General features: G+C 35.5%; 56 protein-coding genes, 6 long non-coding RNA genes, 1 other non-coding gene and 1 pseudogene across 94 annotated transcripts; 34 read left to right on the top strand and 30 right to left on the bottom strand.

The window, feature by feature from the left end:
* Positions 1-2,592: 2,592 nt before the first annotated feature.
* LOC149725096 (uncharacterized) lies at positions 2,593-17,903 on the bottom strand. 3 transcript variants are annotated; one of them, XM_089892708.1, is made up of 16 exons: positions 17,776-17,903; positions 16,128-16,249; positions 15,618-15,763; positions 14,349-14,447; positions 13,160-13,325; positions 12,401-12,618; positions 11,873-11,987; positions 9,948-10,093; positions 9,347-9,429; positions 8,571-8,672; positions 8,076-8,317; positions 6,798-6,959; positions 6,062-6,168; positions 5,587-5,703; positions 4,577-4,721; positions 2,593-4,352 (listed from the first exon to the last, which is right to left on the bottom strand). In XM_089892708.1, exons 2-16 carry the CDS (start codon positions 16,204-16,206, stop codon positions 4,306-4,308), a joined length of 1,974 nt encoding a protein of 657 aa, XP_089748834.1. In that variant the 5' UTR covers positions 16,207-16,249; positions 17,776-17,903; the 3' UTR covers positions 2,593-4,305. The 3 variants fall into 3 exon arrangements, with proteins under 3 accessions (XP_089748834.1, XP_089748833.1, XP_089748835.1); XM_089892707.1 differs by having other exon boundaries at positions 17,653-17,786; XM_089892709.1 differs by having other exon boundaries at positions 11,888-11,987; positions 17,653-17,786.
* Positions 17,904-28,399: 10,496 nt separating this feature from the next.
* On the top strand, positions 28,400-39,453 carry LOC149725095 (interleukin-1 receptor accessory protein-like 1-B). Of its 3 annotated transcripts, none has more exons than XM_089892706.1 (15): positions 28,400-28,589; positions 29,478-29,629; positions 29,943-30,089; positions 30,408-30,558; positions 31,929-32,050; positions 32,806-32,911; positions 33,252-33,391; positions 33,944-34,029; positions 34,528-34,617; positions 35,129-35,370; positions 35,663-35,824; positions 36,160-36,266; positions 36,964-37,089; positions 38,183-38,393; positions 38,652-39,453. In XM_089892706.1, exons 1-15 carry the CDS (start codon positions 28,517-28,519, stop codon positions 38,720-38,722), a joined length of 1,986 nt encoding a protein of 661 aa, XP_089748832.1. In that variant the 5' UTR covers positions 28,400-28,516; the 3' UTR covers positions 38,723-39,453. The 3 variants fall into 3 exon arrangements, with proteins under 3 accessions (XP_089748832.1, XP_089748831.1, XP_089748830.1); XM_089892705.1 differs by having other exon boundaries at positions 28,400-28,592; XM_089892704.1 differs by having other exon boundaries at positions 28,400-28,607.
* LOC149725094 (uncharacterized) lies at positions 35,378-43,071 on the bottom strand. The gene is made up of 2 exons (XR_016386516.1): positions 40,628-43,071; positions 35,378-40,257 (listed from the first exon to the last, which is right to left on the bottom strand). It is a non-coding gene; the product is annotated as an uncharacterized LOC149725094 (long non-coding RNA).
* LOC149725093 (X-linked interleukin-1 receptor accessory protein-like 2) lies at positions 41,876-52,519 on the top strand. Of its 2 annotated transcripts, XM_089892710.1 has the most exons (15): positions 41,876-41,966; positions 42,540-42,676; positions 43,065-43,199; positions 43,949-44,096; positions 44,573-44,700; positions 45,311-45,416; positions 45,815-45,972; positions 46,483-46,565; positions 47,027-47,116; positions 47,606-47,853; positions 48,520-48,681; positions 49,049-49,155; positions 50,453-50,581; positions 50,968-51,169; positions 51,804-52,519. In XM_089892710.1, the coding sequence occupies exons 1-15, from the start codon at positions 41,891-41,893 to the stop codon at positions 51,824-51,826; spliced, it is 1,932 nt and encodes a 643-aa protein (XP_089748836.1). In that variant the 5' UTR covers positions 41,876-41,890; the 3' UTR covers positions 51,827-52,519. The 2 variants fall into 2 exon arrangements, with proteins under 2 accessions (XP_089748836.1, XP_089748837.1); XM_089892711.1 differs by lacking the exons at positions 50,453-50,581; positions 50,968-51,169; positions 51,804-52,519 and adding an exon at positions 49,957-50,386.
* Positions 52,520-53,031: 512 nt separating this feature from the next.
* LOC149725092 (uncharacterized) lies at positions 53,032-64,873 on the bottom strand. 2 transcript variants are annotated; one of them, XM_089892713.1, is made up of 16 exons: positions 64,542-64,868; positions 62,777-62,952; positions 61,817-61,948; positions 61,190-61,340; positions 60,554-60,708; positions 60,134-60,230; positions 58,981-59,146; positions 58,531-58,590; positions 57,918-58,028; positions 57,042-57,187; positions 56,696-56,794; positions 56,200-56,331; positions 55,713-55,822; positions 55,116-55,235; positions 54,616-54,740; positions 53,032-53,620 (listed from the first exon to the last, which is right to left on the bottom strand). In XM_089892713.1, exons 1-16 carry the CDS (start codon positions 64,621-64,623, stop codon positions 53,614-53,616), a joined length of 1,869 nt encoding a protein of 622 aa, XP_089748839.1. In that variant the 5' UTR covers positions 64,624-64,868; the 3' UTR covers positions 53,032-53,613. The 2 variants fall into 2 exon arrangements, with proteins under 2 accessions (XP_089748839.1, XP_089748840.1); XM_089892714.1 differs by lacking the exon at positions 57,918-58,028 and having other exon boundaries at positions 64,542-64,873.
* A 909-nt stretch (positions 64,874-65,782) lies between these two features.
* On the bottom strand, positions 65,783-70,155 carry LOC149725091 (uncharacterized). Its single transcript, XM_089892659.1, has 4 exons — positions 67,464-70,155; positions 67,214-67,375; positions 67,023-67,149; positions 65,783-66,960 (listed from the first exon to the last, which is right to left on the bottom strand). The coding sequence occupies exons 1-4, from the start codon at positions 68,018-68,020 to the stop codon at positions 66,079-66,081; spliced, it is 1,728 nt and encodes a 575-aa protein (XP_089748785.1). The 5' UTR covers positions 68,021-70,155; the 3' UTR covers positions 65,783-66,078.
* A 13-nt stretch (positions 70,156-70,168) lies between these two features.
* Positions 70,169-79,242, bottom strand: LOC149725090 (uncharacterized). 2 transcript variants are annotated; one of them, XM_089892662.1, is made up of 10 exons: positions 79,119-79,242; positions 77,349-77,466; positions 76,622-76,952; positions 76,212-76,313; positions 75,599-75,779; positions 73,265-73,393; positions 72,014-72,150; positions 71,632-71,720; positions 71,317-71,411; positions 70,169-71,044 (listed from the first exon to the last, which is right to left on the bottom strand). In XM_089892662.1, exons 3-10 carry the CDS (start codon positions 76,939-76,941, stop codon positions 70,928-70,930), a joined length of 1,170 nt encoding a protein of 389 aa, XP_089748788.1. In that variant the 5' UTR covers positions 76,942-76,952; positions 77,349-77,466; positions 79,119-79,242; the 3' UTR covers positions 70,169-70,927. The 2 variants fall into 2 exon arrangements, with proteins under 2 accessions (XP_089748788.1, XP_089748787.1); XM_089892661.1 differs by lacking the exon at positions 79,119-79,242 and adding an exon at positions 77,798-78,618 and having other exon boundaries at positions 70,170-71,044.
* A 262-nt stretch (positions 79,243-79,504) lies between these two features.
* LOC149725089 (uncharacterized) lies at positions 79,505-86,873 on the top strand. The gene is made up of 14 exons (XM_089892655.1): positions 79,505-79,644; positions 79,988-80,145; positions 80,604-80,735; positions 81,023-81,164; positions 81,471-81,583; positions 81,645-81,750; positions 82,251-82,411; positions 82,911-82,993; positions 83,055-83,144; positions 83,458-83,690; positions 83,899-84,057; positions 84,400-84,506; positions 85,558-85,683; positions 86,586-86,873. The coding sequence occupies exons 1-14, from the start codon at positions 79,557-79,559 to the stop codon at positions 86,703-86,705; spliced, it is 1,818 nt and encodes a 605-aa protein (XP_089748781.1). The 5' UTR covers positions 79,505-79,556; the 3' UTR covers positions 86,706-86,873.
* Positions 86,874-87,421: 548 nt separating this feature from the next.
* LOC149725088 (PHD finger-like domain-containing protein 5A) lies at positions 87,422-90,136 on the top strand. The gene is made up of 5 exons (XM_089892693.1): positions 87,422-87,610; positions 87,675-87,698; positions 88,734-88,822; positions 89,267-89,344; positions 89,667-90,136. Exons 1-5 carry the CDS (start codon positions 87,559-87,561, stop codon positions 89,754-89,756), a joined length of 333 nt encoding a protein of 110 aa, XP_089748819.1. The 5' UTR covers positions 87,422-87,558; the 3' UTR covers positions 89,757-90,136.
* Positions 90,011-102,033, bottom strand: LOC149725087 (transient receptor potential cation channel subfamily V member 6-like). Of its 2 annotated transcripts, XM_089892650.1 has the most exons (17): positions 101,845-102,033; positions 101,441-101,562; positions 100,654-100,847; positions 99,803-99,940; positions 99,335-99,444; positions 98,579-98,715; positions 98,045-98,198; positions 97,728-97,789; positions 97,006-97,147; positions 96,340-96,558; positions 95,648-95,827; positions 94,384-94,562; positions 92,977-93,086; positions 91,896-92,041; positions 91,255-91,389; positions 90,832-90,938; positions 90,011-90,676 (listed from the first exon to the last, which is right to left on the bottom strand). In XM_089892650.1, exons 1-17 carry the CDS (start codon positions 101,950-101,952, stop codon positions 90,661-90,663), a joined length of 2,259 nt encoding a protein of 752 aa, XP_089748776.1. In that variant the 5' UTR covers positions 101,953-102,033; the 3' UTR covers positions 90,011-90,660. The 2 variants fall into 2 exon arrangements, with proteins under 2 accessions (XP_089748776.1, XP_089748778.1); XM_089892652.1 differs by lacking the exons at positions 101,441-101,562; positions 101,845-102,033 and adding an exon at positions 101,274-101,388.
* Position 102,034: 1 nt separating this feature from the next.
* Positions 102,035-102,936, bottom strand: LOC149725086 (dynein light chain roadblock-type 2 pseudogene; annotated as a pseudogene). The gene has a single exon (XR_016386509.1). The product of XR_016386509.1 is annotated as a dynein light chain roadblock-type 2 pseudogene (transcript).
* A 2,027-nt stretch (positions 102,937-104,963) lies between these two features.
* LOC149725085 (carbohydrate sulfotransferase 10-like) lies at positions 104,964-109,423 on the top strand. 3 transcript variants are annotated; one of them, XM_089892671.1, is made up of 4 exons: positions 104,964-105,356; positions 107,062-107,331; positions 107,648-107,830; positions 108,304-109,423. In XM_089892671.1, the coding sequence occupies exons 2-4, from the start codon at positions 107,065-107,067 to the stop codon at positions 108,823-108,825; spliced, it is 972 nt and encodes a 323-aa protein (XP_089748797.1). In that variant the 5' UTR covers positions 104,964-105,356; positions 107,062-107,064; the 3' UTR covers positions 108,826-109,423. The 3 variants fall into 3 exon arrangements, with proteins under 3 accessions (XP_089748797.1, XP_089748795.1, XP_089748796.1); XM_089892669.1 differs by lacking the exon at positions 104,964-105,356 and adding an exon at positions 105,363-105,540; XM_089892670.1 differs by lacking the exon at positions 104,964-105,356 and adding an exon at positions 105,584-106,399.
* Positions 109,424-112,937: 3,514 nt separating this feature from the next.
* Positions 112,938-118,513, top strand: LOC149725084 (carbohydrate sulfotransferase 10-like). The gene is made up of 5 exons (XM_089892673.1): positions 112,938-113,569; positions 114,108-116,486; positions 116,624-116,860; positions 117,168-117,350; positions 117,803-118,513. Exons 2-5 carry the CDS (start codon positions 116,394-116,396, stop codon positions 118,322-118,324), a joined length of 1,035 nt encoding a protein of 344 aa, XP_089748799.1. The 5' UTR covers positions 112,938-113,569; positions 114,108-116,393; the 3' UTR covers positions 118,325-118,513.
* A 1,166-nt stretch (positions 118,514-119,679) lies between these two features.
* Positions 119,680-121,281, top strand: LOC149725083 (uncharacterized). Its single transcript, XM_089892691.1, has 4 exons — positions 119,680-119,821; positions 119,877-120,053; positions 120,163-120,269; positions 120,464-121,281. The coding sequence occupies exons 1-4, from the start codon at positions 119,732-119,734 to the stop codon at positions 120,672-120,674; spliced, it is 585 nt and encodes a 194-aa protein (XP_089748817.1). The 5' UTR covers positions 119,680-119,731; the 3' UTR covers positions 120,675-121,281.
* On the bottom strand, positions 120,914-121,862 carry LOC149725082 (uncharacterized). Its single transcript, XR_016386512.1, has 2 exons — positions 121,511-121,862; positions 120,914-121,414 (listed from the first exon to the last, which is right to left on the bottom strand). It is a non-coding gene; the product is annotated as an uncharacterized LOC149725082 (long non-coding RNA).
* A 559-nt stretch (positions 121,863-122,421) lies between these two features.
* Positions 122,422-123,881, top strand: LOC149725081 (uncharacterized). Its single transcript, XM_089892674.1, has 2 exons — positions 122,422-122,848; positions 122,978-123,881. Exons 1-2 carry the CDS (start codon positions 122,589-122,591, stop codon positions 123,750-123,752), a joined length of 1,035 nt encoding a protein of 344 aa, XP_089748800.1. The 5' UTR covers positions 122,422-122,588; the 3' UTR covers positions 123,753-123,881.
* Positions 123,882-125,133: 1,252 nt separating this feature from the next.
* Positions 125,134-125,206, top strand: Trnaa-agc (transfer RNA alanine (anticodon AGC)). The gene has a single exon. It is a non-coding gene; the product is annotated as a tRNA-Ala (tRNA).
* Positions 125,207-126,598: 1,392 nt separating this feature from the next.
* LOC149725079 (uncharacterized) lies at positions 126,599-137,980 on the top strand. Its single transcript, XM_089892653.1, has 5 exons — positions 126,599-126,940; positions 132,812-133,134; positions 133,893-134,052; positions 134,162-134,285; positions 135,361-137,980. The coding sequence occupies exons 1-5, from the start codon at positions 126,874-126,876 to the stop codon at positions 136,937-136,939; spliced, it is 2,253 nt and encodes a 750-aa protein (XP_089748779.1). The 5' UTR covers positions 126,599-126,873; the 3' UTR covers positions 136,940-137,980.
* A 2,035-nt stretch (positions 137,981-140,015) lies between these two features.
* On the top strand, positions 140,016-142,163 carry LOC149725078 (uncharacterized). The gene is made up of 3 exons (XM_089892689.1): positions 140,016-140,936; positions 141,171-141,263; positions 141,445-142,163. The coding sequence occupies exons 1-3, from the start codon at positions 140,801-140,803 to the stop codon at positions 141,876-141,878; spliced, it is 663 nt and encodes a 220-aa protein (XP_089748815.1). The 5' UTR covers positions 140,016-140,800; the 3' UTR covers positions 141,879-142,163.
* Positions 142,164-143,741: 1,578 nt separating this feature from the next.
* LOC149725077 (uncharacterized) lies at positions 143,742-146,481 on the top strand. Its single transcript, XM_089892658.1, has one exon. The coding sequence runs from the start codon at positions 144,055-144,057 to the stop codon at positions 145,792-145,794; it is 1,740 nt and encodes a 579-aa protein (XP_089748784.1). The 5' UTR covers positions 143,742-144,054; the 3' UTR covers positions 145,795-146,481.
* A 545-nt stretch (positions 146,482-147,026) lies between these two features.
* LOC149725076 (pirin-like) lies at positions 147,027-152,603 on the bottom strand. The gene is made up of 8 exons (XM_089892681.1): positions 152,381-152,603; positions 152,175-152,310; positions 151,659-151,787; positions 150,592-150,701; positions 150,246-150,329; positions 149,747-149,887; positions 148,552-148,678; positions 147,027-148,111 (listed from the first exon to the last, which is right to left on the bottom strand). Exons 1-8 carry the CDS (start codon positions 152,516-152,518, stop codon positions 147,984-147,986), a joined length of 993 nt encoding a protein of 330 aa, XP_089748807.1. The 5' UTR covers positions 152,519-152,603; the 3' UTR covers positions 147,027-147,983.
* Positions 152,604-152,923: 320 nt separating this feature from the next.
* Positions 152,924-163,701, bottom strand: LOC149725075 (tetratricopeptide repeat protein 39C-like). Its single transcript, XM_089892654.1, has 16 exons — positions 163,405-163,701; positions 162,647-162,695; positions 162,291-162,419; positions 161,408-161,519; positions 160,789-160,892; positions 159,876-159,991; positions 159,220-159,468; positions 158,499-158,667; positions 157,830-157,923; positions 157,713-157,767; positions 156,999-157,051; positions 156,002-156,111; positions 155,579-155,702; positions 154,949-155,067; positions 154,401-154,523; positions 152,924-153,592 (listed from the first exon to the last, which is right to left on the bottom strand). Exons 1-16 carry the CDS (start codon positions 163,527-163,529, stop codon positions 153,503-153,505), a joined length of 1,821 nt encoding a protein of 606 aa, XP_089748780.1. The 5' UTR covers positions 163,530-163,701; the 3' UTR covers positions 152,924-153,502.
* A 200-nt stretch (positions 163,702-163,901) lies between these two features.
* On the top strand, positions 163,902-165,739 carry LOC149725074 (uncharacterized). Of its 2 annotated transcripts, XR_016386511.1 has the most exons (4): positions 163,902-164,042; positions 164,260-164,370; positions 164,525-164,616; positions 165,172-165,739. It is a non-coding gene; the product is annotated as an uncharacterized LOC149725074 (long non-coding RNA). The 2 variants fall into 2 exon arrangements; XR_016386510.1 differs by lacking the exon at positions 163,902-164,042 and having other exon boundaries at positions 164,049-164,370.
* LOC149725073 (uncharacterized) lies at positions 165,684-166,325 on the bottom strand. The gene is made up of 2 exons (XR_016386514.1): positions 166,136-166,325; positions 165,684-166,003 (listed from the first exon to the last, which is right to left on the bottom strand). It is a non-coding gene; the product is annotated as an uncharacterized LOC149725073 (long non-coding RNA).
* Positions 166,326-166,655: 330 nt separating this feature from the next.
* LOC149725072 (uncharacterized) lies at positions 166,656-169,008 on the bottom strand. The gene is made up of 4 exons (XM_089892675.1): positions 168,673-169,008; positions 168,266-168,463; positions 167,511-167,633; positions 166,656-167,444 (listed from the first exon to the last, which is right to left on the bottom strand). Exons 1-4 carry the CDS (start codon positions 168,882-168,884, stop codon positions 166,949-166,951), a joined length of 1,029 nt encoding a protein of 342 aa, XP_089748801.1. The 5' UTR covers positions 168,885-169,008; the 3' UTR covers positions 166,656-166,948.
* A 153-nt stretch (positions 169,009-169,161) lies between these two features.
* On the top strand, positions 169,162-172,657 carry LOC149725071 (splicing factor YJU2-like). Its single transcript, XM_089892679.1, has 7 exons — positions 169,162-169,380; positions 169,607-169,707; positions 170,202-170,346; positions 170,729-170,860; positions 171,085-171,266; positions 171,789-171,906; positions 172,083-172,657. Exons 1-7 carry the CDS (start codon positions 169,357-169,359, stop codon positions 172,371-172,373), a joined length of 993 nt encoding a protein of 330 aa, XP_089748805.1. The 5' UTR covers positions 169,162-169,356; the 3' UTR covers positions 172,374-172,657.
* LOC149725070 (1-acyl-sn-glycerol-3-phosphate acyltransferase epsilon-like) lies at positions 172,562-177,266 on the bottom strand. Its single transcript, XM_089892668.1, has 8 exons — positions 177,122-177,266; positions 176,498-176,607; positions 175,757-175,868; positions 175,184-175,345; positions 174,691-174,811; positions 174,019-174,133; positions 173,358-173,570; positions 172,562-173,107 (listed from the first exon to the last, which is right to left on the bottom strand). The coding sequence occupies exons 1-8, from the start codon at positions 177,217-177,219 to the stop codon at positions 172,893-172,895; spliced, it is 1,146 nt and encodes a 381-aa protein (XP_089748794.1). The 5' UTR covers positions 177,220-177,266; the 3' UTR covers positions 172,562-172,892.
* A 1-nt stretch (position 177,267) lies between these two features.
* LOC149725069 (large ribosomal subunit protein bL21m-like) lies at positions 177,268-180,621 on the bottom strand. Its single transcript, XM_089892690.1, has 5 exons — positions 180,360-180,621; positions 179,596-179,738; positions 178,466-178,629; positions 177,921-178,077; positions 177,268-177,633 (listed from the first exon to the last, which is right to left on the bottom strand). Exons 1-5 carry the CDS (start codon positions 180,485-180,487, stop codon positions 177,569-177,571), a joined length of 657 nt encoding a protein of 218 aa, XP_089748816.1. The 5' UTR covers positions 180,488-180,621; the 3' UTR covers positions 177,268-177,568.
* A 723-nt stretch (positions 180,622-181,344) lies between these two features.
* LOC149725068 (thioredoxin domain-containing protein-like) lies at positions 181,345-185,713 on the top strand. 2 transcript variants are annotated; one of them, XM_089892677.1, is made up of 8 exons: positions 181,345-181,539; positions 181,862-181,953; positions 182,340-182,445; positions 182,868-183,006; positions 183,258-183,428; positions 183,933-183,989; positions 184,456-184,581; positions 185,165-185,713. In XM_089892677.1, the coding sequence occupies exons 1-8, from the start codon at positions 181,389-181,391 to the stop codon at positions 185,328-185,330; spliced, it is 1,008 nt and encodes a 335-aa protein (XP_089748803.1). In that variant the 5' UTR covers positions 181,345-181,388; the 3' UTR covers positions 185,331-185,713. The 2 variants fall into 2 exon arrangements, with proteins under 2 accessions (XP_089748803.1, XP_089748804.1); XM_089892678.1 differs by lacking the exon at positions 183,933-183,989 and having other exon boundaries at positions 181,347-181,539.
* A 1,341-nt stretch (positions 185,714-187,054) lies between these two features.
* Positions 187,055-192,884, top strand: LOC149725067 (uncharacterized). The gene is made up of 2 exons (XM_089892644.1): positions 187,055-190,979; positions 191,896-192,884. The coding sequence occupies exons 1-2, from the start codon at positions 187,733-187,735 to the stop codon at positions 192,372-192,374; spliced, it is 3,726 nt and encodes a 1,241-aa protein (XP_089748770.1). The 5' UTR covers positions 187,055-187,732; the 3' UTR covers positions 192,375-192,884.
* Positions 192,885-193,694: 810 nt separating this feature from the next.
* On the top strand, positions 193,695-198,017 carry LOC149725066 (uncharacterized). Its single transcript, XM_089892686.1, has 2 exons — positions 193,695-194,179; positions 194,825-198,017. Exons 1-2 carry the CDS (start codon positions 193,741-193,743, stop codon positions 195,073-195,075), a joined length of 690 nt encoding a protein of 229 aa, XP_089748812.1. The 5' UTR covers positions 193,695-193,740; the 3' UTR covers positions 195,076-198,017.
* LOC149725065 (translation initiation factor eIF2B subunit delta-like) lies at positions 195,409-201,146 on the bottom strand. The gene is made up of 11 exons (XM_089892664.1): positions 200,939-201,146; positions 200,755-200,841; positions 200,398-200,490; positions 199,787-199,932; positions 199,120-199,311; positions 198,463-198,565; positions 198,187-198,314; positions 197,247-197,424; positions 196,387-196,567; positions 196,005-196,096; positions 195,409-195,943 (listed from the first exon to the last, which is right to left on the bottom strand). Exons 1-11 carry the CDS (start codon positions 201,059-201,061, stop codon positions 195,821-195,823), a joined length of 1,446 nt encoding a protein of 481 aa, XP_089748790.1. The 5' UTR covers positions 201,062-201,146; the 3' UTR covers positions 195,409-195,820.
* A 318-nt stretch (positions 201,147-201,464) lies between these two features.
* On the bottom strand, positions 201,465-203,515 carry LOC149725064 (uncharacterized). The gene is made up of 4 exons (XM_089892694.1): positions 203,419-203,515; positions 203,117-203,296; positions 201,960-202,076; positions 201,465-201,555 (listed from the first exon to the last, which is right to left on the bottom strand). The coding sequence occupies exons 1-4, from the start codon at positions 203,419-203,421 to the stop codon at positions 201,535-201,537; spliced, it is 321 nt and encodes a 106-aa protein (XP_089748820.1). The 5' UTR covers positions 203,422-203,515; the 3' UTR covers positions 201,465-201,534.
* A 448-nt stretch (positions 203,516-203,963) lies between these two features.
* On the top strand, positions 203,964-208,029 carry LOC149725063 (ATP synthase peripheral stalk subunit b, mitochondrial-like). The gene is made up of 8 exons (XM_089892685.1): positions 203,964-204,120; positions 204,476-204,564; positions 205,144-205,303; positions 205,726-205,889; positions 206,517-206,642; positions 206,925-207,011; positions 207,327-207,419; positions 207,832-208,029. Exons 1-8 carry the CDS (start codon positions 204,093-204,095, stop codon positions 207,886-207,888), a joined length of 804 nt encoding a protein of 267 aa, XP_089748811.1. The 5' UTR covers positions 203,964-204,092; the 3' UTR covers positions 207,889-208,029.
* Positions 206,920-214,416, bottom strand: LOC149725061 (uncharacterized). The gene is made up of 2 exons (XR_016386513.1): positions 212,593-214,416; positions 206,920-212,355 (listed from the first exon to the last, which is right to left on the bottom strand). It is a non-coding gene; the product is annotated as an uncharacterized LOC149725061 (long non-coding RNA).
* On the top strand, positions 208,183-212,602 carry LOC149725062 (uncharacterized). Its single transcript, XM_089892683.1, has 4 exons — positions 208,183-209,279; positions 209,756-209,894; positions 211,439-211,642; positions 212,042-212,602. The coding sequence occupies exons 1-4, from the start codon at positions 209,013-209,015 to the stop codon at positions 212,308-212,310; spliced, it is 879 nt and encodes a 292-aa protein (XP_089748809.1). The 5' UTR covers positions 208,183-209,012; the 3' UTR covers positions 212,311-212,602.
* Positions 214,417-214,537: 121 nt separating the features above from the next.
* LOC149725060 (uncharacterized) lies at positions 214,538-219,436 on the top strand. Its single transcript, XM_089892660.1, has 11 exons — positions 214,538-214,810; positions 215,174-215,327; positions 215,667-215,801; positions 216,084-216,210; positions 216,659-216,812; positions 217,135-217,262; positions 217,566-217,654; positions 217,841-217,926; positions 218,216-218,320; positions 218,671-218,776; positions 219,045-219,436. Exons 1-11 carry the CDS (start codon positions 214,553-214,555, stop codon positions 219,134-219,136), a joined length of 1,434 nt encoding a protein of 477 aa, XP_089748786.1. The 5' UTR covers positions 214,538-214,552; the 3' UTR covers positions 219,137-219,436.
* Positions 219,437-219,725: 289 nt separating this feature from the next.
* On the top strand, positions 219,726-226,993 carry LOC149725059 (uncharacterized). The gene is made up of 6 exons (XM_089892682.1): positions 219,726-220,152; positions 220,345-220,534; positions 221,033-221,184; positions 222,088-222,278; positions 222,772-222,934; positions 226,660-226,993. Exons 1-5 carry the CDS (start codon positions 219,962-219,964, stop codon positions 222,924-222,926), a joined length of 879 nt encoding a protein of 292 aa, XP_089748808.1. The 5' UTR covers positions 219,726-219,961; the 3' UTR covers positions 222,927-222,934; positions 226,660-226,993.
* LOC149725052 (uncharacterized) lies at positions 220,546-277,506 on the top strand. Of its 2 annotated transcripts, none has more exons than XM_089892665.1 (10): positions 220,546-220,946; positions 271,082-272,260; positions 272,756-272,889; positions 273,271-273,487; positions 273,636-273,711; positions 273,934-273,978; positions 274,404-274,525; positions 274,793-274,994; positions 275,279-275,407; positions 275,920-276,184. In XM_089892665.1, exons 2-10 carry the CDS (start codon positions 272,169-272,171, stop codon positions 276,145-276,147), a joined length of 1,245 nt encoding a protein of 414 aa, XP_089748791.1. In that variant the 5' UTR covers positions 220,546-220,946; positions 271,082-272,168; the 3' UTR covers positions 276,148-276,184. The 2 variants fall into 2 exon arrangements, with proteins under 2 accessions (XP_089748791.1, XP_089748792.1); XM_089892666.1 differs by lacking the exon at positions 220,546-220,946 and adding an exon at positions 277,043-277,506 and having other exon boundaries at positions 270,994-272,260; positions 275,920-276,024.
* LOC149725058 (thioredoxin domain-containing protein 5-like) lies at positions 223,377-229,237 on the bottom strand. Its single transcript, XM_089892667.1, has 9 exons — positions 229,115-229,237; positions 228,619-228,810; positions 228,275-228,365; positions 228,061-228,119; positions 227,336-227,645; positions 226,742-226,843; positions 225,579-225,731; positions 224,823-225,041; positions 223,377-224,207 (listed from the first exon to the last, which is right to left on the bottom strand). The coding sequence occupies exons 2-9, from the start codon at positions 228,771-228,773 to the stop codon at positions 224,064-224,066; spliced, it is 1,233 nt and encodes a 410-aa protein (XP_089748793.1). The 5' UTR covers positions 228,774-228,810; positions 229,115-229,237; the 3' UTR covers positions 223,377-224,063.
* Positions 229,501-243,490, top strand: LOC149725057 (RNA-binding protein 26-like). Its single transcript, XM_089892648.1, has 24 exons — positions 229,501-229,682; positions 229,964-230,082; positions 230,610-230,698; positions 231,028-231,128; positions 231,490-231,549; positions 232,183-232,272; positions 232,873-232,923; positions 233,553-233,671; positions 234,246-234,469; positions 235,335-235,434; positions 236,236-236,313; positions 236,893-236,955; positions 237,341-237,441; positions 237,980-238,141; positions 238,505-238,594; positions 239,090-239,200; positions 239,459-239,584; positions 239,946-240,011; positions 240,319-240,402; positions 240,687-240,791; positions 241,222-241,413; positions 241,918-242,004; positions 242,422-242,496; positions 242,970-243,490. The coding sequence occupies exons 1-24, from the start codon at positions 229,621-229,623 to the stop codon at positions 243,255-243,257; spliced, it is 2,643 nt and encodes an 880-aa protein (XP_089748774.1). The 5' UTR covers positions 229,501-229,620; the 3' UTR covers positions 243,258-243,490.
* LOC149725056 (survival motor neuron protein-like) lies at positions 243,793-245,612 on the top strand. The gene is made up of 2 exons (XM_089892684.1): positions 243,793-244,193; positions 244,790-245,612. The coding sequence occupies exons 1-2, from the start codon at positions 243,917-243,919 to the stop codon at positions 245,320-245,322; spliced, it is 810 nt and encodes a 269-aa protein (XP_089748810.1). The 5' UTR covers positions 243,793-243,916; the 3' UTR covers positions 245,323-245,612.
* On the top strand, positions 245,594-256,419 carry LOC149725055 (serrate RNA effector molecule homolog). The gene is made up of 19 exons (XM_089892649.1): positions 245,594-245,757; positions 246,183-246,365; positions 246,742-246,907; positions 247,410-247,519; positions 248,143-248,312; positions 248,818-248,978; positions 249,395-249,493; positions 250,128-250,230; positions 250,500-250,543; positions 251,029-251,186; positions 251,741-251,822; positions 252,300-252,470; positions 252,947-253,147; positions 253,545-253,639; positions 253,963-254,111; positions 254,597-254,700; positions 255,273-255,522; positions 255,863-255,962; positions 256,196-256,419. Exons 1-19 carry the CDS (start codon positions 245,648-245,650, stop codon positions 256,266-256,268), a joined length of 2,529 nt encoding a protein of 842 aa, XP_089748775.1. The 5' UTR covers positions 245,594-245,647; the 3' UTR covers positions 256,269-256,419.
* LOC149725054 (uncharacterized) lies at positions 256,413-264,300 on the bottom strand. Of its 3 annotated transcripts, none has more exons than XM_089892647.1 (12): positions 263,988-264,300; positions 263,482-263,678; positions 262,764-262,911; positions 262,189-262,278; positions 261,980-262,117; positions 261,539-261,671; positions 260,794-260,992; positions 259,457-260,518; positions 258,505-258,622; positions 257,582-258,264; positions 257,169-257,323; positions 256,413-256,688 (listed from the first exon to the last, which is right to left on the bottom strand). In XM_089892647.1, the coding sequence occupies exons 1-12, from the start codon at positions 264,175-264,177 to the stop codon at positions 256,502-256,504; spliced, it is 3,300 nt and encodes a 1,099-aa protein (XP_089748773.1). In that variant the 5' UTR covers positions 264,178-264,300; the 3' UTR covers positions 256,413-256,501. The 3 variants fall into 3 exon arrangements, with proteins under 3 accessions (XP_089748773.1, XP_089748772.1, XP_089748771.1); XM_089892646.1 differs by having other exon boundaries at positions 263,482-263,684; positions 263,994-264,300; XM_089892645.1 differs by having other exon boundaries at positions 263,482-263,684; positions 263,988-264,299.
* LOC149725053 (sulfotransferase 1A1-like) lies at positions 264,663-270,845 on the bottom strand. Its single transcript, XM_089892676.1, has 7 exons — positions 268,458-270,845; positions 267,424-267,537; positions 267,259-267,368; positions 266,438-266,582; positions 265,933-266,048; positions 265,412-265,562; positions 264,663-265,021 (listed from the first exon to the last, which is right to left on the bottom strand). Exons 1-7 carry the CDS (start codon positions 268,726-268,728, stop codon positions 264,909-264,911), a joined length of 1,020 nt encoding a protein of 339 aa, XP_089748802.1. The 5' UTR covers positions 268,729-270,845; the 3' UTR covers positions 264,663-264,908.
* A 123-nt stretch (positions 277,507-277,629) lies between the features above and the next one.
* Positions 277,630-283,675, top strand: LOC149725051 (uncharacterized). Of its 2 annotated transcripts, none has more exons than XM_089892657.1 (7): positions 277,630-277,978; positions 278,741-278,885; positions 279,262-279,399; positions 280,454-280,646; positions 281,076-281,787; positions 282,024-282,125; positions 282,506-283,675. In XM_089892657.1, exons 1-7 carry the CDS (start codon positions 277,808-277,810, stop codon positions 282,836-282,838), a joined length of 1,794 nt encoding a protein of 597 aa, XP_089748783.1. In that variant the 5' UTR covers positions 277,630-277,807; the 3' UTR covers positions 282,839-283,675. The 2 variants fall into 2 exon arrangements, with proteins under 2 accessions (XP_089748783.1, XP_089748782.1); XM_089892656.1 differs by having other exon boundaries at positions 277,631-277,978; positions 279,259-279,399.
* A 2,049-nt stretch (positions 283,676-285,724) lies between these two features.
* On the top strand, positions 285,725-286,539 carry LOC149725050 (uncharacterized). The gene is made up of 3 exons (XM_089892692.1): positions 285,725-285,880; positions 286,025-286,236; positions 286,305-286,539. Exons 1-3 carry the CDS (start codon positions 285,765-285,767, stop codon positions 286,400-286,402), a joined length of 426 nt encoding a protein of 141 aa, XP_089748818.1. The 5' UTR covers positions 285,725-285,764; the 3' UTR covers positions 286,403-286,539.
* A 2,376-nt stretch (positions 286,540-288,915) lies between these two features.
* Positions 288,916-292,021, bottom strand: LOC149725049 (uncharacterized). The gene is made up of 4 exons (XR_016386508.1): positions 291,778-292,021; positions 290,035-290,145; positions 289,783-289,954; positions 288,916-289,266 (listed from the first exon to the last, which is right to left on the bottom strand). It is a non-coding gene; the product is annotated as an uncharacterized LOC149725049 (long non-coding RNA).
* A 5,017-nt stretch (positions 292,022-297,038) lies between these two features.
* LOC149725048 (uncharacterized) lies at positions 297,039-299,807 on the bottom strand. Its single transcript, XM_089893069.1, has 5 exons — positions 299,753-299,807; positions 299,578-299,656; positions 298,890-299,039; positions 298,349-298,516; positions 297,039-297,798 (listed from the first exon to the last, which is right to left on the bottom strand). The coding sequence occupies exons 2-5, from the start codon at positions 299,627-299,629 to the stop codon at positions 297,122-297,124; spliced, it is 1,047 nt and encodes a 348-aa protein (XP_089749195.1). The 5' UTR covers positions 299,630-299,656; positions 299,753-299,807; the 3' UTR covers positions 297,039-297,121.
* A 1,358-nt stretch (positions 299,808-301,165) lies between these two features.
* LOC149725047 (vascular endothelial growth factor receptor 1-like) lies at positions 301,166-313,877 on the top strand. The gene is made up of 21 exons (XM_089893027.1): positions 301,166-301,362; positions 301,858-302,181; positions 302,646-302,785; positions 302,848-302,977; positions 303,039-303,187; positions 303,397-303,574; positions 303,767-304,084; positions 304,357-304,494; positions 304,933-305,052; positions 305,341-305,438; positions 306,067-306,295; positions 307,210-307,323; positions 307,682-307,976; positions 308,456-308,615; positions 310,092-310,288; positions 310,824-310,964; positions 311,533-311,638; positions 312,189-312,347; positions 312,624-312,714; positions 312,916-313,077; positions 313,330-313,877. Exons 1-20 carry the CDS (start codon positions 301,296-301,298, stop codon positions 313,050-313,052), a joined length of 3,291 nt encoding a protein of 1,096 aa, XP_089749153.1. The 5' UTR covers positions 301,166-301,295; the 3' UTR covers positions 313,053-313,077; positions 313,330-313,877.
* A 209-nt stretch (positions 313,878-314,086) lies between these two features.
* LOC149725046 (uncharacterized) lies at positions 314,087-324,475 on the top strand. 2 transcript variants are annotated; one of them, XM_089893035.1, is made up of 15 exons: positions 314,087-314,456; positions 315,103-315,354; positions 315,887-316,016; positions 316,472-316,601; positions 317,143-317,277; positions 317,698-317,861; positions 318,534-318,663; positions 319,150-319,324; positions 319,595-319,773; positions 320,378-320,564; positions 321,431-321,566; positions 322,000-322,136; positions 322,795-322,960; positions 323,368-323,500; positions 324,176-324,475. In XM_089893035.1, the coding sequence occupies exons 1-15, from the start codon at positions 314,299-314,301 to the stop codon at positions 324,355-324,357; spliced, it is 2,394 nt and encodes a 797-aa protein (XP_089749161.1). In that variant the 5' UTR covers positions 314,087-314,298; the 3' UTR covers positions 324,358-324,475. The 2 variants fall into 2 exon arrangements, with proteins under 2 accessions (XP_089749161.1, XP_089749162.1); XM_089893036.1 differs by lacking the exon at positions 314,087-314,456 and adding an exon at positions 314,525-314,630.
* Positions 324,476-324,837: 362 nt separating this feature from the next.
* On the bottom strand, positions 324,838-328,757 carry LOC149725045 (protein DDI1 homolog 2-like). Its single transcript, XM_089893052.1, has 6 exons — positions 328,413-328,757; positions 327,824-328,017; positions 327,210-327,418; positions 326,156-326,396; positions 325,649-325,817; positions 324,838-325,360 (listed from the first exon to the last, which is right to left on the bottom strand). Exons 1-6 carry the CDS (start codon positions 328,698-328,700, stop codon positions 325,091-325,093), a joined length of 1,371 nt encoding a protein of 456 aa, XP_089749178.1. The 5' UTR covers positions 328,701-328,757; the 3' UTR covers positions 324,838-325,090.
* A 1,018-nt stretch (positions 328,758-329,775) lies between these two features.
* LOC149725044 (carbohydrate sulfotransferase 14-like) lies at positions 329,776-332,285 on the top strand. The gene is made up of 2 exons (XM_089893068.1): positions 329,776-330,876; positions 331,164-332,285. The coding sequence occupies exons 1-2, from the start codon at positions 330,756-330,758 to the stop codon at positions 332,123-332,125; spliced, it is 1,083 nt and encodes a 360-aa protein (XP_089749194.1). The 5' UTR covers positions 329,776-330,755; the 3' UTR covers positions 332,126-332,285.
* Positions 332,286-332,683: 398 nt separating this feature from the next.
* Positions 332,684-334,262, bottom strand: LOC149725043 (ER membrane protein complex subunit 2-like). The gene has a single exon (XM_089893071.1). The coding sequence runs from the start codon at positions 334,029-334,031 to the stop codon at positions 333,150-333,152; it is 882 nt and encodes a 293-aa protein (XP_089749197.1). The 5' UTR covers positions 334,032-334,262; the 3' UTR covers positions 332,684-333,149.
* A 571-nt stretch (positions 334,263-334,833) lies between these two features.
* Positions 334,834-343,158, top strand: LOC149725042 (uncharacterized). Its single transcript, XM_089893049.1, has 13 exons — positions 334,834-335,108; positions 335,332-335,374; positions 335,864-335,946; positions 336,374-336,516; positions 337,174-337,408; positions 338,109-338,251; positions 338,790-339,016; positions 339,509-339,600; positions 340,297-340,326; positions 340,729-340,897; positions 341,927-342,058; positions 342,214-342,366; positions 342,883-343,158. The coding sequence occupies exons 1-13, from the start codon at positions 335,063-335,065 to the stop codon at positions 343,019-343,021; spliced, it is 1,635 nt and encodes a 544-aa protein (XP_089749175.1). The 5' UTR covers positions 334,834-335,062; the 3' UTR covers positions 343,022-343,158.
* Positions 342,860-344,814, bottom strand: LOC149725041 (uncharacterized). 2 transcript variants are annotated; one of them, XM_089893074.1, is made up of 4 exons: positions 344,589-344,814; positions 344,136-344,279; positions 343,395-343,611; positions 342,860-343,364 (listed from the first exon to the last, which is right to left on the bottom strand). In XM_089893074.1, exons 1-3 carry the CDS (start codon positions 344,702-344,704, stop codon positions 343,440-343,442), a joined length of 432 nt encoding a protein of 143 aa, XP_089749200.1. In that variant the 5' UTR covers positions 344,705-344,814; the 3' UTR covers positions 342,860-343,364; positions 343,395-343,439. The 2 variants fall into 2 exon arrangements, with proteins under 2 accessions (XP_089749200.1, XP_089749199.1); XM_089893073.1 differs by having other exon boundaries at positions 342,860-343,611; positions 344,589-344,813.
* A 1,062-nt stretch (positions 344,815-345,876) lies between these two features.
* LOC149725040 (cyclin-I-like) lies at positions 345,877-356,746 on the top strand. Of its 2 annotated transcripts, XM_089893066.1 has the most exons (10): positions 345,877-345,982; positions 346,824-346,915; positions 347,526-347,673; positions 350,834-350,962; positions 351,571-351,645; positions 351,991-352,131; positions 352,984-353,214; positions 353,706-353,813; positions 354,325-354,538; positions 355,333-356,746. In XM_089893066.1, the coding sequence occupies exons 3-10, from the start codon at positions 347,554-347,556 to the stop codon at positions 355,491-355,493; spliced, it is 1,179 nt and encodes a 392-aa protein (XP_089749192.1). In that variant the 5' UTR covers positions 345,877-345,982; positions 346,824-346,915; positions 347,526-347,553; the 3' UTR covers positions 355,494-356,746. The 2 variants fall into 2 exon arrangements, with proteins under 2 accessions (XP_089749192.1, XP_089749191.1); XM_089893065.1 differs by lacking the exon at positions 345,877-345,982 and having other exon boundaries at positions 346,729-346,915.
* A 1,313-nt stretch (positions 356,747-358,059) lies between these two features.
* LOC149725039 (uncharacterized) lies at positions 358,060-373,891 on the bottom strand. 5 transcript variants are annotated; one of them, XM_089893015.1, is made up of 30 exons: positions 373,368-373,889; positions 372,802-372,933; positions 371,951-372,099; positions 371,381-371,533; positions 370,795-370,969; positions 370,280-370,468; positions 369,737-369,870; positions 369,400-369,480; positions 369,185-369,344; positions 368,200-368,356; positions 367,584-367,813; positions 367,052-367,191; positions 366,719-366,818; positions 366,190-366,387; positions 365,782-365,871; positions 365,190-365,393; positions 364,705-364,852; positions 363,922-364,029; positions 363,554-363,787; positions 362,873-363,104; positions 362,550-362,696; positions 362,241-362,419; positions 361,620-361,739; positions 361,171-361,328; positions 360,654-361,107; positions 360,134-360,323; positions 359,580-359,799; positions 359,173-359,369; positions 358,816-358,973; positions 358,060-358,444 (listed from the first exon to the last, which is right to left on the bottom strand). In XM_089893015.1, the coding sequence occupies exons 1-30, from the start codon at positions 373,588-373,590 to the stop codon at positions 358,147-358,149; spliced, it is 5,358 nt and encodes a 1,785-aa protein (XP_089749141.1). In that variant the 5' UTR covers positions 373,591-373,889; the 3' UTR covers positions 358,060-358,146. The 5 variants fall into 5 exon arrangements, with proteins under 5 accessions (XP_089749141.1, XP_089749140.1, XP_089749142.1 ...); XM_089893014.1 differs by having other exon boundaries at positions 358,060-358,447; positions 373,368-373,884; XM_089893016.1 differs by having other exon boundaries at positions 358,060-358,447; positions 366,190-366,303; positions 373,368-373,884.
* Positions 373,892-374,918: 1,027 nt separating this feature from the next.
* LOC149725038 (uncharacterized) lies at positions 374,919-386,731 on the top strand. The gene is made up of 16 exons (XM_089893081.1): positions 374,919-376,010; positions 376,470-376,581; positions 377,494-377,682; positions 378,353-378,427; positions 379,057-379,148; positions 379,632-379,758; positions 380,298-380,440; positions 381,106-381,286; positions 382,148-382,259; positions 382,654-382,771; positions 382,927-382,991; positions 383,259-383,447; positions 384,041-384,147; positions 384,587-384,718; positions 386,045-386,188; positions 386,476-386,731. Exons 1-16 carry the CDS (start codon positions 375,265-375,267, stop codon positions 386,665-386,667), a joined length of 2,724 nt encoding a protein of 907 aa, XP_089749207.1. The 5' UTR covers positions 374,919-375,264; the 3' UTR covers positions 386,668-386,731.
* A 3,110-nt stretch (positions 386,732-389,841) lies between these two features.
* Positions 389,842-405,919, bottom strand: LOC149725037 (uncharacterized). 4 transcript variants are annotated; one of them, XM_089893063.1, is made up of 8 exons: positions 405,778-405,919; positions 394,110-394,418; positions 393,975-394,022; positions 393,693-393,780; positions 392,827-392,981; positions 392,270-392,336; positions 391,793-391,907; positions 389,842-391,172 (listed from the first exon to the last, which is right to left on the bottom strand). In XM_089893063.1, the coding sequence occupies exons 2-8, from the start codon at positions 394,365-394,367 to the stop codon at positions 390,776-390,778; spliced, it is 1,128 nt and encodes a 375-aa protein (XP_089749189.1). In that variant the 5' UTR covers positions 394,368-394,418; positions 405,778-405,919; the 3' UTR covers positions 389,842-390,775. The 4 variants fall into 4 exon arrangements, with proteins under 4 accessions (XP_089749189.1, XP_089749186.1, XP_089749187.1 ...); XM_089893060.1 differs by having other exon boundaries at positions 393,975-394,418; XM_089893061.1 differs by having other exon boundaries at positions 392,827-392,978; positions 393,975-394,418.
* On the top strand, positions 398,775-412,572 carry LOC149725036 (uncharacterized). The gene is made up of 12 exons (XM_089893034.1): positions 398,775-399,515; positions 400,041-400,216; positions 403,290-403,341; positions 404,277-404,346; positions 404,434-404,525; positions 405,793-406,003; positions 407,468-408,811; positions 409,476-409,548; positions 409,607-409,688; positions 410,056-410,107; positions 410,779-410,848; positions 411,345-412,572. The coding sequence occupies exons 1-12, from the start codon at positions 398,988-398,990 to the stop codon at positions 411,700-411,702; spliced, it is 3,108 nt and encodes a 1,035-aa protein (XP_089749160.1). The 5' UTR covers positions 398,775-398,987; the 3' UTR covers positions 411,703-412,572.
* LOC149725035 (uncharacterized) lies at positions 411,420-421,112 on the bottom strand. Of its 3 annotated transcripts, none has more exons than XM_089893055.1 (11): positions 420,949-421,112; positions 420,090-420,143; positions 419,562-419,698; positions 417,786-417,933; positions 417,166-417,315; positions 416,928-417,071; positions 416,465-416,572; positions 415,628-415,737; positions 414,275-414,431; positions 412,440-412,552; positions 411,420-411,864 (listed from the first exon to the last, which is right to left on the bottom strand). In XM_089893055.1, exons 1-11 carry the CDS (start codon positions 421,013-421,015, stop codon positions 411,757-411,759), a joined length of 1,296 nt encoding a protein of 431 aa, XP_089749181.1. In that variant the 5' UTR covers positions 421,016-421,112; the 3' UTR covers positions 411,420-411,756. The 3 variants fall into 3 exon arrangements, with proteins under 3 accessions (XP_089749181.1, XP_089749182.1, XP_089749183.1); XM_089893056.1 differs by having other exon boundaries at positions 412,440-412,543; XM_089893057.1 differs by lacking the exons at positions 420,090-420,143; positions 420,949-421,112 and having other exon boundaries at positions 419,562-419,717.
* Positions 421,113-421,234: 122 nt separating this feature from the next.
* On the bottom strand, positions 421,235-428,446 carry LOC149725034 (tryptophan 5-hydroxylase 1-like). Its single transcript, XM_089893053.1, has 12 exons — positions 428,247-428,446; positions 427,264-427,347; positions 426,759-426,894; positions 426,436-426,542; positions 425,777-425,844; positions 425,648-425,698; positions 425,180-425,297; positions 424,526-424,656; positions 423,669-423,828; positions 422,860-422,955; positions 422,137-422,270; positions 421,235-421,557 (listed from the first exon to the last, which is right to left on the bottom strand). The coding sequence occupies exons 1-12, from the start codon at positions 428,325-428,327 to the stop codon at positions 421,377-421,379; spliced, it is 1,347 nt and encodes a 448-aa protein (XP_089749179.1). The 5' UTR covers positions 428,328-428,446; the 3' UTR covers positions 421,235-421,376.
* Positions 428,447-428,594: 148 nt separating this feature from the next.
* On the bottom strand, positions 428,595-444,145 carry LOC149725033 (carnitine O-palmitoyltransferase 1, liver isoform-like). 3 transcript variants are annotated; one of them, XM_089893038.1, is made up of 16 exons: positions 443,985-444,145; positions 443,684-443,758; positions 443,169-443,308; positions 441,929-442,091; positions 441,322-441,572; positions 440,407-440,581; positions 439,876-439,960; positions 438,320-438,531; positions 436,716-436,885; positions 435,066-435,288; positions 434,473-434,637; positions 433,812-433,946; positions 432,922-433,074; positions 431,961-432,074; positions 429,835-429,927; positions 428,595-429,055 (listed from the first exon to the last, which is right to left on the bottom strand). In XM_089893038.1, exons 1-16 carry the CDS (start codon positions 444,048-444,050, stop codon positions 428,984-428,986), a joined length of 2,292 nt encoding a protein of 763 aa, XP_089749164.1. In that variant the 5' UTR covers positions 444,051-444,145; the 3' UTR covers positions 428,595-428,983. The 3 variants fall into 3 exon arrangements, with proteins under 3 accessions (XP_089749164.1, XP_089749163.1, XP_089749165.1); XM_089893037.1 differs by lacking the exon at positions 431,961-432,074 and adding an exon at positions 431,655-431,768; XM_089893039.1 differs by lacking the exon at positions 431,961-432,074.
* Between the last annotated feature and the right edge of the window lie 438 nt (positions 444,146-444,583).

Raw genomic sequence — 444,583 nt, 5'->3', positions numbered from 1 at the left:
TTATAACCTATAATCTATCTGGTAGAACTTGTAATTTAAGTTTTTTTTAAAAAATATTACCTGATTTAAAAATCCTATTACATTAATTAACCCTACTATTATAATTGTTACATGCTTTGCGAATTTCGAGACAGTTACCTATATAGAAAGATGAAAAATATTCAATCAATTATTGCCCGCACATTCGTATTATTGCTTTCGAATACAAACTTCTTAGCCTAATGAATGCGACAGGCGTATTCCACGATTTTGCCACGCGTTAGAACGCACTTATTAGTATAATACGACAGTTAATTCAAAATTCACGAGTTCCAATTAAGAAAAACTACGTTTTCCAATTACTGCTACAGTAAAACAAATAAGCGCGCAATTTCTGGATAGGATTATACAACGCTATCCACTAAAAGCGGATTACTTATGAAAAACACGACTAATTACCACAAGAACAGTTACCTGAAAGCAAAACTATTTTCCAGTGAAAATTCGTCTTGACAAACTAATTCTCGTCGTAGTTTTGAATTCGCACACTCTATAAAATAAATTCTGGATATTTAGAAAAACCCGTCTGAGTCATTTCTTTGTACAGCACAACTCAGCAGACACAATTGCGACAGATGTTGTTGTCTGTCTGTTTCAGATGTTGTACCGTTGATTTCACAGTGTAAATGACCGGCGTGTGGTTTAGGTTTAACTTTGTCGGAGGAAGCACGGGAACTCGTAGTGCTCTAACTTAGCGGATTGTCTCGGTTTCTGAGATATTTCATTCCACAGCCAACCAGAAATCCGAGCCTTCACTGAAGTCAAGCGTCCTTCGTAACTGGAAGCGTTTCTGTTGCAAGCGTTCGTGGATGCAATTTAGTTCAGTTGTTGAATCTAAGAGCAAAAAGCACAAAGCAGCTAAAATTCGAGGGCCTACGGAAAAGAAATTCTATTTAGGATATAGCGCCTAGGAGTCACGATTTGCAGGCAGAAACCAAACTACAGGCATAAGAATACCCGCATTATAACAAAGATTTGTAAAAAAAATCCCGCATTATAACGACTGTCATTGCGGCGACACTAGGGGATAAATAGATTACGTTCATTCGTTTATTTGAACTGGACACTTTAAAACGTTTGAACACCAAGTCAAGGTTTCATGCCTACTGTTGTGTCGCCTTTACTTATTAGCGTGGTATCGTATTCACTTCTGTCGGTGGCGTAAACTTTTCTAGAAACAGTCAGGTAAGTCTGCGACTAGAGTTTAGCTTTTCACCCTAATCTGACGCCTTCGATGTACAGCCTTCGTTATTTAGACCAATTTATTGAATTACCCAAAAAATCCACACATACAGCTGCAATCTAGGTCTACTTTTGCATTGCAAGAGCCCCTAATAAAACGCCACTACATCAAGTTACTATTATGACTTATACACTTTATAATTTATTCAGTAATTGCTTTTGTACCCCGATGTTAATTTAACATCAAAAAATCTTACACTGACACATAATCAAAATAACTTCTGTATGAAATATACACACGTGCCGGTTAGCTGTCTTAACAATTACTCTGACTTCCACGAACAGGTTATTAAACATCGGATAGTCTGTTACACAGAAATTAGGATAGAGAATTCTGAAAACATATGTTTGCTACACATTCTTTACATAGACTGCACACTCTGCGGAGCTAAATGATCTCCTCTGTTAAATTTACAATGCTGCAGAATAGCTATATTATATAGTATGGCTGGGGGGGGGGAGATGGGACACTTTTAACACATATTATCTAAATATCCTGATCGTGTTTTTAACAATTAACAACGGTCTACAGGAGTCGTGAGGATAAGGTTTATAATTCTTTAAATATTCTTTATTTATTACCAAATGGGACGAGTAAATAGCATAAACAGGTGTCCCACCCTTCCCCACCCAACAATATTCTTCGTATGCTTATGTTTTGAAATATTAAAACAAAGCTATCTTTCTGCTTTCTTCAAATGAAATATTGTCTCCTAAAAATCGGGAACATGATATAACAATATGTACAAGCTTACAAAACGTACTTTCTGTACAACACTGAAGTAGTCTAAGACCTACACGTACACAACATGCTATAATTCGGCAGTGAATAAACGAATGTAGCTTACTTTATCCTCGCGTGGACGGAAAACGACAGCGTTATAACACGGGTGTTCTTACACCTCGTGCCAGCTTACGAGTTACCACATATATGTTACTTTGTAGGTGATTATTTTTTGTGATTTGTTATGTATGGCTAACAATTTGGACAACCCATTAGTGGCCACTGGGTTGGTGCAATTTCCGTTTAAGTGTCTCGCCCCATAGTACACATACGCCCACAATGGTGTATCAATGAATGAATGAGTGTAACTTACTTTATCCTCGCGTGGCCGGAAAACGACAGTCGTTATCACATGGGTTTAACACCTCGTGCCAGCTTACGAGTTATCGTATATGTTACTTTGTGGGTAAGCCAATGATAAGCCTTTTGAACCCGTTACCTCTGGGTTCGAGGCAGGCGCACTAACCAACTGTGCTACTGCGCCGAGCATGGTATATTATCATGTGTGTATAGAATTAAAACTCCCATATAATGATTTGGTTTATATTTTATACATTTGGCAAACAACTGTACAAGCGCATTGCAATAAAGGAAAAAAGAGGAAATAAGAAATGAAATAACAAACAGATTTTATTAGAACAGTGACAAATCAAATCAGCATAGCAAAATATACTGCTGTAAAAACTAATACGAATTTGATCTCATGAAAAATTAAATACATTATGGTGGCTACGCATTACGTATGTGAGAACACATTGCAAAATCTGCAATAAAATAATAAAAAAGACCTCAATTTAAATGGAACATTTGGAAAAAAACTAGTAGAGGTGTTTCTTATAAAATAAAATACTAACTTTGGCAAAAGTAGCTGCTACATTTGTGTAGTGTATGTGTTAACACTAAATCAATAAAGAATTTGGAAGCTTAAGTTTTACTCCATATGTGTATTGGTTTGAAAATGATAAATTAGTAGTGTATGGGCTTAAGTGTGCCCTGTGTAGTGAGGAGTGTGTGTATAAGTTACATGAAAAAATCAGTAATTAAAATGAGATTTATGTTTTACTCCATATGTGTATTGGTTTGAAAATGATAAACTGGTAGTGTATGGGCTTAAGTGTGCCCTGTGTAGTGAGGAGTGTGTGTATAAGTTACATGAAAAAATCAGTAAATAAAATGATTTTCATGTTTTACTCCATATGTGTATTGGTTTGAAAATAATAAACTGGTAGTGTATGAGCTTAAGTGTGCCCTGTGTAGTGAGGAGTGTGTGTATAAGTTGCATGAAAAAATCAGTAATTAAAATGAGATTTATGTTTTACTCCATATGTGTATTGGTTTGAAAATGATAAACTGGTAGTGTATGGGCTTAAGTGTGCCCTGTGTAGTGAGGAGTGTGTGTATAAGTTGCATGAAAATATTGCAAAACTTGATCGATGCCTCTGATGATAGAAATGATGTAACAAAATACAATAGAAACATGCAGAGAAAAATGGAAAATATTTACATATTTATTTATTCAGCTAAGTGATGTTTAACCACTGGGCTATAAAAATATCTGCTGTAATTTAAGCATTATATTTAGGGTTTGCATTTCTTTTAAGAAAATATTTTAAAATTCAAAATGGGCTGAAAGTTTCATTCATAAATTGAATGAATGAATGTATGTAACTTATTTATCCTCGCATGGTAGGGCAATGACAGTCGATTTAAACAGGTGTTTTGTTTCATACACCTCGTGCCCACTTATGAGTTACCACATATGTAGTTTATTTATCCTCACATGGCGAGGCAACGACAGTTGTTATAACACAGGTGTTCTGTTATACACCTCACGCCAGCTTACCAGTTACTACGTATGTAACTTTATGGGTGATTTGAAATATTTTTGTAGGGAATAAATATACAGATCTTCAATTTATATAAAAACAGATCTTGCCAGGCATTATATAAGTCAAATATAGCTTATGTCACAAATTATTATCCATGAAACCAGGTCTGTTGCAGATGGAGTACAAGACAGTCAAACTGTTCAAATACACGATGTACATAAGTGGCCTAGGTGTTGGAGTAATGGGCCAAATCTGGTTTAAATCCTTGGCAAGGACCTCACCCACATAGAACAGAAAATGCAGAGTTATCTATAGGGTGTACCGTGGTAATCTTTCTGTTCATGTTTTCCGCACCAAGAAATGAAGGAATAATACAGATTGAAACTTAAAGTGACAACATGGAGATATATCTTACACACAACTAGCACAACCATTTACAGGGCTAGCAAGAGATTCATCTGTAAAAAATATAAAAAAATAAATGTCAAGAAACAAAAATAAATGGTATAAATAAATTCAAAACAAAATAAACTTGATTTTCGAGGAAATCAGTATAGTTAGCCCAGCTGGTAAATTCAAATACCTTTTCTTTGTCAGAAGACATTAAACAAAAAAGGATAAGTGACTTCCTAAACCCCCCTGGCTGCGCCACTGCCTGTTAATATAAAATAATTCAACCTACCACAGCTAGCTAGTTTCACATAGTTGACAGATGGGTTGTTAGGAGTAGGGGTGGGCGATTGCTTCAAGTTCGGCAGTGCATACGCGACTGCTTCTTTAAATAAATTGCTGTTCATTCCAGGTTTCCAGCGAATATTTCGTGCAGTCTAGAAAAATGATACAGTGAAAAAGGCTTGTGTGTTTTCTATAGTTCCATATGCTATCAACAGTTAGGATCTGGTGCTAAAAAAATGTAACAGACAAAAATCAAGTCCTAACAGTCCAGAAAAATAATTCAGTCATAGATGCTTGTGTTTTGTCTATGGTTTCATATGCTATCTAATATCTATAGTTAGGATCTGGTGCTACGAAAACATAATCGACAAAAATCCGGTCTAACCAATTTTTACATAACATATATATAGTTCGCCAAAATTGGTTGGCCTTGATTTTGTCTGTTATGTTTTCGTAGCACCAGCTCCTTACTGTATTTCTTTACACAAGAATCGTTCGACTCTATGAGCACCAGATCAGGGTCAAATTCACAGAATTTATTACAATTATCTATCTATTGTTTTGGTTTTTGTTTTTCGATTTAGGCATTTTGGTTTAAAAACAGTGTTTTTATTAACTTTTAGTTGCAGTGCATAGTCTTATACCTATGTATTCTATGCAGCATGTGTATTTATAACATGAATATAAATGTGTCTGTCAGATGTTCACTCCATTACAGTTCTACATTTTAAATAGATTCCACATATATTCTCAACAGACATGTAATAATCTTTTAATGGCTCATCTGGTATGAAAACACAGTGGATTTCCGACATTTCATTTGCCATTCGATAAGACAAAAAGTTGGAAATACACCACTTTTTTATACCAAATAAACTGTTAAAAGATTATGTATATTATGCCTGGTATCATATTGGGGCAATGGGCCAAATCTGGCCTAAATCCGAGGTTTTCAAGGACCTCACCCATCCAAAGTAGAAAAATAACATTAAACATTCATCACAACAAAACAGTCACCTTCAATGCATCCGATAAACCAGATGGAAAATCTTCAACGCCTTGTAAAGCTTTTTTGACTCCTTTCACTCGAACGAAAATCAGTTTTGTGCGATTGTTTTCCATATTAATTAATCCCTGTTGAAAAATTTGCGTAAAAACAGGAAAATAAAAGAAGAGGTCTCGTACTATAATTAGAAACAATTGAGGAAAAAACAAAAATTTAAAAAAAAACTTCTGTATACAATTTTATTGGGGGAGAAATAGTTTATATTATATTTCACAATTTCTCCAACCCAGTGGTCACTAATGAGTTGTCAAAATTATCAGTCGCATATAAAAAAAATAAAAAAATAATCACTCACAAAGTAACATACTTGGTAACTCATAAGCTGGCATAAGGTGTATAAAACAGAACACCTGTGTTTAACGACTGTTATATTCCGGCCATGCGAGGATAAAGTAAGTTACATTCATTCATTTATTAAATATTGACCTGCTCAGCTTCAAACTTGGACCAACGGTCTCTAATATATTCTTCTGTAAGGATAATTATCATTCGATGACTGTCGTCCAATCTCTGAAGTAAACTACTAACTGAAACTATAGAAATATACTGCGTTAGTGGGTCAATTGCCAAGAAATAAGAAAAGAAAAAAGGTCAAAGAATTGTTTTCTGAAATATACAGTAGGGTGGGGGGAGATGGGACATCTTTTCATTATACTTTCTCGTCCCACTTGGTAGTAAACAAAGAACATTCAAAGAATTATAAAACTGTATCATCACAACTCTCATAGACCGTTGTTAATTGTTTAAAACATGATCAGGATATTTGGATATTACGTGCCAAAGGTGTCCCATCTTCCTGTAAGCCTTGTATGTGAAGCTCTCGCAGTAGTACACAACAAAGTGATTTATTTACCAAATTTTATAAAACACAGCCATTGATAAAACTTATATTTTACGATTTAAACATTTTATATTTTGTATTAAAAACAGTGTTTTTTTAATCTTTGGAATAAAACAAAGACTTCATTTTTTGGTAAATTTTATAAAACACAGCTATTGTTAAAAACGAGTTTTAGGATTTAGCCATTTTATATTTTGGCCTAAAAACTGTGTTCTTTTAATCTTTAAAATAAAACAAAATGTCGGATTTTTTGTTCAATTCCATAAAACACAAACATTAATAAAATCTAGGTTGGGTCTAAGACAACAATATACAACTTACATCCGCCAGCTTGTAAATCTTCATGACTGTCATAATACTTGTATTGCATTGAATTAAGTTGTTGTTTAATGCAAGTAATGATTGTTTCCGTCGCTTTTCTGGTCTCGTCAGCCAGATCACAGTCATAGTAATAAGAAAGGACAACTATGTTCTTTTTATCATCTAAAAAAATAATGTAAGTTTGGCATTAAAATGGGAAAAGATAGGTTTTAACATCTAGAAAGGTCCGTGCAGTAGCATTTTGAGTGTTGGGATAATGAGCCAACTTTGGCCTAAATCTCAGGTCCCACGGGGTGCTCATTTTGGGTGTTGGGGTAATAAGCCAACTTTGGCCTAAATCTCAGGTCCCACGGGGTGCTCATTTTGGGTGTTGGGGTAATAAGCCAACTTTAGCCTAAATCTCAGGTCCCACGGGGTGCTCATTTTGGGTGTTGGGGTAATGAGCCAACTCTGGCCTAAAACTTAGGTCCCAAAGGGTGCTCGCCTACATAGAATAAAATGTTTTCTAGCATAATGGGACAACTTTGGCCTTGGTATTGGTGGTAATGGGACAACTTTAGCCTAAATCTTAGGTCCCAAAGCTTGTTATGCTACAGAACCTCAATCAGAAAGAAAAGAAAAGAAATACATCATAATGTGTATGACATCTCAAATAAAGATTGGTTGATGTATTACTAGGAAAGACTGTTTCACTTCCTCACAAGGAGGAAAGCATAATTTCCGGCATAAGTTTGAAGTAGCTCAAATTTTAAATGAGAAAAACCACCAATAAGTATCAATCACGTAAGTTATAGTAGGGTGGGGTAAGATGGGACACAGTTTTACTCTATTTCTCGTCTTATTTGGTAATAAACAAAGAACGTTCAAATAATTATAAAATCGTATCCTCACGACTTCTGTACACCGTTGTTATTTGTTTAAAATACCATCAGAATATTTAGATATCATGTGCTGAAGGTGTTCCGTTTTCCCACACCCTACTACATGCGAATTTGAGCCTTCAATTAAAAGATTGGTTCCTAATAAACAATCAATACCACTGATGGAATTTCCCAGTTTGCATTTTAACAGAAAGTATTAGGATAGTTTAAAAAATAAGGACGAGAAATATCAGTTTATGTGCAGTTGTTAAAATATTTGCATAAAAAAGATTTTTTACGCAAAACTTGCTTAAATTTTTCTAATTTGTTTTTAGCTAAAACCTTTTAAAATTTTGGATGTGATTTTAAATTTTGAGAAATCTATATTAAATACCAAGTTGGAAAACTGCCAACATACCATCTTGATACTTTCCGAAATGACGGCGCCATCTGAGTTTGATACGGAAGCGGTAGCGCCGATAAACCAACCACAGAACGATTAGTGACACCATAACCACGAGACAAACTGTAAGACCAGCGGCCATTTTGACCAACATTCTGGTCCGGTCAAATACAAGTGTAAAGGTAGCAGGATCACTCGGAATACCTTTGTACAGCACTGATACATGGTAAGTACCAGCATCTGAAACCTTCATTTTACTGTTAAAAAAAAAAATTATTCACATTGTTTTAACTTTGACAGCAAATCTTGGCAACAAGGTGTATTTAAAATACATACCTGTTACTATATGAAAAAAATGCATAAAAAAACATTCTACAAAATTTGAAATGAAATAAACCGTAGACATTTGGTATAAAGTATAAAAAAAATCTTCATAAAAATATTTTTAAAACTGTACAGATTTAATATAAGCCATGAACATACATTAAAAACCCATGTTTACAAACTTACTTAAATGTGAGATAGGCTTTGAAAGTGTTGCTTGATGGTTGAACTTCATTAGGTGCAGGTTGTCTCCAGAAACAAATCTTTTTTGTGTTTGTGAAATCCTCACTGTGTAAGAAACAGTTTAATATGTATTTACATTTTCTTTGTGGGTGAGGTCCTGCAGTGTGGCCACTATGGGACCTGGGATTCAGGCCAGAGTTGGCCTATTGCTTCAACACCCAGGCTAAAAACCACCACTTTATAAAAAAGTTTGTTTTGAATTTACACTCTATTTTATGTGGGTGAGATACTGCAATGTGGCACCCTATGGGACCAGGGATTCAGGCCAGAGTTCGCTCATTACCCCAACACCCAGGGTGCTACAAACATTCTATTCTATGTGGGTGAGCACCTTTTGGAACCTGAGATTTAGGCCAAAGTTGGCTCATTAGCCCAACACCCAGGGCGCTACTGCATGGACCTTACCAGATGTTGAAGCCTGACGCTTCCACGAAAGTAGGCGACAAGGGTTATAATGGTAATTAATGAGAGTAGTAGACTATATATTTTAATGTTTAACAACCAAGCTTCCTATATAATAGCATAAAACAGACTGTTTCATAAACGAATATATTTAAATTCTTTATTTTTTTTCCAGTAAAGTACAAAAAACAAACAAAAATAATTTTTTTAAAAAAGATATTTTTGTTTGTTTTTTGTACTTCTTTTTTAAAAAAGGTATAAATAATGTCAATTTTTGCCAATAGTATAAGATTAAAGTAAAACCATTGTAAACTTACAGTCCACATTGTGAATTATGGCCACCACTAGATGGGGCTGTGGAGCTTAGAAGATCAGATTTAGTGCAGAAAGTAGAAGTTCCCTATGATTAAAGACCCATGGTTTATTTTATGTTAAGTTTTGCGCATATTATATTCTATTTTATGGGTGTTGTCTTGTAGAGTGACACACCATGGGAATTGGGATTTAATCCAGAGTTGGCCAATTACCACAATGTTGCTACTAAAATAATACATTATACAAACAGGTGTCCAAATACACAAAACATTTTCATTTCCTACATATCAGACAGTAGTAAAATTAGGTAAAATAAAACAGAAAACAAATTTTTGTAAATATGTAAAAAAGAAAACAAATTTTGCTAAAAAAATTGCTGTCTTGGTTGTAAACGTAATGTTTACTGATTAATGTGGTCAATTACTTGCTTCCCACTTTGACCCACCCTACCACCCCTAATTTAATGCCTATTTAACACCAAACTTTACACAATAAATTTATTGAATAAATTAAAATTATTTATATATAAAAAACTTTTATTGAAATATTTATTGAAAAAATTTAAATTTTTCAATATATAAATTAAATTTAAAACTGGCTTACTTTGGTCCAAGTTATTTCAAGTTCATCTGGTTTTAATTCACCAAGCTTGGTAGTCACAGTACATGATACAGTTAAAGAATCATCCTGGAAGAAATTGCGACTGCCAGTACACATTATGTTCGGTTTTTTATTGTTTGAAACTTTTTCTGTAAAAAAAAAAATTTGAATAATTCAAGTTATATTTGTATATATATGGTAAGGTGGGCATAGGCGCCGATTTTTTTAAATTGCAGAAGAGGCCACGTTTATGATGACGTCATTCGTTTTGCAGAAATTAGGAAAATACGGTATACGCGAGTTTTTTTCACTCGCGCCAAAACACGATTAAGCTATACTTTCCATGGCAGCAGTAACAATAACGGCGACTATTAAAGTTTGCCAAAGCTGCTGCCTATCGTTCATGCGGGTATGAAACTGGCAAAATCACACAGTCAAACTCGTTCGTCGTTATTTGAAGGACGTTGTTCCTACGATACGCACACGAACATTAATGACGCCTCAAGAAACATCAATGCTGTTGATTATTACATAGGTCTTAATTTTGTACAGATCTAGTGTTTGAGGGGTTTTTAACATAGGCTTTGCTTGTCAATCGTTACTTTCGATGACGAATTAATTTTACGAGCAGCTAAAGTTTGTTCCAAAATATGTAGCAAGCACCTATGTCTGCAGATAGCTGTTAAAGTACTTAATTGAATCCAAGGACATCCGCCACGCACAAAGATTAAACCGTTAAGTTAAAGCTTTAATGTGTTTAATACAGACCAATGTATGTGTTATTTGTTTTATTTTAATACAGTCGTTGTATAACCGTATTTGCAAAGGCGCTAGCCATATACTCATAGCAAGCTGTTTTAAGTATAAAACTAACGTATGTTCACTTTTCGTTAAAGTTTTAATAAACAGTCTCCACCGTAAACGTACACTATTCAGTTTGCTTTCTCTTGGATTGCTAATAATGAACGCGTCAAACCGTATTATGACGTCAATAATCGACGCATCAAATAATAATATGACGCAAATAATCAGCGTGTGAATCGCTACTATGTCGTAACAAAGCGTTATGCGTGGACGCGTGGTTGAGAAAAACATTACAGAAAATGATCGTTGTTACGCCAATCGATGGCGTAATAACTCAGAACGTTTGAATATATAGTTCTTTAGCTATTTGCGGGCTTAAGACGACTAGTTCTTTAATTTTAAACGGGTTTTAATAATAAAATGCAGTTATACGCAGCAGGTGCTGCACCGTCTGCATAATATCCAGAGTAGGCCGGCCTCGTCTGCACCATATAAAACGGCGCCCATGAAGGTGGGGGAAGATAGGACACCTTTAGCACATAATATCCGAATATCCTGATCGTGTTTTAAACAATTAACAATGGCCTATTGGAGGCGGTGGATACGGTTTTATAATTCTTTGAAATAACTTTGAATTTTCTTTGTTTACTACCAAAGGGGATGAGAAATTAGAATAAACAGATGTCCTATCTTCCCCACCCGACTTTATAAAATGTTTAAAAATTAAAAAAAAAAATATATATATATACTCAAATTTTTTTTTGATTTTGAAAATTAAACTAACAAACAAAGGAATTAAGCAACTCAACAGATTTCTGTTACTTAATAAAAATTTAGCAAAAAAAGCATAAGAATCTCAAGAGTGGCAAAACAGGCAAAATTGCGGAACAAAAATCAAATATTTAAATGTCATTAATGTATAGTTGGGGGGGGGGAATGGGAAACCTTTAGCACATAATATTAAAATATCCTGATCAAGTTTTAAACAATTAACAAGGGTCTATGGGGGTTGTGAGGATATGGTTTTATAATTCTTTAAAAGTTCTTTGTTTACTACCCAATGGGTCGAGAAAATAGAATGAAAAGTGTTGAGAAAATAAAATTAAAATCGTTCCCCATCCTACCAATGTTATACTCACGCTTAATGCAAAGTGCTGCATGAGAGATATAAGCTGTCTGGCCACCATACTGCACCATACAAGTATATACTGCTGGATCATAAAAGTCTTGACCAGTTATCTGTATTACGAATAAATGTAAATTGCTTTATCCCTACGTGGCTGGTAAAAGACATTTGTTAAAACACAGGTGTTATGTTTAATACACCTCGTGCCATGTTACTTTGTGGGTGATTATTTTTTATGTGTGGCTGATAATTTGGACAACCCATTATTGGCCACTGGGTTGGAGAAATTTTCGTTAAGTGTCTTGCCCAAGGACACATACGCCACATTGGTTACATCGACGAGCCTTAAACCCATTACCTCTGGGTTACAGAAAGGCGTGCTAATCAATGTGCCAGGGCTATAGTATTTAATATAGTGAATAGAAGCAATTTATAAAAGCTGGAGCATGTTCTTTTTATACATTTTTTCCTAAAGTGACAAAATAAGTAGGCTTATTTCATATACAAAAATCTATACATAAAATACCTCCAAGGCTTTTGGTTTATTGTGTCGTTCCAACAATCGAACTTTTAGATTAGTTAAATAATAAACTGGTAAATCTGAACAAGTTTGGTTGGGTTGTGCAACTTGCAATTCTGATGTTGAACCACTGAGTTTTCGAACTGGAGTTCTAATCCATTTTGTAGTTATTTGACTACTTTGTACTGCAGGCGGAAGAACCGCATCTGCGCCTGCATTTGCCGCTGTGGGGTAAGAAGTAAAGGATATGTTTAAGCCAGCAGTTTTCATAAAGACAAGACTAAAAATGCACATTACAGAATTTCGAATCCGTCCTTTTGTATTGGAATCTAATTTCGGGATTCGGTATTCTGTTGAATGACATCATCACGCGTCATCTCATAAACTATAATTGCAATTTTTAACCTAATATTTTTGAGAAAATATATTTTTGTGTTTGTGGGACTTTCGAGAGTAAACGTTTCGCAAAGTCTTTTCATAGCCTGCTGTACGTTTTGTGAGGCAAAAACTACCCAATAGTACAATTTTTGATCATTTTACAGCTCATGATCCAACAAGGCTACTATGAAAGAGTCAATAAACTGACTTATGTGGGTTTTTTCCCATAAACATAAGAAGATTCAAAATTCTAGATGCGAAAAAAAGTATTCTAGGATATCCTAGAATACCTAATTATTCTGTAATCTGCATCCCTAGACAAGACTGTTTTAATCTGAAGTTTTCACTACATAATTTTATTGTACAATTTCCTAATTAGAATCTCACCTGGTTCACACTCAAAGATCAGAGGTTTTCCTGATATCTCGGATTCTACAAAGATAATATTTGAAGAACCTCGTAATGCAGTAATAACATCTTCACCGCATGTGTGATGTGGTAAAGGACGAAGCTCTATTTCAACTTCAAGAGATACGCAATAAGTTGAATAACGCTGAAAGAAATAAGACAGTTAGATGACAGTTTAATTTTTATAACGGATTGCTATGTTGCACCTATTTTTATAAAGTAATGGGCCAATCCTGGCTAACCTATTGCGTGCCATGCTGCGGGACCTTATACACATAGAATAAAATGCACTTATTTTAATTCCATACTACCCTAACCCTATTAATTATTAAATGAAGGTAAAGTTAAATGTAAAAACCCATAAGTTAGATTTTCCCTCCATTTTTTTAAGTTTCTGTTTGGCACATTGATTTCAGGTATCATCATAGGATTTACAAAGTAAAAGCTAAATAATTCGGAGTCTGTATCATATTTACTACTGTCATTGTCATACAAAATTATTAGATATACTTTAGAAAGGTGCAAAAACAGCAACCACACATTTCAAATATTTAATATGGGTCTAGTCAATAAAACAATAAAAATGTTTGGCCTTTAGGGCTAATATTCATAAAACGCAATTAGCATAGCTTTATTAGTTATATACATCTGAAAAGTACAGTATTGGGCCTTAGGCAAGGAATCCCCTACACTTTTACTCATTAGCTTCAAGGTTAATCTTTCCAAACCATGGATTAAACAACTGAATTCATTTATTTGTTTCAAATAACATAGGACTGTCACTCAACATTCTTTGTTTATTTATTGTTTCATGTAAACTTTTTAACACACATTTTTTGTAACAGTGGTATCAGTATGCTTACGTATGCACTGTGCATATTAATATATTTAGTAAGGTGGGGAAAGATGGAACACCTTTAGCACATAATATATAAAAAATTTGATCAAGTTTTAAACAACTAACAACGGTCTATGGGAGTTTTATAATTCTTTGAACGTTCTTTGTTTACTACCAAATGGGACAAGAAAATAGAATGAAAAGGTGTCCTATGTTCCCCTACCCTACCATATCTACATACTACATTGTATATATAATTTGTTTCTTTTACCATGTTTTTACAATAACATTAGCAATTGCTGTGAAAGCCTAACTAAGGATTAAACATACCTGGGTAACTGTATATGTCGTGAGTATGGAAGAACTACCATTTAGTGTAATACTTGTTTCTGTAGAGTAGTAGTGCTGATCAGGATGTCGAATATAACACTGCAAACAAATTTAAAATCTATTATAAATGTTAATTAGTATTAGAAGTACAGGCATAATAGTATTAAAAATGAATTATATAATACTGTTGGGGAAAGATGGGACACTTTTAGCACATAATATCCAAATATTCTGATCATGTTTTAAACAATTAACAACGGTCCATTAAAATCATGAGAATACGGTTTCTTAATATCTTGAATGTTCTTTGTTTATTATCAAAAGAGACAAGAAAAAAAGATTGAAAATGTGCCCCATATTTTCCCACCCTACTATATATGTACACATTGACATATTAAGTATGTTTTCAATTAAATTAACTAAATTAGTATGTGACATTTTCAAAAGGTTAGACAGTGACACCCTTTATATTTAAAAGCAGAAGAGTGCAATCTATAATTGTGCATAAATTATGCAAAGTTTTACACGATGTGCAGCGTTTGCATAGTTCTTTAAACCAGTATACCACAAACACTTTCTCTGTATAGTGGTTGCTTGCCATTCAAATTAAATGAACAATCAAAAAAAGGAACTGTCTAAACAAGTAACACAGTCGAGTCGTGCAAAAACAAAGAACAAGTAATATAGTCAAGTCATGCAAAAACAAGTAATATGTCTAGGCATGCAAAAACAATAAAACAAGGAATATAGCCAAGTCATGAAAAAACAAAGTTTAGTACAATGCTAAACATTGTCCTAAAACAGCAAAATCTTGCTAAATACCGTGCACTGTTACTTTTTCTCAAGTAGATTAAAAGTTAAAACAATGAAATAATTATGCCGAATTTTCGGTCAAGTTTCAAACTTTCCGAGCCGTAACTTAATGCATCCTCTTTGAGACTTCCGTATTTAATTTGCATTGATTTGGCTTCAGTAGGAAATTAGTTTCAAGTAACATATGCAAATGATGGATAAGACTCATTAGAAATCTCAATCGTGTTTAAAATATCAGAATAAATTCTTAATTGACAGGTAGTGAAATTAAAGTGACTGCTAATATGTGAAATAGTTACTAACAATAAAGTAAGCAAATTTTGACATTTCAGCTATGCATAATACATAACAGACTTGACAACATAAACGACTTTTACTGCACAAAATGCAGAGTAAATACACCAGTACATGCACGTACACAGAACATTTAAATCTACTTAATGAGATATGACTCACAGTCAGTGCAGCGTCAGGGCTTAAAGTGATGTTGTATGCAGTCAACCAATCTCGTGACGTCACATCATTACAGTTTAATGTAAATGGCCAGTCCACGTATTTAACAACTCGACTTTTTCGGGGAATACGAGTACAGTTGCTGGCACCTATAATAAAAAAGTATAAAAACTTCTTGGTAATATTCTATTATATACGGTTAACGTCCTTTTTGAGAACATTTAGGTTAAATTTGGCCTGTTAACTCTACTTTAGCAGTTAAATATGTATGGTTATTAGTCCCCTGCAGGGTATAGATTTACAACATGTGTAAATTGTATCTATAAAGAAAAAGACAATAATTTTAACTGTTTGAGAACCTAGGATGTAGGCTAGATTGGACCCATTACCCCAACTTTACAGTTAATATGTATGGCCATTAGTCCAAAAACAGCTGGTTATAGGTTTACTTCGAAACATGTCATATTTTGAACTGTTCAGATATTATAACCAACAAAAATATAAAGTTCTTACCTAGGCTTGAGACACTAGTTGCTGCAACAGTTGCACAAATGTATCCGAGTAATAACACAGATATCTTCATACTTGTCATACCAAAGTATCTTCAATAATATCACAACATGTAGAAATTTTGTCTATAAAGAAAAACACACTATGATGAACTTAGCTAAAACTTAAAGAGTCCTATATCTGCACACTGTTTATTGTTTTACCAGATTTTTTAAAATTTGATAACAATTTTTTTTGTTTTTGACGGGAAAAAAAGTTGCCGCCAATGAAAAAAAGGAACACTAACAAAACGAAAAAAGGAATGTTAACAAAAAAAGAAACGCTATATTATAGACTTCTGTATGTTTAATCTTTTTGGTTACCATACATGAGTGTATTACACTTAATTTATAAATAACCTAATTCTCTTTGAGTGTAAAAATGACCTATTAATACTTCTACTGTCTAAAATGAACTGCCAAAAAAAAGTTTAACGAAAAAAACGCCAAATTTGAGCCTTTATGTATGTTTAATCTTTTTGATTACAAGAATGTATCTATTATACCCAGATTTCTTTAAAAATTTCTTAATAACTTAATTCTCTTTGAAGGTAAAAATGATCTCTTACTGTCTAAATCTACTGTACAATCCTAATAATTGCAAAGTGCTGTTAAAAGGCATAACTTCCTAGAAGAACTGTTCAAAATTTATAATGGTCACAGTCACAGACAAAACATTTGGAAACCCCTATTCTCTATTTGGGTTCACATCAGACTTTAAATGTTCATTGGACTGGAAAATATTTGCATAGGTGATTTTACACATCAGACACGAGTTAGTAGTTGGGGAAAACCAGTGAGGTTAAATATATGGGTTAGGTTAGGTTTTATCTAGTAGTACATAACCATAACCACATAGAGTAACAAGTTAAAAAACTTACAGATTAAAATAGCCATTATAAAAGACCGATATTCATTTTAAAACTATCACTTTTTTATTAAAGAAGGTGGTAAAATGGCAACTTATGACTTATTCTAAACAAAACCCAGTGATTATTTAAAATGCAAAACAGCACCTTGAATATTGGGTGCTAGTGAAGAGTCTCCCCAACCTTATTTGCTAACCACTAACCCCTATAACCACTAACTACTAACCCCTATACCACTAACCCCCTAACCATCAACACCTAACCCCCTAATCTAGGGGTTGGTGGTTAGCAAATAAGGTGGGGGGGAGATTCTTCACTAGCACCGAATATTGTAAAGAACACAAGATTTAAAGCAAAAATAAAAGTCAAGTCTAAGCGTACAGACAGTATGACAAATGAATTGTTCAGACAAAGTAAATCAGGCAGAGGAAGTACCACACTTGACTCATTAGCATATTGTAAAACAACTACCTCACAACTAAAATTTTCTTGTAAGTTTATACCACAAATGTTTAAGCATAAATATTCTATTCTAAAAACTACCAGGACATAAATACATCATCCTAATTTTAATCTAAATTAATTATTTGTTTATTTCATACAGCAAGCAAAAAAACTTACTTTAATTTTCACATAAACGATTGTATGTACACTTCACACGATTGATTTTACCGATATGTCACAAAATGATCTAAAAAAACATTAAAAACACATTATATATACCATTTTTCACATATTACGTACCATTTAAAACAGCGACCATTTTATAAGCTGTATATAATAGTAAAACATTTCTATTAAACTTAACTACAGAGCGAAAACAGGCTGCATAATCGCTTTAAAGGGCATATACTAACTTGTAAGCAGTAACCTACATTGTTTTCGACTCGCGACTCGCTATATAAGAGAAAACGAACAGCGAGAACTTGTGACGTCACTGGACTTTTTCTCAACCACATTTGGACTGCACGATTCGCGATTCTTTTATCTCAAAGCCTATTGTTTCGATTCCTCAGGAAATAAACGACACACTTCCACATTCCAAATGTTAAACTGTAATCTGTACAGCATTTTGTAGCTTCATATAAAAATTTAACAGTTGTAAACTGTTTTAAGTAATATAGTAGGGTGGGGTACTGGGGTAATGTGGGACATGATTTTATTCTTTTTTTCCCAGTCCCATTTAGTGGTAAACAATTTTTTTTAAAGAAGATATAACCGTTATTTTTCGACTTTAAAAAAGCGTTGCTATCTGTTAAACTTACTATCAGGATTTAGGCCTATGAGATTTAGCTGCCAATGATATCCCAACCTACCCCGCAGTACTACGCGATACATTATTTGCCTATAGTTAAACACAGCGTATCAAATATTACAGGACTGCAGGGAAACCTAGGACACCTTTAACACATAATATCCAATTATCCCGATTACGTTTTAACAATTTACTCAATGGGAGTCGTGATAATACGGTTTTATAATGAATTTTTTTGTTTTCTACCGAATGGGACAAGAAAATAAAATAAAAAGTGTGTTCCCCCACCCTATCATATGTTTCAATGTCACCACGTCTCTAAACATGCTGTATAGGCTAAATTGTGTGGTAATAAATAGTCTTCCGTAAGAGGAAACGGCGGTGATTTTACCCTGTGGTTTATAACCTATATAAGCCGCAAAAGTGTAATTTTTTGCATTTTTAGTGCGTAATACATTCACGACTACATTCCACCTACTGCTACAATGTTACAAATGATGAGCAAAAACGCTTTGTTTGTTTGTTTCTTCTATAGTTTGCATTTTTCGACCGTGATGGTAAATGAATGAATTAAAAATCCCCGGCAATTTTTTTCTCCCCATATCAACAAAACAAACAAATCAACTGCGTTTCGTGTTTTTATTTCAAGATATTCAAATTTAACGAGAATGTATAAATACCATTATTATTATAGCAGCGCAAATTAAAACGGCAGTCGCAATAGGTCTCCAAGAATTGCTTCCTGAAAAAATTAAAACAGGATTAAAATACCTTCATATTTTGTGTGGCTGGCGTTGGTGAAAAGCCACTACGGCACGACAAGCCCCCAGCCAATGGTAGTGGGTTTCTACTTAGGTGAGAAACCCTTGCGGGATGTTACTGTCCACGCAGGTTAAAGAAACCCCCATAGACAAAAATGATACAACGAATGCACATACACATGTGCACGACAACAACGACAAAAAGACAAAAATAATACAACGAGGTGCAATACAAAAAGTGCACGAAAGCATGCAGTATACACACACAACAGCTCAACCATATCCAAAAATTGGACGGTTACAATTAACGCGGACATAATCAATGAAACATCTTCAAAGAAAATATGGTTCAAATCCTGAAGGATAATCAGCTGCAGTGTACAAATTATTAAATGTCCGACCACAAGGAGTCGAAGCCAATAACGGCTCCGCAAGTCCGAATCACCTGACAAGTCGCCATGTTGGTACCGCGATACTCTCGTCGTATCTTCACGCAATATAATATCGTTCGGATGTTAAGCACCGCTTCGACCGTCATGAAACTACGTCAGGTTGTTACGAACCGCACTAATAGTGACCTAAATAACCGAGCGTAGCGTCACTGCATCGTTAGTGACCTAAAACTAGAGTAGCATCACTGGCGGCGACGTCCACGCAACAACCCAGCGGTAACACAACTCAGTCTAGAACCGTGACATAACCGAACCGAACGCTGGGCCCCTAAGTCCCATCCACGTATAGCGTAATTGTAACGTGGCCAGCGTCACAATTAGGCTTTTGTAAAAAATAGCGACATGTTAACGGGAAAATTAATCAATGAAAAATGAGGGACAAAGTTTAATTGTGTGTATATATTATAATGCGCGTTGATATTACTCAAGTATTTGTGTACCAACATGCCATTCTTATCGAGTGATTAGGACAATGCAGAATCGCTAAAGGAATCGACCTTTGCAGAAGAAACACATAATGACGTGTACAACAACAAAATCCGATCCAGCAAGATGTTCGCCATAGTTTCATTGCATATATTTCAGTGACATGCAAAATGCACTAAAGTAGTGACTAAAAAGGCTGGCCACATTAGGTCCAGCAAAAATGAGACACAAACACTAATCCGGCAACACTGTAAGAGTGCTCCAGCAACCACACCCCAACAACACACAACTCCTAAGCCTATAAGAAACACCTCAAACCGGCATCCTTATTGTCGTCTTCGTCTTTGCTCTTCGTCTGCAAAATAAACGCAAGTTATAGGTTAGGGTAAGAAACCGTATCCCAAAAACTCTTAAAAGAGGGTTGTTAATTGTAAAAACACGATTAGGATTAGAGAATAAGGGGCATTAAGTGTTTAAACAAATCTATCTTGTCCCACAGTAAAATAGTAGGGCGGGGGGAGATGGGACACCTGGTCATTCTTTTTTTGTTTCAATTGGTAGTAAACAAAGAGCATGAAGAACTATAAAATTGTTTCCTCACAACTCCTATATATACCATTGTTAATTGTTTAAAACGCGATTAGGACATTTGGATATTATGTGCTAAAGGTGTACCATCTCTCCCCCCTCCCTTACCCTACTATATTACTAGAATCGACACATCTTGTCGTCATAGGTTAATTTTATAGTGATGTACAATTCTTTTTCACCATTCTAACAAACATTAATTACTTTTACTTTGCAAAATAATACTTTTTATAGTAATAGAAATATGGGCATACACTATACCTTGCGCCTTTCTTCTGCAGCATATACGCTGGCTTTTCTGCAACAATAAATAGGTAAATGTCAGTTTACTGTGGCGTCACAATTACCTTCATTCCCGATTCGCGCACTGTCCTCTTGGTCCTCTGTGACGTCACATACCACATTCTAAAAAAAATACAATTTTAAATTATATAAAGATTTTGACGAAACCAAAAAACTTACGAAGTGGGTTCTTCTGTTGCGCCATCACCACTTTGTGACGTCACATCTCAGTGATGTCATCTAAAAAAACAACTGGTGTACGTAACAATGCCTATTGTGATTTATACTTTACCAAATCTTTGATCTTCATGCTTCATTTCGTGCCAATATTTTAAAGAGTAAAATTAATATTAAAAAAAGTAATGTGCCTTGCGACAACGCAAAACGCGCATGGGGCCCCATGAAAAAATCGTAAAAACGAATAGAAGAAACCGCAATGTGAGGTCGCGTGTTCTCGTGCGTGAATCTGACTATGACGTAATAATCGCGAGTGATGGCGAAGCGGTTATATGACGCGATGTCATACAGACGTATTGTGACGTAACGCAGAGATTGTGTAAGCCGATATCACGTCGTTTGATATAAGTTTTAAAATATAATAAAGTAAAAATAAAAATCGCAAGGCACAATACTAAATGTATACGTACACAATGTAATACTACTAAATAGTCGTATTCTAGTCTAAGTATATTAGAATACAAGTACTTAAATAACTAACACTAAATTACTAAAAAAACGGTTAATATTAGGCAATACTAAACAGCAGAAATATTACTTAACTTCTATATCCGTGTAGGAACGAATATAATCCTGCTCTGAGTTCATCCAAACAGTGTAGCTTTGTCGTTGCTTCATCCAAACTGCCTTGTATGGTTGCAACGTGTCGTATATGGACGGCGTTTTACATGCCCTGGGAATCAACGAAAAGCGGGAGACGTCGGCTAATCAAAATAATTGACACGTTTGAATTAAATTCTACGCGCTTTTTGGTTGCTGCCGTGTGTCTTTTAGCAATGTATAATTGAGCACGTAATCGTAAATGGGCGTAGAGATACTTTTTCGTCGAACAGTTAGTATTGTTGAGCACGTATTAGTGGTTGTTAAATCAGAAATCAAAAATGCTAATTTGTTAACGCTAATCTATATCAATTCTAATTCTACGAATATATAGATTGATGATAAATAATGGCGGCAGCAATTAAGTAGCTTGAATATATTGAAAAACTTGATTTAAGCTATAAAACTATATAGGCTAATTTTAACCCTTTAGGGACGAGATATATTTTAACAAATTTCTCATTTTTGACTGACCGTCACATTTTACTCTCTAGTGACTCAGGTGTTTGTGAATTTTTTTTTCTTTTTTCTGTATACGTTTTTCAATTTATAGCATTATAATAAAAAACGTGTATAGTGTTTACTGTATAGTACTGTGGGGTAAAATGAGACACCTTTAGCATCTAACATCCAAATATGCTGATTGTGTTTTAAACAATTAAAAACGGTCCATTGGCGTCATGAGGATACGGTTTTATAATTCTTTGTATGTTCTTTAGTTACTACCAAATGGTAAGAAAATAAAATGAAAATGTCTCCATCTTTCCCCATAACACTGAACCTCTACCGCCCCACTGAGGATAAATATTTAATGTGCGCTCGACCCTATATGGTATAGTGTAGGCATTCTTCTGCTATAGTGTAGAAAAAAAAAAAACGAAAAAACAATTTTGGTGCATATGTTTGTCAATGAAATGACAGTGAAATTAAACTGAAAGTTACATTTTTTTAAGTTTTAGGTTCAGTTCAAGTCATATAACATACGGTTTTATAATTCGTTGAATTATGTTATTTGTTTGCTATACCAACTAGGACGAAAAAATAAAAGTAAAAGCTGATGTCCCATCGTTCCCCCACTCCACTACATCAGTATTTCGCGCATTAACATAAACCTAAGCAAAGATTATTATATAGCAGGGTGCGGGGGGAGACGGGACACCTTAATTTATTTTCTTGTACTATTTGGCAGTAAACAAAGATAATTAAAAAAACATAAAACCGTATCCTTATGACTCTCATAGACCGTTGTTAATTGTTTAAAACCAATCAAAATATATGTATTTTAAGGTGTTTTGTTTTCCCCACCCTATAGGGTGTGCAGTATATATACTGCATTAATACTCGCTTAAGCTACTATACTGTACTACTATATATATATAGTGATCTACAGTCTACACGGTCACCTTAATAACACAATAGCGATGCTATGGTACAATAGAGAGACGTATACACTTGGTTTCCCTTGGACCGCAATTATTGATTGCATATAAATTTCAAGTGTGTTGAATCATATAAGTTAATATAATGGCCACAGTCATGTCTAATTAGTCTTACGTACAAACCGGCAAAAGTGCGACCACGTACGTCAAACAGACATCAAATTTAGACAGGGAAACACCCAAGCTCGGTTACCGGTTTTAATTTATAGCAATTAGACCGATTTCCGAATTTTAATGCAAAATATAAGTCAAAACTAGATGCGTACAGTTAAACGCCCCTCTATGGCTTAGGTGACTCATTTTTGAATTACTTCTCATTTACAGACGTCTTGTGGTTCAAGAAAAAGTGGTAATCGGCTCGAATTGAAAATAACAAGCAGGCTGCGGCGCCGGAGGGCGTGATTTAGGCAGATGCTTCGTAGAAAAGAAGAGCGATGCGTGTTACAACGGTCATATTTATAGCGAATGTTATAGAGTATAGCATGTGTTAAACTAATACACAACAAAGAATTTTGTTCGTGAATTGAGATGTAATTCAGAAACGGTTTGAAGTTTATTGTCGATATAATTTACAACTGTGATTATTTCTAGTATATAGGAGGGTAGGAAAAGACGGGACACTTTTAGCACATTATATCCAAATATCTTGATCGTGTTTTAAACCATTAACAACGGTCTGTGGAAGTCGGGAGAAAATGGTTTTATAATTCTTTGAATGTTCTTTGTTTACTACCAAATGGGCGAGAAAATAGAATGAAAAGGTGTCTCGTCTTTCCCCACCCTAATTCGCTATATAATATCAAGCGTACCGGTTGTATAGTTTTATAAATATGGAGTATAAAAACGCATAAAAAACAGCCGATTAGAAATATATAGTAGGGTGGGAAAAGATGGGACGCATTTTTATCCTATTTTACTCGTCCTATTTTGTAGTAAACAAAGAACATTTAAAGAGCATTTAAAGAGTTATAAAACCATATCCTCACGACTTCCATAGACCGTTGTTAATTGTTCAAAATACGATTAGGATGTTTAGATATTATATTCCAAAGGTGTCCCGTTTTCCACCACACCACTACAAATATATAATTTTAAAGGTTTCTAGAAACGCCTGAGGCTTTTGTCTTGCTGCCAATTTTCTTCTCTTTGCTGTTCAAATTATTCTGATCTTCGTTACTATATTTAAAAAGTAAATAAGGTTTTTATGTTATGTTTTCAAACTACAGCATTTGCTGCTAAACGCACCAAAGTTTACAATCTCGTTTTAATGATTTCGTGCCTAGATGAACTACTTGTGACGTAATCAAACAGATTAACTGCATATTTACCGTTTGCCGAAATCTGAGCCATTTTTAATATCTGTTCATTTAGGAAATGGTTTATGCAAAATATCAGCTTTAATTAGGGAACTAATTGCTAATTACCCTTGCGTGGTAGGGCTATAAAAGTCGTTATAACACGGGTGTTTTGTTTCATACAATAATATGCTAACAGAGAAGCTGTACCCTAAAGTTATTACATTCAAGAATAATAGCACACTGCAAAATGTTTAAAATTTGTTATCTCTTTGTGGATTATTCAATGTAATGACGCCTGAATGTATAACCCTGCACGACTGCATGTGAAACTTTGTAACAAACTGTCACGCGAATTTCGCATCACGAACGCCCCTAGCTTACATTCAGACAATTTGAATAAAGCTGTGATTAATATTTGGGTATAGATCTCGGTAAATGCTAAATAAACAAAGTGGACGAATCGTAAATTGCTATAGATAAACATTGGTGCGGTTAATATGATCTATAGTGTTATTGTGTTTTGGGGTAAGATGGATACCGTTAGCACATATTGTTCCATATTTCCCAATCGTGTTTTTACAATTAACAACGTTATTTTAGATTTGCGAAGACACGGTTATAAAATTAGGTAAATATTTTTTGTTTACTACCAAATGGGACAAGAAAAGATATTGAAAACATGGACCATCTTACCCCAAACTACTATATAGGTTCATGCTAATAAATATACAGTAGAGTGGGGGAAAATGGGACACCTTGTCCTTTTCTCTTTTGTCTCATTTGGTAGTAAACAAAGAGCATTCAAAGAATTATAAAACCGCATCCTCACCGTTGTTAATTGTTTAAAACACGACCAAGATACTTGGATATTAGGTGCTAAAGGTGTCCCGTTTTCCCCCACCCTACAATAAAGGCTTTCTTTGTGTCTATATTTTCGAATAATAAACTCTTCAAGTGCAATGTTCCGCAACAAAGATTTTACAGCGAATAATATTTTCGTATATTAAGATGTTTGTAAATGGATGATTGAAATCGTGGGTTGTTTGTTTGCAGTGGGTTTAAATTATGTAGTAGGAAGGGGGGAAGACGGGACACACCTTTAGCGCATAATATCCAAATATCCTGATCATGATTTTAAACAATTAACAACGGTCTATGAGAGTAGTGAGGATACTGTGTTATAATTTTTTGAAAGTTCCTTGTTTACTAACGAATGAGACGTGAAAATAAAATAAAAAGTTGTCCCATCTTCCCCCACCCTACTATATTTAAGACGCATTTAAGCCAACTCACGCAATAAGTGTATAAGGTCTAGACCACGCAAGAAGTAAAAGCACCATGTGTTAGAATATGAGACGAATTCGTTAAACGCTGCAGACAGACGGCGTTAAATGACTGGACACGAGTTTGGTATTAAAATATTTGCCTTTAACGATGGCTGCATATATTATGCATGTAAGACTACATAAACCGTACTGTCTCGCGAGATTTTCCTATATTTGTAATGTTCTTGTAACCTGTTGGAGCACTTGTGCGCTTAAAATTCGATAATCCGATATTGTAGTGATTTCATAAACAGATAAAATGAGTCATTGTTTATAACAGAGCACTTGGCGTTTCTTAACAATAGTTTTTGTAGATTCAGGTTATAACAACTTGAACAAAGGCAGTTTAAGCAATCTTAAAGTTACTAAACCGCGAGGCCAATCTGAGGTGTAATTAAAGTGACGGCTCAGGATATCAGCGTTATAATTATTATAGAAGACCGATACGCCGCTTCAGAAAATCGTATAGGCGCTTTTCTCTGTTTTATACCGTAGGCGGAGATTAGCCGTTTTGCTGTAGGCATTCGTGCAGCGCAAATTGGTTCATTTGATTATAAATCTAAACCTACAATAGCTAAAAAGGAAAGCGTAGAAATTATGCAATATCCGGTAATTTACAGCGTTGGCGTTTTACCATACCTACACTTAGATATTAAGTCAATATGTGAAAACCAACGAGCGGAACGAAGCCGAAAATATAAGTGCAGAACCAGCACTTCTTCTCGAACCGCTGAATAACCTTTATTAGGGTCAGTTGCTTTTGTTTTCGCTGTACCAAAACGTGTTATGAGATACCAGACCTGAGATGCGATTACAGTACATGCAAAGCTCCCAACCGCCGAGTGGACATGGCATGGTTAATTTACATGCAGGAAATTTGATTTCAGTTGTTTGTGTAGAAAATGGGTTTGTTTATATAAGTATGCCTTGAATGGTAATTTATGAACACACCCCTTCGATTCGTAGAAATCATCAGTAGAAAAACAAGTTTCACAGCTTTTTTGTATTAGATTTCAACTGATTGTGAATTTGAGATTAGCATGCAAGGTTTGCCCTGTTTATTATTGGGTATTTCGTGTGCCGCTGTCTCAAGTCATTAGCTCGAGGCAAGCCTCAGCTGCGCACGCGAAGGTTTATCTGTTTTGACTTAAAAGTCTACCCTTTAAGCCATGTCTTGACGCTCGCACGTTTTCACGTAAAGAAATTGAATTATCGTTTAGTTTAACCGTGCTCGCACGACTGGAGGCTGGCACGAAGGTATTACCTCGCATATAAACACTGCGGGCGTTGCCACACGCTTTAGTTTAGTGTTTTGCCAGTTATTTGGCCGACGTTGCCTCCCTAGTACTTCACTCGCGTTCCATGAAATTCTCTTTCGTCGCATCAGAGCGAGCTTAGTATTACAGACAGCGCAGTTATACGTAAGGGAGGGTAGAAGTTTACAAGCAGAAAGCTTATCTGTTGCGGTTTGTACATCTTATCCAAAGTACAAGATAGCCGACCCGTCGCTTAGTAATTAGGAAACCAATGAAAAAGGTGTCAAAATTAGCTTGTGCCGTCATATTAATGGATTTCCTAAACACATTAGAACGAATTAAAGTAACGTGGTATGGCCGAATTACGTGCTTGGCTCCTAGAACAAAGCGAACATTATATATAGTAGGGTGGGGTAAGATAGGTCACGTTTTCATTCTGTTTAACTGACTTATTTTATAATAAATAAAGAATATTCAGCGAATCATATAACAGTAGCCCCGCGAATCTGAAGACCGTTGTTAATTGTCGAAAACACTATAAAAGAATCTGGCACATTATGTGCTAACAGTATCCCATCTTACCTCATAATAGTACATAAAGTAGGGTGGGGGAAGATAGGACACCTTTTTATTTTATTTTTCCTTCCCAATTGGTAGTAAAGAAAAAACATTCAAATAATTATAAAACTTTATCCTTACAACTCACATAGACCGTTGTTAGTTTTTCAAAACACGATCAGAATAGTTAAATATTATTTGCTAAAGGTGTCCCATCTTCTCCCACCCTACTATACAATTTACTATTTCGTAAATTTGAAAGCGAGCATGTTGCATTACTTAATTACACTGTCAATATATTAAAGGTATTACCCAAGTCCTGTGTCGTTAGTGTAAAACTCGATTGTATAATGTCACATCTTTACTAGAAAACCGCATATGTTTTCCGTTAAATGTTTTCCAAAGCCGGATAAACTACTTCCTAAATATACACAAGGGGTATATATTTGTAAAGTAATGTTTAATAGAATAACCAATAATCACAAACCGTAATATCCACACACAATCCTAAGCATTAAGGCATTGGTAGTAATTTGATAACGGTATATTATATCATGAGTGGCAATTATCCAAATTAACTGACGCCTTATGGGAAGCTCAGTTCAGCAAATTATTGCATTAGCAGTATCGTTCAAAACAAGTTACACACATTTAGAATCTCTAGAGATATGCGGGCAAACAAACACATATTGAGGTGGGGTAAAATAGGTCATGTTTTTTCCCATTTCTGGTTATATTCCGTAGCAAATTAAGTTTATTTAAGAAATTATGTAACTATGGCCCCGTTGCTCGAAAAGAGCGTTGTTAATTGGTAAAAAAACACCAAGAATTACGGATTTTAGGTGGTATAATGATATATTACCCCACAGTACCATTATTATGTTACCTAAAAAATGCAATATTTTTCAGGTGGCTGCTGGTATGATATTAGCGACTTAGTTTGCTATGCTAAGAATAACAGGGCCACCTGTATACTAATGTAAACCAGATTTATATTAAGTGAGGGGCATGATTCTGTGTTGGATCGCCTACGTTTGTGCAGCGCTTGCTGCTGTGGTGGCTGGGACGTCTTCTATTCAACGTAGTGAATACATATATGGTCTATAATGTCTATATAGTAGGGTGGGGGGAGATGGGACACCTTTGACACATAATAACCAAATATCCTGATCTTGTTTTAAACATCTGCGTGAGGATAAAGTTTTATAAAAAAATCGTTGAATGTTGGTTTACTACCAAATTGGAAGAGGAAATAGGGTAAAAAGGTGTCCCATCTCCCCCCCCCCCTTTATATTACTTTTAAACGGTATAAATAGTGTATATGTATAATATAATGGTGTATATGTATAATATATAAAATATGGGGAAGATAGGGTACTTTCATAACGTAATATCCAAACATCCTGAACTTATTTTAAACAATTAACAACGGCCTATGAGAGTCGTGAGGATTCGGTTTTATAATTATTCGAATGTTCCTTGTTTACCATTAAATCGGACGAGAAAATAGAATAAAAAAGGTGTCCCGTCTTCCCCCACCGTACTATATGTGAAATACAGGCACCAATACACATTATATATTATACAGCATAATTTAACGTGTTTTGCTTGTGTTAAAAAAATTTTCCACAACGCGTAATATGTATATAGTTTGATTCAACCAAGCATAGCCTTAAAACCATTGCCCTCTAACTACCCTTAAAGTGTATATGCAAAACAGCACATATAAATTAAATTGAAATGATGAATGCTTTACACGTTTAGATTTTAAATAGTTGAAATTACAACGAAACAGTATAAGTCTATACGAGTCAGAAACGATTACTAAAACGTTTTCATTTCCTTATTTTGAATCATCTAAACATAGTTTTTGTTTGTATTTGTGATATGCAGACATTTTCATATCCTATTAGTCATCTGAGCATAGTTTTGTTTGTATTTATAATCTAACGTGACTCGTCCCGTCCAGACAACGTGAACAACTGCACAGAGAGTGGTGATGTAATGGAAATAGCTTTCTTGGGCTGGCCGCACCGGTTTTACTGCAACTCCCTTATAGAGCACACTGGACTGGCGAACGAGTATTTCTACAACGAACAACTTGATTTTGATAACGTGCAGGTGAGCACGTAGATACTAAAAACGCAATTAATGTATAAAATGCAATATTTAACAGTTTGGGGTAAGATGGGACATGTTTTTATTCTCTTTTATCGTTTGGGATGATACGAAGAATAGTTTCAGAATTATAAGTTTTGACTCTATGTTTAAGACTCTTAAACGAAAAGACAGGATATAGCGACAAAACAACAATTTTTAAAACACGCTTACAGTTAAAAACGTATTTGAATTTATTTGGAAGAAAATAGACGTAGTCGCTACACCAGGCAGACAAACGAGGCGTTTATGTTTAATTATTACTGTATTTCTACAGTGCTCAATCTTCGATTCGGACAAAGGTATTTTGCTATATAACGCAACTGAAGTTTACGACGAATACGGTACCACGTTTAGCGAACTTGGGTATACAACAGCTGACATACGAAGTGGAGACTCGACAAATTATCAAATCAATTTCATGGTAAAAACTAAAAAAAAAACGTTTAACATAACCATAGCGGAAAACTAGGAGATAGTGGCAAATTTAATACAGTAGAGCGGGGGGGAGATGGGACACCTTTTCATTCTATTTTCTCGTCCCATTTAGTAGCAAACAAAAAAAAACATTTAAAGAAACAAAACCTTATTCCAACGATTCCCATAGATCGTTGTTAATTGTTTAAAACACGATCGGGATATTTGGATATTATGTTCTGAAGGTGTCCCGTCCTTCCCCACCCTACTATATGTGTTTTAACAAATTGAAAATGCGTTTTAACAAAAGTCTCTTTACGTCCAGATGCCGGGCATGGTAAAATGCGAAAGCGTTTTCGTACATCTTAATATTACGAAGTTTGAGAATCGAACTTGTGAAGAATCGATACTTGACGAAACAGCACATCACGTTATAGGTTTAGTAGCAAACGCCAGGGGTTCTTTAAAGTGCATGTGTAAGTAATAGAATATTATGCTGCTTTAATAGAGTGTAACATTCACGCATTATACCGAAAAGTTTTTTACTTATGTTTTTTTCCATAAGCGTGCTATAACGACTGTTGTTTTGCTGAAACTTACTTTTTTTAAGTATTCCGTTTCTGTTATGCATTAAGTTGAACATTAATATTTTCGTACTATTTTCTCGTCCCATTTGGTAATACATAAACAGCATTGAAATAATCATAAACCATATCTTCACGACTGCTATAGACCACTGTAAAATGTTTAAAACACGGTCAAGATATTTGGATATTTTGTGCCAAACTGTCCCATCTTCCCCACCCTACTATATTTATATTAGTTCTTAAGGCCCACGATTTATTACTTTAAACGTTTAGACTAGAGGGTATGCCGGTTTATTAATGAGAAAGTATAAAGCTCATATTACTTTATAAATAGGAAAACCATCTCTGTTAGTTTGTATTTGGCTAGTGAGCTTTTCTAGCGTTACCGCATAGTTATTTATAGATCTAAAAATACGACCCCGTCCTTTTAATGGGAGAAATCGGATCTGAAATGAAACACTGCTGTATCTGTTGTAATTGTATTTAGTTTGAAATACAACCTGCAGTTTTTCACCATTTGGCCTCAAGGCATTCGTGGTAAATTACAGAGATTTATTTTTTGTTCAGCCAAGGCCCAAATTGTGCGCCACAGCCCAATAGTTAGCGAGCACGTTTTTAATGGACTATATTTTTCCTTTATATAGTAGGGTGGGGGGAGATAGGACATCTTTTCGTACTGTTTTCTCGTCCCATTTGGTAGTAAACACAGAATATTAAAAGAAATGCAAAACCGTATCTTTATTCACTACTCCAATGGCCCGTTGTTAAATGTTTAAAAAACATAATAGACGGATATTTTGTGCGACAGATGCTCGTATACCTGTATTTTTTATTATTCACCCTACTATAGCACGTGATAAAACACAAACCGCTATTAAATAAATATTTTTGCCGCGAATCAATAAGGCTAAGAACCGCGGTTGTTTAGACTGTATATTTTTCATCTATAAAACCCAGTATCTTTATCAAGAATAAATGCTACGAAATACGTAACGAGAAAAAGTGCAACGGATTAAATATATTTTTAACTGTAAGCGTGTTTTAACAACTGTTGATTTGTCACCATATTATGTCCTTCCGTTTAAAATATCTCTTCGCCAACGTAATTAAAAAGACAAATAAAAGTTCTTGTTTTTATTATTATAAATTGTATTCTGTGAGATATATATTTCGCCTAAACTGCATCATCAGATTTCTATTCGAATAGAATCTTTAAAATAATAATTTTAAAATTCCTAAACATTTCATCTTTCAAACAGTGCCAACTCACGTCCAACCAAAAGTTCACGTTAACGTCGAAGATCACGTGTCTTGGTTACGTAATTGCGTCATGTTAGAAGTGGGTACGGACGATGACTTTATGGTGAAATCCGGTGGGCACGTAAGTACCATATACCATTTTTATAAAAAATACGAACGACCTAAAAAGCTTAGGGTGCAATTTGCTGCTGATATTATGCTTTTAGTATGGTAGGGTACGATGGGCACTGTTAGCACATAATATTCCACGTGTTTTTTTTATAAAAGATTATAGTAGAGTGGGGGAAGATGGAACACTTTCTTTCATTTTTCTCGTCTTATTTGGTAGTAAGCAAAGAATATTAAAATAATTATAAAACCGTCTCCTTGCGACTCCTATATAGACCGTTGTTGATTGTTTAAAATACGATCAGGATAATTGGATATTATGTGCTAAAAATGTCCGACCTTCCCCCACCCCACTATATATACAGTTATGGAAATACAATACCCTAGCCCACCGTAAAAAATGGGTAAAAAAGCTTAAGAACATACATTAAAATAAACTGTAACTATAGCCTACAAAGTTTTTAATACAATAATACAATTATGTAAATATTCGTTCCTTAACTACCGTATAGTAGTGTAGGGTAAGATGGGACACCTTTACCACATAATATCCAAATATCCTGATCGTGTTTTAAACAATCAACGACGGTCTATGGGAGTCGTGAGGATACGGTTTTATAATTCTTTGAATGTTTTGTGTTTACTACCAAATTGGAGGAGAAAATAGAATAAAAAGGTGTCCCATCTTTCCCCACCCTACTATATATATATATATATGATTAAAAAAACTACAACTGTATACCTAGCTAACAAATAGTTATATTTCAGCTGAGTTTACCTAGTGTAACGTACCAACACCCAGGGACATACACTTGCGCAGTAACCTATAACGGGATGACGAGGTACACTGTTCACCACAGGGTTTGCGTGAAACGTAAGTTTATTTTTCGGTATACCATGTCGTTATAATAAAACTTATGGCGTATATATAGTAGGTTGGGGTAAGACTGTACTTGTTTTCATTCAAGTATGAGCTCGAGATGTATGAAACAGAACATTTATGTGAGGATAAATAATAACTGTTTTGACCTGCCAGGCGAAAATACAGAATAAATAAATTACATTCTTTACGCACACTTTTGTTTTTATTTAGTTTTCCCGTTTGTCTGCTAGGTGTAGCGGCCACGCTTATTTTCTCAGTACATTTTAATATTATGTGCTAAAGGTGTCCCATCTTCCCCACCCTACTATAATATGATTATTTATCTTTTCAGCGAAAAGCAATCGCCAACTTTCGATCAAATGCTCAACTTCAGTATACAAACATAACATACTTGATGATATAAGAGTTAAATGCACTGGTTACCTTGCACACGATGTGGACTTGGATAGCGTGCGAGTTGTTTGGACCAAGGTACTGTATATATAGTACAGTGGGGGAAAATGGGACACCTTTTTATTCCATTTTCTCATCCCACTCAGTAGTAAACAAAAAATATTCAATGAATTATAAAACCGTATCTTCACGACTTCCATAGACCGTTGTTAATTGTTTAAAACACGATCAGGATAATTGGATATTAAGTGCCAAAGGTGTCTAGTCTTCCCCCACCCTACTATATACGGCGACATATTTGGGATAGTCTAAAACCTTCAAGCAATTAATAGTAGGGTGGAAGAATGCACAAAACATCTAAATATTCTGATCGTGTTTAAAACAATTAACAACAAAATATGGGAGTCGTGAGAATACCGTTTTATAATTGTTTAAAGGTTTTTTCTGTTCACTATCAAATAGGACGAGAAAATAAAATAAGAAGGTGTCCTATCTTCCCCACCCTATAATATATGAATGTATGAATTACCATTATATTCTATAAGAACGAGAGACTGATTTTTTGCCAGACTTGGCTCGTTACCCCATCAATAACTGCATGAAACACTAATATATTTATATGTTTTACAGGATAACAGTGAGAGTGATATCTGCTCTATACACGGCAATGAAGGAGCAGTGGACACTCCAGCTAATTCACGCACGTCATGTTCAATGTAAGAACAATCGGTTTAATTAATAGCTGACAAGTTATAATGCGCGATAGGTATCTGATATTGCTTTTATACTACGATGGACGAGTCTCCGACATTTCATAATTTCCAGCTGTATGATTGGTGTTTCGTATACGAGCCATATATGCGCCTAAATTGGCCTATTATTGCAACCTGTATTTTTTATAAGTGAATAAGTAGTAGGTGTCTATTGTCCTATATACGTATATAGTATGGTGCGGGAAATGGGACATCTTTTTATTCTTTTTCTTGTTTTATTTGTTAGTAAACAAAAACTATACAAACAATTATATATTTTATCACACAATATTCAAATATCCTGATCGTGTTTTAAACAATCAACAACGGTCTGTCGTGAGCATATGGTTTTATAATTCTTCGAATGTTCTTTGTTTACTACCAAATGGGATAAAAAATAGAATAAAAAGATGTCCCATATTACCTCAAAGATGTCCCATATATTGTAATATTGAAATTTAGAAAAGTTGAAAAGATCTGTTTCCGTGAAGTTCAAGATTCAACCGACATTGAAGCTGCCCCCGCCGTCATAGATATGAAACTTAAAATCAGGTAAATATCAAAAATCGTTATATATATATAGTACTGTGGGGTAAGATGGGACAGCTTTAGCACATAACATCTTAATATCCTGATCGAGTTTTAAACAATTAACAACGGTCTATCAGGGTCGTGATTGAACGATTTTATATTGCTTTAAATGTTCTTAGTTTGCTTCCAAATGGGACGAAAAAATAGAATAGAAAGGTGTCCCATCTTTCCCCTTCATACTGCAAATGTATAATCCTTACAAGTTTAAATTGTACAAACGTAATATGGTTTATTTTCTTCCTATTAAATGTAAATATGTTTTTAACTGTAAGCGTGTTTTAACAACTGTTGTTGTCGCTATATCCTGTCTTTTTGTTTAAAATGTTTCTAAATCTTCGATACCGTAATCGAAGAGACAAAAAATGTTATCATTATGTATATTATGTTATAGTTTACCATCATGATAAAATGCGTTTCATTGGCGTCTATTTTTTTATGAACTTTGGGTAAACTTTTTACTTCATTTTCCCAGAAACCTTAAAAAATCGGACTTCGGTCGCTACGAAGTTTCGCTGTTTCAAAGAACTTTAAACCAGACAGCTGCATTTGAGATTCAAAGCAACCTTCAGACATTTTTGTTGGTTCGTCACGCAACAATAACGGGTGTGGCCATGGCGCTTATTTTGTTACTGCTCATGTTCACTGCAGTGCTATGGTGGAAACGAGTATATTTGTTTGTATACTACAAACGAAAATTCGGCACTAATGAGCCTGGTAAGTGTAACTGTGTATGTATGATGATGTACTTTTTATCTTATTACGTTTATAAAAGAAACAATACGTTATACCCACTCTAGTTTGCGAAATATGATTCTTAAATGGATTGGCCATGCGCTAATTTTACGAATGAATGAATGAATAATAAATGTAGTTATTTATCTTCGCGTGGCGGGGCAACGACAGTTATCACAACACAGGTATTCTGTTTTATACACCCCGTGCCCGCTTACAAGACACTACGTATACGCAACTTTGCAAATACTTAATATTGTGGATTTTTCTACAGACAACAAGTGTTACGGAGCCTTCCTGTCTTACCACTTTTCAACTGACATGGACAAATTTGCAAAGCAGTTGACACGTGACGCAGTTTCAGTGGTGCGTGACGGACTTGAGGGGCTTGGGTACCGAGTGTATGACGAAGTGAAAGACGGTCATAGTAGCGGATGTATGTATAATATATTGCTTCAAAAATAAATGTTTTTCCTGTAAAACAATTTTTTTAATACTTGTTTAAAAAAATTGTCATAATGGTACAAAGCTATTTGTCTACTTTTCATAAGCTGCTATCTTTAGTTTGGGATACACGGAAGTTCTGTGGGGTAAGATGGATATATTTATCACAAAATGTCCCATATTTCCTGTTTTTGTTTTAAACCAAATACCCACCCTTCTTTAGAGTCTTTAAAATGAGGGTATATATATATTTCTTGGATGTTCTTTTTTACTGTAAAAGGGGACGAAAAAATAGAAGCTTTATTTATTCTGTATTATTTGTTTCAGATCAAGCCCCGAATATCATAAACACAATGCGCAAATGTCACAAAGTTATTATTATTATTACACCAGACTACCTCAAAGACCACTGGTGCATGTTCACGCTTCAAAAGGTAATTCAATAAATGAATAAATGTAACTTAATAAACCTGGTGGGGCAGAGCAACGACAGTAGTTATAATATGGGTGTTTTGTTTCATACACTTTGTCCCGCTTAAGAGTTTTGTATTTTTGTGGGTGATTATTTTCATTTTTTTATTTTATCGCTGAAAATTTAGACAAGTTATAATGGACCACTTGGTTGGGGCAAAATTGGATCATATCTGCCGTTTTGTAAACAACGTATATTTCATATATATTTAAATTTTAATATTATATATAGTAGGGTGGGGGAAGATGGGACACCTTTTCGTTTAGTTTTCTTTTTTCATTTGGTAGTACACAAATAACATTCAATGAATTATAAAACTGTATCTTCACGACTTCTACAGACCGTTGTTAATTGTTTAAAACCCGATCAGGATATTTGGATATTATGTGTTAAAGGTGTCCCATCTTTCCCCACTCTACTATACTTTTATTTTATATGCCCGAATTTCTAGGCAAAATGCATCAATATAGAAAAAATACTTTTAACGTTTTTTTCGCAAAAATAATAATTTTACCAAAATAATTCAACATAAAACCTGCACCAAAGCGTATACTTTATCAAAATTTTCGATTTAATTTAAGCTGCTTCCATTTTGTGAGCAGTTATGTGAACCTATTATATTTTATAGCTTATTATTTAAAATTGGAAATCATTTTCAGAGCTTTCTTGAAATGATTGAAGCCAGATCGAAAATGATTTTCATTTTAACTCCTGGCAGCAGCGCATTTATAAAGCAGCATAGACAAGACAACGAAAGTTGTCGATTGGTGCACCGAGCAATTGCGGTAAGCAATACATTAAACAGCGTTTTAGTCACAAATAATATAGATTGGGGTATAAGACTGTCGATTTTTCATTTTTTTGTCGATTTTTCATTTTTTTATCGTTTTATTAAGTGGTAAACAGAAAACATTTACAGAATTATATAACTGCTCACATGTGGGTCATTAATTTATACTAATGGTATTTTTCTTACTCCAATGTATTATACACTGTTCAGCGGTATTTTTGTTACATAACGTAACATAATTAGTAAAGTTAAACCATTTAGAACATAATATTCAAATATCCTGGTCACGTTTTAAACAATTAACAACGGTTTATTTAAGTCGTTAGGATAAGGTTTTAAAGTTCTTTAAATGTCATTTGTTTACTACTAAATGGAACAAAAAATAGAATGAAAAGGTGTCCCATCTTACCCCTACCCCATTATATCTAAATAGCAAGCTGCATTTTTGTCTAATGGTTTAACGTTTTCAATTCTGTGGTAAAATAAACCGGTTTATAGTTCATCCCATATTAGTCCACGCACAATGCAAATGCGTCACACGCTTATCGGTTTTTCCATGTTACTCGTCATCAAGTCCGCAAACAAAGTATCGTTGCTTAATAAACCTTCAGGTGTAACACGATTTTCCTTTTTGTTTATGTTTATCGTTGTGAATCATGTCTCCTATCCGTATCCTGAACCGCTGAAACAATGGCAGTTCCACGAAAAGCGGGGATTACCTTTTAATCCGGTTACAGGCCACGCAAATGAAGCCAATGACGAAATAAGCAAATCTTGCCTAGAATATTTTAACCATATTAAGTAATGGGTATTCTATGTGAGTGAGGTCCTTGCCAAGAACCTGGGGTTTAGTTCAGATTTTAACCATTACTTATGCGGGGGTATATACGGAACACAGTTACCCAGGCAAATTTATTTTGTGTACCGTTCATTATTTCAAAGTTTTATTTGCATTTGTAAAAACTAAATACCACGCTAGAACTTCTTTATGTTAAATACCAATCAGGATATTGTGGCTAAAGGTGTGTCAAAATATATATGTTATTGCCTAAATAAAAACATCTATTAAATTTTCTGTTTTATTTTAGCTCAACCACGCCCTACAGTGGTCAGACGAACGGCGCTTCGATCTGAAATATTTTCTGCTTCGTCTCGAAAACGTCATGCCAAAGCTAGTTTCGCAACGTTTTCGTCACGTGTCTCATACGTCATCAGTGAGCAGTCAACCATGTCGGTACAACAGCGGGTATCTACGTTCTGTGAGTAACGACACGCAGACTACAGAGTTAGGGTCACCAAGTAAGTACCGCATTTTAACATTCTAAACTGGACTGAAAAAACTATACAGTAGGATGAAGGAAGACGAAACGGTTTTAGTATATAATATCCAAATACCCTGATCGTGTTTTAAACATTAACAACGGTATACGGAAGTCGTTAAGAGACGATTTTATAATTCTTTGAATGTTCTTTGTTTACTACCAAATTAAACGAGAAAATAGAATGAAAAATGGTCCCGTCTTCCCTGCTTTACTATGTAACAAAATATTCTTTCAGGGCCCGAAAGCGAGAAAACTTTCACAGAACTCACTGTGACTATGGAAAAGGAAAATGAACTACGAGTGTGACGGCACAGAATATAACTGTTACGTCATAACTGAAGAGATTAGCTGACCTTTATGTATGAAGGTTCAAAAACTGCACTTTTTCAGACTTTACCTTTCATGATCCGTTTAAGCTTCTTGCGGATCGAAGCATATATGGGCCATCTTTGCATTCCTTCGTGCTTTTCTATGTGGTGCCCTTTAGTTTTATAGAGTTAGCTAGAAGGTGTTGGCATCAATTTATTTGGGCGCTTCCACAAAAGCAAACAAGGTGACCAGCAACAAAACTAAAATGTCATTATTAGAATACACCAAAGTATAATTGCAACCTTGCAACTATTCAAAGGGCAAACCAACAAAAAAGTGGTTTAAAATTTAGCAGTACTTTTAGATCACATTTGATAATACTATTTACAAGTTTTAAGTTTTTGTTTGCATCTATTTTTAAATTTCCCATTTAATTTTTTAAGTGTGACAATTTTTTTTTGGTAAGTTCCAGTTTTAGAATTAAAGCCATATTCGCACTGTGAAAAAAATAGCTAATCACCAAAAAAATTTAAAACACACAAACATTTTCAACATAAAAATGTATTTTTCTGTTTTTTTTTAATGTATTTGTTGTTAAAACTGATCAACGACTGAATAGTAATGTCTTACGTGCATTGTTTACAACATTCTTGATATTCATTCATTTAAATCTGTTTTTTTTTACAATCGCTTCCCAGTTACCCAAGTCCTAATAAATATTTCGTATATTTGTGGTGTTTAAATTGAGACTGTCTTTCGGGGTAGTAAAAGAACAATGTATTAGAAACTTTAATACTGTAGTAGAGTGGGGGGAGATAAGACACCTTTAACACATAATATCCAAATATCCTGATCGAATTTTGAACAATTAACAACGGTCTGTGGAAGTCGTGAAGATACGGTTTTATAATTCTTTGAATGTTCTTTGTTTACTACCAAATGAAAAGAAAAAAGCAAACGGAAAGGTGACCCATCTCCCCCCACTCTATTATATGTTTTATAACAACTTTCACTAAACAAATTTTTCATTGTTGGCAAAAAATGTATAGTAAAGTGGGGAAAGTTGGGACATCTATTCATTCTATTTTCTCGTCCCATTTGGTAGTAAACAAAGAAAATTCATAGCAAATATAAAACCATATCCTTGCGACTCCCGCAGACCGTTGTTAATTGTTTAAAACACGATCAAGACATTATGTGTTAAATGTGTCCCGTCTTTCCCCGCCCTACTATACTAATATAGTCAGACAAAAATACTTAATATAATAGGCCCTGATGGTTTCAAGTAACACGTTATAACAACCGCATTTACATTAACTGATTAAGAATTCCTTGACTTACCACATACAGATCAGTGACTCACACTTGTATCCATTAGACAACGAAGCTGTGATATACTTAATACAAATAGCGACCTTGCGTTTACAAAGCTAAGACTAAAATAAGAAGAAGGCGTACACGGGAGACCAAGCACAAAAAACGTAGGAATGTCGATTGCAATTAACGTAGACTGTAAAGACGCGCGCCGGCATCTGCAACAATTAACTCGAAATTAGTTTGGATTGACGCTATAGTTTACAAGTTACGCATAAAGTATCTAGACACCAAAAATCTAGATACTGTATGCGTAACTGTTATATTAGGAGGGAGATAGGATATCCTTAGCACGTAATATCCAAATACCCTGATTGTGTTTTAAACAATTAACAACGGTCTATTATTTGAAGTCGTGAGAAAATAGTTTCATAATTCTTTAAATGTTTTGGGCTTACTACCAAATGGGACAAAAAAATATAATAAAAAGGTGTCCCATATTTCCCTACCCTATACTATATTAAGTTTTAAGTTGTTAGTTTGTGATATAATTTAAGTTTAAACAGTTAAGCGTTTGTATTGCCTTACTTTTGTATTTAATATTTTGTGATAATAGCAGTATAGATCCTTGTCAGTGAAAAATAGTGAAGTCCCTTTTATTTTATGACGCAGGCTTTGAATTTATTCGCTTCGGATTCGGCCTCGGATCCGGATTCTCTTTCCTATAACGCAGGCTTCGGATTTACTTCCTCTTTCCTAATTATCTGGCTGGGTCTGAATTAAAGCCGAAAGTAACATGATCAACAATGGAAAACTGAATTACTTCCCTTTTCCTCATCAGTTCTATTGTTTTCCCTTTTCCTCATCAGTTCTATTGGAAAGTTTGCTGTGGTTTCCCACCTTGAGTACACCTTACTTTACTGCTTAGCGTTACCTATACGTATTAGATCGGAGACTTCGTTAAGAGAATAGGATATAGAATAGTGGTATAGTAGGGTGGGGGGGAGATGGGACATCTTTAGCAAATGGTATACAAATATCCTGATCTTGTTTAAAACAATTAACAACGGTCTATTAATTGGAGTCGTGAGGATATACGTTTTATAATTTTGTGAATGTGTTTGTTTACAACCAAATGGGACGAGAAAATAGAATAAAAAGGTGTCCCATCTTTCCTCACCCCGCTATACATTGTAACAATAAGTACATTGTTCATTCTGTTACGTTAACCAAGTAAGTATTGTCTTGGCGTAAAGGCTTGTATTAATGGAACCTTTCGTGGCTGTAAAACAACAGGTTTTTGATACCAGCATTCTCTATTATTAAAACTGGGAAAAACATCCTGTTTTGGTGTACCTTATTTTGGGGTTAATTGTTACTGTAAGCTTGCAGCATTAAATTGCATGCTTGCTTTTGTGGATGTATCTGTTCATCCTCGCGGAATAGGCAATGTTCATACGTCTCGTGCCAGTTTAGAGTTATCACGTATGTAACTTTGTTGATTGTTATTTTCGGGGTTATTTTATAACGTATGGCTAAAAAATCAGGCAACCCCTAAAAGGGACCACTGGGTTGGAGCAATTAATGCGTTCAGTCCAATTTGCTAAAACAGGAACCAGATTATTTTTGAACACGTAAATCGAAATAGGTTCCTACATTTATACGATCTCTATTAAACTTTATTTACAACTGGTAAGGTAAATAGATTAAAATAAAATGATTCCCCGTTTTACGAAAAGTTATCGCGTGGTACGTTGCAGGACCTCGGCACCAATATAGAATAGAATACCACAATCGAAGAGACAAATAAAATTTAATATTATTATTACTAGATCTGCATTGTCAGTTAAGATGTATACGTTTATTTGTGTTGCTTTGTTGACTGGTTGGTTAATTTCTGTTGCTGGCGTCAACGTTAAAAACCAAGGTATTAAAGATACAATGTTATTTGATTTCTGTTTGCTTAAGTATATTTTTTTATCCGTAGTGTAGTTTTAACGACTGTCGTTTTGCTGCTAATTTTTTTTCGCCGTTTTAGATTATGTTATTTTCTCTGTTTAAAGTAAAGAAGATTGTGGTCTATTAAAATAGCGATTAGAAATGCCTGTTGATTATCCACGTTTTCATTATATTTTAACGACCCCTTTGGGGATCGACAAACCTATTTAAAAACATAATTATATAATCGTATTCTCACAAGACTAAAACGCTGGCCTTGTTAATTGAAAAAAAACACGATACGGAAATATGAGATATTGTGTGCTTACCCCACAATACAATATGCTTACAGTTCCTATCTTACCCCACAGTACAATATGCTTACAGTTCCCATCTTACCCCACAATACAATGTGCTTACAGTTCCCATCTTACCCCACGGTACAATATGCTAACGGTTCCCATCTTACCCCACGGTACAATATTCTAACGGTATCCACCTTACCCCACAGTACAATATGCTAACGGTACCCATCTTACCCCATACAATGTGTTACATGCAGTTGACTTCAAATCCCCAAGTTGTACCTTGATCAAAAGCAATGGCAATGAGAGCAGAGTTGTTTACAAGGGTTGGCCGTATTCAGTTAGTTGTGAAAACTTTGAGATCGAAGAAGATCTTGAAGACGAAGATTTTACAGTAAGTGGTATAGCCTATATGTCAAAAAAATAATCACTAAGTTACATATACGTGTTAACTCGTAAGCTGGCATGAGGTGTGCGAGACAGAATACCCATGTTATAACCACTGTCGTTGCCTGTATAACTGATAATTTTGACAACCCATTAGTAACCACTGGATTGGAGCATTTGCCATTAAGTATCTTGCCCAAGGACACATACACCCACAATGGTAGCAGTGACAAGCTTTGAACCCATTACCTCTGCTAACCACTTTGCCACAGCGGCGGTCGGTTTAAGCTGTATTTGACTATAGGTTCTGTAAGAATGTCTATAGTAGCAGCACTTTTTAACCTATGCGAAGCGTTAATTTTTGTTATTCATATTTTGTCGCTTTATATACCCAGTGTATCGTATGGGATATGGATAGAAATGTGGTTCTTCAAAACCAAACAAGCGAATACTATACCGCATTAGAAACCAGCTATGGGAATCCAGATACTCAAATCGACTCCCCGCTCAACCTTTTACTACAGGCAAAAGTATGTAAAATATATAACACTTTTTGATTTCAAAAACATACCATATATAGTAGGGTGGGGAAGATGGAACACCCGTTTATGCTATTTTTTCGTCTCATTTATCGCCACGACACCCGTATACCATTGTTAATTGTTTTAAACACGATCAAGATATTTAGATTTTAAGTGCAAAAAGTGTCCCGTCTTCCCCGACCCTACAATATTATGAATACAATACTTCGTGGAAAGATGTATATAGCACATAGAATTCCATGTTTCCCAAACGTTTTATTAACATTTAACGCTTTTTTAGAGTGGTGAGAATACAGTTAGATAATTTAGTTGAAAAATGTGTTATCACCAAACAAGACAATTTAAGATGGTGAAAACATTGATCATTTTACCCGAACCTAACTTTATGCCACTGTGATAAGTAACTTATTATATTTCGGTTTAACAAACTAAAACGATGGATATCTACAAACATATAATACATCATAATAAACCTAAAGTAAACGCTATACAACATAACTATACTGCAGTACCAACTAAACTAACTGGTGACTGTGCGTACAACACGACACAACAAAGGCGTTAATTACTCGGCGCGGGAAGCAGGAATAAAAGCGCCAGAATGTTATCGAGGCGAGCCGAGGTGACGGTAAACTACCACCACATTCTCTCCCTCCCCCCCCCAAAAAAAAACAACTAAGATAAACTCTTCGTTTTATTTATACTTAATAATAAAATATTGCCAAATTATGTTATAGATTCCCGGTACCGATATATGTTTCTATAGTGAGATACATATCGTTATAGCCGAGAGCCCAGAAGAAACCTGCGAAGACAGTTCTAAAATAAAAACATCTTCCAAGACAAAAATATCTGTCGGGCAGCATAAAACATTCAGCTGCGAAGGTAAATAAATAAATAAAGATACATTTTAATACATCTTTAGAAGTTTTAACATTTTTTTTGTTCCAAACAGAATATTCACATTTTTACATCATATTTTCACAACTTTAAGGGAGCATTGGTAAAAAACGATTAGGAAATATGATGCAGTAGGTTCGGGAACGATGGGACACCTTTAACACATAATATCTAAATATCCTGAGCGTGTTTTAAACAAAACAATAAACAACGGTCCACGGGAGCCGTTAGAATATAGTTTTTTTTAACAATAAACAACAGTTTATGGAAGCCGTGAAAGTACAGTTTTATAATTCTTTGCATGTTCTTTGTTTACTTCCAAATGGGATGAGAAATTTGAGTCAAAAAGGTGTCCCATCTTTCTCATTCTACCATATACAATGTGCTAATGGTATTTCTTCACAGTACTATATCACGATTATCGTTATTCAGTGCTTAATTTGAGGTCTTGTGATTTGTAGTACCCGATACTTTTAATTCTCCCCTTGGCCCGATCGCGAACACCATGCAGGCAACTTGGTTTCGAAACTGCTTAGCAGTTCCTCAAATTGCGACCATACTAAACGGTACGAAAAACAGCGTTAACAAGGTAAGTAAGGCTAAGTTAAAATCCAGGTAATGGGGCAGCATATTTACCCAAAAAGGAACACACACGGTAACTCGTAAGCGTCCACGAGGTGTATGAAACAGAACACTCGTGTTACATATCGACTGTCCCTTTCTGGCCACGCGAGGATAAATCATGTCATACCTTCATGATTTTTGGTGTCCTTCTCTCTACACAGGACATCACCCTTACAAATTAGGAGTACAAAACAGATCAGCATTTCTAAAGTTTTAAAACATTCTTGATATCTTGTTTCTTTTCGTCTTTCCTATGCAGCCTATTTAGCCGTACCTACTTAACTTTGAATTAAAGTCCAGATTTTAGCACTGACGCCTTATTAGTAACTGCAATACACATCATATTATAATATCATCGTATAATGTTATACAGTAGGGTGGGAAAAGATGGGACACCTTTTAACTATATTTTCTCGTCCCACTTAATAGGAAACAAAAAACATTCAAAGAATTATACTATACCCCCACGACTTCCATAAACCGTTGTTAATTGTTTAAAACACGATCAGAATACTTGGATATTATGTGCTAAATGTGTTCCATCTTACCCCACCCTACTATATTCATTTCAATAGCTTAGCATACCGAATTTCTCCTACGAGGATGCTGGCGTATATACTTGTCTTGTTACCTACCATGGACTCCAACGATTTGTGGCGCGTTACAGAATATGCGCGAGACGTAAGTGGTTTATTTTTTTATGTAGTTTTATAAAAAATATAACAGTTCCCTTTTTTCGAATGAATGAATAGAACTTTTTCATTTATTCTCGCGTGATGGGGCAGCTATAGTCGTTATAGAGTACTGTGAGGTAAGACGGGACACATTTAGCACATGTATCAAAATATCCTGATCGTATTTTAAACAATTAACAACGGTCTATAGGAGTCGTAAGGATGGGGTTTTATAATAACATTTTGAATGTTCATTTTTACTACCAAATGGGACAGGAAAATGGAATAAAAAATTGTCCCATCTTCCCCTACCCTACTATAACACATGTCGTCTATTTCACAAACATGCTGCTTACGAGTTACCATGTACATACAAGTTGTATATAAATTTCTGTATCTTTCTAGCTGCCACATTCCCCAATACGATACCAAGTATTCACTGCACACATTCTCGAATCTCGGTTATTCTTGGTCAAAACGTAACTGTAGAATGTCGTGTCAATCTAGGCAAAGGTCGACGAACGTCTTCTAGAACACTAACTGTGCGATGGACACAGACTAACGTATGTTACACGTACATTGCCTCTTCTATGCCTATGGCCCACTAAATCGTTATTTTTTTAATGCATTATTTCTGGGTATAAAAAAAATATTTGAATACATTATAACTGGCTGCTCAATGTGTTATACTTAAGTAACACATTGTTTAATACATTATTTAGTGTTAGTGAAGAATCTTACCCCCCACCTTATTTGCTAACCCCTAACCACTAACCCCTATAACCACTAACCCCTAACCCCTATAACCACTAACCCCTAACCCCTATAACCACTAACCCCTAACCCCTATAACCACTAACCCCCTAACCATCAACACCTAACCTTCTAACCTAGGGGGTTAGTGGTTAGCAAATAAGGTGGGGGGAGGTTCTTCACTAGCACCGATTATTTAATACATTATGAAGTATTCCCTGCTGTATCGAGTAATATGTGTGTGATATTAATTTATTCTAAAGTACTGTTTTGTTGTTTTGTAAATTTACATGTATGGCCTTCAACTTGTATTTTTTCAGTATATGGAAGATAACACAACATGTGTTAATGCCGTAAAGGGAACACATTATAGTATCGACACTCCAAAAGTCTCTTGCTCGTAGTAAGTTGTTATTTCTAAAATGATTCGAATCTGCTGCAGTTCTAATAAAGCATCTGTTTTGTCTAATTTAGTTAATAATTTCTGTATTTACCCTTGGGGTATACGAGCATTTTAGGAAAATTAATTGACTCCTGTTAATTTTTTACTAAACCATTTCATATTGGCCTGACCAAATTTTTGTTGTTGTCTATTTTTTAATATATATATATATACGGTTGGTCTGGGGAACTTAATCACAGCTCCCAAATGAAGTTGTTCCCTTAATAAAATATGGGTTGTGTATACAGTTCCCAGTGGTTGCAGATTTGTAGAATCTTTTACTAAGTGTGTCTGGATAGCAAAGAAACTGAAAAAATGCAGCTAATTAGGGATCAGTGTAAAAGTCAACATAGAGAGTTAGGTTATTTAATATATGTTTGGGTAAAATGCTGATACATTAAAATATATTTTGTATTAAACAGTAACCTTGAAGAAACATGCTACTATCATGTTGCTACAGCTGCAGAAAGACAACTAGATCCTGAAATAATTACACTGCGTCTTCATATACCGTAAGTCGCACTTAAAGTAACATACTCGGTAACTCGTAAGCTGGCACGAGGTTTATGAAACAAAAAAAACATGTTTGAAGACTCTCGTTTTTCAGCCACGTGAAGATAAAGTAAGAAGTTACACACAAGTGCTACAGAAAGTTACATAGGCTAAATATTTTTATGTTACATCATGGTCTGCAATTTATATCACATAAACTTTTTTAGAAAATTGTATTACAATACTTTATTGGCAAATTTTATTATGACGTGAAAAACTGTAGATTAATTTTTGAGCATGCTAGTAAATTCCTCCAAAAAAATAATTACCCACAAAGTAACCTACAATCTAACTGGTAAGCTGGCACGAGGTGAATTAGCACCCGTGTTATATAGACTGTTGTTTTAATATAGTAAAACAACTTTTATTATGATGTTCTAAAAAGTACTTAGTACAGTGTTTAGTAATACCAGTTATTACAATGACTTTGTCATCCCTTTTACTTTTAGAAATGTTCAAAGGAGTGACCTGGGAACTTATACTGTCTCAGTTGAAACAACATCAGTAAATTTTGGCCACAGTAACGCATCTGTGGTTATAACGGAAAAAAGCATTAACAACTTGCCTTTAGTTATTGGCCTCGCAGTTGGCCTGAGTGTTTTGCTGAAAATTATAATTGTTGTCATACTGTTAGCTTGTTGTTTTCAAGTCTATACAAAAGCTTTTTGGAAGAAATATTTTAAATCCTACACAACAGGTGATTTATACATTTATCTAGTTTCAATTTCTTACATTAAAACAAATACTGGGTTAAAAAAAATTAAAATTTGACATTTTCAAGCTAAAAGAAATATTAGTAACATATATACATGGTAACTCGTAAGCTGGCACGAGGCAATAAACCCAGGTGATAACGATTGTCGTTTTCCGGCCATGCGAGGATAAAGTAAGATTCATTTATTCATTCATTTATTTATTAGTTTAAAGAATTTTAAAACATTAAAATGGATTTTTCCACATAATAAATACAGCCCTTGTAACCAACATTGTTTGAGAAACACCTATACAAATACAATAACTGTATTTTAACATAGACATACCTAACTAGTAACTACAAAGCTCCAAACCTTGAATGACTCATAACACAATTGATAATACTCCTTATACAGTTTTCTTCTGATTAGAACTTTAACATTATTTTACATTATATTGTCTGTAGGGTATAACGGTCACCTTTTATTAAAAAAGTATTTTATTTTTCTGTTTTTATAGTAAGCGTGTTTTAACAACTAGTTTTACCATTACTGCCCATATTTTCGCTCTTGTGAACATTTTCGCTATTTGTTATCGTGACCGAAGAGACATAAAATTTCATTTATTTCTAAATAAATTAAAGTTCAATTGTTTATTTAATACTTTTCAGAGAAGCATGATTTTGGAGCATACCTGTCCTATCAATTCTCAACTGAAATGGACATTTTCTCCCAACAGGAATTACGGGATGCTTTAGCGGCAACACAAGATGCGCTAAAGAGCCTTGGTTATCGTTTGTTTGATGAAAATCGTGATGGCCAAAATAATGGATGTTAGTGACTATTACCTTTTTAATTTTATGTTTTTTGTTGGCTTTTAAATCCAGTTCTATTTTGTGATTGCTATCATTTCGTTGGCTTTTCCACTTTATGCTTTTTTGTTGGCTTTCCAAGCCAGTTATATATTGTGGCTGTTATTATTTTGTTGGCTTTTTAGTTTCTATTATATGCAATATTTATAATCTTTTCGATTAAATTTATTCACATTATCGAAAACATTCACCAAAAAATATCACCTACAAAATCCCACACATGGTAACTCGTAAGCTGGCACGAGGTGTAATAACACCCATGTTACAATGACTGTCGTTTTCCGGCCACGCGAGGATAAAGCAAATTACATTTATTCATTTATTGTAGACATTGCTGAAAGTTCCATGCAATCAATGGCAAAATGTCACAGAGTGGTTATTATTCTAACTTCTGAATACATCAAGGACAGCTGGAGTGTGTTCAGACTACAACAGGTGTTTTTTCTTTTCCAAAATATGCGTTTTAAACTAAAATGATGCAAATTTCGATTTTAGATTTGTGTTAAAAGTATTAGTAAACTGTTACACTTTAATATTCTATTTGTTTTAATTTTTTGTTTAGTTTTATATCAAAGTTTGGCGCCGTAGAAGAGTTGGTTAGCCTCTAACCCAGAGGCAGGGGCATATCCCTTTGAATAATATTTTTAAAAAAAATATTTAATATTATTTTTTTTTTAAATCTAAAGTTACACTATTTTTGGTGTGAATATTTTTAGCCGGGGTTAGTATAAGCTGCTTAATCACGTGTAAAAAAACTAGGGATGGGCCGAATCAGGATTCGATTAATTCGGCGTTATTCGATGCATTTTTATATATGTAATCGAATCCGAATATGCGTGGTTGAATACGCGGGTTTCACATTAGATTTTGTAGCGAAACCTGGCCGGCCGGCGCCGTGGCGTAGTGGTTAGCGCGCCTGCCTCTAACCCAGAGGTAATGGGTTCAAGACTCGTCGCTGCTACCATTGTGGGCGTATGTGTCCTTGAGCAAGACACTTAACGGCAATTGCTCCAACCCAGTGGTCACTAATGGATTGTCCAAATTATCAGCCATACATAAAAATGAAAAAAAAATCCAAAAAAAAAAATAATCACCCACAAAGTAACATACTTGGTAACTCGTAAGCTGGCGCGAGGTGCACACCCGTGTTATAACGACTGTCGTTTTCCTGCCACGCGAGGATAAAGTAAGTTACATTCATTCATTCAACCTAGTTCAAACAAATTCGTTCGTTAGGAATTTACTCTTGGAAAGTCAGGAACAGAAGCACCTGCGAGTTACTGTGTTGCCAGTGTTTCCGCTTAGGATTTCGCAATTAAAGGCAAAAAATTCCGTATGTGGTTATTTAAATATTTAAAAAGGTTTGTAAAACGTGGGGTTTTACAGTAGAAAGGTGGGGTTTAAGCACAAATTTTTTGCGCCAGTGTGTGCGTTATTATTTATGTTATTCAGGGTATAATTTTATCAGGTGCGTTACGTTTATACGCAGCCATATTCTAAACAAAAACTTGCGGACCCCCCCTTTTTAAATTCCTGGATACTCCCCTGCCCAGAGGTAATGGGTTCAAGGCTCGTCGCTGCTACCATTGTGGGCGTATGTGTCCTTGGGCAAGACAGTTAACGCCAATTTCTCCAACCCAGTGGTCACTAATGAGTTGCCGGTATGACTTGAAGTTACATTCAAGTCATACAATTTTTGTAAAGATGACTCAGTTTGTTATATTTTCTACAGAGCTTCATGAAAATGATCGATTCTGGAAGAAAAGTGATTTTTATTCTTGTTCCAGGAATCCGGGAGTTCATTAAACAGAAAGCCAACGAAGGAGATGCTTGTTGCAAAATGGTTTGCCGGGCCTTGAAGGTGAACATTGGTTATGTGTTTTTAAAACTAAAGTAATTTCATCTCATGTCAAAGTTTTGTGATGGGTTCCCGCGTCGTGGCAAAGTGGTTAGTGTACCTGCCTGTATCCCAGAGTTAATTGCTTCAAGGCTCATTGCTGCTAGCATTGTGGGTGTATGTGTCCCTGGACAAAACATTTAACGGCAATTGCTCCAACCCAGTAGTCACTGATGGGTTGTCCAATTTATCAGCCATACATAAAAAATCCCAAAAAAAATCACCCACAAAGTAACATACACGATAACTCGTAAACTTGCACGAGGTGTATCAACACCTCGTGTTATAACGAATGTCATTTTCCAGCCACGCGAGGATAAAAAGTAAGTTACATTCATTCATTTTTCCAGCTTAATCATGCTATCCAGTGGTCAGATGATAAGAAATTCAAACTGCATAAATTTAAGCTCCAACTTGATGTAGCAATGCCCAAAATAAACCCCCATTCCACTAGTTTCCCAACACTAATGGTTGAGAAAAGTAATGGAAGAGCAAACGGTTACCATCGAGGCATCAGTACTGAAACTAATGTTACTGAACTTAATGCTCCAGGTAAGGTTTGAATGTTAATAGTTAAATATGCTATAAAATATGTTCCATAGTTTAGTTGTTAACCAGTCTGCAGAGTATGGCAGGTGCACAAGCGATTTTTTTGTTTATGCAAGCCACATTTTTTCCACGCGCGCCAATTAATTAAACAATAAGTAAAATGTATTAAATTAAGTAGGATTTCTTAATGTGGCTTGAAAATGATTTGCTTGTCAGTTGTTTATAATAGCACGCTGGCACTTGAAAAAAGCGCCTCTCGTCAGGAACTGCAATATTCTGCAGACTGAGTTGCTAACAGTTTATTATGGTATAAAGTATATGTTCCATAATCCATATATTAATATTTGTTGTGGTATTATTAAAATATATGTTTTACATGCTCGAATCATATGTAAATATTTTCATATGGTATAAGGTAAAACCTCTATGAATCATGCCAATTGATGTTTATACACTCCCGCTGGTTTTAATTTTAAATTTTACCCTACACCTGAATTAAACTTAAAAATGCAATTTGCTAAAAACAAAACTCATTAGCAAGACTGTAAAATTATGTAATTAGTAGGTAACTAATTAGGTGCATTTTATGATTTTTTTTGTTTCATTAAAATTAAAATATTTTCTGTTAATGAACTAGGAACAGCGGACTCTCAAGTTTAATGTACAGTTTGTAAAAACACCAGGATATCAACACAGAGTGGAAAGTTTTTAAATTTGTTTTTGGCCAGAGGATCGTACTATTACTTGTGTTTCAAATTTTTTCAGTATAATAATAACTTTTTATTTGTCTCTTCGATTACGGTAGCGAAGATTTAGAAACATTATAAACGAAAAGGCAAGATATATAGCGACAAAACAAGTTGTTAAAACACGCTTACAGTTAAAAACAATTTTTTTTAAACAATATACAAAATTGAAACACGCTGTATTTTTCAAAATTAGAAAGTATTTTAATCGTTTTCAAAATAAATTCTTTTAATAGTTTTTTTTTAATTGTGTTGCAATTTTTTTAACATTTCAGAATCCAAGTTTACAAAAGTTATAATTACCAAGAATAACTTATGACACATGAATATAATGTTAAAAATAAGTAGCAGATGCTGCTATTTAGTGTATCGTATATAGATTTTTTTATCTTTTTATTGTATGTCAAATTGGTCATTTAAAATGTTAAGATCAGTTTCCATTAGCTATTTATCTCATCTAATGTGAACATTTTTGATTTACGTGTCATTTTTTGTTAAATAAATCTTCGTGTTTGATTTGTGTTTCTTTCCATTAATGGTTTTGGTTTTAATAATATGATCTTGGTATTACGATGGAATGGATGAAGAAAAACTATGTAGGGTAATTTATCCGTTTATACCTAAAATATTATTTTAAATGAATTCTTAAGAATAATTTTTAGGACACCAGTGTCCTTTATGTCGTCAGAACACCCGTGTTATACCGACTGACGTTGAACCGTGTTTTAACTATACTGTGCTGTAGTTGCACACGAAGCTAAATAAGTTACATTCATTCGTTCTTGCATTGCGATTTGCGTTTAATTTTTATTATTTTTAGCAAACTAACTATATCACATTTCATCATTTAGTTAAAATGCTTCAGACAGTACATTTTTAAATTCAATCATATTTTGCACTTTTTTTGTAAAATGTTTATTCAGTTTTGACGCATCTGTAGCATGTTATAAACAAAATCAGTCGCAGCGGTTTAGAAAAAGCAATGTAAATTTTAAGGCGCAAATACTAATTCATAAAACTAACTCAAAGGATGTCAGAAATAGGATTATGCTACAATACTGATTGTCAGGAGTAATTTGGCAAATCAATTTTTGGTAGCTTTATAATTATTCTTATAAAAAGGAACTTGAAAATAAACAGGACATAAAAACAGAACTAAAACATTATGGAACAACAAAATAAGTGCACTTGATTCAAATGACAAAAAATAAACGAAACATTCTAATTTTTGGCTTAAAATCTGCAACAATTTTTACGCTGTTTCTTTAGCAATTCGCAACGGTGTACGGTAATGGATTCAAAGTCTTACAGAATAATTTGAATTGCATCTCATAAGAGTTAGACCGGTGGTCTGCTGTGGCTATCAACCAGTCTGCAGAGTATGGTGCATGAGCAAACTTTTTTGGGGTTATGCACGCCATAATTTGTCCCACACAAGCCAGTTAATTAAACAATGAAAAAATACGTATTAAATTAAGTAGGATTTCCTATTGTGGCTTGGAAATGTACGTGGTTTGCACGCCGATTTTTGATGATACCACGCGTGCATGCGAAAAATAACCGTCTTGCACGCGCAAGATCTTGTCAGGAACAGCCATACTCTGCAGATTGGGCTATCAACCGCCATGTCGCACCCTTACACAAAGTGTTCAACCAAAATAGCCTCTAGGAGATATTTTTCTTTTCCAACCTCTGTTGGTCTCAAACCCTTTAAAATATAAAGTTTGAACAGTGAAAAAAATCTGATGATTTCGGTGTAAAATATTAAGCGACAGGAATTTGTTTGCCTGTATGGAGATTCAGCAACAAACAAGAATAATTTAAATATAGTAAGATCGGGTAAAATGGGACACAATTTCATTCTCTTTTATCGTCCAATTTGACAGTAAATCAAGAATGTTTACAGAATTAAACAACGGAAACCTCACGACTCTTGTTAATTGTTGCAGATCGCGATTAGGAAATATATAAAGAACTATCGGTAACCAATCTTTCCCCTATACACTACAATTTCAATAATACATGCACAAGATGCAGTTGTATATACTATATAGTAGGGTTGGGGAAGATAGGACACCTCTTGCACAGAATATCCAAGTATTTTGATCATGTTTTGAAACGACTAGTTCCTTTGCCATGTAAACTTTATATATATAACCTAAATACGATATTTTTTGTTGTTTTTATCCCAAATTAAAGTCATATTGACCGCTGCCTATTTTCCTCATGTTTATATCTCAGTTTTTTACAAAACGAAAACTAGTTTAATAAGACAAAATCAAACTGAACGAAATATTCAAGGTTGTTTTTATGAAGCTATGAAACTAGTTTTAATCGTTCACACACGCAAACAAAAAAATTACATCGGCTTTACCATGATTTAGCGAGAATTCAAATTAGCACACTACTATTTCGCATTTTTTACCTGTTCAAAATATACTGTTTCTATTTTACTTTTTTTTTCAATATTTAAAAATAGTAATTAGCTTTGATGGGCGTTTTATAAAGTCGTGATAATACTGTCAAACAATTCTGTAACATTATTTTCCTCGTTATCATTAAATAGCCCATTATGAATAAACGGGGGTCCGTAAAAAGAAATTAAAAAAAAGTCTCGTCCAACAAAGTGTCTCATCTTCCCCGACCCTACTGTATATTGAACAAAACGAATGCAATAGGTAAATTGACTTTGAAGCTTCTTACCGAACGTCAACATTCTGTATCACGATTGGCATTCTTCGTAGTTTAGGCATAACAATGTCGAGCTTCTTGAAAAACTTATGCTGACTTTCCGCGTCTGAACCCTTCCATCGAATTACGTGATTACGCTTTAGAATAAATAACAGTTAAGTATAGTTGTTATTTACAACCGCTGTGTTGAAGATATAGGACGCTACATTCATAAAGAATAAGCTTCTAGGTATAAACCAACGGATAAAAGACCCGACATAGTTTTACTCTGTCTCTTTAATAGTAGGGTGGAGACGGGACAACTTTAACACATAATATCCAAATATTCTGATCCTGTTTTAAGCAATTACGGTCTATAAAAGTTGTGAGGTAACCGTCTATAAAAGTTGTGAGGTAACCGTCTATAAAAGTTGTGAGGTAATCGTCTATAAAAGTTGTGAGGAAACGGTTTTATAATTCTTAGAATGTTCCTTGTTTACTACCAAAAACAGCTATTCACCATGTATACTTACACGATGTTCCATAGCCATCTGGAGTGATCGAAAAGACGGATCCATTTTAATTCGCTTCCATATATTCGGGGTCTCGATAAATATAATCACAGCGTCGTTCAGTACAAGTTCAAGAATTGCCTGGTATTATTCAATAATCAGTAAAATAATCGTACGTGGTAACTAATTAAAGTGGGCATTTTATGTGTAAAATGGACACCCATTTTGTAACGACGGTCGTTTACCCCGCCACGGTCGTTTACCCCGCCACGGTCGTTTACCCCGCCACAACGAGTTATGTGGTAACTTGTAAGTGGGCACGAGGTGTGTGAGTTAAGACAACCATGTAATAACGACTGTCGTTACCCCGCATCACTTGATAATAAATAAGTTAAATATGTAGTAATTCGTTAGTGGGCACGAGGTGTATGAAACAAGACACCCATGTAATAACAACTGTCGTTACGACGGTACCCCACCACTCTAGGATAAATAAGTTACATATATAGCCATTCGTAAGTGGGCACGAGGTATGTAAAAATTAGGTCACCCATTTAATAACGACTGTTGTTCCCCCACCACTCAAGGATAAATGAGTTACATACGAACGTCACTTACCGTTTGTGTGTGAAACAACGCGTTTTCATCATTTAGATAAGCATCCGTGAGGACAATAACTACACGATGGCTCATTTGGATATTTTGCTTTGCGCCAGTGTATTTAAGACCTGTGGTGTATTTAAACTTTAATTTATAGAACATATTTAAACAACACGACGCATAAAACACTAAGAATGCATATACATTTTAAAAAACTCTTAAGGTGCACTAGGTTGGAGCAATTGCCGTCATAAGTGTCTTGCGCAATGACACATACGCCCACAATGATATAGCAGCGCCAGACTCAATCTCTGGGCACGGCGACAGGGGGCAATCCTTAGACCGTCGTTAATTGATTAAAATACGATCATGAAACACGGGATGTTATGTGCTAAAGCTGTCCCATCTTCCCCTACAGTATACTATACATTTCGCTTAAATGGCGCCGTCTCTTATTCCAATACAATCAAATATGTTAGTATAGTTTATAAATTCAATGTATTACCTCCACTGTCCTCTTTGTTTTCGTCATAAACACGATACGATTTCGAGGTAAACCAATCATTGAGCTGTCTGATCACGTGATCTCCGTCATGGCTCAATGAGTAAGAGAAAAACGCGGCATGGTCCTTAACGGCTGTTTAGAAAAAAAAACAATTTGTTTGGAAATTTTATAAAAAAAAGGATAAAAATCTTTGGTAAACTCACGCTCAAATTGCAGCATTTTATTGAAAAAAATGTATAAATTTCCGTATACAGTTGATTTAAATAATATTAATAATAATAAGAAATTACGAATTTTATTTGTCTCTTTCATTACAGTAGAGAGATTTAGCAATTATTAAAAAAAAACAACAGGTGTCAAAACACGCTTACAGTTAAAATATATTTACATTTATTTGGAAGAAAATAAGCGTGGTCGCTACACGTAGCAGACAAACGAGCCATTTATGTTTAAATATAAGTTAAACTTCTAAAAGAAACAAAAAATGACAACTTACATCGTTCGTAAGAAGCAAAGTATTTTTTCCAAATTGTCTGAAAATCGGTGATAAAATATCTGACGATAAGAATGCAAAGCACGCTTGCAATCACCAGACCTGTAAAGTAGAACATATAGTACTGTGGGGAAAGATGGAACACCTTTAGCACATAATATCCAAATGTCCCGATCGTGTTTAAAACAATTAACAACGGTCTATGGAAGTCGTGAGAATACGGTTTTATAATTCTTTAAATGTTCTTTGTTTACTACCAATTGGGACAAGAAAATAGATAAAAAAGGGTGTCCCATCTTTTCACCCTAAAGTTACGTTCGGACGTCACCTAATTAAAAAATTCACATACCAACTACAACCCCAAGAATAATCTTTAGCTCGTCGTTAGGTGGCAGTGGTGAGAGGGTTTTATGTAAAGTGATGTTTGCTGATGACTTCCCGCGTGTGTTCGTTGCATAGCAGATATAAGAGCCAAGATCAGAACTCATAACGTTTCTGTTAGGAATGTAAAAAATGGGTATTTTTCCTGTAGATTCAACACATTTTTAAACAGTTTTGTTAAAAAAGTAGAATATGAAATTACTTTTGTTAAATAAACCCGAATATATAGACTACGCCATATACAAGTAGGGTGGGGTAAGATGGGATACCATTAGCACACGAAATCCAAATATCCTGGTCTTGTTTTAAACATGTAACAACGGTTTATGGAAGCCGTGAAGATACGGTTTTCTAATTGTTTAAATGTTCTTTGTTTACTACCAAATGAGACCAGAAAATAGAAAAAAGGGTGTCCCATCTTCCCCACCCTACTATAAAAATCGACTTTGTTTTATAGGGTTTGTTAAAATTTATGGAACTTTAAATATTAAAAGTTCAAGATTCTGTTTGAATAAGAGACTCACGATGCCATTTAGGCGAAATATATTTCTCTATTAATAACTAGTGGTTGGACTTGATTTTTGCCAGTAAGCTATACTTTGGTAATTGAAATAAAGCCAATAAAATGGCGCTTCAAATATTTAACGCATAAATGAATGTAACTTGCTTTATCCTCATGTGGCCGAAAAACGACAGTTGTTATACCACGGGTGTTTTGTTTCATACACCTCGTACCAGCTTACGAGTTATAAAGTATGTTACTTTGTGGTTTTTTATTTTCATATTTTGATTTAGGATAATTTGGACAACCCATTGGTGGCCACTGGGTTGGAGAAATACTTACGAGATACGTAATTGTATTGTAAATCTTTCGCGGGTAAAATCAGTACAGTTTGGTGTTTTGAAACCCGGGTCACTAGCACAAACCGAACTTGAGTTTGTCGCACCTGAAATCCTAAGCCAAAAATTATCATTGTACTGTGGGGTAAGATAGATAATGTCAGCGCATAACATAGTAGGATGGGGGAAGATGGCACACCTTTTTCAATCTATTTTCTGGTCCCATTTGGTATAGTAAATAAGAACATTTAAAGAATTATAAAACCGTACGACTTCCATAGACCGTTGTTAATTGTTTAATACTTGATCAGGATATTTTGATATTATGTGCTAAAGGTGTCCCGCCTTTCCCATCCCTACTACACTATGTATTCAATTTTCAGCTTACAGTGACCTAATGTTATGATGTAACATACCATATACATAAAATATGCTTATTTATTTATTATAAAACGATAGCGAAGATCGTGTTACTTAAAAATGGAAATCAACAGCAAAACAACAGTTGTTAAAACACGCTATGGATAAAAAGTGCTGATAATTTAAAGTGTATGTTAAAAAGCGTGGCTGTTAAATCCAAGAGGAAAAAAATACATTGAATTTAAGTTAAAGCTTACTCTGTGCAGTTGTTATGACTAGATCCACCGACTGTTTGGGAAAGGGCGCATAATCTTTCTCTGTAAATAGAAACGAATATTTAAATCTGATATAGCTTGAGTGTAATTTTAGCGTCAGAATTTATGTCATAAGTTCGAACACAGCATTAAATTAAGTATTAAACAACCGATCGTTTTAAAACAGTAAAATAATCAAGGAATTATGATGTGTTTATATAATAGCGAATATAATACAACAATAAAGAAGTCAGAAACCAAGAAATTGCCGTATTTTTTAAGAATATATTTGTGATGTTTATATACATATATATACACTATACTGCGGAGGGTGGACGGGCCACCTACAGCGCATAATATTCAAATATCTTGTGTCCCATATTACCCCAACCTACTACTTATTGACGATAATATACAACGGTTAATATTCTGACAAACTCCGTCCTTTATTACCGTGTTCCATTTTGAAGAACTTTTTCCCAATAAAATCCCATTCTTGTGTTTGGATATGTCGGGGGGATGGACCCATGACACGTGAGTGTGACGTTTTTGTTCAAGTCTGACGTCACTTCCTGCTCTTCAGCGGTGGTAACAGGTATCTGATTTGCATCCGTAGGAGCTGTTAGGAAAAAGCCGGTTTTCGTATATCTAAATTACAAAAGTTTTGTTAAGAAAAACAATATACTAAAGTGGGGAAGATGGGACACCTTTTCATTCCATTTTCTCGTCCAATTTGGTGGTAATCATTTAAAAAATCGTAAACCTACCACCTTTTGAGGTATATATACGTAATATTCTGTGTTATTCTGATACGGGACCTGTTAACTCGTACAGTCTTCCTGCAACCAAGTAAAACAGAATCTCATTTTCTATCTAACCTCTGCACATTGCACACATTCAAAACTAATTAAATACCAATTCTCTGGACGTTTTTACGTCTGAGCTAACATCTATACTGATATGACATGCTGCAAGCAGATTCCTTGCTAAACTAGATTGCTAAATCTGCTACCGCAGCAATACAGTGCCCAAAGTGATTGAAAAGCAATTACCTTTAGCAAGTACTTTTATTTATAACTCAGGGAAAACGGATAACACTTTCTGAACATCAGTATAATATTACAAGTCATATAAGTACGTTTGTGATAAATTCTACATTCGATTGCACTTTATACATTATAGGTTGGGGTAAAATGGTACATGTTTTCAATATTTTTTCTTGTTCTATTTGGTAATAAACATTCAAAGAATTATGTAACTGTAGTCTTATGTCTCTAAAAGAGCGTTGTCAATTATTAAAACACCGTCGAAAAATTGTCAATTACGTACAAAAAGTACCCCATCTTTCCCCACAGTATATATAGAGTAGTGTGGGGGAAGATGGGACACCTTTTAACTCTATTTTCTCGTCTTATTTAGTAGTAAACAAAGAACATTCAATGAATTATAAAACTATATCCTTACGACTCCCATAGACCGTTGTTAATTGGTTAAAACTCGATCAGGATATTTGGACATTAAGTGCTAAAGGCATCCCATCTTCCCCCACAGTATATATATATATACAATACTGATCAATTAGATTAGGGTGCACACACCGACTCACGTTTTACACAAATTTTAAAATGTCTGATGTAGCGTGTGTGCCCGTTTTGCATCACTGCGCAGCTGTAATTGGCCGCAAAGTCGTGGTATGCAGAAGTCTGTAAACACATACTTTGCATTAGCTTTAAAGTTAACTATATTATGAATAAATTACAAAACGAAAATTACGTTTGCTAAAACCACAATAATGAAAAAGTCTGTTATTTTGACTAACTGTACGCCCGTTTGAGAAAATATTCTTTATTAAACAATTAGTTTGTCTCGATTTTTGTCTGTTACGTTTTCGTAGCACCAGATCTGTACTGTATTTCATTACACAAGAACCGTTCAACACTATATGAGCACCAGATCAAGGTCAGATTCGCGGAATTTACTACAAGTTACATTCATTCATTTTTCCTATATCAGAACATGAACTAACCGTATACGTTGAAAGTAGTAAATTGTTGATTCGAAATCCGTGCCTATCCTCTTGTATCTGCTGTTCGTCTCTAGTTATGGGCTCACAATTCCGATACCACGTAACGTTAAGTTGTTCAGGCTTAACTAAAACGGGTCTGTCCGTCGTTGGTTCCACTGATAAATAAGTCATGAAGTTAAATTTAACATATAGTAGGTTGGGGTGAAATGAGACACCTTTACCACATAGTATCCAAGTATCATGATCGTGTGAACATTTACAATTGTAACAGCATTATTACGACTCCAAAATAGTTTTTATAACTGTTCAAATCACGATTAAAAAAATGGGCTATTATGTGCTCACGGTATTTTTTTTTAAAAAAAACATATATATTAGGTTGGGAAAAGATGGGACACCTTTACTACATAATATCCAAACGCCCTGATCGTGTTTTAAACAATTAAAAACGGTCTGTGGGAGTCATAGGAATACGGTTTTATATTTCTTTGAATGTTCTTTGTTTACTACCAAATAAGACAAGGAAATAGAAAAAAGGAAAAGTATCTCACCCTGCTATATATCAGTTTCTATTGATGTGATTTAGCAAACACAGTTTAAGGCAGTAAGACGTCAGTCTAAAAATAAATCACTTACAGTCGCAGGTTAACCGCAGCAGGGTATTGTGACACGGTTTGTTCAGATTGATAATAGAACCCGTTGTAGATTTTGAATCCTGGCAACTTTGCTGGACAAAATCTGTCACTTTGATCTGCCATAACCGGGTAGCACATCCGTCTGCCGATATCTGCAAGTCAAGTTAAATCATTAGTACTAGAAAGCAGGTTATTTTGTTGTGAATTATATCCCTGTTGGTTTTCTTCAATATAGTATAGGATCAGGGATTATAAAATTAAAAAAATCTAAATAACAATCACCACAAAGTTATATACGTGGTAACTCGTAAGTGGACAAGGCGTATAAAACAGAACAGCCGTGTTATAACGGCTTTCGTTGCCCCGTGCTGACGCGAGGATAAATAAGTTGCATACGTGGTAACTTGGAAGTGGACACAGGGTGTATAAAATAGAACACCCGTGTTATAACGACTTCCGTTTCGCCGCCACGCGAAGATATATAAGTTACATACGTGGTAACTCGTAAGTGGGCACTAGGTGTACGAAACACAACACCCGTGTTATAACGACTTCCGTTGCCCTGCTATACATAAAAATAAATAGGTTTTATTCACCCTTTTAAATGTACGAAATATATTTTTCTTACCACGGTAAACGACAAATTAAAGTCTGACGTCACCCTTTCGATGACGTAGGGATCGACGTTCTTGTGCACGAAGTTATCAATTGTCCCATTATGTGAATGAACAATGCTGCCAGCTTGGTCCCGCACTGTGCACTGTGTAATATATTACACCAATGTTTATAAATAGATATCCTATAAGGGTGAATTCTCTATAGCAAGTCTCTCCAAACTCATTTTGGTCAGAATTGGCCAACTTTATTTTGGCCATATTTGGCCCAGTTTATTTTTGCCACACAGTTGGCCCATTTCATTTTCGCCAAAGTTGGCTCGTTTTATTTGGCCAGAGTTGACCTTTTTTATTTTGGCCACAATTGATCTTTTTGAAAGAGTTGACAACGTATATTAGCGACTTAACAATAAGCATATTGTTTAAAATATCCGGTTTCGCTTCTTTGTCTGATCAGAATTTAAATCACATTTGGAATTTCCCTCTCATGGGTTATATACGAATATACACGCATGGAATTTCCCACCCCAATAGTTCTGTATGGTTACTTTGATAAATCAACCCGATGTGGACTTTTCAATTGTCAACATGAGGATAAATTTTCACGAGCGATTTATGGAAGTTACCAGCCTTATTCAAACAGAAAATGAATGATTTAATTTGAATAAAAGAATAACGACACCATTTTAGGCGAAACATATATAGTGGGGTAGATCAGGATATTTGGATAGTATGTGCTAAAGATGTCCCATCTTAGCCCACAGACTATATCTAACAAAATACAGTTTGTTGGACTTAATTTTTGTCGGTAACGTATTTCGCAGAACTTGATATGACTATTATTTCATTATAAAGTCGAAATAAAAAATACTTTTTTTGGTCTCCGGTTTTAAAACTGAAGACGACAAATGAGCTTTTTTTAACAATTATTTTTTTCAAAAATATAAACAATTTTCACCGAAAAAGTTACTCACCTTTATGTTAACAACTGGGTCAATAACAGGGGGTGGGGGTAATCCCCCACCCAAGGGGGGTAAGGGGGGTACAGCTACAGGAAGGTAGTCACTGAGCAGCGAGCAGTCACCTCGAAACTGCCACCCTTTGTACAATTTTAAAACTCTTTCCGGCGCAGTTGTACATCCGCTGTTCACTGCGTTAAACGTTATAATACATTATTTTTTATATGAATAGAGACTGATGATGCCGTTTCGGGCGAAATATATATTGTAGGCCGGGGTAGAATGGGACACATTGTTTAAAACACGACCGGAATATTATTTGCTAAAAGTGTCCCAATCTTCCCCCACGGTATTGCTGTATCTTACAAAATACTTTCGCTGGACATTTTGTCGGTTACGACGTATTTAGCAGCACTTAAGAAATCATAAAATTATATATAAAATGTGTTTAAACTATGATATGCAGTGTAAACTAATAATATATAAAGACATATAGTAGGGTGGGAGAAGATGGGACACACTTAGCACATTATCCTGATCGTGTTTTAAACAATAAACAACGGTCTATAGAAGTCGTAAGAATGCGATTTTATATTTCTTTGAATGTTCTTTGTTTACTACCGAATTGGATGAGAAAAACAAATCAACATGTGTCCCATCTTCCCCCACCCTACTATATTTTATGTAGTACCATTCCAACTTTTAACAGATTACGAACCACTATAAGAACTTCTAAATGCAACGCGTGCGATTGAAATTCATTGTTGTACACAGACGTAACCTGACACCAGCCAGAGTTGGCACAGGCATGGCGCATTCCATCCCATAAAAAAACGCCCATGTTAACAATTAAGTGGAATACCCTTTCATTTACAGCAAATTTCCGCCATAAAATTTGACCATAAATCCACACAATAGTAGGTTCGCCTCACGGGCTGCCAACAGTATTTACACGCAAAGAGTTTGGAATTGTTTGGGTTTTTCACTGGTTTCACTTGAATGACTTTAAAAGCGAGGCGAACTTGAAGTGTTTGGATAGACAACATCATTTAGTTGAAGGAATAAACGATTGCTTGACTAGTAATGTATAGTTTTAAAGTAAACGATCAAATTTCGACAAACATAAGGCGATGACCCACCCCGCGGCCTGCACGATCGGTCATATTTCGTAGAAAGTGAAAACCGTATAGCTAAACGTAAATGCATTTGCCAGTTATGGAATATTACTGTATAGGTATACTTAACATTCTACACGATTGGGGTCGAACTTTAAATATGTATTTTTTGGTTAAAGCGGTTTCCTACGAAACAGGTATCTATATAGTAAACAGTCATTGCAACATCGTGACTCACTGTACCGCGTTTTGTCCCAAGATAACATCTTATCACTGCTAATAAAACAGTAAAACAAATTTGCAAACGGTGTCGCTCATAAAAGGTCTATAATTGCCTATAATAGTAGTATATGCGAACCACCAATCCGACGGTATTTTGATACAAAATACACCCCGCGTACAATCATTGAACGAAACTTTTTAATTCTCGCATGGCGGGGCAACGACAGTCGTCATAACACGGGTATTTGTTTCATTCCCCTGCCCCATATAAGTAATACAAGTATATATACTAGGGTTGGGGGAGTTGTAAGGATACGGTTTTATAATTAATTGAATGTTCCTTGTTTACTACCAAATGGGACAATAAAACAGAATGAAAATGTATCCCATCTTCCCCCACCCTACTATGTATAAGCATAAGTAATAGTTCAAGTATAACTTACCTATAGCTTGCCCGTTTGTCTCAGTGAAACTTGCAATAATTTCAAGAACCATCAACAGAGTATGCAGTGAAAGTTTTTTCATATTGAAAATCCTGACTCGGTTTAACTGCTAACTCGGTGTAACTGTTTCAGTAAGCCTGACTGTTCACTATTTATCTGCTTATGCTCAGGTTTCCAAGCGAGATACCAGAAAGAAGTTCGCTAGGCTCTCTCGACGCCATAGCTTTTGTGGCGGTATGCGGAGTGTGTCGCAAGTAGTAAACCAAACCAGCGCTATTGTTCTGCGGTAGCGCATAGCATGTGTAGGAAACAGTAATTAATTTTGCCTGCGACTGACTTACGCTAAGTTTAAATGAACGATAGTCTTGTTGGCGCGCAAACCAGGGAACGAAACGGTATGATTTTATTCACTATGGCTTTAAAGTTCGTATGGTCGAAACAATTGGTCGGAAACATCATATCACATTACAATTAAACAATAAGAATCTACGCAGAGCCCAAAAGTCCCGTAAAGAATTGTGCAAAGGATCACAAGACGGGGAATTTAATGCCTAAGGACACCGAGTGCGAATTTTCGTGGGAATAAAATCGAACTCGCTGGCAGAGAAAATGGTGTGTGACGATTTTATTATCGTGCTGCCGCATCAGAGTGTAATCACATAAACACAACAACGCTTCGTATTAAAGCTCAAGGTGCAGCGGTTGTTTTCCCGAGAATTTCATCTCACCGCTTTTTCCCACGGTTATAAAATTATACTCGTACAATATTCGTGTTCGATTTCGTAGTTCCCCGCATGCCGGAATTCGTAGACGTTATTTCCTACCGACACAGGTACTTCATGTTACGTTTAATAATCTTTATATTTTAATAAACTTTCCAATACCGCCCGAAAATTTTGTTCTGATTTCGGCAGCTGCGGACCGAAATAGCATCTCATACTTAAATAATAACCGTAAACATGTTTAATTTTGTGCAAACCGAGAGTTAAGGTCACAGTATTTATACCTTTCTCAATCGTGTTTTAAAATCCAAGTATAGAGTAGGAGGGATCAACGAATTATGAAACCGTATCCTCACGACTTCCATAGACCGTTGTTAATTGTTTAAAACTTGATCAGGATATTTTAATATTATGTGCTAAAGGTTTCCCATCTCCCCCCCCCCAACTATACATTAATGACATTTAAATATTTGATTTTTGTTTCGCAATTTTGCCTGTTTTGCCACTCTTGAGAAACATCCCACCTTTTGCCAAGGGTAAACAGCTTAGTATGCCAGCTGTTACAAAAACAAGGAGAATAGCAAGAGCCAGGATTCATGTGGAACGAGCCATTGGTCGTCTAAAAACTTTCAAAATTTGCAGTAACATTCTTCCGTTAAATTTAACGGAATATTTTGATAAAATCGTTGTGATTTGCTGTTGTTTGTGCAATTTGAATGCTCCTCTTGTTGAATAATTAAAACATATATTCTTACAACAGATTCTGGATATCAATTAAACATACATTAATATAAATTGTCATTTATTTGAACATTCTATTGAATTTTGAAGCATGACGTGAAATACGGAAATAAATATAGGGTTTGAAAATTCACCAAATTCTCAATCATTGAATCAAAAAAGTTTTTATCAAATGGTACTTCAACCACTGTGATTCCTTTGGTTGTAAATATCACTAATGAACAGTGCAATATCCCTGTAATACCCATTTGTCCTTGTATTTGAGGGTAATATTTACTGGATGAATGCAACATCCATTGACCATCCTCATAAATACATCCAATGTACCTTGCTGCAAGTTTTGATGGTTTGTATTTATAAGTAAAAGGGCATTTTATTTCAATCAGCCACTTTTTACGGTGTAATTCTGCATTGCAACTGCACTCAACAACACCATCAGGTGAACAGCCTAAAAACACATTTTTTTGGTAAATGTAAAGGCCAGTGTCCACCACTTTGAGGTTGTGATGATAATGCTTTAGTAAGTTTTTGTATGCACAAAGAGCTGATTTTTCTTTACTTCTACCCCATTCCAATGATGGCACTTGAAAAGATTGTTCTTTTTCTTCTTTCATAATATGCCTCAGCAAAGCAGTTGTTGATGCCATTGGTTTTTTTTTCAGAGTTTTTACTCGAGATTGTATTCGGTGAAATGATGACGCGGTCATCATACCCTTTCTCATTTCAAACCAAGTAGGATTTTTCCATTGTCCCCTTGTGGCTATCTCAATGTTTGCTAGTATCTCATTGTTAAATTTTTCATTAAGGCAAAATGTGTATGGGACAGGATCCCTTTTTATTTCATCTTTAATAAGATTTAGTGGTGCCATTGCTGCAATTGTTTCATTTAAAACCAGAGAACAATCGGATTCATCTGCTTCCAAAAACAGTTCTAAACATGAGCTTGTTGAGTCAATCTAAAATAGAATTTTAAAATCACTATTTATTTCCTAATTTTTCAAAAAGTGAACTCACCAACCTTTTGTAATTCTTTTATAAACGCCAGTTGTTCACTCTCATTTTGACAAGCATCTTCTGTGTGACGGCAATCAAAATTTAATCTGCTTTCATCATTCCTCTTTTCTGTGCTTGGATCTTTTCTATACCTAAGCAAGATTTTAAAAGAAAAAAGTTTACGCTGAGTACAACAAAGAACACTTAGTAGCTTACTTTAATGATTGTAATTCTAATTGGGCACTTTCACATGGTTCATCCGATGGGCGAGACCTTTTTGCCCATTGAGATGGTCCGCTTGTAACAGATTGTTGATTAGAGTGGTGCGCCTCCAGACAGTACATGGCTGCACTTACATGTCGACAACATCCATCAGCACTAAAAGATTTTTTCTTTAACTACGAGGATATATAGGTCACTTTTGCTCTCAAGCAACACCCTTTATAAAATAATAATAAAAACTTACCCTCCTTGACATTCACAATATGCCAATTTTATTTCACAGTCCTGGTTGATAATGAACCAACATTGATAATACTCCCTACGCATATAGGTAATATTCCGTTGAGTAGGTTTAACATTTGCTCGTATGATAACCAGATCTTTCACGATACAACTGGATAAACAACTGACATGGCCGTCATAAAAAAGTCTATAATCATTAAAACTTTTGTATGCCTTCAGCTTTCTTCTATCATAGTCCGATCTTGCAAATAGTAGATAATTAAAAATGTCATATAGGCCAAAGTCTACACATTCAATTTCAGTTGAAAACTTCATTTTTTCAGAATTTAAAGGATCTTCGAGAATTCCAAGTTCCAATCGTTTCTTAGTTATGTACTCTTTATTGCTAAATTGAGCACAGTCCGGATCCGTAGGTAATGCGCTTGCCGCCACACAAAGTTTCACCAGACCCTCTTTAGATACAGCTGCTTGTATCTCTCTGGCTTTTAAATATAACTTTAAATTGGCAACAGACCAAGAAGCAAAATCATTGATACTCGCTAAAAAACTTGTAGACATTTTCTAAGTCACTGTGTTTTGTATATAATTTTTGTCAGTTGAGTTTTAGGTTTGCAAACCCCCAAACCATTTCAATTCAAGAATTCTTACTGGCAAGTCCATATTTACTATCATTGCTGCAAATTTAAATTTTACTGCGTATCTGCACAGACATAAAATTACCCTAATAAGTAAAAAAAACTAAATTTAATATCGAATCTGATACACCATATCTTTAACAATATCTAGCCCTACCATACGTGGAAGTATTATTAAAAAATAGCGACCGCACAAGCACAGTTTTAAAAAAAACACCGCATAACTTTGCTAAATCAATGCAAAAAGATACGTTGCTATGGACTTAGCTTGGAAGACATTCTCTCGGTCGCCACCTATCGATTTTTTTGTGGCAAGTGGTCTATTGTTTAAAACACGATCACGTTATTTGGATATTATAGAAGAATGGGGAAAGGCGAATTTTAGTAGAAAATAGGGGAAATGAGTGTTGTTTGTTTAATACCAAATGGGAAAAGAAAGCTTAATAAAAAATGTCCCATCTTGCCCCACACTACTATATATGTGCTAACGGTGTCCCGTCTTTTCCCCACCCTATTATAAATATATCAATGGATTATAAGTTAAGTTAATTAGTTGGTCTCGTTTCAATAAACGATTAGCAATTACAATATGTTCATTACCCATACTTAAGCAATCACCATTCGTTAGTTATACTATAGACGCATCTGATCGAAAACGGAAATAATCAATCTGAAAATGGTAACTAGATAGGTGTAGTAACTTCCAGGATAAATAGACGACTACGTGCACGTCAAGTTAAAAAGGATTAATAGGTCCTGACTGTGTACGTTCGTATATAGCAAAAAAGCGAGAATTTAGCGCGAAAAGTTAACAATCTTTCTTTTCGATTATCATACAATAACGCTAGATAGTAAAAATTAAAGACAGGAAGAAGTCGTCATCTCCTATTCCGTCACAATACATATTACGTCATATACAGCTCCAACCTTTGCTCATACCTTGCTTTTATTTTTTAATTAATATTATCCTAAGCAGCAGGTTGGCTGAAGTGTATTGTTCTCGGATCATTCAATCTTCTTGCAAAACAAGAACGCTGCAGCGCGCTTGCAGGGTTTTTGGAAAGCAGCAATTAAAATAGCTAAGGGTAGACCTAACCTAGTTTAGCGTGCAGTGCTCATCACACTCAATCAACATATTATTTCACTGAAACACAGATACATATTAGGGTGGGGAAGATGGGACACTTTTTCATTCTATTTTCTCGTCCAATGTGGTAGTAAACAAAGAAAAATCAAAGAATTATAAAACCGTATCTTCACGACTTTCATATACCGTTGTTAATTGTTTAAAACACGATCAGGATATTTAGACATAATATGCTAGAGGTGTCCCGTCTTACCCCACAGAATTATACATACACCACTACGTTTATAGAATCTAACAGAAATTTCCGTCGATAAATAAATACAATTTGTTTATCTTTTCATGGACATTCGTTGTAACAATGCTGTTTTTATTTCACACGCTATGTGTTCGCTTATAGTTACCGTGGAACCTAAAGACCACGACCCCTAATTTCAAAATCAAAGCTATTAAATACGATAAGTATATGTGTTTAACTTACAAAACCTTTTCAATGTTTACTACCTCGCATATGAGCAGCGTTTTGTCTGTGTGATCTATATAATATTCACCAAGAGCCGATAAACGGTGTGTGATTTATATCGAGGTATAACAGGGGAAAATTGTGTGGTGTAGAATCTTTTAATTTGTTGCAGCGTAGTGGCAAAACACGTGTTGTAGTTTTTAGAATGTCAAAGAAAATTGCGCTAAGATTTAGAAGACTTGAAAAATTGCAGGTTTATAAAAGCAAAATATTTTACCAAAGTACAAAGAACTGTTGCACCGTTTTAGAAACGCTATACCGTGTAAACAAGAATTCTCATAAGGTTTTGTATATAGTGCTTAATAGGCTAAGACTATTAAGGTTTTTTCACAAAAAATTGTCAAAAACTGGCACATAAAGAAATCAGTTCACCACTAAAGTTTACATTTTTTCTGTGAAATAACCTTGAAAACATCGGTAATTCGTAAAATGGCTCGCCGTAGGACCTCAGCCCAAAAAATGCATAGCATGGCCAGTAGGACATTACCCATATATAGAAAATATACAATTCCTGGCGTCCCACGTCAAACATATGTTATTACACCCTGGTGGCTATTTTTGTATCTCTTAAAAATAGGAAATTTTCACTTTTTGCATTGAAAACTTAACGCGCATACGTAGGCTAATTCTATTCAGAGAAACACGGGGTTTTAGAAATGCAATCGACCGTAAATTTCACTTGAATGACGTAGGCCCGGGGGGTTACCTGGGTCCCTGTGGTGTAATAGCTGGAGTGGCTATGCAGAAATGGAACTTCTCTTTTTTATTTATGTATTTGTCCTGCATGGATTTAAAAAAACTTAAACGTGTTTCTGTATTTTAAAAATATTTTTCAGATTTAAATGGCTTGTAATATAGAAGTGTGGTAAAAAAATGGGACATTCTATTTTTTCGTCCCGGTAAACAAAAAACAATTAAAGAATATCAAAACCATATCATCACGACCCCATAGACCGTGGTCAATTGTTTAAAACATGATCAGGATATTTAAATATTATATAAGCTAAAAGTGTCCCGTCTTTCCCCACCCTACTATATATACATATACAATGAAACAACTATTTCAACATTGGCAGATTTTTAATAAAAACAATATCCAGATATTTTTATCACAATTTCTCACAAAACGTAGCAGTAAAACGACAACGACAGTTTAAAAATCAATATACGGTATATGTCATTTTACTTCCCGAAAAACGGTCTCGGTGGGTTTTGAACCCCTATCATAACATATTGCTTAGAAGAGTCTGACCACGGCCTGCACAAAGCAGAATGACGCTTTGGAGTTTTTCCTCGGCTGCTGTTCGACGTAGAAATTGTTTGTATTCTTCCATAGTAACCTTGGTACAATTTATCTGCTTTTTTTAACTTCTAAAATATGCATATAGTAGGGTGTGAAAAGATGGGACACCTTTTCATTCGATTGTCTTGTCCCATTTTTCTCCCATTTCGTTTTTATTGTAAATAATACCAAATCTAACGTGGAATTTGGTAATAAAGGTAACATATCATCTCTTTGCGTATATATCACGTAAAAAGATAAAAAAAAATGCATATTCTAACATTTAAATTAAAATCACCCCCAAATAGCTAAATATATAAAATCGCTTACGTTATCATAAAGTTTCACTTCGACCGATTTCTTCACGCTTGATTGCATGTGACCACGTGACCGATTGCTAGGTAACTGAGTAAGTGTTGACAAATCTAAAATGCAAAACAAATATGTAAAAACGAGTTGCAAAACGCGTTAATTTTTAAAGACACTACCGCTACAAAAGCGAACAAAACGTTTTTTTAGCTTCAAAAAGCTCTGAAAATTTGCGAATTTTTCTCTTGTGAATAGAGCTGCATTTAAAAAAAATCTGAATAAAAGTAATTGTACATGATTTTTCCCTACACATGCCGCTTTATCAAAGTTAATTACCGTCGTTAGGCCTTCGTGCACATCGTAATTCCAAACCAGATTTAATCAATTTATTTCTTGTGGTAAAGTCCGCCAGTTCTATATGCCACCTGTGTAAACGAGCAATACAAATTATGTAAATTAGAAATAATATCCTTATGAAACATTCTTAACTTTTTGTATGACTGTATAAACGTTTTGTACAGTATTAAAGGAAACATATAGTAGGGCGGGGGAAGATGGGACACATTTTCATTCTATTTTCCCGTCCCATTTGGTAGCAAACAGAAAATAATTAAAGAATTATAAAAGAGTACCCTCACGACTCGCCGTTGTTTATTGTTTAAAACACCATCAGGATATTTGGATATTATGTGTTAAAGTTTTTCAGTCATGCCTTTACCTGTTGTTTAGACCATTTGTTCCCAGTTTAACGTTGATATTTTCAAACTGTACGAAAGTAACTTTGTTGCTTTCAAAGGAATCGGGAATCACTTTTTCGATTGCTCTCTTTACGTCCACGTGTGTGATATCTATGCCCTATTAAAATGAACAATTGTAAAATAAGCTATGTCTACATAATGTCTGGTTTTATGTGGAAACCATTTGAGTATAAAGAAAATATAGCGTGGGTAATATGCAAAAATACTCTTAACAATTGTATTTTGTAAGAGGAACAGATAAATGTATGTGTAGTAGGGGGAAGACGGGACACCTTTAGCACACGATATCCAAATATCTTGATCAAATTTTAAACAAATAACAACGGTCTATAATCCATACTCTATGGGAGTCGTGAGGATACGGTTTTATAATTCATTAAATGATCTTTGTTTACTACTAAATAAGACGAAAAAATAGAATAAAAAGGTGTCCCATCTCCCCCCATCCTTTTATACAATAACATAAGAAACACAAGCCTTCGGATTACGACTAAAAATCCCCAACAATTTTTTTCTAGAATTGTTCCATTATTGAGTAAATATTGATATGGTTACGTCATAATCGGTAATAACGTAAGTTGATATGAACTCATAGTTTTGACGGACAGAATCTTTTGTTATTTAAATACCACACGACCCTTTTAAAAGCCACAGTCAGCTAAAAGGTATATTCTATGTACGCAACTGGTTTTATTTGCGTACTGGGTCTACGTTTTTGCGGTCAAGACGAAATCAAGCATGAAAAAATACTCCTTCCCAAGAAATGTTGTTTGGCCGACACTTCAAACAAACGCGTAATTTTAACGGTTCACGCAAGCATAACATTTTAAGATAAAAATGTAAAAATAAATTTAATTTTTAAAAATGTTTTAGCATGTTTTATGTCTTAGGCTGAAGTACCAAATAAGATCATATTGCATTTAAAGCAATGTTTTTTAACCGCGTGAATGCGTGTTAGTATACAACTTCGCAACGTTAAACGAAATTATTCAAAACATTCATACAATTTTGTTGGAATACTTTCCCTGTGTTCTTATACTGCAAGTGTATTTAGTTATATTCTATAAATACGTACGAAGTCATAGGGCAAAAGACACTCTAAGAGACCTGGAATTTAGTCAGATATTTTGACTGCAGTCAGCATGTCACGGCCTACTAGCGATAAATGTGAATTTCCAGGCCGTATTTCTCGTTAGCATGCGCTTAGTTACCGGGTAATCGAAGCACACTCGTTTCGGTCGACTTTTTGGCATTTCTTTAAAATGTCGAATGGTCGATTTTTCAAGATCTTGTAAATCTTCTTTGCTTGGTTTAGTAGATTCTTGGGGTTTCTTTGCTTCCTACAGAAACACATTATACATTTCCATACATATATAGTACTGTGGGATAAGAATATCCAAATATATCGTTATCGTATTTTAAACAATTAACAACGGTGTATAGGAATCGCAAGGATATAGTTTATAATGCATTGAATTTTCTTTGTTTACTACCAAATGTGATGAAAAAATGTGTCCCATTTCCCCCCATTCTACTATATAGGGATGAGACGAGACACCTTTAGCACATAATATCCAAATATCCTGATCGTGTTTTAAACAATTACCAACGGTCTATAGAAGTCATTAGGATACGGTTTTATAACTATTAAAATGTTCTTTGTTTATTACCAAATAAGACGAGAAAAAGAAATAAAAAGGTGTCTCATCTTCTCCCTCCCTACCATACATATATTGCCATTATCAGGATATATAGTATGACCAATTCAAAGCCAGTTTCACGAAATATAACACAGGGCTTTTACTATATAAGTAGCAGGATTGTAAAAGTTGTAAATCCGGACGGTGATAGTTTAATTTTATTGAAAATCCGGACGTATATTGTTTTACGTGCGTCTGTCACCAAAGCTACCAAATCTTGTTATGAAGCATATATTACTGACTATCACCACGACACCAAAGTCTAGTGCGGGCGCCTGTGCGATAGAAACCGTTGTTAAAGCTGCGATCTAATGTTTTATGTTCGTCGCGTGTTCGTAATTAACAGCTAACGAAGTCGCTCGAGTAACAAACATTGCCGTGCTGCAATTTGACATTTTGCGCTTAATTGTTACGTCACATGTCTTATTGCAACATAACTATTAACTATAACGTTTCATTACGTAACAATCGGGAGGAATGCCCACTGCCCAACGAACCACGAGATCGAAACATCGTGTATGAGCGTCACATTTTTACGCTCTGCGCGGGCGTAGGAAATAAAGGAAGACGCATGCGGTAGCATACATTCTACACCTAACAAACGAAGCAATCGTTGTGAATTTATTCTCGTGAAAAGTGCCGTACTGAAACTCTGGTTCTCGTGCGGTGCCAACGAACGATGTTTTTTGGCTTCTGAAGATACTTTACTTTGTAATATCATATTACAATTTGCGTTGGTTCCAATTTACCGATAGCGTCGCTCCTCGCTCTAATATTTGCACCAATTAAATTTCACATAAACCCAATTTACCTGCATTTATTAAAGTTTAAACTATTCTTGGTTGCTTGCTTAAAATTAGTGTATGAGCGTCACATTTTTACGCTCTGCGCGGGCGTAGGAAATAAAGACGCATGCGGTAGCATACATTCTACCACCTAACAAACGAAGCAATCGTTGTGAATTTATTCTCGTGAAAAGTGCCGTAATGAAACTCTGGTTCTCGTGCGGTGCCAACAAACGATGTTTTTTGGCTTCTGTCCAAGCTCGGCCGGGAAGATACTTTACTTTGTAATATCATATTACAATTTGCGTTGGTTCCAATTTACCGATAGCGTCGCTCCTCGCTCTAATATTTGCACCAATTAAATTTCACATAAACCCAATTTACCTGCAGTTATTAAAGTTTAAACTATTCTTGGTTGCTTGCTTAAAATTATATCGGGAATAAAACAATTAAATGAAATATAGAAGCACATAAACCACAATTGTTTTCTAGAATTTTAATAGTTTATCAAAGGTATTATGACGCAATCATCGTTACATTTTTAATCCACGATGAACCTGCGTAAAACTTTTCATTTGTTTCTACCGATTTAGATACGTCGTTTTAATAAATGTAATATCATTTTAAATTCACCACATAAAGGTTCCATGTGACATGATTTGTGACAAAATTAGTATAGTAGGTGTTAGGAAAATGCATTTTTTTTAATGTTTGCACGAACCGTGTCGTCATTTTAGCTATTCGCCGTGTTCTCGCAATGTAACCGATGCGGTTAAAATAGAGCGCACGTTTATGTCGTCAATAATTACGGAACAAAGAAACCAAAGAGTATATTGTCGGCCGAACGTAAGAAAGTTGATTTTAATAAAATAGGATTTATTTCTACTAAAAAAATCCGGACGTTTTTCGACGATCCGGACGGTGACATTATCACTGAAAAAGGGGTATTTTTACAATCCTGATAAGTAGTTACGGTCTTCGCTATTATTGGAAATCCCAATGTGTTTTAAATGTATTTATGTAGGACTAGGTCGTATATATGATTTTAAAATCACTGTACCGGCTTGCCCTGTATTCGCTTAGTCGAATCGTTGTTAATTTGGTTGCGACTTGTCACCGACTTTTTGAGAGCTGTCGCTTTTGTTTGGGAAGCTGACATTGGCACCGATGACGCCATACTGTCACGTGGTTTGTTCTTGCGCGGCGGACCGGAACGCCTTATATTTGAACGCTTTTCGTGCCTGGAATAGTTTAAAGAATAAATTGTTTTGGTGTTATATGTGTTTAATAATAAAATTTAATGGTAGAAATATACTGTGTAAACTTTTAAATAAAACCATGGTTTTCCGGATGATACAAAAAAATATATATTGATAAAGTACTGTGGAGTAAGATGGGAGACCTTTAGCACATAAATTTGTGTTTTAAACAATTAAAAACAGTCTATGGCAGTCGTGGGGATGTGGTTTTACAAATTTTTGAATGTTCTTTGTTTATTATCAAATAGAACAAGAAAATAGGATAAAAACGTGTCCCATTTTCCCCCACCTTATATACATAAATAGGACGGAAAATCTGAAATGTGTATAGGTTAGAATTCCCAAGTTTCGTATTATTGTTTAATTCACCATAATATAAATGTATTAATAATATTAATGGAAAGTTGGGCTTACTTTCCGTCCTGAGAATTTGTACTCGGTCGTCGTTTTATAACTTCCGACTCCACAGCGCCACCTACAACACGTCTTGCTGGCTTCGTTACCGTCACAGCAGGACTAAAATAAAAAAAAGAAAAATAGATGGCCCGCATGGGAAATTGGGACATACTGTCGCGGTAAGTAACATTAAGTCCCATTGAGACTTTGACGAAACATGGACAAAACAACATGCACAAATAATGGACAGAACATGGACAAAAAACATTAGCAAAACATGGAAAAAACAACGATAGTATATGGACAAAACACGGACCAAACATAGGTACAATAAGGAAACAAACAACGACAAAACATGGACACAACATTGGCAAAACATAGACAAAACATAAACAAAACACGCACAAAAAAATATGACAGTACCTTACCCGTTTTCTAATGGTACTGGGCAAACTTTCGAGGTGTTCTTTTTCCTTAAATTTAAATTGCTCTTTCGGACTTTAATTCGATCCGGAGGGGAGTCGGACTTCCTCCTGTGCCCATGAGCGCAAGGAGTCGGGTTAAAATCCCCTCTAGATGAGGAGCTTGCGGGTTCTTTTTTCCTTGATGCTCCAGAGACGTCTCCGCTCTCATGGAAGAGAGACTTTTCATAAGTTCCAGGAACCGGCTGCATCTCTCTTGGAGTTGACGGAGGAGCTTTGAGAGTTTTTGCTCCGGGAACAGAATTTAAACTGAGTCGGGAGCTCATATTATCTTCGCCTTCAAAAGTATTTTCTATTAGTTTTTGCTTTTTGTTGTTTTTTTTTTATTTGTATTTTTTTATACAGTGCACAAAACACTGATTTTTTAGCAAGTTTTAAAACAAGTGTTTTTATATACAGTAATGTGGGGTGGGGTAAGATGGAAAAACCTTAGCACATAAAATCCAAATATTCTGATCGTGTTTTAGATAAATAACAGCGATATATAGGAGTTGCAATGATACGGTTTTATAATTCTTTGAATCTTCTTTGTTTACTACCAAATCGAACGAAAAATTAGAATGAAATTAAAAGGTGTCCCATCTTCACCCACCCTACTATATGCCTAATATAAACAAAATTACAAAGTGCAAAATGTGAACGTCAATTGTTTAGTTTAATTCTATGTTTTTACTTTTTGATCTTGAAGCAATTCCGCAACTTCTCCGTATATTTTCTTCCGTTACGCGGCGCACTCGAGTATTTAAAATGTCATGCACTTGCGATATCACTGGATGACGTAACTTGGTAACCTTAAAAAACGTATTTAACATTTATCGAACTAAATTAATATAGTAGGGTAGGGAAAGATAGGTCACCTTTAGCACATAATATCCAAATATCCTGATCGTATTTTAAACAATTAACAAAGGTCTATGGAAGTCGTAGAGATACGATTTTATAATTCTTTAAATGTTCTTTGTTTACTACTGAATGGGACGGGAAAATGGAATGAAAAGCTGTCCCATCTTTCCCCACCCTGCTATAAATAATTGTACTTTTTTTAAACATAAAAATTATTAATAATTGAATAAGCTGCGTATCTAGGGAAATTAGGCATGTTGTATGATCACCAGAACGAACCACTGATTGGCCAACTACAAACAACTTCTTCGCTGATTGGTCCTTTATTAGGGCAGGAGCTGGACCGTGACCGTATCGAAGACGTAGGATGACATTGCGTCTTTCTTCTTGGCTCAGCGTATTTGGTGGAAGGACTATACCAGTTAACATTGTACAAAAACGCCTATTTAACTAACTTATAGACTATATCTATATAGAAAACTACGCCCAGTCACATTTTACAGCAAACTAATTTTGTCTTGCCTAAAACTGCATCACCCAGTTTAATTACTGCGTCATACGAGAGTATAATGACGTAACAAACTATCAAAATTGACTATTTTTTGCAACAGCCTAAAACTGTGGTAGACTAAAATAAATTTGGGTCTGATTTAAACCCTTGGTACGACTCCCATAATGTAAAGTGGCAATCCTAGCCTTTATTTTTTAGCGTACCAAACCGTATGAACTTATTCTCACATAATAGGACACATATATAGGTACTGGAGTCAATTGGACTATTTATTCTGACATACAAAACTCTTGTATTTACTCAGAAGAACAATACTGCGACATTAATGGTCATCATGTCACAAAACAATCCTATTCAGTCCGACTATGTAAATCTATTAAGCAAATTTACCAAACTAATAGAAACCCGAACGACGTTTACGGTCCAAAAACTCGTATTGTATCCGAGAAAATACGTTTAAAATATGACCTGAGCTTAACAAAAAGCTAGGCTAATATACAATGTGGGCGAGTTACTCTGAACGAAATGCTGAAAACTCGTCCATATGCTACTGTAATGATTATCCATAATGACTGAAGTCTTATGCCTAAACCATATAGGGCGCCTGAAACGTTTCCAGCTATATGTCTGTTAGCACTTAGTGATTTAACCTTGCGGTTATGTACTGAAATCTTAACAGAGGTAAAATACTCCTTTGGGGCGATATAGGTTTCTAGGAAAGCGTTTTATTAGAACAACGTTTAAGATTTACGACATTTTGCGGTTCGAAAACAACTTTACAATTAAAGACACTAAGCAAACATATTGAATAGGTACACTAAACAGCATAGCTTTTTCTGTAAGAGCTTTTTTAATCATAGGTAGGCTATAGCCTATGCGAGGTTAGGCAGTAAAATTTGACAACATACTAAACACTTGTAAATGTACAAGAACGATTTAATGACAGCTGTAGTTTTACGGAATCAATAACTTATTTCGGTAATAATTTTCAAGTTTTGATAATCTTTTTAATAATATTTTGCTGGTTTCTACCGTTTTAGTGCAAAATCTAAAAATAATTGATATTTTGTAACTTAATTAATTCCTTACTTTTTGTTTTGTGCAGGTATTCGTCTGTAGTAGTTCTTCAAATTTACGAATCAACGATATTATTCTTTAGTTTAATTATCAATTATACATTTAAAATCAAAAACTGGAATCATTTTACAAAATTAGAAATTAAAAGTAAAACGTAACAATTTCAATTGTGACGTTACACTCAAATAGTAAAAACAAGGACAGTTTGTCAAAAATGAAAATGGTGTAATACCGCAATGCCAGAAACCACGAAATAAATACGAATTGATTCTTATTGTTCCTGTGCAGGTCTTATTAATAAACCTTTAATTGAATTATTTTCGTTTTCTAAAATCCAGAGGTGTGGGGAAATTTTAAGCATAGCTATATAAAAGGGTTATAATTTTAAACAAGCCAAAACAGTTAACTGTTATTGGATAATACGTGTATAGTTGATTAGAACGGTACAGAATGTGTTTACCACATGGTCGTTGTTTTCTCTCTCTATATATAAGTTTTGTTCTATGTGTAATATCGACTGGCCAACCGCAAACTTCTGGTAAGTGCATAAATATTTATTAGCCTACTGTATTTAGTAGTGTGGGGGAAGATGGACAACGTTTCGTTCTATTTTCTCGCCCTATTTGGTAGTAAACAAAAAGCAATCAAAGAATTATCAAACCGTGTTCCCACGACCGTTGTTAATTGTTTAAAACACGATCAGGATATTTGGATATTATGTTTTAAATGTGTCCCATCTTCCACTACCCTACTTTAATGTTTAATTAAAATGTAATATCTTGGTATACATTAAAAAGAAAACATATCATTTTATTTTTTGTTTAAAAACAAACGTTTAACCATTTTTTGTTTAAAAACAAACGTTTAACCAATTTATTTAGAAAAGCATCCTAACTGTTTGAGACATGAAGAAATAACAAGGGTCGCCTATAAACGCTGGATGCTTCAAGTAGGTTGCGATTCATCTATATTTATGCAGTATGAATATGATGATGAGGATTACTATAGTTACAACGAAGAATCCCAAACAAGTTATACGGTACGCCAATGTCTAGCCTTTCAAGTCTGTTCTATATTTTGTATAGATTTATATTATTTTGTAAAGACCTATATATGGTATTTTATTTGATATATTTTGTTGGCTTATGTATAGCAATATTTTCTAGACATATTCTATATTTACCTAGAACCTATACCGAAACACTGTTGTATGGGGAGAGATGGGACACTTTCAGTTGGGTGGGAGAAGGTGGGACACCTTTAGCACATATTCCTGATTGTGTTTTAAACAACATAACAACGGTCTATGTTATTCATGACTCACTAGTAGTCGTGAGGATACAGTTTTATAGTTTTACAGTTTTATAATTCTTTGAATGTTGATCACTACCAAATGGGAGAAGAAAACAGAATGAAAAGATGTCCCATCTTTTCCCACCCTACTACATATTTGGTAATAAGAAACATAAAAACATAATATTGTTTCTTTTTCCACAGTGTATTATTTGGAATTTGGAAAAAAATGTTCTCCTGATAAACGTAACAGCTACGTCAACAGACATCGATGATATTTCGTATAAAGATTATAATGTTAAAGCTGAACCACAGGCATTTCTTGTACAAATGGTAGTAAGTATCTAAGCTATAGTTATACGTTTAAACGAGATTCGTTGCGCTATACTATAGTAAATACAGTAGGGTGTGGAAAATAGGACACCTTTTTCTTTTTATTTTCTCGTCTTATTTGGTAGTAAACAAAGAACATTCAAAGAACTATAAAACTGTATCCTCAGGACTCCCATATACCGTTGTCACTATGGTTTAAAACACGGTTAGAATATTTGGATAATATATGTGCAAAAGTTGTCTCATATCCTAATTACTTTACAGTGCTATATATATTACTTGTGTTTAAGGCTCAAGACTCGGGTACGTGCAAAGAGATACTTTACAATTACACAGTAATATACCTACCGAAGCAAAACTGTCAAGAAAATATAAATTTTGCTAGAAAAACCAAATGGCATATTGGGATACCTGAGATTTTGACATGTACAAGTAAGTTAAGTTACCTTAAATAAATTAATGCCAATTTTACTAGGGCTAATTTTACTATAGCTAAAACATTTGTTTGCTATAGTAAAAGCGGGCACGAGGTGTTTGAAACAGGACACCTGTGTTATAACCACTGTTGTTGCCCCGTCACGCGAAGGTAAATAATATATAAACTATATACATTCTCTCAATTGTTGTCATAAAGTAGTCGAATATAACTGAAAAGACACATATTTCTATAGCATTTTTTAATTCATAAGTTATAGATAATGCATATATATGGGCAGTAAACGATATATTTTGTTGCAGCTAGCATAAGCGGAATTCCAATTCCTCCAAATACCACGATAACTTGGTATAAAAACTGCAGAGATCTGCCAGAAACCGTATTTCAAATTAAGAAGGGCGTCTTCAAAAACTCGGTAAGTACTTTTTTTCCTAAACTAAATAGAATGGTTTTAATTACAAGGATTTGAGTTTTAGTTGAGGTTCCCATCAGTGGAGTACGAACATTTTGGCGTTTATACATGCGCTGTTACATACAATGGACAGAGAATGTTTTTAAAGAACTACGACGTATGCATAAGACGTAAGTATACCTTATGTAGGCATGGACGCTATGCAAATATCTTTATACTGCTATGTTTAACTGATCTAATACGGTTTAGTACTTGAATGGCAAATGAATGGCAAAACGGTTTTAGGATATTTTTTATGTAGTTGGGGGAAGATGGGACACTTTTGTATTCTATTTTCCCGTCGCAATTTGATAGTATACAAAGAACATTTTAAGAATTATTAAACTGTATCCTTACGACTTCCATATACCGTTGTTAATTGTTTAAAACACGATCCGGATGTTTTGATATTATGTGTTAAAGGTGTTCCGTTTTACCCTACTCTACTATATTATGTGCTAAACGTGTCCCGTCTTCCCCCACCTTACTATATGAATAATGTAGGCGGCACCACAAGATTGTATCTGGTTTAAGTTATAGGCAAGGGTGTGTTATTTATAATGACTTAGAGAGTATAAGAATGCTGGCTTATCGAACCTTAGTTGACTGTATTTAACCCGTTTACACACAGCTCCTACGTATACCGGCAGACCAAAAATCGGTTTAAAATGTCAGAGTGAAGAAATTTCCACAAAATTGGATCAAGACGTTGTGTTTGCTTGTGAAGCGAAGATGTTTTTTGGGAGCATTGATCGCTCTGATATTACGATACGGTGGATTCATACAGTCAATGTAAGATAAGGCTACAAAATTTTTAAAGTTCATTAGATTGTAAAACACAGTAAATTGTGCCATTAATGAGAAAATGTGCCGTGTTTTTGCAAGGTGCTTTTTGCATGGTTAAATATTGCGTGCAGGAATAGTGTGGACACTAGTTGTTTTTTTCTTGTGCAATATAACTGTATATGGTTTGAACGAAAAAGTATTAACTGACATAGACTGAAATGCCGCGTACTAATAGAAGAATATTAATATATAGAATGGTGGGGAAAGATGGACGCCTTTTGAATCTATTTTCTCGTCCCATTTGGTGGTAAACAAAGAAAATTCAAAAAATTATAAAACCGTATCCTCACGACTTCCATAAATCGTTGTTAATTGTTTAAAATGTGATCAGCATATTTGGATAATATGTGCTAAAGTTGTCCATCTTACCACACAGTAACTGTTTCGTCACTGTAATCTTTTGTAGTGTGTATATTTATCGATAGAGTTATTTTCGACCACGCAGAACAAAAACACGACTCCTACTTGTGTGAACGGAATAGCCTTGAAAGTTAACAGCACTGTTCGTTCTGGCTCGTCTTGCTCATTGTAAATACTGCATGAGATATAAAGCTTCGTACATTCGTATTTAATATTATTCTTTCTTCAGTGAATTTCCTGACAAATGCTACAGCCATAATGCAACTACTGATGAAAGAAGTTATACTCCTTTAGTATTACCCTTGAGGTTTAACATAAGGTAGTTTTTTTAGGTTAAAAACAACATTTTCTGTTTGTTGCTAAACAAATTTCAGTTGTATTTTGTATAAAACATATTTTCATGTACGTTGGTATACAGAATTCAGAGAAATCACATGCTAAAACGAGTAGTTATGCAGACGTGAACTATTCTATAAAGGTCGAATCTCACTGCATTTCTAATTAACGTTTTATTGAAGAAAATGTTAACTGTTTAGTGTTTATTCCACAGTTGCATTTGGCAGTTTAAGTTGTCATTTTAAGTTTTGGAAAAATGTTATTTGTTTAACTAATATGTATTACTTGCATTATAGGAATGTAAAGGAAACGGATCTTGGGGTATATGAATTACAAGTCAAAACACTGGACCTACAAAACAACGTATCAATAGCTTTGAATTTTTCCCAAGACAAAAGTTCACTCGTGGTAGGGTTAGCAGTGAGTCTGGGCGCTCTGTTCTTTCTGCTGTTGCTCGTTTTTATTCTCTGGTGGAACAGAATCTACGTTTCCGTTATTTACAAAAGAAAGTTTGGACCTTATACTAAAGGTAAGTCTGTAACAAGCCTAGACTTTGGCTTCTAAAGTAACGAACGTTCGTGTGGTTCGTATCACAAGTCCGTTAACTGGTGTTCAGTTTCATCCCAATTAAAGGGCAAGAATCAATGAACCGATTATTGTTTATAAAAATACTCTAAAACGGCTCTAAACTAAACAAAATCAAAGAGCAAAAATAAATTCAAAATCCAAATAAGCAGACACTAAAGATTTCGGAGCGTTTCTGTCCTATCAATTCACGACGGACATGGACCGATTTTCCCAGCGACAAACTCGTGATGTTGTATCTTCTACAGTTACTGCCCTTAATGATATCCGCTTCACCGTGTTTGACCAACATAAGGATATTGGAGGAGAATGTAAGTTGGGAAATTGGGTTAAAAGTTTTCTTTTCAAGAATTATTCTACGCATGTTAGTAGTAAAGTACAGTGTACAGGGTCTATAGTAGGATGGGGAAAGATGGTACATCTTTTTATTCTATTATCTCGTTTCTTTTGGTTGCAAACAAAGAACATTCAAAAACTTATAAAACCGTATCCTCACGACTCCTATAGACTAGTGTTAATTGTTTAAAACATGATCAGAATATTTGGATAATGCGTGTAATTGCGTTTCATTACGTAGCCTGGGTACCGTAACCCTAAAGTATATACATCAACAAAGTATATTATGTTCATGTTTTTTAAACATTTCATCGCAGTTATGGCTGAAAAAGCGATCCAATCAATGTCTGAATGTCACAGAGTTATTATTATTCTGACATCGGAATATATAAAAGACAACTGGAGTGTGTTCAGTTTGCAGCAGGTGATCATAAGTATTCGTAGAATATGACAATACCTATATACACACATAGAATACTAGCAACTGTAAATGTAAATTGATATATGGTGGGGGAAGATGGGACACCTATTCATTCTATTATCTCGTCCCATTTATTAGTAGTAAGCAAAAAATATTCAAAGAATTTTAAAACCGTGTCCTCACGACACCTATAGACCTTTTTTAAATGTTTAAAACATGATCAGGATATTTTGGATATAGTAGGGTGGGGTAAGATGGGACACCTATAGCACATAATATTTTAATAACCTGATCGTGTTTTAAACAAATAACAACGGTCTATGAGAGTCGTGAGGATACGGTTTCATAATTTTTTGAATTTTTTTCGTTTACTACTAAATGCGACAAGAAAATAGAATGAAAAGGTGTCCCATCTTCTCCCACCCTACTATATTATGTGCTAAAGGATATATTATTTTACAGGTTGGTAATTTAAGCTGTGTTGCACGAAAAAAAAATCACATTTTATTTTGGTCCGCTGGTAAATACGCTCCACGCGGTTATGTGGTGACTATGTATATAGATAATATATGTAATATGATCGCATTGGAAACATTGCGGTTAAACTCAGCATCCAGGTATATAAAATTCGCTGTGTTAGAATAATTTAGAAGTGTGGCCTTTACGGATAAGGGCACGTGAACTGGAATTACCTTCTAAAGACTGTTAAGAACGGTAATTACCTTCTAAAAATTTATAAAAACCGCAATGGGTGTACCACCACTGCTGGCCACTAATGGTTAAGGCCTAAATAGTGCAGAGGAATCGATACATTTAGACATACACGGGTACTTCACATATAACAATATTGACTATAGAATAGGAAATCTGTAAAATTAAAATGGGAAAATAAAACGGTAAAATACTTTTTTAAGTCACCGGACAAACTGCCCTGAACTGTATTAAAACAGCCTTATTTTTTAGACATTACTTTGGTATTGTCAACTAATTTGCTTGAATGCAAACTACCAATTAACAACACTGGATAAAACTTAGTTTCTCATATTTTCTACAGAGCTTTATGAAAATGATCGATTCCGGAAGAAAAGTGATTTTTATTCTTGTTCCAGGAATCCAGGAGTTTACTAAACAGAAGGGAAGCGAAAATGAGACTTGTAGAATGATAGATAGAGCTATTAAGGTAATGCTATAAATGAATGAATGAAATTTATTTCGTCTCTTCGGTCACGATAACGAAGAACAAGAGAGTTGATAAAAAGCGAAAAGACGGGTAGTAACGGTAAAACAACAGTTGTTAAAACACGCTTGTTGATAAAAAAGAAAGAAGTAATGTTTTGGATAAAAGGCGTGACCGTTACACCCTACAGACAATACAATTGGAAAATTAAATAAATAACATTTAATTAAACATATTAAAGTTCTAACTGGAAGAAAAGTGTGCGTAAGGACACAACCCGTACAATGGGAGGAGTCGGCCTTAAAGAAGATTGATCCAAAGATTGGAGCATGATAGAAAAACAAAATCCCCAAAAAGAAATTCCACCAAATAAATAAATACTGACATTGGAGGCATAATGTATAGTAGGGTGGGAGAAGATGGGACACCTTATCATTTGTTTTCTCGTCCCATTTGGTAGTATAAAACACAAAGAAAATTCAAAAAATTATAAAACCGTATCCTCACGACTCGCATAGACCGTTGTTAATTGTTTAACACGATCAGAATATTTGGAATATGTGCTACTATATACATTATGTCTCCTAATGTCAGTATGTTGCTTGTTTACGTTTACAGAATGTTTAATTTTAATCTCAATTTTTTAATTTAATCTCAAAATTTTAAATTTAAATTTTAATCTCAAACGAAGCCATTTGCAGACAATATATCAAGACCGTCAGTAATAATTTGAAATTGCGTCAGGTTTACTGTAAAATAGCACTTTCTTAGATTTTTATTTCAGAAACGTGGTTTTGGTTGCACTTTGTCTTTACTATTATAATAGAATCAGCCTTGATTTAATGAATTTTTCTACCACTATAGTTTTAACATTTAATTAACGATTCTTTACACCGCTTATGCAGCTGAATGATTCTATCCTGTGGTCAGACAACAAACATTTCAACAAAAACAAGTTTAAACTGATGTTGGAAAAAGCTATGCCGAAAGTTCGACCAAACAATAGAAAAGGGGAAAAGGAATGAGACAGCACTGTTTTTATTTCGTAGAAAACCCCATGGCATAGTTTGATTGACAGGGGAACAAAAACTCACCGTACGAAAAAACTATATAACGTTTTACTGCTGTGTATTATCGGTATTATTTTTCTTTTATAACATAAAACTGCCCGGTTTGTGAAAATACATCAAACGTCATAATGTTGCTTCTATTAAAGGCATGGATTATGCAGTTTCGGCAGCATGCGATTACGGACATATTCAACTATAGTAGGGTGGGGAAAGATGGGACAACTTCATTCGATTTTCTCGTCCAATTTGGTAGTAAACAAAGAAAATTGAAAGATGTATAAAACCGTATCCTCACGACTACCGTAGACCGCTGTTATCTGCTTCAAACGCGAACAGGGTATTTAGGTGTTAGGCGCTAAAGGTGTCCCATCTTCTCCCATATTACTATAGGCTATGGACGATTGGTAAACCTTGGTTTTGTAGTGCAGAAAGGGGTATTCGCACAGTAATACCAATGCAGAATAAAGAAAGAATATTGCATTGTGGAATGCAAATGCACCAGTGTGTGGAGAAATTCTCTATAAATTGAATGTTGGTGGTTTGATTAAAATTTATTCTAGCTGAAGCTGAAATAAATGACTGCCTTCAAACTTTTAATTCATACAAAAACGTCAGGCGATGTTACTGATTTTTATGTCCCCGAAATATTTCGTTAGGGCGCCGCATGTACATTCGCGCTAAGTTCGTACACATACAACGCTATAGCGTAGTAATTTATTGACTAGAAAAGAAGAAGGTTCGTTTTTGGTACGTTTACAATTTTTTGAATACCAATTAGAACGTTGAATTTGCTTAAATACGTTTACAAATGGCAAAACACCACCCGGATTTAATATTCTGCCGTAAGCAGCCAGGAGTTGGTAAGTAATATCAAAATAAGTTTAGTTTTACAATGAATTTTAACTCTTTTGTTTTTTATTTCAGCTATTGGACGACTGTGTGAAAAATGTGAGTTATAATATCTGTAAAAATATCTTTTTTGGCACTGCAGAAACTTTTAGGCTTACATTTAGGGTCTAGTAAATTCTGCTGATCTGCTTCATTGTAAATATGTCAATATATAAACTTTTAAAATCGGTGCTGGTGAAAAATTCTCCCCCCACCTTATTTGCTAACCCCTATAACCACTGACCCCATAACCACCAACCTCAAACACTTTCCAACATCCTATTCTGCTGTGTACCGGAAGATTCTTTACTAGTGCCAAAAAATCAATTATGATTAAGACGCTGTGAACATATTCTATTCCATATCAAGCAATTTACATATTCTGCAGAGCATGGCAGGTGCGCCGGCTATATTGTTCGCAAATTTTTGTTCACGCACGCCAAATAAATGAAACAATAAACCAATTATGTTTTAAAATAAGTAAGATTTCCTAATGTGAATTGGAATTGTACGGGCTTGATGACTTAATGAATGAATGTAACTTACTTTATCCTCGCGTGGCAGGAAAACGACTATCTTTATCACACGGGTTTAACACCTCGAGCTTACGAGTTACCATGTATATTACTTTTTGGGGGATTTTTTATTTTTTTAAGTATGACTGGTAATTTGGACAACCGATTAGTGACCACTGGGTTGTAGCAATTGCCGTTAAGTGTCTTGCCCAAGGACACATACGCCCACAATGGTAGCAGCGACAAGCCTTGAACCCATTACCTATGGGTTACAGGCAGGCGTGATAACCGCTATACCACGGCGCCAGTGATAGCACGCGAAATATAACCGTCTTGCATGCGCGAGCTCTCGTCAAAAAGTGCTATACTCTGCAGACTGGTGGTTAGGCACATAAATTAAACAATGAACCAAATATGTATTAAATTAAGTAAGACTTGCGCCAATTTTTAATGGTAGCACGGGCACGTGCAAAAAAGAGCGGTCTTGCTTGCGCGAGATCTCGTCAGAAACTGGTATCTTTGTTTTAATTAAACATATTAGTGATTTTTATATATTAACACTCTAAATATTCCATTATAGGTGATGGCAGATGTGTGATATGCGATTCTTATGTAAGACCATGTACTTTGGTTCGAATATGTGATGAATGTAACTATGGCTCTTACCAGGTATCCTTTACTTTCATACCTACGTTATAAGCTGTATTTGTAATTGAACGAAGAAATGTAACTTGCTTTATCCTTGCATGGTCGGAAAACGACAGCAATTATAATACAGGTGTTTCGTTTCATACACCTTCTGAGTTACCAAGTATTTTCTTTTTTTTTCTGTATGACTCTAAACCTGCTGTTTATAGTCTAAGTCTAGCCTGTAGTATGGTCTATCTTAGAAATAACAGAATAGTCCAATAAACTGTCATATAACCTTTATATTTTATACTTTTTCGTTAAACAGTAATCTGACCTACATTACTTTCACCAAAGGGTCAAAGACTCAAAATATAGTTATTTTATGATTAGATCCTTGAAGTAAATGAATATCTATCTCAGTGTTATAAGACATTTCTTCCAATTTATATTTGATTACTCTTTCAAATTTATATTTAATTACAGGGCCGATGTGTTATTTGTGGTGGACCTGGTGTTTCTGATGCTTACTACTGTAAAGAATGCACCATGCAAGAAAAAGATGTAAGCACAATATGTGAACTGTTATATCTGCACTTGATAATGGTGTAACTGAATAACTAGCCCATAGATTATGGGTTAGTGCTGCTAGCCTACTATTGTGGACGCGTGTCTTTGGGCAAGAAACCAAACTTGCATCAAGCCAGTGCTTCTTATGGGTTGTCTTATTTGTCAGTTATACAAGACAAAAAATGAGGAATTCCAAAAATGTTAACACAGAAACTTACATTTGTGGTGACTTGTAAGTGGGCATGAGTGATGTATGGAACAGAATACCAGTGTACTAAAACTGTCCTGCAACAATTATAAATTCGTTTTATTACAGAGAGATGGCTGCCCTAAGATTGTAAACCTTGGAAGTGCGAAAACGGATTTATTCTACGAGAGGAAAAAATATGGATTCAAAAAGAGATGATAGCACCAACAGTACAAATATGCTGCGCTGCATATTGAGAACAAATGAAACGAGTGGTAACAACTTTTATACCAGTCTCAACTTTTATCAAAAAAATAAACTGCTTGTTTCAGAAAAATGTTTTTTTTTTGAAGTAGTGAAATTTTATAAATTGTGGTAAATGAATTTTAGACACCTCGGGTCATTGAATGATAATGAACATGTTTACAGTTGTATATTTGGAATTAAAAAAAACGTAATTTGTATTTTTTAACTACATTGTTAGTGCAAAGTGCATACGTACGTTTATTAAAAGCACAATTAATTATAAAACGCAGGTAAATTATTTGAAGTTCATCTTTGGAACAGTTATATGTGAAAATAAATTAAACAAAAAGGCATATGTTGTGAATGGAATTCAGGATTTTATAAAGTAGTGCAATATGAACTTGTGAATACAAAATTTTTAGGTAGAGAGTCTAGAAAAGAGTTTTTTTTGTGGAAAATTAATTTTTAGACACCCTGGGTAATTGAATGATAATGAACGTGTTTACAGTTGTATACTTGGAATTAAAAAAACATACTTTGTATTTTTTAACTACATTGTTAGTGCAAAAAGTGCATACGTAAAAAGTTCATCTTTAGAACAGTTATACATGAAAATAAATTAAACAAAAAAGGCATATGTTGTGAATGGAATTCAGGATTGTATAACGCATCTTTAGATATATATATATGAAAATTAGTGCAATATGAACTTGTAAATACAAAGGTAGAAAGTGCAGAGTCTAGAAAACAGTTTTAGAAACATAAAAATGAATTAAAAAGTTAGTGCAAAAGTGTTGCATATAATTTGTGCAAAGGTATTACCGAGACTGCAATACAAAAAAGTATGTACTAGAATGTTTGCAATTTTTTGAAATCATCATTTTGGTGAAGCCCTGAAAATACATTAAACAAAATTATATAACACATAGGAGAACCATTATTGCAAAGTACATAATACATACCTTTTTTCTGTACATGTAGTTCGACCATAAAAACACATATATTTTCCAATTGAGCCAATGAAGCTGAGTTAATGTTTTATACTTACTTGAAATTTCTGACAACAAATCGCCTGCCATTCCCCTTAGATTCTGGTTGTGAATATAATCTCTGCTTTCTAATACGATGTTCTGGTGATACTGACCTTTCCATTACCTTACGATAATAAATATTGGTCAACACTGGCAGAAAATTGCTGTGAAACACTGGAAAGTGAGACATATATAATAGAGCTCATTTGATGATAAATTTTTTATATATATGGTCAAAAAATGTAGAAGAAATTTATTTTGTAAGTTGTTTCAAAGTTAAGTTTAAACCAGATTTAAGCCTTAATCATCAAGATTTGCAAATCTTTATAAGAAGGGTTTAAAAACCAAATATCATCTTGATAAAGCAAGCATTCATGATATATATCACCCATCACTATTTACTATTATACATTTCACCAGCTTGGTACAATACACAATACCAGAACAATTTTAGCCCATTGCCGCTGCCATTCCCATCTGGTTTCCGCGATCTTATTAAACGTGCTCCCCATCATAGCAATAAGCATGTTTGTGAGTAATAATGTCACGATCACCATGTACACCAAGAATAAAGTCTGTATAAAAAAATTAATATTTCATAAAAAAATGTCCGACGCCGTGGTCAGCGTGCCTGCATCTAACCAAGAGGTAAAGGGATCAAGGCTCAACACCGCTACCATTGTGGGCGTATGTGTCCTTGGGCAAGATACTTAACAGTAATTGCTCCGACCCAGTGGTCACTAATGGGTTGTCCAAATTATCAGCCATACATAATAAAAATAAATCCAAAAAAAAGAATCCAAAAATCACTCACTAAGTAACACACATGGTAACTCGTAAGCTTGCACGATGTGTATGAACACCCATGTTATAACGACTGAAGTTTTCCGACGATAAAATAAGTTACATGCTAACACAGGTCAAGTACTGTGCTTTACTGGTGTACTTTTAAATAGCAACCAAAACTGTTACAAAATTCATAAAACAGATTACCCATGTTGTAACGGCTAAGCCGCACCAACACTTACTCAGAAGAAATTGAATACAAAGTTTAATTTGTCCCTTAACCCCCATTCCCCACCTTAGCAGCCGTTGGGTGTCTGGATCGATCAAAGTCAAGATACAGGTCTTGAAATTCACCCAGAGTGATGATGAACATGCCCATAATTGACTGGAACGGGTGTGAGAATAACGGATGGTCAGTGCCACGAAACACAATGTACATCGCTGTGATGGATTTATTTAATAAAATCATAAAAAAGAAACATATATAAAATCATAAAAAAGAAACGATATAGTAGGGCGGAAGCCGGGGGGGGGACAGGGCACTTTTAGCACATATAATTTCCAAGTAACCTGATCGTGTTTTAAACAATTAACAATGGTCAATGGGAATCTAAGGAATGAGGATACAGTTTAATAAATCGTTAAATGTGCTTTATTTACTAACGAATTAAAAGAGAAAATAGAATGAAAAGGCGTTTTATCTTTCCCCACCCTACTATATATTTATGAAGCCTATTAATAACATAATATCAATTTTATTTATCCCTTCAAAACAGCGAAGAGAAAGGAATTAGCAGCAAAATGAACAAATAAAAGCTTAGCTGCTAAACCCAATAAACTTATCCGTATATTTTACATTTTCCACTGATTTCCAAAAACAGTAACAACTAAAGTCGACATATTAGCATACAACCAAAAAGCATAAGCGCCAAACTTGGAAAACGGGGTGAACAGTTCGACCTTAAAAAATTCTGCACTGCATTAATCAGTAAACATTTAAACCAATGCGTTAAGATTTGGGTTATATGCTTATGGTTCTACCTATCCCTGCATTTTCAAAAGATTGGTGCCTACGCTATAGGTTACACTGATCGAAGTGTGCCTGCCTCTAACCCAGAGGTAATAGGTTCAAGGCTCGTTGCTGCTAGCATTGTAGGCGTATTTGTCTTTTGGCAAGACCATTAACGGCAATTGCTCTAACCCAGTGGTCACTAATGGGTTGTCTAAATTATCAGCCATACATAAAAAAATCGCTCACAAAGTAACATACTGAGTAACTTGTATGCCCGCATGATGTATGAAACATAACACCGTGTTAAAGACTGTCGTTTTCGACCACGCGAGAATAAATTAAGAATTTACAAATTTGTTCTCACCTTGAGAAAATCCCATGAGAAATATGGAATAGAGGATTAAGAATCTAAGCAAGTCTCCAGTTATCATGTTATAAATTGCAACTATGAATGGACCAACCAATTTGAAACCTCTGTAAAAAAAACATTATTATGTTAGAATCATAAAAATTGGTAGTTTAATATTATCGCAAATATATTTGGTAAAAATGTATTAGGATGGGGTAATAGGCTTTTCTACTATGAATGGACCAACCAACTTAAAATCTGTGTAAAAAAACAACGTTATTTTAGAATCAAAAAAAAAAATTTGCTACTTAAAAATTCTTATTTTTTTGAAATTTCTTAAATATTTTTGGTTAAAATGTACTTAAAAATTCTTAAATATTTTTGGTTAAAATGTATTATAGATAGGGTAATGGGCATTTTTTGAAAGACCAGTATGTTATTTACAGTAAACCATACGCTCGTGTTATAATCTTTATTTAATAAAAAAACATAATTTGCCAGTTTAATATATATATTTAGAAAGAGTAATATGTAGTCTTTTTCGGTGAATCAGTATAATAATTAGGCCATACAAATACAATCAAGTTATAAACTTTAATTGATGCATTATTACCAATTTACTCTATATTATATGCATTATTTATATAAAAGCTATGGGATCTTAACTAATTCAAGGGAAATTCTATGTCAGACAACTATGATAACAATAAACCTAGTATTCTGTTACTTCTGCTACCAGGAATATTGTGAATAATCTATTTACAGCTCACTTGGTATCAAACAACTTTTATTTGGCTCGTCGCTGCTACCATTGTGGGCGTATGTGTCCTTGGGCAAGACACTTAACGGCAATTGCTCCAACCCAGTGGTCACTAATGGGTTGTCCAAATTATCAGCCATACATAAAGAAAATGAAAAAATCCAAAAAAAAAAAAAAATAATCACCCACAAAGTAACATACATGGTAACTCGTAAGCTGGCACGAGGTGTTAAACCCGTGTGATAACGACTGTCGTTTTCCGGCCACACGAGGATAAAGTAAGTTACATTCATTCATTCATTTGGTATAAACAATTTTTTCTAACAATTTTTCCCTTTCCCTGATGAAGTATTGCAGTATAGCAGATGAAACGACAAACATACACTACATTTTGATACCAGTTGAGCCACAAAAAGATTATTTAGTAAACTTTAGATAATACATACATAACTTAAGTATAGTAGGGTGGGGGAAGATAGGACACCTTTTCAATCTATGTTCTTGTCCCATTCGGTAGTAAACACAGAAAATTTAAAGAATTATAAAACCGTATCCTCACGCCTCCCATACACCATTGTTAATTGTTTAAAACACGATCAGGATATTTGAATATTATGTGCTAAAGATGTCCCATCTTCCCCCACCCTACTTAAAATGAATACCTGCAGAAGAACAGCGAGTATGGTATGCATGTGCAGATACATATAGTCAAAAAGACATTCTCTGATATCAAGTTACAAGTGAATCTACATGGTATGATTGCAAGGACCATCACACAGGATATGAGGAAGCTCCCCTTCATTGGAGCATTGTATATTGTCCACCAGAATGTACGTTTACCCTGTAAGTTATAAATCCTTTTAATTTTTTAATGCCTTAATTAAATAATACATAAAAAGTGAAATAAATGAATGCAACGAACTTGTCCACGAGTGGCAGGCAGCGGCGGTCGTTCTAAAACGGTTGTTCTGTTTTATACACCTCATGCCCGCCTCCGAGTTACCACATATATAACTTATTTATCCTCGCATGATCGTTTCTTGTATAGTAGAACACAGTAATACAGTAATACAGTAATGATTATAGTGTTACGTTCGTGGAACAGCCTCCGGCGAATCTACTAGATGTTTGCGAGGACAAATGGCACAACAAAGTTCTGGGCAACATCAACAAGATGATAATACCTTGTATCAAATAGTTTTCCACTATTTTGCCTTTCGTTTTACGCTTCTGTTCGCGTTTTACTTTCCTTGTCGTGTTTATTTTGCTTGCAGTCTTATTCGACGCACGCCCCTTCATTATCTCGCTTCCTTTTACACCTAGCTTACACCTTTCTGCTTTCCTCTGTCTGCCTGTCCAGAGAGCCTCTCCCGTTCTGTTGTTTTTAATGTCCGAAGTTGCAGGTGTTTGTTTTCCTTTGTTTTCTTTATTCCATTACTTCGCTGTATTTTTATATGCTTCTTTTGCAGAGACTGACAATGCCATTTAGGCGAAATATATTTCTCAATTACCATTAGTGGTTGGACTTGATTTTTGTTGGTTACGTTTTAGTAACACCAGATCACCACATATATAACTTACCCATCCTCACATGGTAGGCAATTGTTATAACACAGGTGTTTTGTTTCATACACCTCAAGCTTGCTTAAAAGTTACCACATATAACTTATTTACCTTCCCATGGCAGGCAATGACAGCCGTTATAACACGGTGTTCTGTTTCATACACCTTATACCCGCTTACAAGTTACCACATATAACTTATTTCAGTTATTTACCTTCGCATGGCAGGCAATGACAGTTGTTATAACAAGGAACTTCTGTTTCCTAAACCCTTTACGAGTGCATAATATTTTATGAGGCCTATGACAAAGATTTTATGAAAAATTCTGGCTCTTTTAAACAGTAAGTTTTAAACAGTAATTACCTCATGGTGAATTTCCATACCAGCCAACACTAGATACATAACAGCACCTACAATGATAATGCATTCCAACACAAAACGAAGTATTTGATTGTTGGATGAAGCATCAAGCAAATAACATTGGTTTACAAAACTCAGGTTCACCAAACCAGTTGATGTGTTTGTAGTTACGACAAAACGAGTCTAGAAAAAAAAAATTAAATTAATACTGTCTTAGTGTCTTGTGTATGTATGAATGAGCAGATGTAACTTGTTTTATGCATGGCTATAAAACGACAGTTGCTATAACACAAGTGTTCTGTTCCCTACACCCCGTCCCAGCAAACAAGTAACCATGTATGTATAAGGTCTTAATATCTCTAATAAGGGTGAGTACCTACAGCATGGCAGACATGCCACCTAAGATTTAGGTTAAACTTGTCAGATTACCCAGCATTCAGGATAATAGATCCAATTAGTGACCACTGGGTTAGAACAATTGTCGCTAAATGTTTTGCCCAAGGACACATACACCCACAATGGTAGCAGTGACCAGCCTTGCACTTATTACCTCTATGTTAGAGGCAGGTGCACTAACCACTTTGCCGGAAAGTTTCAGTACCACTATTGAGCATTGAACCTAACACCCTTTGGTTATGATTCAAAGGCTTAACCACTGAGCTATGGCTTAAAGCCTTAAACAATATGTAACTTACTGGTGCTGGCTGCAGGTATACAGCCGTTATAAAAGCAACAAGGTAAAAGAAAAAGAAGGCCCCTCTTCTATAGAATCGAACTTTAGCGTATTGCTTCCATTTTTCATGCAATAGTTGGAATAACAAGCCATCCAACATATCCAGATGTTCATTAGATTCCGCACTAAGTATAATACTGAGTGCGCTCTTGTTGTTGATGCTACCATCAGTGTGGTTTATCTGAATGCAAAAGTGGTAAAGTATTATAAGTGTGAAAGAGGTCTCTGCCATTTTGTTTTTACAGAAGAAGAGAAATTTTTTAATTTACTAGATAACAAAAACAACAATTTAGTATGTGCTGGATACAATTGTACAGACTTTTTTTTCTATTTTATGTGAGCGAGGTCTTGCAGCTTGTATCTGATGTAACATGTGTATGTAACTTACTTTATCCTCTCGTGGCTTAAAAACGTAAGTTGTTATAACACAAGTGTTTTTTGACATGCCATAGGGCCTGAGATATAGGCCAGAGTTGGCGCATTACCCCAATATATATAATATTGGATAAAATATTTAAGTTATGTTTTTAGGTTGTGCGGCAAAAAGGTTCAGATTTATTGTTATGAAATACAAAATTGTTGGGTCAATACATAAAACAGTTATGTTTCACATCAAATATGTTCTTACAGTGTCAACATCCGACAGGGGGTATGTGGCGCATGTGACGTCACCAAACTGCCATGAAATGTCCCGTTTAAGCTCCATAATATGGTCTAACATTTCTTTGTTGCTCAGTTTGGCACTTAGTGTAAGCGGGGTGAAGCCTTGTCTGTATATATAGTATAATATTAATGTAACTTAAATGAATAAATGAAATTTATTTGTCTCTTCGGGCTTGATAATGAAGAACGGAAGAGTTTACAAAAGCAAAAAGACGGATAGTAGCAGTAAAAAAAACAGTTTTTAAAACACACTAATTGATAAAATAGAAAGAAGTAATGTTTTGGATAGAAGGCGTGACCGTTACACCCTAAACTAAAACTTATTTCCTAATTTTAAGAGTTCAATACATAAAGTCATAACTGTAAAAATCAAAATTTAAATTTTAAAAAACAAAAGGCAAATTTTCTTAAATAACAAAATTCAACTTTTCTTGAAAAACGAATGACAACATTTTAAATAACAAAATCCAAAAATACAAATTGTATTCAAAATTTGCTTTATGCCAATAAAACAACTTTTTACAAGAATAAATAAAGTGCAAAAGATGTCTTTGCAAATATGCTCAGAACTAAATACATATTTCACAATAAAAAAACACAAACAAGATTTAATCTTAAAATGCACAATCTTGAGTGTTTTAACTAAATAATGAAACGTGATGCAGTAAATCAACCTAACCCACTGACCTGTTCCTCTGACTCAACAAATCAACCTCACCCGCTTGATTATAGGCAAAGTTAAACATCTCCTGAAATAAAATATAAAAAATAACAGTCCAAACAGGCTAAAAAAATTAAATTCACAAAAAATGCCCGTGAATATATTTTTAACATTTTAAAATGCTAATTTTAAATAAACACAAATTGAAAATATTTTGAAAACAATAACCATAATCTTTTCACATAAAAACAAGCCAAAAAAAGTTAAAGTTCTAAGTTATAACAAGTGTCTTTTTCCAGCCATGCAAGGATAACACATTCATTCACTCATTTTTTATTTTCACCTTGTTGTTATGGATGACCATCATATGAAGAACATTGTTCCCGTTACTGTCTTGCACTGAAATATCAGCTCCATCACGAAGCAACAACGCAAACGCTTCCACCTGCATTGCACATGCAGCGAAAAACAACGGGTATTCACCCCAATAGAGAAGGCTGCATTGTAAAAAATTATAGATATAGTTGCATATAAAATCATATATATATTGTATATAGTACTGTGGGGTGAGATGGGACACTTTTAGCACATAATATCCAAATATCTTGATCGTGTTTTAAACAATTAACAACGGTCTACGGGAGTCGTGAGGAAACGGTTTTATATTTCTTTCAATGTTCTTTGTTTACTACCAAATAGGATGAGAAAATAGAATGAATAGGTATCCAAGACCCTATAAAGCGTTGTTAATTTTTTAAAAAACTTTCGGGAACTCTGGATATTATTTTTTAAAGGTGTTCTATCTTCCACCTTACTGTATATTATTATTATTACATAAAACTGGGCACCTATGTTTACATTTAAACTGCTAACCCACCCAGAGTAATTGGTCTCAGGTTGCAGAAGAGGTGCTTCTTTATTAGATTGATCAATTCTCGCATCCAGAGATTGTTGATCTGCAGGGCAGAAGAAAGATCCGCAGCATCTTTCCTCCAGGTTAAGAGGAGCATTTTGCTTTTTGAGAGAAAGTGAAGAAATTTATTATTTTCTGCATTTTCTTTGTACTAAGAGCTTGGAAAAATGCATCCTTATACAATATATATTTTAACTCAGTAAGGTTGTTGGTGAGTACTTGGGATTTAAGCCAGTTTGGGCATATCCCCTCATTACATAGTAGGTGGGGAAGATGGGTTACCTTTATCACATATTATCTTGATCAGATTTTAAACAATTCACAACGGTCTATAAAAGTCGTGAGGATACGGTTTATAATTCTTTGAATGTTCTTTGTTTACTACCAAATGGGACAAGAAAATCGAGTGAAAAGGTGCCCCGTCCTCCCCCACCCTACTATATCCATTCCTATATTATATACATATTGTAAACTATAAATAAATGTAACTTATTTATCCTAGAGTGGTGGGCATTGACAGTTGTTATAATTTATAACATAGGTGTTCTGTTTCACACACCTTATGCCCACTTACAAGTCACCACGTATGTAAATATGCGTGTGACTCTTTTTGGCAGCTTTAGCTATAGGCTTTGATTATGACAGAGTCTAGCACCAATACTTTTTTAAAAAATATTAAAATCATGTTTTAAACTAAACTGTTATATCTGTAGCTTTTACCTCTTTTCTTTGTTTGAGAAAATACCTCGTCATTTCAATATCTTCGTTTGCAATGGTCATGTGTAAAACATTTTCCCCGTAATATTCGTCACCCAGATAAATATCAACCACTGAAAATCAAGGGTTCAAATAAGATTTTTCCTTTTTAATATTATATTGACAGTCGTTGGTGTTCATACACCTTGTGCAAGCTTAAGAGTTACCATAATTATATGTTTCTTCGTAGGTGATTATTTTTTTGTGATTTTTTCTTTTTTTTTTAATGTATGGCTGATAATTTGGACAACCCATTAGTGACCACTGGGTTGGAGCAATTGCTGTTAAGTGTCTTGCCAAAAGTCACATACGCCTACAATGGTAGCAGCGCAAGGCTTGAACCTATTACCTCTGGGTTATAAGCAGGTGCTAACCACTTTGCCACGGCGCCAGACTACACAGTTACTTTTACATGAATAAAAAACTTCCCACCTAAGTTTGGGAAAACTTTCATCATTTCTTTTGCCAGCATATTGTGTGTGGTTGAATTGTTTAGAAAACAAACATGCAATGCAGTTTCACCTAAAGGACCTCGCTTATTGATATCCCAACAACACAACCTTGTTTCATCTGTTAAATAAATAGGGTATTTACACTTAATTATATTAAACAGTGTATGGTAGGGTGGGGGGAGACTGGCCACCTTTAGCACATAAGGTCCAAATCCTAATAGAACACTTTAGAACATAATATCTTAATATCCTGATCGTGTTTTAAACAATTAACAACGATCTATGAGATTCGTGAGGATACGGTTTTATAATTCTTTGAATGTTCTTTGTTTACTACCAAATGGAATGAGAAAACGGAAAGAAAAGGTTTCCATCTTTTCCCACCCTGCTATATGTATCCAGTATAGCTGTATGAGTACAAGGGATAACATCCCATATTTCCTGATTGTTTTTTACCAATGGCATTTACAGAGGGTTTTTGGAGTTGTAAAGATAAGACTATATAATTCTGAAAATTTTCTTTGTTTACTACCAAATGGAATGATAAAAGAAAATGAAAATATGAACCATTTTCCCCCAATGGCCCAACCTAGAATCTATAATACATATTTGAAAACTAAAAAAGATATATATATAGTATACAAACTAGTTTAAAGTCAAAAAAACTATTCTTATTGCCAATACCAACTTTAATATGACAGAGGCATTTAACAATTTCCTATTTACACTAGTAATTAAATACATTTAAAACGTTTATTAAATACATTTAAAACGATTAAATACATTTAAAATTAAAAAAAATTATTTCAAGATATTTAAGTAACATCTTACTGTTCCCAGTATATGTAAATGGCAATCCAAAACTTTTCGGTGTTTTTAAATTTGATAATGGATTAATTAAAGGTAAACTGTCCAAACTATTCATAGCATTCTTTTCTTTCTCTTGGTGTCTTTTCTCTACAAGATCTTTAATGGGAACCTGTTTTCCTTCACCGCCATTGTACAAGTAACACCCTATCTTTTCCCTGTAAAAATTAAACATCATATTCTAAAACGACTTATAATAAATTCCGCGAATCTGACCCTGATCTGATGTTCATATAGTTGAACGGTTCTTGTATAGTAAAATACAGTAATGATCATTATTAATAGAGAAATATATTTCGCCTAAATGGCATCGTCAGTCTCTTATTCAAAAAGAAAAGGATTAATAGCCAGTGGTTGGACTTGATTTTTGTTGGTTACGTTTTCGTAGCACCTGATCATATTTTAAAACTTCATTAAAAAAGCTTACAATTTGTTTTATATAAAAAAGTTGAAATTTTATAAAATAAGTGTATTAAAAACTTATATAAGCAAACAATTTCCGGAAGATCTCATTCAGATTTATAATACACCTTGCGGAAACAAGCAACAGCATATATTATATATACATACATAAAGTAACATACATGGTAACTCGTAAGCTGGCAGGAGATGTATGAAACAGAACACCCCTGTTATAATCACTGTTGTTTTCCGCGGGAAGTATATAGTAAGTTATACCCTATTCATTCATGAAATCCCCTAAAAAAATAGTACATTTTTAGTGGGAATTTACACCCGACATTATTATTACCTGATAACTTTGTGCAGAGTTTCGTAGTCCTTGCTTTGAAATGCTTTGGACATTTCATCAACGAGAATCCCACGTCCTTCATCAGTGGAAACATTACCACCATCTGTGGGTGGTCGAACCAACTGTAGGAACATTAGTAGTTTTGGTTGTTTAGTAGACAAAAAACATTCAAAGAATTATAAAACTGTATCTTTGCAACTCCCATAAACAGTTGTTAAGTGTTTAAAACTCAATCAAGTTATTTGGATATTATGTGCTAAAAGTGTCCTATTTTCCCCCACCCTACTATACTATTAGTTTTGTGTAATAGCTGTCTGTTTTAATGTAATAGCTGTCTAAACTGACATATACACTGCACATGGTAGTGTGAAAAACAGATAATTGATTAAACTGAAGAGATTCACCTTAAATATTTCATGAGTAGCTTCTGACTGTTGCATCATTTTAGAAGTTGCTTGCATGGAGTTCACAGCATCTGGCAGGTCACCAACTTTTGCAACCACATTGCCCATGATTTTTCTTCAAATATTTCGTGACGCAAATATCAAATTTTTACATATAATTTTCGATACACCAGTGTTTTGCATTGCATAGTCTGAACACAAAATACAAACAACTTGAACATGCAAATGGAATTCAGCAGTTTGCTAATTTTATTATTTATTATATATCTAACATTTGTTAGTAAATGGTCATTTAAAAATCAAAAATTATGCTTTGAAATGGGGATTCGTTTTACAGCATGCAATTGTAAATAACGCACACAAACATTTATAACAATAGAACTTAATACGAAAATAATATTTAATGCAACCATGCATTTGTTGGAATATAGAACAATCAAAACAGTACATAAGGTATGGAGGGTAAATGCGGTAAAACTGAAAACTTTATTTTTGACCCATTTTAATCACTCCGATGGGTTTTGGATGACAATTAGAAGATATTCTTTATCGGGGGCAACCATAATTTCATGTTTCTTGGATCTGAGACGTAGGAAAATCAGATCATCTTGTGGGTCAATGTCCCGAATGGTGCTACGAGATTTGAGAGTAAGTTGATGAATTAAGCCAGCATATTGGACTGTGGTTGCATTATCTATAGTTGAACGAATCGGGATTCCTTCACAGTTAACGACTATGATACCAATGACGCCTTTGTGGCTCTGGATCCTTTTAATGGTCTCTTCTACCTCAGACATTATTGTTTTAATTGTTGATTTAACTTAGCAAAAATTTCGCTGGTATAAGTGCTGGAAAAAGCATAAGATTTTGTAGTTAATGATATTCCAAAGCTATAGTATTACAGTATTTCAGTATATACACCATAATGTTGTAAACGTATCTTGTATAATAATGCAAAATTTAGACTACCGTAATGCCACCAATATAGTTAACATAACTGTTTTACTACTTCAGTACAACAGAAAGTATACGCAGAGGAGCAAAATATTTTATACATCGCCGAAATAAAACGTTTAAAACAATAATAGTAACCACATATGTGATTGCGTAGTCTTTCCTTTGTAACGGTTATTTCCCGTAGCAACTGATGGTCAGTAATAGAAACAAGAGATCAAAGATCTAATGCGTGAGCACGTTTAAAACTAATTATAATTAATCCTTTTACTGCAACGGTCGACTGAGCTCGATCAGAAAACAAACCCGAAGTAACCAACAAAGCGTGTAGTGAATTCCTTCGCTGAAGTTTTTCTTTAAGTGCGCCGCTCCTAATTAACATTCCTACGTTTCTACCGCATTTCTTAATTTGCCACGTTACTCAGTTTGCATGTGTTACTTGCCATTTGTACTGCAGTTAAGTTCGAGTGCGCGTTTAAGTTGTCTTTAACTACTTTAACTCTTTGTTTCTTTTAGGTTGCTATGAATCGTTTTAAGTTTGTTTAAACCTTATTTAATAAAGCTAATGAATCGTTTCAAAGCGGTTTTCAATTCCCATTGGTGGTTGTGGAGCAGTAGGTCGATTGCATTTATACATGTATTATAACTCATAAAGACCTATGATGTATGAGGATTAAGTAATTGGTAAAGAATATGTGTAAATACGCTTTGCACAACTCTAGTACCCTTGTTAACTTACATTAGTTAACCTTGTCTTCGCTTGAAAACGCTTGTTTTCATTTGGATAAACCGTAATTACGCATTGATTAGGTAATGTTAGAAGTTATTATTATTCATATGATGTTTAATTGTAAATAATGTGTTAATTGCGATTATTGATAATACGGTATAAGAATAGTACATTTAATCCCCACTTAAATGGTAATAGTTTGATTCAGTCGTGAATCGTTGTGTGGATTTCTTATCTCACCAACACGTGCCCTCCCAAGTTTCCAGACAGTGTTTTCGCTATGTTAAAGTACATGAGAAAAATAATCGTTAATTTATCGCTAATCATGAGCTTTTAAATCTAAAAATTAAGTCTAAAATTTATAAATATATATTATGATTTGATTTCAATCAAGAGAATAAAGATAAACGCTACAACTAGGAATTGAGATAAGTTACAATTAGGAATTGAGATAAAAAAAATCGCGTAAAAAAACAACGATCTATATGGCCACTAACGTGCTCAATAATACATTCAGGATTTATATTTTTACTTCCCGGGAAATTAAATTGATGACCATGTAACTAGTATGACCTTTTAACTTCTAACAAACTTTTATCATAACTTCTCATTAATCTCAAGGTCATTTCTCATCGTATGCTTTTGTTTGGCGCTGTGGCATGGTGATCCCCAAGTTTGCTTCTATATAGGTTTCAGATTTGATGTTCGGGGGTGTTACCGCTGTGGGTGTGTTTCCTTGCTCAAAACACTTAACGGCGATTGCTCAAACCCAGGTGCTCACAATGCATTGTTTAAATTGTCAGCCACACATTAGAAAGCAAACATTTTTTTACTTCGTGGTAACTCGTCGTAAACGGCCACGAAGTAATGGAAAAAACACCCTTGTCATAGAAAGTGTGAATGAATGAATGAATGTAACTTACTTTATCCTCGCGTGGCCGGAAAACGACAGTCGTTATAACACGGGTGTGCACCTCGCGTCAGCTTACGAGTTACCAAGTATGTTACTTTGTGGGTAATTTTTTTTGATTTTTTTTCATTTTTATATATGGCTGATAATTTGGACAACCCATTAGTGACCACTGGGTTGGAGCAATTGCCGTTAAGTGTCTTGCTCAAGGACACATACGCCCACAGTGGTAGCAGCGACGAGCCTTGAACCTATTACCTCTGGGTTAGAGGCAGGCGCGCTAACCACTATACGCCACGGCGCCGTATATTTCATTAGACCACGCAAGGATGAATAAGTTCAAAAAATTAACGATACGCACAGGATTGTGAATAAACTCGCCGAATGTCACGGACTCTTTCATTATACGCTAACCTTTATTATACTTGAATTACCCAGTGAGCCGTGGTATATGCCGTTATTTCTATATGATTTGTAACTTATAACGCGTAAAAATGTTTACTATGATCATGTACTTACCCCACATACAACTGTCAACTTTAGTAAAATTAGGTAATGTGACCACTCTTACATGTGTGCGGTTTACATTATGTGTTCACATATCTTCTTTGTTAATTCCAGTACTGGCCATTCACTGGAAGTCTTCTCACGTATTGTAGACTTTAGTTAAGGATTGACAGTGGCTACTCGCATTCATTCCAAGTTAGTTTCAAATTACATTGGCTTCCAAATAGGGGCCCAGTCAGTGGCCTCGTTTCTTTAAAACACGTAACGAAGAAGGCATTTTAAATTGCGGGTATATAGTAGTTATGCGCAAGTTTCATCTGAGATTCTTTAAACAAATAACAGGTATTGTCCAGTAAACTTTATATAACAGTTTACAGGTGACTATAAAAGTGACTGTTGGCTTAGAGACAGGTGAGTAAATATTTTCTACTTGACTTTTCTATGCATACAGGAGGTATTGCCAGATTTCCTGAGCATATGGCAATATATAGTGCGTTTTAAAATGTATAGCAAACGTCAGATACTTGTTGTCTTTTGCATTGGTTTTGCTTTTGGTGGAATGCTATCTAGTTTCACTGTGTTGCCCAACGTTAAGGTAAGTTTTATGTTTCAGTTTAAAACACGAAAACTACTAAAAGAGTTGTAAAAACACCGGGTAGTCCAACTGCTGCCGCCATCTTGTTTCCAAAATCGGGCAAAAGCGGCGACTTTCGTAATGAACGTAAAAAGTCCGTCCCACAGTTTTTTATAGTAGCGCATTTTTTTGCATATGAAAAATTTTTTATGTCTACTGATACTAAATTAACAACTAGTTGTTCAGTGACCCAGTTTAAAAGTTATAAACGCTTCAAAAATCAAATTTTAAAGTTGTAAAAAATGGTTTATTGGTGTATAGTTTTTGATAGATCAAACGGCAAGTCAAAACGTTTTTTAAAGTATTAACAATACTTCAGCTGACGTCAACTGTTTATTGGCATTAATTCCTCAATGTCTTAGATCAGTGTCTTATAACGACACAAAATAGCCTACCAAGCTTGGTGGAAAATTAGTTTGTAAGTTTCCAATGACTGTGTAGCGGTTGAGTGCGCTTCGAGCACAGATATTTAATATAATCCTTCTCCTTCCTACTTGTAACAATGTCAATCGCACACAAACCGCTTGATAAGGAAACCGCATTGTTAGGACAGTGCCGAGAAACTTTGCTCTGTGACAATACAGAGCCTTGCTGTATAATGTTGTAACTGACCAAACCAAGTTTAAACCTTCTTCTCGTGTTTAATGCTTCTTCTTGCATTTTGCTTACTCGCCATTATATATAAGCCCTCCCTGTCCTGTGACTTGAGGAACCAACTGCGCCACACCTTTACGCCCACAATTGTAAAGCGAAGTATACTTGTTTTTATTTCCAAAGGGAAGAGTGGATCTTAGCAAAAAAGAAGCAACGCATTACACTGGTCTGCTGGTCATTTTACTTCAGATGGTTTTAGTAGGATATGTAGGATTGAACGAACTTGTTAGGTTTAATTTGCGATGATTTCCTTTTGTAGAAAGTCGTGAAATAGTTTGTATTTACCTCATCAAACTTTCTTTGCGAAAAATATATATAATAACCCATATTATATGAATAGAATGTCACAAATTCAACGCTTCTAAATCTCGTTTTTGACTTTTTTGATACAGAAAACAAATAGCTCATGTTTTTTAGTTTCCAACCTTTAAATTTAATTTTTATTTCCTTTAAATTACCGAACAACATGCATTTACCTTATACCTACTGTGTTATTTTGGGCACAAATTGGCGTTCAATTTGTCTTTTACGTAACAACGAGTTGGACTACCCTGTATTTCTATGGCTCTGGTCGCTACTACCCTTTATGGGCGTTATATGTGTCTTTTGGCAAGACATTTTTTTAGCTCTAACCTAGTGGTCACTAATGGATTATCCAAACTATTGGCCACACATAAAAAATGAAAAACCAATATTCACCCACAAAGTATAACGTACTTGGTAACTCGTATATAAGCTGTCACGAGGTGTGTGAAACATAACATCTGTGTTATAACGACTGCCGTTTTCCGGCCACGCGAGGATAAAGCAAGTTACATTCCTATTTAGTTCATGAAATCTTTTGCGACACGAGGACGATGTGAAACGAAAAACTTGACAGCGTTGCCAAGAACAACTAATGTACCGGAAGCTAAGATGACAACTATGACGGATACACACGAACAAGTTCATGAAGACAAACAATTTATGCCCTTAATGGAAACAACCATTAAAGAACGCAAAGAAACGTTAACAAGAGCTTGTACAGCGTTGGACAACAACTGTAATGGAACGGGTACCTCGCATTTTGAAAGGGCATTTTATTGTAAAAAATACAAGGTAGATATTTGTTATTGAATAGAATGTTAAGTTTTTTTTTCGAGGAAATACGTCAATAGTGCAATCCATATAAAGTATATAGTACTGTGGAGAAATATAGGACACCTTTAGCGCATGATATCCAAATATCCTGACCGTGTTTCAAACAATTAACAACGATCTATGGAAGTCGTGAGAACACGGATTTATAATTCTTTCAATGTTCTTTGTTTTCTATCAAATAGGACGAAAAAAAAAACAGAATGAAAATGTGTTCCATCTTCCCCCACCCTACTATAGGCTATGGTGTTGTAGTTAAACTATGATTTCTAATCAGCTTGCAGTTTGTGATATTTACAAAAGTGGAAGTTCTACCATGCTGTTTACAATACTTAATGTGAATGATGTCAAGTGGTCGGACATGGACTTTTCTGGTTGGTTACGAGAGTCAGGGAAACTTCGTTTCAGTGCGATTTCAAACACAGAAGAAAAAACTGTTATGTGGAATAGTTATACCAAGGTACTAACAACGTTATGTGCTCTGGCCTAGATGTTTTGCAATTTTGTTGTACGTAGAGACAGGAAATGATGTGGCGCTCTAAAAATACTTGGCACTGCGAGAAAATTACTCCAACCCATCAGTGGTCACTAATATAGGTTGTCTAAACTGTCTGCCATAAACACAACAAACGAAAAACAATTACCTAGAAAGTTTCATTATATATTGTGGGCGCAAATTTTTTCTTGATGATTCACTGCGTGTCTGCAGCCACGGTCATCCTTTTTATGCGCGGTGGACTTCGGTATGAATTATATTCAGGGATAAATTTTAACCTCTAACAAACTGTTTAGACCGTTTTAACTTCGTTAAAAATGACCTTATTTTATGAACCGAAACGTTTGATATGAAAATCGTACCTTAAACGTCATGTTTGCATCAAAACGGCTGAAAACTCTTGTTTTTTGCACCTGTGTACTACACTTACTCTTCAGGTTATTCTCGTGAGGGATCCATTCGAAAGGTTCGTGTCCGGCTACGCAGACAAACTGATACCGACAGGCGGTGGACACAGCAAGCATTATCGAGACCTGTCGTTAAAGATAAACCAAGAATATCGTCACCTTAGATCGGATGTGAGCAAACGCAACGCTACCGAACCTAAACACGCAACGTTTGAAGATTTTCTTAATTATTTGCTAACAACAAAAGAAACACCAATGGACGGCCACTGGGCGGATTATGTGCAGCTTTGTGAGCCTTGTGCGCATGGTTATGACGTCATAATGAAGATGGATACACTGGAAAATGACGTACGTTACGTGACGTCACTGCTGAACCTAACTGCCGAACACAGCAAAGATTTTTTTAAAAATCAAATCGGTCGCTCTACAAAAAGCAACAAAACCATGGAATATTTTAAAACGATCACGAAAGAGTTGGCGAACAGACTCTATGAAAACAGACGGCGGGATTTCGAAATGTTTGGATATAGAAAACCAGAATGGATATGTTGATTTCATCCGTATATGAAACTAATTCAAGTAAAGGTGTTCTGACGAACTCATGTCATTTGGCTTAAATTGTCCGCCTCGAAGAAATGAGTTGTTTTGTAGCACTCAATACGTGCGGGCGTGGCGTCCTGTCCTATATATAAATAGATTGAACCAGGATATTTGCTCAATAAGTTTGGGTATGATGGCGTACTGTCCATAACATACATGCCCACGAGTTTTACCAAATTTTGATTGATGTTTATCCAACGTTGTGCGACAGTTTGTTTGATATTGAATTATGTAATAATTTAGGTTACAGTCTTATACAATAAGCATTGTAGCATGTGTAGTTAATAGTGTGAATATTTTGTGACCTGTTTTTAATACCGCGACAAAACAGGACTATTCCTGTTTGTGCAGAAAGAAAATGCATGATTTAGATTAGAATAATGGCTTATTGGACTGGTACTTCACTATAATGTATTGCTATTGTAGCATGATGTCTAAGCCAAAGTAAATCAATTTGGTTTGAGGTCTATAAATATAGGGTGGGTGAAATGGAACACCTTTTCTTTCTATTTTCTCGTCCGATTTGGTAGTAAACAAAGAACATTCAAAGTTATAAAACCGTATCCTAACGGCTCTCATAGACCGTTGTTAATTGTTTAAAACAAACCAGGATAAGGAAATTTAGATGTTACGCGCTAAAGCTGTCCCATCTTCCCCCCACGGTAATATACTACAAATGCGTCAGCTCATCACGTTCAATGAAAGATTTGTAATCTTATACTTCCGAGAATGACTAACAGGACGATAAAACCAGGATGCAGACTCCGTTGATGCAGTCGTGGTATTATCATATACTTAGAAATTAAGCACAAGGCGCATATAGCGTGTAAACAAAGCCTTCTTGTATGATCTTGTGATCATTCGTATAGTGGGAATGTGCAAAAGTAAAATGTTCTATTATGTCAGTAGTGTTTGCTTTCTATAGTCAGCGGAAATTCGAAGAAATTTTCCTGAGGTTACTATATGAATAAACAACTACATGATGGTTAATGTGTAGCTAAAAGAAAAAAGTTGTTTGGAATTTATGTTTGTCAGTTGAGTATTTCGTCACACTTGAATCTGAGTGATATTTCGTTACGAGAATGGTCCAACGTCTTAAGCACTATAGATGAGGCCCAGATTTATGGAATTTAGTTACAATTTATGTTTGTTATGAGATGTTATATTTTAAAACTGTGTTTAGTTGCCCGCAGCCAACCTGTTTTGATAAATTGTTTTGTGTGCCATTTCGTCGTTATAACAGGGTCAAGCAAAATATATGAGGCTATTATAGTAATTTTCTTATACCCTTTTTCAATGGTAAAAAGTTAATGCGAATAACGATCCGCATTAACTCGTCATATGATAACTCGCTAACCGCGTTATTTTGCATGTCATTTGTTTATGCGCGTATCAACATTGAGTTAGCTTACTTAAGCGCAATATTGTTAAACCTAGTTTATAAAATAAGTTTTATTACTTTATGGTGCTATTACCAACTTAAAACTGTAAAAATAATACCCGAAAAAGATTAAGCTCTTAAAAGTGAAACTGTAATTCCACCAAACTTTTCATTACTCGCATAATGCGAGTAACAACCAGCAACCTTCTACAGCAGATAACACGCCTATGACGTTATGCGTGTTAACTTTGTTTTTGCGAGCAAATATGCGACTACTTACGCGCATAAAAGTGACCATGCAAAAAGGGTATTATATATAGTGTTACGTATATCCAACTTTATTTAAAATGTCTTTGAACTTTTTGTTCTTCGTCAATAGCTTTTGCAATCACGTTTTTAAGCGAAGACAAGGTTTACTAGTTTGAAAGGTTTACAATTCAACACATAGCCTAGGCTATATGTTGATTCTTATTCAGGATATTACTGATGTAACTAAATGCGGAAAGTTTGGACGCAGTTATCGACTTTTAAAATACCACGAATCCACACACAACAGCCATTTGCCAAAATCAAAACATTATTTTCATCCTAACAAAACATTTATGTTTTAAAGTTTTCCCAAATTAAATTAATCGACATACGTGTAATGATGTCAACTGTGACCAAATAAAGTTGGTATATAAATGTCTCAAGTGTGTAGGGTAAGATGGTTACTGTCAATAAACAATATCCCGTATTTCCTAATTATGTTTTTCACAATTAACAGCAATCTTTTAAAACTAAAAGATACGCAAATATAAGTATTTTGCTAGGGCCAAATTTGACGAGAAAAGAAAACGAAAAACCTGTACCATTTCAGCCTAGTCTACTATTTTTTTTGACCAAGGTGATCCTAGAATACAGATATTTTAGCGGCCATTTTCGATACCTTCTACTGGTGCCACCAACCTAAAATTTGGACACTGTACTAACTAGACCCCAGCGGTACCGAATCTAAAATAAAAAATAAAAATTTCGAAAAAATATTAATTATGAATATTAATATTCGTCATAAAAACATATTTATAGAATTTTCTCCCGTTCCAGCTTTGAATATGTTATAGCGCTACGTAATAGCTACAAAATGAAACATTATTTTCTTTAAAAAAGTGCGGGGATGGATGTTAAATATAAAAAAGTATGATCATAACTCGAATCATATAAATATTATATTTTCGATTTTTTTTGCGAAAATATAACTCACGCATACATCTATGTAGGTCACTAGCATGTTATCCCCATCGAAAAAAAAATTAATTTCTATTTTTTTTTATAACTGAATATTAATATTCGTCATAAAAACATATTTATAGAATTTTCTCCCGATCCAGCTTCGAATATGTTATAGCGCTACGTAATACCTAAAAAATGAAACATCATTTTCTTCAAAAAAGTGCGGGGAAGGGTTCAGAATACAAACAAGTATGAGGGTCATAACCCGAATCATACAAGTATTGAATTTTAAAATATTTCGGCAAAAATATAACTTACGCATGCATCCATGTAGGTCACTCACATGTTATCCCCATCAAAAAAAAAATTAATTTCAACTTTTTTTATAACTGAATATTAATATTCGTCATAAAAACATATTTATAGAATTTTCTCCCGATCCAGCTTCGAATATGTTATAGCGCTACGTAATACCTAAAAAATGAAACATCATTTTTTTCAAAAAAGTGCGGGGAAGGGTTCAGAATACAAACAAGTATGGTCATAACTTGAATCATATAAATATTAAATTTTCGATTTTTTTTGCGAAAATATAACTTACGCATACATCTATGTAGGTCACTAGCATGTTATCCCCATCGAAAAAAAAATTAATTTTAATTTTTTTTTATAACTGAATATTAATATTCGTCATAAAAACATATTTATAGAATTTTCTCCCGATCCAGCTTTGAATATGTTATAGCGCTACGTAATACCTAAAAAATGAAACATAATTTTCTTCAAAAAAGTGCGGGGATGGATGTTAAATATTGCGGAGAGTATTAATTACTCGAATTTCGTGTTTATATTTTTTTTTTGCACGAACGCAAAAATAGTACATATTAATCCACATAAATGTTTTTATAACAAAATTAGAGTAAAGTGTTTGGATTACAACTGCACAAAACTCCTCTCCTGGTGGACCTTACCAACAGCGTTAAAACTCTTTAAATGCCAAAGATGAACACATTCGCCAATTTAAATAACGGAGGTGCAAAGATTATCATAATATGGGCGAAAGCGACCTTGCACCTCTACTTCAGGCGTTTCTAAAACAAACAGGTTTATCTTCCTTTCCTTTAGACATTCATTATTGTCTGCGATAATTCGATCGAGCCTATCAATAAAAGGCGCTAATCTTAGAGGCTTCAAGAACAAACAATCCTTTGTATTAATTGAAACAAATAAATTAAAATTCTTGGTATATTTCCAGGTACGTAAGTACGGACAGGATAACCGTAAATAACCCAAAATACGAGTAATTAATACTCTCCGCAATATTTAACATCCGTCCCCGCACTTTTTTGAAGAAAATGATGTTTCATTTTTTAGGTATTACGTAGCGCTATAACATATTCGAAGCTGGATCGGGAGAAAATTCCATAAATATGTTTTTATGACGAATATTAATATTCAGTTATAAAAAAAAATTAAAATTAATTTTTTTTTCGACCGGGATAACATGTGAGTGACCTACATGGATGCATGCGTAAGTTATATTTTCGCCGAAATATTTTAAAATTTAATACTTGTATGATTCGGGTTATGACCCTCATACTTGTTTGTATTCTGAACCCTTCCCCGCACTTTTTTGAAGAAAATGATGTTTCATTTTTTAGGTATTACGTAGCGCTATAACATATTCAAAGCTGGATCGGGAGAAAATTCCATAAATATGTTTTTATGACGAATATTAATATTCAGTTATAAAAAAAAATAGAAATTAATTTTTTTTTCGATGGGGATAACATGCTAGTGACCTACATAGATGTATGCGTAAGTTATATTTTCGCGAAAAAAATCGAAAATTTAATATTTATATGATTCAAGTTATGACCATACTTGTTTGTATTCTGAACCCTTCCCCGCACTTTTTTTGAAAAAAATGATGTTTCATTTCTTAGGTATTACGTAGCGCTATAACATATTCAAAGCTGGAACGGGAGAAAATTCTATAAATATGTTTTTATGACGAATATTAATATTCAGTTATAAAAAAAAATTAAAATTAATTTTTTTTTCGATGGGGATAACATGTGAGTGACCTACATGGATGCATGCGTAAGTTATATTTTCGCCGAAATATTTTAAAATTTAATACTTGTATGATTCGGGTTATGACCCTCATACTTGTTTGTATTCTGAACCCTTCCCCGCACTTTTTTGAAGAAAATGATGTTTCATTTTTTAGGTATTACGTAGCGCTATAACATATTCGAAGCTGGATCGGGAGAAAATTCCATAAATATGTTTTTATGACGAATATTAATATTCAGTTATAAAAAAAAAATAGAAATTAATTTTTTTTTCGATGGGGATAACATGCTAGTGACCTACATAGATGTATGCGTAAGTTATATTTTCGCGAAAAAAATCGAAAATTTAATATTTATATGATTCAAGTTATGACCATACTTGTTTGTATTCTGAACCCTTCCCCGCACTTTTTTGAAAAAAATGATGTTTCATTTCTTAGGTATTACGTAGCGCTATAACATATTCAAAGCTGGAACGGGAGAAAATTCTATAAATATGTTTTTATGACGAATATTAATATTCATAATTAATATTTTTTTGAAATTTTTATTTTTTATTTTAGATTCGGTACCGCTGGGGTCTAGTTAGTACAGTGTCCAAATTTTAGGTTGGTGGCACCAGTAGAAGGTATCGAAAATGGCCGCTAAAATATCTGTATTCTAGGATCACCTTGGTTTTTTTTTGCACTATATACAGTACAAGTTTTCGCATGTACTCTATTTATAAAGGCACAGTTGACTGGCCATTCATTAGATTTCTGTTGTTGTATACACGTTGGTCGATGGGCTGTTGGCACCCACACTCGCGTCAGGTTACGTTTTAAGAAAAATTTAAGTTCCTTTATCAAACGGTAATTTGATTCAATTTACTAGCCTGTGATGTCCAGTCGTCCCCCCAAAAGACTTCTCTTAAAATTCGCCAGGGTAACACAGCATGGCTAAAAGTACTTAAGGTATATAAGACTGCTTAATGAATCTTATATGCATGAGAAGAAAAGACCGATTTTAAATAAAGACTATGCTGTAAACTATAGTTTGTATATTAATATTGGAGTTTAAAAATGCAAAGCAAACTACAGATATTAATTTTATTTTACATTTAGTTGGTTTATACGTTTTATAGCATCAAAATTAATATCGTTAAAATATATTATACTAAGAAATATTTCACGAGGACCAAGAATATACATAGAGAGACTGTTTGTCTTGTGAGAAGGGTGAATGGGATTATGTTCTCGTTGCAAGCCTTGTTTTAGTAACTGTTGAACGTATTTCGAACGCAAATTGTATAAATTATTGGATTATAAACCAACTTAGAAGATTCATTGTAGCTTGTATTGAATTTGCAATTGATGGATTAGTTTCCAGTTATACGATATATTTGTAGTTTTATTAAGTACTTTGTTTTATTACCAATTCAACAGAGACAGTTGTTTTATGAGTTTTATAAAGCTAAATGGTTTAAACATTGTTTAGTCGAAGGAAAATGCTTGCAAAATAGATTGAACACTATATATTCTGTTCCAGTAAGACTTTGCATAAAACATATTTGTAGTATACTGTTCACTTTTAAGACTGGTCAACCGAAACAAAACACTTTTCAAAACCTGGACCTAAACATCAAGACAATGAACTATACGCTGCTTTTATTCTCATAGCATTATGGCATCGTATGTGTTTTTTATATACTTTTGGTTATAGAAAGAAATGTGCGCATTTTGCACGTTATTAAAATGTAAATATAAGTATTTTGCTACTGCCAAATTTGACGAGAAAAGATAACGAAAACATTTTAGCCTAGTGTACTATTTTTTGCACTGTATATACAGTATACGTTTTCGCTTGTATCCTCTGTTTATTAAGGCACTTTTGACTGGCCATTCATTAGTTGTATGTTATTGTACACGTTATAGTCAATGGGCCGTGGGCATCCACACTCGCGTCAGGATACTCTTAAAGAAAAAAGTTAAGTTCCTTTTTCAAACGGTAATTTGATTAAGGTTACTAACCCGTGTCCAACCGTACCCAAAAGAATTCTCTTAAAATTCGCCAGGGTAACACAGCATGACTAAAAGTACTTAAGGTGTATAAGACTGCTTAATGAATCTTATATGCATAAGAAGAATAGACCGATTTTAAATGAAGACTATATGCTGTATAATTTGTATATACAATGCAGTATAAAAATGCAAAGCAAACTATGGATATTAATTTTATTTTACATTCAGTAGATTTAGACGTTTTATAGCATTAAAATTAGGATCGTAAAAATGTGCTATAAAATATGTTTCCAGTTATACGATATAGTCGTAGTTTTATTAAGTACTTTGTTTTATTACCAATTCAACAGAGACAGTTGTTTTATGAGTTTTATAAAGCTAAATGGTTTAAACATTGTTTAGTCGAAGGAAAATGCTTGCAAAATAGATTGAACACTATATATTCTGTTCCAGTAAGACTTCGCATAAAACATATTTGTAGTATACTGTTCACTTTTAAGACTGGTCAATAAAAGTTGCCCACTTTTGAGACTGGTCAACCGAAACAAAACACCTTTGAAAACCTGGACCTAAACATCAAGACAATGAACTATACGCTGCTACGGTTTAAGAAAAATATTTTGATGTTTTTTTTCTTTTTTTAACAAAAATAAGGGCTGTTCAAAAAGTCGCAAAATCCGTTTTTTCTCCTCGCATTATTAACATAACAGAATTGTTATTTATCTCTTCGGGTACAGTAGTGAAGATCAGGTTAACCAAACTAGAAAGAAATAAGAATTATACAAGCTTTATTTATTATTTCCTGTATTATACGTCCACAGTTTCAATAGTTTGCAGAAACGTTTAAAAATGAGTTTCAAACAAAAGAGCATGTTCATGTTTTGTTTCGGTTTCATGGTGGGCGCATTCGCGTCTTATTTTCCTTGCTTATCACAAGTTTTGGTAAGTTTGCATTTCATTTTAAACTTAAAATTAATAGTTATAAGCTAAAGCTTAGATTTTACAAATCTTAAGTTTACTCAAATTTATTTATTATTCATATTTTAAAACGTCATGGGTTTCATAAATTATTTAAATAGTTTCTTAAACGAGCAAACCTAAGAGACACAACTCCTCTTACAACCGTTGCCATGACTGAGCCACCACAAGTACAGGACTCACAAGTACAAGAGTCGCAAGAATTTATGTCTCTGATGAAATCCATACAAAAAGAACGTAAAGAAACATTACAAAGAGCTTGCACAAACCTAGAGAAAAACTGCAAGGGCACGGGGACCACACATTTTCAAAGGGCTTTCTTTTCGAAACGATATCAGGTGAGCATAACCTGTTTCATCTCCTCGAATACAATAACCAAGTTCAGACCTATAATAAAAGAGCAAAGAGAGAGCAGCCAAACAATATTTGTTAAGAAATAAACACGGCATTGGTAAATGGTGTCAAATAAAAAGGTGGCTGCTAAACCCAAAGACGGATCTGTAAATATGAAAACGACACTTGATCAGAGCAATAGTTTTGCCAAGGGTATTTACATACTTTAACACTGCTATTACAACTTAGTGCATTTTCACATGTCATTTTCTGACAAAAAGCTGGCTCATTTTTAATCACTTTACTTCATAGCTTGCAGCATGCGACATATATAAGAGTGGGAGTACAACAATGATGCATTCTATATTAAAAATGAATGGTGTGGCTTGGGAAAGTTTAAACTTCCGAGGGATGATGGACGCATCGGCGAAAATTCGTTTTAGCTCAATAACTGACAATGAGGAAAAAACTGCAATGTGGAATGCCTATACTAAGGTTTGATACGAAAATTACAAGTCACAATATAACATCTTAAAGATTTGATCGACTGTATATAAACAAGTTTTTTTCTGTGTCTTATCATATAGTAGGGTGGGGGGAGATGGGACACCTTTAGCACTGAATATCCAAATATCCTGATCGTGTTTTAAACAATTAACAACAGTCTATAGGAGTCGTGAGGATACGTTTTTTTATAATTCTTTGACTGTTTTTCGTTTACTACCAAATGGGACAAGAAAATAGAATAAAAAGGTGTCACATCTTCCACCACCCTACTACATATAGGCTGCATTTCAATTGTAACAAGAGAATTTAAAACAAGCGGAAACCTAAAAAGAAATGCCGAAATTATGTTACTTCTGCTTTCGGGCATAAAGTAATATAGACTTTTTTTACCTCCTTCGGTTTAAAACGTTTCCTAAGTTTAATTAATGTTTGAATCACAGATCATTCTTGTACGACATCCATTTGAAAGATTTGTGTCAGGATATACGAACAAGCTTATTCCGTCGGGAGTTGGGTTTGGGGGTTACTACAAGGAACTATCACCTCAACTGAATAAAGAATATCGTCACCTTAGATCGGATGTGAGCAAACGCAACGCTACCGAACCTAAACACGCAACGTTTGAAGATTTTCTTAATTATTTGCTAACAACAAAAGAAAGACCAATGGACGGCCACTGGGCGGATTATGTGCAGCTTTGTGAGCCTTGTGCGCATGGTTATGACGTCATAATGAAGATGGACACACTGGAAAATGACGTACGTTACGTGACGTCACTGCTGAACCTAACTGCCGAACACAGCAAAGATTTTTTTAAAAATCAAATCGGTCGTTCTACAAAAAGCAACAAAACCATGGAATATTTTGAAACGATCCCGAAAGAGTTGGCGAACAGACTCTATGAAAACAGACGGCGGGATTTCGAAATGTTTGGATATAGAAAACCAGAATGGATATGTTGATTCCATCTGACCGTAAAAAAAAACAAATTAAACGTAAGCCTGTAACTGGTATAACCAATCTATCGAGTAGCTCATATATGCTTTATATTTGTAGGTCTTTGTAAAGGTATTAGTAATGAAATTAGGTTTAAAATAGTTTTGTATGTTTTGTATTTTATAATGTGATGAATTACCGGTTATTTTTAATGAGTGGTTTTTCTTGTATCAATATTACGTAGCGAGGTTAGCATGCTGTATCATTACTCAGCCTAGTGGACTAAATTGTCATATAGTTAGCAAGTATAGGCGCGTCAGTTCCTAATTTACAATGAGAATTTCGTAACGATCTTCCGCCAAATTGCATCAAAAACAGGTTACGTGCACGCAGATTGTAGGGGCAATGTTGGTGTAATGTAATTAGCAAGCAAGCAAAGGGTAATTATCGTGTAAATAAGCTATACCTTGCACAGCCACTATTGGCTGTGAGAATATGCAAAATAGAGTCAGCGTCTAAAATCATAGATACCTTACATGGATAGTCATCTCTTTAATTGTTTTAATATGACGTCATATTTTTGTTTCGGTTCAGTGACTCTGTTTGTTTGTGAACACAAATTTGAACCTTTGTAAGGTATCTATGCTAAAATGCTTCGGCGTTAATGCTGCAACAAACCGCACTTATTCGAAGAAAAACGCAGTAAAATGTAAATCACGGTTAAGCGTGTGGTTTTATGTGCTGGCAAATGGAGCTTATTATATTGAGGTACAAAGAAGGCCTCTAATGCAAAAGGATGGTTAAGCTGACTATAGGAAAAAGAGGAACAAAACGTGGCCTATACTGTATTGAATTTAAGAAACATTAATTGTAGAGTATAGTACAGAAACACAGCATGACCATAGTATACTGAAGTGATAGTACGCTAACGAGACCACGTGACCACTTTTCACGCATGAGTGCACAGTTGCACTTCGCCCGACAGTTCAGCCAGACAGTGCAAGGCAGAGTCCGTATATAAGCATTTTGATATGTTTATATACGAAAAAGGATCGCGAAAATTGTTGTATAATGTACAGTGACACATTTTTAATAGTTTAGCGAATTTGACTGATCGTTTGCGTAAAGAAATTACATTTGTAGCCAGATTGGAAATAATCATCATAGAGTAGCATATATACAATGGCCTCTGCTTAAACGAAAGTTTTCTGGACGACCTATTTGCTGATTCACTAACCACAGGTAGCACTAGATATAAGAACTTTACAAGTAAAAATCTCAGAACTTATGCATTGAGTTCTGATCTGGCAGATATTCAACCCACTGTAATTATTGAAGATTTCGGAAACAATTCTAATGCAATTCACTGCGTTGTAGCAGATGGATTAAACATCAATAGAGTATTTTTTAAACTTGTAAGTTCAACTGGGGGCATGGATTACGATTCTGTTCTGGTTGCCCCAAATCCCTTTTCAGAAGAACGGCCTATATTTCTTTGTTCCGATCCACCACACTTGCTTAAGGTAAACTACTTTTTTTCTTATTTCTAATTTTTAATATTCAAATATTTTTTTGCAGACTGTCAGAAATTCACTCTGTTCATCGGGTTTTACTGGTACTCGGTTGATGAATTATAAAGGCATGGATATTTTATGGCAACATATTGACCAGCTATACGAACAGGAACAATCAACCATGTTGTTATTTCGAACCCGTTTAACAAAGGCACATATTCATCTAAATCCTTTCTCCAAGGTAGATATTTAATAACATGCAATTTCCATTTGTGTGACTAATGGTGTTTTAAACTTGCACCTTCTATATTGTACTTGGAGTTTTAAAAACAAGTTTATTATCTTTTAAGATGAATCTTAAGCTGGCGAAAGATATCTTCAGTTTACAGGTGGCAAAAAACTTGGATTCTGTCCAGGGAGCTGAAGGTACAGCAATGTTTGTGGCTCATGTTACTGAGTAAGTTACAGTAAATTTACAGTAACTTACTCAGTTTACAAATTTTACAGTAATTTTCCCAAATTCTTAAATTTTACAGTAATTTTCCCAAATTCTTAAAATAAACATCAATTATGAATGTGAAACAAAATGATATATCAAAGTACCCTTTTTCTGTCAAATATTTTTATATTAATTAGAATGTTTTTATTTAGCGTGAAATGGGCAGACGAATGCAAGACCCAGATATACATCAGTTTGGATATTCTGTTGCACACTATACCCAAAGAAAAGTTATCAAAAAAATTAAAGGTGGGAACACCACATTCGGAACCAAAAATATGTGGACCACTGTATGTGATGCTCCGATGCCCAAAAGAAAAAAGTTGTAACTTTTTTTCTTTTACCGTTTTTTTTATTCTATAATCCTAATATTGATCTCAAGGAAGGGCCTCTGTCCTGCTTTATTAAAAAAAACCTTGAGAAATGATGTATTGGGTAGGATAGCAGGACAGATCGACACAGTCGAGGCAAAAGGCTATTTAAATTAATGGATAACTTTTCGATTCTTAAACTGTATACACATGATAAGCATAAGCTGAATAATAAATAAAACATTTATACTGCACTAACTGATCGCACCCAGAGCAAAACTCTTTTTTAAAGGTCGGTATTATAATAAAATTTTCGAAATACAGTTCAAACAAGAATAATAAAAGGGCAGGAAAAGAACAAAGAAAAAATAAAGCAATGTGTTAAAATAAAATATAAGCGTTCATATATTTACAAATGTGTGCCGGGAAAACGACAGTCGTTATAACACAGGTGTTCTGTTTCATACACCTCGTGACCATTCTCGATAATTGTGTTATTTATAATTTTATATGCTCCTGTTTAGTTAAAAATACTACATTAACTGCTGTCCTCTTCATCCCTATCACCATGTATATCCAGCAAATGATCGATAAATATTTTCATAAATGTTGTTTCCCATATTTTATGAAACACTGCATTAAAATCAATTTCCCTTGGATTTTTGTGTGTTTTCTTCACAGCAAGAACGTAGATTTGCTGGAGCACATACAGGTAGTCTGCATATGGGCATTTCAGCAGTCCAGGCACTTTCTCCATCATGTCAATAATTGCATTAGAATTGTTTCCGAAATCTTTAATAATTACAGTGGGTTGAATATCTGCCAGATCAGAACTCAATGCATAAGTTCTGAGATTTTTACTTGTAAAGTTCTTATATCTGGTGCTACCTGTGGTTAGTGAATCAGCAAATAGGTCGTCCAGAAAACTTTCGTTTAAGCAGAGGCCATTGTATATATGCTACTCTATGATGATTATTTCCAATCTGGCTACAAATGTAATTTCTTTACGCAAACGATCAGTCAAATTCGCTAAACTATTAAAAATGTGTCACTGTACATTATACAACAATTTTCGCGATCCTTTTCCGTATATAAACATATAAAAATGCTTATATACGGACTCTGCCTTGCAATGTTATATACTGCACTGTCTGGCTGAACTGTCGGGCGAAGTGCAACTGTGCACTCATGCGTGAAAAGTGGTCACGTGGTCTCGTTAGCGTACTATCACTTCAGTATACTATGGCATGACTGTATATATAGCTGGTTTCGTTGTTACTGTTCATGAATCATATGTTGGTATCTTGCATATAGCTATACGTATGCCTGGGTTAAGATACCGCATTGTTTATCTTCAAGGGGAAAGACGAGTGATATTTGATGACAGATCAATAGGTTTTACAATGCTTGATTCAGGTCGCCACTATGCCGCTTGTTTGTATTTTACATGCAGCTAAAAATAAACCGACCATTTTCAGAAAGAACGTTGGATACATGCATCTCCATTTTACATGTATAAATACGCAGATGTTTAAAATAGCCGTGTGTTGGATATGAATGTTGCGAATTGTGTATGTTAATATGTCTTAAAATTCATGGTGTATGTGGATACAAACGTTGCGAAAAGCAGTTGCTTTGAAAGGTAGCAGGCGATTTTTTTAAAGGAATTTAGAAACAATTTCTAATTTTTTGCAGTTTTTTGCAGAGGAATTTAGAAACAATTTTTCATTTTTGCAGATTTTGGTTTACTGTTAGAAATCAAATGTAACGGTATTTGATTTTTTAGATTATACCGTAATAATTGTTAAGAATTTGTGTTTTTCGTTTATGTTATAAATGTAACGGATTTTTTAGAGTCTGATTGTACTGTCAGAAGTATAACGATATCTGTTTATTTTTTAAGATTGTTGTTAGCAATGTAACGGAGATTCGACTAACCTATCACTGATTCAGAAGCGGAAACACGATGAGCCAAAACAAAAGTGCGGCCAACGTAACTTACCGGGAATTTAGCAGTTTACAATGGATCGCATGCGAACTTACATCCTGCATTTTCTCAGTGGCTTGCTGCTATGTTTTGATCTGCCTTCTGATTTATGAGATTCGTATGCGAACGCAGTCGGTGGACCAGGGTGTTGCGACGGTCAGCGGAGATAATTCGATAGTGCAACAATCTGTACGATCTGACCGTCGGAAAGCAAAGAAAACTAGGCGCAATCAAAAATGGTATGTTTCATGTTTTCCCTTGCCATACTCTGCATAAACGTTTGTAATTTCGACGCAATAAAATCTGTTTTAGTGGAAACTGATTTATGTGGATTTTATTTGCACAAATACACAACGTTGCTTTTCCAGGTTGAGGTACTTCACGATTCTTTGCACCTTATGCGCCGTGCTGAAAGTCCTGGTCAATCAAATCGATCTCTTCTGGGGTACAAAGAGCTCGATTGCCTGCACACTTTTCAGCATTACTGCGATATGTGGATACGGTGGCTCATTGTTCTTCATATACATAATCCTATGGCTTCGTCAATACATCGTGCAGTCTCACTCAGCTCTTAGACATTTGCCACACAGAAATATCCGCGTTTACGGCGGTAGGATCCTTCTTGGTGTGATGTTAACTCTCTTCGGCAGCCTTTTCGTGCTTAACTTCGTCACCATTAAAGTCAGGCATAGTCCAGACGGGTGTATTTTCGCCGACAGTGGAGAAGTTTCACAGTCAGCCAGATCGCTCGCGGGTTTGATTTTTACCATAGTATTCCAACCAGCGTTTGCGGTCCTTTTACTTTACCCTCTCCTGAAAAAGCTCCCAAGCCACAGAAGACCAAAACTGACATCTACATCAATAAGACCAGCACATCCAGGAGCCAAAAAGTGCAACAGCGCCGAACAGGTAAAGTCTTTGATCAGAAGAACCTTGATTGCAATAGCGTTGGTCACCGTGAGCGATATCGGAGCAATCGTGGCCACGTTTCTGTTAGAAAAGCAACCGATCATTTTCGTAGCGCTCGCGTACGATGCAAACGCGTTTGTAGGCATCGTGTCTGCTATATACTCATTCACTGATTGGAGGCAGCGGTTTCTCGGTAAAAAAACTCCCAATGCTGACGTTGAAAAAACTGTGTAAATAACAATCTTTTTTATTCTTGGTATGCCATGACATAATTTGTATACCATGGGCCAGTACTGTACAACTGTTGTGTACCTCGCTTTGATTGATTACATGAGAAAAATAAATAAACGAACACCAAATTTATGTAGGAGATGTTTGAGTGAAATAAACCACTTCTAAATCTGTTTATGGTTCATTTGATCTCGTTTGGAGCACGTATTGCTCTAAAGTGACGACTAGCGGATACTTTAGTAGATCCAGAATGTCGACGGGTGGTGAAATGAGCTCTATTTTTAAAAGCTTGTATAAGACGTATCTGGATTTTGGGGTGTATAAAACCGCATTTTCGTAGATAGCGAATTTTCAGATTTACCCTCCCAAACTGACGTCTTGTAGTAAGCCTACCAATAGTTAACGTTGCACTTTCCATAAAAAAAGCGAGCAAAACAGGTCCATATTTATCAGGATTACGTCATCTATGTCTGCGACAGACATCATACTTTTTATGGCAATATTTCGATTCAAAACAAAATCCAGTTTTTGTTGTTTTCCAATCTAAAGCTCTTCTCTTATCGATCGAGGGTTGGGAGTTCGAATACCGCCGACCGCACTCGCCGCGAAAAACGAGTTGATGGTTTTCGGACCCTCGAGTATTACATCATTCACAGCGAATCAGTTGCCTTTAAAATGACGTCACTTGTATCGACCAGAGAGCGAAAAACGTCCAACAAGACACAAAATCAATAGATAGATCAATACACAAGCCCGGTAAACCACTGCTGAGGTTATTTGCTTTAAATTTAAAGCTTCATTTATTGGCACTCTGAAGTGGTGAAACAGGAAAACAAAACAATTATATAGCGCCTATATACTTATTCTTTCCAGTTGTTCATTGTTTTTGAAACTCAAATTGCTGCAGGTGTGCAGTTATATATTTCGGTTTTATGCAATCTTTATTTGTTTCCTCCGAGACTAAAAACACCTGCATACGACAGCTGCTGTTTCTAAACTCTGTTGGCTTAGCATAAGGCCTGGGCTGTAATTGCTTTCGATCTGGTGTAATCTGGGGTCGTCACTAAGGTCGTATGAGTTTATGCGCTCAACTCATCCTAACCAATCCCTCAGAAAACAAGCAATGAAAGTGATTACTCATGCTTTCCATAAATAGTTCTAAATTTTCAAGTTTTTTCGTACTTTTTGCGCAACTGCAGTAAATATGATGTCCCGAAAAAGTCGTATAAACTTTTTATAAAACATCACTCTTTGTTATCAATCAATAGTATTCCAACAATGTAAACGAATAAATAAATTTAAGTGCTAAATATACTAGTTAGGTGTTAAACTTACCGCTTAAAGTTATATTGACTACCATACTTTGGAGCAGTTGATTGTCGTCGGGGGTGTAGCTCAGATGGTAGAGCGCGCGCTTAGCATGCGCGAGGTACCGGGATCGATGCCCGGCACCTCCACATCTTTTATTTTGTATTTAAAAGCAGTTGACGTAATCGCGTTTTCACATCTTTTCGCTTCAGGGCTTAAACACCTGTGAATTAAATATAAAGTATTAAGTTCCACGTGGAATGAGATATTTCGAAAATTTTGAGAATTTTACAAAACGTTTTCGCCAATTATACGGCTTATCCTCGCTTTGCTGATAAATCTTCACTTAGTATTACATCATTATGTCACAAGCGCAATGATTCATACGCCAGACATTCTTCAGCTTGAGGATTAGTCATCGTATTTACTTTCTACGATCACTCAAGTACAAAAGCAATTGTCATGTTTCGTAAGAGTGTTCTAAAAAAACTCGCGTGTAAAATACCCATTAAAGTACTGAGGGGTAAGATGGGATACCGTTAGTACCTATGTCCCGATATTTCCTGGTTGTGTTTTTAACAATTAAAACGCTTTTTTTATGATCGCGAGAATACAGTAATATATTTATGCAAATATTGTTTGTTTATTACCAAATTGGTTAAGGAACGAAAAGGAAAACATGCCGTATCTTACCCCACTTTACTATACAAAATCTCTTTAGTTCCCATTAATACCGAGCTTTTTTCTATATCGGCAGATTTACGAAGCAAAATCAAATACGGTAACTTATAGTGTAATTGCGCAAGCGATAAGCAAACACCACGTGACTGGTTAATTGTCCGTCGCAACAAACCGCAACTTACGCAAATATTTTATCTCAACACTAGGATACAAAAATGTAAGTTACTAAAAATAGCAATATGTTGGTATAATGACCATTTATCTAAAAGCATAAGTACGTTTACATTACTATGCCTCGTAAACGGCCTGTAATATACCCACCAGGTAATATCACGCCTATACAAACTGGTAGAGGTTATAGGATAACACACTCGGAAAAAGTGGTACGTTTAACTAACGACTGTTTCTATATGTGGTGAAATAGTGACTAAAACTTTTTATTATAGCACAGGGCAGTTTAAAGGGGCCTAAAATATCACAAACATTGTATTCAGAACACGGTAAACTTACAGGGGTTGAGTCACTATGTTGTTCTGTTTAAACAATGATTAATTAGTACCAAGCAGTCAACTAGTGTACCTAAGAAAGAGAGAGAGAGAGAGCGAGAGAGAAAAAGAGAAAAGAAAAAACGATCACCGCATTACCAATGACGTAATGCTTTTCGGTATTCGAGTCCCCCCTCTCACACTCCGATATAAAAGAAGAAACAAAGAGTTTCTCTTAAGAGAGATGCGCAAAATACTCGCGAGAGAATACGTCATCGTTTGCGAAGAAATAACGAATAGTAGAGTCAGTGTACAGAGCAGAAAGCTATACGTAATTCATGTTACACAATACAGTCGACCATTGGGCAAGGAACAGTCTCTTACAGTTGTGGATAGCTAAGTACACATAGGTTAGTTAAATGGCTGACATGCTTGATAGTTAACTGGTAGTAACGTGCTGTTTTCTACTCGCACAGAAACATCTGTAGGCTTATCTCTTGCTTTAAAGCCTAACTGTATCAAGATTTTAAATTCAGGCTGTTTGGAAAACTTCAACGGTGCTTATTTCGACGGAAATGCAAAGCTATTGAATCAGAAAAGAAGAAAACGGCCTTGAAAGCGCAAGAAAGACTATTGTATGCCATATAAGAATGCCTGTGTCCAGAAACCTTTCGTTACCTTCGTCAATTGAGGCACGCAAGTTTAAAAAACGACCAGGTAAGCTTAAGTTCCTGGCAAAGAACCGTTACGGTTATTGCTATCTGCTTGTTATGCGTTTCCACTGAATACCACACTGTTCTACTAAAACGGATATACGCAGTGCGTCATATTTTACCAATGGTTTTAGGTTGCTATAGACGACACGGATGATTTATAAACGGACGTGTGAAATATTTTGAATCATGTGAAACGATTGATTGTCGATTTTAGTTACAAATGTATGTTAATCAGCCAGTACGAACAGTTTTTAGCTCGTTCTCTGTAACCATAGGCACAATAGGCGATTCAATACGACGGCGTTTCGCATATCGCTTCGCGTTGGTCGAACCAGCGGTCAAAATACCGAAGCTTGTATTTCGTATTTGCACCAGCGCACTCTGCGTGCCTTTAATTCAAGAATTCTCGCATTGTGTCCACTGACTGGGCTATTCATTCAGACAGGGGGCGATAAAATACGTCACGACTTGAAATACATAAATGGCCATAATGAACAGGTTTTTATCTGGCCGTGTCAGATTACGCGTCATGACGTAACGAATGAACCCTACTCGGTTTCGCATGATAAACGCTTTGGGCATTGCTGACATAAGCTATATTTGCCTTTGCGGTCAATGCGTGAAAGAAGCCAGACTTGAAGTAAAATTAAGGTTTTCGTGGCCACCTGTTCTAAATGGCGAGTAAATACGATCACAATTTTCCGACTGAATGGCTTTGTTGACTTACACTCAACAGCCCTAATACGTCAGCAAGCACCACGCGATTACGTCAGAGCTCCCGAGTCTCCTCGCGCTTTAGCGAGATTACGCGACCCGGGTATACCAGTTTGTCGATAGCGTCATGGCCTCCTTGAAGAGGGGCCTGTTAGGTGTATTTATACTCCTGGCTCCCAACCAGTTCCAATGCCGATCGATTGCTACCATCCCGCAGACAAAACAAAGCAGAGTTTGTGCTCTGCTTAAGTGATTAAGCCATACGTAGACGCTTTTATACGGCTATTTAACATGGCCGGGTACTTCATTCTCAAACCTAGTTTCCAAAGCGGAAGCAATACGATAAGCACTGTATGTTGTACGTGGAGCAATCTACTGTTATAAGTGGTACAATGCAAAGTGCTTGGTTTGGATTTAAGGAGTATGTTTGTAGCGTTATGAATTTGCATTGTGGTCCTTCTTATGTAATCTCCGTAATCGCGGTATACGCTTGCGTTATTTATAAGTAGCGTGATTTAGTCAGACCCTAAGTACAGCTACGCAGCTGCCGGATTAGTAATTACTCCACCAGCGTTCAATTACCTTTCGAAATAAAACTTAGCGCGTATTGTCGGCAGCACTTAAGTATTCTTAGTTGGTAACTCGATTAATAACAAACTTAACACGTTCACCTCAATCCGCGTCGGTTCGATTTAAACTTCTGCACGGTTATAATTAGCAGCGCGAACAACAATGTCCGCGTTTATGGCGTAACAATGACGGCATTGTGACGAGAAGAGGTACCGCAACGGGAGAGAGAGAGGTCTCTGGCGCGATTTTCGCAAATCGAAGCGCCAGCCATGGTTATAGGTAGGAAGCATATCCTACTGACTAGTCACTGTATCCCGAGGCGAGGCGACCGTGAGTCAGGTTCTAGCGCTCGCACGCGATCGAAGTTATCAAATGGTTACGTCATCGCGTACTCTCGTAGAGAAAGCGCGTCGGTTTAGACGCCGAGACACAAAAAAATCGCTCGCTTTTCACTTAAAAACGTGAAGCGCTTTTGCCACCCAAAAAAAAAACTTTTTTGCGGTCTATCTTCGGCGGTCCGCAACTTTTCACCTAAAAAGGCGCTGTGGCTTTTAAGCCACCGCGCGCACTTCACGTTTGACTGCCTTGTTTGTGTGTTAGTATTCTTAGCGTAACTTCGCCTTATATAGTAGGAATCAAGACCGCTGTATCAGCTAAGCCAGCAAGAAGTTGTTTAAGGATATCAACGTTCCGTAAATGCCTCTTACTCAATCCGAATCATTACATAACTAACTTATTACCATACATTGATGACGTAACCTACCCAAACAGCCCGATCGTCTTGTTAAGAGATGACGTAATATTAAATAGAATTTGACGAAGCCCATTCGAAACTAAGAAATTCAAATCAACTTTAACCGCCCATAGATTGACCCTATATTGAACCTTAACGCTGAAAGAAGCTTTCATTAAAAGGCTTAGTCATTCGTTTGCTTTGTTATTGCCATGAACTATTAAAAGCTATGTTGATGTACAGAGAAAGAATGGCCAGGTCAGCGCTGACGTATTACATTTCTTCACGTTTCAATTCACACAATTACTTTCTTCTGAAAACAGCGTAACAAACACATTTGCGAAATTTAATGACGTAACGAAACCTACACCTTGCGTCACCTGACTACGATGAATCACCTCTTGGCTTTGTAAGAAGACGACACAGCTCATTATGACGTCACAAAATAACACTTACGTATTGATTTGAAACAATGTGACGTTAATAGACCTCGCGCGGTGTATATTTGCATGTAGCTTACGAGACACTTACATGTTTAGTGCTCATGCCTAACGGGTATCACGCATAAAAATGACATGAATTTTACTGCGGCCGATTGCTTCTTAGAACGACAATTCCACGATTATGACATCATATAGCTACCCGTTCCACACGTTCTGTTCGAAGAAAGTGAAAAAAACGACCCATTTTCGCAGAAGAAACGAATAGTGACGTGATGCCGTAAAAACGGACTGAATTATTGATAGTTTATAATAATTCCAATGGGCCAGATTGCGCTTACATGTCGTCACCCCAATTTGCCGGATTAACGCAGCGTTAACCGCTTGCTAAATATATTTGGGACCCATTTTATATCTCAAAACAAATGTAACGTGATTATAATAAATATTTTATGCACATACGCTCATTGTCATTTGCATATCTCGAACCCTAATACCCTGTACTATACGGACAATGATTTAACTATACATAGAAGAAATTTAATAATGTTCCGCTGGCTAATACAAGACATGCAGACACCACCTACGATCCCACGGTAAATTGAAACAAATCAATTGTCCGGTAAGGAAAGCTATGTCGAATATACGAGATGGTTATTTTTAAAGTACCAAATTTCGGTGATGAATAGTGACCAGATGTATTACGCCATACACGATACATCGTTACATTGTCAATTTATTTGCTGACATATCATACAGATACAGGTTGTACTTTCGTTTATCGCTGACGATTTCGATTGAAACTTAATCTCGCAACAAGATGACGTCATTTAATTTAATGTCTGGCCTCTGTCAGCCGTTGAAAGAATGTCGTAATTTTATATTCTTGATCAAATGGGCTATTAAAGTTAATAACGTTTTAACGTGGGCTAGTTTACACGCTGGACTACACAGTTTCGCTTGCGTTTTTCGGTAGAACAAGATGCGTGCCAGACCAACATTTCACGGTGCGAGGATATTTTTAACGTCCTCCGCTTCATCGATGTTGAATAATACCCGCCTGACCGTCTGTGACGTCATAGAGAATAAAAAGCATGAGTGTGTCGTCATCGTAAAGTTATTGTGCGGGAGGGCTTCAAAATTATTTTTTTAGCGTCCGATAGCGCAATTGACAATAGAACGAGAAGTATATAGACATGAATAATTACTAAGACATCCAATGAATTAATGGTCTGTTGAATGTACGGCAAAAAAACAGGCACTCAATCCCGTTACGTAATATGCATGGTACGCGGATTCTTTTGTTTTTTTTACCAAGTTTCAGAAAATAATATATCTGTATATTAATAAAGTATTTGTAAGGTTTATATACAGTTTGTCTCAAGCTTGTGTTATCACAATGCAGTCTGTGCTTTCATTAAGTCTTTGCTTTGCCGAAAATAAGCAGCCAGCGGCGCTAAAGCGATTAAGTGTCTTTTCTCAAACGTTTGTTAGATATAGCGGTCGTGTAGTTGGTTTCGATGACGTTGGTAAAGGTGACGTGAAATTTAGGGACCTAATTATAATTATGTCGTTGAAAAAAGTTTATCCTGCAGGTTATGCAACAGGGCCGTTTGGTTTTCCCTTGTTTGTCACAATATTGCGTCACTCGGCGCCCTATAGCTTTTGGAAATGAAAACAAATAACAAAATACCGCGTGACGTCAACCGCTGGCTTGTCATTTTGCTTGCGGCTTTCTGTCGACGAGGCGAAGAAATGTTACCGGCTAAAAATACCTTGTTTTGAAGCTAGGCATTTGAGGGCGCTTGGTGGCCTTGGAGGGGTGTCACGGTGGTGATTAGGACCTCTGTTCAGGTTTACAGCATTGTGCGTATAAGGGAAAGTTCGCGCGTTATTTGCGTGACACCTCACAACGACTTAACGGAAATTGTCGCTGTTTCGCAACAAACACGGAAAACTGTATATTAGTCAAACGTAAGTGCGCGTCTTGCGAGCGAAGAATACGCTGGTCTGGTGCCACGTAATGGTAGCGCCACCGAAACTGTGTCACAACTTAGCAGTTTTCGAGTCGCCCACGTGCCGTTACGCTCCGGCGGCCAGCGTTCGAGTGGTACTTTTCCACTCACTAAGCTTCGATCCACTCAGAAGGCTCTTGTGTCAAAAACGCAATTTAAATCGCCTCCGAACCGAGGCTAATCAGATTTATGCAATTTAGTTCAAACCATGATCATATCTCTTCCCTGACGCGCCATTAAAACGTTAGGAAGTCGTTTCTGCACACACGAAAACTCCCACGGAGTTTCCGTTACATTGTTTGTTGGTTTATCGTTTCAATTTAGGTGAATTTGGTCGTGCACTTTTACCCACGGCCATTGTATGGTAAAATGTCAACAGTACACACTAATATGGGCAGTTATATATAAGCTTTAAACTTGACGACAAGTCTATCATAACGTATCCTTGCATTTGACAAAAAAAGCGCAAAAACTTTCCCACAGTACCGCGTGCTCACCTACGTTACAATAGCGGAAAAAACAAACCAACGAAACAATACCTGGAAACAGGATATTATTTCGTTTGAGGGTTTTATAATATACATATCTAAATACACAAATCAGTTTCCCAATGTACATATTATACGTCATGTGTCATTGATTAAGCACGCTGAGCATTAATTAATCAAGCGCGCAAAGCTGCAAAGCTTTTTGTTGCTGCCGACTTAAGTGGCCACTTGCAAGTCGAGATAAACGAGCTATTCCAAACTGTTTAAAGAGTGCTAGAGCTTCGTCAATCTTTCAATGTATTAGCTACTTTGTCTCTTCAGAGAGCGTGTATATAAGTGGAGTCAACTGTATATATAAACTGTAGTACACGGCTTAATCAAACAATGCAAAATCGTTTACTGTATTTTTGTTGTCTATAAAATAGACAGAAAAATTTTAAACGGTTTATAATCTGCCGATGCTGTGTAACCTATAGCGCCCCCACTTGGATCCCGCATTGCGACCGATGCATTATTTATATCGATGGAAATACGTCATTGTGGTCGTTGCCTTTGACACCGTCTCTGCTCTGACGTAATACTCCATCTGAAAAGTGCCAGATAGCACACAAGACTAATGCGACACCGGGCAGCAGATATCGTTCGACGTAACCACTTCCCTCAGCGCTTTCTGGCGTTTCTGTCCCACATTAAAATAACAAGACTCCCAGATAGTTTGTTTTGATTACTTGTGACACAACGCATACTACCCACGCCTCGCTGGATATGTACACTACACATATTACGTAACTGTATTCACAAATACGGAACAGTCGGTGGTGTAACTCCCAGTGACGTATTTCAATGTAAATAAACTCGTAACGGTATTTAACATTGCAAGGCAATATTTATAAGTTATATTTGCTTTTTCAGTTGGATTTCACGACTTACAACATTGCGTTTCAATGCCTGCCGATCCGAGAAACCCCAACACGAACAATAACAACAACAACAGCAACAACAACAACGACAAGGACAAACAATCCTCCAAAATGCAATTCCGTTCCACGACACCGACAACCAATGACGCCGCAACCACTGCACCAAGCGCCCAAAACGCCCCACCCGTTTCGGGAGGGCGCACACCCGCGACAAGAAGCACTTTATCTCAACCCTGCTTGTCATCCTCAAACGTGAGAGCGACCAGCATCTTTCCGCATCTGTTTCTTGGATCCCAAAACGATGTATCGGACGAGGTAAGAGCCAAGAACTTTGTTATTCCAAAAGTTAGCAAGTAAGTCATATAGTAGGGTGGGGGAGATGGGACACCTTTTCATTCTATTTTCTCGTCCCATTTGGTAGAAAACAAAGAAAATGCAAATGCAAAGAATTATAAAACCGTATCCTTACGACTCCTATAGACCGTTGTTAATTGTTTAAAGCACGATCAGGATATTAAGATATTTTGTTCTAAAGCCAAAGGTGTCCTATCTTCCACCACCCTACTATACATATTAACATGAATATGTTATTGTAAAAAATCCAAACAACCGTGTAATATTCAAATGGGAGATACACATTCAGTATGGTTGATACCACTAGAGCACGATCTGAACTTGATTCACCTTTCGCGATAGACTTAAGATTCACCTTTCGCGATAGACTGAAAATGTCAAACATTATGACGTCATAAAGAATCGATGGCGTTTTAGCTGTCGTACGAGCGCCAGGACGCGAAATTCGATTCCAAAGATCCTGTCACAACAAGGACAGATATGCAGACTAAATTAAGTTTAGATATCTCGCTAGTGGGGTGCCCTCTGGGAAAATAACGACAAGACATAACATAAATAAATTTTGCATTAAAATTGCTGCCACGTACAGGCTCGTCGTAAATACCGTGTGCTGACCTGCAAGGCATGGGCACAGATGGTGATGTCGAGCTCTTTACACTAAACTGCAGATTACTGTCAAAGCAAAATGCACGGCGGGCTAATACATTGCATATACACAGGATATAATGAAGGGGAACAAAATCTCGAATGTTCTAAACGTGAGCTGCGCATGCGCACGACCCCCGAACCTTGACGACGACCATTTTCGACGGATTTCGGTCCGAGATAACTATCAAGAAAAGATAACTCCACATTTGGACGAGGCCGTCGAATTTATCGGTAAGAAAAATATGATTTTATCTCAGTTTGCTTATTTACTCGTGTTTTGGTTTGCATTAAATTTTAGTCGGCAACAAAAAATGTCTAAATAAATCAACTTAACCCACAGAATCGGTCAGAGTAAAGAATGAAAGAGTGTTGGTGCATTGCTTAGCTGGTGTATCAAGATCAGCAACTGTTGCAATCGCATACGTCATGTACTACCTTCGTCTTAGTTTTGAGGACGCTTACAGGTAAATATTCATGACGCCATTTTGATTTTCGCTTTTAGTTTACAGTTATGAATATCGCTTGACCTTTTCTTTCAACCTTGCACCAAACTGGTGGATTGAAAAATGTTGTTTGTTTCAAACGGTTAAATGTCACGTCATATCATAATAAAGTTCGAATTCCCATCGCGTTTAAAATCTCAACCCCGTAATTTCTTCCGCATCGCTGTGTGAATTGCAAGTCGATTCCCTTGAGGTTAAATGGAATTTCAGTTTGCACCCACGATAGTTAATACCTTGCCAGCAGTGCACTCTCTGGACCTGCCCTGGGCCAAGTAATAATCACTTGACTTTTCGCCAAGTACGTTAAAGTTAAATTTCGCATGTCACCTTATAATACACTGCGAAAGAGTGGCAGGGTATTAAAAATTTCAAAACCACATCGAAATTCGACTCCTCGAGATATTTTCATTATCTGTGGTCGACAATCGGCTATTGTTACGTCACGTTAAAGGCACGCGCGTCAAGGACAACAAGTGCTCTTCTTTTTTCTCTCCTCGCTTCTCTCGTTTTTCTTTTCTCTTTTAAAAAACTCTCTCTCCTTATCGCGCAGCCGTTCGTCCCAAGCACCCCTCAATAAGCTCGTACTAAAATCGCGACAAAGAGCGAAGCGGAATGCGGAGAACGCCGTCTATTTACGACCTCGCTTCATTACGTCATCGTCAATTCGAATTCGCGCAGTCCTCTCGGTCACGAATCAATTTCGAAAACTCGGTAGATCGATAAGTAATTTCAGCACCAAATCGCCGCCACAATTGCGAAAGCAATTACCGGAACGTGGGCGCCTTTTTAATCTATTTTAAACCGTGAGTTCGGGAGCAGGGGCGGTTTACTGCATAATGACGTGTTCTGGTTTGACCTCGAAAAATCAATAATCAACCTTATAATATTCAACCTTAATTATTCTTAAGTAAAAACAGCATGATTTCGATTTGTGCCAATTTGAACAATGTACGTCACCTAATCCAGGGTTTAATTCCAGAAATTTCAACGTGCGCTGTAAACAACATCTTTAACAATAGAATCTTGTTTTTCTCAGGTTCGTGAAGGAAAAACGACCAACCATTTCTCCCAACTTTAATTTTCTCGGGCAGCTGATCGAGTTCGAAAAGAAACTTCGTGAGCGAGGTCATATGACAAAACCACGATCCAGCAGCGCCCCGGAGCTCCCCGTACCCCACCAAGCCCCCAAACCAACGCCAGTAATTGAGGTTTCCCCACCCTCGGCTCGCATCATCGAAACAAGTTTTGTTGGCCCTGACCGTTCTGTTGCTACATCATCATCTTCGTTTTGTCGTAGAAGACGAGGCCCAGCGCTGGAGAAATTATCCTTCACAGCAAACCAAGCTGTAAACGTCAGTCTGTACCCTAACAACGAAGTATATCAAGACCACCACGCACGCGGCTCAACAGCGACACCCGGCGGCGCTGGAGTTGTACTGGATTTACACGTCACCTCATCTGAACCGCACTCGCGCAGGCTTGGCAGCGACGGCCGTGAAGACGAAGCCGAGGAGTTTTCACCCGAGAGACCACGTTACGAAACCGAGCTTGTAATACCCGTCTCGTCACCCTTTAACATTGCAGCAACCAGTCAAAAGTCGAACAGCCTACCCCGCTGTGGGGCCGGTTTCTCCGGTGGTCGAATGAAACCTGGAAAGTTACTTCAGCGGGTCAACGGCATCCCTTTGCCTCAAATCAGCTGCAAAAGTTTTACGGACCCCATTGAACAAGACAACCAGTTGATATCGTTCTTGCTCCCACCTAACGTCGTACGTTCTTCGACCGCCCCAAACACACCAGCAGCAATGCGGTTCGAGAGATCAAACGAAGAGGTTCGCTCTCTTACGACGTCAGATGGAAATAACGATTTTCCACGTGACGTGGAAATGACGCAAGAGGATGATGACGTAAGACAGCCGTCTCCTCCCTCCCCAACCATGAGATTCAGGAGTCACACAGATCCACTGTTCCTCCAGACATCTTATGAACAAAGGGATCAGATCTCACCAGCTTCCTCACCAAGAGTGGAACGCTTTGTCTCCAGAAAGACACGAAGTCCGAAAATCTTAAAGAAATCGTTCAACCTAAACCTCCGACCAAGTTATGGTTACCATCCGTTCCGGAGCAACAAACAGCAGTCCTCTTCATCAGTTGGCTCACGTCCAAGGACACAGGACTCTCATTTGGCTCCTGCTTCCCAGCCTCACAGGATGAGCTGCGAGAGTCCGAGTCCGGATGGTATTTCAGCTCTTTCCTTGTCTTCCCCGGTAACGGCAAAAGATGACCCGATGCGACATATCACAACCGAGCATCGCAGCTCCGCACCGCCATCTAGAGACCACGCTACGAACGTAGTAAACACTACCAACCACACCTTTAACAATTGTAGTAGAACGAGCCACAACGGAACACACGAGCCCTTCCGACTCGTTCAAGCCACTGAACTAAAAAAGAGGTGGCGCACGCAAAAGCGAGCCAACACACGAACCCACGAGTCCCCCGCCCACCCGAAAGTCGGTGAAATGGGGAGTAATGACGTAGCAAATAAACCTACAAATCCGTCTTCGCCGACGGTGCTGGCTCATTGTAGTAGCCAAGTGATCAGTTGCTCTTAGCTTTCCTTTCATCATTCGATAGCTACACTTTAAATTGCGATATTCGCAAGACAAGCACTTTATTGCGTTTCCGCGCTTCCTACGCAGTGTCCCTAGTGTTCCGTAACCACACGACCCAGTGGTAAGCTTCGCAAACGACATGCACGACGTCGACCCCGGCGAAACTGCTAACCCGTAATAACCAGACCATTGTAAACGCGTTGCAATTAGGCAGCGCTTAGATTTGGATCTCACCCCAACACAAAAGCACAAACTATGCAAAACTCATGACCCGATATGGTGCTGTCATACAAACCCACACAGTACACAGCGAAATACTTACAGATTCGAACTAAAAAAAGCAAAAAAATAAATTTCCGCATCTTTCGTTCTACTTTTTTTCGAAAACATTTGTTTTGTTTGGTATTCATTTCAGATTTTTATTTAAATGCCGTTCGAATGGAATAGCATCGTTATACCACTCTATATACTTCTTTATAGTAAGCGGTCCTACCATCTAGGTTAGTTATATATTGGTTTTTCGTTTTTACCTTCTATATTTAACCGATAAACCGTTCTTACCTACTTTCTACTTCCGTTGACACGTGCAATTCGCTGTTCTGCACAAGACCGCGTATGCTTGTATCGACTACTACAGTGAAACAACTACTTTATGAATGTCGTGAATGAGTTCTATGTCACTGAACGAATGTTTGTATGTGCGAAAATTAAAATCCAAAATCCGAAAAAATCACCCAATGCGCTTCACTTGCAAACCAAATTTTGAAATTTGTTGTAAATAACCTACATTAATAATAATAATGAACTTCGGTTTCTTTTCAGTCTTAAAAACTTCTTTAGAACCTCCCCTGCCTTTGTTAAATTTTGCAAAATCCGGTTAACGTGCGGCTGTGTGAATAATATTCAGTTTGTGTGCTATATACTGTGTGGTACGATGAATATGAAGTCAAAAACTGCTCGGTACTTTGTAGCGTATATTGTTGTCGTCTTGTGCGTGGTTCTTAAAGCGTGTACAAACAGGAATAAAAAGAAGTTCTTATACATGGCAATTTTATTGTGAATAAAGTGTTCTATTAGTCCTATATTATAAAGTGTAGGCCTCCAGAAATTTAGCAAAAATAGGCAAAGTTGGAAAGAAAATAGGTTAGAACTGTTCAGAGGAAGTTTCACTCGCCAAAACAAAGTTATCATCACGTAATTATGAAAATATTAAGCCGCCTTTGCCTGTTTAATATGGCACAAAAGTTGTTCATACTTTCAAGTTATATATATGTTCATACTTTCAAGTTTTTGTTCATACTTTCAAGTTATGTAACGAGATGGGACACCTTTGGCACATAATATTTAAATATCCTGACCGTTTATTAAACAATTTACAACGGTCTATGGGAGTCGTGAAGATACAATTTTATAATTTTTTAATGTTTTTTGTTTACTACCAAATGTGACAGAAAAAATGAAAGGGTGTCTTATTTTCCCCCACTCCACTATACAAATACCACTTTTGCGTCATATAATACGATAATCAAATAGTGATGAAAGTTAACATCAGCTTTGATGGCCAGACCATTTCCTCAAGCGCTATATGTCGCGCGTAGGTACGAAAAAATTAGTTTACCAAACGCGAGAGTCGCCCATAGCTCCAAAGCGCCACCTAGAGACTCAAGAAAATAAACTAAAAAACAATCTCGTTTATTTTAATTACAGGTTTAGAATGCCTACAGATTATGTGAAATAAATCAATTTCCGTTGTATTGCTTAGGCCAGATTACCAATCAATACAAATACAATATGTTTAATAGTTCAGCAGGTGCAAAAAGGCCACCACGCATGAAACCTCATTTATTTTTTATTACGTCAATACATTTAAGAAAAAAATAATTCGTACACCAGCTGTAGTTTGAATGAATGGATGTAACCTTTTATTCTCACGCGGCGGGTAGCGACCGTCGTTGTAACACGGGTGTTCTGTTTCATACACCTCGTGTCCGCTTACGTGTTACCGCGAGTAACTGCGTATGTAACTTTGTGGGTAATTAGTGTATTAGGAAATCACACGTAAACTGGTTTGTTGTTTTTTCCACTGAAGTGGTTTAAAGGCTCGACAATTAATCCGTCTCTGCAAAGTAAACAACGAAATTTGACCGTCTGTTGCCCGCTACCGCTGTTAAGATATAGTAATTGTTAAAACCAATGCATGTCTGTGTGTAAAGAGAAACTAGTTTGACAGCTCGCAATGGTTGGGTGAAAGGCACTTAACCTGGATACACGTCGATATGCTTCGAACCGTTGGAGTCCTGCCCCTTGTTTACGCAACCGCTTCACGTTTCAATTCGATTTTAGGTCACTAATATCAAATTGTTGATACAACACGTCAAAAACTGCACGCACGAAGTCACTCGGCGCCCTCTCAAAAACCAGACGTCTTGCAGAAGCTACTGCAGCAATCGGCTCTCTCTGGATAGGATATAAATACGTTTGACCTTGAGCGACAGCAGATTTTGCAAAGTTGCGCTAACTTTGTGTAAAATCAACTGATTTAAGCGTTCGTTCACCTCACCTGAACCCTTACGTTCGCTATTATTCTGCCATCTGCGCACCATATGTGCTGATACGAGGTGAAACGAGTGGGTTCAATTGTGTTTACATACTACGACAGCAGAATACATTTCCCCTTAACGCCACGACGCCGGTGGGAATAAAAGATGATGAAATAAACTGTGATACCGGCCGCAGTAACAGCTGATACCGCGCCGGATCCTTCAAAACACGGGGAGCTTATGATTGGTTCTCTGCAATAACAACTTAAGAGTGTACGTGCATTGCCACATGCGGCTACAGTCTCTATACGTGCGAACCTTCGCGAAGCATCATCAACAAACCAGCGACGTGTATGATTACACGCGGCGCGTCTGACAGAACAAAGCAAAACGATAGAAGAGATAGCTCGCTGTGTTTCAACGTTGCGTCACCTATACTGCCTTTTTCTCTCGATCAAAAGGAAGCTTTACCCGGTTTATAAACGAACCGGCGGTTGCGAAACTTAATAGTGTTATATCGGCCGGCGCTACTGTTGTGTATTAGTCACATGAGATGATGAGAACTAGTCAGGCGCCGGTACCGGCGGTCAATAACCGGGTTAAAAAGGTTTAAAAATTTTCCACGCAGCACTGTAGCCGACATACGTTTCTGTCAGAACACCAAACGTGTCAACTGACACGACAACGGTATACAGTAGGGCAGGAATAGGACTACCAGTAGTATTACAGAAAATCAGAAATGTTGCGTCACAGTACTAGTTGTGTCGAAACCATGGTCAAGAGGCAAGTCTAGACCTGTCGTTGTTGAAACTAAATGCGATTGACGGCGCAACAGTTTAATTAACCTGCAACCCGAACAGGAGAAGCATTAGTTCCGGAGTTGACTATATAGAACAGCTTATTAGAACTACAGTGATTATTTTGTGGCATTTACCGTCACGTAGAGGATTTCTCGGCTTGTTAGGCAGAAGTGATTAGAATAGACCGCCAATGGCGTTTTTTGTGCTTTGCCGGCACCCCCCCTATGAGGAACAGTACATCTGAGGTCAGCGCTTTAGTTCCGAGTCATTCGAGTTCGTGTCAACTGGACATTGGCGAGTTGCTGACAGTGGGCAGTTCGTTAGCGGACAGGCAGGGCAGTTTTACGACGAGTTGTGACTTGAACGACTTTTATTGCCGCTATTTATAGTACATTTAAAAAGTCGCACAAACTAGCGTGGACACGCGACCACGGCACACAAGTTCATTATATATATCTGACAGACAATCTCATTTCACAGAATCTCTATAGTTTAAATAGAATACTACTAAATATATTACAATGAGACAACCGGAGACGAGAAGAAAAAGTCAAGTCTTTATGGATAGCATCCTCACTGCTTTGAAACTCCAAGAGAGTGAAAACGAAAATGAATCGTCACAAGTCCAATCTGAGTTGGACGAAAGTACAACTGACGGTAAGTGGATTTCAATTATCAATATATGCCATAACAGATTTATTTTAACGTTGTTCGCGTGCTTGGTTCGGTTGCGTCATATACCCTATAATGAAATCTTGCGGATTGACGGACGAAGTTTGTAATAAAAATAACGTTTTCATACAAGATGAAAGGAAACATATTTTTTACATAATACTCGATAGCAAAAGTAACATACTATTTATTTTTTTGTAATAAAATTTTATTTTCCAGATAAGTGGTGGGAAGAAGAGGCAGCACTCCGAGAAACTCCTCTTATCAATGCGCTTCAAATCCAACTGGAAGCACTGCTACGTCAGAGCACCGGTGAGTTGCGCAATATCTCATTAAATTTCGCTTTTTGTTATGCAGACCCACGTTGAATTTTTAATCAACTTAAATACAATTCATTGTTGCAATGCTGTTTATAACCGATAAGCAAACATTTTCTATGATTATTTTAATGTAACTTTATACGCATGTATTAAAATGTCATTATTTTCCACAGTGTTTTCATTTTCTTTCAACGAAACTTTAACGAGGGAGATTGCGGAAGAAGTCAGTCGGACGTCTAGACAAGAGACTGGCGGCATGCGAGCTTGCCGAGTGTTCGTGCGACTTATTTCTGAATCGAACTTTTCGTCTAAAGTCTCCCACACTGAGACGTCACTCGACAAAGTTTCTGTAAATGTTGGTTGTTTAGATTTATCGGCGGGAGAAACAGTTTCTACGTTCGAACTCTACGTGTACCTCTGCCCGTCGCAATCACCACTCAACTGGATTCGTTCCGTTATTTCAGCAATTTCATCGAAAACCGCACCGAAACAACAGCGTTGTCGGGCGGTGCGTTTGCAGTTAGACTTTGTTTTAATGAAGCGAAAACTTTTCCGATCACAGGACAGCTCCGTAAAAGTTTTTCGACAACTTTCATTCAAATCGTAACTTTGTTCCAATTTAAAGAGTTTTCTATATTTACTTCCATTTGTTACACCACCGCACTTTCTCGTCCGAATTTATTTTCACACTGCAGTTTCCTTGAGTTACCAACACAACACAGCACGTGTTCACTTTTACAACTTCTTTTCACGCACAAACTTCACACAAACGATTAGCAAAGCTGCTGGAAGCAATGTTAAATACACTTTACTTTTCGTGCCCTATTTTCGAGCACCCATATTATGTTCTTTATGTTCTATATATTAATAAACCAAAAAAACCGTGGCAAAATTAATTTCTTTTGCTCCAAACAGACTTAGAAATAAAATTGAACATAAATAAGTCCTACATATAGGTGCGCCGCGTTCTACAAATTACAGATACGAATGATGTCGTAAGTGTAATTGACGATGTGTATACGTTTCCAAGTTACAGTCGGATTATTAGAATTCAGTATATGGACCAGATGGTTGCATATATATGTAGGCATGGCTGCTGGCTGGTAAGACGAATAATTTCGCAACACATACGCAATGTCGCTGATTTTAATTCTGTGTATTCAGTCCGGTTAATCGATCGCACGGTCGCAGTTTCATGTGGCAGTCATGGTGTGCGATACATTACATTAAAAAGCATAATTATATGCATACTGAGTCGTGTGCAGAACCACTATATATATAATGATATATATATTTACAGTACCCGTCGAATGACAGCAATTAAAAAGGCAATATGTCCATACTACATTAGTATACACATTGTAATCAAGTATTTCTAATATAAGCCTATAACACATCTATATACATAATACGTATAACATCGCACGTCAATGCAAAGAAGTTAACACGCGTCTGTCCAAATATTACTAAATCACTTTGCTGCATAATAAACATTACTAAATTAAATTGCTGCGTTATAAACGTTACACACGATCTGCAGTGGCCAGTGCTTCCATTTCAACGTATACTGCGTGGTTTACTAGCACGTTAACTATAAGGATACGCAACTATAAAGAGTAGTGCACCACTGCTTAGCAATCACGCCGCCAAACGTTGATTAGTCTTAACGAAATGATAAGCCACGCATGCACACACGATTTAGCTACAAAACTGGTAGAGTTTCTTCACAGGTATTTACCTAGTTTAGCAAACTGATACAACATAATGACAAAACGCATACTAAATAAGTTTTAGGAAATATAACACTACCATCAACTGCGGTGGCTTTTGGACGTTTTTTGGACAAATATGGTTTAATATTTTAAATAGCTTGCGAGAACAAATTATACATGCTGGCATAGTTGCACGTAACAAGAAGTACTTTAAACGTTTTTCTAACAGTGAACCGAATATAATATACGGTAACTATTTCGTATCTTTACTCTTGTGTGTACACTAATATTCACACAAATGATACCAAACTTATAATCACCTCAAGTAATCGACGTTTTCATCGTTTGCGCCCGCTCCAGTTGATACAATGATCAAAATCTACGTGCTGCGTTATCAGTTTACCTTGGCGTTAGTTTTAACAGCTGATAGTAAAACACAGGGGTGTAGAAGCATTCACACGTTATATAAGTCAGATAAGTTCTGGTTCGAATTAAAAGTATTTTTCTTTCCAAACCAGAAGAGTGCTGCTAAACTGTTTTAAAAGAATTCAGTAATATAAGAATAAAGGAAAAGTTATAGTTTAAGAAGAATAATCCTGAAAACTTTTGGAATATATCGCAAGTTTAGCACACGTGCTTAGAAATACTGCAAGATTGAAAGTTCATACCGCGCAAAACGTTTATGACATTTCTATTAATGACGTATAATTTGTACGATTTCTATAAGTATTATGAAATTTTACAACTTTACACGTAACCATATCGTACATGTAAGTATTATAACGTTATAAATAATAACCGAAACCATACTCGAAAAGATTTATATTTAAAAGTTTAATTAATGCGCTGTATCACTGGAAAGTTTAAAACTGTAAGCGGATAAGCCTATATAACTGTCAATCCTGATCCGGTATCCGGATACAGTTTTAACACATGACAGCGTTCGCCTATCTTTATATACGATACTCGAACGTTGCCTGCTGTTTATAAGCGTATATTTCTTTTTTCCAGTGAGTTAGTATGACTTGACTGTTGGTAGAATTTCTAATTGCAAACCTTTGAAAGTTCAAAATGAGTCGTCGAAGACGCGAAAAGTTTCGTCCAATTTTACCACGTCCTGGTGGAGGAGCTGCTAATACTCCTATCGCAAGCTCGAAAAAGGATGCAGAGCAAAAAATTGATTCTCCAAAGGAGGATGCCAAACAAATTAATGAAAATGTAGCTGAAACTGAGAAGAAATCTGAGTTATTGGAAGATGTTCAAACACAATCAAAAGTTATAACAGATGAAGTTGTAACAGAGCCAGAAAAGCCAAATGATGACCCACCAGCTAAAATCGATACTGTTTCTCCAAATACAGACACTACACCACAGAAAGAGGCAACTGCAGTTGACAGTACCAGTCAATTTAGTACTAATGAAAGCACCAAGGCCCAAGAGAAGCCTGCAGCCAAAGCACCACCGGCCTCAAGAAGACGGAGAATGGTTGCTAAACCTTCAACAAAGAGACCTGTAAAAGCAAACCCTAAACCTGCATCAGTAAACACGGAAAAGAAATCTGTTTCAATTCCACAGCCAATCCTAACTCTACCTATTGCTGAATCTGCTTCAGTGCCAATACCGATTATTGAAGAAGTGGTCGGACCAGAACAAATGGCTAAAAGTGTTATAGAAGAAAACGTTGGTAGTCCGCCATCATTTTGCAAGACTATGGAAACTATAACAGACTCGGAAACTGTTGAAAATGACCAAAATAAACAGGCAACGCAAAGTAATGAGCAGTCACCAAGTTATATTGTCCTTGAGCGCCCTGTTAACCAAAGCGCTCCACCTAGGTTGGCTGATATTTCACCCAAGCAAACTGGACATGGGAAACTAAAGTCACCAAACATTGGCATCAAACAGGCAAGAAAGACTAAAGAAGTTCCAGAAAAGCCAAAACGTGATGGCCAGAATCGACAAAAGGCGATGGAGAAGCTAGCAATCATGAAGCAAAATTTACCTGATGAAATAAAAGAAGACAAAACAATTTGGCCGACTCTTGACCATAATCTAGTCTCAATGTCTGACTTAATATACCTCAATCCACCAGTTGGTGCAGGGAAAGAGCTGGGAATTCGTGCAAAACACAGGAAAGTTTTAGAAGCAGCGAAGAATGCTCCGACAACCTCAACATCTTCTACTCCTCTTCCCACTCCTCCTCCACAACCTCCCTCCCCGCCTCCCGTTGATCATCAAGAGCATCAACTTGTTCCTCAAATTCGAGTTAATGAAGATGGAAGCATCGTGATCGATGAGGAGAGCTTGACGATCAAAAGTCCTCCAAGACAAGGAGGAGCGGTGACAAACGCACCAACTGTATATGAGAGTGGGCTCTATAGCACTATCAACCAGTGCAGCTTCCGAAAACGTCCATTTTCAAAATCCTCCAGATGGATTTGGTCAGCAAGACAGACTAGAAAGTTCTATGCAGCTTTGAGGGTGGTTGGAGCTGATTTTGGATTGATGAGTGCCATGTTTAGAAAGCGAACACGTGATGAACTGCGGAGAAAATTCCTCCTTGAAAGCAAAAACAACCTCGCTAAGGTGGATGAGGCTCTCAGCCAGCAACATCTAAGCAATTGGACCGATGAGATGTTCATGCCAGAATCTTCTTCAGAAGACGAGGTGGAAAAAGAAAAAGGCAAGAGAAAAAGGAAAACTAAAGTAAAACTTCCAACAGCTTCAAAAAAGCCTAAGCCTGCAGCAAATGAGGGATTAAAACAAGTCGTAATTTCTGTTCCTGTTCCCATTCCCGAAGTGGTTTTATAACATATGCTTCAGGTTACCAATGTTGCATTCATGGTTTGTTACATAAATAAAGTAATATATATAGTTTTTCTAGTTTCATCAGCATAATTTAATCCTGTTATTTATAGTGTTCTTGGCAGTAACTGAAATTTTTGTTGCTGAAATTGTAAGTTGTTCAAAATAATAGTACTAATATAAAAGGTGGCCTTGGTTGATTGATTTTCTGTTTCTAATAATAATAACCATTGTCAACTCAAACTGTATAAAATGTTGAACACAATATGTATTGCACAAAATGGCCTTTATGTAGCAACACTGCCTTAACGAGCATAGAGGTCAAATTTCAGATTACTATCAACTAACACCATGTGTATAGGGATAATTATGTTGCATTCACTAGCCTAGTTATTGTTGGCATTTTTCATTTAGTTTCTTCTTGTGTTATATGGTACAACTTGTACCTGGTGAAAAACTCTGTATTTCTTCTTTTTTTACTAAGTTACATGCAGAAAACTGCTGCTGCATTTGCAAGTGAATATTTTCAGTGTGAAAATCAGGAGTCATTAAGGTGATGGTGAAATGCAAGTGTTCTAGATATATTCGAATATAGTAGGGTGATGGGGTATGTAGATAGTATTCGATTCACTGTCATTTCTCGGCGTAATACATCTTTGAACTTTTTTGCAATAAAACAATAATGGTCATAAATGTTGTTTATAAGTGAGAAGAGACAGAAACTATTTGTGTTTTCCCATGCAATTTGCACTTTTCCTTTGTAATCCTGATTCCTGAGTCCTGACATATAGTTTCATTTTAAATGCTCCACAAAGTGACAATACTAGGTTTTGCAAGAGATGTCTTAAACAAAGTCAATCCACTTCTAAATGTTCAAACAGTAATAGTAAGTAGCTGCATTCTAAACTGTAAAGTTATACCCAGCGCCGTGGCATATTGGTTAGCGCCCCTGCCTGTAACCCAGAGGTAATGGGTTCATGGCTCGACGCTGCTACCATTGTGGGCGTATGTGTCCTTGGGCAAGACACTTAACGGCAATTGCTCCAACCTAGTGGTCACTAATGGGTTGTCCAAATTATCAGCCATACATAAAAATTCCCCAAAAAATAATCACTTACAAAGTAACATACATGGTAACTTAAAAGCTGGCACATGGTGTTAAGCCCGTGTGATAACAACTGTCGTTTTCCAGCCACACAAGGACATAGTAAGTTACATTCATTCATATAAAAAACACATTTTTAGAAAGACAAAATGACTGTTTTCACGAGACCGTAAGTTTCATTTACAAATGCTTAAACATTAGAGTAAGCTATTTGATATAGAAAAGTGCACGTTTTGGAACATACAATACATTGTGGACTATAATAGTATTAACATATTTGGGAAATAAAAAATACCCCGATATTAGTTACAAAACACATTTCAGTAACAATAATTTAATGTAAAATCCTGAATGGTAAATTTAAAGTGAAGATATGGGTTATGCATAGAAAAAGAAATTGGTTTTACATAACAGCCCTAAAGTTTTTGGTTTGGTAACTGGATTGCAACTGTACGCATTGTGTAGTAATTTTACAATTACAGTTTTAACAATAAACTACACATACAAACACATAAATTAGGTCTACGAGAATTAAGTAAACTTCGTGAAACTGCAGTGATTATTGCCGTTAAAATATAACAAAAGGTATATTGCTACTTTTTACATGGATGCAGAAAGGGATTGTGGTGTAGATAGAAACTTACTATTCTATTTAAGTATTTAACTAAAAATATATTTTGGACCAAGTTCCAAACATAATTTGGTTACAAAAAGTATGTTGACAAACTTATGTCAGTTAAATTTAACTTTTAATATGCAATTGGACCAGCCAGTTAAAAATTAAAGATTTAAATAAAAAGGGAGCTTTTTTAATCGAATCTGACTTGAACCATGTATCGTCACATATTTTTATAAATGTTTTATAAAAAATGTAAGAAAAACAAAGAAAAATGATAAGAGGGTGTTAGACAGAAAACAAAAACGTAAAAGTAACTTTAATAGTCCTTATTTGAATGTTGAAAAAAGGTATTGAAACTAATACCATGTAAGAAATAAAAAAAATTAATTTACAAATATAAATTGTTTATACCAGTTTATGTTTTATCTGAAGGTACAAACACAGGTACAAAATCTATTACCAAATGTTTTCTCAAGAGTTCATTTTCTTTCTACGACCTGAGCTTTTCCACGCCGGTGCTCTTTCAAAGCCGTTTAAACCTTGTTGGAATTCGTACAATGTCCTTTGTACTTCTTCTTGTGTGTTCATTACAAAGGGGCCTATGAGCAGGATAAAGTTAAATACAGTGAATGCGTAGCCTTATTTTTTCTTTAAGTACAGTTGGAACACACCGAACTAGGCATAAAAACCATTCCACCATATAAAGTATGTTTTAATTGCAACATAAAACAGTTCTAATATACTAGGGTGGGAGAAGATGGGACACCTTTAGCACATAATATCCAAATATCCTGATCGTGTTTTAAACAATTACCAACAGTCTGTAGGAATTGTGAGGATACGGTTTTATATTCTTAAAATGTTCTATGCTACCAAAAAGGCGAGAAAATTGAAAAAAAGGTGTCCCATCTACCCCCATTCTACTACATATTTCCCAAATCTCAACTATATGGTAATTGGCCAACATTTGCCAACATCCCAAGTCCCCTGCTGTGCCTTATACTAATATAGAACCTAACCTTTTATTCTACATACTTACCATGTTGAACTACTGGTTCATTTACTGGTTCTCCAGCTATCAGTAGGAACCGTGTCAACTCATTTGAACGATTTTCAAGTTGAATAGAATCTCCATCACCAAACACTACAATGTGATGAGCACTAACCTATAAAAACGTCAGTATTTGTTAGTTTAAAAACAAATATATATAAATATATGCATCTTACTTTATCCTCTCTTGGCCGGAAAACGACAGTCGTTTTAACATGGGTGTTTATACACTAGTGCCAACTTATGAGTTACCAAGTTGCTTTTTGGGTGATTATTTTTTTGTGGATTTTTTCCTTTTTTTTGATATGTGGCTGATAATTTGGACAACCCATTAGTGACCACTAGGTTGGATCAATTTCCTTTAGGTTTTTTCGCAAGAACAAATACACCTACACAATGGTAGCAACGACGAGCCTTGAATCCATTACCTCTGGGTTAAAGGAAGTCACCCTAACCAACTGTGCTACAGCGCCAGATAAAATAACAGGTTACAGGCACTGACCAGCTGTAGTATATTCTTACAGAACATGCATCCAACAAAAAAATTTTCTTTACGCACATTTTTTTCTAATAGAAGTTTAACTTAATGTTGATTAATCATATATGGCTTGTTTGTCTGCTAGGTGTAGCGACCACGCTTATTTTCTTCCAAATAAATGTAAATATGTTGTTAACCGTAAGCGTTTTTAACAACTGTTGTTTTGCCGATATACCTATCTCTTCTTTTAAAATTTTTCTAAATCTTTGTTACTGTAATTGAAGAGACAAACAAAGTTATTATTATAATATACAAACACTACAAGTCTACACTGTCATAGTAACAATTTATAAAGAGAGAATACCAGTACACCATTCAAGAAACTACCAGCAACCACAGGTGTCAAACTTGGTGTGGCAGGGTAGGAAGGCCCGCCCTGGAATTTTCTGCACTGCATTAATTAGTCAAAATTCAAAGCAAAAAGAGTTTTTCACAGGAATGTGAATCTAACTATCCATGCGAGGCCTGCATTTTAAAAAGTTTGGAACTATAATAAGAAATTCAATAGAATAAATTACCTCTATGAATATTTCACAAGAATACGTGCCTAACTGTTCCTGCTTTTCCAGCATTTAAAAAAAATACGTGCCTAACTATTTCTGCATTTAAAAAAGTTGGGACTATGATAAGAATACAACAAATTACCTCTTCCCCAGCAATGATAGCTGTACCAAGTAAAGTGTATACGAATGAAGTCCAACCTTCAGGTATGGCTTGTGTCTGTTTGGCTCCAGGATCCAAGGTAAAGTCAAGGTATGAGGTAGGAGTACGTGTGTAGATTTTTGACTGAAACAAAATCATAACATAGTAGAGTGGGAGAAAACGGGTCACCTTTAGTACTTAATATCCTAATATCCTGATCGTGTTTTATATAATTAACAAAGGTCTATGGGAGTCGTGAGGACACGGTTTTATAATTCTTTGAATGTTCTTTGTTTAATACCAAATGGAAATAGAATGAAAATGTGTCCTATCTTCACCTACCCTACCCTACTAGTACTATATAATAATAATAACTTTTATTTGTTTATACGATTACGGTAGGAAAGAAGGGTAAAAAGTAAAAACAAAATTGTAAAATAACTTTACATAGACCTCATTAAGTACTACTAATAAAACCAAAAAGTCATACATAATCAGATACCTTGACACCTAGGGCTTCTCCAGAAATAACAGCAACTTTAACACCGTCCTTGCTTGGTTTGGGTATGTCCTTGCTTAGAAGTTCCTTATTAGAAAAAATATTTCACATTATAAAATAATATTAACCAAACATAGGGCATATCAACAAAGGTTTAATAAATTGCTTTTGGAATTTAGTCAATGCTTATTACATTAGGAAAGCTACATTAAAAAACACTTTAGAAAAGACAAAAAAGCCAATAAAAAAATTAATGTTAAACTTTTTAATGTTAAATTTGTTATATATTTATACAATTTAAGCTAGGATAATATAAAATGACACAGTAGTGAAAATATGTTTTTAATACCTGGTATGCAGGTTCACACATTTTATCATCACGTTTGAGATTAACCCACAACTGCAACATCCATGTTTCGTCATCTGAATACGGCATCTCAGAGTGAACAACGCCGCGACCTTTATAAAAATTTGCACTGTCATTCATATTCTGCAAAGTCATGCTGATTCATAATGACTGACATAAGCATTTTTACAAATAGGAACTTTCATGAGTCAAGGCTTAATAATGTAAATAAGCTGTAGACATGTAGTAGTTATGTATTGTTTAAATTATAAACTATTAGCTGGTAAGGCTTTTATCCAATTATACCTAATGATGTGAATGAATGTAACTTACTTTATCCTCGCGTGGCCGGAAAACGACAGTCGTTATCACACGGGTTTAACACCTCGTGCCAGCTTACGAGTTACCATGTATGTTACTTTGTGGGTAATTATTTTTTTATTGGATTTTTTTATTTTTTTTATGTATGGCTGATAATTTGGACAACCCATTAGTGACCACTGGGTTGGAGCAATTGCCGTTAAGTGTCTTGCCCAAGGACACATACGCCCACAATGGTAGCAGCGACGAGCCTTGAACCCATTACCTAATGGTTACAGGCAGGCGCGCTAACCACTACGCCATGGCGGCGGTGTAAATGAATACAAACCTAATTATGTTAAATTAGTCACCTAACTATGCTAAATTATGCATTTTGTATTGTGTGGGCTGTATTAGTAATTTAAGTACAATATACATTATTTAATGTTTTGTGATTCTGTACAGTATGCTCCACTATTTACGTCCAGTAACACCAGAAACTAGGTATTTAAATACACAATTAAATTGACATGAAAGAAACCAGATATTTAAATAGCCTACGCAAATAAATAGGAGTGCATAAAACCAGAACCAGTTTGTGTGTTTAAACATAAGCAAAATTGCACCCTGCAGTTAAAAAACAGTTAAGATATTGATGTATAAACTTAGAGTTAAAGTACCTGCGCCTAAATTTAAATATTAGTGTAATTGCCCCTGTTAATACGAAAACAGTTAAAATACTGATGTATAAATATATACAGTTGAAGTACCTGCTGTCATCCATTGAACGTCCCCATCTCTTATTACACCACGGTGACCACAGAAATCCTCATGTTCTATGGCACCTCTTAAAACATAGCTCACAGTTTCGAACCCACGATGAGGGTGGTCTGGAAACCCTGAACAAATAAACGATTACCAAGTCCCTCATATGTGGTTATTAATTTTAAAAACAGTTTCGCAAAATAAAAAATGGTTATATATATATTTAATTTTATCACTTTTTTGCAATCGTAAAATGGTGTACATTTATGCTGTTTTACTATATTGCTTTAATTTAAACTTGTAAACACAAGATGTTGCACTTCAAAATAAATCAGTCTGCAGAATACAGCAGTTCCTGACAAGATTTTGTGCAATCATTTAAATTGGAAAACTGTTAAATTACCGAAAGTTTGTAAACAAAATCTTAGAGTGTAAAAAAACCTAATGAATGTATCATACATATTTATCCTTGCGTGGTAAGCAATGACAGTTAGTGTAATTGTAACAAATAGAAATTTTACCTGCTGGTTTTTTCACTCGTCCTTCATCTAAAAGCAGGAATGGATCCAGATTTTTAAGCTCAGGTCTTCCTACACTTCTGCGGACTTTTGCACCTACACCCTCGCTGACCTCTTTGCTCAGAAGCTTTTTTATGATCTAAAGTTTTGCATTTATTCAAAAAATATTTAATTCGGGGTGTAACTAAATATACGTAACATAACAATACCTGTCTGGGTGCTGTCATCGCATGAGAAAAGTTAGATACCAAAAATCCAAATTCAGAAGACGACTTTTCTTTCGTTGCCGACGAGGTACTTACAATTATAAAAGCGCTAATTAGAAACCTAATAAGATGCACGTGCATTTGATACTAGAGGTAAATATGCAATGATAAACATTTAAACGCATTAGCAATAGCAAAGCGCTATGCCTACACTACAACAGCAAATTAAGTTACGCAAAATCGAAAGTCACGCCGTATTTGAGAGAGAATGACTTGCAAATACAAAACACTTTTTCGAAGAGTCTGTGTTATTCTCTCCTGTCCATTAATCATCATATTTCAATTCTAAACACCTCGGGCCAATGCTTTCAGCGAGCTAAAATAATTGACAATGCTACAAAGCGAATATGTTATGAAGGCTACTTCTGTTTACGCAAATATAATATGAGAGATTTTGCATTTTCAAAAACAATCGTCATATCCTGTCACAACCATAATCAACAAAAGCTATATATTAAAAACTTCACTAAAAGTGTTTGACCAGACTTACCCAGTTTTTTTCAGTTTTATTCAAATTCTAGACTCATTTGCAAGTAAACACCACAAACACAGGACACAAAATCAAACAATGTTAAATCGGAATGTGCAAATTCAGATATAGGTCAAGTTATATTGTGAACGATCCATTAATAATAAATAAATGATGCTATATACTTCTACACCCTATCAACACAACTTTATTTGCACAGGTTATTTTTAACATATCAATACACTAATTTGCTTAATTTGGACACCACAACATTATAATTGCTATAATTCGGAAAACTATTTGCTGCTATGCCATGTACAGTAAATATACAATAACAGTGGGAACACATAATATGCTTCCTAGTAAATACTACTACACTTGGAATAAAACAAGAAATATTCGGAAGGTTGCTAAAACACTAAAAAATAAAAAAATGTACTAATTTGTGCTTAAACTAGTTATTTAGTGAAAACAATTTTTACACAACTAAACAACAGTACGCTAACTAATGTTCAGTGGAAATATAATATGTTGACTTAATGTAGAATTAAATAGCTAGTAGTACGCTTTGCAATATAACACATTAGATTTAAAAATTAAGTCCTATTTTTTTCTTTAAGTCTGAGTTCAGTTGAGTGAATTCGCATTTGCAAACGATTTTCAAAATCGTAACCTGAGAAATTTTCCTGAGTATATAAGAAAACGTTAATTTTTATTAAACTGTTCGAATAAAGGCAACTGATATTTCTAGACAACACTTTACGCATGTATAATTGGATTGGTTTACAAACTTTACATTGTATTGTTAAACATATTAATGAGAATATAAAGAAATTGGGTCAAAAACAAAACTTTCATGGCTGCAAACTTTCTCATGTACAATTGTATTGGTTTACAAATTTACGTTGTGTTGTTACACATTAATGATAATATACAAAAATTGCGAAACTTTTATGGCCTGCAAACTTTCTATACACATCATTTTATTGCAACTGACAATATGTTGTGGGCAGTAGGCAAAGGAATATGTATGAAATACATTGTTGGAAATATATAAGTCTGTCTATTACCCTATTTGCATGGTAAAAAGTTAATGCGAATAACGATCTGCATTAACTCGTCATATGATAACTCGCTAGCTGCGTTATTTTGCATGGTCATTGGTATCAACATTAAGTTGGCGTAATTTAGTGCAATATTGTTAAATCTAGTTTATAAAAGAAGTTTTGATACCTCGTCATGCTATTACCAACTTAAAACTGTAAAAATAATACCCGAAAAAGATAAGGCTCGCAAAAGTGAAACTGTACTTCCACCATACGTTTCTTTACTCGCATAATGCGAGTAACAAACAACCTTCCACAGCAGGTAACACGCTTATGACGTTATGCCTGTTAACTTTTTTTGCGAGTAACTATGGGAGTACTGACGCACATAAAAGTAACCATGCAAAAAGGGTATATGAGATATTGCACCAAAACACCACGTTCTCACCTTGCATTCTTTCAACAACTGAACTCCCTTTTGTTCTGAATGTTTAGATTCCAACATTATAATGGAAAGCTCATAAAATGCAAACGGAGAAATATGACCGTCTTCTAAATCTGATTCAGATAACTAAGAACATAAAATGCATCAATTCTTTATAAGAAATCTAGGATAACATGGTTAAAATACATGAACTCTTAGTTGCAAAACATAGAGAACATCATTGGAAAATGTGGCTAATGCGGTATTTCTATTTCCTGTTGGTTTGTACAGATTCCTAACAGCTGGATAAATTTTGAGCACAAAAAAAAACATATGATGTAAACCCCTGTTTTAAAGCTGGCAACTAACGTCACTCTATGAGACAATATAACAAATCAAGTAAAACTTAATATAAAAATCACCACCATTATTGTTAAGCAGATTTGCTTTACACTTACAGCAAAGAAATTACACATAAGTACCCAAAATATTCAAAACACGCTGGTAACCTAGGATAAGAAACTTTATTAAGTAAAATATACATAATATCTTTGTAAAACTGAATATTTCACCTGTGCTGCAGATTGAAAATACTCCACAGCTTTTGTAGTGTTGCCCAAACATTTGTGCAAAGCAGCAAGAATGAGATGTTTTAAACCTTTCAAACATGGATTGGCAACATTTTCACATTCTGCAACAAAACATATTCAGTCAATATCCATAATGTAACACAGTGTAAACTACTGGGTATTATTAGACATAAGTGTCGTTACAGAGCACAGCTTAAACATAAAACAAAGTGAGAGACGTAAAATCAGACATAATACAAACACAGTATACTGGTTAAACTAACAGTGACTCTGTAGAGCCAGAGAGAGCGGTATATAACAGTAAACCAGCTTCGGCGGGAAAGTAATAATAAAAAGGGCCAGTGTTCATAACAGAATACGATAACATAGAAATACAGGAGTTAACTTAAAACGTAGTGATCCCAAAAAGTGGGGATTTAAATTCGATTTAAATACAAAAAGTAACACTGAGTGTGGGGTATAGCACCTACTTTGATAAAAATTATTTTTTTGCTGATGTGCTTCACCTTGGCCTCAGTCATATAGAATATATGCATATCAAAACTCTATAAAAGAGCAAAAAGGCTTATAACTTTATTTATTCAAACCAAGATAGTTAAACAAACTTCTAACCTTTAAGCATTTGTTTTAGATTCTCCTCCTCGCAATTCGGGAAAGCTTTCCACAAATAAACAATTTCAAAAATAAGGAGTTTCAAATGTTCATCTGTTGGTGGAATCTTCTGGAAAACTTTTGCCTGGAAATAATTAATTAATTTGATACAGTTGCTATATAGCAGGCAGAACCATATTGTATTCATAGTCGGTGAGGTCCTACAGCAAAACATTTCATGGGACCTTAGATTTAGGGCAGGTGGCCCACTATCCCGACACCCATAGTGCTACAAGCCTACAACCAAAAAGTTACCACTGAGTTAAAAAAATGTTTGCTAAGTGACTTGCCCAACGACACATATGCCTATCCTTCTATTAGTATCAGTATCCAGACAAAGCAGAGCTCTAAAACATAGATGTATAGAATCAGAAATACACTTACTTTTCTAACAACGAACATTTCAAGCTGGTTATTTTTTCTTTTCATCAACTTCGGAACTTCAATCATCATTTCTTGACATTTCTTGAGGTCACCACGCACTCCTTCAAGCACTAAGGGAAAATCATACTTAATTTTATTGTACTGAATGAATGTATGTAACTTGCTTTATCCTCGCATGGCTGGAAAACGACAGTCATTAAATGGAGTGTTCTGTTTCATACACCTCATGCCAGCTTACGAGTTACCATGTATGTTACTTTGTGGGTGATTATTTTATGTTTTTTTCATTGTTTTTACGTATGGTTGATAATTTGAGCAACCCATTAGTGACCACTGGGTTGGAGCAATTGCGGTTAAGTGTTTTGCCGCAGACATTTGCCAACAATGATAGCACACCTTGCTAAAGTGCATGAAACCACGTTACCACAGTGCACAACTGACATACACTATTTTATTCTGTGTGAATGAGGTCCTACAGCTGACACAATGGGTTCCTGCAATTTATCCCATAGTTGGCACATTACCCCAACACCAAGGGTTCTAAAATCCCTTTTATTGACCACTGGGTTGGAGCAATATAAGTGTCTTGTACAACGACACAATAATGCAAAAATTGAAGTTTCATTAATCTTTTTGTTGGCAAGTTTAAGTGTTATCATATTACGTAGGACTTTAACCTCAATCATTTTCCTTTTCTATGCTATAGGTCACCTGACTGTATTTGATGGGTCACGTGTTACATTGTCGAATGACATCGACTAGGGCATTTTAGATTATCATTACTTTATTTTACATTGTGAAAATAATACTACATTTTGTTCGTCTTGGTTTACTGGCTTGTTTAAGTTAAACTTAGTTTTTCATTAATAAACATTGAAAGGTCAACAGTAAGTATAACTTTACCCTAATTAGTGTGCACAGTTTATCAAAAATATTAAAATACACATTTTATAAAAAACGAAATTTCTATCAGATTTTAGTATCAAATGCAACTCACATGCTGTTAGATATGCATAGTAGCATACAGACCATTTTGATTCCAGCTTCAACCTACATAAGAATGCATTAGCTGCAGCCATTAAGTACTGGTGCATTATCTTGATTAAAAATCTGTCCACTGGGCTTATAATAAAAGGAATCGTAAATACAGGTCATTTGTAGGTGAACTGAAAAGGCATGCCCCAATGTATTAAAGAAAATGTATATAGACAAGCATAGGCATAACACTAGGGGTGCATGGGATGATATGTGAATCTTTTGCTTATCAGTCCAATTTAAAGCTTAAAATGGGTTAAACCATGTCAGTTGTAAGTGTATATAGGTAGAGTTGAAGTATACTACATTCACAATATAAAATAAAAAGGTTCCCCAATGTTTGACGACTATGAATGTAACTGCATTTTAACAACGTCACTCCAAATATTATTAAAAAAAAATTATCAAATGATAAAAAAAAATATCAAATTTATCAAATAACTTTCATTTAGTTTTAACTGCAATTTAACAACGTCACTCCAAATATTCTCAAAACAAATTTATTAAATGATAAAAAAAATTGTATCAAATTTATCAAATATGTTTTCATTTAGTTTTAACTGCATTTAATACTAATGACTTTTATTGAAATGGTAATAAACTAGGATATAGTAAACTTTTTCTATTGCACAACCCAAACTGGAAATATTTCAAACAACATAATAATAATACAAACCTGACAATATTTTCCAAAGCTCGCTCCCAGTTTAACTGCATAATGCAACACCAGCCTGTTGAAAAGTAAAGTAAAGTCATAAAAATTAAAAATTTAATACAAAAATATAAATAATACCTATTTCATATGAACACAGGAGTTGTAGCTCTCTCTGCTCTTGAGCCTGGTCATAAGAAGCTTGAAGAGATTCTAAAGCACCATTGACATCTCTCTATGAGGGAAATTGATTAGACTTGACATTTCATAGGTGGAAGTACATTGACAACTGTCTACCAAAACAGCCAGAATATTCATTAGAACTAAATTTAATTTTTTAAATGCTATCTATTGGATTTGTAAAGTTGTATTATTATGCAAAAAGAGCACAATATATCATAACCAATGTATAAACACAGTATGAAAACTGTTAACTACATAATTATTGTTTTCTACTTTTCTAAAAAATTTCTTCTGGCAATTGTTTAAGTACCAATGTTTCAACAATGTGCAATATATGCAGTATAGTACTGTGGGGAAAGATGGGACACCTTAAGCACATAATATCCAAATATCCTGAATCCTGATCTTGTTTTAAAGAATCTGTGAAAGTCGTGAGGATAAGGTTTTATAATTCTTTGATGTTCTTTGTTTACTACCAGTTGTGACGAAAAAAGAAAAAAAAATGTCCTATCTACCACCACCCTACTATACGATTCTTTACGACCTATGAAAGCAGTGGGTGTTGGGGTAATGGGCAAAATATGGCCCAAATCCCAGGACCTCACCCATACAGAATAGAAGACAAACCTTGCATCTTCGGACTCTTCCTTGGAAGAAGAGGACCAGGGAAGAAGTTGGATACTTCTCCTGGTTTATCTCTAAGAGTCGCTCAGCCTCTGGAAGACCAGCATCTGCGACATCACCATCCACAGAAAAGAAAGGACGAACAACAGTATGGTACCATAACAAACACAACCTAAGAATCATTAAAATAAAGTTTTCAGAAATTAGGCTCGATTTATTTTTGTAAATGTTTAAAGAAGAAATCATAAGGCTAAAAAGCTCTTCCAATAATTGAAAGTACTATTTATAAGGTCACTTTATAAGGGTAAGAATAGATGAAAATTGCAATGTGCATTTCAACTCACAAACACAAACATATTATGCTTAGATAATATGACCGTTTTGTTAACAAACCAAACTTAGATTTTGTACGGCGCCGTGGCACAGTGGTTAGCGAGCCTGCCTCTAACCCAGTGGTAATGGGTTCAAGGCTCGTCACAGCTAGCATTGTGGGCGAAATGTCCTCAAGCAAGCCACTTAATGACGATTGCTCCAACCCAGTGGTCACAAATAGGTTGTCCAAATTATCAAGCATACACAAAAAAGAATCGCCCACAAAGTAACATACACGGTAAGTCGTAAGCTGCCACGAGGTGTATGAAACAGAACACCTGCCTTATAACACTAGTCGTTTTCAAACCACGCGAGGATAAATTAAGTTAAACTCATTCATTCAGTTACATACATTGCAAGAGGAGCCTTCATGTCTTCACTGTCACACGCAACTTGTAATGCTCGCATGCCAGCGACCCCATCTCCTGAGAACCCCATCATGTTAACGATACGTAGCAGGTTTTGAGGAATAAGCGACACGCATAAATTAATTGCTCCGTAACCAAAACACACAGCTCCATAAAGACGAAGAAGAGTTGATTTCTGGTCCGTACCATTGCTTGGGAAAGAGGACGCAGCCGGTAACTCCAATTCTTCTTTCCTACAAGATGGTAGCGTAAGAAAGCCAGTTGAGGGTTAGGGTAACGGGCCAAATTTGGCCTAAAATCAGGCCCTCGGAAAGCCTATATAGAATGGATTGAAACTAAAAGGCCAGACTTTTTCTCATGATAAAGTAATTATTGCATTATACAATATAGAATCAAAAACAGAAAACATTATCATTATATTTTCAATTATATATATACTGTTCTTTTTAATTAGGAATCAATTCTATTCTAAATGAGTAAGGTTCTATAGTCACGTCAGACACCCAGGGGACCTAGTATCAGGGCCAAAGGTGGCCTATTAAGTCGCCAGAACATCCCAAGGCTAGGGGAAAACCAAATTAATTTGTTTTGTCTGTTTACATTTTTGTTTTAAATATGAAATTATTCAATAATAAATTACATGATATCATCTTCATTTGATGATAGACTTGATGTTGACTCGGAATGTGGGAGTTCTGGTGGAATGGAATCTCCTGCTTCTCCATTGCCATTCACAAAACCAACATCTGCTGTGGTCTAAAATAAAATACAAGCTGAAGTAAAATACATAGGTAGATAAAAGTAGTTGTTTCTATTGGAAGTTTAACTTGATAATAACCAAACATAAATGGTTCGTTTGTTTGCTAGGTGTAGCGACCATGCTTATTTTCTTTCAATTAAAATATGTTTTTAACTGTAAGCGTGTTGTGAAGCAAGGTACATGTTAAGTTAATCATTTATAAACAGTAGTGATACCCACACAGTCTTGCATAGTTGCATTTACTTTCATACTGTATTCTAATGCTACCTGTACATTAAAGTAATACCTGCAATATACATATAGTAAGGTGGGGGAAAATGGAACGCCTTTAGCGCATAATATCCAAATATCCTGATCGTGTTTTAAACAATTAACAACAATCTATGGGAGTCATTAGGATACGGTTTTATAATTCTTAATAAATGGTCCTTTTTTACTACCAAATGGGAAGAGAAAATACAATGAAAAGTTGTCCTATCTTCCTTCACCCTACTATACTGCATATATCTGTATTAAATTTATATGTTTACCTTGGAATTACAGGTACCACAATTGATATGAATATATTTTAAATTTTGCCAGAGATATACAGTATGGTGGGGGAAGATGGGACACCTTTAGGGCATAATATCCTGATCGTGTTTTAAACAATTAACAACGGCCTATGAAAGTCGTGAGGATACGGTTTTATAATTGCTTGGATGTTCATTGTTTACAACCAAACTGGGGGGAAAACATATTAAAAAAGTGTCCCATTTTCCCCCTTTCTACTATATATAAAATAACAACTCACAGAAAGTTCCACTTCATGTTGTTTCAACAATTCCACGATTTGTTTGTGGCATCTTTCATAAACCTTCCACGCTTTCCTAAGCATCCAGCCACCTTTTATATAACCTACACAATGTGGTGGTTAAATAAAGCTAAGATAACTTCCTGTAAGTTGTTAACCAATAAACCAGAGTTGTTATCTTTATAGCTATATTTAGATCTTAATGTTTTGACAGACCGGAGATACACATTTCATTCGTGCTGTCATGATTATACTGAAACTGACGGAAAAATGAATGTATGAATGTAACTTACTTAATCCTCGCGTGGGTGTAAAACCACAGTCGTTATAACACAGGTGTTCTGTTTCATACACCTTGTGCCAGCTTACTAGTTACCATGTACATATTATGTATGTTACTTTGTAAGTGATTATTTTTTTGAATTTTTTTTTCTTTTAAGAATGGCTGTTAATTCGGAAAACGCATTAGTGACCACTCGGTTGGAGCAATTGCTGTTAAGTGTCTTGCCCAAGAACACATACGCACACAACAGCCCATGTTTAAAAATACTAGACCCCCTTTAAAATAAAGATCTTGCAGTCATACATTGCAGATTATGTTTATTATTTTTGGTCCTACCTGTGAGATCCTGTTTTATGAAGTATATAAGAGCAATGTACAAGTAACAATCACCAACAATGATTCTTCTTTGTAACACAGATTCGATTGATAAAGGTTTTTTCTTTGGTGCCTGAAGACAAAGCAGTAAAGTATTATATGTGTTTTGGGTGTGCAATAAAAACAGTTACTACACCAGAATATTATTGACTTTAAAACTAGCCCAGTATAAGAAACTGATTCCTATCATTTAGGTATTTTTGAAACAATGTAAAAGAACCAATACCTGATTACATTATAATTACTCTGTAGTGCAGGTAAAATCAGGTGGTCCAAATTGTTTTGGACGAAGCTAATTTGAATAAATTGAAAATAAGAGTTTCCAATTAAATTCTTTGTTGGATGTGACACATGGGAATAGGGATTTAATTAAAGGAATCCATAATTTAGACGGTTGCTTGCCTGAGTACCCATTCAATGAATACGCGGACAATGTATTACAAGGATGTGTCAAGCCGAGCCTACACTCAAAACCTTGTGCCCGAGCGCCTCCTTTTTTTGCAGAGCGCCGAGCCTGAGCACCTGCTTGGTGATGTCATAGGTGCTCGGGCTCATTGCTTTTCGTTAAGGCTCAGTGCTCGGCGAACCCGAGCACAACTTCAGCATATTCCTAATGTATTTTTAACTCCTAAAACAGACATTTTTCCCACCAGAGCAGACATTGTTTTACCAAAACAGACATTTTTACACCAAAACAGACATTTTTACACTAAAACGGGCATTTTTGTTTGTTACCTACTCCGTTAAATTTAATTATTCAGTCAAATCTTAAGTGACATCTAAAATCAAATTATATCATAATGTATTAATTTTGTAACAATAATAAAATATATGACAGTAGCACCTTTTTTCTGAATTTGTTTTTTAAAACATCAAGTATATCGTCCTCTGCGTTATTGCATAACTTTTGTGTCGATTTTAAAGCAGTGACTGCTTCTTCTAACTTGTCATCTTCAAAACTCATTAAACCTTGCTGAAAATATATGAAATATGTGGGGTTTTTGGTTAGTTATTAGTTAAGGGTTATTGGTTACTGGTAAGCAGATAATGTGGGGGAGATATTTCACTAACACCACAAAATGTTTACAATCTTTTTAAATTAGATCGAGGGGGTATGAAAAAGTAAAAGCATTTCAAAACATAAAAATAAGTAAATATACTATAAGAAAGAATAAAAAACAGTATTTAGAAATAACTTACCATAAAACAGACAAAGCTGGAGCCAGCACTCATCAATGGACTGCTGTCTCTGTGAAATAAAACGTAGGAATGAATAAATGTAACTTGCTTTATCCTTGAATGGCTGGAAATGATTGTGATTATAACACAGGTGTTCTGTTTCATACACCTTGTGACAGCTTAAGGTGGCTGTACACAGTATCCGGCGTGCGAATTTGCTTGCGAAGTCGTATGCAAACCCGTGTCCAATTCAGCTTGCGGCAGCGAAATCAGGACAAAGCGGACAAATTCCGGATACTGTGTACAGTCACCTTAACGAGTTACCCTGTATGGTACTTAGTGGATGATTTTCCACTAGTAAGTGGTATGAATGAAAGCCAATAGTAAAGAATCTTCTGGTACGTTACAGATTAGGCTGGTGGAAAATGTTAGAGGTTGGTAGTTAAGGGTTATATGGGTTAGCACAGAGGTTCCCAAACTATTTTAAAATTTTGCTTGGGGGACCCTTTGCAATTTTAATATATATTGCGGCTCTATAAAGATGAAAGAATGCTATAGGAAAAATGCAAAAACACGCCAATGAAAGAAAAAGCAAAAACGATCAAATACGATAAGACTCTACTATCCAGACTTTCTGAAACTGCTGTATGGACCGCAGTCTATGAACCGCTGAGTTAGCATATACTGAGTTAGCATATAATAAGGGAATGGACTCTTCACAAAGTAAAAACAAAGAACTAAAACATTACAATGGTCTATCTATATCCCTGATTCCTTACTTGAATTTTGCAAATAATGCTTGAGACTCTTTGAAGCCATTATTTAACATCAATGCTATTCCTTCGTGAGCTAAAATGTGATCTTCAAAGTCGGGCGGTAGTTCTATGGTTCCTGGATTTGCCATTTAAATCATTTGCTACAAATATTAATATAACTTTTTTTATTTTGGTACTTTCCGTTTACTACCTGGTTAAAAATCGTGGACAGAAATATAAAATATGTGCAATTTTTGATAGTAATACTCTTTCTCACGTAAAGGTACATACAGTGTATATAAACAAACGACCTCTACTCAATGCTTTTATCATGATCGACTAAAATGAACAACAAACAATTCTTGGATTTCTCAAAACCATAGTTTAATAATACAACATAGTTCACCGACTCTTTGTTCTTTTATTATATTTCGTCACGGTTGACTTCAATCCCACTCGTCAGCCATAGATAGGTTTATGTTTCTATGCATTAGCTGTGCGCTCATTACCGCGCTGTACTTTAACTTGGGATATTTAAATAGATTATATTTAGTGTAACAAGCAAGTGTAAAATTAACCAGCCGTGTATGTTGTTGCTGTTTCATTTATTTTATAAAATAAACTGGTGTTGGTGAAGAAATATAAATAATATGAGTATACAGGTTTGTTTTAACTTAACTGGTTTGTGTAATACTGTTGACTACACATTTGTTTGCCATGAGAACTATTCCCCTCCTTCATTTTCGTAATTGCTCGTCTTTAAATATTATGTTGGGTTCTATAGGCAGCTTCTGTGATATCTGGGTTTTGGGAATACTTACCTAGTTGTTTTTGAAACTTAAAGCAATTGGCAGATAAGATTTATAAAATCCATACTAGATTTCAAAACATTGCCTCAAGCATATCTTGTGTGAAAGTTCCTGAACGTGTAGTGAACAGTATACTCTCATTAGTTGGCGATGGAACGGAAGCATTCTTTGCCCTTTTGAGGTGAGTTTCATGTAATTTCAAAGTTTAACTTTAAATCAATATGAGTTGTAAATCTACATATAGTGTTTTTTTAGCTTTTAGGCGTATATTACAATACAGATTTCAAAATATGCTAATAAATTTAACTTTGATACTCTTTCCATTTTTTTGGCAGAAAATTCTCTTTCTAACCAAATCAATCTTGGATTGTTTATCATATACAATGGGTGTTCACCTGTGCAAGACACAATGTTGTACCATCTAAAAGTAAGTCAATTTTGTAAAGAAAATACAAAGCTTGAATATTTAATTTAACTTTCATCTGTTATGTAATTTCTAATTTGATTACAATGGGTCTATTAATTATACCATATGTACTGGTATCGTATGATACGCTATACGGCGTACACCTTTGCAAAAGCTAGATTAATGTGAGCAGTTGTCAGGCGGGTCCAAGTTGTTAATCTGGTAGACTTTTTTCCAAATCATATAATTGAGAGATGTGTGTCAACAACACTTTTTTACCCAATTCTCCAGTCATATTTAGAAAACGTGTACTTCCGGGTTTCGATGATAACAGGGCATTTCTTATTGTCTGTTTTGACGAAGTCAATTTTATTAGTGGCATTGAGTTGCCACATAGTTCAAACATACATTTTATTTAAATCACTTCTTCTAGCAAGAATTTTGCTAACTGATGTTGCCACGTCTTAGCTTTATAGCACTTACTACTCCTCTCAACAACAGTACTATATGCTGGCAAGCTATTGTACTTTAACATAACACATTCTGTCTTAAGCATTGCTTGTTTATTTATTTCAGTTCTTCAAAAAACAAGATGTTTCAATTCTAGAAAAACCAAAATGAGAAATACAGATCACTACAGACAGAAGTCAAGCGTAACTAAAATATAATAAAAGAACAAAGACCAAGAAAACTATGTTGTATTATTAAAAAATGGTATAACAAGCAACATCCTTTTGACTCACAGTGATTATTCTCTGATCTGACCTGCTGCTCTATCCAAGTTTATCTTTTCTTTAGATTTTTTACTATTTTTGTTTTTAAATCAGGACAGAGGTGCTTCCTCGAGATCCAAATTTAAAAAACAAATGTGTGGTCAACAGTTTGGAAAGCTTTATTTTGTTTTGCGTTTTAAATCGCTTCGGATCATTTCGGATCCAAACTTTTTTGAAGCTTTCATAATGGTATAACCAGCCAAATACTTAATTCCATCTTTTTCCACTTCACTAATGTCTTTATAAGTAAGTCCAGAAGTGCTATCAATATTTCTTGTACTTTTTTAGCGTTCTGTGCTAAGCATTAACAACAAATGCGGACCACTGAATTTATTGGGAAGTGCTGGATTAAAAAACAATTACAATCATGACAGGATGGGTAGTCTGCAATATTGATTTTGAGAATGTCAATGTTTTTACTGCAATTGGCATTTGCTATCCACTTTTTGGCAAACACTTCTCCGTGTTTTGTAAGTTCTCTTGAAGGATCTAAGTTTTTCATTATTTCTTTTAACAGTCTTTCAGTAGGTAGACTTGAACAAGTTTTCTGTGATTCCAAACCCATTTCTGTATCAATGCTTTCTCAATTTCAAACTCAGGTATTTTCATAAATTCTTGAATGATTTCATCAGACTCTACAGAAATGGTACACATAATTGCTAATTGACCTCGGGTATTGGGGTATACAAGTACAACGAAGTCTGGTAGCAAAAACAACAGAAAATCGTTATAAAAACCAATTCAAAATACTAGTCACATACACTCACTGCAGTACTTAGATGTTGTCATTGCGAACATGGATACTATTTAGTTTTTATATTGTAAGACAAGTTTGTGTTGCTACACCAAACATTAGAGACGCCCTACTAACCAACACAATACAAGTAACATTATACTCTGCCAGTCAAATTGCCGCGGAGTGGGACCACAGTCATGCGTGACGAACCACGTGATATCGCTTACCCGTGAAACTACTTCTTTATTAAACTATGTCAAAACAAATGTTGTTATGGATGACTGCGTTTTAACCACGTGGCCAAGCATGAAATAATAACCATTTCTTTTTTCCTCCCCACATTTTTAATCCGGAATTATACCTTTTTCCCTTAGTTTAATCATTACTTAAAAATATAAACAAATTGAGGGTTAGTACGCCCACAGCTGAACTAGTCTACAAACCCTAACAAACTAAAGGTAAATATTTTAATAACCAATATACCTTACCTATAAACAATATACCTTACCTGTTCTTGCACCCACGTACTTTTGTTTTAACGTTTTGAAAACTTTATATTATATGAACTACACAAACGTTTTATTTACACTTGATGGTCGAACTAATTTACAAGATTTTCAAATGACGCATTTTCGAGTATGGTGACAATACAAAGATCTAGTGTTCATAAAATTAACTTAAAACTTAAACTGTAATTATTGATGATCATGTGTAAAAGTTACAGTTTATCGGATAAAAAGATCCCAAACGTTTTAGGAATGTTTGCAGTTCAGCGGATACAAAAATGAACCATTTCTGTCATTGAACAGAAATTATGCGTTGGTCGAATTTTTTAAAAATATCATCAGTTTTCATTATCAGAGCGATTGGGACTCGGTGATCTGGAATGTTCTTTTTGCCTCTCATCTTCGGGTGCATTATCTTTGCTCCTAGAACGAGATCTACTGCGATTCCGTGGAGAATTTCCATTCTCGACACCATTCACTGGGGTACGAGATCTGGACCTACTTTTAGATTTATTACCCCGAGGACTCCTGCTACGAGATCTGCTCCTTGAGGCACTGCGATCCCTGGATCGATCCAGAGATTTTGATCTGCTCTTCTTTGATTTATCAGCACTGCGTGATCGACTTCTAGAATCCCTCTTCTCAATATACTCCACGGATTTGGATCGAGAGCGACTCTTCCGATCTTTGTCACGACTTCTTGAACGGGAACGAGAACCTTTCTTATCTTCCGATTTTGATCTGGAACGGCTGGAGCGATCAGATCTGGTCCTACGTCGACGATCTTCACGACTTGATTTTCTTGGGCTGCGACTTTTGCGCTCAGCACTTGATCTTAAGAAACAGAAAGATGATAAAACTGTTTCCCACATTTTATTAAATGATTCAATCATAACTTACGTGCTGCGCGATCGACTTCTGCGTGATCTCTTTCTCCTTGGACTACGAGATCTGGACTTGGAGTAGGATCGAGATCGTGAACGGGACCTAGAATAAGAGCGGGAGCGGCGACGCCTACCCACACTGAGAAAATGAAGCAAATGAGTCACATGCTGCTCATGATACCAACGTATTGCCCGGATAATAAATAGAAAAATTTAACTTGAAGAAAAAGTGGCCTTTGGTGCATTGCATGTGATGACGAATTGACGTAAATAGGTTATTACTTGCCAAACACTGAAAAGCCACCACTAAATTCCTAATCGTTGAGAAGCGCGCTGTAATAGTTCAGCCGATCTCGGGTCATTCATTCTGCGATCACTCGCACCGAACAAAAACGCACACTGCACCACGATCACATATCGTTCATGCCCTCTATCGTTCATTAGGCGCTCTGAGCCACTGTGCACCACGTACATGGGCCTCGTATCAATAATGTACACTCGGTGACATGAAAATCAGCCTAGAAGGGCAGTGATATGCTCAGTTAAAAGTTTGACACGGCAAAGTTTGGAATTAAATTAATAGCTTATGAATTGTTTCAAATTATAATATTATATTTTGGTGAGGTTTCCATACTCAGCTGTGCCATAAGAGAGCGCAATGTTCACATCAATGATTGTTGGGTTGAAGGATCATCAAAGTAAACCTTAAAACCTATACTTCTAACAAGATAATAAAGTAACCGCAATTAAACAAAACAATTTTAAGCTTACCCTCTAGACCTTGGGCAATCACGTGCAAAGTGACCGGTCTCGCTGCAGTTGTAACATCTCATATCGCTTCGAAACCCTCGGTTTCCACCACCACCTCCTCCTCCATATCTATCATATGGAGCAGGACCACGTCGTGCAGGCCGACCGGTACTTCGGGAGTTTGAAATGTCAACTCTTACTTTTCGATCGCAAATTATTCTGAAAATGGGGTAAAAGAACATATTTAGTTTCAAATAAACAGTGAAATCTATAACAATGGCAATCTCCTTCAAAAAATGTGTTTAGTATAATAATTAGTTTCAAATAAACAGTAAAATATATAAAAACGACATAAGTTTCTGTAGCAATATGTACAATATTGGAAAAAAGCTCAAAATAATATTGAAGTTTTTAACAATATATCTTACTTTCCATCTAATCCACGAACGGCATCTTTTGCATCTCGGGCATCTTCGAAAAGAACATACGCAAAACCTGGAGGGTTTCTTGCGACCCAAACGCTGTCCAATCTTCCGTAGTAGCTGAATTCTTCTTCAAGATCCTCTCTTGATGCGTGCGTTCCAAGATTGCCAACGTAAACTTTTCGATCGGAGCTCGCACGAAATGACCTCGACGACATTTTAACAAATCTGCGTACTGGTAAAAACTAAATCTATTAAAAAGTTATAAAAAAATAATAAGACAGACGCTTATGTATAAAGAAATGAAAAATAAATGCACAGTGGCTCTTTTAAATGCGATTTTCTTATCCGCAAAACAGGCAAATTAGACATCGCTTTGTCACAAACTTCCTTCTATCGCAATGGCGCCATTTTTTCTGACGTCATAAAAAAGAAGCGGCGAGTGTTGGTGACGTAATAAAGAGCAAAGCAAGCGGAACGAATATGATTGGGGAGTAGTAGCGTGTTTGTGTTTTGATATCCGAGTGTCTTGTGTTGTGTTTACGTCTGTTTGGTTTGTTTGCAATAAAATAAGCTTATACTGTGTGTATATATACATTCAAATATACAACGTCAAGTCTCTGTTTTTACCAGATTTAGAAGAAATACGGAATTTTTTGATTCGTTTTTGTGATAAACTGACAAAGCAGTATGTCCGAACGAAAAGTTCTAAACGTACGTTTATTCATTATTCTTTTAACTGTATTTCTGTTTGAAAATTTAAAAACTCCTTTACTTACTATGCATAGTTTCCAATTTTTCAAGCTAAATCAGTCAAATCTCTTACAGAAATACTATTTGTTATTCTTTTAACTGTAATTCTGTTTATTAATCCAAAAACGTATTTACCATATACAATATTACCACATTTACAAGCTAAATCAGTCAAATCTCTTTGCAGAAATACTACCCTCCTGATTATGATCCTTCTAAAATACCCAAGCTTAAGCGAGCCAAAGACAGACAATATGTTATCCGTGTTATGGCCCCATTTCATATGAGGTATATGTCAATTCTGTAGTATGTGTCCTAGCTTTTCCCCTTGTAAAATTGTTTTGTTGTGACGGAATATTATGTAGCAATGCTTCTTTCCTGGTGCCTAGCATAATGATTAGCGCACCTGTCTCTAACCTAGAGGTTACGAGTTTAAGGCCTGTCGCTGCTACAATTTCGGTCATATGTGTTTCTGAGAAAGATAATTAATAACAATTCCTCCAACCCAGTGGTCACTAATGGGTTGTCCAAATTGTCAGCCATGTATAAAGTAAAAACTCTCACCTCAAAAACATCACCCACAAAGTTACATACGTGGTAACTTGTAAGCAAGCACAAGGTGTATGAAAAAAGAACACCTGTGTTACAATGAATGTCTTTGCCATGTATGGGTAAATAAGTTACACTCATAAACTCATTCATTGTTATTTTCATGCTGTAAAACTTTAATGTGTCAGTTTGAACATACTTAGCATAAATGTTTATTTATTGTTCTATTACAGATGCAAAACCTGTGGCAATTACATCTACAAAGGAACGAAATTTAACGCTAGAATGGAAACTGTCCAGACTGAAGATTATCTTGGTCTAAGGATCTACAGATTCTATATCAAATGCACAAAATGCGTGGCGGAAATTACATTCAAGGTCATTACGACTATCAAAGCTTTATTATTACTAAAAATATTTTGAACATGTTTGATATTGATTTTGACTTTTTTTCTAGTAATAAACCCACTGAACGAGATGTATCTTTGCGCGAACTTTTGTTTCCATTAGATTAGAAGACTAACTTGATAATAATTGATAATTATTAATTAAACATAAATTTGTTTGTCTGCTAAGTGTAGTGACCACGCTTATTTTCTTCCAACGAGATAAATATGTTTTTAACTGTAAGCCTGTTTTAACAACTGTTGTTTTGTTGCTATATCCTGTCTTTTTGTTTAAAATATTTTTAAATCTTCCCTATCGTAATCGAATAGACAAATAATGTTGTTATTGTTATTATAAAACTGTTTTCTTTTAGACTGACCCTGAGAATATGGATTATGCAATCGAACATGGGGCTACGAGGAATTTTGAGGCAGAAAAGTTGTTGGAACAAGAAGAGAAACGACTACAGGAGAAAAAAGATGCAGATGAAGCTAATCCAATGAAGGTAGGGATGAGACAACTGTAATTATACCACAATACAGCAGTAGCCATGTATTGCTAATATCTTGGTCTTGAACAATGTTGAAGGGAACGCTTTGTCCAAAGACACACACACACACCCACAATAATAGCAGGGTCAAGCCTTGAACCCATGACCTCTTGAGTTAGAAGCAGACTTGCTAACCACTGCACTGTACCATTATGTATTTTAATTTTCTTCCTTTTAAGATGTTGGAGATCAGAACTCGGGATTCGAAGCGGGAGATGGAAATGATGGAGAGTTTGGAGGAGTTACGGGAGTTGAATGAACGTGTGGCTGGTCTTGATTATGATGGGTTGCTACGGAAACGCCAGGAGTCAGAAGAAGAGAGAATTGCGAGGTTGAAGCAAGAGGAGGATGAAGAAGTAAGGTACGAGATGTTGTTATAGATATAATGTTAGGGAAACCCATATTGTTGCAGAATTCAGCGCAATGTAAAACTCGAAGCATGGTAATACTATAAGCATAAGTGTAACATTTTAGTTTCCTCATGCCTGTTACCCCAGCTTTTAAAACGGGAGTGACATTAATATATTTAGCTCCAAAGTTTTATAAGTAAAACCGCTTTTACCCGGCTGTTAAGGGTCTATACAAACAAAAACAAGCCAAGCAAAAGGCTTTCGTTTCCACATTAATTAATTAATTTTTCTGGGTTTTGGTAAAAAAATTTAATAACATTTCCCCTTCAGATGTTGTGGTCATTTTAATAATAATAATAATAACTTTATTTGACTCTTCGATGCCGGTAGCAAAGATTTAGAAATTTTTTAAACGAAAAGACAGGATATAGCGACAAAACAACAGTTGTTGAAACAAAACATTTGTTTGATGCTCCATAAACAAGTACTCTAACCAAACCAACAGAAGATAACTTCATGTCTGTCCTCTTTAGGAAAATTTTTGATAACCATATGATCCGGAGATTACAGGATGATGACAGTGATGAAGAAGATAAGAAGACTCCGGACACAAAGAAACGACCAATAGAGGCATCCAGCATCCTAACTGATGTAGGGGAAAAGATTGCATATCTCCATTTTTCTCAAAAACTATTCACTTTTTTACTATAGTAATACGCTGATAAAAATATGCTCAAAAGGTGCCAGTGTACACATAGGCGAACGGTGGGTGTCACCCGAACTTTTACTTTTAATCAATATTTTCTAATGTTTATTTTTTGTAACAGAGCGGTGAGGCGTCCACAAGCAAAATGCAGAAACTTGATGTGAAATCAAAAAAGAAAACTGCGGCATTGCTGGGAATAGTGAGAAAAACGACCAAAGCTTCAAACAATGAACCAAGTACTTCCCAAAACACTCATAAAAAACTGGAGCAGCCTGTAAAAGACAATCCTGAAAATCTAAATGGAGTTGGAGCCACTAAGAGTAAAACTACTGAACCTGCAAAACCAGTTGGTTTATCCTTACTTGGTGGTTATGGAAGTAACAGTAGTAGCAATGAAACAGATTCGGACTAAATTCTGTAGCCTCATTTTAACATTAGGTTTTTAAAACAAAATGAATACTCTAACCTGTTTAAGGGGTGCGTGGTGCAGTAATCAAAAAATTAAAACATTTTTTTCTGCATAAATCAATACCCATTTTAATATAGAGTTTTTATAACATAGTGAATACCACCTGTTCAAAAGGTGCAGTAGTCAAAAACTTAAAACATTTTTTTAATGTGCATAAATCAATAAAATGCAATACAAAGCATTTAAACTAGCAGATTCATAAATACCATCGCTGAAAAAATACAAAATATCTGTGTTGCTTCTTACAGAAAAGCTTAAGAAACAATATGTTGCTATAAAATAAATAAATCTGAGTACAGACAGGTATAGCAAAGTTGTACTAGAGAAATATTTACAGTGATATAATCACAAGTGAAGCCTTGGGCAGCAGCTAAAAATAAAGCGTAGTAACGGCTGTATCAAATCTCTGACATGTTACTAGTGCATATACATGTGATTGTACTAAAACTATATTAAAGTTGTTTAAAAGAAAACATGCGCATAAAAACCGCATAGAGCTGTACCAAATGTACTAATACATATCATTAAGCTTCTCGTCAAAGGAAAATATAACATCATAGAAGTAAGTATCATAATACTAAGTGCAGAGGGTAGTGTCTGTGATAATGGCAGAACACATCTTGAACCATTGCTTAAAGGTGAAGCTTTCTTTTGCATAGCTTGACTTGAAGTCTCATCTATAAAGAATGTTTCAATACATTTTCAAACTGCACAAACTTTTTAAGATATATTACTGTGGGGTAAGATGGGGCACCTTTAGCACATAATATTCGAATATCCTGATTGTGTTTTAAACAATTAATACCGATCTATGAGAGTATTAAGGATACGGTTTTATAATTCTTTAAATGTTTTTTGCTTACTACTAAATGGATGAAGAAAATAGAATGAAAAGGTGTCCCATCTTCCCCACCCTAATATACTTACCATTTTCATAAAAGTCTTTTAGAAGTTTATCTTTGCTAGAAAATCTTTCATGCAACCATAACATACATCCAGAAGTGTCAGGGTTGTCACTCTTAAGTGACGTGATTGAGTTGACAACATCATCAATGGGAAACCTCTCAAAGCGAATATAAACCCGTCGACATTTACCAGTGATGAACTGCCATGTAGTAGGTGCTACAAGTCGTTTATCTCCTGTATTTAAACATGCAGGTACTTTTTAAATTGGCGCTATGACAAAGTGGTTAGCACGCCTGCTTCTAACCTAGAGGTAATGGGTTCAAAGCTTGTCACTGCTAACATTGTTGGCGTATGTGTCTTTGGGCAAGACACTTAACGGCGATTGCTCCAACCCAGTGGTCACTAATGGGTTGTTCAAATTATCAGCCACACATAATGAAAAAAAAAACACTAAAAAATCCCCCACAAAGTGACATACATCGAAACTGAAAAGCTGGCACTAGGTGTATAAAAACAGGACACCCATATTATTACGACTGTGGTTTTTCAGCTACGCAAGGTTAAAGCAGTTACATTCAACAAGCTTTTCCAATTTACTGCGGTTACAAATGTATATATTATAAGCATTAGAAATCGTATGTAATGTTAAGATGTTTACTACATATAACACTTTATTAGCTACCTTTGGTGTGTTTCTGCATTCCTTCATATATGACTGTGATATCGTAAACAGCATGAACGTGATGACGTAATGTGTTCAAGGTACATTCAAATGCTTTAACTCTTGGTGTGAGAACCTGGGGAATACACAAGAAATATACAAGCTAAGCTGTGTAAAGATTCTGCATATATTGCACAATATAAGAACTAATATAAATGGATGAGTGTAACATGCTTACACACTCGTTGCATTTAGTATTACTTTGCCTGGAATTGGAACATTTTACCATTAATTGTTACGTAACATTTGCTGTTGCAACATAACTATCAAATATGCTGAAGTCGATATAAAACCGTTGTTCATACACCCCGTGTCAGCTTACACAATACTAATATAATATATGACAGTTAATTATCAGCAATGATAATTAAGTCATCTATACTCTTTAGTATAATAATAATTAAGTAATCTTTTTATTTATCATGATAAATAGCACAGTTGCTTAGCGCGCCTGCCTCCAACCCATAGGAAATAGGTTCAAGGCTTTTCCCTGCTACCATTGTTAGGGTATGTGTTCTTGCTTCTTGGGCGAGACACATCCATGTTTAACGACTGTCGCTTTCTGGCCACGCGAGCATAAAGTAAGTTACATTCATTCATATAAGTATAGTAGAAAGCTTAGAAGCCTAATACCTGTGACAGCGGTTGAAGACCAGCTTTTGTGGCAAATGACTGACTTTTTTCAAGTAGGTCTTTTCGTGCTGGAGAAAATCTTGTGCCTTCTGGGTAAACCAGGAAATATAGATTTGTTTTTCTGTATTAAATTAATGGTCAATGATACATCTTAAAAACTATTCATACCTCTTGAAAATTCTACATTCATTTTAAGATACAAATAATAATAACCTATATATTTTTAGCAAATATTAATTTTTTAAAAGTAAAGACAGGATATAGCAACAAAACAACAGTCCTTAAAACACACTTACAGGTAAAAAAAATTATATTCAATAATAATAACTTTGATTTGTCTCTTCAATTTCAGTAGCGAAGATTTGGAAATTTTTAAACGAAAAGACAGGATATAGCGACAAAACAACAGTTGTTAAAACAAGCTTACAGTTAAAAACATGTTTACATTTAGTTGGTTGGAAGAAGTATTTAGTTGAAAAACAAACATTATTACCTTCTAATGAGTTTATTCAGTGTTTTTTTCATGTTGTCATCATTGTATTTCCCATCTCTTCTTACAAACACCCCTCCATGTACTCCAAATCCAAACCCATACAATGGATAATATTTAAGGCTGTTCTTGAAGACATAACGCATGTGGCCTACCATTCCTTGACTGTGGGTAAACAAATTGTTCAAAAATCATATATATATATATATATATATTATAAAAGCCAAGAAATGGATATATATATATATATATGAGATAAAAAGTTTTTCATTATAACTAGTTGTCTTCTTGTTAAACTTAATATAATGAAAAAATATTATGAACCATATAAACCCATACATAACATAATATAACATAAATCTATTGCTTTATGTATTATGTTAAATTATTGCAATGACAAAAAAGGTTACCTTTTTGCAAAAAAAAAGAAATATTAAGATAAGCCAAGAAATGGTATGAAAAGGCTATTAAACATTTTTTTATGGTATAAAAACTTGAAAAGGCTATTGTATAAAGAAAACACAAGTTAACATAAGACGTGGTACGAAAAGGAAGTTTTTTTAGTTGATTTTTTACCGAATCGCAACAAAGTCGGCCACAATCCAATCCACCAAACATTGATGATTGCTGATAACGATGCAGTTTTCCTTAATCTTTGGTATGTTACCTTCTATGTATAACTCCACTCCTATAAAACATTAATGTTGTGTTGATATCTTTTTGTTAGAATAGTAATGATTACACAATAGCAAAATCAAAGAATATTTTTTTTAAAGTTAAGAAAGGATATAGCGACAAAACGACAGTCGTTAAAACACACTTACAGTTAAAAAATAATATTTAACAATAATAATTTTGTTTGTCTCTTCAATTACAGTAGTAAAGATTTAGAAATATTTTAAACGAAAGACAGGATATAGCGACGAAACTACAGTTGTTAAAACACAATTACAGTTAAAAACATATCTACATTTATTTGGAGGAAAATAAGCGTAGTCGCTACACCTAGCCGACAAACAAGCCATTTATGTTATGCGGTTATAGGCTTGGTTGGGAAATGGCTGTTTGTATTAATAAATAATGACTTGAACATTTGCCTGTTTCTATGTCAAAACACAAGTCTTAAGTTGAAATAATTTTTTGAATGTTTGTTACATAGTTAGAAACACATATATAAACTTGCAAACAAATTAAATTTAACATTTACACAATCTCATTAAATTAGAATAAAATAATGTGAAATGATTGCAACAAGTGAAAGAATCTGTGTTTACATTAATTGAACAACTTAAGAAACAATCATAAAAACAAACATACCAGTACAGTGTTCGAAAAAGAACACCACCACACTTTGATACCACCCCCATAAACCATCCTCCATGATATGAAACCATGTTTCAGGTAGTGGGATTGAAATTACCATCCAACTGAAAAATTGAAATAATTTCTTAAAACTGATGCGATTATCAGAAATAGTTGTTTTCACATAGGTGCCATATTTTATGCACCTTATGAGTTAAAATTACAAAATTTTAGTTAAAAATTGATGCAAAAAGAACATATTAATTTATAACCTATTGCAGGATAAAAGTTGCATATTATATTTTCTAGGATTATTCATGAAAATTAAAGAGTAATTAAGCTTTACTTTAGATGGTACAAGAAAATCTTCTTAATTTAATTGTAAATTGCCACCAGCATATAATTAGAATTACTGCAAATCCCTTAATTACCATAAGTGGTAAAAGCCACACCTTCAACTTAATGTATGATTAAACTGTAGGTAATTACCAATTACAGAATGTACCGTACTTTACACATGTTTTAATATTTCACATAATTAATTCTATTTTTACTTTAATGAAAATCCAGATTAGTCTCCCCAATAAAAAACATATATATATTTAAAAATTAAGTCATAAATTTTAGAATGTAACTTACCTGACCAGTAATACCACATAAACAGGTACAGAGCAGAAGATCACCAAACAAGCAAAACAAGCCACAAGACATCGTACCAAACTTGCAAGGACTGACATAATTAATAACAGTGTGGTACCTATAAACTACCTACATGATATAACAGCTCTACAAACAAAATTCAAGTCAGAAATAATTATCTGCTATAAAAAGGCATGAAACAGATTATCAATATGAAGGAGCAGCTTGATATTAAAGTGATAAAACAAAGTCCAGAAGGTGGTGTTTGATTGGTTTAGCACAAAAATCCTTTTCCTCTTTCTTGTTTAACTAACTTAGAAAGGCAAAAATGTCCAAAAATTTTACAGTTGGTTGTTCACAGCAAGTAAAATTATGGCCACATTTTAAAGAGTGAAGTTCAACGATTTGATGCTGAAGAATGAATAGATATGAGAAGTCAAGGTCCACTCATTCAATGCCCGGATATGCTTCTACACGAGTTATTCTCAGCACAGTATGCACAGGTGTATAAACTGCAATATAAATTTATGTTTAAACAACTCTGTGCACTCTAGTATTTTACCAACATTTACCCATAAAGATACATACATACATAGTAACTCCTAAGGTGGCACAAGGTGGATGAAACAGAACACCTTATAAAAACTGTTGTTTTCCGGCCACGCAAAGATAAAGCAAGTTACATATAAAAACTGTCGTTTTCCGGCCATAAAAATTATAAAAAAAAGTGTTATAAAAACTGTCGCATCCCGGCTCCACAAGGATAAAGCAAGTTACATTTATTGATTCAACCTCTTACTGTATTTTCTTTGAAAATTTTTCTTTTTAATATAACGTTGAATTATTTTTTGAGCTCCTGGAGTTTTTTCCACCACAACCGCTTCTACTTTCGCCAAACTACGTTTCAATATCGGACGACCAACAATTGTGAAATCTTTTCCACCAACAAGTAAAACCTAAAATAAAATTTATTTCTTTAATTGAGCAATAAAAACCTGATATAAAAAATTAGTATCATTTTAATCTCATTTTTAAATATATATAATTTTAATTTTTTAAACTTTATAAATTGTTATTGTAGGTTATTTTGGTTAGAATATTTTGCTTTTATACACTTCTAGATTTTTTTCAAATATATACTTTTTATTCCATAGGCCTACACATTAGGCCCTAATGTATTTTTACACCTATAGCCTATATTTTGTAACTTCTATATTTTGCATGGTTTAGATATTTATTTTTGAATTACTGGTAGACCCATTATAGTTATTTACAAAAACTGCCCATTTTAGATTTTGATTCGAAACTAATGATTTTAATTAAAACAATAACAATTTACTTCACCTTTTCAAGTCGTATTTTCTCCCCAGGTTCTGCGTCTATATAACCAGTAGTTTGAATTAAATCAAGGTCTGTCACTTTGTAATGTTTAGCCCCATACACAACCACAGCAAACAATCGTTGGTTTTGAGCTTCAGCAATGCATTCATTTACTTTACGTGTTACAACTGTAGAAACAAAAAGCTACTATTATATATTTGAATGAATGAATGTAACTTACTTTATCATCGCGCGACAGTCGTTATAACACGGTTTAACACCTCGCGCCAGCTTACGAGTTACCATGTATGTTACTTTGTGGGTGATTATTTTTTGGGGTATTTTTTATTTTTTTTTATGTATGGCTGATAATTTGGACAACCCATTAGTGACCACTGGGTTGGAGCAATTGGCGTTAAGTGTCTTGCCCAAGGACACATGCGCCCACAATGGTAGCAGCGATGAGCCTTGAACCCATTACCTCTGGGTTACAGACAGGCGCGCTAACCACTATGCCACGGCACAAGAATAAACGAATGAAAGCCATAATACCACCGGTGTTCTGCTTCGCACACCCTGTGCCCACTTATGAGTTACCATGTTCAATTTCTTGGTAAATAATATTTTTAATACATGATTGATAATTTGGACAACCCATTAGTGACCACTGGGCTGGAGCAATTAGTGTATGGTGTCTTGCCCAAGAACACATACGCCCACAATGGTAACATATTTATATTTGATCTTTTAATTTTTTTAGCAACACTTAACAGTTTTCACATAAAAACTTTTGCAAATTCAGTTTTTGTAAAAAATTGTTTTGTTATTTTGTTTTAAACAAGCAATAGTATTCTAGTAAACTTTGTTACTTAAATGTTTTTGAAATTTCCCAAAAAAATGTATAATTAAAAAACTCCTATGTAGGGCCATAAGTTTATTACTGTTTAGTGGTTATATTGTACAATAGATATTCAATGCAGATATAAAATTAAAAATTCTGATGAAGTATTGTCACGAAATGTTAGAATAAAATTACTTTTATATATATATATATACCAGGTAGGTAGAAAAACTTCTTTCTTAATAACTGGTTGGTAGCAAAAGTAGGTAAACATAATGTTTATAATGAACTAAAGATAAGGCAATCTTTTTACCTGTATGTTCTTCTTCTGATATAACATCTGGAGGTTGTGGGAAAACATATTGATCATAAAAAGTTGGAACATGTTCGACTGTAGCCTCAGGTAAAGGCTCGTAGAGATTCCGCTGGCTTACATGAGAATAAATGCAGATAGGTCTGAATAAAAGAATGGATAAATGTCACTTTTTTATTCTTATAAGGATAATTGGGGCAACAACAGCTGTCAATGTTCTATTTCACACACCTCGTGCCGCTTACAAATTACCACATATGTAATTGTAGGTAATTGGAACATCAAATGTTAATTGTGTCAAAATACACTGCATTTTATAATTTATGTTTAAAGTAAATGTGCATAGAAAACATATTCCAAATTATCTATACCCAATTTACTACTTTCTGCTAACAATCGTTGCCCTACATTATAATAATGAGTTCCTATACGCCCTAATACATGTTAAGTGACCTGAGATTTGGGCCCAAATTTACGTATTACAAAAACTAAGTTAAATGTATAAGAACATTTTTGAAACTACTCATACTCAGCAGTTCTTCTTGTACAAAAGTAACATTTGAAATCTACTTATCAGTTAAAAAGTGACGTATTTTCAACAATTTAAATTTCACACCTTGTGCAAATATTGAAGTACCGGCGTTTGTAATACTATGATTGCTGTTATAACAATTCAATAATGTTAAACAAATCACAAGACTTAAATGCCAAGAAATTTTGCACGATTTAAACATAATTTTCACTTCATATTTTATATAAACCACCTGTGATGTAACTTTACATTTGTCTGAACAGTTCGCACGAGGTTTGAGTTAAATTTGCTTCGATGCGGTACAGTTAAAAGAGACGTTCTGTATAACAGACCAGCCACCTTTTCTAACGATCGCTTCATACTGTTTACAGAGTTCTAGCTATGTAAAACTGGACAGGAAATAACAGAAACGTTGACAGAATTGATGTGTATAGCATACGCACGGAAATTACGCGAAACAGACAACCAAACAACATCAAATGTCACTGCGGCTGGCAACAGCGACGCGCGCGTAATATGATATCAGTGGTAATTTGATAACACTTTTGTTAAATCTGTAAAATACCGTTTATTTAATTATTTACGTTACTTAATCTATATATATATGTGCAATCAATTAATAAGATCGCGAAAAATGTATACCACGCAAAATGTGTTTAGTCTGTGGTCCTCTACGCGAAATACAATTGTCCTAACACTACAAGGGACTAGCTAGAAAATGTACTTTGAACATGACGGTTAAAAAGTGTTTAATTAATCGGGTCTAGTTCCAAGGTACGTTTTATATTAGCGTGTATTAAAATTGTACTTTGGTCCCTGATTAATTTAACATGGTTGAATAAATACGATTGTTACGTGTCGTCAGCCCGGATTGGGTATTCCCCTCCGTTGGTATTTCGCTGTAAAGTGATTTTTAATAAATGTAAAATTAAACAATTTTAAGTTATAAAACTTAGCTTATACGTCGATGAAACAATTATGTGCTAGTAAAGAATCCCTCCTGCGTTATCTGCTAACCAATAACCTCTAACTATTAAACACTAACCCGTATAAACACTAACATGTATAAAGTACTAACTTCTAACACTTCCCATTAGCCTAATCTGAAACATGCCAGAGGATTCTTCACTATCAATCAAAGGTATACGTGCCAACAATCAAAGGTGTACATCAGTAGTAAACTCTATAAACTTGAGTTACAAAATTATAGATCAAAGTTTGTCAAAATTTGGTAATTTTCAGATAACCACAGGAAATAACCATGACCCGTAGTTTAGTGTGTATTTTCTTTGTGATACATTGCTTTCTTCAAGTTAATGGTGAATTTGACCCAAATGCAGTTCCTCACACAACTAAAGCTCAACTACTTAAAAGCATTGCAGCTGGAGATGAAGAAATACTTGTTTATTTTTGTAAGTTACCAAAAATGCGGATTGCTAAGAGATATTGTGTGGACATACAGTGGAGTGGGGAAAGATGGGACATCTTTTGACTCTATTTTTTTATCCCATTTAATGGTAAACAAGAAACATTCAAAGATTTATAAAACTATATCCTCACGACTCTTATAGACCATTGTTAATTGTTTAAAACACAGGATATTTGGATATTATGTGCTAAAGGTGTCCCATCTTCTCCCACCCTACTATATAATACAATATTATAGAAATGGAGCCCGATTTCAGCTACCTTACTGAAGTATGGTTTTAATTTAATATGAATTCAATATTTCAGACACTTCATTTGACCAATGTCCTGAATGTAAAGAGAAAATGCCAAGTTTTCATGAAGCTGTTGAATACTTAGATAAACTTGAAGATGGAAATGTGAGTTGTACATATAGTAGGGGTGGAAAAGATGGGACATTTTTTTATTCTATTTTCTCGTCCCATTTGGTAGTAAACAAGGAATATTCAGATAATTATGAAACCGTTTCCTCACGATGCTCATAGACAGTTGTTGATTGTTTAAAACACTATCAGAATATTTACATAGTATCTGCTAAAGGTGTCCCGTTTTTCCCACCTTACTATATACTAAAAAAGTACTTTTTGTATATATATAAATAAAATAATGATACAATAAAGGAAAAACAAATGCAAAAAGTAGTGAAAATTGTAAATACTTGTATGCTAACCACTAATGCCTGACCACCAAACCCTAACATATCGCCATTAACGTATTGTCCCTAACATATTTTCTTCACTTCCAGGTCAAAAGTTACAAGCTTGCAGTTAAGTTCCCAGAGTATGGTGTCAACAACTTTCCACAGTTGTTACTTTTTATTGGAAACACTCCTTTTAAATACGATAAACCAGGTATTAATAATATATTCTGAATATAACAAGTAATTTTTGATACTATTTTTAGTTTCCTTTACTTAAATTAGTGGTCCATGAATACTTATTTTATCCTCATTCCCAGTAATTACAACACATGGTTCATACACCTTGTGCCTGCTTTCGAGTTACCCTGAATGTAACTTGATGGGTAATATTCGGATAGAAATTCAAGAATATAAGTTTGTGTTGTACAATTAAATTAAGTTTTTCGATTATACAATTAAATTAAGTTTTGTTGTTTTTTGGGTTGTGTTATACAATTAAATTAAGTTTTTTTGTTTTTTGGGTTGTGTTATACAATTAAATTAAGTTTTTTTTGACTGTTGTTTTTTGGCCACTCGAGTATAAAGCAAGTTAAATTTATTCGTAACTGACAGAAAACTTTAATATTACAATAGATGATTATGGACCTGATAGCATTGTGGATTGGATTGAAGAAGCAAAACAAACTCCTATACCTGAATTAACAGAAGAAACATTTGAGCATTTAACTCAATCTTCCACAGGTGCTACAACTGGTGACTGGCTTGTCATGTTGTAAGTTGACACTTTTGTTTCTATTAGAAAACTAACTTAATAATAATTTAACATAAATTGCTTGTTGTCTGCTAGGTGTATTGACCACGCTCACTGTCATACCCCACCCATGCCCCATATTATACATTATAAAATAACTTTACTTATTTCAAATATGGTATTGAAGAAGTGTATGTAAAGTGGTATATGCTGGAACTGCATAGTAACCACATATATACAAATATTGTACTATTATAAACACATTATTACAGTGCAGATGGGAAGAGACCTGACTGCATGAAGCCAAACCTTCCAGACATTGGGACAGCAGCAGTTAGGTTAAGAAGAAGGAAAAATGTTGCAATATTTGATACGAGTTCAAACTCCAGCACTGTGTACAGATTTGGGATGAATCCAGTTGGCCACTGTGTTAAAATTCTGTTGTAAGTATTCGTTTTGATTTCTGTTGTTATCTAGCTATTTTATAATCAATGAAATAAGTGTGGTATAGAATGAAATTATGTAACTTGTTTATCCTTATGTGGTTGGGCAATGTCAGTTGTTATGGCACGGCCCACGGGTGTTGTATTTTACACCTTGTACCTGCTGTCTTGTACTTAAATTACACGCCTCTCATTTTGTGCCTATATAGATCGCCCTGCTGTGCTTTAACAAGCTTTTTTATATTTTACGTTTTGCACCAAAGTCACACATTAATGATGCTCTCAGAAAAAAATTCCATGTTTTCTGTCATTGCGACACAATGATGCACGACACAATAGGAGATGTTGGCTTACGGCCAATAACAACAATAGCAAAAACACAATCTGTGACCGTTTATGAATTACCACATATGTGACTTTGTCTCTGTGGGTGATATTCAGACAGACATTCAGAAATATATCTGTGTTATACAGTTTGATTATTTTTGTTTCTCATTGATTTAGCATCAAAAAGACAGAGGTGCCAATGAAACATGCACGTGGTAACTTGTTATCATACAGGTACCAAAGTTTAGATGCAAGCTGCAAATTCTGTTGTGAATAAACCACACTGCAGTGCAACTATTGCATAGTAGTATGCTAATATTAAAAACTGTACAAGTCAGCTATGTAGAAACAACATTAAATTTAACATTACATTGCATCTTGCATGATTCATTGGAATATATTGTTATAGTAGAATGGGGAAATACAAAACACTTTAGCACATAATATCTAAATATCCTGATTGTGTTTTAAACAATTAACAACGGTTTATTCAAGTCGTGAGGATACAGTTTTATAATTCTTTGAATGTTCTTTGTTTACCACCAAATCGGAAGAGAAACTGTAATGAAAAGGTGTCCTATCTTCCCCCACCCTACTATATACCAATGAATCTCCCATGCCAATGCATTCATAGATAAGTTAGTGCATGATGTAGTACAACCATTGCGTGTATATATGTACTTATCACAATATGTTTCAGTTTCCACCGAACAGATCTTTATCATTACAAGAGTGAGGATCTGTCATCCACATCTCTTGTTAACTTTATGTTAGAGGGATACACTAAACAGGAACCACTGACTGTACCCCCGCCGTTAGATAAATCGTAAGTTTACATAACATTGCATATTTTCTATGAATACAGTAGCGAATATCAAATAATTAAAAACAAGAAGGGAAGAAAATAAACACTAAACAACAGTTGTTAAAATGCAACGGGCAACGGGTTATATGAAACAGAACATTTGTGTTTAACGACTGCCAGATTTCTGGCCACGTGAGGATAATTAAGTTACATTCATTCATTCATTCAACCGTATTATAACGACTGTTGTTTACCGTTCATGCAAGGATAAAGCAAGTTACATTCATTCATTCAACCGTATTATAACGACTTTTGTTTATCGTTCATGCTAGGATAAAGCAAGTTACATTCATTTATTTAAACCATACAATACCAGATTCCAAGCCAGATACTACCACCATTGTTGGCGTGTGTCCTTAAGGAACTCACCCAAATCGTTTAACTAATGTTTCTAACAATGTAGCGTCTGTGTATTCACGTTATATATTCTTTCGAACGCCTCCAGTTATATTGGCTTACTAGTAATTATCATCAAGTTGAACCGCATGTAATAGCCTTATGTATAACAGTAGCAATTATGTTTAAGTTGATTTTATATCTACAGAAGTGAGAAATTGGAAGGAATGATAGACCAGCTTCACGGCTTATTTAAAGACCACGCAAGCACAAGTGAACTTGCTTTTATGAGTGGTGTAGCGTGCGGTCTCGTCTTTGTAGTGTGTGCTGTTATATTTATTTTGAAGCGATACCAGAAACGAAAGCTATTGTAAAACTTTTTTTGTTTTGTGGGGTGTATTTACAAAGGGCAAAATTTACGTTTTGCGTCGTTTCCCTTCTGTTTGAGGTGCATCTTTTTCCTTGCCATTTTGAAAATAGTTATTCTTATATTGGTTGCTCAACGACAAATCGTAGCAAATTCTGTTCGGAGTATTTTTCTAAAAATATTATAAACGAAATTAAGCCGATATGCGGAAAAGTTTAAATGTGAAGTTTATTGGCGCTTGGAATGGCGATCATCTGTATTGTAGTTGCTGAGGTAGTGTTTGTGTATAATCATAGAATGCACAAAGTGCAATAAAAGTAAAGTAAATAAGTAAAGCTGTGTTATTTCTATTTCTTTAAAGCGTCGAAAAATAAAGTTTTTTTAACAGTGTTTTAATTGTGTGGTATAGGCCTATGCAGTAAAGGGTAGCTGTTTTTTACGACAGGTTTACCATAAACAGCCACAAAAAGTATACCATTGCTTTTAAATCTTCATATCGAGTTTATATCTATGGCTATATATAGTAAGGTGGGGAATATGGGACAAACTTAGCACATAATATCCAAATGTCCTGATCGTGTTTTAAACAATTAACAACGAGAGTCGTGAGGTTTTATAATTTTTTAAATGCTGGTCTTAGTTTACTACCAAATGATTAAATAAAATAGAATGAAAATGGGTGTCCCATTTCCCCCACCCTACTATTTCTTATACAAGAATCCACTAGCACAGTTGTGTGGTCGTAACACGGATGTCCTCTTTCTCACTCTGGTTGGGAAGTTTCTCAATAGCTCAATACAGTATTACAGTTTGTTTTTTATGTCAGTGGCCGTAATCCTTTACTACGTCACAAGGTTTGACGTCACAACAAGTATGACGTAACATCTTAGTGTTAACGAGATGACTTTGCAGTTAAACTTGGATATATGATAAAGGCTTGTTAACACACAGCAGGGCAATCTCTATTATGGAGGTACGAATTGAAAGACCTTGAAATCGAGGACGCGACACCCAACGATGTCTGTGACCGCAGAAGCCCGGGTTCAAAGCCCTTTAGATGTGAGCTATGCACCTCTATCCAGAGGTGTATACTCCCAATATTAAACTAACTGAGCGATCTTGTAATACAGAAATAACCTAAGAACTTTAACCCAGTATGTATGCAACTGAAAGGACTTTTAAAACGTTAGTTCCAAAATGACAGGGTACATTGCCGAAATAGCTTTTATTGTGTTTATTATGTGTTTGACAGCAAAAGGATATATCTCCCTGGCAGCAAAAGCCTAAATAAACGAAAGAAAGTAAATGTTAAGCCCTTGGGTAGCAGCTGTTTACTCTGTCTGGATATATTCTCCAAGGCAAGGTTTAAAATCGATATTGTAAGTGTAAGATGTGATTTGATCACGCTTACTTTGTACATAGAGTTTAAGCTTTGATGGGGAGAATTTCAATTCAAGCAATGCAGGTTAGTCACCATTGCAGTTCAATTTTGTTTAATTGCCCGAAGGGATACAGTTGAGATACGAATCCACGATTGTCCGACGCCTGCGAGAAGACAGAGAAATTAAAGGAAACTCGACACACGTCTATTCTGAACAGAACGTTCGATACGGTTTAGTGGTTCACGTCTGTACCACAATGCTATTGTATGAGCGCTCAAACAGAACGAGGCCTGAAATAAAAGTGGTCGAAGCACTTTGTGTGAAAAGGATTGGAAAGTTGTGTTATGCGTTAGCATACTTATTCCTAGTTCAATTCTGGTCGCTTGTGTAGTTAGACGATTTAGATAGAAGTGTAGGAAAGTGATTTTTACTTTCAAGTACTGTTGACATTGTTGACAAATGTAAGCCTGCACTTTATCGTGTTACATAGTCGATAGTCTGAGCGTTGATAACAACCAACTTTCGCTGCCGTTTCAATCTGGTTTGGCTACCACGAACGTTGGTCTATTTGCTGTCGGCGATTTGGCGGTGCTCTAGTTTCGCACTATTGTGTAAGGTTGTCAGCCTTTGTACGTCATTGCGTCATATTGTACGCCCATGTCAAATAAAGCAGAACCACAAAAGCTTTCAGCGCAAGGCAAGATATTAGTTACCAGTAGACAGTAGCCACAAAGACGATTTTGATGCAGGCCTATTAACTGTAGCAGTTCTAGACGAAGGTTTTTTTGAGTCCTTACAATGCCAGTTTCATGGGATTTAAAACCGGATGTTTTTATTAGAAAGTTTCTACGAGTGATATTGTTACTCTCACGACACTGTAAGTAGCTACGCTATTTCGTGTATTATAGCAACGCCACCATGTAGCCTTACCTAACATAGCTCGTAAATAATTCACTACCCAGTAAATAGATTTAGCGCAATCATGTTTTGAATATTTACTTACAGACGGCTAGTATAGAAGTTTAAAATGTTTACCGTTAAGGTAACATTGCTGTTACTTTTACTTGTCCAACTTAGTTACTCTCTGCCATTGAATAGTAACAAATTACCCTCGGATACGTTTGGGGGGTTCGGGCAACATAATGACAACGCTAGAAACCGCCCTGCTCAGTTTTCACCGCAGGGAAGCATCAATGGTCTTAGACCTGGAAATATAGAAGACACTTATAAAGATGAAACTCGAGGTCAATTCCCGCAGTTTTTTCAACCTGAAGGCGCGAAAGATGACTTTGATGTAGGAAGATCAAACGAAGATGAAGAGGATGTAGGGAACCCACGTGAGGATGTGGATGATGATAATGCTGAGGGTGACGAGCCATATGAAGATGAGGAAGAAACCAATGAAGGAGAGGAAGATGATGAAGAAGCGAGGGACGATTTGTTGGCAGATGATTCTGATAGATCTTCAATAGTTGATGCAGATGCTGGTGAGCAGGAAGATACAGATTCGGAAGAAGAGGCAGAGGATGATGACCCGTATTCGGACTCAGATGAAAGTAGAGATCCAGATTCAGAAGAGCGCGAAGATGAAGATGGGCAAAATAATATAGAGCCAGATTCGCACGATGGAACGGATCAGGATCCGGAAGAAAACACGGATCAACATGGTCAAGATCCAGTAGAAGATCAAAACAATGTTGGTGTTCAGAACGCGGGCGTTTTCAACAACAAGTTAAACATTCCGCTGCCAGACCTTTCTATGTACAAGGTTAAAAAAGGCGAAGATTCTGTTGGAGAATTAAATACCCCGGGTAAATTGCCTTTAAATCGAGCCGGTTTGTTGAAAGATTCAGAAAACGCTCGTTCGAGAAAACTACCTGATATGAACAACTCGCCGCAAAATGGTTTCGACGCTCCCGAGTTTCAACAGCAAGACCAACGTGTTGCTACGCCTGATGCTAACGATGATGTAACGATAAATAACGATCACGATGAGGATGCTGATAGTGTAGAGGAAAAAAGCGTGGATACGGATGTGAATGTAGACGACGCGGATACTAAAAATGATGACGTCACGGAAAACAATGATGAAACTGATGATGTCACCGAAAACAATGACGAAACTAATGATGTCACGGAAAATAATGACGAAACTGATGATGTCACGGAAAATAATGACGAAACTGATGATGTCACTGAAAACAATGACGGAACCGATGATGTCACGGAAAATAGTTACGAAACTGAGGATGTCACGGAAAACAATGACGAAACTGATGATGTCACGGAAAATAATGACGAAACTGATGATGTCACGGAAAGCAATGACGAAACTGGTGATGTCACGGAAAACAATGATGAAACTAATGATGTCACGGAAAATAATGACGAAACTGATGTTGTCACGGAAAACAATGACGAAACTGATGATGTCACGGAAAGCAATGACGAAACTGATGATGTCACTGAAAACAATGACGTAACTGATGACACCATGGAAAATAATGACGAAACTGATGTTGTCACGGAAAACAATGACGAAACTGATGATGTCACGGAAAACAATGACGAAACTGATAATGTCACGGAAAACAATGACGAAACTGATGATGTCACTGAAAACAATGGCGGAACTGATGACGCCATGGAAAATAATGACGAAACTGATGTTGTCACGGAAAACAATGACGGAACTGATGATGTCACTGAAAACAGTGACGGAACTGATGACGCCATGGAAAATAATGACGAAACTGATGTTGTCACGGAAAACAATGACGAAACTGATGATGTCACGGAAAATAATGACGAAACTGATGATGTCACGGAAAATAATGACGAAACTGATGATGTCACGGAAAACAATGACGAAACTGATGAAGTCACGGAAAACAATGACAAAACTGATGATGTCACGGAAAACAATGACGAAACTGATGAAGTCACGGAAAGCAATGACGAAACTGATGATGTCACGGAAAATAATGACGAAACTGATAATGTCACGGAAAACAATGACGAAACTGATAATGTCACAAAAAATACAACAACAGAAGAAAATACAGGTAGGGAAGCTGATGACGACACGGATAAAAAAGATAACACACTTGACGTCAGGGGTAACATAACCGATACTGGTGACGCAACAGATGACGTCACGACCAATGCAGAAGGGAGAGAAGGCGACGCAAGGGATTCTGATGACGACACGGGTAACGAAAATGAACCTGATGACGCAACAGATAACGTCACGACCGAAGACGAAGACGCAACACCACAACACAACACTGATGACGCAACTGATGGTGGTGACGACACGACCGATGACGCAACATCAGATCACAACACTGATGACGCAACTAATGGTGGTGACGACACGACTGATGACGCAACATCAGAACACAACACTGATGACGCCACGGCTGATGAAGTAATGGAAAAAGACAACACCGTTGCTGATGGCGTCACGACTAATGACGCAACATCAAAAGACAACATCGGTGACGCAACCGATGCTGCCGACGACACGACTGATGCAGCAATTGAAGAAGACAACACCGTTGCTGATGACGTCACGACTGATGACGCAACACCAGAAGACAATATCGATGACGCAACCGATGCTGATGACGACACGAACGATGCAGCATTGGAAGAAGACAATACCGCTGCTGATGACGTCACGAATGATGACGCAACACCAGAAGACAATATCGATAACGCAACCGATGCTGGTGACGACACGAACGATGCAGCAATGGAAGAAGACAATACCGTTGCTGATGACGTCACGACTGATGACGCAACACAAGAAGACAACACCGACGAGACAACTGATTCTGATGACGACACAGCTAACGAAGATGAATCTAATGAGGCTATGACTGAAGACATGGTAGAAGATGAAGTCGCGGAGGATATTACGTATGACACCGCTGTAGAAGAGGGCAATAAACAAACTGATGAAGATTCAGAAACGAATGAAAGTGAAACCTATGATTCGGACGCTCATAGTGATGTCACAGATGGTCATTATGACGCTGATGACGTCAGTGAAAATGAGGTTGTAACTGAAGAGGAGGACGACGAAACTGACAATGATGAGCAACCTCTGGATGCTGATAACATGGCTGATACAGATGCTGAAACATTCGACGTTTCAGAAGACAAAAGTGAAGATGAGGATATGAACGTTGAAGATGAGAAAGAAGATGAATACGAAAGTGAAGAGTCGGATGAACATCAAGAAGAGGGTGACAACTTTGTAGAAGAAGGTGAGAATATATAAATAGTAAAATACGTTTCTAAAATTAGTCAAATATATTGTGGTTATAGGGGTATATTTCCCATATTTTCATTCTTTTTTTTATTCTATTTGTTAATAAACAAAGTTATTTACAGAGTTATATAACTGTATCCATACGACTCTCACAGCTTACATTACTATATCTTGCGGAAATCTTACTTGATCAATATTAAGTTCATATAAGCCTAAGTTAAACCTTATTTTCAATCGGCCACGTCGTAAACATACATCTCATGCCAGATTAAATATGTATGGCCGAACACAAGTACAAGAACAAACAAAGCATATTGATTTCGGCAGTCTGGCTAAACCACTTAATGTTGAACTACAGTAACTACAAATTGTATAAAGCTTTTGTGTATACGCAACATGTCATAGGTTCAGGTAACTTTTTGTTCCATTTTCTCGTCACATTTCGCAGTAAACAAAGAACATTCAAAGAAATATACCTGTATCCTCACTACTCCTATAGATTGTTGTTAGTTGTTTAAAACACGATCAGGATTGTTGAGTATTATGTGCTAAAGGTGTCCAGTCGTTCCTTACCCTACCATATATATCTAATACAACTTGTTGGGCCTGACTTTTGTCCGTTCCGTTCTTCGAAGCACTTTATTTGAATATAACTTACTTTATCCTCGCGTGGCTGGAGAACGACAGTCGTTATCACACGCGTGTCTAAACACCTCGTGTCAGCTTACCAGTTACCATGTAACCTATGTTACTTTGTGAGTAATTTTTATTTTTATTTTTTTTATTTATGGCTGATAATTTGGACAACCCATTAGTGACCACTTGGTTGGAGAAAATGACGTTGAGTGTCTTGCCCAAGGACATACGTACGCTATTTAAAACCTTAATAAAAGTTGTAACTAAATTTACAGATGCAGACGACGCAGACGATGTAGGTGATCCGAACGAATACGAAGACGATGAAAAAAGTTTTCCTGACTCACCATTTGAAGATAATGATAACCAAGAACAAAATGAAGAAGACGAAAGCAACAACGACGATGACCCATACCAAAAAAACTACAATCCAGAAACTTTATCGCGCAATGAAGAATTGGGGCGGGGCAGAGAACATCCCTTTTTGGACAGCCAGTACGAAACAGTAAATGGCCAACCCATCGAGTCAAAGTTTAACATAGAGGAACCAATATCTGACGATCAGCCATCTATTACTGTATGGCCTAGTATGACCATGTTAGTTATCATAGGGTTGATTTTATTTTTGTACTGCGGTGGTTGGATCTGGTGTTCTCGTTCTCTTGTTGCTCTGGTTCGAAGATCTCCTTATTCAAGGCGAATGGGATTTAACGACGGTTACACACTGTTGCATACGAATAGTAAAAGCGCATAGTTTTTTACATATAGTAGGATGGGGGGAGATGGGACAACTTTGGCGCATAATATCAGAATATCCTGATCCTGTTTTGAACAATCAACAACGGTCTATGAGAGTCTTGAGCATATAGTTTTATAAATCTTTGAATGTTCTTTGTTTAGTACCACATGGGACGAGAAAATAGAGTTAAAATGTGTCCCAACTTCCCCCATTCTACTATATAGTTACATATTATCATTATGGTAGGCGCTTTCAAGTGTAGATCTTACACACGGTGCTATTATGCGTTAGCCAGAAGATTATTCTGTTAATATATTTTCTCAGTAGAGTGTTTACTGCTATATCCCTCATGCAATGTTGCAAGTTATTTGGTAGCGTTTTCATTTTTGGGCTTGTTTCAGTATAGGTACTTTATTTTTGGTTTATATTTCACTATTATTATGTGTGGGATCTCGCGTAAATATAACGGCAGTGATTTAGCGTTACCTATCATTTCTGTTTAATAAAACGGCTTATTTTAAAGGGCGTAACGCATGGTCGTATTTGCTGTTTCCGTACATTACCAATCAACGCGCGCTGTTTAGGACTCGTTTTTACGACTTTGGTTTGTACAGGAGCGGGCCTGGGGCAAGAAAGAAGTTTGCCCAGACATTTCACGTCAGGTACTCGTGCCAAACAAAGCGGAACAGTTTCATGTAGAAAGTTAGCGCTGAGACGGCGACCAAATACGTTATGAACTCAGTTGAACAAAAAGTTTGGAATTGTGAAACCGTTTTTAACGTAACGCATGTAAGAAAAGGCTGATATAATTTTATCTGTATAGTTTTTCATTGTTAAACAAGTGTATTTTATATGTAAAATCGACAGTTGGAAATGTAGATGGACTAAAGAAACATTGTATAGCTGCGAGAGAGTTATGTGTACAAAGGTAACTTAAACCATAGCTATTAGTACGCGAAATGTTTTTACGATGACGATATGCTATTTTAGAACTACGAATAGCTAGCTTAGTACAGTAGACCCTAAACCAATTAAAGGTATTCTATAATCAGTTAAGGTTAAATGGTATTCTATAACATGACTAATTCCGTATTTAAATGACTTTGTATTTAGTAAAAGGTTACCATGAATCTCTATTCAGATGTATGTGTACTGTGCGGTAGGATGGGACATATTGGGCACATATAATATCCAAATATCCTAATCATATTTTAAATAATTAACAACGGTCTATGAAAGTCGTCAGGATATGGTTTTACAATTCTTTAATGTTCTTTGTTTACTACCAAATGCGGCGAGAAAATAGAAAGAAAGAGATCTTTCCCCACCCTACTATATCTTGAAATTTGACATAACAGTTTTAAGGTATGTTGCAGACGAAATGAGGTTAGCGATCTTTACGCTTTTAATATGTGTCGTTGACATTTGCATGTCGGTTGAAGCTGATGAATTTCCAGAGAATCACACCGATGATATTTTACACAAAATAGCGGGTAAAATGCTCGGAAATGACGGAGATGAAAATGGTTTTGACGAAGAAGAACTCAGTGGCTCAGGGGACTTTAATGACATAGCTAGCGGTGATTATATAGACATAACTCCAAACCGCACCGACTGCCACCGAGGAAGAAATGGTACTATTGAAGTTAGTACTAGCAACCAAACTGAAGGCAGAGAAAGAATCGGCTGCGTTCAAAATAAAAAGGAATCATGGTCAGGTCCAGTAAATTCTCCAAACGTCTTGGACACTGAGTTAGCAGAGATACTTGGAAATACAACAGTGGACAAGAAGACTTTGGATTTGTTAACAGAGGACATTGGTGAGGATTTCAAGTTACTTTATATTAATGTAGTATATAGGGTGTAGGAAGACGGGACACCTTTAGCATATAATATCCAAATGTCCTAATCATGTTTTCACAAAAAAAAACGGTCTTTAACAATTACCAACGGTATGGAAGTCGTGGCCATACGGTTTTATAATTATTTGTTCCTTGTTACTGCCAAATAGGACGAGAAAACAGAATGAAAAGGTGTACCATCTCCCCCACCCTACCAGTATATGTCTTGTCAAACAACTGGTATAGGTTTTAGTCTTTGGGATGGTTTAACAAGAACTTTATTTAGCATGCATTTCCTTGGTAGGGTTGGATTTGAAACTCCTTAACTTTAGTTATTTAAAAGTAATTTAGATAACACAGGTGTGTAGCTGTTATAGTAACCACCACCAAAAGATAATTAACGGTAGTTGCTCAAGCCCAGTTGACATTTATATTTTCATTTTTTTAACAAAAGCAAAATATATTTATGCATTTAGTTCCCATAAGTAAATTATATGGGAAACATGACATCCGTGTTATTACGACTGTCGTGTTTGCCCCGCCACGCGAAGATTAATAACTTACATCCGTTCAAAGAACCCGATAAAAGTTGTTTTAAAAATACTTTTAACTGTGTTTTTTTAGAAAACAAAACTTCTGGCGTGGTTTCTATCAACAAGACGAACTTAAGAGAAGACAAACTCAAGATTAATGTGATAGTGGAGGCTGCTAATAATAATACCGGGCTTATGTTAGTTCTATTAATGTTCATTTTGTTGGCGATGTTTCTTATGTTCGTTTATTACAAAGGCTGGATAGGTTGCCCGTCTGCTGTGCTGGACAAGGTTCCTTATAAGAGCTACAAATATGCACCGCTTGATCCTCACGTTGCTTGAGCTTCTGCAATTTGACGTCCAAACCACAGCGCTAACATTGGTGGTAAAAGCATAAGCGCTGGCTACACCAATTTTGTGCACAAAGCGCTGCTTTTTAAATATCGCTTATATCGTTAAACACACAACATTGTAGGATGGGACACCTTTCTATTCTATTTTTCCGTCCCATTTGGTAGTACATAGACCGTTTTCATTGTGTAAAACACAATCAGAATGTTATTTACCATTTCACCCCACAGTAATATACTTCGAAATTAATTGTCAAATACGATTCAGGTTTCAATGCTTTTGTCAGTTTTTCTGAATCCGCAGTTTTTTAAAAATACATTCAAACACGTTTAAAGGTGTATTTTTTCAACCCACCGTACTAAACCTCATATTAAAAATGCTTTTCCGTTAAAACCAATATGAACTGCCACAAAAAATGATCAAAATATTCCACTTATATCAAGTGCTGGGAACGTCTGCAACCTTGCACCATTCGACTCTTTACAAGAAGAAAGAATTTCTATCCACACAAAGAAAATACTTCCATAAACTAGAGCGCTCTGAGCATACACAGTGCAGCAAAACGACGGCTGCACTTCACGGTTTACACTGTCGCTGTAAGCGTAAGGGGACGCGTTTTTTTTATAACACAGTTAGAAGCAGAGACCACATTCGAACGTTACATGTTACACTGTCGCTGTAAGAAGACGCGTTTTTCTTTGATAACACAGTTAGAAGCAGGGACCAGATTTAAACGTTACGTTTCCAAGCTACGAACACGGAGTACAACTGGAACTGACGTGCAAGGTATTTTCCCCAACTCCGTGACCACCATGGCAACAAAATCCGGTGGCGTGACGTCATAAGTCAGGTGAAGTACCTATTTAAAGAAAAGTTATATGTGGAAATGGTAAATTGTTTAAAACGTGAAGTGAAATTACTTTTAATGAATCTGTCTCTTCCCATGCTGCATTCGTAAGAAGTGGTGACGTCAGCTCGCTTTTGTTTTGTACAAGCAAATCACGTGGGTCTCCTGTAATAGAATATTCATCCAAACAAATTAATTTATACAGTTATTAAACCTGGGTGATCAAACACCTCGTGCCAGCTTACCAGTTACCAAGTATGTTACTTCGTAAATTATTTTTTAGTGGAGTTTTTTTATGTGCAATTGCAGTTAAGTGTCTTGCCCAAGGACACATATGCCCACAATGGCATCAACGGCATACCTTAAACCAATTACGTCTGAGTAAAAGGCAGGCGCGCTCACCAGTTGCGCCAGCATTGGTATTAAAGCTTACCCAAAACTCACACTATACTTACCTATTTCATTATTTACAAATGAATCAGTTTGTACACGCTCACAAAACTTGTAAGCCTCACAACACACTATAACTGGAACACCTCGTATTTTTGCTGCCATTGCCACCATAGATGTCCCTACAGATCCCATGACATAACCATTGGATAGAAGACCATGAGCCCCAAGAAATACTTTAGTTACCTGTAATTAGGGAATACCAAGATGTTTTATTAAAGAAAATCACTAATAGGCTGTCCGAATTATCAGCCTTACATAAAAAATTGCTCTCTAAAAATAGTCACCGACAAAGTAACATACATGGTAATTGGTAACTAATAAGCCAGCACAAGGTCTATGAACACCCTTGTTATAACGACCATGTGTTCTAGCCACGCAAGGATAAATTAAGCTACATTCATTTATTCATTTATTTAATCTGATGATTTTTATTAAATACTTCTTTTATTTAAAGGTTTATATTGTTATGCATACAACGTAAGTACATAAATGAATAAATAAATGAACGTAACTTGCTTTATCCTCCCATGGCCAGAAAACGACAGTCATTATAACATGGATGTTCAGTTTCTTTAACTTGTGCTAGCTTACCAGTTACCACATATGTTAATTTGTGCCATTGTGGGTCATTAATTTTTATGTATACACTGTATGGCTGACAATTTAGACAAACCATTAGTGACCACTGGGTTGAAGCAAGTGCCGTTAAGTGTCTTGCCCAACGACACATACGCTCACAATAGTAGCAGCAACTCACCTTTACCCCATTACCTCTAGGTTAGCATTCTGCCACGTACCCCACCTATAGCCTAATAGTATAAATACATTTCATGCATTTTAATTTTAATAAGACAAATTTTACCTCAGGCATAATATAAGAAGCTGCTGATACCAAGACGTAAGAACATTTTATTCCAACGCGACATAATTTACGCAGGGTGCCTCTACCAGATAACTTGGGCCTACCATCAACCACTATCACACTGAACTGAATACCAGCATTGTGTGCGTCACATAAGACTTTTGTAATCAGAGATGAACTATAACAGGTTGTGTTAAAAATTGAGCTAGAATGTAACTTACTTTACCCTTGTGTGGCCGGAAAATGACAGTCGTTAACACAGGTGTTTATCTATACACCTGGTCTCAGCTTAAAAGTACCATGTATGTTATTTTGTGGGTGATTATTTTTTTGGGATTTTTTAATTTTATGTATGGCTGATAATTTGGACAACCCATAAGTGACTACTGGGTTGAAGCAGTTGTTAAACTATGTGTCTTGTTTTAGGGAAAATAGGCTACCAAATAACAGAGGGTAAAAATTCGTAATCAAATATATATATATTAAGCTTTATTGCTATGTATGTCTGCTTGGAATAAGTGCCTATTTTTGGACAGTATGAAATTTATACTGAGGAGATACACCCAAGGCGTCCGGCGCCGTGGTATAGTGGTTAGCGCGCTTGCTTGTAACCCAGAGGTAATGGGTTCAAGGCTCGATGCTGCTACCATTGTGGGCGTATGTGTCCTTGGGCAAGACACTTAACGGCAATTGCTCCAACCCAGTGGTTACTAATGGGTTGTCTAAATTATCAGAAATACATAAAAAAGAGAAAAAATTCAAAAAAAATAATTACCCACAAAGTAACATACATGGTAACTCGTAAGCTGGCACGAGGTGTTAAACCCGTGTAATGACGACTGTGGTTTTCCGGCCACGCGAGGATAAAGTAAGTTACATTCATTCATTACAGAGACCAAGACCAGAACATTATAGCTAATTAGTAGCATCATAATATTACCTTCCAAACACCATGACCACATCTCCATCTGTGATTTTAGTGCAAGCATATCCTGAAATAGCTTCGCCAGCAAGAACGATATTAACGTGCACGAATTCCCTTAAGCTCTTAATTAGCCTTAACTTGGCCTGGAAAAAATCATTACAACAAAATTAAAAACATTTAAATATAAAATCAATACAGTGATTATATAGCTCAAAACATAATTTTACATAGAAAAAGTTTAAAACAAAAGAAGAAAATTTTACTTTTTAAAATACTTAAAATATATATTACCTCTGAATCAGACATCCCTGTAGGAATATTGGTTATTTGTAACTTGATATATTTGATTGCACTTCCCATGGAAACTGACAGTGGTCGACACTGGTCAAGAAAACTGAAAAAAAAACAGAACAATATAAATATAAATACGTAAAAACTTGTTTAGGTCATTTTTGGTTAACATAACACATAAAAAGCGGTCGTTTATTTAACTAGGTGATAGGGGAAAGGTAAAATGTATATATTGTAAAAAATAGGAGTAAAATACAAGTAAAATGTGTTGTATGTACATTGCAAGAAGGGTCAACCAAGCCGTAAATGATCCAAGCCTATGGCCTCTTCCTTATACAACAGAATCCAGAACAGGCAACATTCATCATGCAGTAACAGGTTGTGTCTTTGCACACACTTTTGTTATTATTAAAAGTTTAACTTGAAAATAGTTAAACACGTTTTAAAAATAATTAAACACAATAAACATTTAAAATATTTTAAAATCTTTGCTACCGTAATCGAAGAGACAAATAAATGCAACCTATTTTATCCTCGCATTGCAGGAAAACGACAGTTGATATACTACAGGGGCTCTGTTTTATACACCTTGTGCAAGCTTACGAGTATGTTACTTTGTGGGTACAAATAAAGTTATTATTATCATTAGTCAGTTACCTTATAGCTGGCTTTAACTTTGACTCCAAGTGTCTGGAAAGTTCTTTTTGTGGTGGAGTCTCATAATCTGATATTAGTTTACAAATAGCAGACATGAGTGCTGCACATCTTGCGTTGGAACCAGTAACAGTTCCTTCAGCATACTGAAGACCAAGCCGAATAATTGCTGGATGAATCGCATTTTTTCCAAACCTGTGTTAACAATTGAACGTATAAGCTATATATACATATAAAAATACCTGTATTTGTTTCTTGGATTTCGGTAGCAAAGAATTAGGAATATTTTTTAAACGAAAAAGCAGGATATAGCGACAAAATACAGTTGTTAAAACATGCTTACAGTTAAAAACATATTTACATTTAGTTGAAAGAAAATAAGCGTGGTCACTACACCTAGCAGACAAAAAATTATATTTATTTAATAATTTTTATCAAGTTAGTCTTCTAAAAGAAACAAAAATGTGCGGAAACATAAGACAAAACCAAGCCCAATAAAAATAAAAACAGTTTTAGTATTTTTATCATTGTTTTAATTTAAAATTACATTTGATCAATTATACAAAATAACATTTAAAAATATATTTTTAAATAAATTTGATGTAATGTAAAATATTTTCAAAAACCAGATTGCGAAATTTTTTTAAACACCATATTAAGCAATACCCACCCAATATTTTTGGTGATAGAAAGACTTCTTTCATACTGATGTAAATGGGAGAATAAAGCAACTTTTTTTTGGCCTTCAGTTCTCTGGGGTACTTGCTGCTTCTCTAACTTTTTTGCAGCTTTTTTTTGAACTTTTGGATCATCAGCCTTTAAATAAAATAAAAAAATTAAATATAAATGACTTGTTAGTCTACTAGGTGTAGCAACCACGCTTATTTTTTTCGAACTAAATGTAAATATGTTTTTAACTGTAAGCGTGTTTTAACAATTGTTGTTTTGTCGCTATAACCTTTTTTTCGTTAAGAATTTTTCTAAATCTTTGCTACTGTTATCAAAGAAATAAATAAAGAATAGTTATATTTAAATTAATTACAGATTAAAAACAACGTTATTTTAGGTGTTGGTTTTTTAATGTAGCGGATTAATCCTCGCATGGTGGGGTAGCGAAAATTTGGCCGTTAAGGGTCTTGCCCAAGGACACATACGCCAACAATGATAGCAGCATTAAGCCTTGAACTAATATCCTCTAGGCTTAAGCCAGGTACAAGACAATCTACTTTCAAATTGTATGCCACACAATTAATTCCATTATGAACGTTTATCTATAAATACCTGGATATTGGCTGGTACCCTTGGGCCTTTTTGCTTCGTATTTGCAGCAACTTGGTCCGACCTCTTTGATGCCTTTGCCGCTCTATCTGCTTCCTATTTAAAAAAAACAGACAGCAATATTGTAAATGTAATGATTACTATAATAACCCAGTGGTCTCTTATGGATTGCCTAAATTGTCTACCAAACATAAAAAGTAAAAAAATTGTTAAGCATGGTAACTGATATAAGCAGGCACGAGGTGTATGAAACAGAACACCTGTGTTATAATGAATGTCAATACCAAAAACAATTGAATAAATAGTTAGATTTATAACTAATTTATTAATTAATAAAAGATAAACAAACGTATTTATTACTTGTTTAGCACGCCTCTCTGCTCGTAACTCAGCTTTGGACTTCTCTAGTTTGGGTTCCTCTCCTTCAGGTTTCGAAGGTATGTTATGCTACAAGGGAATTTAAGATTTAGGATTTTATTCATACGATACATTTGTTCATTCATTCATTCATTCATTCATTCATTCATAAATTGTATTTATTTACCTTTTCTTTCTGCGCATTTTTCTCTTTACGTCGTTCTTTTTTAAGCTGCTTTTTCTGTTCACTGGTTAAATTTTCAGCATCACCGTTATTCATACTAACGGGAGCAGCAGCGGGAGTGGCCATGGTTGTTAACTGTTTAAAAACTAAATTCTACCAAACACGAATTAAATCTCCATGATGTCGCATTGTGCAAAACGGGGAATACCCTAAAACGTTATGATATTTTATATTCGCTTTAATAAACTTTCTATACACGATATGTAATATTGCGTGCCAAATGGTGTTTTTCAGCTTTTCCACTCACTTAATATTTCATTTTTTCTGGTTACATGATTTTTTACGTAACTGTGACAGAACAGTTTATTCTATTATACAAAACCACTCGTTTTTACTTCATAAAATAAATCCTTTTTAAAATATTCTCTTCCATGTACACACACATTTCAATCACTAACTGCACTTAATCATACAAATAAATACGATTAAATCCCCTACCAAATATTATATATAAAACAAACATGAAACATTGGTGGTATTATTTTATTGCGATAGAGCAAAAGTGACTTCAGAATGACCAGATATGATGTAACGATCATTTAGAACTGAATCATTTGTCCCTGTAAAAATATAAATGTTAACAATGTGAATAAAAAATTATCAGTACAATAAATATATAGAGGTGGTACACTTTTGCGCAAGAAATACTAGAATATACATATACATTTTGACAGTAATTAATTTATAGCAAATAAAAATGCTGAAGAAACAAAAACTTATTTGGTAAACATTAGGGGTGGTACTGTAGTCTTCTGACTGAAACTAGTCGGTACATTTTGACCGACTAAGCTCTGTAACAAGTCAACAGACAAGAATACCACTCCTGTTAAACAGGAACAACAGTTAAATTAATGATATACAAGCACAGACTGCACAGCATACTTTGAAAAATAACAATCTATTATATGTAGGCAAAAAAAATTCAAAAAAATTGTAAAAAAAAAAAGAAAAAAGTCCAAGTTACCTTTCTCTTTCTATCACCTCCCAACTCGAAGTGCTTACATCTCTTGATGGCAAGTTGTTTCCTTGCTTTACATTGTGAGCATTCCATTCTCAACACAATTTTCTTGGTAACTTTAGCCTGAAAAAGTAATTACGTATTAGCATTTTTTTAAATAAAAACCTCAATGAATACGGCAAGTCAAAATATATATATATGTATTTAAGAATTATTATGCAGCATAGGTATTTGCAACTCAATGCCAACAGAATATGTCGTTGATTTTGCGTGCATGCGTTACACATACCATTCGAAGCCACGTTAGGAAAACGTACTTAATTTAATACAGATCTGGGATAATCCTTTAGCTGGTGGCTACCTAAAATTTTGGTTTCAAATTGTTCTATAGGCCCCATTGATACATTACCTACAGTCTAATTTTTGTTTCTTAAAAAGTTGGCCAATCATGTCGAAAATTAACTTTGAAAATGCGCAAAAACCTGCTTCGTCACTGTTATTCGCCTGACTTGTGTAAGGATACAATTTATTATGTCACAATCGCGGTATGATACGTCACAATATTGATATAATACGTATGTTACGGGCTGTAATAGGCTTGTTTTATGCTAGTGAAAACCTTAACCCCTAACAAAATGGGTGATTTGTAACGTAGACATCAAACATAACAATCTGCATTCAATGATTCAATGAGGGATTATAGTTGGGTTAAGGCTTGAGGTTTTCCCTAGCATAAAACAGAAAAACAAAATTATAACGTGCTGTAACGTACGTAACATGTCACTACTGTGACGCAGCATATCACTATTGTGAGGTAACAAATCGTTAACCTTACGCAAGTCAGGCGAATTACGGTGACAAAGCATGTTTCGCACATTTTTAAAGTTATTTTCGGCAGGAACGCCGTGTTTTGTCGAAAAAAATTTACAGCGAGTATCAGGGAGACGCAAGAAAGATTTTAAGACCAAAATTTTCATTGGTCACCAGCGGCAATTTTACCGATATTGCTAAGTCGACCAGTGAAATAGTATAATACTAAATGACCAGTAGTAGTAGTTTTACTAGACATGCTTTATTCATACTCACAACAAATTGCGGACAGATTTATATTTTTCTTTTGTTTAGATAAAACCACAGCACATACAGTGCAAATATAAACTAACCTTTTTACGGAACACGACTTTAGTCTGACCACCATATCCGGACTGTTTTCTGTCGTAACGCCGTTTACCTTGGGCATATAGCGAGGCTTTACCAGTTTTGTATTGGGTTACCTTGTGCAGAGTATGTTTCTTGCAGTTTTTGTGACTGCAGTACGTCTTTCGTGTCTTTGGCACGTTAACCTGAAGAAAAAAGTAAAATCTAAAGACTTCTTTGGGAATTTTAACATCTAAATAACAACTTTAAGGTAAAAGATATCCCGATGTTATCAGATAAATATCACAAATCTTAATTTTATTCTCACCATCCTGCTTGCCTATCGCTGTTCGAAAAAGAAATTCGTCGCAGTGATGCTCAACAGAAATTGATTTTCGCAGTGTGACCTTAGATTTACAAAAAAATTATCTTAAAATATTAACGTATTACCAGTAACCTAACATAAAAAGAATAGTTTATACCTTTGCAAAAATATGTTTTATTTTATAAATTAAAACTTGTTAAATATTTTAACGATGCCTCATGTGTACGATTGGAAAACTTGAAAGTGTTAAATTCGCATGACCAAGCAAAACCTTTATCGTTTGCTTTTTTCGATAAAACAACATATACCTAAACAGTAAAACTTGTACTTACAGGTAAACATATTGCGAAGAGCTACTGTTTTAACTCAAACGTAAGTTTACAGAAAAACTCCCCAAAAGTATTCGGCGTAAACGAGGTTACGACCTTCAAGTTTTACGAATGCAATCATCCATTCATTATTAAAAGCAATTTTACGTTGAAGAAATTACTAAATTTTACCTTGATTTGACTCGATTAGGGCACTGATATAGCATATAAAACTATTTATTTTAGAAGTATATTAAACTAATTATATTTGCTTAAAAAATTCTACAAATTTGATTGCTTTTTTTCGTTTGTTCTATAGAATCACAACCTCATTAAAAGCTGTGGTTATTTTAGATATTACTTTACAAAATGCTTTCAAGAATCTTATTTAAGGCTGGTAAGTCATAACACTAATATTATAAGTTCATCTAACACCTTAAAATATCCTTAATAATGTAAAAGGCTAAATACTTCAACTTATTTGCTTGTTTTTATTAAATTATTAAGAATATTGTAAGATTGCTCTAATTTTCTAAAACAAGCAAAACAGGATATATATATATAAAACATAATTATGTTCCTTTTCCTATTTTTAGTTAAAAAAAGACTTTACTATTTCAAACTATATTTTAGATCCACGCTTATAAAAGACAATTTTTGTCATATATATGTATTAGCTGCTATCTTTTCCTTATAACTGGCAGAAAATTACCTTAATTTCTTTTTGCACACTAATCTCTTTTATATTCCAGGCCGTCCTATAAGTTCGTGCGTGCGCGTTGCCGCTCGTATGTCTTCTTCTACCCCATCCACATTGCAAGTTGTTGACAAAAATTATCCAGTAAGATTTCAAAACCATAACTGACTATATTTTACAACAATTCTTTAACATTTTCATAATATTAAAATCCAAGCTCGCCAATTTTTTTGCTGGAAACCAATTCACATTTTCTGCTAACCTTAATGGTTAATAGTATAATTTAGTACTTTGTGATAAATTCGTAGGCCTATACTATGCTTGCCCCCTAAATATTGTTATGTCCTCTAGTTTAGGAAGTGCTTAAGTTTAAGCATACTCTCTTGGTGTAGCGACCACACTCGTTTTCTTCCAAATAAATCTAAATATCTTTTTAACCGTATGCACTAGCAATCATTTTTTAACAACCGTTGTTTTGTCGCTATATCCTGTCTTTTTGTTTAAATTATTTCTAACTATTTACAACCGGGAAGTATTTTGAAATTTTCCCCAATCAAATAGACAAAAGTTATTATAATTATAACTATTATAATATTTTTGGTATTAAAATCCTTAGTATTTTTTTGTAAACTTTTAAATAGCCTATAGTATACACTAACAAATTTTTAATGTCTATTTAGTATTTATTATCATACATTATAAGATCTGTATTCTTCACTACAGGCGCGAGTACAGGATTGGGAAAACTTTAAAATGCCCGGAGCTCCTTATGAAGGAATGGGACCTTTACCACCAGTTCCTGACTTTGATGAAAACTCAGTCCGTCATTACGTCATTCCTGAATATTGGTTCGATTTCTTGTACCCAAGAACTGGTGCTACTGGTAAGCGTGTTCTTGTAAATTCTTGGTATTTGTTTAAAAAAACTATCCAAAATTTTTTTCAAGCCGAATATCCATGTAGGCCATAATAGTTATTCAGTAAACATTAGAGCCTAAAATGCGGCATTTTTTTGCATGTTATGATGTTTAACTATAAAACGCTTGTTTGTATGTTAGGTGTAACGATTCTGTTATTTTTTTCCAAACAAATGTAAATATGATTTTAACTTTAGAATGTTTTAACAACTGTTGTTTTGTCACTATATCCTTTTTTCGTTTAAAATGCTTCTAAATCTTTGCTACCATAATTAACTACCAAAGAGACAAATAAAGTTATAACTTATTTAAATTATTATTAAACTACCTCACTAAATGTGCCAGCCATACAAAAATGTGTCACCAACCTAGCTTTGTAATTTTTTCAGGTCTGTACACCTTAATGGCTGGATTTTCCGCCATGCTGGTGTCAAAGGAATATTTCATCTACACACCTGATACTTGGTATGCAGCTACACTGCTATTAACTGTAGCTGGTCTTAATAAGATGGCAGGCAAAGATATTAGAAACCTGTTTGATAACATGAGGACTGTAAGTTAACTAATATTCTGTGAATCTGACCCTGACCTGGTACTCATACTTAAGAGTAGGACGATTCTTATGTAATAAAATACAGTTGGATCTTGTGCTATGAAATAGGTGTAGAATCTGTTCTATTTTATATAAAAGACTGGGCGATGCCATTTAGGCAAAATAAAATACATATATACCTGTATTTTATTATACCATTTGTGATATATAATTAATTTTTGTCCGTTACATATTTTATAAAGTGGCTGTACACAGTATCCGGAATTCGTCCGTTTTGTCTGTTTTGTCCGGATTTCGCTGTCACATGCTGAATTGGACACTTTTGCATACGACTTCGCATGCCGGATACTGTGTACAGCCACCTCTAGTGGTAATTGTATTAACTTAACCTAATTGAATACGAATATTTTTGTGACACCATTTAAAAAAACGATGAAATTTCTTGCTGCAACATTTTTAGCTGAGATCTCTTAAAATCTGTAATAGAAAAGACCAAAATTAAAAACACAAGCTGTTTTTAATCTATAGTATACAGATTTTAGAGCTATCAATATTCAAATTTACTACAGGTCGCTGCAAAGTCGTCAGTTAAAAAGTTTCAAAAACTTAACTTACCTAATAATACAGGATGAATTGAAAGCATTGGACCAAGTTAAGAGTGATCAGATGGAAGATTTAAAACAAACTGTTGATGAAATTAAACTTGAACAGTGGAGATCTGGTTCTGCAGAAATGATCAACGATGCTTTGAAGGTATTTTATACTTAATATTTTAATGAAGTTTTTATGTCATGGTTTTTAGGTTATGGTGTTGGTCTGTTAGCCTGTTTCGATGTTGTTTAGTGTATGTTTGGAAATTTACATGCATTGTAAACTATCTAATACTAAACAGAGACAACTGTTGCATAAATTAAATTTTGAGGAATTTTCATTTTCTTTTTTTTTTACAAAGTTTTCATCTTTCCTTGCAAGTTATATTTTCCAGTTATTTTAAATTTTAACAAGTAATGTAGTCGTTAATTTTTTTCACAACAGAACAACCTTGCTATGATGCTGGAGACTGAATATTTAAATCGACAAGCTGCAGTTGTTGAAGCTGTTAAGCGAAAGTTGGATTACCAGGTATGTATTTATAATTAAACTATGAATAAATGTACCTTAACTTGCTTTATCCTCGCGTCGCCGGAAACAACAGTCGTTATAACATGGGTGTTGACCCCATGTCCCCATCAACTGTGGGCGAGAAGCAGGTTTTTTTAGTTTGGTTTGAGTTAAAAGAAATCTTTATCCTATTGCAATTTATAAAAGTAACTTCTGGCTTTTTTCCTTTAAGACAGCTTAAGCTTTAAGCTTTCATGAATAAAGTTACTATGTGACATTGTGTATAGGCATTTTCAATCTATGTTTTAATGATATTTTATTTAATTTTCTCTGTAGGTTGAAGTACAGAAGGTAGACTCCCAACTTGCCCATGGTCATATGGTGAAGTGGATTGAAGAAAAAGTGATGAACACGATCACACCCGCTTCTGTTAGTATTTCTACTATTTTTATAAATTCAGGATATTCTATTCTATAAAGGGCCTACAGCTACACCAGAATGGTTCATTCCCCCAGCCCTAAAAGCTCACTTATTACTCTATATTAAGTACTTTCTAAAAGTATTTTTAGTGGTCTAAAAATAATACCGAAAGAGATAAATTATGGATTTTTTTTATAACTTTTAATTTTTTTTGTATGGTATAGGCTACCAGTGTGTTTTAAATTACAGTGGCAATATTTAACCATTTCAATAATTGACATTGTTCAGTATTCTATCTCCTTTATTCTCTTTAACAGGTTGTTAAGCACATTACAAATTTGGTTGGACAGCTGCATATGTACAACTGATTTTATTTCAAGCCCTTCTAATTCTATTTAAACTATATTTTATTCCTTTCCAGCAAAAGGCAACACTTGCGGCTTGCATTGCTCAACTTAACGCGATGCCAGGAAAATAAGAAGTTATTGTTCAGTCGTTCATTCTTTAGTTTGTTCCGTGCTACACTGGCTATAAGTTCACTTTGTGTCAAATTTTCAACAAATTTTACGACTTTTCCCGATATTTCCGTATGGATATTTAAAAATAATTTCAGTTGTAACTTGGATCTCTTTTATTTGGAATAACAACGTCCAGATTAGGTGGCATACGATGCGTGCAGTACATTTATTTTAAAAGCACTAAAGGTTCACGAATACGATTAGTTCGTGTGTTAGGTACAGTACAGAAGTCTTGTTTTTTGAAAAGGTACTAAAGGGCACACGATAAATGGCATGTCTTAAAACAATTCGTGACTCTTTAAGGCTGTAAAGGGTCACGAATACGCTTAGTTCGTGTCAAACTGTGCTTTAAGGGGTATGATGTATTGCGTGCCCTTACGATACTGTAAATGGGTCGCGATTTGTATAAAAAATAATACTGTAGAAGGGTAACGGTAATCAGAATGAATTTATCGAATTTTTTCCTAGCGTAGTAAGGAAATGGCATCGTTACAAGACGGATGTTAGTTCCGTTTCAAGGCGTTAAAGAGGTCACGACTTGACCAGTTAATGTCTTTAAGGTACAGTAAAGAGGTTGCGATTAATTACATGTCTGTTGTATTAACCACATTCTACTCTAAACCGTGCGCTTTACTGTTGTGATGAAAGGAAGTGTACGCTTCTATACTAAGTTGGTTTTCGCAGAAGCACCGCTTGCGAGGTATACAACCTGTCCTTACGTCACACCGCAGGTGGAATATTTCTGCGTATAGTTGCAAAGTTTTGACGTCATTGCGTTGTCTTCAAAGGGAAATTGTTTCTGTCTTTCTTTAATTCATGGTACTTTTAACTGGTGGTCAGAAAGCTTGGGTTACGGGCTTGTATATATTCGGTAGAATTTTACCAGCGTTTCAGCGAAGTATGCACCTTTTAGTTAAAAAAAAGAAGATCGCAATAAACTGACAATACATTTATATTATTTGCATAGGCTGCTAGACTAGCATATAAAGAGATTAGAGTTTGAATTCAGCGTATTCATTCACTCAAGTTATTTTGCATAGGATACTATTTAGTAGAGTTAGAGTTCTATCTTTGCGTATAAAAAATGTCGGTCGCTGCAAAACCTCAGACTCTTCAAACATCCTCAAGTGAAAATAAGGATTTTCTTAAGCCAGAAGATGGAAGCAGAACGCCGTCTCCACAAAAACGCAGGCATTCCAAGGATTCATCCCCAAGACACAGTAGGCGTGGAAGCTGGTACTCCCCATCAAAAGATTTCCTTAAAAACAGCCCTACCTTCAGCAAGGCAATGGCCAGTGCACAGAGCAAGTTGTCTGATATGAAAGCACAGGCAAAGCAACTGATTCGAAAAGTAAGTGAAATTTGACTAAATTGGACACACACCATTCGCCGCATATAGTGGTATGGTGTATAATGACTACCGTTAGTGCATAACATTCCATATTTTGTAATCGTGTTTTATAATTGACAACGTTAATTTAGAGTCACGGGGCTATGGTTATACGATTCTGTACATACACTTTATTTACTGTCGAATGTAACAATTTCGAATGAAAAAAAAAACGAATAGTAAGTTGGGGTAATATGGGACACCTTTTCATTTATTTTTTTGTTCTATTTGACAGTAAACAAAGAATATTAAAAAATAAAACCCAGGACTTCCATAGGCCGTTGATAATTACTTTAAACACGATACGAATATTTAAATATTCTGTGCTTTAGGTGTCCCATCTTACCCCACAGTACTTCAGCAATCTTTACCTGGCCTACTATACGTTATAATTTCGAATTTATTAAACATCCTATTCACCCAATATTTTTATTTAGCCCGCCGCAATCATAAGACAAGATTGGTCAGCTGTTACAGAATCAGTTGCGGCAGTTGTACCGGAGCAGTTACCACTCCCAACACCTGAGTCTCCCACAGACATGGCATGTGAGATGTTCAAATCCAACGTTTGGTGGAGTAAGTTAAAACACGCAACCGACAAAAATCTAGTCCAACGAATTATTATATGATATATTATTTCGTAAAATTGCATATATCATCGGTCGTATTTTAATAGAATCAAAATTAGAATAGAAAAGGTTATAAAATATAGTAGGGTGGGGGAAGATGGGACACCTTTTCATTCGATTTTCTCGTACATTTTGGTAGTAAACAAAGAACATTCAAGGAATTATAAAACCTTGTCTTCGCGACTTTCACAGCCCGTTGTTAATTGTTTAAAACACGACCAGAGTATTTATATATTTTGTGCTAAAGGTGTCCCATCTTTTCCCACCCCACTATACAAGTAACCGACAAAATCTATAGTCTAACGAATTAAATTCTGTAAAATATATAGTACAGTGGCATATAGATTGGAAACCTTTAACATATAATATTCAAATATCCTGACCGCGTAGTTTAAACAATCAACAAGGACCTGGTCAGATTAAAAACGTGATAATTCAAACTAAGCTTCTGACATTTATAGGGTTATGTTACACCAGCCATGCCCAGATTTGGTTTAGATAAAGTGGTCGACATGTTTATGCTACAGTTATATAGTCTATAGTCAAATCAAATGTATACCGTTCTGTGGGTATGGAATATATATACTATATATCACGCATAAGGAGTGCCTGTAGTGTCAGTATATAACGTGTATATGTCGGTTATGTACGAGCAGTAGGTGTGTACGTAAAGTTCGTTAAGTCGATGTATCCCAATGTCGACCAACGAAATATTAACATATAAATGAAATTCATAATGTAATGTTTTAATATATATTAGAGTGGGGGAAAACGAGACACATTTTTATTTTATTTTCTCGTTACATTTGCTTGGTAGTACACAAAGAACATTCAATGAAATATAAAACTGCACTTTCATGACTGCCATACACCGTTGTTAATTATTGAAACACGATCAGGATATTTGAATAATATGTGCTAAAGTCCCGTCTATCCTCACCCGAATATATATTCACACATAATAATGTTCACAGGTCAGGAGAACCTGATGCGTAACTAAATGAGCAAACAGAAATCTTAGTCACAAGTTTACTTCTACGAAATATGATTTACGTTTCGTAACCCTATAGGCTGAACTTAATTTATGCTGTTTTAGGTTTAGCAGCCATGTTTTTATTTAGTACTTTTATTGCCCGTAGACTGTTTCAACGACTGTCTTTTTACTGCTAATTCCCTTATCTTTGCTGTTTTAAAAAATCTTCGTTATTATATTTAGGAAAATACATTACATTTTTGTTAAATACAGTAGGGTGGGGAAGATGGGACTCTTTTATCACATAATATCTAAACATCATGATCATGTTTTAAACAATTAACAACGGTCCATGGAAATCGTGAGAATATGGTTTATAATTCTTTAAATATTCTTTGTTTACTACCAAATGGGACGGACAAATAGAGTGAAAGGTTATCCCATCTTCCCCACCCTACTACTATATAATATAACTTGCCTTTCCGAAGTAATAACATCGTCTTATCCTTACATTTCAGTGAAGGACAACAAACAAATGTGGCACCCATGTGATAAACACGTCATATCTAAGATATCGAACTTTGAGTTTAAACACGACCGTGTATTTGGCTTCTGGGTAAATCTTGTGACCACAGAGTCAAAGAATTGTGCGTTTAAATGGAAACAGGGCGATGCTAGAATCGCCTATTTTGACGTCGTCAATGATTTGGACACCGTTATAGGTAGGAACGAGTTGGAGTTATTGAATCATCGTGTGATGGTTTTTGATTTGGTGTATAAATCTTTAGAAATTCTTTTCGGTTATAAAACTAAATGCAGCTTAACTACGTCGATGTATTTATTGCATGCTATACATTTCTGAGCATTACGTATATAGTAGAGTGGGTAAAGATAGAACGTATTTTTATTCCATTTTTTGTCCCATTTGATAGTAAACAAAAAACATTCAAGGAAATACAAAACCGTATCCCTCCGACTCCCATAGACCGATTTAAATTGTTTAAAACACGATTGGGATATTTGGATATTATGTGCTAAATGTCCCCCCAGCCTACTATAAATTAGCAGATGTTGGCAATATAAGCTGTATTATATAGCTTGGTGTAAATTTGTTAAAACAGGACCGCCTGACCACCATTGGAAAATGCCACTCTGGCTTAGAGCGCAAAGGTTTCGTATCCACTGCTATGACAACCCATGCTGCATAGACGAACCTCTTATATGTACCGAGCAATGGTTGGAAGACGAGCTAACGTTTAAGCTCCAACATTCATCCAAGAATGCCAGTCCTGTAAGCGGGAGCCCAAAACGTCGGAATAGATTCTTAGTTGTCACTTGCGAAAAACCCTTTCTTCCGAAACCGGTTTACAGCAAAAATCCGAACAGTTGAGAAACACTTTTACGCATGGCCCATGAAGAATATATAGGTTTAAAACTGATAAAAAGAACAAAGGCCTATGTAACGAATTAGCCATGATTAATACAAACTAACAGTCTATACAATAGTATTATGATGTATATAGATACACATGTTCAAATTATTTTCCAGACCGAGTTATGACACATCTTTATAATCATTAATTTTTTTCGTCAAAAAGTAAATAAAAGCTCACTTTTTTCTTCATGTATTTGTGTCTCGCATGTGTCACTACTTTTTAAATAAATGCATCACCTTTAATAATGCCGGGTCTGTGTCCTCTTACCCGACAGTTATTTTGCTTGGTTTCCACGCCCGCTGAGATTCGATAGATAGATCCCTCCTGTGGTAATACCGAGCTTTCTTATCTTGATTGCTGTTATGTTATCTTGATTGCTGTTATGCGCACAGAATCTCCGCAAAACCAACTAAAACAAACGGTAATTTTAAGAAACAAGATCCTTCACTACAGTTTCACGGCCTTATTATAGAAAACCTAGAACAAAAATGCAGCTTCGAAATTTTAATCTGAACAACTAATATGCATGAGATGAATGCAGCTGTTGTTTTATCCGCTTTTGCGCACTTGAAAAAAAATGATAGTTAAAAACGTCAAACAACCACTAAAGTGCGTAAGAGATCTGCAGATATTTCAAAAGTGTTGTGAGTCATGCAGTATGACGCACAAAATGCGTTATAATGTCATATTTAAAAGTTAAGAAAAAGATCTTATCTTAAAACCCACGCAAGAAACATCTATTTTAAAGGTAAATCATCGAAAAGATATACCGATTTCGTTTTCTTTGAATTGAGTCTTTAAATCACTGCCCTATTATTTCTTTTGGTAAGACCCTTACCACAGCCTATACCAATATAAAAACGTCCTGTCATTTTACTTCCAAGTATTCCACGTACCGTTTCTAAATTAATTCCCTTATTAGTATCTTTGAACCTAGTTTAACTTTACATGAGGGCTACGTTGGCGCTCGCCCTATTTAATTTAATAGATGGTTATTACAAGTATTGACGTATTAAACAGGACCATTAACATGACCCTAAGCTTATATTACCTTGCGACTTAATTCTTATTTTGTGTATAATTTCCGTGCGCACTGTAAACAAGTCACCGGTCAGTTTAAACGACATTAGTTGCCCGAGGGAACAAATGTCCCGCATATAATCTGCCATAAAAAGACTTGATACGTGTTTATTGAACTATCCAAATTCCATGACGAACCAAAGCTACCCTGAGGCCCGGTATGGACTCGAACGACTACACTTATTACATCAGTTTTAACCTGAATGTAATAGGCTTAAATTGGCGGTCAGTCTGCCCACGCCTTACCGTCAAGTAATAACGAGGTGTGCTGTCGGCCACGTAGCTCCGTGACAAGGTAACGCGGTTTAGGTCAGCGACAACGTGTTTGGAATTCGCAGTAATAAATATTACGAACAAGCTCAAGGACGAATAAGGCTCCGTCGTTGTCAAAAACCGGTTTTGGTATTGAACAGAAACCCGCATATAAATAGTGAGCTACCGATAAAGTTTACACAGAAGACTGGACAGAACGAACTGATAGCAGTCAGTTGCTAGTATACTGTTTAAATGAATGTTATATCTTCAGAAATGACAAAGGAATTTTCGTTTTTAACTTTCGACATTAAAAATAATGCATTGTCTAAACAAAATTTATAGGTTGATAAAAAACGTGTCTTCTTGGCAACGTTTTCGGCGGTTAAGTCTCGAAAAAAGCGCCAGAAAACTTGTTAAACCTGAAAGATTAAGCTCCATGTAGTACGTGGTTGCATATGATTGCTCAGCTGATGTTGCATCAGCTTCGAGCTCGCTTTCAAAAGGTGAATCACGTTACCGCTGCTGTTTTGGATATACACAAATAGCTTGCCCCAGGTGTAGGTGCTCCTATGCGCTCGTGTACTTGTATACGGATTGTGGTATATACTTATCATGTCTCGCCGGGGATTACGTGTGTCTTCTTGAAACGTGTCTTACGTTCTATATAAAGGGAATTTGTAACCCAAGTTGTCATTCGCCGACAGTTACCTTAACTAACGCTATCGAATGAATGAATAAATGTAACTTATTTATTCTCGCATGGCGGGCAATGGCAGATGTTATACAACGGGTGTTCTGTTTCATACAACACGTGCCCACTTACGAGTTACGACGTATGTAACTTTGTGCGTGAATATTTTTATGAAGTTAGAAAAGTTAGGTCTATTCTTACCGCTGTTAAACGAGGCTACTGCATGCGTGTATCTTTTATATCATGTGTTGCTTTTCCAGGACTTTAAATTTACTACAAATATGAATAAATTACTTTTCCCACTGATCACCATTTTGGTTTCTGTGTCCGCACAACAACTGCCCCCCCCAACCGACCTTGCAGCTGTAGCAAGATCGAATGCCGTTGGTATAACGTGGTCCCCTGTTGAAGGAGCTGAAAAATACGTGGTTAGTAGATTGATAACCATATTTTATTTGTCTTTAAATGCAGTAACGAATATTAATTTAATTATAAAGCGAAGAGAAGAAAATTTTAGCAGCAAAATGATAGTTGTTAAAATCACGCTGTATAGTTAAACACTATAGTCAAATATACCTCACAAAAATTGTTAAATTAAGAGTTAAGTTTGTTGCTGCAGAAACGTTTGCTCGCCTTTGCGTACGAAAATGTAGCCTAAAACGAGACAAAATTATTTGTTGTATTTTTTAAAACTATATAGCGGAATATTCGTTCTAATAACGTATTAAAACATCTAGATCTACTTTTGCCACTGAAAAATAGAAAAATACTCATGCTAATATTTTTTCCAGGCAACTATAGTTTCGAACGATATGACTGTCGACACTTCGGAAACCAGAGCAGCGTTCGGTGGTCTTGAACCAATGACAACTTACACTGCTAGTGTTGTAGCTGTTGGTGTGAACGATTCCTATGGCGTTCCTGCATTCATTGACTTTGAGACTTGTACGTAATAATCCTTTCATTCCCAAACAGTGTAATTCACTCTGCATTTTTTTAAATGAAAGAATTTATTTTGTATGGTTTCGTAGCCTTTCCTATTGTACTGTTACTATGAGATTTCTTTGGACATTTTTCATAGTTAGATCTTCCTTTAACAAACTAGTTAATTTACTACCCATTTGTAAAATATGTCCAAAACTTATAAAAAACTATACTAAAAAAAAAAAACTATACTAAATGGATATAAGCCTTAAATTTGTAAACTATACTAAATGGATATAAGCCTTAAATAACAGTATAACCACTGAAGCTAGTAGTTCTTATAACAATCATTTCCTACAGTGGCAGCAAAGCCTACAAACTTGCAAAATGTATACGAGGAGACAACGGAAAACATGTTGGTTATATCTTGGGACCAAGTTAATGGAACCATTGACCATTTGGTAGAAATAACTACAACCGATGGGGAACCAGTTGGTAAGTCAAACCATTTTGAAAACATCGATTACATATGATTGGTAGTCGCTGTAGAACCACGGTTTGATGCGCATGTCTGTAACTCAGAGATTATGCGTTCAAGGCTCGACGCTGCCACCATGAGGGTGTGTGATTTGGAAAAAAACACAGATCAATAAAATTACATACGAGTTTTCTCGTAAGTGAGGTCTATGAAGCATACACCGTATTATAGCGAATTTCGTTGCCCCGCCACAAGGGGATAAAAAAGTTAACTTGATTTTAACTTTCTTACTTTTAAAGATTCTGCATCAATCAGCGTGGTCGACAACAAGGCATACATCAACGGACTTGAGAAATACACTTTCTATGGCCTCACTGTCCGTGCGATCACCGACGGAGGGCAGATGGGAGACCAAGAAGTATTCAGGTAGATTTTTAATACAGAACATTCGTATCATTATAACTTGTCACCTGCCTGCGGAGTGGGTAAACTGTCACACACGGGCGTCATTTTGCGCAATGTTTTTAGTCTAGCGCCGTAAACACAGTGTTTAAGCGTGTTTACAAGTTACGGGTTATAGTTTAATAATATCGTTGTGCGGGCGTGTGTTTTTTTGATGCGAGCAAAACACTTACAAAAAAATATAAAAGCCCTGAAAAAATGTTATCTACAAAGTTACATACCTGGTAACTGGTAAGAGGGTGCGAGTTTTGTGAAACAGGACACCCGTGTTATTTGCTATATTGTCCCACTACGCGAGGACAAATAAGTAACATTTACTTGTGCCGCTGGGTAAAATATGACCACTTTAGTATCATAGGTTGCTTATCTTTAAGCGTAACCGAATTTCAATTAAACAAACGAATTTACGCAGTGCAAGAACAGCCGGAAAAGGCTTGAAAGTCACTGCATGGTGGGTTGGCGCAACTACCTTTGGAGGAGAAGCCACAATCTACAGAGACTTCATTATTCCTCCTGGAGAATTCCATGTGGTGGTACAACTGACCTGCCCGGTTGCTGAAATAGTGGTAAGTAAAAAAACCTAAAAACTTGAATACAGACATGCAAAAAAAATGTCGTGGGCTATTAAACTAAAAATAGCCGTGGGCTATTAAACTAAAAAGGTATAGCCGCCATAACCAATACTAAAAAGGAGATAAAATTATTCGCTTGTCTTCCATAGCCTTCGTAAAACAGTAATCACCCCAAAAGTTTCATTCGTAGTAATTTGTAAGCGGACACAAGGTGTATGAAACAAAACACCGGTATTATGACGAGTGTCGTTGTCCCGCCACACAAGGATAACCATAAGTTTTATTCAATCATTTATTATTTGGTTTGTATGTTTAGGTATGGAACGCTAACCTTGATATGGATAACTCCGACACTTCAACCGGTATGTACCGCATCGTGCAAGACGAGTTGTGGATGAGAGAACGACCTGAGATCAACTTTAACTTTAACAGAGGAAACCTTACGTAAGAAAAAAATTGTCTTGCAGCTCGAATAGTTGCTTATTGTGGTAGCCCATTTACAAGTGAGGCAATGGGCCAACTCTGGCATTTCTCCTGCCTTGTCGAATGATATTACACATAAATGTAAAAGCTCACTTATAAAACCAATTATAGTTTAAAATCGCACTGTATTTTGAAATCATAACAGCTACTAAATGAGGGAGAGAATGGCTTTTGTACAAATATGTTTAAACGTCTGGGTAGGCCAAGACATTTTCATTGTATTCAATAAACTTTCAAAAGTCTTAACTTGCATATGTTATCTAGCGATGAGTGCGACCTGCAGGTAGGAAACATCACCGTTAATTTCAACCCCCCACCAGTTGCTGTTGTAGCAGACACACCACAAGATACACGTAAGTAGAACTTATTTAAAAAAGTAGCACTTATTTAACTTAGGTCTACGACTATTAACCAAAGACAAACAAATGCCTCAATTGCGTTTATATGACCGCAAATTTAACCTGCTATTTTTCCCTCAATGTAACATACGCAGATTTGTTTATTTTTATTCCGATTTGAAATCCTTTTTGTCATTCCAGCACTTGATATAACTACGTCGTCTTGGGGAGTCGGCGGTATGGTTCAAATTAACATGGGAGTTACATACATCAACCCCGCCAACCCGGTAAGTAGTTAGTAGATATATTTATATAGTAGGGTGGGGTAAGATGGTACACACATTTTATTTTATTTTCTCGTCCCATTTGGTAGTGAACAAAGAACATTCAAAAAATTATAAAACCGTATCCTCTTGACTCCCATATAGACCGTTGTTAATTGTTTAAAGCACAATCCGGATATTTAGATGATATGTTCCAAAGGTGTCCCGTATTCCCCCATCCCACTATATATTCGTCACTATTCCGTTCTGTGATCTAAAGTTAACATTTTGATTATTTGAATTTTCAATATAGGATGCCGGTGATATGGGAGGTACTTTGATTGCAAAACCTGCAAGTGGAACTTTTGTTATCGTCGTCGACAGCGGTTCTGCTTGCCCAGAGGGTATTACTGTCACTGTGAGTAATTTGTGTCGTCGGAAATTTTATCTTCAATTAATAATATCACAACGTTCGCTTTATTCAAGGACATGCCAATATTTAACATAACATATAGTACGGTGAGCGAAGATGGGGCATCTTTTCTATCTAATTTAAATGTCTGTTGTTAATTGTTTAAACCACGATCCGTGCATTTGTATATTACGTGCTAAAAATGTCCCATCTTCCCCCAAAGTACTATAAATGTTTAATTATCCCTTTGAATACAATATAGACAAGCTAGTTAAAACAAGAGAAGGGAAGTAAATACGGAACACATTGATATCCAAACTTGACCTAAATAAATTAACGTTTACTTTATTTCACAGTCCAAATGGGGATTGACCACACCTGTTAGCTTGCAGCCTGATCCCAGCACACCAAACATCTTGTATTTTGTCCAACTTGGAAACCAGTGGTTCAGTAACAGCGCAGGTAAGACCACTAAACTATCAGGACCGAAAAAGTTACACCAGCGGTTACTCGTAAGCTGGCACGAGGTAAATAAAACAGAAAACCTGTGTTATAACGACCGCCGTTTAATAATAAATGCTTCGCCACGGGGGGCTATAATAAGTTACATTCATTCTTTTATACATATGGCATTTTATGTTAGAAAGTAAACTATACACGCTATAGCGTCTACATATTTTACCAGCTGTGCGTGTTTTCCAAGTACTTTAAATATTTTATTTCTCTCCAGGTTTCGTTTACACCCGAAACTGTCTTGACGTGAGTGGCATTTCGGTGTCTGTATCTGAAAATCCAAGTTTGGTTGCTTTGGCTTTCAATTAATTAAACAGTGCTTGTAAATTCGACTAAACAAAAACTTAAACAGAAATTAAACTTATTTGGAACATTGTACGTAATACATGACATTGGCTTAAAATAGACCAGACAGGATGTGAAATGCTGCAGTTATTACTACTTTCTTCATATGTGCAAATGATCTATTCTAAATAGCCTAATTCTTAAGCTTTTAGAATCCATTACTTTGATTTTAATCTGGATCATATCGTAAACTGTCTTAGTTAATGTTAATATATTTATACTAAGAATCGAACTTCGATATTAATAAACAACAAATCAAAACTATCTCAGGCTGTTTTGTTTTTTGATCTTTCGATATGTTTAAATCAAATTTCCAAAATATATTCGGTTCTGTTTTACATGTAAAAGTAAAATTTGTAATGTAAATTACATTATAAATATCATAGGGCTTCTCACGTTACTTGAATAATAAACTCCCCGATGTTAATCATACATCGACGTTTTTATTCGCATGTATGGGAAATTACCAGGTTATTTTAATAACATGCTTTCTTCGTTTCTTGCTTGTCGAAGACTGGAAGAGCTAGTCTGCACAGTATGGCAGGTGCACAAGCGATATTATTTACAAAATTTTAGTTATGCACGCATGCCAATTTATTAAACAATCAAAAAATATAAGTTCTAGGGGTTAGTGGTTAGCAAATAAGCTGGGGGGAGGGAGATTCTTCACTAGCACCAAAATACGTATTAAGTTAAGGGTTAGGGCCTAGGGTTTAGTAAATCAAGTAGAGGGAGGATTCTTCACCAGCATCATACCTGTGCCTTTTTTTACAGTGTCATAGCTCCAGTATGCACCAGCTTAAAAAACTTTGTTTGTATAACCGTATATTGCCAATAACTGGCTCACAATCCTGGTCAAATGCTCGTAATGTTTTTAACTATACTGGGTGTATGGTAGCAAGACATAACCTTTGCTTTCCACAATTGCTTCAGTGTTCTATTTTAAGAAGTATAGGGTTTCATGAAAAAGAATCAAAAAGGTATATGGCTAAGTGTTTGTATTATATTACATTCAGTACAATTAACAAAACTGCAAACTATACTGTAAAATGCTTTGTTTTTACTTATACCAAACAGTGTTTCACTAATGAAACCTATTAGATGTAATCTTTATAAATTTTGGTTGTTGTAAAATTGACGGTTTAAAAAACTATTTTTTAATGTTTTAACAGAATTGAAGAGAAAATGAAGAAGATGCTTAAAAATCGACCTAAAATGAGAAAAAAGTTTTGTGACGTGTTGCCAGTTAAAAGTAACACTTCTCAAAACGTTTCTCTGAACAGAAAATATCAAAACAAATTGAATAAAAGCGTTTTGTTAAGAGATCAAACTAGAGCAAATATTGTATTAAAAGAAGTTCAGGTAATTGATTTAAGCAGAAAAGTTTGAATATTTTACATTTTTCCTCTAAAAATATATATATACTATATAGTGTGATCTGTTTAATAACTACAACATAGTGGTACTGTATGGGTTCTTAAATTGTTGCCATTCACTACAAAAAATATTTAAAATAGCCCTTAAAAAATAATCACCCAAAGTTGCATAGGTGGTAACTCATAAGCTGGCATGAGATGTATGAAGAGCTGTATATAACAGTTGTTACATAACTTTCACAAAAATCGACTGCCCTTTGATTAAACTACTATTGAATAAAATTAAAACAGTAGACTTGCTATATAAAATGCTTTTATAATTATTTGCATATATAAAAAAGTGAAAAAAAACATCACTCACAAAGTAACATACATGGTAACTCGTAAGCTGGCACGAGGTGTATGAACACCCGTGTTATAACGACTGTCGTTTTCCAACCACGCGATGATAAAGTAAGTTACATTCATTTATTCATTGTCACAGGAAGTTATAGATTCTGGTATTGTCTCAGATGAGTTAAGTCAACTCCATGTACAACTAACAACGTGTACTATGACATCAAAGAATCATTGTTTAATACAATGGGAGTTACAGGGAAGTAAAAGAGACTTCTTTATACAAGAGAATCTTAACAGGTGATTCATTTTTACGCATCTTTACACACTTGAATGTTAGTAACCACTGGGTTGGAGCAAAGTATTTTGCTCAAGGATACATTCACCCAGTGGCGCAGCCAGAAAAAAGAAAAAAATATGGGGGTGGTGGGTTTTAATCAAAAAAAAAAAAATCAAAAAAATTAAAAAAAAAATTTTTTTTAAATTTTTTTTAATTAATTTTTTTGGTTTAAAAGAGGGGAGGGGTCACGACACCCTAACCCTTCCTGACTGCGCCACTGCATACATCCAAAATGTAAGCAGCAATGAGCCTTCAACCCATTACCTTTGGGTTAGAGGCAGACGGCTAACCACTTTGCCAGGGCGCCGGACACTTAAAAACTATGTGGCCATATCTGCTTGTAGTAAGCCATTAGTTGGGAGTTTATGTTGTGTTAAATGGAATCTTGATAAATACTATATGTTCATGAAATCATTCTGCTCCATTATATGTGGGTGAGGTCCTGCAGCATGGTACTCCATGTGACCTGAGAGGCCGAGACTAAGTTAGAGTTACTGTACACCTACCTTGTGCTCAAAGGTTTGAGGCTCCAGGCTGCTATCATTTTGAATGTGTTTCCTTGGGCAACACGCATGACATACTAGTAATTGCTACAAAACAGTGATTCTTTATGGGTTGTTTAAATTATCAGCCATCCAAAAATAATCAGCCATAAAAACTACCCACACACAATTTAAACACAAATAAGAAGTTCCCTGTTTAAATATGTTTTTACTGTAAGCGTGTTTTAACATCTGTTATTTTTATCACTGTTCCTGTTTTTATTTAAAATATTACTAAATTTTTGCTACTGTAATCAAAGAGACAAATAAAAAAAAAATAAAAAATTAAATCCAATTTTTTTAATATTATATCCTGCCCAGATTCGCTGGCGAAATCCGCCACTATCTCATCCATAGCCACATCATCAGTCAAGTTCCAACCTTCCATTTCTTTCTATCGGATCAAGTGATGATGGATGCTAAAGTCCGGGAGCTTCTGGACTCCGGTTTGGTGGACATGGGTCCTCTGGAAGATGAGGATCAGGAAGAAGAAGAAATTGAAGAAGATTTTAGTGAGTATCTTTTAAGACGTAGAATTTACTGAAGTTTTGTGAGTTTTATTTAGGAACAAGAATTTAGTCAGTATTATTTTTTATATAAAAATTTACTGATTTTTTTTAGGAAAAAAATTTAGTAATGGATTTTCAATCAACAGTTTTATTTTATATGTTAGCTTGTCTGGTATAACATATTATATTTTCATACAGTTATTTTTGTATAGGTTTGTTAATAAATGTTTAAGGTATTTAAAATAAAAGGTAGAGTCCTGTGGGGTAAGATGAGACACCTTTAGCACCAAATATATTCTGATCGTGTTTTTAACAATTACCACCAGTCTATAGAAGTCGTGAGGATACGGTTTTATAATTCTTTTAACGTTCTTTGTATACTACCAAATGGGTGGAGAAAATAGAATAAAAGGGTGTCCCATCTTCCTCCACCTTACCATATTATTATTATGGTCACAAGTTTAACTCTACCAGTTATCTGAATCTGTTTTATTAGGTTGGGAGAGAACTAAGAAAAAGGACGAAGTCAACAAATCAATGGTACCAACATATAGCATGTTTGGAATAGATCAGTTTGCTTTAGAAGAAAAGATTTTAAACAAACAGAAATTAGGGAGTAAGTCCATTAAACCCGAAAAGCCAGAGACTTGAAATAGCAGGTGGGATATTCTATTTAAACAAATCTTGTGTGAAATATTCTCACAACCATGGAGACTGGCAGTTATGCCTTGACAAGCATTTGTAAAGACATTTATTTGGTTCTAAAAATATAAATTTATTTGGTTCCGAAAGTAGACTTTTACCTTTTTGTGTAACAAAGCATTTAAATTTATTGCAATCTGGGTTTAAAGTGTCTCACAAATACTGGAATACCGGTGCTGTTAACTTGAAATACTTAGGAAGCTTCTAGAATGGTGTTGTGGCTAAAATTCAGCCATGCTGTATAGGGGATACCCAAGGACCCTTATTAGCACATTTATAACGTCTGCATTGTTATGTTTATTTCTATTGTTTCAACATTCAAGTTTGGCTAAAAGTCAGCTTTGCTATATATAAAGTGATACCCAAGGACCTTTATTGGCACATTTATAAACTTCTGCATTATTGTGAATATGATGTTTATTTATATCCTTCCAACATTTTAAATCAAAATTCAACGAAACTTTAAATCAACAATTCTTTTCTTGATTTTCAAATTAGAAATGAAAGCTTAACGAAAGTGTCCAGTATTTTACACATTGTTTTATATTAATATCTAACTAAGAAAGAGAATTAGCACCACAGTCTTATTGCTTGAAGACCTTCAGTCAAAATAACACAAAGCTATTGGAAGAATGTTTAAATTGGTGAGTGGAATTTACAAACAATATTACAGAACAACTTATTTTGTTGCACAGGACTGTATTGCACTTTGCAAAGTTATAAAAATCTACATGTAGGTTTATAACGAATACAAAAGACATTTCTTGGATTAACAAGCGTTAGGTGTACGAGAAAATTTAAATTTAAATTCAAAAAGTTCAGAATATATTTTGAACTTGGCAATATGAACTCAAAGGTGTAACAGTTTAATTTGAAATAAGTGAAACTTGACTGCATTGTGTATGCAAATGGTTATAATATAAAGCTGGTTATAAGCTAACTGGCGCAAAAAGCTTCAAGTATCCCTTACAGTTCTACAAGATTCACGTTTTAGCTCGTATAGAAAATGCTTCAACGAGAGCTAGGTTAAAATTAAGTTGCTAATATATATGTTTACAGAATTGGTCTATTTTATCAAGCACAAAGTTACAGCTCATCTTTTGCTTCTTGGGCGACTTCCTTGGAGTTTTTGATGATAAAAGACTTCAAATCATCCATGGAACGATTGCCTTTATATTTCGCTACTTTGTCTCCATCTTTGAAGAGAATGAGAGTTGGATAACCACCAACCTGAATGAAAAGATATGTTAATATGAAAATCAATATATAATGTATGTGCATTTAGGTCGTTACAGCAGAAGATCGAAAGCTTATGTTAAAACAGTTGAAACTAAGCTAAAGTAGCATAATAAATGCTACCTTTCAACAAAGCTTTGGGAAAATGGCAAATGACGTTGGGAAACTTTGCAACTGTTTTTGTGACTAATGTTAGCTAGAAAAGATGAGTGTTAATATGAAGACTATTATAAGATTCAAGAAAGATGTAGATGCAATAAAGGTATTACAACAACAGAAACTTAGCTAAAGTTGTAGAAATGGCAGAATAAATACTACTTTTTATCAGTGCGCTGGGAGAAATTGCAAATGGCCAACTGCGTTTTTATGATTAATGCTACAATGGTTAGCTAGACAAGATGTATTATCATGTATGTTAATATGAAAATCACAAAGAGATCTAAATTAAAGATAAAAACTGAGCTTGTCGAATAAATACTGTTTTTAACACTATGTTAGGAAAAATTAAAAATGGCCAATTGTGTTTTTGTGATTAATGCTGTTACTTTTAGCCAGAAGTGAATTTGGTTTCTAATTTTAAACACAACACTTTAAAACAAAAGTCATTACCTCAAACGCTTGGCAGATGTGGTTATATTCTGTGCAGTCGATTTTTGCAATTTTTACCGGGGACTCAACTTCAGAAAAATCTGAGACAGCCAGATCTTCCCAGGTTGGAGCAAGTCTCTTGCAGTATCCGCACCAAGGAGCATAGAACATCACGAATGTTACATCAAGCGCAATATTGAAGTCAAAGTCTTTGCCAGTAAGTACAAGCACAGGTGTGGTCTGGTGGAAGGCAGGAAATAAAGTCTTTTGTTTGCTGGTATAATTAATTACTTAATGAAGTTATTCATAGGCAACCGCAGGTGTAACAAAGTATAGGGTTTTATAAAACATGCTAGAAACTTTTTAAGGAAGCAATTCATTTTTTTGTACTGTTTTAGTTCTGTTTTCTATACTGTTTATTCTATAACATAATAATAACTTTGTTTGTCTCTTCGAATACGGTAGCGAATATTTAAAAATATTTTAAACAGAATAACAGGACAAATAAGAACAGTTGTTAAAACACGCTTACATTTAAAAACAAATTTACATTTTATTGGAATAAATAGGCGAGCCCGCTGCACCTATCTGGGTAAGGTCCTAGAGGATCTAGGATTTAGGCCAGATTTACCCTTTACCCAACAGCCAAACTGCTTTGTACCAGGTCTAAAAGGAACATGCCAGGGAACACTACGTCACCAGTGTGACCAAGTCTCAAAGTTCATACTTTAATAAAAATAATCTGCTTAAAATATTAAAAGTAAATTGTCAACACACCGGTTCTTGTTCTTTTGGTTCCTCCTGGAAAACCGGTACTGGCTTGGGAGGAGCGGGTTTTGGAGGAGCCTTATCTTCAACTGGAGGAGGAGGAGCTTCTCCAGTCGTCATTTCCGTGATGAACCTCTCGAAACTATCGATGTCACGACCACTCTGTAATACACAAGTGTTTTAATACATACGTAAAGCAGAATGTTAGAGGTCCCTGCTGAACATGTCACCCCAACTTTTGTAACAGGGTGATATCGTGGCTATGGCTTACATGCCAGCATTGTAACTAAAGTGTTCCCGGTTTGATACTAATACTGATCGGCGTATGTGTCCTTGAGCAAGGCACTTAGCGAACATTGCTCCAACCAAGCAGTCATTAATCGGTTGTCCAAATTATAAGCCATATTAAAGCAAAAATCAAACAAATTGTTAGGTGTATATAGGAATAAGATTACTCATTTAAACAAAATTATTGCTGGTAAAACTAATATTTATAAATAAAAATATTATAAATATGTTCTTTTAGATGAATTACAACAATACAGTAATTGAGCAATGCTTCAATGGGCATGAGATCAATTAGTTTGAGAATACCGGTACTTTATTGTTAATCAACAGACCCTAATAGATTGTAAGTGGTTGGTTAAGTAGCGAACTTTGTAGACATTTTCCATATTATATTGATTTTATAAAGGTTTTTATTCAAGTGGTAACACCAACTACTATGCTAATATATGCGGTTTTCTATATAGTAGGGTCAGGGTGGGGAAAGATAGGACACCTTTTTTGTTCTTTTTCTTGTCTCATTTGATAGTAAACATAGAACATTCAAAGAAAAACTTCCATAGATTGTGTTAATTGTTTAATACACAATCAGGATATTTAGATATTATGTGCTAAAGGTATTCCGTCTTCCCCTACAGTACTATATAATGCAGCTTTAATGTAACTTACTTTATCCTTGCGTGGCCGGAAAACGACAGTCGTTATCACACAGGTTTAACACCTCGTGCCAGTTTACAAGTTACCATGTATGTTACTTTGTCGGTGATTTTTATTTTGACTTTTTGATTTTTTTTTATGTTTACAGGCTTGCATGCTAACCACTGTGCCAAGGCGCCGGACAACTTTATTGGTATATTTTATTCAATGCAGAAGTGTAGACAATTTACCTGATACTTCTTCACTACTTGTCCATTGTTAAACCACAGCAATGTTGGATATCCACGCACTTCATGTTTAGAACATACAGACTTCTGAACTGTGCAATCAACCTGTGTATAACAAACCAATGAAAATGTGCTTCGATTCCACATAATATAGGTTATTATGTGGATATCTAAAGTCTAAACATTACATGTTAAGTTTTTGTACAACTTATTCAACCACCAAGCAAATAAATACTGATTTTAATAATAATAGAATTTATTGGTCTGTTCAATTACGGTGGCAAAGATTTAGAAATATTTTAAACGAAAAGACAGGATATAGAGACAAACAACAGTTGTTAAAACACCTTTACAGTTGATAAAATATTTACATTTAGATGAAGAAAACAAGCGTGGTGGCTACACCTTTTTGTTAACTAGCATCTGGATAATAAGCTAAAACTGGCCTAAATCCCAAGTTCCATGGCATGCTACCTTTTAGAAAGTAGACACCCACCAATACAGAACATACTGATGTTAAAAATATGTAAATAAATACGGTCTTTTTGCTCTTGATAAAAAGCATCCACGTAATGCTATATATTACAAAGAACCTACCCTTCCCACTTTGACATCGCCTTTGTTTTCTTCACTTGGAGTGTGAGCTTTAGCAAGTTGTGCCCACGTAGGTTCAAGTCGCTTGCAATGGCCACACCACGGCGCAAAGAACTTAATGAAATGGTGGCCAGTAGAAACATGGTTCTCAAAATTGTCTTCCGTCAGCTCATGAAGTCCATCGTTAGGAATAGAGAATTGGTTGGGGTCAGGTAAGGGGTTGACTGCAGCGATTACAAATGATTTGAGAGATTCAAAATCTCGTCCACCTTTGTAACGAAGTGAGTCTCTTGATGGATGAAACAACTTCAACCTATAAAGGTTTTAAAGGAAATAAAAAAATAGGGGTATAACAGTGGTTGGCCATCAATTTAAGTTTTAAAATATAAAGACTAATGGGTGAAACTTTTCAGCAAATAAATGAATGTAACTTCTTTATTTTTGCCTGGTGAGGGAACGACAGACAGTAATTAGAATAACATGGGTGTTCTGCTATATACAATATATAGCTTAAGTTTTACAATATATAGTAAGAATGTAACTTACTTTATCCACGCATGGCCGGAAAACGACAGTTGTTAAACACAGTGTCCTGTTTCATACACCTTGTGCCTGTTACGAATTACCAAGTATGTTACTTTGTGGGTCATTATTGTTGGTGAAATGCAAAGGGTCGAACAGAAAAAGGCAAGAATATTGTAACTGATGAATAAGATAAGCATACTAACGTTGGATAGCCCATTACGCCCTCATCTGAGCAGAGCTTTGTTTCTACAGTGCAATCAACCTGAAGGAAAATTGTAATCATATAAGCATGTATAAGCAAAAACAACTGCACTGAAATGAGATAGTCACATTTAAAAGGCTTTACGTCATCTGAACTCTATAGTAGGATATTGGAAATACAAGACAAAAAATGTCTCCAATATAACCAAAATATACCTTAGCAATGGAGATATCAATTTCAGAATTTCCATTGATTTCTTCAGCAAGGTTTTCCCACACTGGTTTCAACCTCTGGCAGTGTCCACACCTGGTGAATGGTCATGATATATATTGAATATATACATTTAATAATGCAAAATTAGACACACAAAACTAAACATATCAATACTAAATGTGTTTTTTTGTATTTTTTTATGCTTTTTTTTTGCAGAGGCAATGCCATTTGGGTGAAATATATATCTCTAATACAACAGTTGGTTGGACTTGATTTTTGTCTGTTACATTTATGTGTGTTATGGACTATGGTAGATTATTTATGACTGATATAAAGGTTTTTTTACCATGGAGCATAAAACATGATGAAGTGTTTTTGATCCGCCACCAATTCTTTAAATGTGGCTTCTGAATAAAGTGTCTCATCAGTTCGTTGTGCGGGTTCGTCGCATTTAGACGTCGCAAAAACAGAAATGAGAACCAAAACTAATGAAATTCTCATGATTGCAGTTTGTTAGCTAATCAAGAATTGAGAATTTCTGGTAAAACAAGAAAATCCCGTATTATTTTACCCGTGTATTGACCAGGACTCGACATAATGTGGTAGTTTTAAGAATAAATGCACGCACGTTTACACGTATATAAATATTTAAAATATACTCAATAGAAAATGACCTTACCCCTGTACTATTTATGCGAATGACCGCTGCAATAAAAACCGCGCATGTTTAAGAATATATATTTGCATTAAATTAGCCCCGAAAACAAATATGTAAAAACCCTGGTTGTATACGAAATCCAGTTTTTCAAGAAAATATAAACATCTATGGTAAAACGTCGTACTTTTACTTTTCAGTTTCCTTTACATCTGTAACATCTGCTACACAAAGCAAGTCCGATGTATCACCATTTCTCAGCTTTACTATGCACTAACTGCTCTCACAACAAATTAAGGACGCTATCGCTTTCGTATCGTTGACTAGAGTGGACATAACTCAATTTAAACGTGGCGAAAACTTAAAAAAGTGATTGAAAAAGGCAGCTTTGCATTTGAAAAAAGGCAACTTTCAATCTGATTCGGGTTACGCTAACTATAATGTTAAAGTGCTCGTTAGCATGATTAGTTTTGCATTGGTAGATCATGTTGCACACTTTCGTTTATACTCGTATTATGACAAATTATGTTTCGTTTATACTGGTATTATATAACGTAATAGCGCGTATACATTTACAATATTTATCGTATTTTACACAGCATCTAATATAGCGTATACGTAATTTAAATTTGTTGCTGCATCTTTGGAATTCAAGTTTCTTTTTACCAAGAAACGAAAGGAACCGGAGTAAAAATGGTTGCAATAGATAACGTTGACGCTTTGCAAACCTGGCTGACAAAGAAGTTATCCCCTGTGTAAGTTATTTGTATTAATCATGTATTCAATTGCCATACTCTATAGCTGCATAATTATGGCATATTCTTTATATTAGAGAAATATTTGTATAGCTGTTAACCATCAGTATAATGATTTGGTTGCGAAAACAATTTTAGCAACCACCGGAAAAAGTATATCTTGGAACCCTTTTTTACCATTTACCACCTAAATGAAAATGTTTAAAAAATGTTTACCTTCTCTATGGAAATTGTTACTATGCTATATAAATAGCTAAATTAAACTACATTCTACATAATAGTTGTGATGCGGATCCTAAGGCCCTTGCCAAGTACGTTGTAGCTTTGGTTAAGAAAGAAAAAAGTCAAGATGATTTGAAAACTTTATGCAAAGAGCAGTTGGATGTTTTTCTTCAAAAGGGTGAGTTTGCTTGTAAGACTTAAAATTTAGTCTGCAGAATATGACAGTTCCTGACAAAATCTCGCGTTACAAAGCAGTTGTTTTTCGTATGTGCTCGTGCTATGATCAACAATCGACATGCAAAGCACATACATTTCTAATCTATATAGGAAATCCTTCTTTTTGGAAAACATAATTTTTCCACTTTTTAATTAGTGGGGGGCATGGTGCAAATTACAACGTATTGACGTGCATAACCAAAAATTTGTAAACAAAATCGCTCGTGCCCCTGCCATACTCTGCAGACTAACTTCAAACTACACAACACAATTTCACTTGGGTTATTCCAGACTATGTTATACATAAAGAGATAAAACAATTACCATTAGTTTTAGGCAACTGTTTTTAAAAATGTTTTTTATATATATATTTATAGGCCAATTTTTTCTATGTTGTACACAAAGAGTTAAACAATTACCACTAGTTTGAGGCTATTGTTTTTTTAAAAACCTTTCAATATATATTTTTATAGCCAAGTTTTTTTTCAGAGACGGATGCTTTTGTTTCTGCATTATTTGAAGCTTTGACTTCCAAATCTTACATTAAAGAAGAATCAATCACGAATGTTCAAACTGAGGTAAATAGGCTAGTTATTTGTCTTCAGTAAAACAATTAAAACATATGTCGCACTCAAATCTTTATTCCACACTGGCACACTATGTTTTCATAAATATATATTACATAAAACTTTTAAAAAGCTAAATACGAGGATACTAGTTTTGGTAATAATAATAATATGTAGAAATAATAAGTTAAGTGTCAGTGTGTCATTTACAATATGACTGTCATGTTTTGATAAGTTTTTAATGTCCACTTAACACTCTGGCAACATTTATTTAAATATAAACTTCAGTTTTTGATGCCTACATAACGGTCTCGCAAAATTTATTCAAATTACCCCAAAAGGTTCATCGCAAATCAAGTTCAAATGACAAGCAGAAGGAAAATTCTCGTTCCCATCGAACAAAATCACGTTCCAGGTCCCCACATAGAGTTCGCAGCCAAGAGTGAGTTATTCGTGATAAACATTGTTGGTTTTAATACTGCTTATCGAACACTATGCACAGCTATATGAACAATACACTTAAAAAAGCATTGCGTTACTTACATTACATCAGAATTATCTGTTGATTTGCCTAATATTGTCTGTAAAGGTCACGTTTTTTATTCAAAGCATTATTTTTTTTATTTTTTTTAATATTCGTTATATTGATATACACCATTTATAGCATAAGTTGCACTTTAAGATTTGACTTGCAGCATATGGTGTATAAATACCTGAATTGCTTGATTTCCACTTTATAATATTTACATTATATATAAATAATTCTTGCAGTATTGTTTTTAATAATTTGATATATCCTACAGTGGTCGAAGGTACAACGATGATAGAAGAAATAGGAGAAGGTCACCCATGGCCAGTCACAGGTAACTATTTTATCATCCCATTACTGACTACTGGGTTGGAGCAATCGCTGTTAAGTGTCTTGCCCAAGGACACATACGCCCACAATGGTGGCAGCGATGAGCCTTGAACCCTTTACCTCTGAGAAGCAGGGGTCCAAACTGCTATGCGACGGTGCTGGGTATCATAGCTTATGTTATAGGTTAGGGGTGTTTGGGGTGACTCTGATATGTCACTTATTGTGTAATAGGGTGGCATCATAGCTACTCTAGTGTTATTTTTCACACTACAGTTTAATATTATACTTTGCTTTTAAATGTCAATACAAACCAGTAGAGCCAAAATAATACAGTATTCACCTCATTATTCAACAAGGTGCCCTATCTATACATTAACTGAACTTTTTTAATATCACCCCAGGTTTTTGCAAACATCTTATATATTTATATACAATTTCAAACATATTATTGCCAAACCTGGGGTGGCAGGGTATGCATGCCTACCCTGGAATTTTTTGGATACCATAATCAATATACATTAGAAACAATAGGTTTTTTTCTTTAATAAGGTTGTGCTTTCAACTATTTCTGCCTCTCCTGCTTTTCAAAAATTTGGTGTCTATATATAGTCTTAAATAATAATATGGTTTCGAACAGACATCAAAGTAACAGGCGACAACGTAGTCGTTCATCTTCACCAATAGCTCGATCATCAAGAAGTTCTGTTTCGCCAGTTCATAAACGAAGGTAATATTTATATTTTTTGTATTTCTATTCTGTTTTTTTGTAAGTAACGTCTCTGTCAAGGAAATGGGATTTAGGCCAGATTTGGCCCATTACCCCCACACCCTGAAAGCCCATTCAAGTTGCATGCGACCGGTGCTTCATCTCGACTCCATCGACAGCACAGTCCAATTGCATTGGCGATGCAGAGTCTAAATATTTTGTGTAATAAGCTTCTAATCTTTTATGGGTGAAGTCATACAACAAGGCATGCCAAGAGCATTGAATTTAGGGCAGAGTTTGTCCATATTTTATGCTTATTACTTTGGTGTAATGCTTCTCTATATTATATAGGTGAAGTCATACAACAAGACGTGCAAAGGAACCTGAAACTTAGGGCATAGTTTACCCATATGCTATTCTAGTCTTTTTCAAACTATTGTATGTTTTTTAAACAAATACTGAAGTTAAGCTATTTATATTGTTAAAAGTAGTGTTTCTATTCTATTTGGGTTGAGGTTTTATTTTTGGCCACATATCTGTTAAGTGGGCCACAGTTGGCCCATTACACCAAAAGCTGTTTTAGAAATGTAATTTTCTAATGTTACAAGTTTTGTCAATCAGGTCTCATCGTTCTTCACCAAGACAGTCAAGATCCCCCATTCGTAGAAAAAGGTAACAAACTTTAATGTTATTTACATGCTTAGGGTTTGTACTTGTTAGTATGCTTTTGTGTGCATTTTAACTAACTAAATAATTTCCAAAAACAAATGCAAAACACGATTGAATCTCAAAATGTACAATCTAGAGGTTTTAACTGAATGATGAAATGTGGTACAGTTACATTCTTCTATTTAAACTCTGGATTAATTTTTTTGTGTAGGAATTCTTTTTCTTTGATGATGGCATTTGGCGCGTGTATAAATCTAAGTTGAGATTTCTTAGCATGATGGTTAAAAATAATACTTTCATACATTAATAAGCTTAAACGAGTAGTTCAACATTCATTTTACCATTTTCTACGAATTTTGGGTTTGCATAAAATTTTAACGGTGCATTAGAGATTAAAAAATATTATATGGCATTCATAATTAAAAATATGCAGCCTTCATGTTTTCCAAAAAGTTTGACCCCAAATATATAAATTATAATTTTTCCCCCTTTCCCGTTTTTCGCTTGCGTGTACTGTTGCGTTACATTCCCTGATAAAGTCTCGCCAAATGGCAGATGAAACGTTGGAAATATATACTCTGTTTTTATACCGGATGAGCTGCTAAAATATTATTAATAAATTATAATTTCAGGATCCGAAAATCCTCTTCTCCTGCTCAAGCAAGTGAGAACTCCCAATCAAAAGATGGGAACCAAAAGTCTTATTCAAGTGAAACTAAAGAGAAGAAAGAAAGATGTTGGGATTATGATCGTAAGTTGGTGTATTTGTAGTTGTACAAGTTGTAATGTTTTATTTAGGTTTTTATATGCAAGTATATTTAAAATACTGTTGTTGGTGTAAGTATGCAGTTAATTTTAAAAAGTTGTTTTATGCAGCTTTAATAAGTTCAATGAAAAGTTCCCAAATTTTGCAAGAATCTGTATCTGTCCAAGCAGTTGGTTTCAAAACTTAAGTTTTGCATTGCTGTAAATAATGCTGTTTTTTATTAAGAAGTTTCCCTTGTCCTGCCACATAGCACAGTTGGTTAGCGCGCATGCATGTAACCCTGAGGTAAAAGGTTCAAAGCTCTTCACTGCTACCATTGTGGGTGTATGTGTCCATGGGCAAGACACTTAACAACAATTTCTCCAACCCAGTGGTCACTAATGGGTTGTTCAAATTATTAGCCCCACATAAAAAAAATCCTCAAAATATAATCACCCACAAAGTTACATACTTGGTAACTCTGAGGCTGTTATAACGACTGTTTTCTGGCCAAAGGAAGATAAAGTATTCATTTATCCATTGCTGTAATACTAATATAGTGACTAATGCTTAACTCCAGAGAAAGGATTCTGTATGAAAGGAGACTCCTGTCCTTACGATCATGGCACAGATGCTGTTGTAGTTGATGACATCTCAATAACATCTCCTACTCGGAAAAACGCGAACGAAGCTACGAACATAGACACCCGTTTGCCACCTCCTATAGCCCATACCAACATTGAACCATTGCAACACCTCATACCAAGACTGCCAATATCCATGCCTATGCCTATACCACCTGTGGTAAGATTAACTACACAATTATTTGACAGAATATTAAGTGTATGTATTAATGTATTCTATATGAATGAGTTTCTTGTAAAAAAAAAGGGATTTTATGAGTGTATGTATTAATGTGTTCTATTCTATATGTGTGAGTTCCTTGTCAAACAACATATGATTTTATGAGTGTATGTATTAATGTATTCTATTCTATATGAGTAAGTTCCTCGTCAAAAAACCTGGGATTTTATAAATGTATGTATTAATGTATTCTATTCTATATGAGTGAGTTCCTCGTCAAAAAAACTGGGATTTTATAAATGTATTACTCAATGTATTCTATTCTATATTTGTGGTCCCTTGTCAAAGGACCTGGGATTTTGTCCACAGTTTGCAGATTTTTTTATAATCATTAAAAGTGTATGTAAGGATAAAAATATAACAGAAAACTAGTTAAAAGTTACATTAAACAACTTGGGTTTTCTTCTGCTTTAAGATAATCAACTTTTTCTTCTACAATAAATACTATTCATATTACCACATTATCCACATATATCTGATTTTCAAGTAATATAGTACTGTGGGGAAAGATGGGACACCTTCAGTACGTAACATCCAAATACCATGATCGAGTTTTAAACAATCAACAACCGTCTATAGAAGCCATGAGGATACGGTTTTATAATTTTGAAATGTTTTTGTTTCCTACCAAATGTTACGAGAAAATAGAATGAAAAGGTGTCTTATCTCCCTCCACCCTGCTATACCCTTTCTTTTATACAAAGCTTAAATTTAACAAAACCGAGTAACAATGAACAACATTAAGTTAACCATTTCAGCAACTTAAATACTCAATAAATATAAACACTTCTACATTTATTTCCAGATGCCCCCCATGTCATTACCCCCACCCCATATTCTACACCAGTTCCCACCCCCACCTCTTAACCTTAGACCAAGCAACCCTAACATTATGCCTCCACAACGTAAGTTAAACTTTTTTTTTTTTTAAATATTATGAAATTTAGCTGATTGTCATCTATATATTGTGTTTAATTCTCAAAAATTGAAATGTTTTTTTTGTTTTTCTGTGCTTTTCATGGTTCACTAGGACTTTTTTCATAGTTAAATTTTAGGTGTTTTCCACAATTCAGGGTTGTTTTTTCTGTTATGTTTTTTCACCCTTTCTGTTGTTTTTTAGTTAATTTTATTTTTGGCTGTAATTGAAATTTAGGTGTTTTCCCCAATTTAATGTTTTTTTCTCTGCAATTTACATATCTTTTCTACTCTTTCTGTTCTTTTGCAGGATTACCATGATTTTGCCATAGTTATAATTTAGGTGTTTTCTCCAATCAAGTGTACCTGTTGCAATACCCTTTAAATGCTTGTTTTAATCTAAAAGTATGATTAATACCTATGCTTCTATTTTATATTCCACCAATGCCATATAAGACTCTGATGTATCCCATTTTTAAAACCATTTACCACATTAAGGTGGCTGTACACAGTATCCGGCGTGCGAATTCGCTTGCGAAGTCGTATGCAAACCCATTACCAAGTTCCACATGCGGCAGCGAAATCCGGACAAAACAGACGAATTCCGGATACTGTGATAAGCCACTATAACTATTCTAAAACGCAATTTAAAATCGCTTTTTACTAAATATTCAATAAAAGTGTTCATAACAATTTACAATTTGGCAAATATACCCTCATGCTCAAGATCCTAATTTCCTATTACTACAAATTTTACAAAACAAGTAATATATATTAATATATTATTATAGCCCAGCCTTATAACCCAGAAGCCCCTGCATTACACGGGATACAAAACCAACAAAATCCAGCAATCAACATCTCCAATAGTAAGTTATGAAGACATTTTTACTCTTACCATTCGATTGACAGTGAGCATGAACTTAACCTTTGATTTTGATAAAAACCTTATAAAAAAAGTTGACAAAACCTTATAAATTAAGCAGTTACTTTCGTATGTATGTGTGATAACTTGACAATGGGATGATCTTTTAAAGTTTGATTTGCCTAAAAATGTTTATAACATATGATATTTTTTGGTAAAAACCTTATAAATATAAACATTTAAGTCTGTATTTAAAACACCTATGTGATAACTTGACAGTGAGCGTGATCTTTTAATGTTCAAATTGCTTAAAAAAAGTTTATATTAATGATTTTTCTTTGGTAAAAAACTTTCAAATAAAAACGTTTACTTTTATATGTAAAAAACACCTATGTGATAACTTGACAGTAAGCATGATCTTTTAAAGTTTGATTTGCCTAAAAAAGTTAAAATGTATGATGTGTTTCTTTGGTAAAAACCTTATAAATTAAGCATTTACTTTTGTATGTAAAAACATTCATGTGATAACTTGACAGTGAGCATGAGGTTTTTTATCTTAAATTAAACGTAAATATTTTCAAAGCTTTCCAGAAGAAGCCTGATCAAGATAATGATTCAATGAAACGACCTTTCCATAGAACTGCAGGTACAACTTCTGGTGTATTTATGTTTTTCTGTTGTTTTTCTCTATTAGTTTTATGAATTACTGTGTGACTGAATTAGCATTTCTAATTACGTTATGGGTGGGAATAACGGGACACTTTTATCACATAATATCCAAATATTGTGGTTGTATTTTAAACAATTAACAGTGGTATTATGGGAATCTTAAGGATATGGTTTTATTAGAATGTTCTTTGTTTACTACCAAATTGGACTAGAAAATAGAATGAAAATGTGTACCATCTCCCCCCACCCTACTATATATACTTTTTTAATCATTGAAATTAGGTACAAACAAATGTATAGCCTACTATATACTGTATACACTGCATCATTAAATGCTTCTTATTATGTTTATCATTCAACAGGCAATCGAACCATCATTGTAAAAAAGATTCCACCTTCATTAAACAACATCACTAAACTTAATGAACATTTCACTAAGTTTGGCTCAATCAATAATATACAGGTAAAACCCCTATTTTGGTTTGCTAAATACTGTTGTAGTTTGTATGTCTAGATCATTAACTGCTTACAATAGATATGTTTGACTCCTTTTTGCGGCATGCTTATGTTGACAGTCATACTTTTAGTATATAGGTTAAATGACATTGTGTGATTTGATGTATGCTTCCCTGTAGGATCCCTCTGCCATATGACATAAAACAATGTGCCGGAAAGATTTATGTCTGTCAAAAGTGCTGTCTATCAATAGAGCTAAGTCTATCAAAAGAGCTATGTCTATCAAAAGAGCTATGTCAATCAAAAGTGATATGTCTTTCAAAAGTGATATGTCAATCAAAAAAGCTATGCCAATCAAAAGAGCTATGTCAATTAAAAGAGCAATGTCCACCAAAAGAGCTATGTCTACCAAAAGAGATATGTCTATCAAAAGAGTTATGTCTATCAAAAGAGTTATGTTTATCAAAAGAGCTATTTCAATCAAAAGAGCTATGCCAGTCAAATAACTTACACACATTAAATAAAGACTATTCCTTTTACCCCAGGTAAAGTTCAACATGCAGCCCAACCAAGCGTTAATTGAGTTCGCTCACCCTAACAGTGCCCGTGCAGCCATGCGCGATACCGATGCGATTCTCAACAATCGTTTCATTCGAGCTTTCTGGTTCAACCAGAATGAAATACAAACTGCCAACAATGAAGCTAGTGTAAGTATATCAAGTGTTTAAACAATTTTTCAACTTTGCAAACCTATTTTAACGATTTTTAACTCTTAAAACCAAAGCTATCTTACAATTTGTCAAAAATATTGCTAAATGTTTGTTTTAACAAAATTTTCTAATTTTTCCAATTGAGAAACAAATTTTAAGAACAAAAAAAAGTATGAAAATAATGAAAATGTGGAAAAAAATATTAAAATATGCAACAAAAATGTTTTAATTTATGGAAAAACACATCTAAAAACTAATAGAATTGAAATTCGACATTTTCTGGTGTGAAATTAAATTATTGCAATTCATTTACTCTTTACCATTTATTTCTTCATTCTTCTTCACATTATTTCATTTTAGGCAACATCTACAATAAAAGATCGCGTTGGTTCGCTTCCAAACCCTAACCAACTCAAATATACAGCTCCTTCTATTGAGAGAAAGAAGGCAGTAAGTCGAAGTAGTATGAAGCAATATAATGTATATTAGTGTGAAAGAAATCTTTTAGCACTTTTTGTGATCTTAAGCAAAAAACTCTGATAATGTCTCGCAAAATATAAAATTGCCGGAAGTTTTTTTACACTTATTTAAACATACTATTAGTGTGAAAGATATCTTTTAGCACTTTTTGTGATCTTAAGCAAAAAACTCAATGTAGCAGCAACAAAAACCCTGTATATTGTATTTGCTAAATTTAAAGCTAGAATTCTACAAATGTTGACACCACATGCATCTGCATCTATATACAGAGTATCCACCCAATTTCATTCTTATGGTGATTTTTTTCTTACATAGTCTATGCAACTGGCAATATATAACAGCGTTTTAAGTAACTTGTTTAAATGCACATTTAGGAATGTTAGGGATATGATGACAGTTTTAAAATTTTTCTCAAATTTGAATTTAATGGTTTTGTTTATATGTTAAATATTATTTTTGTTGCAGAACGCAGACGTCAATGTTACACGTACAATCACTAACCCTCTAGCTCCACCTGCTGCTGAAAAAACAGACAAACCAAACACTGATGCTGCCACCGTCGAAGCTAAGAAAGCGGTAATTTTAAATTCTTTCAAAATCATTTTACTAATTCTAGGCTATATATGTAATGTCTTAAAGCGAGGTAGGCTGTAGGACCTTGGATTTAGGCAAGAGTTGACCTGTACTCTGTGTATTTCGGCCAGAGTTTTTACCTAAGCATTTTTACCTTGAATGCCATATACTTTTTTCTTTTGTTTTTATAAAAAAAAATTTTTCTTAAAATTTTATATGAAATTTGATTTTTTAAATTTTTTAATAAAATTTATTTAAAAGGTGATTGCTGCTCGCAACTCGATGAGGCAGAAGAGCCAACAGCGTCAACGACTTGTTCTGCAGAAGAAGATGGAATTACAGAAGAAAAAGAGAGGACTCTTGCAGAAACAAGTGGAGCAACAGAAAGTAATGTTTTAATTTAAACTATTGGCAGTTTTAAGTATTTTATAAATTTAAACAAAACCATTTACTATATGCATACTGTATATTTAATAAAAAGAAAGTGTTTTTAAGTATTTTATGAAAAAAACTAAAATTTTAACAAAATCCTTTGACATACTGTATATTTATTAAAGAAAATTTATTTTAAATCTAAAAACAAACTCACAGTCCCAATATATTCAATTCAGGGAGGAATACCTATAGGGCAATATATGTTTAATAAAGGCAAAATATTTTCAATTTAAAAAGGTATATCAAAGGTAGATACCATGAGGCTATACCCTCCATAACACTTATTGCATACATTAACATGGTATATCTGCAGTTACTGCTTGCAAAGTTGGATTCAAACAAGAATATGTCTCCCAAAGAAAGGCTTGAACTTATCAAGGTATTTGGCTGTTTATTATAATATCATTTACAAACATATACAATTTTTAATTGTCTGTCCGGCGCCGTGGCAAAGTGGTTAGCACGTTCGTCGCTGGTACCATTGTGGGCGTATGTGTCCCTGGGCAAGACACTTAACGGCAATTGCTCCAACCCAGTGGTCACTAATGGGTTGTCCAAATTATCAGTCATAAAGAATGAAAAAATCTAAAAAAATAATCACCTACAAAGTAACATACTTTAACTCGTAAGCTGGCACGAGGTGTATGAACACCTGTGTTATAACATACATTCATACCACTTCACAGACCCTGAAAGCTTTAACAAGTTCAACTGATATTATACGCCACGAGAAACCATCAAAAGTTGAAGTTGCTATAAAACAAAGCCAGGTATTTTTAAAAATGTTCATAAAAAAATGTTTAATATCTATTTTTTTAATTTTACAAATTTAAAAATGTTTATAAAAAACTTTTTTGAGAAGGTTTAAATGAAAATTTTTTAAATAGTTAAATGAAAAATTTTTTTTAGGAATGTAAATGAAAAAAATTTTTAAATTTTTACCAACAAAATATTAGTCTTGGCAATTTAGCCATCGTTGGTGGTGCTGTACCCCTCCACAATTGTTTCACATAAATTAACAACCCATTATAATGGTTTACGATTTGTATTATAGAAACAGAAGGACTTACTTGACGCCGAGTTAGATCTTTACAATGCTTCAACAAACGGAGAAAACACGGTTTCATTGAAACAAAAGTTAAACCAGTTGAAAGTTGAGGTAATATTACTGTTACTACTGTACTATGTATGTACAGTCGTGGCGATCCACATTACAGAATAATTAGGTATTCTAGGATATTCTAGAATACTTTATTTCGAATCGTTTTGTGTTTATAAGAAAAAACGTATGAAGCCAAATTGGCCAAGCCGAAACGTATAGCAACATTTAAAAAGACGCTACGAAACGTTTTCTCTAGAAAATCCCACAAACACAAGAACCTTCTTTTTCAAAATTATTAAATTTTAAAAAATTGTTTGTTTAGTTTGAGAGATGATGTATGATGACGTCATTAAACAGAATACTAAATCCCGTAATTAGATTCGAATACAAAAGGGTTCGAATCTCACGGTTTTGAAATTCTGTAATGTGCAACCGTATACTATCCTGGCTATGAATTTTTTGCCATCATGTCGTTCTTTGTCTCCAGGCTAAGACAATGGGTATTGTGACGGGATACAGAGGAGGGTGGAGTCGTGGAAGAGGAGGATCCCGGATGTCATCCCGAGGAAACCATCATCGTTTTATCCGATCCGGAGCAAATCTTGATCGACGCCCGTGCGAGATACGTGTGTCCGGGTTTCAGGACACGGAAAAAGATGAAATGATTGCTCATTTTTCTGTGAGTATATTTTGGCTTGTTTCTAATGTAGTAATAATAATGCTGTGTTCATATTCTTGCATGTTGCTTCATAACAATCACTGTGATGTAATAACCATAAAATATATTAACAGCCGTCATTTAGTTATTGTTTCTACTCTATTGGGTGAAGCCCTTGTTAAGGACCTGATTTAGGCTTTTTAGTCATATTCCAACAAACAGACAGCGTATATAGATCGTCCATGCAACTAGTGTGGCCGTTGTGCCCCCAATCCAAACTTTTTTTAATGTTTAATCAGTTTCAGTTGAAATTCTCTTACTGTAGCTATGAGTGGCATAAGGTTATTTTATTATTTTGTCTTTCAAAGTGAATGTGTTTTTGTATAAGGCTAATTTGTTTGTATGAAGCCATTAAACTAATTGAACTCAGATTATGCAAGGCATTATATATATATTTATTTTTTTAATGTTTTAAAATCCGCAGTTGTCTGCTAAATGGTTTAAATCTTTTATTATTTCTTTTAGGAGTTTGGTGAAATAGACACCTTAACATATGATGAAGAAGGAATAACATGCGCTATTAAATATAAAGCAAGACAAGATGCTGAGCATGTATGTACAACTTGAACTGTTTTAATAATTTTCTGTATTAATAAACAAGAAAAACCCAGAGGTAATGGGTTCAAGGTTCTTCACTGCTACCATTGTGGGCGTATGTGTTTTTGGGCAAGACACTTGACGGCAATTGCTCCAATCCAGTGGTCATTAATGAGTTGTGCAAATTATCAGCCACACATAAAAAAATAGTCACCTATAAAGTAACATACATGGTAATTCGTAAGCTGGCATGAGATGTATGATACAGAACACTCCTGTTTAACGACTGTTGTTTTGCGGTCACGCAACTATAAAGTAAGTTACATTTATTTAATGTCATAACCATAAAATATATTATCAACTCTTGTTTAGTTAAATCACTTGACTGTACATTGTGATTAAATATTGTTTTGAATAGTTCAATTTTTTTAGGCTGCATCAAACGGAGCTTCATTTAAAGGAAGGAATTTAATCATAGTGTGGACTTCACAATCTAAACCAAACCAGGTAAACTTGTATTTATGGAGAACTTAAAACAGTAAAAACACCCATTATGAATTAGTCTTGTTTTAATCATACCATCTCTGTAATAGGTTTTTGTCTTTCTATATAATTTTAAACAAAAAAAATTGTGTTGTGTAATACTGTAATCGACACTTTTTTCTGAAAACAGCCAATTATGTCGTGTGTTAAGCAGTTTAACTCTGTTCTAATGTTTAAAGTACTTTCTTATTGAATGAATGAATGTAACTAGCTTTATCCTCGGGTGGCTCGAAAATTCGTTATAACATGGGTGTTGATACACCTCGTTCGAGCTTACGAGTTACCATGTATGTTACTTTGGGAGTGATTATTTTTTTATGTATGGCTGATAATTTTGACACCCCATTAGTGACCACTGGATTGGATCAATTGCCATGAAGTGCCCCTAAGGACACATACACCAACAAACATACTAAATGAAACAATTACTTTTGCAGAGGGATTTTACAGCTTCCTCTGACAATGGTGGTTCTGTTGAAAAAGTTGAAGCTACGATAAAAAGTGAGGTTGGTGTTGCTGCTGGAAATGATGAGGATGACAACGATGATGACGACGAAGACAATATCTCCGTTGTTGTGGACCGTGTCGAGCCGTTTACTCCTCCCCAGGATGATTACGGATACCCGATCCTTGAAGAGGAGCTAGATGAGGAGGCTTTGTTGACTGGAGGAGACATAGATGATGATGATGATGTTGTTTCAGAAGAAAGATCGTGGAGGCATTGATATCTTCTCAAGTTTTATGTCCGGATGTTGGTTGTATGCTACTAGAGACCAAAGACTAGTTCATCTGCGCTGAATATTTTCCACTAGGCAAAAAGTTGCACTGTTGGGTTTGGATATTTCTTTCTGTGACGCTGCAGCAAAATTGCGATTTGTGATTTAATTCTTCTCGTTCAAGGAACAGTATAAAATGATTTTAAAATTAGACAATAAATCGCTTGTTGTCAGGTGGAAAATGAGTTATCTTTAAAGCCATGATCAGATTTTGCCAATTGCATAACTTAACTTTCATATACACCCAGAAAAGGAAGCTAATATACTGTTGTAGCAGTCATTTAAAATTTGATTTTGTAGGGTAAGTAGGAGTAGGTAGGTTAATGCAAATGCTGTTAGGGTTGAACGTCTATTTTAAAAGAAATATTGAGGTGTGTTTAATGCAAGAAAAGACCAGTCCTGCCAATTAATATAGTGTATGTGCATACAACTCACTGGCGTGCCCAACATAACACGCACTTTAAAACACCATACAAACGGCTGTCCATTTAACTGGTAACAAAAAGTAACTTACGTTGCGCGCGCGTTTTTAGGAATTTTGTTGCTTTATTAGACAGAACTGAAAAAAAATATCATTAATGTGTTAATTTTAACCTGATATTAAATAAATGTCTCGAAAGACGAGTGAAACCGTGTTCAGGCACAGTAAAGCTACGCCAGATGAGTGTGGAAACGTAGCGTGGGAGGACGATGCATTAATTAAGGCGTATGATACGGCGGTATCAAATCTACAGAATTTCGACTTACGTACAAGTCCTTATCAGTCTTCCCCACCGTACGATGCCTCAGCTACCGTGTCTAACGAAACTGGTTACGTTGTTTGGAGCAGAACACCAAAAGTAGAGGTACAGCATTATGCCGATGATATTGAACAAAATGAAGAATGTGAGTATGCGTGTAACATGTTTATATCTGTATTCATTATTCTCGCAAAATAAGTTGGTTAAAATGCCGTAACTATTGCCATATTATATGAATGAATGAATGTAACTTACTTTATCCTCGCAAGGCCGGAAAACGAAAATCGTTGTCACGCTGGTTTAACACCTCGTGCCAGCTTACGAGTTACCATGTATGTTACTTTGTGGGTGATTATTTTTTTTCTAACCACTACGCCATGGCGCCGGATATCTTCGCATTGCAGCCCTTGGTTAAAATCGTAACGGTCCAAAGATATCAAGATAATAGATAGAATATATGCCTTTCGCTGTAGAAATACATTAACAGTTAACACCAGTTTAAATAATATTACTTTATAAATCTAATCAACTTTACCTTTTTTTGTAAATTTGGTGTTAGTGAAGAATCCTTCCCCCACTTTATTGGCTAACTATTAACCCCTATAACCACTAACCCCCTAACCACCAACCTTTAACACTTTTCACCAGCCCATTCTGCCATTTACTGAAAGATTCTTCACTAGTACCGTAAATTTTTCTAAAACAATATAAAAACGTATGTACAAATATAAATTTTTACAGATGTCGAAGAAAATGATGAAACATGGTCCGCTGGTGACGAATGCATGGCATATTTCTATGAGGATGGACTGTACTACCCTGCTGTCATACAATCTGTTGATTATGATGACGGAACAGCTACTGTGGAATATACCGACTACAACGGGGGTCCTGAGGCTGTACAGTTAGAAGACATACATCCGCGCCGGCTATGGAATCTCTCAGAAGTTGAATCAAATTTAAGCGAAACAACGCAATCATGTTCGAGCTCTGTAGCTAATAATGCTGATGATGAGCGGCAGAAAAAAGAAAATAAACCTCGTTTAAAATCTTCACATCATAACCATAAACAATTCATTCCGAAACCTTTTAATCTAATGCCGCCGTCTCCATGGATGTTACCGCCGGATTTAAATACGACAACGAATGATGTTAACAGCTTATCAAAAGACGCACTTTCGAATATGTTCGCTAGTTGGTATATGGCAGGGTATCAGACTGGTTTTCATAGAGGTCTAGCGTCTTCTTGTTGCAAAAATAATTGCAAAAAATGACCACAGAAATTATGTCTAAGCTATGAGCTGAACAGAGGAATTATGTATAAGTTGTTCTACTTTTTTGATTTAATAATGAAAGAAATTGCTGATTTGTTTTTCTACAATTATTTTGCCTTGTGTAAGTGTAGTTATAATGTGATTTGTAATGGCCTACATTTGCGCACTCGACTGCAGTATCTAGGTCTCAAGGTATCAATAACGTGTATTTGTGATCGATATGTAGAGAAATATCTACCATAGGCTACACAACAAATAGTGACAATCACACTTACACTCTTATTTTGTTTGGTTATTGCTGAATATTTGGTATTAGTTGTTAAACATGGGTGATAGTGGTGATGAATACAGTAGGCAACCTCGAGATAAATTTCAGCGAGAGAGAAGTGATCAGTTTGAAAGAAGAGGAAGGGAGAGAGAATATGGAAGAGAAAGGTAAGATTTTGATCTGTTTATAATAAAAATCGGTGTGTTTTTCCACTCTAGGTAATTAATAGCAGTTTTTTAATTTTTAATCACCAACAAACTTTCATACGTGGTAACTTATAAGTGGGCATGAGATGTATAAACCTAAACACCCGTGTTATAACGTCTGTTGTTGGCTGGCATGCAAGGATGAACAAGTTACATATGTGGTAACTTGTAAGCAGGCCAGAGGTATAAAACAGAGCACTTGTGTTATAACGACTGTCGTTGCCTGCTATACAAGGGTAAATAAGTAAACTATATGGTAATGGTAACTTGTAGGCTGGCACCAGTCAGATGAAACAGAACACCTGTGTTGTAACAGCTGTTTTAGCCCACCATGCGAGGGTAAAAAAGTTGCGTATATTCAACTTCCAATTTGTTTCGCCAACCAGGAGTCGTGGATGGAACGCTCCAATGTCCGGAGGAGAGATGAAAGGCAACGGGATGCGACCGATGGGAGGGGAGGCAATGCCACGTCATCGTCCTCCAGATTATCCCATGGGAGGTCCTCCGGACATGAAGAGGAGGTTTAGTCCTGGGCGCGAATCTGAGATGAGAGGAAGGAAAAGAATGCGGTTAGTCTGTAATTTAATTTCACCTTTTTGTTATAGAGTCCAGAGATGTTTGTTTTTTAAATGTGAAATAAACAGTCTTGGTGGAAAAGCTATTTTAGTGATGCCTGTAAACTTTAAAGCTTGGAATTCATTAAATTGCCAATACAAGTGTCAAGCAAACAAACAGGGCCAAACTAAAGTATACAGTAATCGTCACATAATACACATTAATTGAGATTTGGATAAAATTTATAAACCATGATGCCTATGATTTACATTACTACTTGCATAATACACTGCCTTTCACTATGGTGTGCCAATAGTATGCTCCATTTGTAAATGATTTTTACATCCTGAAACAACATCCACCCATTTTTATTTCCCATTTTTCATACAGTCCATTTGAACCTGGGTTTGAGGGAGGTTGGGGTGGTGGGTGGAACCGACAACCATTTCACCCCCGTGACGAGTGGGGGCAAGGGGACCGGGGTTCGGGACACCCCATGGACATGCAACCAACTGGACCCAAAATGTTGACTTTCAAACAATGGCTGAATAACCAGGTGAGAATATTAGAATATGATCTTAAGCTGTTTTTTTTTTAATTACTATGTAACCAGTAGGGTAGCAAGGGGGATTTTATGGGGTTGCGTACACTCCCTTTTTTTCTATATTGAACTCCCCCCCCTGTTTTTAGAATAAAACCCACTTTATTTTTTTTCCTGGCTATGCCCCTGCTTGTAACATAAACAGCCTGAGTGTAGGGGTAATTTGACTCTCAGGTCCTTGACAAGGACCTTACTGGTGTAGAATAGAATAAGCAGTTAGCAGGGAACTATTTTATTGAAGCTAGTATATAAGCGCAAACTTCAAAAGCAGAATTATAACCGTTTAAGATCATAGGCTAGTGAATAAACGCCTAAAAACAGAAATTAAAGACTGTATTTTCACTTGTAAAACTGTGTTTTGGATTAAACAAAAACTGTATTTGACTTTTAAAACTGCGAAACATTACAATGTAATTTGTTATTTTAACGATAATATTAAATTGTACGTTCCTCACAGAAAGATGACATCACTGATGAGGAAGCCGTGAAAAATTACACAGAATATAAAATCAACTTTCGGAGACAACAGTTGCAGGAATTTTTTATCGCTCATAAAGATGAAGAATGGTGAGTTTATCATGAATATCAAATTCACGGGATATTCATTATCATATTCCTTTTTAGTTGTATGCGAAATATTCGAGTAAAAAGGCATGTTATGCTTTATAGGCTGGATATTAGGTAGTTTAGGCTTAAATTTTGAATTGCTTCTGCTGCAAAAACACTAAAAACTATTTTTTTGAATTAAAACGTTTACACAATTCGAAAAATTTCTTTTGTAACAGTGTAGATAGTAAATGATATCAAACGAATGTGAATACTCCAAATTAAAACCATTTTTTTTATAAATCTTCACCAATTTTTCGTCAACAGGTACAAGAAGGAAGCAAATGAAATAGTTTTCAATATAAGATACTTAGGTCTGACCAGACAGATTTAGTGTTTGAAAATTGTATTACTGAGAAGGGTTAGACAGGTTTTAGATGCTTTGTATACCTGAATAGCTAATTAGTTTTACACATCCTCGGTCATCAAAGGTAAACTTTAAAATGTTTTAATAATTTTCAAAAAAAACTAAATTTTCAAAAAACTCAAATTCTAAAAACTAGTATATACAATATTTTTTTCTTTTAATGCAGAATATAATAACCTCATCTATTTTCATGTATTATTTCATCATTTTTTTAAAGGTTTAAAGAGAAATACGAGCCAGATGAAGCCGACAAGCGTTTCTCGGACCAGCGTAGTAGTATCTTATGGAGGGCAGATGTTTATTCAAAGTTGATAAAAATGGATACGTTTGACTTGGTGGATATTGACCTTGCTAATGAAGAACATATTATCAAAGTTCTCGACAGTGGTTCGTATTTGATGTTCTGATCTTGTATTGAACTTGTCTATCCTTATTGGAATTTTCATGAAACTGTTGATTTTCATGAATCTTTGTTGGTTTTCATGAAACTGTTGATTTTCATGAAACTGTTGATTTCATGAATCTGTTGATTTCATGAAACTGTTGATTTTCATAAAACTGTTGATTTTTTAAAAAACTGTTGATTTTTTATGAAACTTTATTTTCATGAAACTGTTGATTTTCATGAAACTGTTGATTTTCATGAAACTGTTAATTTCATGAAACTGTTGATTTTCAAAACTGTTAATTTCATGAAACTGTTGATTTTCATAAAAATCTGTTGATTTTCATGAAAGTGTTGATTTTCATGAAACTGTTGATTTCATGAAATTGTTGATTTTCATGAAAATCTGTTAATTTCATGAATCTGTTGATTTTCTTGAATCTGTTGTCTCAATTTCATAAAACTGATGATAAAAATCTTCCCAACCTCCCAAATCCTCTTCCCCAGCTGTGATCCTGATGGAAGGAGGAAACGATGAGGATTTGAAAATCTTGGATGAAGATCCAGCCTCACTGAACTTGGATGATCCTCCACCAACTCTTGCATCCGATGCAAAGTCCGAGGATGCAAAGGAAGATAAAGAAGAAAAGAAGGAAACAATTATGCAGGTTTACTGTCAAATTTATTTAAACTTAATTGTTTAAAAATTACGTATTTTTTATTATATATGGAAATCTTATCGCTGTAATTTCTTTTACCTTATTTGATCAAAAACTGCATTTTTTTTATTATTGCAAAATTAAAAATCTTATTATTTTAAAGTTTATTTGTAGCTTATTTTTCAAATGTATGGTTCAGCAAGGGTAATGGGCCAACTCTGGCATATATAAATCTCAGGTCACTTTTAGTAGGATCTCACCCATTTAAAATCTATAGAATTACATTTCACAGTTTATGTTTTTTCTATATAGCTTTTAAATCTCAGTAGTTCTGAATAACCTATATAATATGAAGACTACTATGTGTGTGTGTGTGTGTGTGCGTATGTGTGTGTGTTGGCTTAACTTGTGTCTATTCCATACAGCCCGATTCACTAACAGAGGAACAATATGAGATGAAAAAGCAAGCTGAGCTGTTCAAACAACTGGTGAAAAAAACAGAATCCGAATCAGAACCAGAAATTGTAGGTTGTATGATAAATGAATGATCTAATTAGTGGTTATAGTGAGGTAGATCTAGACCTAAATTAAGTAGAAGTCTTGCCATTTGTGTGTGTGTGTAGAGTTTTATGGAAATAAAGCTTTTTGTGTGAAGACGACCATGTTCTAAATCTAAATAACTGCACAAAATGCCTGTTATATTGTGCCACACATTTGTTTTTTGTTTGTTGCGTAGAGAAATTTAGACTGTGGCAAAATGGTTAGCGCGCATGCCTCTGAGCCAGAGGAAATTGGTGAAAGGCTTGTCACTGCTACCATCGAGGGTGAATGACTGAATGTGTCCTTGGACAAGACACTTAACGGCAATTGCTCCAATCCATTGGTCACTAATGCGCTGTCCAAATTATCAACCATTAATAAAAAAATAATAATAATCACCCATAAAGTAACATACATGGTAACTTGTAAGCCGACATGAGTTGTATGAAACAGTACACCAGTGTTATAACGACAGTCGTTTTCCGGCCATGCGAGGATACGCCAAGTTTTTCAATTCAATTCAAATGTTTCAATTTGTTAGATCCCCTTTAAAAATCATTGAACATGTCCCTGATAAGAATATTATCACTCAAACTACTTACATTTAACCATCAACAGCCATCTACTGGTGATGGAGAAGGTTTGGAACAACAAGAAACAACACCAGAGGATGAACAGAAGAATCAATCGAGTGAAAATGAAAGGAAATCCGATACTGAAGGTTTTTAAAATGTTTGTTATATATATAGTAGGGTCGGGGAAAGATGGGAAACCTTTTCTTTCTATTTTCCTATCCAATTTGGCAGTAAATAATGAACATTCAATAAAATATAAAGCTGTATCCTCACTGCTCCCATAAACCATTGTTAATTGTTTAAAACACAATCAGGATATTTAGATATTATGTGCTGAAAGTGCCCTGTCTCCCCCCTACTATATGTGGTGTTATGTTAATGATTTGGTTTGGGTAAAATCTAACTTGTTGTTTAGACAATGAAGCTGATAATGTGGAGAAACCTACAGAAGATGGAGAGGTAGAATTATTGATGTATTTTAACACTAATGTACTTTATAAATTTAGCATGTATATTGCATTTATGCCATGCTTATTCTAATACAGTTAAAGGGGTACCAACAAAAAATCAAAATTTTTATACTGATATAGTTGTTCAAATGCGGTCTAAAGGAAGCATCAAAGTTTAAAAAAAAACAGCTTTTAAAAAAATTGCGTAAAATTACCTGCTGGAGTAATAAGAAAATTCAAAACAAATTTTGAATTCAGTATTTCTGATTTTTTAGTAACTGTTTCGTTTTTTTGAAATTTTTGTGGTACCTTTATATTTGAGCATCTCTATCTATATACAAATTTTGTATATGCAATTTTTCATTAATATCCCGGGCATATTATGCGCCTTTAACTAAATAACATTTTTTTCATTAATATGCCAGGCATATTATGCCCCCTTAACTAAATAAAAACTTGACCACCAGACCATGGTATATTCTTATATTATAACAGTTGAAACAGCCACCTAAAGCTCGTGCTTTGCATCAAACTCACTCCATATTCATGAGGAATCTTCCACCATCTGTTAGCAAACTGGATATCATTAATCTTTGTAAAAGATTTGCTGGATTTATTCGAGTGGCGTTCTCTCATCCACTTGAAGACAGAAAGTAAATTGTTTAGATATTTTCTGTTGAATCATTAGGTTTTACTCGACAGTGAGCATCAGGTGTATTATTGTATATAAACACAATATTTTATGTGCTACTTAAGCATATGTTCTCTGTTATAACTCGACAGCGGACAAGCCGGACATGAGGTGTTTTAAACCCACTATATTACTTTTTAAGCATATGTTCCTTTTCTCTGTTATACCTTGACAGTGGGCATCAGGTATAAGGCATATGTTCATGTTATAACTTAACATTGAGTGTAATGTGTATAAAGTACAATATCTCTGTCTGGTTGATAGAATACTCACGTTATAACTTCCTAATCCAAGTAAATACTACTAACTTGTTTAGGTTTATGAAATAATGAACAACATATTAATAAAACCAAACTTAAATAAAATTATTTTGGAGTAAACTATTAGATTAAAATAAATAATTAATATTTATACCAAATGTTGCCTAAATCACAGGTCCTCATAGACCTCACTCATACAGAATAGAATAGTAATTATACTTCTTATTTTTTTACCTTAAATTACTTCTTAATTTAGTCGTTTTTACCGTCGTTGTTGGGTAACATTTGATCGGAACGTGAATATCAAGGATATTTGTTGGAATCTGAATAACTTGAGGGTAAGTTAATTTTGTTTAATATGAACTACAGTGTAAGGTTATATAGTAGGGTGGGGGAAGACGGGACACTTTAACACTTAACATTCCAAGTATCTTGGTCGTGTTTTAAACAATTAACAACGATCTAGAGAGTCGTGAGGATGCGGTTTTATAATTTTTTTAATGTTCTTTGTTTACTATTAAATAGGAAGAAAAAATAGGTGTCCCATTTTCCCCCATCCTACTATATATTAGAAGCAATAAATTGAATTCTATTTGTATAATTTTTTTATTAATTATCTGTTATATGGGGAGACATGTATGAAGAATATATGATAAAAGTTACCTGTACCTGTAAATAAGGCTGTAAAAGACCAAAAAAATCATTTTTTTCAGGCTATAAAGAAATGTTTAAAATTTTGATATAGATGTAAAAAAATTTTGGGTGTAAAAAATTGTTTAAATATTTTTTTTATTTTTTTTTCACTTTTTTGACAGCTTCGAGACTTAGAGCTGAACCCAGTTGTCAATCGTGATTTATCTCGCCGTGTTCGTCCGATATCTGGTATTGCTCAACATGTTCAATGCGCAAGGAATGACTTGCGCAATGTGGCGCGACTTATTATGCATCTCGATGGAAAATGGAAGTTATGGGAAGACAATAAAGAGGTGGGTGGTGATAGCGCTGGCAAAGTGGTTGTTATTTCTGTGGTCTAGTGTGTTTATAGATTCAAGGCTTGATGCTGCTATGATTTTAGATTTCCGTCTTTGCCCAAGACACTTAACAGCAGTTGCTCTAACCCAGTGGTTTCTTATGGGTTGTCTAAATTATCCGCCATACAATATTTTAAAAAAATGAAAAAAATAGTCACCAGAAACCACGAAGTTAACGTTTATCATTGCTCCACCATTTGAGGATAAATGAGTTTCATTCACTGATTGTTTGATGTTATTGTATGAAAAATAATGGTTGACTGTGTGGACGATGTAGTCTGAGATGGAGCTGCACCAGTGACTGACTTAAATGAGCTTTCCGAGAGTTGTGGTAATGGGCCAAATCTGGCCTAAATCCCTGGTCCTTACAAGGACCTCATCCAGAAAAACAATATTGTAATTTTAATAATGTGACCTTAAATTTGTTGCAGGTAAAAGACGAAGATAAGAAGACTGATGAAAAAGATGAATCCGGCAATCCTTGGCTGAAGAACATCTCGGAGTATTTGGTTGATGAGATGGATGCAGAGGAAGAGGAGCTGGTGGGTGATGCGGGGAAAAAGGAGGAGGGAGAAGATCGTGAAGGAGCTGCTCCCATTGTTAAGATCACAAGGGATGAAAAACTCATCAAGGTGATGAAATCATGAAATAGTTTCATATGATTTGTTGTATTTTTCATGAGGTTATTTTAGTGACCATGATTTTTCATGATGTCATGATGCTTGATTGTTGTATTTTTCATGCGAAAAATTGGTTACCATAGTTTTTCAGGGTTTTCTATGGCTTTATGGTTTCATATGAAAATTTTAGTGACATCAGTTCAGTTGATACTTTCTTATCTAGCGCTGTGGTACAGTGGTTAAGCGCTTGGATTGTAATCGAAGGATACGGAGTTCAAGGCTCGACACTGGCAAATATACTGACTTAACTCTTAGACCCTGAAAACATTTTTGATGTCACTAACTATATAGAATAAAACATGGTATTTTTATCATGTGAAATAATTTAATCATTTTATTTATTACACAGGTATTGGATAGGTTGTTGTATTATCTACGGATCGTTCATTCAGTTGATTATTACAACGCAAGCGAATATCCATGCGAGGATGAAATGCCAAACAGGTCATTTACTTTTCTATTTATTGCCTGAAATATAAATAGTACTGTGGCTCTGTGGGGAAAGATGGGACAACTTTAGTACGTTTTATAAGTAGGAGTCGTGGGGATTCAGTTTTATAAATAATTAAATGTTCTTTGTTTACTACCAAATGGGACAGGAAAATAGAATGAAAAGGTGTCCCATCTTCCCCCACCCTACTGTATCACATTTAAATGTAAAAAAACATGTTAAAATTTTCCACAAATTTTTTAGCACAAAATTTTAGATTCTTTAAAAAGGTTTGTTAGGAGTGAAACAAGTTATCCAAAGTATTTTCTATACACAGATGTGGGATCATGCATGCCCGTGGTCCCATTCCACCTAACCTGCTCACTAAATCTGATATCAACGAATTCCAAAAGCGTTTCAATGATAAGTTGGCCCACATTCTCAACTTCAAGGAGCAGCTAACAGATGAAGAAGCTAAAAAACTTGGTGAGATGATTTTCATATGATGCGTTATCAGTGCTGTATCATGTTACGTTTACATTATAAAATAAAATACCTTTTTTATATTGCATAAACGTCTAAAATTCTTTTTATGTAATGTTACACCCCATGCACACTGTCAAGCTTTTAATAAATAATAATATAATAACTTTATTTGTCTCTCCGATTTACGAGAGCAAAGATTTAGAAATATTTTAAGCGAAAAGCCAGGATATAGCAAAAAAAACAACAGTTGTTAAAACATGTTTACAGTTAAGAACATATTTACATTTAGTTGGAAGAAAATAAGCGTGGTCGCTACACCTAATAAAATATATGTTTTTTAACTAATATAAAAAAATTGATGTTCTGTCAAGTTTGCATGTTGCACATGGTATATTTATATTGTATAGTGTTGGCTGGTACAATTACAATGCTTGTTTTGTGTACAAATGGTATCTACTTTGTGACATCATAATGTATTTATACAGGCCCAAAAGACGAGGAAACAGAAGTGGAAAAATTCATCACTGCAAATACTGAGGAACTGGGAAAGGATAAATGGCTGTGTCCTCTTAGTGGAAAAAAATTCAAAGTAAAATATACTAGTTTTTTTCTTTCTTACTTCTGTTACCACGCATAATATAACAGTTTTAACGTTTTATTCATCAGATGAGCTAAAAAAATTATTTTTTTTATTTAAAAAAATGATAAAAATTCTTGATCTTTTGTTTTGTTGTTTTGGTCTTGTCCCAAAAAATAATTTTAAAAGGAAATTGTACATAGGATGCCATAATGGCAGCACTTTGGCCTGTGTCTACGGTACTATAAATGTGCTTAGTGTTAGGCCTTCTATATTTTATTGTACGTGGTTGAGGTCCTATAAAGTGCATAGCATGGGACTGGAGATTTTGAGCACAGTTACTCTGTATAAAATAGTACATTGTTAAAACCTACATTATTTTTTTGTATGAAAAAAAGGATAATTTTTGCTTTTATCATAAATATTTAAAAAATAATAATTATTAATCACTTTTTTAAAAAAGCGTCCAGATTACATCCGCAAGCATATCTGAACCTTACTATTTATAAAAAAAGTACATTGTTAAAACCTAAATATTCCATTTTGTATCTAAAAACACTTTATTTCGCTTTTTTATTCCGAAGGGACCAGATTACATCCGCAAGCATATCTTTAACAAACATGGGGATAAAGTTGAAGCTGTGAAAAAAGAAGTAAAGTATTTCAACAATTACTTGATGGACCCCAGAAGACCGGGGCCAATGGAGGGGCAAGCAGGGAAACCCCCTTCTCACCCAGGTGGACCCCCACAGCAAGGTATGGGTTACAATGGACCCCCGCCGCGAGGGTATGGCCCTCCACCCCCATCAACACCACCTTTTCGTGGTGAACCAGGTTAGTGGGATCTGATGCAAAAACATTAAGTTTTTAACTATTTATGTTACAAAAAATTGAAAACAAATTTTTTACGTACAACGTAAAAAAAATAATTAAATAAAACTAAAAAAAAACTAAAACATAATTACCTACAAATGTTGCAAAAAAATATAATTACCACCGATGTTGCAAAAAAGCTAAAAAAATAATTATCCCCAGTTGTGTGGTAACTTGTAAGCAACCATACATGATAACTCATGAGCGGGCATGAGCCATGAGGTGTATGAAACAGAACACCCGTGTTATTAAACTGTCATTGCCTTACAAGGATAAACAACTTCCATTCGTTTCATCACAGGACGTGGACAATACTCCACACCACAATATCATCAGAGACCTCCTAACCCATATGGTAACGGGGCTGGACGTACTTACCCACCAAAGGCAGCAAGAATGGGGTAAGTTGTATATCATTATCGGTTTTTATTGCTTCTATTCCATGTGAGTAAGGTCCTCATCAAGGACCAGGGATTTAGGCCAGATTTGGCCCATTACCCCAACACTCTGGCCGCTTATATACATCGTTTATGCGAATAGTATGACTTGGACCTTGAATTTTTTGCCATTTTTCGTTTGTTGCATGTCAGGACATGGACTTCTGCTCTACTGTATTACATATTTCTGTTCTTAGTGATCCGTACGCATCTCGTCCCATTGTTGGATACCAAGATCTTGATGCACCAGAAGACACCGACTTATTCTAGAAGTGACATCATCAAAATATCAAACAAAAAATAATCTTGTTCAAAAAGAGCCATCATGGAATAGCAAAATATCCATCAAACGAAAACTCTGTTTAAAGCAACAGTTGCTATAGTTAAAAACTTGTATAAAACATCACAACCAAATCTGAAATGTCTTGTATTTAAAATGATAAGAAAAGTTGGTTTAAAAAAAACAAGAGCAGGTAATAGAACGAAAGTTTAAAAGTCTCAGCTCAGTGTCCAGGAGGTGGTTGAACTAGCTCTTGGAATTTTGAAATAAAATCCATGCTGTTTTCACTGATAAGACATTGAAGAGGAGGATCTGTTTCGCATTCGTTTAACATCCCGGAGGCAGGGCTTGATCCCGATCGAACATATTTGAATTTTGTGGATGAGAATGTTAAACTGTCCATGGAGTCTCTGTAAATTTAAGGTTGGTTAGTTGTTATAATGATACAATAATGGGAGTTATGTATATATCAGTTAGACAAGAAGGTATATTACAGCTTAACAAATCAATCTTTATATAGTAGGGCGGGACACATTTAGCACATAATATCCAAATAACCTGATCTTGTTTTAAACAATTAATGGGAGTCGTTAGAGTACGGTTTTATAAATCTTTGAATGTTCTTCGTTTACTACCAAATGGGAAGAGAAAATTAAATGAAAAGGTGTCCCATCTTTCCCCACTATATACCACATATGACCATTGTCACATTTCTGAATATAAAACCTGTGTAATTATTGCACTGTGGCATGTGCCAAACCTGAAGTAATGGGCCATCTCTGGCCCAAACCCCAGGTTCCCTGACATTCCTTGCAAAGACTGTACCTATAGTCAAAGAAGATAGCTTAGGACATTCTGTCTAATCATGTAACCAATCTCACAAAACTTACTCATCACTTGAAACAACCCGCTGTGGTGTATTCAAAACATCAGAATATTCTCTTCTGTTTGTTAGGAATGGAGATTCTGACCTCATTTTATCTGGAGATATTTGTAAGTCAATTGCAGGCATAGAAAGCATGGGAGGTGACCTTGTCTGGTTTCTCTGTGAAAGAAAGGATGTTTTGATTAAAAGGTAAAAAGCAAAGATAAATTGGGACAGATCTCATGAAATGAGTGTATAAAACAGAACACCCGTATTATAACAACTGTTGTTGCCCTATTACTGAAGGATAAAGTCGCCAGTAATTCAATCATGTAGCCAAAAAGATTCTTTAATGTTATTATTAAAGGAGTAAACAGTTTGAACAATTTAACCGTCAAAAAAATGCAAAAAAAGGTAATTTTCAAACTAAATGTTTACTTGTATGAGGTTTGCTTGGTTTGTGTTGTATTCTCTCGTATTTTTCTTCATAAACAAAAGATCATTTGTATCCGACGAAAAGTTGTCAGCACTAAACGCATCTATCGCTGGTATCAATGTATTTTCCATCATAAGTTTATGTGGCTTCTCAGTTTCATCTTCAGTTGTTAGAACAACACTTTCTGAACTACTAGTTGAAGGTGGTGGTGTTAATATTGACTCTACAGAAGCCACAACATTCTGTATTGGAACATCAGTAGCTGTAGCATGCTTGCTTGAAGTTTCTGCCTCATTACCACCACTTTGTTCAGACTGCATCACTTCTGTACTGATTTCAATACAACCAAGGTCAGGCAGGCTTTCACTGTACGAAGTTTGAGCATCTGCACTACTATTGCTTGTGAGTTGTGGTTGGGGTAGAGATTTCTCGCTTTGTACTTCAACAGCATGTTTTTCAGGGTTGTTTGCAATAGGTTGTACTGTTGGTATGAAACCAACTTTTTTATTCCCACCCGAAACAACCGAAAATTTCTTCATTTTACGAACACCAACTGCTCTTCTGTTGTTGCTTAAATCATGCATGGGATGTTTGAAAAGTTCATTTCTGTGGCCACGAATTTGCCCGTTCTGATCCAACTCTACTGGTGTCTGGTACATGACCGAATTTGGACCACGAAATTGACCTGCATAAAATACACTATTAACACTAATACAGTAGGCTATACCATAACAAAACTGTTCATTATCTCTTTAATAAGGGAGATCATATTATTAAAACAAAGAAGAGAATGGAAATCAACAGCAAAATGACAGTCGTTAAAACATGCTATAAAAAACAAGTGTGGCTATTAATTGTTATATAAATATTATATTTCATAAATATAACAAGTGAAAAAAAATAACAAGATTAAGTGTTAACTTACTTGAGGTAGATTTCCGATGATAATATGGAAGTTGTGGGACAGCGAAAGAAGTTGAAGCAGTTGACAGTTTACTTAACCCACGACCATATTTCTTTATTGTCGGTGGGGATAACATTTGCTGAAAGAAAAGTCGCCGTTAATCAAAGAATATCTGTAATACTGAATGTTTTGTGAGAAGAAATAAATGCAATGTTCGAATTTTTGAGCTATGATTGTACGTAACTTACTTTATCCTCATGTGGCCGGAAAATGAGTCGTTATAACACCAGTGTTATTTTTTTATACACCTCGTGCAGGCGTTTGAGTTACCACATATGTCACTTTGTGTGTGATTGTATTTCTGTACGGCTGATAATTTGGACGACCCATTAATGACCACTAGGTTGGAGAAGTTGACGTAAAGTGTCTCGCCCAAGGACACATACGCCCACAATGGTAGCAGGGCAAACTGTAGATACATTTGTTAACACACACCTTTAACACTGTGCAATGCTTAGTAAACTATATTTTACTCCAGTCAAAGCAAGCAGGGTAAAAAATACTGTCAACTCCACTTTAGTATATTTCACCTACAATCTACAATTCTGATTTTGGGAAACCCAGGTTGTATGTATGTATGTAACTTACTTTTTATCCTCGCGTGGCCGGAAAACGACAGTTGTTATCACACGGGTTTAACACTTCCTGCCAGCTTATGAGTTATCATGTATGTTACTTTGTGGGCGATATTTTTTGGGGGAATTTTTTATGTATGGCTGATAATTTGGACAACCCATTAGTGACTACTGGGTTGGAGCAATTGCCGTTAAGTGTCTTGCCCAAGAAGACCAACAATGGTAGCATCATCGTGCCTTGAACCCATTACCTCTGGGTTACAGGCAGAACCACTATGCCATGGCGAGTTGGCATTTAAACATAACCAAAATGCATCATCTAATGGTTAAACACTTACCTCGTCCTGGGAAGAACACTGAACTCCTACTTCTACTGTCTTTGACTGTTTGGTAGAAGAGCCAGCCCTGCCCCCATCTTCTGCTGTATTTTCTTCATAATGTTTTCCCGATAATTTAGTCTTTATAATAGCTGCAGTTTGTATCAAAGCATTGAGCGCTGAATTCGGAGAAATCTTTTGTTTAACTCCTTCATTTTTAGTAGAAGATTGAATCCAGTCGTAACATAATTTAAAGGAGGTAGGTTTCCCAAGCATCAAGTATATCTCTGCTATTGTAACACCTTCTGTATTATCCTTGTTCCAAATGCAGTCCTGCGTTGTCCTGCTTGTATGAATGGCAGTATCACTATCATTTCCAGCTAATGCTGTCGTATTTACAACTTCTTTATCTTTAGAAGAAACTTGTATCTCTCTTTCAATACAGTTCAATGAGTTGATGCACAATTCTGCAACATTTTCAGAGTTTTTCACTTGTGTTTCTTGAGTTGTTTCTGATGTGTTTGTTCGTAAAGCAGTGTTCACAGTTTTCACTTGTGTTTCTTGAGTTGTTTCTGATGCATTTGTACTTAAAGCAGTTTCCAGAAATTTAACTTGTGATTTTTGGGTTGTTTCTGATGTGTTTCTACTTAAACCAGTATCCAGAGTTTGAACCCCATCCATACATGAGCATTTTTCGCTATCACATAGCACACACACTCCACAATCAAGTGTATTTTCAAGTAATACATCTCCACAAATTGAAGTATCTAATGCATCCAAAACCATCTCAATGTCTTGATCAAGTACACCACTGTCGACATTAGAAACAGAAGTGTTTGCTTCTTGTATAGAATTATCAACCAAATCATGGCACGCATCTTCGTGATCAATTGATGACATTTGATCCTCACAAAAATCGGATGCAGGATTTGCAGCAACATTTTCGCTCTCGTCTTCCGAACTTAAATCCAGCGGTAAAGAATCCAAGTCAGTTCTAGCGAAAGTGGGATCTTCGTTTTTGTTTCCCGCTGATGATTTAAGCGTCGTGTACGAAACTATGCAGTGGTTTTTATTCAATAGAATCTGAAACGAAAAATTTCTGAATATTGTAACACTCCACACTGTAGGATTTCATTTATTATTATTATCACAAAATAAGTCTTGAATAAATAAAATTTATTTTGTCTTTTCGGTCACGATAACAAAGAACGAGAGAGTTTACAAAAGCGAAAAAGAGCAGTAACGGTAAAACAACAGTTGTTAAAATAGATTATTGATGAAAAAGAAACTAATAATTTTTTAGATAAAATGCGTGACCGTTACACCCTACAGAGTACAGACAATACAATAAGTCTTACCTGATGTACTTTGACATGAGCTTTAATGTTTACTTCAGGAGGTGTGTAGATTTGTAGTTTATCATTAGAAGCATTGGTAGGTGCGTTACTACCATCAGCTTCATTTGATAAAGCGAACATTTTATCGCCTAGCGATCTCCATTTGTTTATGAGGTATTTTATGATGTAAGACAACTGGCAGTTTAATGGTATGCTGAACCTGTATAACCAGATGAAATATGAATGCATTTATTGTTAATGTTTTTATAAACACAGAACAGAAATGTAGTAGGTTGGGGGGAAATGGGACACCTTTATCACATAATATCCAAATATCTTGATCGTGTTTTAAGCAATTAACAAAGGTCCATGGGAGTCGTGGGAAGGGTTTTCTATAGTTTGTAGTATATTAGAGTAATTATTGTCACACAAAGACAAGTTTAGTTAACAAGGAAAGATATGACGACGTTATAAGTGACCTGTACTAGCTGTATAATACACTTTAAATAAAGGAATGCATGTAACATATTCATCCTCGCATATGAAAGCAACCAAAGTTATCATAACACAAGTGTTCTGTTTCACACACTCGTGCCCGCTAACAAATTACCATGTATGTATCTTTATTAGTAATTGCTCCTGTTTCACACACTAGTGTCTGCTTACAAATTTTCAGGTATATATCGATAATTGCTTTTTTGTAGTTTATGGTTGACAATTTAGACAACCCATAACCACTGTATTGAAGCAAGGTTGAAGGGCTTACCTTGTCCTTGGGTTGTGGGCAAGCATGTGGACTTTATTCCAAGCCTTCATTGAATAAGGTTGAAGTTCTAAGTTAACTCTTAATGGAAGTTTAACCCTTCGTGCCTCAGAATAACAAGATTTCTTAGAAGTATCTTTAATAAGAAACAAAAATTGAAAGACAATTTCCCTCAGGACTCAAAGAGCTAACATTGCATCAAACCAGAAACATTGCATCAACATTGCATCAAACCAGAGAAAAACTGGTTTGATGCAATGTTAGCAGTTAAAACTTTGAAGTAGTCATGGTGTCCTAATAACTGAAAACGTTTTCACTCAGGATTATATATAATATTATACATATATAAACAGGAAAAGCTAATAACAAAGAATAACTGAAATATGTTTTCACTGAGGACTTTATAGATAAATAATCCTTAATTACACAGGAACACTAACTCACCACTTTTGCTGCCGATTTGTTTCAATGCTTTACAAGTTGGAGTTTTGATTCGATAGTTTTTCCCTTTTAACCGAACACTTGTGAAACCAGAGTTAACAAGCTCATTCAGTTTCATGATTCCTTTTTTCTTCAAAGCATCTGAAACCAAAGTGTCAGTGCAGAGTTTTTAGTGGGTTACTAGGACATTATAATGGTAATTGTAAACTTACACCCGCCTAGTTTTTTCCTCAGTTCTCCATAGTTAATCACAGCAAATAATTCTTGATTGGTTTTATTGCTTGCGCTCGAAATACTGCTCACTGAAATTTAAATATAGCTGAATCAATGAATGAATATATGTAACTTGCTTTATCCTCGCGTGGCTGGAAAACAACCTATTAGTGACTACTGGGTTTGAGCAATTCCCGCTAAGTGTCTTGCCCAAGGACACATACGTCCACAATGGTAGCAGCGACGGGCTTTGAACCGATTACCTCTGGGTTAAAGGTATACCTGCTAACCACTTTGCCAGAGCCCGGAGCTGCATCAAAGTTTGACAAGAAATACATTTTCTAATTATTATAAACATGGGGCCAATTTTTTTAAAACACAGGGGAAGCAAAAGATAGTTAGACACACTTTTTCTGTGAAACAAATCAAGATTATTGGTTTAAATGTTTACTGATTTATGCATTGAAATTTCAATGGCATGCTTTGGTACCTATATTATTAAACGATGTTATGTTTTGTGGGCCTATTATAACTATGCAAAAGCAAAAAAAAATGTAAAAATTATTAACAGTACCTTCACCATCAAGTAACTTGCTCACTGTAGTCCATGTGCGATAATATAAATGCCGGACTTGATCCTTAGTTTTAACAACAGATTCTCCACCTTTTTTCCTGTGTTTTTGGGCAATTGCCTTTTGTATGGCTTCAAAATCTTTCCCATGCTGATGAAAAAAACACTTTAAGATAAAAAAACATAATTTTTTGGATTTTTTTATATTTGGCTAATAATTTGGACAACCGATTAGTGACCACTGGGTTGGAGCAATTGCCGTTAAGTGTCTTGCCCAAGAACACATACGCCCACAATGGTGGCAGCGACGAGCCTCGAACCCGTTACCTCTGGGTTACAGGCAGGCGCGCTAACCACTTTGCCACTGCGCCAGATGTAGACAAATTCCCATACATGAATGTAACTTACTTTATCCTCGTGTGGCCGGAAAACGACAGTCTTTATAACACGGGTTTAACACCTCGTGCCAGCTTACGAGTTACCATGTATGTTACTTTGTGGGTGATTATTTTTTTTTGGATTTTTTTATGTATGGCTGATAATTTGGACAAGATTAGTGACCACTGGGTTGGAGCAATTGCCGTTAAGTGTCTTGCCCAAGAACACATACGTTCACAATGGTAGCAGCGACTAGCCTTGAACTCATTACTTCTGGGTTACAAGCAGGCGCGCTAACTACTATGCCACGGCGCTGGACACATGAACATTAATAAATACTTACAATTGCCACAGCATCAAAGAAATGATTCTTATCTTCCACACTCCATTGCTCTCTTACTCTTTTCTTCTTCATTGAAGTTGGTGTATTAATCAAAGCTTCAGTTCGTTGTTGCTTTCCATTCTCAGGATTAACTTTATCATCGTTGCTGCAACTGATAGAAGCATCTACTTTCAAAGGGGTTGCATCTGGTGTTGGACCTGGTGCTGCGAATCAACAATTATGTCTTTAACATTTACATAGTTATTTTGTTATTTGACAATTCTATATTTTTACAGTAATTTATATTGCCATTACAATAAAAGTATTAAAAGCTGAGAATAAATTCTATATTTTTACAGTAATTTATATCGCCATTACAATAAAAGTATTGTTATTTAAACAGTTCAATATTTTACAGTGAATACTATGAACATGCTTTGCTAAAGTTTAACACGTCTTTTCTATGAGGAAAAGCATTTATTGCTAAATTAAACACTGCCAGAATAGTTTAAATAATTCCCGTGAACCTGTACTTGAATCTGGTCGAAATCGTTTTACAGGTTTCACTGTCGCTCTTAAAACTGGTCCATTCGCAGATTTCTTTGATGGCTTTGTTAAACTTTGTCGTCTCCATACTCTTCCTTCTACAGGATCGCCTATATTTGGTGCATCCGACTGGCTAGACTCGTCACTTTTATCTTTTACATCTGTGTCCATTTTCAGAATTGGTCACGCCCATTCGGCGAGCGTTTCAACGCAAATCATTTCCAAACTTAAGCTGACTTTTGCATACAGTTTATATTCTACACTGCTGCACAAAATCGATCAATTAGTTTATAAAAGAGAATAATTGTACATATTTAAACTTTGAGAACATATTCTTTTGTTTCAAATAATTAGGCTCAAATTTAAATAGATTTTTTTTACAAATAAATTGCGATAAACGTTCATGTGTTAAGAAATTTATGTTTTAAAATAATTTAGGCATGAACACTCACAAAAAATAGATATTTAAGTTTTTTTAGTCAAAAAATTTACATAACTTGTTTTTGTTAATTGTCAACTTCACTAGGGATATCCCCTACTAAAACAGATTTAAATCAAGCTGTTTCTGACGTCATTTTTTACAAAAAGATTGATGTTTATTGGGGACCTTTCGGTAAAAATACTACGCTGTTAATTGTCTGATCACATATTAAGAATTAACTCATATTTGTAAAATTAACACATCTGCTACGCTACAGTTGTATAGTTATAGTACGTCTATCAAATCAATAGATCTTTCGAAATTGTAGTTATAGTACGTTTATCAAATTAATAGACAAAACGCATAATAATGCATAGAATTTATTTGGCGCCTTATTTCGTACCGAAACGAATTATACAAAAATAGATTAACACTGTATCATTTACAGCACCGTTTTAACATATTGTCTTATTGCAAGTTGCTACAGTTCGTATGTAAATTCAATATCAGTGTCTGCCAGCTTCTCTTTTACGATGGCGTCGATTAGTTCCGATTGGGCAACTGTAAGATGATTTTTCCAATCCCCAACTTCGCCTATATATGTAAAGAAAGTTTTTATACGCTCCCACCAAACAGATAAAATAGAGTAGGACATGGAAAGACGGGTCATCTTTAGCACATATTAATCAAATATCCTGTTTTAAACAATTAATAACGGTAATATAACGGTATAAGTAAGTCGTGATGATGCGGGTTAGAAATCATTTAAATGTTCTTTGTTTACTACCAAATAGACGAAAATACATCAAAAAGATGTCCTTAATTGTTTTAAACACGATCAGGATAATTAGATATTATGTGCTAAAGGTGTTCCACCTTCTCCCATACTACTCTACCTATATGTAGCCTATACGCCGTTCATATTAACAGTGGCACTCCATCTTCGACCCCACCTATTAACCTTAAAACCTTATGTGAAACTACCTTTGCGGAAAAACTTTACAAATTCTTCGGTGGGGTTGGCATTTTTCTTCATGCTCCCGAACGATGTTGCTTCTACAATTTCTGAAAGAACTTCATCTGAATATTCAGTTCCAAGGAACTTGGCTATTCTTTTAATTTCCTTTGTCGGATCCTAAGTAAAATTTTACACAATAAGTTAGAGTATAGAATTGGGGAAGACTGGACACTTTTAGCACATAATTTCCAAATACCCTGATCGTGTTTTAAACAACCAACAACGGTCTATTGGAGGCGTGGGGATATGGTTTTATAATTCTTTAATTGTTCTTTGTTTACTACTAAATGAGTCAAGAAAATAAAATAAAATGGTGTCCTATCTTACCCCACCCTACTATATGCCATTATATTGTGGTTTTGGTGCTATTTCCCTTCACCGTTTTAGTTAATCCAATAAACGTTATGTATATTCAAAAATGCACGAAACTTCTGCAGTGTAATATGGAGCCAGAACTTGTATATATGTTCTATATCTATATACAAACCCGTTTCAAGTCCTCGTAGATAACAAACAAGACGTTATCGTCGTTTCGATGCGGATACCAAGACAGTATATTCTCCATGTACCACTCCCCTTCTTTATTTCCCAATAATTGTGAACCTGCAGCGAGAAAATTATTAATTCTAGGACTATAAAAAAACATCAACTTCGTTTAGGAGTAATTAAAAATCTTAGATGTCTTAGCACCTCATTCATAAACAATATTAATATAGCAGGGAGGGGGAGATGGGACACTTTTAGCACATAATGTCCAAATATCCTGATCGTGTTTTAAACAATTGACAACGGTCTATGGGAGTCGTGACGATACAGTTTTATAATTTTTTAGATGTTCTTTGTTCACTGGAAAATTTGACAAGAAAGTAGATTAAAAAGGTGTCCCATCTTTCTCCAACAATTTTTCAAGTTTTGTAGCCAACTCCTAGGGCAAAACTTCACAAACTTTAGCCAGGCTATAAAACAAATGATTTGAACCAAATCCGACTTACCAGACACTGCCGCCTCGAAAAACGCGTTCCAATCTTTTGGATACATCTTTTGCGCATTTACATCGGTCGCTTGGAAAGGAAAGTTTTGCATCATGTTGTACCAAGATACCACTTGGTCCTTCGGGTTACGAATCGTGTATATCACCTGTATAAGATGCCGTAGTTAGGATGTTTACTTACATAGCGCGTATAATATATTATTGTATATATAAAAGCAATGAAGTTTTTAATGTTTGTTTTAAGTTAGCACCATAAAGCTACAGCACATGCCTGATTTAGGTGTATAAGTTGTCCACTATATTATAATTTAAAATGTGGTTGAACATTGTTTTAAAAAGTCCAACAGATACACAGATTCGATAATCTTCTCTAGTAACGAAAGTTTTCGCATGACACATATAGTAGGGTGGGGGAAGATGGGACACCTTTTTGTTTTATTTTCCTGTCTCATTTGGTATAAACAAAGAATATTCAAAGAATTATTATATCGTATTGCCAGGAATCCCACAGACTGTTGTTAATTGTTTAAAACACTATCTGGAAAATTGGATAATATGTGCTAATGGCGTCTCGTTTTTTCCTTTCTACTACATATATAGTAGGGTGGGGGAAGACGGGGCACCTTTAGCACATAATATCCAAATATCCTGATCGTGTTTTAAACAATTAACAACGGTCTATGGAAGTCTTGAGGGTACTGTTTAATAAATCTTTAATTATTCTGTGTTTAATATCAAATGGAACGAGAAAATACAATACTAAATTGTCCTCTCTCCCCCTACCCTACTATATATACAATCATACTGTTAACTCTGTATCACCTTAGCTCCAGCTGATTTAACTTTTTTAAAGTTAAACAAGGGTGCAGAAACATGGGTCGCAAAGATTCGTCGCTTCCATGGCAACTTTTCAAGAATTTCAAATTTTAAAGCTGTAATAAAACCCATTAATGTAAAATACTGTCGTTAATTGTTTTAAAAACTCACGTATTCCAGTTTCAAGGTAAATATGCGGCATTGCCATTGGCTTAACCATTTCCATTAAAGTTTTATTATCTCTGTAGTACAAGTGAGCCACAATGTTTCGCACCCATGTCGTACCTGGTAATGAAAATAAGCTTGAAGGTATATCACCGTTACCGGTGACAAAATACCAAATAGTTATATAGTAGGGTGTGGAAAGATGGAACATCTTTTCAATCTATTTTCTCCGTGTCATTTGGAAGTAAACAAAAAAATTAAAGAATTATAAAACCGTATCCTCACGACTTCCATATACCGTTGTTAATTATTCAAAACACTATCAGGATGTTTATATATTATGTGCTAAAGGTGCCCCATCTCCCCCACCCTGTCATACATTGATTAATTACAATTAATTGCTCCAATTCAGTTGTTCTTAATGTCCCAAGTCTTCAAGTATTTAGAAAAAAAGGATTTTTCGTGTCGAAAATTAACTTTGAAAATGCGCGAAATCGTGCTGCGTCACCGTATTTTCCACACGAGCCGTCATGGGTTAAACAAAGGTTAGATTATTACGTCATAGAATGCGAATTACACGTTTGATTTCAACTTTACAGATTACGTAATTTGTTAGTTTTTTTGGGAATTTATAGGTTGGGGGTTAAAAGTAGGGGTTAGGGTTGGGGCTTGGGGTTTCCCCAGCATAAAACAGTGCGAAAAACAAGATTATAACGTGCTGTAACGTTCGTAATATGTCACTACTGTGACGTAACATATCGCTATTGTGACGTAATATATCGTTAACCATACGCAAGTCAGGCGAATTACGGTGACGCAGCATGTTTTTGCACATTTTCAAAGTTAGATTTCGCCACAAACGCCCGAGTTTTTTTACAAAAAATATATACACCGGGTATCAGGGAGACGCACGGCCTACTAGATATATCTCTAGTAGGTCGTGGGAGACGTAAGGAACATTTTGAGACCAAAATTTTCACTGGTCACCAGCGGCAGTATTACCCACTGTGACGTTCAAAATATTTTCTAAAAAGCGTTACCTGTTTTAGGAAATGACGCGACAATGACGTCATCCTTCCAGGGCGTCCAATTTTCATAGACCCACTTTATTGTATCGCATGAAAAACCTTGCCCGGACATTTTGTAACCTTTCCATTCTGTTACTTTACTCTTAAATATGCTCGTAACGAAGTAATCGACTATTGGTTTATAATCAGGCAAGCCATCTGCATACTTCGCTAGCTCTTTGAAACCGGTTTCAAATGTTGCTTCTAGCATCTTCTTTATTTTCGCAGTTTCTTCGTCCGCCATTATTAACAGTAGTATACAAGTATACACCAGTAAAAATCTAAAAATTAAAACCTTAAGCTTACACCCTATTCTCAAAGTTATCAGTTATATTGCTGTAAAACTTGCCAGTTTTTATAAACGTAACTTGCCGAGTGCACACTCACTCGTATTTACTCATATGACACAACAAATCAACGATTAAGCCAGATTTCCATCGTCATTGTTTGTACACTATTTATAGCACACCACAGTGAAGTGACGATGTGTACAATACTTTTTTATATTGATACAGTAGCGTGGGAGAAGATGCGACACATTATCCTTCTATTTTTTGTCCTAATTGGTAGCAAACAAAGAAAGAATTATACAACTGTATTCCTAAGACCCATGTAGACAGTTGTTAATAACTAACTGATCAATAAACAAAGCCGAATCCTATTTACTCTATGGCACAGATTTTAAAGTTTGTTTGTAGACTTTTCTAACCCAGTGAGTACCCTATACTTTGTGATGCGTTGTTTCACTATATATTCCCATATATATATGTATATATATATATTTTATTCTTTATGGGTAAGCTCCTTGTCAACGACCTGAGATTTAGAACAGATTTTATTGTGACTAGATTTGTAGTTGTACCATGGTAAATTTAGTTCGCTTGTTAAGGACATACCTATTCTATATGATGTATTGCCCACCACAGCAAATAGTATACTACCCACCACGATAATTAAGGGGCGGCAGAATAAAACCTTTCCAATCTTATACCCCATCCTACTATATAGTAGGGTGGGGGAAGATGGGACACCTTTGGCACATATTATCCAAATATCCTGATCGTGTTTTAATTAATTAACAACGGTCCTTGGAAGTCGTGGTGATATAGTTTTATAATTCTTTGAATGCTTATTGTTTACTACTAAAAAGGACAAGAAAATAGAGTTAAAAGGTGTCCCATCTTCCGCCACCCTTATAAACAATATATCATTTCCTTTCCGCTGTGGCGTACCGGTATATAGCTGTAGAAATCATTAGAGGTTTTTTAGTTTTTTTTAACGCTTCATAATTTTGCATGCGCAGGGGATATTAGAATTGAGACTTTCCGTCTAAAGGTGCCTGTACACAGTATCCGGAATTCGTCCGTTTTATCTGTTTTGTCTGTTTTGTCCGGATTTCACTGCCGCATGCAGAATTGGACACTGGTTTATGCATACGACTTGGCATGCGAATTCCCACGCCGGATACTGTTAACAGCCACATTTAATGGACTCACGACCAACTGCAGAATTCCCCAAAGTTTTCAATAAATATGGAGACGCAAACGTCGACGCTTAAAAAATGATAGCGTAGTAAGCAGGAAGTCCGAATTGTGTACTTTAGCAATATCACGCATTGCAGGGGCAAACGCCCCGGTTAACCTATAAATTGTGTCACGAAGTATCAGTAATAAATAGCTGCTTGGTTATTAAATTATACTGGTTGATCAATAGAAATTAAAAATAGAAACTAGCAAAGTATAAAACTTACTATGGCGATATTTTTACTGGCTGCTGTTTCTGCTTTTATCGTCGCCGTTGAGATTCACTATATGAACCGCCGAATATACTGGTCTGCGAAATGCATACAGTCTGGTGATTTCAGCTTTGCTCATGTGGTCGGAGGTGCGGCGCAGCTGTTACACCATCTGCCGTACTCGACTCTGTACTGTGCCGACCTCACGTGTCCCGAGCTCTGTACCCGCACCTCACTTAACTTGTAGTTCCGACTCCAGAAGACCAGTAATGACTCCACAACAAAGCCATGTTCACAACTCAGTATATTCGACAATACGACATCGATGTCACGCTTCAGATAACATTGAGCAGTACATGGCTCGACTGCCTATGCTGCCTGCCCACGCAGCACCAGTATAGGGCTTACATATTCGAGAAATTAAACGCGAAAAGAACATTATATACACGAAAAGAAACACCATAAACATTATACAGCAAGGCAGAGTTTTAGCATTGTAATACTAGGGCAACGACTCTCAACATTATCATAATATTGCATCCAGCATTATTTTATCACGGAAAAATAAACAATCAAAGCATATACACGTTAGCCTAGCTGGTATCGTTACACAACACGTATGTCCGGCGCCATGGTGTAGTGGTTAGCGCGCCTGCCTGTAACCCAGAGGTAATGGGTACAAGGCTCGACGCTGCTACCATTGTGGGCGTTTGTGTCCTTGGGCAAGACACTTAACGGCAATTGCTCCAACCCAGTGGTCACTAATGGGTTGTCTAAATTATCAGCCATTCATAAAAAAAAATAAATAATAGTAATTACCCACAAAGTAACATACATATAGTAACTCGTAAGCTGGCACGAGGTGTTAACCCGTGTGATAACGACTGTCGTTTTCCGGCCACGCGAGGATAAAGTAAGTTACATTCATTCATTCACGTAATCTTTATGCACCTAGGTGGAATTTAGATAATTATATATGTATTGAATATACGTGCTCAAAGCACACTCAACCGCTACAGCCACTTCGACAACACTTCTTGTAGAGCTTTATGGTGTAACTGTAAAAAACAACAATATTGTGTGACTATACTCCGAAACCAAAGACTTTAAAGTTTAAACCAATGTTTCGCGAGTTTGCTACATGGGTGGCTGGTCCATTATTACTAAACATTAACGTGTGGACAGGAGAACCCCGAATGACTTTCAATATATATATAAGTTTCACATTTCATTGACAATATCTTTATTTTATTGCTCTGCAGTTTTGCACGCACTGTCATAGGGATGCGAAAGCGTCAGACTCTGTTTTGTTTTGTCAACATTCTGGTTATAGCCTACGTCAGAACGATTTTTAGGCCTACGACTCGTGTACGTCAGATTATCCTAATTTTAAAAGGCAGATACTAATATGTTTTGTAAATAAAGCAAGTATACGCGTACTGTTTAATTTGCTTGATGACTATAGTTCTCGCCCTAAAATTCTGTTATTTTTGTACAGTAACCCAATAATGCCTTTGTTTTTAGAAGTATAACTATATAGGACTATAATAACCTTTTTGCATGGTCACTTTTATGCGCGTAAGTACTCTCATATTTACTCGCAAAAACAAAGTTAATACGCATAACGTCATAAGCGTGTTACCTGCTGTAGGAGGTTGGTTGTTACTCGCATTATTGCGAGTAAAGCAAAGTATGGTGAAAGTACAGTTTCAGTTTTAAGAGCCAATCTTTCGGGTATTATTTTAACAGTTTTTAGCTGGTAGTAGCCCCATAAAGCATCAAAACCTATTTTATAAACTAGATTTAACAACATTGCGCTAAAATAAGCTAACTCAATGTTGATACGCGCATAAACCATGCAAAACAACGCGGTAAGCAAGTTATCATATGACAAGTTATGCGAATCGCTATTCGCATTAACTTTTTACCATGCAAAAAGGGTATAGGTCATGTCGTTTTTAAAAGTTTCAATATCAGAAGTGCAAGTGAGTCTGGATGGTAAAGTATGTGAAGTAAAATGGAGTGACGACCACATTAGCAGGTGAGATTAGGAAATTGGACTCAATTATGTAATTCTTCTCAATCATCCAACAGCATCGTACACTGGTGTGTGAACAGAACACCATATAAAAAATCTATGCTTACCCCGCCACGCAGGATAAAAAGCCTATATAAACTTTCGATTATACTGGTCCTTATAACTATACCGGTTATACAAATACTATATATAGTAGGGTGGGGTAAGAAGGGACACCCTTTTATTTCTTTTTCTCGACCCATTTGGTATTAAACAAAGAACATCCAAAGAGAATTATAAAACTGTATCCAGATAACTTCCATAGACCGTTGTTAGTTGTTTAAAACACGATCCGGATATTTCGATATTTTGTGCTAAATGTGCCCCGTTTCCCCCCAACTATAAAATCATTAATCATTACCATTGAAAATACCAATGTTTAGAATGGTGCCTGTAATGCACATTGAGCATACGGTCGTAATGATTGTAAATTTCAATTCAAATCATCCACAATTGCAGGTTTCACGCAAAATGGCTCAGATTCAACTGCCACTGCAGTCAATGTTATCCAGAGTTTTCCGGCATCTATAAAGTAGATTTTCCGCAGTTTCCCGATGATACCATACTTACAGAAGCAAGAATTGGCGACAACGGTACAATTATAAATAAAACTACGAGTTTCCTGCTTTTGTTCTGGTATACAGAGCAGAAACACGTATCGTTGCGTATAAGACACGTAGCGTTGCGTATAAGAAATATTTTTTTTTTGCTGTCACGACTTGCAACGGTAAACTGTAAACACATATATTATGGTTGGGGTAAATGGAAATCCTTTTAATTATATTTTGTCGTTCCATTTGGTGGTAAACAAAGAACATTCAAGAGTTTTAAAACCGTATCCTCACGACTTTCATAGACCGTTGGTAATTGATTAAAACACGATCAGGATATTTGGACATAATGTGTAAAAGGTGTCCCATCTTCCTCCACCCTACTATAAATTAAAAAATTCTAATACGAATTTAACATACCAGCTCTGCTTACGAAACACTCATGGGACATAATGGAGAATCACACGACCACCCAACCATTTGAATGGCTTCGCTCTTTCTGTTACTGTGATACTTGCTTGTCTTCGTTGATTAGAAGTAGAGACATTATCAGCACGCATTTCGAAAATGCGAAAGTCCAGCAAGATATTCCAACTATAGATTACTCAGAGATGAAAGACAATGACGTCGGTTCATTTAGGTGTGTGAAACGCCTGTACAAAACTGTGTGTGCTTTTGTACAGGATGTAGGTTACCACTAAAAATCATTGAGTACATTTCGTGATCTGTTTTGACAATCTTTTTTAAGTAACAATTCAAATGGGTTTTAATTTTGTTTTGTTTTTCAGTATGCTACAGAAGTTCATGGAAAGTGGATTTTGTAAAATATCCAACGTCCCGTGCGAAGATAAAATGGTTTTAAAGGTAAACAGGATAAGATACACAGTATAGTAGGGTGGGGGAAGATGGGGCACATTTTCAATTTATTTCCTCGGCCCATAGACCGTTACTAATTGTTTAAAACACAATTAGGATATTTGGATATTACGAGCTAAACGTGTCCCATCTTCCCGCACCCTACTGCATAAAAAATTCCTAAAGCTTTCATGGGTGTCATCTCATTAAAGACTTTTATATGTTTTACAGTTTGCGAGAAGGTTTGGGCCGATTCGTGAAACACTTTATGGAGAGGTATAGTTATTTGCATAAGCACTTGTCCGGCGCCGTAGTGGTTAGCGCGCCTGCCTGTAACCATTAGGTAATGGGTTCAAGGCTCGTCGCTGCTACCATTGTGGGCGTATGTGTCCTTGGGCAAGACACTTAACGACACTTGCTTCAACCCAGTGGTCACTAATGGGTTGTCCAAATTATCAGCCATACATAAAAAAATTGAAAAAATCACCCACAAAGTAACATACTTGGTAACTCGTAAGCTGGCACGAGGTGTTAAACCCGTGTGATAACGACTGTCGTTTTCCGGTCACGCGAGGATAAAGTAAGTTACATTCATTCAATCATTCATTCATTCATCATTCATTCATTCATTCATTCATTCATTCATTCATTTATTCATTCACTTAATACGTGACTTTTACATCAGTTTGCATATTATACAGTTCTTCGATGTTCTTCCACATAACAGTGTAAATGCTGCATACACATCTAAAGGTATCCCGCTACATATGGACCAACAAGCCTATGAACAAACCCCGGGTATACAGCTGCTTCATGCTCTTAGGTATAAGTTAGACGACCTGACTACATTATACTGTCTGAGAAGACTAGTGAAGTTTTAATGTGAAACATTTTCAAAAATAGTGTCTAAATTTTAAACCATACATAAACAAAACGTTTATTCACCTACAAAGTTATGTATATGTGAATGGGAAGTCGTAATCGGGCGCGCGGTTTGTAAAACCGAACATCTATCTTATAACGACTGTTCTTTCCCCGCCGTGCGTTGGTAAGTAAGTTGCATTCATTTTAAGCAATTCGAAATCACAAGGTTTGACGATGAAGTCAGCGGGGGAAAGTCGACTCTTCTTGACATGTTTCAAGTTGCTGAAATATTCAGAAAAGAATCTCCGGAAGATTTTAGGACGTTTCTAGAAGTCCCAGCTTGCTTTAATACAATTGACTACAAGAGGAAAGTCCCCGTCTATTTCGAAGTCCAGAAGCATCACATTGTATTGGATTACTATGGCAAGGTAAAACAGCTATAAAATGTTCTTGTATTTTAAAATAAACATACAATATAAACTCCCGGTGTGCGAGTATTACATTATACATGGCAACCTGCCTTTTTAAAGTAGGGTGGGGGGAAATGGGACGCATTTTTATTTAATTTTTCGTCCCACTTGGTAGTAAACAAATAACATTCAAAGGATTATAAACCGTAACCTTCTGACTTCCATGAAACGTTTATATTTGGATAAAATATAAAACGGTGTCCCGTCTTTCCCCACCCTACTATATATTAAATTATGAACAGATAGTAGCTGTAAACTGGCACGCTGGGTTCGCATCTACTTTAAGAATCAAAGAAAAAGACGTGGAAAGATATTACAAAGCACATCGCAAGTTTTCAATGATAATGCAAAGGGAAAAACTCGTTGGAAGGGTAAGCAATAATAAAAGTGTGATCTTTAGAATTTGCGGTTTAATCAAGAATGCATTTCCCTACATACCTAAACAGCTTTTTTAATACAATCCTATTTTGTTTTTACATTTAACAGCCCAGAGCTAGTATTTTTTGATACAAACATATTTTTTTAAAAACATTGTTAATTTTAAGCGGGAGCCATCAATGCTTATCGCCGTCCTTACTTTTTTGTATAATATCGATGGTATAGCCCTGATTAAAGGCATTGTGGATGAAACAAAATGTTAATATAGTGAAGTGGGGAAGACGGGACACCTTTAGCACAAAATATCCTGATCGTGTTTCAAACAATTATCAACATTCTATGGGAAAACAGTTTTATAGTTCTTTGATTATTCTTTGTTTACTACAAAATAGAACGAGAAATCAAAATAAAATAAAATAAAAAGGTGTACTATCTTCCCTCACTCCACTATATTTGTCAATCGTTTTTTGCCAACTCACGTGTTATCCAATGTTGATTTCTGTAGTTTCGTTTCCGTCTTCGAACTGGGGACCTGCTGTTTTTCAACAACAGAAGAATGACACACGCTAGAGATGGTTTTACCAACAATGGCGGAATTCGACATTTGCAGGTAGTTAACTATAGTTGGGTGGGGGAGGATAGGGCACCTTTTAACTCTATTTTCTCGTCCCATTTTATAGTAAACAAAAAACATTCAAATAATTATAAAATTATATCCTCACGACTTCTATAGACTGTTGTTAATTGTTTAAAACACGGTCAGGATATATAGACATTATGTGCTAAAGGTGTCCCGTCTTCCCCCACCCATTTTTAAAAACATTGTTAATTTTAAGCGGGAGCCATCAATGCTTATCGCCGTCCTTACTTTTTTGTATAATATCGATGGTATAGCCCTGATTAAAGGCATTGTGGATGAAACAAAATGTTAATATAGTGAAGTGGGGAAGACGGGACACCTTTAGCACAAAATATCCTGATCGTGTTTCAAACAATTATCAACATTCTATGGGAAAACAGTTTTATAGTTCTTTGATTATTCTTTGTTTACTACAAAATAGAACGAGAAATCAAAATAAAATAAAATAAAAAGGTGTACTATCTTCCCTCACTCCACTATATTTGTCAATCGTTTTTTGCCAACTCACGTGTTATCCAATGTTGATTTCTGTAGTTTCGTTTCCGTCTTCGAACTGGGGACCTGCTGTTTTTCAACAACAGAAGAATGACACACGCTAGAGATGGTTTTACCAACAATGGCGGAATTCGACATTTGCAGGTAGTTAACTATAGTTGGGTGGGGGAGGATAGGGCACCTTTTAACTCTATTTTCTCGTCCCATTTTATAGTAAACAAAAAACATTCAAATAATTATAAAATTATATCCTCACGACTTCTATAGACTGTTGTTAATTGTTTAAAACACGGTCAGGATATATAGACATTATGTGCTAAAGGTGTCCCGTCTTCCCCCACCCGACATAATAAACATGGGATATTATATGCTAACGGTATTCATCTTGCCCCACTGTACTATATACCTACAAACGTAATAGGTTTACTTTAATTTGAATTTATATAAAGTTAAAAGGTGAATAAGTTTACTTTAATTGAATATATATTCTTAGGGTTGCTATATTGATTTGGACGACTGCAAAAGTAACTACATGACTCTGGCAAACAAGCTTGGGTTGCAAGTTACGCCTCCAAAAGTTGGAAATGCTTCTTCCATTTAATTATATTCACACATACTTCAAATTGTTACTTCTGTATATCCATCTCAGCGTTTGTGTAAATCTTGTCCGTTCATTCAGTTCATTTATCCTCGAGCAACGACATACGTTATAACCGGGATATTCTGTTTTACACGGATCGTGCATGCTATCGAATTCCTATGTGTAATATATATAATATATTTTAGCAAATATACTTACAATGCGCTCTGTGTTTTACCCTTTTGAAACTCTCGTAGGCTATCATCGTTTATACCTTCATCTCGCATGTATACCTTGTAAACGTTTCTCTAGAAACATATAAAAAACTGTACAGATATTACTTAAAACTATTTCTTATTGCAAGCGGTAACACCACTAAATTTGTGTAATTCATGTAGAAATGTAGGGGAGTACTTTACCGACCGCTGGAATTACCTCGTGGCTGTAAAAGGGGTTTCCCTAATTTTATAAGTCAGTGGGGTTGTTCGTAAGAAAATATGCTGCAAGTTTAGACAAGTTTACGCTAGAAAATTGCAGCCAGGCTATGGTATTCGACTTGAACGATTTTTATATTTCCGACAGAGCCAAACAGTATGAAAAAAATTAGCAAAAAGATATAACAGCCTCGTCGTATCGGAATACGTGTTTTTGTGGAAAAAAACAGTTAATTAGTGTTCTATGTCGAACAACACTACTCCTATAAATGAGGTTGAGATTGTGGCCAAAGAAGACGTCGCTGCATCTGATTTAGCGCAATTGTTCGCCACTTCGCCATGGGAATGGTCAGAAGATGGGGTGTTTGCTTGGATGTCACATGTTGTGAATCAATTTGACCTGGATGCCTCAAATGTAAGAGTTTTTAGTATAACGTTATGGTGATGTACTTTTGTGTATATGTTTCATGTGTGGCTTATTAAGATTAAGGTGCATTTGTGTTTCTTTGTGTGTTAATGTAAGTTTAAGCTGACTAGAAGTACAAAATACATACGACTTATTATCCGAATTTCACTCTCTTTTTTCACAAGTAGGCGCTCATTTTTTTATTATTATTTTCTGGGGACTTTTAAAAAACGTCGTTTTTGTGACATATAAACGTGTATTTTTTGTGTGTATTTTTTTAAAATTTTAAACTTAATAAGAGCGCCCACTTGTGAAAAAATAGAGTGAAATTCGGATAATAAGTCACAACTGTACAAAATACCAGGTGTAGTGACCAGTCCACGCTTATTTTCTTTCAATTAAATGTTAAAATGTGTTTACCTGTAAGCATGTTTTAACAACGGTTGTTTTGTCGATATGTCCTGTCTTTTCATTTGTCTGTCTGGACCCCACAGGTTATAGGTTCAAGATCGCTGCTAGATTTTGAGTAAATGTTTCCCTGGGTAAAACACTTTTCCGGCAATTGCTTGAACTGAGGGGTCACTAATTAGTTGTCCAAATTATCACCCATACATAAAAAAAATAAAAATTAAAAAATTAAATAATTATTCACTCACTAAATAACATACATGGTAACTCGTAAGCTGGCACGTGGTGTATGAACACCCGTGTTATATACTGTGTGTCGTTTTCAGGCCCCGAGAACAAGTAAGTTGCATTCATTTATTGCAGTTAAAGAATCTTCATATAAACGGAAAAGAACTTCAAATGTTCAGTCAAGATGAGTTTGAGAAAAAGGTTCCCTATGGAAACGTTCTGTGGGCTCACTTACAGTTCCTAAGCACTTGTAATGTGCATGAGAATGTTCATGTTACAGGTATGCAATAATTTATTTGTGTTTTACAAAGGTTATATATAATAGCACGGGGTAAGATGGGATACCTTTTCATTCTAATTTCTTACTCCATTTGGAAGTAAACAAAAAAATTCAAAGAATTATAAAATGGTATGCTCATCCTCAAAGACCATTTTTTGTTTAAAACATGATCAGAATATTTAAATATTATATATTATATATGTCAAAGGTGTTCCACTTCTCCCACCCTACTATACACCTTCTTTAATCTATACACGTAATGAGTATGTAATATGATAATACAAACTGAAATGTTCTGTTTAAGTAGGTACATATTTTCCTTTTGTAAAAATTATTTGTTTTATCACTAAACTAACTATATATATTTACTCAGAAGTTCCAAACAACGAAACAAAGATATCTCCTGAAAAGCAAATCGTTGCTGCTAACACGGAAGTTTCAACAACTAACAAGTATAAGAAGGATAGAAATCTAATATCCTGCCATCATAGAACTTCTTCTGTGTCTGGACGTGGTATGTTTAGTAGTTTAGATAACTGAATATTTATTAAATATCATTGTGAAACTTATGAGCCACTATATACATTTGAATGAATGAATGTAACTTACTTTATCCTCGCATGGCGGGAAAACGACAGTCATCATAACACGGGTTTAACACCTCGTGCCAGCTTACGAGTTACCATGTATGTTACTTTGTGGGTGATTTTTTCAAATTTTTATGTGTGGCTGATAATTTAGACAACCCATTAGTGACCACTGGGTTGGAGCAATTGCCGTTAAGTGTCTTGCCCAAGGACACATACGCCCACAATGGTATCAGCGTCGAGCCTTGAACCCATTACCTCTGGGTTACAGGCAGGCGCGCTAACCACTATACCACGGCGCCAGGATTAAACAATATATATTATTATAGTAGGGCGGGGGAAGATGGAACACCTTTTTATTCTATTTTCTTGCCCATTTGGTAGTAAACAAAGAACATTCAAAGAATTATAAATTGTATCCTCACGGCTTCCATAGACTGTTGTTAATTGTTTAAAACATGATCAGGATATTTGGATATTATGTGCTAAAGGTGTTCTGTCTTTTCCCACCCTACTATATAAATTATTCTGTTACTAAATGCTACCAGTCAATATTGTAAAAAAAATTAGTAAATAGTTCTTATGAGCAAATGTTTATGTTAAGTTTCATATTTTGTTTCTATCCTAATTTAACCAAAAACATGATAAAATTCACATATGTATAATTGTTGTAAAAAGAGACTTTTTTTCTGTTGTGGGTATATGTGTCCTTGGGCAATGCACTTAATGGCAGTTGCTCCAACCCAGTGGTCATCAATGGGCTGCCCGACTTTGGCGAATTATATGCCATACATTAAAAATCCCCCCAAAATAATCACCCAAAAACTTAAGTAACATACATGGTAAATCGTATGCTTGCATGAGGTGTATGAACACACGTGTTATAACGACAGTCATTTTCCGGCCACACGAGGATAAAGTTAGTTACATCCATTCATTATTGAAGGCTATTACTGTATGACATTTTTACCCATTTTTAAGGTACATCTTACTACTTATGGGAATTCCTTCTTGCCTTGCTGCAAGATCCCCTTACATGTCCACAACTCATTAAATGGGTAAACATTAAAGAAGCAATATTTAAACTGGTGGATTCAAAACTTGTCTCTTGGTTGTGGGGGCAACATAAAAAGAAACCAGAAATGAATTACGAAACTGTGGGACGAGCATTAAGGTGATACCAATGCCTATTCAAAAGATTATTTTGTTAAATGGGTTTAGCAGCCACACTTTTATCTGATATTTTTTTTTTAGTTTTTACCTGCAGTGTTTTACTTGCTTTTATTCAAGTACTTTTACCTGTTTTCTATAGTTTTGTTCAAGTGTTTTTACCTTTAGCTTGTTTATAACGACTGTCGTTTTTTGTTGCATCCCTATCCCCTTTCTTTGATGATGTATTAGCCTGATTTTCGCTACTGTATTCTATGAAATAAATAAAAATTATATATATATGTTATTTTATTTGTTTATATAACCAAATTAAATTGATTTATCTAATGAAACAGTCAAGTTGTTTACTTTTTAGTTTTGCACTCATAAGTACCCACTACCCACTAATAACTATAACTGGTAATTATAACCATAACAAAAATTTATGTTTTAGGTATTATTATCAAAAAGGGATCCTTCGGAAAGTAGATGGGTACAGGTTAATGTACCAGTTTCGATTTCTGCCAAAAAATCTCACTGTTGTGCCTTCGGTGGAAAAATGCTCTGAAGACACAGAAACCTTTAAAAAAATTGATGAAGATTGGCCGTCATCTGTTCCTGTTAGATTAAGATCTGTAGGGGAAGAAGTCCAGCCGTTGTCTGTTGGGTTACCAGTATTAGCTGCTCTGTTTAAATCAGTTACATCTACTGAGTGCGTTCAAAGCATTCGCACAGAGAGTATACAAGATATTCAGCAAAAAGTAATCCATGTATTTAGCCTCTCACCCCATGGTGTAGTGTCTGAAGTACAATTTGCACCCAAGCAGACAGTTCTGCTTGAAAAAGAGAAACCAGAATTTGATCAGGTTGTGCAAAGGGACATTACTGCGGAAAACTCTATTTTAAATAAAGTAATTTTGCCTCAAACTGACCAACTAACTGCATCAGAACCTTGTTTGTTGTCTAGTATTTCACCAGGTAGTTATTCACCTGCAGAATCGGCAAAAATTCTTTTTGCTCGTAACCAGTCCGGTTTAATTACTTACGACCGTGCGCAATTAAAAAACTCCCGCTGTTCAGTTTCTGTAAGTTATAATAGATCTGGTTATCAATACATGGTGGATTGTAGGAGAGAAAACAACAAGGTTCATATCTCTTCAACATGGGTAGGTGTATGAAATAGGACACAAGTAGTATAACAACTGTCAATGCCTCACTATGTGAGGATAAATAGGTTCCATTTTTTATTCATTAGTTTATAATAATATTGCCATTTACTTAATGTGACTTAAAAATGAGATAATTAGTAATGTATATATTTTTATGTTTCATTTTCTTTTTTTTTAATGAGAAAAATTTGTAGATTATTTTTATGTTTTATTATATTTTTCCCAATATGTAGGTACCGGAGAAAGTATCTCAGGAATTACTTGACCATTGGAAACTCCTGCCAGTAATTGAAGAACACAACGAGAATACAAACTCAAATGTTCTGTTCAAGACGGTAAATATATTCTCATTGAAAAAGTTGCTGTCTGTTTTATCACTGAACTGATTATATGTTTTACCTATACTAATTTACAGTTGTAAAGTTTGTAATTTGCCCCTTTTATTTCTTACTTAACACCATACGCCCAGTTTTATCAATGATAAAATAACTTTATTTGTCTTTTCTATAATGGTAGTGAAATTTAGGCAATATTGAAAAAGAAATGGCAGGATAAGGCGACAAAACAACAGTTGTTAAAACACTCTTACAGTCAAAAACATATTTACGTCTAATTGGAAGAAAATAAACGTGATCGCTAGACCTATCTTATTGAATATTGTATGAGCATTTGTGGCTTAACAACTTATTAAAATTTGTTATACTTGTTTTCACAGAAATACAGGATAACGAACCAATATGCCTGCCAAAAGTCTAAAGTATTTGGCAAACTTTTTACAGTTCCAACTGATTTATCGATAAAAACATCAAACAATTCCACTAATTCAGTCATACCCTTGCTTAACTTTTCCGAAGATATTGTGCATTCAAATGAAGACAGAGTCGAATCAATTTTAAGTTCTGATATAAATTCTTCTTGTTTAGAGTCAAAAACTAGGAATTCTGATTTATTTTTACAAAAGAAACGAACTAAGTACAGAGATATAGCAACGACAAAACCTGTTGTTAAAACTGTTGTTGAATTAACTTTTGATAATGATTTTGTTTAATTATTAATAAATTTTGTTTCATATCAGCCAGGTTGTATGAAAACTTTATAGATCAGATCTTGTTTATAGTTGTCTAAGGGCCAGCATTGAAGGTATGCATCTGGTGCTCTCATAATAATTGACTTAAATAAATGAATGTAATGTAACTTAGTTTATCCTCGCATGGTTGAAAAACGAGAGTCGCTATAACATGAGCTTACGATTTACCATGTATGTTACATATGATGTGGATTATTTTGTTGTTTTTTTATTTGTGATTATGCATGACTGATAATTTGGACAACCCATTAATGACCACTGGGTTGAAGCAATTACCGTTACGTTACGTGTCTTGAACAAGGACACATACACCCACAATGATAGCAGCGACGAGCCTCGAACTCGTTATCTCTATGGTTGAGGCCGTCGCGCTTCCTTCTTTGCCACGGCGCCGACTTCATTACGAAACCGTAATCTTGCAAATACGATTGCAACATTGTTATAAATAGATTCGATTTGGTTTTCATTTGTTTATTCGCAAATTTTAAACGATTTGAATGCGCAAATATATATGCACTAATTTGGCTTTCGTTGACCCGTTTAGAGCCCTATATCACCCGATTCGACCCGTGATTAGCCTTAGACATGAGAGAAAGTTCGACAAATATTAGCGCATGAATGGGCGCAAAATAATACTTTCATACCATAGCGGTACGCGATTAACGCTATATATGGTTAAGTGCGTGATGTTGAATATAAAGCGAAAACGTGAGGCATTTAAATTATGACATTGGCAAAACAGTTAATTAGGGTTACCGTGTCTGTAGGTATTTGCAGTGAATTCTAGACTTGAAAAAGGTAAAAAGCATTAGTTTGGCAACATATTCTTGCTTTGTTTTAAGTTATTAATAGAGTACCAATTACCAGATTTGGTTCATTCAGTGCACCTTTTAGGCTTTTTATTCCATCCAAACGGTGCAGATTGTACTAAAGAACCTAGATTTGTGCCAAAAGTAGCCCTGCTGTATATTTAAACATTCTCCAGTCAATCTTAACACAGGTTGAGGGTCTCCTTTTTCATATTTGTTTTTCATACTTCCCCTCCGTAACTATTACCCCCGGCTACTTCCCCCCCATGACCTTTCCCCCCCGGCTACTTCCCCCCATGACCTTTCCCCCGGCTACTTCCCCTCGGTGACTATTTCCCCCCGTGACAATTCCCCCGGCTACTTCCCCCCCATGACCATTCCCTCGGCTACTTCCCCTCCGTAACTATTCACCCCGGCTACTTCTCCCCCATGACCATTCCTCCCGGCTACTTCCCCCATGACCATTCCTCCCGGCTACTTCCCCCCCATTACCATTCCTCCTGGCTACTCCCCGCATGACCTTTCCCCCGGCTACTTCCCCCATGACCTTTCCCCCAGCTACTTCCCCCCATGACCAAATCCCCCCGGCTACTTCCCCTCCGTAACTGTTCACCCGGCTACTTCCCCTCCGTAACTATTCACCCCGGCTACTTCCCCCCATGACCATTCCCCCGGCTGCTTACCCCATGACCATTCCCCCCGGCTACTTACTCCATGACCATTCCTCCCGGCTACTTCCCCCCCATTACCATTCCTCCCGGCTACTTCCCCCATGACCATTCCTCCCGGCTACTTCCCCCCCATTACCATTCCTCCTGGCTACTTCCCCCATGACCATTCCTCCCGGCTACTTCCCCCATGACTATTCCCCCCGGTACTTCCCCTCCGTGACCATTCCCCGGCTACTTCCCCTCCGTGACTATTCACCCGGCTACTTTCCCCCATGACTATTCCCCCCGGCTACTTCCCCTCCGTGACTATTCACCCAGCTTATTTCCCCCATGACCATTCCCCCCCACTACTTTCCCTCCGTGACTATTCACCCAGCTACTTCCCTCATGACTATTCACCCCGACTTCCCCCATGACTATTTCCCCCGGCTACTTCCCCTCATGACTATTCCCCCCCGGCTACTTCCCCCATGACCATTCCTCCCGGCTACTTCCGCCATGACTATTCCACCCCGGTACTTCCCCTCCGTGACTATTCACCCGGCTACTTTCCCCCATGACTATTCCCCCCGGCTACTTCCCCTCCGTGTCTATGCACCCGGCTACTTCCCCTCCGTGACTATTTCACCCGGCTACTTCCCCCCATGACCATTCCCCCGGCTATTTCTCCCCATGACCATTCCCCCCCCGCTACTTTCCCCCGTGACTATTCCCCCCGGCTACTTCCCCCCATGACTATTTCACCCGGCTACTTCCCCCCATGACCATTCCCCCGGCTATTTCTCCCCATGACCATTCCCCCGGTTACATCCCCTCGGTGACCATTCCCCTCGGCTACTTCCCCCCATGACCATCCCCCCGGTTACATCCCCTCCGTGACTTTTCCCCTCGGCTACTTCCCCCCCATGACCATTCCCCCCGGCTACTTCCCCTCCGTGACTATTCCCCTCGGCTACTTCCCCCGGTTACATCCCCTCGGTGACCATTCCCCTCGGCTACTTCCCCCCATGACCATTCCCCCCGGTTACATCCCCTCGGCTACTTCCCCCCATGACCATTCCCCCCGGTTACATCCCCTCGGCTACTTCCCCCCATGACCATTCCCCCCGGTTACATCCCCTCGGCTACTTCCCCCCCGGTTACATCCCCTCCGTGACTTTTCCCCTCGGCTACTTCCCCCCCATGACCATTCCCCCCGGCTACTTCCCCCCCATGACCATTCCCCCCGGTTACATCCCCTCGGTGACCATTCCCCTCGGCTACTTCCCCCCATGACCATCCCCCCGGTTACATCCCCTCCGTGACTTTTCCCCTCGGCTACTGCCCCCCCATGACCATTCCCCCGGTTACATCGGTTACATCGGTTACATCCCCTCGGTGACCAATCCCCTCGGCTACTTCCCCCCCATGACCATTCCCCACGGCTACTTCCCCTCCGTGACTATTCCCCTCGGCTACTTCTCCTCCGTAACTATTTCCCTCCGTCGCTTCACCAGTTACCCTCTGTACAATTGGTGTAATGTGTAAGTAAAAGTTAGAATGATGAGATTGAAATGAGTTCTATTTATATTTTAACGTTGTAGTGTTTATAGTTTACTGATAACTAACCTATGATAGAATGATGGGCGAGGCCTATTATGTTAATATTAAATAACATTCTTTTACAGAATAAAGATACGATGTGGTCCATTTAAAGTTAAAGTTCCGGGTAAAAGAAAAAAATCTACATCGTTGTTGTATGACACATTCTACTTAGCTGGCACAAACGTTAAATCATACAATGTTACACCTTCATGTTCACATACCAACAAGTTAAAGTCATGCACCAGTGATTTCTCTGCAACTGGTATCATAAATGATATGGAGAGAAATGACACAGGTTATACCTTTGTACCCAATGAACTTTTTTCAAAATTAGCTCATTTTTAATTTGTATTTTGATATTAGATTCAAAGACATACAAGGAAAAACGAATGGGTTTATCAAAATGCTGGAGAGAGCTGGAGCCGAAATTACTGTTGATACAGAGCCACGAACGCCTTTAATTACGAAGAATTCTTATGTGGATTTTACGTGTGATCTAATTGAAGTGAATAAAAATGAGGTGGTTGAGGCACTGGACTCTGTTACTAATGAACGTGATGATGATGATGAATGTGAATAAAACATTATGTGAAACTGATTTTATCTAAAATTCTCTGTGTTGTAAGATCAAGAAGTCTTAAAACGTAGCTTCTATTCCATAAAGTGTAAAGTTGAAGAAGTGTCGGACGGTGCACAACATTTGGCGGTTGTATTAAAACAGTCAACCATTAAGTCCCTTATAAACTATAGTATGGTGGAATAAGATGGCATACCGTAGGCAAGAAAAAAAACATTTTTTTATGTTTGTTTATCACCAAATGGGAGGAGGAAAGAGAATAAAATCATGTTCTATCTTACCCCACCCTACTATAAATAAAAAGAGAGAGAGAGATATTTTAACTGGTAACAGGTGCCTTCAAAATTCAAATAATAATGAATAAAAGATTGTAATAAAGGATATTTTATATACATATTAGTGTAGTAAGTCATCTGAAACATACCTGAATCCTTATTACGCACACATATCTGTACAAAGTATAATACAACTGCACAGGCGGACATAGGTTTTAAAATCTCCAACAGCAGATTACTCATGAAATTTCGCAATTTTGTGCTACAGTAAGGTGGCGCTGCAGAGCACTTATGCTTGGCCTGTTATCAAGTGTATCACTTCACGCAACGGATAGAAGTTGAACTATTGGCCCTATTAAAAACTAAGAATGCTATAGGAAAAATGCAAATGGTGAAATGTAAACGTGCGGCGGTGATTCGAACATCGAATTCAGGTCGGGTGAGATGCGAACGCGTACGGTGGTGATTCGAACATCGAATTCAGGTCGGGTGAGATGCGAACGTGCGGCGGTGATTCGAACATCGAATTCAGGTCGGGTGAGATGCGAACGCGTACGGTGGTGATTCGAACATCGAATTCAGGTCGGGTGAGATGCGAACGTGCGGCGGTGATTCGAACATCGAATTCAGGTCGGGTGAAATGCGAACGTGCGGCGGTGATTCGAACATCGAATTCAGGTCGGGTGAGATGCAAACGTGCGGCGGTGATTCGAACATCGAATTCAGGTCGGGTGAGATGCGAACGCGTACGGTGGTGATTCGAACATCGAATTCAGGTCGGTGAGATGCGAACGTGCGGCGGTGATTCGAACATCGAATTCAGCCTTCAGGTCGGGTGAGATGCGAACGTGCGGCGGTGATTCGAACATCGAATTCAGGTCGGGTGAAATGCGAACGTGCGGCGGTGATTCGAACATCGAATTCAGCCTTCAGGTCGGGTGAGATGCGAACGTGCGGCGGTGATTCGAACATCGAATTCAGGTCGGGTGAAATGCGAACGTGCGGCGGTGATTCGAACATCGAATTCAGGTCGGGTGAGATGCAAACGTGCGGCGGTGATTCGAACATCGAATTCAGGTCGGGTGAGATGTAAACGTGCGGCGGTGATTCGAACATCGAATTCAGGTCGGGTGAAATGCGAACGTGCGGCGGTGATTCGAACATCGAATTCCGGTCGGGTGAGATGTAAACGTGCGGCGGTGATTCGAACATCGAATTCAGGTCGGGTGAAATGCGAACGTGCGGCGGTGATTCGAACATCGAATTCAGGTCGGGTGAGATGCAAACGTGCGGCGGTGATTCGAACATCGAATTCAGGTCGGGTGAGATGTAAACGTGCGGCGGTGATTCGAACATCGAATTCAGGTCGGGTGAGATGTAAACGTGCGGCGGTGATTTCCAACATCGAATTCAGGTCGGGTGAGATGCGAACGTGCGGCGGTGATTCGAACATCGAATTCAGGTCGGGTGAGATGCAAACGTGCGGCGGTGATTTCCAACATCGAATTCAGGTCGGGTGAGATGCAAACGTGCGGCGGTGATTTCCAACATCGAATTCAGGTTCGGTGAGATGCGAACGTGCGGCGGTGATTCGAACATCGAATTCATGTCGGGTGAAATGCGAACGTGCGGCGGTGATTCGAACATCGAATTCAGGTCGGGTGAGATGCGAACGTGCGGCGGAGATTTCCAACATCGAATTCAGGTCGGGTGAGATGCGAACATGCGGCGGTAATTCGAACATCGAATTCAGGTCGGGTGAGATGCAAACGTGCGGCGGTGATTTCCAACATCGAACTCAGGTCGGGTAAAACGCGAACGTGCGGCGGTGATTCGAACATCGAAGTAAGTTAGGAACACGAGTCCGGGGTATACATTTCATAAACACACAAATTTACCGCAACTTCCATCGGTTGCGCGAAGATATACGCTCGATAACAGGCTAAGCATAAGTGCTCTGCAGCGCCACCCTACTGTAGCACAAAATTGCGAAATTTCATGAGTAATCTGCTGTTGGAGATTTTAAAAACTATGTCCGCCTGTGCAGTTGTATTATACTTTGTACAGATATGTGTGCGTAATAAGGCTTCAGGTATGTTTCAGATGACTTACTACACTAATATGTATATAAAATATCCTTTATTACGATCAGAATAAAAATATGTTGTAATAGTTTTGGCATAATCACAGTTCAACAGAGTAAAAAGAATTGTTTAAATACACAGTAAAAAAAATTGTTTAGAAACACATTAGAAAAAAATGTTTAGATACACAGTAGAATTTTTTTTAAATACACAGTAGAAAGAATTGTTTAAATACACAGTGGAAAGAAGAACTATCGTACTCCACCGCCCCACTCTACTATATAAACTTAATTTTCCTGCATGGCCGTGTCCAATTCTTCTTGGAATTCAGCCAATCATTATTTTCTTCCATCACAATCTTTATTTGGTTGCATTCTATATGAATTTCTCTGAAAAAAATTAAATACTACTATTTCAAACCCCTTTATTATATGATAACAAGAATACAAGTGAATGTAAACTGAGTACATGTCCACAAACAAAAGACACACTAAAAGTGTAAATCAAAGTACTATCGAAAAAGCTTTTTTCCTAATTCATTACCAAAACATAGTTTAACCTTTAAAGCATACCTATGTATATGCATGTATTATTGCTTTCTTAAACCATGGGTCTGGAACGAGGAACCTATGTGAATCCAGATATAGGATAAATTCAACCTTGGCATGATTGTTACAACTTTTTTCGTGACTTTCCATAACATAACAATCCATTTGTAACAACAATCAACTAAAATAATCCAATCGTAACAAGCATGCTAGGAAATGCCAGGTGACAATTATTTTGATTGCTTGTACTTGTTTACCAAGATATATTTGCAAAATGTAATCTTAGCCAAAAAGTTTCCAAACCCATGGCTCACAGCCTCACAGTATACTTATTTCCCCAAAAATCTAAACACTTACTGGTGCAGCAAAAGTTTCAAATTTTCTTTATATTGAATCATTTTCTTGCATGCTGCTGGGCCATATCCGGACGGGCATTTAAATGGTATCCCACCAGGCAAACCATTCATTTTCAATCAAAACTCATAGATTTTCGAATATGGCATTCTTGCTGTTTGCCCAACAGCTTCTGCTGTAAAGATTAAATTTTAAGTATTAGAAACTGCAGTACAAAATCTTGACAGCAATATAACAGTTTAAATAATTACTCACAATATTTTTCATTGTAGATTTTTCGAACCTCTGTTTTAAGTTTTCCTAGCACTTCATGCTTATTCTCTTTTTCTTGTGGAATAGACACATTAAGTCACATAAAGCGGAGAGCTAAATTTGGTATTAATATTTTATTATATAGCTATTATAGGTTTTTTTTAAATGAAAGGTATCAATTGAGCAGGAGTACTGGTTTTTCGAATAAACAAAAAATGTAAAAACGTGAACACACCGGATATTGGTTCATGTGGGACAGACAGGGGGAATAGTCTTGGAGGGGAAATAGCGGGGGGGAATGGCCGGGGAAATAGTCATGAGGGGAAGTAGCCGGGGGGAATAGTCATGGGGGGAAGTAGCCGGTGGAAATAGTCACGGAGGGGAAGTAGCCGGGGGGAATAGTCATGGCGGGAAGTAGCCGGGCGTAACGGCCATGGGGTAAGTAGCCGGGAGGAATAGTCATGGGGGGAAGTAGCCGGGGGGAATAGTCATGGGGGAAGTAGCTGGGGGGAATAGTCATGGGTGGAACCGTGGAAGTAGCCGGGGGAAATAGTCACAGAGGGAAAGTAGCCGGGGGGAATGGTCGTAGCCGGGTGAAATAGTCATGGGGGAAGTAGCTGGGGTAACGGCCATGGGGTAAGTAGCCGGGGGAATAGTCATGGGGGGAGTAGCCGGGGGGAATAGTCACAGAGGGGAAGTAGCCGGGGGAAATAGTCACAGAGGGGAAGTAGCTGGGGGAATAGTCACCGAGGGGAAGTAGCCGGGGGAATGGTCATGAGGGGAAGTAGCCGGGGGGAATGGTCAGGGGGAGAAATAGCCGGGGGAATGGTCATGGGGGGAAGTAGCTGGGTAAAAATAGTCATGGGGGAAGTAGCCGGGGGTAACGGCCATGGGGTAAGTAGCTGGGGGGAATAGTCATGGGTGGAACCGTGGAAGTAGCCGGGGGGAAATAGTCACAGAGGGGGAATAGTCACCGAGGGGAAGTAGCCAGGGGAATGATCATGAGGGGAAGTAGCCGGGGGGAATGGTGAGGGGGGGAAGTAGCCGGGGGAATGGTGATAGGGGGAAGTAGCCGGGCGAAATAGTCATGGGGAAAATAGCCGGGTGAATAGTTACGGAGGGGAAGTAGCCGGGGGAAATAGTCATGGGGGGAAGTAGCCGGGGGTAACGGCTATGGGGTAAGTAGCCGGGGGGAACGGCCATGAGGGGAAGTAGCCAGGGTGGATAGTCATGGAAGGAAAAAAGCCGGGGGAATAGTCACGGAGGGGAAGTAGCCGGGGGGAATGGTCATGGGGGGAAGTAGCCGGGGGGATGGTCATGGGGGGAAGTAGCCAGGGGGAATTGTCACGGAGGGAAAGTAGCTGGGGTGAATAGTTAGTTAGATATGGAGGGGAAGTAACCGGGGAGAATAGTTACGCAGGGGAAGTAGCGGGGTGAATAGTCACGGAGGGGAAGTAGCCGGGGTGTACCTAAACACAAATATAAAAAAGGTAACGCTCAACCTGTTTTTAAGCAATTACAGACTGAATTATGAATGTGTCAATTGCTATTAAGATTGACTGGGGAATGTTTAAATATACAGCAGGGCTACTTTTGGCACAAATTTACGTTCTTTAGTACAATCTGCATCTTTTGGATGGAATAAAAAGCCTAAAAGGTGCACTGAATGAACCAAATCTGGTAATTGGTACTCTATTAATAACTTAAAACAAAGCAAGAATATGTTGCCAAACTAATGCTTTTTACCTTTTTCAAGTCTACAATTCACTGCAAATACCTACAGACACGGTAACCCTAATTAACTGTTTTGCCAATGTCATAATTTAAATGCCTCACGTTTTCGCTTTATAATCAACATCACGCATTTAACCATATATAGCGTTAATCGCGTACCGCTATGGTATGAAAGTATTATTTTGCGCCCATTCATGCGCTAATATTTGTCGAACTTTCTCTCATGTCTAAGGCTAATCACGAGTCGAATCGGGTGCCTATATAATCAAAAGCACATGGATTGCAAAGGTACACTCTACCTGGTGATATCATCAAGGTGGAAAGTGTCGAGATAGAACGTTTAAACGTATAGAGTTGAATTTTAAACTAACTTACCCCTCCAACCATTTAGTTGAATAGATATTATTCATAATTATATATTGTACATTGTAGTGATGTAGATTGTAGAAGACATTAAAATGAGAACCACCGTATTTACTGTTGTACTTGTCGTCGTGTTTTTTCATACTAAGTATGGTAAGTTTTTTATCTTGATTTTGCGTTCATTTCACCATATTACAATTTCCAAGGTTTGGGAGCACAAGTCCCGCAGTCGAACCTCGAAGCGTCTAATCTCCATATGCGTTCTCAATCTAATGATACACGTACAACGTACCATTTGAGTGACACATGCCTGATGATCGACAACACCGCACGAGGAGGCGTAGAAGTTTCGTGGACATACAGCGCCACACTGTTCTTAATTAATACAATATTTGCGAACTGTTACACTGGGTCGGTATTTGCTGTTTCAAGTATATCTTGCAATGATATTAGTAAGTATCGTCCGGTGTCGCGGAAATCTGGTTCCCATTGGCTGCTTATAACTTATTTTTTTGAGAAATCTAAAACTTTGGTTCCGACTAAAAATAACAGTTGTTGGATGTAACATACTTTGTACATTTCTTTTTAAAGATTTATCTTCTTGATAAAAAATTGATGCTGTATTTTACCTTAAATTGTACATTATGACGTATGACCATCAGTGACCTCTACCGTTAACACGTCATCAACAACGAAAAAGGACGATAAAACTTAAATTTTCACATTAGATAAAATAAACTATCTAAAAACATGTATATATTCAAGTAATCTTCGTTCAGAACAAGATTTATAGATTTTTGATAAAAATGTCCCGTGTCTGCGCATGCGCAGTAGCCGATGGGAACCAGATTTCCGCGACACCGGTGCCGTAGAAAAGTGGTTAGCACGCCCGCCCCTAACCCATTAGGTAATGGGTTCAAGGCTCGTCGCTGCTACCATTGTGGGCGTATATGTGTACTTGGGCAAGACAGTTAACGGCAATTTCTCCTACCTGATGGTCACTAATGGGTTGTTCAAGTTATCAGCCATTCATAAAAAAATCCAAAAAAATATTTACCTACAAAATGACTTACATGGTAACTCGTAAGCTGGTGCGAGGTGTTTGAATCAGAACACTTGTGTTATAACCACTGTCGTTTCCCGGAGACGCGAGGATAAAGTAAGTTACATACAAGTATAATTCCCATAGTTGGATTTCACCCGAAGTAATTATGCCACATTCAGAGGTAAATATAAAAGAAGAGGTGGCTTGGTTTGGAAGAATCGTATCGCATTGCGTCATAGCTTAAGTGAACAGGTATGTATCATCATACATTGCATATGTTTATAGCTTGTGATGTTTAAAGCATACGGCGGCAAATTCATATTAGCTTTTTCAGATTCCGTTACAACTTGAACTGGAGCACCGGCAAGAAAACGACCAGTTTCCTATTACACAGAAATTACCTGTAGACCTTGTTACGTGCATTGTGATGTGTACCATTATATATATGCCAATAAACTGTGTATATGGAAAGCACCTTTTCCGAATTAATTCAGACCTTTCAAAAATAACAAAAAACATCTAACGAAAACGCTGTATGACGTGATAATATGTTTAGATTGTTACTTGTTAAAGAATATTTTGAATATTTTTTGCATGAGTACGTTGTTTAACCCAAAGTTGGTAAGACCTATACTATATAGGTCTATACTAACTTTGGTTCAACCTAATGAGCAATTAAAAGCAACATGTTGTAGATGGTGTAAGATAGAACTATGGTAAAAATGAGAAGAAGAAAACAAATGTTACAGTATGATTCGACAGTACCGGTTCAACAATTTAGTGCGAGGCCCTGAGATTATGGTACTGTTAAAAAGTTCTGTAACATAACAGTAATTTTCCTTTTACTCAGAATTCCATCTTATCCCACCCTACAATATGTTGTTATTAATAGCACTTCGCAGGTCAAAGAATCAAAGCGTGCCAAAAAATCGATATAAATGTTCTTTTACACGCAGCAATATAAACATACATCATACAGCGTTTTCGTTAGATGTGTTTTTGTCGTTTTTGAAAGGTCTGATTTAAGTCGGACAATACGCTTTCCTGTATACACAGTTTATTGGCATGTACATAATGGTACACATCACAATGCACGTAACATGGTATACAAGTAATTTCTGGGTACGTATAATAGGATACTGGTCGTTTTCTTGTCGGTGCTCCAGTTCAAGTTGTAACGGAATCTGAAAAGGCAAAGTAATATAAATCTACCATTGATACGAGCTATAGGGACATAACTAATGTATCATACATACATGTTCACTTAATCTTCGAGGCAATGCGATACAAGACCTCCAAACCAATCTAGCTCTCCGGCTATATCTACCTCCGAACAGTGCATTGATCCTTTGGTCGAATTCCGCCTACGGTAATTATACTATGAAATATTTGCAAGATAAAGAAATGTGAGGTAAGATGGAACACATTTTTATTTAATTGTTTCATCCCATTTCGTAGGAAACAAAGAACATTCAAAGAATTAAAAAAACTTTATTTTAAGACTTGCATGGATATTATCGTTGCTATTTGTTTAGAACACGATCAGGATATTACGTACTGAAGGTATCCCGTCTTACCCCACCATATAATATACTTGAAACAGAAAATACCGACCCGGTGTAACAATCTGAAAATATTGTATGAACTAAAAATAGTGTGATGCTGCCATTCCACTCATCTACCACGTCCGGTGTGGTGGTATTGACGAGGTGGTTCCTCAGGCATGTGTCAAGGTAGTTGAACATTATATTCTCAGATGTGTCATTAGGTAGAAAATGCTTATGGGGAATAGACGCTGGTGACGCCGTTGCAAAAAATCCAGGTGTCTTGTATTCTGGTGAAGTTGTTTTGTTAAAATAGCGCAAACGCAACTCAAAATGTACAAGGTTAAACTTTGTAGCTAATCTGTACTTCATTTTACAAAACTTACCACCATAATGACAGCATACGACGACAAGTACAATAGTAAATACGGTGTTTTTCATTCTGATATGTGTTCTATATATCACTGCGATATGTAATATATAATTATGGATAATATATTCAACTAAACGGTTAGAGGGGTAAGTTAGGTCAAAATTCAACTCTATACGTTTAAAACGTTCTATCTCGACACTTTCCACCTTGATGATATCACCAGGTAGAGTGTACCTTTGCAATCCATGTGCTTGCGCTTATATAGGGCTCTAAACGGGGCAACGGAAGCCGAGTTAGTGAATATATATTCGCGCATTCAAATCGTTCAAAGTTTGCGAATAAATAAATGAAAACCAAATCGAATCTATTTATAACAATGATGCAATCGTATTTGCAAGAGTACTATTTCGTATTTAAAAAGATATGTGTCGTATGCGCTGCCACGAATGATTGTGGCACATTATGATATAGTCATTTCTTATATATGCTGCCACGATTTCGGACGTGTTCTTAAGAAAATCCCTCAGTTGGTACTAATATGTTGTCTAAATTGTTGTGTCGAGATAAAACGTTTTTAACCCTACTATACAGTTGTATTATATGGTACGCGCCCGACGATCCGACCGCTGTCCGGTTAGAATGGGTAGCGCCAAACCTTTTTTCTGGTTAAGATTATCTTTCTCTTTCGTTTTAAAGTTAAACAAAAATATAAATAAATAACTTTATTTGTCTTTTCGATTACGGTAGCGAATATTTAAAATATTTAAAACAAAAAGATAGGATATAGCGACAAAACAACAGTTGTTAAAACACGCCTACAATTACAAACATAATTACATTTAATTGCAAAAAACTTGGCGAGTCCACCTATGTAACTTCATGAGTGATTGTTTTTTTCTCGTGTCGTTGATAATTTACAAAACCCATTCGTGACAAATGGGCTCCAACGATTGACATAATTAAAGAGTCCGGCCCAGGGTTCTCATGGTTGCGCAGTTTTTTGCATAAAAAGAAAGTTTTTATTTAAAGTATGTAAATAAGTACCAACCTCATTTCACCAAAGAAATTACAGTATTCTTTGATTTTACGATGTAAACTGTTCTTAAACCGATGTTAGCATTTTGACAGATTTGTGTTCCAGGCAGTGTTTTCGCTATGTAAAGTACACGAGGAAAGTAATCGTTAATTAATCGCTAATCATGCGGTTTTTAATATAAAAATTTAGGTCAAAAATTATAAATATATATTACGATTTGATTTCAATCAAGAGAATAAAGAAAACTGCTAGAATTGAGAATTAGGATAAGTGCAGAAAAAATCGCTCTATCAGCAACAACAACAACAAAGCCAAGAACAACTGTTCGACGAAAAAGGATCTATAATAACGTGCCCAATAATACAAAGCCAAGCTGACCCTCCGGTGCGAAATTGGATAGTTTCTGTATAGAGCAATCTGTGTCTATTGATGATTGAGGCTTTGGTTGTAACATATGATCTTAGGTATGTATACCAGCGTTAAGATACGATATGAATGATTGAATGTAAATTATTTTTCCTCGCGTGGCAGAACAACCGGCAGTCGTTATATCACGAATGTTCCGTCTCACACATCTCGTGCCCACTTACGAGTTGCCACGTATGTAACTTTGTGTGTGATTGTATTTTCTGTGTGGCTGACAATTTAGACAACCCATTATAGTTACCATTGGGTTAAAGCAGTTAATACCGTTAGGTGTCCTGCCCGGAGACACATGCGCAGTTTCGGAAAATCATACCGCAATGCGTCATATAGCTTAAATAAGCACGTATGTATAATACACCCCTAAAAATACAAATTAACCGTTTCTTTCGACACGAAACATCAATGAAAACGCTGTATGCGTATGTTTATATTACTGCGTGTAAAAAATGCTATAATTTTGACACTATTTTATACTTAAACCTGCACAGTGCAATTAATAGCAACATATGCGTAAACGTATTTTTAAATTCTGACCACCATTGCTAAACAACTGCTTAAAGAACAAGCCATTAGGGCAAAACTTGTTTGTTTATTTTAATTGATTTCATCGGTGAACATTTACCATCAGCTGAAAATAGCCCTGGCTTTGCATTATCGCTTGAAAAAATAGTCGATTCTGTTATTTTAGCGGCCGTGCTTCTATCGGCAATTTTGCTTGGATTAAAACCGCTTGACCATAAACTGCTCTTCTGTTTTGCTTCATTGCTCCAGCAAGGAGTCGATTCTTCGATCTCTGTCGTTGGTTTCTTCCCTCTTATATAATTGATCAACCCGTTTGAATTAGCGCTAGTTATAACGTCCGTAACTCTATTCTCCTGTCCACCCATAACTCTGCTTTGCGAAGATCCGTTCTTCGAAACATAGCCGTTGTTACTGCGTATTCCAACATGCGGTTGGCTTTCTTCAACTACGTTGCAACCATTGGACAAGCTACATTTCATCTCAAATGACTTAACGAACGACCTTGGACTCAACGGTTCTTGTTTTTGAGACATAACGCTTGATCGAAACGTGTTTGAGAGTTTGGTTTTGTGAGTTTTGTTCGTTTCAGGCGATACAGCACCGTCGCCTTGTGTATCGAAAACTGTCGATTTCTTTTGAAGTGATTTTCGAACTCTCGGTTTAGTTTGCCCGCTGTCTGATGAAAACACAGTCGATGTTGTATTTCGACTCGTGTACTTCCAAGCTGCGCAAAATGCATTGAGATTTATTGTACATAAAATGTATTACCATGTAGCCCAATAACCCATATGTTTCCTATATACTGCAGGCTTTTTTATTCTATTCTGAATGAGTGGCGTCCTGCGACGTGACAAGCTATGCGAACCAAGATATAAGCTGGAGTTGTCCCCTTATTCCATGCAGCGGCCTTAATATAAGGACCAGAGCGCGCATAACAAGAGTTAGGTCAGCATATAAGGTTTATGTCTTTACACCAAAAACAAGGAAACCACGTCTTTTCAACATACGCCGAACACCAATGAGCATCTGTGGGGTGACACGGGACACCTTTAGTAGATAATGTCCAAACACCCTGATCGTGTTTTAAACAATTAACAACGGTCTATGCGAGACGTAAGGAAACGATTTTATAATTTTTTGAATATTTTGTTTACTACCAAATGGGCCAAGAAAATATAGTAAAAAGGTGCGCCCTCTGCCCCCACCCTACTATATGATTCGAACATTGTAGTTTGACAAATATCTACAAGAACAGTGATATATCGGCCAATAACCTGTTTTTGGTCTTGAAATTCCCACCGATTGTTGAGAATCGGGGTAATGCGGGTCGTTAAACACAGTTGAAGACAAGTTATTGCCAACTGCTCGTTTTGATCTACATGGAGCAGTAGAAGGCCTCTGCTGGTTGCTTTCATTGAACATTGGTATCTTACTTATATTTGCTGTGGGAGAGATTGTAAAAGGGTTCATTAAATCGGGAATAAAGCAGTTAATTGTGAGTTTCGCTGTAAATGAATGAATGAACAAATGTAACTTTCTTTACTCTCGCGTGGCTAGAAAACGACAGTCGTTACCGCGCGTGTAACTTTTGTGGTTACTTCTGGTGTATTTTTTGTTTAACTCAACATATAGAGTGAAAATCCGCACATTTGTTAAACTATTTTCGATAACAAAGATAAAACAATCATTTGCTGCATATAGCTTATATATAGGAATGTTAGGAAATACCCAAAAAAAGGGGTGTGTTCTGTATGATTTAGAAAGCGTTCAATGTTTCTCTTAATAAAACACTCATGCAACTTGTACAGGATTTACCTTTTGGAAACTTTTGTTTTACATTCGCGTTGCCATTAGTTTGGAAAATATTGTTTGTATTTCTTGGTTGTTGATTAATACGCTTCGGTTGAGGTGTAGGGCGTTCCGTTTCGCCCATGTTGAAAATGCTTGACTTGTAAGTGTTACTGACTATTCAGATGAAAAAAATCAATTTAGCTCGCCCAATAAGTGTCTTGCTTTCTGTATATCGGCCAAGGACCAAGCGCTACATTTAAATAACGTTGGTATTTTAGAGCCTAAACGGTCCGTATAAGCGCCAGTACGAAAAGGTATAGAAGAGTGCATCACAAACTTGTCACACTAAACGATAATTTTTACAAAAGCTTTTTGTTTTCAACAGTCCTAGCAAATTCAGCCACTTTCCTACAGTTTTGTCCGCAGTTTAGTGTGTAGACTTCGGTAGCACCGCTCTGGTTAATTGACAAGATGATATGCATAAAGATTGTTCATGACGCTTTAAAGTAAACATGGTGCATGAGTTCGTCACTAACTCTAGTGGCCCCAAGCCAAAAAAGGTTGAAGATCGCTGGTTTACTTAACCTGCTTGGATATTTTATACTAAAACAGTCAATTCGAATCTGTACTCTACTACGATGAATCAGCATTTATTTATAAATGTAACTGCGGATGACCAGAAAATATTTATAAAGTTTTAAACCTGACTCACCCGGTCTGCAGGCTTGACTTCCAGTCTGTGGGTTGACATCCTGATTAAACATTTTATAACTTTTGGTTCAAAACCAAAACTGTAAAAAAACATCTCGTCACTGGATATAAGTCGTATATACCTGCTTGCGTTTAGTTTGATATATATATATATATATATATATATATGTATGTACCTTATTTTACTTTGATAGTTTCATTTCAAGCTTGCTTTTACTTACATGGGTGCCTTGTCTTGAAATAGGATAGCAGGACATTTATTTTTCTCACGTTACACCCACATTGTTATGACACAAAGGTTCGTATGGCGTCACTATTACTGTATCGTAACGTAACATTGCCCATTCATAAAAATTAGGCTATTTGAAACATATTTGGTGGCTAGGGGGCCATTTTTTATAGCCTTGATTGTAAATAGCAAGCTAATATATATGAAAAAGTCGTTTTGAAAAGCGTCACTTATTTATTCTTGTGTGATTGACTTCAGACACATTTTTTTTATTGATTACATAATATTGTGCGTTTTGATGTGTTTTTAATTTTAATATGACTGGGATTTTTGACAATATTTTTAGTATGACTTGGATTTTTGATTGCTAGATTGTCCTAAAATGTTAAATGTTTAAATTGAGTCTTGGACCTACCTTCTTTGATTGCAGTCGTATGACTTTTGCGCAAAACTAAAGTAAAATTTTATGCCGTTAACCTAAAACTGTCATTTCAAGCAACTTTTAAAATGTTTGTTGCGTGGCTTGCGTTTAAAAATAAACTAAAACACGTCACTGAAACTTGAAGCCGTTTTACGTAACGTCGTTGTAACGATTCCGTCTCACGTATATTTCTTTTGTTATTTATGTAGTGTTCAAATGTTAAGCGTAAGCTTGCAGTCATAGATTTAAGCACAAAGCGATAGTGCTACCTACTTGGGGCATATATCCGGGTCAGCCAGCACACGCAGAGGACAGCATGTCTTTGGGTATGCGTCCAGTCTTTATTTAGTGCGAGGCAAGCCAGGCACACCGATGCCAACGTCGTATTTTCCTCACAATTACTTCCGGTAAAGGCCCGGGTCCGATCAGATCTCAGAGCAAGCGTCTCAGTTGGCAATTTTCTCAGGACGCTCAAAATAGAAGTTGTTCTACGCCCGTCGCCTAATGAAATTAAACGCTCATAACTTAGTTGTGTAGTAATTGCTTCAGTACAGTTTTTGCAGCGTGCAGTGTAACAGAAACTGAGTGTGGTCCTAATGCTCATTTAAAAGTAGTTGATGGTGAAACTAAAAGTTTAGGCTTTTAAATTGGTCGACGTTTTTGTGGTAGAATATTGCTTTAGTGGAATCTCGAGCAGGGTAGATTTTTATACCAGTAAAATTAAACGCGTTTCGAAATGTGACTATAGTTTAGATTCAGAAGAATAAACTCGTTTCGTATTTGTAAAAACGTATAATGTGACGATGTGCTAAGTGCTGGGAAAATGGGCCAACTCTGCTCTAATTCATACAGCAGGCCCCCTATTTGACGTTCCTCGGTGTAAAACCTTACTCAAATAGAATAAATAGAATAATTTCTATAATGCTAACAAAGGGTTCTCTTTTTTACAGCCCTACGTTGCTAATGCGGTTGCTCTATTTGAGGTTTAACACGATTTAGAAATTACTAAACCCATATCAATACTGGAGCGTTATATATTGATTATCGTTGGTTAGTTTTTACTTGGAAGATGAAACTAACTGTCCAACTTGTTCTGATCTTGTGCGCCGCTTGCTCGCTCTGTGCACAAAATCCAGGTGGGAAGAGTTTAATATTTTTTAAAACCAAGTATATTAAAGTGGGGTAAAATGGGACAGAATATTTACATAATTATAAAACCATAGCCCAGCAGCAACCCTAAACAACCGTTGTTTGAATTGTTTAAAACACGATAAGAAAATATGGAAAAAATATATATGTGCTAACAGTATCCCATTTGACCCCATGGTAATTTATGTTGAAATGCGTACAAGTATGTTGGGGTAAGATGAATACCGTATGGATTTATTATCCCATATTTCCTAATCGCGTCTTAACATTTAACAACGCCATTATTAAGTGTTTATGCGGTTATAAGTTTCTGTAAATATTCTCTGTTGCTTACTAAATAAAACGGAGAGTAGCCATCAAACAAATATGTTTTAGTCGCAGTTAAAATTTTTTGGATAATTTGCGGACTTAAATTTTAGACGATAGTTTTAACTATGGTTTTTTTAACGAACTATTTTGACACCGAATTTATTAAATTACAGACAAAGTCGTAAAAAAGATCAGGCAACTGCAAACAGGCGAACCGTTTCGTATTCGTTGCCGCATTGAGGTGTCTGATACAACCATCGACAACAAACTGATATCATGGAATATGCCACCTTCAGTTAGAGAGCGGGGAAATTTCCGAATCACTACTGAGAAATACGAAACTTTGAATGGTATCCGTTATGTCAAGAATAGCATAAAACTGTCGTCAGTAACTGTAGATGATATGGGCTATTATTACTGCGAGGAAAACCCGTTGATACAAGATACTTCCATGGTTAAAAACAAGCAAAGGGAATTAACATATGTATATGTCTTCGGTAAGTGACCCGTGCTAATAATTTCCCACAAAGTATAGCAGGGTGGGGGAAGAAAGGACACCTTTTCATTCTATTTTATTGCCCCATTTGGTAGTAAACAAAAAGAATTGAAAGAATTCTATAAGACCGTATCCTCATCACAACTCCCATGGGCTATGGTTAACTCTAAAACACGATCAGGATGTTTAGATATTATGTGCTAAACCTTATCCCACAGTACTCACTGCATGTGGTAACTAGTAAGTAGGTGCGACTCACGAGGTATGTAAAACAGAACAACTGTGTTATAACGACTGTCGTTGCTCCACCACACGAGGGTAAATAAGTTACATTCCTTTATTTATGCTTTTCCTTGACGTGTTACGTAGCCTACACCAGTATCAAAGCGTATTGGTTCGTCAGTCGATTTTAAATTCAAACTCGTTCCAATTTCACTTTTTAGTAAATTTCTGCGATTTGTTTAGACCCAAATATCCTTCTTGCACCCGCACCCCGAATGGTCGATGCTAGAATATACAGCGATTTGATTATACCGTGCAGACCGACGCATAAGAATGCCGTTGTGAATTTGACAATGGTGCCTTCAGATATTCATCCAAAAAGGGTAAAACAAGTACGTTTGGCGTGAATTTTTGTGTATTTATACCTTTTATATTTTTGGGGCAGATATCCTATGAGCCAACTGTTGGGTTTACTGTCTATAACGTCACCGACTATGATGCAGGCTTTTGGAAATGCAAAGCAACCTTTCGAAGCGAAGAAGAAGAAAAACGAATCGTTGTGAATGTAAACACAGGTTTGAAAATGCGCGGAAAAGTGAATTATTTCAAAATAAACGTGCTTTAATTTTTAAACAGATGTAGTACCAATTACACGCGGATTGAAAGCAGTTGCGCGCCAAACCGAAGTTTTAAAAGGGGGACAAATTTCAGTAACTTGCTCGGTAACCGTGAGCAGATTTTGGGCGGTAGCGCCAACATGGAAAACACCAAACAACCGAACCAAGGTTTGTGTACTATTTATAACTATAATAGACGCTGTATTTTAAATTTATACGCCAGCACAATATGCATGTTTTTACTAAATTCACTTTGTTCAAACTATCATTTATTTATCTCTGCATGGGGAACAGCTTAAGAATTAGACTATGTGTGGTTTCATAAACTAATGTACAGTTTGATCTCCATCAATTTTTAGCATTAATACCATTTTCAGGTGCCAATATTCAAGAAATGTGTAGAAGAAGTAGCAGGTGAAAGTACAGACAGCAACACAATAAAGTGGTGCAGTACTTTGCTAATAGAACATGTCAGTCTTCTGGATTCTGGCAAATATTCATGTCATTTGTTAAGCAATGTGAGAACAGAAAGCTCTGTCAACATTAAAGTATATGGTGAGCCTTATAATTTCTTATTTTGTAGGCCTATATGATAAGTTTGTGCCCTTTGTTAAAGGTATATAGTGTACAAATTAGCGAATAGACAAATGTGCAAAAGTGTTATTGTTTTATTACTTTGTTAATTTTATCAAGGAATTACTGTTGGAATGTTTTCTTACACTGTAAAATTTGAACTATCCATTTCAGAAAAATCCTTTATAAATGTCTTGTCAACTCCCACCACAAGTTCGAATGTGATTGAAGTTATAAAAGGAGAAATGGCAGCCATCAAATACAGCGTCCATGCCTTTCCTACACCCACATTCAATTGGTTCAATGGCACACAAAGCATTTCCAGAAGTTCAATCTCAACCACCACACAGTTATCAAATGACAGCCGTGTCTCAACCAATGGAAGCACTTTGCTGATAAAGAATGTCAAGTTTTCGGACTCTGGGTGGTACATGCTTTCAGTTTCTGTGAAAAACTTAATGATAAATGAAACCTTTCTTCTAATTGTTCAAGGTTTGTTGCAAATTAATTATAACCCAACATAGGTGTGTACTTGTACTAAGCGCATAATGACAATGCTTCAAATCAGTAGCCACCAATGAGTTGACTTTTCTAAGTCATGCAATGAAAAAAGAACAAGATTCTCTACAAAGTTACATACGAGCAAAGATAGCTTATAAGCGGGCATAAGGTGTATGAAACAGAACCGCAATGTTATAACGACTCTCATTGCCCCTACAAGCAAAGCTAAGACAAGTTAGATTCATTCGTTCATTCTTCTCCAGATCCCCTCCCAGCAAGGATAGAAAATCTTGATCCGTTTATAAATGCTGACATTGGTGATGATGTATTGTTGAGTTGTAACACAACAGGGCAACCGGCACCAACAGTTACATGGTATCATGAAGACATAATTGTACAAGGTAAGGGTTAGTGTGTGTATATATATAATTGTTAGTATGTGTAGTGTGTATATATATATATATATTTATAGCCCCAATTAAGAAACAGGTTTGCTGGTTGGGTTAAATACTCCATACTGATCCAACCTCATATGCAGGCTTCAGCGGGGTGCTATATTTACTGAATTCTTAATTGCTTTTATAACCAGAGACCAAACAGTTCATGATATCTTGCTATGTTTTACATATTGGTATACCTTCAATTATTTTACGTAGCAAAGAGACATAAATGAATTAATAACTTTAGCATTAACCTAATCAAATTTAGACATATGTGTAATTACTATCTGTTTTGGGGGCATTGCAATCTAAACTTTGTTATGAAATTTAATGGGTGAATAAGTTTATAAACAAACCTACTAAAAATATGACTAGCTAGTTAGTGATGTTCTGTTTTAGAATCGAAACTCAGTGAACTAATGATCAGAAGAGTAAAACAAGTTGATGGAGGTGTTTATATTTGTGTTGCGGAGAATCAATATGGGAAGGATAACAAATCTGTTTCTTTGAACATACAAGGTGTAGTATGGCTACTTTAGCATTTATCATCATTTTAATGATAACTCCTAAGCTGGTATGAGTGTGTGAGACAGAACATTTGTGTTTTAACTGTTCTTGCCCCACAATGTGAGAAAATTATTAAGTTAAGTTTGTTCAAATAAAAGAAATTGTAGGCGTGTTTGTTATAATGAATATCTTTTTTCGTAGTTTACAAGATATTTATGTGCCCTAAATATAACATTTAAGAACAAACTTAGAGATTAGGTGTTAGCAACACTTCAAGTGTAAATTTATATATTCTTACAGGTGATCATCAAATGCAAATTATGTTTGCAGCCAGCGGTGTCTCGTGTCTTGTGTTAATTCTCGCATGTGGTTTAATTGCAATGAGACTTAGAAAAAAGGTAGGTCAAAATTAAGATATTGCCAACTGTATTTAAAATATTGGCAAATATGGAAATAGTCATTAAAATTATTTATTCATATGACAATATGATTTGAATGAATGAATGAATGAAATTTATTTCGTCTCTTCGGTCACGATAACGAAGAACAAGAGAGTTGATAAAAAGCGAAAAGACGGGTAGTAACGGTAAAACAACAGTTGTTAAAACACGCTTGTTGATAAAAAAGAAAGAAGTAATGTTTTGGATAAAAGGCATGACCGTTACACCCTACAGATGATACAATTTCAAAATTAAATAAATAACATTTAATTAAACATATTAAAGTTCTAATTGGAAGAAAATAGTGCGTAAGGACACAACCCGTACAATGGGGGGAGTCGGCCCTAAAGAAGATCGATCCAAAGATTGGAACAATTTATTTTATTTAATAACTAAGAAGTATGTTACATTGGTTTAAATCAGCCTTTATTAGGTGACACACGATAAAAGCATGGCAACATTGCTTCAGAGACTAATGATGCCATTTAGGCGAAACTTGTATGTTATTTTACATTATTTATAGCTTTTAATTTCATTCTTTTGATGCACTTCTACTTGACTGTATTCTAACGCCAAAAATTTCTAGGTGAAACACGAAAAATGTATGTCAGCGTTGCTCAACATTAAGGACATGCCACTTGAGGAGCAAGCCCAGTGTTCAGAGTACGACAGCAAGAAATGGGAGTTTCCTCGAGATCGACTCAGGTTTGGGAAAACTCTTGGAAGAGGAGCATTCGGAAAAGTTATCCAAGCTACTGCGTTTGATCTCGAAAAATCATCTTCTTGCAAGACAGTTGCTGTGAAAATGCTCAAAGGCAAGTAGTTCTGTAGTTCTGTTTCTATGTAAGTGAGATATTACAGCGTGTCTGGTCATGGGACTTAAGATTTAGGCCAAAGTTGGCTCATTATTCTGAACCCCATAGTGCTGCAACCTATTAGTGACCATTTATTTGGAGAAATATCTGGTAAGTGCCTTGCCTGAGGACGAATGCGCCTATTATGACATCAATACCAAGCATTGAATCCGGTATCTTACGGTTATGATGCAAGTTCCTAACCACTGAGCCATGGTGTTGGAGAAGGCAAGCGGCTAATCTCCTCACATTGAAGTGTCTGGGCTTCCTGTTGCAGTTTTAAGGTCTGGCGCCGCCGGTCTGCGCTCAAATGTCAAACTTTCCGATACGGGCACCCGGAGCCAATTAACTTCAACTACTTCCTTCAAATCTCGATAACGAGATCTTTCGATAAAATACGGAAAGAAAAATTAGAATTTCAAATTTTCAAACTGTAACTGCTGTTAAAAAAAACAACTATTACATCAATAGGCAACCATATTGTATGGTTTAACATCATTAGAAACCTCAACCAGCTGTCCAAGTATTACCTGCCCGAGCGTTGCCAGATGTTTGACATTTAATAAAAAAAAATGTTTGTTTCAGAGTTATATATATACATACATAAGAAACTAAAAACTTAGGTAAACAGCATAAATTGACACTATATTCTATTTTGTTTGAAATCACAGTATTATCAGTAATATTTCAAAATTATGTTGTAGATGTGTTTCTGTGTGGCAGATGAACTTTGGACCTTTAAGAATATAAAATAAACGCCACAAAATCTGTTTTAAACTTCAATGTTATAATATTAGAAACAAAACATAAAATCTGTAACAAGAAACAACACATAAAATTTGTAACCCATTTGTAATAAGAATTTTATGTTTTAGTTGGATCTCGTAGCAATGAATATCGAGCCCTGATGACCGAGCTTCGAATTCTGATTCATTTAGGACCTCACTTGAACATTGTTAACCTGCTTGGAGCTTGTACTACCAAAGAAGGTGATTGCAAGCATATATATGCTTTTGTAACTATAAATAAATATACAAATTTGGTGTATAAATAAATATACAAATAAATGTACAATATATTCTGTTTTTTCGTTTAAAATATTTTTAAATCTTCGCTAGCGTAATCTAAAAGACAAAAAAAGTTTTTATTATTTTTAAATAACGATGCAGTTTTTGCGTATCTAATACCTAATATTAATAAAAGCTTTTTACGTGGTATTACATTAGTAGCAATAGCAAGAAGTAAATAACCTACACTAGTTGACATAGTATGAATCAACAAAAAAGTCAACATTAATAAAGATAAAAATAATGTAAAAATATGTATTTATTTAATTGGTATTTCCAGGTCCGCTCATGGTGATTGTCGAGTATTGTCGCCATGGTAACTTATCCAACTATCTTCGTGGGTTGAGACATTGTTACACGGGTGGTAGAAGTGATGACACAAGTAAACAGGAGATAAAAAAACAACGACTTATGAGCGATGACTCAGCAGATGACGGAGCGTTTTCTGGCACAGACGAAACTGACCGCTCAAGTTGGATTACAGATAAGAGAGGAAGTCGCGCATCGTATTTGAGCGGAACTGGATCCTTAACGTCACATGAAGGAGATATTAGGAGTCACACAAGACTATCATCGTAAGTTTGTGTTCAGTGTAATAAAACGTTCTACTTTATTCTCACATGGTTGAAAAATGACAGTCGTTATAACACAGGTGTTTTGTTTCATAGGCCTCGTGCCAGCTTACCAGTTACCATGTATGTTATTTTGTGGGGGATGACGCCCTAGCACAGTTGGTTAGAGCGCCTGCTTCTAACCCAGAGATAACTTGTTCAAGGCTCTTCACTACTACCATTGTGGGTGTATGTGTCATTGGGCATGACACTTTCTCCAACCCAGTGGTCACCAATGAGTTTTCCAAATTATTAGCCACACATAAAAATAAAAGTAATTAGACAAGTAACATACTTGGTAACTCGTAAGCTGGTAGGAAGTGTATAAACACCTTTGTTATAACGACTTGTTTTCTGGCCAGGCAAGGATAAAGTAAGTTACATTCATTCAGTTAGATTCAATTTTTAACTACGCATGCTCACATTCCCTGATATTTTCAAAGTGGTTGCGAAGACAGCAGGATGAACTTGGAGAAACATCATGAAGCAAATGATGATGGAGATGAGAAGGGCAAAGAACAGAAGGATCAACTCACTCTTACCGATCTTCTTTCATACAGTCTTCAAGTCGCCCGCGGCATGGAGTTTCTGGCTTCTAAAAAAGTAAGTTTTTGAAAAAAATTGGCTTTTATTTGAATTCGAGACTAATGGTGCCATTTTAGATGAAATATACCTCTTAAAGAATACAGTTCGTTGAACTTTACTTTTGTCAGTTACCTAGTCCGTAGCATCTAATCTGTTTATGATTACATATTACATAATATGATTGTTGTGTCTCCATCTGGTAATCGAATGGCAGCAACATTTTATTTACTGTACTGGAATAACTGTCATTGCTATTTGAACTGACTAGTAATAAATTCTGCAAATCTAACCCTGATTTAATGCTAATAAACTTAAACAATTCGACGAACTAAAATACAGTAAGGATTTAACAAAGTAAAATACAGTAAAAACCTGGTGCCAGGAAAACGTATCAAAAAAATCAAAACGTAATCTATTTGAACTGTTTTAATTTACTAAACTAGCATTACTTTTTTGTCTTTTAAAAATAGGCATGAGAGTGACAGCAACAGTTAATTACTTTAAAAAATAAAATGATGCAAAACTTGCATTTTTAAAACCGTGGGAACGTTTACTTTGTTTTCTAAATTTGGAATAAAACTTTGTGGAAGCCAATGTTGTAATAACAAGTTGTTTAAAGTTACAAGTTTTTGAGTAAATCCGAATAAAGAAATCAAATCTAAAATTGGTAACTTTGTAGTTATTGATTACGCGCGCCAAAAGATAAGAAATTTTATCGAAATATTGTTAATTTGAACATCCGTTGCTCATTCTCTTTGTTTGGTTGTTTTTTCTGAATGTTTAAAACTGCACAGACTGGTCGACGCCACTGTGGTTTTCGGCCCTTCACTCCCTCATGCCATAGCGTGGGAATCGACTTTGTATTGCCGGAAAGTGACGCACGAAAACGAGACCGTTCATAAAAGTAGAGAAAAGTGTGTTTCTGTATGACTGTTGACGGAAAAGTCACTGCGTATCGCAATCAGTTGTTCAGTCATATATCCTTACAAATACTATGAAAATAATTCTCACGAAATGTTTATTGGGCTTCGGGGCATTTCTCTTTTTGTTGTGGTTTAAGAATTGGTGGTTTTCAAATGAACTATAGCAAGAAAGAACTGTTTTGTTCTTTATAATGAGATCTTATATGTACATTCTATACTGGCGTTAAGAGGTTTTTACACAATATTTATGTTATATATATATATATATATATATATATATATATATATATATATATATATATATATATATATATATATATATATATATATATATATATTATAACTGAGAGAATGAATGTAACTCATCTATCCTCGTGCATGGGAAAACAAGTCATTTTAACAGTAGTGTTCAATTACATATAGCTCATTACCCTTTTCTATATATATATATATATATTATATAAAATTTATAAAATCTACATGCCTATTATCTGATATGTTTTAAAATTCTGTTACCCCAAACTGCCATGAATAAAATTCCCAATCACCATCACCACTTTTTTTTACACAGTGCATACATCGAGACCTGGCAGCAAGGAATGTCCTGCTTTCCGATTACCAAGTTGTTAAGATTTGTGACTTTGGGCTTGCACGGGATATTTATAAAGATCCAGACTATGTTAGGAGTGGGGGGGACGCAAGACTGCCAATCAAATGGATGGCACCAGAGTCCATTTTCGATAAAGTTTACTCCAACAAAAGTGATGTGTAAGTCAAAAATGAATTTTGCTACTAAAATCTTATTAATACATAACGGTTTGTATTTAGTATGTGTTTGCTTTGGGAATAAAACACTCATGCCAAATCACCATACTTCATTATAGGTTGTGGTTAGGGTAATGCACCGAATCTGGCATAATTTCAGGTCCTTGGCAAGTACCTCACCCACACAGAATATAATAGGTCATTAGCACTATAAGTTTAACAGAAACACGCTGCATACAAAACCTCTACATCTTAATATTTTCCCACTTCTTATATTTTTTGGTTGGTTTCAAACAAACTTTATTTAATTACTATTAGAAGTTTAACTTGATAATAATAAATAAATGGCTTGTTTGTTTGCTAGGTGTAGTGAACATGCTTGTTTTCTTCCAAATAGATGTAAATATGTTTTTAACTGTAAGCCTGTTTTAACAACTGTTGTTTTGTCACTATATCCTGTCTTTTTGTTTAAAATGTTTCTAAATCTTTGGTACTGTAATCGCAAAGACAAATTAAGTTATTATTAAATTATTTTCAGTTGGTCGTTTGGAGTTCTTCTGTGGGAGATATTTACACTTGGTGGTTCCCCTTACCCTGGATTGCAAATGGATGAAGATTTCTGCAACAAACTGCGAAGAGGTGTTCGCATGGGGAAACCTGAACATGCCACAGACTCTGTGTAAGTTGTTTACAGTAGTACCTTCTATTCTGTACGGGTGAGGACCTGGGATTTGGGTCAGATTTGGCCCATTACCCCAACACTTTTTATGTTCGAAAGTCACATGCTCGCAATAATAAAGTCCTTGTAATGCTGGGGTTCGATTGTATAAGCAGGCGTGACCTTGAAGAAGCTTGTATTGTATATGTACGATTAGTACGAACCCAGTTACGATAACATGCTGTCTACACAACGATAATATTAATAATGGCCGTCGGCCAGATACCATGACATTAGAATTATGGGTATTCTGTTACAGTCCTTTATTCATGTTCCCACTCAAGCAGCCCAATTTTTTCCTGATATTATAATACCTTACGGATATATCATCTTTAGGAAGGAATTTTACAACAGCTTTTCAGGTTGATTAGCAACTTATTTTATTAAAATAATTTTGCGGAGGTGTTTAAGTAAAGATGGTACAAAACCCAGTGAATGCACGGTTCTATTTTTTTTTACATATTTTAAAAATTTTGGTCATTTTTTAAAAATATTTTAATATATTATTTTAACTTGCTTTTAATTTCAGATATTCTGCCATGCTTGGTTGTTGGGATAACAATCCTGAAGATCGGCCGACATTCACCAAGTTATGCGAGGAAATAAGTGATGTCCTGCAAGAAGAAGCGGGCCATGTAAGTCAAACTATATCAAATTTGTCTTTCTTTTGGGACCACTGTGGTTTCACATTCAGAACCCCAAAATTCCAAGTTTTGGGACCCATAATTTATTTAGTTTAAAGTGCAATACAGAATTTTTTGTATTGTTTTTCTGTATGGTTGTTTCACAATATAAATTTCTTTAAAATTTAGAGGTGTTTCTGGACTATTTTATTCTATTGTTTCCAAATCTACAATTAATGAATGTAATTCTATGATTTTTTTCAATGTTAAACAGCAGCAAATTATGTTTAAAACTTCAAAAAACTAAAATGTTTGTTTAAAACATAATTCAGTTGTATAAATGAATGTAGCTTACTTATCCTTGCTAGGCCGGAAAACGACCGTCGCTATAACACTGGTGTTCTGTTTCATACACATCAGGCCAGCTTATAAGTTACCAAGTATGTTACTTTGTGGGTGATTATTTTTGGAGGATTTTTTTATGTATGGGTATTAATTTAGACAACCCATTAGTGACCACTGGGTTGGAGAAAAGTTATAATTTGTTTAAACACTTTGATAGGAATATCTGGATGTGTTAAAAATATTTGAGAAAGAAGCAGAAGGTAAAGAAACTCTGCGTGGGCTCCGACTCTATGAAACACCTCAAGAAACTTTTACTGAAGGTAAAAACAAAATGGAGGAAGAAACATCTGCAACAATTAACTACACCTTTGTTAAGGTAAGGGTATTTCATTAATTATATTTAGACAATGCTATCTTACATAGGTTTAATATTAGTATTAAATTATCATGCTCAATGTACAGCATTTTGAATAATTTTAAGCACCTATGCCCATTTCAAGCACTTTCAGTTTGCTGTCAGGCTTCTTATACTTATTTACACTGTTTAGTACTTTCTTTTTTTTGTTGAGCACTCTATTATGACTTTTTTCAGTATTAACTGAACATGTGCAGTATTAACCAGGCTAAACATTTTTTAAACTAAATTTTACAGGTTGAAGATAAAGAGAATGAAGAAACTGCAGATGAAACTTGTGAAGAAATATCAATTGTTTGCGACACAGTGGAAGCAAATGAAATTGAAGGTATAAACAACTAAATATTTCTTTAGAGTGTGACTTGCTGGATCAAGGGCCACATAATGTGTATCCAACAAAATTCAAGTCCAACAAATTGTGTTTCTGAAATATATTCACCTATAATAGCATCATCAGTTAAATCATTTTTTGTCGGTTACAAAATCAGAAAAAAATTCTATTTTTTAATTAAAATTTATTTGTCTCCAGAAAATACATGTGATGATGATATTGATGAACATAATGATCCCATCAGTGATCCTCAAGCTTGTGTCGTCCTCATGGATCAAGATCAACCTCCACTATATGAAGATGTCATTGCTTCCAGGATTCAGGATCTCAATTAAGAAGATTGGATTTCAAAAATCACAGGTTCATATAATAGAATATCTTAAAGGTTATTGACTTTTTATTATAATTTGCTCTAGAAATTCAAGGATATACCATTTGTTTCTTTGAAATGTGTATTTTAGATTTACAGTCATGGTTTTATTTAACACTTTTACTCAAGTAGTTTTTACCCATAACATGTATTTATCAACTACTCACTTCTTTTTCTTGTTTTAGTTAAACAGATTTTCGTTCTTATATTTAAAAAAAAATGATATTTCTTTTGTACACCAGAAACATGGTTTGCTCATGTACCTCATGCCCGCTGTCAAGGTTGTTGAAGTACTTTGATCTAGTGAATGAGAACCAACTGTTACAACACATCAGTGATCAATGATGAAGTTATTAGCAAGAAACAAAACTACACAATGTCTTTTAAACAATGGTGACATCCATTTCACCTATGTTACTATGTTAAATGCCAAGCTGCTAGTATTTTCTACAACTGTACACTGCCAATGCGTTCAAAATATTACATGTTTAAGCAATCAAACCATTTTACATTGTATATTTGTACATACTGTAATGTCCCTTTCTCCTTCGTTTTACAATACCTTGTTTGTTCTGTCTCGTGATAATGTTAACGCGTGTGTGTAAATACTAAAACGTGTGGTAAACATCTGTTGTAGAAACATTTATTATCTCTCAGCAAAAAAAAAACGGATTTTGTATTCTAACTAAAGGGTATAGTGAAAAACGTGCAGAATGCATGTATAGACCCAGATGTTAAGGCTTTTATTACGGACAATCGGATGAACAAATAAACGTATTTGCGCATTGTTCTCTTTTTGGGAAACTGCTGTTTTTTATTAGTTGGTGATTCATATGTACCATGTCATCGTGTACTGAGTGTTTCGCATGGGTAATGAATTAGAAATTGTTATGACTTTTGGGTTTGTAAAACTATGAAGTTTGTATTATATCAATGTATATAACTACTGTAGTTATATATACATTGATTATATAGTCAAAACTCTATTGCCATGCACGTAATCGACGTATGCACCTTTAGTTATTTATATTGCGACACTCCCGTGCCTCTGTTGCGCTAATGTTAAACATTAGTCATTCATTTACTAACCGCGTAACTTGCGTATCAGCAATCACTACTGGCACGGATAGATAAAAAGAAGTACATAAGTGATTACAACAAAACAGTTCTTACGAAAGGTGCAGAATAGACTGACGAAGTTGGAGCAAAACATGTTTGCTAAGATCGTTTTCTATGTTGTTGCGGCGCTTCTCATCTGCACTGTTGTGCTGGCAACTGAAACTACAGACACATTAGATAACGGATGCACTATTACCAGAAGTTCTACAGAAGCCGAAGCTGGAAATATCACTGTTTCTGATTTGATAGCGTAAGTAATTTGTCAAACCGCGGAAAATTTAAATGTTTTACCGACTTGTGACGTCATAAATACCCCCATTCAAAAACATCTATAGTTAACCGCGTTTTTTGAAGTTCAAATCGGGTAGCACGTGATTATAATGTTAGAAAAAACATTGGCAACAAAGTGAAGAACTTGCGTTAGGTCTGTTTTTTTTAAAGTAATTTTAAACTATTTGCTTGTTTTAATTTACCTTGAGTTAGAGTTCATATCCAATTTGATGCCACCACGTAACGGTAATTGTCGCGAATTTCTATATTTTTTATACAAAGTTACCCATTTCTACTTTACAAAAGTCAAAAACATTGTTTGTAACTGTTCAGTGTAACTACCAGTAATCATATTTCACATTTATTTAAATATAGATAATTAACAGCAATTGCTTCAACCGATAGTTCCTTTTCAGTTGTGTACATTTTGTCAGTCTTACAATTTTAAACAAATGAAAAGATAAAAAAATAACCCACAAAGTTAAATACGTGGTAACTCAAAATTGGGCATGAGGTGTATGAAACAAAACACCAGTGTTATGACGGCTGTTCTTGCCCCATCATGTGAGGATAAATATGTTACATCAATTGATTTATCTACAAGGTTTCAAGGTTGTTTTTTCCAGGTTATGGTTCACTGATCCTCCTCCTCATCTTAATTGCTCCGGCAAAGGACACAAAAGATTGGATGTTGAAGGGGTTGTATCAGACGCAAAGTCACTAACAGTTTCCTACAATGATCTGGTTGAATTGCAAGTTGATGATCTTGAGGAATTCACTCAACTTACAAAACTGGAATTGAAAATGAACAAACTTGTAAGAATTTCACCTTCAACCAACAACCTGACCATTTCAACACTTGTGTTTCTCTCAATAGCGTAAGTGCAGAATTTCCTTGTTTAGTTTATTGTTACTTAACCATTCATGGGTTATTGGTTATTACTCCCTTTTAGAGGCAATTACACTCATAGCCCACTACTCGATCAATATAGTGGTAAAAATCTACATTTCTCAATGTTTTATTAGTATTTTTTTCTGCTTAATTTGCAACATTTATCCAAATCAAATCTGACCATGAGCATTGAGCAGAGTGTACCGTTTTTGCCCCCCCCCTGAAAAAGAGGTCCGTTTCCCACTTTGCCCATAGGACAGTATCAATTGCCCATTGAAAAACAATAGCCAACTCTTTACTTACCAAGATCCAAGTATTTGCTTGTATGCCGTGATCATTTTATTGCTTCACTGCAGAGACTGTTGATGCTTTTTAATGCGAAATATATATATATATATATATATATATATATATTTCATACAATACACGATTCATTTGACATAAGTTTTGTCAGTTAGGTATTTAATTAGTAGCACTATGAATAAACCCTTTGCCTGTACAAACGTTTATTTTAACAGATATAACCGACTTGAAGTCGTTCCTACTGAAGCACTCAAATCTTTCCCAAACCTTAGGATTCTAATTCTACACAGCAACCAGATACATACAATAGCTCCGGATGCTTTTAAATATAATGGAAAGATAACTGTAAGTATGAAATTTGTGAATGTCATTTAATACCTACAGAACATAAGTTTGTGTTTATGAAAAAAGCAGCATAGATATGCCGTAACATCGTTTCAGGTATTATTATTTAATGAATAAATGTAACTTACTTTATCCTTGCGTGACCGGAAAATGTGTTCTGTTTCATACATTTCGTGTCAGCTTACTAGTTACTATGTATGTTACTTTGTAGGTGATAATGTTTTAAAGAGTTTTTCATGTTTTTTGTATGGCGGATAATTTAGACAACCCATTAGTGACTACTGGGTTGGAGCAGTTAAGTGTCTTGCTCAAGGTCACATACTCCCACAATGATATCAGCGACTAGCCTTGAACTCATTACCTCTGGGTTAAAGGCACTAACCACTTTACCATGGGCCCACGGCACCTAGTCTTTTAATGTTAATGTTATTCATATCAACATTATCCGTCTTTAGCATCTGAGCATTGGACCAAACCCTGTAGTGGATTTTAATGGAGAATGGATGACTGGAATGAACCTAATGTATTTAAGTTTAAACAGCATGGGCATTCGTATAATACCTGAGCAGTTTAAAGAAATGACAAGTCAGTTAAGTTCTATTCTCATTTTGTATACAGAGTTGTATATTTTGGTTGTTGTAGCACAGAATAATTTATTGTGCGCTTTGCTAAGGCGTTATTAACAGTCATACATTTTTCGCAAACAGTTATTAGCATTTGTTTTCTAAAATAACTTTTGGCAAATATTTTGTGAACCTGCATTTTCCATTAGAGTTAGTGACACACAACAGTCAACGCTGCAAAATACTATAGATAGCATGGTAAAGCAGGAAAAATCCAAAAGGGCATGCGACTGCTCCTATTTACAATACCAGAATTTTGCCTTGTGGATTGTCATTCACCCTGATGAAGATAACCTGTATAGGACATTGAAACATAATGTCAAATAATGCCAAAAAATCTGGGTAATCAAAGGTATAATATGGATGGCAGCAAAATATATATAGTTGTCTAGCATCTTATCAGGTTATGATTGTGTTACTTAAAAAGTCTCAAATTACTAGTGTAGTATTGTATTCTGTATTGTATATTTATTCTAATAACTGATCTAATTCTCTTGTTTAAGATTTAATGTGGACAAATCTAGCAAGCAATAAGATACGCAGAATCAATGCAAGCACTACTCTTAAACTGACTCAACTCGATACAATATATCTCGCCAATAATGAAATCGAATACATTGACAAAGATGCATTTAAAGGTAATAAAGTCTATTTTAAGATTTAAGAGCATTTTTTTATATTTTTTTTATATAGCAGTTGCATTTCAGTTCCAGTCCAATGCAAAAGTAAATTGGTTAAGGTAATAACGGGTTCGAGTCTGACTGTTGCCACCCCAATCTTTCCCCCTCCCCCCCAAAAAAACTATTACCAAAAAAATGGCAAAGTTACATACAACTTCTAATCTGTACGTGTGTATATGAAACAAAACACTCATGTTATAACAACTGACACTGCTCCTACCTGCAAAGATAACTACTATAAGTTTTATTCAGAAAATTGTTTGAGCGATAAAATAAACTACTTGACAATTGTTGTTCTATCACTATGTTAAAGTCTTTCTAAATCTTCGCTATCGTAATTGAAGAGACAAATAAATTTAATATTACTCTTACTTGCAGGTGCGGTAAAACTTCGAGACATTGATCTATCCGATAACCGAATCCAAACCCTTGATAAGGGAACATTCAAGGATATGAAAGGTGAAAATCTTGTTTTGAACTTACTGGAGAACCCTCTTGGATGCGACTGTAACACTGCTTGGTTTAAAAGCTGGACAGATGAGGTAAAGTAAGAGTGATAAATCTGGGGTGACAGGGAAGACAGCAAGACAGGCATAAATATTAGTAATAATAACTTTATTTGTCTCTTCGATAACGATAGAGATGATTTAAAAATATTTTAAATGAAAAGCTAATCTATAGCGACAACCCAACAGTTGTTAATTGAAAAACAAGTTAACGTTTTTCAGACATAGCTTGGAATTTTTTGCACTGCATAAATCAGTAAAGTCTTTTTTCATATGAATCAACTCTATTTACATTAGGTTCTGGTGCTTAGACATACATTTCTATATATAGTTAGACATACATTTCTATAGAAACAAATTTAATTTCATTGTTTAGGGGCAGAAAATAGCAGTTGGGTTTGTCACCACAGGTTTGCCATTGATTTTTGTTAGCAATAATTTACCAGTTTACCACCATAGATCCTTTAGGGGTTAATCACTGTAGTGTTTTTTATTTTGTATACTATGGGTGAGGTCCTTGAGGATCTGGAATTTAGGCCAGATTTGGCCCATTACCCCAACACCCTTGTATCATGTTCGAAAGTGACATATTTGCGATAGTACTTCGTTATCCATGTTCTGACTTAAAGGTCCCGACCAAGTCGTGATTCTTGGCTCGCAGAACTTAATCTCCGAAACATTGTAGTAATCTATGTGCAAAAAATTTAGGTAGGGGCTCAAAATTTGGCGACCGACATTCGCTACAAATGTTACCAACCAGCAAGAAACCATGGAAAGAAACCATCCCAGTTGACACTGGATGATTTCACTTGTAGATCATCTGATGTTATTTGGGAAGGTAGGAGTCTGTTACACAATTACATACTATGTGGACCTGAGATGTAGGGTATAGCTCACTCTTGTAATTTCTTGCATTATGCTTACATACCCGGGAAACGACAGTTGTTAAACACTGGTGTTTTGTTTCATACACCTCGTGCCAGCTTAGGAGTTGTCAAGTATGTTACTTTGTGAGTGATTATTTTGGGGGGAATTTCATTCTTTACTTTACGAATGTCTGATAATTTGTACAACTCATTAGTTAACACTGGGTTGAGCAATTTCCGTTAAGTGTCTTGCCCAAGGACACATACGCCCACAAACCACAATGGCAGCAGCGAAGAGCCTTGAACCAATTACCTCTAGGTTAGAAACAGGGAGACAGGCGCGCTATGTACTGTCTGTAGGACTAAGCTTTAACTGTATATAGCATTCATTGACTTTTGTACATTCAACATAGCAATAAATTTAAATTCATATTACTTATAAAGCTGTTTTATTTCAGATTGTAATCAGCCTCAGCCAATAGGTCGACCAAGTTCAACATTGTTAACAACATCAACAGCCAGCACACATTTACCCGATATTGATGTAGCATGTCCTTCTATGTGTTCATGTTATGATGAAAATGGAATACTTTATCATTCGCCTCCGAATTCGCATAGCAATGATGAAGGCTGGTGAGTTGTGTGTATGAACAAAGTTGTGAGTGTATGAAAAGTTTCTCGTGAGTGTATGAGAAATTATGGCATAGACATAATGTTAGGGGAGTCTGAGGTAAGATCCCCTATTTTAATATGAGTTACCATGTATGTTAATTTGTGTGTGATTGTTTTGGGGGGAAGGGTTTTTTTTATGTATGGCTGATAATTTGAACAACCCACTAGTGACCACTGGGTTGGGGCAATTGCTGTTAAATGTCTTGAAACTTACCCCACTACCTTTACCAGGATGCATTGGATGAGCAAATCATATCCAATGGTTAATTGCAACACTGCCAACTTGGATAGAATCCCATTAGGAATCAGAAAAGATGTTAAAACTTTAACTTTGAGTGGGAACCACTTAAAGTTGTTAGATGTCGGGGAAATTTCCCAATTTCCTGATTTGGAAAAGCTTGACCTAAAAAGTAAGATTTTTGTGGGTGGTTTACTTAAATAATGGTGACATTTTAAATAAATGAATGTGAATGTGTAACTTACTTTATCCACGCGTGGCAAGAAAACGACAGTCATTATAACACGGGTGTTCACACTTTTTTATTTTTTTATGTATGGCTGTTAATTTGAACAACCCATTAGTGACCACAGGGTTGGAGCAATTGTCGTTATGTGTCTTGCCCAAGGACACATACACCCACAATGGTACCAGCAACAGGCTTTGAACCCATTACCTCTGGGTTGCAGGCAGGCGTGCTAACCACTTTGCCGTGGCGCCAGTATTTTAATGTGCCTTTCATGTAATTGGTAAATTAATTGGCGAAAGAAAGTAATATAATAATAATAATAACTTTATTTGTCTCTTCGATTATGGTAGTGAAGATTTAGAAATATTTGAAACTAAAAGACAGTATATAGCGACAAAACAACAGGTGTTAAAACACCCTTACAGATTCAGTTAAAAACATATATATATATTTACATTTAGTTGGAAGAAAATAAGGGTGGTCTCTAAACCTAGCGTGCTACAATTTAATATTGTTGGTCAATTTAACATTTTTATATTTTATACAGAAAACATGATCATGACAATTCGAACTTCTCCTGCTATGATGCCAAAACTAACTTTCCTAAACTTACGGTTAAACAACATCAGCGGATTGTCCAAGACTCATTTAAAATCTTTCCCTAACCTTGAAGTGCTGACGTTACAGCATAATAATATTACCAAGATACCAAACGACTTGTTCAAGTACAACAGGTATTATTGTGTTCATAGGCACCAAATCTAGGGTGGCAGGTCTCTACTCTTGTAGAGTTTTTTGCTCTGCATGTATCAGTAAAATAAACCATTAAGTTAAACTTGTTTTATAGAAAGATGTGTAACTATCCCTATTTCCCCTGCATTTAAAAAATGCCTATAGTTATATATAGTAGGATGGGGAAAGATGAGACGGCAGATAATATCCCAATATCCTGATCACGTTTTAAACAATCACAAACTGTCTATGGGAGTTGTAAAATTTTATAATTTTTTTTTGAAAGTTCCTTTTTTACTACCAAATGGGACGAGAAAATAGAATTAAAAGGTGTCCCATCTTACCTCCCCACTGTACCAATGTTAAATATGCTTGATTGGTTTTGATATAAAATAGCTGTGCAACTATTATTAAGGGTCTTAAGTCGTATTACATGCTGGCAACTGATTTTATTTAAGCAGCATTGCAAATTTTACAGCATTCTAATTAAGGCCAATGGGTTCAAGGCTCGTCGCTGCTACCATTTTGGGCATATGTGTCTTTGGGCAAGACACTTAACGGCAATTGCTCCAACCCAGTGGTCACTAATGGGTTGTCCAAATTATAAGCCATACATAAAAAAAATTAAAAAATCCCCCAAAAATAATCACCCACAAAGTAACATACATGGTAACCCGTAAGCTGGCACGAGGTGTTAAACCCGTGTTATAACGACTGTCGTTTTCCGGCCACGCGAGAATAAAGTAAGTTACATTCATTCATTCATTCAAAGCCCTAATGATGTCAGACCCTATGACAAAAAGTGCCAGTCCCCTGGTATGCCTATGCCTATTTAATGTTAAACATCCTTGTTGTTTTTCATCAACAGAAAATTAATTCGTCTTTACATCGGACCAAACCCAATCAAATCTTTCCAAAGTAATTGGTTGGGCACATTAAGCTTGCGAAGTTTGGCTTTAAGAAACGTTTCATTAACAAAGATTCCATCTCAGCTGCTATTACAGGTACTCCATTAGGATATGTTTGCTTCAACCTAGTGGCTCTTTATAGTCTTTCTAAATTGTCACCCACACATTTAAAAGAGAAAAGGGCAAGACACTTAACGGCAAAATTATTACCTACAAAGTTCACTGGTATATTGTAAGCGGGCACATGGTGTATGAAACATAACATCCAAGTTATAACGATTGTCATTGCCCCGCTATGCAAGGATAAGTAAGTTACATTCATTCATTCTTGTTCTTTACATTAAAAGACAGGAGCACAGCAAACGGTACATAATCTATTCTACCTACTGTTTTACGTAGGGTTTTGCATAGATTGTCTAAATTAGTCATTCAACTGACTATTATGATGTAGACACCAATATTGTGTCAATTTTAATGATTTTTCTTAATTATGTTATCTTAAATTAATGTACATCATTTTTTTCATCAGAAAAACTTAACATATGTTGATATGAGTGACAACTACATAACTACAATTAGGAATAAAACATTTTCCAAACTTACAAAACTCAAATGGCTCATTCTTGAAAATAATAGAATCGCAAATATTCAAGCTAATGCATTCAAGTAAGTATCATTCTACTTCTTTACCCGTTTTTCCTTTATTATTAATTTGTATTATTCTAATGTTAACATTCTGTTCTAAATCTGGTTTATAAAAAGTAAGGAACAGTTAATTAGTGTATAATACTGTGTTTGTTAGTTAGTTTTAAATTCACTTCAAAAGGGCGAAAAAATAAGAATCTCGACAACTGAATCTTTTTTATTAAAGAAACGAAAGGAAAGCTTTTAATTTAGGTCAAGTAGTGGCAGAAGTTACATTTACAATGTAATGAAAAAGTAAAAAATGTAATGACAGAAAAGTAGAAAAAATAAGTAACATACAATTTAGACCAGTGGTTTCTAACCTTTTTTGTATGCTTTACCCTTTAAGTTGCTTATCAGATTAACTAATTGCATCAGTTTTTTAATTACATCAGTTCTATTAAATGCAACGGATGCGCTAGCTTCTTGGCAACGAGTTGTTCAATTTTTGACAAAGTATTAAAATTGGCACAATTTTTCTGTGTCGTTGAATGATGTGGATTTTAATTGGTAGCTTATTTACCCTCTAAATACGAGGAATTTACCCACAGGGGTAAATTTACCTCAGTGTATGAAATGCTGATTTAGATGAAGTAGTGGCAGAATAGTAGATATATAATGTTGTTATGGCTGTTGCCAGTGGTGCCACTTCACTGAGGATGATTGATTTATCGGAAAATAATTTGAAGACTTTGCCTGGCTCTGTATTCAGCAATATCAGCAAAGAACGACTTAATATTGAATTATGGGAGAATCAGTTCATGTGTGATTGTAAGATGAAGGATTTGAAAATATGGATTGAAAAGGTAAAATTTGTTTAACTTTGTTAAAAAGATATTTTTACATATATATGTCCTAAATTAAAAAATGATATATATATATATAAATATATTGCTGAATATGTGATGAAATATTTTGCTTCGCTGCATAAGGTGTGCTGTAGCACAGTTGGTTTGCGCACCTGCCTATAACCCAGAGGTAATTGGTTCAGGGCTTGACGTACCATTGTCCTTGGGCAAGACACTTAGCGGCAACTGCTCCAACCCAGTGGTCACTAATGGGTTGTCCAAATATATGTAGCTTTGAACCCTGTTTCTAAGATTAGTAGTTGTTTAAAAATGTATACTGTTCAGTAAATCCCATAAACCATACACTTTTAATACTGTGCTTGATTAAAAATACAGAACATTTCCTAAATCACTTAATATTATAGATGGAAGCTTTAGATCCAATGGCGGATATAAGATTCAAATGTAAAACACCAACAAGAATGCACGAGCAAGTTTCGGACCAATTAACTCCAGAAGACTTTGTGTGTCAGAACGGGGACTCTGACGTAGTAATAGGTTTGTTATTTAATTGAATAAGTTTTATTATTTCTAATCTTTGATCTTAAAAAGTTACATAATTTGTGGATGTTTTTAATTACACTGCTTACAAAAAAGGTATGTTTTGAAGTGCTAAATGAACACCTTCAATTAGCAATGCTATATTAATAAATCATTTTAATCACTATTAAATGTATGTTTTATTTGCTAAATGAACACGTTCAATCAGCAATGCTATATTATTAAATCATTTCAATCACTATTCTTAAACTAACTAAACTGAATACAATATTTCCAATAATTGAAAGATTTTTTAAAGGGTATAACATAGAATATACTGCTTGCAAAAATTGTACTTTTAAATGCTAAATAAATATGTGCAATTGTCAATGCTATATTAATGAATCAATTAAACTAACTAAAAAGGATACAGTATTCCCAATAATTAACTGATTTTTTTAAAGGTTATAATCAATATTTGCTTACAAAATGTGTATTTTGAAGCGCTAAATGAACACGTTCAATTAGCAATACACTATTGATGAGTCATTTTAAACATGATTTACAATATTAATATTTCCAATAATTAAATTATTTTTTTTATAAAGATTATGACCAATATACTGCTTGCAAGAAGTAATTATTTTAATGGCTAAACAAGCATATTCCTAACCTTTAGTTATATTGTAATAGGTTCCATTTGTAAAGCTTGCCCAAACCCTACTGGCCAGATTATACTTGCAATTGTATTGACTTTTATCTTTACATTGCTGATGGGAATTATTGCGTGGAAATGCACTTTTCGACGAAGATATGGTGACTTGTTACAGTACGCAAAGGCAAGGAATGACAATGGTTATGATGAGGAATTTTAAAGTTGTTTATTTTTTAACGAATATCGCGATACCAGCTGAATAATTTACTACTTGCTTGAAGTTTTTTTCTATAAGATTGTGTAAAGTTAATTTCTTAATAAAACTTGTATAAAAGCAAGCTTGAGAGAGTGGTGATTTTTAATTCGTTTTTTAATAATTTATGCAGAAGATTATATTATCTATGGGTGAGGTCTTCGTTAATGGACCAGATTTAAGAGAACTCCATTAACGACCTCAATCGAGAACCCAAACACCCAGGGCTAGGAGGGCTTTTATGTACATCTTCAAGCTACCAGCTTGACTCTGTCCTTGATTGGGTCCATGACTCCCAATCATTGAGTACTTTCATTAAAACTGGGACAAGATCTATTTAATTGCTATTGAAACAAAACCATTGATATCCATGACTCCCAATCATTGAGTACTTTCATTAAAACTGGGACAAGATCTATTTAATTGCTATTGAAACAAAACCATTGATAAAAGTACGACATTTTATTAATTCAATGCAAATTTATTCTTGCTGTGCACTTAACTGTATTCACGAAAGCAGAACATATGTGTTCCAAACGGTCAACAAATAAGGTAAATGACAGTTCCAATACCTTTTCTTGTAAAAAATGACCCTGCTTCATTTTACATTGCACCACGAAATGGAATAGGTGTTAAAATAGTAAACATTAAAAATTGTTACCGAAATGCACCCCTGCTAAGCATCCGCCTATTGCTGTATTTAATTCTGTGTGTTCCTTGACAACATAGTTGCAACAGCTTTCTGTAAATCTCCACCACTTGCATTCAGTTCTGCTTCTGCCTCTAACTGATTAAATCCCATATCCACCAACTTTCGTATGTTGGCGTAAAATTCTGCAGGTTTTGTAGGTTTGCTGGAAGTGGTGGGCTGTTCAGCTACGTCCATTTTAGCAATCTTCGTGTTGCTAACTCCCTCTGCTTGGGCTTTCTTTTCAGATTCTTGGTTTTGCTTTGCATCGTTAACAGACTCCTGAAAAAATTGTTTTAAAGGTTTGAGTTTTTTTTTAAAGTTTGATAGAATAAGTTTAAATTGTTCTAATCTTTAAACATAAGAAGTTACATAGTTTGTGAATGTTTTATTCACACTGCTGGCAAGAAGCCAATGTTTTAAGTGCCAAATAAACATGTTTAATCAGCAATGCTATATTAATGGATTATTGCAAGCATTATGGAATTGATTTTAAAAAGGTTATAGATAACCAATATACTGCTTGCAAGAAGTGGTTTATTTTAGGTGCTAAATGAGCACATAATATACCAGCAATGCTTTATTAATAGCTTCCTCTTCTTTCTGTGTTTCTGGTGTTGCATTTGGATTGTGAAGTCTGCCATGAACTGGGAGATCTCTCTCTGCGAGAAACTTTGTCCTTGTTTGCGATGTTCCGATAATAAGACTATTTTCTCGCAGGTCAATTACACAAAGGTGCCTGAAAAAATGAACTTTAAATTATTTACTGCATTAAAGACAACACTTTCTCAATGCCAATCTACAGGTTTTTTAAAAAAATTTATGTTGTATTGTTTCTAAAAGGAATCTCCAGGGATCTAAGAAATAAGCATTCTGCTGCTTTCATTGTAGAGTGGGGAAAGATGGGACACCTTTAGCACAAAATATCCTGATTGTGTATTTAACAACGGTCTATGGATTTGCGGTTTTATAATTCTTTGAATGTTCTTTGTTTACTACGAAATGGGACGAGAAAATAGAATGAAAAGCTGTCCGAACTTCCCCTACCCTACAATATATTAGATAAGATACCCCCACCTTCTCAGCATGTCCAAACCAAGCAAAACATCCATAGGTTGGTCTTCTAAAACAGAGAACGAACATTGCAGGTAAACATCTTCAATTTGTATCTGTGCCAGATGAATCCTGCCGAGGATTTTCTGGGTTCCAACCCCCTTAGCCACCCCCTCCCATCTGGTATCAACTAATCGCATTATATTGCATCTTTTTGCACAGTCCGAACTCATGATTGTCATTTGAGCACCAGAGTCAACAAAAGCTGAACAAAAATAGGGATTGTTTTTGATTATTCCTTTAAAACAGTGGTTCTTAAACTTTTTGTATGTTTACCCTTTTAACAAAGATGCTTATCATATTTACCCCCAATATGAAATATGCCACTTATTTATTAAAAGCGAAAACAACTAATTACATGAGTTATATTTAATGCGACGGATGCGCTTGCTTTTTAGAAATGAGTTGTTCAATGTCTGGTTAAGTACTACAATTGGTCAGTGCAATACATTGTGAGTTTACATTTCAAAATACTTTTGAAAGGTTTCCAACTTGGTAATTGGTTTCATAGACTGCGTACACAACACATTTGTGGACAGGAAGTATATGAAATACAACACCATTATAACTCATGGGAGGATACATAAGTGACATCTATTCATTCATCAAAACAAGACTTGAAAAGGAATTGCAATTAATAACTGTACTATATTAAACCCCAAGAAAAATGGTTAATAATATGGGTTGTGCTGAACTCCTCACATAAGTTCTATATTCTTCTGCTATCAAACTTAAGAATAATACTGGCTGTTTGGTAAATTTAAACGCCTTCATAGCACATTATATCCAAATATGATCATATTTTAAACAATTAACAATGGTTTATAGAAGTCTTTGTGATACAGTTTTATAACTCTTTAAATTTTTTTTTGGTTTAAATGGGACGAGAAAACAAAATGAAAAGGTTTCCCATCTTCTTCCGCCCTACTATATATTGATAATATTTTTTCAAAAGAACCAATTTGCTGGAAATTTAATAGAATCACTTTTTCAACCACTTTAAATACTTGTTATTTACCTTTTACGTGATGATTGTTGACTTTAAGGTTGATCCACAGCATTACAACTTGTCCAAAACTCTCAGGTGCTTCTTCAATTGCCATGTTCATGTTTTCCTCAATGTTTTTTCTTTCAATCTCGGCTGCTATCTTCTTCTGTACTTCTGGGTCCATAGGGTTTGCATTGAGAAGTTTTATTTGCTCCAATCTTGCTTTTTCATTCGCGTCCCTGTTTTAAAGAACAACAATGTAATTTTTATACTAAGAACCAGAATTTCTGGATATAGCCATAGGCACCAAATAGTTTAAAATGCTGGAAAAGTTAAATGCACACATTATGAATCAAATCTTACATATCAGTTCCGAATGTTTACTGGTTAGTGGTCAATGCAGTGCATAAAATTCCAGGGCAGTTCTGTCTACCTTAGCACCCCAGGTTTAAAATGGTTGTTTAAACAAAACAAAAGGATGTTATGAATAATACGCGACTATAATAACTTATATTGATCTTTAGACTGGTATAATCTGCTTACATTCCAGGTCACCAGTCATGCATAGGAGTGTATAGGACCTTCATATATAAATAATAAAATACCATATTTAGCGGCAAACCAATGTTGTTCTATTTCCGTACTTTATTTTGTTATACTCGGCAGCAAAACGGTTGAGGTCGCCACTTAATAATGCTTCAGCAAGAGGAGGGTTTCTCTCTTTGATTAACGCTAGGTCATGGGGGTTGTTTAGAAACCATTCACGGACTCGAGCAGGGTCGTCTTGCCTCGCCATGCCGTTGTTTACTTGTCTTGAACTTGTTGCTGATGTTGGGACCTGTTAAAGGGAATAGTATGGTCAAATGATTGTATGTAACTTATTTAACCTGGTGTTGAGTTCTGCTTCACCTCATGCCCACTTACGAGTAACCACCTATGTAACTTTGTGGGTGACTGTTTTTCTGTATGACTGATAATTTAGACAACCCAATAATGACCACAGAGTGGAAGAAATTACTGTAATGTGTCTTGTCGAAGACACCTACGCCCACAATGGTAGCAGTATAGCATCAATTGTGAGGGTGTCTACTTTCTACAATCAATTGTGAGTTGCTGAGACCAGCAGAAAAATATAGGTTTGGACTTTTTTGGAAAAATATGAATAGCTGTTATGGCGGGGCAATAAGAAATGTTTTCTTTGTTATTTAATCCTGTGTTTTATATTAGACTTACTTTTACTTTGCTGAAATCAATCTTTGGTATATTTGCAGTAGGATTTCTTGTTGAAGCAGCAGCTATTGTCTTAGTCAGTAGTATTATGTCGTTTTCTCCAATGCCATAGTCTTTTAAAGAGCGATTCGGTTCGGTTAAACGAGTGTTGTTGCAAAACAATTCCATTTGATTGTCTGGTATTCCAGTTTCAGAAGAGCAAACAGTTTTAAATCCTTGTAAAGTAATATCGGGCCCGATGTCAAAAGACCAAGTTTTGTCTTCGGACGATAGACATACTGTTACGAACATGTTAACGTTGTGTATATAATTATTGGAATTCTGTAAGGGAAAAATCGTTTCGATGTATTTACACATAAACATCCTATGCTGTACTATAGTCACAAACTTTTTACCGGTCTTGCGTATCTCATTAAATCTCCTGACTAAATATGAAGCATAAAAATCTACTTGAACCGTTTCACATTGTAATCCTACCGCGGTCGCGTGTGCAACTGTGCCGTTATAATATCGGTTTGTTTTGCCCGTTGTTAAAAACAGCTTGAATTAACGAGGTCTTTGTTAAAGGGACTTACCCATGGGACACTTTTGCCGAGTCATCACACAGAAACAGTATAAATACTATCTTTTGAGCATATACACCGCGGTCTGTTATATACGGACTCTGGGCTGTATAAAAAAACCGTTTAAACTACTTTTTTTTCTTTGTTTGTTTTTTTTATTTAAAACACCCCAGTTATAATGACCACCTAGGCCACCGACCCGCGTTGATAAACAAGTATAATAGGGTGGGGTAAGGTGGGACATTGTTTCATCGTATTTCCTCGTCCCATTTGGAAGTAAACAAAAAATATTTACAGAATCATATAACCGTAGCCCGGCGACTCTAAAAAGCGTTGTTAATTGCTCAAAACACGTTTAGGAAATATGAGATTTAAGTGCTAACGGCATCCCATCTTACCCAATTGTTTTTCGCAGAGTTTGTATTTTATATTGGTTAGTTCTACCATAGACAACTTACCATAAGCCTTTACATAAGGTACACCTCTGTTTAAATTGCCACAGAAACTATGATGTATCTATAAATGGTTTAACACATTTTCGTTCGAGTGGTTTATCTGAATTTCCTTTCATCGTTTATAAAGCTATAGTCTTTAAATCGAGTCCTGGGCGTTATTGGCACGCTGTAGGGTTCATTCGTGCGTTTTCGTTGAATAATTTCGTTGGGCTTTAACTTTATGAGGGTCCTTAATGGAAACTCCTTCGTATAATATTTGTTTCTCACCAAGAGCGTTTAATAAGTAGGCCGAAAAAAACAAATAGGCTAGTTCAGTAAGTAATTATTCCTAAGCTTGCATTATTTTAAATTTTAGAAACTGAATACCTTTGCTGTTTTTTTAAAATGTGGTCAGAAAAAGCACATCCTCACATGTCATTCACGTGGTTTTAGGTTACATAAATAGATCCATTCCTGTATGTTTGCACAAACAACAGTGTATGGTACTACCTAAACCAAATACAAGTTTTGCGAGTGATACAATCCATATAATACAGTGCAGTCCTGTTGGTCATACCAATATATTCTTTGGATATAGGTCATATAGTCCACACACAACAAAAATGAAACTACTAGCCTATAGTTATAATTCATAAAGTGTCCACCCCTTAACTTTAATCAACGAGAAGAGAAAATACTTTGTAATACCTGGTTACTTTTGGTTAGTTACGTAGCAGAGTAAACAGAACTGTCCCAACACATTTGAGCTGTCTTGTATAATATTGGGTGTTTAACTTATAACTTTAATGGCCAAGAAGTATAAAAGTATGCAAAGTCACCGTGAATATGTGTGTTTGCGCAACTTAACAGATGCTGTACTATAGCAAGTAATAATTAAATACCTAACTACAGCCCTAGAAATAATTTATATTACTGCGTCAGTCAGCCAAACATTTGTGTAATGAGGGTGTGGAATCTATGGATATAACTAGGGAATATAGCAAGCATCTTTATCATAATTTACACATGTTCGCTGTAGCTATAGCAGGTGTAAAAAGCGCCAGTTTAAAGAACTTGACAGTTTTAATAAAGGTAGCCCATTTTTATAAATTTTATGTATTGCTCTAAGCTGTCAGTGGCGATCTTTGTTGCTAAGATACATTGATTATAAAACTTGCGTTGGCGTGCGAGGGGTTACTATGCTCTGATAATTATTAACGTCTCTATGTAACTAATGTTATGTGTAAACATATAACACTGTGCCTGGACAATCTCGCTGTAACAGCTTCTGTACACGTTAGGACTGCGGCTCAAAGGTTAGGACTCAAATTTGTAGTTTATAAGTAGATATGCTCGCCCGGTGGAGTACGACGACACTTTTGCTTGTGATTGCTAGTTGTTTTATGGTAGCGAGTATTGCATTGTATTTCGACGAATACCTAAGCATAAAGAGGGATCAAATTTGGAAAGGTATATTTTACAGGATTTATGTTATTTTTGTGAATTTTGTATCGTGGGGGGCGACGGGACGGCTTTAGTACATAATATCCAAATATCCTGATCGTGTTTTAAACAATTAACAACGGTATATATGGAAGTCGTAAGGGTATACGTTTTTTTTTTATAATTTCTTGACTGTTTTTTGTCTACTACCAAATCTGACGAGATAATAGAATAAAACTGTCACCCATTTCCCCCAACCTTATACTATACAATAAACGTACAGGTTGTTTTACGGTTGTTTTTTTTTGTCGCAGTTGCTCCTTCGATTCTACTATTTAACCAAGCCAGTAGGAGACAAGTAATTTCATTTGAAAAAGACTTCGAGTTAAACATTTCCGCCGCGTCTAAGCCAGAGTTTGCTAGCGTTCGGTTTCGTCGACGTTTAGATCATTTACACCACGTGTGTGATGCTGGAATAAGGCAGGGGATTTGGGAACAGGCTGAGAGGGTCCGACGGCAAGATACTTGGGTACAGAACGATAACTTTTTGGTTGTACCAGGAACTAACTTTATGATGTGTGTGTTGCCAAAATGCGGCAGTTCCAGCTGGCATTGGCTGACTCGGGACTTGAGAGAGCCTTTATCTGCTGGCCACGAATTTGGGTGGCAAGATCGGCAAAAGAATACACAAATCATGCAGGATTTAAGTCCGGACGATGGGGCAAAACTCATGTCAAACGAAAATGCGTTCAGGGGGATATCAGTGAGACACCCGTTTAGTAAACTAGTTTCGGGATGGAACCAAAAATTAGCAAGAGAGCTTACTTACGCAAGCTTTCTGTTAGAAGCTTACCCGCATATGCAGGAATATGCTGACGATACCGATAAGCTGCATGTCCTAACTTTCGAGAACATGGCAGAATACATTGCTGCTTATGGGCATGACGTTGATAACCTTGATTACCACTTTCTACCAATGGAATATCTTTGCCAGCCATGTTTATACCCATATAACTACGTAATTAAAATTGAGTCAATGGGAAATGACCAAAATTGGCTTACTCACGAATTGAATGTCGAAAGAATGCCATGGCAGGAAAAAGGGCCTGGCTATTTCAATGCAAATCAAACGAATCCAGTCAATATTCTGCGCACTTATTTTAAAAACGTCAGGAGAGAAACGATATTGAAACTCATGGATATTTATTATTACGACTTCGTTCTTTTTGGTTATACATTTGATGTCGACACTTTAACACCCGGTGGACTTGTATAGGGAAATTTCACAGCTGAAATTTCGGATCGTTGCGTGGGTTCTTGTTTCGTACTTACCATGCGTTAACCCAAAATGGTACTTTTATGCACAGACATTTGTTCTATACACGACTTCCTGTATTAAAACATGGTAAACTAATAAACCATAACATGTTGGCTAAGGTTGATCGTTAACTGATAATTCATGACGCCCGTGTTTGCGTTTTTTCATTACAATTTACTACCTGATCACAACGTTTGCTCTGTTGTAAATTATGTAGTAGAGTGGGGGAAGAAAGGGCACTTTTAGCACATATAATATCAAAATACCCTGATCGTGTTTTAAAAATTTAGCAACAGTCTGTGTGAATTTTGAGGATTTACTTCCAAATGGGACGAGACAAGAGAATAAAAGCGGTCCCATCTTCCCCCACCCTACTATATTCGAAATCACAAACTGGCAAAAATGCTTTGCACTGTCGTAATGTCTATGTTTTAACTTCCTAAATACTGGTTTTAAACAACTTTAGGATACATTAGACATAACAGAAATACAGACATACATTATATATAGGAGAAATACAGACAAAACAGCTTTTATTCAAACAGAAAAACGTTGTGATTGTTTGGACAAAGAAACTTTCATGTTGAACTACATAGCATAGCTTGCACCTCAGTAAAATATGGAAAATTGCACCGATTTAGTATTTAAGTCTGGCAGGGAAGAATGGATTTACTATGTCATGTTTTAAGATTGCTAAATTAAATATATTATTTAACTTCTGTCTTCAGGCAAACATGTTATATTTTTGTACAGGTGGTACCAGTTAAAATGTCTACACAAGTACAAGTGGGCATGCTAGGACATTAATTCTCTTCACAAAAAATATAGCATTGGTGAGAAAAAAAGTTGATAAAGAGTAAAACGTACAACACCAAAAAACACATATATATCTGTACACATACAATAAATTAAATTGAAATGTGTTGCATTTTTTAGCAGTAATTATCTAATCCGACCATTTTGGGTAAAAATCTCAAACTACTCATGCAGTGGATTCTCTTAGTTTAAGTTGACCCAATAAATTGGTCACACTTGCTGTCAGTTGTGGTAAATCAGCTACTGGGGTGATTTTTGATGCCGGGCTCGATTCAAAACCATCTTCTGACCAGACATCCTTGTACTTCGCACTGATTATTTTAGCAGTCCAAGCAGCGTACTGGTTATCCTTCTTTTTATCATCGCCATCGGCAAGAAAAAGTCCATAGAGGGCTCTCATGTTGGTGTTACTACTCAGTTTTACAGCTTGAGCAAAGTATTGTCGCGCTACATCACGACTGCCTTGTGTGTATTTTATTTCCGCGTATCTCTGGTGATATAAATGATTAAAAGGGTTGGAAAGTAACAACTCTTCCATACAAAAAGCTGCCTTATCATAATCATTATACTTAATGTAGAGTTCTGCTAACTCCAACCATGCATCATGATCTGCCATAAAAGTTTGTAAATACAGCACTAAACTTTTAATTGCATCCCCATAAGAACCTTTTGCCTTCAAAATAACAATTTTCCTTTTTCGTATTGCCGCATTAGTGGGGTCTTCTTTTTCCAGTTCTTTATAAACTTCCATTGCTTCATCAAACTGTCCTTTTGCCTCCAATTCCATAGCTCTCAACTTCTGAACTCTGAAGCTTTTTGGAAAACGGTCACTTAACTTTTCAATGCAGACATTCGCCAAGTCATAATTTCCAATATCCAAAGCTGCAATGTATACTTGTTCACATACTAACCATAACTCATCACCAAGCTTGGACGAGTGGTCAAGAATAAGAGGTTCACCCAGGTCAGAAATTCTTTCGCTGTCCCGTACGGACGTGTCTCTCCATTCCCGTAGTGTATCTCTTGCTTCAACCCAGCCCCCTTCCATTAGATTCAAAAGTGAAAAAACTAAAAAAATCGTTCACAATCTGTTACATAAAGTTGTATACGATTACAACAAACATAGCATAGGTAAAGAACAAAGTTTGGTACTAGTGAAGAATTTCCCCCCCCCACCTTATTTGCTAACCACTAACCCCTAGGTTAGGTGTTGATGGTTAGGGGGTTAGTAGTTAGTGGTTAGCAAATAAGGGTGGGGAAGACTCCTCACTAGCACCCGAAGTTTAAACTAAAACAATTGGTGGTGCTAGTCAAGAATCTCCCCCCCCCCTACCTTATTTGCTAACCACTAACCCCTAACCACTAACTCCTAACCACTAACCCCTAGGTTAGGGGGTTAGTTAGTGATAGTGGTTATTTATAGGGGTTAGTAGTTAGTTGTTATAGGGGTTAGCAAATAAGGAGGGGGGAGAAGATTCTTCACTAGCACCCAATTGGTTCATAAACAAACCGAAAATGTACAGTTACCCTTACTTTATTTCCTACTATCTTTTTACCTTACTGTATTGATTCAGCATACGACATGACAGTGCGGATAATATTTCGCTATAACGCAAACGCAAAATGGCGGTGAATTTTTGTGACGTCACAATCAAACATTTTTAAAGCTGATTTCCTAATAAATGAAATAAAAAAGCAACAAATTTTAAATCTGCCTAAGAAATGTAATTCAAATTTTCAATCTTTTGAATAGTGACTGCTTAGTATCTAATTTAAAAGAAAGTTCAACATTTCGTTGCAAAATCGACATGGTATGGTATTTTTATGTCATTGTATTTTTTTGCTGCGATAGTTTTCTTCATTTGTTTAGATTGCAAGGCACACGTGCGGACGTTAGGTAAAGTTCTTTTTACAATTTTACAAGTCCAGCATTGTTACACAGCTGTATTTTTCGATAATTAACGAATGTTTAAAAAGAACCCCAATTTTCTGACTATTTATTGATTTCGTGAGGTAAATACACGCACAAAAACCTACAGTTCACATACAACTAAGTATTCTAAATTTCCCTTCATAAAAATGGCCGAAGCAGAAGACGACGATAGTTGGCTGTACGGAGACGAAGGTAAGAAGTAATTGAATGTATTTTATTATAATAACTGCAAAATATATTATATACATGCATTGCACTGTGTGTTTCGATAAATTGTCAAAATTGATATACTATTTTGTGTGGTATTACACTGTACATGTATTTGTTTAAAAAACAATTAACATATATATATTTTTTATTTGGCACCGCTCAATATTTTGTTGATGAACTTGTTCTAACATTTTTAACATTGCAGATGATGGTACAAGTAATGGGAAGAAAGAAAATAAGGAAGCGATGTAAGTCAGAACGATACAAAACAAACATATTACATCTTTGTAAACTTGGCAATTATACATTTATAGGAAGTTTTATTATCTCAACAGATCATGAAAGTGTGTGATTTTTACCTCAAAAATTGTTATATATATATACATTACATAAGTAAAACTAGTCGATACATTGTTATATAATCGATTACAGTAAGCATGTGTTTTTCTTCTGCATTGTGTACTTTTATTCACAATTGTGTATAATCATGTCCGGCGTCATGCCCTTAGCAAGACAGTTAACTGCAATTGCTTCAACCCAGTTGTGACTAAAGCGTTCTTCAAATTATCAGCAATACATAAAAATAATCCCCAAAGTAACACGCATGGTAACTCGTAAGCTGGCGGGTGTATAAACACCGCTATGTTATAATGAGTGTCGTTTTCCGGCCACGCGCTAATAAAGTAAGTTATATATATATATATATATATTTCATTCTAATTCTGTTCTGCCCACAGTGTTGAAAGTAATGCCAACAACAATACAACGGATGTTGTCAGTAATGGTGATAATGAAACCATAGAAGTCACACAAAATACAGGTTAAAATTGTTATGATGATGTTAGTCTATCCTATTCATTCAAGTTACCAAGTAGTCACGTTGCCATGATGTTTTATCATAGATTTGATGTTAAAAAGACTCGATGATTGTCCATAGAGTTAAATTATGGTTCTTTTTGTTCATTTTCAAAATCGGATGTTTCCAACTGATTATCAAACTTAAAACCCTTAAAATGTAATTTTTGCACCTTTTGACATGCGTGTACTTTGTGTGACTAACTTAAATATGCAGGAGTTTACAAATTGACCCTTTAACTGTATTTTGAAACATCCTTATATTTACGCGACAGCAAAAAAACTATTTATTGTCTTATTTAATTTACAAGGGGGTCCAGAACTCTTAAAAAATCCCCTCTAAATATGCCCTGCTTGTAATTCATCATAAAACAAAAACTTGTGTATTTCAGCTGAACCAGAAACACCAGTTGAAAACAACATTACTGATAAAGATGGCGAAGAAACTATGAATGTTAAGAAAGAAGCAACAACAGAAGTGAAAGATGGAGAAGGAACGCAAGATGATTCAGATGAATCTGATGATGATGTACAGGTAGATCTGCTTTATCATTCATAAATGTTCAAAGTATGGGAAATTTAGAACATCATATAGTAGGGTGGGGAGGATGGGACACTTTTTATTTTATTTTTTCATCCCATATGGTTATAAACAAAGAACATTGGAAGAATTGTAAAACCGCATCCTCCCGACTCCCATAGACTGTTGTTAATTGTTTAAAACATGATCAGAATATTATAATATTATGTGCTAATAGTGTCCTGTCTTTCCCCATCCTACTATATGAAATATGATCATAGACAACTGTTTTACAATTATGGTGGAAATAATGGATATTAGTTTATGGCTGAAAAACATAGGGCTGTGGGTAAAAAGGTTTTCTTTGCGTTAAATAATAAAATGTAAAAGTGTACAAATGCAGAAGTGACAATTTCAATATTTGCTTTGTGTATGTAAAAATTCTTTTTCTAATGTTTTTTTTTATTGTTAACCTACACTACTACTACAAATTTCGCCAAATAATTTTTATTATCTTAAACTGTATTGTGTACTTTTTTTATTGCTATAAACCTTGCCTAATATTGTTTATCATGGCATTGCATAAACTGTTTTGTATAGATTTTCTCATTGCTACATTTTTCCAATAATAATATTTATAATACTAATAGCATCACAAACTGTATTGTTTAGGTCACAATAGGAACAATTACAACAGGGTCTGGAACAACAGCTGACGGGGCGGGTACTTTCCCTATTCCGGGATCAGGCAGTAGAACTTTCTACAGAAACCCTGTTCAAGTTCTAAGCGCCCCAAAAAGTGCGGTAGGGAAAGGATTAGATATTAATGCACCAGGAAATATTAACGGACAAGCTGTGTTGGATGTTAACCTTGATCTCTTAGAGGATAAACCTTGGAGAAAACCAGGTTAGAATTGTCACATTCTAAGTTGACTATCTTGCAAGCAAGCTCTGTTTATATGTGTTTATATCGGACTGAATGTACAGTAGGGTGGGGAAGACGGGACACCTTTATTACATAATATCCAAATATCCCGATCGTGTTTTAAACAATTACCAACGTTATATGGGAGTCGTGAAGATACGGTTTAATAATTCTTTGTTTACTAGCAAATGGGAGGTGAAAAAAGAATAAAAAGTGTCCCATCTTTCCCCCACCCTACTATATTTTTTTTTGGTTAATGGAACACTAAAGATTAAAGCTTTAACCAGTGTTATAAAAAGTAAAGGAATAATATATAAACTTTAGTGGATCTAGGAATGTTTCAACAGTCATGTTTGAAAGAAAATGTTTAATTAATAGTTGCAAATGCAAAGTGTCACATTGATATGTGCGCAAATCAACACCATAAAGTGCCTTCGTGTCTACACGTAATAAAGTCACCATTTACGTAGGCTTTGACTTTACTCAGACTAGCAGAATGGTTGTTTTGAAATGGTAGCGGCTCACACATTGATTATTCAATAAATAGAGATAGTGGTAAAAAACAACTTTGTAACATGTTTTTCTAAAAAGTTGAGTTCTGTTTCTCTTACTATATCAGGTATAGTTTTAATGACCTTCTACTTTAAGCATTAAGTTAACCATTTATGTTTTACATTTCCAGGTGCGGATATTTCCGATTATTTTAACTACGGTTTCAATGAGGTAACTTGGAAGTTTTACTGCGAGAAACAAAAACGATTGAGGGCCGGTGGTGACCCTGTTCCTGTTTCATTGAACACTTCGAACCCTGTAACTTCACCTAATGTTAGTTCTGTTCATCCTTTTCTTAATGTATTATATATATATATATATATATAGTGTATCTTTACTTATATAGGATAGGCTATACTTTCTATCTGATAAAAGAGAATTTACACGTTTTGAGAGAAGGGTGTTTTACTGTTTTGGTATTGGTACAACTGGTATTGGTGGCCAAAATTTCAGGACCCTCACGTCACCCACATTGGGCCACATACAATAGTATTGTAAGAGAATCAACAGCTTAACATAATCAGCAATAGATAAAACAACTAAAAAATGAAAAAATGAAAAAGATAATTACCTACAAAGTAACATACAAAGTAACTCATAAGCTAGCACAAGCTGTATGAAACAAAACAGCTGCGTTATATCGGCTATCGCTTTCCAGAACGTAAGGATAAAGCAAGTTACATTTCTACATTTGTATATAAATATCAAATCATGGTTGTTTTTCACGAACACTACTTTTTAGAAGACCAATTATAATATATATGTTGTATTTTCAATCCTTTTATTTTAACTATGTAATTCTTATACACAGGGCAGGAACCACACACTGAACGCAATATTATCACGATTTGAAAACAAACAATCCATCTCCACCCCAGTTATGGTGAACAGATTCGAGAACACAGTTCGATCGATTTCCACTCTTCAGTTCACTCGAAGAAAAGATGAACTTCTGAACCCGGGAGCAATTAACTCCACCCCAGAAGCTGCTCCCGTTGTCTCCAAAGCTTCCGCTTCCCCTGCCCAACCTGCTACCCCGTATGTATCGTTATGTACAGACGTACAGTGGCACAGCCAGGGGGGTTTAGAGGGTCGCGCCCACCCCCCCCCCTTTTAAACCAAAAAAAAAATGCGCCACTGGTTATGCACTTCTTGATTTCCGACAAATTTTATGTTTTTTCTACTTTTTACCCAAATGGGCAAAGAACTTATCCAAAAACGAATCTGTTCGATATTATTTTCAAAGAACTTACCCAATAATGAATCCGTTCCATAACATTTTTAAACATCTTACCCAAAAAATACCCTGTTGACTCTGTTCCGTATTGTTTTATCCTATTTTACCTGGGTGAGGTCCTGCAGCGTCACACGCTGTTATACTTGAGATCCAGAAAAGAATAAGCTCATTACCCTAACACCCACATCTGTCTTATATTACATTTAGAATCTATTAAAATTTAATAACTAATGTTCATGGTTTCATACATAGAAATCCTGTGTATCACTACTTAATACAGTTATTTATTCCAGAAATCCTTTGTTCACTCTCCCCCCTCAAGTAAATGGACCACCACCCCCGATCCATTTTGATCCAAGCCAACCCCCACCAAGCTTACCATTAGGTCAGTGTTTAAGATTCTACATCTATTGTGTTTGAACCATAGGCTGTCTTAGCCCTCTTTGATCATTAAAAAGCACATGTCTTCTATATATAGTAGGGTGGGGGGAGCCACCTTTAGCACATAGTTTACAAATATCCTGATTATGTTTTAAACAATTAATAACGGTCTATGAAAGCCGTGAGGATACGGTTTTATAATTCTTTAAATGTTCTTTGTTTACTACCAAATGGAATTAAAAAGTCAAATGAATGTATCCCATCTTCCCCATTAAGTATGTCCCATCTTCCCCATTAAGTATGTCCCATCTTCCCCATTAAGTATGTCCCATCTTCCCCATTAAGTATGTCCCATCTTCCCCATTAGGTATGTCCCATCTTCCCCATCCCTACTATAACATAAGTTTTACTGTTTACAACATTGGCTGAAAATTGTTAAAAACACTAAAACAATTGCTCAGGGAACTGCTTTTACTTGGAGGTTAAAACACATAACCTCACACTTATGCTATTATAGTTGTATTTTCTGCGTTGTGGTAATCAGAAAACAGTACAACTAATAAGTTATTTACTTTACAAGATTGTGCAGATAGCCTTCCCTGCCTACCTTGTATTTTAAAAAGTTTGTCACATATGCCAGTGTAAAATAATTTTAATATAGTAATAACCCCTTTTTTAATATACATTGTTTTTATTACAGGCATCCCCCCACCTGGTTTCCCTCCACCAGGTAAATCTACTTTAATTGATTTAAACATTCTATTCTGCAGCATAACATGCCACTGGACCCGAGATTTAGGCCAGAGTTGACCCATTATCATATGTAATAATAAACTGGGCCTATCTTGAAAATATTAATATTAATACTATACATGATATATTAACATACTCGTATATAGTAGGATGGGGGAAGATGGGACACCTTTTTATTCTGTTTACTATATTTATCCCACTTGGTAGTAAACAAAGAATTTTAAAACCATACTCTCCCGACTCCCATAGACTGTTGTTAATTGTTTGAAACAAGATCAGGACAATTGGATATTATGACATGAGCTAAAGGTGTCTCATCTTACCCCACGGTTCAATACATGTATTAATACACCTATATCACTATATGATGTATCAACAGGTATCCGACCCCCTGGGACAGAATTCCTTCCCCTACCCCCAGTAAGCGGTGGGCCATTCCTTCATTCTAACTTCCTACCCCCACCCTCACAGCAACAAACATATTACATACCAGATGAAATGGATGAGAACCATCATGGTGGACTTGGACCACCTGACATGCACCATAGGTAAGTTACTGGATGATATAATCAATAATCAATAATTAATTATTTTGTATGTTTTACCCTTTTAACAAAGATGCTTATCATATTTACCCCCAATATGTAATATGGCACTTATTTATTAAAAATCAAAAGCAGCTAATTACATCAGTAATATTTAACGAGACGGATGCGCTTGCTCTTTGGTAACGAGTTGTTTAATGTCTGGTAAAGTACTACATTTGGCGCGCTTTTTCTGTCCCGTGAACTGATTTTGGTTTGTAGCTCATTTACCCAAGGAATTTACCCACATGGGTAAATTTACCCCAATTTAAAAAATGCTGGTTTAAATAAATGTAACTTATTTATCCTCACATGGCGTGGTTGCAGTCGTTATAACTCTGGTGTTCTGTTTCATACACTTCATGCCCGCTTACAAGTTACCACGCGTATAACTTATAATATGGCTGACATTTAATTAACATGTTTAGAAAACTCACGACGCTGGGTTTGAGCCATTGCCCAAAGAAACGTAGGTTTTTGACTAAATTAGTTAATAGTTATACTGTATTGAAAGTAGGTAGGTGCCACTGTCTATTTCTTCTTATATTGCCAAAAGCCTAAGCATGTCTTGCCAGGAATCCACGGTAAGCTTACTGCTACCAATCTACTAAAAACCACCACCAAAGGTTTAACATTTTTGCATTTTAAATTATGTGCTTCTAAATTGAAAATGTAAAGGAAAGAAGGACTGCCGCTTTTATTTATTCTTTACCGCACAAAATATGCATTCTGCCGATTCTGGTTTCTGGACAATAAAGTAAGGTGGGGTAAGATGGGACATCTTTTATTATATTTTTCTTGTCTCGTTTGTTAGTAAACAATGAACATTTAAAGAATTACAATTTAAAACACGATCAGGGTATTTGGACATTATGTACTAAAGGTGTCCCATCTTACCCCACTCTACTATATAATAGTTAAAAACCTACGATAACTCCCAGTGATCCGCCACTTTCAATTTACACAACAACTTCATTAAACCAAATGTTCCAGGAACGACGAGAACTTTCCGAACGACGAAGACGGGCGTCACCGCATGATAAAGAAGGAATATGATCGTGACCGTGATCGTGATAGAGACCGTGACCGTGATAGGTATTCACGCAGGCCGGATTACAGAGAAAGGCGAGTTGAATTCTCTCTAATTGTTTCACAAGCAATGTCTTTTTGCGTCACTTGATTCCGTAATTAGATGATGTCACGCAGGTTATGTACGACATCACTTGATTTTATCATCAAAGGTATTTAATTGTTTATAGTGTAATTTGCTGCATTCACAGGAGTCGGGACTACAATCGTGATCGTGACAGGGATCGATCACGTGACAGGGACAGGTCGCGTGATAGGGACAGATCACGTGACAGAGATCGGGATCGTGACCGTGACAGGAGGCGGAGAGATGATAGCCCATCACGACATAAATCATCACGAAGGTGAATCATCGTGATTGTGATGTGACTCACGGTCGTGATACTAGCAAACCTTTGATGCTGTATCATCCGTTTGAAGCATTGTAAAATGAAATCAATATAACGGACGGATGTAACTTATTTATCCTCGCGTGGCGGGACAACGACAGTCGGTATTATAACAATATAGTGTCCTGGATAAGTCTGAGAAGTTAAATAGCTCTTCGCTGCTACCATTGTGGCCTGGTGGGCGCATGTGTCCTTGAGCAAGACACTTAACGGCAATTGCTCCAAAACAGCGGTCACTAACGAGCTGTCCACCTAAAAAAAGACCAAAAAAGAATGCATGAGTAACATACATGGTAACTCGTAAGCTGGCACGAGGTGTATTAACATCCGTGTTATAACGACTGTCGTTTTCCGGCCACGCGAGGATAAAGTAAGTTACATTCATTAATTCAAGCAAAGTCTCTCCTATAGGACCTAGATAAAGTGCACGCTAATCAGCAGTGCAAAATATGTGAAATATTTTATTCCCAGACGCTACGAAGACGACGACCGGTACAGTAAGCATAAGAAGTCAAAGAAACACAAACACGAGAAGGAAAAAGAAGACGAGCCTGACCAACCCCCACAGAGCGAAACAGCTCCTTCTACCACCGAGGAGCCGAAAGCATAATACAGATATATAGGTTCCACTGCCGAGTATATATAGCATGTCATCGCAACGTAATTTCACAATTTGCGGCAGGTTTCGCACTCCGCTACGACAATATTTTACGGTTTCAAAATAAAACGTGATTTCCTTCACAAAAAGTAGGCGTAGAAAGAAATATACAAACAGCGCAGCAGACCGGCACAAACGGTTAGTAAAAAATAAAATACCTTTACAATAGCCCAACAACAATATCGGTAATTGAAATAAATTGGGCACCGTTCGGACTAAAAATAGCTGCGAACAGAGGCAGACTTTAATTTTTTAGATAAAGCGAGTTATTTTGAATGAAAGAAGGATCCAGCGAGTTATTTTGAATGAAAGAAGGATCCAGGAGTTTGGTGCATATATCATCGAAACGAAAGTCATCTGTACCGAGTGTTTAGCTGATAACGCAGCTTGCAAGCGGGTCTTTCTTCGGTGCCGCTGCCTTTGGATTCAATTCTTGTTGTTTGGCTTGCTCCTTGGAAATATATCTTGTTCCAACTCTGCGTTTCTCCAGCTCAGCGAGTCGGTGAGCGATGATAAGATGTTGTTCTTTGTAATCTGATGATCTGGTATATATTATTGCTTATTAATCTTGAACAATGCGTGCCAAAAAAGCTGCTTTGATAAATATAGATAGGCAATCTTGTCCACTGCGTGTCAAATAGATGAACTTGTCAAGAAAAACTGCTAAACTGTCAGCATTTAGAGTCTATAGATTTCACTTTTAAGCTAGGAATGTAGGTAGTGGTATATATACAGAAGAATGAGGAAAGATGGGATACCTTTTAACTCTATTTTCTCGTCCTATTTAGCAGCAAACAAAATACATTCAACGAATTTTAAAACTATATCCTTACGACTGTCATAGACCGTTGTTAGTTGTTTAAAATACGATCAGAATATTTGGATACTATGCGCTAAAGGTGTCCCACCTTCTCCCACCGTTCTATATTACCTGCAACTAAGTTAAACTTTTATCAATTATACAAGCTAAACAAGCTGGTCAACAAATACTTTAAATGTATTACCCAAAAATCCAGTTTCGAAGCAGTAGATTTCAACACTGCTCAAAAAACATATTTTTTCTTACGTGGTTGGAATATTCTTCTGGTTTCGTTTCTGCTCTCTGACAAACCGATACTCGTCGATAGGCATACTGCTCTTCCACGCATATTGGGTACGAGAACGTGGATTAGTGTGATGGGGTGATGTTCCGAGCCGCATCTTTACCAGTCTGTAACATAGAACAATTAGCTGGGACAAAGAAATACCGGTAAGCCTACTGCACAATAAACAGTTTTTGTTTAGCACGAGCCCTTGGCCTGGTAACGAATAAAACTTAGCCTATAGATTCCTAATATAAATAAAAGATGTTTTGTAAAAATGTACAACCATACATTCCATAGTGTTGCCTGCTGCTCTTACTTTTTTGGTAATAAGCTGCGACCCACCAAAATAATTTTATGTATGCGTCATTTTACCTTCCTGACTCGATTTGTGTACTTTCCACACGAAAAATTAAAAACTACCTTTGTATACTTACTCTTCGTGAGGATCTTCATTTGAATGCTCAGATGGTGGAGGTGAAGGCGGAATATCATCCGCATCAAGCGGCGGAGGAATTGGAGACTTCGGGGGGATTGACGTATGTACTGACATTCTTATAAACCTCAAGATAGATACGCCTTTTGTATCCTAACTTTTCTAATGAACCTTACTGTATTTTATGGCCGTCTCTGCTACTGTGAAAAGTTTATCTCAAGAATACGATGAATGTCGCGTTTTCAACGATGATGGCCTGGGGCGCTAACAATACGTAATACCACGCATACTGGACGAGCAAGTTAAATTACGACGATAAAGCAACGTAAAACGTTGTTTAAAACTAATTAACGGTGGCATTGGGTTTAGTTGGTGTTCTTACAAAGATTAATAATTTTTTTCTAAATAAACCAGCGAGAAAAATGTTTTTATTTATACGGTTATGGATATCACACGGAAATGTATGTTTTTCTATTGATTGCATAACATGGTATATTTACCTATCATCTGTATTTCGTTCGGTGTTTTTGATTTCCCTTTTTCGTGTTTGTTAAATGCAGTCGTTAAGACCGACTGAATGTGATGTGGGCGCATGCAAAAAAAAAGTCAATACAGTTTCCTTTGCTTCTCGGTTTAAGAGATTGGTAATAACGGCAAACATGACTGATTCGTCACCTTTCACAATTCCTTTCGTTTCTGTTGTGATCTATCTTAACCTACAATGCCTTTGGGATTGCTATGGTCCGCATTGGCCTTCTGGGATTTGACCTTTGACGTGTAGCGTATGTTTTGAAAGTAATTTTCGATTCAACTTCAGGCAGTATACTTATAAGGTAGGGGAAGTCGGGACGTCTTTAGCACATAATATGCAACTATCCTGATCATATCTTCTAACGTGACTCAGTGGTTACGGAGCCTTCTTTTAAACAAGAGGTTTCGGGTTCGAAACTCGATGCCGCCAGCATATCACCATTGTGAGCGTATTTTTCTGAAGGCAAACAAAAAGTTAAAACAAAAAATCTTCTAAACTGTTTTTTTTTTTAATTAGCTAGCTAACCATATGGTGCAACCAGTGACAAATATAGACCCTTCTTGGAACACGGATTAATCAGCCGACTTTGTTACGCTTTTACCGATTCGTTATATAATTAAGTGAATGATCCTGGATTGGAAGTTTCTCGAAACCTGAAGTGGTCCTTCTGTTTTATGCTGGCTATGACGTCAGAGGAAGCCCTGGTTATACGATCTTTATAGCAACCTTTGTTAAGGGCGACCACCGCCGTCTAGATTATTTCGCGACAATCGGTGAACAGGAATTGTTAGGTAACAGGAACTTTACGGTATTTGCTAAGTCGAATACGTTCATAAAGCGTATATAAAGAAGCATATAATGAGGTATGAATGTGTTGTATTAAAAATGCGAAATAGATCCTATATACTATAGCGTTTTATATGTAATATTAAAGGAACAGAAACAAAAACAAACGCCAGAAGATCTCTTTCACATTTTAGACATTTATAATGCATGTATGCACCTGCCAGCAACAACGCATACGAACAAGATAGAGCTACTGCGCACCTTTTTATTGTCGTATATAGTTATCTGCTTGTTCTTTGTGTGTATATGGTGAAGTTTTCCGAGTTACTCGGTGCCTGTGGTCACGTCGCGCTAACCGTTAGTCCGTCAATGCTTATGTAGAACAGAGTAACATACATTCAATTACTGTACCAGTACGTAAGGCGTTAAGACTGTACCAGACGATTAACCGGTTGTAGTTTTGTGAAGAATCCTCCGGTACATTACATAGCATAATAGGCTGGTGGAAACAGAAAGTGTTAGAGGTTGGTGGTTAGGGGTTAGCAAATAAGGTGGGGAGTGATTCTTCACTAGCACCAAAGATTTTATGGCACCAGTGAAGAATCTTCCGGTACATAGCAGAATAGACTGGTGGAAAGTGATAAGGTGTTGATGGTTAGGGGGTTAGTAGTTAGTGGTTATATGGGTTAGGGGTTAGTAGTTAGGGGTTAGTGGTTAGCAAATAGGGTGTGGGTGGGGGGAAGACTCTTCACTAGCACAGATTTTATAATATAACACAGTCACATTAGATATTAAAGTTTAATATATATTTATATATAATTATTGACCGTTTAATTTTTTTTAGAGTGAATTTTTTTCATTAAGGACAACAAATTAATATGAACATGGAATTTAAAATGCAACAATAATTTTTTTTAGTTTTAAACTTGTCGTTATGTACTGTGGGTCATTTTAAACGCATGGATTTCCAGTCCAGAAGCAAAGCAACAGAACAACTGTGCTGTGGAGAGGTATGTATGAATCATTTAAGTTATTAGTGGCTTATGTGTGACTTGTTACTTGAGCAACACCTACATTTGAAGATCTATGAAATTAGCTATGTGTATTACTGAAGGTGTTTTCATTAATTACTTGTATATTTCATCTACAGAACAAGCTAGATGTATTATATGTACTGAAGATATTCTTTTTGTATTTATAAATTAATTGTGTATTATAGAAAAAGCTATATATTTATATACAAATGTAATATATACACAGTAGATATTCTTTAGGAGATGGATTGTGTTTTCAAATGTACCATTGGTACTTGTAACTTAGATTTGCCTATTTATTAAAAAGACAGTGCATATGATTTGAAAACAGATGTGTCAGTAACAGTTGTATTTGGGTAACCGTAACCGCTGATATGCATGACTGAGACTTTGTTAAATGAACTTCCCCATTTAAAGACCATGTATATTTGTTAAATGAACTTCTCTATCTAAAGACAGTGCATATAAAAGTATATGTGTCTTTTCTACTGGATAACCACCGTTAGGCATGAGTGACTAAGATTTCCTTAAATAATTTAGTTATATATACCAGCAAAGGTATAATGGTTTATTGTTGTCCTAACAGAGTGGAAAAGTTGGTAGATTTGGTCACAATGCCGGTAAGGTTGCAGAAAGGCTGGTCTCCACAGCAGTTGCTTCATATGCTCTCTAATACACAAGCAAGGAACAAAGATGGCTGGAAGAAGAAGAATCCTTTGGTTTCATCCAGCACGGTAATTATTATAAGTTTTGTGATTTAGTTTAATAAGCTGGATGTAAATCACCAAATGTATGTAATGTATCCCTAAAGCATTTTTTTGTGATTTTTTATTGTTTGAAATTAATACATAGAATTTGTTTTGCTTACTGTAGCTGTAGGTTAAGCCATATAGGCGTGTGTGCTAGTCTTTAGCATTGATAATGTTATTCAGCTACTTTAATACAGCTTTGAAATACAGAAAATGCATTTTACTGTAGGTGTAAAATAATACACTACTGTAGCCTGAACCTAAATATTCTGTTTTTGCAACCAAATTTTGTTTCTTTTTTTGTACAATCTTTTTTTTTACAAATTGAATAATAGCATATTCAAATCTATACTCGGTAAAAGCAGTTGAGGTTAAAACAGATAGGAATTTAAACGGCCGACTTTGTTTATTTGGCGTCCTATCTGTTTGCTCACAGACTGCTTGGGTTGCTAGTTGTTTGTTTTTCTTGGGAGTAAAAAAAATAGAGTTCAGGTAGATGCAGAGATAATTGCCTCTATAAAACTGTGCTGTTCTTATTGAAGTGGTTTTAATATACTTAGTTCAATGTGAATGAGGTCCTTTAAATCTAGTTATATTTAAATTCAATTGCTATACTTTATGTTTCATAACATTTCATTGTACTTGTTTCAAATAAGCCTACAATGCTATGACATACACATGCTGACAGTTGATGTATTCATAACAGGATGATTTTTCTTTTTCTTATTTATTCTTATTTATATTTGAAATGTTGTTGCATTTCTTCTTTCTTCATGTACTGCTATAAAGCTTTGCCAAAAATGAAATGTAACTGGTTTAATGTTTTGCCAATTTCTTCTTCAAATTTGCCACAAATGAAATGTATATATAATGATTGATTGAAACTGAAAAGATGATTTCTGGTCAGTGGCTCCAAGACTTCAATCAGTGAAATTGGTTAATAATTTACTTGAATGCTTGAAATAAAAAGTTAAAAATTGCACCATCTTTTGTAATGTTGGAGCCAAAAAATGGCGCCATTTTAAATTTAATTTTAAGTACAGCCCAGATGAAGAGCAACGGAAATTGCGCGCTCCTGGGTTTAAAATCCAGTCGTGGCGTAACCGAGAAACACTCCTTTTTTGTATAAGTGAGGATTTCTTAAGTCGTGTAGGTAGTAAAGCACCCTGGACGCTCTCGAGGCGTACGCGGTCTCATTCACGTCTCTTTTATTACAGCGTCACGACAAACTGCGCCCAGTTCTTTCGCTTCGCCTTTGTGCCCATAGCAAATATTATTACGCTTTCATGGGACGCTATCCTACTGTGTCGTAGCTTCTTAAAATAAAAGGCGAAGCGCCGTGGACAATTGATTTGGACGCAACAAAGGACGTGAATATTTGTATCTGTTTGAGCATGTGTTATACGGCGCTCTACAAATTCCTTTGTTAAATTCAATACCATTGTTGTGGGTCTTGTTTCGTGTTGATCCATTCCCACATTCTATTTCTCATTAGGAAAAATTGGGTTTTATTTAGATTGACGTTGAATAAGAGGGCCGGTTATTTATCTCAAGAACAAAACCTACGGTACTTCATTATTTTCCGCTTTAATAAAATATTAATAATTGAAAAAATGTTTGCGCAGTTTATTACTAATGCGCTGACAATGACATTTTAATTTGGGAATTATTCTCGTGACGTTAAGTACGAATTGAACTGTAACGCTAGGCACTCGAGCGTTTCGATTAAGAAACCTTACGCAACCATCACAAAGAACTGGCTTGACACGAATCACTCTACGCACTTTCGCTATCTTACAACAGAGATTGTGTGTTCTACTGCCACGTCTCACGCAAAGTCACCTTGAAACTTTGTTGCTAAGAGGAAATGAATTCAACAGTAGCGGTTATTTCGCCACGCAGTTTCCTGATTATATTCTTTATTGCGCAATATTGGAAAATATTGCATCAGATTTTGTAACGCGTAAGCGAACAAAGGAACGTTATTTTTTAAACAAGGGAGCGAATCTGTAACTTCGGTACTATAATGTAAACAAAACCCAAACCGTTTCGTTTCCTTGTCATACAGCGGATGTGAGTTGACGTGACGCGGCTACGATTCACCATTGCTTAGAAACCTGTAAATTAAAACCTTAGCGCAGTGTACTGTGTGTGGTTTACTACGTTAAATGTGGGTGCAATTCCCCGTATTATTCGCCCACCTAAATTCAATACGTCGTAATTAATCAGCTGGAAAACATTCTTTCCTGCTAACATACGACCAGGGAAACCTTCATTGCGCTAGCGGTGCGCGAGCTCAGAAATTAAGAGCATTTGAGCGCGATATCAAAAAGAGATAAAGGGAGAAAAGTAGACTGAACGACACTCAGCTGTGAACTGGGTTATCGTTGCAACAAACCACACATAGGTTGCCGCATACGTTGTATTACATTATACGACAATTCTATAATGGAGAAGCACTAACTGCACGATATTACTACGTCTTTATACGCATATACAACATTCTAATATCCATGTATTGCATCATCTTGTAAATAACTTATTATTAGTTTACTGTGTAAACGTATAGCACCTATTCTCTTTTTAGTAAGCGTTAGTGACTCTTTCGGTATCTATGACATGATAGTACATGTTATAAAACTGTATTCAATAGTAAACTTATAGCACGTATTCTGTTTTTAGTAAGCGTTATTGGCTGTTTCAGTCTGTATGACATGTTATTACATGTGATGTTATACCACTGTATATAAATGGTAGGCCTAACTGAAAAAAATAGGGCAGTCCTAATTCTGTACTCTCTTCTCAATCTTTTAAGACAAGTGTCCTTAGAAAGCACACTCAAACATTACTTTACCACATTGCTGTTAAAGTCTGTCTGGTGCTAATGTTATCTAAGCCCTACACAATAGCATATATTTGTACTACCTGTTTTCCAGTTGCGGAATTTATTTTTTATTGGTGAGGTCACCCTAGATTTGGGAAATTTTACCTATTACCCCAGCTTTAAACTGTTTGTGGGTGCTGGATGCAATTTTTCATATGCATATATTATATATGTTTTCTTTCTCTATCTATGTATAGATACCAGCCAGGATGCGTTTTTGCTTATAGATCATAATTAATGTCTTGTATATTGTTTTTGAAGGACATTGGACCTGCAGATCGCGATGAGATTGTTTTGTGGATCTGTCAGATCAACTCTCAATTTCATTTCCACCCAGAAACTTTCTTCCTTGCTGTCAATATCCTTGATTCCTTCATTACCTGTGTAAAGGTGGGTAATTTGTAACATTTCACTGTATAATCATAATGTAATTCATTTAGCGCCGTAAAAGTGGTTATCATGCCGGCATCTAACTCCGATGTAATGAATTTAAGGCTCGTTGCTGCTATCGAGTTCATCTGGCTCTGTGGCAAAGTGGTTAGCGCGCCTGCCTCAAACCAACAGGTTATGGGTCAAATCTCTTCGCTGCTACCACTGTGGGCGTATGTGTCCTTAGGCAAGCCACTTAACAGCAATTGTCCAACCCAGTGGTCACTAATGGGTTGTCCAAATTATCTGCCATACATAAAAAAATAAAAAAATCCCCCAAAAAATAATCACCCACAAAGCAACATAAATGAAAACTCGTAAGCTGGCACGAGGTGTATGACTATAAACACTCATGTGTTAAAGACTGCTGCTTTCTGGCCACGGGAGGACAAACAAAATGCATTTATTGGTTCATTCAATACAGCTTCAGTTTTTGGTAGACTTAACCCATCAAGCTATGATTACAAATTTAGTAGTTTTCACTGTCTTTAATACTTACAAAAATCTAGTTAAAATTAAATCTGTTGAGCTTACTGCATACCTTTAACCCAAGTGTTCTATTATTTCAGGCCAAACCAAAGTACCTCAAATGTATAGCTATCAGTTGCTTGTACCTTGCAAGTAAAGTGACAGAGGAGGAAGATGTGAGTTTAACATATTGTACAGCAAACATATAGTAAAATGGGGAAAGATGGGACACCTTTTTATGCTATTTTCACGACCTGTTTGGTACTAAATAAAGAACCTTCAAAGAATTATAAAAGCAGTAAAGCATATCCTCACAACTTTCATAGACCGTTGTTGATCGGGATATTTGGATTTTATGTATTAAAGGTGTCCCATCTTACCCCACAATACTATATGTGTAACACTTTTCAAAGTTAAAAAAAATATCTATTTGTTTGAAAACAGAATGTTTTGTATAAGTTACATTTATACAAGTTATGTAATCCTAGGTATATAATTCTCCTCACACTTTTGCATTACAGGTCATACCATGCACTGGAGAATTAGTTGAGGACAGCGAGTGTGGGTGCAGAGTATGTGATGTACTTAGAATGGAGAAGATTATATTGGAGAAACTATCTTGGGACATTAACTCTGCAACACCACTTGACTATCTGCACATTGTAAGTTTATTGGATATTATTCATTCAAACCTTAAATGCTTTGTTTCAATGTCTACTGTATATGGATTATTGTTGCTTTTTGTTGTAAGCTAGTATTGACAGTGGCACATTTTTTAATATCTTGCTTGTACTATATAGTAGGATGGGGGAAGATGGGACACCTTAAGCACATATTATCCAAATACCCATCATGTTTTAAACAAATAACGACGGTCTATAGGAGTCATGAGGATACTGTTTTATAATTCTTTAAATGTTCTTTGTTTACTGTCAAATGGGATGAAAAAATAGAATAAAAAGGTGTCCCATCCTCCCAAACCTACTAATAGGTGTTTGGGTGTATGGCCACATGTAGGCTTAATCCCAAAGTCCCTAGTGTGCCTCGCTGTACAACAATATCAATATAGATAATGAATTTGAATCTTCATAAATTTTAACAATCTGATAACCGTGAATATTTACAGGAATTTGGCCCTGATCTAGTGTTCATAAAATTGCCTATTCTCGTTACAAAATAACAGTCGAGATAAAGGGATAAGATATATCTAGCAAACAAAAATTAAGTCTAACGAATAATGAAATATCAAAAAATATAGTACTGTGGGGTCATATAGGACACCTTTATCAAATAATATCCAAATATCCTGATTGTGGTTTAACTATTAAGGTCTATGAGGGTCGTAAGGATACGGTTTTAAAATTATTTAAATGTTCTTTGTTTACTACTAAATGGGACGAAGAAATAGAATGAAAAGTTGTCCCTTCTCTCCTCACCAATGTTTTAAATTTTCTTTGTAACAACTGTAACATACATTAAAAATAATTTGTAACAATCTGTTTTTCATTCATCAGTATCTTGTGCTTGGATGTTGCCATCTTAGTGACCTCGTTACCAGCGTACCGCTCTCTGTTCACTCCCAACACCTCATACATCAGCTTAAGTACTTGATGTGTCATTATGACGTTGCGTTATTCCCCTCAGCCGTGGTTGCCCTCGCACTGTTGTCGATCGATTTAGAAAGTTTGACGCAGGATGCTGCAAAATGGACCTGTATCTCAGGACAGTTGCAAGTTATGTCAAAGGTGTGTTTTAAGTTTAACATATATGTTCTATATGGGTCCTTGTCAAGGACCTGGGACTCAGTCCACAAATATCGTATTGTAATTTAAAAGTTTAAATTTTACCGCAAACTGATAATGTAGGATTGATGCTACTAATACATTTATAGAGTTACAGACATAAAAAACAGTAAACTGACTTGTTTTATGCCATTTTTTCTTGTGTTAGTGGATAATATATATAATGAAGTGAAGAACATATATGAAACTGTATTTAAACAACTGGTTAGCCACCTATTTGATATTGAAGCTAGTCTGACATACAGGGCCAAGTTCAAATCATTTAACTTTATTTTATCGCTCTGTTGTTTGAGTATGATTAGTTGTGTATACAGTCATAGTCTGATGTGTGTATTCTGTATTGTTGTCATTTTCAAGCTGCATCCTGTCTACCTTGATGACTTCCTATTGTACCACATAATATCTATTGTGTTTAAACAATGAATATTATACAGATCACGACCGATGAGTTGATGAAATGTCGTCACAAAATCATGGAAATACTCAGTGATGACGTTTACGATGATCGTGATGATATTTCTGATGTCGGAAATGATGAAAAAGTAAGTGATATGATCACCTGTCAGCATAAGCGTGATAATTTTTACATTTTTGGAAACATCTTGGGTGACAATCGTGACATAGTTAGCATAAGGGTAACATTTTCTTTTCTTTTCCAAAAAAAAATCTGGGTGACATTGTTAGCATTTGCATAACATATTTTGAATTTAAAAAAAATCTAGAGTGACATTGCAAAATGCAGTTTCAGATAGATATACTTTGGGTCTTAGTTTGTATATACACCCAAAACCAGAGTAAATATAATTTAAGATGCTAAACTTGGGTGCCAAACATATGATATCTCTTGTTTCAAATTTAGGGTTAAAGTTTTCAGACCTTGATTTTTTATTTTTTTTACTACTTACCCATTTTTACTTTTTTACTACTTAGTACTTACCCATTTTTTACTTTTTTTACTACTTACCCATTTTTTACTTTTTTTACTACTTACCCATTTTTTACTTTTTTACTACTTACCCATTTTTTACTTACTACTTACCCATTTTTACTTAGGAGGACTCGAGCAAGTTGGTCTACCCCCCACAGCACACTTTGCATCATGACTACACCCACCATAATGATGTGGTGATGGAGGACACAGCTTGTGATGGTTACGATACAGATAACACGCTCACTGCATCCGAGGGAGAAGGAGACGAAAATCAAGATCTTTCAAAACCTCCAACTTATGCAGAGATTGTGAAATCAGGAAAAACGAAATTGGAAGGTTAGTAAACAAAGCCACTACAAACTGGTTTCAACTGGTTTAAACTACCTAAATCAGAAAAAGCTGCTACTGTTTTTTGCTGGTTTAACCTGCTTAAATTACAAGGTAAAGCAAATACAAACTGGTTTCCACTGGTTAAAACTTGTTTAAATTAGAAGTAAAGCTGCTGCAATCCGTTTTTTGCTGGTTTAACTTACTTAAATTAAAAGGTTAGCCGCCACAAACTGGTTTCAACTAGTTTATTATGTATAGACAAGAGAGATTTGACACTCAGTTAGTTACATTAGGTGCAGGTAATTGAGAAACCACAAACTAGAGTGTATTTGAGTATTGTATTTGGAACAGAAAGTAAATGAATTGGTAAAGTTTGGAGCTTCGATTTCACTATTCAGACTCAGAAAGTCTACTCTTAGTTTTGGTAGCCAAATAGGTATTAGATGACACAAACAGTATAGTCATATTTAGTCAAGAAAATTGATTTTACATTTTATTGTTACCTATAGGTCCCATAGTATAAATAAGACAGATAAGTGGTTTTATAACTGTCCCAATACATTTGTATTGGGACTGTTTTATATTTTATAATGTTTAAGCTTCAATTAGGGCTACTATATTTGTTGAAAATACTTTTCAAAATGTTAAAATTTTTGACCAGTGTATCTGATGAAAAAAACTTCAAAAAATCTTCGAAAAATTTCTTGGTTATATTTGCTGGTGTGTATCAACTAATATTATTTGTTGTGTGTAACAGCTATGTTTATGACGTATATAAAAACCAATCACGCTTTACGCAGAAACTGGCGGCAATTTACCATGCAAGGTTGAAGAGTTCACACCCCCTGTTAATAAAAGATGTGGAATGCAAGCATCTTGCTATTTCAGGCCTTCATCCATGCTTGATGTTGATTGCATGCGTTACCCTGGCGAAGGATTCAAGCTGCAAACTGCCAAATAACACGAGATGAAATCCAGTTTTGTTTTTAGAAATGTAAATAATAATTTTGTAGTCGTAAAAAAATTTTCTTACCCCATATGTCTATGAAACTTTTCTGCATAATGCTGATTACACAGAGGTACTGTGTGGTGGCATTACAGTATTCTATCCTCCTCTTACTGTGACACCAGCTATGATATGCTGGTGGTACAAGAACCTTATTTCCTTTGCTTTATTCTCAGTTAGGGAATGCAGTTTTTTCTTTCTTTTAATAATAATAATATATACTTAGAAAATGTTTATTTTTTTTAACACAATAGTTTTAAATCTTTTTGTTCAGCGCGTGTGTTATATGCGAAGCATGGTGAGATAAATGTTCGGTGTTAGGTGTTCAGCTTCTAAATTTCCCATGTTAACAGCTATATTGTCGCATACAAATAGTCGCTTTTATTTTCTTTATGTTCTTATGTAAATATCTCCTCCCGTAGCAAGCTTGTACGTTGATTGTTTTATTGGTTAATATTTTCTTTTTAAAAGTTAGTTTCTTTATCGCTCGAAACGAGTTCACGTTTTCTGTTTGTTTTCGCTTTGGTTGTTGTTTTCTGGCCGCTTTAATTCTAATTACCAAGGGTGGCTGGACAACCGTTCTTAATAACTTAGTAGCTCTATTAACAATGCTATTGTAGTGGTGCCGCATTAACCCTCGCAGCTTCAACACGTAACGCAAGACATGACATGACGCTTTGCACACGAACCACCTGCGTGCAGGTGCGCCCTCTACTGGTGGAATATACCCAAGTTGAAAATGATATTTGCGTAGCCGGCAGTTTGTTGCCATGGCAACCACCTGTAGTCCAGCAAGCGTATGTCAGTTAAAATCTTGTCGCTCAATAATTATATCCAAGAAAACCTTGCTACTACTCCCTAACATGCTCCCTTGACTAAATACCCTTGTACAGAATTCAAATCAGTATTACTTTTTCGGCCCTCTTATATTCTCCCAATTCAAATTAGACATATTACCATTACTTGCGACCATGTCCAGTGTATATACTTGTACAGTGAACAGATGACTTTATATTCTTATATTTCTTTTTCTTGCGGCGTTTTCAGTGGTCACTTTACCGCATTCCACATGGCTGTGTCGCCCACATTTCAATGGCAAGGTCCTTTGCCTAAAAATCTTCTAACAGCCGTTGAGTTTTGCGACGTGATGCGTATTTTATTCCACTGCAATTTCGCTAATTCAATAAACTCAACTCAACTGTGAAAAATTTAGTATAATAACTTTGTATGATTTGGTTGTTTGGCTTTTTTGTTTGGTTGTGTTATTTTTTATCATTGCCAAGTGGAATTACCTGTCACAGAATGATAACAATGACATATCACCATCATCAAAACACTTTTTATGGGCATCAGTTTTTTTGCAAGCATTTTAACTCCTTCCTGAAACCATTCTCTAGCATGGTCAAGTTGAATGTATGAATGAATGAATGTAACTTACTTTATCCTCGCGTGGCCGGAAAACGACAGTCGTTATCACACGGGTTTAACACCTCGTGCCAGCTTACGAGTTACCATGTACGTCACTTTGTGGGTAATTATTTTTTTTTGGATTTTTTCTTTTTTTTATGTATGGCTGATAATTTAGACAACCCATTAGTGACCACTGGGTTGGAGCAATTGCCGTTAAGTGTCTTGCCCAAGGACACATACGCCCACAATGGTAGCAGTGTCGAGCCTTGAACCCATTGCCTCTGGGTTACAGGCAGGCGCGCTAACCACTACACCACGGCGCCAAGTTGTTAAAAGTATTACATCTTATAGTTAAGGAGAGCTCATGAACAAGCAGACTTAGTTCTGCTATGTTATTAAATTTATACAAGCGTCATCTGATTTACCAAACCATGTTCTCAGAATAATATTGTTGTTAAAGTTACCAAAAACTACACAGGATTACGTAACTTCCACTTTTGACATCATTATAAAAGGAAGTGACGCTTATAAGTTACGTCACATATATCAACAAAAGTCTGTTGCAATATTACGCAAGTTAGACACGAAGCGTAGTAAACCTAAACAAAAACAATTTTGGGAAATATGACCTAACCCACGTGGCTGCTGCACCACATTCTGCTTTGTAGAACATATAAAGGTATTGGAATGATACTTGCCACAGTAGATCAGATAGACTCCTGTCTTAAATGGAATTCTATCCTATGTGGGTGAGGTCCCGCAGCTAGGCACGTCAAGGCCACAATTGACCCATTACCCCAACACCCGGGTGCTACTGCGTGGACCTTCCCAGTGTAAGAAGACTGGCGCTTTTCCAGAGGTGTCTTAAATGAAAAGACACAGTTGTAGAAAATGTAAGCCAGCCCGGGTGGCCATTACACCACATTCTCAATGTTGAATATCTAAGGTTACTGGATTCGTTACTTTGCGTAATAGCAAGACATTTAGGGTATTTGCTAACTGTTTTCAAAAATGGAATCACTCAATGATAATAATCAACCTAAGTTTGTAACATACAAAACCAAAGTGTGTCCAGAATTCTTAAAAACAAGGGCTGATTTCCTAAACAAAATTTTGCTTGTTGTGATTTACTTTATTACAAAACAATTTGTTTCGGCACATTAAAAAAGCTCAAGATTGTTACAATGGCAGTGAAAACTTATGCTGTCCCATTCTTGTTTGAGTTGACACATACATAACACAAGCCAGCACCAGTTCGTATTGATGCAAATATTGTAGATGGGTTGGCAAGTCTATTTAATCCAACATACACCAATCTTCCATTAGTTGCACTAAAGTTTTCAGATGGTCCAACAGTAGCAACAAAATTTCTGTTGTTATTTACAACTACTGAACCAGAGTTTAGTTTGATGCTCACATGGTCGTGTATTCTAAAGAAACCAGGATAGTAAGGACCAGGAATCCTTGTTCCGTTAAGCAAGACAGATCTAGATGAACTACTGCAAAAAATATTGTAATTTAGAATGAGCTAGGCTACAACTTTTTAAAGTAACATTTTATTTCCCTTAACTACCAGCACCACAGTATGAATAGATGTAACTTGCTTTATCCTTGCAGGACCAAAAAACGACAGTCGTTATAACATGACTGTTCTGTTCATACACCTTGTACCAGTTTACAAGTTACCATGTATGTTACTTGTTGTGGATTTTTTGGGGGGTATTTTTCATATATATTTTTTATATGGCTGATAATTTGGATAACCTATTGGTGAACACTGGGTTGGAGCAATTGTCGTTAAGTCTTTTTCCCTTATAACACATACATCAAGAATGGTAGCAGCGAGGAGTACTTCACATTCTCTTACTTATACAATGCCAGAGCATCATTAAATCCGAGTATTTCTGCAGCTTCATCTACATTTGTTGAGTAACTTGCTCCATTTAAACCATTAGTTTTCATTTCGTCCCCAATATCGAAGTGATATAAGGTTGGTTGCTGTCCATACCATAAATCAATTGTGACCTTTGAGAAAAACAAATATATTGAGTTTATATATCTCCAAAACCGGTACCAAGAAATTCGTAAGTTTGGGATGTCTGGTTCACAAGAGACATGAAATAACAGCATGATTTCAAGAGCAAAAATGTGGGTGCAAGTTTTACAGGTATTGTCAAGCGTTCTGTGTTTCCAAATTTTATTCATTATTATGTTAATATCTTACCAAATTTAAAAATGTATCGTTTATTGCCAGAACTGCCTTGAAACTGCAAGCGTTGGTCCTCCTACCACCAACATACCCACTGTATGGTGAAATCATTAACCTAATATTGTCTGCATTAGATTGAAACCCACCATGCACCCCAGTTCTCAAATCTAGGAATTTTTGACATTCCTTTTTCCTACAGATGCCTGGCTGGCCTGAGAACAGTTTAGATTCAGTATGACATATAGAAAATGCCAAACAGGTAACTTCTGTCCAACCAACACACAGTATGCAGTAAATACACCGTGTGTTTTATAGGTTGGCATGAATAGATGAATGCAACTTATCTATCCTCACATAGCATGGTCAAGATAGTGGTCATAACAAGCTAGAAAACATATACATATTGTTGTATAAATCATTACCTTCCCATCTAAGGTTATTATCAGTGAGTGAGCATGTGTACTTCCCATGTAAAACAGTTATATACCCAGGGTCACACACAGATGTACATATAGAGCCTGGATTAGATGATGAACTGCATACATAGCTGCCATGGAAAGTGTGGGGTGGTGGACCAGCACAATATGAAGCAACACACCCAGACGGTGTATTGGGATACCAGGTATAATCCATTCCACATTGCTAGAAGTAATAGTTGATAATATGTGATAGATATATATGGGTGTTGTACAACGAATGCAAAGGTTAACTTACAAACTAGAGTTAAATATTATTATTATAATAACTTTATTTGTCTCTTCGATTACGGTAGCGAAGATTTGAAAATATTTTAAATCAAAAGGAAAGACATAGCGACAAAACAACAGTTGTTAAAATACGCTTACAATTAAAATAATATTTACATTTGATTGAAAGTAAATAAGCGTGGTTGCTACACCTTGCAAAAAAACGAGCCATTTATGTTTAATTATTATCAAGTTAGTCTTCTAATAGAAACAAAAGTGTGCAAACATACTTTCAAACCGTGGCCAAAACGAACAAAACCAATGGAACAAGTGAGCAAACACATTGAATGAATATTGTAACCATTAGTGCAAGTAGAACTAAGGATTCCATTTCCCGAATTTGTTGGAAAAGGATGACCACAGCTAATACGCTGACAAATTGCTGGAGTTCCTGACCATTGGCCATCATTTCCACACGTTCTACACAGAAGAATTTGAAAAATTAAAGAAAAACATGTTTTTTAACCAGTTGTGGAATGCAGACACCTTATACCTGCTGTTGAACTAACAAGAAATAATTGATATAAAACATTTGATTTAGTCGTGATACTATATTCTAAATGGTTGAGGCCCTACACTGCCCACAGTGAGGCATGTAATGAAAGCTGGGATTAAAACCAGACCTGGCCTAATACCTTTATGTCACAAAATAGGTAGCTTCTATAGGTAAAAATAGTGTTGCAGTCATAAAAGTTATTTTAGTGATTGTTAGTGTTGTAGAGTATAACATACTGCTGAAAACTGAGTTACCTGGAATAGGATCCTGTAAGCTGGTAGAAATTTGCACAACCAAAAGCGCAAGTAGAACCAATGTTATTGTGGTTGGTGCAGTTTAAGTAGTGAGTGTAGGTGGTCGCTTCAGCAGATTGTAAAACCACTTGAGATGTATGACTACTACTGTGCGATCTTAAACTAAATGAACGTACTCCATCATTACTTGCATTATTTCTGGGCATGGAAGATTGTAGTTGCGGGCACATGACAACACCGCATGACCTGTAGTTCCTACTGTGCCTTGTCCACTGTCCAGTATACAAACACTGCCGGGTTGGAGCAGAAATGGCACTACGTTGTTGTCCATTCCAAATCAATGGGGCTGTACCTTGCGGACAAGAAAGTGAGCAGTTCCTGCCTACTAACACATTTCCTGTACAAGTTGATGGCCACTGCTGGCCAAGAAAACGGGCTCTACAAGTTCTAATACCTGCCAAAAACACAAGTTTATCAGAATTGTCGGGGAAAAATTATAAACCAAATAAATACTTACGGGATTGACATACACTACCACGATAACCTGGTCTGCATCGACAAACAAAACTGTTGACTCTGTTGATGCATCGTGCTCCGTTCATACACGGTTCTGATCTACAGTTATCCACTATATTTCCACAAAGAAGACCAGTGTAACCATTTCGGCAAACGCAGCTATAATAAGATGACACTTTTAAGTTTCAGGTTATATACATATTATGTAAATTTTTTTAAATTTAACTTTATAATGAAGAATGAAGGTTCAAGATATGACAACTATTGAGTTATTTTAAAAGCACCATAGAAAATTGTCAAACAAAATCAAGTAGAAAACTTTGAATTTTTACACTAAAAATTGACAAAATACATTATCACCTATAGTTATTTACATTAAGTTAACTTGTGTCCTATTCAACATATATATATATATATCAAGTGCCAGATAATGCATTGAATGCTTCTTACGTAAAATTGTTGATAGCATCACGACAGACAGCACGATTGCGACACAAGTTTGGAACACAATCATTGATGTCCGTTTCACACCTCCGTCCTGTGTATCCATCTATACATTGGCATTGATACCTGATCAATAAATAAAAACAAACTTGTTTACAGAATTAGGTTTTAGCGACTATACCTATTTTTTTCAACTAAATGTAAGTATAAGCGTGTTTTAACAACTGTTGTTTTGTTGCTATATTCAATTTTATCGTTTAAAATATTTCTAAATCTTCACTACTGTAACCAAAGAGATAAGTATTGTAATTAGGTTTTCAACATATGACCTTACCCATGATATGTATGTAAGTAATTGGTTTTAACAACTGTTGTTTTGTCGCTATATTCAATTTTATCGTTTAAAATATTTCTAAATCTTCGCTACCGTAATCGAAGAGATAAATATTGTAATTATGTTTTCAACATAACGACCTTACCCAGGACATATTTGTCAGCAATTGGTTTTAACAACTGTTGTTTTGTCGCTATATTCGATTTTATCGTTAATATCTTTAAATCTTCGCTACCGTAATTAAAGAGACAAATAAAGTTATTATCATTATGTTTTTATCCTAATGAGCTTACCCTGGATATGTACGTGAGCAATTACCCCCATGGAAACATGGGTTTGATTGACAAGGGTCCGATTCAATGCCACATAATGTTCCTGAGTACCCTGAATCACACTGACAAATGAAGTGGTCACCACTGTGAATACATTCACCATGAATGCAGGGTGATGATACACAAGGCCCAACATAAATCTAAAAATATTGTAAATTGTTTTGAATATGTTAAAAATGGAACTATTCGCCAAATATGTCAGTTTCAGATTTGGAAAGAAGAAATTATTAGATTAATGAATTAACTTAAGAAATTATTAGGTTAACTTACCGTGCAGTCTATGCCAGTAAATCCAGTTGTACATTGACAAGCAAATGAGTTCACTTTATCTACACACACCCCTCCATTATGACAGGGGTTTGATTGACATTCATCAACATTGTTGTCGCATAATGCACCATTGTAGCCAGAAAAACACTGAAAAATATTTTCAAACAAAAAACAGTTTTATTTTATCCATTTAGTTGCAGCATTGAATTCGCTTATAATATACAATACACAAAAAAAATCCCTGAAATCAACAGTAAAATGCAGATAACCTGTAACCTGTTTATAGAAGACTAATCGAAAACTAGCTCTGACAGTGTTCTTACCAAGCAACTGTAACCAGCAATCTGGTCCACACAAGTTCCATTAACACAGCGGTGGTTTACACAATCATTGATATTTCGCTCACAGTTATTTCCATCATACCCAACCACACATGAACATGAGTAGCCATTAGTATTGTGCGTGCAAGAGCCACCGTTCATACAAGGATTAGAAGCACAGTAATTAGGAGGAATATTGCAGTTTCTACCCCTGTAACCGTCTCTGCATCGACACCTGTGAAATAATTGCATTTATTTATCTACCTCTAAATTATGATACAGAAATGGTTGATGTATACATGGCACAGTGGTTACTGCTTTGAATCATATTAAAGACATGCTTAGTGTACACGGCACATAATGAATGTAACTTACTTTAATCTCGCATGGCCCAAAAAACAACAGTTCTTATCTCGCATGGCCAAAAAGAAAGGACAGTTCATGGTCGAAAAAACGACAGTTCAGCTTACGAGTTACCATGTATATTACTTTCTGAGTGATAATTTTTTTTGGATTTTTTGTTTACTTTTTTATGTATGTCTAATAATTTACTGTAAAGCGTTTTGCCCAAAGACACATACGCTGACAGTGGTAGTGACCAACCTTAAGCCTATTACCTCTGAGGTAGAGGCAGTCTCATGCCTATTTCTATACAACAGGAGCCAAGTTCTGTCACATATTTACCTATATCTGTTCGCCAAGTCAATGCAGATTCCACCATTTAAGCATGGATTAGATTGGCATTCATCTATATTCACATTACAAGTTGAACCGGTATACCCTTCTGCACATATGCATGCAAACCCAGCAATTAGGTCAACGCATACACCACCATTGAAACAAGGATTTGACACGCACTCATCTATGTTTTCCATACATTGGTTGCCAGTGAATCCAGGAGCACATGAGCATTCATACCTGTTGAAAACCCTAATATCATTGTATGGTAGTGCAATAGCTATTTTTATCTGTTTTCTCTCTATTTTAAGCTTGATTTTTGCCATTGCCAAAGTTGTCTTAAATATGTGTTCAATATCAGGATGGTATCTTACCCATTAATTATGTTTCTGCAATAACCTCCATTGGCACAAGGTTTAGAAGAACATTCATTGATGCTGTTTTCACACTCAGTCCCATTGTAACCAGCAGTGCATGCACATCTGCAACAGCAGAATAAAGTATTATGTCAATTCTCAGTCAACAGATTTTTTGAGAGAAGTTAAAATAGGGTTGTTTGTTGTAAGAGTCGTGTCTTTACGAACACTTTTGTTTAAACATAAATGACTCAACTGTCTGCTAGGTGTAGCGACCACGCTTATTTTTTCCCAAATAAACGTAAATATATGTTTATAACTGTAAGTATGTTTTAACAACTGTAGTTTTGTTGCTATATCCTATATTTTCTTTTAAAATATTTCTAAATCTTTGCTACCGTAATCGAAGAGACAAATAAAGTCATTATATTGTTATTTAGTACATAAAGAGTTTACTGCTAATGTAAATGTGAATGTAACTTACTTTATCTTCGCGTGGCCGGGAAACGACAGTCGTTATCACACGGGTTTAACACCTCGCGCCAGCTTACAAGTTACCATGTATGTTACTTTGTAGGTGATTATTTTTTTTGGATTTTTTCATTTTTTTATGTATGGCCAATAATTTGGACAACCCATTAGTGACCACTGGGTTAGAGCAATTGTTGTTAAGTGTCTTGCCCAAGGACATATTCGCCCACAATGGTAGCAGCATTGAGCCTTGATCCCATTACCTCTGAGTTACAGGCAGGCGTGCTAACCACTATGCTACTGCGCCGTACTAATGTATTATATGCATACCTGTATCCTGCATTTGTAGTTTCAAAGCAGCTTCCATTATTTTGACACGGATTGGAGTTGCATTCATTGACATCATGCTCACAGTTGTTTCCATCATACCCTGGTTGGCATGTGCATATGTATGTAGATATGTCATCAAAACATGTACCTATAAATAAATTACATTCATTAAATGACTGGACCTTCATCTTAAAAATACTAAGAATGTACCAATGTACCCAATGTCACTTGTCTGTAGTCTGTAACGGTCACACCTTTAATTCAAAACATTCGTTCTTTCTTTTTTAACAATTAGCGCATTTTAACAACTGTTGTTTTACTACTTGTCTTTTCGCTTTGGTCAACTCTCTTGTTCTTAATCGTGACCGAAGAGACGAAATAAATCATCCATTCTTTCACTTGTGAAACAGTGATTTAGCAGACAGGCTTTACAGGCCAAGAGTAAATCTACTGCTTTCTAACCTCAAGAATACAAATGTACTTACCATTATTGAAGCATGGTTGGCTCTCACAGAAATTGATGTCAATTTCACAATTTGTCCCGTTAAACCCAAGTGAACACTCACACCTATACCCCGCTGGTAGAGAATCACACACACCATAGTTCATACAAGGGTTTGACTCACACCAATTGATTCGATTTCCACAGTTGCGCCCAGACCACCCAACCCCACAGTCACAGTGATAATCTTGAATAAATAAAAAATGAACTAATGAATGTAATTTACATTATCTTTGTGTGGCCGGAAAATGACAGTCTTAAAAACTCGGGTGTTTATACACCTTATGCCAGCTTACGAGTTACCATGTATGTTACTTTGTGGATGACTACTTTTTTGGGGGAAATTTTTTATGTTATGGTTGATAAGTTGGACAACCCACTAGTGACTACTGGGTTGGAGCAATTGCCGTTAAGAGTCTTGCCATAAGTCACATACGCCCACAATGGTAGCAGCGATGAGCCTTGAACCCATTACCGCTTGGTTACAGGCAGGCACCAACCATTTTGCCAGGGCGCCAGTAAGAGAGAAATAAGAAATATTTACAATTATTTTTGTAAAATATGCGTCACCTTACCATTCACAAGGTCTGTGCATGTTGAGTTGTTTTCACATGGATTTGTTCTGCAATCATCAATATTAACATCGCATCTATGACCTGAAAAACCTGCAACAAAAAAAAACAATTTAAACTAAATAAATATTTTACAAAAAAACTGCCAAACTTGATGGAATCCTAAAATTTACATTCCGGGGCATTTTTACTAAAAGATAAAATGTAAGTTACGTTCTTTTATTTAAACTCTAATTAATTTTTCATTGACGAATTCTTCTACATTGTCAGTCCTGTGCAATAGTTGGCACAATTCTATTTTCAATTCTATGTGGGTGAGGTCCTGCAGCGTGGCACGCCATGGGTCCTAGGATTTATGAAATAGTTTAAGCCCAAAATTATTTTGTAATGCCAATTGCCAACATTATAAACCTGGTAGACAAGTACAAGCGTATTCTCCAATCTGATCTATACAAGTTGCGTTGTTTGTACAAAGGTGGCCAACACAATCATCTTCATTTAAGTCACATAATCGCCCAATGTACCCTGTGTTACATTGGCATGTGAATGTTGTAGCATCACTTGCTACACAGACACCATGCATGCATGGATTTGAAAAGCAAGGATCCCCTGTTGAAAAATATTGTTGTACTTGGAAATGATAGGTGTTGGGGTTAAATTATTGTTTTTATATTGGAGAAGACAAAAAAACTACAATATACCAGGTAAAAATATTGTTGCACTTGATAAATGAATGTAACTTATTTATCCTCGTGAGGCCGGAAAAGAACCGGTGTTCGTAGACCTCTGCTAGCTTACGAGTTACCAAGTATGTTACACTTGGAAATGACGGACACAGCGTTGGGACAAAATTAATGTTTTTATACCGCCTAAACCATTTTTTTACATTATGCCAGAAGTAACAGAATATTGATGGCACTTTTATAAAGGAAAGACTTACTTCTGCATGTAGTTGGACTATTATCCCACTGAGGGGTGGAATTAGTTACTCGTCTACAAGTGAACATACATTCATTGTATCTGCTAGCTGAATCTGAGACCTGAGCACAAAATATTCATGGTTTTCTTATATATGACATATAGTACTGTGGGGTAAGAGGGAATACCTTTAGCACACAATATGCAAATATCCTGGTTTTCTACTAAACGGGACGAGAAAATAGAATGAAAAAATTCCCATCTTCCCTACCCTACTCTATATTGGAAACATTGTGGTCACTCATGGGTTTTCCGAAACCCCAAACATTTATTACATCACCAACCCTACTATTACCTCACAATGAGTAGAATGAAGGTTACCATCTAGGATGAAGCCAGGTTGACATCGAATGCGACAAACTGAATCAATATCATGTTGTGAGGAACATGTCTTCACCATCCCATTCACAACATTTATCTCAGTACAACCTATCTCTGGAAAAAATTAAGGTTGCATACATTTATGACCCAATCAGTCAACTAATTAACGATCTGTGCTAAACACATAACAGACAAAAATCAAGTTTAGCAAATTTTATAATATAGGTCTTTATAAGAGATATGTATTTCACCTAAATGGCATCGTCAGTCTCTTATCCACATGTTAAAATGTATGTCTTTAAACTTTACACAGATGCAATTTTACACAATGATTTTAGTGTACTCATAGCATGCTCGAGTACATACATTTTCTTCTATACATTAACAGTTAGAACACTCTATCTGATAATACCATTACTTAGTATATTCTACAATAAAACTGATGTATGTTTACCATTGGCTGTTTAACAACAAGCTTAATTATGGTTTTACTTTGTTTGGTTTACCTACACATTGCCATGAAGATTTTGACCAATTCCCATTGTACAAGCAAGTTGCTACATTCCCACCAATGATATGATAGCCCTCACAACAGGTGGCTATGCATTCTGATCCTGCATGTTCAGTGTTGGAGCATCTCATTTCATGACATGTACTTGGGTTCGGAAGACGCGACAGTGGGCACGTTGTGTTTATAATTTCTGTTTGTGCAGTGCAGAGTGTCGAAGCAATATCCCTGTTATATACAAGTATGCATATGTAAAGGATATAAAAACCAGAAAAACAAAATGTTTATCAGACTTTAGCTTTAAAAGAAAATCTGTTAAGTCTATATTGGTGATTTACATTGATTGGCCTTTTTGTTCAAAATAATATTAACATTGAATGAATGAATGAATGAATGTAACTTACTTTATCCTCGCGTGGCCGGAAAACGACAGTCGTAATCCCACGGGTTTAACACCTCGTGCCAGCTTACGAGTTACATTATCACCCACAAAGTAACACACGCGGTAACTTGTAAGCTGGCACGAGATGTATGAAACAGAATCCGTGTTATAACGACTGTAATCCGTGTTATAACGACTGTCAAGCAAGTTACATTCATTATAGTATAGTTACCTTATTGTTGATAATAATCCAACAAAGCTTCCTTGGACACTATGAGCATAAAGTGAGTCAGGGTTCGATGCAATTCGAAGAATTTCTGGTTGGTTTGCCCCATGAAGACCAATTGCTATTACTTTAGACATTCCGTGAAGTCTATTTAATGTGTTACCTGTTGCACAAAAAAGGTTATTTGTTTTAACACAACCAATAACATGTTCAATTATAACAGTGATATCTAGTGCTTAGTCTCATGTCTATGAGAAGTTAATGAAGCTTTTTACAGTGTGTGGATCAGCAAAGATTGATTTAGACCGGTGGTTCTTAACCTGTCCCAGTCTGCCAAATACACCACAATTTTATATCTTAATCGCAAAATGGAAGATGTTGAAGTCTTCTCCATTGATTAAAGAAATTAAACATCAAGTTTTAAACTGAATTAGAACTTTGGCGGCCCCGTAATTTGCAGCACAGTGATGTAACATAGAGTTCATGGTCTACTTTGGACGTAATTACAATTTGGGTTGATTTTTAAAGGTTCAACGGTCCGCAAAATTTGTTTCGAAATTTTACTGGCCCGCAAGCCAAAAGGGTTAAAAAACACAGGTTTAGACAACCTAGGCAGTTGAATGAATGAATGTAACTTACTTTATCCTCGCGTGGCCGGAAAACGACAGTCGTTTTTAACACCTCGTGCCAGCTTCCGAGTTACCATGTATGTTACTTAGTGGATGATTATTTTTTTGGAGGAGATTTTTTTATGTATTGCTGATAGTTTGGACAACCATTAGTGACCACTGGGTTGGAGCAATTGTCGTTAAGTGTCTTGCCCAAGGACACATACGCCCACAATGGTAGCAACATCGAGCCCTGAACCCATTACCTCTGGGTTACAGGCAGGCGCGCTAACCACTATGCCACGGCGCCGGACAAGTTACTGGATTATAAAAATGTATACTCAAAAGTTTGCTTTATTATTGATTCCCAAAATGAACATTACTTGTTATCGCATCTGAAGACTTTCCATCAGTGATGATTATAGTAATGTGTGGTTTGTTTAGTCTTCTACCATATGATGGCAGAAACTTGTAGTCAACTGCATACCCCAAGACACGACCTGTCCTTGTTCCACTACCAGAATATGTTAAACCAATGATTGCCTGTCATATTAACTTACGTCAGTTACAATACAACACCATCTTTAAAACGACTTACCTGCAGCAATTGATTTTTGTTTGAGTAAGCGTCGTAATTCCACTTATCATATATCCTCCTGTTGTATGTTATCACTGAAACCTGTAATATTACATGATAATAACATAAAGAAAAAAAGCTACAGTACCAGACTGAAAGACATCTCGTTGTGGCGCCGAAATAATCTTTACAATGTTGCAATGTAAAAAATTTGCCATTCAAAAAAAAAAACAACTTCAAAACAGAACAAACTAATAGTAAAATAGGTGTCTTGTTGTTTGTCGCACATTGTTTTTTTCATGGTCTTAAAAGTTTAAAATATGCATAGGTATTGCATATTCTATTGATTTGCATATACCTGCACTTTGTCAGGGCCAATTTCAACAGTGTCCACCAATCTTATGATGAAATCCTTCATTATCTGGAAGTTAAACAACCCAATACTTGATGATGAATCAATTATTACAAGAAGATCAAAACTTGCTGTACAAACTGTGGAAAAAAATATCCAAGTTATAAAACTGAACAATGTACACAGTTGGTTAGCACGCCTGCCTCTAACCCAGAGGTAATCGATTCAAGGCTCTCGCTTCTACCATTATGTGGGCGTAGGTGTTCTTAGGCAAGACTCTTAACGACAATTTCTCTAACCCAGTGGTCACTAATGGGTTCTCCAAATTATCAGCAATACATATAAAAAATAAAAAAAAATACCTAAAAAAATAATCACCCAGAAAGTAACATACTTGGTAATTTCTAAGCTGGCACAAGGTGTTAAACACTCGTGTTTAACGACTGTCACTTCCCGGCCGCGCAAGGATAAAGTAAGTTACATTTATTCATTCATTTGATTAATTTCATGGTTGACATATTAGGGATTTAATGTGATAGACTTTCAGACCTCCACATGTAGATATATCTCCTGACCATCTTGGCACACCCATAGTTAAGTATTGACATGTTCGATTCTCGCTACCATGTATTCCATAACCACCAGCATGGTCACAGTTGTAAGAACAAGTAGAACCAATTTCATTTGCATTTGTACAAGTCAGCTGTCCATGGATGGGTGGTATGAGAGGTGTGCAAGCTAAACATTAATTTGGAAATAAACCAAATGAGGAATTTGAAGCTTTTAAAAGTTTACTTTTTGGTAGTAAACAAAGAATTATAAAACCGTATCCATGACTCCCATAGACCATTGTTAATTGGTTAAAACACGATTAGGATATTTGAATATTATGTGCTAAACGTGTCCCATCTTGACCCACCCTACTATATCAGATTAAACCATCATTGTACATTCTTATTGGGGGCAAATTAATTTATTCTTGCAATATCACTCACTTAAAAAGTCTACATATGAAGATCTATTACACACATCTGTTTATACTTACAGAAGTATCATAGGCCCACCTGGTATATCATAAACTGCTTTAATTTCTCTCTGCAAGTTTTGCACAGTAGTTGGAAGTTGGTTAAATGAGTTAAGTTGATAAATCCTCCAGTTGTTGTTAAGCTCGCCATTGGCAATTATTTGAAGCTGAGATAATGAATAAGATCCCACACCAATGCAAAATATTGTTATGTTCTGTAAATGAAATGTTTAGTTTATTGAGAACATGTAGAATTTTTTTATCAATATGTGAAAATCAGATCAGATACTCCAGCTATTTGCATTGCTTCAATCATGATATAGTAGGGTGGGGGAAGACAAGACACCTTTTTATTCTATTTTTTTCATCCCGTTTGGTAGTAAACATTCAAAGAAATATAAAACCGTAGCCTCACGACCACTATATACCATTGGTAATTGTTTAAAACAGAACAGAATATTTCGGTATTCTATGCTAAAGGTGTCCCATCTTCCCCCACAGTACTATAATAGTTAAAGTTTCTGTAAAGTAGGACAGAATTTTAATAATATGTGGATTTAGAACAGAGTGGATATGTTTGGTGTAGCCATGTCTAAATAACTGAAGTGTGGTATGTTTTGTATAACCTGTCTCCTTGCGAATGCTGATGCATAATTCACATCATCTTTAGATATTCCATCTGTCAGCAGAATTAGGATCTTATTACTTCTAGCTGGCGTGGTAGAAAAATCCTCCAGGATAGTCTTATTTATTGCAGCACCTGTGTAAGTCGTGTACCCCTGTAACAGTTAGATGTATTGTTAACAATATAGATTGTATACTGCAGAGAATATGAAGTTACAGTGTTCGCATTGTAACCGATGGGTATCAGGTTCGATGCTCAAGGCTGCTATCATGGTAGACGAATGCATACTTGGGCAAAACACCCAAAATTCATTGCTTCAACCCAGTGGTCACTATTAGGTTGTCTAAATTAGCACACATAAAGAAAATCAAAGAGCCTAAAAAAATAATCACCTATAAACTAACATACTTGGTAACTCGTAAGCTGGCACGAGGTGTATGAACACTCGTGCTATACGACTGTCGTTTTCCGGCTTCGCGAGGATAAATTACTTTACGTACTTACGTAACTTACGTTCATTTATTTACATTTAACCCAGTACTTAAACTGAACCTGAGCAAGACGTTCTTACCATTATCTGTATTTTATCCACGAGATATTGAAAGCAAGCTTGAGTTCGGCATCTGTTCAAAGCTATTTCAGTTTTTAGGTAGATTTGACTGGACATGGGCAATGTACGATACCAGTGTGAATACTGGACAACCCCTATATTCACGTTCTCTGAGAAAATAAAACAAAGTTAAGGAAAAATGGTTGGATAACTTATGGCTCATGCATTTGCGTCTGCGTTTGCTAGTAATTAAATATGGAAACGGGGGTTTCCAAACTTCCGAGAGCTCCCCGCACTTTCGGTGATTTTTAAAGAGAGAGCGTTTTGTTACACTAAAGATGTAGCGGTTGACGAGTTAAAATGTCATATAGTAAGGTAGGAAAAGATGGGACATGTTTTTATTATAATAGGGTGGGGGGAAGATGGGACATCTTTAGCACACAATATTAAAATATCCTGATTGTGTTTAAAACAATTAACAACGGTCTATAGCAGTCGTGAGGCTACGGTTTTATAATTCTTTTAATTTTCTTTGTTTGTTACTAAATGGGACGAGAAAATCAAATGGGTAAGAATGAACAGGTGTCCCGTCTTTCCCACCCTACTACATGTCTCATCAAATTAGGTGTTAAACAAAAAAATTATATAACCTTTTCCTCACAGCTCCCATAGACCGTCGTTAAATGTTTAAAACACGATCAGGTTATTTGGATATTATGTTCTAAAAGTGTCCCGTCTTCCCCCACCCTATTTATAAATTTATCCAAAATTAAACAAATAAATATTAACACTTATTTCGTAATTAACGTACGATGAAGTATTTTTTACAAATGCGTGTATATGTAAATTATAAATTAAGATTTGGAATTCACCGTTTGAGATGTTAAAACCAGAAGCTACCGCTTTTATCCAAGTTAGAACCCTCCGCCAGTTACCAGGTGCGTTGTAATTCACTGAACCCGAGCCGTCGACGAGAAATATAATGTCCACCAGAACCGATGACTCTAAAATGAAGTAGATTCATTCAACACTGCGCTGCAATTCATTATTGTGCTGGGTAACTTAAACCAGCTTCATTTTCGCGGCCGTTTTTTTGTGATACAGGTAAATAGAAACTGTAATTACTTTTACGTTGGTAAAAAGTATTAACTTTTTACCAACGTAAAGCAGGTTTTATTTCATATAAAAAACTTTCAAAATCAACGCCTAAAAACTATGGTTAATTGGATACTGTAATTTCTGAGCAGACTTAACTCTTTTCCAACGTAATAAGCAGGTTATATTTATTAGAAAAAAATCTTTCAAAACAAACGCCTAATATCTATGGGTAAATATATAGGCCTGCTGCAGTTGCTGAGCAGTCCTAACTCTTTACCAAAGTAGGTTTCATTTATTACAAAAAAAAAAGACTTTTAAAATCAACACCCAAAATCTATACCTGTTATGATTGGTCGCCACGAGGGCGTGACTAACCCACGTGACCACAGGTAATCCTCCGTAACAGCTGGGGAAGTTCGCCTCGTCGGTTGCCATAACAACGTACTTAGTTGTGGCGGAGGACGCTCACTACGTTCTGTATTCTGAGCCACCACATGTCCAATTAGCCACAGGCATATTATACAGGCCATGTATGGCAGGAAATACATTATTTTTACGGACATAACCTATGCCTAATGGAAAAAGATGCAGTATGAAATTATCTACGCTTTTAAATCACGTTAAATATAGGCTTTCGGTTATCACAGAGCTTTTGAGGGGTTGTTGGTGTAACGTTTTCTGAAATAAAAAAGAGACAAATTGTTACACCTTATTTTGTTTTAGCGCCACTTCATGTTTACTTATTTCGGAACCTTACCTATAGAACCAAACATATATGGAAACCTAAAGCTAAGCTTACTGTATCTGTTTTAAGTTATCGAGTTGGTTCAAAACTTTAATTCTTCGCTGCCGTTCGAATTTATAAACGCTATAACTGTACAGTAACTTGCCGGGTTACTATATACATTTAAATGTCAAAGTAAAAACTATACACAGGTGTCAAGCGTACCATATTTACAAGTTAGACTGCCAGCGAAGTAGTTTAGAAGATTTCCTTACATAGTTGCAAGCGAAACAAAGTCACCAGATTAAACGAGGCTATTCATTTCTGGCATTACTGTCAACAAAACAAAATTACAGCTGCGTTATTTTTTGTATGTCTGACAACCTGAAACTTGAACCGCAACAGAAACTTTAGAAACACTGGATTACTTATTAACGTTTCAATTACCGCAGTTTTCGCTTTAAGTCCAATCAAGATGTAACAATTAACGTTAAATACAAGTCAATACTTTTAACTGTTTAGTTAATCTGTTTAAAACACGAAGATATAGTGGTGTAATGGTTTTAAGTTTGTGTTTCACGCATAGAGAATTATTTCGCCGAAAGGAGATACATTTGCTTATTTTGCTTCGGGCAATATTCAAAGTCTGTCGTTTATGCAGCAAAAACATCAAAAGTTAATTTTAACGCAACGTCACTGTAATTCCAGTATTGTATAGCGATAAGAAATGGCCATATATCATTTCACGAGATATAATAGCAGTTCGAACAATATATCGGTGTTTTCTACGAGTACACGATTCTAGACTTTACATTGAAAAAGATAGCAATCTCTTTGTAATAATGTTCCGCGTGAAAGCAGTGTAAATATTATTACAAACTTGGGAGAAATTATGTTTGCTACTGTTTTCGGTACTGTTCAACATATAGTACTGTGGGGTAAGATGGGACACAGCACATAATATCTAAACATCCTGATCGTGTTTTAAACAGTTAACAACGGTCTATGGGCGTCACGAGGATACGGTTTTATAATTCTTTGAATGTACTTTGTTTACTACCAAATAGGACAAGAAAATAGAATGAAAAGGTGTCTAACATACATTACGTTTATAATGATAAAGCCATGGTATAAATAATCGAACAAAAGCGGTATTCTATTGAAAAAGAGCTGCATCCGATATTTGCGTTATCTCTTCATTTGTTTTACGCAGGCCTCACCTGTGTTTGTATACGTGACAGCCACTATAGGTAAACCTGATTGATGTTTTTCGGAGTATTTTTCAATTACAGTGAGATATCCCCGTGCATTGTGTAATAGGCTACCGTGGAAAAGTAAACCGACTTGTTGTTATAAGCTTTTATAGTTTGCGGTAGCTTTGTCAAAACCTACAGCGCACAAACCGATTCAAGGCCCGATTAAAGCTGGTGCTCATATATACCCAGAGGTTACCTATTTAAGCCCTAAGCGAATTTAAATCGTTTTAAATTAAAACAGTGCAGAATATAAAGTTATGGATGCTAGCAGCTATGAAACTCCACCAGCAAGCGGAATCTTTGTCCCGCCCATCAGTTTAAAGGAGAGATATTCTTTGCCGCCATTTTTAAGCAACAGCGACGGTGCTAAGTATATTAAAGACCAAGTAACGAAGGTACGACGCCCGTTCCGACAGCAGTGGCCGCACAAGAAAGAAGATACAGCGCAAACAACCACAGACAGCACCCCTTTGCACAGCGCCGCGTTCACTGAAGTAGCCCCTGCGTCAGAAACGTCATTACCCGACATTGAAGTAAAAGGGAACCAAAACCCATTTCGTCATTTCCTCTTTCCACCCAGAAATGACGTCGATATTAATCCCAGCTCTCTTGTATCCGCTGATGACGTCAATAGACCGAGCGCTAACGGAAAAGTAACTTCTGCGTCGTTTACTAACTTAGCAACGGGCGAGGAAATAAGCGAAGATATGCCGCTGTATAATCAACTTAGAGAAGGGTCTAACCATCTTGGAAGAAGAAAGTCCATCGCCAGCTTCAGTACTCCGCCTGAGGATCAAAAGGGTCCAGGCAGACGGAGGACTATTGGTGTTCCCTCGAACCGCTACACACGTAAAGGTAAAGAGAGAGATTCAATTCGGAAGTCAAGCTCAAGAAGTCCTTCTAATTTTACGGGGAGTGAAATGTTGCACAATCTGGAATCAGGGTCCGACCAGCAACGTTGGAAAAACAAGGCGCATTCCCAGCCTTATGTTATTAACCACAAGTAAGTATGGTTTACATCAGTTCGAATTTGACAGCTGTCACTATAAAATGTGAAAGGCAAAAAGTGGTGAAATTGTTGACGCAAATTTTAAACAATGATGGAGATTTTCGTGACTCACATATATATTAGTCCCAATATTTTAGTCCCTATTTTTTGATCAGTACATAAGAGAAACCTATACGTTATAGTATGTCGTTGGACACAGAACGGGTACAAATGCTTGAATCTAACTTGTCTATAAGACTGGACACCTTTAGCACATAATATCTAAATAACTTGATCGTGTTTTAAACACGGTCTGTAGGAGTCGTTGACGTACGTTGTATAATTCTTTGAATATTTTTTAATTGAACGAAAATTGAGCGAAAAGGTGTCCTATCTTCCCCAACCCTACGATATAATGGCTTTGTAAAAGGCCTATGTAATTTGCAGCCAACTTAGACATATGGTGTTTCACAGAATGCTGCAGCGACGCTTACGAGTTGGTTATTTATCTCATGAGTTTGTACGATCACTGTACAGGAGAAACAGAAGCATCCGAGACAGGGTTTCAAACTCGGTTCCTAATAGGGTAATTTACGTCTCTTTGTCGAAGCGGTCGCGAATGATTAGATAAGTAGCTTCTAAAAGTATATTGGTTATAGCTACACTGATTAGCCCACGTTCTACTGGCAGATCATACACTATGGCTGTTTTTGTTAAAGTTAAACTTATACTAACGTGGCCTAACTGATTTGTGGTCGACATAATGTTACAATTTATTTGAGTAAAATGTCCAATTGCTATTAATATTTTAATGCGACTGACTTACAGGGACACCGTTAGAATATAATATCCCAATATCCGGATCATATTTTAACCAATTACCAATGGTCTATGGGAGTCGTAAGGATACGGTTATATATTTTTAAAATGGGACATAATAATGGAGTAAAAAGTGTCCCATCTTTCCTCATCCTGTTATACAATACCAGAGTTGCGAAATTTAAATACAATATATTTCATATACTACGAAGAGTAATTGTATAGTAATTGAGTAAAAATAAGATGAATAAACACTTGCTTAAGTTTATATATAGTAGAATGGGGAAAGATCGGACATATTTTAGTATTTTCTATTTCCATTTGGCTGAATACAAAGAACATTCAAAGAGTTATTAAACCGTATCCTCACGACTTCCACAGACCGTTTGTAAGTTGTTTAAATCACGATCAGTATATTTGGGTATATTATGTGCTGTTTAAGGTCTTCCATCTTACCCAACATTATACAGTAACGAAGTTGTGAAATTTAAATGCAACATATTTCTGGTGCCGTGGCAGAGTGGTGAGCCTAAGCGGACATCACGAGGTGTATGAAACAGAATACCCGTGTTATAACGACTGTCACATCCCGGCCACGCGCGGATAAAGTAAGTTACATTGATACATATTTGTCACTGTATAATGCAATTAAATGCTAAAGTCTGCCAAATATTCGCAGCCAATCGACAGATTTCGACGAATCGTTTCAATAATCCGTCTTCTGATTCGATGTTTGGACCGCAAAGTTTCAATGGTGTCCCAAATCAGCCAAATGTCATTTGCTCTCCTTTCACGAGAGATGACGGTCACTCGAACCTACACTGAAGGATTGTATTTCGACAGCTCGGAGTATAAAGCTACCACAGAGGTAAACTATTCGAAACCACGAATGTGCAGAAACGCAATGTATATTTTTTCGGTAGTCTTATCCCAGCATAATATAGTGGGACTGGGAAAGATGGGACACTTTTTTCCTATTTTCTCGTCTCATTTAGTAGCAAACTATAAGAACAGTCAAAGAATTTTAAAACCGAATCCTCACGACTCCCGTTGTAAGTTGTTTAAAACACGATCAGGGTATTGGGATATCATGCCCTATAAAGGTGTCTTGTTTTTCTCCACGCTACTATATGACCAGTAATACTAATCCAGCATAATCTATGATGAGTGTATGGTATATAATCTGTATGAGTGTATGGTATATAATCTGTATGAGTGTATGGTATATAATCTGTATGAGTGTATGGTATATAATCTGTATGAGTGTATGGTATGACGGAAAGTATTTCTTATTATAAGAAGTGACATACAGCACGCTTATTTATGTAATTCACTAACAGACTGCATGAGGTTTGTATTGTAAGCCCACATTTGGTTTTAGTACGCCTAACTCATTTTGATGGAGCTGTTTGCGTCAGTGGGCCTTCTAATCCGTTATCTCTTTATACTTATATATAAAAGTATGTGTATTTCATGGTGTCACTACTTTTTACACGTTACATATATGTGCATACTTGAAAAGTGTGTATTATTTTTAGGCAAAGCTGAATGAAAAAGTTCGAAATATTTTAACGATCGTCCCTTACCGAAGAACAGAAAAGCAAGTCTCATATGTGAGTGGGAAAAAATAAAGTTGGTTTAGATTGTATGTATAGTAGTATGGTGGAAGATAGGACACCTTTTAATTCTATTTTCACGATCCATTTGGTATAGTGAACAAAGGATTTTCAAATAACTATAAAATTGTTGTTACGGCTTCCATAGACCGTTGTTAATTGTTTAAAACACGATCAGAATATTTGGATATTATGTGCTAAAGGTATCCGTCTTTAAATGTTTATTACCCGTGCCATGTCTATAAAACATCAGTTAAATCGTTGGTCTTATATCTGGAGAATATCAGCACACTCCAGAGCTCGGCGTTTTATTGAGGTGCTTAATTGTTATTCTTCTAAGTGACGACATAACTGCATCGCCCATATGCTGTGCAGGTTAGTCGATATATAGGGGATGGGGGAATATGGAACATCTTTTCATTCTTTATTCTCGACCCATTTGGTAGTAAAAACCAAGAACATTCGAATAATTGAAAAACTGTAATTTTTAAAAAACACGATTAGGATATTTTTATATTATGTGCTCTAAAGATGTGCCCCGTCTTCCCCTATACATAAACCGTTCGCCCGTAAAACTGTATGGTAGCTCGACTTGTGCTATATTTGTGACATTACATATTCTGCAGGCCTTGAAGCGTCTTCGTGCAGCAGTAGAAGAATTTGCAGAGTTTCCATTACGAATGCAAGAAGCGCTGGTGAAGGTTGCTTGGTTGGACGAGTGAGTTTACTTTGATCTTTACTGATACCATTTTTTTAAAATGTTTATCTATGCGAATAGCAATTAGCTTAAAGTCGTCATCTGGTAATTCGCTAATGGCATTATATTTTGCATGGTCATCGGTTTATGCGCGTATCAATATTGAGGTAGCTTTTTTAGCGCACTACTATTAATTCATGTTTATAATAGAATTTCTCATATTTTATGGTGCTGTTACCAAATAAAAATTGTAAAAATTATACACAAAAAAAAGCCCATTGAAAGTAAAAGTATCCTTCTACCATATTTCTGTTGTTCTTGCGAGAAAGTATGCGAGTACTTACGTACATATAATAGTTACCATGCGAAAAAGTACAGATTACTGCTGCATGAACTGTTGTCGTTATTTACGCCATTACAAGCAACTTAAATTTGACATTGAAACGTCGGTATACCAACACCAAGTTAACAAAATGGCTTTTTGGGTTCATTTTCTTTTTGTAGATTTGAACCGAAACGTGTGATCATTAGGCAAGGCCACAAAGCTGAAACTTTTTATTTCATTATTTCTGGAACAGCCCTTGTAACGAAGAATCGCTTAAATTCTTCTGGTGATGGATATGTGGAAACAGTAAGTGGACATGACTTCAGTAAATGTTTACAATGCTTATAATAAAGAAAAAGGGTAACTAGTAAGCAACCCAATGAAACAGAACATCCGTGTTATAACTTGTATGAAACAGAACACCGTTGTTGAAATGGTATGAAATAGAACATTCGTATTTTAATGGCGTATGAAACTAAACACCCGTGTTATAATGTGTATGAAACAGAACATCCGTATTATAACGTGTATAAAATAGAACATTCATGTTATAACGCGTATGAAACATAACACTAGTGTTAAAACGTGTATGAAACATAACACCAGTGTTAAAACGCGTATGAAACGAAACGAAACACACGTGTTAAAACATGTTTGAAACAGAACATCCATGTTAAAACGACTGCCGTTGCCCCATCGTGCAATTATAATTAAGTTCCAATAATTCACTTAAAGGTGCAAATCCTAAAGCGCGGTAAAAGCTTCGGTGAACTGGCAATTGTTCGACACGAACAAAGAACGAGTAACGTCGTCAGTCAAACCCAACTAACGTTATTCACTTAAAGGTGCAAATCCTAAAGCGCGGTAAAAGCTTCGGTGAACTGGCAATTGTTCGACACGAACAAAGAACGAGTAACGTCGTCAGTCAAACCCAACTAACGTTATTGACCGTGGCAAGAGATGAATTCATTGATATTTTCATGCACAGGTGTGTTTCCGGGTTTATTTGTTAAATATTAAATATAGTAGGGTGGGGGAAGATGGGACACCTTTAGCACATAATATCCCAGTATCTGGATCCTGCTTTAAACAATTAACAACGTTTTTGAGGATACGGTTTTAAAGTTATTTGAATGTTCTTCATTTACTACCAAATAGAACGAAAAAGTAGCATGAAAAAGTATACCAGCACTAGTGAAATCGTGCGGTACATAGCAGAATTGGCTGGTGAAAAGTGGTTAGAGGTTGGTGGTTAGGGGTTGATGGTTAGGGGGTTAGTACTTATAGGGGTTTAGTAGTTAGGGGTTAAACACAATGTTTTTATAAGGGGTTAGTAGTTAGGGGTTGGTGGTTAGCAAATAAGGTGGGGATAAGGTTCTTCACTAGCACCAATTTACCATCTTCCCCACCCTACTAACTGAAAGCTGGTAAATTAAATATTGTGTTAGGTAGTTTAAAGCCATACTTAATACACTTGTTTTATTCCATCTTCTCATAAATAAAGATAAGAAGTTCTTAATATAAGAATATTAGCAGTTTGGGTGAAATACCTGCTGAGGTAACTAAGCGATTACACCACAATTTTCCTATTGATTGCGACATACGATAGCTGTATATATCTTGTGTTTAACACTAATATAAATTACTTCACAGAATGGATGGAGAAGAACCTGAATTCATTACGTTTCTAAGCAAGTTACCAGAGTTTCAGGGCTTCCCACTTTATAAACTACCACGAAGAAAACCAGAGACCTGCGCCTTCACATACTTTCGGGTTGGAGTTGTTATTTGCGCGGACAGTAGCAAAAGTGACATGATAGTTATTGTTAAGTCGGTAAGGCAATATTAGTTAACAGTTTGATATAAATTGTTCTCATGTCCCCTGTCATGTATTGGGGTGAGGGAAGATTGGACAGCTTTAGCACATTGTACTCAAATAATCTAATCGTGTTTCAAACTATTAACAACGATCTATGGGAGTTGTGAGGATACGTTTTATAGTTTTTTAAATAATCTTTGTTTACTACTAAATTGAATGAGAAAATAGAATGAAAAGATGTCACATCTTTCCTCACCCTACTATATTTCATAACAGATTGATAAATAACTGATCTCAGGACCCATGTCATGCATAAATAGCCAACTCTTTTCTAAGTCTCAGGTTCTCTGGTGTACATTACTGTAAGAATTCACTAAATAGAACAAAGCATTGCATAAATACGTGTTCAAAATGACAGTTATAAAACTTACTCTTCAATAGTTGTGTAACTTTGCAAGCGCTGTGTAAATGGCTATGATTCACAATTTGCTACCTGTGTTATAATTCTGAGTTGCACTTACAATTCGGACTGAATAAACGAATTAATCAATGAAACTTACTTTATCCTCACGTGGCCTGAAAACGACAGTCGTTATAACGCAGGTGTTCATACACCTCATGTCAGCTTATGAGTTACCATGTATGTTACTTTGTGGATTATTATTTTTTGGGGGGGATTTTTTAATGTATGGCTGATAATTTGGACAACTCATTAGTGGCCACTGGGTTGGAGCAATTGCTGTTAAGTGTCTTGCCCAAGGACACATTGAAATAAATAAAAACAGTTTATAACCATTTACCATATTGTATTGTACATACTCACACAACACAGCATGCTATTAAATTTATGTTTAGAATATCATTTTCGTCCAACAGGGTTTTTGCCGTGTGATTAAAAAGCTCAAAGTTACAAAACCGAATCTTCCCGGCTTGCAAAAAGCTCCTGAAAGCTTTACCTACGACAAAGTAAATCTTGATAATATTAAAAGTGAGTCATTAATACATATTTCGAAAAAAATGCACTGTATGTAACTTGTATAAGTATATAAAACTGTGGAGAAAGATGGATATTTCCTAATCATCATTTTCATATATTTTCTACATCAAAACAGTTATCAGTGCTCTTTTAAAGTTATGAGGATATAGTGATATAATTTTGTAAATAATTTGGTCTACAACCATATTAGATGAAAAAAGGAACGAAAACAGAAACCATCTTGCCCAGACCTATAATATTTATAATGCTGATGTTGCTACCACTGATAATGTATTTAATATTTTTTCTTTTTCTGGCTTAAAAATCAAAAAAATCTCTGTGTTCATAAACCCAGCATTATTTTATGGCAAAAAGCATTTCCTAAAACATCTTTTTTACCAACTAGAAACAAGATTTGGGCAAAGAGCTTCCAATATTCTGACATCCCCAACTTCACCTGTTTCCCTGCTTACTGGACCAAAACGTCGCATGATAAATTATCCTCAGCCAATCAGGAGAACAAGGTAATGATAATAAAAGGTGGTATATATGTAAGGGTGTTGTCCGGTGGTAATTAACGGGCCAAATCTGGTATAAATCCAGTACCAGACTTAATTTATTCTGTTTTTTTTGTCGTTTTAAATATATAACACACAATAATAATAATAATTTTTTCCAGAAGTGACCTTAACCTTGCACTGTACGAGCCTAATTACATACCAAAGCACACATTGCCAAACACCTGTAAGTTTTTATCATAAAAAAACTGTATTGATAAAATTATAGGAAACAGTTGCTGTGAGATTGTAACTTATATTTCTCAATAATAGAGTAAATTAAGGGTAAACAACACACAGTAAAATTTTGTTTAGATTCAATGCATTACCGCAGGCTTTTAATGAACAACTTTATTTTAACTTAAAATGCTGGAAAATCTCGTATAAGGGCCAAGGTGGTCCATTACTCCCAATTGTTTGTTGCAAATCTGTAATAACTATGCAAATACTTCAGCTCTTCCAGGTTCGCTAAATGAGCATAGAAATGAAATTTTACTTCGTCATATGAGGTGGCAGAATGAGCATCCGATATCTCGAGATACTTTTGCTCTTCTAATGACTGGGAGGGAAGAAGAAGATGACGATGATGATGTTGATAAATTTCAACAATATTTTCAAAGATCTTCATTTGACCACTCAGAAGGTAATTAGTGTGTTAACTTAAACATAAAAAATTTTTATGTATCTTTTCGAATACAGTAACTAAGATCAGATAAGGAATAGTAAAGATTAGGGAATTAGCAGCATGAATGAATGAGCATAACTTGGTTATCCTAGCCTGCCCGGGAAACTATAGTCTTTCTAACATAGGTGTTTTGTTTCATACACCTCGTGCTAGTTTGCAGGTTAATGTGTATGTTACTTTGTGGGTAATATTCTTAATACTATTTTGAACAAAAGACACTATACATAGAACTTTGTGAGTGGTTGTTTTTTATTATTTTTTATGTATGGCTGACAACTTAGACAACCCATTGGTGACCACCTGGTCTGGAGCACTTGCTGTTAAGTGGCTTGCTCAAGGACACATACGCCCACAATGCTAGAAGCGACAAGCTTTGAACCTATACTTTTAACTGTGGGAAATAATTTGGTCGTGTCTGCTAACCTTGGTTTATAAATCTTTTAATTGGTTTGAGTTCTAAAGTATTTATTGAGCCTCTGTAGGGGTGGCTGTTATAACAAACAACTTTTGTAATGTGAAATGATAAAATTTTACCAAAAATTGTTTTACAGATGATTTTGGACGAAGAGATTCACTACAGAGTAATTTTCGAAGCCAGATTTTGCGGAGAAGCAGGAAAAGTTTGGCTAATGCTTGGATGTATAAAGGGAATAAAAAGGTATTACATTTCTAGTGTTGTTACCAGGTATATTACATTTTCCTCTTCTGTCATCAACAAATAATGTAAAATTTAATTGAGACCAATACTTGTGTTTTTTTTGTATATTGGTGTGAGGGATCCTCAACAAAGCCTAGATTTGATTTGGAACTGCGTATTACTTCATTCATAGGACATTACTTCATCATAGTCACAAAAACTTATTTATCCCCAAAAAGATGGCAAAATAGTCAGTAATAGTTGAATTCTTTGACAAACATTATTAAAATTTCAAGAAAAGACAACGAAAAACTTATCATATCAAATTAATAAACAGGTTTCCACTGCAAGTTCCATTTAAATTTTTTGAAAACTTTAAAGTAATATTTAAATTTTTTGACCAACACTATTGCAAATTCAGGAAAGAAACCAAAAAACTTATAAAAATCAAATTAAACAGGTTTCTACTGCAAGTTCTATGCTGCCTACCCTCAATGAAACATTATCAACACCTGGATATGAATCTGAAGCTGCCCAAGAAAATAAAGAAGTTTGCGTGCACATCCAAACTCTTGGAGAAAGAGACATATTTGTAAGTACTTGTGTACTCATTTATTATAAATTGTTATTTCACCCTAACATTACTCCACTCTTTCACCCTAACATAATTTCACCCTAAGTCCGGCGCCATGGCATAGTGGTTAGCGCGCCTGCCTGTAACCAATAGGTAATAGGTTTAAGGCTCGACGCTGCTACCATTGTGGGCGTATGTGTCCTTGGGCAAGACACTTAACGACAATTGCTCCAACCCAGTGGTCACTAATGGGTTGTCCAAATTATCAGCCATACAATGTCCAAATTATCAGCCATACATTAAAATCCCCCAAAAAAATCCCCCACAAAGTAACACACATGGTAACACGTAAGCTGGCACGAGGTGTTAAACCCGTGTTATAACGACTGTCGTTTTCCGGCCACGCGAGGATAAAGTAAGTTACATTCATTTAACATTACACCCCACTACTATTTTTCTTCATGGTAATTGCCACATTCAGCTGTTATATATTGAGTGAGGGAAAATAGGAATTTTAAGCATATTTACCCAGTATATCCCAAAGCAAATTACATAAAGTTTTTTTGCTGATACCATGAATTAGTTCTATCATTCCTTTATTAATTGACAAAAATTCAAAAAGATATATTAAAACACACATGGAATTATTTAGCAATTCGCACAACAGGTGTAATTTTACAAATTAGAAAACACACAGTGTAATATGGGACAGTTTAAAATCATTGTTATTTTGATTAAAAAGAGTATTTATTATTAGAAATACATGTAAAACACGAATAAAATATTTTGCAACTTGTAGTCAACCTACCGAAATTAAGTTTCTTTGCCATGTAGACTTTTTTATATATAACATTAAAACGATATTTTTGTTGTTGTTTATATCTGAAATTAAAGTGATATTGACCCTTGCCTATTTTCCTCATCTTTATTTCTCAGTTTTTTTTTACAAAACTAAAACTAGTTTTATGAAACAAAAGCAATCTGTACGTAACACTTAAGTTTTTTTGTGAATCTATGAAACTAGTTTAATGGTTCACACTCGCAGTTAAACTACAAAATTTCGTCGGCTTTACTACGATATAGCGAGCATTTAAAATTAGAAGCTTACTATTTCGAACTTTTTTACCTGTTTAAAAATACTGTTGCCATTTAACATATTTCTTAATATTTAAAAACAGTAATCAGCTTTGACGCGCGTTTTTATAAAGTCACGTTAATACTGTCAAATAATTCTGTAACATTATTTTTTTGGGTATCATTAAATAGAGGTCTGTAAAAAAAATTTAAAAAAGTCTGACAAAGAGTCTTATCTCCCCCCACCCTACTATATTTTATTTTAAACAGGGTTTGCTTCCAATACTCTTTGATGCTTCAGAAGGTGCAACGTCTGTATCCCTGGTGTCAGAAGGCTCAGAGTGCATACTGATCAGCAAAGAATTCTTTCTCAAACATTTTGACGAGGAATTGAGAGAACGACTTGTGAGAATGGTGAGATCAGTTGTATAGTAGGGTGGGGAGAGATGGGGACACCTTTAGCTCATAATACCTGTGTTTTGAACAATTAACAACAGTCTATGAAAGTTGTGGGGATACGGTATTATTAATTCTTTGTATTTTCTACGATTACTACCAAATGGAACGAGAAAATGAAAAGAAAAGGTGTCCTTTTTTCCCCCATCCTACCAAATTATGAAAAAAATTCTAAGCACATTCAATATATTTTGGGTAGCTGAAATTTGGGCTGGAGTTCCTCCTTTATAGCATATTTTCACCAGGTGCAACCTTACCCTACTGAGGAGAAACTACAGATGAATATGCAAGAACAAACGAATTGGGATGCCTACAAATTCGTGACAGTTCACAATCACATTATCAACCAAATGAAATTAAAAAACTTTGCCTCATCCAAGGCAGGATACGAAACTTCGCCGAGAAACATAAAATATAAATATTTTGTACCAAGATAATGAAATAAAATATAAACCCTGTTGTTATTAATAAACATACATACAAAAAAAACAGTGGTTCACTAATACCCTTTTTGCATGGTCACTTTTATGCGTGTAAGTAGTCGCATATTTACTCGCAAAAACAAAGTTAACACGCATAACGTCATAAGCCTGTCATCTGCTGGGAGGTTGGTTGTTAAACATATGGTCTAAACAGAAACCAAGACCAAACATTGACAAAACATGAACAAGCAGAAACAAAACATGGACAAAAATGAATACATGGGCAAAACACTAACAAAACCAGTGATACACAAGATCATTTTTTTGGGAATGACCAAAATTGCCGTCATTTTAGGACAAGCCTTGTATGGGCAGCTAGCATTTTCACATTAACCAATGACATTCTTGTTCTAAAAAAAGGTTTATAATTTTTGAAAAGTCTTGCATTTACAAGAGTAACCAGACAGCTTGCGAATTTTCATTAGAACTTTAAATATTCACCGCTAGATGACAGAAAAGAGGTATTTTTATGTTTTAAGCATGCATGTAACTTACTTTATCCTCGCGTGGCCGGAAAACGACAGTCGTTACCACACGGGTTCTTCGTGCCAGCTTACAAGTTCCCATGTTAGGTACTTTGTGGGTGAATATTTTTTGTGGGACTTTTTTTAATTTTTTTTATGTATGGCTGATAATTTGGACAACCCATTAGTGACCCATATATGCTGGATTTTGCTGTTACCCTGTTAAAGGGCTTTATTTAGGTGAATGGGGGAAAAACAATTTTGATTCATTTTTGCCAATGTACAGACTTTGAAAAATTTCTTAAACCAATTTGCCACTATCTGTTCTAAAGCGATTTTTGTTGGACGATTTTCGTTGCATGATAACATGTTACACCAAGTGCTAGAATATACACAGCACACAAAATCGAGTCCAATTAATTGTATGCCAAAGAATATATCTTATGCGACAACTTCTAGAATCATTTGTATTTTATTCATGTTGCTAGTTATTTGTAAAATGTTTGATAAAACAAATATTAAGGTGGAGGAAGATGGGGCAACTTTTTATTTTATTGTCACATTCCATTTGGTAGTAAACAAAAAACATTCAAAATATTATAAATCCGTATCGGATAGGATACGGCGTATCCTCACGACTCCCATAAACCGTTGTTAATTGTTTAAAACACGATCGAAATATTTGATATTATGTGCTAAAGGTGTCCCGTCTCCCCCACCCTACTATATATATAGCCGGACTAGATTTTTGTTTGCTGGCGTATTCCATTCGGTTATAACTATTCCCAACAGTAATATAGTACTGTACGGTAAGATGGAGCACCTTTAGGACATAATATTTAAAAATCTTAATCATGTTTTAAACAATTAACAACGGTCTATGGGATCGTAAGGACACGATTTTAGAGTTCTTTAAATGTTCTTACGAAAATGGAAACTACGAAATGGCTCAAGAAAATATAATGAAAAGGTGTCAGATTTTCCCCACCTAACTGTATGAGTGCTAGATCAGAGCCAGATTTACGAAATACATCACAATTACTTTAACTTTTAATGATTATATATCATGCCCCTCGCCGTAGCACAGTTGGTTAGCGCGCCTGCCTCCAACCCCGCCCAGTGGTCACTAATGGGCTGTCCAAATTATCAGCCATACATCATACATAAAAAATGAAAAAATCCTCCCCAAAATAATCACCCACAAAGTAACATACTTTGTAACTCGTAAGCTGGCACCAGGTGTATAAATTAACACCCGTGTTATATAACGAATGTCGTTTTCCGGCCACGCGAGGATAAAGTAAATTACATTCATTCATTCATGTACATTTAATTCGCATGACGCGTATAAATCCGGTATGCTAATTCATTTTACCTGAGTAGGGGTTGTAAAAATATCCAATAAACAGCTGTGTCCGCTAATAATAACCCGGCCGATGTATAATTTTCTCTGGTTTTAAAGCGGTTATGGGAATATACTGTTGAGAAAATTAAGATTTATCGTCATAAGTGCTATGTTAGCAGAATCATTTTCCTATTTAACATTGTTTTATTTTTGGTATTCTTGGTAGAGCTCATATGCATTTGCCACGTAAGAATTTATCAACAAATTATAAACTATTTATCAACAAAAAGTACACACCACCTATTAAGCAGTCTATTTTAAACTAAAATAACAAACCGTTTGTGCTTTTCGCAGCGTATATAGGATTTTCCACATAATAATTATCATGCTTTGTTTATTTTGCTTCAGGTGCATAAAGCTGCGGAATACATTTTCGCGGCTAAAAATCACTCTTTAAAAACGCTGCTGTTACTCAAATTCAATCTTTTAAAGCAAACCAGTGTTCAAACTGAGAGCTGACAGAGGCGCACTTTGTAATGGCTCTCGTTGAATGTAAATAAACAGACATGATTTACCTTTGCTTTTCTACCAACACTATTCTACTTACTGCTTTGTGTATAAACGTCGTTTCATAACGTCCTAAAAAGATTGTTCAAATATGCATACGTCATTACTATTTTTTACTTAACCTTCCTTTTAATAAAAGCCGATAAATATTGCAGAACAGTAGTTTCTAAAACATGCGGTTATATTTATTAAAACTCTAGGAAAAGCTGTACCGCTTAAGTAATTGTTTAAAGACGATACCTTGATAAGTTAAAAGCGCTTCTTTGTGTGGATACACACCGCTAAAATAAACTACAGCCGTTAGACAACTCTTTCGCAAAGCTAAAACAAAACGGTAACTTATACAAGCAAATAAACGCTGTCTGCGTACAAGCGAGTTAAAGCGTGCCGCTCGATTTCGTTTCTAAAATGCAATAGAACTGATAGAGTCTTGCCTAAAGCAAGCAACAGCCGTTAAACATCATTGTGCAAAACTCTTTTTGCATGAAAAGCGCCGGTCGTGATGTAATAATAGTGAATTCCATCCCGCCGACAAAGCGTGACGGATAAAAATAGAAGAAAACAATTAAGCTAATGTCGTTTAGTATAACTGTGTTTGCAGCTGTATGACATTTGTACGTTACATTACTGATAATGTGACAACACCTTAAAACCAAAATAAAGACTTTATTTTTAACCCTCGGTCCATGAAAACATACCACAAAACAGTCTTTTTAGCATTCGGGCACCTTTTCTAAATAAGGGACAAGTCAGTCACGATTTGATCACAATTTCTATATTTAGCATATCGAGAAGCCTTTGGCTCAGCAATGCTCGTAAAAACGAATGAAAGCAATATGAAAATAGAAAGAGCAATAAATATAAAAAGGAATAGTGCAAAATAAGCGAGGATAAAAAAACGCTTTCGCTCCAAAATGTTCGAAATTCAGAAAAACCGAACACTTTTTGAATTTCAAATCTCCAATATATTGCGCAATGATTTATGTCGAGTTTTTCAGATTGCAAAAAAAAAACTAAAAAAGAAATTACGTAATCAGTAGTAGTAACCTATAAAGGCCGGTAAAACGCCCAAGTAAAGGCAAGGCTTAACATAACTACTCTGTTTACGGCTCCGTTTTAATTCGAACACGCCCCTGAGTACAGGAGTGTCGAACATACTAAGTGACATAAAACTGTTCCCTCTGATTATGACGTAATCACTGATGATTATGACGTTCTCATGGTAGTTCGAAGTTATGAGAACGCGAGATTTTAATTGGTTGAACTCAATTATTGAAACGGCGCCTCGATTTAATGATTACAAGAGTTTTTATATTGCCCTTTGCGTTTGGGTCCGTCAGCATAAGGTGTGTTGTGGGAAAAATCGCTAATGTCGCCTAGTACAAACCAAAGGCGTATCGCCGCCCGCATTTTAATTAAGAGGAACGAACCTTTCGTGTTTTTACCTCAAATTGCGGAGAACAGTTACGTAATTTCTAATAATCGGGTAAGCGACGGATTTCCGGATTTCGCAGAATTTGGAGTTGAAAGCGGAGTGTAAAAGAACAGGAAACAACAATAAATAAAACTGAAGAATTTTCGCGGTTAGAAGTGCGGTCGGCAGAGGGCGCTCTAGCCGGTGACGTCATCAGATGACGTAACGTTGTCGTAAATTTTGGTTAGTAGCGTCCATTGAGTCGAATGACGTTTAAATATATAACTTGCATTGCGCGTTCAGGTATACCCAATCTCGGCATATACTGTAAGGCATGCCCTCAACAGGGTGACAAAGAATGTTCCTATAATCCTCCGATGTTACTTGGCTGCGGTTCAACATAAAGTTGGCCAAATATTTTGTCTGCACGACCCGACATTCGGGGATTGGTCGCCCGGGAATCCGGATGTTGAAATGCGGCGCATTTGGCTCGCATGCCCCGACCTCGAAAACTTGGTTGTAAAGATTGGTTCTATTTCCATGGTATAAGAAGACGTTAGCCCCAGATATCCAGTGCACGGCAGTTACAGGTTGGACCATTTTTAACGTGGTGGGGCAAACTTCTAACCGGGAAGGGGCGGTCGGTTGAGTTGTGGCTCTGCTTCGTGTTCTGTTGATAAATAAACAACGTTAAATATGCAAAAACAATAAAAGAATTAAGTTAATTAAAGAAAAATAAAGAAAAATATTGAAATGTGAGGTTTCTTATTAAATTATTAAAATATGAGTTTTTTATACAGGTACAATTTGGAATAGGGCAAATGACGATAGATATTTTTTGGATTTTTATTTCGGTCTATTAGCGATATACAGTAAACAAATAATTCAATATTTTTTCCGTCTAAACTGATGGGTTACACTTTAATATAACCGACATAATCAATATTACACTCGATATTTATATTTAAAAAATACAAAATGGCAGAAATGGCAACAAAAGTCTGCGTGTGTTGGAATATTACAATTATTAACATATAGTAGAGTGGGGGTAGATGGGACACCTTTAGCACATAATATCCTGATCGTGTTTTAAACAATTAACAATGGTCTATAAGAGTTGTGAGAACATAGTTTTATAAATCTTTGAATGTTTCTTGTTTACTATTAAATGGGATGAGAAAATAGAGTCAAAAAGTGTCCCATCTTCCCCCACCCTACTGTACTACAATGAAACACCATTTTGGACATATTAAAATTTTTCCTGAAAAAATTTTTTTTTAATTAACTTACACCAATTGTGGTGATCGTCTACGTCTAAATCTATAAGATAAACGACGTTTTTTACGTAACAATGGTGCCGATGGAGACGTAAACTCAGCAGTTTCGGAAGTTTGAACTTCGTTGGCTGTGAAAAAAAAGTAAAATGTTTATAATACACGTATAAACTCGTAAAATATGTAAAATTTTATTAACTATTTTCCTAGTATTTATTTTTTCTTAAAAGTTTTTTTTTTATTTTCAGAACATTTGTTACAAACATATAGTAGGATGAGGGAGATGGGACACTGTTCATTCTATTTTTTGTCCCATTTTATAGTAGTAAACAAAGAACATTCAAAGAATTAAAACTGTATCCTCACGACTCCCATTGACCGTTAATTGTTTACAACACGATCATAATATTTGCATAATATCTGTGTTAAGGTCTCCCCCCCCCCCCTAATATACATCGTTTTTTTTGTGAACAATATTATAAACTGGCCTTACCGGTATGTTTCGTAACTTCTGTGCGTTTCGTGGCCTGCATAAGTTTTTCCACCAAACCGTCAATAACCTGTAATAAAAAAACGTCGTTATGTTTCACGCACGAACGAAATCGACACATTAGTAAAATGTCATGACTCTAATAAATAGTGAAACACGTTTGCGTTCGGGGAAGCCCCGAAATGGATACCGCGATATAAATACTTCAGTCTGCAAAGTAACAGACACGTAATCGTTGCTTTGGGTGTTTTTCCATGAATTAAATGTTATTAATATTTATTCGCAAACATGAGTGTCTGCTTGTGCCTTCGTGAGAAATAAACGAGCCAATATATACCCGTTTGAGCGGATAAAAGTGAATTTTTAAATCCTTTCGAGTTAATGATCAATTTCACCCAAATTGTAATGATGACTAGGTTAATACATTTAATGTTAAGACGGTTTAGGTTTTGTATGCTACGAAAGTTAACCATTTTTCAGAAAGAAATTGAAAATTTCGAATTTTGTCGCTTTAACCTGCTTAAACTTGATTCGTTTAAAAAAAATTAAAAAAATCTTACTTTAAACGGTTGTTTTTGATCGTACACCACCAAGCAATCTTGGGATTCTGGAAATCCAAGTATTTCGCATTTTTCTGCTGGAGTGAGGTTCGTATCGTCCGCACGAATGGATTCTTTTTGTACAACAGTCTTGGCCCCAACATCAGTGCGTGCTTCTGTGGAACACGGCCATGTAAGTTATGTTGTTTACTCTTTATGTTTTGACATATAAGATTGATACGTTTAGAACTAGTCGTCTTTAGTTCCCAAAATGCATCATGGACTCTATCATTGTATGATAGCGGAATTTATCGACATTTTATTAATTGTACAAATGGGATAATACGAATTTTAAATTTTCGGAATATTTCTGAGATATTTTCTTAACTTTTATCATTTTCTTCGATGCGCGTTAGTATTCGTTGCACCAATTGAGGGTATTAAGTGAAATACAACTTATTAAAGTGAGTATAACGACGATGCGGGTTTCAATCCAAGGTTTTTGACGTCATGGCGGCAATTAAACCTGGCTGTCGGCTTTTAATTGCTCGTCTACGAGCTTTTCTTTGAAGATTTTTGAGGCAAAATACTGGTGTGGAAAACGGTCGGAAGAGTAGTTGAAATTGATTGATAGCTTCATATTGTTTCACACGATTTAGTGAAAGGGTGCGGCTTTGTTTTAAAACGCGTTGAATAAATGAAAATATATTTTAATTCTTTTAATTTTCTTTCTTTACTACTAAATGGATCGAGAAAATAGATTAAAAAATGTCCCATCTCGCCCCCATCCTACTATGTATTTTAACTACGACGCAGCTACCTGCATTATCTTGTCGCAGCTATGTAAACTATAGTGTTAATGCATTGTTTATAAATATATGACCTACCGGTGGGGCTGGCGTTTGATGACGTAATTGGTGATGTAATTGATGACGTAATGGTGGTTTCTGTTGAGCTTCCGATCCCAAACAGCTTCTACAAGGAAAAAACGTGTTAGAAGACTGTTTTCTGTGAAAGAAAAAACCGCAAGTTTGTTATGGTGGTTTGAGTTCGTGTGTTCACCTAATGCAAGGTCGCATGCGCGCAAAAAGTCGTGACAGCGGCTACGGGTAGCGCTGTGTCAGAAAACGGTCCGCTCATAATCGCTTTGTAAATTGTTAAACAATCACCTGATTGTGGTTGAAGCAGCTTGCAACACAACTCATTCTTCCGGCCTCCTGTAGTTTTGCATTAAGGGAACAACCGTTACCACTGCACGATTTACTGCACATTTTCTGCACCATCTCACACGTTTCGCTGCATACCTGGCCGGATGAGCCGCAGCCCTGGGATTTCGGAGGCGATCTGCGGGAATTGGAGGCTTGGATTTCGGCCGCTCTCATCTTCCGTAACAGTGTATGATAACTGGTTTGATGGTGAGCGGGTATATGGTCAAGATAAGATGCATTTGCTGTTGATACGAAGACGAGAAGAGAAATTGCTAGTTGCAGTCCGAGCCAGTGACATGTCGGGGTATTGGTAGCGTTTCTTTTGTTCCCAGACATTTGGGTCTGTGACGTCATTATTGAATCGATTAGTGAGATCGACAGTCGATTGTTAATAAATAAATTAATCTGTAAAAAATTAATATTAGAAATCAAAATTTCTTAATTTTTAAAAATCGACTTGCGCAACTGTAACAAACCCATTAATTTGGTATAAAGTAATTATAGATCGCCATCACAGTTTGTACACCGCCTTCGTATCGCCACCTTTTAAAACCAACTAATAGAAAGCATTAACAATTTTAAATAAAATGTATAATAAACCTGTAACAGGTAAAATCTTTTTGATATTGAAAATAATTAATACACGGCTGCTACTATTCCGTGCGCTGCCTTTGCGTTTCTGCGCGTCTGGTGTCGCAGCCAGACGCCGAATGACCAATTTCTATCTAGGCACTGCCTTTTATACTCAAGCGCTGCCCCGACTGTGGCGTTAAAAATAAATATTAGGCCTTACGCAATGGTAAGATACGTCACGCAATAAGGGTGTACTGGCAGCGCCACCATGCGGGGCTGTCGGAATTATATAAAATAACAGCGGTTTGTTTAAGACAATTACTAGGTATTAGATAATCGAATTAATATGATATATCTGACTAGTGATTAATTAACTTGTAATGGCGCGGACCGTCTGGGTTATGATTCTTTTATTGAATTGCTGGCCACAGTTTCTTCCCACGCCCCTAAATTTCTCATTACGTAGCCTTGGACTCAAAAATCCTCTCGAGAGAATAATTACGCCATTAAAGACTTAACAACAATTGCTGGCTGACGCCGCTTAAGTGAAAGCGCTTTCAATTATTCCAATTCAAACTATGAATGGAAATTGCAGCGCGTAAAAACATTCCAATTCTTCTTACAAATAAGATTTGCATCCCACACGTTTGGTTTGCGTATGTTGCAGCTTTATAATCTGAAACAACAAACTAAGAAGTTAATCATAAATGCCTTCTCATAAAGTGCACGCAATTTTGGCCTTTCTCAATAAAGATTACCAGAGCGAGCGCCGACCACCCCAAAACGTGCAAAATTTTGCTATGTCACAATTTTCTTAGCTGCAAAGCAGTAATTTACAAATACGAAGTGAATATTTAAACCGAAAACGTGCCTTGATCAACTATCAACGTTACCGGTATAGAGGAAAATAGTTTCCACCGGAAACAGAAATAGACATGACGAAATGTGTGTGAACTTGGCGAGAGAGCCATCGTGAATAAATAAACAAAACACTCGGGCACAAGCTTGAGGTTCATGTTCTGAACGTTAACGTGCATCAAATAGTTACCAAAATACTCAGGGGTCATGTGCTATTAAAACACAATTAGTACAAAAAGCAAAATTTTTCCGTATATATAAAAAAAAAAACGATGTTAACCGGGGATAAAATTTATTTTTAAAGTCGGTTGTTTCCAAAAGGCAGATCAAGCAAGCGTGGCATAAGAATAAATCTAAACTTGAATAATTAAAAAAGGCCCGGTCTAATTTAGTGTTAGATATTCCGTATCGTAATATTATTTAGACTTTTCCAATTAACAATTTTATTAAAAATTAATTCAAGTCTAAGTCGTGACCGAGTTTTAAACAAAATAGAAAACTCTGTTTTACTCATGCGCTGTATTACTAATAAGAAGGATATTAGATTTCCCACAAAATGCACCAAACCCCTAATAACAGCTACACGCCCGTTTATCAAAGCAGTTTAAATCGCCGCAAAGCAACCCACATAGTAGTTGTCCATTAGTACGGTACATATTCACCGCATGTTACCGTACAAGCCTAGCATCTCGGTAGTTAGTGGCCACATTTTTACCGCGTATTTTCGTCACCCTGGTCACGACTTTTGCACCGCCAGCACAGGATTACACCTCAACCCCTCACGTTTTAAAAATTCTGCAAAGTCACTGTCGCATCCTATCCTATACAATATACACCGCATTTCGCCTTAAACGATCTGCGAAATTTTCTCTTTTATTCAAATTTTTTTCTGCAGAATTCGTGATTTGGAAATGTGTCTAATGAAAGCAAATAAAGCTTCAGATAAATAACCATTATCAAAGCACGGTAAATATGACCACGTTTAACTGCATACAATTCTCACGGTAAATCGAATACCTTTAACCACAAGTGTAAACAAAAATAAAAGCTCAAAAATAAAAGTTTTTCCGTTCGGATTGTAACATAAAAGGAAATTCATTTATAGCGAAAACTAACAAATTAAAATATAGGTACATGTTTTTATTCTCTACTATTGTTCCATTTGGTAGTAAACACAAAAACATTTACATAACACAGAAATATAGTAGGGTGGGGGAAGATGGGACACCTTTAGCACAGAATATCCAAATATCCTAAATATGTTTTAAACAATTAACAACGGTGCATGGGAGTTGTAAACATACAGTTTCCTAATTCTTTGAATGTTTTTTGCTTACTACCAAATTGGAAGAGAAAATAGAATGAACAGGTGTCCCATCTTTCCCCACCCTATTATATAAAACCATACCCTCACGACTCAAAAATAGCGTTGTTATTTGGTAAAAACAATTTTAGTTATCACTTTAAATATACATTAGTGCCAATTTCAACTTAAACAAAAAACAACGAAGAGGAGAAAATTAGTAACAAAACCACAGTCGTTAAACACACTCACAAATAATGTATTTACTTCTACTCGAATTTATTACAATTTGAAAAACATATTTATAATAATCAATTTTAACAACAAAATATTATAACGCATTATGGCAACGATTTATAAACTTGTCGGCCCGGCTTTCTGAAGACAATACAGATTAAAAGATATTCCATGAACTTGTATACCACCACACAGCAAAGCACAAACAGGTAAGTAGCAATTAATCCACAGGTGTTACTCTTACATTCCTATCAATAAAAGAACAGAAAGCCCTCTGTGATTTTGTTGTGTATGCAGCTTGTATTACGCAAGTCGACAGCCGTGGTAACTTCACTACATAGCCTCTCATTATGAATCGTTGTTGCGGTTTCGCTTTTCAATTCAGAAATCTCTGTAATTTCCTAGCGATCTAGTTTGTAATTATGAACGGTAAGATTTTGGAGATCTGAAGTCAAAGGTCCGTGTCTGTCTCCGTAATCACTTCGAAAGCGACGTCGAAACGCCTTGACATAGATTCTTACTCCTGTCGAACAATTAAAACGTCGCGAAAACGCTCCATTCAAGAATTCCGTCACAAAACAACAATTATGACGTCGACAGTGCGCTTTCAAGGTCACAAAGTTGTGGCGAACGTTCCATTATTGACAGCACTTAAAGAACAAAGTGGCCAACCTCCCGCAGAACGATCCGCTCTCTCTTAACTTCTTAGCAACCAAACGGCGGCGGTTATATACGCCTTGCCATATATACCTATGCAGGCATTAGTCATTCGCATTAAATGCGTGCAATTATTTAATAAATTTCAACCTACGGTGGTCTGACTCGTAAAGCAAACGGATTGGCGGACAGAGTAAGTTACTAAGTAGGTCATACTTGCGGTTTACTGAAAATTACAAGCCACAAATTAATTCCGGGCAGATAGCGTTACTGTATCGCATATTTTTGCGTCTGCCAAATTATTTTCGCCGTTAAGTTGTTTTAACGAAACCGTAATCAGCCACGAAGCATCTGTTTACACTGGTGCCTATGTCTACTTCCATCTGCGCCGCATATAGTGAGTCGTGGCAGTTAAACGTGCGTCCAATTCGCCCCCATATCATATATAGGAACAGGTGCAACCGGTAAAGCCACAACTTAGCGGCATTGCATTTGTCAAGGAAAACGTTCAAGCATGGCCCATATGCAGTTTGGGCAAAACTGCGTTTAAAAAATGTATATATGCGAACACTTTCAAAGTGTATAGCGTATATAAATATACAAGAATGGGGAAGATGGGACACACTTTCATTCTATTTTCTTGTCCCATTTAGTATGAAACAAAGAACATTCAAAGAATTATTAAATCTTATGCTCACGACTGCCATGGCCCGCTGTTAATTTTTTTAAAACACGATCAGGATATTATATTATGTGCTAAAGTTGTCCCATCTTCCCCCACACTACTAGATTAATTATGTAATATAGTATAGGTTGGGTAAGATGGTCCATATTTGCAATCACTTTTATCGTCCCATTTGGTAGTAAACAAAAAATATTTACAATTACAGAACTGTATAACGGTTTCCTCACGATTCTAAAAGAGCGTTGTTAATAAATAAAAAACATGATGAGGAAAATGGGATATTATGTGCTAACGGTATCCATCTTACCCCACGGTAATATATAACCGATCAGTTTTAACCTTTTTTTAAGTTTGACAATGCAAACGTGACTAACCACTTGTATACATGGGCGTTAAAATTATGTGTTGTAAAAACCCGACTATTATAAAACGCAATGAATACCACAGGCCGCGTATTGGTGTGGGTTTGAAACGTAGCACGGGTGTATGACGTTGCGGTGATACAAATCATCTTCTTTGCCCACAATGTTATTTGTGACGTAACAAGTTTCCCAACGCAGCAGCCCATTTATCTGTGCAGGTGATTCAGGCTTCCTGCATTCTATTGTTTATCATCGCTGTACATAAAGACCGTTATGAAGTAATTTAAAAACTATGCGAGATGGCAGAGTCAACGCCGGTGTCAGTGAAAGACAGAATTCGAGCAATGCAAGTGCTAAGCAGCGACACGGTAGCGCCGAAAAACAACGACGTGATGTATATGTCACCTAAATCAATACCAGTGAAGGGAAAAAATGAAAAATCAAGTTTGGTACTCGAAAACCTGGACTTAATAGAGGAAAGCATATACAACGGTTCGGTTGATGACGTAGTAGCATATATGTCACCTAAGCATCCAGTGTTAAGTCCAACTTCAGATCCGGACTTGTTTAAAATGGTGGACATGACAGAACTACACGAATCGCCCACCAAAAATTTATCTAAACAAAAACAACCTGAATTTCCAAAGCCTGTCCCATTGCAAAGTAGCGCGGAAAAAACGGATCTTCCAAAACTGCTTAAACCAAACCACAAATCGCACAGTACGATAAAAGATCGCTTCAATCAACTGGATTTACCAAAAAAGCAGCGGAGAATTTCAGACCATGTATTTGAGGCGATATCAGAACCAGAAGATCCTTACATAGAGGTAATGTATTAATACGGATAATATAATGGGGTGGGGGAAGATGAGACACCTTTTCATTTTTTCTCGTCCCATTTGGTAGTAATCAAAAAAAGAATTATAAAACCATATCCTCACGACTCTCGTGGGTCGTTATTTCTTTAAAACACGATTAGCATGTTTGGAAATTATGTGCTAAAGTTTTCCCATCTTACCCCACAGTATTATATATATTAATGCAGTGGACAACTTCAGCGCAGAATTTTCCATATTTACTAATCGTGTTTTTAACAATTAACAATGATATTTTAGAGTTGTGAAAATGCTTTTATATAGTTCTGTTAATATTGTTTGTTTAATACCACATGGGACAAAAAAAGAGAATGAAAATGTATCCCACTTCACCCCAACGTTCTATAAATATATACGTATGGCTGGTGCAATGAGAATGCAACTAGTTATCTTACAACTCGTTTCGTCATGTTTAATACTACGATTTATGAATGACGTAATTATAATTTGTGACGTCAACATATTTTATAACTTCAGGCTGCAGACGCCACCTCCTCGCCGACATTTCGCGGAAAGGTGCAATTACGTCACGTGTCCAACGCTAGTGATGACGTAACTGCGACGTCACCAAAATCACCGGGTCAGTCGAATGGAACAAAAAAGCAAAGTTTGCTAGTTCAACGTGGAGATTTATTATACAACAGCTTTATAAGGTATAAGATATAGAATATAAAAATATTGCTGTTGTTTGGTGCCAATGCCTATATGCAGTTATAGTATTGTGGGGTAAACAATAGTTCATGTTTTTTAAGGTGGCTGTACACAGTATCCGGCGTACGAATTCGCATGCGAAGTCGTATGCAAACCCATTACCGAGTTCCGCATGCGGCAGCGAAATCCGGACAAAACAGACAAAACGGCCGAATTCTGGATACTGTGTACAGCCACCTTTAATCGTGTTTTGAACTATTAATAAAGTCGTGAGAATATACGTAAAATAATTCAGTAAATGTTCTTTGTTTACTAACAAATGGGTCAAGAAGCGAAAATGAAAGCATGGACAATGTTACCCCAAAATGTAATCATGTGAAGGACCAAACTCGTACGTAAATATAACTAACCACCATGCTTAATGCTATTGCGACCGGTCCATGGTGGTAAAGATGACTGTCTTGCCGTATTGGAACGAAAGTAGTAGTCGGGATGCTATAACAGTCACTGTTACTACCACGTATGTTTATAGTATGCCATTTAACCTTACGCGATTACGCATAGCGTATAAATACATATATTTACATATATGCATGTATCATCAGATAAAGACCGAAACTCACGTATCTAAATTGTATATAGTAGAGTGGGGAAAGATGGGACTATTTTCGTTCCATTTTCTCGTCTTATTTAGTAGTAAACAAAGAACATCCAAAGAATTTAAAACCGTTTTCTTACGACTCCCATAAGATGAATTGTTTAAAACATGATTTGGATAATTGGATATTATGTGCTAAAGGTGTCCTATCCCCCCCCTCCCGTCCTACTGCATATTGTTGAAAATAGGCACAATTTACAGTAGGTTAGTTGAATAATAATGCTATAAATGGAAATTTAATTAAAAAATAAATGTATAGTAAATTAAGAGTATGGTGGTCCATATTTTCATTCTCTTATATCCATTTAGTAGTAAACAAAGAACATTTACAGAATTATACAACCCTATTCTCAAAACTTAAAAAGCGTTATTAATTGTTCAAAACACAATCACAAAATTTGAAATATTTTGTGCTAACGGAATCCATCTTACTCCACAGTACTTTACAGTGTGTTCTTATATATACACTTGTCAGCAATGACGTGTTACGAACACAGGCGTTATTCCCCGACACGCGTTTACAATAAAGGTAACAACAACAAATGGCAACCACAGAGGTTTCTACCGTCGTGTTCTACGCCTACTATTTGTGTACATATCCATATCTTTAGTTGTAAATCTGCGCTGACGTGACTTTTCCCTCTGTTACCGAGGCGGTAGCTCGTACTCGGTACCAATGAACATACGCATGAATTTTGGCCTAGAAAATACGGTAATAGATACATGGTCGAAATTTTACCACGAGTTAGCATAAGTAGGTGAGGCGAACCAGAGCCGTTTTTACGAAAAAGCAAAAATCGGGCCACCCGGCGACTGAAATGTCGCTCAGCATGTCCACACACCTTAAGTAATAGCAACGATATTGGTTTGGGATAGGCCTTGTAAAAAGACTTTAATAAATGCCAGTGACGTGCGATGGCATAATACACCGAATCTTGTATTGCAGATTGCAATCGTAATGATTGTTAAAAAATCAAAGCCAGTGCAACCCAATGCACTCACGCTGTAGATGTACATCACTTAATGAGCGATGTTTTAAATTTTAACACGAAAATTACGTAAGACTTAAGTAATGGAGTTTTGATAAGCTGCACGAAAGCCATATAACAATAATAATTCATAGGTTATGCGAGTTTTTATGTTCCTATAATACTACAAGCTTAATTACCGTGACTGATAAGATAGAATAAACATATCGTATCTTATATACTAGGAATTTAATGGCCGTGACATAATAGAAGCAATACCCTTATCTTGTCGTGACGAATTACTTATAGAAATTATCCATGCAATCTCTGCGTTTGATTGACGTTTAATTTTGCAGCATTTTACAATTTATCAACGTTTTTTTCTCAAGTTTTTTTTCTGTTTTATTATAATAGGATGGGGTAATATGGGACACATTTACCACATAATATTTAAATATCCTGGTCGTGTTTTAACAATTAACAACGGCCTATGGGAGTCGTGAGAATATAGTTTTATAATTCGTTGAATGTTCTTTATATACTACTAAATGAGCCGAGAAAATAGAGTTAAAAGGTGTCCCAACTTCCCCACCCTACTGTATATGATGTGAAAAACAAATGATATTTTCGCCACTAAATGCGTTTATTTTGATATAAACTGAATTAGCGACTTGTATGGGTGCAGTCGTCCCGCTAAACATGGACTTATATATCAGCGTCGATTAGCAAGTATCAGACAACAGATTAGAGCCGTAAATCACGATCGTATTTGCTTCTACGCCCACAGAAGCGACAATCGATCAGGCTAATGCTTACGTATGGTGAAGATTTGACGTAGCACCCACAGAGCGCTATCTACATATCTTGGCTAGACACGATGTAGCTATAACAGACGTACCGTGATATATGCTGTAAAAGATAGACTTTGACGGTTCACGCCTTTTCTGCTGGCAGGACGGCATTATCGTATTAAGACAAAATCGTCATGCGAAAGCCAAATACACCTTAAAAAAGAGCGTTTATTTTTAAACGCAGATCTCCATCGACGGTTATATAAAACTTTGCGCAACTTACGCAGAAAACGCAACGTCTTAGACTGAACCGCATATATAAAATATTATGGCTGACGCACCAAAATATTTTGCGTATGTAGGCTGTACTGTGGGGTAAAATGCACGTAATATTTTATATTTCCTCATCGTCATTTCAACAATTAATAACGCTCTTTTTATAGTCGTTAGGATACGGTTGTATATGCTTCCTAAACATTCTTTGTTTACTACCGAAGGTGTTGATAAGAGAGAGTAAAAACACAGTTCATCTTAACTTAACGTACTATGTTTAATAGAATTGGGCCCACTTAAAACCACATACAAAACTTATTTTAACAATTGAATTTTTATACAAATACTTGGGTATTTAAGCAACAATATTTTCTTTGTTCCTTAGTATACCAGATAAGAATGACGGAGCAACTACAGACAAATCAAATGATCGAAAGGTAATATACATGGAGTATAGCATTCTGTTCGATATTGGTTATAGGCACATCAGGGATTTAGGCCAGAGTTGGCCCATTACCCCATAACTTCCAAAAGTTGAGTATTAGATTTCTTTATATTTTAATCAACGATGAAAAAGTTCACCGGTCTTTTGTATATACGATACAATGTGTAGGGCCTATATAGTATTTGTGTCAAATAACTTGGTTTAAATTATAATAGCTTGCCTTTCAATCACATATATTTAGTATCGTATGTATGTGCCGATTTAGTTGTACAGTAGGGTGGGGAAGACGGGACACCGTGAGCACATAATATCAAAATATCCTGATTGTGTTTTAAACATTAACAACGGCCTATGGGAGTCGTAAAAATACGGTTATAGAATTCTTTAAATGTTATTTGTTTACTACCAAACGAAAAAATAGAATGAAATGGTGTCCCGTCTTCCTCCACTCTGCCAAACATCAAGTTAAACAGATCTTATGGCAACACTAATATAGGCGACCTGAATCGGACGTCGAAACGTTAGTTCGCAGAGTAATAAATACAAGAATAGCCTGGAATTTACAAAGCATACGTCATTATAACAATATTTTAATTATAGTACTATTGGGGGTAAGATGTATAAAATGGATACCGATAGCACATATTATATCCTATAATTTTAAATCGTGTTTTTAAGAGTTAAAAATATTTTAGATTCGTGAGGATAGGGATATATAATTATTTAAATATTTTTTGTTTACCACCAAATAGGACGATAAAAGAGAATAAAAACATGGACCATCTTACCCCACGGTACTATATATAGTTATTTTAACGCAGCCAATACGCTGTACATTTTTGAACGTGTGCCTATGAACAAGTATCACCCAACCTGCTATACATAGTTTTGTATTTAGTCTTATTTTCACACCAGTTCACATTTCAGACGTCACAACTCGGTGCCATGGAAACCGGATCGCAACAAAGTGAGGTATATTTGGAACTCGAGTCGAAGGGTAAGTCGATTGCATCCGATACTCTGTGACGTAACAGATCCTATTGTTTCCTGAACGCGACCGAGCGTAACTTGACTTGCACGACAGACGAGGCAGCAGAGACCACGGAAGATCGCTTAGAAGAGATGGGAGCTAAGCTCACACAGCATAAGATATTCGGACAGAAGAAAGCGGAAAGGGTAAGTACTTAAAATAGTATGTATTAGATCAGATGACGCCTAGGTCGCGACATTTGACGCAAAAGGTTGTTCGATACGTTCAGTCAACGTATTCACGCAAGAGGGTAATAAATCAGTCGCAGTTTAGCCGCTGTCGTGATAGACTGAGCGACGATTACGTAACTGACATAACGGGCCTTTAATCGGGAGATTTTGTAATGACGTCATTATAATTAAAATGACGTAATTCTGTTAGCATGTCGTCAAATTTAAATGCAAAGCGTTAAAACAAAATTAAACTTTTGACTTTCCGAATTCGGAAAAATGCGTTTTATTATTCAGCAACTTTGGTCAAGTTATACGTAGGTATGCAAGTCATGGAAAATTTTCTATCGCGATATTTCAACTATGACGTCACAGTCAGTATATTGTGACGCATGAAATGAATCAACTAACAATAATAAACGCGCGTAAGCTAAAGTGGGATGCATGCCCACGTAATATATTGGACGCTTATACACTTTCAATACTTTGCCAGGTAAATAGAAACCACGTTAGAGTAATGCAACTCTTTTCAACTTGCAGAAAATACGTAACATTCGAACCTGAATAACCTTTCTAAAAATATCACGTTTATAAAGTGCTTCTGCAGAAGCAAACACGTAGCCAGACATCGTAGTACGTGCAACGGTATCCTTTTTTCCCGATGCTAATTGATCTATTTAAACTCAAATAACCTTGTAACGTAGTGGAGCCAAAAAACTAATTTGACAATGTCCATACGTTTTGTCTTTGTGTAAAAACCTAAAGCTTATTTTCTATAAGACTAACGTCTAATTCTGACTCTTTAGTGTTATGACGACTTGTATAGTCACTTGCGCTTAAACATATAGTAGGGTGGGGAATATGGGACACCTTTTCATTTTATTTTCTCGTCTCATTTGGTAGTAAACAAGGAGCATTCAACGATTTATTAAACGGTATGCTCACGACTCCCATAGACCGCTGTAAGTTGTTTAAAACACGATCAGGATACTTGGATATTAGGTTCTTGGGATGTCCCATCTTCCCCACCCTACCATACATGTACGACATATTTGTCCAGATAAATACAAACGCCAGCAAGTATTTAATAATTCCAAATAAGAAATTCCTTACAATTTAAAAGTGCCAAAAGATCTCTTTCAGACTTATTACACGCCTGGTGCCAACAGGTATAGCAATATATGCGTAAACATAAATTTTAAACGACAACTAAAAATTTAAGCATTACCTCTTATCCAATCAGAACGTCGATTCGACACCACGTGATGACTACGTCACCGTCACGAATCCAGACGGAAAATCAACTACAGTTCGACTCCGTAGACCAAAGGATGTTTTCCAAGAGCGCCCAATATCCATGCCATTTGCCCCGCCTCCGGACCCCCCTAAGAAGATCTCTCTATCCTCCGGAGCAATAGAACCTCCAGAAGTTCCTCCTCATGGCCATAAACCAGGTTTAAAGATGTCTAATCGTTTATATTTGCCATTTTGCTATTCAAAGCATGTTGAAATCGAACGAGGCAATTAAGTTATGGTAAAGTGGGGAAAGACGGGCCACACTTAGAACATAACATTAAATGTCCTAAACGTGTTTTAAACAATTAAAAACGTTCTATTGGAGTCGTGAGGATATAGTTTTACAATTCTTTGAATATTATTTGTTTACTACAAAACGAGACAAAAAATAGAATGAAAAAGTGTCCAATCTCCCCCCACCCTACTATATGATAAACATATATACCGGAATGTTTGTTACGGAAACATTTTCCTAGATATATTACATTTCTGGTTAGTTTCGATACACACATGGCATTCCAAACCATTTCAACCGGTTTAAAAATTATTAGTTTTAATCCAAAACGTTTGAAATGTAAATCGAATCATTTATATAATGGACTGTCATGTTGTATTAAAACAGTCACACTAATCTGATTGAACTGGACAATGACAATAAAGCAGTAATACGCCTAATCATTTATCAATATGCATTCCGTTGTATTGACACAACACGCCAAAGGTACATACACTGCCTACACGTTTTTACTTAAAACATACAATTTCTTGCTCAATAGCCCTACCGGTGGCATGCTAGTGAATGCTGCTATACGTGCTTTTACTCAGCACCAATGTAAACATATCGGTCATAGCGCTGTCTCAGTCATAGTGAGGTACAGAAAAATCTGCATTACTCTGCAAATTTAAACTGCAATCTGTATAAATATACATGACAAACCTATTTAGTGAAGTTTAAAGCGATATCTTTAACAGTTCACATATACAGTAGGGTAGGTAAAGATGGGACACCTTTTCATTCATTTTTCTTCCCATTTGGTAGAAAACAAAGAACATTCAAAGAATTATTAAAACCATATCCTCAAAACTTCCATAGACCGTTGTTAATTGTTTGAAACACGATCAGGATATTTTGATATTTTGTGCTAAAGGTGTCCCGTCTCCTCCACTCTACTATGTTACAAATATACAACTAAAGTAACTGCTGCAAAGCTTTCCTGGTATACAACCAATGTACGATATAGCAAGCTATGGTGCCATAACATTCCACCCGCGTGCTAAAAGCCGCGCTGCACTCGCTGTGTGTGACGTCATAATTACGCCGCGTTTGCAAGATTACAAAATGCTTAGGGACAGCGTTTCCTGATAAAACCAAAACTGCTTTTTTTTTTATCGATTAAATCAAGTTAGATTAATTGGCCAACCATTGCCTAAATCCGAGGTCTAATGACATGCTACGCCATATAGAAGCTCATTCATATGAAAAAAGTTAACCCACTTTCGCCAGATTAAGTATTTTTGCAAGATTAGCACAATACCGTATTAAAAATCTCATAATTTTTTATTTGATTTTAAACAAACCGTATTAGTTTGTGTTGAGATTTCAACCTCCTTTATTCATACAGGTCACCGACCTCTTCCAGCTCCTCCGATGATCTCATCCAATCCTCGCATCCCGGAGTCACAAGAACAAGATGTGGAAAAGAAGATCATCCAAAGAAAAACATCGATGCCTGACAACCCTCCTCCCTCGCCTCCCTCCCCTCAAAAACCGCCTCCTCTTCTACCAAAGAACCCCAACATTTTTGCTCCTAAACTCCCGTTTCGTCCTCCGTCTCCCTACCTCCGAAACAGCATCCCGGAGCTAAGTTTGTCTCCTCCCGCCTCCCCAATCACCCCAGCTTTACCAGGGAGAAACCAGGTGTCTCCCAAGCGTCCTATATCGACCCCAGAGCGTCCAACATCCGATATTTCCTCCGACACACCGGAGAGAAAAATCCACCCAATTGCTCAGATGATAAAACTGCGTAAGATCGCTGGCTCTGCGGAAAACGTTGGGCCAAAGACAACAAACAAAGCATTTCGTTCAAACTCACGACTTGCGACTTCAGAACTGCCGCCGATTCCAGTTTTTTCTACGTCAGAGTCAGTACCTAACCTCTCCATAAAACCAAGCCCAGAAATCAAGCCCAAACCAATAGGTTTAACCAAAACAGCAACACGCAACATGTTTCAAGAAAAACTGAAAACCTCACCCACAAAGTCCAAAGTCGCAGGTAAACTGTCATCTCTATACCCTGTCACAGGACAACGCCAAACCAACGTATCAAACTATGAAAGCGACCGATCCCCTTTGAAGATGCCAACAAAACCGCCACCAAAACCCCCAGTAAAACCAGAGAACGCGTTTTCAAACGCAAACGGCTCTGTGGACGTTTTTCCTCGGTCCCCTAGCAAGCCTTCCATAAGGGATCCTATGCCCTTACCAATGCTGAGTTCAAAACCCCGCTTTTCTGAGTCAAAAACGACCGAGGATAAAGGAGACAGAGGTTTACAGATGCTACCGGTTCGAAAACACCCAGCAAAGCGTGATGGCTACACGCTACATTTACTACAGAACTTAAAACTCGAGAAGAGCAAGTCTTTAGAAAAGGACAGCGCGCAATCAGCAGCAGAAACAGCACCCCCAGCTTTATACGCAATAATACCAGACCCTGTACCACAAGAAGACGAAACACAAACACCCGAACCATCACCTACGATAGACTTACCACAGTTGCTTCCTCGTATAGCACAGAAACCAACACAACAACCCAGACCAGTAAGGTCCCCTCGTATAAAAGCGAAACCCCGGCCCACTGCCCCGCCACCCCCCAGACCTCCAGGCCCTCCCCCACAGAGACCAATAACTGCCGACGTATCTCCTACTAATAAACCCGAAAAGCCGAGAAAACCATCCACAGATTCAGGTAACATGATTTACTGCATTGGTATACGACCACTCAGGCTATAAATGTTAGAACCAAAGCAGTTATACAGTAGGGTGGGGAAAGATGGGACACCTTTTAACTGTACTTCCTCGCCCCATTTAAACAAAGAACATTCAAATAATTATGAAACTATATTCTCATGACTCCCGTATACCGTTGTAAATTGTATAAAACACAATCAGGATATTTTAATATTATGTGCTAAAGGTGTCCCATCTTTCCCAACCCCACTAAATTTACGTAAGCAATGCTACAGTATAGCTAGTGTAATTAAGGTATTTCATGTTTTTATTGTCTTTTATCGGGCACGTATCTTTACAACTCGTAAAATAGCGTTTTTAAGTGTTAAAAACACGATTAGGAAATATGTTATATTACTCCACAGTACTATATGTTTTGTAAGAGTGATGTACTCGGCATATAGGCCCTGGGAATTCTGCTATGTTGGCCTGTTCTATATCATCATAAAGAATTCTATATAAAATCGCCAACAAACTTACATAAGTGGTAACTTGTCAGCTGACACGGGGAGTATGAAAAATCCTGTTGTAAGAAAAAGAACAGTATACGATTGTCGTTATTCGCCAGGCGAGGAAAAATGGATTACATTAATTCATATATAAACATTCTACTTCTATTTTAGTAAAAACTCCACCAGCCCGACCGCCCCCGCCCTCGGCGCAAAAGATCTTTGCTTCCAAAATTCGACCAAAAAGGTAAAACCTATCAGCTAAGAATAAAAATCCTAATATATCTAATGATTGTTTACTATAGATCTGATACAGAGCTTCATATATCGCCTGTCAAGCTTCCATCGCCTTTGAAAACTAAAGTTACAAGCAGTCCTATTATACAGGCAAGTTATATTGAATGAATGAATTAACGTGACTTGTTTATTTTCGTGTGGCGGGCAACGGCAACCGTTGTAACATGGCTGTTCTGTTTCATAAACCTTGTGCCTGCTTGGGAGTTATAACAATTAAGTATGTAACTTTTTGCGTAAAGAAATTGTTTAAATGTATATAATGTAAACATTAAAAAAAATGCGCAAGCAAAGTCAGCCGTTTTTGAAGCAGCTTATGCAGTAATATTTTCATTTTAATTTATCGTCCTATTTGGTAGCAAACAAGGAATATTTAAATAATTATTTAGCCGTATACTCAAGACTCTTACTTACCCCCATAGTATTATCTGTAATATGTAATATTATATTGTTTGTACAGTATCCTGAACAACCGAAAATATTATCAGATCAAGTGTTCGCTGGTGTAGACGGTAAGATTTTTTTTAATTTGCTTTAATTTTATTATGGAATACAAACTGTTTTTTAGTAGGCTACTCTGGGGTAAGACGGGACACTTATAGCACTTTATATCCAAATAACCTGATCGTGTTTTAAATAATTAACAACGGTCTATGGAAGTCGTGAGGATATGATTTTATAATTCTTTAAATGTTCTTTGTTTACTACAAACGAGAAAATAGAATAAAAAGGTGTCCCATCTTTCCCCACCCTACTATATATGCATATAAGTGATAAACTCAAGAAGTTTACTTTTTACTGCGTTAAGACCGACTTTTAACGTTTTTGGGGCATGAGACCTATATTTCTCTTGCGATATCGCTAATAACCTATGATGCAATAACGCTAAGTATTATGTCATAATACGCCGTCTTAATGATTTGAATTTTGCGTTTTTGCCAAACGTCGGGCTGGACCTCATACCGTATTTGGAAATACCATTTATAGAAAAACACAGCTAATAAGTTCGTCTGCGTAGCGTTCAAACTGGCAATGACATAACGCAGACTAAATTAACAAACTAAACAGTTTGACGCATATGTTCCAGACAGTTTCCTAAAGATAACAAAATCCAACACGTAGTCTGCAATTGTGTTTTATTTACCCTCTACATGGCGTTTTACTTGAGCTAATAATTCCGCAGACGTGACCTACTCCGCTATACCAGACTTGTCGGGAGATTCATTCAGCACCAATACGAGTGAAGATAACAGGTACGTAGTCTACGCCGAACGTGTAGCAATTATAGCTAACAGAGACCATAAGAACATATACAACTTCGCAATTTTGCGAGGAAACCCCAACATTTAAGCATTGTACGTGCACCAATGGAGTATTTATGTAAACAGATCAAATAGCAGTTGTAGGTGCGACCTATTTTCAACAAATAAAATAAGAAACTTTCCCGCATAGTTAAATATCTGCCTGCTATCGTAGGCACAGTCGTGATGTGTCAATGCCCGAAACAGCAACATTTTCTGTTTATCGGCCGACCCAGAATATGTCAATCACCTTGAAAACTGCGGTTTTTCGTTTAATGGCGGTCAAGGTACACAGAGATAAATGCCGTGACGCAAGCGGGGAATGAATCAGCAAGTTTGGGTGTATATACACAAACGTTCTCGGTGGTTAAAATATCCGGTTTAGGTTATGATATGATTAAATCACATTTATATATATAGAAATCACATTAACTGTGTAATTACCCAGCTTCACCGAGTCGGTAGGAGGGGCTAAAGAGACCCCGAAAAAGAAGAAATTAAGTCTTGGCACTCTAGCGTCCTCTGTGTCCACTTTGAGGATGAAACTTGGACGTCACAAATCACGTGACGTGATAGCGGAGGCCTCGCCCTATAGCGTCGCTAGCGACGTCGAAACAAAGGGGTTCGAGGGGGTAGCAGAAGGAGTGTATGCTGGGATAGACGATTACAGCGTAAACTATAATGAAAACTGGAACTCGAATGAAACTTCAGATTACAAGGGCGACGTCTATTTAGCCGCCACTGAAAACCGGTCGTTCGTGTACGCTGAACTTGATCATACGAATTTCGTTGATGACGGGTATTGATGACGTCATTTCACGGTCCAGCGCGCAGGATTATCAAACTGGAATTCATACCCGTCACATGTTGGATGCTGTGATGCTGTAAAAGTCTTTACGTGGTTGGTAATGATGCACTTGTATGGAGTTGGGGTCTGTGCTGTTAATCTCATCATCGAATTGCATTTCCTAAAATATCAAACATTAAATTAAACATTAAAATAATCCAATATTGTTATATAGTAGGGTGGGGTAAGATGGGACACATTTATTTTAATTTTATCAACGTAGTAAACAAAGAACATTCAAAGAAATATAAAACTGTATCCTCACGACTTCCATAGACCGTTGTTAGTTGTTTAAAACACGATCAAAAATAGTTGGATATCATGTGCTAAAGGTGTCCCATCTCTCCCCACCGTACTATACGGGTTGAATTAGCGTTAGTGATGCAATTAAACACTAAACTATACCTATTAAGTTATATAGGCTAAATTATCGTCTGTACAATGCAATTTAGTCTTAAAATATCCTCAAAATGTTATATTAGTTGCATTAGTATTGCTGCTTTTATTGCTTTAATGTGTGCTTTATGTAACAGCAACCATAAATACACACACGCATGCAGATTAGGTATTTCTCTTTTCTCTTTGATTTATTCTTATTTATATTCCAATGCTTGCATTACGATAAGCACCGTTCGATTCTTGATACCGGTTATATAAATAAACATTTATTTATGACGTCACTCTAAATTTGCTTACGTCATTTCCATCGATGACGTCATCCATAACGATGTCGTCAGCATGATCTGCCGGGGTTTTTCCAAATGTGTATTTCGTTTCTGTTCCACCATAAGATTCGTTGTCTGCACGAACTACGCGTCATAAAACATAATTGTTACGTGTCATCGATATTAAAGGTCATGTGACTATGACGTCACAAGTGCCATGTGACCATGACGTCAGAAGTTTTATGTAAATATGAAATATAGGTAAAATTAACATGATTTTTGACGTCATTACGTGTGTAATAGTGACACTTAAAAACAAAGCATCTCGGATTTAAATTTTAACATCGTATAAGAGAATGGTCTTGACATGTTGCTTAACAAGCCGCCATATTACATCATAACTGACACCTATGTAGTACTATATGGTAGCAGTAGGCATGTTTGCATACACTACATGACAAATCCTCTTATGTAATAAATACACAGACGGTGGATTACAAGCTGGGTCTGTACACTGAAAATCGTAAGTGACTAACTATAATATATACGGCAAATATCAAAGAGCTTGTTATATTTTATCAGCTTAACGGGATTTCCAAGCATTTTGTTTGTTGCATGCGTTATAAGCGGTGTGTAGTTGACTTGTAAAAGGTAGGGTAATGCTTGTAAGAATGCGTGTTAGCTTTCTGTTGTGGTATAGCTTTAAAAATGTTTGAATTATTCTGTTTGTGATGAGTGAATGGATGATTGTCACCTACTTATTTGTTTGTTGTGAGGCAAGGACAGTTGTTATAATGCGGGTGTTCTGTTTCATACACCTCGTGTCCCATTACAAGTTATAACATATAACTAGGGTAAGATGGGACAACTTTAGCACATAATATCCAAATATCCTGATCGTGTTTTAAACAATTAACAACGGTCTATGGGGGTCGTAAGGATAAGAATGTATATTTTCTTTGAAAGTTCTTTGTTTAATACCAAATGGGACGAGAAAATAGAATAAAAAAGGTGTCCTATCCTCCCCCTACCCCACTTTTCGTAGATTTAGCCTTTAATGCGAGCGCCAAAGCACCGGGACACAAATCATTTTACGTTGCAAAGCTCTGCATACGAGGTGTAGTGTATTAAATTAGAATATACAAATAAACATTCGTTTTCTGATTGAGTTTTATAAATTACACTCGAAACCGTTTATCGTTTTAAATATAAAGCATATCAATTAAAGCTATCTATATACCTCTTATTCAAATTAAAACATAAATAGGTGAATATTAATGCACTAAACTTAAACCAGCGCCGGTAATTAGAATATTTATATAACAGAGCATTTCTACACGACAAATTTAGATTTGCTGTCTATAAGTAAAATCATTATGTCTGGATACGGTAGTTTTAAAATTGCGCAATTATTGCTGTATACTGTATAGTACTTTTAGGTTAAACCGTCTGTGCAATTAGGTTTCACCACCGTTTCAAATTTAATTGAAAATAATCTCTGTAACAATTGCGCAATACAACATAACAGTTCATATGTATGATACGATTTTCATATGTATGATACGACGTATGTTTGAAGGAGTCTCTATTTTGTCCATTTTCATTCTCCTTTTTCGAGCCATTTTGTATAGTAACCAAAGAATATTCATAGAATTATATTGCCGTATTTATACGTCAATAAAAAACCATTAATAGTTTTTAAAATCTCGATTACGAAATATGAGATACTTTTGTAATACACCCATATTACGACACATGATAGTACATATACAGCAGGGCAGTCTATGAATCAAAGCAATTTCTACATATATGTTGTTCAATTTATAACATAAAAGGTTATTAAGGATACTTTAGCCACATTCTTACTTGACTTATGGTCCATGTCCTCAGCATCACTCAACATGGGCGACCTCATGCCTTTGGTGATCGAGTGATTTCCATTACGTGCCGCGGGAAGAAGGAGTCGAATCTTCCGCAGAGTTGCGGCTTGCTCCGTGGTCGTTTGGACCAGAGACACCAAAAGCTGCAGAGAAAAAGACTCCAATTTGGGCAATTTTTGACACGTGAATAATAAACGTATAACTTGTTAAATCTCGCATGGTCGGGTAACGACAGTTGTTATAACATTGTTATAACAGGGTGTTCCGTTTCATATATACCTCGTGTCCGCTTAATAGTAATAGCACGTGTGTATAGCATTCTGAGGAGCCCTATACTTTTCATATATTGATTATACACTAGTGCTGGGCGCATGTTACACATGGGAAAACTTACAAATGATAAAATATGTGAATTATTTGTGTTTCATTAAAGGGAATTTTTAACTGCGATTGTGCAGTAATTAACACACTGCAATTTCAGTATTTTTTGGTCAATATATAAAGACTGTTCGCGTGTTTAATGTCACGTAGAAGGTGAAACCATTTACGGCAAATAAACCATTTCTAATGATCGCCACTCAAAAGTACATTTTCCCACGCTGTACTTCTCGTTAAGTTAGGACATACAGAGGTTACATACAAGTCGCAATTACCAATACTAAGTGCGGGAGTCTTGAACTCGTAATTATAGGCGATGATTTTGAAGAGATGCACGATAGTAAAACAAAACCTCTAATTGCAGTTTTGATTCCCATTAAATCAAGAAAATATGTTTGTTATGGAGTGCATAAGTTGCTGCAATCCACTTACGGCAAAAACATTATGCTTATTATGTGTGTGTCACGCGAGCGAAATAGGAGCACCGGTCATGACCAAATAAGGTGAAAAGCGTAAAAAAAGGAGTATTTGTCCTAGTTTAGTAAAATAAAAATAAAATTGTGTAAACTTTTTTAAAATATTGACAAAATGTGCATAGTTTAAGGTGTAGTATGTAAAAATGCGTAAAAAGTAAAATAATTACAAAATTAATGAAAAAATCAGAACTAGTAATCGAAAACGTAAAATATATGATTAAACATTTAGTTTAAAATGCGTGAAACAGTAAAATATAGTAGGATGGGGAAAGATGGGACACCTTCGGCGCATAATATCCGAATATCCTGATCGTTTTTTAAACAGTTAACAACGGTCTATGGGAGTCTTGAGCATATAGTTGTATAATTCTTTAAAAGTTCCTTTTTTACTACCACACTGGACGAGAAAATAGAGTTAAAATGTGTCCCAACTTCCCCCACCCTACTATATTACGTCATTCATTCATAAAAGAAGTTTAATTTACCTTCGGTACGTGACCTACTAGTGGCTGGTATGAGTTGAGTTCTCGAACTATTGTGACGTCATTAAAGATAAAAATGAGAGGAATGTTTAGTTCGAGAAGTTTCCGGAGACCTGAAGATTGTGACGTAATAAAGGGTAAACAGTAAATATTTGAAGGACTAAAAAAAATGTATCATAGGAAATATGAGATATTATATTATAGTAGTATCTATCTTATCCCATAGTACTATATATGTATGCATGAATGATATAATAATAACTTTATTTGTCTCTTCAATTACAGTAGCGAAGATTTATAAATATTTTAAACGAAAAGACACTATGTAGCGACAAAACAACAGTTGTTAAAACACGCTTTCAGACAAAAAAACATGTTTACATATAATTAAAAGAAAATATGCGTGGTCGCTACACCTGCTTCATTGAATTTAATAACACAAGTATAGTAGGGTGGGGGAAGATGGGACATCTTTTGATTATATTTTCCTGTCCCGTTTGGTAGCAAACCAAAAACAGTCAAAGAATTATAAAACCGTATCCTCACGTCTCCCATTATATACTGTTGTTAATTGTTTAAAACACAATTAGGATATTTGGATACTGTGTGCTAAAGGTCTCTTCCCCACAGTACTATAGTAGGTTGGGGGAAGATGGGACACCTTTAACACATAATTTCTAAATAGCCTGATGGTGTTTTAAAGAATTAACACCGGTCTGTGGAAGTCGGAAGGATACGGTTTCATAATTCTTTGAATGTTCTTTGTTTACTACCAAATGGGAAAAGAAAACAAAGCGAAAAGGTGTCCCATCTTCCCCCACCCAACTATATATTACGTACCTTCCGAAAAGCAATACATGCACCAGTCATTTGTCATGTAAGCGGCGGTGAACACGATCATTAATCGACGACATCTGTGAATCTTTTCTTGGACTAAATCGGAATATTCTAGAAATTTTGATCATTTTAAAGTTAGGAATATTTTACTACTAAATAAAACAATAATAGAAAGAATGAAAACATGGACAATCTTTCCTTAGTCTACTATACTAATGTTTACATGAAGTTATTTTTTTTCATCTTTTCGATTTGGTAAAAAATAATTAACTTACACGTTAAGTTACGGAAAAACGACTTATTTATTTAAAATTTGGAAAATTCAATTTAAAACAGGAATATTTTATTTAAAAAACGAATTCCATAAAATGTGTCTGAACAACAATCTTCACAATTGACCAAACTACAAATCAAGTTAAGCTTAAATTTGTAACTCTTTAGCACCGTCTAGCGGATGAGAGATTACCTAATCGAGGCAACAGATTTTCTTCGTCTACCAGAAACTTATACCGATATTCCTTTTGTAACGCTTCTAAGAAGTTCCGTTGAACAAATTTCTTATCGCTGTCGCTTTTAGCGATTGATACGTAGGCGTCAAACTCTTTTCCATCTGTGACGTAACAAAGAACAGCATTTTTTTAAACTTTCAGGTCATTTTTTAAAACAAGACCAAAATACAAATAACGTGTTTAAAGCAAACATACCATCATCGGTGGTTGGCGAACATGAATCTCTGCACGTCAGTGAGATCTGGGACTTGTATTTCTTAGCAACGAAAAGACTCGATATTGCTATGACTGATACGCATATGAATATTAGAAAGCCTTGTATTCCAATGGGTAGGCCAGTAGGTTCTGTAGGTATAACAGTTGTAATTATTCCATGAGTTAAACCAGTTAGATTTCGGGATGTATTATGTGATATTATAAAACACAATTAAACAGTCATACAGAAAAAAATCAACATGTTTTTTTTGCCGCATAAAGTTACATGGGATTACTTATAAGCGCGCACGAGATGTATGAAACAGAACTCTCGTGTTATAAAAACGGTCATTGCCCCGCCACGCGAGGATAAGTTACGTTCATTCATTTATTCAATATATATAGTAGGGTGAAGATAGGACTATATTTTTTTCGGCCCATTTAGTAGTAAACAAAAACATTCAAAGAATTAAAACTGTGTTCTTACGACTCCCGTAGACCGTTGTTAATTGCTTAAAACATGGTCAGAATATTAGGATTTTACGTGCTAAAGGTGTCCCGTCTTCCCCTACTCTGCTATACCTACTAAAAGAGAGTAACAATTACCTATAGTTGCTTACCGGCATACATGAACCGTTGTACGCACAAGTCTCCATTCTGTATGGTTCCAGTCATACAATATATTGTGACTTCGGTCGCATAATTCTCCCAATTGTATTCTTGTGTGGTTAATTCGATGAAATTAGAACAATTGCCGATCGCCCATTGCTGTAAGTTAAAATGAATGTATGCTTTTTATCCTGGTATACAGCGGGACAATGACAGTCGTAAAACACGGGTGTTCTTTCTCATACACCTCGTACTTGCTTACGAGTTACCATGTTTGTAACTTATTCATCCCCGCGTGGAGGAGCAGCGACAGTCGTTATAACACGGTTGTTCTGTTTCATGCAACTCGTACCTGCTTACGAGCTTTTCCACGAATGAAATTCGTAGATACGAGCCGTGACATAAAACGGTCGTAACATTTTCGTGAATGGCACGATTTATCCACAAATAAAGTTATAGTGCAATAATTCCCAAAAAGCAATTCGGTAGTAAAGAGTATAGACCTTTCAGTTACAAAAAATCGGCGGCTGTCTGTACATAGCATATTTCACAGGTGTTGCAACACCGTTACGAAATAGGTGTTTTCCTGGCTTAATGGTATGTGTACAGTTGCGATGCTATAAAGATTGTACGTAACTCGGTTACAGTTTGACTTTCGTTTAGATAGAGAGTGCTTTGTACTTTTAGTCAACATACGCATAAGTTCATAAGAGCAAAGTAAATACAATGATTTGGAGAACAAACTGCTGCGTACGTTATATGAAACTATAGTAGAATACAATACACAGCAATGCTAATAAGCGGGAATTCGCATATAAGCCCAATGTAGCCCAAGCGAGATTAAAATTCATCTAATATATATATATATATATGGTCACTACGCGCCCAATTATAGGTATTGAAACAAAGCATTTGCAAAGTCACTACTAAATGCGGTTTATTTAATGGTAACAAATTTAAAGGGAAATTTACGAATATTGTTCATAAGAGTCTATTGTGTATGGGTGAAGTCCTATAAGTACGATATCAACATAGGGTTTAGGTCATAATTAACATATTCCCCAATACCTATATGTTCTGTTCTATATATAGTAGGGTAGGGAAAGATGGGACATCTTGAGCACATAATATCCAAATATTCTGATCGTGTTTTAAACAATTACCAACGGTCTATGAAAGTCGTTACGGTTTTTAATTCTTTTAACTTTCTTTGTTTACTACAAAATGGAACGAGAAAAGAGATAAAAAGGTGTCTCATCTTCCCCACCCTACTATAGGTAAGGTTTTAGTAAAGTCCTACAGCAAGGAGTAATGTCCTACAGCGCAACATGCTAAGGTTTAGACAAGAGTTAACATATAAGTCTACTTATAATATTATACTTAACTTTCATTTTTAATTACACGCATTAATTTAGCCACGGTGACCAAAGGGTTTAAGCTTCAAGTCCACATAAAGTTATAAAACCAGCAACAACAACAGTCACAAAATTACAAGTAATGAGCCAAATCTGGCTAAATTGTTTTAATATTAACAAGAACCTCATTCATACATAAAATAAAGTAGAACATATAGTAGGGTGGGGGAAGATGGGACAGCTTTCATTCTATTTTCTTGTCCCATTTGGTGGTAAACAAAGAAAATTTAAAGAATTATATAACCGTTTCCTAACGACTCCCATGGACCGTTGTTAATTGTTTAAAACACGATCAGAGTATTTCAATACTATGTGATAACGGTGTCCCATCTCCCCCCACCCTACTGTACATGAATACACTATCCCACTTACCACTTCACCTACGCAGCTACAAACAGCTTTAAAATTCTCGCCCGCCGAAACTGTGACGTCAAGACTTTGGTTTCGAATATTCGAACAATCATCGGGAATATCACGTGGTACACGGTGTGACGTCACTTCAGCAGCACCTAAAGTATGAAACGTCATCGAAAAAATGCGTAAACACTGAAACATGCATAGGTTACACTGCAAAAAAATATATAGAAAAACAAGGTACTGTTCCTATGAGTAAAAACACGTCATACTAAAACGCGCTTACATATGCTGAAGTCATTCTTAGATTACCTAATTATGTATAATAGGGGGAGCTGGGACACCTATTCATTCAAGTTTCTCGTCCCATTTGGAAGTTATAACATTCAAAGAATCATAAAACTGTATGCTTACGACTCCAAAAGACAAAGTATTTGAATATTCTGTGCTAAAGGTGTTCTATCTTCCCCACCCTACTATATACAACGATTTGTATTGCTTCTACCTAATAATCTCTCTTGCATACGTATGTTTCGCTTTACTCACCTAAAGCTTTATAAAACGACTGCACGCCTTTCTTCGTAGGAATTTCTTCGATGCCTGCAATAATAAAAGACTGCGTTTTCAATCCACCAAGTTACATCAGCAGTTTAAATGATGAATGCAACTTGTGTGGTAACAACACGCGAGGCGTTCTTGTTTAAAAAGCGTTTTTTTTTATCTTGAATGCGTGCCTGCAGAAAGGCGCTTTTACTGCCTAATTGTTGATAATGAAATAGCTTTGTTGTTTACGGGAGCTTACATTGTAAAGCATATAATGCAGTATGGTGTCAAAAGACGGGGCACCTTTTATATTTTCATTTTCTCGTCCCATTTGGTAGTAAACAAAGAACATTAAAAAAATTTTAAAACGATATTCCCACGACCCCCAAAGACCGTTGTTAATTGTTTAAAACACGATCGGGATATTTGGATATTATGTGCTAAGTGTGTCCCATCTTTCCCCACCCTACTATATATTCTTTGAGAAAACAAAACAAATAACACCTTTTAGCACGCATTTCTAGGTGTGACTGTAAATAAATACTCGTATACGTGACGAAATCACGCCCATTCATACATCAGTCAAATAAAGTCAATCATTTTCTATTTCGCTGACAAAGTAATCAATCTTTCAGTTTACATTAACAATATTGGTATAGTTAGATTATTAGGAGACTAAAAAACGTGGTGCACAAGTTACTGTCGTAAAATGCAAAGTAATTATGAGTTGGCATTTTGTTTATGTTACCGTTGTTTTCAAATTAATCTCAAATCGAAACTTGTACCGTTTTTCTTTGATCAACACATACAGCCTTAAGCGCAAAATAGTTCAATGCAAAATACTACAATATGAACTACCTACCGTTGCTTTGTAATGCAAGACTGAAAACTATACTCGAAAAACACAATATTCTTGTTATTTTCTGCATCTTCCGTTTCCTCTAATCGACACTGAAACTATACGCATTTATGTCACCTTGTACCAAGCTCTCTTGCGATTAATTATTACCGGATAGTGTGCGCTATGATGTCACAGAGCAAACCGTTTTAAAATCAACACAAAGCATCGAAAACGCGTTGTTTTTGTCGTGCTGACGTCACCCTTATCATTTTACTCCTATATAAAACAGACATTTAATAGGCGGACATTTTTGTAGCAAAAGCACCGTTTATTTACATGCGCACGTATATTAGCGAGATATAAAGGTAAACGACGGACAGTTAGCATACAGCATATCTTAACGAATTAGTTCTCTCGACAAAGTAAAAGTCCCAAAGCCATTTTCAACCTCAGCAAACTTCAATCTTTCGTTTCTCCATTTCACCAAGTGCTTTGGAAATTACAACCAAGTCATGTGACATTTTACTGACCGCTGATTGGATGGAACTGAGCTTGTCAAAAACTTTAACAGAACTCGTCTCTTCGTCAAAAGATAAAACAAAAGGTCGTTCCAAGGTAGCAGCAAACGCCCTGCAAAGTATTTACCTTTAAAAGTCTTTCAGAAAATACTAAAATTATCAAAATTTAGTACAATCATGTTTTCGCGTACATAATTTTAGAAAATAACATAATTTTGTTGGACAGTGTAGTACTGTGGGGTAGAATAAATACCGCTAGCGGCAAGCGCATAATATCCCATATTTCCTAATTGTGTTTTTCTAAATAAGCTATAGTAGGGTGGGGGAAAATAGAACACCTCCCTCTATTTTTTCGACCCATTTGGTAGTGAACAAAGAACATTTAAAGAGTTATTAAACCGTATCCTCACGACTCCCATAGACCGTTGTTAATTGTTTAAAACACGATCAAGATATTAGGATATCATGTGCTAAAGGAGTCGCGTCTTCCCCCACCCTTCTAATGGTAAGTTGGAGTAAGGTGGTCCATGTTTTTATTTTTTATATTGTCCTAATTTTTTTGTTAATAAATTAGGAATATTTACAGAATTATATACAACTGTATCTTCACAACTGTCAAAGATTGTTGTAAGTTGTTAAAAACACGATTGAAAAATATGGGCTATTTTAGGTGCTACATTCATTCATTCACCTCATTTCATGTTTTGCTTGCGAAAAACTCGGTGAGAGAAAGTAGACAGGTTGGAATGCTGTTACATGCGACTCTTGGCAACTTGCTGTAACTGCATCAAATGCGCGAACTTTCTCTGGTGAACTGAGTGCGTGCTGGATAAATAATATTCATATGAAGTATTTTCTTGATTTAATACTAAAAGTTTCGCTATGGCCAACTCTGGCCTAAATCCTAGAGCCCACAGCGCGTCACGCTGTACGTTAGCCAAACGAAATTGGAATCGTTTTTTTTTTATTTTAAAGGCAAAAACGCGTTAGTGTCCATACTCATATAGAATATAGTTGGTTTTTGTTGTACGACAATGATAACAGATATTTTTAGAACTTATTTGTACTATCGTGGCGGGCATGCAGCAGCTGTATAGTAGGGTGAAGGAAGATGGGACACCTTTAATACATGATATCCAAACAGCCTGATCGTGTTTAAAGAATTAACACCGGTCTGTGGAAGTCGTGAGGACACGGTTTCGTAATTCTTTAAACGTTCTTTGTTTACTACCACATGGGATGAGAAAACTGAGTCCAAAGGTGTCCCATCTTCCCCCACTATACTATAATACAGGGGTTTTCATTCATACACCGCGTGCCTGCTTACAAGGTATACTACTTGAACGTATATTGTACGCAACACCTTAAGTTGCATACGCACCTCGTATCGATGTTTGTAAGTTTAACAATTTACCTTGAGTTCAGATATAGATGAAAGCAAACCAGCTCCATAAGCTTTTATACCATCCTGTTCTTTGCAAAGGCCAAACTCAACCGTGTATAAGTAGCACTGTAAAAATAATGGTTTAGATCTCCTATAGGTAAGATGAATGGCGTTTGTTAATATATTTCCCTTATTAAGTTGGAAATATTTTCTTGATAAGTAAACAGCATATAGTAAAATGGGGGAAGATGGGACACCTAAACATTCTATTTTTTGTCCAATTTGTTATAGTATACAAAGAACACTTAAAGAATTATGAAACAGTTTCCCACGGCTCACATAAAAATACTGTTGTTAATTGTTTAAAACACGGTCAGGATTTTTGGATATTATGTGCTAAAGTTGTCTCATCTTCTCCCACAGGACCATATAATATAACCCATTTCCCAATCTTGTTTTAACAACTACCATCGCGTTTTCAGAGTTGTGAGGATACGGTTATATGATTCTGAGGACGATATATAAACGATAAAAAACATGGTCCAGCTTACTCCAACCCACCATTAGTAGGGTGGGGAAGATGGGACACTTTTAGCATATAATATCCAAATATCTTGATCGTGTTTTAAAGAATTAACAACGGTCTATGGGAGTCGTGGGGATGCGGCTTCATAATTCTTTTAATGTTCTTTGTTTACTACCAAATGGTACAGGAAGATAGAAGGAAAAGGTGTCCCGTCTTTCCCCGTTCTAATATATGTGGTTCACTTATCAAGAAAATGTAACCAATTTAATAGTGCTTATATCTATATTAACTTACAAAAACAAATCCAACTTACCCCTGCAAGTTTTGAAATATCTTGGTCTGAAACTCCCAGCGAAGCAAGTCCAATCTCTTGACTGAACTGAGCAAACTCTGGATCAGCTAATAACGGTACATGGCCAAGTATTTCGTGACATATGTCAGGTTCTGGGGTGTAGTATGGATCGCTGTGGTGTCTAAAATACATGACATATCAATTAAAGTACAGTAGGGTGGGGACAGATGGGACACCTTTAACATAAAATAAACAAATATCCTGATCGTGTTTTAAACAGTTAACAACGGTCCATGGGAGCCGTGGGAATACAGTTTTATAATTCTTTGAATGTTCTTTGTTTACTACCACATGGGATGAGAAAACTGAATCCAAAGGTGTCCCATCTTCCCCCACCCTACTATATATTTTTTGGATTCGTATATAGAATTGTAGAGTAAGATGAATACCATTTGTACTTAATAACTTTACATTTTCTAATCGTGTTTAACAACACTCTTTTAGTGTCGTAAGGATACGGTTATATATATATAGTAAAATGGGAGAAGGCGAGGCACCTTACCGCATAATATCCTGAAAAAATTAACAACGATCTATGTTTACTACCAAATAAAACAAGAAAATGGAATAAAAAGGTGTTCCATCTTCCCCAACCTACTATAAATGTTTTTTGTTTGCAACCAAATGTAAATATAAAAAAGAAAAGAAAAAGTTTAGCCGCATCCAATAGTTCAACCTAATTAATATACAATAAAGAAGGGGATATTTCCATAGCCGAGCTTGGTAAATCCTAAATAAATAATGGCGTAATGCCGCTAAAATGGAGTCACAACCACGTGACAACTAAGTAAATTATGACGTCATGAAAGGCCAGTCACCTGATATATTGAGTGCAGTTAAACACACGAAAGGCCAACCCAGCTAAAAAGTCTCGAGGGCTAAGAAATCCAGCGGCTGGACGAATACGAAATCCTGTTCTACTTTGTAGGAAGGCGGAAATATCTTCAAGCTGAAATGAAAGTATATTAGAGTGGGGGAAGACAACGGTCTGTAGAAGTTTTGAGAATACGGTTTTACAATTTTGAATGTTTTTTGTTAACTATACCAATTGGAACGAATATAGAATGGAAAAAGTGTCCTATAATCCCCTACCTTACAATATTATTATGGGTGAAAAAAAACACACACGTTTTTGAAAGTTAACAGTTGAGTATGATACTAAAATTGTATTACTGGAACTAACTTATTGTACTGGTGTGGCGGGGCAAAAAAGAGACAGATGGGTGGCAGCGTCGAGCCTCGAACCCAAGTAAGCTACAGGTGCGGAGTTTACAAATCGACGTTTTATAACTCAACACTTACAAGAGTGAATTTTAACGAGAGTTCTATTCTATATGGGTGATGTTCCGTAACGTTGCAAGCCATGTGATACCCTTACACCGAGGGTGATACAATATGTACCTAGCCAGATGTTTTGTGAGAATACAAACAGAATAAATGTATAACGATAGACAGTATGCGACTATATATACCTGTGGTACGTTGTCTTCCGAACATTTGCAGAACTCCGATAGTAATGGTAGATTCTTTAAATGTTGTGCGCATGCGCGAGTTGGGTGAAGTTCCATAAGTTCTTTGTAAACCTTTCCCCTGCAAAAATGATACGGTAAAAGTATAAAACTCTTCAACGTATTATGTTGTAGTGTGGGGTGAAATAGGACATCTTTAGCGGGCAAAAGTGGGGTGAAATGGGACATTTGTGGGGTGAAAAGGACACTTTTAACACATAATATTCAAATATCCTAATCTTGTTTCAAAATAATTAACAGCGGTCTATGGTAGTCGTCAAAAGGATATGATTTTACAACTCTTTGAATGTTCTATAGGAAGGAAAAATAGAACGAAAAGGTGTCTAATATTTCCCCACCCTAATATATTACCCTCTTAGACTGTTTATATTATAATTTAACCTTATCCTTAAATAAGTTAAAGTAACTTACCAAGTCTCTATTTCGATCTTCGTGTATTCGACCCTTGGTATTTTATCTCCACTGAAAAAATATCTCAATTAATCCGAGATGAGATATCAAATTTTTAACTTTGTAAGCAATTTAGTTCTCATTACTTACTGTCGAAAGTCCATAGCTAACTTTGTGAAGTAATCACGTCTTTTACGATATACCTCGTCCTTAAAACCCTGTAATATGAAATCAATTTTTACTCTTCCTTAGCTGGTATATACCGATCCGGTTTTCCTAATCAGTTAGTTTTCAAATTATTTTTTAATAGGAGGCTGATGTTGTTAGCAATTGTCGCAAAATAGATATGTTTGGTATATATAGTAGGGTGTGGAAAACGTGCCGTCTTTTCGTTCTATTTTCTCTACACATTTTGTACAGCATTTAAAGAAATATAAACCACATTTTTAAGACTCCCATAGACCGTTGTGAATTGTTTGAAACACGATTAGGATATTTGGATACAATGTAATGAAGCTGTCCTATATCATATCCAACAGTACTTTATACCATTAGCTGCGATTCCTTATTTTTTCATATTTAGCTGCACTTGGTGTATTTACCGACAATCATTCAAAATCGGTAAGTTTGCGCCTTAAGTTTAAAGAAGGGACACCTTTAGCACATAATATCCAAATATGATCGTATTTTAAACAATTAAAAACAGTTTATGGGAGTCGTGAGAATAGGGTTTTAGAATTCTTTGAATGTTCTTTGTTTACTATGAAAGAAAAGATGTCCCATCTTCTCCCACTATACTTTATACTAACCGGGTGATCTGCATCAAGTTCAGCTCCATACATCAAGACATTCTTTGCGCATCTATCAAGGTCAGCCAGACATTTAGGGAACCAGATACCATTTTCTTTCGTGTTCTCTGTGCAAGATAAATTAGGACTTTAATATTGCATCCTAACAGAAAAGCAGGTATGAAGAATATGTATGGAACAGAACACCCGTGTTGTAACATTAAAGTGCACGGTATAAACATAGTATGCTGAAGTGAGTTTACTATGGTATAAGTTTACGAAATTACCTCGGCTTTGGCACCTAAAAGTTTACAGAATATAAAGTTTCCACCTTAAAATTTTACCTTTTGTAATTTGACTGATCCCGGGAAACAACTTCAACTTCGTGAGAATCGTTTCCAACTTTTCGAGTTCTACGTTTATTGTAACCTGGTGGGTTTCTGATGATTTGTCCACTTCTAAAACAGGAACGCCTTCGTCCTAGTAAAAAAACGAAATGAATGAATGCAAGTTACTTATCTTCGAGTGGCGGTATAGCGACAGTCAGTATATCACCAGTGTTCTGTTTTATTAAATAAAGGCACATATGCTCAAAGTGTTGGCTGGGACGAGTTTCGAACCGTTTTAACTCGTAATCGGACACAAGGTATAGAAAACAGAACATCAGTGTTATAGCAACTGTCGTTTTCCGGCCACGCGAGGATGAACCAAGTTATGCTCATTCATTGGCAACCTCTGGTATATAGGTAAGCGCTGTAACCACAGCGCCGGAAAGATCGTTTACGGAAATGTTTGTAAAATAATTAATCAAAAGAGTTAAGGTTAAGGGTGAATTGGTAAAATGTTTACCTCGAATAAAGCAAATATCATTGACAGAGGAGTGGTGTTGTATTCAAGGTGAAAACGAATCGATGTTCGAAGGGAGGAATATTTCTGTTGAAAGATCGATCAAAAGAATCAATTTAAAAAGATCATTACGGAGCAAATCGCTCTGGTACATCACTGCTATGTAAACACAGGCAGAGAAAACGTATTCCCACATATTTTCGTAATCCATAGTACTCGAAATGTCACGTATTATGTTCAATGGGGGCAGACTGATGTTCGTTTTTTTTTAAACGATAAAGCATAAAATTGAACGGTATCTGACGGTAAACAAACCATGTCGCATTAAACTGTGTACAATATACACCGAATATATTTGCTGGAAAAAATATAGCCGACAGTAACTACATTTTATGAGCGTAAATAAATTTTATAGCGCTAGGCTATATAAATCTATACAAAGTCGTAAAATTCGGTTTGAATTCCTATACGTTACAAATTGTACACGTTAACATTTGATTACGAAAAAATCGCTATACATAGTATTACGAATAGGGTGGAACACATTTGTACTTTTTTTGACATGTTATTATATAATAGAATGGGACACCTGTAGCACACAATATCTTGATCGTGTTTTAAGCAATTAACAACAGTCTATGGGAGTCGTAAGGTTGCGGTTTTATAAGTCTTTGAACGTTCTTTATTTACTACTAATTTTAACGAGAAAATAAAAAGGTGTCCTATTTTTCTCCAAACTACTATAGTGGGGTGGGGGGAGATGGGACACCTAGCACAAAATATATAAATATCCTGGTCGCGTTTTAAACAATTAACAACGGTCTATGAAAGTCGCGAGGACAAAGTTTTATAATTCTTTGAATGTTCTTTGTTTACTACCAAAATGTACGAGAAAATAGAATAAAAAGGTGTCCCATCTACCCCCATCCTACTATATAAGTGAAAAACCCAACCCACACCACACGTGGTTTACAAGTGCACCTTACCTCTGTTTTAGCTCTGGTGTCAGAAATCACATCATCCAGTGAAGTAACATGATGAAGTTGACCTCTTCGGGTATCGGCCATCTTGTAAAATCAGTGTCTTCGTGTGAATGATTAGCGAGCGTCTTGCGGGGTTTTAAGACGATTTGTCCCGCGTTAAACAAACGGTAGCATCTGGAAGGCACACGCTTCCGTCGGATCGATTTTTCTAATTCGAAAACTTATCAATGACAATCGTAATCGATTCGTGACCCATACGCGGAATAGAACACGAAGAGATTTAAACTTGTCACGTCGCCTGTGACGTTGGACGACGTAAGAGAGGGCACCGTGACGTCATAAGCGCTAAGATTCGGCAAGGTTTGATTTATTTTTAGAATTTCCACGCTACGACAAGCAATATCACTAGAATACAATATTCTCAAAAATATAAACATCCCGTCGTAGGGTCGCCGCGTATTTAGGAGAATCGCGGTTTAGAGTACAGGGTTGATGGTACAAATCCCAGCGACGGGAGGCAAGTCTTTCACACACAAAAGTTCAGGAGTCGCAATGTCCACAGCACTCAGACACAATAATAAATAAAGTAAAACCCTGTGCGCTGGCGAAGGGGTCATTTTTGCATTGATTTTTTTGCAGTGTGTATAAATACGGCCGTATGCGTTTACAAAGTACAAGCATAACATATTAAAAGCCAAAACAATCCTAACACACGAAAGTTGATTTAGCTGTCCGTCTCTTTACATGCTCTCACACAGGTTCCGTAGATCAAGCATAGCTTTCTCAATATTGCCAGCAAATCGGTCAGAGTCCTGAATGAATGAATGTAACTTACTTAATCGGCCGGAAAACGACAGTCGTCATTACACGGGTTTAACACCTCGTGCCAGCTTACGAGTGACCATGTATGTTACTTTGTGTGTTATATTTGTTTTGTGATTTTTTATTCTTTTTATGTATGGCTGATAATTTGGGCAACCCATTAGTGACCACTGGGTTGGAGTAATTGCCGTTAAGTGTCTTGCCCAAGAACACATACGCCCACAATGTTAGCAGCGACGAGCCTTGAACCCATTACCCCTGGGTTACAGGCAGGCGCGCTAACCACTATGCCACGGCGCCGGAATGGATTGTAATGAATGAATGAATGTCACTTATTATCCTTGTGTAGCATGGCAACAACAGTTGTTATAACAAAGGTGTTTGGTTTCACACACAGAAATTAAATCACAAGGTTTAATACCAACGACAGTAGTTGTAATTTATCCTATTGGTGTGGAGTGTGGGGTTTAATGTGTCGTTTTTCTAAAGACCAATGTAAAATATACAAAATATTGCTAGAATGTGGTATAAAAAATTGGGTATAGAGTGTATTATCACCATGAATGTAACTTTCTTTATGCTGGCATGGCCGGAAAAAGACACAGGTGTTTTGTTCCATACCACTCAAGCCAGCTTACGGGCTACCATCTATGTTACTTTATAAGTGAACATTTTTTTGGGCATTTTAAAATTTAATTTATGTATGGCTGATAATTGGACAGCTTGTTAGTGACCACTGGGTTGTTTGAATAAAAATAACCAAACTTACCGTTTCTGATGAAGAATATTTGCTTGAAACATGAAACATGATAAGATTCTCATGGCAGATGATGTAAGAGACACCATAACCATCATCGGCAACCTGTATTATTTGGTATGTTAGTTGGAATATATATATAAACTCCAGTTACAAAGTTGAAATATAGTACAGTGGGGTAAGATGGATACCGTTAGCACAAAATTTAATTGTGTTTTTAGCATTTAACAATGGCCTTTTAGAGTGGTTAGGATACTTATATAATTCTGTAGATATTTCTTGATCACTACAAAATGGGATAATAGATTTATATGAGAATAAAAACATGGACTATTTTACCCCATCCTACTATATCATAAAAGGGTGTGGAATGCAACAAGAAAACAGGAGAAAAAGTGCTACAAAAAAACAATCTTGGATAAATAAAACACACGCTGGACATGCATGATTTTAAACGCAGGAATTTTAAAGCAGTGAATGTGAAATAAAAATATTATTTTGTGATTTGCGAAAAAAATAAGCATTCACACTTTTGTTTCTTGTTAGTTAAATGAAACTTAAGAAAGAATAGAAAGAGTGGAGAAATATCAAATATATGTTGATCGTGTTTTTTTAGATTCTGTGTTTTGTGATTAATTTTTATTTTTTTTAATGGTAAACTTAAATTTTTACTATGTTATGGTATTAACCTAAATTTTAATGGTGTTATAGTTCTAATGTGTATACAAATTTTAGCATAAACAACTTGTCTTAAAAGTTAAAACAGGGACAATTTTTATAAAGAGAACAAATATTTGCCCAATATTTTAGAATAGATCCTCAAATAAAAAATGGCAAATAAATTGGTTCCTACGTATGAAAATTTTGGACTTTATAGTAGCATTTGTTTCCTGCCATGTGACATATACTGTTAAAGTATTGGGGTGTAAATACAAAAAAAAGGTACAAAAATGTTAATTTTGTGTTTTTATCTTCGATAATTTTATACAAAAAAATTGGTACAAAAATGTTAATTTTGTGTTTTTACTTGAATAATTTCATACAAAAAATGGTACAAAAACGTTTTGTGTTTTTTCCTGGATTTTTTCATTTAAAAAAATTGATACAAAAATGTTAATTTTGTGTTTTTATCCTGGATAATTTCATACAAAAAAAATGGTAAAAATTGTAATTTTGTGTTTTTTCCAGGATTTTTTCATACAAAAAAAATTGGTAAAAAATTGTAATTTTGTGTTTTTATCCTTGGATTATTTTATACAAAAAAATTTAATAATTCATATAATAAACTATGCTTGACAGCAATAGCAGCAGAAGAAATATATAGCCAATTGTTCACACTAAATTAAATCATGCGTGTGTGTATACTGTGGATAGCAGCATCATTCATTCTAAGTTCAGCTGTCACCCAGTATAGTTAAGCAAGTATACCTGGGTTTTATATTGGGAATAAATGATATTTTTTTATTGTATGGTTGAAAATACAAAGTTTTAAAAGAGTTTACAACATTTAGTACATTGGGGTAAGATGATTAGCACATAATATCCCATATTTTCTAATCGTGTTTTTAACAATTTAAAACATTCGTTTAGAGTTTTGAGGATACAGTTATAAAATTCTGTAAATAATTTTTGTTAACTACCAAATGGGAACAAAAAAGAAAATGAATGTACCATCTTACCCCAACACATATTTTTTTAATCTTAATTTTAATGAAGTTATATTAGTGTTGACCAAATTATGAGAGACAGGCTTGACATTATGCACGAGTGCAATGCAACGATTGTCGTGCGCATCACTGCTTCATGCCGTTTAAAATCATGCGTTCACGTACCGGGCCAAACCCTCCCCCTCCGGAGAGAAAGTTGGGGTGTTTGTTAAGGTCCACGTTCATGGCTTGCTGGTGCGGTGTTTGAGAGGTTGACAGGCGCCACGGCTCTTGGAGAACCTGGTGCCGTGCCGCAGGGATAGATCAATGATAGAGAAAGGAGAAGAAATTCAATTAGTCATGCACAGCACACTAAATTAAAAGCTCGGCTATGATTGCACGTGGATGTCAAGAATCCACACTTGTGACATCACAATGCCGTGTTTCATGCTCCAGTGAGTTTAAACCCCCCGGTTGTGACTACGGACTCACCGGACCAAAACCACCCCCCGTTGGGGTCATTTCTTTATTATTTCTTAAGACTGACCTCCCAACCTGGTCAACTGGGGTCTGAGAGGTGGAAAGTCTCCAAACCTCACTTAATACCTGTCTCAAGTTAGTTCAAGCTTAAATAGGCGCCAAACATTGGGGGGCAGGGTAGGCATGTCTAATGCGCCAATGCCACACAACTTTGCCATAAAATACCTATATTAACTTGTATTGGTAAATTCTAAATTTTTTTTATACAGAATATGTAATATTTTCAATTAAAAAAACGTTAAGATCCATCAGACTTAATTATATGCCTGGTAGCAAAAGAATTTAAGAACATGCAAACTAATTTAATATAAACAAACCCTAATTAATAATTATTGCACATTTAAACAGAAGATAAATAGGATTAGAATATAGATGGGAGCAAATGTTGGGAATGAGATTTTATGCAAAAGTAAAACATTTCTTGTTTAATTTATTTATCCAATGCTATTTTGATCATAAAATTAATCAATAGACCTTAAAACAGTTCCAAACTTGTAAATATGATTATAAACTAGTGTTTTATTTATAAACCACTGACTCATATATTGTACCATATATAAAATACATTACACTATTATATGGTAGAGTGGGGAAAGATGGGACACCTTTTCAACCTATTTTCTTGTCCCATTTAGTAGTAAACAAAGAACATTTAAAAAAATTATAAAACTGTATCCTCACAACTCCCATAGACCGTTGGTAATTGTTTAAAACCCGATTAGGATATTTGGATATTATGTGCTAAAGGTGTCCCATCTTCCCCCACCCTACTATATTAAACTATTATAGTATTATAAATACATTATATTTATGAACTGGTGTTTTATCCATAAACCACTAACTAGTATATTGTACCAATACAAAATACATTACAGTATTATATTACAGGACATATTCCAGTATTATACATTACCTTCTGCAAGAATGGAGATTCCAACTTGAGATATTTTGACACCACATAAAGACAAAATATGTGACGGTCAATGCCTTGTCCCGTCATTGCTTCCTTGTAACCATTAATGTGACGGTCAACGGCCTTCTTAAGCAAAGCATATCGGTCCTTGTTCTATGGGAGAAAAGTGAAAAAAAATTAAGAAAAAATGAGCAAAAATTAAAGGAAAATAAAAAAATTAAAGAAAATATTAACAAAATAAAATAAGCCAAATAGTGTTCTTTTTACCCACAAAAGCTGTTTGTAATAAAAAGGATTTTTTAGCAGGCTAGGGGGTTGTCCTTTCTTACCCCAAGTACCCCATTGTTTTTTATTACCCCACTTGGCTGTATATATTATTTTTAATTTGGTAGTGAACAAGTACTTTAGGTACATAATAGGTAAAACTCTGGGTTGAATCCAAGGTCCCAACTGTGCCTTGCTGTAGGACCTCACCCATACAGAATAGATAAGTTGTGTTTGTAAGACCTATTGTGATTATTTTTGTGTAATTTTTTACCGCTTGATGTATTCAAATGATGTGCTTTTTTGAGTACTAGTTTTGGAAATTTGTGCATAAAGCATAAGCAGGAATAATATGATTCAAAAAGTGTCGCATATAAAACAACAAGTGTCATTACAAAATATATTATTGCTTATTTTTGCATATGTCAAAATAATAACCAAGAAAAAAAGCATTTATTATCAATAAAAAAACATTTTGATGATATATCATAACTTACTTAATTAACTTTTTTATTGGCTTTTTGGGATAATGGGACAAATTTGGCCTAAATCCCAAGTCCTTGACAAAGGCCTCACACATAAAAACTAAAAAAACAAAATAATACTCCATAATTTGTACAACTTACAGTGAAGCTGTCATCCTCCATAGATTTAGCGAACGCACACATTTCACTCGTGCATGATCTTACGGTCTCTGTCCTACCTTCTCTGAACAATCTTGTCATTGAGGCTTCGTATGTTAACGAGAAACGACCTTTGTCCTGAAAATGCAAATTTTTAAATCACCAATATGGGTCTACATAATAACATAAACGCAATCTTTATTTAAATGTAATTTAATTTTTCCCCGCGTGGCCGGAAAAACAACGGTCGTTATAACATGTGTGTTCTGTTATAACACCTCGTGCCAGCTTATGAGTTACCATGTATGTTACTTTTATTTCAACTAATTTAATACAGTAGCCAACATCTAATTTATCAAAGTAGAGAAAGGACCTAGCAAAAAAAAAAATAGCAAAAAACAGTCATTAAAACAGGGTACTGGTAAAAAAACTACTTTAAGGAGAAGTAATAGAAAAAAGCGGGGCTGCGGAATCCACTTTCTAATATTTTTTAGATTTCTTCTTCAATTTAGAAATTTCTTGGAAACTAAAAATGGTAACAAAACAAATTTGAAAACTTTTTTAGAAAAAATAAGACTTACTAAGAAAATAAAAAAACGTTCATTTTAAAAATTTGAAAAAATGTTTTAGAAAATGCTATCTTAAATAAACTGCCAATTCTTACTCTGAGGTGAGCGATTTGTAGTGCAGCTTGTATGAAAGCATCTGGAGACATCTTAAACTTCTTCACGAGTCCTTTTCCGAAGTGTTTGAATGCCGACACATTAAGGTGAACATCATCTGCGAGGTTATTCGCAACAGAAAGACTGGTTTCAATCACTTCTTGACACTAAGAGAAAAAATGATATTTAAATGCAAGGAAATGACAGCCAAAAATGTTCCGATAATGTCTTTAAAATTCTATCTAAAGTATTGACAATTATGGCTAGATTACTTTCTTTGTCATAACTTGAAAATTGTATCTTGCAGTTATTAATATATATATATATATACATATTAGAATAAATAAAAATGAACAAAAGCAATATTTTACAGATTTTGTGCAACACATTTTGTGCACACTAGTGACTTGCAAGCTTTGCAAAGTTAATTTTTGTCGTAACTTTTATATAAAAAACATTATTTTCTCACTCAACACTTAGATAGAACCAAATTATTTCATTACCAATTCCTTGATTATGAAAACAAACATACGAATAGGATCAAACCACTTCAAATTCTCTTTAAAATTATCTCAAATATGGCATGCCTCATTACCTCTGGTGTAAGTTGCCACTGTAATCTATGAGGCGTGATGGGTTGTACAGTAGGCCTGCCTTTTACTCTACCATCCTGAGTATAACCAAGGGATTGATATTCAAAGCCAAGTGCTTCCTCCACCACATAACTCATGATTGGAGCATCTGCCCATGAATGTTCAGCATTGATTCCCCATCTTCCGTTCTTGAAGACGATGCAGTTGAAGGTTTTGTCAAACCACCTGTAAAAACAATTCCATGAGCGGCAGTTTTTTTATTGCATGGCTTAAATTTTGTTTGGGCTTGTGTTGTGTGGCTTAGTCTATGACTCTTAGGGACATAAGGAGTCTGGAAAAAGTAACACTGGTCACACTATTCGCGTAAATAAAGAATGTAATTGGCGTGGGGTCCTGGTGGGGACTCTGGGTGTTAAGGTAATGGGCCAAATCTGGCCTAAATCTCAGGTCCTAAAAAAAAACTTCGTTTATATAAAGTATATGCAATAATTTGAATACAAATTATGGAAAATAGCTGGAAAATGTGTATTTTATGGCACTTTTATTCTGCCATGCAGACAGACATCGTCAGAATATAACACAGTAATTAAATGAACAAAATACTGGTGTGGTGTTGTGCTAAATTTGCATTCGATCAGACATATGGTGATTTCTGTTTGACCTGTCAAACATATTGTCTAAAATTTCCTGAAATAAGACCAATCCTTTGAACATCTGTTTCTGATCTTTATAATTAAACAATTGGTATTGTTGTAAAATGTGCAGCAAATGAATGAATGAATGATTGAATGTAAGTTGCTTTATCCTCGCTTGGCCGGAAAACGACACTTGTTATAACACGAGTAAAAAACATGTTACTTTGTGGGTGAATATTTTTTATGCGTGGCTGATAATTAGGCCAGCCCATTAGTGACCACTGGATTGGAGCAATTGCTGTTAAGTTTCTTGCCCAAGGACAAATACGCCCACAATGGTAGCAATGACAAGCCTTGAACCCATTATCTCTGGGTCAGAGACAGGCGCGCTAACCAACTGTGCTACGGTGCCGAAAATAAAAGCCCACAAAACACTGCAGTTAATATAACACTTATTTTCCTCATGTGACTTTCAACAAAGTTTGTCAATTTACTAACTTAAGTTAAATATTAAATAGAGGGTTAAGGGCTTAACCTTCAGACATGTTAATTATTGAAGAACATTGAACTTTTCAACTGCCCTAGTTTGTAAAACACATTTTACAAGAACTAAACGGGAGAAAATGTCTTAGTAAATATTACACGTTGGTAGAAAACGTATGACACATAATTACGGAAATCTTTTTTCTTTTCTCTTTAATGGTTCAAATTCAAAATATTTTTAATAAGGTTTTAATTACTTATAGTAAAACCAGTTACTTTAAATTAGTGGTTGTTAAACTTTTTTGTATGCTGTACCCTTTTTACAAAGATGCTTATCAGATTTACCCCTAATATGTAACATGACGCTCATGGCTCATATTTTTCTGTCCCGTCAACTGATTTAAATTTTGATTGGTAGCTCATTTACCCTCTAAATATGAGAAATTACTCTCAGGGGTAAATTTACCCTAGTTTTTGAAATGCTACTTTAAATAAATGATTTACTGACTTAGTGAAAATAATTAAACGGATTACCTGTTATAACATTTTCCATGTAAGAGCGATCGACCATATTTTGACAACGAAGCTGAGTCTTCATCGCTTACCACGTGTTCCTCATCATCGAGGACGAGAATAAACGCAGCTTTTTCAATCGCATGAAGAGATTTCTTGTTAACGCCGTCGACAAAGTATGTGTTGCGTGCCTGGAAAGTGAGATAGCATAAAAACTTTTAAATCTGTTCATATTGATATGTAATAATTTTACAGGGCCCACTTTGTACAATAGTACAGTGCTCTTCAACCTTTTTTGGGTTGGTGAACCCCTAAAGTTGTTGCGACAAACTCATGCACTCCTATATGTTTAAACAAACAACTAATGATGTTTCGCAATTCCCAGTGATGCAAGATATATAATTCATATAAAAAAAAACTGTAGAAAAGTGGCTAAATTTGTTAAAAATGTTCAAAACTGAGTATTATTGCTAAAAATTGTTGTAGTTTGTGATGCACCCTTGTATACCCTTTTGTACTGGTGCACCCCTGGCATATTTTGATGCACCCTAGGGTGCACCGTGCACACCGGTTGAAGAGCACTGCAATAGTACAAAATGACATTTATATACATAGAGAAAAAACTGTAATTTTCCACACTGCATTAATCTGTAAACATTACAACCAAAAGTTAAGAGTTTCTTTCAGGTATAAACATTACAACCAAAAGTTAAGAGTTTTTTTCAGGTTCAAACTTTACAACCAATGAGATAGACATTTTTCACGACAATAGATATCTAGTTATCCCTGCCTTAGTTTGCCACTTATAGTTTTATAAAAGTAAAAGTGTCTAGTTATATGTTAAAAGTCAAAGTGTTCAGGCTAAACAATAAAAAACGGGTGTTAGCCTGTTAGGGTAGTCGTAATTGGAAATTGGTCAAATCTAGCCTAAATCCTAGGTCCAAAAAAACACCCATATAGTAAAAAATAAAAACAAAATCAATACCATTTTGAATTGAAAATTAGATTAATAACACTGAATCACATTCTATATTTGACAATGTAGTGTGTGTTTCTATTTAGAAATGCCTTGGTTTACAATTAGTTAAAAATATTGATTCTTCTTTTACTTAGTTAAGCCCTATTCCTTATATAACTCCTGGTTAAATATTAGCACAAGGTATCTGTAATTTTCCATTGATGTTGAGTCTTTCATGACACCTAATGCGTGTAACAGGATATGGTAGAAATTACGTAACAATGATGTACTCGATACATAATATAACTAGATGCATTCATGATGCCGCATTATGCGGTTGGGGGCGTGTCTGGGATAAATAAATCTGATTGGCTAATTCTAAATAATTCAGAAACTCTAGAACACAGATAGATTAATCAAAAAATATTTTTATTTTTTTTGTATTTTCTTTAAATTTTATAAATTTCTTGTAAAAAAATAAGAGTAGAAATGCTTAAAACTTCAAGGAATTGAATGTTGGTAGCTATAAAATAGATATTGGGCAAATATGCAGCGCAATAAAGCATTGTTGTTTCATGCCTTATGTTTCACAACTTTCACATATAAAAGAAAGACCTAGACCCACTTAGCCCCCCCCCTAAATACACCCCTTCATACACCATCATACCTTGGCCCATGGTATTCTCTCTCCAGCAGTCAATGCTGCCAAGTGTTCCTCTCCCTCACAAGGGGGGGACGTGTCGTTCAAGATTGATTCAATCTGGATTTCCATCTCACTTGGCTCAAGAAGAACCCCGTTCTTGTAACAGGTCATCTTAAACCAACGACCTTGATGGTATACAGCAATGTGACGACAATCAGACCAGTGGCAAATACGGTCTGTAAAAAAATGATCCTGTTTTGAAGGCTACAACAAAACTAGAAAGAAATTGAGTAATCAATTCAAAACATTGGCGATGATTCTAGGCTGGACTTAAAATAGAGGTAACACTAATATAAAATAGGGGTTATATATACTTTATACTATAGTGTAAGCTTTTATGCATTAAAATGCCAATATTTTTTATAAACAGTGTTATGCTATAAATAAAGTCGTTTAAAATTCTATTCTATGTGGGTGAGGTCCGCAGTGTGGCACGCCATGGGTCCTAGGATTAAGGGGCGTGATTGGCCCATTACCCCAGTTGATTAGTTTAACCATTGACCCAGTGAAATAGTTTAACTATTAGCTTATGGCAGTACATACAGTGCAGAAGTAAACATATAGTTTAAGTTAAGGTGAATATAGGTCACGGTCAACCTCAAGTTTATGTTTAACAGAGCAGTTATATGAACAGTTTGTTACTTTGTTTAATGGGTAATGAACCAATGTAATGATTAACCTAGGAAAAAAACATGGATTATATAACTGATTCCAGCACTAGGTACATAGTAATTTAATAGGCTGTGTAAAGACATAGCTTTGCTCTTGACACACAGTGGGAGTAGTGAGCATGGAAAAGTTATTTTTAAAGTTAATATTTGACCTGGTAGGGCAGATACACAGCAAATAAAGAAAAGATTGGACTTTAGACTTTAACACAGGAAATGCACATTATAATATGACATAATACAATTACGTAATGTATGCGCGTGACAAGTATTTACAAAAAAGAAATGGGACAACATGTGACTAGAGAGAAAAACGGAACAGATGTAATTAAACTGTGGTAGGGAAATGCCATTGGAAATATAAATGACCAAACCATATGAATGGAATTAACATCTATGATATATAATATATTATATAGTAGAGCAACTGTGATTCATATATTTGTGCCATTTATATGATGTAACACCTAATAATTAGGCCGTCAACAACTATGTTACCTCTACTAGATTAATCTGATGACTTAATTAAAGATTGTCAACAAGCCATTACTGAATAGACAGATATGCTAACAGCCAAAACATGATTGCATACATTTCAAAGTAATTGAATTAACACCACCAATATTACATTAAAATCGCCATATATTACATTACATGTTGTATTAATACCATTATACCACAATATATTGCATTAATACCGCCATAAATACCAAACAGGTTATATTAATACTAGTATACCAACATGTATTGCATTAATGCCGCCCTATACACATTACATGTTACATTAATACTGCTATATATACCTTGGCCATAACATAGTTTTAAGAAATATAGTTGTGTGGTTCAACATACCTGCTTCAACACCAGGAGTTCTACAGGAGTTAAACACTCTTTCATATTGAGCACTGCATAATGGGACCACTCCGTTCACTTTAATCTGAAATTAATGATTTTAAATTGAGATGAATTGTAAAGTGAAGTTTAATCATGTTTTATTTATTAGGATATTTAGTATTTTTAGTTTTAATAAAAAACTATAGGTGAAATGTGCATAAAAGGTAATTGAATTAAATTTTTTTGTTAAACTGTATAACAGACCCCAAAAGAGCAAAAACGGAATATATATTAAATTAATGGGTCATCAAAAGTCCAAGTAAGTCTGACAACTAAAGTAAAATTTATTGTTAAATTTTATAACGCAGCATAAAAGAGCAAAAATGTAATAATATATTAATAGGGCAACAAAAGTCTTGGAAGGTCTGACAACTAAAGTAATATATATATATTGTTTAATTTTAAAACACACAACAAAAGAGCAAAAATGTAACAATATATTAATGGGGCACAAAAAAGTCTTAGAAAGTCTGACAACAAAAGTCTTACTGGTTTAATGAGTTCTTTATCCAGTGTTGAACGGAATGCAAACATAGCATGAACTATATTGGCAGCGCGAGATGCTTGTACAGGAGTTGGGTTATGGTACAGAAGGTCCATTCCATAGTAATTTGAATTGACCATAATTGGACCACGCCCAGCAAGATATACATACTGCTCCCACCTATTTGAAGAGTGGAATGAGAGAATTTGAATTCAAATTTGGACTAATAAGTAATCAATGAGGTTTTTAATGTTTGGCGATTATGAGTGTAACTGCATTTTAACAAGTTTTGTGCGCTATTCAAAAAACGTTATTCTAATAGCTATTTTTTTATTGTAGTAACACTGAAAGATTAAAAAATACACTGTTATTTGGGATAAAATCGATTTTTTTCTTATGAAAAGCGAATTTCAATGCAAATGTAGTTACAGCCTTACAGGTATTTAGAAAAGGTGTTCAAAAAATTGTAAGTACAGTTTAACTTATAAATTTTGGCACCAATGATAGTAATGTATGTATTGAATGTTTGAGCATTGAGAAGATAAACATTAAGAGGCAACAGCGATGTAGAGCAAACATAAAAACTAGGGCATTTTATCACTTAATGCACATTCGACTAGTTCTACAAATTTTAGCTATGACTTGACATGAATTTTTTAGACCTATAAAACTAAGCAATGCGTTTGAAGGTGGAAATTATGCAATGACAAATTCTATTGATTTGTGACGTGAGGAGAAATATTGATTTTTAGCAATTATATATTTCTAATACCTCTGTGGCAGGCACAATTTGTTGGAATGAAAATTTCCAATCATACGAAATGAGCATAATGGTCTAGAGTCTAGACTCATGACATTCAATCATTGCTTACAGCATGACTGAGGCATGTAATATGTCGTTACGATAACCACAAACTTACCAGTCTGAAACATAATTGGAGGCCCACCAAGATTTAAATACTAGGTATCTCTGCAGTTTTGTTGCAATGGTGGAAAGAAATTCCTCGGATAGCGTTTTCATTCCTTCGTAGTCTTCATCATTAAGCAAGGGTCTAACACTGGATAAATATCGGCGCACAGTATCCTTCAATGCGGGCACAGGCATGCGTGGTAGTGACGCTTGGTAGCTGTACAGTTTTGGGTTTGTTCCTCCAAGTATTTTTGTACATACCTTGAAAATTTAAACAAAAATTTTAACACAAATTTAAAAATAAACCAAAAAAGCTGAGGCCTTGTTTTAATTTTTCATATTTTTTTGTAGCTTGTTGATGTAAAATGTAAAGAACATTAAGAAAATAGAGTATTTCTTATAACTTGGACAAAGTGTTCTTAACTAATAAATCTTAAAACATTTTTTTCATAACTTTTCTCATAAATAAATCTCTTTTAACAGCTATTTTTGACCAATTCTTTGTAATATTTTATCCCTAGTCCTTCAACCTTTATTATATTTGTTTTTGTAATCAAACAAACAAAGAAAAACATCACATTTTGCGTAAAATAACATAACAGCTGAAGATAACTCACAGCCCATAGTTTGGTCTTGAGCGACATTTTTCCACGAGGTTCAAACATCCAACCTTGATAACATAGAAGTAATTTTAGCAGATAACGGATTACGAGAACAGCAAGTAGCCAAAGTAATGTGCTGGAAACCAAGTATGATGTGTTCCATGTAATGAATGACTTCCTGCAAATAAGAGCATGAGTTCTATTATGCCAAATAAATTACTATCTTGGTTAATTTATGATTGTAAGTGTAGCGACAACGCTTAATTTCTTCCAACTAAATGTAAATATTTTTTAACTGTAACAGCGTTTTAACAACTGTTGTTTTGTTGTTATATCTTGTCTTTTCGTTTAAAAAATATCTAAATCTTTGCTGCCGTGATCTAAGAGACAAATAAGTTGTTATTATTATTTTGTTTTTAAATCTCCTTTACATGGTGGTATTATGTGTGTTCTATTATTCCTATTCAGTAATGGGTTCTTTTCTACGAAATAAGAGGATAAATGATAACCACAAACCACAACAATTATGGCCAGGGTTAAACAGCCTTTTCCCATTAGGCAATATCAATTAGTAGAAGACTTAATAGCCATAGGTGTAATGATAAAAGTGCAGGCACACTTCCTTTTGAAATAAGGGTGTAAAAAACCTTAGCCTATGGTAATATCACATCTAGGGATGCACATTACAGAATAATTAGGTATTCTAGGATATCCTAGAATACTTTATTTCGAATCTAGAATTCCGAATCTAGAATTTCGAATCTTTTTGTATTTATAGGAAAAAATAATTTTACCCACATAAGTCAGTTTATTGACTCTTTCATAGCAGCCTTGTTGGATCATGAGCTGTAAAATTATCAAAAATTGTACTATTGGGTAGTTTTTGCGTCATGAAACGTATAGCAGGCTATGAAAAGACGTTGTAAAACGTTTACTCTCGAAAGTCCCACAAACACAAAAATATTTTTTTTTAATTATTAAATTTCAAAAATTGTTAATATAGTGTTTGAGATGACGTGTGATGACGTCATTAAACAGAATACCGAATCCCTTAATTAGATTCGAATACAAAAGGATTCGAATATCATAGATTCGAAATTCTGCAATGTGCATCCCTAATCACATCTACAGTTTAAAATTAAATACACAATGTCTTCAAGAATGCTACAAGTGTATTGCCTATGGGCTATGGCTATTGGAAACCCAATTTTGGATTATACAATATTTATATAATATATGGAATCATTTTACTCACGAAGAGAACAACCATCCATGAACTTTTTCATTAAAACCCCAAGTAATGTCGTAGCTAAGAAACGAAGCCAACAGGACGATAGCTGTGAGCCCAACAAGGCTTGTGTATTTGACGGGAAATACTCCGCTCAGTACACGGTTCTGTTTAAGTGGAATAATCAATCAGAATGTAATTAACTAAAATTAAAATACATTGTATGTCTTTCACTTTTTTAATTGTTTATGTTAAAACCAGTTTTATCTTTAAATTTTTTAGGCCTGTTGTATTTTGCAACCAAATTATTTAAACCTTGAATTTGACTGGTTATAACCTGTTACTATAGTAGGTCTAATTAATATAATGAATTGCCTTACAAAAGAGCTTAAACCTCATGGCATACTTATATTCATGCTATTTAGTACAAATTGCAATTACTATATATTAGTTAATGCAACAGGCCTTGTTAATTTATTCTCCACTTGACTGCCTACAAGTAACCATATTAATAGTTTAACAGTAAAAACATCAATACTTACTCTGAACCTGGTCAACCTTTTCCGCCATGATCTTACACCAGAAAAATAGACAGCCTGCATCGCCTCATGGGAAATCTGGACAGAAAAATTTAATTGATTTCGCTGCACAGCACTTGACAAAATAACATGTACATTATATAAGCATGCAAAATTTAATTCATAGGACTAAATGAAGACAAAAACCAATATAGACAAAGCATTAACATACTAGGTAAATTAATCGTATTTTCCTGTTGTTTTAATTAACATTGCAACAATAATTATGTGTGCAGTTTTAATTAATATTAATGGAGCCACTTACTTGGACATTGAGACCTTCTTGTGTTACAGAAAATGAAAACGCAACAGCGGCATGAGCTTCTGCCATCTTGTTTTATCAAGATAACCAATACAATAGATAAATTTTAGGTTAAAAACTAAGTGCAAAAAATCTAAAACAATTAACATTTGATAATTTTTTTTTTCATATTAAAAATGATAAATAATTTTCATCATTTAAAAAAAATCTTTATAGGCTTCAGCTAACAGTTTTTTACACTAAAAAAATATTTCAACGTTTCGAATTGTCTTCGATCAAGACTTTGTAAGAAGAAATGCCTACATCATTGTTGTTATTGCTCAAATACATAGAACACCACAACCAATATTTGAGCATGGTAAACAAAATGTATCATTAATGCATTTGCACTGTTTACCACATAACCTACATAAGTTGTAACCGTGTTTATTTTAAGCATGTGATACATATATCCACTTCTTAAAAATAAATACCTATCCAAGTATTTGTAAATATTTGATTTGCATATTCTGCATTTTTCTAAATTACTTAATTATAATTTTTTACTTTAACAACAGGTGAATTATGTATAGAATATTTGAATATGCCTATATATTTTATTT

This window comes from Ciona robusta, chromosome 14, assembly GCF_009617815.1.
Source record: "Ciona robusta chromosome 14, ASM961781v2".
Lineage (NCBI taxonomy): Eukaryota > Metazoa > Chordata > Ascidiacea > Phlebobranchia > Cionidae > Ciona > Ciona robusta.
Note: the sequence above shows the minus strand (reverse complement) of the source record. Positions and strands in the feature narration are given on the sequence as shown.

What these genes read in the sequence shown, in the direction of transcription:
- LOC149725034 (XM_089893053.1), bottom strand. Translation starts at nt 428,327, where the DNA reads ATGGCCGATACCCGAAGAGGTCAACTTCATCATGTTACTTCACTGGAT. An exon ending in GATCAGTCAAATTACAAAAG is followed by an intron (nt 426,543 to 426,758) that starts GTAAAATTTTAA and finishes TATCTTGCACAG; the next exon opens with AGAACACGAAAGAAAATGGT. An exon ending in CGGAAGACAACGTACCACAG is followed by an intron (nt 424,657 to 425,179) that starts GTATATATAGTC and finishes CTTTCATTTCAG; the next exon opens with CTTGAAGATATTTCCGCCTT.
- LOC149725071 (XM_089892679.1), top strand. Translation starts at nt 169,357, where the DNA reads ATGTCCGAACGAAAAGTTCTAAAC. An exon ending in ATGAAGCTAATCCAATGAAG is followed by an intron (nt 170,861 to 171,084) that starts GTAGGGATGAGA and finishes CTTCCTTTTAAG; the next exon opens with ATGTTGGAGATCAGAACTCG. An exon ending in CATCCAGCATCCTAACTGAT is followed by an intron (nt 171,907 to 172,082) that starts GTAGGGGAAAAG and finishes TTTTTGTAACAG; the next exon opens with AGCGGTGAGGCGTCCACAAG.
- LOC149725051 (XM_089892656.1), top strand. Translation starts at nt 277,808, where the DNA reads ATGTCGAACAACACTACTCCTATAAATGAGGTTGAGATTGTGGCCAAA. An exon ending in TTGACCTGGATGCCTCAAAT is followed by an intron (nt 277,979 to 278,740) that starts GTAAGAGTTTTT and finishes CATTTATTGCAG; the next exon opens with TTAAAGAATCTTCATATAAA. An exon ending in ACTGTGGGACGAGCATTAAG is followed by an intron (nt 280,647 to 281,075) that starts GTGATACCAATG and finishes TTTATGTTTTAG; the next exon opens with GTATTATTATCAAAAAGGGA.
- LOC149725092 (XM_089892713.1), bottom strand. Translation starts at nt 64,623, where the DNA reads ATGAAAAAACTTTCACTGCATACTCTGTTGATGGTTCTTGAAATTATT. An exon ending in TACTACTTTCAACGTATACG is followed by an intron (nt 60,231 to 60,553) that starts GTTAGTTCATGT and finishes ATGTGTTTACAG; the next exon opens with ACTTCTGCATACCACGACTT. An exon ending in AGATGGCTATGGAACATCGT is followed by an intron (nt 54,741 to 55,115) that starts GTAAGTATACAT and finishes TTTATTCTAAAG; the next exon opens with CGTAATCACGTAATTCGATG.
- LOC149725050 (XM_089892692.1), top strand. Translation starts at nt 285,765, where the DNA reads ATGACCATTCCCCACGGCTACTTCCCCTCCGTGACTATTCCCCTCGGC. An exon ending in CTGTACAATTGGTGTAATGT is followed by an intron (nt 285,881 to 286,024) that starts GTAAGTAAAAGT and finishes ATTCTTTTACAG; the next exon opens with AATAAAGATACGATGTGGTC. An exon ending in TATGGAGAGAAATGACACAG is followed by an intron (nt 286,237 to 286,304) that starts GTTATACCTTTG and finishes TTTTGATATTAG; the next exon opens with ATTCAAAGACATACAAGGAA.
- LOC149725089 (XM_089892655.1), top strand. Translation starts at nt 79,557, where the DNA reads ATGTGTTTACCACATGGTCGTTGTTTTCTCTCTCTATATATAAGTTTT. An exon ending in TGGCCAACCGCAAACTTCTG is followed by an intron (nt 79,645 to 79,987) that starts GTAAGTGCATAA and finishes CAATTTATTTAG; the next exon opens with AAAAGCATCCTAACTGTTTG. An exon ending in CATTTCTTGTACAAATGGTA is followed by an intron (nt 80,736 to 81,022) that starts GTAAGTATCTAA and finishes CTTGTGTTTAAG; the next exon opens with GCTCAAGACTCGGGTACGTG.
- LOC149725038 (XM_089893081.1), top strand. Translation starts at nt 375,265, where the DNA reads ATGGATGCTAGCAGCTATGAAACTCCACCAGCAAGCGGAATCTTTGTC. An exon ending in AAATCTTGATAATATTAAAA is followed by an intron (nt 382,260 to 382,653) that starts GTGAGTCATTAA and finishes TTTACCAACTAG; the next exon opens with AAACAAGATTTGGGCAAAGA. An exon ending in TTCATTTGACCACTCAGAAG is followed by an intron (nt 383,448 to 384,040) that starts GTAATTAGTGTG and finishes ATTGTTTTACAG; the next exon opens with ATGATTTTGGACGAAGAGAT.
- LOC149725078 (XM_089892689.1), top strand. Translation starts at nt 140,801, where the DNA reads ATGAGACAACCGGAGACGAGAAGAAAAAGTCAAGTCTTTATGGATAGC. An exon ending in GGACGAAAGTACAACTGACG is followed by an intron (nt 140,937 to 141,170) that starts GTAAGTGGATTT and finishes TTTATTTTCCAG; the next exon opens with ATAAGTGGTGGGAAGAAGAG. An exon ending in ACTGCTACGTCAGAGCACCG is followed by an intron (nt 141,264 to 141,444) that starts GTGAGTTGCGCA and finishes TATTTTCCACAG; the next exon opens with TGTTTTCATTTTCTTTCAAC.
- LOC149725045 (XM_089893052.1), bottom strand. Translation starts at nt 328,700, where the DNA reads ATGTTCGTAACAGTATGTCTATCGTCCGAAGACAAAACTTGGTCTTTT. An exon ending in TTGATTTCAGCAAAGTAAAA is followed by an intron (nt 328,018 to 328,412) that starts GTAAGTCTAATA and finishes TCCCTTTAACAG; the next exon opens with GTCCCAACATCAGCAACAAG. An exon ending in CTATTAATAAAGCATTGCTG is followed by an intron (nt 325,361 to 325,648) that starts GTATATTATGTG and finishes CAATTTTTTCAG; the next exon opens with GAGTCTGTTAACGATGCAAA.
- LOC149725081 (XM_089892674.1), top strand. Translation starts at nt 122,589, where the DNA reads ATGAGCCAAAACAAAAGTGCGGCCAACGTAACTTACCGGGAATTTAGC. An exon ending in ACTAGGCGCAATCAAAAATG is followed by an intron (nt 122,849 to 122,977) that starts GTATGTTTCATG and finishes TTGCTTTTCCAG; the next exon opens with GTTGAGGTACTTCACGATTC.
- LOC149725085 (XM_089892669.1), top strand. Translation starts at nt 105,448, where the DNA reads ATGTATAGCAAACGTCAGATACTTGTTGTCTTTTGCATTGGTTTTGCT. An exon ending in CTGTGTTGCCCAACGTTAAG is followed by an intron (nt 105,541 to 107,061) that starts GTAAGTTTTATG and finishes ATTCCTATTTAG; the next exon opens with TTCATGAAATCTTTTGCGAC. An exon ending in TGTGGAATAGTTATACCAAG is followed by an intron (nt 107,831 to 108,303) that starts GTACTAACAACG and finishes CTTACTCTTCAG; the next exon opens with GTTATTCTCGTGAGGGATCC.
- LOC149725063 (XM_089892685.1), top strand. Translation starts at nt 204,093, where the DNA reads ATGCTTTCAAGAATCTTATTTAAGGCTG. An exon ending in CCCAAGAACTGGTGCTACTG is followed by an intron (nt 205,304 to 205,725) that starts GTAAGCGTGTTC and finishes TAATTTTTTCAG; the next exon opens with GTCTGTACACCTTAATGGCT. An exon ending in AGCGAAAGTTGGATTACCAG is followed by an intron (nt 207,012 to 207,326) that starts GTATGTATTTAT and finishes TTTTCTCTGTAG; the next exon opens with GTTGAAGTACAGAAGGTAGA.
- LOC149725047 (XM_089893027.1), top strand. Translation starts at nt 301,296, where the DNA reads ATGAAACTAACTGTCCAACTTGTTCTGATCTTGTGCGCCGCTTGCTCG. An exon ending in CGTTGTGAATGTAAACACAG is followed by an intron (nt 302,978 to 303,038) that starts GTTTGAAAATGC and finishes ATTTTTAAACAG; the next exon opens with ATGTAGTACCAATTACACGC. An exon ending in TACTCCAACAAAAGTGATGT is followed by an intron (nt 310,289 to 310,823) that starts GTAAGTCAAAAA and finishes AATTATTTTCAG; the next exon opens with TTGGTCGTTTGGAGTTCTTC.
- LOC149725087 (XM_089892650.1), bottom strand. Translation starts at nt 101,952, where the DNA reads ATGGGCAATGTGGTTGCAAAAGTTGGTGACCTGCCAGATGCTGTGAAC. An exon ending in TTGTTGAGTCAGAGGAACAG is followed by an intron (nt 97,148 to 97,727) that starts GTCAGTGGGTTA and finishes CTATATATACAG; the next exon opens with ACAAGGCTTCACCCCGCTTA. An exon ending in TACTCGCTGTTCTTCTGCAG is followed by an intron (nt 93,087 to 94,383) that starts GTATTCATTTTA and finishes TTTTTTTTACAG; the next exon opens with AGGTTTCAAATTGGTTGGTC.
- LOC149725056 (XM_089892684.1), top strand. Translation starts at nt 243,917, where the DNA reads ATGTCTCGAAAGACGAGTGAAACCGTGTTCAGGCACAGTAAAGCTACG. An exon ending in TATTGAACAAAATGAAGAAT is followed by an intron (nt 244,194 to 244,789) that starts GTGAGTATGCGT and finishes AAATTTTTACAG; the next exon opens with ATGTCGAAGAAAATGATGAA.
- LOC149725079 (XM_089892653.1), top strand. Translation starts at nt 126,874, where the DNA reads ATGCCTGTGTCCAGAAACCTTTCGTTACCTTCGTCAATTGAGGCACGC. An exon ending in CAAGTTTAAAAAACGACCAG is followed by an intron (nt 126,941 to 132,811) that starts GTAAGCTTAAGT and finishes TTGCTTTTTCAG; the next exon opens with TTGGATTTCACGACTTACAA. An exon ending in AGTTTTGAGGACGCTTACAG is followed by an intron (nt 134,286 to 135,360) that starts GTAAATATTCAT and finishes TGTTTTTCTCAG; the next exon opens with GTTCGTGAAGGAAAAACGAC.
- LOC149725044 (XM_089893068.1), top strand. Translation starts at nt 330,756, where the DNA reads ATGCTCGCCCGGTGGAGTACGACGACACTTTTGCTTGTGATTGCTAGT. An exon ending in GAGGGATCAAATTTGGAAAG is followed by an intron (nt 330,877 to 331,163) that starts GTATATTTTACA and finishes TTTTTGTCGCAG; the next exon opens with TTGCTCCTTCGATTCTACTA.
- LOC149725059 (XM_089892682.1), top strand. Translation starts at nt 219,962, where the DNA reads ATGCACCAGCTTAAAAAACTTTGTTTGTATAACCGTATATTGCCAATA. An exon ending in CATGAAAAAGAATCAAAAAG is followed by an intron (nt 220,153 to 220,344) that starts GTATATGGCTAA and finishes ATGTTTTAACAG; the next exon opens with AATTGAAGAGAAAATGAAGA. An exon ending in TTGTATTAAAAGAAGTTCAG is followed by an intron (nt 220,535 to 221,032) that starts GTAATTGATTTA and finishes TCATTGTCACAG; the next exon opens with GAAGTTATAGATTCTGGTAT.
- LOC149725057 (XM_089892648.1), top strand. Translation starts at nt 229,621, where the DNA reads ATGGTTGCAATAGATAACGTTGACGCTTTGCAAACCTGGCTGACAAAG. An exon ending in CTATGCCTATACCACCTGTG is followed by an intron (nt 234,470 to 235,334) that starts GTAAGATTAACT and finishes ATTTATTTCCAG; the next exon opens with ATGCCCCCCATGTCATTACC. An exon ending in TTGCTATAAAACAAAGCCAG is followed by an intron (nt 240,403 to 240,686) that starts GTATTTTTAAAA and finishes TTTGTATTATAG; the next exon opens with AAACAGAAGGACTTACTTGA.
- LOC149725065 (XM_089892664.1), bottom strand. Translation starts at nt 201,061, where the DNA reads ATGGCCACTCCCGCTGCTGCTCCCGTTAGTATGAATAACGGTGATGCT. An exon ending in GTGGTCATGGTGTTTGGAAG is followed by an intron (nt 197,425 to 198,186) that starts GTAATATTATGA and finishes AACCTGTTATAG; the next exon opens with TTCATCTCTGATTACAAAAG. An exon ending in CTTCTTATATTATGCCTGAG is followed by an intron (nt 196,568 to 197,246) that starts GTAAAATTTGTC and finishes CCCTAATTACAG; the next exon opens with GTAACTAAAGTATTTCTTGG.
- LOC149725036 (XM_089893034.1), top strand. Translation starts at nt 398,988, where the DNA reads ATGGCAGAGTCAACGCCGGTGTCAGTGAAAGACAGAATTCGAGCAATG. An exon ending in TTATACAACAGCTTTATAAG is followed by an intron (nt 400,217 to 403,289) that starts GTATAAGATATA and finishes TTTGTTCCTTAG; the next exon opens with TATACCAGATAAGAATGACG. An exon ending in TCCTCATGGCCATAAACCAG is followed by an intron (nt 406,004 to 407,467) that starts GTTTAAAGATGT and finishes TTATTCATACAG; the next exon opens with GTCACCGACCTCTTCCAGCT.
- LOC149725090 (XM_089892661.1), bottom strand. Translation starts at nt 77,947, where the DNA reads ATGTTAACTGGTATAGTCCTTCCACCAAATACGCTGAGCCAAGAAGAA. An exon ending in GAGTGTGCTTCGATTACCCG is followed by an intron (nt 72,151 to 73,264) that starts GTAACTAAGCGC and finishes TCATTTTAATAG; the next exon opens with GGCATAGATATCACACACGT. An exon ending in ACAAATGGTCTAAACAACAG is followed by an intron (nt 71,721 to 72,013) that starts GTAAAGGCATGA and finishes TCGTTTACACAG; the next exon opens with GTGGCATATAGAACTGGCGG.
- LOC149725093 (XM_089892710.1), top strand. Translation starts at nt 41,891, where the DNA reads ATGTATACGTTTATTTGTGTTGCTTTGTTGACTGGTTGGTTAATTTCT. An exon ending in ACCTTTTACTACAGGCAAAA is followed by an intron (nt 43,200 to 43,948) that starts GTATGTAAAATA and finishes ATTATGTTATAG; the next exon opens with ATTCCCGGTACCGATATATG. An exon ending in TTTTAAATCCTACACAACAG is followed by an intron (nt 47,854 to 48,519) that starts GTGATTTATACA and finishes AATACTTTTCAG; the next exon opens with AGAAGCATGATTTTGGAGCA.
- LOC149725068 (XM_089892677.1), top strand. Translation starts at nt 181,389, where the DNA reads ATGACCCGTAGTTTAGTGTGTATTTTCTTTGTGATACATTGCTTTCTT. An exon ending in AGAAATACTTGTTTATTTTT is followed by an intron (nt 181,540 to 181,861) that starts GTAAGTTACCAA and finishes TCAATATTTCAG; the next exon opens with ACACTTCATTTGACCAATGT. An exon ending in TTTTAAATACGATAAACCAG is followed by an intron (nt 182,446 to 182,867) that starts GTATTAATAATA and finishes ATATTACAATAG; the next exon opens with ATGATTATGGACCTGATAGC.
- LOC149725041 (XM_089893074.1), bottom strand. Translation starts at nt 344,704, where the DNA reads ATGTCAGTACATACGTCAATCCCCCCGAAGTCTCCAATTCCTCCGCCG. An exon ending in AATGAAGATCCTCACGAAGA is followed by an intron (nt 344,280 to 344,588) that starts GTAAGTATACAA and finishes TCTATGTTACAG; the next exon opens with ACTGGTAAAGATGCGGCTCG. An exon ending in CAGAAGAATATTCCAACCAC is followed by an intron (nt 343,612 to 344,135) that starts GTAAGAAAAAAT and finishes AATATATACCAG; the next exon opens with ATCATCAGATTACAAAGAAC.
- LOC149725048 (XM_089893069.1), bottom strand. Translation starts at nt 299,629, where the DNA reads ATGTTTAATCAGGATGTCAACCCACAGACTGGAAGTCAAGCCTGCAGA. An exon ending in AAGTCAAGCCTGCAGACCGG is followed by an intron (nt 299,040 to 299,577) that starts GTGAGTCAGGTT and finishes TCATCTGAATAG; the next exon opens with TCAGTAACACTTACAAGTCA. An exon ending in AAAACAAAAGTTTCCAAAAG is followed by an intron (nt 298,517 to 298,889) that starts GTAAATCCTGTA and finishes TCTCTCCCACAG; the next exon opens with CAAATATAAGTAAGATACCA.
- LOC149725070 (XM_089892668.1), bottom strand. Translation starts at nt 177,219, where the DNA reads ATGTCAGTCCTTGCAAGTTTGGTACGATGTCTTGTGGCTTGTTTTGCT. An exon ending in CTTTTTCGAACACTGTACTG is followed by an intron (nt 175,869 to 176,497) that starts GTATGTTTGTTT and finishes AATGTTTTATAG; the next exon opens with GAGTGGAGTTATACATAGAA. An exon ending in CTGAATAAACTCATTAGAAG is followed by an intron (nt 174,812 to 175,183) that starts GTAATAATGTTT and finishes AATTTAATACAG; the next exon opens with AAAAACAAATCTATATTTCC.
- LOC149725067 (XM_089892644.1), top strand. Translation starts at nt 187,733, where the DNA reads ATGTTTACCGTTAAGGTAACATTGCTGTTACTTTTACTTGTCCAACTT. An exon ending in TGACAACTTTGTAGAAGAAG is followed by an intron (nt 190,980 to 191,895) that starts GTGAGAATATAT and finishes CTAAATTTACAG; the next exon opens with ATGCAGACGACGCAGACGAT.
- LOC149725039 (XM_089893014.1), bottom strand. Translation starts at nt 373,590, where the DNA reads ATGTCCGTAAAAATAATGTATTTCCTGCCATACATGGCCTGTATAATA. An exon ending in TTCATTCTACTCATTGTGAG is followed by an intron (nt 366,819 to 367,051) that starts GTAATAGTAGGG and finishes TTTTGTGCTCAG; the next exon opens with GTCTCAGATTCAGCTAGCAG. An exon ending in CCAACCATGCTTCAATAATG is followed by an intron (nt 364,853 to 365,189) that starts GTAAGTACATTT and finishes ATTTATTTATAG; the next exon opens with GTACATGTTTTGATGACATA.
- LOC149725042 (XM_089893049.1), top strand. Translation starts at nt 335,063, where the DNA reads ATGGCCGAAGCAGAAGACGACGATAGTTGGCTGTACGGAGACGAAG. An exon ending in CCTGCCCAACCTGCTACCCC is followed by an intron (nt 339,017 to 339,508) that starts GTATGTATCGTT and finishes TATTTATTCCAG; the next exon opens with AAATCCTTTGTTCACTCTCC. An exon ending in AGGCCGGATTACAGAGAAAG is followed by an intron (nt 342,059 to 342,213) that starts GCGAGTTGAATT and finishes CTGCATTCACAG; the next exon opens with GAGTCGGGACTACAATCGTG.
- LOC149725054 (XM_089892645.1), bottom strand. Translation starts at nt 264,177, where the DNA reads ATGGACACAGATGTAAAAGATAAAAGTGACGAGTCTAGCCAGTCGGAT. An exon ending in CTCATGTCAAAGTACATCAG is followed by an intron (nt 260,519 to 260,793) that starts GTAAGACTTATT and finishes TTTTCGTTTCAG; the next exon opens with ATTCTATTGAATAAAAACCA. An exon ending in TCATCGGAAATCTACCTCAA is followed by an intron (nt 258,265 to 258,504) that starts GTAAGTTAACAC and finishes TATTTTATGCAG; the next exon opens with GTCAATTTCGTGGTCCAAAT.
- LOC149725076 (XM_089892681.1), bottom strand. Translation starts at nt 152,518, where the DNA reads ATGCACGTGCATCTTATTAGGTTTCTAATTAGCGCTTTTATAATTGTA. An exon ending in ACGAGTGAAAAAACCAGCAG is followed by an intron (nt 151,788 to 152,174) that starts GTAAAATTTCTA and finishes TTATTTGTTCAG; the next exon opens with GGTTTCCAGACCACCCTCAT. An exon ending in TGTGTGAACCTGCATACCAG is followed by an intron (nt 150,330 to 150,591) that starts GTATTAAAAACA and finishes TTTTCTAATAAG; the next exon opens with GAACTTCTAAGCAAGGACAT.
- LOC149725062 (XM_089892683.1), top strand. Translation starts at nt 209,013, where the DNA reads ATGTCGGTCGCTGCAAAACCTCAGACTCTTCAAACATCCTCAAGTGAA. An exon ending in CAAAGCAACTGATTCGAAAA is followed by an intron (nt 209,280 to 209,755) that starts GTAAGTGAAATT and finishes ATTTTTATTTAG; the next exon opens with CCCGCCGCAATCATAAGACA. An exon ending in CAAATCCAACGTTTGGTGGA is followed by an intron (nt 209,895 to 211,438) that starts GTAAGTTAAAAC and finishes CTTACATTTCAG; the next exon opens with TGAAGGACAACAAACAAATG.
- LOC149725046 (XM_089893035.1), top strand. Translation starts at nt 314,299, where the DNA reads ATGTTTGCTAAGATCGTTTTCTATGTTGTTGCGGCGCTTCTCATCTGC. An exon ending in CTTGTGTTTCTCTCAATAGC is followed by an intron (nt 315,355 to 315,886) that starts GTAAGTGCAGAA and finishes TTATTTTAACAG; the next exon opens with ATATAACCGACTTGAAGTCG. An exon ending in CATAGCAATGATGAAGGCTG is followed by an intron (nt 319,325 to 319,594) that starts GTGAGTTGTGTG and finishes TACCTTTACCAG; the next exon opens with GATGCATTGGATGAGCAAAT.
- LOC149725096 (XM_089892708.1), bottom strand. Translation starts at nt 16,206, where the DNA reads ATGACAAGTATGAAGATATCTGTGTTATTACTCGGATACATTTGTGCA. An exon ending in CATAATTCACAATGTGGACT is followed by an intron (nt 8,673 to 9,346) that starts GTAAGTTTACAA and finishes TTTCTTACACAG; the next exon opens with TGAGGATTTCACAAACACAA. An exon ending in AGATTTACAAGCTGGCGGAT is followed by an intron (nt 6,169 to 6,797) that starts GTAAGTTGTATA and finishes ATATTTCTATAG; the next exon opens with TTTCAGTTAGTAGTTTACTT.
- LOC149725060 (XM_089892660.1), top strand. Translation starts at nt 214,553, where the DNA reads ATGAAGTTAGAAAAGTTAGGTCTATTCTTACCGCTGTTAAACGAGGCT. An exon ending in ATTCATTGACTTTGAGACTT is followed by an intron (nt 215,328 to 215,666) that starts GTACGTAATAAT and finishes CATTTCCTACAG; the next exon opens with TGGCAGCAAAGCCTACAAAC. An exon ending in ACATCAACCCCGCCAACCCG is followed by an intron (nt 217,927 to 218,215) that starts GTAAGTAGTTAG and finishes TTTTCAATATAG; the next exon opens with GATGCCGGTGATATGGGAGG.
- LOC149725033 (XM_089893038.1), bottom strand. Translation starts at nt 444,050, where the DNA reads ATGGCAGAAGCTCATGCCGCTGTTGCGTTTTCATTTTCTGTAACACAA. An exon ending in TGGAGGATGACAGCTTCACT is followed by an intron (nt 433,075 to 433,811) that starts GTAAGTTGTACA and finishes TTTCTCCCATAG; the next exon opens with AACAAGGACCGATATGCTTT. An exon ending in AATATTCTTCATCAGAAACG is followed by an intron (nt 429,056 to 429,834) that starts GTAAGTTTGGTT and finishes TCATTCATTCAG; the next exon opens with GACTCTGACCGATTTGCTGG.
- LOC149725053 (XM_089892676.1), bottom strand. Translation starts at nt 268,728, where the DNA reads ATGGCGGACGAAGAAACTGCGAAAATAAAGAAGATGCTAGAAGCAACA. An exon ending in TTACCTTGAAACTGGAATAC is followed by an intron (nt 267,369 to 267,423) that starts GTGAGTTTTTAA and finishes GTTTTATTACAG; the next exon opens with CTTTAAAATTTGAAATTCTT. An exon ending in TCTACGAGGACTTGAAACGG is followed by an intron (nt 265,563 to 265,932) that starts GTTTGTATATAG and finishes AATTTTACTTAG; the next exon opens with GATCCGACAAAGGAAATTAA.
- LOC149725083 (XM_089892691.1), top strand. Translation starts at nt 119,732, where the DNA reads ATGGATTACGATTCTGTTCTGGTTGCCCCAAATCCCTTTTCAGAAGAA. An exon ending in ATCCACCACACTTGCTTAAG is followed by an intron (nt 119,822 to 119,876) that starts GTAAACTACTTT and finishes ATTTTTTTGCAG; the next exon opens with ACTGTCAGAAATTCACTCTG. An exon ending in ATCTAAATCCTTTCTCCAAG is followed by an intron (nt 120,054 to 120,162) that starts GTAGATATTTAA and finishes TTATCTTTTAAG; the next exon opens with ATGAATCTTAAGCTGGCGAA.
- LOC149725052 (XM_089892665.1), top strand. Translation starts at nt 272,169, where the DNA reads ATGTCGTTTTTAAAAGTTTCAATATCAGAAGTGCAAGTGAGTCTGGAT. An exon ending in AGTGACGACCACATTAGCAG is followed by an intron (nt 272,261 to 272,755) that starts GTGAGATTAGGA and finishes CCACAATTGCAG; the next exon opens with GTTTCACGCAAAATGGCTCA. An exon ending in AAGATAAAATGGTTTTAAAG is followed by an intron (nt 273,712 to 273,933) that starts GTAAACAGGATA and finishes TATGTTTTACAG; the next exon opens with TTTGCGAGAAGGTTTGGGCC.
- LOC149725043 (XM_089893071.1), bottom strand. Translation starts at nt 334,031, where the DNA reads ATGGAAGGGGGCTGGGTTGAAGCAAGAGATACACTACGGGAATGGAGA.
- LOC149725055 (XM_089892649.1), top strand. Translation starts at nt 245,648, where the DNA reads ATGGGTGATAGTGGTGATGAATACAGTAGGCAACCTCGAGATAAATTT. An exon ending in AGAGGAAGGAAAAGAATGCG is followed by an intron (nt 246,366 to 246,741) that starts GTTAGTCTGTAA and finishes TTTTTCATACAG; the next exon opens with TCCATTTGAACCTGGGTTTG. An exon ending in AACCTACAGAAGATGGAGAG is followed by an intron (nt 250,544 to 251,028) that starts GTAGAATTATTG and finishes ATATTATAACAG; the next exon opens with TTGAAACAGCCACCTAAAGC.
- LOC149725035 (XM_089893055.1), bottom strand. Translation starts at nt 421,015, where the DNA reads ATGCAGAAAATAACAAGAATATTGTGTTTTTCGAGTATAGTTTTCAGT. An exon ending in TTCGCCAACCACCGATGATG is followed by an intron (nt 417,072 to 417,165) that starts GTATGTTTGCTT and finishes GTTACGTCACAG; the next exon opens with ATGGAAAAGAGTTTGACGCC. An exon ending in TAGTAGGTCACGTACCGAAG is followed by an intron (nt 414,432 to 415,627) that starts GTAAATTAAACT and finishes TTTTCTCTGCAG; the next exon opens with CTTTTGGTGTCTCTGGTCCA.
- LOC149725077 (XM_089892658.1), top strand. Translation starts at nt 144,055, where the DNA reads ATGAGTCGTCGAAGACGCGAAAAGTTTCGTCCAATTTTACCACGTCCT.
- LOC149725072 (XM_089892675.1), bottom strand. Translation starts at nt 168,884, where the DNA reads ATGTCGTCGAGGTCATTTCGTGCGAGCTCCGATCGAAAAGTTTACGTT. An exon ending in GATTGCCCAAGGTCTAGAGG is followed by an intron (nt 167,634 to 168,265) that starts GTAAGCTTAAAA and finishes TCATTTTCTCAG; the next exon opens with TGTGGGTAGGCGTCGCCGCT. An exon ending in AGAAGTCGATCGCGCAGCAC is followed by an intron (nt 167,445 to 167,510) that starts GTAAGTTATGAT and finishes CTGTTTCTTAAG; the next exon opens with ATCAAGTGCTGAGCGCAAAA.
- LOC149725040 (XM_089893066.1), top strand. Translation starts at nt 347,554, where the DNA reads ATGCCGGTAAGGTTGCAGAAAGGCTGGTCTCCACAGCAGTTGCTTCAT. An exon ending in AGTTGCAAGTTATGTCAAAG is followed by an intron (nt 353,215 to 353,705) that starts GTGTGTTTTAAG and finishes AATATTATACAG; the next exon opens with ATCACGACCGATGAGTTGAT. An exon ending in AGGAAAAACGAAATTGGAAG is followed by an intron (nt 354,539 to 355,332) that starts GTTAGTAAACAA and finishes CGCTTTACGCAG; the next exon opens with AAACTGGCGGCAATTTACCA.
- LOC149725091 (XM_089892659.1), bottom strand. Translation starts at nt 68,020, where the DNA reads ATGTCTACAAGTTTTTTAGCGAGTATCAATGATTTTGCTTCTTGGTCT. An exon ending in TATTGTGAATGTCAAGGAGG is followed by an intron (nt 67,376 to 67,463) that starts GTAAGTTTTTAT and finishes AAAATCTTTTAG; the next exon opens with TGCTGATGGATGTTGTCGAC. An exon ending in TTATAAAAGAATTACAAAAG is followed by an intron (nt 66,961 to 67,022) that starts GTTGGTGAGTTC and finishes ATTCTATTTTAG; the next exon opens with ATTGACTCAACAAGCTCATG.
- LOC149725088 (XM_089892693.1), top strand. Translation starts at nt 87,559, where the DNA reads ATGGCAAAACACCACCCGGATTTAATATTCTGCCGTAAGCAGCCAGGA. An exon ending in TGGACGACTGTGTGAAAAAT is followed by an intron (nt 87,699 to 88,733) that starts GTGAGTTATAAT and finishes ATTCCATTATAG; the next exon opens with GTGATGGCAGATGTGTGATA. An exon ending in GTAACTATGGCTCTTACCAG is followed by an intron (nt 88,823 to 89,266) that starts GTATCCTTTACT and finishes ATTTAATTACAG; the next exon opens with GGCCGATGTGTTATTTGTGG.
- LOC149725064 (XM_089892694.1), bottom strand. An exon ending in AAGTCGTGTTCCGTAAAAAG is followed by an intron (nt 202,077 to 203,116) that starts GTTAGTTTATAT and finishes TTACTTTTTCAG; the next exon opens with GCTAAAGTTACCAAGAAAAT. An exon ending in GAGGTGATAGAAAGAGAAAG is followed by an intron (nt 201,556 to 201,959) that starts GTAACTTGGACT and finishes ATATTTTTACAG; the next exon opens with GGACAAATGATTCAGTTCTA.
- LOC149725075 (XM_089892654.1), bottom strand. Translation starts at nt 163,529, where the DNA reads ATGGCAAATCCAGGAACCATAGAACTACCGCCCGACTTTGAAGATCAC. An exon ending in AACATGAAGTGGAACTTTCT is followed by an intron (nt 159,992 to 160,788) that starts GTGAGTTGTTAT and finishes ATTTTATTTTAG; the next exon opens with ACCACAGCAGATGTTGGTTT. An exon ending in ATGAAGGCTCCTCTTGCAAT is followed by an intron (nt 158,668 to 159,219) that starts GTATGTAACTGA and finishes AATGATTCTTAG; the next exon opens with GTTGTGTTTGTTATGGTACC.
- LOC149725037 (XM_089893060.1), bottom strand. Translation starts at nt 394,367, where the DNA reads ATGACGTCACAGACCCAAATGTCTGGGAACAAAAGAAACGCTACCAAT. An exon ending in ATCAAACGCCAGCCCCACCG is followed by an intron (nt 392,982 to 393,692) that starts GTAGGTCATATA and finishes CGTGTTCCACAG; the next exon opens with AAGCACGCACTGATGTTGGG. An exon ending in ATCAAAAACAACCGTTTAAA is followed by an intron (nt 392,337 to 392,826) that starts GTAAGATTTTTT and finishes TTTTTATTACAG; the next exon opens with GTTATTGACGGTTTGGTGGA.
- LOC149725084 (XM_089892673.1), top strand. Translation starts at nt 116,394, where the DNA reads ATGAGTTTCAAACAAAAGAGCATGTTCATGTTTTGTTTCGGTTTCATG. An exon ending in CTTGCTTATCACAAGTTTTG is followed by an intron (nt 116,487 to 116,623) that starts GTAAGTTTGCAT and finishes TTATTTAAATAG; the next exon opens with TTTCTTAAACGAGCAAACCT. An exon ending in TCTTTTCGAAACGATATCAG is followed by an intron (nt 116,861 to 117,167) that starts GTGAGCATAACC and finishes TTTACTTCATAG; the next exon opens with CTTGCAGCATGCGACATATA.
- LOC149725066 (XM_089892686.1), top strand. Translation starts at nt 193,741, where the DNA reads ATGAGGTTAGCGATCTTTACGCTTTTAATATGTGTCGTTGACATTTGC. An exon ending in TTTGTTAACAGAGGACATTG is followed by an intron (nt 194,180 to 194,824) that starts GTGAGGATTTCA and finishes GTGTTTTTTTAG; the next exon opens with AAAACAAAACTTCTGGCGTG.
- LOC149725069 (XM_089892690.1), bottom strand. Translation starts at nt 180,487, where the DNA reads ATGAAGCGATCGTTAGAAAAGGTGGCTGGTCTGTTATACAGAACGTCT. An exon ending in AGAAAATACGACTTGAAAAG is followed by an intron (nt 178,078 to 178,465) that starts GTGAAGTAAATT and finishes ATTTTATTTTAG; the next exon opens with GTTTTACTTGTTGGTGGAAA. An exon ending in AAATTTTCAAAGAAAATACA is followed by an intron (nt 177,634 to 177,920) that starts GTAAGAGGTTGA and finishes TTTATATTGCAG; the next exon opens with TTTATACACCTGTGCATACT.
- LOC149725095 (XM_089892704.1), top strand. Translation starts at nt 28,517, where the DNA reads ATGATTCTGTGTTGGATCGCCTACGTTTGTGCAGCGCTTGCTGCTGTG. An exon ending in TGGTGAAATCCGGTGGGCAC is followed by an intron (nt 32,051 to 32,805) that starts GTAAGTACCATA and finishes GTTATATTTCAG; the next exon opens with CTGAGTTTACCTAGTGTAAC. An exon ending in TGGTGCACCGAGCAATTGCG is followed by an intron (nt 37,090 to 38,182) that starts GTAAGCAATACA and finishes GTTTTATTTTAG; the next exon opens with CTCAACCACGCCCTACAGTG.
- LOC149725058 (XM_089892667.1), bottom strand. Translation starts at nt 228,773, where the DNA reads ATGAGAATTTCATTAGTTTTGGTTCTCATTTCTGTTTTTGCGACGTCT. An exon ending in ATCATGTTTTATGCTCCATG is followed by an intron (nt 228,366 to 228,618) that starts GTAAAAAAACCT and finishes ACCATTCACCAG; the next exon opens with GTGTGGACACTGCCAGAGGT. An exon ending in GGCGTAATGGGCTATCCAAC is followed by an intron (nt 227,646 to 228,060) that starts GTTAGTATGCTT and finishes AAACCTTTATAG; the next exon opens with GTTGAAGTTGTTTCATCCAT.